The sequence below is a fragment of the Myodes glareolus genome, chromosome 7 (assembly GCF_982192425.1).
Source record: "Myodes glareolus chromosome 7, mMyoGla1.1, whole genome shotgun sequence".
Lineage (NCBI taxonomy): Eukaryota > Metazoa > Chordata > Mammalia > Rodentia > Cricetidae > Myodes > Myodes glareolus.
Genome location: NC_142032.1, coordinates 67,031,181 through 67,607,896, shown reverse-complemented (window position 1 = coordinate 67,607,896; position 576,716 = coordinate 67,031,181). Strand labels below are relative to the sequence as shown.

At 45.7% G+C, this 576,716-nt stretch overlaps 1 protein-coding gene across 1 annotated transcript; it reads left to right on the top strand.

Moving 5' to 3' along the window:
- Positions 1 to 283,386: 283,386 nt before the first annotated feature.
- Mgmt (O-6-methylguanine-DNA methyltransferase) lies at positions 283,387 to 530,100 on the top strand. The gene is made up of 5 exons (XM_048455259.3): positions 283,387 to 283,520; positions 339,805 to 339,941; positions 479,105 to 479,265; positions 523,558 to 523,697; positions 529,789 to 530,100. Exons 2-5 carry the CDS (start codon positions 339,817 to 339,819, stop codon positions 529,996 to 529,998), a joined length of 636 nt encoding a protein of 211 aa, XP_048311216.1. The 5' UTR covers positions 283,387 to 283,520; positions 339,805 to 339,816; the 3' UTR covers positions 529,999 to 530,100.
- Positions 530,101 to 576,716: the final 46,616 nt, after the last annotated feature.

Below are 576,716 nucleotides of genomic sequence, written 5' to 3'. Positions count from 1 at the left end.
AGTGTTTTTAGCACTAAGACATATTGGGTAAACTGGACCAGCTTGCCAGTCTATCATTATTTATTAACAGAACAGTGGTTTTATGTGGTCGCCCAGGCCACCCGCATCTGCCTGCCCATCATTTCCCAGATCCTCCCATCTCCCCTAGAAATCTACCCAGTGAGAATGTGTTTGGGGCCAGGGATGCAATACCCTCTGCTGAATGAACGACTCGAGTGTCGGCTGACCTGCATCTGCAAAAGGCTTTGCAAACATTTATGTAGGAGAAACAAGAGCAAGCACGGTGTCAACAAAGAATAAAGATGGATCCTCCCCAAGAGACTGAGCCCAGGTTGGTCAGGGCCAGGTCCATGGATGAGATCAATGAACTCCCAAATCATGAAGAGAAGGTGTGTAAAAGAGATGGGTTCCGATCTGATCATTCGTGATGGTAACTTGGGTAAATGTCATGAAATTCCCACAAGAGCAGACACTACTCGTAGACACAGGATTCCAGTTTTGGGTTTTGTCTCCCTTCCCAGCCCATTCCAATTTCTAGAGCCAAATTCTAAAGAACGAGGCATGGGGTCCAGTAGAGCACCTCATGGTGCATCTAGCCCTGGCTGTACCCAGCAAAGGCCAGCTCCCACTGGACAACAAGGAGCCATTTTTTTTCTGTTCCAAGAGCTGGGCTCATCATCTTCACCAGCCAGTGAGACAAATCGAACTAGGACTGTGATTGAAATAAGATGGGCGAACGCTAGAAGTGATGTGCCAAGGTTTCACCCAAGTCAGGAAAGAAGTCAAGGTCATCAGACTCCAAAGCCCAGGTTTGTATATGACAGCCACCTGCCACTCAAACAGACCCATCCTGAAACCTGAGTTTGTATATGACAGCCACCTGCCACTCAAACAGACCCATCCTGAAACCTGAAGGTCTAAGGCTCCTGGGACGGAGTCCACCTCAAGACTTATCTCTGAGCCTTCCAATTTGCTGCAACAGGAGACTACCCCTCCAGCTCAGGTGCTAACCCTTAACTTTCGTCTCAGCTTCACTCCTTGCAGCTATGTGACCTCCAGAAAACTGCGAGACCTCTCTGAGCCTGGCTTTACAGTCTCTTGGTAGAGAAGCAACAACTTCTTCACAGTGTCATTATTACGATACAGTAGTTTTAATGCCAAGGACTATCACATAATCAATGACCAAAAAAAAAAATTCTTAGTCTGTTTTACGATTAAACATACCTGCTCAAAGACCATGGGATTATCAGTTCTCGAATTTGCACACCGATAGCCATAGCTCCAAGAAAGAAGAAATCTCATCTGTTTTGCTTTCTATCTGAGCTGTGTTCTCAGCTCCAGCAATCCCACAATTCAATGGCTCAAGGCACTTATGTGTGGAGAGGGCTGAGAACAAAGTAAAGCAAACTTAGTCACTGGCCTCCAAATGCCTTCGTGAGTTGGAGCCCTACGCATCCAGCAAGCACATAGTGCGGGCTTCTATGTGCCAAGCCCCTCGTGTTAATTATCGATTTCACTGCTTACAACAAACTCGCACATTAATTAAGCCTTCCGTCAAATATTTACACAGTCTCTACCATATGTCAAGTACAATACTCATTGCTGGGGTTGTAGGCACAAAGAAGAAAAATCTGTGGCCAGCCTTCCCCCAGTCTTCCGTCTACAGGGGGAGGCTAATGCTGCGCTATTTTGTGGGTGTTCTCATAAGGCCTCTCTGATCAGTACAAAAACGGCCCAGAGATATTTAATAGCATGTGAGTTACCTAACTAGCATATGAGGATACCTGAGTTCAAATTAAAATCAGCCCAATTCTCAAGCCTAGTCACCATCCTGTACAACAGAGTGTGCATAGTTTACCAGACGGACTAGCAGAAATGTCAGCTAACAGGAAACAGTATGTAAGAGAATAGAGAAACCCACTGGGGTAGCGAGGCGACTATGCCCAGAGCTGGTTTCAGTAGGCTGAAAAGACCTCAGAGACATACAGTGGACTTTAAGATAATTCACATGTATATCGGCAGATTAGAAGCTCTCCTGAATGGGAGGACTAACATATGCAAGATAAGGGAGGTCAGAAGTGAGGGCCAGAGTAGGAAAAGCATCATGGGATAGGTTGTCCCAGTGGGAGAGGGGAAGGCAATGTTAAAAGCTGGGCCAGAGATAACCAACCTCAGGCAGCTCTCCAGAGTTCTGGAGATCATCATGAAGGCCATAGATTGGTTGGGAACACAGACATACACACACATAGAGACACACACACATGGTCTCTCTCTCTCACACATAGACATACACACAGACACATATCACACACACACACGCACACGCACACACACACACACACACGCACACACACACACACACACACACACACACACTGACCCTGTTTCTGTAAACCTTGACTAACACACCCACTGAATCTATAGCTCTTGGTGGTAGAGATGTGTTTTCATTCGCTGGTTTTTCAAGTACCCGAAGCAGAACCTGGTAGGTTATGTTTGTCCAATGAGTAACTGAATAATAGGGTCAGATGATAAATTAAACTAATAATGATTCTTATGTTGGGGTTTTCATAGGGGGTTTAAACATTTACTGAAAAAAAAAAACTGTATTCTCTTGATTCCTTACTCCTGAGTTCGGACTCCAAATGCCACTATTTATATCCTAGTTAAAAATGTTTGATTCACGATTAAAAAAAAAGTTTTCTTACTTTTTTGTGGGGAATTGTCCTTGTAACCCCACACCACGACACTGGAAGGGTCTGGTGCAGGAAAGAACAGACTAGGTACGGACTTGCTGGCCAGGCCATTGCTACTAGCAATACCCCATAGGAGGCAAATTCTGAGATCTGTGCTTTAGAAGCAAAAGCATCCAGTTGGCTAGCTCCTACAGAGCTCTCCCTGGCTTTTGTTTGGCATCATGGGGAAGCATGATGGTTGGCAAGCAAGGAGTACGTTCACTGGGTAGATTTTCCAGGCAGCCATTAGTTGGATAAGAAGCGTAAGGAGACTGATGGAGGGTTGTCCTGATTTTGTTCTCTTTGCTTGAAGGGGCTTAAGTCAGTGTCAAAATGACCTACAATAGCCAAGGAGAGGTTTTCTTTGCTAGAATGTCACCCATCTTCCTCTCCACAGCAGCATTAAACATATTCATCTCAAGATAAGCAACTTAAAAATATATGCTGCATTTGTGAATGTACATGTCCACATACCACAGTGTGCATTTGGAGGTCAGAGGACAACTTGTGACATTCGGTTCTCTCCTTCCACTCTGTAGATTGTGGGGACAGAACTCAACTGGGAAGCTCCTTGACTCACCGAATCGTCTTTCCAGTCCCCATAACAAACAATTCAAAAACAAAACAGGACAAGCAGAGAAGCAAAGGGCATTTCAACACTGCCTTTAAAAGGAAGAGGACGCGCAGGGCAGCACGGGAGGAGAGTGTTTCCTGGGAAAGAGGCTCCAATGGAGCGGATGAAATCTACCAAACACACGGCGTGCGTTTTCAAAACACATAATGAAATAATTACCTCTTAAATAAACAGCTACAGAAAGCACACGGCACAGCAATAGTGGGAATGGGAAAATTGGATGAGAAAATAAGACCGTCAGAGAAAAGGTCTTTGTACTGACAGAAGATCCGTCAGGAACTGTCACCGAAGAGCACAGGAATGACCTCCCAGCGCGGAAAGCTGAGCCTCAGAAACGAAGAAAGAAGCAAAGCTTTGAGATATAACTTAAGAAAACTTTCCAGAAATAAAAGACAAGCTGAATGTGTAACTGAAAGCGTACACTGTGGACCAAGAAAAAATGATATTGAGTGATCAATACCGAGACACAGGCAAGTAAGCCATCGATTCTCCGAAAGGAGAAAGAATCCTTGGGGGATGGAGGAGGAGATCTGTCCTGAGAACCACTCAGTGGGAAAGAACCACGTTGTCGTGCTCGGGCTGGGAGCCGGAGGCAGCCTCGCCAAGTCCCCCGGTGGAGGAAGCGTGGACCTAAGAGTTTCGCATCTGCTCCAGCAATGATTCAAATAGGAAAGGCAGCAAACACTCCAGCCTTACCAAATATAGCACTACAAGCCCTTGTTTGAGATGTAGCTGAGGTGCCTACCAACCTCAGCTGCCATGAAAGTAAACAAAGAAAGGCAGCAAACGACGGACATGAGAACCACGCCCATTTATACTGAGGATGAGGTCGAGAGAACAGTGAGACCCCCTCCGAAAGAAATTCTTCAGCAGGGAGGCTTCTTCTTTTCCTCTTGTTTTTGAATAGTATCTCCTTTCTCTCTGTAGCCCCGGCCAGCCTGGAACCCAGAGTAATCCCCCTGCCTCAGCATTCAGAGTGTGGGATTACAGGCATAAATCACTGAGTCTAGAATATAAAGGGCAATTTTTTTTAATTTAGCAAGTTTTTCAGACTGGAATAGTGCATCTCGCCTCTGATCTATGTTCATTTGGAGGTTCCTTACTCCCAGCACATTCTGTCCTCACTTCCCACGGGGAATCACCAATGGCAGCTTCCTCTGAGCCACCCAGCTCATAACCACTCACAACTACACCCTCAGTTAAGACCACCGACTCTAAGACAACTGGCTATTAGGAGCCTACAATTGTCCAAATAAATAGTAACGAGCAAATGTAGACCGTAGAAATCTTATTATATCTTGACATAAGTTTCACCAGTTGACTGATACATTTACTTACTTTTTGCATAACGTGGATTTTTGGGTTATCTAGAACAAATGAAGTCAAGCATCATCCTCTTCAACCACGGTAAGAACTTAGCCAGTATGATAAGCACTGACCAAAACTAAATCCTCAGATTTGTTCTTTTGACTCATTTCTGGGGTAGTAGAGAAATGAGGGAGAAATGAGGAAAAGCGATGGTTGGCAGAAACCTCATCCTTTCTGTACAGCTTCTATAGCATCATGACCTGCATGAAGGTGTTAGGCATCCAGAGTCCATGCTCTATCATCTGGGCTGCAGAAGGCTCTACATTTGAGCTCATGGTGTAGCCAAGCGGACACTGAGCTTACTGATGCTGTGCTTTGAATAGAACTCCGTGCCTGGCAGGAGCTAGACCATCTCTCCACCATCGAAGCCACGCCCCCAGCCCTCTGTTGGATTTTTGAAGGTTCTAGGAGATACAAGGAAATTTACAACATCTTTTAAATTTCTTAAATGCAGCTACAGTCTACACAATTGTACCTGCCTTTCTTTAATCCTCTGTGCGTCTTCACGTGAACCTTAAAAGCTGAGGAGTAGATGGAAGATGACCTAGAAAGGAGTCCCCTCGGTTCGGATTTCATCCAAGGAAATTACTAGATAAAAGTGATTTTTTGGTTGCCATCTTTCTTACAATCCAAGATCTTACAATTACAATGTTACCCTGGAAAATCCAGAGTCTCTTTTCAGGAGTCTCTCAGGCCCCCACTTCCTGGGTTCTGAATAGACATTGGGTGGAATGGAATGGAGGCTGCTGTTGTTTTGGTCTCTGCATGAATAATATCATCCACCAATTTCTCCCTTTGTTACCATAAGAACTGAGGGACAGGCCTTGGTGAAAGACACTGAAGAAACGGAAGTAAGTACACAGAATACGTTAGAGGTCCATAGGGGTAAATATGATTGGGCAAACCAGACAGGTCCTTATTTTGAAGGATCGCTGAAGGCTTCTAGAAGGAATCTCCTCCTCGGACGTTCCACCCTTTCACTTGGAGAAACAGTTCTCTGCTTAGTCACTGAGAACCCCCACATCTGCCACCCATTCTACACTGTGTTTAGTCTCCAAGGAGTGCTCATCTCACGCTTGCAGTAATGGACCTCAGGAGCGGAAGAGGGCTAATTCCCAACCATTTCATCGTGAACTCTCTGGGACCATTCATTAAATGTCATATAGAATGTCTGTTTGCCACAGCTGCTCTGGAATAGAGCTGGGGCACTGCAAGAAGCAAGGACGGTGTAACATAGGTGATGGTACAGGGAGCTTGGGACTGGGGGGAGGCTTATGCCAGAGAGGAGGCAGAACACCTCCGAAATGACATGGTGTGACTATTGCGCAGAACAAACAATGCTTAAATCCTTAACTAACACCTGAAAAGAGATAATCCAACCAAAGGCCAATTTAAAGGTGTTTTGCACCAGACTCTTTCTCTTAGTTAAGTGTCCTGTTGCTGTTGGGGGAACAAAAGATGCCCTGAAATTGAGTGAATTTAAAGCAAAGTAGCCATTTCGAGAAAATAACTCCTCACTTTAGGACAGCCGAACATGTCTGCAAACGTGAGTAATGGGTCCTGTAGCAAACAGCATAAAACAAATGTTGCAAGACCCACGTCCTTATGTGGTCTATTGTGCTTTTATGCATGTACGCTGTGTGAACAAGGGGGTTAGAAGTTAAACAGTCGCCTGGGGCTAAAGGAAAGCACCTTGCACAGGTAGGAAATGGGCTTCTCAACTCCTAAACTATTACTGTATATCTTTAGCAGGAACGAACAGGCACCAGGGTGCACACATGTCTGTTCTTAAGGTGCTGGGGCATTACGAAATCGGGCTGTTTTAATGTCTCCAATAGCCATCTGACCTTTAATCCAAAGTCATAAATTTATCATTGTCTGAAATTGGGGGATTATCATTCTTATTAGGGCCAGTTCTCAGGATTTAGCATTTACAGAATTCTTGGTCTCTAGTGCATGACAAGAAGCTGAAATCCACTGGGGTAGCCTGGAAAATGGTTAAAGAGAAAGGAATTAGCAGTTTTGCAACCAGGATGTGTTACACTGCCAAAGGAAGTAACAAAGGCAGAAAAGAAAAACAACGCCTGGCGAGATCAAGTGAGCCTGTATTTCATAAGATGATAAATACCTGAGAGCCACGTCTGTGTGGAATGAATTACAATCCCTCCACATTCACCTTAGTAACATTTTACAGGGGTTGTATTTTACTCCCAACTACCAATTATGCCATCATTCTGGCATTTACCTGGACATAATGATACACAGCCAACCCACTCTTGCCCCATAACTCATCGTTTAAAAGTGTTTGTAAAGTCAGATGACGCTCTGCATACACATAATGACCTGGATCCTGCTATTAAATCGTACAGATTAAAGTTTAGGAAACCTCAAAAGTCTTGCATGGGTTTCCGGGTGTCTTATTAATCCTAAAGGACGAGGTGCTAGGCTATTTAAATGTCAATAACCATGGAACCCTGTAAAAGGAAGACGCTGTGTGTTTCATTACAGTGTACCTCACCTGCCGCTTTAATGGAGACAGAGGCTTGCTTTTGGAACTGTCCGAGTCTCACTTCTGTCCAACACTACGTCATCTATTAAAATATGAAAATACAAGAAACCCATGTGCACACACCCAGCCCTGCACACTTCACCTTCCCATGCCCAGTTCCTTTCCTGAACTCGTGAAATCCAGGGAAGAAACCACACCATTCCGTTGGTTTACAATAATTTGGTTTAATTTAGGTTTGAGGAAAAAAAAAGAAAAGAAGAATTCAGGTCTTTTTTTTTACATGCTTGTGAGGTCACCAATTTTAAATTAAGGCTCTGGCCTATAAAGCACATTAATAAAAAATACTGTACAGGGGGAAATTTAATATGAATGGTTAAAATGCATGGAATTCAAATTTTTACTGTCAAACGGCTCAATTAAACAAATTGAAATTTTAAGCAACAAAAGGGAATTGAATAGAATTCGGAACAGAGATCAGCAGCGGAGACCTTTATGAGGGGGTCCTGGCCCTCCTGAGTGGGGTTTCCTTTATTTGTTGCCTGCCTGGGCAGTTAGGGGAGCCAGGCTGGCGAGACCGCAGTACAAAAGGATAAAAATGTTCACCACGGAAACACAGTTTTTGGCTCCCAATAAATCATCTGTCACTTCATCACAGCTCAGTAGATAATGAGCAATAAAGTTTTCACACTCGGGGAATGAGGACACAGACACAAGAAATACAACTCACGCCGCATGGCTGTCTCTCCCCGAGTACAAGGTACCTTGTATAAGAAATGACCCTAAGATCTCCTCCAAAGAGGGGCGCGCATCTGTACAATAAACAATGTTACTGCACTTAAAAATTAAATCGCATTTATTAGTAACTTTAATGACAACAGTATGTGGAGGTCACTATATTAAATAAAGCCTGATGCTAAACCAGAAATAGCTTGGAGCTCAACATCAGCATCCAGCAGTTGCTGGTACCGGGTGGTCTGTACAACGAGTTGCTATAATTTTTACTGGCATTATTTTAAATGTTTATGTGCATACAGTATTCCCCATTTGGCATTTAAATAGGGCTGACATATCTGTGATTAAAAATATTTTTTTGCTCAAAAACGTTTCTGTACATAGCTACCACCTCCTCCCCGCCCCCATCACCGCTAAGGAAAAAAAATAGAAAAAAAATCAATTGAGTAGAAAAAGAAGTTTGAGCTATTGATTCCAAAATCATATGCTGGTCCATTCCAGAAACACAGCCCATCTGCAGATGTTCTACAAAGCCCTCACCGCAATTACCTTGAATTGTTTCTGACTTTTATTCACCCATCTCCGCAACCTGCGTGTGGGTGGGCTACACTGTAACAAGAAACAACTGTGGGATAGGACGCGGAGCGGAGGAAAGCGCAGAAGAGAGAAGTCAAGGCTGCCACATCAGTTACCCTGGATCAAGCGCTTCATAAAAAGTGTACATTGAAACTGGCACGGAGGAACCTGGGCTGCTGAGATGAAGATCCCCAAATGCATCTTTTCTCATTGGTGGCTGGATGGTGGGTCAGCTGTGCTATGTATGGCCCCGCCCCTCCTGGGCGGGGTTGGCTTTAGGGCATAGGATGGAAAGCCAGATACTTTGGCTGAAGGATCTGTCGGTCCAAAGTCGTTTCTGGAAACCAGAACAGACAGTAGGCAAAGGTTGGGGCAGGTGTCCGAGGATTTCTTACCTGAAGTGTGTGCCTCAGAGCCCCTGAACTTCACCTTCTCTGTCCGTGGAGGGCGTCCCGCCTTCCCTTGTCTCAAACAGCCCACAGTGAGGCAGAAGGTTCAGTCCCACGTGGTGTGCATGCTATGCTGAACCTGGAGAATGTAGAGGTCACATCAAAAACCTTCTAACGTTAAAATCCCAGTTGCACTCCTTGATTCCCAGTTTGAATGAAACCAAGAGCAAGAGTGAGACTCTGCTTCGAGCTGTGGGGAGGGGGCTGAAAGACTGCCTCCACTCTTCTGGTCGCCTGGGATGGGTTCACAGAAACTGTACCCTGGCTAAAGGGCTGAGGGTGAAGGGGCTTCCTGGGAAGCTGAAGCAACACTCCCTCTTTCTTCTGAGGCCTCCTCTGAACACTTTATATTGTTTCATTGAGAAATGACTGAAGGGGGCCCCGGGGTCACAAGGTCTTTCTTATAAGCCTCGAACACCTCCATGTAGAATTCTCATGCCTCCTTTTATGTCTGTCCTATGAAAGTTGCCCCATCCAACACAATCTACAAATTTTAATTAGCACTGCTTAATCTTATTAATGTGTATAAAAAATCCAATCAAACAACAAATTATAGCAATTTGCAATTGCAATATATTAAGGAATGCTGTGTGCTACAGAAAAAAAAATCATGCTTATATGTAAATAAATGCAAATTCAGCTTTCCATCCTGTGTTTTGCACCTAGTTTTGGAGAAAACCAAGTCACTTAAGATCCTTATTTCTCAGTTGTATTCGATAAAATCATGCGTGTTAATTATATTTCTACACTCATCTGACAGATAGCTGATAAGGTTCACAATGAAGCTAGTAATAGCACACGCAGCCCACTTTATTATCTTATGAAATGAGAGATTGAACATTGATTATGGCTAGTAGGGGAGGCTGTGCAGTAAGACAGAATGTGAGGGGAAGTACATAAAAACAGGGGAGCCGGCCGCAGAATAGCTAAAAGGAGTTCAAAGTCATTAATTAACAAAGACAAATACTCCCCGTGAACACTGTGAGACTTGTGTGTTTTAGACCAAGAGATGAATTATTTATTTGTACCCTCGCTGTACCGCAGAGTGCAAGTAGAGTTTGTTTAGCAGCAATGGTAGAAATATATTTGCTACGGGGGCAGCCTGGTAATGCGGCTTGTTAGGGCATGCTATTTGTAAGCAAATTTATATGAAAAGTCTGTGGTATCTAATTCTAAAATACTCCAGCCTCAGACTGAAGGGTGATTTTACAAACGTCCTGCAACACTCCATCATCCCTTCATTTTAATGTCTTTATTTTATGATTTTGTTGATGAAATACTACTTACCCAGTGCTCAAAATTCCTTTTAGGCTGCAGGCACTGGCTAGTTGACATGGCAAGCTATATTTTACGGCCATATATTTCAGCTCTCTCTGTCCAAGTTGGAGGACACAGTAGCCAAGATGGTTTTTCATCGTAGAAATATATTTTCATATTTATTTATTGATTTGACTAATGTATCTATTTTTCAATTCACATGCTTATGTTTCAATCCGTTAAAGTGATTCATGGTCAAATAATATGTTATTGCAAGTACAGAGGAGATAAAAACCCTGCCCGTTTGCTATAACACAAGAACAAAAATAATAAAAAAAACATTGCATGATTAAATATAGTTCCAATCCCCAAAAGATCAAAACTAAAATGATGTTTTTAATTATTTTGCAAAAAGGCATAAAACACAAGTATACAAGATTTTTTTAACAAAAGTATGATGCAATTACCTATGAAATAAGTTTGCCAGTAATAAATATCTTGTGGAGATTTCTTGACAAGATTAAGCATGCAATACAGACTTAGCATAAGGCGTAAAATTAACAGCAAACTGAAAGCTAAAACGGGCTTCAATTATTCAGCAGAAAGCAGCCTGGAAAAGCTGACCAAATGCAAGACTAAGGACTCCATTCTCCAAGCACCTTGCAGAAGCAGTTTGCTGTGATGAGAGGCGCAATAAGATCCTAGGTTCCTAGGACAAAAGCAGCACCCTGAGCGTGCTTTCCTGAAGCCTGGAGCCATCCCTTCAGCTTAGCCCTGAAGGACTTTTTGGGGGATGAATCTCGTGAGAAAATGTTCTGGGCTTTTGCTGCCTGGACCCTCCCCTGGGTCTCACAACCAACTTCCTTTTTCCTGGAATGTTGTTTTAAGGGGGTTAGACAAGTGGCTGAAACAAAACAAAACAAAACAAAACCACACCTATGTGCATGTATCTATGTGCATGTATGAATATCTGTTTGTATGTGTGCAAGTTGGAGGAAGTGTATTCATGAATACCAGAGAGGGTGAGCTTGACATTGGGTGATTTTGATGGTGATGCATTAAATAAAAAGCAACTTACACAGATGACAAGCTACCACTTGAGGTTTGTCTTCAAGGGGAGTTGGCCAGCAAGTTAGGGCGATCCTTAGAAGTGGAAGATTAGGGCTCTGAAGCTCCACGCAGACACAGAGGGCATGACTGAGATGATGCTCTGTCCAAGCACTGACAAGGTCAAGGTGTTGGCTGGGCTCCTACCACAGGTCAGGCAGCAGGAGGAGCAGAGCTGTGAGCCTTTGCTTCTTCCTTAGTGTTCTCCGTAGTAAATCCAAGCCAGACATCAGCCACCTTTCGAAGAAATCTAGAGGTAATGAAATTATTACCAGTGACCTGGAGAAAGGCTGCCTGTCATCGGGATCATCACAGAGGGTTCTCTCTGATCTTCTCTCTGAGCCTTACAGCAGCAGACCCCAGGAGAGGAGTTAGAAATAGAGACACATGGGGTTTGGGGGTTGGCAGCTTGCCCTCAGATAGCTGCAGTGAATCTGAGGTCGGGGTTTGGCTGACTCTACCAGGAAAGACCATCGATCATGCCTGTGGAGGAAGAGAATCTCCAGGTAGGAGCCTCAGCCACCCCCATGCTGGGCTTTGCATGCTTAAGAATTACAGAATCGCTGAGAAATTTAGACAGACAGTCCAGTGATCCTGAGAACATTTCTTCTGAGGTCGTTCAAGGGAAACTGAGCTCAAATTTGTCCCTTGTTCCCTGGTCAGTTCCATCTGGAGCTGCTCAGTTCCTTCCACTGAGTTAGGACACGCCATTTTGGTTCTTGGTTCCTCCCACAGGATCGTGACCTCCCAGCAGGAGGGGCAATGTTAGACACAGAACAAAGACAGTATTTTGTAATGCTTTTTCATATATAGATATTAAAACAAAAACGGCTGAGATGGCCTATTCCTGAGAATCCACCCGGGAATCTAGATTGCAGGAATTTAAGAATAAGTAAATTGGAGATGAACTTTAAAAAAAAGAAAAGAAAGAAAGAAAGAAAGAAAGGAAGGAAGGAAGGAAGGAAGGAAGGAAGGAAGAAAGAAAGAAAGAAAGAAAGAAAGAAAGAAAGAAAGAAAGAAAGAAAGAAAGAAAAGAAAAGAAAAGAAAATAGCACACAAGCTCACCATCAAGAACATCCATTTTAACACTTGGGTGCAGCGGCTGTCTTTTTCTATAAGAATTCACACTTTTTAAAATTAATCTTTGAATCCAGTCATCTAGATGGTCTTGCTGTCTACATTTTATACTAAATATTTTATAACCGAGAGTTGTCCCAACTTGGCCCCCCGACAACAGTTTTGAATAGTTGCCCAACATTTCCTGGTAGACACGAACCGCAGATACCCAATATTTATACATGCTGCCACCACCGAAGATGCTGCAATAAAAATCTCAGGGCCAAAGTCTTCAGAAATGTCTGTAATTTTCTGAACTATGACCTAAAAACATCACCGAAGGCTATGCCCTTCAGTGTCTCCTCAGAAGTGCCTGTTTCTTACACGCCCCCCAGCATCAGAGTATCATGATAATATTTTCATGAGCAAAATTTTAACGTCTGCAAATTTATAGGCAAATCAGTATTTCCTTCATGTCTTTGTTCTCTTGCTGGTCAGGGTTACGGTTTCTATTGACCAACCATTTTCGTTTCATCATGCTAACGGCAGAGGAGCACAATTAAAAAATTAAACTTTCCCATAATCTGGCCTCCATAATGTGTGCAGACATTTCTTTCTTAAAGATTGTGTCCAGGGCAGGAAAGGCAACAGCATCCATCTTGCCAATCTTGAAACAAGCCTCAGCTCCTCCTCCCAAATATCACTGATAAAAAAGTGTGGTTTGATTTCTACCATAAAAATCGGAGACAGGGAAGAGAAGGCCCTACAGTGTGTGTGACCACTGGCCTTTATTTTTGCTCTTGTTGTTTTAATCACAGAAACAAAATAATCTCCTTCCTTCCACCGTGTGTGTGTGTGTGTGTGTGTGTGTGTGTGTGTGTGTGTGTGTGTAAGAAAAGGGACATGGATGAGAAGAAGAAAGAGATTTATGTGTATAGGGATAAATTCCTGACTGTGGGACTTCACACTTTATATTTTCTGTAGCAATCTGAACTTCATATATAATAAAGGTATGGACATTTGATCTGTATGTTGCATTTTGTCACAACTTGTTGTTTAAATAATAATTTTAAGATCCAAGTGCATTTTTAATAAATCCAAATCCCCCTCCTTCTGTCTCTTTTGTTCTTTATGGTGACGCCACACTTTGGTGTTTTGTTTGTTTGGTTTTTGAGACAGTCTCTCTATGTAGCCCTGGCTGGCCTAGAACTCACAGAAGCCTGCCTGTCTCTGCCTTATGTGTGCTGGGATTAAGAACATGGCCACCATACCCAAGAAAACACCACGCTTTTTAAAGCTCTCACCATGGAAAGTTTAACTTTTACCATTTGCCAGTACTGAGTCCAATCCACCCTTTAGCTTAACACTTTACACTTCCAGATGCCTCTCTCTGTTTTAATTACAGCCTTAACTATAAAGCTACACTTTTCCTCTTCCAAACTTTTTGTTTCAAACCACCTACTGAATAATAGATCCATTTCCTACACCCCCAAATGCCATCTTTATTAGGTAGTACATTATTTATATCATATTCTGGAATTTCTTCTGTGTTCTATTGATCGCTGCCCCAAAAGCACATTGTTTTAATCACTCTGATATTTTAATATCTGCTAGGTCAAGTCCTCTATCATTATTCTTGTTTTTCAAAATTTCCTTGGCTCCTCTCAGCCATTCATTTCTCCAGATGAACTTTAGCCACACTTTGCGAAGTTCCACCCCCAATCCCAGGGGAGCTGGAATTGGATATTCATTGAATTTGTAGATAAATTAGGCGAATGTTGACATCTGCACCACTAAATCTTCCCATGCAGGGACATTATTCTTCTTAGCCATTTGAGGCTTTTTTTTTCTGTCCCTTGGCAAACTTTTGTATTTTTAAATACTTCCCCAGGACATTCTGTAAGTTTATTCTGATTTTTAAAATTATTATCATTTCTGTTGTCAGAGTAAATAAGCTCTTTCAGTCAAGATATTTTTGGTTATAGAAAACCCCAGATTTATGTATATTGGTTTAATTTTATCTGAAATTCTCATATCTTAGCTTAAATCTTTTTTTTTTTTTTTTTTTTTTTTAGTTAAATGAAATTGTTCTAGCAATTATGGCCCACGCTCCCTGAAGCTTCACAAATGGAGCTGCATCCGCTGGAAACTCTGCTTTGTCTTCCCTTCCTCATACCAGTGTCCATGTGTTTTTTTCTCACTTAAAAAATTCACTAAAACTTGCAAAATGATCATTGAAAATAGCTATCAAGGTTTTCTGTCCTGTGTCACCTATAATATCAGAGAACAGGATACAAGGCATGCCTGGATGATAGAAGGATGGCTTTCTTACACAAATATTGTGTCCATGTTAAAGAAACAGCCTACAAAAAAAAAGTCAGGCGGTGGTGGTGCATGCCTTTAATCCCAGCCGTCCAGAGAGGCTCAGGAGGAAGAGGCAGGCGGATCTCTGTGAGTTCGAGGCCAGCCTGGTCTACAAGTGCTGGTTGCAGGACAGGCTCCAAAGCTACAGAGAAACCCTGTCTCCAAAAAACAAAAACAAACAAACAAAAGACAAACAAAACTAAAAAAGAAACAGCCTCTTCCTCCCCTGGCATTGTGTGACTTTTTCCTGGGGAGACATGAATAAGAATTTATTCACCCCGATCAAAAGAGACGACTGTACCTGGAGAAAGCTTGGAGAACTCGTGAGCTCGTTGGGGTTGCTTACAGACGCATGGCTGAGGAGCTACCTACAGGATTATGGGTAAAGGCAATCCATAGAGGAGTGTGGGTGATTCAGGAAGCTGTGTCAATGGAAAGCCCACCTCAGTTAGAGACTCATGAAAGCCACAATCCTGGAGCTCCCTGCCCAACTTTCAGACAGCTCTGCCAATGAATCTCCTTTATAACTCGTATAACTCTCTAGGCACCACGAGGCCTGTAAGCTTTTGTGAGTTTTCTAATCTTTGTATGTTTCCTCATCTTCCTGCCTCTGTAAACCTCACTCCTCCCTCAATGAGGAAATGTTTCAGTTCAGAGGAAGTAGCTATGTAACACTTTATTACTGCTAACAAGAACAAATATTAACTTTTATACTGAATAAATCTTGAGCATCTAATGAGATGTCTCTGTGTGTTGCTTTCTGCCCCATATGGGACACTACATTAGCCAGGTTTGGTTGTGAGCGTAGCCTTTAATGGCTGAGCCATCTCTCCAACCCAGTCAGGGTTCTCAAGGGAAGCAGAATTTACAGAATGAATTTATATTCAAAGGGAATTTACTCAATTGACTTCCACACTACCATCTGGGTAGTCCAACAATGGTCTCATATTAGACAGGCCAGGAACCCAGTAGGTGCTCAGTCTACAAGGCTGGGTGTCTTAGCTACCCTAGCCTGTTGATGAAGCCTTGGAGGATTCCTGCAAAGTGGCTGGTCTCCAGTCCATATGGAAGCCTGAAAGTGGAATTAATATCAGTGTAGCAACACAGCAATGATAGCAACATAGTGGATGAACTTGCTAACAAGAGTAAAGGCAAACAGGCAAAAACCCTCCTTCTTCTGTGTCCTTTATCCAGGCTTGCACAGGAAGGTGCTTCCCACATTGGAAGTGTATCTTTCCATTTCAAATGATTAGATTAAAAAATTCCCTCATAAGAATGCCCATGGATTTGCCTTGTGACTAATAACCAAGATTAGTCATCACAGATGTAAATGACTTCTCTACAATGGTCCCTTTTTGCACTGTGAACAACAGAAGACAGTGTGCATCATTCCCTGGGTGCCTCTCCTTACAGTCACACTGATCAACTGCCCAGGCTCACTGAATGACCTTGCTGCATGACCCTCAGCCAGCTGCACTAGGTGAGGCTAGCCCTCCTTCATCACAACATCAGCTCCACTGAGCAGAGCTTCACAGGACTGGTTCCCAAGGAAGGTCAAGTTCTAAACGTTCCAGAAAGCACAGCAGTTAACGGAGGGCCCACCGTCCTTCATTACGGTAGTGATTTGACCTTGACTTTAAATGCAGCTATAGACTCTCCTGTCCCAGTATCCAAAGCAAATTATAGAATAATGTTTGGGTGACTCCTTGTGGGTATGTGTGTGGGGGATATCTGTGTGCATGTATGCCTGCAGGTGTTGTTTGTGAACACGCAGAGGCTGGAGGAGAAAGTCCGTTCTGGCACTCCGGTTATTCATTTAAGACAAGGTCTCTCAGCAATCCTGGAGACAGGCTAGCAGTCAGCAAAACCAGAGATCATCTTGTTTTCACCCTCAGCTATGCTGGGGTTACAGAAATGTGTATGGTCATGGCCAACATTTTAATATAGGTGCAGGGGATCCAAGCCCAGTTCCTCAAGTACCCGTATCCACTGAGCCATCTTTCTAGACCCGTGTAATTCATCTTAATTTACTTTAAATTGTCCTGCTCAAGGTAGGGGACCTGCGTCTACCCAACAAGGAACAGGTATGAACGGGGCCCACTGATAAGATTTAGCAGATGAAACTACCTTTTTTTTTAAACTGGGAAAAAAATATATGTGTATGGATGTTTTGGTGGTTTGTATGTCTATGAACCACATGTATGTCTGGTGTCAACAGAGGTCTGAAGAAGGTGTTGGGTCCCCTGGAACTGGAGATCCTGGCAACTGTGATCCACCTTGGTGTTTGGAATTGAACCCAGGCCCTCTGGAAGAGCAACTAGTGCTCTTAATTGCTGAACCATCTCTCCAGTCCTATCACTGATGCTTTAAGTTGCTGGAGATCATGCGCCAACTTGGGCAACAACAGACTAAAGCATTTAAAGAGTCCTGTGTGGACCTGTGTGTTGGAGGGGTTAAACTAGCAAAGTGAAGGCTAAGGAGTTAGTGAAGCCAGAAGTGCTGGGGGAAACACACGGTGCTCAGCCTTGCAAGATCCCTTCTGAACAAAGTACAGGCAAATGCTGGCATGGAAAAGACCCCCAAATGAGCCAGGCACTCTTCCACTCCATCATGAGGAATTGTTCTCTGGAGTGGGGACCAGCCGGGATGTGTTTGAAGCACTTACCATATGTGCACGAGAAAGGTCTCATTTGTCCGCCTTGAATTTTTTGCCTTGCTTTTGAAAGGATAGTTAATTTTAAGCAATTTGTTTCACAGGTGAAGTCCTTCCTCCCCCCCGCCACCCCCAATTTTTATTTTCAGCGAAGGTTTCATATATCACCTTCGGTTGCCTGAACAATTAGAAATTGTCACCAAAGAAAAATGTCGCAGTTCATGTAAATAACTGTTTACCTAGGAGGAGTGGGGCCCCACCGGAGTCAGCATACTCTAATGAAGCATGACTGAAGGGAGGAAGCCAGGGCGAAGCCGCATCTGCCAGTGTGGTAGCGCGGATGGTAGAAATTGGCCAAAACAACTATTATTTGTTTTTTTTCCTTGTCAGAAATAATGTAGCTTGAAAATTTTCAACAGGCAACATGAGTTAGACCATTTGTTACTTCTAATGCCTAATTGTTCTCCTGGCAGATATAAAAAATTGGGGCCGTGGTGTCATTTACCTAAATTTCTAATTAATGTGATGGCAAAAGAGAAAGTGGAGCAGAGGGAAGCAGAGTTGAAAAATGTCTGCGCTCACAGTTACGTCATCTGCTTCTGCTAACTTCCTGCCTGCTCCCCGCAGCACCTGGTATTTGGGGGAACTCTACAGGTTCACTTCAGGAGGATGGAGGGAGGGAGTTTGGCTCAGAAACAGTCCCCACTTCCTTGCTCTCTGGTTTTTCTTTTTCTTTTTTATTCTTCGGATTTTTGTAACAGCATCTTACTTGGTAGTGTAGGCCGACCTCCAGCTAAGGGTGCTCCTCCCGCCTTGGCCTCTGAGTCTTGCTGTAGCAAGCATGAACCTCCACATCATGGTGCTTTCCTAACAAGCCATACAAATCCCTATTGCAGTGACAGTGGAGCCACTGTGAGTGGCATTTGCAAGGGTCTCCCACCTGCTATCACTAAAAAGAGCTGGTTCATATCTATGTAGTGGCCACACAGTATTCTGGTTTGAATCCTAAGGGTGAGGCCATGACGTGTCCCTTTAAAGCTTCAGCGGTCAGGCAAGCAACTGATCAATGGAAGTTTCCAGAACAATGTCTATCTACAGAACAATGCCCTTACCATCATGGTCTTAAGGCTTATATTTCTCTACAGCTGAGAGTAGCGCCTCAGAAAGCAGGTGAGGACACGCCCAGTGACACAGTTATGGCTGACCTGCATGAGGCTAACACCATACCAAGCACTTCCTGTCACGTGACCACGGAATGACAGAGCGTTGAAAGGTCAGTCATTGAATAACTGGAGAAAGCATAAGCTCCTTCCTTCTCAGAATCAGTTCTAGAAAGTCACCTGAGTTTTTTAGTAATAAACGCCTTTTGATGTGCTTCATTCAACGTTTTCCAGAAGCAGTTAGCCTTGCAATTCTTACTTTCCAAGGATTAAATAAAAATCACGGCCTTTCGAAGAGAAAACATCTGTGGAGCCCTCTTCTTTCAAGTGGCCCTATCTAACCCCTCTAGGTCTGTACGCAGCCTACTTCCAGATAGCCTACTTCCAAGGCTCCACCGTGGCCTCCTCTGGCAATGCCCTGGCCAGTCCTAGAATCATCTTATGCTACGCTGTCTCCCAGGGACAAACGGTACATGGATTCCCACATTGGTTCTAATTTCATCACACCTTGAACTTCTCGCCTACATTTCCGGACATCCTACGTCACCTCAAGTCTAGACAAGACACAAATTCTTCCAAGTGTTCCACTCCCCTCTTTAGCCTCTACTCCCATGGCAGGATGCGTGGTTTGATTGTCTGATCGAAAGAGAGAATTGTGAGGGACCATGGCACCCTCCCTCCCTTACTGGTAGTGAGCACACTTCTGAACCCTGAAAGTGAGGAGTGGGCCTCTTGGGGGAGACGGGACCAGTTGCCACAGGACATTGGCAATGGCTAAAACTCAATTACTGAAGCCCAGCAAAAAGTCTGGAAAAGGGTGTTTCTCATTTATTAGGTGAAAAATAGTGGAAACCCTTTCTCTGTACAACTCGTCCCTACCTATAATAGCCTCAATTACCGCAAACTGTCCTAGCAGCGCCTCGCTTTAAGGGCCTATTTACTCATTTTCACTAAGCATGCCAAGTGTGGCTGTTATTATGGAAGTGCGAATTTTTTTAAAACCATTGAGCTGTATTATATTAAAGCAATAAAAGTGATTATCCAGGACAAACCTCTCCAATTTACCAATGAGGAAAATGAGATTTAGCCTAAACTCAAGCAGACAATTAAAAGACAAAGGTCTGTAGCAACGCCTGCACAGCCGACAGCCAAGGCCCTTCCTTCCCCAGCTAGGACTTTGTCACGTTCTGCAAGGACAGCCCTCGAGTGATTGTGGTCATCTTCATGATGCCATGGTCCATTCCGACGAGACCCTGGGTAACAGGCTCTGGGTCCCATTCCTTACTCACAGGGTTTACACAATGCACACAAGGACACTCTGTTGGAGATGGTTTTATATATATAAACCTTGTTCGGGTTATAGAACAAGGCCTAGAGATGGGAAGAGGGCAGGATGCTGACAGCATCAGAGAGCATTTGGGTTCAGGTGTGCTCTCCCCACTGAAGCGCCAAAGGTCTGATGACCTCTGAGGCACATCTGGCACACCTGGTCTTTCCCAGCACCAACGGTCCCTCAGAAAAGAAGATGCACTGGGTGGGTACTGAAAGACAACTTGTTCCATTTCGAGACCCAAGGACTGCAGTGACACCCTCGAAGTCAAACGTTACACCCTTCCCCCACACATTAAGAAATTTATAGGCTTGAGCCTTTGAGTTTCATTCCAAAACCATCAATGGTATCTAGTCACTTATTGGTTATTTACTAGAGGATCTTGTATGCCCCGAGCTAGCCCTTGACTTGATGTAGAGCTAAGGATGGAGCTGCGATCCTCCCGCCTCTACCTCCCAAGTGCCTGGATAACAGGCATGTAGCATGATGCCTGGTTTGTATGGTGTTGAGGACTGGACTTAGGGTTTGTGCATGTCTACCGTCCTGAGTTACAGCACCAACCCTATCTATGGTCTTTGCAAATAGGGTACCTTCTTGTTTGTTTATTTGAGACAGAAACCCCAATAGAACCCAGACTGGCCTCGAACTTGCTGTCCTCAGGAGCTCAGTTTTGCAAGTGCTGGGATGATGGGCTTACTCCACCACACTTGGCCAAGAGGGCATCTCCATCTGGCTTAAACCGGTAGTGGTTCCTATTGGTCTGGAACTCTGGCTTAGCGGGATCATCAATATTCTTAGCTTCATTATTATATGTGTGGTCTTATTGATTCTGTTTTTAGTTTCACTGTTAATAACTAAGTCAGGAGCCTTATTTCTTAATCTCATTTTATCCTCCTCACTCACCCTAATCATTCTTTACATTAAAGGATTAGTGCCCTCAGTGCGACCCAACAAATAATAATCCACCCTGGAAAAAATACTTTGCCCAAAAGGGAACAAGTCCTTTTTCCCCATAAGCAGGTTTAGCAAAGAGGGTAATGGCCTCTAGGGACGTTTGGAAGTGGGAGTGTGTCACCTGCATCAGAATGCCTCCCAGCAGACCGGCCAAAAAGCATGAGCAGCCCTCCCAGCAGACAACACCTCTTTACGTTCTAAGCAAACATCATCCTGATTTCTCCTGCCACAGGCGAGTGATTCCCTCCACTAGAAAAATTAAACACCTCACCACATGGCTCCTTCTCTTCAGCCAACCCAAAGTCTCATGAGAGACGGGGCAAAGAAGATGGCCAGCAACTCTGCTGACCACACAATACAACAGATGCTCTCTGATGGAGAGCACAGGGCTGGGAACTTTGAAGATGTGTTCCGACAATCCCCAGGAGTTAGGGACAGTATAGGCCCTGATTCATCCGCAGCCGAGCTGCTTTGGGGAGAAAGAGCCAGTACCCATTTGTTTCAAAGTCCTCTCTGCTGGTGAGAAATTACTTGAACTGTTAAAGAATATCACCCTTCCACCGTTCACCCAGGTAAATCTTGGGGTTCAGGCACCTCATGAATGAGAGGTTCTGAGCCTGCTGACAAGCCCCCAAACAAGCACTCATGTCCATGACATCAGGAAGAGTTTCATGAACAACAAGCTATGGCCTTTGAGACTTCTTGCTAAAAGGACCATCACAACTCAACACTAGTCACCGCCCTTGGTTCTATGGCTGGCGAGTTAGCCTGAGCCTCCACTAACCACTGGGAAGTGTCTTGACCTGTGCTGCACGGAGGCCAGGGAAAGCATGTGCTCAGGAGGGTAGGGAGGGAGGAGGATAGAAGCTGTGTTCCCCCAGGGAGCCCCTGGCTTTGGGCAAAGCCTACCGGAGAGGCTCTCCAGTGGCAGCTCACCCAACCTGGAGGAGCTCCGATTGTCACTGTCACTGCTGACATGGGGAAAAGCTACTCCTGAAGGGCCGGAAGCCTTGAGTGAGGTCACAAATACAGATATCAATGTCTCTCCCCGTGACAGACGCTCATTAGATAGTGACCATGATTACTTTCGCGGCGAAACTCCATTATCGACAATAAACCAAGCTGAAAGATGCCCGCCCTGCTGGACTGTCATCCACTATTATTTCAATTAATTGATTTAAGGAGACTTAAGGACACTGACTCCAAAACAGAATCCATTAATGGGAAAGTCCAAGGTTAAAGTGAACAAGTTTGTGGTCTGCCCTTTAAAATCTGCCCCTTGCCTACTGGAGCCTGCTTAAAAAATTTAAGGATTCTTTGTTTTATAGTCTTTGTCGACATAACATAGACTACGAGAAAAACACAAATATCAATCATAACCTGAGAGCCACTGAGGGCCTGGGGAGAAAAGTACTTACCACAGGAGTGTGAGGACCTAATTCAAACTCCCAGAACCCACCTGTGGCGATTTGAATGCGATCATCCCTCACAGGCGCAGGCATTTGAACACTTGGTCTCCGGTGGGCAACACTGCTTGGGTACAGTTAGGAGGTATAGCCTTGCTGGAGAAAGTCGCTGGGGAAAGGCTTGAAGAGTTTAATGCCTTGCCCCCCTTCAAGTCGGCTCTGTTTCATGCTTGCCTTTGAGGATGTGTTTGCTCAGCGTCTGTGCCTGCTGCCATGCCTGCTCCTTGGCGTTATGCCTCCCAACCTTGATGGACCGTTATCCCTCTAGAGCCATAAGCCAAAGTAACGGCTTTCATAAGCTGCCATCGGTCACAGGGTTTGGGGACAGCAACAGGAAACTCACTACCACATCAGAAAAAAGGCAGGTAGGATAGTATGTCAATAATCCTGCCACTCGTGTGGTCAGATCAGTGGTAGAGAGGGGAGAACCCATTGAAGCTGTGAAACCAGACAGCTTGCCAGGAGAAAAAAAAATAAAAGTGAGCATAACAATAAAACATTTAAACCTATTTTCTAATCTTTCCAAGAGTCACTGCAGTGTTAAGCACCCACCATGCATTGTGTACTATGAGCAAACGCTGAGAAAATAAAACCCAGGACTTAGGAACTATTGGGAGAACAGCCAGTATATTATAAATGATTTTTTTAAAATTAAAATGTAGTTTCTGTGTTATAACAAGGAATGTATATATATTATATTTGGAAGTACAAGGGCAAAGATATGTAAATTGTGTTGCAGTGTGGAAGAGACATCACGGCAGAAATAAAGTGTGTGTGGAGACTTGAAGAAAGGAAGGGGAGCGAGGAGATGGAGAGGTGAGCGAACCGAGTTCTCCAGGTGCAACACTGGGGGCCTCACCTGCAGAAGAGCAGGATGTGTGAGTGCATCGCATCCCACACCAGGCTCACAGAGCGAGCTCCGTGCTGGAAAGAGGAAGAGGCACAGGCCCCAGCAAGGAAGATCCTATGAGGCATCGAAGAGTTTCAATCGCATCTTTGGGGAAATGGGGGGGAAATGACTGAGCAGAAAGCCCACAATTAGGGAGTGAGTTAGCAGCTTTACCAAGAAACTGTACGGTACAGGAAGAGGCCTGGGCCTATGCGACTTCTGAGAGAGTCTGGCTAAGGTAACTAAGTCAATAGTTAAGTCCTTTACTGAGACCAGAGTCCTGGGGAGTGTCAAGTGGCCATGGACGGGGTGTGTATAGTAAGCTGTGTCACACCGACTTCTATGTGCCTAGGGGATGTTTGAAGAAGAAAGGCAACCCTGGAGACATATGAAACCACCTGCCCAGAGCTTGCCTCCCTGGAAAAGACGAAGTTGGGAGGATGGGAAGTTTGCTCATGGGAACAAGCGAAGTCACCCGGAGATAGTGTGGTGAGTCAATGAGGAAAGAGTCAAAGATAAGACGTGAGAAATGCTAGGCGTTCAGCATCAACTAATGAGAGGCAACCCCACGAGGCAGATTGAGGGGAGTTGGACTCTGGGTAGAATGTGACGAAAGTGGCAGCGATTCAAACCGTGCAGACAGGCTCCCAGGTACCCAGAAGGGCAAAAGAGGAGAGTAGACCAAAGAAAATTGCAGACTTTTAGCGTGAAGACAAATCTGAAGGAGGAGATTTAACAGGACAAGCAAGGGGCCTCTGTCAAGAAGCAGAGTCAGACCCTGACACCTGAGCAGTTCTGTAACGCGCAACTGGCCAAAGTCTCCAAGTCAAAGGGAAAATAGTCAGACTGAATGAACCTCAAAAGAACCGACTTTGTGCGACGTTAAGAATTCCATTATGGGGGCCAGAGAGATGGCTCAGTGGTTATGAGTACTCACTGGTCCGCCAGAGGACCCTCGGTCAACTCCCAACACTCTGTCAGTTCACAAATCACAAATTAGCTGTAGGGGATCCAGGGGCCTCTTTGGGCCTCTGTGGGCACTGCACCATGGGGTGCACAGACATGCTTACAAGCAAAACACTCATACACATAAATACAAATATATTTTGAAAGAAATAGTTCCTAGATATTAGAAAATAAAAAATAAGGATAGAAGGGTAGAAAAAAATCACACTATACAAACTCTAATCAAAAAAAAAAAATTGTATGTATATGTTAATATAGGAAAGTGTAGACTTCAAAACAGAAACTATTATCAGAGCAAAAGGAGACCTATACCATTTTTTTAAGAGAGTCTATTCAGTTGAAAGAAACAGCAGGCACAAATGTGTATGCACCCAATAACAAAGCGTTGAAATTCATAAGACAAAAATCAACAGAAACAAAAGGAGAAACGCAAACACTGGATCACACTTCTCTTACTTAACTACCAAAATGAGCAAAATCCAGTAATGACAGAAGATTTGAACGAGACTAACCAACTTGACCTAATTTGTTCTCAATTGTGTCAGAATAAACATTCTTTTCAAGTGCACATGAAGCATTCGCTAAAATAGACCAGATGGCGAGCCATCAAGCAATTCTCAATAGACTCCAAAGGATTAAAGCCATCCAAAGTAAGTTTTCTGACCATAGGATGCTTAAGTTACAAAACAATAATAAATAGAGCTGAAAACACATGACCACTTGGAAATAAAAGTCCACTCGAAAAAAAAGAACCGTCTAAATAACTACAGGGTGGATACCATTTTCAATTGATGATAATACTGAAATGCACACTGTGTCACTATGGCAGTAATCAGAGGACCAGTTGTCCTTGGAAATTTGCATATCAAAAGAAAGATGAAAGGCTAAAAATTAAGCACTGGGCACCCTTTTCAAGAAGGAAAAAACAGCGAAGTAATTCCAAGACAGGGGAAGAAAGGAACGAGTAATGAGAGTGGAGATCGATGAAATGTAAAACAAATATATAACAAATATAATTTATTTGGTCATGCATAGACCCAACGTGACAGGGTGGAATGAGATATTCCATGCATGTGGAATCCATAAGAAAGCAAGAGAAGCAGGACTCACATCAGATTAAATAGTCTTCAAATTAAAAGCAGTACAAAGAGACAAGGAAGGCCATTGCTAAATGATAAATGAAGCAAGAGGAAACAGAGATTACACATACAGATGTACTCAATATTAAAGCATAAAAACACGTGAAGTTATAAACTAACCTAAAGCAAGGGCTACATCCCAGGAGCTGGAGAGAAGGCTCTGTGATTAAGAACACCGGCTGCTCTTACAGAAGACTTGGGTTGGAGCCCAGCACCTACATGGTGGGTTACGAAATCTGTAACTCCAATTCCAGAGTATCCCACATCCTCTTCTGTGTTCTTCAGGTATCAGATCTGCATGCAGAATAGGTGTGTGTGTGTGTGTGTGTGTGTGTGTGTGTGTGTGTGTGCACACATACAGACAAAGCTTTCATGTACAAACATAGATTCCAATACAGTAATAATCAGAGACCCAAACACCCAACTTTCATCAGTGGACTGATTATCCAGACAGAAATCAGCCAAGAAACAAGGTTTTAAGTTGCACCATGGACCACAGGGACCAAATATGCTTTCAGGAAAATCCACCAAGTAACTACAGAATACACATTCTTTTTGTCAGTCCTTGGAATACTCTCCACCATACATTGTGGATAGACCACAAAAACAAGTCTCAATGGATTCTGAAAACTCAAAATTGTACCAAGTATTTTTTTTAAAACCACAAGGAAATAAACCAGAAATCTGAAAAAAAAAGTCAAACAAGGCAATTATACAACTGACTCTCAAATAACCCTATATCAAGGAAGAAATCAAGAATGAAAATCTGTTTCCTTGAGCCAATTCAATTAGAGTCCTGACATACCTAGACCTGTGGGAGGCAGTAAAAGCAGCAGCGAGATAAAGTTTATCACAATTGACACCTGTACCCAAAAAGTCAAACAAAGATCCTATCAGTCCATCACAAGGAAACCAAGAAAAGGGGAGGGGGGAGGGAGCCCAGCATCGATAGAAGGAAATAAGTACAAATAAATTATAATAAAGTCTGCAAAATAAGACAAAAGCTACCATTATACTAAAGGGGGAGACTGAAAGATTTCTCAGAAATAAATGAAGTAAAGATGAAAAAAATCAGCGAAATATGAGCAAAATGAAAAGCTTGCTCTTTGAAAAGATCAACAAAATTGACAAATCCTCTCTTAGACTGAGAAAATGGAAGAGAACATTCAAGTGTATAAAATCGGAGATGAAAAGGGAGACGTTCCCACTGAAACCACAGAAAATCACGACTGGTGTGGAATTTCTATGAATGTCTATACACTAGCAAACTTTATAAGCTAGAAGAAATGGGCAAGTTTTGAGCATACACATTACCAAAACTAAATTTTGAAGAAACAGAAAACCCGAACAGACCAATAGCAAGCAGTGAAATGTCTTCTCAAACAAAGTCTTGGAATCAGCTCACTTCACCACTGAGGTCTGCAAAAGCACTCAAAGAAATGCTAAGAATGTCTTCAAATACTTCAAAAGCTGAAGTGCAGAATTTCATTCAAACATATTCAACCATCCTAAGACTGTAACCCTTTAATACAGTTCTTCGTGCCGCGGTGACCCCAACCATAAAATTAATTCCATTGCTGCTTCATAACTGCAATTTTGCCACTGTTATGAATCATAATGCGAATATCTGTGTTTTCTGATGGTCTTAGTCTATCCTTGTGAAAGGGTCGTTCGGCCCCCAAAGGGTCATCACAACCCACAGGTTGAAGACTGCTGTTCTACAAAGTCAGCACAACAATACAGAATTAGAAAGGTCATAACAAACACAGGAAGAGCAGCCATAGCTGACCAAAGTACTGAGAACTGTGGCCGAGTGCTCAACACTAAGTGGAAAACCAATGTGAACCTTCCCTGAAGAAGGCTCAGGGAACATGGCAGGCGAGGGGGCAGAACGGATGTAAGAACTGTTAGATGGGGAGAAGTGTTGGGAAATGCTGGCTTCTACACAAGGAGGGGCATCGCACCAGGTCACAGTAGCTGTGGTCACCTGCATAAGTTCTGCACAAAGTCAAGCCAGTCAACACTCCAGCCTAGATGGGGAGGGGCCATACTCCTAGCGGAGAAGCTATTGGCAGTTGTTGTTGTTGTTGACACTGGCAAGCTGACCTTCTACTCACACACATTCAGGCATTCTAACTGAATGTCATGTTGAGCGTACATGTGGGTGTGTGCCGCGCATGTGTGTGTGTGTATGTATTTTCTAAATGATATAGTTGGGAGATAAGTGTTGAGGTATCTGAAGGGGTAGACCTGAAGGTGAGAAATGAAAATAGATATGGTTATAATACTTTGTATATATGAATAAAATTGTCACTGAATTTATATATGTATATGTGTGTATATATATGTATTCTATTTACATACATGGATATATATGTGATTCTATTTACAAGAGAAAATAGGATCAAAGTACATTATATGAGCATGTGTATGTAAGAGAGCGAAAAAAACAGAGAGAGGGGGAGAGGAAGAGGGATAGGTTAATACTCTCAAGGAACAGAGACGAAAAATTCTCAGTAAAATACTAGTAAGTGGTGTGGGAGAATTGTCTGTATTCTGTCAATCATATTTTAATAGAACGTTGATTGGCCAGGCAAGCAGTATAGGCAGGAAAGCCAGACAGGAAGTAGGGGTGGAGCAAAGAGACTGGGAGTATTCTGGGACACAGGAAGCTCCCTCCGTCAGTCACTCCTACGCAGACCACCGAAGAGGCAGCATGTAACTTGCCCAACTGAGAAAGGTACAGAGCCATGTGGCTAATGTAGATAAGGATAATGGGGTAACATAAGTTATAAGAGTTAACAAGAAGCCTGACCTAATGGGTCAATCAGCTTTATAACTTATAGAGATCTCTGTGTGGTTGATTTTCTCTGGGACTTGCCGGCTGTGGGGTACTGTGTGGGACAGATACCCCAACAAGCCGGCCCCCTCATGTTACATATGGCGCCCACGTGGATATGGAGTCCTGTGTGTAATTTTCCTTGGGGTATGCCGGCAGTGGGGTACCAGGTGGGACAGAAACCCCAACAAGCAGGCCCTCGTGTTACAAGTAAGCAAACACAGCAACATGTGATGAAGACATTAAACCTGGTCAAGTGGGAGTCACCCAGGGATGCAAAGATAGCTCAACATAAGTCTATCAATATACACGGTCCATCACATCAGCATCATAGAGGACATAAGCTATATGATCTCCTCAAAAAATGTAGAAGAGAAGCTTTATGAAATTCAACATCTTTTCCTGAAAATGTACACAGAGAGATTGACACTAGCATATCTTACAGATGCCTGCATATCCCATCTATCTCAGCACTACTCACAATAGATGAAATGTGGAATCAGCCTGGGGGTGTGTCAACAGAGGAATGGATAAATAAGATGAAGTCCATGTACATAGCAGAGTGTCATCTAGCAGCACAGAAGACTGAATCATGCCATTGCCAGGAAAATGAAGCTGAATGTGCCCATGTGAAGTGAAATAAGCCAGACTCAGGAAGGTAACTATGGCCTGTTTTCTCTCATCAGTGGAAACTAGAGAACAAATAAAGACATCCAGAACATACAAGGGGGGTTATTAGGGATGAGGAGCAGAGTCAGATTGGGGGAACAGGTAAAAGGGAGTAAAGATGGGAGGGAAATAGAATCAAAGCACATTATATGCACATGTGAAATGTCACAATGGTACCCATTGTTTTGTGCAATGTGTGCTAACAAAAATGTTGGACAAATTAGTATCAAAAGAACATAGCTCAGTATAATAAAGGCTGTGAATAAACCAAGGCTAGCATTGCCCTGAGCAGGAAAAGGCTTCGTGCTTTCTCTCTGTGGTTGTGAGGAAGAAGAGGATGGCCCTAACACTGCCTTTTGTTCCACACAAAGCTGGAAGGGCCAGTAGATGATCACACCAGAGAAAGAAACAGTGGACACCTAAACCAGAAGCCAGGAAGTCAGGTGGCTATTGTGTCATAGATATCAGATAACATCATCTGTTATGTAAGAAACAAATCCAGCAATTTCACCAAGTATCTATTAGAAACATTGCAAGATACAAATTCAATATACAAAAAAAAAACAGTAGAAGTATGTCTATATGCCAAAGGCAAATGATTTTGAGTAGAAATTAAGAAAGCGATTCTATTTACAATAGCTACTGAAAAGTAAAATACTTCCAAAAAATGTAACCAGAGGAGAAAGGTGTATTCAATGAAAATTACAAAAGATTTATCAAAGAAGTTGAGGAGAGAAAAAAAATGTAGGTATCCCATGCCCATAAAGTCATGGAATATTATTAAAATGCCCATACTACTCAAATAATTTTACAGATTTGAGACAATCCCTATCAAAGTATCAAGGACATTCCTCACATAACTAGAAAAAGCAATTCTAAAATTTAGATGAACACATGCACACACGTATGCATATACGCATGAGCACATACATATACACACATGCACATGAACCACATCAAGTCGAATAACCAAAGCAAATATGAGCTTTTAAAAAAAAAACAGATCAAGATCACCTATTAGTAATTCCAGCGCTTTGTAGCATTATCTGACATCAAAATAAACTGCCAATCTAGAGTGATGAAGGTGGGCATGTAAACACACACACACACACACACACACACACCAGAAAGAGAGAGAGAGAGAGAGAGAGAGAGAGAGAGAGAGAGAGAGAGAGAGACACTGCAGAAAAGAAAGATACAAGGTAAGATTGGAATCTCAAAGTGTCAAGAGTATGATATGCGGAATTAATCTTATTTTTAAAATGGGAAAGATAAAATTCTTACATACAAACAAAAAATGTTATGCATGAGTGTGCTCAGCATAGTCTTTGTTAGTGAGAGGGAATCACACAGAATGGGCTACTGTACTGCCAAGGCCTTTGCTGGCCCTCAGAGACAGGGTGAACTTATCTGCAACAAAGGAGGAAAATGAGCTCATAAAACTCCATCCATTTCCATCCAAATACAGGGACTTTTTTTTTTAGGTTCAAATTGTTTTTTTAAAGGTATTTTTCTTGGCACTCACCTGGAGTCTTACCTCTTTCTCCTTCATGACAAGAGAAGTTCTTGTCCCCCAATACTGCTCCTCCCTCACATAATAATCTACTTAATCCCTCCCCCCCGAATTGTAAGGATAGACCGCTGGACAGTAGTTAGGAAAGTTCTTGGCAATGGGAGGGAAAAAAATTTAATTTGAGCAACAGATGGACAATTGCATATTTCATTGTGTTTGGCAGCCTGCCTTTTCTTAAAAAGGCATCCACAAGCCTGCCAAGGGGGCCTCAGGTGCTCCCAGCTGGTTCTCACTAACCAGGATGGGCATGGGGCCAAGGCTGCCTCCGTGCCATGCCCTGCTGGCATCTTCAGGTTCACTGCGGCCTGAGGACCTGGCCTGGCTCTTGGCCAGGGTGACTGATTTGCCCAGTGAATCAAAGTCACTGACCATTTCTGGACCAGAGATGGTGCCTGCAACCTTCCCCAGATCCACAGCAGCCATCATTTTCTCTCAAGGAAGGTGCAGCCCATATTTTCCAGGGATCCCGTGATCCCATCTGTTTCTCAGGCAAAGCACATGCTTACACGCTACCTCATGTGTCTGTGCACATATCCACTCTTGAAATCATTCAGAGAGGCTGGAAGTTGTGAGATTGGGAGATGGCAAGCTATTATTATGAAGATGCTTGGGATTCTAAACCTAAAAGTGACCTTGATCTTACATAGGGTCAGATGTCTGGTTTGAAGGAAGATTGAGGGCTTGGTAGATGGCTCAGTGTGCAAGGTGTCAGTCGAACAAGCGTTAGGACCTGAGTTTAACATCCATACTCATGAGCCTGATGTGGTGATGCCGCCTGCCTGTAATCCCAGTGCTGGTTAAGTGGAGACAAGATAATCCCTGGGGTTTGTGGACCAGTCAACCTAGCCTAATCAGTGTGTCCCAGGTTCCAGAGACCCTGTTTCCAAAAGGAGGTAGGCAGCTCCACAGGAATGACACCCAAGGTTGATTTCTAGTGTGTGCTCAAACATGTGACATACACACATACACAAGAAAGGAATGAAAAAAGGGAAGGAGGAAGGAGGGGAAGGAGAGGGGAGATGACAGAGAGACCTAGACTTAGTCACATCACTATGAAGGAAGGGTCAATCTTGTCCCTCAGAACAAACTCTCACACTAGAAGAATATGGAATCCTTAATCATCTCCTGGTTCTTCACTGTCTGAGTCTGTAATGCTCTTTCATTATCACCCCACATTTGTGTGTGTGTGTGTGTGTGTGTGTGTGTGTGTGGTGTGTGGCAAAGTGTGTATGCATGTATGTCAGGGTAAGTATATGCATTCTGGGAAATGGTATATGTGCACATGTGAATGAGTATTTGGAAGCCAGAGGTCAACCTCTTCTCATTTTTCAGGAACTATCTATCTTGCTTGGTTTTTCCTTTATTTTTATTTTATGTATTTGAGGGTCTAGTCTGAGCAGTAGCTGTACATAGGGTCCCCAGTAGCCAAAAGAGGGCAACAGATTCCCTAGGACTAGAATTACAGAGGGTTGTGAGCCACCTTGTGGGTGCCGGGGATTAAACCAGGGTCCTCTGGAAAAATGCCATTGTTCATACCTCTGAGCCATCTCTCCAACCTTGCTCTATTGAGACTCTCATTGGGACCTGAAACTCACCAAACAGCTAGGATGGCAGGCCAGTGAGGCTCAGAGATCTACCTGTGCCTGCCTCCCCAGCTCTGGGATTTTAAGTGTGGACTACCATGCCAAGCTTTTTCTTGGAGATTAAATTCTGGTCCTCATACTTGCACAGCACAAGTATTTGTGCACAAGCACAAGCCATCTGCTCAGTCCTCTCTCTGCATTTAAACCATTGATAGAATTATCAATCAGTTGTCAAATCGGATCAAGGACTATCAAGCCCCAGATCACATTTTCTCTTGAATACATTTACTTTTAATTTTCTTTCCATTGACCCTAAAACCAAAAGAGCCCTGGATAATGAATGAATTTCTTTACTAAGCATACGGAAAGGTATGTGTGCCCCTTTCTCTTTCTTCATTTATATTTTTACGGCTGTATTCATTTATTCATTCAGCCACTCAACTAACCGACCATTTATCACACACTATTCACAGGGCATTCTGCCAGACACTTAAAACAATACAGTAGTCATTGTGCCACGTGATCTGGATCTTCCAAAAATATACTCTCTAAAAGGCAGTTTATAGACACCAGCATCAGGCATCATAGGTGATTGGCCAGGAACTGACACTGGGAAAGACGCTGTGTCCAAGATGTCCACAGAATAAGTGACATCTGTCCTGGCATGAGATGGGCAGAAATGGCCGGTGCTGACACCAACCAGTCGCACCATATCCATAAGAAGTCAGGGTAAATGACTCACCTTTCATCTTTAATTTTAGCTTGGGTCCTCTCCCTGTTTCTTTGGTTAGTTGAGCTTGGGCTTCATCAATATTGCTGATCTAGGCAAAGAAGTTTAATTGTTTCTCTGTGTTGTGTTAGCCACTCTCATTGAGTTCTACTTCAGCCTTTATTATTTCTTGCTGTCCACTGAATTGGTCAGCAAGTTGCCTTCCTTTTGTTTTTCTGGACCTTAGCAATGCATTATTAGGTTATTTATTTGAGATGGGTAGACATGTAACTTAACAGCAAACTTGATTAGCATTTGGGGATGCTCTAGTTTCCATTGTTAGTATCGTAAAAAAAATAAAATAAAAATTGATTTATATGAGAAGTGTGTATTCTGGTCTCCAGTAAAGGAATGAGAGTGGAAATGGATAAACTGAAAGAAGGAAGAGAAGAAAAGGGAGGAGAAGATGCGGAGGAGGAGGAAGAGGAGGAGGAGAAGGAGGAGGAAGATTTAAGGCTCATTGGGTTAATTAAATGACTCTATGGCCACAATCAAAATGCTCCACACTAAAATGAATGTGCATGGTTTTGGAGAGACAGCTCAGCAGTTAAGAGAACTTGCTGTTCTTGCAGAGGACCAGAGCTTGGTTCTCAGCCCCCACACTGGGCAGTCAACAACCGCCTGCAAGCCCAGCTCCAGAGCATCCAATACAGTACTTTGTTTGTAGTCATGTGGACTCAGATTAACCACCCACACATGCTTAAAAATAAAAATAAATCTTAAAACAAATCAATTAAAAAAAAAGAATGGTCAGCAAGAACGTCCATGATTTGGGGCCTGGAGAAATGGCTCTGTGCGTAGAGTATTTAATGTACAAGCAAGAGAACCTGAGTTTGGCTCTCCACCACGCACCCCAGTCATAATGGCAGACATGTATAATTCCAGCTTGAGGAGATGGACCCACGAGGACCCCAGGGTCTGTCTAGCAAATCAGTGCCCTCGGGTTCAGTGAGAGACCATGTGCCAAAAAATGAGATAGAGAATAGATGAGAGAAATACTAACAGTGACCTCTGACTGCCATAGGAATACACGTGAGCATGTGCATCCACACCCCACCACCGTTATTACACACACACACACACACACACACACACACACACACAGGCAAAAAAAAACATGAGTGGCCTGGTGCTCGGTGGAGAATAGCCTCCTCATTCACAGAGCACATTCCCTGTTGACACCAAAGCAAAGCTGTTTTCAGACCGGCAAAGCATCGAAAAGCAGGTGGTGGGACTCAGAAAGGTATAGGAGTCTGGAGCCACCCTCCTCTGCTTGCCTAAGAAAGAAGGTGAATTCAGCCCCTCCTCCAAGTTGCCCCCCGAGATTACCACCCAGGCCTGAGTTCTCGGCTAATCTCTAGCCACCCTTCCCTGTGCCCAGTCCTGACAGCGGTGTGTTGGTGATACAGGTTTCACTGTCCAGGATGTGTGTGTCGTGCTGACTGTCACAGCTTGCTTTCACAGTGGCAGGATGACAGCGGGACGTGTGCCGCCCAACCAATGCTGTGTGCTTTTCCCTTACTGCCATGTTATCACAGTGCGACACTCACAAAACAAATGATAGCTCTCCGTAGCTCCTGAAAGAGTCAGGGTAACGCCCTAAATCCTACCTATATTCACAAATAGGGTCCCCCTTGTGCTCTTTCCGAGTGTCCCTTACTGCCTTCTAACCAACGGCGAGTAACTTCAGGTGCTGGTCTCCAGGGCAAGTCCACTGAGAAAAACACACTCCCCCTTACCTGAAGACCTCCATCAAGTTCATAAGGCCAGTCAAGAAAGGGACAACAGACAAGACAGCCAAGCGCATAGCCCAGCATCAGGAAAAATCACTTCTTTCACCGTAGTGGCTTCCTTCAGCCAACTCTGGCTCACAGACATACTCCTTTGCCAGTGTTGCCAACCTACCACCAGGTGCCCTGTAGCAGCAGAAGGTGAGGTGCCCCTATTGGGGGCACAGCACCTCCCTACCAGGAAACAGTTTGCAACAATCCATCCCCAATATGAAAATGTATTTAATGCAATTAATAATTTAAGAAGCGGGAGCACGTGCTCCCGGAGAGTTAAATGCTTGTCAGAGTGATCGATGCACGCTTCACCACCGATCCATTCCCGATGAAGAGCAGAGGGATTTCGCCTACTTGCATTGACCTTGGGGTGCTGCGTATAGGAGGCAGATTGCAGAGGCAGGCCTGCTTAAGGAGGAACAGGGCGCCGGCTCCCAATTTACAGCCCTTTCCCCAATTAAAGGACTGTAAAAACATTAAAATTAATGCAGTCTTAACTCCTAGAGCAGGCCCTACTTTCTTAATTAGTGCATAATTATTCAGTTTCTGATATCCTGGAAAATTACCACGTGGAAATTATTTTAGGCTGAGTAACAATAGCAAGAGCATTCTCCCCCAACCCGATTAGCATGTGGAAGTAATTAACACTTTATTACAGTGAAAATACCCTTACTGCTAGTGTTTAATGGCTTTTGCCATCGCATCCTGAGCAGGAAGTTCAGAATGCTATGGAGCGATGGGTTCCAAGAAATACATCACAGATGACTCCCAAGGATTATGACGGCTTGAGCTGGCTGCATCAGAAATCAGGAGGCCAGAGACATCCAGTTGCTAAAAGCTTAGTGGCCAAGAAAATGTAATGTGATGTGCACTCCCTGGGAGATGGCGCGGGAAGATCATTTGGGCACAGTCTGGACAGGCAGCCTGGGCCTCATCTCAGCGACGGCCTGCTGTTACTAAAACAGGGTCCCCTCTGCTGTGCTAATGGGCAATTGGAAATGAATAATCGGAAGTTCAAAATATTGGAACAGATTAATATCAACCTGAAGCCAGTGGAAGTAGGAGGGTAGGGAATGAAATAAGCTAAAAACCATCCCTGCCAATACACAGATACTAGACCCCGGCTTCAGTAGACTCATGGCAAGAACGATGTCTGAGGATACCTTTGCAGGGAGCTGCAAGGGAGGGACAGGGTGTTTGTGCCTCCATCAAAATCCCCGGTGAATCAGGAACCAAAAATAAAGTGCCCTGCACACACTGAAGCTGCTCTACAACATGCAGCCAGGGACCTCGGCTGAATACCATCATTCCCCGTGTGCTCAACCAAAGAGCACAGCCATGCTAGCTTCTTCATTTTTATTTTCACTTTTAGGCTTTCCTCCTTTGCAAATTGTACAGAAACTCTATGCCTCACACAGCAGAGACCAAGAGCCAGGGTGAAGGATCCCAGCTGCACACATAGAGAGTAGAAAGCACGGATGATCTGGGCTGGGATGTTGGGTTCCCTCCAGGTCCAGGCTCGGTGGTGATGGGACCCTCCTGGACTTTCTGAGAGGCAGCCGTGTCTGCAGCTCTCGAACGTTTTAATGTTAACCTTGAATAATTTTATGTAGCATGATTTGAAATTGGTCTTAATAATAAAAACCCAGAGTCAGATATGAGGGGGTGAAAGCTGAAAGATCAGAGAAGCAGAACAGCCAGCCACTAGTTCTTGCTGTTACAAAATGCTCAAATTGAACGGGGTGTCCTGTCTTTACAAATCCTCAGACCGAATGCCTTGAGTTCCTATCTCCTCCCGCCTTATATTCCTCTCTCTGCCCAGCCACATCCCTTCCTGTCTCCACCTCCCTAGTGTTGGGATTAAAGCATGTGACTCCCGAGAGCTGGGATTAAAGGTGTGAGCCACCACTGCCTGAGCTCTCCGGCTAAGTGGTGGCTCGTTCCACACTCTGATCTTCAGGCAAGCTTTATTTGTTATAGCACAAACAAAATATCATCTCATAATTATGATTGGGTATAAAGTGTTCTCCCCCTAAGGGTTAGTATGTGGATTATTTGGGTTCAACTGGTGGCATTAACTTGGGAAGTGGTAGAAATTTTGGTAAGCAGGGACAAGCAAGAGAAAAGAGGTCTTTGGTGGTGTATTGTTAGGAACTTTATTTTATCCTGGGTTCATTTTGCCCTTTTTCTCTGCCTCCTGTCCACCAGTAAGTGAGCATCTTGGCTCTAACACACTCGCCCTACCAGCATTTCCAGCCTCTCTGCAGATTTTTATCAAAGAGATCCACCAACCATGACTGAACCCTCTGAAATTATGAACTAAAGTAAATCCTTGCTCCCCTCCCTTGTTTCGGCTAGGCATCTTGTCACAGCTGTGGAAGTCCGTAAACACAGGCTGCTGCTTGGAACCTTTTCATCCTCCTCTCCCCTCCCTTTTTTTCCCCTCTCCTCCCCTTCCCTTCTCTCCTGTCCCCTTTCCTCCTCTCCTCTCCCCTTCTCTCTTCTCTTCTCTCCTTTACCCTGCCTTGTTCTTTCTGTTGTTTCCTGACATTCATGGGTGTCATTTAGAAAGAAAATCATCCTGCAAACATGTCTAAGGTAGAGGGACACTGCCTGTGTCTCCAGCCTAATATGGGAGAACAGATTACATCTTCATGTACTTGGGACTTGGAAGCTCAACTCAAAGGCAAGATAACTGGAGTTCTCAAAGCTCTCTCCCAGTCGGGGTCTTAGAACTGGGAGTCATCCTTGGGTCTGTGTGTTGGTTCTACTGAGAATATAGAACCAGTAGGAGTGATATGGGCCACTCCTCACCCTCTCACTGCCCCAAGACTCATGGATCAAACAGAGCTGTTACTTCTCCTCTGTCTGACACATGCTGTGCTCTGCAGAACTTCTCTAGCGCCAGAAGGCCCGATACCCCAGCTCACAAACTCTGCGGATCTTGTAAGCAGGGTCTGTATCTCAGGTTCTTCCGGTCCTTGCAGATGCAAGAAATGTTGATGGTCACCCATGACTAATTAGCAATGCATGAGAAGCAGAGTGAGGTTGCGGGAGGAGATACAGATGGCAGAGAAAGAGGGGTGAAGCCTGGCTCTTCCCAGAGAGCCTGGGTTACCTCCAACAGATTACTAGCCTTTGGATAGCCCAGCACCTGGGAGAATATGGGAGTGCTGGCCTTATAGAGCAAGTGTTAGGTTAAAGTGTTCATATGCTAAAAAGTCAGTAGCAAAGGCTGCACCTTTGCTTATTGCTGCCATCATCGTCATCATCATCATCATCATCATCATCTTGTTCTTGTCGTTATTGTTATATCTATTTCCATATCATCAGCAGAACCAAAAATTCTCTAATATGCACAAGACAGTTGCCTTGCATGAGTCTCATCTAGGAATCTGCACAAACAGAATTGTCGTCTGGCTGTCCATCACACAGGACACACCAGCACGATCTCTCACCCCTGTTCAGAGTTACCCCTTTCTCTACAAGTTTTGCTTATGGCTGCATGCCCAAGTTAAGGGGTTATTCCACTTCCCTGGACTGTTGGAGCCCAGAGGGGGTTTGAGAAAGCCTTGGTAGACAGAGCAGACAAAATTGTGTCAGCTGGAGCACTCACTGGATGTCGGACCCTGATGAGAACTACAGAGAACAGCAACCTTGGACAAAGAACATGGAGAGGAGAGGCATGGCTTCTCAGGAGGCCTCTGGGATGTAAGGGACCAAAGAAAGGAAAGAGGGGGAAAGAAGGTAAGAAGGCCAGAGGGGCCATAAGAAAATAGGAAGAACAGAGATTTCGACAGCACAGCAATTACTTCCCTGCACAAGGGCCAGGGGACTCTGACATGGGTACCCCAGAGACTTCTGAATGAATGTCCAGAGCAGCCCTGCTCATAACGGAAATCCTGAAAATTAGCTCTCAGACGTCTGTGGCCAGAAATGGAGCATATAAATGGATGCATATCCACACTGTGCGTGGAATATTCTAGAGAAATAAAAGACTGGACTGCAGCTACTTGTACCAGAGGCGGGTCTGGAAATGGAATGGGGAGTCAAAAATCTGGCCCCAGAAGGCTGCACAGAGTGACGACATTCGTACAGACCCGAGAATAAGCAGAGCTAAATAATATACTGTCGAGCATGCATACGCTTCTAATAAAATCGTACTTTAAAATTCCATTTTCTTTCCATTTAGAGAGAGGATCTTCTGCAGCAAGGCAAGGGTTCTTGGGACAGGGAGAGCACATAGGGAGAAGTCTGGGTAGGACCATGTCTCTTACAATAGGATTTAGGGTTTCTATATGATCAAGCATTTGTGGTTATAGGTGTGTTTGGTACAGTTTTTTTGCATATATTGAACAACTGCTTTTAAAAAGTATAAATAGAAGAGAGAGAGATGTTCAAAATAAGCTGACATTCCCTGATCCTAAGGAGCAGGTGTCATATTGCAGGCTGTGAGTGTGATAGGATGGGCTGGCTGTTTCCTCTACTGTGAGCTTTGGTAAAAGGGTGAAGACTGTAAGAGTCCAGGAAAGCTGGGCTTGTTCTCCCAGCCCTTAGACACATGCAAACTGGCAAAGCTTTAGCACTTTAGAAGGTCTGTCTGCCCAGAATGAGTTCCTCTGTGAGCCTCCTCCTCCTCCTGTTGCTTTCTTGGTTTTTTGCTGGTAGGGGTGGGGATAAGGTTTCAAAATACTGTTTAACAAATATCCAGAATCAGCAAAGTTTTGGTCAGCCTGTGGCAATTGAAGCCCTGCAGAATACCAGGGGGTGACAATTTCCTCAAGATGTAAGTGTCTGGGTTCTTGTCTTGTTTCAGGAAAGAATTCGATCAAGAGAGGAAGACAGTCCAAGTAGAAGTTTACTTAGTGAAGCAAAGCAAACACTCTAACAAGAGACTGGAATGGGTTGCCCCAAGGTGAGGGAGCAGACCAGTGGGTTCTGTGTTGTAGAGTTTAAAGAATTTCTATGAACATTTATGAACTGAGTAACACATTCGTGAATCAAGGCGATTCTTTTGTTTCCCAAATTATGGGAGACCAGATCTCCTTTTTTTAAGGCATTCCTGCCTGTGACCCTCTAGTAGAGCTCCAGAGAGGAAAAGTATCAAAAGTAAAATACAAGTGGTATTATCATGACGTCAGATCTTTGGAGGATGCAGACCCTTCACTAGTGCATATGTGTGGAATTACCTGGTGACTTAGTTTCTGACACAGCAGGAGCCACCCCAAGTGCAATGTCCAGAAGGATCCTGGGGCTTGCCGGCCAGCTAGTCTAGCAGACTTGGTTAGCGCCCAGTGGAGTGGAAGAGTATGTCACCAAAAGAGCCCACACACAGACTGCTAACACCAAGTGAACTTGGTAGGTTTACGAAAAGATCACATGACAATGGGAGGGAGAGGGATGTAGGGACCACAGGGGAGAAGGAGAAGGGAGGGATCGGGAGTGGATTTGATCAAAACATGTGTGTTTGAAATTCTCAAACAATAAAAAAATTAAAAAGAAAGAATAGAATGTCTGATGAAGATAACCAATGTGGACATTTGTCCTCCACAAATGTAAGTGAGCACGCGTGCATGTACAAACACACACATACACACACACACACACACACACACACACTGAATAAAGTGAAATGCTACAAAAGACAAGCCATGGGTACCCAGGAGCTCCCCCCATTCATCTCCTCAGACACTATGTGGTGACAGAAATGGGGTCTTAGAAAAAGGCGTGAAATGCCTGGGTCTCCATCCAGATGAGTCGCCAGTGCTGACACCATTAGAAGCATGAAGAACAAACGTACACACATAGCTTTCTCTTCATGAAATCCTTCACATGCTTGGTCACATTTTCAGAATTCACATGAACACAACAATTGCATGATGAAATCCACACAGATCACAAGCCCAGGCTGTTGTGTGACTTTCTCAACGTGGATTTTCCCAGGCAATCAGCATCTACATCATGAAACAGTGGCATGGTTGCCGGCTTTCTAATTGGCTGGCAAAACCACCTCGGTCAACCATTAACGCAGGGAGCAGCAAATGTCGTTTCTAAAGCTAGACAAGTAGAATCATTCAGCCTGTCTTTGTGGTGTGGGGCTTCCTTTAACTCCCTATGGAGTTCTTGTGACTCACCTGTGTAGTTTGGGGCAGTTGTAGCCGTCCTTTTTGAAGGTAGTCCCACACTCCAGTCAGCTACAGAAGCCCATATTTTTAGATTATAGATAACATTGGTAAGTAACTTTGTTCTAGTCTTTATAAAGTCTGTATGTGTCTGTTGCTATGTATGCAAGGACAGGGACCTACAAGTTAAACTGCTGATCATAGGCCATATATTCAGGCTTTTATACACACCGCCCAGCAGCTGCCTAAGTGGATGTAGAGCACTGCCCTCTGCAGCCGCCACCTCTTCCTCCTACCCCCGCCCCCATCAGTGCCGCACTGCTTCTTCTGCCTCCCTGATGGCCAATGAAGTTGCACAAGCTCCTTGCTTCTGATGGCCATGGGAATCATCTCTTATGCATGGCACCTTATTCAAATCTTCTGCCTACTTCTTTGTAAAGTTTGTTGGCAGTCTTATCTTCTTAACATGAGAAATTCTGTAGAAGGGTTTCCTGTGGAGTTCTTGTTACACAAAGAAACACAATTTGATTTTGATTTTGATTTTGATTTTGATTTTTTGAGAGATGGTTTCTCTGTGTAGCTTTGATGCCTGTCCCGGAACTAGTTCTTGTAGAGCAGGCTGGTCTCGAACTCACAGAGATCCGCCTGCCTCTGCCTCCCAAGTGCTGGGGTTAAAGGTGTGTGCCACCACCGTCCCACTCGAGAAACACAATTTTTGACATAAACAGATACTGTTTATCAATCTGTTTCTTTTATGATTAATACTCCTGTGTGCTGCTCCATAAACTCCTCTGGGTTTCCGGGAAACACAACGGCATCATCTTTAAACACTGTCGGTTCCAGACACAATCCTTGGCAGGCCATATCCCTCTTCTGTAGTTCTTCTTCTTTCTTCCCTACTCAGGATTTCTGCCACAGTGTTAAGGAGCAGGGCTGCTAGCAGAAAGCCCCACTTGTCCCACATCGCAATAGAAGGGGGTCTAATCTAAGACTTCAGTAAACTGCTTTCCATAGGCGCTCAGTGAGATTCAGACGCTCACACCTACACTATGCTCACTTTGCAGGCGCAGCTCATCGACACTTCCTATGATCCTGAGGTTAAATTACAGCAAAGTCCTTGACCCACAACATGAGCAGCAACAAAGGCTCACTTCATTCTTCTTGGCCACATGGCAGTGACTGCTCATGCTCCCTTCTGTGCACATGACGTCTACATGCTCCGACCATTCTCTGTACGTAAAACAACCAGAGAGCTTCTGCCCACTAGAATGTAGGGGGATGTTTCCATTCTAATGTTCACACTGGAATGCAGGCAGAGGTGAAGTTTGCCACCTCTGCATAGAAGCAACGTAACCGCATGCCTTGTTCACTCTTCCTCCCTGTCCTCCACGCGCTCATTTCCTTCCTTGCCTGTGTCTTCTTCTTGACCAGCAGTTGACACTCACCCAACTGTAGTAGGAAGAACACAGAAGGTCAAGGCTTCTCAGGCCCTGAGTCACCACATACAGAGCTGTTTTGAAGGGCCAGGCAGTTGAATCAGACTGAGACGGAAGGACAAGCAAACACTCATTGACAGTTTCTGACCCTCCCCCTCCCTCAATTTTCTCCCTACACAAGGATCCCATAATGTCAAGTCTGAGAATTTACCAACTTAACAGTTATTTCTCGTTTTTAGAATATTCATCCTTTTATTCACTTTTTGCTAATGTTTATAAACCCAAAAAGTGTATACCTGATTTGTTGGCAGGACCTTAAGATGCTTTCTTGTCCACAAAACAATGAGAACATTGGTCATGGCTCTATACACTTCTTTTCATATTTTTGCACATAGTGGCCTCCACATTCACTTCTCACAATGAATGTGCACAGTATTAGGCTAAAGCAGATCTGTGGTTAAATTCATCATGGGCATTACATACCTTCACCGGCATTTAAAACATTCTCTAGGTATGAGAAGAGGTGTTCATTTGGGCCTAATTCAGTATTTTAGTTAGGGTTTCTATTGCTGTGTAGAGACACCATGACCATGGCAACTCTTATAAAGGAAAACATTTCATTGAGTGGTAGTCTACAGCTTTGCAGGTTTAGCCCAGTCTCATCATGGCAGAGAGCATGGCAGTGTGCAGGCAGACCTGGTGCTGGAGAAGAAGCTGCTACCTGTTGATATGCAGGCAACAGGAAGTAGACTGACTGTCACACTAAATAAAGCTTGAGCAAAAAAGACCTCAAAGCCCACTCCCACAGTGACACACTCTTCCAACAAAACCACACCTACTTCCACAGGGCCACACCTCCTAACAGTGCTACTCCACTTGGGGGTCAAAATGGCTTTTTTCAAGCTATCACATTTGTGTCTTTCATTGGATGTAACAGTCAAGGAACTTCCTCATAGGAAGAGCCAGTGGTTCACTGGATGCCTAATGAGGCAGGCATTTCTCCTAGGGAGTCAGAGGAGAGTTTGTGCATATGTTTATAAAGTAGGGCAGCACCACACCCCTCCCGGCTTAGTGGAAAGGGCCCGTGGTCACACTTCCAGGAACCCTGATGCTCCCACTTGAAATAGCAACATGGCGTGGCCTGAAAGACATAAGCAGCTGCTGCTACTGGAGTCTTCATAATAGACATTTAGCTGCTACTTTGGTCATTTGTAAGAGAAGATTTAATAATCAGATCAAAAGCCAGCTTTGTATGCTTAATATTTTTGATTGAGGTTCTGGGTTCATACATTACCTCAATGAACGAGCCCGTTGGTCCAAGTTCAGATGGCTCAAAAGAAAGAAGAGCTTTGGCTCTGGGCCAGTGTATTCAGAACAAAACCAAACCATGTGCCAGCTTCCCAAACCACTGCAATCAAAACCAGACAACAGGAGAAGACGTCTCCCGGAGTCTGCCAACACTTTAACTAGACTGTGCTTCCACTGCGTGGGTGCCTCTGCCCACTCGCCAAGTGTGTGCTCGGGATGCACTGTGGTGCTGACTCTTCGGATGATTGGTGGTGGGTTTTTTTTCCTTTCTTTTCTTTCTTTCTCCAGCTGCCAGCTAATCCTGGAACTCACCAGCCTGGGCTCTGAAGCCAAGAGCTCATAGCAGACCCTGCAATATCTCATGCAATTGAATGCAATTAGTGAGGGGCAGGCTTCCACTAGACCTATCCCTTCACATTCAGAGGGCTCTAAGAATTGAGCACAGCAGCAAGCTCAAGGGCTTCCAACCCAGGCAGCAGGCTAAAGATGCTTCACTCTCCGTCATTTCTGAGGCCATTACCAGGTTCCCTCTTCCTACACCTCTGAAGGTGTCTAGCTCTAGATTGACAACTCTCCCAGCACCACTCCAAAGTCACAGATCCTAGATTGTGTCATTTACAGGTGGACAATGGAGAGGTATAAGGCACACACTGCTGTTGCAGAAGGTATGGCATTCCCATCAGTCAATAAAGCAACGACACGAGAGAACCAGTTTCTTAAACTTTCTGGTGGCTTCCAATAGGGACCTAACCAAAATTTGCTCCAGTTAAAATTGTCACCAATCACATACAGCATGCAGAGAGGGGTTATCAAGTGCTCTTTCTCACTAGCAGGAACCAGAACCCTTTGGACCACAGGCTGCATCTAGGAAAGGTGTAGGGAAGATGAGCCTGGAGCAGCTTTTCCTGCCAGAAAGCCAAGAAGTATTTAGAGAATGACAGAAACATGTCAACACAACCCAGAGCCAGCTTGGAGGGACTCCTATTGGCCAAACCCAGGACAATATGAGCCACAAAACAAATGATGATAGTGATAAACTAAAACTCATTGATTAAAAGGAGAGTGCGTAAGCCTGTACTCAGAGACATGAATAAGGGAGTAAATGGGAAGAAAAAAAAACTTTCCCTCACAGTCGGAGGAAACGCGGGCCATTTTACAACCGTCACACTAATCCCTGGTTCAGCCTCTGACAGATCCTAAAACTCGGGGTAGGGTTCTGATGAAGAATATGACGCTGGCATTGACTCTGACTACTTCCCACCAATTATTTATCACTGTCTGAAAGTTCTGTTTGCAATAGAGTCTCTGGCACGAACCACTACAGCAGGTAACTAGTTAGCATCACCAGTGACGAGACAAAGTGATCTTGTGTGTCCCCTGATTCGATGGGCCGAGACTGAGGCACACCCCTTCTGCAGAATTCCTATGCAAAATGCAAAGACAGAGCCAATACGCTCAGAGAGTGTCAGAGAAAAGACAATTCTTACAAAAATAACTCACAGAAACTCTTCAGAAACATTGAAGTCGTGAAGACAAAGGAAGGTTCAGGAACTCCTCAGGGCTAGGTCAGGTCATCATAAGGATGTTGGACCAGTGCTAGGAGAACACGTGAACTCTAAAGACATCCCAGCAGCCATGGGAGGTTGGAATGGATTATGGATCAGTGTGCAAGTCCCTGATGTGATAATTACAGTGATTGTGGTTACCAGTTAGAGTTCCTTGAGCTCTGATTGTATGGCAGTTCTTCATGGGACTGCCAGCTACTCCATGGTGACAAGAACATTGGTTTGGGATGGCTCACTGCTTTATCTCAGAAGAACCAGAAACAGTGAGTGGACTGAGAATATGTTCAGGAAAAGAACCTTAGAGCCTGCCCTCCCAAGAAGCCCAATTCCTCCAGCTCCACTTCCGAAAGGTTGAATGACCTCCCTAAGCAGGGCCACCAGTGGGGGTCATGTTACACCCAAACGATAACATTGCACAAGAGAATCATCTTATATTGAGGAAATAGACTTTGAAGAGGGTGGAGTAAAGGAGACAGATTATTTGTCCATCTCAGTTTACTCAAGGAAAATAAAGCCAGATGAGGTGATTCTTTCCTGCTATCCCACAGAAGACTGCTACAAGTTTGAGAGCAACCCGGGCTACAGAGTGAGTGTAAGTCTAGCCAGGGTTAGACATACAAGAGGTAAGTTAGTCTCAACAAGAAACCACCAAAAATGTGTTTGCATATGTGTGCATGTATTTGAATTTTTATATTACATGTGCTCGCATAAATATGACAGGAATAGAAACTCAAATGGTCAAAATGGCAGCAATCAGCAGCTCTAGGTAAGCAGTTCAGAGGAGCTGGCTGTGCTCCTTTTGTAGCATGAGCTCACGCGCAGGGTGGATAGAGTGTGTGTGGATGTGAGACCCAGTACATTCCAGAAGCTTTCAGGTTACACTAGGAGTCTTGACCAAGGAAGAGTGCGACCTTCTGGTATATAGATGGCAACACTTGTTGGCATTTCTGTTGTCATTCCTGGGGTGGATGATGATGCCAGCATCTATTGGGTGGCAACCAGGGAAACCACTCTGCATCCCAAGACGCACAAATGACCCTAAAGCAAAGAACTGGCTAATTCAAGGTGTTAGTCATGTCAAGAGTGAGAACCCTGGAGCTAAACAACTGGTTTTTCCATAGCAGTATGCTGGGAGGATGGGCTTTTAAAGTGACTAAATTTGATAGCCAAGAAGAATTAAATAAAGCTGAAGAATCTATCAAGAATAATATTTTAATAGTCCTCAAGGCTGATGGCAACAAATGGTGATGGATGATCAAAGCAAGACTTGCAAGGTGAAGGCATCTTCCAGAGAGCTTGGGGGGGGCATCCTTAGTACAAAAGTTCATCCTATTCATAAATGCAACATGATTCTATAACCATCTCCAAAAGAAAAGGCGGCAGCCAGATGGCATCATTCGGTACTTTTGTTCTGTAATATCTGAAACTGTGAAAATCGAAGATGGATCTATTTTTAACCTGTTAACCGTTCTTCACTTTGTGGCCTGATTCGAAGTGAGAAAAACACTGTTTGTGGGAGATGGTAAGCTCTCTCAAATTCTTTAAGAATATTAAATTTTTGTGTGTGTCTGCATGTGTGGTGTTCATGGACGTGTGTCAGTGTGTTTTTACACACGAGTGAACACGTGCACCGTGTGTGTACACGTGTGCATACACGCTTGTGAAAGCCACAGGTTGACATCGGGGGAGGGGGGACCCTCTTTAGTCACTCTCTATACTATTTACCTGCACTCACGTCCTCTGGTTTGGCTCGTCCAGTTAGACAGCATGGTCCCCTGTCTCCACCTCCCAAGTACTGGGATTACAAGTGGGTCTCCACACCTGCTCTTCTTTTGTGTAGGTTGTGAAGATCTGAACGCTGGTCCTCATGCTTGGACCACAAACTCTTTATCTACTGAGCCACCATCTCTCCAGCCCTGCGTATTGGATCTTTAAAACAAGTGGGATCAGAATTGGCGAGAGCAGTGCCTGTGAGCTGCACCTCAACAATGCCGTAGTCTGGAGGGTGGACATCAATTCTGGCCACAGGGTAAAATGCCTCCACAGTGACATGTTGCGACATGCGGCCATGGCTGATGCCAAGAAGCCGTTCTCGAAATGAGAGGAGACATCACGTTCATCTCTTGACATCCTCCATGAGAGGGTCCTTCTAAATCATCTTGAAAAACACTTTGGTCTTTCAGGTTTGGTTATTTGGTTGCTTAAATCGCGTTATGACCATCAACAACGGTTTGGTAATATAATTTCTTCCCACTCCCGCTCTCGCGCTGTCATCTGGAGTCATCTGTTACGTTGTCATGGGCAATCCCCTGGGAACAGGTCTTGTTTCCATCCTTCCCTTTATCTAACTGCTGCCTGTAAGAACTACAAGGCCGTATCTTTAAAAACATGGATTCTCTTATCGGATTGTGCCTGACGATCAGTCTGCTTATTTTTCTATTCCCAGCGTTTACCCTCAGAATGAGGTATTCATCCCTCATTTAGACAAAACTGGGTATTTCAGACTCCCAACTTTTTGATGCTAAGACCCAGAATGGTTTAATTCTTGCTTTCCATTTCCACCCCTAAAATAACTCATGCAATTATTGTCATTCTTCAAGCAAATTCCGTAACAGAGCCTGTGAGCACAGTGACATCCGGGGTTTCTGCCACCAGCGGAATCGCCAGTTTGAGGATGAGAATCTGGAACTTGGATACCTATGCATTTGCCAGGCTGACATCCTGCCTCCTAAAGCTGTGGATGCATAACCTGCCTTCTCTCAGTAGGACCAAAGGAGCAGGGCGGAGGTGAGAAGATACGAAACATTTCAAATGTGCCATCCATCCATCATGTTCTGGGTGGCTTCAGTGTCCCACTATTTTATTCTGATGGCCTAATAAAAGTTGTACCTGGCTTGCAATCTGGACTTAACCTGTCTCTATCCCTACCCCTGTCTAGACAATCTTATATTACCAAATACCAGCATGTATTACACTCTCTAAAATATGGGTTAAATTAGTGGGTTTTGTCCATAAAAACATGTACAAGGTGACTTTGAAAGCCCTAAAGCCTTAATAGAATGACTGAAAATTAAGATGAGTAAGAGGGTGATGGCAGGGGCGGGGAAGGCAGCTCACAGAGTAAAGTGCTTGCTCCAGAAGCAAGAGAATGGAAATGCAGATCCCAAGTACCCATGCAAATGCAAGAAAGATACTCACCTGTCATTCCAGCCTCGGAGAGCAAAGGTAGAGATGCCCAGAGCAAGCTGCTAGCAAGACTAACCGTATCAGCAAGCTCTGGGGTTTATTGAGAGACTCTGCCTCAATGAATAAGGTAGAAGAGATTGAAGAAGATTCCTAACATCACTTTGGACATCTGTAGGCACACACATGCATGTGTATGCAAGCATACCCCTTGTCCCATATACCATACACATATGTGCCCACATACATACGGACTCACATACGCACACATACAGTATGTGTCCAGATATATGCAAACATATGTGCTCACATATATGCAAACATGCATACATGTAAAGAAGAAAAAGCATTTTAAAAACAATGGTGATGGTTGTATTGGAGGAGATGTTCCACAGTGGGAAGAGACTATCCACCCCTAATGAAAACTTGGCTTCCTGACACTGAGAGTCCCGCTGCCCTAAGAGGCCTCTCATTAGCAAAAATAAGACAACATGCAAAGTAGTTTATAAATTCACAGCAAGGCAAGACACTGCAGTGGGGGCACCAGCTGGGCCAGGCTCTGCCTCACCGCAGGTCAGCCTCCCGATGACCTCACTTCCTCCCAAACCCCTCCCACAGTCCTATACGCTGCAACCCACTCCTTCAATAAAGGAGCTTCTGGGGACCATTCAGATCCACACCGTCATGTCCTCCTTCTAGGAAGACAGTAAAATTACTGGCAGATGTTTTAATGTAAAATGCGAGTCATAAAAGAAGAAAATATAAATGTCTGAACTTGGCGGGGAGTGGGGGAATGTGTTACAGTAAAGAACATGAGCCCAAAGAATTCTATTAAACATTTTCACTGATAAATCTTATAGGCAAGATGTAAAATACATAAGGCAAATCCACAGGATACATGACAAGAGTAGGTAAATTAAACATATTAAGAAAAAGGAACCGATCTCTTCATGGAAGAGAAGGCCAAAGCCTGAAAGCACTTGCCATGAGGAGAGCCATGTGGTCACAGTCTGCCCTAATACAACCTACGTTTCCTCAGCCATCAAAAAATCCAAACCTAGAGGGCTGGAGAGATAGCTCAGTGGTACAAACAACCCAGGGCAGCTCACAACTATCCAAACTCCAGGTTCAGGAGATCTGACACTCTCTTCTGGACTCTATGCTGCCATGCACACTCAGGCACACACACACACACACACACACACACACACTTTTTTTTTAATATAAATCTAAATAACAGCAAGGAACAGACCCTATAACATACAATGTAGCCTTTTGGATAGAACCAGCAGGAAGGTCAGTTTATGTGTGATTTTTCTGAGATGCAGTTTTCATGTGTGTTTTAAATTTGTTACAGCCTTTGAAAAGCAAACTCTGCTTCTGAGGATTCTCCCTAAAGGCACTGACAAGCAGCCATTGCAAATAATCATGTGCTTTGTCCCTTATCACGTGATGCAGCCTTGGAAGGACATGGCCACGCCGCCTCTATGCTGAGAGAGTAGGAGAAGACCATGCTAGCTAGAGGCCAACACAGGTTGCCTTCTCTTTGACTATTAGAGGTTTCCCAATGTGTGAGTATATTTCTCTTTGGAGCTCCTGGGAATTGAATTCAGGGCCTTGCACTTGCTCAGAAACTGCTCTTTCATGGAGCCACACATACACAACCCCTTCCCTCTCGTCTTCTCTTCCCTTTTTGCTTTGACACTAAGGTCTCATTGAGCTTCTCACAGGCCCTGTCCTTACCCTAGAGTCAAACAGGCCTTGAACTAGTGGATCCTCCTACCTCAGCCTCCCGAGTAATAGGATCACAGATTTACTTTTAAGACTAAGAAAAGCACTTTACTTCTATGGTAGCTTCTGTCACCAAATTTCTAGATTTTTTTTTCCTCCCTAACAGAATTTTGGAAACTGTCCTTAAACTAGAAACTTCAGGGGAAAGTATTGCATGCGCCTGTTGAACGCACACTCAGAGTGTCTCATAGTTGCTGAATTCCACTGACAACGAATTCACAACGTCTCCTTGGAATTTCTGCTCATCCAAGGCCCCATAGTAGCTAGCATGGCCTTGCTTCCTCCGGCCTGGACACTAATGACAGAATTAAAATAAAGAGGGGGGGTGGAAGGAAGAAACTAAAGCAGCGAGAAATCCTACAACCTACCCTATGCCATTCAGCTTCGTATGTGAAAGAGTTGAGAGTCCAGGCCACCAGCAAACCCATGGTGGTTTTTTCCCTCCATGCACTGATATTTCCTTCAGTTTGTGTGTCCCCCCTCCACATACAGATAGTAGTGACCCTATAAGGCATAGAGTCTGGTGGTCGCTGCTGCCTCCTGACATTTATGTAGGTTGTTTCTTCTTCCCGATGTGTCCTGACCTCTGCATTCTGAGACAGGACTGGGAGAGGCAGAACAAGAGAGAGACATGAGAGTTGGCATAGAGCAGGTTTCTGTCTGACTGTCGGGGATAGCAAGCAATAGCCTGCATGGCAGGAGCTTGGACAATTGGTCCACGTTCCACTGGTATGGCTGGTTCACCTCTACAGTGTTCTGTGCCATGTTTTCTCCTAGGCCTTTAACTCTGACAGGCATGAGTATGTCATCCTGTGAGCACCTTGGCAGTGAGGTCAAAGGGGACAAGAAGAGTGTATTCTTGAGGTTCTGTGAACCCCATACCAGGCTTTCCAAAGCAACAGGTGCACGTGGGAGGGAATCAGGAAGATGTCCTCTAAATAAGCTCCACTTCTGCCTTCTTCAAGACAGGGCTATGGTAGAAAGGTCTGGAAGACTTTTGTAGTCTAAGAAATCTATGTTTGTCAAAGGTCAATGGGTGCTAGAGAGATGGTTTGGAGATTAAGAGTATTTATTGCTCTTGCAGAGGACATAGCTTCAGCTCCCAGTACCAGTATAGTTGCTCACAACCATCCTTAAGTCCAGTTCCAGAGGATCCAATGCCTTTCCTGAACTCTGCAGGCACCAGGCACACACATGGTCCATATGCATATGAACTGACAGACAAAACATTCATAAATGTAAAACTAGATAAACACACAAACAAAAATGCATGTCCCTCCCACTGCCAGCATGCTGCACAAGATAGTTATGAATGGGGTTCAACACAAAAATTACTTAGATTTTTATTAGCTCTTATGACAATTTGAATGCAATTAGTCCCCATAATCTTACAGGGAGTGGCACTCTTAGGACATGTGGCCTTGCTAAAGTAGGTGTGGTCTTGTTCGAGGAAGTGTGTCACTGTGGAGATAAGCTTTGAGGTCTCATATATGCTCAAGATACTGCATCATGTGACAGAACACTTCCTGTTGCCTGCAAGATGTAGGACTCCCAGCTAATTCTCCATCACCACATCTGCCTGCATGCTGCCATGTACCACCAAGATGATAATGGACTGAACCATTGAATTGTAAGCGAGCCACCCTGATGAAATGCTTCCTTATAAGAGTTGCCTTGGTCGTGGTGTCTCTTCACAACAATAGAAACCCTAAGACAGGCTTTTTGCCCCATTTTTAAAACCCAGCTAGGCAGTTCTTGGGCCCTGTCAGAATGTCAAGAGGTTGGACATACCTGAAAAATTCAAAGAAAACTTCATAGCAGAAGCTCAGGGCTGTTCCAAACATTCCTCTCTCTCCTTTCAGGCACAGAGGGTCTCACAACTCCTTCCACGGGAAGTCAGGGCTGATCACATGACTTAACCTAGCCAATGGAATCTTGACAAAAGTTACATGCTGTTCATCCACTCCACAAAAGCTTCAAGTGATCATTCCTGTCCTGACCCCAGACACAAGCAAGTTTCCAGAGAAGAGTTGCTGTATCAACTCAGATCCTGGGCATGTTTTTTAATTCTAAGATTTATTTGTTATTTTTATGAGTATATGTGTATGTCTGTGCATCACATGCATGCAGGGACATTGCAGCTCAGAAGAAGAGATCAGATTCTCTGGAACAGGCAGTTATGGCCTGCCTTATGCTGCCTGGGAAGAACAGCAAGTGTCCTTAACTTCTGAGCTTCTCCAGCCCCTTGGCATTTCACAAGGGAAGAGGCACCTTAACTACACTATGAATGAGGCCCAGGGGCTGTTTGTTACTGAATCACAGACTCAATTATCCCAACCATTAACACTATGGTTGAGAAAAAATTATCTCTAAAATGCCAAGGTCATGGAGAGGGCGCATTAGGTGCATTCTTTGTGAGTCTCTCTCTAAGAAAACACACGAACCTATTAGGAACCAGCATCAAACCTCAGGATAATTGCTTTACCTGGAGTTTTAGACAGGAGTCAACAAAGAGGAAAATAAACAAAGGGCTCTCTCAGTTCTTCAGTTCTTTAATTAAGCAGGAAAGATGGCATTGCCTCCCCTGCAGAACCGAGTTCAGCTGAAGTGGGTCAAATTGGAACAGAGATGGTGACATTTTCCAGTCCTTTGGCTGGCCTCAGGTGACCCACAAATACTTGTGTTGGGTAGCCACTTGAGGCCACAGCAGCCTTTTGTGTTGGGCAAATTTATTGGCTCGGTAGACAAAACTTTGCAAAGGCCATGAGTAGAGTAAAGATTTTCTCTAATTACTCTCTCTCTCTCACTGTCTAATGTCATCTTGAGAGAAACAGGAGCTAAGGACACTGGGAAGTTAGGAAGTCATCATGTAATACTATCAGTCAGGGATACAATGTAGCGCAAAGTGTCAGAGACCACCACTGACCAGTGATTGGGTGTTAGAACTGTAGGGACATAAGCTGCCCTGGTTTCCCCATCACCCGATTCAGCCCTAAGGGCACTGTCTTGCCTGGCAAAGCTATGAAAGGAGGAGTTCTCAGGTCCTAGCTGATGGCGGGCAAGCAAGAGCATCTCTGTTAGAGCTCATCTGTTAGAATTTCAGGGGGAGAAAAAAAAAGTCAAATTAAAACATTCATCCAATTAGTAAAATATGTGGTAGAGATGATAAATCATTTTTGAATTTTTCTAACTCCCATGATCCCTTTGGAATTGAACTCATCCTTTCTGCCAATGTCACGTCTATCAACTCAGGCCCCTGTGTCTTAGCTAATGATATTTCAACCTGAGAATTGGGGAGAACTGTGAAATTCATAAAAGAGATATTCAAGACCTCATAATTATGCCAAGTTATATCTCGATTTATCAGAACCATTCGCATTTTGCAAAAGAATGAAATGTAACCATTAACAGAAAAGTTAATTAGTCCAGTAGCCCAGACACTAGCCAAGACGTTGTCCCCAAATCTTGAGTCGCTAAGATGTATGTAGCTACAGCCTTCTGACGTGGCTAGAATTCTGGTTTTAGATGGCTATTTTCTCTACACATGAGTATGTCTTTGCAATTCAGCGGAGAGCTGGGCCTTAGAGCTGGGGAGATAGTTCACTTGGTAAAGTGCTTGTCAAACATGACAACCCATGTTGGATCCCGAGCATGGTGGTTCGTGCTCACAATCCCGACACTCGGGAGTCAGAGACAGACTCACTGGTACCCTCCGGCCGGTCAGCCTAGCTTCATCTGCCAAGTTCTAGGTTAGGGAAAGACTTTGTCTCCAAAATAGGGAGCTGGACATATGCACACATATACCTTCCCATGTGCACACATGACATCGCAGGAAAATACACACACACACACAAAGAAGAATTAGGTCAAAATGGTCACAAGACCTTTGAAGAATTTCAGCTACAGCATAGACTGTCTCCTTCAGTTAGTCTTACCTGTGGCTGAATGCAATGGAGGGGGAGAGCTACACAGAGTGAGGAAAGGGCAGATTGTGACGTTGCATCCAGAGATGCCATTCAAAGTCCTGGCCTGGAGCCCGGCCGTGTCCTGTGCCTGATGGGAGAGCGGGCGGTGGGGGAGGCACCTCTAAGAGAGGCACTCACAACAGTTCTGGCCAGATTTCTATTTGATGTTAAATTCCCATGTCTTCAAATTTTTACCAGATTCACTTGAAGAATTAACTTGCATTGGAAACTATGGGATTTTTATATTAATTTTCATTTTTTTGCCTCTTTTCATGTGAAATTCTTCAGAGGCTGCGGTATCGTGCCGTGAAGTCATAAATGATGGAAGCTTAAGGTGATGGGCGTTCTGTCGTTCATTATTCATTTAAAGATATTGGGGAAGCCTGTGTTAAAATTAAAAATGTAATATACAAATCCATCTTTCTGTTTATTCAAAGTGTTTTATTGCACACCTGTTACGTGACAGTCACAATTAGCGGGCAGGAACAGCCGAGGAAGCGGCTTGAGAGTACCATCCAGAGCTCTCGTCTCTGGTACAGATTTTCCAGCATGGCTTCCATTTGCAAAGCCCTTGACATCCAGCAGGGCCCTCCAGTGTCAGCCTGGGTGCCCCGTGATTGTAACTACTCACTAGGGAAAACTAAGGTAGGATTACCAAATTCAACCCGACTGGGCTATACCGTGAGATCAAGGCCGTCCTGAACAATTTTCTGAAACCCCGTCTCAATATAAAAAGTGAAAAAAGGGTTGGACATGTGGCTCAATGGTGGAATACCGACCCAGCGTGTGCAAAGCTCTGGGTTCAGCCTACACTTCTGCAACCAATCCAGAACAACGAAATGATAATAGTAATAATAATCATAAATCTCAGAATCCTTTCAAACTGTCTCCCCTCCTATTTCTTCTTTTACCTCACCTGACACCAGAGACTGCCACAGTTAAATATCTCTAATTAATATCCTTTAGCTGAGGATGACCCACCTCCTTAAGCCGTCATCTATAAAGTACATTTATTGAACTAATTTGTTTTTACTTTCATTTAGGTGCACTGATGCAAATTAATGACATTAGCTAATCAAGTACAGCAATGATTTAGAAAGGGAAAGAAAGGGGTGTGTCTTTCCCAGTGAAAAGTGTGTTCAGCCGCCCCGGAATGACCTAAGTGAGCCCTGCTGGATCACTCGATAAGGGTCCTCTGAAACCCATCTGTGAGCATTTGGCCGGTCCTCTGATGGAGAAAAGACATTTCTCCAGGTCTGTATTAATTTTGCGCACATCTGTGTTCTCACCTAATCCCTACCCGCATACCACTTCAATTAAAATTAACAGAAGTCAAATCCTTGAGTGGTTTTAATTGCAATATGGAGATTATAAATGGTACCCACCTTGAACCATGCAAAAATTATGTTTTTCCTTAGCTTCTCTCTCAGGAATAATATTTAGGAATGGAGTATGGCCAAAGCTTCATTTTCGCGTGTGGGTTGCTGGGTCCAAATGATACTGTGAGCCTTCCAATGGGCAAAAGTCAATCAAAATTAATGCAAAGGCACAATTAAGGAGTGTGTTAAAGAAATGCCTCCTCGTTCTGTTCAAGGACATGTGGCGGGACAGGTTGCCAGCGAGAGGACAATGTTGGGCTTGCTTTAATGAGGCAAGCATAATTATATGTCAGCCTGTGAGTGATGCAGTAAACCGTTTTTTCTCTTAAGTGGGTTAAATAGTGCCCTTACATCTGCTCCGTGGCATTCGCACAATGCTCCCTTCCTCAAAGATCCACTTCCAGCAGGCTGAGCAAATCACCTGACCTTCCCACCAGCCGAAGGAGATGTATGGCTATGCCTCCTTTGCACGCCCACTCCACACAGCGTGCAGTCTGCTGAACATTTAGCCTCACCCTGGCCAACTGTGCGGCGAACCTTGTTTATAGACTTAAAACCATCACTGTAAGTTGGGGTTCTGTGTTCACTCGTTGGTTTGTTTGTTTTAGCCAAACTCTCATTGGCGTGTACACATCCTCCTAAAAGCAACAAGTAGCAGGCTCTCCCTCTACCAGGGAAGAGCCAAGGGCTCCTATCCACACAAGAGCAGCAAGTTTTCCTTAAAGAAGCCATTGAAGCGTCTTCAGGAGTCAGCTAAGACAAAGGACTTGTCACCGAGATGGAAGATACGATAAAGAAAGAAAAAGTGAAGGCCGACACAGAAACCCAGGTGGATTAACCACACTCCAAGGGAAAGGGAGCCTGCAACTTTAAGAAGCAAGGGCGCTGGAGTTGCAGCCCAGCTTTTTATTTTACTACTTTATTGCCTGCTTCACAACTACTTGGACAAATACAAAACAAGAATTACAGTGCACCATAAGTTATTTTAATATCCTGTAGTGCTGCATACTTCCAATGAAATCCCAGGGCTATTATTACGCCTCTGTGTTTGTGTGAAAATGTCAAGTTGTTTGGAGTGACTACATACTCTAAATTATATATAACTGTTACTTTATAGCTAATAGGCACTAAAATTACTTTAAAACAGAAATGTAAAGTTATATTTTCATCCTTTTTGACAGATAATAAAGCTTATTTATGACATACAGCTTCTTGGGCATTAAAACATCCCATGTTTACAAAAACATTAAAAAACATTATTACTTGATATTTAAAGGAATGAAAAAAAGCCAAACTATTAGGAAAATATTTGTACAACTTGGTGACTCCTCTGTTTTGCCAAGTGCTTGTAACTTCATTTATGAAAGCGACTGGCTCAAATACTTTTTAAAATTAAAAGCATTTGCAAGTTCAAATTGAGGCCACTGAGTCAAGATCTGTCCTGTTCTATAGTGTGTTGGTATGCACAAATCTTTTCATATGTGTTTTAGACAAAATGATGACATATGATAGATGGTGCCTATTTATTTTAATATGCATCCAGAGAAGATAGGTCACTTAATTATTCTATCATCGAATCACGAGGCGGAGTTGACAGATACTTGTTCTTGCTCAGAAAGTAACTTTCGCATTTCCTCTTCTCCACTGAGACCAGATTGCTTGATAATCCCTCGGCATTAAATTCACTTCTATCCATCCATCTGTCCACAGCCCAGCCAGAAACACTGGGAAGCAAATGAGTACATAAACGAGGACTCCAGTCCCACCCCTGGAAGACTCTTCATCTTAGCCACGGAGAAAGAAGCAGCCAAAACCTCACCCAAAGTCACACAGCACCCAGTGACAGGGTTCATTCTTGAACACAGTGAGCAGGGGTGAAATCCAGCAATGAAGAAGGGGTTGGCATTCTTGGAAGGCTCCACCCTGCAGGAATCATTTTAGCAAGCTGTGTTCTGGGAGTCCACAGGGGCCTAAGATGGTTTGTCCCTGGTACCATCGTCATCTTCCTGTCAAAGTGGTAAAAGAAAAGCCAGGTGGCAGTGCATGTCTTTAATCCCAGCGCTTGGGAGGCAAAGGCAGGCGAATCTCTGAGTTAAGGCCAGCCTGGTCTACAGAGAGAGTTCTAGGACAGCCAAGACTGTTACACAGAGAAACCTTATCTCAAAAAGCCCAAAATTGAAAAAAAGAAGAAAAGAGGTGATAGAGGACAGAGGGGAGTCTGTGATGAAGAGTCCCTTGTATCCCACAAAGCACTGCAATCTTTCAGCCACCATCCTGCCAGGAACTAAAAGACAAGGCCAGAGAGCCTTCTCTCAATTGTCCATCTGTGGTCTCAGGTTGGCCTGGTGTCTGAGAGAGCAGGCACCACCCTACTTGCCAATTTCATCTTCCTCCTTCTTGTTCCTCAGCCCCTCAGCTCCATCTGTAAAATGATCTCTTTGTCAGAGATATTTCTCTGTTTGCCACCAAAGAAAAGCAGAGTCCTTCCTGAAGAACCTCTCCACTCTTGACCTCACGGAGGAGACAGTGAGTGGAAGCTAACTTTATCTTCAAATGCCGCACCAGGAAGGGACAGGTTGGAGACTACCCTGAGGGCTACCCCGGACTTCCCAGAACCCATTAGTGAAGGAACTCAGTCCGGCTTCACGATTTCCTGGCCCCAACCCCACATCCAAACCCCAAGGGCCTCTTGAAGGTTGTAGTGCCAGCCCTGTTCAGGTTGCTCATGCGACACAAACATCTCTAAAAGGTATCAGGCGTCCTGTCCGTGCATGGTAAGTTTTTCCTTCGAGGGGCCAACTAGCTGCCCATGTTTGTTCCCCATGACCCTCTGGGTCTTCACCACTGCGGAGGAGACATCAGAGTAGCCCTCCCTGTCCCAGTTCTGCAAGGACAGTCATGCACAGTCCCTGGATTTCCAACTGCCTCTACCGTCTGGTCCCTGAAGGCTCCAGCACCAGGAGGTTTGGGTCCCTGGAGCTGGCCCTTGTCCACAGGCCACAGGGAATTTGCTCTGCTGCCCAGGGCCAGAAGAGTCTAAACTCTATCAAGTCGTCTCTGCAGGAAGCCCCGCAGGAGGCTGGAGAACAGCTTAGACAGAGAACAAAAGGGCTAGCTGTGTTTGAAAAGACTAACCTCGGATCACACCCCTCAGACTTTGTTCCTCCTCCCATGCCCTCATTAAGCATTAATCCAGCCCAGGGCAGGGGGGAAAGAAGCCAGTCTCTTCTGGATACAAGAAGGGGAAATTATAGCACTCCAGGATTCTGAAACAAACATCTCAGGGAGGTGTAAGCGTGATCAAATGTGTCCTGTAGTTCCCCTGCACACACTGGGGCAGGCCCACATATACTCACACAATCCCGGGCACAGGCAGGAGCTCCCCCAAAGGGAGCCGGCTCTGGGGAAACTCAGGAACCAAGAGATCTCACGACAATTTCTGAGGAATCCTTTGACTTGATATCGATTTAACATCAGATCAACCCAAGGAGACAGGAATATTCACCTATTGGCCTAGCACAGGATTGTATCCGCTCTAGGACGGCCAGGGTAATAGTTTCATGTTCTAAGATTTGGCTATCATATATACTCTGCTGCTTATTGACTAGATAAAATGAGAAGATAATGAGAGAGGACCATTAGCAGAAATGAAATTGTGTTATGCAAGGATGTGTTTACAGAATCTATGTAAATAAAGGTGCTAATCCAGGCCTCAATATACGGAGCCAGTTCAAAGACAGGGTCCTTAGGTGCATCCACTTAGCATAAGAGATAGGGCTTGGGAGGTATCTCAGTGGATAAACTCTGCTTGTTGCTCAAGCATGAGGCCCTGAGGCACAGAGCCTCAACACAATACAGAGATCAGCTATAGCCAGTGCTCCCGGCCCTGGGAAGCAGAGACATGAGCATCCTGGAGCTTTACCTCACTAGCCAGTCCAACCGAATAGTGAGCACCATGTTCAGTAAGAGTCTCTGAATCAGTACGTGAGGTGGAGAAAAATTGAGGACCACACCCTATGTGGACCAGAGAGCAACCTCCGATCTCCACACAGGCACAAGTACGGTCAAGTACACACACACACACACACACACACACACACACACACACACACACACACACACACCATCTTACATCATACAAAGCCTGTCTCTTTTACCCACAAGGACCACAGTGTAGTGTATTCAGCAGGATTTCTGGAAACTACTCACTCCTGTGAGACTCACTCTCGAGTAGCCACAGGCTCACTTTTCTCTCATAGGCTCTAACACAATTCCTACTAAGCTAACACAATTCCTACTAAGCGCTGCAGCTGTCTAAGAAGTCCTGCAGTAGACCCAACCCTTACGCCACTTCTGAAGACTTCCACTCTCCTCTCACCAAGAATATTATCATTCCTGGTGTCCACAGACAAATTTCCTGTGCAGATGGGAGAAGAGAGCTATGAATGAAACTAAAGGAGTAGCAAACAGACATTATGGCATTTGTAGGATAATGGATATTCTTGCAAACATATTATGTGATGTCACCTGGGCTCAGGGGGACCAAGTGCCACGCATTCTCTCACATGCAAACCTAGTTGCTAATTGCCAACCACGTGTGTCTGGATGGAAGTAAAGGTAGGCAAAGGCCAGTAAACTAGAAAAGGGCCCAGGAGATGAGGACAAAGAGGAACTGAAGAGGGAGGTAGAGAGGACAAGAGGACATAGGAGTTTCCACGGTGGAAAGGGGAAGGCTGAGGTTAAGATTGTCACTAAGGAAGAGTGGCAGGGAGATAGAGGGCAGGAGTGGGTGGGGGATGTCTGCCTGAAAAGCCACAGGAAGCCTCACAATGAAAGCTAATGAAAAACAAACAAGTAGGAAGAAAGGAAGGAAGACAGACAGACAGGCAGACAGGAAGAAAGAAAGAATGAACAGAAGGAAGGAAAGAAGAAAGAAAGAAAGAAAGAAAAAAAGAGAGAGAAAGAAAGAATGGAAGGAAGGAAAGAAGAAAGAAAGAAAGAGAGAGCGAGAGAGAGAAAGAAAGAAAGAATAGAAGGAAGGAAGGACAGAAGAAAGAAAGAACAAAAGAAAGAAATAGAGAGAGAGAGAGAAAGAAAGAAAGAATGGAAGGAAGGAAGGACAGAAGAAAGAAAGAACAAAAGAAAGAAAGAAAAAGAAAGAAAGAAAGAAAGAAAGAAGGAAAGAAAGAAAGAAAGAAAGAAAGAAAGAAAGAAAGAAAGAAAGAAAGAAAGCAAGCAAGCAAACACAATCCAGAGACTAAGACAGGCAAGGCAGATCTCAATTCTCAATGACAGATGGCCCATCTCTGGGTCCAGTCAAGTTCTTTCAGCAATCCCAACTGTGGCATAAAATGTTAAAAGCAAGGGACTCGGCTGCCCACAGCTGAAGGGATCCTGACAAAACAATGTCCTACAAAAACATGTCTTTTGCTCTTTGCTTTGGAGCTCACACTCCTCAACGAGCCAGCAGTGAACTCACCTGCTTCAAAGCCCACCAGCTCACGCACAGCAATAACCACCAAGAAAGGCAAGCGGAGCAAGGGAGAGCTCCGAGAGGCAAGCCGTAAATAACGAGAGGCGTCGCTTTTCATTACCGTGTATCAAATATATGTTCATAAAACACTGAAATTCAAAGTAAATAAAACCTTAACGGCACAGGTGCACCTGATCTAAGCAGAGAAGTTGGGTAAAAAACTGAGGATCAAGACGCTGGAGTTGCAGCAGAGTGCTTGCCTGGGAACGGAGAGCCCAAATTTAGCAGGGATGTCAAAGGGGCCAGGACACTGCTGTATGCCAAATGAGTTATGGAGCCTGTCTTGGCAGACTGTATGTTAAACACCGCAAAGAGTTTAAGAGCGTGGAGAGGCCACAGAACCTGTGAGATATTAAAGTGGTGGGGGAGAAAATAGTAAAGTAGAGGGGGTACAATTTCTACACAGTGAAATCTGGGAAAGACTGGGTAGCAGTTTGCCCATCTCTGCTGTTGGAGGAGGTCACCGCAGAGGTAGAAGAGGGCAGGAGAAGAAGGCTGCTTCAGAGATTGGAGGTGAGGTTAAAGAGAAGGATCAGTTAGATTTGTCCTCAACTCCTAAACTCTCCAGTCAAACACAAAGAGATCCAATCCCCCAGAGCTGTCAGATTCAGACCGGTCACATGTCAGAGGCCTGCAGAAATGGATGGCTGCTACCCAATATTACACTCAACAACTAATTCCAAATGGGAAAGTACAGGGCACGGTGGGGAAGGAAATAGTACATTATTGATTGCCCTGCTGGGTGAAAGGCTGGGAGCTGGCAAGCTCTTCACCAGCAGACTTCTGTGAGGGCCTCGCTCTCGCTGAACACCCTATGATGCGGAGAGAATGGCCGTGGAGACTCCTTTGCACCTGCTAGAGATGATGGCTCCTTTGGAGGAAATGTGTGGGGAGCTATGGAGACCTGGGCAGAAAGGTCTGAGAAGCTTCTAAGTAGGTGGCCTGTGCTGTTGATAGAGCTGGTTGCTGAGCCACCAAATCTGTAACCAAATTCAGAGAAAGAGACAAGGAGAAGGGGTCTGGCCCTGAAAAGGGAAAAAGCAAGAGGTTTGTGTTGGCATTTGGCTGATGCACTTATTTTAGAAGAAACACATTTTCTTAACAAATTTGAATAAAGTTGGGGAAACATCTTCTCCTTCCCCTACTCCCTCCAGACAGGTCTTCATATAACCATGGGTAGCCTCAAATTAATTATATACCCAAGCAAAATCTCGAACTTCTTATCTTCTGCCTTTGCCTCCCAAGGGCTGGTATTATGGTGTACACCACCATATCTAGTTTTTGCAAAATTCAGAGCTGCATGAATATTGGGCAGTCATTCTTCCAATAGAGCTTCATTCTCAGTCCTGACTTAATTATTAATAAATTGTTCTTATGTCTACAAGACAGACTCCTTTAATGCATATTACTGTGCATGCGTGTTCAGTAACTTTACTCTCAGCTTGTTCCCAGGCCCGCCTTTCACTTTCTCAATATAATTGTGTGTATTTGCTAACAACCGGCTCCCAGGGATGTCACCTGCTTCCCAGGTCTGCCCATCCCACACAGTCTGATGTCCTAAGGTATGGGTGATGCCAAGTCTGCACCAATCAGCATTCTACAGGCTGGAGAGATGAGTTTGTCGATCCTGATGGCCAGGGAGCAAGTGAGAAGTCGCACAGGTTTATGCTGAGGAAGGAACAACTCCTAGCACCAGAAGTACTCCCAATTACTCCTCTACTGCAGGTGCTGCCCCAGCAACCTCACAGGGGGATCTGTAGGTGCCAGTCTTATCCTCGGAGTGTATGGTCTCTCAGGTACACCCAACTTCAGCACAGCCCCTTTCTAAACTTGGATATTTGAGGTTGAGCTTTTTTTTTCTCCTCCTCTTCCTCTTCTTCCTCCTCTTCTTCCTCCTCCTCTTCCTCTTCTTCTTCTTCTTCTTCTTCTTCTTCTTCTTCTTCCTCCTCCTCCTCCTCCTCCCTCCTTCCCTCCCTTCCTCTCTCTTTCTCTCTCTCTCTCTCTCTGCCACAGGGATGTGAGACTACTCCCATCCTATTCTATCTGGTCCCGATACAGTAGCCCCAGGTTGAGGCTGAGCACAGACAAGCGGCTGATTAAGAAACCATGTCAGCACTCAAGTGAGCTCAAGCATGGACCACCTCCCCAAGTGGGAAAAGCTGGAAAAGCAACCCTGTTCTCAGCAAATCCCAACCACGTCCTCTGACACATGTGAGCTCTGAAAATAAAGCGACCCCTAGCTTAAGATGAGTGATACACTCGTTCTATCTGCCCCTTACAACCAAAAAACTAAAATAGGTTTCAAAACTGCCACACTCATAAAATACAAACTGAGAGACCATGCTTTGGAAGAGGATTTCTGGTGATGTTTGTTGAGCCGCTCACCTGGCCTGTGGTCACTTGTATACAATGACTTCATTTGCTCAAAAAATTCGCGAGTCCCAAGAAGGGATATTCATTTCTAAATACTGCGTTTAGCGAAGAAAGGCAGTGACGCTGACCAATCTTGGAACAGTATTCCTTGTGCCACGTCAGTGTATAATGGCCCCGTACATAAAAACTCAAGCCACAAAGTACAGTATTCACTTAGCCTGTTACTTACGCCTCTCATCTGCAAAAGCACATGGAACTACAAGACGAAGGCAAGGGGTAGTAAAGAAGGGTAGCGTGCAAATGCCCACTAAATGGACGCGGGTTGATGCCATTAGATTTCAGTGACTAGCTGCTTAATGTCTTGTTTGATGCAGAAATCAAAAAGGACAAATAACTTGGCATGGGCACTGTCTCCAGCACAGCATCACTGTCCAGTGTCAGGTCTGCAGGAAAGGAGAGCAAGCATCGCAGCGGTTCAAAGCTTACACAGCCACCGTCGGTCTCAGGAGTGTTTGTTTTAAGACATCCGTTGGATACAAAAGTACAGGTGCTCTGGCGCTTATGTAAAACAGCATAAAATTTACATAAACCACAACCCTCCCCACCTTTCCAGTTATCTCTAGATTGCATATAATACCTAATAACATGCAAATGCTATGTAAATAGTTTGCATAGTGAATCATTTAGGGAGAAACGACAAGGAAAACATTTTTCACATGTTCAGCATGAAATAGTTTTGAGGATACAGGACCTCTGGACCCATGAGCCACTGAGATTTCCGAAGTGGTGGAGACCTGCGGCTAGGGCAGTCACGCGCTAGGGCAACCACATACTAGGGCAGCCACACTCTCAGAGCTGTGGGGCCCATCACTCCTATAAACTCAGGACATGACTGGTTCATGTGGGTGAATGCTATTCAGACCACCAATAACATGCCAGAGGCATTGCTGGTGGCCTTCTAACATGTCACGGTCTAGATGAGCCTCACGATCCTGGTGACATGAGCTAACACTACCATGGGGGGCGGAGGACATCCAATCTGGAAATTCCATCAAGGCCCTACCCTGCTTCAACAAGGTGAATTGAACCCTACAGAAAAACAGGTGACAAGAAATATAGTTACTGTGTCTTCTCAGTTTGAGGGGACAAACTGCTTCTTGTACTTATGAGGCTCTTTGGTGGTCAGCATTTGGACCCCAGCTTCCGTGGGCAGTGGGATCAGGCAGTGTCCTTCCAGACCCCATCAGCCACCTTTTCTGAACTCTTCGCCACCTGCTCCAGATTTTGCTAGGAAAAAACACACGCCACGGAGTGTAGGAACACGGGCCTGGTGAGCTGGAGACTAAGGAAGTCATCAACTTGAAAATTCTATACCAACTGGAGAGAAATGGAGTGGGCAGATGCTGTTCACACCCCTGAGGCTTTCCAGGGTGGAGGGTAGAGAAAAGGAGTGCTCCTGGAAGCTCCGCCCAAAAGTTTCACCTGCCTTCCCAAAATGCCAGCACAGGTAGCCAAGCCGCAAGAGGAGGCTGCAAGGACATTCAAAACCAGCAGAGTTAGTTATGTAGATTTCTTGATGGGACGTTGGCCTCTGCCTCATCACTTAGGCGACCTTTAGAGGTCCTTGAGCACCTTCAGATACGTCCATAGAGGATCACGTGTTCCACACCTAGAATAGGACCCTCAGCCTCTGGTCTTAGCGACTCTGAAAATTTGTTCTTGTAACTTCTGTCTTTGAGAATGTCTACTGTTTACAAAAACAACTTCCTTTCCCCCTTTAGTCTGCTACTTTAAAGCTTTTGCTTCATAAATAATCTCCTCAGACACTTATCAATAAGTCATATATGCCACAGGCCTTCATGTATAGCTCGGTGGGAATTTTCCAGAAGGCCGGAGTTTAAATTCATTTATTCTAACGCTATAATCTCTTTACAAAGGAAGAATAAAACACCTATGCCTAAAGTCATCAGTATTTGGTGACTATTAACCATGGTGACAAGTGATAATGGGCAGTTAACACTTAGCTTGGATCCTGTTAATTCGTGGTAATATAAATTACTTGGGTCCTGAGCCTGGCAGGACCAGCTTCCTGGCAAGCCAATGGCATCAGCAGTGACTGCTCAAGACTCTTTGCTCTGTATGCAGTTCACACTTGTCACCTCCCTGGGCCAGTCACAAGGAACATTCAGCAACTGCTTCTCTTAAGGTCACCTCATTAGTCAAAGGCCATCTGAGCTACCAGCAGAAAGAGAGTCTGGGGAAGCCACCAACGTCTGGGGAGGGCCACCAGGAGAAGCTATTCATTTTCAAAGCAAAGCCTTTGTAGTTCCAAAGCAAGGGAAGACGCAGGGGGAAATTATTTAAATTAACCCCATTCACCCAGCACCAGCTACAGAGCAAACAGTGATCCCAACAGCCAAGGAGCAGCTGAGTAGATGCAAGGATACACGACAACTTCCCTAACACACAGCGCTATAGCAAAGCAAGAGACATGTGTGTCCTGAAAGGTAAAATTCACGGGACATGAAACACCAGTCTGCTGACGTACTCCCCAAGATGCTCTTTCTTGAATGAGGAGGGTACGGATGGGGGTTTTAGGCTCTGGGGGCAGGAGGGAGTCTTGTCGTGTTGCTTTCTGGGAAAGATCAGAGGAAACCATAGAACGAGTCGTGGGGGAGCAAAGGGACTCCCTGACAGAATTTCAAGTCTTACCACTGCCGAGTGGGGTACATACACTCATCCTTGTAAAAAGTTTAACAAGGTGTTTGACAATAAGATCTACTAGATTGCAAAAGTTACTTCCCAAAGCAGTTGGGAGAGGGCTCTTCCCTGGGGACCCCTTGGAGGAAGCCCAGGACCGAGGACATTTATTTCCCTCCTGGTTTGGCTCCTAGAGTTAGCTGGACCACTTAACTTTCCTCCTTGTGAATGAGAGCTAAGCAGGGCTGAAAGGAACCGCTGTGGAAGGGAAGGCGTGAGAACGAACAGTGGTCTTTGAAGAACTCTTCTGCATCTCCCTTCACCCGAGTGGAGGAAAGTGATACCCTCCCCATCCAGCTTCCCCCAGATGCCGAAAGCCAGCGACCTGCCACAGCTGGGCACGTGAGGACTGAACTCAACTTCCCAAGGAGCCTCAGCCATAGTCCCTTTAGGGTAGGTCAGGAAGGGACTCTGGGGCATGAGTGCAAAGGCCGAGGGCATAGCAACAGTCTTCATCAGCAAAAGATGAAGAGCCCTCAACAGGGTGATATGCGATGCTGGGGGTCCCTTTCATGTGGACATGAGAAAAGGTATAACCACGGGGCACTGCTCCTCACCCTTTTCCTGTTTAACTACTCACACAAATATTTGTACGTCAGAAACTTCCAAGGCTGTGTCTGTCTAGGGTCTGAACACTAATTGCTTCCCCAGTTGCCCTGCACAGCTTTCGAGAAAGAAGCGTTCTTTTTTTTTTTAACCTTCTTACAAAATATATGCACAATTTGTTTTTCAATGAATGCCTAATAAGGCTACCTCTTAACTCTAGATATGTTTTAAAAAATCACCCTTTTCACAGCTGATAAAATACAAATTAATCCTTAGAGGGTTTAATATGTGTGTATTTATGACTTCAAATCTGAATGTGCCGTGGCAATTAATATGGCTTCCACCAGCCTATGAGACGTCCGCAATGTTACCTTCAAGAGTCGGTCCTTTACTAAATGATTGTGTGTGTGTGTGTGTGTGTGTGTGTGTGTGTGTGTGTGTTTACTTCCAAATGTGATACCAGAGGCAGAAGCGTGACTTAATGGCCTTTCTAGCATCGCAATGACCACAGCTCCTCCGCAGTTAGTCTCTGCCTGGCCTCTAGAATCAATTTAAGCTCTGAAAACTAAACTGCAGTGTCTTCGGGGCACAGAATAATGTTTACATGCAACTGCAAGTTCATCCAGTTTATTATGAGAAATGAAAACATTTTAAAAATTAAAGAAACGTTTCTCTTTGTGCTCGTGGCTCGTTGTGTTAGTTTAACCCCATACTTAACCCCCCTAGCTCACCCTGTAGCTCCCATTCACATCTTGAATACATGCAGACTTAACCCTTAGTTGCCAAGGGCCTGCAAGGTAACAGGGGTTTTGGAGAGCAACTGCCCAGGCTGGATGGAGAATGGTTGAAAGGATTCCTCACCTCTTAACTGAAGAGGAGACTTCTTAGAAGACTGCTCTTATCTGTTTTTACCTTCATTTATTTAGGGTATGTGTTTTGGCTTTTCCACCTGAGGGAAGGTCTTTAAAGCTGCTGCACTAACTTGAGCCGAGCCAGGCCGAAGTTTGAATATTCTTAATCTCGCTTTCCGTTGTTCACACTGAGCGCTTTCAAAATAAGCCCTGCTTCCTTTCCATCTTAGACCCGAAAGTTTAGTCTAAAACAGAAAAGGTCATTTCATTTTCTGCTTCAGAAATAAATCTCTCTAATTATCACAGCACTTATTCTTTTAGAGCCTGGCAAAGGGCAGGGGTTCCCCCCCTACCCCCACATGTTTTAAGGGTAGAAGTCTGATCCTGTCCTTGGTGTATTTATCAGCAAAAGTCTACATAATTTCCCATAAAGGTTTGGTTTCGTTTACAATTTCAGCGGCCGTGTTTATTTAGGCTATAATAATAATAATAATAATAATAAAAACCTGCCTCTATGGAGTTAAAGAGAGCAGCCCTCTTTGCTCCGAGAATTATGTCACCTCTTCTGTCCCATTTCAGCCCATGGAGTTCTTTTGACAGACAGCAAGAACAAATCTGCATAAGGAAAAGTAAGTGACAGCTGGGGTCAGGCTCTCTCTGTTTAATGACACTGCCAGTTACACATTTTGAATTGTTTAAATATGAGTCTACAGCTTCCACAATCATCATTCCGCTGGATCCACTTTTCATACCCAACAGCCAGGAAACTGACACGTAATTACACACTTGCTGATGGTATCGCCGTGCCGATAATTAAAACTGCCACCCGAGGATTGCGATTGCTGGTCTACAGCTGGGACGTTGTCAGGAGGCGGCAGCTCCAGCCGCTCGCACCGCCATGCCCTTACAGGTGGACCTGGGTCCCCGCACAGGAGGAACTGACCGGTGCCTGAACATATTCTCCTTGTCTGGCGCAAATGAAGAAAATCTATTAACAGTCCAGTACATGGACTACAAACGCTGACCCCCAGGTTAAACTGCCTGCTTGGATGGAGGAGTCCGACCTATCAGGGACTGCCCCCCTCTTCGCTGAATTTACTGAGGAGATGGTCAGATGGATACTCCTCACCTCTGGATCAAGTTTTCACGACAGACTGGGGAAACACATAGTTGAACTGACCGCCTGCTTGGCTTCATGTTTGTATCCAATAAAGAAATACAGGAGCTTCCAAGAGAAGACACAGACACAGACACAGACACAGACACACACACACACACACACACACACACACACACACACACCATTAAGCCTTTACAAATTCATCAACAAAATGGATTTACTTTTTGGAAGAAGTCAGCACAGGGATCTTCAGACCTCCCTGCGATGACCTACACTTTCTCAGGGAGGTGGCTGTGCTTGTGGTGTAAGAGTTGGAGGCTTCTGATATCCCAGCCTCTGCTTCAACCACGCAAGGAGTTGGAGCGGGAGGAAGTGTGACGGGATGCTAAAATAATCTAAATAGGGCAAGCAGGCAGGGACTGCAAAAAGCGGCAGGAGCCACGGTGAGTAGGCGGGAGCTGTGGGTTTGTGAATGCTAAACATTAAAATATTAGAAGAGAAGCAACTGGCAAAGTTAAAGCTGCCACAGACAAGAGATGACCCAAATTTTAATAGGCTCCGACGTGTGACAGAGGAGGCACTACGGAGAATGAACTGTATCTTTTCAATTCGAAACTGAGCAATTTATTCACTGCCTTCAGCCCACATTTATGTCTGCAAGGGGCTACCTGCCCTTCATGAGCTACCTGCCTTCCCCATTCACCTCCCTACATGGATGGAAATGAAGGTCAGGCTTCTGCCTGGGTAGTGGCTGGCACAGGGTGGCTCTTCTGCCACAACATCAGGACCATCCCACCTCCATCTTAGATGCTTCTGGACCCCTCTGTGAGCCGTCCCATATGGGTTTGGTAGGGGGAGAGGGTTTTGATGCTGCAATCTGGAAAAAGCTGGTTGCCTGCCTACTGCATTTTCATTATGTTAAGGAAAACACTGGATTCATTTTCTTTGACCCCCAATAGACCTGACTCAGAATTCTAGAATGACAAATCTGGGCTTAAGTAGCTGGCCAAGTTCATCCCCAAAGTATCGAGCTAGAGAATGCCGTGTAGGCTATAAAAGCTCTCCTGCCAATTCGCTATAATTTGGAGCATTTGAATACTAAAACTGCAAGGAGAAATTACTATGCAATGAGAAACAAATGCGAAGAGGAAAGTCGAGCTGTGAGAGGACATTTGCTCTTGGGGCCGGTAATAAGTGTTGCCTATTCTCTCCGTGGACGGCTGCTGGACACATTTGAGCAGAGCTGGCTCTCTCTGCTTTGCCCCTGGCAGACCACAAGGACACCTCAGAACTTGTGCGTGATGCAGGCTTAGCACAGCAGCACTGAAGCCGTGCGAGAAACACGTAAGAAACCATCCTAGGCTTGTCGGATCCATCTCTAGTCGGCACTGCGCGCCAATGACCTGCGCACCACGACGGAGGCCTCTAACGCAATCCAATACTCGCAAGAAGTGACTCCTAACTCATTCTCTTTATTACCAGGCTTGGGTTCTCTGACTTAGAGTTTTAAAGAGATGGAAAAAGAAAAGCATCTGAAGACAGACCAAACAAAGCTTGAGCCGTTGTGGAGCCACACGGAGTTGGGTACGATTTGCTACTCAGTGCCCCAGTTGGAACCTCTGCAACAAGGGCTCCGTTCAAAAGCACGTCTACGTTTCAACAACGGAGTTGAGATGTGTTGTTTTCCTCAACCAAATTTCTAGGCTCTTCGTACTAGGCTTTGAATTGGGAGGATTCCACGCTCTGAAAAGCTGAGCATTTCTGAGTCTTAAACAACCAGAAAGCTCAGACAGGCCCCAGCTCCCACATCTAAGTCATTCTCTAGATGCGGCTGGGCAGAAACGACACATGTGACTGCACTTTTGCGAATTTTATGGGCCTTCCCCTCTCTGAATCTGGCAGTCAAAGTAGCCATCCAGCCAAACAGAAGATCTGCGGGGAACAGAGGTACATGCGTGTAAGCGCGGGAAGCTGGAATAAAGCCGTTAACATCGGTACGGGCTGCACCTTGGGATCGTTGCCTTTAGTGGACACCAGAGCTCTGTTGCTGCCTCCTCCCACGGAGCCAGCAGGCCATGAAGTCTTCAGAGGAGCACAGAGCCCCAGGGTGCCAGCCCGGCTGTCGGTTGCCTGGCTTAGTGATGCTGCCCCATAGGCTCCTGTGTGAAAACCGAAACAAACAAAAGCCCCAACAAGCCACCTGCGTGAAGGCAGGCAGTAAGTAAAGGGGCATCGCAAGGCTCTCACACCTCGGTCATGCCTGGTCAAAAGCAGATGGCAAAGTCAGGCCTTGGCAGGGACAGGTGCAAGGTGTGAGGTTTTCTGACGTGGAAACACCTGTGCTCCGTTTCCTCGAAACGTTCATCTTTTCTGAAGTGAGTTGGGAATGTGTCTCTGGCCTGCGGGTCAGGTGTGACCTGTCTTCTAAGGCGCCTTTCTTCGTAGGACCTAGCAGTTCTCTCCAACACACTCTGGAAACACTTGACCTTCCTAACCAGGAGGAATGGGGTGGTCCCACAAACGCTGTCATGGGGGAAAGCCTGGCAGTGAGAGAAATTCTCAACTATTATGCAAGCACACACACACACATATTCCACCAGATCTACTGAAGAGAAACTAGGTCAGCAAAGGAAAGAGATAAAGTAAATTTCTTCTCCCTTTGTTGTGTCTGCCAGGTATTGTGGTCACAGGGGTACCCCATTGCCATCTGGGGGTCATGGGGAGCAGGTCAAGGTAAGATCATTTGTATCTTTGTATCTTAGGTTTGGGGGTCTCCACTTGCCTGATTCTTCCCCTCCCTTCAAGTCAGCCCTGTAAAAGACCCTCTTTAGGAAGGTCACCACAAACACAGGGTACACAGTGAGCCACAGAACATTTAAATATGGGAGGCTGAGGCAGGAAGTGAACAAGATCAGTTTGGCAATAAATTAAGAACCTGTGTCAGAAACCAAACAACCCACTGCTGGGAGGAGTTTTGTTCTCCCACGTTTACTGACCCCCCTGGTGTGAATTACTTAATGTAATCATCCCAAATACACATTCTGGAGGGTATCATACTCTTCAGCTAAAGAGCTCCCCAAATCACTTATTTTATCCATTTCACTTACAGATGTCCTCAGTGCAAGTACTTCCTAGGGTAGAGGCACAGAGAAGAAAGGCAAGGCTAGATAGAATGTCCCCAGAGACAGAAGAAGGAAGAGCCACTGCCCAAGGCATTCCACTCCACCTGAGCCCTTGAGATGTCCTTGGGGGATGTCTGGGGGCCTGTTGAAGCCACTCTTGCCCACAAACCTTCTGGCCGGCAGTAGGCAGCCTCCCCAGCTCACATCCACAGGGGCAAGGATGAGTCTCTATTGCTGACTGTCAGCTGCCAGAATCCAATCTCTTTAGCCAAACACAGACACTCTCTAGCCACAGGAAGTCACAGTCCAGTAGACAAGGGTGATGGGACCTCTGACTGACATAGGAAGGCTTCCTGAACCGTCAGAAGCACATGAGGCTTTGGGTAATCAAAGCCATGTTGCACAACACTGACTGACCTTCAGTTCTCCAGGCTACCAGGTCCCTGCAATTCTGGCTCTCAGAGCTAGATCTCCCTCCCTGTAGGTGGCTACAAAGAAAGGCACACCGAGGAGATACTGTAGCCTCCACCCCACCTGGCTTGTGGCATAGGAAGGAAAACAAAACTGCCCCAGTGGGCTCTATCTGCTAAGTCTGAGGGCTGCTCAGAAAATGATGCTCCCAACTCAGAAGCCACATTGCTTCTGCAGACAACAACATTGGGCATTGTGCGTCAGTTCGGCCTGCTCTCACATATGACCTCTTCCAGGTAGGGCACCCTTGCCAGCTGTTTTCTCCCACCCTGCAGCTTCCCCATTCCCTCGCCATTCTGACTTTGAGTCACTGCCAAAGGCAAAGGATGGCATTGACCCCCTTCGCCACAGCCAGCTGTTTCTTCTCACATGGATGGCCGTTGTTCAGGTCCATGAAGAACACATGGGGACTTTGAATAACTCACTGAGAATGTCTCATCCTCACTGAGATTCTGAGAGGACGCATCACCAACTCCAGGAAATTTTTGCAAATGGTATGTCTGGCAAAGCATACTCCCAGATCTATAAGAAACTTCTGGAACTCAAAGGCAAGGAAACAAATGGCTCAGATTTTTGTTTTGTTTTACAAAGTATCAAGATCTTGAAGTAACACTTCAGATGGTTTACATGAGTAAATCAACATATGCTAAGATCCTCCTTATTCTTGGCTGCTGGGAAAGTGTAGAATAAAACTGCCCAGGATCTTCTAGGAAGGCAGAAATAAGTATTAACGAAGCAAGTGTGGCGAGAACGAATTAGCTGAGACTTTCCTATGGTCGTGAGGGAAATGAAAATGAGTGCAGTTCCTATAAGGTTAACTCACAAACCACATAACCCAGCAGTCCCCCCCACCCCCCACATCTGATGTTTCAAGCAAGATAAAGAGTAGTTTGCACAAAACATCTCTACCTGAATTTAGGTAGAAATGCATGTATAATTGCCAAAAATCCTGGGGAGGGTCTACCTGTTTTCCAACAGACAAACCTACCTGCTGGATGGAACAGCACTGTAAGGGTTAAATTCTATTGTCAACTTTGATTGGATTAAGAAGTCCCTTAGGCATCTAAAGTGAAGCACATCTTTGGTTGTGTCTGTGGGGGTGTCTAGGAGGAGGTTTAACTATGTAGAAAGGCCCCCACCCTGCCCCATCCCATGGCCTGGGGTTCTGGACTGAATAAAATGGGGACAGAGAGAAAGCTATCTGAGCGCCAGCTTCCATCTCTCCCTGCTTCCTCATCCAATCAGACACGGACAAGCAACCTCATGCTCCCACTGGTGTGACTTCCCCACCCTCATGGCTCACGTTGCTTCAAGAGTGAGAAAAGTAAGAGAAAGGAGAAAGCTCTGGGAATGCAGCCACATGTGTGCATCTGCCAGACCCACAGCTACAACCGTGGGCCCCATTTCTGTGCCATTCTAGAAAAGGCCCTGTCATGGGGACAAAGTAGGTCAGTGGTGGCCTGAGGTGGCATGTTAGGGAGGATTTACCATAGGAGGACAGGCTGTATTTAAATAAATGGTGGTGGTGATGGGTGAGTGATTCTAAGTATTTACCGAAACTCTACAACTGTGTGCTACAGAGGATGCGCTTTACTGTAGAGGCCTTGGAGAATGAGTAAATGCAGTCACTAACAGCCCTCTGCTCTCGTGGCTTGTAGATTTCTCATGCCCAGAAAGGTTTGGACAACCTCAGAGAATCAGAGCGCTCCATAGACATGCACTGCATTTTATACTGAGGTGTTATTAGTACCATCCACTTCCCATCCGTCCTCTCTCCCTTCTCAGTTCCCTGCCTACCCAGCACATTCTGAGCCCATCAATTTGCTTGTGTTTAGAGAACGTATAGTTTCCTAATGACAAAGGCATATATCCTCCATAGGAAAATGTTCAACAGAGGTAGGTAGAAATAGCACCAACCATAATATTATACACTAATGATTTCCTATTTTTAAACACTCATTCTTTCTTTCAATAACTGAAGTCATCCTCCTAACATGAATAAAATGTTAACTACTGCTCGGCACCAGGGAATCTATCTGTAAAATGAACATCATGACAATCAACAGTTTAGCTACACTTGAAAAGATAAGACTTTAAAAGACATAGTGCCAGCAAGGAAAAAGCTAATGAGCCTGCTTAAAACCCAGGACTAAGAAGCCTCTGCTCGGAGCAGAGTGCACTGTTGCTAATGTGCCTGCCTCACAAGCCTGAGGACCAGAGTTCGATCCTCTGCACTCACACAAAATGGAACAAATTCCACTTGTAACCCCCGTGCTGTGGAGGAGGTTCCCTGAGACTCACTCAACAGCCAATCTAGCTGAGACAACGAACTCCAGGTTTGGTCACAGTCCCTCTCCCAAAACTGAATTGAGAGAGATACTGAAGGCTGCCCACTGTCCTCCATTATCCACGCACAGAAATGTGTACTGCACACATACATACACTTGTACACACTTGCACATGTGCAAGCACGCGTGCGTGCACACATGTGCACTCACAAACACACACACACACACACACACACACACACACACACTAGAAATATTGAGCCATCTTGACGACACTTTAACTGCTGATGTACTCTTACCAAGATTGCATAAGTGATTTGGACTGAAGGAACCATCTCCAGGGTGTGTCTTAAGTGAAGGATGTGGCCAAATCCAAGAGGTGATGACAGCCTGCTCTTTTTAGTCACTCAGCACTCCTGTGGGATGGACGACACTCAGAAATTCTCTTGTCAAGTTTTGCTTTCAGTGCATCTTTGTAATGGTCAAAATATTTCCAATGAGTTCCTCAGATAAGTCCACGGTTACATCATCTAAGTGGGAAAAGAATCCCCAGCGAGCTAATGTGGCCGTGAACCGGCCTCGCTTTCCAGTCCCCGCCTCTTCTATCCTGCTAGTGAATACTGATGCCCGCTTAGGCTCACTTCTAGAGACGGATGTGGGTTGTTCTAACGAGCTGCTATGACTGCAAGATATGCTAATCTGCAAAGCCACCGCAAGCCTGCATACAATCTCCTGGTTTGTAGATTTTATCCTGAAACGTCTCCAAACCCAAGCAGACTAAGGGCTTTCTCAAGTAATGGCCAAGAAGCTTTGGCTTACATGGGAGCTTACAAATTAGTGCCCCTGCAGACACCACCATCACCTCATAGTTGGAAAGCTCCTCTCTTGAGCCCCTGACCCTGATCTAGGGTGACCCTGTACACCCCACAGAATATGGTATCAGTTCTGAGCCCGAACAGTCAGAGTACCCAGCTGAGATTGTGGACTCCCTTCAGGCACATCTTAAAAGTCAATTGCCATGAAACCAGCAGTAAGACATGGTCATTACATTTTTTCTAAAATTTCTTAAACTCTATATGACTAATAGATATATTTTCCATGCTAAAATCAATTTTCACACCATCAGTAATAATCTTTAAGGCTCCTGGCATTGCACTAGAATAGATAGGCTTTTAGAGTGGCCCAAGAGTAATGGCAGGAGGCTGAGAACATAGGTCAGTTGACAGAGCACTTGCCGAGCGTTGGGATGCCCTGGGTTCAAACCCCGGTGGCACCACCCAACCATAATTATATCCAAAACACAAGACTTTAATTACAGGACATAAGAAGTAGATGCAGGAGGATAGTCTGGGTTTTAAAGTGAGGCCCTGTCCCAAACAAAAAAAATCCACAGAATAATACTCAGAATTGACCAAAGTTGCCAACAATCAAAGGATGACCTCAGGAGAAGGAAGCCTCATCAAATCACCGTTATCTTTTAGAAGCTTTTGCTGATCTGTGGTTCCATGACTGCTCGTTTCCATGCTTTTAACATTTTTGGTCCTTGAATTATTTTTGATGCTCTGAGGGATAAATGGTGGCTGGATTGACAGATGGAGAAAGGGTAGGTAAATGAGTGAGTGGGTAGATAGATGGGTGGATGGTGAGTGGATGGAGGGAAGAATGGGTGGATGGATGGATGATGGATAGATAGGTGGGAAAATGGATAGTTGATGTAGGGGTGAATGGTGGATAGTAGATGGTGGATAGTGGGTGGATGGTAGATGGATAGTGGATGGTGGATGATAGCTAGTGAATGGTGAATAGTGAATGCATGGTGGATGGATGATGAATAGTGTGTGGTGGATGGTAGCTAGTGGATGATGGATAAATACTGGATGGGGGATGGGTGGGGGATGGTGGATGGATAGTGAATGGAAGATGGTGGATAGTGGATGGACAGTGGATGAATGGAAGGGTGGTATATGGTGGATGGTAGATAGTGGATGGTGGATGAATAGTGAATGGGGGATGGGTGGGAGATGGTGGATAGTGTGGTGGATAGTGGATGGATAGTGGATGGAAGATGGTGGATAGTTGATGGTGGAAGGTGGATTGCGGGTGGTAGACAGTAGATAGTGGAAGGATGGTGGATGAATGGAAGGGTAGTATATGGTGGGTGGCTGGTTAGCAGAAACAGGATGCCAGCCCACTCTGTAATGATGAGTATGGACCTCTTAGGGTTTGTACAGGACCACAGGCAGTACAGTGAAGTACATGCAGTGTACAAGCTGCAGACCTTACTAAGACTAACTAGCCTATTTTATCAGCTGAAAAATGAGCATAGCAGCCTTACACCTTGCAAAAAAAAAACTCTGCAAGGATGAAAGAACAGCACACATGTAACTGTGATTATTTCACCTGGAGCATAGTAAGAACTAGAAGACATCCTGATTTGTCTAGTGCTTCTGTTAGGTCTCTCTTGCTTAACCATGTTACAGCACACCAGGAAAGCTCCAGATGCAAGCAGCCAAAGAGCCCGGGGCTACTGATCTAAAAACCGGAAGCTTCGGGAACTCAGAGAATGCACATGCATGAGTGAGTACATATAAATCTGTGTGCTCATGTTTATGCATGTGTGCACACGTGTACTTGTGTACATGTGTGTGCTCTGCATGCATACTTGTGTGTGAGGATTTGTGTGCATGAGTGCATATGCGTACAGGCTGAGCTACTATTAGCATTAGCTGAGCAAGAAGGACATTCTGAAGTCAGAACAAAAGAGCTAACACTTAGAGCTATGTCAAGGATGTTCCACATTCCACTACAGACATGCATGTGGAAACTCACAGGGACTACAGGGGTATTCTTTGAGCACTTATCCAAACTCATCCACACAGCTTCTTGGTGATTTTCGTGGAGATTTAATAGCCATAGGTGAGATGAACTAATTTTCCTAGTCTTTTCAACAAAAGTGGTAGGTCCCTGTGTAGGCTGACTGAGGATGTCTTCCCTCCCTCAGCCCTTCATCCCAGCAGGAGAGACACAAGAGCCGAGACACAAAGTCTGACACACTCCTGAACACAGAACCAAACCCCAAGCATCTACTCACCCCTGCATCCAGCACAGATGTGAGCAGACTTCCTTCCCATTGTTGGAGCCAGCATGGATGCCCACCTGTGAGTCAGCTTCTCTGAGCCTCTACACAAATGCTGCCTTCCTCCTGCATCTGAAACGAAGAATAGATGACAGCCTAAACTAACGTCTTTATCAGTTCCTGATTCATGAGTTGGAAGTTAAACATGAACTTCCCGGAGTTGACAATGTAGTGTTCGCAAGGCTGACGTCCTTGATGTTCTAAGAACGAAGCCATCTCTTTGATGGTCTCCAGCTTTCCTTGGCTGACAGCTCCACCCTCTACCTCTGAACTCAGCAATGGAAGGGAGAAGGCTTCTTATGTCACATTCCTCTGGCTAGTCCCCTGTCCCGTTTAAAGACCTTGTGATGATGTTCAGGCCACCTGGATGATTCAGGGTACTGTCCCTGCTCTAAGGACAATTGGGCAAGGGTTTAAATTCATCTGCTTGGTTCCCTACTTCAACTTCAACAACTGACCCTCCTCCTTCATGGGGCTGTGCGGGAGGGAGAACTCATTTCCCAGTAAAAGTGCTTCACGGCACAACTACAATGGACAGTTGGAACCAAGGCTTAAGGAAAAACAACCTGTGAGTTGGAAAAATTTCAGAGTCAATGATGGCGGTCAGGAGAGGTCCTGAATGCACACTGTACTCTTGAAGACTCATTTTTTTTTACTGTCTTGCTACCCTTAAACCTATTGGTAGGCTCCTAAAATAGGAAGAAGATAATCAGAGTCACTTATTGTGAGAGCGTGCGCACACACACACACACACACACACACACACACACTCATACTGACTGAAGAGCTTCCTCCTAATTTAGGAAATGTTAATCAGGAGCACTCAGGGCCACGTGGAGATAAATATGGATGCTATCCTTGGATCTAACCCAACGTGGCCCAAAGACTACCATGGACTCTTCAGCAGCCAAACTTCTGAAAACCCATCAGTTGAGGGGTATACAAAACTGTCAACATCAAGAAACATCCCAGGAAGTAACTGAATTTTAAAATCTAAAATGCTTCTATGGGGGGGAGGACTAAGAAGACGGCTGGGTTGGTGAAGTGCTGGTCTTAGGAGCGTGAGCAGTTCCATCAGGACCCCAGAACCCACGGGAAAAGTCAGCTGTGCTGAAAGCCCCCTGTAATCTCAATGATGGGGAGCCAGAGAAAGACAGATCCTGGGGCTCCTAGCCCAGTCAGTACACTCCAGGCCAATGAAAGAATTTGGGCTGGAGTGGGTGTGCATGAGAGAGAAGATCAAGAGGAGGGAAATAGAGTGGGAAGTAGGGGAGAGTGGGGAAACAGGGGATAATGGGGAACAGGGGACAGTGGGGAGTAGGGGAGAGTGGGGAAATAGGGGATAATGGGGAACAGGGGACAGTAGGGAGCAGGGGAGAGTGGGGAGCAGGGAGAAATGGGAGCAGCGGGGAGTGGGGAGTCAGGGGGAGTGGGAAGTAGGATAGAATGGGGAGCAGGGAATGGTGGGGAATAGGGTAGAGTGGGGAGCAGGGGAGAGTGGGCAAAGGTGGGAAGGAAAGAAGAATTGAAACCCAAGTTTAAGTGACCTGCGTGCACATACACACACCCCTCAGATCAAGAGATATCAAAATACAAAAGAGACAGGCACTATACATAAAGGAAGGTGCCCCTCCTCACATCTCTCCAAGTCAACATGTTGACATGTTGGAATGTCAACCTAAAGGGTGACTCTTTGTAATAAATAACTGGCCCAATATCCATCCCTTGTGTTTTCCTAGAGAAGAGTAGAGATGCGCATACCAAAAAGTTGTAAATGATCACTAAATATCAGACAGAGGATATCTCCTAACCCCCAGAGTAGAGGAAAGTGGAAACGAGAAACCAAAGACATGGGGAGAAATGAGAAATAAAAGGTCAAAGAAAATCAGTGAGATTTATTAGTATTTATTGTTTCTCTTTCTTGCTAGTTTATTAACCATTAGAAAAATAAAATACTCAAAACTGAACAACAAAACTGATATCTTAAAGTATGTATCTGAAAACAACCCTTAAAGGAAAAAAATAGATCCATGAATGCATACAGAAGAAAAATTTAGACAATAAAAGTTATCTGCAGAGATAGAAGGAACCTCAGGGCACACCCAAAGCAAGCAGGAAGAAGGGTCAGGGAGGACAGGCCTGTGTTAACGTATGCTGGCTGACTGTATGCATCTCACCAAAGCATCTTAGAATACTGTCAGAGGGACTTGGCTATGAAACTGCTCTTCAAGAAGAAGTACTATCTCTGCAGAAACAGAGACCAAACTGTCACTAGTAAAGGGTTTGCTGCAAACAATACCAAGAATCCAGGTGAGACTCTCGGGAGTGAACTTAGCCAGGTGGAACCCAGAGGAAGCATTTACTCAGTTAAGATGACTGAGCAGAGATGAGCCAAGTCAAACACGGCATGGACAGTGAACACCCCATTTCCCCCCAAATTAAGGCATTAGGAAAATCATAATTCCTTCTGAATTCAGAAACATCATTCTAAAATGATCATATAGAAATAGTCTATTCAAAACATATGGCACCTTTTAGCAGTTTGATCTGTTATATATAATGAAGTTAAATTCATGAGACAATACAAAATTCAACTTTTATAGTATATAAGGCGTTTAGAGAGTCATTTTCTTAGGGACAAAAAGGCAATAAGATTCTGACATAGGAATAATTAACTAAACCTACAAAAAAAAATAACAGAGCCTAGAAACAATAAAACAGAAATTTTCATGCTGCAATAGAACCAAACTGAGCAGGGAAGGGGAAGGTGGCTGCATACTCCCAGAGCACCCAATCAGCACTGCATGGCATTGTGAGTCACAGCCTCAGCTTCTCACCAAGCTCAGCTTCGTGTGGACAACACGCTTAGGCTTCTGCGTTGGAAATGTGATGGTTCTAAAAGAATCATGGATGTCTTAAACTGGGAATGGCTAACATGCTTATCCTTGTTCTTTCTCTCTTCCAAAAACTAAACAGATAAAATACAGGGAGCAACTGATGATGCTGGCTGAAACAATATCTTAATTAGGATTTCTATTGTTGTGAAGAGGCACCATGACCACGGCAACATTTAAAAAGGAAAACATGTCATTGGGGTGTCTCGCTGACGATTCTGAGGTTCAGCCCATTATGGTGGGAAGAATGGCAGCATGCAGGTAGACATAGCGCTGGAGAAGAACCCAAGGGTTCTACATCTTGATCCAAGGGCAACAGGAAGTGAACTGAGTCTACACTGAATGTAGCTTAAGCATAGGAGACCTCAAAGCCCCCCCCCCGCCCCCCGTAGTGACACACTTCCTCCAACAAGACCACACCTCTTAATAGTGCCACTTTCTTTGGGGAGCATTTTCTTTCAAACTACCACAAATAATATTTGAAAAATTCAAGTTCAGTTCCAAATCCTATATCACACAAGACACAGAGATCTGGAGAGATCCTAAGGGTACTTATGGCAGGTGAAGAGGCGCTGTCTATAGGCCAGGAATTCTCAATCTGTGGGACCACTTAGGCAAACCTTTTTCTCCATTACATTACATTGCATCATGATTCATAACAGTAGCAAAATTACAGTTATGGAGTAGCAATGAAAATAATTTTGATTGGGAGTCACCAAGCATCAGGAACTATATTAAAGGTCGCAGCATTAAGACGGTTGAGAACCACTGCTGTAGGCTATGGGGTGGGGGTCTGACACATCTCCTTTGTCCCTGTGTTTGGTAAATCCAAAGGCAAAATAGTTAAGGAGATAAACAGGCTGTCAAGATAAGTAATTCAATAAAGATGCAAAATTACTACAAGTCAATAAATGCAAAAGTATGGAGTCACTGGCCCAAGCTTGTGGAACATTTGGTCCTATAGAGAGACCACATGGGTAAAGGGAAAATTTTCACTCCTGAAAATTTTAAGTGCACACATGTCTATCACAAGACTTAATTTTCCCAAACACTTCCTTGTTATACAATCTCTCCCTCCCCCCCTCTGTCTCTGTCTCTCTCTCTCTCTCTCTCTCTCACACACACACACACACACATACAGAGTTTATTCCAGCATTCTTCATAGTATAATTTTCTCAACAGTCAACAGCCACATGGCATATGTTTCTTCAGTGACAATGCATAAACCAGAGGGTAAGGAGAGCCCCAAAGCAAGGGAGCAAGCCAAACTCATTGCTGCCACTCAAAACACAAGGTCCTAAGCACTGACTTTAAATGTTTTTTTTTTTCTCATTACTGTGTAAGTGTGATATAGGGGTGGGCAACACCTGCCACAGCACGTTCCAGAGGCCAGAGAACAACCTTGTGGCACTGGCTCTCTTTTTCCACCTTTGTGTGGGTTCTTGGAATCGAACTTAGGTCACCAGGCTTGGGTGGCAGGCACCTTTACGTGCTGAGCTGTCTCACCAGCCCAGCAGTTGTGTTTTCTTGCCTGTCTATTGTGATAAGGAAGGGCACTGGAAATAACCTCAGCATCACTTCAAGAGGAGAGAGTTAAATATGCCAGACTCTGGAACAGAGAGAGCAGCATTGACCATTATACCATTTTCCTATAGAGACATGAAAATAAATAAATAAAATCAATGATATAATAAAAGCCAGCCAAAAAGAAAAATCAGGGAATAGGGTTGCAGGTATGTGGCATTTCCTCTCACGTGCTTGGTGTCACAGTGAGACAGCAGGCAGGCAGCACTGGACACCTCTGGGGACCCGAGCTTTGCCCTGGAACTCAGACTGAGGAAAGGTGCTAACTTTTCATCTCACGTGTTCTGTATTCTTTGCTTCTTTTGTAACGATAATGTCTTTCTTTCATATTTTTTTTTGAAAAAGCTAATTTTGAAATAAAGAATAAACATTTCCTGGATACTTCCCCAGGATATGAGTCTGTTCCAAAAGGTACACACCCAGACCAGGAGGGTTGGCCTCAGTCAGACAATACGATTTCTAGAAAGAAAGGAAAAAGTGACTTCAAGATGGCCTGCTTCCTCACAAACAAGGGGCAGGCAGCCTGCACCTCTTGTATGAATTGCCGCTGCCTTCTCCCCACCCCTTGGCTATTATACAGAGAGAGACTTAGGAAATCCTGCCCCACCAAGGCTACCGCGCAGAGAGCCGTCCTATTTTTATAGGACGTCTCCCAGGTGACTCACGTTCAGAATGAACACACCCCGTAGTTCAGGGGACAGGACCCCCCCCCCTTTTCTACACACAGCGAAAGGGCTCCCTGTTTCCCGCCTTGCAAGTCACCTTCCACTGGGAAGAAGTTCTGAGCCCAGTGTCCCCTAACCTCCTCTTCACAGGCGCCTTTGGAAGCTGAAGAGAAAGGGGGCTGAGTAGCTAAAGCGACGGGGGCCGCTTATCCCTGTATCCCACCACCCCTAGCCATTGGAGATTGTGAAAAGAATGATTGAATGATGTTAGGAATTCTGCAGTCAGGAAGGACAGAGTGTGGGCTCCTAGCTCCCCAAGCTCCCAAAGCAACTCAGGATGACTTTTTTTTTCTCCAAAAGAAATTAGCATTTCATCACACCACGCCTGTGAGAGCTCTGCTTTACCATGCTGATAAATACCAACCGCCTGGTCATTTGCCTGTTTGCGAGTTTTCTATTACAGATCATTAACGAACAAAACCCTCTTCAGTTGGGAAAGATCTACAGCCGTTATCAGAGAACTGGAGGTGTTCCTCTTAACCGTGTACAGACAGGGAGATTAAATTTCAAGGAGAGATTGATTCTGTGCCATTGTCCCGTTATCCACCAGAGGTTTGTGCGACGCGGGGAATCTGGTCGGAATAAAGCGCGGGGGCATATTTCAGAAAACCAATAATTGAGCTAACATGGAGCTCCTCGAGGTGCCCAAAGCAAACCCAGTGTCTCGCCCTCCCCCTTCTCCCGCACTTCCTTAATCAAAGCTCTGTTACCTGCAGCCTGGGTGCCCATCAGGGGCACAGGTGGGCAGAAGTCTTGGCGATTTACTGTAATTTGAGACCCAAAGCACTTCACGGGACCCCCAAATCAAAACAATATTTTATATGTAAGCCCCAGCAAAATTCCAAAGCTGGTCCCTCCTCACCCGGGGCTAGATCCAGTGGGTTGTCTTGTTGTCTTCCTCATTCCATTAGAACGCAGTTAAGTCAAACAATGGAAAAATGAATAAAACCCACCATATTTAAATTCTGTTTACTTCTTTAACCTTTTGACTTCCCTACATAAAAGGCACTTTTCCAAGAACCAGCCCCAAACAGAGTCATTGCCTAATGGCTTTCCCCAAATCCTTACGGAATAAACAGAATCTGTAACAAGATTCCTTTAACCATTTTTTATTCTGTTCATCCTCACACTGACTTTATAAGGGGCGGCTGGGCTGGCTCTCCCACCGTCGCAATCACTGCATCCTGGGATTAAAGACCATTTAGGGCCCAAGTCTTAAACAAACTCCCCACTCAGCAGTATAATGAGCACTACGTATTGTTCCTTTTTTTATTGTGGCTGGCTTTATCGGTTCGACCAAGGAGCCGGGGAGTTTGGTGCTCATTTTTAAGCAGAGGAGCGACCTGCCTCCCAATGTGGAACATGGCATCAAACGAGATTGCACAGGTGCCAAGGAAGTGAATGCATGAGGCCTTGATGCTCGCAGCCCGTTTTATCATGAAATGGTTGCACACCGATTCCCCTCCAGAGACTGCCTGGAAATATTTTCTTTACAGCCATGGGCTTCTGTCTAAGGGGCCAAGGAACAAATATGCGGAGGTACTGAAAGATTGCATTAAGAAGAGCAAAGCAATATGACAGTGCCCGAGACCTTAGCTGGTTGTAGCAGATGTTGCGGGCAAAGCTGGAGAAGTCTGGTCAGAGGCCTGGGGACAGATGGGTCAGGGGAAAGGTCAGGCTGCTCCCACACACCCCACCCGGGTGACCGCTGTAGGGAGGTGTCCCACCTACCCTTGGTACCTCCACCAGTGAAGTGACGTGGGGACAGTCAGCTACAGCATAGAGCATCTCCTTCCCGATCCCTTGGCACTAAGTACAGAGAAGACAGTGGGTTTAGCTCGACCCATCAGAGCTGCTCAGCCCCATTCAAAGACAGAAACTGCGCAGCAGAAAGCAGACCAGGGCAGTTACTTACTCCTGCCTGCGGTTGTGACCTGTGGCCGTGGCAAGGCTGGGAATTTGGTTTGAATTTGGGCCATAAGACGAGAGATATTGTAGTACACACTTGGGGTTTTTGTACTGGTTTTCTGTCCTTGCCCTTTAGCAATTAGCAAAGGGAAAAGGTGCATTTTAAAAATCAACACTAGTACAAGAAGGATGGCTTCAGTCCTGTTAAGGCTGGAATTAGGGCATAGTGATAACAGCGAGCTTGCTCTCCTCCCAGTTCCAACAAGAAGGGAGTCAATATTTTGCATAGCTTTCAAGCTATAGCCTGAAATGACAACATCTATAATGTCTCCCTGGTCCGCTTTGTAAGAAAGCAGAGACAGTGGAAAGTAAAACATTTCCAACTGTAAGGAGGGTCACTAGATTTTTAGGCCCAACCAGCACGGAGTATGGATGGAGCAGAAGACAGGCCTGGCACCTAGTAACCACACTTTCTCATTTCCGTGGCTCGAACTCTCAGGCAGCAGAGAGTAAACAAATTAGGCTACTTCCCTGTGGTGTTATTAAATGGTCACCCACTATATAAAATATTCAGATTGTCCAAACACAGCAGCGCATGAATGTTCTTCAAATACAAAACGAAACAAAACAAAAAAACCAAAAACAATGATCAGGAATTGGTAAGGGCACACCTGTCCTGGGATCTCATCACTCCGGAAGCAGATTCAAGAGGACCACAAATTCAAGACCAGCCTCCTACATAGCACACATCAGTTTCTGAACCAGCCTGAACTCCATAGAGACACTCTCTCAAAAAGAAGTAAATGAAAAATAAAACTGCAGAACTAGCATCAACAGTGTGGGATGGTCTTGTACACAGTAACTCTCAGAATTAACTTGGATACTAAGCAGTCAGGCCAAGCTGTCTACAGGAAGAAAACTGGTAACTTACAGACATCGCCAGAGAAAATAACCCTCATAAGAACAAAGATGTAAAATATGGAGGCAGGTAGCCACAAGAATTCTAGTAAATTCACAATAGGAAGAGCACAAATATTTCCCGCGTGGCATTAAAATTTTTATATGCTTATGCCAGGGTCACTGATGAGAGACTAGATGCAGGGACGAGGCACAGTTTCCCAGCTGACTGAAAGCGTGAGTACCATCTACGGACACAGCTTAGCACCTGACAGCCATGCTAAAAGTCATGGTCCAAAGAAAGAACTAAGAACAGCTAAGGAGTTATTCTCTCAAGACAAAGAACAATGGGAGGAAACTTTCCCTGTCACAGAGTTTCTCATTTAACTAATGACTTTTCCATTTTAAATGGAGATTCGGAGACCACAGGAAAGGAATGTGTATGCAAACAGCCACGTTTAATAAATAGCATGAGGAAATATGCACATTCGTTAAATAAATCTGGCAGGGGATATTGGCATATGGTATAACCAAATAGATTCCAGATGGACAAAGATAACCGAGCAAGTAAATACTAAACTAATATGGAAGTTAAAACAGACACACACACACACACACACACACAAACACACACCAAAAACCTAAGACTTTAGTTTTTACATCCCCAAGCTATAAATTCCAACAGAGGGAATGAGGTCTGTCGTTTTCACACCCATAGATTTGTAAAATTAATGAATGGATGAGAACATGAATGTGCCAAGCCAGAAGAAAAATCACAGGGAAGATCTCAATGGATGCGATGACTTGTGTCTTCAGATAAGAGAGGCAAATAAATCTGGAGGAGACGGAGAATAACACGATTAAAGATTAATAGTCTTAATACACGGGGATTTTATGAGTCAATAAGAAAAAGACAATTCACAGGAAATCAGAGAAAGCGGAGAATATTTCAGGACAGGTGGGGTAAAGTCCGAACCCGTGACCAAGGATGCAGGGGAGGGCAGCCCTGTAGTCCCGAGGCCTGTGTGGTAGGTGACCTAGATCCTCCCCAGCCGTTCTTCACAGGCGCTGGCATTTTTGCTAGCAGCCCAGAACAGAGAGGCATTGATCTAAGCCCACTACTCACGCCTAGACATTGTCATTGACTGTCCAAGGTGTGTGAGGGAGACAGATTCTGGGCACTGTTGCTGAGCAGAACTTAGTAAAACTATCTTTACACAAGACCTACAAGCCTGTGTCGGCAAGACTCTCAGGAGCTAAAGAGAGTTACCTAGTTACCGCTTCAACAAAATGCCTGACAATGGCAACCTAAGGAGGGGAGGGTTTATTTTGACTCGTGGCTCAAAGGTCCAGTCCACCGTGGTGGGGAATGCATGGAGGTAGGAGAATGAGACAACTGGTCACGTTGATCTACTGAGAGAAACGAATTCTTGTCCTCAGCTCAATGTCTCCTTTTAATCCGATCTGAGATGATCGTTACCTCAGTCTGTAACGGTGGTGCCCACAGTAGGGCGGGTTTTCCACCCTAATTAACTCCATCTAGAAACTGCCTCTCAGACACACCCGGAAGCCCGTTTCCTGGATGAGTCTATACCCTGCCACATTGACGATTACTATTAACTTTCACAGGTTTGCGGGCTCTTTTGTTTTGTTTTGATTTTTTTATTTTTGAAAAGATCTACCATTGGCATTGATCATGCAGTCAGTCTTGTGGTTAGGGCATCAAGAGAACTATTCTTTCTTAAAATCCAGCCTAACTTTTCAAAACTTCAATACTTCATTCCTAGATAGTTCTTATCCTTGCTGTCAAGGGCACGAAAGGGAGAGGAAACTGCACAAGAGTGTATGATTGACTAAGGATGATCTTATTTATAAATAGAATACAAAAAATAAAAATAATAGATAAAAATGCAAAATCACTTAGCACTTTCCTTTGAAAGAAAATATAATGTAATGACATGGAAGTTAGGGCAAAGCTGTCTTTAAGTTTTTGTTTGGAGTGTGTATGTGCATGTGTGTGTGTTTGTGCATGCGTGTGTGTGTGTGTGTGTGTGTGTGTGTGTGTGCATGTATGGGTATTTCTGGTTATCTATAGGGACAAATGCTGCTTATTCAAAACAAGGACAAAATGCAGAGATTACTAGGCTGATTAAAATATAGACCAAATATGAGTTTCTCATCCCTCTCCAAATCCTGTTGAAATGACACAGTTGTCGGGTTTTTTTGGTATTTTTGGTTTGTTTGGGTTTTTTTGGCAGTTTAAAAAAAAAAGAGAGAGAGGTGATGACAATTGATCCAAACATAAGGGGAATTCTGAATAATGCAGAGTGCATGGAAATTGATCACCAGTAAATTCTAAGAAGTTAAATATAGGCAATCTGAAGGAGGAGGGGAAGAAAGAGGAGAAGGGATAGACCTTTACTCAAAATAAATAATAGGTGGTGTGAAGAAACCCAGTCACCCTCCTGAACAGATCACCTAGAAGGACCTAGTGGAGAACAATCTGGAAAGATGAGGAGGCCAGGGGGCCTAAGGCTGCATGGACAAGGAGAGTCCCAGCCTTCCTGAACTCCTGCCAAGGCCTTGGGTGAGTGAATGGTTCATCCCTGACCTCTCAGTACACCTGAGATCCCTGACCACTGCAGACTCAGGCCACAGCCTGGCATGCAGTTAGGAGAGCAGACAGAGTAGCTCCTGAGCGGCATTTCTGATAAAGCGGGACCTCAAGCTAAGAAGGCTGGGCGATGCCCCAGGGAACTAGTGCCGTCCCAAGAAGGAGTCCCTTAGATTCCAAGCTGCTTGCGCTCCCTAGAGACAAAGGCTCGTGTGGCTGAAGACCTCATCCCACCCCTGCCCAGCATCAAAGCAGTGGGTCTCAAATCAGAATTGTGCATCCATTGTCAAGGCAACACACAGCAAACCAGTTCGTTCTGGCTTACATGGTCAGCTCTGAAATGGGGGACTGAGATTCTTCATTTGTAGGAGGAAAATAGCATGCAAGGGAGATACAAACTGTAGAGGACTGAGGGCAAAGCGAGGACAAGACAGAAGACAAAGCTAGAAAAAGTAGTATTAGGGAACTCAGAAAATATGACAGGAGACCTCTTAGTCCCTTTAAGCAAGCTCTGGTATAATTTACAGATATATAATATCCAGGATGAAAAAACCCTCAATAATAAAAATACTAAACTAAATATCAAGTAAGGATAATGGAAAAGGAAGTTCCCCCAAATTCTGAAAGGTCAAAGGTGAAAAGCATGAGAGAAGTTTGAAATAATTCAAGACTTCACTTAACTAGCAAAGAACATTGCAGAACATCTCGAATTTTGCATCATCAAAGAATATCACTTATTGTGCAAGAAAAGAACAGTGAGTGGGTTATAATGAAAAGAAGGGAGGAGAGAGAAGAAAAAGGAGGAAGGTAAGATGAGGAAGAGGAGGGGAGGAGGAGGAGGAGGAGGAGGACACAAAGTTAACAAAAGAATGTACACAAGACTATGCTAGCAGGAGTTAGAGGTGGTGGTGGATATGACCTAAATACATTGTATTTAGGTATAAAATTACCAAATGATGCATTTTAAAGTCTTTTTAAGAACGAAAAGGGGATGGGGGAGCAATACATCCCCAGGCTCACCCTGAAGTGCCTGAAGAGAAAGGGCAGATTGCCTACAGATGTAAAGTCAGATGAATCCCAGCCACAGGAGTAGGACCAAGGGAGCCAGCCAAGCCACAGGCAAGGGACCAAGCAAGGGTATATCTTTCCTGGACCTGCACATCTCCTTCAGATGCAAGACACATGGGAAGCAAAGCGTGCATCCTTGCACCAACCTTCCAAAAGAACAACTCTTGTGACTCTGAAAATGAATCTAATAAAGAAAAATGATAATGGGCACAAGAAATAATCTTTAGAAAATACCCCCAAAATGTGACTTTAAAAGTTGGAACTGTTGTTATGACAGAGTCATAGCTGGTGTGGTTTGTTTAAAAGGGTGCAGGCATGCAGACACTACTATGTAACTAAACTGAATAGTCTATCATTGAAATAAGAAAGATGAAAGAATAGGAATTAGGAATGTGCCTTGTGTCCTTTTCAGAAATGACAGAACCGAATATTATGCCAAAATCAACAGAAAATGGACATCTAAGATGCACTCCTTGACTAAAAATACAAGCCTCACATATTGAGAAATACATTATAAGATGTGATATATAACAATTTTATCTATCAAATATATAAAACAAAGGGAAATAACACACAATAACATATATTAAAATACAAAATAGATACTAAAATGAAAGAATAAAATACCAAAATACAGAAAATTTGCAAAATAGGGTGTATTTTTTAAAAATAAGGCATGCAGGAGAAAATTGTTCACAGCCGTGGGCTGACATCCAGGAGTGCTCTGGGCTCTGGAAACCACAAGAGGAGCAAATAGCAAGGCAGAAAGTGAGGAGGCCAGCTTGAGCAGGGTGGGAAGGTGTGGAGAACTTTGTCTACACAAGTAGAGATGTTACACATCCTTGAAACAACTGTGAAATATTTATTTCAAAGCATTCCCTTGTTTCCGTGCATAAAGAAAACTCCGGAGACCCCTCCCACAAATGTAGAAAGCACAGCATGAGTGAGCCGACACTAGGAAACCAACAACACACAACCAAAGCTGGCCCCAAAATGTCAACCTACTCAAAAAATGTGGGGCAGAACCTCTAAATAAGTGATGAATGCAAGAGAAAATAAAAACTGAAATTAAAAATGTTTAATAATGAAAGCATGGCATGTGAAGCCCCATGGGCATGGGTAATGCTGTCCTCAGAGGGCCAGGGGGAGCTTTGAATGTAATTCTAGAACATAAGAAAGAACAAGGGTAAACTAAGCTTCAGATTTAAGAAATTAGAAGAGATAACTCGAAAGAGAGAAAAAGAGAGAGAGAGAGAGAGAGAGAGAGAGAGAGAGAAACAAAAAAAGAAAGAACCCATCAAGTAAACATGAAGAAGTAATGCTGTCAAAACCCAAAGGCTAGACTGTCTAGTTTGCCCTTCTCAGATCCATAGAGCAACCCATCCCTTGAAAAAAACTCCAATAAATAGATCACATATGCTCTTCAATATGAGGGAAAGGTAGGCAGGCATTGAGCACCAATATATGCAAAATTCAATAGAGACTCGCCAAGGCAGACCAAGTACCGACACACCAAAACCTCCTTCACCCCAAGAGGTCTCGCAGTTTGACAGTATGTGAGGTGATGGGGAACAGAAATCAGAGGCCAAGAGTCACCCCATGTGGCCACCAACCTGGTGGTGTCACTGTATGAATGCATTCAAATATAAGCAAAGCCCTGTGGTCCAGCTCTCCTGCTCTTAGAGGAACTTACTCACTCCAACAACAGGAAAATGTGCTGGAATCTGCACCACCATGGTTTATTTTCAGTGGTGCAAAAGCATCATGGCCCAGGTGTCCTCCTATGGAGGAAATAACTTGGAATGTTGACAGGATAGAACCTCTTGGTCTCAGAAATTGATCAAAGACAGCCACATCCAACGTGGTACATGAGCATCTGTGGGAAAAGCGAGGGTAAAATTGAAGCAGTTCATCTGACTCCACAGCTAAAATGTTAAAATCAAGAAAAACGCACAGGTTTGTTGGAGGACACAGACAGGGCCTGAGAATGACCAGCCCAGAGGTCAGGTGGAGTCGCCTGAGGAGAAAGGGATAGGAAATGCTGGCTGCTGGAGCCTCTCATTGGTTGCTCATCACGGGTTAAGTGCTATGTGTGGGTTTTCTCCACTCTTCTGTTCGGAATGTTCACCGTATGAAGAGAGGGAGGAGTTGAGACATAATTGAGAAAATACAAAGTATGTCAACACTCAAAGAGAGTTAGAACAACAGAAACAAAAGCGTTCGTGGAAAAGACCAACAAAACAGCTAAAATGTTTTAAGTGTGTTCCAGTGAATAGAAAGGAGACAAAGAGCCATAGAAACCACAGCTTCGTGGTGCCAATTCTAGGAGACAACACAATGGCAAGTTTTGGACTGATAAATTTGTATTTTAAACTTCTTAAAAGGGTTTACATTTTTTAAAGTAAGTTGTTGGTGATTTTAAAATGCTGGAGGTTCCACGACAGACTGACGGAAAAATGCAGAGGCCTGGATCAGCAATACCTAGAAAAGAAATGGGAAAATTCAAAATAGACACCACCTGTGCCAACATGTCTCCCAAATCCTCAACATAGACATCTCTCTCTCTCTATGTACCTGCTCCAGCCAAGGATGCAGGATGCTCTTCTCCACAGCAGCACCCACTTGCAGGAGTCCCTTACAGTTTTTCATGTTCTTTTCTGCCTTCAAGAGTTCTGGATCTGATTTGTTTGTTTCTGTGTGTGATGACGTAACGACAGAAGTTTCTCTTCTGAGCTTTGGTTCTCTCTGACTCCCACAGATTCTCACATGCTATCATCCTTATAATTTTAGAAATCGTGCTATTTTGTTTGTGTGAGCCCATATGTGGGTGTGTGCACATGTGTGTAATTGTGTGTCTGGGTGTGTGAGAGAGAAAGAGGAGAGAGAGAGAGCGAGGGAGGGAGAGAGAGAGAGAACATTTGGGTTGGTATCCAATACTTTCCTCAGTTTCTCTCCATCGCATTATTTATTCATTTTTTTATTTATTTGACACAGAATCTCTCATGGAACCTAAAGTTCACCAATTCATCTAGACTGACTGGCTGCTCAGTTAGCCTCAGGAATTCTCCTGCCTCTGCCTCCCAAGCACAAAGATCGCAGGCACACAGTGCCACATCTTACTTTTTCCTACATTGGTGCTGGTGCTTCAAACCCCACTCCTTATGCTAGTGTGGCAAGCACCTAGCTACTAAGACAGTGCCCAGTCTAGAAATCTTGCAAAGTTTCATCTTTTGTGTTTGATCCAGGGGCTATTTAATGGTGCTTTTGTTGTTCCAGGTAGAAAAGCCTGTTGGTTTTTCTCTTATCAATTTCTAGTTTTATGGTTTTCCATCAACAAGGGTGGCTTGCCTTATGCTTTGAAATTTATTGAAGTTATCTTTTTTGTCTTGATATATGGACACTTTGGGGGAATGTGCACCTGGGTAGATGGTCTGCTTTGCATCAGAGGACTACAGAATTGGAAGTTCATCTAGAAAACCAATTTTGTTTGCTACATTATCAGGTCTTTGGAGAGACGAGCAGGGGAGGGTAGTTCCAGCCATTGATTATTTGCTCTTCAGTCTTGTTAGGACTAGGAGAATAAAGCAACCCTTTCTACATACCTGATCATTTCTCCTGCATTGGCGTGTCTGCCTAATTCTCCCTGTGGTGTGCTATGTCATGGTAGCTTCTGTTAATTCAGAGAGTAGATGCTAATAGCTTATGCCCTATGAGTTCTGGTCCTCTGGTCCCTTCGGTCCTGGCAGGCTTGAGCACCACCCTAAAAGAGAACAGACAGTAGCTGCTTTCTTTCTCACCCTATTTGCATCTCCTTCCAGCCTCATGTTGCCTTCCTCTCTTGCTTTGCATCAGCTATATCGCTTAGCTACAGCCTTGAGTTACGATTGGCTTATCTGTGCATCCGTCATCTTTCTCTAGGTCATTGCGTTGAAGTCTTTCCCCTACTGCTATGAGAGTGTGTTAGTTCATTCCTGCCAATTCATGTAATCTTATAGACACATACACTTCTAAGTATAGAGATGGCTGCACATGTATGTTATGATACAGATAAACATATGCAAAGCTGCCTAGCATAGAATCCTTTTTATTTCACCGTCCTTTATTCTTCTATTGTTTTGAAAGACTTGGGATTTTCTTCTAGTGTTTCGCTAACATTGTGGTATGGCGGATCGCTTTCATTGGTCTTCTCAGTCATACTAACCCAGGTTTGGCCCAGAGCATAGGTTTTAAGACATCAATTAGAAAACAAAACAAACAAACAAACAAAAAAAAGGTATCTCTTAGGTATCTGGCTGGTACATCCTTGGGAGAGTGGAAAAAAAATCAAGTTGTTTTCTGTGTGGTTAAATTTCTTTCGGGGCCAGAAAATGATTCTGTCCCTCTCCCCATTCCACTGTGGAGGCATCAGCGACCCGCGTCACTCTGTGGTTCTGTGCTCCTAATTAGCTTACTCAGTGGCACGTGGTATTATCTTAGTCTTGAAGGATACCCAGTTTCTCCCCGCTCTCCTCTTTCTTCTGGCCTCTTTTGCGGATCATTTCTAACTTGTCAGAACAACACGCACTCTGCCAGCAATGTCTGTCCCATCTGCTATTCTTTGTCCTAGAATTAAGTATGTCCAGTGACTTCTCCAGCACCTTGTGTGGTTGCTCTCCTGGTTATTTTGTGATTTAAGGTCAACCTCCCATCATATCCCTAGGAGAGTTTCCCAGGAGCCCTTGTTCTGGATCTATACACAGCCCTTACATTGGAAGGAAAACTGGGTTGCTCGGGAAACCCTTCAGCGAAGTTTTTCTTTTCTTGAGAATCTTTAAAATGGTGATTTTTTTTCCATAGAATACTTTCCCAGAAGATGAATGTCAGCCTCATTTTCTTTCCTTTATGAGTTACTGGGACATTTTGCCTGGACTCTCAAAGGATGTTTTCCTTATCTTTGAAGTCCAATGCTTTTAATAGGCTGCATCTAGGGGTTTTCCACTCTGGGTCAATTTGTTCATCTGCAGAGTGACCTTTCCAATGTGCAAAGTCTCCCTTTATCTCGGGACATTTTATTAAATCTTAATTCACATTTTGTTTTGTTCTCCCGGCTTCTGTCTTTGAAGGCTCCCGTTAAGTGTATTTTGGATCTCCTTTGTCCAGCTCCTTTATTTATCATTTCCTTTTGATTTCTTTTTTCGATTCCCATCAGTTTTTCTTCACTTTCCCCCTCCATTTTCCCCCTCTGTTCCCTCTTGGAGTCTTTTATAGCTATACCCATTTCCACATTTCCTGCAATTAAGTCTTTATTTCTGAAAGTTTTCTTTCTTCCTTCTAAATCCTGCTTGAGATCTCCCTTTATCACCCTCGCCCCGCTTTGTTCTTCTGCTTCGTTCTCAGATCTAATAATTCTGCTCTGTTCTGCCCTTTCAAAGTGCCAGTCGTTATCTTAATTAAGTTTAGCTAACTCTGAATAGTACATTCAGACATGTGCCCGTGGTCCTATCTTTGCTACGTGTCACAGTATTATTGGGTGTATTTTCGTGGCTCTTATAAAAGAGTCCAGTTCTGTCCTTTTTATGTTGTCCATGGATTAATGGCTTGACCAGCCTGTTGGGAACAGATTGTTCCAAATCCAGTTCAAACGGGCAGCTAGCAGGTCACTGAGCCAGCATCCTGCCTTGGTTCCTCCTATCACCAGTATGGAAACCTTGACCTTCATCCAGGTATCCTCTCTTACATCAAGGCAAATCTGGTACAGAGAGGTTTCATGTGGCTTTTAAGACATGGATATCCCTGGTGTTTTTCAGTTTGGCTGTTGTATTAGTTACTGTGGTAGATTGAATGTAATTGGCTCCCAAAAGCTCATAGGGAATGGCACCATTAAGAGGTGTGATTTTGTTGCAATAACTATGATCTTGTTGAAGGAAGTGTGTCACTGTGGTGGTGGACTTTGAGGTCTCATACATGCTAAAGCCACGCCAAGTGTCCCAGCTCACTTCCTGTTGCCTTCCGCTCATGTCCTACTATGATAATAATGGACTGAACCTCTGAACTGTAAGCCAGCCCCAGTTAAATGTTTTCCTTTATAAGAGTCGCTGCGGTCATGGTGTCTCTACACAGCAATAGAAACCCTAATTAAGATAGTTACTTTACTTTGCTAAGACAAAATGCCTGATAATACAACTTAAAGACAGAAAGATTTATTTGAGCTCACAGTCTGAGGGTCCAGTTCATCAAAGTAAGAAACACATGGCGACAGAAGCTTGAGGCAGTTGATCACATTGCGGCAACATCCAGGAAGCAGAGAGATAAATGCTGTGTTGAGCTTGCTTTGGTTGCGAGGTAACTCCACCGTAGAACACACACCAACACTCTTAATGCCTAATAGAAAGTCTGTATTGGTGACTGGTGGCCACATGGGAACTTGCTCGAGTCACGTAACCCTGAGCCTCACAGTTTTCATCTTTTATGCACAAAATCCACCTTCTCATTGACACATTTCAGTTAGCAAGGAACAGAACTGCAGAAGTCAAAAAGTAAGGACAGCCCGTTGAGGAACGTTCCTGGATCCTGGAATTATGAACCAGGTCTTTGATGGATTGGGTCTTTATTCCCATTTTAAAAGTTGTTGGGGCCTATGTGCTGGGTTCTAAGGTCAGAATGGTGCCTCCAACACGGCATCAGTTCTGCTAAGGTATGGAGTCCTCTTACACTTTCTCCTTTTAATTCAGTTGAGTAACTTGTACCCAGAGAATGACACCATTCACGTTTAGACTGGGTCTTTCCACCTCAGTTAACCCAAATCTACAAACTCCTTCACAGACATGCCCAGAAGTATGTCGTCTAGATAATTCTAGATTCTGTCAAGGTGAGGATGCTTGCTGACCAGATCCCTTGGGGTCCTCTTCATGGCAAGGTGGCTGCTTTCTCTCTGAGCTTGACAGGCTCAACATTGCTTTGCTTCTCAGACCCCCTTCTAGACAAGGGCCCCATCCCTCTGTACTAGACTATGAGCCCCTCTGAGGTTCCCACAGGATCAACTGTTGCAAATCTCTAATGCATTCATTTCCAGGCTGCAGCAGCACTGAGTGTGGTGGACTCTCAAGCTAGCTAGCTTGGCTGGATCCTATCACTGCAAGGAGGTGATTGCTTTAGGGTCCCCCAAATCACTACACAGGCCACCAGTCCTTCCACACTGCACTCCAAATCATGGAGCTGACCTTTGCTAAGTGCAGTGTTGGCCTCCAAAGGAACTCCACCACCCCCTGGGATTGCCTGTAGCTTTCTCAGCCTTTCCCACCTTATTGGCTTTACTTAGGTTTCAGGTAGCATCTTGGGGCAATTCAGAACTACTTGGAGGCTGAGACTCCATCATCAAAACCAAATGGACTGTCAATCAAATAGACCATGCTTTAAAATATATTTTGAAAATGCTGCAATTTACATAAGAAAACTCAACACCACATCTGTATTGCACTTGTCCATAAAGAACAAGTATATCTTTTTTTTATATCAAACCTTATTTTGTCATTTTCTTGGCAAAATTTTACAACACATTCTCTTGATTCCTTGTTATTCTAGCTAACAGGTTTTTTTTTCATATTCTACATAGCTTCATGAATAGGATTTCTTTTCTACTGATTGATCAGGACTGATATATAAGGTTACTATTGATTTCCAGATATGTATGTAGAATCAACATAGTTATATTTATACTCCATGCCTTAGGAAGATGAGAAATAAAATGGTTTTAGCACAATAGTTAAGATTAATTGTGTTTATGTATTAACGTGGAATATCAACGTGGGAATTTAGAGGAGACAATTTTAATGATTGACTTTTCAATCAAAAGATCTCTTTTGTAACCTATGGTCAGTGTGCATCACCTTCAGGTAAGTCACAATTGATTTAGTTAGCATAATTGAAACAGGATCATTGTGTGTGGATTGGACCCACCTGTCTGAAATGTCTTTTGAAAGTGGCGTGGCTCATTATAAAAGCACATTGCTCTTTGGGTGGGATCTTGTCAATGCCCCTTTGGAGATATACTGAAACATCTTGTCTATGTATAATCAGGTTTTGGAAAGTGAACAAATCTTTCAAACAGGAGAAAGAAAGTTATTTGGAAACTAGTTTGTATAATCCTGATCACAAAAGCTCTGTGAGTCAAATAGAGGAAACAGACTCTGGCCATGTGATCACACACTACCTGCTTCCAGAGAGGTCCGGAGAGGATAGCCAAGACTCTCTGTAACCGTGTCTGGAGATTATCCAGGGGACGGAGGTGACTTCTCTGCTGGCTTGTCGTCATGGAGGTGTGGCCTGAGAAGGACCTGTCCCTGTAGGAGAGAATAAAGACACAAAATTAAGGAGGCACCAAGATTGGAGAGCTGAGGGGACAAGAGGAGATGTCCAACTCTTACCTTAGCCATCAGGGCACACAGTCAAACCAGAACCCCAGTCCACCAAGCCCCAGCTCCTAAAGGACAGTGGGAAGGAAACTCCTGGGAAGGAAGTCTGTGGTCGGCTCCTAAGATGACATTTGTCAGTGGACCATTGTCAGGCTGCAGCTTCTGGGTCCATCAAAAATCCCGAAGTAAATCCAAAGATCTCCGTTGGACCAGCGGCTCCCTCAGTCCCAGGCCGGGAGTCCCACACCCAGTTAGCCCACTTAATCACCAGGTGCCTTTCCGGTCAGATGCCTCAGCTGTGAAATGAAGGATTTAGGTTAGACAGACGTTCATGACTCAGCTCTTCCCTATATCTCTATCTCTCCAAATTTCAAGTTTTCAAATTCACTCTTGTTTTAGGTCTTTCAAGCTTCAAAACTTTAAGAGCTTGAACATTATTTCTAAGTGTGTGTGTGTGCATGTGTGTGACTCCGAGTACATGTGGAAGCCAGAAGAGGGTGTTGGATCCCCTCGAGCTGGAGGTACAGGCAATTGTGAGCTGAAAACTGAACATGGGTCCTATGCAGGGTGCACTCTTAACTGCTGAACCAACTCTTTATAAGCCTACAAGTTAACTACCGAACAGATACATAAAAACATAAAATAAACATATTTATGGGTTTTGTGTTCGGCTACATGCATCACAATGTTTATATCTCCTCAAACATTGATCATTTCTTTGCAGTAAAAGCATTCAAAATATTTCCCTCTAGCTTTGTAGAATGCACAGTAGATTACTGTTGTTTACAGTCCTCTTCCTTTGAAATAACATACCAGACATCCTGGTCCTATCTCACTGGAACTCAGCACCCGTCAATCACTCTGTTCCCACCCTCCACCGCAACTCTCCCAGCCTCTATGGATTACTCTCCTGTACCAAGGTTCTAGAAGCTCATTCATTTCATATTCCACATGAGTGCGACCCTGTGATGCTTGCCTTTCTGTGCCTGGCTCAAACTGCTTAACCTAATGATCTCTAGTTCCACATATGTGATCACAAGTGACAGGATTTCATTGATTTAATAGCTGAAAAATATCCCTTTGACTATATGTACCATATTTTCTTTATCCAATCATACTGGGATGGACATTTGGCTTGCTTCCAGATGGACGTTCTTGACCACCATGAATGGGTGCTGCAGTAAATATGGGAATGTTGACATCCCTTGTAGACTGAGTCCTTTGCTGATGTTTCTACCCTCAGTGCACACAATCACCAAGGTGTTCGGATGGTCAGCAGGCACACAAGTGCACAGAGATGGTAGGAACAGGGTAGCTGTGTCTCTAGACTTCTGTCTGAATAACCAGACCATGGTAATGGCCACACAGCTCTGCAAGAACATCAATAAACAACTGGATACTGCACTTCCAAAGAGGAATTCCATGATGGGCAAGCTACACTTTAAGAAAACCACTCTCATACCAGATGAAGTGGTGTATGATTATAATCCCAGTATTTGGGAGGCTGGGGCAGGAGGATTTCTGAGAGTTCAGGACCCATCTGGGGTATAACAATGAGTACCAGGTCAGTCAAGATTACACAACAAGGTACTGTCTCAATAAAGAAAGAAAGAAAATAGAAGGATAAGGGAGGGAATGAGAGAAGGAAAAAAAGGAAAGCCACTTACTACAAGGCATAGGCAAAACCAGAGGCTTTACTCTACACTGAAGGGAGACTTGGTGCCAGTGTGGTGGAGAAGCAACTTCTATTGGAGAGTCAGGCATTCGGGAGACCACAGTCACAGGAGCCCGGAAGTGCCCAGCTCAGCAGAGGCGGGCATCTCTGGCGTTTGGCGTCTAACATCACCCTGTGTCCTCTGCTCCCCTGTCTTAGGCTCACGCAGACCCTGGCTGGTCACAGAAGGCACCATCAGTCTCTTGAGCAGTGTTGGAGGCTTGGCAAGCATCCATCAGCCTGCACTCAGAGAGGCAATTCCTCACCTCCTCTCGCCTTTGCCTCCACTAAGAAAATGGAAACGAGAAGGTAAGCCTTATGTGTAATAGGACATAAGACTCCCAAAATGGCTACTAATTACAGTGTTTGCAATTATTGCAAATTTTGATTTTCATAATAACTTTTCATGCTTGTGTTGACCAGAGGGAGCTTTTTATTCCCAGATGTTCCCATGTCAAATTTGTCATTATCATCCAGGAAAAAAAAAATCAAATGAAAAAGCTTTTCAAAAGAGGTCACGTTTACTTGCTGGAAATGAGAAATGAATATTTATTGCCAGATCTCTGTCTAGATTAAAACATTTTATTTAACACCAGTTGCAAGTGTAAATTATTCACATGTTTACATTTCAATGGCATTTGCTCCCTAACGGTGCTGATTTTCCAGAGTGCATTGGTAGTGCGATAATGAACTGCCCCTTCAAGTCTCAATATTATGAAGTAAACAACTAATTTAAACTTTTTTTAAAAAAAATGAGTTAAGGAGTGGTTAGCTTATTTTGCCAATTTCAAACTAACTTCCCAAAGCATAGCCATCAGGAGAGGACTGGCCACAGCTTGTAGGATTGTGATCTACCACCCCTCCTCTGGCGATCTCTTCAAGGTAACAGACACAACCCTGGACTTGATCAAATAATGATATTTGGCATGAATCATTTTCCTAAAAATGACAATTGAGGAGAGAGGGGGGAAAGGAAGAGAAAGACAGATGTGTGGGAGAGGGAAGGAGAGGCATTGGAAGTGGGGAGAGAGAGGAGGAGAGGAGAGGAGAGGAGAAGAGAAGAGAGGAGAGGAGAGGGGAGGAAAGGGGAGGGGAGGAAAGGGGAGGGGAGGAAGAGAGGCTCTCTTCTGCTCTCCTTCTCCAGCAGAGAAGGGCTGAGTATTTAAACAGCATGATGTCACCACTCACTCTCCTCTGCTTTCTCAGGTTACTGCTTAATGATGGGAACTGTTATCAGTAATAGCAATAAGCCCATCTGTGTTGAAGCCTCCGGTCTCCAAAAGCACTTGCACATGTGTAATCTCATTCGATGGATGTTCCCTTCCCGGAAGAGTCAGAAAATATGCACACCAAGGGGGGGGGTAATCAGCTTAAGCCTTTACATCTTAGGGTCTCTTAAAGACAATTTGTTTTCACCAGATTCAAACCGCCATGTGGAACTTTTCCAGTCCTTGCAACACCTCAGCGTCCAAATGTCTCGGCGTTCACACCTTCTCACATCCCTCAACTTAATAAGCTTCTATTTCCCAGGGAATGGTAGGCAAGTTTTGTTTGTTTTGCTTTCTCCATGGCAAGTGTGGCCGCTAGCCTTGAGCTGAAGCAAGGCTTCCTTCCTTCCGTTCCATAACAGATACCGCGGTGGAGAGTGAAAGCCTGGGCCTGTCTTCCACACGTCTAAAATCCAGGAGGACGAGCAAAAATCTTATGAAGGGAAAAGTGGTGAAAGGCGGCAGGGAGTAGGAATGACAGCAGGAAGGCCAGCGAAGGTTCTGGAAGCCTGCTCTGGAGGAACAGCGAGCATAGCCATGAGGGACCAGAGAGTCTTCGTTGACTGTGTCTGATGTCTCCTAGGATGTGGCGGTCCCAAGAAGCAAAGAGGGAAGAAGAGCTTGTGTCAGGTAGTCAAGAAATGGCCTCAGCTATGTGGGTCACATGTGTTGAACTAAAGGAGCAGAGGGAAAAATGCAGATGGCCAATGGGACAGTTCAACTGCGAAAGTCCTTTGCCACACACACATGAAGACTTGAGTTCACATTTCCAGTACCCACCAACCATCTAAGAGGCTGTGCCTTTAATCCCTGGGGCTTGCTGGCCAGTCAGACTCACTGCATCAGGGAATTTCAGATTCATGTAGATTCCTTGTCTCAAAAGCTAAGAAGGAGAGCAGCTGAGGTTGACATCCGATGTCAACTTCTGGTTTCCACGAATGCACACTTGCGTCAAACCTGCTCTTGCGTGCGCTTGTGCATACATGCACACAGGAACACATGCACATACAAATCAATTAATTTATCAATTAAAGATGAAGCACAGCTTGGGTCAGGGTCCCATCCCAAAGCTGGTCAAAAGTTAAAGTCATAAGAAAGAGCTTTTCCTTGTTGAAATGTAACTAAAGGGGCCTGCTTGTTTGGGGGTTTCTGTCCTGCCCAGTACCCCACAGCTGGCAAGCCCCAAAGAAAATCACACAGAGGTTTCCATAAATTATAAGCTGATTGGCCCATTAGCTCAGGCTTCTTGCTAGCTCTTATAACTTATATTAACCCATTATTCTGATCTATGTTAGCCATGTGGCTCAGTACCTTTTCAGTGGGGCAGATCATATCCTGTTTCTTCAGAGTCCAGGCAGGAGTGGGAGGAATCAGCTTTCTCCTTCCCAGAATTCTCCTGTTCTCATTGCATCACCTCTATTTCCTGTATGGTTTTCCTGCCTATACTTCCTGCCTGGCCAATCAGCATTTTATTTAAAACATGATTGACAGATTATAGACAATTCTCCCGCACTATTGAAAGCTACATGCTGGCTCTTTCCTCTGGCAACGACCTGGGAGTTGGAGAAAAAGGGGACACTAGATAGAGGACATCTTCTAACGAGGTCAAGCTAAGTTGGTGGGCACTGAAGCCAGGGACTGCAGAAGGAAGGAAAGAGAAAACTAATTACACAAACCTAATGGCCAATAGGCAAGCGCCAGGCCTGTATGCTACTACACGGGAGTCCAGAGGACCAGTTGGAGAGGACCCCCAAGATACCAACCCAAGTGCTCAGGACATAAGAGACAGTGGATCCTATGGAGAGCTGCAGACTGGCCAGCGTGGTCAGCAAGAGGATGACACTGGCCAGATGTGTGAGAGGACAGACAGTTGGGCTCCTGGGTCAGTGTAGCAGCCTTGGGACACAGAGCACAGTTCGAGAAATTCAGCGAGGGCCGTGACATTGAAGCCACCCATGCAGAAGTCACAACTGACACCAAAAAGAACAGCTCCAGCGGAGAGGGTCCTGACTCAGCTTAGGGATCAGGCCCAGGAAGAACCACAGAGATGGTGCAGCCTGTCAGGCTCCTGTGATGGAGCACACATGGGGCCAGAGACCCATCTCAAGGCTGGCCAAAAGTTAAAATCATGAGGAAGAGCTTTCCTGGTTGACAGCTACATTCTGGCTGATTCCAATGGTGAAGGAGCAAGGCTTCCAGAACTGTGGCCGTGAGCATCCCCTACCCTTCGGCTAGGTGGAGAACCTGTAGAAACTGATTTTGAAAAGCATTTCATGCGCACAGTTGGACTCAGAAGCTCAAGCTACTGTAGTTTTCTCACTCGTTACCATGTTACCTTTTATCGGATGGGATGAACCAGGCATTTAGCGTCACTCCTTTGGCTTCCTACCAGATCAGTTTAGCCGATGGAACCCTATCCCAGGACACATCTTTAAGAAATAGAAGATCCAGTTATGCTGGAAATTGAAATTAGTCTTAACGTGCAGACTAATGGTAGAGCACTCGCCTATCACGCAAGGGGCCCTAGGTTCCACCCTGGCTTGAAGTTGTCCTCCCCAGTTCTACCCAAAACACACAGTGCCAAACAGCCCACCATTACTGAGTTCCTTCGAATTCTGCTTTGTGTCTAGGGCCACTGTATTGAACCCAGAACTCAGACTGCCCCTTCTGGCTCCCTTTTCCGCACAGGCTGTTATGCTGAGTTGAATTTATAAAATAGTCGCAATAAGAGGCAAACAGATACCATTAATAATAAAAAAGAGTAACCATAAGAATACGCTATAATCAACTTTTCTTAATTTCTGAACTCTTCGCCTCTGGAATATTCCACCAAGCTGTTGCAGACGGTAGACTGTGTGTTCCAAAATGATGCAGACAGAAGCCTCAGACTCTGAAGATGCTCTAGGCCTTTATGAAGATGGTCCCAAACAGATACTGCTTGACCCATTGGACTGGTTCCTCCCTGAACAATGTGGCAGATGCCTAGTAGTTCACAGCTGGGCCTGTGTGGGGTCTGAGTTTCCAGGCAGACCCCTGTTTATTGATGGGGATCACCCACATGTCTCTCCTCAGGATCTACATTACGCCTTCCTCCTGGACAGAACACATGGATTCCTACTGTGGAGAAGCCTATGTTCGAGCTCCCACAATAGCCACTGTGTGAATTCTCTTCTTCCCAGACATTTCCCATCCTTTCTAGCTGGCCTACCACCTTTTATGTCATTGACTTTTCATGTCTTGTTAAAGAATAGGATCTGCCAGATCCCCTTCCCACAGCCTTGCCTCAGAAAACCTCTTCCATCAAGCGGCATCAAAGTCATCGCTGAGAGGCTCCCTTTACACCTCTGTGAGTGGCTCCCCTGCAAAATTCATGCACAGATATGTATGTGCCTTTTCGTTTGCTAGAAATGGACTCTGCAGAGCCAGGTTAACTAGTAGTCACAGAGCCAGATTAACTAGTAGTCACAGAACTAGGTTAACTAGTAGTCACAGAGCCAGGTTAACTAGTAGTCACAGAACTAGGTTAACTAGTAGTCATAGAGCCAGGTTAACTAGTAGTCACAGAACTAGGTTAACTAGTAGTCACAGAGCCAGGTTAACTAGTAATCACAGAACCAGGTTAACTAGTAGTCACAGAACTAGGTTAACTAGTAGTCACAGAGCCAGGTTAACTAGTAGTCACAGAGCCAGGTTAACTAGTAGTCACAAGGGCTCCATTATTATCCAGGACTCTTGGCCCCCACGTTAGCATGTCTCTCGCTTGCAATGACCAGGATGTGCTATTTGAAAAATTGTTGTAAAGCAATTCAAAAAATTGTATAAGGAAGTCACGAATCTGGAACCTCTTGGTGGTATTTAATTCACAGAGAAGGCATTTGTTGTTTTTGGACAAGAACAAGTTCCAAAGATATAACAGGGTCTATGGGGAATGGTTTTCTGTCTCCTTTCCCTGTCAGCTGGCTTGGGAACAGGACCCTGGATCTGCCTCCAGGGCTTCTGGTTCTCATCACCACAGCTCCTGCTCCCCCCCCCCAACTTCATGACTTCAGCCCCCACATGAGCCTCTCTCTGCTCGCCTTTCTTCTGAATAGAACAGTCCCATATCCCAATTCTCCGAAGCAGTCTGGTTTCTGCCTATACTTTCCACTCTCATGAGACTCTGGCTTGGGTCATAAATCAGAAGGATTATGGCTCATGCCACCAAAAGTTTAGGGTGAGGTAGGCAAGTTAAATGAAAGACTCATGGTGGATGCTCTTTCCTTCGGCCAGACCAGGAACGCATCTGCCCCTTATTTCACAAGGAAGTCTGATAGTTGGAACAAGGATCTGAACTAATCCATAGGGTCAGAAGTCAGCCTTCGGCTAGCAGATACCTAGTTAGTTAGCTGTTAGTCAGTCGGTTAGCTGGCTAGTTAGTTGGTTGTGAGTTTTTGACAGGATCTTACTGTTTCCCAGGCTGCCTTTGAATTTATACACCCTACCATAACTTCCTGCTGTAAGCTCTAGGACTGCAAGCATGAGTCACCATGCCCATAGATGCTTGGGGGGGGGAGGGTAGAGTGTAAATGAAGAGTCTTAATCTACACTGAGCAGTCATGAAACTCATTGTGAAAGGCCAGACTGTTCTTGAACTTGCAGCGACCCTCCTTCCTCAGCCTCCCCAGGGCTAAGATTCTAGGCATGAGCCACCCCGCAAGGCACATTGGCTGACAGAGAACCTTGACTGCCTCCTAAACAGTATGTGCTGGATGATAGGGCCTAACTTAGGAGCTCTGTGCTGCAGTTTGAGAAGGAATGTTATTTCTTTCACCTCGTGTCACTGGCAATGTCAGCTGTATCTCCTCCATTTTGGCAAAAGGTACTCCAACCAAAGGGAATTCAGCCAGTACAGTGTGAAGCCTAACCTCCTCTGCGCTCCACGGCTATTGAGCTTCAACCAGATGCACGGATGCCGCAACTATTCCTGAAAGTGACAGAGAGTAATTGTCGCTTGTCTTCCAACTGTGGACTACGTTGACACCGAGAATAACATCATCACGGACCACAGCTGCCCGTAGAGCTTCATTGCCACTTTCATCCCATGGAGTTAGAAGCTTTTAAATCCAATAGGGTCCCTGAAAAAAAAATGACTGCAGAAAAGCATCCAGGCTTTCACACTGGAGGCTGGCCCCACTCTCCATCCATACCCCAAAGCCCCACTTGCCCACCATGAGAAAGGGAATATAAAGATGAGCAATTGTGTGCCCCTGCTCCTGGAGAAATGATTCTTCCTCCACCCACTTCACTCTGATATATTCATGATCACGTGTAAATAAAAAGATAAAGGGCAGTGATTAGGAGAAGGGGGCTATCACAGAAGCGCGGGGGAAATTTGCTACCACCGAGACCATCAGTCAAAGCTGTTGGGCCATCAGAGCAGGACTCTGGGGAGGGCACAGGATGCTGACTGCCCATGCGTGTGTGGATGTTAAAGGAATGTGCCTTCCCAAGGACCTGTCACCGCAGTACAGTGACACCAAACAAAACTTGGGAGGCTGGTTCGCTTGCTTCTGCCTTCGCTTTAGAAAACGCCGACTATAACACTCTCTGCCTCCAAACACAGTTTAGTTGTTCGACGCTTACCTACACCACAGCATAGACAGACTCCTGGTGAGCGAGCAGAGTGCAGAAAGAAGTGTACAGCAATGAAATGCTCATATAAAGTTTTTTATTAAAAGATTGATTGATTTGTTTAGTCACACAACGTGTGTCGATATGTGTGTGTGTGCAAATGGCACTGTGCATTCATGGAGGTCAAAGGGCAATTTGCAGGAGTCGGTTCCTCCGTCCACCATGTAGGTCCCAGGGATCAAATTCAGATTGTCAGCCTTGGAGGCAAGCACCCTAACTCACTGAGTCACCTTACTGATTCCCAAGCCTGCCTTTGTCTTTTTATTTAGGACTATCTAAAAAAAAAAACAGCACTTAAGTATTAAATGTGGGTTTCATTTGTTTGGGGTGTGTGTGTGTGTGTGTGTGTGTGTGTGTGTGGTTTGAGGGGGAAGGGTGAGAATATAGGGAGTTGGTGACAATACTGTAGCTTGTCTCAAACTCATCGGACAATCCTTTCTCAGCGTCTCCCTGATGCTTCATCCCAGATGTTCTTTGTCCGCCTTCTGGCTGCAGTTGAACTCTAACACATCTGGAACAGGCCCAGTCTATCAGCCATTTCACTTGGTTGGCACTGCAATGTTTGGGTTTTGTTCTGGGTGCTCATGCATGAGGTAGGTGGTTCGTGATCTCTCGACTTCACTCTCAGAACCAGAATGCTAGACATGCATGTGTGTGAAACGCGTCCTCAGTAGAGGCAGAATTTCATGGAGAGTAAACCGCTTCTCCTGCTCCCACTGCAACCACTGAGCCTTCCTGGGGTCGCCTCAACTCTGTGCTTCCCTCCTGGAAAGGGAGCACATTTTCAGTGCGGGAAACCACACCAGTCTCTCCCCACCTCGGTCTCTCCAGCTTTTTAATTTAGAGGAGTGTTGAAATGTGGTGCAGCGCGCCGGGGTCTTGGCTTGCTCTTCAGCATGCACGTAAATAAATCTTCTCCAGCAAATCTCCAAGGGTTTTAGGCAAAACTTTGTGAGTTGCCAGAGCAGAAAGCTAAAAACAATTTGGGTTTGTTTGTTGAGCCAAAAAAAAATGGACATCTTGTCCAAAGTACAATTTAAAGCATTATTTTTTTGTCTTAAAGAATTTAGCAATGTGATTTCCAAACTCAAGAATTTGTCTGCAGTTTCCCAAGAATGTACCTTCCCCCACTGCCCCCCCCCTCAACTACCCTCTCCACACCTCACAGGCTTTAACTCTGAAAGGAAAACCTGGAAGCAACAGACTTCAGCAAACACTAGCACCTCTGCAGGGTGCAGACTGAAGCTGAGGTTTGCAGCCAAACCCTCAGAACTTTACTCTGGAATGACCCGAAGCCAAAGACCAACGAAGTTCAGCCCGCCATGGGGAGGGCACGATGCTGTCTTCTACCCGAATCAGGGACTTGTTTCTTCTTTTTTATAGTTGTGTTTTGTTTTGTTTTTTGCTTTCTTCTTGTGATTTCGAGACTGGTTTTATGCAGTCCAGACTGGCCTCCAACTCGCTATGTAGCCACAGGTAACTTAAACCCTGTGTCCTCCAGCCTGAGCCACCAGCACTCGAGGCTGACAGGGTTCTTCCTGTAAACAGTGGTGGATGCCATCAAAGACCCCAGATATGCACTCCCCAGGGAGGCGCTCAACAAGCACTTGTAAAATCAAAGGGCACATTGGCTCTTGCTGCAAGAGTGTTGTTCCACAATTAGCCTGCTTTACTGTTTATTAAAAAGTACATAACTTTGGGAAAAGAATGTCTATATGTGAGAGGAAGAAGAGAAGAAGTAGAAGCCTCCTTCATCCTGCTGGACCCGAAGGGGCACTGTCCTTTCTCACGTCCCCCCAGCCTTTGCTTTGGCTCTCACTCTTTCTAGCCAACATCAGGGTCATCTGTAACATGTGACCCTCCCGTGCAAAGGGGACATTTTTTATGGGACTCATCTTCACATTTTTCTCTGACTAGAACAAGGTACTGTGTATAGTGTTTACACCTGGATCACATCCCCTAACTCTTCTGGGATTGGCTAACACTGTGGGTAGAGACTTACAAACGTATTTCTAGGCTCTGCTAGTGCTTCCAAAAGGTCAAGGGGATTATAAGACAACTTTTCCCCTAACTACCTGGAAGGATGTCTATGGCATGTTACTGTAGTACCCTTACTCTCTACCCCGCCACCTCTGCCTGTGAAGGATGCCTGCTTCATGTATGGTACCTACCTACCCCAACCCTTGGGAAGGATGCGTGTAGTGTGTAACTGTGGTACCCCCCATAAAGGATGCCTACAGTGTGTCGCTGTGGTACCCCCCATGAAAGATGCCTACAGTGTGTCGCTATGGTACCCCCCATGAAGGATGCCTACACTGTGTCGCTATGGTACCCCCCATGAAGGATGCCTACAGTGTGTCGCTGTGGTACCCCCCCATGAAGGATGCCTGCAGTATGTAAATGCAGCACCCCTTGTTTGTATTTGTCCACTTATATCTTTATTGAAACATCTGGCTTTTGCTGCAGGCCTCCCCAGCGTTGGATGGGAGCCACTCTGAAACCCGGAGGCAACGCCTGGTGCTCTCTAATTACCTAGCTCCCCCTCAAATAGAAACAAAACGGATAAAACTGTCTCTAGGAAAATCTGGCAATGACTCGCTGTGTCAATAGTTAGGATCATCCATTTTAGTCCAATTTCATCAGAAATACTTAGCCTACATCAGAGAAACCCTGTCAAGGGAAGCACCACAGCAAAAGACAGCTGGCTTCGTAGTGTACTCATTACTGGTCCAGGACTTTTGGTCAAGTGGTGGAAATCCCATAATTGTCCCACCCAGGGCTAAGGATTCCTTTCTCTATTTCCCACCATGGTCTCTGTGTCTGTTCCAAACCCCTCACCGTACTATATGGCTTCAGAGAATTTCACAGACCATCCTTTGCATCCAAACACTCTGTCCCATCCCCACTGAGCTCAGCACACCCTGGCTGTGATGTACAGATTCTACCTACTCTCAGTCAAGTTCCACTGTAGCCTCTTCCCACGGAATTGACCCTTGCTGTTACCCCACGGCACTGTTTGCTGGCTGACAGTGGAGCATACATCACTGTGGTTTCTTGTCTGTCGATGACAAGTCTCATGACTTTAGGGGATGGTGCCATGCTGGTTTCGTATCTGCTGAATTCACATTTGATGAGGGGTAAATGAAGGAAAACCACTGGGACTCGGACCTACAGCAACTTCTAGATGGCTGATTTCTTGACTATCACCATAACACCCATGCTTCTCTTCACTTTGCAAGCTTCTGACATTTTGTACTTCCTGTGGTCCTTCCCTTGACGTTAGCATATGCTGCCTGGAGACACAGGAGTGAAATTTCCACTCTACCATTTCCCTCCTCAACCTGTAAGCCATCTTCTGCCTACCATCACCAAGCATATAAACCTCCTTCCATCCTCCATAAAGCCATTATTTGGTTTTTGCCTAGTTTTTCCTCCAAACAGATGGAATTAACAAGAAAAAAAAATGGCAACCTATCAGACTTATAACTAACTGCATAAAACTTGTATTAAATCTAAAAGAACTAAAAGCTCCAATTAAAAATTAATTCTGTAAAGATTTAAGATGAAGAAATACTGAGATCTGGCTACTCTGAATCAAATAAGTGCACTAAACATATGCATAGAAAAATGCAAGAAGCTTAAAGTAGCCATGCAAACACATATGCTGCATGGGGTGGGGGATATAATATAACAACAAAAGCTGACCTCCTGGAGCTGGAGTTTCAGGCTGTTGTGAGTCACTCAGTGTGGGTGCTGAGAACCAAACTCAGGTCTCTGCAAGAGAAGTGGGTTCTCTTAACCACTGAGCCACTTTCATGAATATGTTGCTTTCCAATGTCTGACAGAACAGGTTTGAAGAAAAATCGCACCATCAGGGATTAAAAGGGAAATCTCATAATGACAAAATGGCACAGCCTCATCAATGCACAGCTGTCACAGATGGGTGTGCTCTTGCCAGCATTTCAAAATACAGCATGGAAAACATGGCAATAAAAAAGAAAAATAGTAGGTCAACCAACAATCATAGTTGGAGACGTCAGGAACACCTATTGGCACTGTCTTAGTCATTGCTCTATTGCTGTGAAAAGACACCGTGACCATGGTAACACTTATAAATGAAAACATTTAATTGGGGCTTGCTTACAATTTCAGAGGTTTGGTGGCAGGCAGGAGTGACACACTTCATCCGAGTCCACATCTACTACAGCAAGGTCCACCTCCTAATCCCTCTCAAGTAGTGCCACTCCCTGATGACCAAGCATTCAAACCCATGAGCTGATGAAGACCTTTCCTATGCTGACCACCCCAGGAACCTATTGAACACCTGCCAAAACTGAGGACAAATAAGTAAGTAGAAGACTTCGTTCATGTACTGAAGGACACCCAGCAACAGACTCAACTGCAATGAGAATGAACGGTGATCTATGAAGATGTGATGAATCTGGAAAGACCGACACCTGATTCACATGTACTTAGGCCACAACGGGACTGTGTTTAAAATACAAAATAATAACATGCTTTGAAGCACCTCAATTATTTGAAGATGGAAAATGTCTCTTTTATCAGGCAAGCATAGGAAAAGCCAAGAAAGATTAGAAAGTGTTTCATATTCCATCCACAATGATGAAAACATAGAATACTGAACATGTGGTCAATAGCCCAAGCAAGTGTGGGGAGAATGAGGCATTTAAATGCTGAGCTTAGGGAGAGCTTTTGTTAAAAAAGCCAAATGTCAGGAATCTAACTTTCTATGTAGAAAAGCTAGAAAAAAGTAAAGTAGCTGAAAAATTAAAACAAGTTAAAAGAACATTTTAAAACTAAGACGAAAATCCAATAAAATTGGAAGCAGAAAATTACAGAAAAGTTAAAGTTATAGTTATATAAGATCATCTTTTATAGAGGTTAATAAAGTTGATAAGGTTATCCAAAGTCTGATGGGTGACAGTAAAAAAACTCACCTACTATACCACAAAAATCCGACAAGCATTTAGAGAAAATAAGAAAATAACATTTAAGGACAATTTTGTTAATACCAAACCCGACATTAGACAGAAGGGCAATTCTGAAGATCCTATTTCAACCAAGAAAATTGAATTTGTACCAGTCAAAAGAAAGCCAAAGACATTACAAAGTAAATGATGAACCAGAATCACTCATTAATAAATGTGCAAGAACTCTTAACAACATTTTAGCAAGTTGAATATAAAATTACTTGAATGAATAATACATCCTGGCCTAGTGGGGCCTAGCCCAGAAAGAAGGGTAGCTTAACATTTGGAAATCAGTCAAAAGTAATTTACTGTATTCCCAGACTAAAAAAGAAAAATTGAGTTCATCTCAAGGTTGTAGAACAACAAAAAGTCCATTATCAATTGTTGATTTAAATAAAAATAATATTTTTTAAAAACTCTCTGAAAACACACTAGAGAAGGAACAGTTCTCCCCTAAGGAACAGGTTCCTCCTCCACCTGTCACTATCCTTCCTGATGGAAGATCAAGTGAGTCCCACAGAGGTAATGGATGGCTTAAGAGTGTTTCTATACGGAAGCTCTGCTCAGTGTACAGGAGTTTCTATCCAGGGATATTAAGCAAGAAAAAGAAATTAGAATCATCTACTGCTACTTTCCAGTACAATTCCTGTTTTCTAAATAACTCTCATTACACCCATAGATAAGTGTAGCTCGCACTCCTCATCAAAGAAGAGAAGTTTTGATGGAGATAATTACAAAACAGACAAGCCCACAACTATCCATATACAGATAATAAGTTACCCCAACTGATTCATCTTCAATGCAATCCTTAAACATAAGGCTGAGGGAAAACCATGTAAGAGCAGGTCAAAAGATTATAAGAGCCAGAGCCTCAGGCCCATAGTATCCAGCATACTTTTCCATGAAGCAGGAAATTTCAAAGACAGTTTCACCTGTATTGGCAGTTTGTCAGTCAATTTATTCTGTGTCCTGCAGAATGTCTTGCAGACTCTTTCATGAAGCAGGAACCATGAAGTACTATCTCACCATCTTTAGGCAAGTTCAGCAGTCATTTTTCTGTGAGTCCTGCATCTCCAGTTCATGCAGCATAATATCAAGCAGTCCAGGCAAAAGCAGTTTCTTGCCAAATGGCTACCAAACTCCATAACAAGCCTCCCTGATGCCCATCTTACTCTTGAAGTAATTGATGCTGCCAGAAGTAGATGTGTTTCATTGTCATGAAAAGTCCTAAGTTTTTGAAATATGTTAAATGCCATATTCTATAGTCTTTGAAGGATCTGAAGGTTATCTTTCTAACTGAAATATATCTCCATATATCTAAAAAAACTAACTAAGATGACTATAGGCTTGACTGTTATAGATGACCCTCTATTAACCCATATTTCTTAATTATATATTGCATTTTTAAATGAGGTATACAAACACAATTCCTTAATAAAGAACAAAAATATGCATTTAACAAAATTGACCTTAAATTTGTATCAACAGACCAAGATACAAACCAATGCAATGTATTCACCTCTATAACATATCCACCTTTAAATGTAAATAAACATTTGTAAACAATGTTTGGGAATTTGGACATAGTTCTTTCCAAACTGCTTCCTGTTATTTGTTGGGTTAAATAATTTTGGGGGTGGGTGTCCAATGTAATATTTTGGGGGGTCTTGTTCATCAAACCACATTAGTGTAGAAGGAATTCACAGGCTCTTAGCTTCTGTGAAAACAAAAGTAGAACCGCTTTTCTAAAACAACATACCTTAGATACAAATTTTGAAGTTAAGATACCTTTAAAATATGTATGTTGGTTTATCTTAACAGCCCATACAATGAAATGTCTCTCTGTATTTAGCTCTTCCACAGTCACAAAATTCAAAGATACACAAGAGTATACATAATAAAGACTCTCTGCGTATATTCCATCTTTACATGGCTTCCATTTGCTTCTTTTTATAACTCTCTATACTCTTTTTTCTTTTCTTTCCCAAGCCAATGCACATTTTTAAAACACACTGTGATCCATTTAGAGGTCTTTTCCACCTGAATTTGTCTTTATTATGTATCTGTAATCCTTTTCTGACCAGGACTACTTCTTAAAATAATAAGCATCATTGCTAGGATTACTGCTGCTTTGCCTTTTGGCTCTGCCTAGTACAACATGGCAGAGGTCTGTTCACTGCCTCTGAGACTGCTGGGAGGGAGCTGTTCTCACCACCTCAACTCTGGTAGCCAGTTGGCACATGCTGCCACCAAGTAACTTGCAGCACAGTGCCCACAAATCTCATTTAAATGTTCAGCCTCCTGAAAAAGCCAGAGTTCAAGCTGACAGCACAGACCAGGAAGCCACCATTTTGAAACTGCATGTTTTTTTTTCTGCTACTGCTGAGTCAGGAAGACCTCTCTTAAAGGAGCTGAGGCATGCCACCAGCAAACAGAGCCCGTCTGAAAAAAAATGTGGCTAAACTTAGATGTGTCTAGAATTCCTTTCCAGGCTCTCTCAGGTTTTATGTGGATTTAACTACCACACATTGGCATTGGCACTCCAATCTGTTGGTAGAGGTTTCTGTCCTACCCTGTCCCACAATAAAGATTGAAGTTACAAAATAAGCCCACACTAGCTCAGAATTGCATATAATAAAGGATTACTTATTTAGGAGTAGATTCACAGATCTCAGTCCTCTGCAGAAATGGGGAACATGAACCAAATCCAGAAATCAGGAGAGAGAATGAGCATGTGCTTTATGTCGGCATTTATAATATAAGAGGCCACACCTAAGGGGGCTTGTATCTTAAAGGCCACTGGCCAGTCGGCATTTTATTAAACAAATTTGACTGACAAATCTTTACAGTGCACAGAGAATTATTCCAGAGCAAAATATCTTTAATCCCAGTGCTTGGGAGGCAGAAGCAGGTGGATCTCTGTGAGTTCGAGGTCAGCCTGGTCTACAGAGTGAATGCCAGGATAGCCAGAGCTACACAGAGAGACTCTGCCTTGTGAAATAGAAACAAAACAAAACAACAAACAAAAAGCTGCACTTGATTGAGGTGACATAGTGGTTTCTTCAAAAGACTGAGTAATATCTATCAATTAAGACAAAAAATACTAGATCAAATAATTTGTGTAGCTTCAGGCTAGAAGTATAAAGCATGAAAATCAGTTTTATTCTGTATATGGATAGCAAGCATAACAAATTGGGCAAAAGGTTTCAGAGAGCCAAACGTGGTGGAGCACACCTACAATCACAGCCCTTGGGAGGCAAAAGCAGATAAAACTCTGTGAGTCAAATCCAGCCTGGTCTGCATAGAGTTGCAAATCTGTCAGAGTCATATAGTGATGCTGCGTCTGTCTGTCTGTCTGTCTGTCTATCTATCTATCTATCTATCTGTCTATCTTCTGGGTATAAACAAACACACAAGGTTTTAATAGACATCACCAAAGAAGATTTATGGGTGGCGTTCACACTGTTACAGGCATTAGGAGATATTCAGCATCATTTGGCATTAGGGAAATGTAAATGGAAGTGATTTACCGCCACACACACTGGAATGGCTAAACGGCAGAGCATATCCACTGACAAATGTGTGCAGCAACCTTCCTGCATGGCTTGTGGAAGTATAAAATGCACAACCATCCCAAAATAGCTCTGAAGTTTCTTAAGATAGTAAACATACACCTGTGGTCAGCCTTAGCCATGCTACGTCTAGATAGTTACCTGAAAGAAAGCACAATGTTCTCACACAAAGGTATCTGCACATCACGGAGAGCTGCATTATTTGTGATAACCTCATTCTGGAAGCATCCCAGACATTCATCAACAGCTAAATGGAAAGCATACCATAGAGTTACTGTGTCATGGAGTATGACCCATCACTTAAAGGAACAAGCACTGCCAGACACAGCACTGTGGATGAATTTCATCGTAACGGGCATTGTGAAAAGCATTGGGTAGGATGAGTTAGGCTCTTCTGGTCCCACAGATGTGACTCTTAAGGGACAGGGGTGACAGCTGTTCATCAGACATGGGAAGTGATAGGCATGTAAAGAGGAGATAGCCCGGCAGTGGTGGCTCACACCTTTAATGCCAGCACTCAGGAGGCAGAGGCAGGCAGATATTTGTGAGTTCAAAGCCAACCTGGTTAACAAGAGCTAACCCGTTGCCTTGGAAAAGTCAGGAAGTCAGTCAGGTGGGGGACTCATCAGCTAGCGTTCTCCTTTCAGCTTTCCTTTTCTTTCTTCAGTTGAGTGTGTTTGTGTGTGAGGGGGAGGGATGTGTTTGGGCCCACACCTCCCATATGCACACATGGACATCAGAGGATGGTCCTGCTTTTCATAATAGTTAACATGGGCCAGAGAGATGGCTCAGCCGATAGATGTGTTTGCCATGAAAAGCCAGGTGAGCCTGAGCTAAACCACTGACAGTCATGTAGAGAAGGAAAGAGAGAATGGACTGCAAAGCTGTCCTCTGACGTCCATGTGTGCATATGGGAGGTGTGGGCCCAAACACATCCCTCCCCTCACACACAAACACACGCAACTGAAAAAAGGGAAGGAAAGCTGAAAGGAGAATGCTAGTTGATGAGTCCCCCACCTGACTGACTTCCTGACTTTTCCAAGGCAACGGGAATCAAGATGGTGTGTAAAGTCATGTGATTCGGGGGCAGGTAGAGGAGACAACACACAGAAGCAGAGAGGTATATATAAAGTCGAGTGTAACTTTCAGTGAGGCATCGGACTATTCAAGGGGATATTAAGTTACACCAAATGATACTAAAAGAAAGTCATCTTGACTCCTTAGGGTCACACACCCTGAGGAATCATGTCAGGAGGACAGCAGGCTCACACCGAGTAGCTAGGTCTACAAGGCTTTAAAAAATGTAGGAGGTTGTTGTCATTGCCCATAGACAGGCAGAGGTTTATTAGGCTGAGCACAGAGAGTGAGTGCCATAAAGGGAAAACAGAGGCTCGGACTTGCCTAAAATCAAAAAGGAAGTCACCCCAAGACATTGTTATTTCAGAAAATCGTGAATATTTGTAAAATATTTACCTAACAAAAAATCATATCCAAAATATAATGATTCTTGCCATATGACAATAGAAAGTCAAACAATACCAGTAAATGAAGATAAGAGTAGAATAATAGAACAGGTAAGTCTCACATGGATTGGCAGGACGCTGACCAACTTCCACAACCTCATTAGTCCCAGAGGGACACAAAGGAATGATCAAGTGCGATCGTCCCACACACTGTGGAATGGGGCCACAGCAGCCCAAACCAAAGTGGGCAAAGACATGGAGTCACGGCCTAAGCTTAAGTTTCAACAAAATGTAAGAAAGTACAATGCGCTGGCGAATGGAGCTAAGTTCCCAAAACCACACCCTGTGGATTGTCATTTTAGCAAGTCTTAAGACTTTTAAAAAGAAGTTATGGTGACGTGGATGTGTTCCGGTCAAAGCAGCATGGACTGACTGGGAAGAATGTGTACTGAAGTGGTCCGTATGAACAAGGCTGTAAGCAAAAACGGAAGCCAACTGTCAGAACAGCATCCACATATCTAAACCTCAGGGCCTGGGATACAACTCCAATGTAGAGCACTTGCCCAGTGTGCTCGAAACCCTGTTTCTACTATCATCACAGAAAATCAGAGTGTGTAAATCCTGGCTTGCGAGGAACTGTTGCTAATGCTGGTGACAAAGAGTTGGAAGAGGACAGGCAGAGGTCAGGGTGTGAGCGACAGCTGGAATGTTCCTGAAGGTCAAAACTGAGCCCTGGGCAATCAAAATCTGTTCCACTATTCTGTTTCCATCGTGTATTTGGAAGTTTCTGTACATTACAGTAACTATGAAGACTAAAGAAGGTTGACTTATCCCTCCAGCAATAACACCACCGATGGAAAGAGGACTTGAAACTGCCCAAATCGGTTGATCAATCTCCCTGCAGAATGTGGCTGAAACCCATCAATCCCACCGCTGGTGGGAACATTCCAAAGGCTGCTGTTTGTGCCTTCCCACCAGGAGTCCAGGCCACAGAATCTACTGAACAAGTCATGGTGCCGTGAGGCTCAGTTATCAGGGTGGTTGGGCCCAGAGTTCTAAGCCTGAGTTCTAAGTTCTTAGCACCTGGCTCTGGGCAAAGTGGCAAAGTGTCGATTGTTCCAGGTAGTCTCTCTCACCTAAAGCATGAGAGGAAAGGTCACCATACCTGCCGCACGTGCTGGCTGTGAAAACTGAGATGATACGCAAAAAGCCCAGGCAAGGTGAGACGCCCTCACTGCTAAGTGGGAAGAGTCATTTATCTTAAAGGTCACCTGGAAAGGGATGGACAGAAGGCAACAGAAAGACTCTGGGAGGTGTAGGAACATTTCTTTTGAATAATTAGTATCTTAAAGAGTCAGGAAGAGAGAGCCTTAAAGGTGCTTTTGCTGTCGTAACTGGGAAGCTACAGAACACTAACCATGGCAGAAACAGGACGTTTCTTCCTACGCTTTTCCTAAATATACTAATAGCAATAAGAAATAATTTTGTGGTTGAAATTCCAGCAGGAAAGATGATTGTGTAATGGGGAGCCCAGCCTCCTCCTCTCTTGCAACAGCTTTGCTCATAATGAGAGTATATATTAAGCAGCTTGTGGGGGAGCAAAATCACCCCATGAGAAGAGAGGCCACATTTGAAAGCAAATGACTTGGGCCCGACTGTGTAAGAAGAGGAGACCTAGGTGAGTCACCAAAAAGCACACAGAATGAATTCCCTCAGCTCAGCCAGTGGAGTGCACACCTAGCATTCATGAAGCTCTGGGTTTGAGTCCCAGGTGTCTAAATTAGTCAGGTGTGATGGTGCACACCTAGGATTCCATCACTTTAAGAGGTAAAGTCGGGAGAATCAAAAGTTAAAGATCAGTCTTGGTTACTGGCTACATGGTGAGTTTAAGGCTAGCCTGGGTCACAAAGGATCCTTTCTCTTCACTAAACAACAAAAGACATGGAGGGAAGGAGAGAAGGGAGTTGGAGGAGATAACTCGGTGGATAAAACTCTTATTGTTCAGCTCCCTGGCTCCCACGCAAAATCAGGCAAGGAGAGGTGACCACCTGTAACCGCAGCACCCGAGAAGTGGAGACCAGGGATCCCTGGAGCAAGCCAGCTGGCTGAACTAGCTGGAATCCGTGAACTCCAGGGTCAGTGAGAGGCCCTGACTCAGTAAGTTAAGAATGGTCAAGGCAGACACCCAGTGTGAACTCCAGGACTCCATGCTTGTATATGAATACCATACACTCATGCACACAGACACATGAACATGGACACCTACCCCCACCCACACATACTACATAGAGAGATAAAAACACACACACACAAAGAATAGAAAAGAAAGGGAGGAGATTAAATCAGGAGGCATGGCTGCTGACTGTTGGGTCCACAGAATCAAGGTGTCTTCACAGGAACAGAAGGGCTTGTCTAGTGTTCTCTGTGGCGTGTCATAGGGCCACCCATGGGTGCACTTGAACATTTTACCTCTGAAGGCGCATCACCTCTACAGAGGAAGAAAGTTTTGGAGTAAGTGAAGCCTGCCCCAGAATTCGGCAGGAAGAAGGTGTGTGGGAGGGAGTTCCCGCCTGGGAAAATGGGCTCCAGGACTCCGACTGAGCACATGAGTCCTCATCTCTGACGGACAGTGGCCAGACAAGACGCCCTCCAATTAAACAAGCTGAGCATAGGCCCTCGGGCTGTGAGCCAGGCAAGAATTGTCTAGAAACTCACTCTTCCAATCTAGCTTTAACAAGAAAAGAAATTTATAAATGGAGATGTCAAAACAATTGTAAAGGAAAATGTCAAATGGAAATTTGGATAATTCTGCTCATTTCACAGGCTTCTAAAGCCGCGGACGGCACATCCAAAGCCAGGAGGACTGGAGCTGAAACAGCCTAAACCAAAGGAGTCATTACTACAATTTCCCAATCTCCACTCACCGGTGAAGGCTCATCAGCCACAGGACAGGTACGGCGCAGGCAGCCGGGCCCCTGGGGTCTACACGGCCCTCGTCCAGTAACACAGGCTGTGGTCTGAACTATCAAAATGTCCACACACTCCAGGACAGGTGCCATGTGCCTTGATCAAAGACAGCACATGAGAGGAAAGAGTGAGACAGGCCAGGAGAGCGTCCTCCGAGAAGGGTTGACGGCCATCTCTGCTTAATGAGAGGTCTGCGTGAGCGGACAGATGTACCAGAAACACCATGCAAGACAAGCCCTGAAGTGAAATCACAGATCGTGGCTCGGAGGAGAACAGGCTGAAAGTTTCATAGTCCCCGAGTGTATTGAGCCACAATTTCAAGGCGCCAAATCCACAGGGATTGTCACCCACCACCGGGGATGACCCGTGGCTCTGGGGGCCACCCCAGAGATGCTGATGTGTTTCTGCGTCTCACCACGGGTGAGAAGTTCAGTATCATGCACATGACATGTCTGTCTGCGTGACTGAGATGCTATCTACTGAGTAATCAGAATACCTGCCGGCTAGAAAGACTTGCTTGTTGAAATGGAGGTCGAAGACACTTGAATCAGCAAAAGAACCTGACTGGCACCTACAACCCACCCAGGTACATCCACACATCTCACATGAAAGGGAACTAGAAAGTCTCCCAAGCAGAAGGAATAAAAAGCAAAAGAGATTAAGTCAGTCTCTGTCCCTAAGTTCCTAACTCTGTCTAAAAGTTCCTAACCCAGCCACATATAAGTCGATGGGTCCCTTGGGCTGGCATAGGTGGCTCAGAAATGACACACAGAAGGAATACTACATTGAGGGGGAAACACCTCGATCTCCTTCCACTATTCTCTTAGTGAGCCAGTTTCCAGGCCCTCAGACCAGGGGCTCACAGACAGAACAAGGGCACATGGTCCCATTTTCAAGAATCTTACCTCCCAACTAGGGAGAGAGATGGTAGGAGCCATAGCCAAGCAGGAAAAGAAAACTTATACCATAGAGAAATACAGAGCCCAGAGACGGATTCCATCTGGACCATAGGGGTGACTTCATGAAAGAGGTGGCATATGGGGCTGCTGATGGTTGGGACAGAGGGACGAAGGTCCTTTGTCAGTAGGTGGAAACCGTGGCACCCAACAGGAGGGCTGAGCCACCATATTCTCAAAAGACAGACAGATATGCCACACCAGCCCAGCTCCAAGGTTACAGGCTTTAACTCCTTAGCATCTAAAATTCTAAAGTTTCTCATGACAGGCAAGGGAAACTGAGTCTTAAATAGAGAAAGCAGTTCAGACTATGTCTTATCTCAACAATCAGTGGTGGATACAGTTGCTTTATTAAAGATAAACATTTATAGACCAGAGGTGGCAGCACATGCCTTTAATCCCAGCACTCAGGAGGCAGAGGCAGGGAGATCTCTGTGAGTTCAAGGCCAGCCTGGTCTACAAGAGGTAGTTCCAGGACAGGCTCCAAAGCTATAGAGAAGCACTGCCTTGAAAAAAATTTAAAAAGATAAACATTTATTGGGATAGTGATTACATGTAAAAAGATGCAACTGTTAAAGAAGTAAAACCCGTGCAATTTAAACTACTCTTTGTTGTTTTGGAGTTTTTGTTTTTAGATCCCAGTTGCCTAGAATATATTATGTCCTTGAAGAGACCCTCCTGCCTCAGCCTTGTTAGCACCCAGCTTATGAGCAGGTGTCACCATGCCTAGCTGTACCGCTTTCTAAGACAACCAGATCACTTGTCATACAAAGTCCTACTTGTCAAGATTAGAACAGAAGAGAAAGGAGAGCGCTGATGACAACCCCAAGGTTAACTAATAACTAGCCCAGCTCCCAATGATGATGCTTATATGTATCTTCAAATTACAACATAGCAAAATATCCGACTGGTCCCAGTTGTCAGTTAGGCTTCTAAATCTGAAGACAGATCATGCCTAGGAGGGCTGAGAGGTGGCTCAGAGTTACTGCTCCTGTAAAGGACCGGAGCACCAGAGTTGGGTTCCCAGCATCTGCAATGAGAAGCTTATAATGACTGTCTAAAACTCCAGTTTCATGGAAGCCAATGCCCTCCAGTTGCCTCCATGGGCATCAACATGCTGTTCATATACAGAATGAATGAATGAATGAATGAATGAATGAATGAATGAATAGTAAGAGCTAAAAGGTAAGAACACAACCCGTGTGACAACAACAAACTTAAGTGAAGTAAAGACCAAAAGCATCCAAAGGGACAGAAGCTCCTTGGCCATTGTTAAGCCATCTTATGTCCTAGTGAACCCCCTACTAATGGCGGGGCATGAGAGAGTGCACACTGCTCTGCTCTGGGGACCACAGTGTGACCAGGAACAACAGCCTGAGGGAAAGACACTCCGTAGGAATTATAGAATAGAACACATGCAGGCCTCTTATCTACGCAGTCACTTCTTTCTTGTCGACAGGAGAGCCACCACGGGACAACCAACTTTTAATGGGTTTGCAGCCTCACCAACTAGTTCCATTGCCACTAGGGGGATCACAAAGGTTCCTGTGTGAAGGGGATAGACACCTGCATCCCTTTGTTCACTGTAGTATCTTCAACAGTCAAGACGTAGGAAGAACCGTAATGTCTGACAGTGAGTCGAAAAACGGAGTCTGCATCTACATAAGTGTAAAGCATGGTACAACCTTGAAACAGAAGGAAATGGCGTCACGACGGTGAGCCTGGAGGACAATACTTAAGAGCAATAAATAGGATCTGACCCCACTGTGATCACTGTCAATCTCTGTTATACACTCGACACACCTGGGAAGAGGGAATCTCAACTGAGGAATTGCCTCTTTCAGACTGGCCCATGGGCATGCTTATGGGAGATTTTATTAATTGTTAAGTAATGTGAGAGAGCCCAGCCCATAGTGGGTGATGACATCCCTAGGCAGGTAGTCCCTTAAAGCTAAATGTGAGCCTGGGAGCAATCCAGAAATCAGTGCTCCCCCAGATTCCCGCCTTGAGTTCCTACTCTGATGTTCAGTGATGACAGCCTATAACCTGTAAGCCAAATAAACCCCTCCTTCCCCGGGTTTCTTTTGGTCATGGTAATAATCAAGAGACAGAAGTCATATGAGGATACTCATGAATGTATGGAATCTAAAATGTCCATCTCCGATGAAGATGTGGTGCCAGGAAGATCAGAAGGTAAGAATGATGGATCAAGGCCAGTCAATGGGTTCAAATTTCTAGGCATAGGAGAAGTAACTCCAGAGACCACAGTGCCATGAGGAGACAGGGTGAGCAGCAGTATGTAGTAGGCTTGACACTTACTGAGAGCAGATCCCCTTGCAGTAACAGATATACTCCTTAGCTGTGTTGAAGGGATGATCAAAATAGCCATGTGTCTATTAAACAACAGCTTATGCACCTTAAATACCTACCGTGGCTGCTCGCCAGTTTTGCGGCGAGATGAAAGACCAGAGAAAGCCCCCATCTGCTTACCAGACCACTTTCTGAATTCCGTGGCACCCATGACCACAGCTGCAGCTGGCAGGGCACTCGGTCGCCTTCCTTCTTTCACAGATGGAGGGCCACACTCCCGGAACAGCTGAAGAGCAGTGCCAGGCTGTGGGAATGAGGAGCAGAGGACAGACTCCCCAAGCTGGGTCCCAGGCACAATCAACCATGGCAGAACTGCTAAGCTACAGTTCCTCGGCAGGCTAGCATCGAGCCCCAACCCTGGTCCGGAGCTCGTTGACTTGTTTTATTGTGTGGGGGAGGAAGTCTCAGGTGCACGTGTGTGCTTGTACCACAGTGTGCACACAGGGGTTAGAGGAGAACTTTTAGGAATCAGTCCTCACCTTTTGCCCTTTTCTGAGGCAGGGTCACTCTTTACCGTGGCCTAAGGGGCCTGTGAGCTTCTGGGTAGTTCTCCTGTCTTCAACACCCCTCTCTTGCTGTGAGCACTGAGATTATGGGTGTGCACTACAGCACCACATTTGGCTTTTTGCACGGGTTCCAGGGAGCTGAACTCAGGTTATCCTTGAGCTTGCATGGCAAGGGCTTTTATGCACTGTGCTTCATTACAGAAAGAGCATGGAGGATACGTTTGTGACCCCACTGAAGATGAGGGAAAGATAAAGTAAGCCAACATGTCATTAGAGAGACAAAGCAAAGTTCAAAGAAAAGAAGGGGAGGCTGCCATCAGTGACTGGCTCTCTAGAGAGGAGGATGAATGTCAAAGAGGGAGGCTCTTGAGCCTAAAGCAGGGAGGAGCAACATTGGAAAGACAGAAATTAAGTGAAAGAAATAATCGAGAAATAATGTTAACTAGAAAGTCCTCCAAAAATGTTTGGAACTTTGGCAGCACACCCCTATGCTGAAATCCCAGTTCTGGTGGGCGAATGGAAAGAAACATTTGGTATAGGAATCTATCGGAGCATCGGGGTCTATAGGAGAATGTGTCTGCCACTGGTCTCCATGGTGTTAGCAAAGCAAGCCCTTCAAGCTTCCACTTCCAGTTCTCTCATACATTTGCTATTATTTCAAATATTTAAGAAGATAAAACCACATATTCACCCTGTGCCTGTGCGTATATGTAATTCACCATGTGTACACAGATATGCATAAATAACTCACCAGAGAGAATAACATGGCTATTGCAAGAGACACCAGAAAAGTAGCCAATACAACTCTATATACTTCCATAATTTAAAAAGAGAGAGAGAGGGGGGGAAAATGTCAGATTCCTGCAGCTTCTGCCTTGGGATAGAGTGTGCTGGAAGGAGCTGGGTTATCATTCTTTTGGAAGCAAAAAAAATAATCACTTTTGTTTTGTATACCTGAGAACAATAGCACAGAAGAACTGGATGTAAGATGGGCTAGCAGCTGAGAAGAGATCACCTGTACCCACCCAAGCAGAAGCAACCAGATATCTAAGAAGAATGAGCAAAAACAAGTAAGCAATGGCAGAAGGCCCAGATGAGTCCATGAAGCAATATGAAAGCACTACATGGCTGCCCATTGTGGGTGCTGGAGCACCTGCCTTCCCATAGACCCTTCCTCCACACAGAAGATGTCCCCACAAGCGCTAAAGGGTGGTCATGTGCAGTCTTGGCTCAGAAGACAGCAGAGGCCCAAAGGTGCAAGGAAGTCCTCTGGGATCACCCTCTGCACTTCTCTCAAGGAAGAAAAGATTTAGTGTGTGTGAATGGGCATGCCTCTATGTGTGGGGTGTGTAAGGGGGTGTCAATGTATGTGTTCACATATGTGTTGTGGAAGGAAACAAAGATATCCCCAAGACATGGTAGGAACTGCTCAGCAAGGAAGGGAATAAAGAAAAATCCACTTTTTTGGAGAGAGGCAGGATCACACACACACAGGCCAGTTGCAGGGAAAAGAAGTTAATAAAGTCATACTCCTGAGACCCAGGATATGGGGCAGCTTCAGATGGAAGCTTGATCAGAACCAAGATTGTAGCAGAATTGACTTGTCATTGAATCCACTCAATTTTTGCAGTATTTCTGGCTAGCATTTTTAGGAAGGTAGGAAAAGAAATAAACTCCTTTAAACAAATGAACAGTATATGCAACTTTTAAAATTCCTAATATTAACTGAGTGGAAATGGCATGCTTTCAGTAAGATTAGCGTCAAGGGGCAGATGGGTATCAACTTTCAGTACTCCTGGAGAACCTCACATTGGAAGACAGTGCAATAAGACAAGAAAAAAAATGCAAGGCATACAGATCAAATGGAAAAAGAAAAATAAAGATACACTAATCAAATGGAATGAGAATAAAGGCCATTCCTCTACTTAAACATGCCATAGTTATCTATGCATGCAGTAAAAATAGAATAACAAAACAGCTCTTGGAAGTAACAGCTGTGTTCAGAAATACCATCAAACATTCGATCAACACACAAAAATGAACTGTATTTCTATAATTAAGAGAGAACAGTTGAATTTTTAAATTTTAAATACTGTTCACAACAGCACTGGCAAATTGACATATTTAGACATAAATTTAATACAATCTCTGAAAAACCACTCTTTGAAAATTTCAAAATACTGACTTAATACGGAAGAACAGACCTAGGTCAATGGAAAGATGTTCCATGTTCAGGGATAGACAGACTTGGTACTGTTCAGAAACCAGCTCTCAAGAATTCAACCTACAGATTTGATGTCCCAATCAAAGCTTCATAGGATTCTAGATGTGGAAATAAAAGCATAGAGCAACTGGAGTTTTCTTAATCTGCTGGTAAAAAATGCGAAGCAGAACAGCCAGTGTGGAAACTGTGATTGTGGAGAAGTCATGGGTTCTGGTGCGTGGGCTGCGAAGATCCAAAAGGAACCAGAAGCATTCTGTACCGCCGACGATCAGGGAGACTCTCATAGGAGGTAAGCAGAGGAAGGGCTGTGGGCTGTGTAGAAGGACATCGGGTCCATCCTGGAAAAGCTTACCAGCGACCACCTGAAATCGACACTCGCAAAAGCTGAAGGACACAGTACTGCATTGAAATGCAGAAATGAAACTAGATGTCCATGAGTCATGTTTTCCCAAATATAGCAGACAGGACACGAGAAATCCTAGTCAGAGAAATTCAGAAAGAAAAGTTCAGTGTAAGAAGGGAGGAGCCAAATGAAATTCAGTATTTCATGCAAGGTAGTTTTTAACTTAACCCAAAAGCACCACAGAAGACTGGAATTGTAACAGGCTGGTGGAAACTGATATAGCAAATTAAGTCCTGTGAAATGGTCATTCTGGAGCTGAGTATTGTCTGTTGCAACAAACAACAGTAAAACTTTGTTCGATACAGTTAGTGAATAATAATAATTTTTTTTCTTTTTAAAGATTTTTTTATTATGTATGTGGTGTTCTGTCTGCATGTACATCTGCAGGTCAGAAGAGGGCACCAGATCTCATTACAGATGGTTGTGAGCCACCATGTGGTTGCTGGGACTTGAACTCAGGACCTCTGGAAGAGCAGTCACTGCTCTTAACCTCTGAGCCATCTCTCCAGCCCATAATAATAAAATTTTAAGAACAGCATCAACAAATGTATAAAAAAATGTTAAGGAGGGCTGTGAGACGACTCAGTGGCTCCATGTGCTTGCCACCAACCCTATTGACCCGAGTTTGATCCCTAGGACCCATACTGTAGGAGAGAACCAACTCCCACAAGTTGTCTTCCGACAGCATGGCCCACACCACACATGTCAGAAACACACACGCACACAGAGAATAAATAAATGTAAGTTTGTTTTGTTTTGTTTCTCAAGACAGGGTTTATTTGTGTAGCCCTGGCTGTCCTTTAACTCTCTATGCAGATCAGGCTGGCCTTGAACTCAGAGATTCCCCTGCTTCTGCCTCCCAAGTACTGAGATTTAAAAATGTAACTGTAACTAAGGATTGCTATTATAAAAATCAAGGAGTAAAACTAAGAGAAGATTTGCAATGTCACCATACTGAAAATGGCAAAGAATTATTTTAAGAAAATCTTGATAGTCTAGAGACGTTCAACTTAAACAATGCAATATGAGTGCTTCTTAGGGAAGGAAGCTAAATACAGGAGGCAGAGGTAGTAAAATAACAATAATAATATCTGAAAATGCCGCAAGGAATCATACTATTAAATATTTGCCTTAAAAATCTGTAATGCCCTCAATTCAGTATATAAACACACATATATAGTTTTAAAGAACTTTTCTCATCTGAGTTGATAACACTCCCCATAAGAACCAAAGACACTAAAATCCCCAATACCAGACGTGAGAAGCCCCCGTTGAGTTGTTGGCTAGGCTTATTCAAGACATTCCCAAAACATACAGCCTCTTGCTGTTGCCCTTGGTTAATCCCCAGAGGTGGAAGGGCACAGAACACTCCCACAAGCCATGGATCATGTGAGGCTCCTCAGTTCACTCCAGACCAACCCCGGAGTTGGGGAATTAATCATAGGCAGAGACGGAGAACTACAGAAAAAGAATAGCAAGACATTAGGCTGCTTGGACAACCTTCTGCCAACCAACCTAAGAAATGCTTTTCCCTTGTCACCAAGTCACACAGCTACCTCCTTACCTCTCCTTGGAACATCTTGGGTCAAGTGGTCAGAACACCCATTTCTAACACATTCCCTGCTGAGCTAAGTAGTAGTCTGCACCATCAAGACACACTGATGATGTCTTAAAGGAATGGACACTGGCAAGGGGCCCATCACGGCATCATGCATACCCAGGGCTCCACAATGCAGCTCAGCTCTCAGAAAGCACTAGATTAGGCTCTTCTCCCTTCTCTAGAAACCGTTTCAGAGTTTTTATTAGTCACTGATAATAAGAATCTTCTCAGAGTCACCTACAATGAGACAAGCTCAAGCATCATGCGTTAAAGGAGGCCAAAGTCACTGCCCTTGAGCCAGAGATGTCAAGGCAGCTGCACAGCTGGGTAAGACAGTGCAGGCCTCCTTCCCATCGTGGCCCACTCTGGACTAAACAACTCCAGCTGCGATGCAGATTCAGGAAGGCGAAATCTTCATTGGATCTCACCTCCAGCGCAGCCGTGCTCCCGAGAGGCAAGGAAACTAACCCTTTATCAAAGGAAAACACACAGGAGCAGAAGCTGGTGTGCTTGCCATCCCCATGTGCCAACATCTGGCCAGGGTGGAACTCCAGCACGGCTCTGCCATCGCCACATCTCCTCATGGGGAGGCGGATCCAGCACTCTACACTTTCCTTGGAGAGCTGGCAAGGTGTTCTGTTCAATATTTTTAAAGGAAGTTATACAGCCGTCATTCACAGAAAGGATGTATACTTAAGCAACCACTTCCCTTACTTAGAATTTCGTTATCAGCAATGCCTAAGTGTATTTAATATTAACGCCATCTGACACAGCTTTTATTGGAGGCTTCCCTTTGTTTTCATTGGCCTCTGGTAAGCCATTCGAACTCAGAGCCATAAAAGCTTGGGGTCACATAGAAGAGGCATTGGGTTTGGTTTCCAAGCCTAATTCACAAAAGAATTTCCTTCCAAGACTTTCACTTTTCTTTCTCAAACATTTGGAAAAGAAAATTCTCAGGGCAGCCCTCCCTTAAGCATCAGCAGGCCTTCCCCTCACGTGAGCAAAGCCTGCTTCACTAGCAGACGGTGTGGCCCTGTGAAGTTAGGCCGTTCATTCAGCTCTCTGGCACAGCAATCTCCAACCCCAACCACAGACAGCTGGGAAAAGTCATAATAAAAGTGTTTCTGCCAGTAGGACTTTTCTCCAAGCCCACGAAGAGGGAGGTAATCTTGGCTGAGGGAGGTATATAGTCCAGGACGGCTCTGAGTCTGGGGATTATCCACCATGAGGTCCTCTCAACAATCACCCAGGGTGGGGCACTCCAAATGTCACACATCCGTCTACCCTGAGAAGTCACAGTTCTAGAACTTTGGGGACAAATGTCTTATGGTGGAAAGACCAAGAAGGTCAAGAAAAAAAATGTTTTAAAACTTATTTTACTTATGATGAAATAAATAAGCCCTCTGATTGCCCCTCTGGAAAACTGCAATACAAAGCAGTAGAGTGTAACTATGCAGGAGGCTTCCTGGGTATTTGAACAAAGATGGAAGAATTCACCAACCATTCACCTTCGACTGTTTGGAGGCCAACAGTAAGCTCAAAGACTTGGAGAATCCTTGAACTTGACACAAGATGACCTATCCAGCCCTGCTTGTTAAAAAAAAAATTAAAGGATCAGATTATTGACTCAATAATAAAAATTTGATCACATCTTAAAATCAAAATCATCTGTGTTTGCATTCCCAGGTTCTTTGTCAGTGATATGTTGATGCGGGTTTGAAAATTTATTAGGCACTGTAAAACAAATCATTAAGCTAGGAGCAGTTTTGAACCTCAGCACCCTCTGAGCACACTCTTTGCAAACCAGGAAAGCACCAAAGTGTTCTAACAAACAAAAGAGAAATTAGCTCTTTTGTTCTCAGGACTGCCAAGCAGGTTAGTTCATCTAACACCGTCTTTTATTAATAAATGGCACAGATTTTCATGCTAGCCTGGCTCAGGCAAATCACATCACCTTCTGAAAAAGACATACCTATTATTTTCCAGTGATATATTGCTTTGCAGCTGTAGCCAAAACAATCTAATAAGCACTATTAGATAAAGGGTTCTGAATATGAATGTATTGAATTTGTAGTGGATGAAAATGAACATATTACAGCATTTATGTCGTAGCGGCTTAAGCCTGGGCATCTCTTTCTCCCTAATAAATGCAGATCCAAAGACTTCTCTTATGTAAAAAATAATAATACAAATTTCAGCAATATGAAATAACACAACCACTTTGTAACGTTAGGAGGAAATCAGTCAGCCATGCGGTGTGCGGAATATAAATTATTTTAGGAGCGCAAACAGACCCTCTGATGCTTCCCTCCATACATTTATATTCATAAAGAGTTCCAAACGCCTAGAACAATAGCTGCGATCTATTTGCCATAAAACATTCCGACATTTGCTGTGTCACTTATGACAGCTTTGATAGACATGTACTATATAAGAAAAGTATCTTCTAGTGCTCGACTCCTTTAATAAATTGATTAAACTTCTCTTCACCCGATTGTTTTTGTCTTAACTTCTCCCGCAGACATCACCTGGAGGAGACTCCACTCGTTTCCGAAAGACCGCGCGAGAGGAGACAGTTTAATCGAGGCCCCGACGTTTGAGCACTGTCAGAATCTCCCCTCAAATGATAAATGACGGTATAATGCAACAGTCTACTGCTACGGCTGAATTATATTAGCCATCAGCGTTCAAAACCCATTTGAAACTTAATTGTGCTGTGATGGTGGTATCCCCCAGTCAGCAGAACAGCGGGTTTATAAAAATCATCTCCTATGATTGTTAAACGCTTTCCTAATGAACCTGATGATCACAACACTGTGTAATAAACGCTCCTGTCAAGATGTCACGAATGCGCGATCGCGGCCTCTACAGTGAGCGCGTGCTTCTGTGACTTGGGTTTATCTGCACTGCCCGGAATGCGACAGATCGGTCTGCATATGGAAGATAATCTCCATAAAAAGGGAAAGTGCCGTATATTAAAACGGGATTACCACCCAGAACATAATCGCGCCAGTGTATAATTATATGGGACGCCATACGTAGATGTGAACAATCATACAAGAAAATAATTGAGGGCCATAAAACTTAATTCAGAAAAATCAATAGAATATAAAAGCAATCAGATAAGGCCTCTTAAGAAATCGATCAAGGCTTGTACTAAGTCATAATGTGTTTTCCTGAGAGAAAAGGAGCTAAATGAAGCAGAGAAACCTACATAATATTCTACAAGTAGGTTTGTAGAGGTGCTTGTATATTGAAGAGGGAAGAAAAATGGGAAATGCAATCACTTTTTACAGTCTAGAACCACGTGCGGTGCAGCAAAAAGGAATATATGTTAAATACTGCACGGGAAAGGGCTGTTAGCACAATTATTCCTTTTTGATCATTTATCTATATTTGTGTCTTTTTTATCTCTCTGGAGTCTAAAAAAGCTATTAGGCCCTGCTCATTGCAACTTTATGTATCTTTATATGTTACATGCTCAATCTGATACACTCCACGATTTAAATATTGGTATAAGGGGGATCCGGCTAAAAGTCTGTGGGAATCCTCCTCCTCTCCTTAACCCTCAGGCTCCTCGGCACCCAGCCATGCTTTGGATGAGCGTGGGCCTCTTCATTGCCACAGAACTTGGCTCCATCATTTGACCAGAACAGCATACTAAGCCCAAATTGTTTTCATTGCATATGGGGAAAGAAGTTTATAAATGAGATGTGCTTTCCTAAGGGAATGTCCCACTACTGAATTGCATCCCCGAGGATCTGGGGAAATAATCAAGGGAAAAAAACACATAGTTTTTGAAATATTCCCACCAAAACTCTGTACCATTGTCCATTAGCACAAGCTTTGCGGTTTGTTTTGTATGAAAACAAACAACAAAAGCTTATGTAACCTGTAGGTGAAATGCATCCACAGTCTCCCGGCACTCACTGGCAGGCCTTCCCCAGGAAACAAATACCTTTTTGTGAAACAGTTAATGTAGTCTTTTTAAAAAAGGAAAGGTAGGGGAACCATTCACTACTTTTTTTCTTTTTGTTTTTTTTTCCAGCCAAGATTAGGTAGTGTGCACTTGGAGGACCCCCCGAGAATATTAGCTATATGCAGCAAATGTATTTTTGGCACTGCTTTGAAAAAGAACTAAGCACATTGGCCGTGTATTTGAAAATATCTCTCAAGGTTCATGGTTTGGGAACAGGAAGCACAAAAGGCCTTATGTTTCTGATAGCCGAATGGGGAAATTTACATGTTACCACTGTAATTTATGAAAACAGAAACTCAGATGATTGACTTCAAAGCTTGTTTTAATGCATGTGGAATCCGAGTGGAGCCAACTGTTGTTCAGCCTTAAATGACGGTGTTGCTATAACCTTTTTCGAAAGGGTGACTCTGCCTCATTCCTTTAAACAACTTACAGGATATTAAAGACAGGAGGAAGAGAAAATGTTCCTCTTCCGTTGAGTGGACTAAGAGCCCCCAATAGCACCTATTCTTTGGGCTCAGGGCACATACATGTACCATATGAAGACACATTCTTTCAAAATCCATCACCATAGAAATTCCCTGGGAACCTGGGCACCCAAGTTAGTGAGCAGAATGGAGAGTTTGGAGACCATGAGAAAAGTCAAGAGTGAACATCAAGGAGGCCTGGGAGGCCCTGGCTCACCTTGAAGTCTGTCCGGCAAATGTGTATTGAACGGCTCAGAAGGTGTGACCAGTCTTGACTAAGAAGACTCATCAAAGCAGTATGGACCACTAGGCCATCTCCGTAACTGCAGGGCTATGGCTTAAAGGCAAGAGGCAGTTCTAACCACATGAAAAGTTCAGAAAGTGATGCCAGCCAAATGAGCTTATCCTAAAAGGATGAAGGTCTGTGACCTCAGTCTCACTGGCATGAACCCTCTAGAACATATCAGAAGGAGTTGATACAGTGGCATGCACATGCATGGATCCACCACCACCTCAAAGCCAGCAGTTACAAAGTAGATGAAATGGGGCGTGGTGGTTATGCTCAGAAGAGAAGTCCTTATGGCAGGATCCATAGATGCTAACTCAAAGATCAACTTAGAGGGTGTGCTATGGAAATTTGTGAAGGACGGCACTGAATTCTTAAGGGATATAAAGAGTTACAGATATGTGTGTGCATAGTGTGTGGATGTGTGAGCTGTAAGGTACTCTTGGAAGAGGCAGGGGCTCAGACTTGTTGGAGTTTGATATGTGGATAATGTGGGCCAAGTTGCACAAAGTCAGGCCCTGTTTAGAGATCACTGAATACAATGAACCCATATAAACTGGTGTGTCCCGGAGACTTATGCAATCACCAGGCTATGCCTTTGGTAGGCCCATTATTGAAAGACAAGGTCTGATTTCATCCTATGGTTCTGTGCAGCTTCCAGGCAGGCTGCAACGAGTCGCAGGCTGCAGAGGTGTCTCCACGGCACCAGCTTAATGTGTTATTCTAAATGTGATCATGGAGGTCCTGAGCCACTGGTGTCCAGAATCAAACAGGAAACACTGTGAATCTCATATTTCAATTGACATTTTCCATTTTTGTTTTTATTTATTTTATTTTATTATTTTATTGAGCTATACATTTTTTCTGCTCCCCTCCCTGTCTCTCCCATGGTCTCCATGCTTCCAGTTTACTCAGGAAATCTTGTCTTTTTCTACTTCCCATGTACATTAGATTCATGTATGTCTTTTTTGGTGTCCTCATTGTTGTCTAGGTTCTCTGGGATTGTAAATTGCAGGCTGATTTCCTTTGTTTTATATCTAGAAGTCACTTATGAGTGAGTACCTATGATAATTGTCTTTCTGGGTCTGGGTTACCTCACTCAATATGATGTTTCCTAAATCCATCCATTTGCCTGCAAAATTCACGATGTCATTGTTGCTTTCTGCTATGTAGTACTCTGTTGTGTAAATGTACCATATTTTCTTTATCCATTCTTCGGTCTGATGTGGGATAAATGAAGATTTTTTTCCATTCTGTAGGCTGTCGTTTTGTCTTATTGACTGTGTCCTTTGCTTACAGAAGCTTCTCAGTTTCAGGAGGTCCCTCTTATTAATTGTTTCTCTCAGTGTCTGTGCTCCTGGGGTTATATTTAGGAAGTGGTCTCCTGTGCCAAAGCGTGCAAGTGTGACCTTGTTGCTCAAGTTGTGTTGAACTTGAATCTTGGCTCTTGCGTGTAACTGGTCTCACTTAACCCTTCTATGCTGATGAAGCACTACATGATTACTCCTGCATACTCCCTGACTTTTGATTGAGCCCTGTCTAGTCCCAGACCTAAACAGAGTCTCTGAAAACATAGCAGAGGCCCACTTGAGACCTCCCTGCCGCCCCACGCTATCACAGAGCCCTCTCTTTGTACACACAAGGACAACATCCTGTCCTCTGTGTGTTCAGACACTTTCACCCTCAGCCAGTTCTTCCTTCAGTTATCCTGGCAGATTTTACAGATATCTGCTTAAGGCTGGCCCCGCTGCCTTAAAGTAGAAGAAATCTACTAACACTCCCAGGTTAGTAGGATGCAGAGCCATGGGCTGCTTCAAGAGATGAGTCTTTTTCAACCACAGGAAAAGCCATGCAGCCTTCATTTTCACTTTTTGTTGGCCGCTTCGTAGGCTTCCCCTAACCCCCCTAGTCCCTCGGCCTCATCTGCTGTCTAACTTTGTAAAGAAAAAGCAACCAATTCCACTGGGGAACTGGGGTGAACTGAAAGTCTTTGTTCCTCTCTAAATACTTCTAAATATCCGGATTACTTGAGTTGGTCACACATCTGAAAGACTAGAACACTGGCCACTCTGAGACCCCAGCTAGGTAAATTTCCGCTGAGGCATGTAACAATACTATTGGAAGATCTTCAGTCCATCAAATTTTGCGATAACTGTACAGATCTGCTGTTGTAGCACACAAGGAGTCTCACATTCTAGCTAAGCAAATGAACACAGCTATTTTCAAACAAAGCTATATGTGTGTGTGTGTGTGTGTGTGTGTGTGTGTGTGTGTGTGTGTGTATACATATATATGCATATGGAGGGCCAGAGTTAGCACACCATCCTAACCTCAAGTCCAAATAATGTCCAAGCAGGGAGGCCTTAAACACCTGTCACCCAAAAAGATGAAGTTCTTCAAGGACAGGTCCTGCACTTCTGCACCTGTTCAGCAACAGGAGAACCCGTGACATCACTGAGTTCTCATCCTCCACTGCTAGCATCATTTCCCTCTTCCTATTTACAATAGGGAACATGTTTTCCTTCCTTTCTTCTTTGGAAGAGCTCTGTTTCCATGTAGCCCCGAGCACAGACACTCTTGTTTCATGCATTCTCTGAAGAGCTCCTGGTTTTTATGTCTTAGTGTTTTTCATAATTTCATCCATGTGTGAGGATGACCTCATTCTCCTGTCTCATCCCTCTCCCTTCCCACTTAAACATTTCCTCACTGAGTTTACTTAGGGCCATGTGAATGAGTGTGGATCATTCACTGAAGCAAGAACAACTTACCAGTGGTTATACAACTGAAGAAAATGGCTTTCTCTCTCCCCAAGCAACTGAGACTATCCTCAGTACAGGATGAGACACTGAAGAATCCAGATTTGTGAAAGTGGCCAAACATGCTTTGTGTTCATGATTGCAATGGCCATGCTATACATAGGAGAGTCTCACCATTCTCTTTCCTGCCCTCCGGGTCTTACAATCTTTCCACCCCTTGTTCACGATGGGCTACTTTTCTTAGTTGGCAAAGGTGGCTCAGAGAGGACATGGTGATGCCTGAACTCTCCTCATGCCTACAGCTATTCAGGAATTTGATACTCATTTTCTTTTTGGAACCATGAAAAAAATCTGCCTCTAAAATGTCCATGTATGCCATGAACAGAGAGCATTGTAAGTATTCTATACATACTTAAATTTCAGATACCTTAATTTACTTGTCTTAGAATCATTTGGTCTACGACAAGTAGGATTAGAACATCTGATACAGTGAAGGGTTTTTCCCACTCCCATGGGGGATTAAATATACATAACTAGATTCTCATAAAAGTTTTGGTATTTGTATCACACATTTGGTGCAAATATAAAGTTTTCAAGCCTCTACTTGTACCAGTAACTTTTTTCAAAGATGTGAACTGACAAGAAGCAGCTTATGGAAGAAACATTTTCTTTGGCTCACAATTTGGAGTGACAGTCCATCATGAGGAGAAGCAGTCCAACCACAACAAACCAGAATGCATGCTTTTTCATTAAGTTTGTCTCCTGCTTGTCCAGAGGTTTTCACAGTACACCCTCAGTTGCTGCTGGACCTGGACTGGGCCCCTTGGGCTGATGAGCTGTAATCCTCAAGAGTCAGCATGGATGCTGCAAAGCAGAAATATTCTCTGAGGCACAGGGCCCTGCCACTGCCCTCTTCGCTCTGCCTTTCCAGGCTGACCACATTTCCTCTCTTCCCACCCTCATACACCATGCAGAAATATGGTATCTTTTACCTGATGGAAGGGGGCATCTTTCCAGGTCTTCCAACTCCACTGACAGCTATAGGAAAGGATTCATACCACATACAGTCACTTATACATTGACTTTTGTAGAATTTAATAAATCAGTAATGAAGTGAAATAGATATGAGTGGAGATCATTATATAAAGTAACTTATGCCAACCCCTGAAACAAAATGCCATATATTTTCTTTCATTTGTGAGTCCCATATTTTATATAATTAAATAAACACAAATATATCATGAAAGCGGAAGTCTGTGCAATATTCCTTTAAACTGTGTAAATATATGTCACGGTGATTGCCTTAATAAGGAAGTTGACTGGCCAATAGGTAAGCAGGATAATATTAGGTGGGAGAGCCAAACTGAGAATGCTGGGAGAAAGAAGAGAAGAGTCAGGGGAGACATCAACCGACGTAGGGGAAGCAGGACATGTAGAAAATAAGGTAACAAGCCATGAACAACATGGCAGAGGGTAGATAAGAAATATGGGTTAATTTAAAATGTAGGATTTAACTAGTAACAAGCCTGAGTTATTGGTTGAACATTTATAATTAATATTGAGTCTCTGTGTCAGTTATTTGGGAACTTACAGGACAGAAACTTCTCCCTACAAAAGTCTGTCTGAGAAGAATGAGTGAAAAGAAAGTTTAAACAGGAAATGGAAGGGAGAAAGGATAAGGAAGGGACTGAATAGGACCAAACTACGTGATATATTTGAGCAAAAAAAAAAACTTACTGAAAGCTATAACTATATATGATATGTATGTATCAATTTTTTAATTTTGAAAGGAGGACAATACAGAATAACAAAATGTGGTTATCTCTGGAATTCAAGGTTGGTTCACCATGTGAAAATATATCTCACCATACAAACAAGCTCAAGTTGGGAAACACAAGATTAGTCAAACCACAGGAGACATTTCACAAAATTCGGCATATTGAATAATAAAAAACACTTGGCGTAAGTGACAAGAGATCCTAAGCCTGTAAAACAATACCCAGAGAAACCTACAGCTCGCACCATTCTCTGCCCTTCTTAAGTCCTGAGCTGAGGATATGTTTCCTGAAGCTTCTGTCCCAGTGTGTACCAGAGACTCCATCCAGGGCAGTAAGATGAAGGACAATAGCTAAAAGCATCCAGTTTGACAGGAAGAAGGAAATTTGTCTTTGTTCAATGACTGGAGGAACAAAAGTCCTGAAATGAACACACGAGTTTAACAAGGTTTCAGCATTCACAGTTCTTAAAATATCAAAGAGACTGATGAGATGGCTTAGTGGGTTTCAGTACTTGTGAAAGCATACATACCTGTGCTTGGATCTCTAGCACCCAAATAAAGTCAGACATGGTAGCATTCAGCTATAACCCCAAACCTGGTGGGTGGAGATAGTGCCAAAATGGGAAGTCTGGGGTCTTATTAATCAGCCAAGCTAGTCAAAAGTACAACCCATCTCAGAAAGTAAGGTAGCAACAATAGAGGAAAATACTGAAGCAGACCACTGGCATCTACACATGCACGCAGAAGCAAGCACACTCAAACACATGAACATGCACACACACATACTTATACATACACATGCATGCATACATAGGTATATACACCTGACCAATTATATTTCTTTCTACCACCTAATAACAATCAGGTTTTAAAATGAGAAACATTAGTGACATTTACAGCAGCATTGAGAGATAAGAAATAGTTAGGAGTAAATCAAGAAAAAAATGTGCAGGATCTGAACTTTGGCAACCAAAAATCACTGCCAAAAGAAACCAAGAAAATACTAAATAAACAGAGAGAGAGTGCATCCATGACTCAGAAGATATGATGTTCTCCCAGGATCCATTGTCTCCAAGCGAATCTACAGAGTCAACACAGATCTAAGCAAATACATCATGGCAAATACTGTAATGAAACAAAATGGTAACATACGAATGAGCGTGTAAAGGACCCATAATGTCTAGAGCAGGTAGACAGTTGGCAAACCTGGAGGCCTAGGGATTAAGTAAAGAGATAGCCAAAATTGTATTCCTCATGGTCACATGGAATTAGCTGAGGGATTGACCAGTGGATTCAAATAAGAGTCTGATACACACCCACTCGTGCATGGAAAATCCACTTAGCACACATGTACTAGATGACCTGTGGGGACAGGACATTCTTAGGAATCCTCACTGGACTCATGCAAAGAATTCTCTTCCAAACCTGGACCACACAATGAAACTGACTCAAACTGGAGGAAAGACCTACGGTGAATACTTAGACTCTGGAATAAAATGAGATGGGAAAAAATGTGTGAGCTTGTATGGTACAAAGATGACTCAGGTGCTGGACTGGAAAGATAAAGTGGGAAGAGACTGACGGGTGGGTGTGCTGGTGCACAGCTGCAGCCCCAGCATCTTGAAAGACTTCAATGGTTATCTATCAATTTGCTGGGATTTACAGTCACCATAGAAATGAGCCTCTGGGCACACCTAAAAGGGGTTTTTCTGATCACTTTAATTCAAGTGGGAAGATTAAATATGGCAGCACCATCACATGTGCTGGAGTCTTGGACAAAAGAAACAGCAAGCTAAGCACCAGTATTTGTCACTCTCTGCTTCCTGACTGTAGATCCATGTGACCTGCTGCCTCACGCTCCTAACATCAGGCCTTCCCCGCCATGATGGATTGTGGCCTTGAATTGTACATCAAAGCAAACACTCCTTCCTTCCTTCTTCATTATCACCTTCTTTCCTTCCTTCCTTCCTTCCCTCTTTCTTCCTTTCTCCCATATTTCTTCCTTGCTTCCCTTCTTCCTTTCCTTCTTCCTTCCTTCCTTCTCCTTCCTTCCTTCCCTTCTTCCTTCCCTCCCCTTCTTTCCCTTCTCCTTCCTTCTTCCTTCCCTCTTTAGACTGCTTTTGGCAGGTATTTCATCACAGCTACAGGTATAAGATAAAGGGGAGAGTGGAGGCAGGGGAGATATGGAAAAGTCCAGCCTAGGATACATAGTGAGACCCTATCTCACAAATGAAACTGGTGTTGTTGGTAAACAGACTTGATAGAGATGCTGTGAATGCAAAAACAAGTCAAGGTCTTGGGGAAATGTTTGCAAAGCACCTACCCAATGCAAAACTTTGCCCAGATGTTTCTAGAATAACACCCAAAATGCTCAAATTTCAATTAGGAAGGAGGATGGTACATGCCTATAACCCTAGAACTCAGGAGACTGGAAAAGAAACATCACAAACTGAAGAGCATACTGGGTTGTGTAGAGAGACCTTGTCTCAATAATAATAACAAGAAAATGCAATCAAGAAACAAAAAAAACAAGTTTTAAAGCTAAAGAAAAGATTTGAAGTTATGCTTCACCAAAGATACACTTGAGAGATACATACATAAAAAGATGGTCCACATGGTAATTTATTTTCAAAATACAAGTTAAGCCACAAAACTCAAGGCTGGGTTGTAGTTTAGCAGTTTAACTGGCTGGCCACACAAATGTGAGAACTGGATTTCAGATCCCCAGTGTAGACAGAGAGTGTTCTTTTATTTCTGGCTGACCAGATCGAAATAATCACACAAAATTATATTAATTACAACACTACTTGGCCTATTAGCTCAGGTTTCTTATTAACTAACTCTTATATCTTAAATTAACCTATTTCTATTAATCTGTATATTGGCTCAAGACTATGGTTTACTGGTAAGTGTTGACTGAAGTTTCTGTTCTACCTGGTTCCCACAATCATTAAGTCCCAAAGAAATCACACAGAGGTCTACATTAGTTATAAACTGGCCTAGTAGCTCAGACTTCTTATTAACTCTTCCACCTTATATTAGCCCATTATTCTAGTCTATGTTAGCCATGTGGCTCGGTACCTTATTCAGTGAGGCATTCACATCTTGCTTCTTCTGTGGCTGGGTCAGGACTGCAAAATAGGATTTCCTTCTTTCCAGAATTCTCCTGTTCTCATTGACCTGCCTCTTCTTCCTGTCTAGTTGTCCTGGCTATTCTTCCTACCAGGCTACTGGCCAATCAGCATTTATTTAAAACATAATTGACAGAATACAGACCATTGTCCCACACCAGGTAAGGATCTGGCTTTTGTCTCCTCAACAGCTACATGGTGTCTCTCTGATTCCACCTACTATCTCTCTATATCTCTGTTCAGATTTCCCACCTGGCTTTACTATGCTAAGCAATTGGCTGGAACAGCTTTATTCATCAGCCAATAAAAGCAACACATATACAGAAGAACATCTCACATCATCTCCCCTTTTCTGTCTAAATAAAAAGTAAGATTGTAACTTTAACATAGTAACAGTACATAAAACAAAACAGGTATTAAGCAAGAATTACAGCTACAATGTTTATATCTAATTTATCTTTTATCAAAACTAAGAAAAACTATAACTATCTAGTTTAAAGATTCCAGAGGGTAATAATATCACCTAAGTAAATGGGAAGTACATTGTGAGCAACTTTCAAAATTCTAGAATTGATAGAGATAACTTGCTGCCTGGACAGTCACCCAAAGTTCTTTTATAACATTGGGACATCTATCTTTAGCCTACAGGCCCATAGTACCTGACAGACTTTTCCATAGAGCAGGAAATTTGAAAGGCTGTTTTACCTATCTTGGCAATTTGTCAGTTACCTTTTTTGTATCCTGCAGAATGTCTGGCAGTTTCTTCTGTGAAGCAGTAATCCTGAAGGATCATCCCATCTTTTGGGATGTTTAGCAGTCACTTTTTGTGGTTCCTGAATGTCCAGTTTATACATACAGCATATCACCAAGCAGTCCAGGCAAGAGCAGTTTCTTGCCCAAATGACTAGCCTTGTCACATTGAAGCCAAATTCCATAATGAGTTTTATTAATGCTCATTAACCTCTTTGAAGTAATTGGTGCTGCCAGAAGCAGGCATGTCTCACTGTTGAGAAAAGTCTAAGTTCTTAAAACATTTTAAATGCCATATTCTACAGGTCTTTGAAATATTGAAGATTATCTGTCTAACTGAAATATATCTCTATATATCTAGAAAACCTAACTGAAATGACTATAGGTTTAACTATTATGACTATCTATTAATCTGCAATTTTAAATTATACATTATATTTTCAATGAGCTGTCTAAATACAATACCTTAAACAAGACCAGAAATACATATAACAAAATTGACCTTAAATTTGTATCAATAGACCAAGATCCATACCAATGCAAAGTATCTATTTTGATATTATATTTCCTTGTTTTTTTAAAGAAAGAGATTTACTATGGCTGTTAACGATTTATACCCAACCTCTTTTAAAAGAAAACAAACATTTATAAACAACCATTTTGAGAATTTAGGCATAGTTTTCTCCAAATTTCTTTCTGCACTTTGCTGGGCAAAGTATTTTTAGGGTTCACAGAGAACTTTCAGGGGTCTTGCTCCCAAACCACATCAGCCTAGAAGGGATCCACAGGTTCTCATCTTTTGTGGAAACAAAAGCAGAACCTCTTTTTCAAAGCAACATATCCTTAGGGCCAAATTTTGAAGGCAAGTTACCTTTATGTTTGCTTAACTTAGCAGCCCCCAGAATCAAATCTCTCTCTGCAGTCAAAAAATCCAAAGAAAACACAATAATATACATAATTCAGACTCTCTGTGTATATTCCATCTTTATGTGGCTTATTTTTCTTTATTCCTTTAATCTATGACTGTACCCTTTTATATTACTTTACTATCTCTTTAAAGACTTTATTTTATCTATAGGTTTTTCTTCTCTTTCTCAAGCCTACATACATTTTTAAAACACACTGTGTCTCATTTAGAGGTCTTTTATTTCTGAATCTGTCCTATTGTATATCTGAAATCCTTTTCTAGCAAGTAACATTTTAAAATGGTAAACAGTGTAGTCATGGCAGTCCTGGATGGCGACTCTGCCTCTCTTGGCCTTTTAATATGGCAGAGGTGTGTTCACTGCCAGTTCTGTGAACTAGGTTCATTGTCTAATCTCCAGGGATGCAGAAGGTCTATGTTGCCATTAAGCAACTACTAGCAAATGGCTCACAAACCCCATTTAAGTGCAGGACCTCCTGAAAGAGCCAAAACTGTTTGTGCAAGTAGCATGAATCAGGAAGTCTTTTTAAAGGATTCATTCAGATTTTGCTGCTACCACTGAGTCAGTAAGCTTTCTCTTAAAAGAATCATGTCTCTGTTGCCTCTAGCAAATAGAGCCCATTCAAGAAAACACTGCTACCAAGAAGCCGTGCTTAACTCTGTTCTTATGTCTAGAATTTCTTCCCAAGTTCTCTCAGGTTTTACATGGATGTAGTTGCCCCCATGTTGGATGCCATTTTGTAAACACAGATTTCTCTTTCATTTCTGGCCACCCAGACCTATATAATCACACAAAAAGTATATTAATTATAGCACTGCTTAGCCTATTAGCTCAGGCTTCTGATTAGCTAACTCTTACATCTTAAATTAACCCATTTCTATTAATCTATATAACAGCTCAAGGCTGTGGCTTACTGGTAAGGACCTGGCATCTGTCTCCTTTGGCAGCTACATGATGTCTTTTGCCTCTGCCTACTCTTTCTCTAAATCACTGTTCGAATTTCCCACCCAGCTTTACTCTGCAAAGCCATAGGCTGAAGCATCTTTATTCATCAACCAATGAAAAACAATACATATACAGAAGAATATCTCACATCACCCCCAGCACCCACATATATGCCAGTTGGTCATCTCCATCTCCACAGCAGCCATCTCCACAAGCACTGGAAGAGGAGGAGATGGGATACCAAAAGTAAATTATTTTAGAAAGATCAGTTGTATCAGTGAAATCTGGGATCAACTGAGAGACTTTACTTCAATCCATAAGGCAAGGAGAGACTGAGGAAAATACCTGATATCACTCTCTAGTCTCCATAGGAACACACACACATACATACACAGAGAGAGGGGGGAGGGAGAGAGAGAGAGAGAGAGAGAGAGAGAGAGAGAGAGAGAGAGAGAGAACTAAACATTTTTTAAAAGAGGTTTATCTGGATTCATCCCAGTAGATTCCTGGAAGCTTCCCTTGCACCATGTTTCTACCTGATCCTGAAATGTTCCTCCTTTCTAGTTGGGGTTTCACTACTCTCACTCCCCATCCCACCCCACCTGATCTCTCATGTTCCCACTTCAACCTGCCCCTAGTCCACACACAAAATCTCTTCTATTTTCCCTTCCCAGGAAGATCAGAATGTACCACATAGGCCTTCCTTGTTACCTAACCTCTCTGGGTCTGTAGATTGTAGCATGGTTATCATTTTCTTTGCAGCTACTATCCACTTATAGCTGACTACATACTGCTTCAGAATATTTATTTACACTGTAAAAATGTATCTCTTCCTGAGGTGACTTCTGATTAGTTTAATAAAAAGCTGAACAGCCAATAGTTAGACAAGAGAGTATAGGCTGGACTTCTGGATAGAGAGAGAACTCTGAGAAGAAGATAGGTGGGGAGATGCCAGCGAGATGCAGAAGAAGTCAGACACAGTACAGAGGTGATGTTACAGTACAGAGGTGAGGTTACAGTACAGAGGTGCTACAGTACAGAGGTGAGGTTACAGTACAGAAGTGATGTTACAGTAACAGATGTGAGGTTACAGTACAGAGGTGAGGTTACAGTACAGAGGTGAGGTTACAGTACAGAGGTGAGGTTACAGTACAGAGGTGAGGTTACAGTACAGAGGTAAGGTTACAGTACAGAGGTGAGGTAACTGAGACCATCACCCTGGAGAGTGAGGGAAGGGACTGGGTGTTTAAGGGGTTCTAACTACCGCTGAAGCTATTTTCTTACTAGCTGTTCTTCTCCTGGGATAAATCACCTTATTTGATCAATCGCCCACTGACTTCGATTCTTTATGAATACCCCTTTTAAGGTGGTAGTTTGATTTGAAACAGGATCTTACTCTGTAGCTGAGGATAACCTATAACTCACGATGAAGACCAGGTTAGCCTCAAACTGAGCGCAACCCCCTTGCTCTAACCTCCTACCTATTAGGATTATGGGCATGAACTACCACAAGAGCACTTCTAAAATGAAGAAAGCCAACAAATAATAATTACAAACATTTCCTCCTGCCCTTGTATGGTCATTCTACTTTGCCTTGGTACCAGAGCTGTGCTATCTGCACCCTATGGGTCCCCCCAGGACATTCTGGTCCTTTGTATCATGCCTTATAAAGAATGAATTTGATTTGCTCCATCTCTGTTGCTTGCTCCGCTAGAAGATGGCTGGTCTATAAACGTACGATCCTGTCTTCAATGTGACATTGGGTGTGTTTAGAGAGTTTTATGCAGCCACACAACTATCTCTGTATTACCATAGGCCCCCAAAGATTTTTTTACACCCTCCCCCACCCTGTTCTGGCAGCTCCTTACCTACTTTCTGGAGGGCTTTCTTTTTCTAGAATTGCAGGTAAATAATTTCATATAAAACATACATTCTTTCTATGGTGTCTGGCTTCTGGCTTCTGTGATCTATTGCAAGAATTTTGAGATTTGTCCTTTGTATCCTTTGAGAAACACTTTTCCTTTCTATGGCAGAGTAATATTCCTGGTGTGTAAATACCAGGGATTTGTTTATCTATTTGCCTCTTGATAGTTTCTAGTGGGGTTGGTTATTTATGGATTCTTTTAATGCGATTGGGGGACACATAGAAATAATCCTTCTGTGACTGCTGTATTTAGACTATCTGTGTAACTGTATGATTTCATATGGAGGGTTAATAACGAAGACTAGGATCACTGTGTTATGTATGTAACCTGGCAAACGTCGCCACACTGTTTTGTAGTATGACTGCACCTTTTTCCATTCCCCCTGGCAATGGATGAGCTTTCCAGTTGTTCCTTGTCTTTGCCAATGTGTAGAATTTCCAGTTTTCAAATTCTAGTCATTGAAGTATATAGGTGTTGGTTCTGTCTTATCTCTTCGGAGAATTTCTTTTTAAGTATCCCAATTCAAATTAGCTTTCCTAGGAACAAAATTTTTATCCTTAAAATTTATTTCATCTGGTAATAAAATAGATTCTAGTTTCTGATGAGGTGATCCCAAATAATAAGCCTTCTGGTACCTTGTCATTGCTTTTAACGTGTATTTTTGTTTTCTGATTTTTGCTTTGTGTTGCCGGGGGATCTCACTCCATGGCATAGACTGAGTGCAAACTCGCAGACATCAACCAGCATCGGTCTCCCAGATGTTGGGATTACAGGTGTGATTCCATGTTGATGCCTGGCTCGTGCTTGCGGTGCTTTCCGTGAAAGATGTAAGGTGGAGTTAAGATTGTATGAGGAGCCACAGTGGTTGGAGAACCTTCTGTATAAGAAGGCAAGGAGGAGCTGTCACTCAGGCATCATGGCCCATGTCTTTTGTTTCGGTGGTAACAAAGTAAAATCAAGGAAGACAAAGGAGTTTGGGACTAGAAAGGCCTGTGACATTTCCAGAATACTCTGTGTGGTTCACTTTGCTAAACTCAAACCACGGCCAAATCAAAAGGCTATGAAGAACCAAAGAATCTGAGCTGGGTTACAGGCCTGTGTAGACACGTGTGTGAACTGGGCTGCCCTGGCCTGTGTCTATGTGCCTTGGCAGGAGCAGTATGTCCTCACATAGAAACATGAACATGTGTGCACATGTGTGCGCAAGAGTGAGGAACTGCATCTGGATTCGGGGGGATTTGGGTAGTCGCTCACTTCTCAGCTTTATTCTATAAGTGCTTTCTCAAACGGGGACACTGCGTCGTGCAGTATCGTGAAGGCCCCACGCCGGCAGCTCTCTCAGGCACGTTCCGTGCGCTCGGCGCTCAGCAGGCTCAAATCAGGCTTTCCTTCAGTAGCCTTGTCTGCGGCTGCTGCTGGGAAGTGATGACTGTGGCAAGCCAGATGGGGTGACAAGCCAGATGTGGTGCCTGGGCTCCCCCTCCTTGGCACGCTCCAGCTGAGTGTTAAGGGGCAGCTGCAGCAGCTGGCCCGGGCCCGAGGCCAGACAGTCTGCTTCCTCTGTGCTCACCCTGTCTCCCTCTGTGCCGTCAGCCCTGCTCCTCAGCATTCTGCCTCTCTGGCTAGCGTTGTTCGAATCCTTTCTGCTTCTTGACATCACAGAGAATTTTCAACAATGGTCGGCTCAGCCACCTGTAGGGATGGGCAGCTATGGTCCTAGTCTGAATCCACCTACACGGACATCCTTCCTGGGAGAACACTGGGGTTCGGCAGTTCCACTTGGGCAGGAGTACGGGGTATAAAGGCTCACACCTTACAAAGGAGGATGCTGAGGAAACATTGATCCTTAAGCGACCCAAAATATGCAAAATAACATTCTTACCACGAGAACGAAAAAAGCTAAGAATTCCATATAGTCTTCCCTTTGAAATTATTTCTTTTTGAAGCTCTGAAGCCATGTATAAACAACATGATTTCCTATGTTACAAGTAACAGAAATTATACAGTACCGCATATTCACTGTTTTTATTATTATGTCGAGAAAGACAAGCTTTAATTCTCAGGATCTCAAAGTGAGTTGCTGTTCCTGTTTGAAGAGTTGGGGTAAAAGTAAAGGACATATTCTTCCTCTATTTCTCCTTTCTCTCATCCATACTAGTTCTCCTTTATACAAAAGCTGTGTGACAAATGAATTCCAGCATTGTTGCTGCATTTAATACACTTGACTCTGTGCATCCTGGCATGGTTGTTGTATTTAACACACTTGCACACTTGGCTCTGTGTATCTCAGCATTGTCTCTGTATTTAACACACTTTTACACTTAGTTCTGTGTATACCAGCATTGTTGCTGTATTTAAGACACTCGGTTCTGTGTATCCCAGTGAGGCTGCTGTATTTAACACACTTGCACACTTAGCTCTGTGTATTCCAGTGTTGTCTCTGTATTTAACACACTTGCACATTTAACATTGTGTATATCAACATTGCTGCATTTAACACACATGCACATTGGCTCTGTGTATATCAGGCCCAGAAGCACCTGAGGAAGAATACCTCTCCTGTCAGATCAGCCCAGGCAGCATCAACATACATTGTTTCCAGAAATGGGGGTGGGGGCAGCCAAGATCTTGCCTTTTCTCAATGAAGGCCCCTATTAATACATACCTGTGCACATTTCTATCCGAGAAACTAATAAGAGGGTAGTGAGGAAGCAAAGTTGGCTATTAGATAACACTTCTACTGCCAAAAGCCATAATCTGACGCAGATTGAGCTGGGCATAGCAGTCCATTAATGGTTCACGGCTCAGGCAATAATGACTGACTAAGCTGACGTAGTGCCTCTCTCCCATTCTGCTGCCCCTGGGGACACCCCTGTCACTGGGTTATCTATTGCCTGCTTCCCTATCAAAGAGGGAAAAAAAAAACGACAGAGCTGCAATGTATGGACGCCTCTCTGTAGTTCATTTCACACAACCCTGGCAACGGGTGGAACAATAGATTTATAAGTTTATCCTACATTAAGCCAAGCATGCCTGGCTACACTGTAAATTACTGAATAATAAACCAGGTGGTGTAAGATCCTGACTTGGACAGAATATAAAAATCTATCAACCTGTAAAACACAATAACCATAAATGTGCTCTGTGGCTGATGTTCAGGTAAGCCACCGGCCACCAAGAGCCCAGGTTCCGGGGAGAAAACGGCAACGAAGCAGGCTGGATCATGAACTTGGCTCGCTTTTCTTTTGTGCTCCCTGTGAACAGCGGGGAAACCTCGGAGTTAAAACAGTGGAGTGGTTGTTTTGGTTGTTTGGTTTCTTTGTCTGGAATTGGACTCTTACCCGGTTACTGGTAACCTATCCCAGGTTGTGGCTACACAGTTTGGGACGGATGGCTTATTGAGACAACTCATGGCTGGGGAGCGGTTTTCGCTAGGGCCAAACTTTGTATTCCGGTGAACCTGAAGGACGCCAGAAAGTCTGCAGACTTCAGGTAGTGCTTACCTTAAGAAACACATCTTCAACTGGGTTAACTCAATAGAACACACTTCAGTACCCTCTGCAGAAGGAAAAGGAAAATGAAGAAAATTGGGCTTCATCTTTTTTGGCCATCCTCTCTCTACAAGAGATCCAATTTGATAAGTCTCAGGGAAAAAAATTAATTTACTTCAGTGAAAGATTCCAAAATGATCCCATAAATTCCCATTCCAAAACACACACAGCTAATTAATTCCTTTTTAGGAGATTTTCAATAAGCAAGCCAGGTTAAGTTTATATGATTTACAAACAGTGTTTATATCCATAGAGGTGAGGCTAATTGCTACATGGTTTGACATCATTATGGGAAGATGCTAGAGGATGCAGACAGTTTAATTAGGGGTGGTTTCAAGTTCACTTCGTGATTACCATCACAGAGACTTTCTAATGTGCTTACACCGTGCGGCAGAGCTAAAGACTGATTGCATCTTGCCCACCGTCTGCCTACATTTTGAATAAAAAAATTATAATCTCTGTCTGTGGGGCTGCACTCATATGGTTTAAATCTCTTCCTGAACCACGCTCATCTGCTTCCAGCCCTCAGACTTCATCTTTTTTAATTTTGCACATTGACTACCCATTGGCTGTGAAAGCTTTCAAATATGTCACGAAAGCTCCTTAGAGCACTTCCAAAGGATGCTAAAAGCCTCTGTTCTTAGCAAGCCGATGTGGAAGCCGACTGTACAGCCTCCACACTTGAAGTACGGCACCAGCATTGCTCGCAAATAACGGAGCTGCAAATTACAGCTCATTCTCCACATCACTCAATAGCATTTGCCTCACCAGCTTTAATTTGGAAAGTTTAGTTCTGATAAGTTGCTGTCTTCTGCAATAAACTTAACTAGCTAAGTGCAAGGTTGTTGGGGGCAGGGCTGAAACTTGGCAAGGGATGGAACTGGGGTACAGTTTAAGCCCTCTCAACATTCAGAAATGTCCAAGAATATGTGTTGTAAACATTAAGTCCCACAGTCACTGTTTTTAACAATCATCAAACTGTATAGAATATTCTAGAACCCAAAAGAATTCCTAAGCCTTTCCTGTCCTAAAGACAAAAGACACTTAAGAATTTTACCCTGGAGAGAAGGCATCTTCTTAGGGCTCAAGCCTTGCTGAGCCGAAGGGAAGACAACGTCAAACAGTACTGTGGGGTTGACATCAACTCCTAATAGGTGGCTGGCTCCTCTGCACATTTTTTTTTAACTTATGGGTTTTTGTTTTTGTTTTTTGTTTGTTTGTTTGTTTTTTGGTGGTTTTTTTGCTTTGTTTGTTTGTTTAATTTAGGTTTCTAAGTCTCAGTCAAAAGTCCTTACAAAATGCTTCCTGTTCAACTATTACTCTGGATTCTAGCAATTCCATTTTGAAAGATGAATAAATGAAATAAGACTCCCCAAAGCAAGGGACTTCACAGCTTAAGTAGCACCTCAAGGGGGATCCTCGGGTCTTCACCAGGACTTCAAAACGCAGACATCAGAGAAAAGCAGTTTTCAACAAACCTCAAATTGTTGGTGCCTACGCTATAACGAGAGAGTCTCCTGTAGCTGCCCGCAGCCCAGGAGCTACCACTTGAAGGGCGGAAACAGAATGAGGTATCCTGGCACAACATCTCCGTGTTGGAGCCCAAGAAAATACAAGCTTTCTTCTGGTCCCACAGGTGTGGTGGGAGGGAGCTGGTGCTCCGGGGAGCCAATCATTCTCTTCTAGGAATAGATTGGCGTTCATCAGGAGCCAATCATTCTCTTCTAGGAATAGATGAGCGTTCATCAGGAGCTGCCAATCTTTCAATTCGAACCCAAACCACCAGTTTCTAATTGAGTTGAATTAACTCGACCATGATAACAAAGCATCACTCATCTCTGCTGATAATCAACTGAGAAATCCTAGATTTATAATGTGGAAGTTGTCCCAAGCGATTAATACTATCTTCATCTTCTGGGTCTGGAACAAAATACCCCAAGAGCAAGTAACTTCTGAAAGACAGAGCTTATTTTCAGTAGAAGTCTAGCACTGGGCAGCTGTGTCTAGTAATGGCTCCATGTGATTCCTAACATGGCAGAAAGCAGAAGAGCAAGTGAGCTTATGCACAAGAAGAGACAAAACTGAGGAGTGCCCTTTATTTCTAACGATCCATCCTTGAGGTCACCGATTTCATCCCTAGAGAGTGAAAACTCCCTACCAACGGAACAGACCCGGGCCCCCATGAGAAAGACACCAATGCTTTGTAATGAGGACTCCAACTCCCATACTTACCACAGGGCAAACACATTCCAACAGGGGCTCCAGAGAGATAAACTTTGCTGAAGCTGTAGGGAGCTGTAGCCCCATCCTCCCCAAGTATCTTGATATGATCTTAGGTAACATCCCTTCCCCTTTCTCTCCATAGCACTCTCACTAGCACCTGTTGGTGTGTGAGAATTGTCGGCATTCTGTCAATCATATTTTAAATAAACACTGATTGGCCAGGCAGGAAGTATAGGCGGGTCAACCAGACAGGAAGTAGAGGTGGGGTGATGAGAACAGGAGTATTCCAGGAAGGAGGAAGCCATTCCTCCATTCCTGCACAGACCACCGAAGAGGCAGGATGTAAGCTGCCATGCTGAGAAAGGTCCTGAGCTGTGTGGCTACCATAGATGAGAATAATGGGTTAATATAAGCTATAAGAGTTAACAAGAAGCCTGAGCTAATGGGCCAATCAGTTTATAATCTTATGGAGTCCTGTGTGTGATTTTCTTTGGGGCTTGCTGGCTGTGGGGTATTGGGCGGGACAGATACCCCAACAAACAGGCCCCCTCATGTTACAACCTGTGGTTTCCCTTAAGAATACACTCAGATGTACCTGCCTGCTTCTGCTGGCAGGTAGTTCATACCCACTTTGAAGGTTCCTGATAGTGCTATTTGTCTGAGCCCCTATGCCTGTCCTTGGAGGTGACTTCTGAACTACTCTACATCTGGGGCTCCAGAGAAGACTCTGATCATTCAGTGAAGCTCTGCCTCCAGCTTTGGCTCTAGCTATGAACACAGATAAGCCATCATTTTGAGTGACACACTGTGCTCAGGATACATGCAGGTTCCTGGCTCAGTTTCTCCTCAGTCACCAAAAGATTCACTGTCCCCATTTCTGCTTCAATTCTGTTACAGTGCAGAATCTTCCCAATGTGTTGTTTAGTTCAGTAATGGCATGTTGACAGACTTCAGACTCTGTCCCTGAGCAAAGAAGAAAGGACCGCAGGATGTTATGGGAACTCCTTCAAACATTAATAACCTTTAAGGTATCGGCCCACTTTGGGCATGGTCTCAAGTTCTATAAAGGCAGACAAAAAGCGTCCATGGCCCTCTTTGCTGCTGGATCCAGTTCCAGTCCCGTCTACTTACAGAGGATTGTGGATCATTACCCTTACTGTGAGTTTATCCCCAAACAAATAAATAAGCCTTTCTTATACTCCATTCCAGGTTATAGTGGAACTCTTTGGTATGACTACAAACTGGTGCCCAAAATGGGGCCCAAACCCACGACCCTGAGATTAAGAGTCTCATGTTCTACCAACTGAGCTAGCAAAAGGGGGAAGTGTTGTGGGAATTCCTTCAGCCAATAGCCTTTAAGACACCAGCCCACTATGGGCATGGTTCCACGTATTAAAAAGGCAGATGAAAAGCATATATGGCCCTCTTTGCTGCTGGATTCAGTTTCTACCCTTACTGTGAGTTTATCCCCAAGTAAATAAACCTTTGTTATACTCCATTCCGGGCTATTGTGGGAACTCTTTGGTCTGACTACACCAGGAGATCAAGTTGATGGTCCATATAAGCCCAAGAGGGCACAAACTCTACAGGACTATGTAAGTTAAGCCACTTGCCAGTTTCCAACATGGGGGTGACTAAGTCACCGATAAAGCAGAGCCTTTTGCCATCCTTCCGTCAACAGAACCCTCACATATAACACATGTAGAAAGCACACGACAGGTATACAGACAGGTCCTAAGGCCTTTTCAGGCACCCCCACTCAGGACACATCCAGGTATAAATGTTATTTTCAGCAAGTCCATATCAGGCGTAGATATTCCCAATTTCAACCACACTCAGACCTAACCAGCAAATGTTCTTCCCAGACAAAATACGGTCACCATGACCTCAGAGGTCTCTTTGCTTTGTGCCATCACCCAGCATTTCACTCCCATTTGTCCAGAGATCTAGTTCCTGACTCCCACCCCACCCCCATTTTGCATTCTTTTTCTTTATTTTCAGTCTCAGGTCTCTCTCTCTCTCTCTCTCTCTCTCTCTCTCTGTGTGTGTGTGTGTGTGTGTGTGTGTGTGTGTGTGTGTGTTAGCATGTATGTGCATGCCTATGTATTGCAGGGGGCAGGGACCACTTGTTTGTTCCTGGCCAATTAGCCCCGAAATAATCACACAGAAACTGTATTAATTAAATCACCGCTTGGTCCATTAGCTCTAGCTTCTTATTGGCTAACTCTTACATATTAATTTAACCCATTTCTATCAATCTGTGTATCACCACGTGGCTTACCAGCTGAAGTTCTGTCTGGCTCCGGTAGGCTACTTGGCTTCTTTCTGACTCCACCCTCTTTTTTTTCAGCATTCAGTTTAGTTTTCCCCACCTAGCTTTGTTCCCCTATATCTCTGCTTTAGGCCCAAAGCAGTTCCTTTATTAACCAATGGCAATCACAGCAAACAGAAGTAAATCCCACATCACACATGTGTTTATATGCATACACATACTTATGCGTGGGAGTGTGCAGTTTTTACATGTGCATGCCTGTATATGTGTGCATTTTACATATGTGTTTGCATGTGTATGTGAAGTAGGATTCTACCTAATTTTCAAGAATTTATGAGTCTACAAAGACATGAGAAAAAGAATATTAATGTCATACAGGATCTACATGGAAGTTCTCACAAAACTGCAGATGTGTCAAAGACCTTCTAGGCCACATACAAATAACCAAAGCCACAAAAGATCAACTCATAAATTCCAGTGGCTGAATCAGGTCTCCCTAAGCCAGTCCCATAGACACTGAAGCCATGAATGTGCATTTGATTTATGACAGTTGACTTTGTTCTTTTAAATGAAGTACAACCATTTCCACAGGCCCCAATTCAGACCACTTCATCCCCACCCACTGAGAAGCAGCAGCTGAAGAGGGCCCTGACTGAAGGTCACAGCTCACTCCAAGGGAACTGGCTAACAATGGGAACCTTTACCTCACAACCAAACTCCAAAACTATCTCTTAGAGTGCTGCTTCCCTGAAGTGAGGCAGGGGCCAGGCTGGCAACAGAGCCCTACTGCTTGGTCTTAGGGATCTCATAGAGCCAACCAGGTCATAGGCCAGGAAGAGACAAGTATCCCTGTTATTTAGTCATTCATACATACTTTCACAGAAGCCCCAATCTTCTTATTGACCAGAACTGTATCATATACTTTTACCTCAACAAATGAGGAAAGTGTAAAAATGGTGGCTGCCTAGTGCTGTGTATGTGAACAGAAAGGAACGACATCAACTGAGTAGCATCTATAGATATGAACACGAACACTTATGTGGGTACCGACCTCTGTGGGTGCTGTGATACAGGATGGAGTTCTGATCAGCATGCTGGATGAATGAGCCAGCTGCTGAGAAGCTCTGATTTAAGGAAGCCAGCACAGTCCACTGTTGAAAACATGACCATGCACAACCAAATACTAATCTGGACTAAACAGGGACTTGTTAGAAAGGAAAATGCAGGGATAGCCCAGTTATAGCAACACACACCTATAATAGGGTACCCAAGAGGCCAAGGTAGGAGGATTACAGCCAACCTAGGCTCTGTAGGAAGGCCTTGACTCAGAAAAGAAGATTAAAGAAAAGAGGAGGAGTAGGAAGAAGCAACTGGAAGTTGCTAGCTTAGAAGCCACCACAAGAAGCAAATGAAGATGCCCCAGAAAGTGAAAATCTTCAGAGCTTGACTTTACAGGGTACATGGCAGTACAAGGTGCCTCTCATCTGCCTGTGCATCCTACCTTGGGTGACATCAGAAGTATGAACCGGGCATGACGGGATGCGGATTAGAAGCAGACAGACACACAGCTGGTTTCGTTTAAAGACTAGAAACTGCATCTACGATACTTTTTACCTTCTGATGAGCAAGGAAGCTCTTCCCAGCCAACGCCACATTTATTTATTGATTCCCCGTGACATGCTTTACTACGCTACCGAAACCTTGTGTAGCTCTTAACACTGCTTGACTCAGGAGACAGACCTGTTGAGGGCTGTCATCACCAGGCTGCCTTCTGTCATTGTTCCATCTTCTTAGCTCGACAGGAGGAAATCCACATTGTTGAAGAAGGACATTGCGTAGAGTATGTACCACTGGACTCCTCGGGGTCTGTTGGCTAATTAGGAGCACAATAATATAAATTTACCTTGTGTCAGGGGCTTGGGGGAACAGTAAAATAACACAATTGAGCAGAGAAGAAAGTAGATCACGTGATTTATTCTTCAATGCCAGAGCATAGGATGGCAAATGAAAGCATCAGCCTGGGGCGTGGGAAACACTCCCAGACCCTTGTAAACTGATCCTTTGACTTACGTCTATCACTGCTTCCTAAAATTTTTATTTAAAAAAATCCATTAAAGGGAAGAATAATTTTTAAAAAAGCATGTATTGAGGGCTGGGGAGGTGACTAGATGGATAAAGTGCTTGCCACACAAGGACGAAGACCCATGCTCAGATCCTCAGTACCAGAGTGGCAGCTGCCTATAATCCCAGCACTCGGCAGCCCTTGAGAGTTGAAGATAAGGGACCCTCAGGACAAAGCAGTAGAATCAGTGAGATCTGGGCTCAGCCAAAAGACTCTGCCTCAGTATACAATGTGGACAGTCATCAAGGAAGATGCGTCTGTTCTCCATATGCATGTGTGCCTACATATATACAAACACACAGCACACCATATACACATGCGAAAAAGGGGAAAGTGAATTGCACTGAAAGCAAGTAAAATGAAAACATTCTAGAAGCCTAGAGGTCTATCCTAGCACATGTGAGTGCTAAGTTCCATACCAGACAACTACAACCCAAAGAAAAACAAGCGAGCAAAAACTACCTTTCTGGAAAATTGATTTTTTTCAAGGCCATTTCCTGCTTTGGGTTATGACTCACTGCTGTTCTTTGTGGGAAATGACCCCTAAAAGCAGACAGCTTCAACTGAGTCCAATGGCCACTTCCACCAGATTCCAAAAGTTGGAGGCCTAAGCTGAGACGCCAATGGGCTCTTTCTATGTTTTAGGGTGCTGCTGTCATACAAGGCCAAGGGTGACTGTGAAAACCCATCAGATCATGGACAACTTCAGAGAGGATCACATATCACCTGGAGACTTTTCTATCTTGGCTGTAGATTAAGAAAGTAGTGTCTAGCTTGGCACAGTCAATTGTAACAAAGAGCTGCTGGTACCACTGCGGGCAGCCAGGCAAGGCAGGAGATTTCCAGTGGGGCTCCAAAGACCTGAGGAGGGGGCACAGCTCCTGCTGACATCTCCATGGCTCTGAGCAAGAGGCGGTGTCCATTTTTCCCTTCTCCGTGGTACTGTTAAGGTGAAGGGGAGGCAAGAATTGGAGCAATAGAAGAAGAAAGGCGGATGACTGCGGTGGAGGCGAAGACTAAGAACCTAAACTCCAGGGAGAGGGGCTGCAGATGTGTGGCAAATCAACCATATAAAAGAAGCTGCAGACTCCAGAGCCAGAGGATTGAGTCCAAGGTGGAGGGAAGACAGCTCTGAGATCAAGATGTTGGATATGACTGGTTTCAAGTCGGCTTGCAACTCAACATGATTAGCTGTCAGTCATCTGATGGGCTTTCTCTGGCCATGGTCACTCTGACAAGGCAAGAAGGTGGAAGGGGAAGATGGCTGGTGCTGTAACAGTGCTGGAGGAGAAGGAGAGGGAGGAGCAAAAGAGAAACAGGAGCAGGGACTGGGGAGAGAGGACAGGAGTGAGGAAGAAGAGAGAGAGGAGAGGAGAAGAGGGAAGACTGAGTGTTCAGATGAGTCTTTACTACTTATAGGCCAAGGCCAGGGGCAGAAACAGCAACTCCTAATCAAACACAGGGTACCACCACTAAGAGCACTTTGTGTGCTGATGGCCTGGTTTATAACAATCATTGTTGTCTATTGTCATTCAAGTTGAGTGGTACTTTAGGATGCCCCACCTTTCCTTCCTCCAGAGTCTCAATCCTCAGCCCGGCCTTGCCATTGTGTTCTAATGAGGACTCCCTATCACCTGCCCACTCACTTCAGGCAGCTCCCTGACAAATTGAATTTGCTCACTTGGCTTGGTCCCACCCTCTTCAAATAAGTATTGAAGCCCTTAAGCCCAGGCTGGTCTATCACCTCTGCAGTTCAATTGACTCTTGGATCCCAGTGACTATATCTTTGCTAAGCCATGCTGGGGCTATTTGAGAATTCCTAAAGGCAAAGCCACAAAGCTCTTCAGAGCCAACCACTAATTCCAGCTCCCCATCTCCAGAACAAACAAGGTCTGAGGCACAGGAATTTCTGTAGTAGAGAATTACATAGACACCTACCCTTGTGGCTTCAAGCTCTTGAATACACACCCTGCATGGGACATATGGTATAAATCCAACGCTGTATTCTAAGACCATAAGCTGATGTCTGTTCATTGGACCTTTTCTAACATAAATTTTTTTTTGCCTTCAATGATATTTACTACCCTTTGCAAAGTAGGTCACTCCAACCCGACACACCATGGCCGGAAGAACCCAAGGAAACGGTCATTAGGTTGACAAAATGTCCCATACATCCATGTCAGTTACAAAGAAAAAATATAACCAAGATATTCCCCGCGCCACCTCCCAGGGTTCCTGACATCTGCTGTGAACCTCAGGCCATATGTCTTTTCCCTCCAATAAGGAGAGTCGTCACACAACAGAGCTAAGGTCGTGTCAGAAAGAATTATTGACTTATAACCATATCTTCCCCCACCCCACTAATGATTTCCACAAATATACCCCCAATCATCTTTTTTCTAATGTGCTTTCCAGAAATTACTGAGAGGCCCAGGGGGCCATTTGGGGGTTCAGTGCTTAGGGATTTGACAGGTAATGTTAATGAGGCTCACATCCATATTTATTTCGGGATTTATTTATTTAGAGTGGAATGTTCTGGTTGCATGATCCTTGCTGAGCAGGCAATAGAGACTAGACAGAGGAAGGGCTGGGATGAGAGGGGGAGCAGAGGAGGAGGAGGCGGGGGGCCTCCAAGGCCTTGGCGGAGGAGCTCTATCTAGGAGCCCCGTTTACTGCCTCTTCTGCAGGCATGGCATCCTCTGCCCTCAGGTTGTCAAGTTGACAAGAAGAGAAAATAAAAATAACCAACAGCCCAATCAAGTAAATGTACAGCTCATAAACCCTGTAGCTAAAAATATACCCCCAAGGAAGAGCCACGCCCACCACAGAGCGCTTCCCTCTGCTGCCCTCCTAAGGGGGATGAGAAGAAGAAGAACTTGGGACCTGCAAAGACAGCACTGGGCACCTGCTGCCTCCTCCACTTGGGGATGAACTTATTTCCATTGTAGGTGGGTGCAAAGCAGCTTTCCTCCTACCTGAAGGCAGCACTCTCAGACCCAGGAAATCACTAAGCAAAACTTGTGCCTAGAGCATCCCTGACTGGCTGACCACTCCTCCTCGGTTCAGGAAACTGTGGGCAGGGAAGTCAGAAGTCCCTGGAGGTGGTGTCCAGCATCCAGCTGACCGTGCCCAGGAAGAGCAAGCATGCACAACTGAACTTATTTCTTCTTCTCTGACTCCATGGCACTCTGCGTGATTTCTGGCTTAACACACGCTAACAAACATTATTCTTGCTCACAACTGTCCACCCAGAACAAGGACACGTCAGTCTCCAGAGAAGCCAGCCTCCCGCAATGTAAACCTCGCAGGGGCAGCAGAAGCAGCCAGGTGGAGATGCTTAAAGAGCCAGGAAGTCCTTGCATCCTTAGCTTGTTCCCTCCACAGATCCTGTTTCATATGCATCTGCGTGCAGGTGTGTTAACCAGCACAGCCGGGAGTCCTGACAGACAGCATACAAAAGGAAGACCTGCAAAATAACAGGAATTTTCGTGTCCCACAAGCTGAAAAGGAGATTTATATTCCTTTCCAACAAAACTCAAAACTCAAAACAAAACAAAACAAAAAAAGTCATCTACAGAGCTCCATCTTGTGGCAAGCAGTACCCTCTCTTCCAAAATGGGGTTGGGGGGGTGGGGGCATGAGGACCAGAAAGCTAAAGAGGAAGTTCTTTATACCTTGGGCTTTTTCTAACCTGAAAGGAGAGAATGGGGTTGGGGAAGTTATCAGAGCAATCAAAAAACAAAGAAATAGATGATTAGTTTAATCTGCAAGCATGATTAACAGATTAGGGAAAATACCAAGTGTGTCTATTTGCCAAAGCTTCGTCACAAAGGGAATGTGGCACACATATAACTTTCTAATAAGGCAAAGTCAGTCACCTTCAGAGCAGGACTGACCTGCCACTTTTGGGTTGTCAGGAGATTTCTTCTGGCCGTCAGTGGTGGTCTGTAGTCAGATTTCACACAAAGCATTTGTAAATTATCACCAGGGAGAGGAAAGGTGTGTGCACTGTTGTATGCACTTCCACTAGCTGCAGGCGCCGGCCTTCTGTGGTGTGCCGGAGATGGGAGATCTGCTCTCATGTGGTCCTGTTCTCTGTTTGCTAGGTGGCAGGATGAATTCAGGGTACCTGTGTGCTCCGGTGTATCTACGTAAAATTGCTTTCGCCAGGGGAAGTGCCCAACAAAGTCCTTATTTTGAAAGTAGGAGCTCAAGAGACCAAATCTCCACTAAGCCTAACCTTTACCACTGACGTGGTTTACGACAGTGCTTTTAGGCAGGAAGAAGCAGAGAGCTGTGTTAAAAAGGTTTAGGTTAGACTGCAGGACTCTCCAAGAGCAAATTCCTAAGCGATGTAGACGAGGCGTGAGACGGAGGGTGGGAACAGAACGTGTTTCTGTGTTTTTAAAGCAAGAACAAATGAGTCCCTGTCAAAAATATTACTTACTAATAATCATTTGCTCTCAACAGTGTAAATTAGCATTTTTTCCTTCTGTGAGAGGGCTCAGAGAATTGATTGCGTGTGACTGAGAGGTGCTGAGTGACGCTTGTCTGGGTGGGAAGGGTTCTTTGGACTGTTTTGAGGTCTTGTCTTGGGCATTTTGACTAAAATCCTACTATTGTTCTATTTTGTCTCTCTCTCTCTCTCTCTCTCTCTCTCTCTCTCTCTCTCTCTCTCTTTCTTTCTCCCTGAAATTCTGAGCCACATTCCAACACACACACTCACACACACACACTCACACACACACACACACTCACACACACACACACACACACACACACACACAGGAATTCAGGAATTGTCCTTATAAAAGAATCGACCAGTACATCAAGGCAGGACAGAAGGAAGCCATCAATCACCAATCACCCACTCACACTTCCTTCTCCTGGCATCAAACCACATATAACTGCGTATAACAAGGGTTTGTGGCGCAAGAATTACACTAAAATATACTCTACACCAGCTTCTGATGATTAATTTGACTTCTCTATAGTGATGTATTAATGTATTCATGTCCATCTTTATCAATTGGTACCCATAAGTCACTGGGAAGCAGGGGATGGTAAGACTCCATTTTCAGTGAGTATAATGCAAAACTTGGAAATGAAGGAAAGGAACAGAAAAAAAAAAGAGAGAGAAAACTTGCAAGCTATCCACCAAAGCCTGCTGTAACAATGAAAAACAAAGAACAGGAAGGGAAATGGAGCCGGCTAGAGAAAGGCAGCAGGCGCTTCAGAGGACCCAGGGGAAGCCTTACAAATGGCTCCATCAGAGCAGAAGGAAGCCGGAGCATCAGAAGGCCAAGTGCAGCTGAGAGGAAGAGCCAATGAGAAAGTCAACAAGGAGCTGGTCCAGATGGGCCTGGCGGGGTGGATACTGAGGGCTCCCAGCTCGATAGGAGGATGCTGCATTGGGAGAAGGATTGAACTTAGCTTTCCCAGGAAGTGAAGGGGACTTGCCCCACCGTCGCTACAAAAACAAATGACTGGGAAGGATACAAAGACCCCGAGAGTCACATTTGGCTCTAAGAAGAAGCCAGAGAGAAACCAGAGTGCTCTGAGAGACAGATTCACCAACCAGCCAGCCCTACCCCTGATTTGCTGTGGATCCTATCACTGAGCCTAGCTGCTACTGTGTACCCAGAGTTTTCTCCTGTCATCCTTGGGATCCCTGACACCATTGTTCAGAAACACCTGCATGGCTCCTTCAATTCTGTGACCACTACAGACAATGACCACTCTAGCCCTGGAAATTTGACTTCTACAAACACACACACACACACACACACACACACACACATACACACACACACACACATGCGAGCACACACACACATTAATAATGCATGTAAAGCCAGTGAGAGACCTCAGGAACTTAAACTGGAAGAAAATGGGATATTTTAATACATTTGCCTGGGAAAGATCCTAGATCAAACTAGCACACTGCTGCACCTGACCACCCTTGGTAAGACAGAGGTCAAATGTATGTACGGCTATGCTTCCCAGAGCAAACTGCACAGAAATTCTGCCAGCTGCTAGCTCTTCAAAGTTCAGTCCCATGTGTCCTCACAACAACCTGCAATGGTGAGACCTGAAATAGATCTCTGAGGTAGAACACTGAGGCCCTGTGGGTTCAGTGGCTTGCCCGCGTACACAAATCAAAAGCCGTGCAATTGAAGGAATATCTGTATCCATCATCTGACGTCTGATTCCAGAAGCCTCCACAGTGTGTCACAGCCCTGCTGGAACAGAAAAGGACAGAAGAGCTACCCCACCAGAGCAAAGTCAAGAAAACCAGGACTGCCAAATCTGTCATAAGAATATAGGACACCCAGTTAAATTGCCATCTCAGATAAGCACTGTCCGAGCTAGCTTCTGTTGGGGTACTTATCACGCTGACCACAACCAACTTGGGAAAGAAAGGTTTGATTTGGCTTGCTCATTACATTCCATCATCCAGCGAAGACAGAATAAGAACTCATGGCAGGAACATAAGAGCAGAAATCACAGGTGAATGCTGACGAGTTTGCTCCCAGGCTGCTGCTCAGACAGACCAGGCCCAACTGCCTAGGTATGGCATCGCCAAGAGCCTCAGGTTGCAGGCGGGCACTCTGTGTTGAAAAGGACAAACTATGCTGGGAACAGTCTTCATGAGTCATGCTAATCATGCCCCAGCCCTCTCTTAAGAGCAAGGGCTGCAATTCCCGTTTAAATCCGGGGTCCAGCAGCACGAAACAGTAAAGAGTTCAAAGGTTATCAGCCCCTTCTCTAAGCTTACTGGACACAGACTACAAAACGCACAGACTGTTGTAGCCAAAGGATGCTCAGGACAACCCAGAGAGCACGGGACCCAAATCCCTTCTGAAGGCCAGACCACTGAGACTATAAATAATTTGCAAGGAAAATTTCTAGCGAGGTAGACCAGTTACCCACACTGCGATCTTCCAGTCCTATTAATTGAGCTAATGAAGAAGTCTTTTGTCTGGGGTGCATGGCTACAAGGAACTCTCCTACCTGCAAGTCTTTATTTCTGTGAAAGGCAGAGATAATATGGACTGGGTATTCCTTCCCAACATACAATTCATTTAAGTCAGAAATGTTCTCAAAAGGCCTCTTTTTTTTCTTTTCTTTTCTTTCTTTCTTCCTTTTTTTTTTCTTTTAGTGCTCTCCGAGTTTGCATGCCCCATGATCCAAGAAGATATAAATTGCCATTGGGAAAAGGGGGCAGGCGGCTCCTTCCCAAGGCACAAACACCAAGGTTTCATTTTCCCCGATACTTTTATTTTGCTGCTAATAAAATCGGGTGGTTAAACCTCCATGGTGGAGTATGAATATAACACCAGAGTTAAGCTTTAACACCAGCAAAAAACTCTATTAAAATGTTGCCCCAGAGACAGGGAATTTGAATGCTGGCCCTACAAGGTCCGGTTGGGCCTGAAAACTGAGAAGCGGAACTTCCTAAGTCTTGCTGAACAGGCCACACCGATGGGTTTTATTTATTTTATTTTAGTTTAACTTTAGACTAATTTCCTCATGGAAAAGAGAAGAGAAAGGGAAGAATAAAGGAATCAGAATTCCAAGCTGACTTAAGAGAAGCAGTGAACGGAGGGAGAACAGAGCAGGAGCTGGCCATGTTATTCAGCCCTTGCCCACGAGCTCAGGACAGGACAGGAAAAGGGAAGATATGGAGTGGCATCCTGCGATCTGGGTCCAACTGTACAGCCCTGGAGCGGGAGGGATCATTTGGTCAGCCAAGTACTTGCCACACAAGTCTGCAATCCCAGAACTAGGAAGGTGAACACAGGAAAATCCCTAGCTAGGACTTGGGGCCAGCCAGGCCAGTCAAATCACTGAGCTAGTGGTTTAGTGAGAGACATCGATGATGACGATGATGATGATGATGATGATGACAACGATGACATCAGTGATGATGATGATGATGATGATGATAATGATGATGAAAACGATGGGGTGAGCTACTGAGGAAGACACTGCAATGTGACCTGTGGGGACCTGCATTCACACCTTCATGCACACTTGCAAACACATAAAACTCACGTTGGCATGGGGAACATGCGCATATGAAAATGTCCTGGGTTGTAATAACTGCTTTCAGAAGAAGGACTCATGGGGCTGGAGGGATGGCTTAGTGGTTAAGAGGGCTTGCTGCTCTTACAGAAGAGTGTGTGGGTTTGGTTCCTGGCATCCATATCAGATGGCCCACAACTGCCTACAACTCTAGTTTTAGGGGCTATGAAGGCTTCCTTGGGCCTCCTGCAAGACCTACATGCATGTGGAAAACACATACATACATATACACACACATACACACACATGCATACAAAAATAAAAATAAATTCAAAGGTAAAATATAGGAGAGTAGTTCAGCTGGGAAGAAACAAATACCTTTCAACAGGCCTAAGATGAAGTATGACACTCTTCTAGAATTTTCTCTACCTTTTAGATAAATAGGCCACTAACCACATGAGTCAATTTCAACTTCGGACAATTCATGCATGCTAATGTACATTGGGTATCCTGACATGCCTGTGACACAATAATTTATGAACACAACAAACCTCTAAATTTGTTTGTAGCATTAACTTAATGTCTATTAACGCTACAAATTTCCATTAAAGCAGCCTGTCAGTAAAATTTGCTGATTTTACCATCCTTAAAAACTTGTTAAAAATTGACATTTATCAAATAAAAAACCAAGAATTCTAAGAATAAATATAATAAAAATTGTTTTAGATAGAACGGGCTTACATTTTAACTGTATAGTGAATAGGTTGAAAGTTAGCAAAAATCTATTAAAGATGATGAAGGTTTTAAAAAAATTCTTAAATAGACTCAAAAATCTTAATGTTAAGAATGAGTCAGAAAGCAAGTGATAATCGGCAGCAGGTTTCCAGATGTCTTCTGGTCTTTGAGAGACAATCCTGGCAGTGCCGTGGCAGTGCCTGCATGCAGAGCGACTATTCAATATACATTTTACTAACACAATCAATGAATTTAGCAAAGATGTGTTTAAGAAGAGAGTATCTGAGGATTAGGGTAGGTTTGAGAAATGAAATGGAGGCTAAGCTAACAAATCTATCAGAAGTAAGATCAACAACTTAAAATTTAAACCAATCTTAAGCATATATTTGAACTTGGATATGCAGAAATGGTGTACAAGTCCCCAAGGGTCAATGATACACTCACAGGATCAACAGCCCTATAGACAGTTAAATTACTCAGAAAGCCAGGGAATTTATCAAACATGAATTTCAAAGTGGATTCTGGCCTACAGGAAAAAAATGAAAGTGCCTGTTAGTGTACGTACAAATAAATGTTTTCTGGAAGCCCTTTCTACTCTTTATTTAAAATTCTAAATTGACTAAAATTTGTGGTTTACCTGAAACAAGAAGAAAGACTTGCTACTTTGATACAAACTGTCTGTGTCAAAGTTATACACAAATTTTTTCAAACACTAAAGAAAAAAAATCTTTTAATGCGCCTATGGACTTGACAAATACAAACCAAAGAAATAGTTATGACCTTTCACCTCTCCTGGTGTACTGCTAAGCAACCAACTCTACTGTGCGAATATGCACTAGGTCTCAAACAGAGAGACCTACAAACACATTGTAGATTACAATCGACAACTTTAACAACCCTGACAAAGTTTATCAAAACAGATGGACTGGGATGGAACACACCAGAGCCTCCAAAAGCCCTTAGAAACATGGGCAGTATTTTGTTCAGAGCCTCAATATTTAGCCTATTGATCAAAAGAAACAATAACTTCATTTACTGCTGACAGATAATTTGTCAAAAATATTTTAAATAACAGCATTTTGTTAAGGTACAGGAACTCAGGAAATGATTCATCCGCCCTTGTGCCCCAGTATGTGAGGTCAAGTTCCTTAACAAGGAGCATGGAGCACCGTGCTCCCCACCCCCATCCCCATCCTTCCTATGGAATTGTGAGGTATCTACCCTTCCCACTGTAAAACAGAGGAGTGGACACAAGGCTTTAGGGTGTTTCTTCTTCCCCAAGAATCTCGGATTTTTTTTTTTTTTTGATGTTTACCTCAGCCCTGCTTTTGACACATGAGTTCCCAAGGCCAAAGATTTTCCTGAAGATATGTCCCACTCATGTACCATATACTGTAGTGGAAGGAATAAACAGTAGCGGGAGCCTGGAGCTGGGGTTGGCTGCCTGGAAGGCACTCACTGGACATGGCTAACTTGATTTCTCTGTCAGCGCTGCCCCAACAATAAGCACATGGATAGTCTGTTGTTGTCTGTCAGGGTTCTGAGCAAATCGTTGGCTTGGGTGTCTGAACATGACAGTCCTGTGGACACTGTTCTGTCAGCACTGCCCCCAACAATCAGCATGTGGCCATTCTGTTGTTGTCTGTCAGGGTTCCGAGCAAATCCGTTGGCTGGGGTATCTGTCTGGACATGGCAGTCCTGTGGTCATTGCTACACTCTCAGTCCTTGATACTCACATAGGCTCCAGTACCCAAGACCAGCATAGCCTAAGTGAAGACATTCGCCCTTTTAGCTGTATGCATGTTTGACACTGAGGTTTGGCTCTGACCCTGGGGCCAGCCCTGACCAGGCTGCTGTCTATGGCACAGCACTCCACCCTCAGTAGACCTCACCTCCTTCAAGTGTGTCAGAAGCCACCTCCCATCACTCCTCCTTATATGCAACAGATGCTCAGGGGACACCGCGAGTTATTTTCAGCACCCATTACCCAAAGGGACCCGGCTTGGCTCTGCTTCCCACTGAGTCTTCCTACCATGCCAGGAAAGCCAGGCACAGCTAAGCTCCAGCCGGTGGCTGTCACAGCAGCCTTAACAGGTCTTTCTAATGTGTTCCATGCTCCTCAACAGGCTCGTCATCACAATTACCAGAGACAGGACAGTCTAAGCAGCCGAAATCCTCTTCTTGATGCTCTAGACATTGGAGTCATGGGGTCGCCTAGGTTGACTGATTCTTGGGTTTCCTTAGATGGTAGGTGGCCACCCATATATCTATCTGAATCTTGTCTTCAGAAAAGACCACTCAGCTGATGGGGAACCTCTGTTAGTCAATGGTCTTTAAGAGGTTGGACCAGGTTAGGGCATAACCTTTGGGTACCCAGAGAAAACCACCAGCCCGCCCAGGGCTCACTCTCTGATTTCAGTGCTACACAGCTGAGGTTGGACTTCTCATTCCTGTTTCATGAGTTTGCCCCTTATAATAAAGAAAATATAATTAAAATACTTTGGAGTTAGCCTGGAATTCTTTGACCTGCGTCCTCACCCATCAACACTCAGCCTGGACTTGAACCCACTTACGTGACCTTGTTTTACCTTAAAGACTTCTTGATCAACTCTACTTCCAAAACCAAGCACACCCTGCAGTAATGAGAGGACTTCACCATATTAATTTAGGTAATATTATACAATGTATAATATACAATTACCTATATTATGCTACATCCTGCCTTCCTGCTCCCTTTCTTAGGCTATTGCTTGGCTGATTGCTTGGCTTGGTCTTTATGGATCAGAATCTCACTCTTTCCAGAGACCCCCAAGCCAATGTGCAGCCATCCTCCTGTTTCAGCCTCCCAAACACTGAATTTACAAGCACGCACCACCCCACCAGCTTTCTCTGGCATCTTTCTATCACAGAAAGTTCATTACCGAATTGGCTTTCTCCGCTGGAAACATCTGTCTGGAAATGACAAGTGATAACACCTCAGCTGTGAGAGGGATCAGAAGGGGCGCCAGCGCAGACGAGCGCAGGCGAACCGGTGGGCATATTTCACGTCGCCTAGCTCTCACACCAGCGCTGGAGTCTTTGATCCCGGAACAGACTCCGTATGAGAGGCTTGGGAGGTATTAATCAATGAATACAGATTAATTTATGAGACGAGAAGATGCAGAGCAAGTCGCCCAAGGTCACACGGCTAATTACAGCCCACGTCTTGCGACGACAAGAACATACTCCTTCCAGTACCCCTTGCTGTCCCCTGTGCAATGAGGGGATGCCCAGAATACGATTTCACAGCGGTTCCTTCAGCTTACCATACGTTTATCATCTCGCATAAGTTATGACCCCGACTTTCACACGAAGATCAGATCACAATTAAAAAAAAAAAAAAAGCACACATCGTGCAGGTGGCTAACATGATTTATTAAATTTTCTCAATTTTGTGTATTAGGAAGTTCCTCCCCACAGGAAAATTTTCCAGATATTGAAAACATATGTACATAGGACAAAGCTCGAGGAGGGAAAAAAAAGGCTTCTTACAATACATCACACATAATAAATGTGTTCTTAACGAAGTCTCTATGAACTTTCACATCAATCAAGAGTGGAGGCTGCTTGATTCTGTATAATTAACCAGGAAGTCATATTACAAGTGATAAATATCACAGACAGTAAAGTGGAGCAAAGGAATATTGACCTTAAGTGCTCATTAAGAATGCAGGGTTTTTGATGGTCCTCAATGCAATCATTACTCAGTTAATTGAAGGGTCAAGTTTCCCAAAGATTAATAATTAGACGTCCAGTGGCCTGAGCATTGGCGGTTTGATAAATGTCGAGAGAGGCCCCTTTGGGGGTTCCTAGACTTTAGAACCTGGGCACTTGAGTTCCTATTGTATTTGAAGAGCTGTGGACCTTAGGAAAGAATGGTTCCCTGCTGAGATGGAGTCTCTCTGAGGAGAGTTGGTAAGACCACCCTTGACTTGACCAGTGAAGGTGGTCCTGCCACACTTGCAAGGCATTATCACTCTGCACTCCTAGACACTCCTTCCAGATGGTCTTGGGAGTTTCGGGATGGACAGGCCTGCAGCAGTGTTCAGTATGAGATAAGTCCCATAGGGGTACGTGACCCATAGTTCAACAAGAGTTGATGTTAAACCAGCACTTGGCACAAATCACCTCTAGCTCAGTCTCAACAACACTCTTGCAACCTATTCTTCAACATCACACATGTCTTACTAGTCAGGTAAGGCAACCATCTTGAATATAGATGTAAGCTCCCCTTCTTTCTTTCTCGGGGAACTCTTCACAGTCTGGCTGGTGTCCTTCCCTCTCTACATGCCCAGCCCAGCATCCAGTAAATAAGAAGAAACACCTACTATGTTGGTGGTCCAGTGGGGACTAAGAAGGATGGGACATGGTGGGTTGAGTACAGCATGCCTGAGCCCCTGTTGGGTAAGAACCTTTGAATGAGGAGAGAATGGACAGCGGGAGACACGGCCAGCCTTCCCTGGGAGAAATCAGCAAGAGAGGTGTCCATTGGGGTGTCATGAAAGACTCAGAACTGCAGGATGTGTGGCATTGGAAACAGCCTAAGCATCCAACAGTAGGGGCCAGGCACTTATTACTTGATCCCTTGGTGAAATAGTGTGGGAACTCATTGAAGAGCTAAAGAGCAGTGAGTGCCAAAGACAGAGAAGATGGGAGAGCACGTAAAAGGAATGCACATGGAGATTCTGAGGGGTAAGGAGACTGTAGACAGCCATGAGTGTGTGTGTGTGTGTGTGTGTGTGTGTGTGTGTGTGTGTGTGTGTGTGCTTGCATGTGCACACTAGTGTGCAGGTCTTCATATTGTTACAAGAAGGCCTCAAATGTCCTCTATGGCTTTCCATCTTGTTCACTTGAGACAGACTCTCTCTGAACTTAGAATTTAGTTTTTAGAGTGAGGCTGGTGGTCAGCAAATCCCAGCAAGCCTCTTATTCCTGCCCCTCTCTCCAGCATTGGGGTTACAGACTGGCATGGTTACACCTAGCTTGTTACGTAGCTGCGAGGAATCTGCACCCATGTCCTCATGCTTGCACAGGTCCAAATAACTTTTAGTTTGCAACCTCCACTCTACCATGTGTTCCAGATTTTCTAGAATAAATAAAATAAATTAAATTTTCTAAAATAAATCTGTGGTGTGGGAGGGTGAGGGGGAAAGTACGGGAGGGTCTGCCCTGAGCTGTAACCCAACAAGGGGAGCACGGTAACATCTCAAGGGACAGTATGCTCTGAGTCAGAATGCACTGGCAGCCAGCAATGCAGAGGGGAGAACACGCGGGGAAGACGTGGAGTGTTGCCAGATTCTCCAGGCCCCCCTCCTCTCTTTGCTGTTCTTCAGCTCTGATCTCCTTAGTACCCCTGAGTGAGTCGAAGTCACAGCAGGAGTCTCTCATGGGACAGACCCTCCACCGTCACCCATAACTTTCTCCCCTGTCTGACTTCTCTCTAGGGCATCACCTTGAAGCAGTCAGCAATATTCGGCCCAGCCTGTCTCCTCACTGCACACCTTGGCTCTCCCTAACCCCTAACCCCCAATCTTGAAAACTGAATGCTTGTGCTGAGGTCCAGCCTGAAGCAGTGCCCCAGAGGTGAAAATTCCTTATCTTGGGACCAATCCCTCCCCTGAGTCAGCCAGGCTTCTTATTTATGAGTCCTGCACACAGCGGCCGCTATGAATTTCCACTCTGCCCTCACCGAGACACCCACTAATGAGGACTCTTTAATGTCACACACTTGCACCTGTTCAGGGACTAGGCATTTCTCAGGCCATTCAGAAAAGTCTTTGTAAGACAGAAGCTCAAGTGCTGGGCGGGGGGGGGGGGGGCGCGTACGTGCGGACCCATGTCTGGCATCCCTAACCAGTCCCATGACTCCTAGCAGCATCAGGTCTCAAGTAGAAATCCAAACAAAATAAATGCCCCCCTCCTCCCCGGCAACTCCGAGTTTCTGTCTTGGTTTTATTCTGTTCCTTGTCTTCGGGGTGAGCAGCCTGTGATGTTGCAAGAGGCTGGTTTTACATGCCAGAGCAGCGCCAAACTACTTGGCTTTAAAATGACACTACTGTTTAACACCCTGTAATTTCCAGAAGCTCTGATTTAGTGTTGTGACAGTCCGTAGGACTCATTTCAAAGCCCCAAGAAGAGCCAGGCAAAGTGTTAAATAAACATGAGGCTCGCTTCATGTGTCCTTTCCAAAAGTGCAAACCCTGTGTTACTCTAATGATTAAATACTGCTCCACACACAAACAAGCGCTTGTCTCGGGGTTCCTTCTTCCCGTAGCTTTGTTACATGTAGTAATTATTTTGTGTTCAGACAAAGACTTTAATTACGAGTCATAAAGGGATTCTGAAGAGTGAATAAGTACTTTCATCAAACTGATAATAAACAGTCATTTCTAGAACAAGGAGCCACCCGTGTGCAAGCTTTAACGAAGTGGGAATCTACGAGCCACTAACTAAACCTAGTCCCTTAAAGGACTGTTGGGAGAGGTCACAGGACAGAAAATATTCCACACACCTTCACGTCCTGAAAGAGGAAACAGAGTAATTGAAGTCTGGTGTAAATTAAAGGTTGAAACTTGCTTCTGAATGTGAAAAATTCAAGCCTTTTAACCCTGAGCTCCCAATACTAATGACTAAAAAAAGTATTTGATCCTTTGAAATAACAGTACGAAAGTAAAAACAGAACTAAAAATGGCTTGATTCTTTGAAATGACAGTATAAACGTAAAAACATAGAGACTTAATGGTTCTAACATGGAGAAGAGAAATGCATGCCTGTTTTATGACACTGGATCGGGAAGAAGGAGACAAAGCAGGAAACGGCAGATTCATTGTGTCCACAAAATAGGTCTCCAGCCTGTGCTCTCTGGCACAGGAACTGACTCACCCACATTCTGGGAAGTAACAAGCCGCTGCAACAGTCTCCCTAGGCTCCCTGGGGTTGCTGAACCAGGGTCTCAACGCACAGATAGCTTCCTGGTCCTATCAGACACCTATCACCTCCATCTGGCCCATGGAGCCTGAAGTGAGCCCTGGCTAGTATACACTCAAGTTAACTGAGCCCCAGCTCCATCTAGTTGGCCAGTTGTTTGTCTAGTGTTATTTCCTGGTGTTGGAAGCTCCCAGATCTGAGAAGTTTCTTGAAGGACATCTTTTACCAGGTCTTCAGCGCTGCCAGCATCATGTTAAAATAACCTTCTACTTAATCTGTGGATTCTAGCCCAGAGACCACCTGCTCAGGAGACTACCCTCTGGCAAGCATGACCGACTCCTTCCACACTACCGGAAGCCTCGCGAGAGTAGTAGCCGCACTCCATAGAGTGCACACTGTGCTGATATGCGACCCTGTCATACTCTCGTGTCTCTTATCTGCACATCCTGAACCCAGCAAAAAGTAGATACCAAGTGGCAGGGCATTGAAATCCTGTAAAAAGGAATCCTTTGGCCTCTGACATCTGGGGACATCGAATTTGCATAGAGACGAAAGACAGAGGCCAGTGCGTGGTAATTAACTGTGCATGCAACGACATCCATATCCACGCGGTATCTGCTCTTGGCTTTGCTTCCTAAGAGATAGAGTTTTAGTCCCGTGACTCCACCATTCCAGACCAAACTGAGGCAGGCATAGGTGCCATGGACAGCCCTGCTGCTAGAATGACCCCAAGGTAAAAGGACCTGGCCTGAGGCTCTGGCCACCAGTCTGCAAGCTAGATTCGAACAGCCATCTTCCCCACTGAGAATTTGCACTGTGCAGGTAGATGGCTGGATTGGCCTGGGCAGGAGGCACAGCTTGGCACTAGAGGGCTTCAATGTCTACACCAGCTGGCAGTGATATCCCAGGGTTATGGTGGATCTGGCAACCAGATCCCCAGGATTCACAGGCCAGTCAGTCTGGGTTCAGTTAGGAACCCCGTTCCAAATAACAAGGTGGTAAGTGATTGAGAAAGACATCTGACGTTGCCCTCTGGCCTCTAGGCACACACAAGCACACAGGTGCACAAAACACATGCTTACATATGTGCAGCAACACACGTACACACACAAATACATAGTTTTTAAGAGAGAGAACACTTAAATGGGGGATGGTGAGTCTGATTCCAGTCCTAGAACAGCTAGTTCCTAGTTTTAGTCCTGTGACAAGTAAGATAATCCTCACGTCACCAGCCACAAGAAGCAAATCACACCTAGCATGCCTGGGAACACAGTCAGGATCAAGTGAGATAATGTGGGGAATACGTTCTTGTGCGTAGCTCCTTAGACTCTCGTGGCAGATCAACCCTTATTGCCCGAGCACCAAAAGGGTCCCTGCCTTGTCACTTTGATGAGGTGGCTCCCTGTCTGTAAGGACATCCTTCAAACACAATCTTACAAGCTCACGTGGATAATCAACATGGATTGCACCGTCTATGAACCATTCAGGAGAAGCCTGAAAGAGAAATAGCCATTCAGAACTCACAAGAGCACACTAAGCATCCAGAGCTTGCGAAGAACAGTGACCAAACGGGGAGGGGGCAGTTTGCAAACATGTATGGAGTACCCGGCTGTTCCGAGAGATAAAAGGAGGCAGAGACAGATGGGTAAATAGAATGCGAAAGCAGACCCAGACACTGTGGATACAAAATAAGCTCTTGTTTTCATTTTATGACATTTGTCTTGGTTTCAGTGTTCCACTTAAGATGTAAAGTCGGTGGGGGCTGGGGAGATGGCTCAGTGGGTAAAGTGCTTGTCATGTTATCCGTAGTCATGAGGATCGAGATTTGGGTTCCCAGGAGTCAAGAAAAAGGTTAGATACATCAGCACAGCCTATAATCCCAGCACAGGGAAGGCAGAAATAGGAAGATCCCTGGGGCTTGATGGCCAGACAGTCTAGTTGGGTTAGTGGGCTCCAAGTTCAGTGACAGAGATGGTGTCTCAAAAAAAGTAGTAAGGTGGAGAGAAGCAGAGGAAGACACACATCAGCCTCTGGACTCCACGTGTGCACACATACACACACACACACACACACACTCGATTCAAAGCCAAGAGACAATTACCTACAATAAAAATAAAAGCTTTGCCCCTGCCCCTCAGGTAACTGAACAGGTTTACTGTAGGGGTAGGAGGATATCATGAGAATAGTTCAGATTGAAAAAGAAAACATTCTTGATGCCACGTGTGCACACAGAGATAAGATATGGCTAATCATACTGCTGTCTTCTTTGATCCCTGAGCTATTCCAGGCTGTGGCTGAGCCCCATGGACATTGAGCACACACAAACAAAAAGAGAGAGAGAGAGAGAGAGGCAAGCATGCCACAGGCATCCCTAGGACTCAGAATAAAGACCAAAAAGTAGTAACAACAACATCACACAATGGCGGCTCTCTCTCACTTCACGGAGCATCAGCTGCCAAGTGTTTGCACTTAGGGGCTCGTCTCCAGTTGGGCGAGAACGTCCGTGTTCCTGAGAGCTAGACTGGAGCTCCATGTGGCTCCGCTTTTATGGGCGAAGCTGAAGCCAGGTGGTTCTGGAAGGAGTCCCACAGCCAGGGCCCCCCTGTGGCTTCTCGGATGCTTCAGATGTTTTCCTAAAACAAAATTGCAAACATGAATCTCGTAAGCAAGCGGACTCGCATACCGCGCATGCCAATTACAGGCTTGTCATGTTCCCTTCACAAGCCCCAATTTCCAGTCATAAAAAAAAAAAGTGCTTATGATACAAGTTTTTTGAGCTCAAAAGAACCCGTTTGGGGGGCAGGGAAGAATCTGCAGATGTCTTTTGAGCTGTCTTCAGGGAAACAATCATACACAAATCAGCCATTCCTGTTTCTGATCATAACCCAGTGACTTCCTTTCCCCAAGCGATTTCTAGGTTGTAAGGGAATCCTTTCTAAAGCTATGGGTAAGAAGTTTTCTAGGAGACAGAAAAAGCATGGCATGTGGGACTAGGGAACTGTCCCTACCGTGCTTGAGAAGGGTCCCCCGAGCGAACACACACATTCTCCAACACCTGGGTATAGCATCCCTGCCTTTAAACACAAGCTCAGCCTGGCCGTTCTTAGGAATATTCAGCCATAGCCTGAAGAGCATTTGAACAGTTTTCGTATGGTTTAATATAGCTATATTCTCTCTGAACAGACTCACACTCCAAGTTTGACACATCGGAAGAGTGATGATCTACAGGGAAATGTAGAATCAAGAGCCAAAAGACGCCAGGTTACAGTTCACGGGGATTTGCAATTTAAGCGCATGATGACGGAAGAGGAGATGGAGATGCAGCAGGGAAAGTATCTTTCCACCTCCACATCTGCAAGTAGGTTAATTAAGTCACTGGCGTTCGGCAGAGAAAAGTGTAAAACACAGAGATCAAATGAACCCTTCTCTAGGGTTACACAATGAATAACCCACACCATCCTCAGAGGAGGAGCCGCTACTGCCTGGCTTCCAAAGAGAAGGCTCCAAGAAGTTTAGTGTCGCCAGGAGGAGGGGGCTGCGGTAACACACACACACTTGCTGTTCATAGGTGGAGACCTTGCCCTCAGAGGTCTATGCTATGGGAAGAAGGATAAAGGGCACCAAGCAAAGGGTGCACCCTGACCCTTGACCCTGTGCATCTTTCTGTCACTGAAAGTTCAAGGAACAGACTTGCTATGGTCACTGAAGCTCAGAGAACACACTGTCTCTGAAGGGGGACGCCCAAGGGTGCAGGGGACTGTGACGCACATCTCAACGGGACTTCAGACGGGTCCTGCTGCCCTCACTTCTTCCTAACAAGAGAACATTCTATGCTTCCAGTCAGTACCCACCCAGGTGGCTAAATGTAGCACACCCTCCAAATGTAAAGGACATTCTAGCAGCAACCTTAAACCTCCTGACTTAGTGTTCATCCTCAACAGACTACAGCACCGCAACTAGAAAGCACGGAGTCGTGTTTACTGAATGGTAGCCACATATCTGCTTTAAGAATGCACCCGGACACCCCTGCAATATGCCTTGCAAGCATCCCCAAATTCATCTGCCATAATCCCAGCTTTCACTGGGTTGCTATAAGCCAGGAGCAACAGAACAGAGAAGACCTTAAAAAGCTCACATTTTGAGAGAGAGGGAAATAGGGTTAAAACATCAAGCTGTCCTTCTTGAAGACCCAAAGCAGTGAGATCGCTAATCTGGCATGAATGGATCATAGCAGTCAACAGACATCCTGTCTGGAATGCATGCAGACCCTAAAAGCCAGTGTTGATTAAGTGCTCCCCAAGAGGCCCTGGCCTCTTCCTGTGAAGATACCTTAAGATAGGGTTATTGTTTGAACTAAAAAAAAAAATGGCTCTTGAAGGCCAGGGTGGCAAAAACTTGGTCTCCACTGTGTAACTTTACAAGGGAGACTGGATCATATGGTTCTGACTTCTTCAATGGATCAGTCCATTGAATTTCTGGCTGAAAGAGCTACAAGGAAGTGGTATCTGTGTGGAGGACACAGAGCATGGTAGTACTCATTTGAAAGGTACAGCTTAGTCAGATCTCTTCCTGTCCATCAATCTCTCTCCTCCCTGGTCACCAATAGGTCAGTAGCACTTTCCCTCACATCATGATATTTTGCCTCAGTAGGCTATGAAATAATCCTTTTGAACACTGTAAAGATTTGTCACTCAAATTGGTTTAATAAAAAACTGACTGTCAGGAGCCAGGCAAGAAGTATAGGTGGGACAACCAAACTAAGAATGCTGGGATGCAGAAGGGTAGAGTGAGAGGAGGCAACAGCAGATGCAGAGGAAGCAGGACATGTAGAAAGTGAGGTAACAAGCCATGAATCACAAGGCAGAGGGTAGATAAGAAATATGCATTAATTTAAATTTAAGAGTTAGCTAGTAATAAGCCTGAGCTATTGACTGCGTATTTATAATTAATACTAAGTTTCTGAGTGATCATTTGGGAGCAGCTTCCAGCACAGGAAAACTCGGCCTACATTAGTGCAGGTCAGGAAAGATGGTAGCATTGACCATGAACTAAAGTCTCTGAAACCATGAGCCAACATAACTCCTTTAAGTTCTTCATGTCAGATATTCTGTCCTAGCAATGCAAAGCTGACAAATACAACAAGAGCCCATAACAAAGTCATCAGTGTGACTCCAAACCAATCCCTCCTGGGGTTGGATGTGGGAGCCCAGACCTCCAGTTTCTAGTCTGGCTTTTCCACTACCTCCTCTACCTCTGTGGGCACTATTCCGTCCTCCATCTACCTGGGCAATCCAAACCCTGGCTTAAAAGCAACTCCCCTGCAGGGTGTATGTGGCAAGTCACCAGGCCAGTCTAACCTTTTCCTACCTGTGGCTACGAGGGCGATGTTATGCACCTGTGGGACTGAGAGACCTGAGATACAACTCTGCAAGGAGCTTGGAAGAGAAGAGCTAAGCAAACAGGTCAAAGTCAAGGCACTCAGCATGCTCAAAAAGTCATACATGAACATAGTATGTTTCGTTGTATAGGAAATATTTGGAAACACAGTACAGTCCTTTCTGGATACCTCTGAAAAATGGTGCTCCAAAAGATGACAATGACCTAATCCCTGGGGCCTGTGACCATTGTGCAATACAGCCAAGTAAGTTCTGTTGTAATGAAGCTCGGGACCTTGAAACATGGGTACCATCCTGGGTCCTCTGACCAAACCCCCAGCACAGTCACAGGAATCCTTTATCAAGACAGGGAGATGTGTGGCCTTTGAATATGGAGGCAACTCAAGTCTGGATCAATCTCTCTGGCTTCTAGAACTGGGGTAGAGAGGGATAATTCCTTTTGAACCCCAGCTTGTCATAGCAGTAACAGGACACTTCACTCAGACCTAGAGTAGGAAAAATCTCGCAAAATGTGGGCTTTGCCAGGGCAGCTCCCTCTGGAAGGAGACAATATACTGTGACTGGCATGGTACCTCCCAACCTACTCAAAGACACAGTTGTAGTCTTTGACCAGCCCTGTTCTCCCCAGTGTGGAGGCCAGGGGCTGAGTGGTGGGCAAAATCTCTGGAAGAGAACAAACTGACTCTAGGTGGCTAACCCAAGACCTTTCTGCTTTTCAGGTTATTTTAAGATGGGGTCTTGCCTTGTAGCCCAAGCTGCCTTGGAATTAAATGCAATCCTCCTGCCTCGAGCTCCTGAATGCTAGAATTAGAAGTATCTGCCACCATATTCAGCTTCTGCTTTTTGTTTTCCAACTTCTTGTAAAAACCGCTCTAGTCCCATACTGGCCCCCTACTCTCCAGAGAGACTGGAGATCCAGGAAGTGTGTTTCCAGTGGCCTCCCGAGACTTCTGGGATGGATCTATCTGTGAATCGTTGACAACGATTGAAGCCTAAATGAGAATGGTGTAGGGTTCATGCAACATATTCACACACGCTTCTTCTAAAATTCAGACCCAGTTAAATACAGACAGGTGTAGGCAGTCATCAGGAATGTAGCAATGGCAGAGGCTAAAATTAGGCCATTTTTCCCTACAGAAATGACAGTGTTAATATCAGACTTCACCAGGAGGATGACAGCGGAAGGAGAACTGGGGAGATGTTCTGTACTGAGGGAGCTAGCTCCACCTTCCTTAAGGAGCTAAAGACAACAACATTTACAACGCCAGACAAAACCAAAACAGCACAGTCAGCCTGAGGTGCTAGTGAGCACAACACAGGAAAATATGGAGGAGATACTGAGGCTGCAGGGTGGCATATTCCTAGCCTAGAAACAAGCAAAGATCTCCAGAGATAAATGCCTGAGGTCGGACAGAGACTAGAAACAATTAAGGCCTTCCAGAGCATCTTTAAAATCAAGAACAGCCCCAAGACCCCTACTACTGAAAGAGGGTGTGGTGAGACTGATGTCACCCTTAAGAGGTGGCTGAAAGGAGAGCAAGATCAAACAGCCTTCTCAGCCTCCTAGCTATATCAGCAAAATACCCAGTCTAAATAAGAAGAGTATAAGATTCGTTTCTGCATAGATATGTGGGCTGTGATCGGGCAACAGTCAAAAGACTACAGAGGGAGGAGAGGGGAAGAAGAGAAGGGAAGGGGAGGGGAGGGGAGGGGAGGGGAGGGGAGGGGAGGGGCGGGGAGGGGCGGGGCTGGGCAGGGGAGGGGAGGGGAGAGGAGGGGAGGGAAGAAAGGAGAGGAGACAGAGACTATGAATGCAAGCCACAAAAGCCAATCATTCCAGAGTGGGGAGATGTCTCAGTGGATGAAGTACTCAAGCATGGGGACCAAAGTTCAAATTCCTAGAAACTACGTAAAGCTGGATATGATGAAATCTATGTACGATATATCTGAAATCACAGCATATGTATGTCAAGACAGAAGGTACAGGCAGAAGCAGCTTTCGAACCTTGATGACAGTAAGCCTGGAGTACATATCAGGGAACCATGAGAAGCCCCCCAACTCAGCCAAGGTGGAATGTGAGAACAGACCTCCACATGCATGCAGGGATTATGCCTGCATTCAGACATGAACACACACATACGAATACATAAAGCACCATCCATGCATACACTCAGAAACACACACACAGACACACACACACAGAGAGAGAGAGAGACAGACAGACAGACAGACAGACCGACAGAGAGAACGTTCCCCTCAAAAGAAGCTGATACACCGAAACCCTTAAACAAAGCACCTTCAAAGAAAGACAGAGAAATTAATGTGGCGTCTGTAGAGGAACGTAAGAGGAGCTTTCAAACAAGTCTGTTGAGGACTGGAAATATGGCTCCATAGTTAAATCCTTGGACCAGGATTCAGGTCTCAGCACCCTCACAGTGGCTCAGAACCATCTGTAGCTCCAGTCCCAAGAGACCTGGCACCCTCTTCTCACCTCCATGGCAGCAGGTACACACATGTGGTATACAGACACCATGCACGTAAAATAAATAGTTTTAAGAAAGAAATAGCGACAAGATAAAAGTCTGCACAAATTCCGTACAGTTAAAAATGTTGTTTAAAATGTCAAAAAGATAGACAAAGCCTATGAAATAAGAGAAGCCTATGAAAGACGCTGAGTAAGAGGAGATGCCTTGTCACTAAAAATGTTTTCAATACGTAGCAAGGGATAAGCACCAACAGCACGTAGTCCAGAGTAAAGAAGAGATTTCAAAGAAGAGTTGAAAATTACTCCAGGTGCATAGAGTGGGAAGCTTTTTTAATGTATGAAACCTGTTAGAGGGAGTGGAGAATAGACTGAGAGGATCCGAGACACATCACGTCTGAATCCCTGGAGCTGTGGATTGGACATAAGCTGTATTAGGTGATTTTAAATAAGTACTACCTAAGAAGTTCACAGAACTGAAGAAGGACAGATTCAATAGTAACCCATCAGAACAAATAAAACTATTTACGTCTAGAGAGCAAAGAAGACACACACATGCACACCCCAAATAAGTAACTGCCACAGCAGACAGACAAGGAGATGCCCATAAAACAATGATAGTTACTAAAACGATGCACTTGTCACAGACAACAGGAGATCTCTGTGGAGTGCCCAGAACAAGGGTGTGCCAACTATAACCAAACAGCACAACTCTCAGTCAAGAGCAAAAGCAAGAAAATAAAAATTAAACATTGGGGATATCAGGGAGATGACTCAGTGGTTAAGACTGCTTCTTTTTCTTATAGAGCTTTAAGGGATCAGACAGCATCTTCTGGCTTATAAAGGCACCTACACCCAACATGTTTGTGCACGTGTGCTCGTGTACACCACACACACACTTAAAAACAAGTTGATTTAAAACGCTTTAAAACTACACTATTTCAGGAAGGAAGAAAGGTGTGGAAGGGGCTCATAGGAGGTAAAAAGCAAAAGCCAACATGGAAGCTAATAAAACATAATAGTAAATTCAGTCAATAAATTAAAAATGACAATTTTTTATATCTAATTTATAAAAGTTGTAAAACAAAATCTAAACACCAATACACAGGGTAAGGGCATATTATACAGCTGCCAAGGTTTCTACTCTGGTCAGAAGAGAGGAAATATATTGGCTAGGTATGGTAGTCACACCTTCAATCCCAGCACTCAGGAAACAGGGGCTGGCAGATCTGTGTGAGTTCAAAGACAGTCAGAGCTACATAGTGGAAACCTCTCTGAAAAAGCAAAGGGAGAAGGAAGGGAAGGGAAAGAAATACAAATATTAAGCAATCGTAGACCTTGCTAAAAACAATCTTTAGCTACAATATCTTAAAATTTTTAAGGATAATTGCAGAAAGAATGGAGCTGTAATCTATAATGTCTAAAGGAAAGAAAATAAACATAAAATATGTAAATATTTTATTGATTTTTGAAAACAATGAAAAAGATAAAAATAATGCAAATAAATATGTTGGGGCCTGGGGAGAAAGAGAAAATAAACCAGAAAAAAAATGGTATTAACAAAAATAAGATCACAAGGTGCACATTAGAACAGATATGTTAATTAATTAGTCAATACTAACGAGTTAAATCTTACACATTATAAGAGCATGTTATCTAGCTGAAGTTGGGAATTTTTAAGAAATTTAGATATATTTAACTTAACAAGGTTCAAAGTAAAAACCACCCCAAAATTTGGTAATAAAAACAAGTTATAACTTGCATGTTTTATTTGAAAGAAAGATATGATATCTACTTTATTATAACAAAAATGCTAGTTAATACAAAAATATTAGCACTCCTACTGACACTGTCATATGGTGAAAGTCTTCAAGAGAATTTAATAATATGTAGCCTCAAAATGTAATATTAATTTCAAACTGCCAACATCACAAAGACAATTTTTAAAATCCATAATCACAATATTTATAACTTATAAACTAGAAGCAATAACACAGCCCCTTATTAAAAAGCTACAACACGTATAAGACTTTAAAAATTCTGATTGAAACAAAGAAACAGAGTCTGCAAATAGGTTGGTTGGCCTGTAAAAGCCCTGGCTTCACCAACCTGACAACCTGAGTTCAACCCCTGGGACCCACAGTGGAAGGACAGCAAGTTGTCCTCTGGCCCCCACATATATGCTATGACATATGTGTATTTGTATATGCACACACACACACATACAGCAACAACAATAATAAAAATAATAAAAGAAATTCAAGGAAAAATACCTGTAAATATTGTAATTGTTCTGGGAGGGCTAGCCAATGCAATAAGAAAAGAAAATAATTGATGTTTGAGAAATAGTGAGGAAAAAGGTGGTGATAGTCCATTTGTAAATTTATGAAAGTCTTATAGAAAAAAATATTCCAAAGAGTTCAGCTATAATAACCAGCTATGAGACTGTAGTGGGCATAATAATACACTCAAAGATGCCTACATCTTAATTCCCAGATCTGTAGTTGGTGTGGAAAATCCTTCTGTATATGTGTTGATTTTGTTAGTTAATGAATAAAGCTGCTTTGGCCTACAACAGGGCAGAATAGAGTATGGTGGGAATTCCAAGCAAATACAGGAGAAAAGAAGGCCAAGTCAGAGAGACATCTGACTGAATGTGTAGCTGCTGAAGGAGACAGATGACCCAGAACCTTATTGGTAAACCACAATCCTCGTAGTAAAATATAAAATAATAAAAATGTGTTAATTTAAGATGTAAGAGCTAACTAGAATTTCACTTAAGCTATTGACCAAACAATATTGCAATTAATATAGTTTCTGTGTGATTATTTAAGTCTGGACAGCTAGGAACAAACAAAGAGTCTCTGCCTACATATTGTGTCTGCTCGCTTCTATGGCAAAGGGACTTTGTAGGTAAGATCAAAGGGCTTGAAGATGTGGTGACTACCTGGAATCATCCAAGGTCAACCCAGTCTAATCCCATCAGTACTTGATCCATGGGAGAAGGAAGAAGAGATGTGGTGTTGCTGACTTTAAGGATGGATGAAGGATCTAAAAGCCAGTGGATGTTAGCGGCTCCAGAGAGCAGAAAAGATATGGAAAGGGCTTCTTGACGGGACTCCTCAAAGGGAGTACCGCTCTGTTAAAAACCTTGTTTGTGCCTCTTAAGTCACCTGCTAAACTCCTGGCCTACGAAACTGCAGGATAATACACTGCCATGTATTTAATACAGTAAGCCTGTGACATGCTTGACAGCAGCAATCGAAAGCTCATGCCCAAATCAACACACAAACTTATGTCCATCAGCAGACATCCACATACCACATAAATACCAAGTTCTCGTTTATAATAGAAACCAAAGTTAAGTTTCCTGGAAGTAAATCTAAAAAATTTTTGCAGGAGATGCATTAAAGGGATGTGAAATGTGTTCAAAGAACATAAAAGCAAGGCCTAAATAAATGAGAAAATAATCACAGATAAGAATCAGAAACTTCACGTCTCTATCTGTCAAACCTGCCAAGCTGAATTCAGAGTCCGTGTAATTATAATTACAATACCAACAGAGCTTTTCATGATACTTTACAAGCTTATCTTTAAATTCAAAGGAAAGAGAGAAGGGTCAAGAATAGTCAAGAGAGCCTTGAAATAAACCATGAGTGTTTGGCCTCTCCAGCATCAAGGCTGTTAGGAAGCCCTGTTAGATAAGAATGGGCTTCCCACTGCATGGAAAGATGAAAAGGCCAATCAAACAGAAAGGGTCAACTCTCATACATAGTCTGCTTTCGTTTACATGAAGTGGAAAGGAAGGCAAAACTAAAGACTCCATAGGAACACATGGGGATGGGGGTGAGGGGACTCTGATGAAGAACAAGAGATGGGTTATTAAAACAGTTGGGAAGAAAGAGGGAAGGAAGTGGGTTCAGGGAGGGATGAGGAAACAGGCATATTCTATTTAGTAGGGCTGTGTTTGTGATCTTATGTAACTGCCTTCTTAGAATGTGTATGCATGTGTGTTCTGCTCTGTGTGGATAAATTTAACAATAAAATACGTCAATGAACATCATGAAATAAAAGAAGTTGTAGCAGTCGGTTACTATTAAGGAAGTATAAATTCGATACTACTTTGTACTTCCAAAAGCCACACTGATAGATTCAGACTTAAATAGAAAAAAAAATTTAGATTTTAAGAAAATATTCAATAGACATGTTTAACAGAGTCTTATGACAGAAAGGTATTTAAACAAAAGGTACAGAATATAGGGGTAAAAATAGTGATTTGAATAACATTGGACTTGTTTATAGCTCCGAAGAAGAGCACACACTCTGTCTACGTGAAGTGTTCCCTCTCCATCAACACAGCTAATTAATTAATTGATTTAAAAATATTGATTAAAAATATGTGCTCCTCCAGAAACAGGAAAACACACAAGTAGAAGGAAAACCCATAGGCTTGGATAAAATGTATGCAATACACATTAGAAATAGATTACTACACTCGTATATACATAGATTATTAAAAAAAAAAAAACTCTTCTGAGTTTAAAAGTAGACACCTTCACAGAAAAAAAGAACTAGCTGGTAATATACCCAGGCATCTCATATAAGCAGGTGGTATGCAGAAGAAACTGAATAACAACCGAAGCGCAGATATCCTTGTCCTGAGAAGGAAGAGGCGGGATTTAGATTGGCAACATTTTTAAACGGAGGAGTTAAAATCGATGCCTAATAACTAGAGAGAACAAGGCCGTGGGAATCCTGATGTCTGCTATGGAAATGTGTGACTGTGTTACAACACGTGATTCAGAACGGCCTAGTGATGCTGAGGACACTGAGCCACCCAACTTAGCCTACACAGGCTCCTGAAGAAACCTTTGCTCCTGTGCATGAAAGTGCCCAAGTCTACATTATGATGCTATTAGGAAGAAATGAACTCAAACGGAATATCCATCAGTAGGAGATAAGAGAGAGGGTATCCATCACATAATGTAATAGAATCAATTATCGGGAGTCACAGCTGCCTAAGATGGTCAAACTACAAAAAATATATTTGGTTTTTCTTTTCTATTTGTTTGGAGGGGGGTGCGCGCGCGCACGCGCACATGCGTGCATCTGTGTGTCTGTGTGTACATGCATGTGTGGAGATCAGAGGCCAACCTGGGGGAGTCGTTCCTCAGGAGCTGTCCATCTTGTTTGTTTGTTTGTTTGTTTGTTTGTTTTTGAGGCAGGGGTCTCTGCAGCTGGGCCGGCTGGCAAGTGAGCTCCACAGAACCATTGGTCTCTGCCTGCCCAACACTGGGGTCATAGCCACAAGTCACTATGCCTAATTTTTTCACTTGGGTCCTGAGGGTTCCGAGGCAGATCCTTGTACCTGCAAACCTATCCCATGCATGAGTAGCATGCCTTTAAACCAGCAAGCCACCCTCAGATAACATTCATAAGTACACTATAAACTACGAGATCTGCCAAGGAATAGTGACCTCAGAGTGGTTCTTAGGCTATCTCTGGGATAGAGGAGGGGGAGCTGGGTTCCAGAGGAGTACGTGGATTGGCTTCTTCTCAGGGAAAGAATTTGATCAGCTAGCAAAGGCGGGAGATTTGACCAGTATTTTCTCTTCTTTTTTGGAGCATCTGAAGCAGTCTGTAATTTTTAAAAGTGGCTTTTCATAGAGAAAGCCGCGCTGGGACCTGTGAGCCTACATGGGCACGTTGTAAACACAGATAGAAGCTGTCCCTGAGGAAGCACCTGGATTTCTGCATGAAGACGGCTGTTTGTTTTGTGCCACAACCTAGACAGTCAAAGAGGAGGGACCAGACACGTTTCTCTGTAACCCAGAAGGCGGTGTTTACGAAGCAGTTCAAACAGGAGGCATATGTATAGGTCAGAGTCGAGGCTGCCCAAGCTCTCTGATTAATAACAGAGTGGGGAAGGAAAGTGGTAACCTTTTATGATAAATTAATGGCTGCATGTCGGTGGTCTGGGGATGGCAGGGGGCCAGGCACCATTCCTGCCCTTTACTTGTAAACTGCAGAAGGGCAGGCTCGGAGCGATGTGGGGAGGGTGTGCGTAGCCTTCTGAACCCTTGCCTGGGATCCAGTGAGTATCGGGACTTAGAGAACTTTGGGGTCAGCCTTCCACTGCTATTGTCTGTGGCAGGAGGTGGATCCAAGTGTGCTAACCTGAGGTGAAAGCAGAGCTCCGCGAGGAAGCCTGCAATTAAATCACTTCAGCTGTGATGGGCTACAATTCCACAGCAAAGAGCCCTCGTCTTTATGTCTCTCTGCCTCCCCCAGAATGGGGCCTGCACTGGAGTGGGTGTTGAAGTTTTGGAAATAAATGGCTGCTGTTGATATGTATGTTTAAACCCCTGTGAACATTAATGAGAGTTTTGTGTACATATTGATTGCTAAAGGAGCCTAAAGTTTAAAGCATTCATTCTGAATTCCAAGATGTTTGTCAATTCCTTCTAGACCCTCGGACCTCATCAGCAGTTGGTATTTTGAACTCCTCTTCTCTGCATATTTTAAGAGGAGAAATTTAGGGTCTTCTCTAATCCAAGTCGGTGCTCTGCAGCCGGCGTCATTTAACGGATACGTCGATATGCATTCATATTTAGGGGAGATGAATGGGCATGGCCGAGCTTTGCCTTGGCAGCAGGCCTGGGCATCAATCATGGAGATGACTCTCGTGGACACATCAGCCATTTGGCGTCCTGGTCCCCTGCCCCCACCTCATATGGTTGAAGACACTTCCAATATATCAATAATGATCTGTGTTCAGAAACTTCTCAGGGGAGGTCTTGGGCAAGGGGGTGGGGAGGACTGACTCACCTAGCTGCCTGCCCTTTGTGGAAGCCCACGGCTGGGCTCCTGAGTGTCCGGAAATACAGACGGGCTCGGCTCACATCATCAGAGGTGACTCCAGCCTCTCCTTAGAGAAAAGTGAATCGAGATGCCGCTTAGGTCTTTCTAGGGGGCATTCTTTAGGGAGCCTCTTTCATGCCCTTTTGTTCCTTCTCACAAATGGCCTGGCCAAGTGCCGCTCTAAAATCCTGGCCAGTCCGCAGCCACTGCCATCCAGACCTGTGCAGTTTTTCTAACACCCCCTGGCAGGGGTCCCAGGCATTCAGACCCACTGGGCTCTAGCACACGGCTTCATGCTCTTCCGCAGAGAGTCCACACTCATCACCACCGATTGGGTGGGACCCGAGAAACACTCTCTTCTCCTCCACTTCCCACCAAGGTATCCTAGGTGAGCCAGAGTTCCTCTCAAAAGCATGTGCCCTTGTTCAAAGCAAATGTGGGCAGCGTGTTATGTAGCTCCTTCCAGAGGCATCCAAAGTCTAAGTACAGATGGGGAGGTAAAAGCTAAGAGAAAGTGTTCAAATCTAAAGGGAGACCTAGGAGAACCCCAGGAAGGAAAGGTACTGTGCTCTGGGAACTCCTTCTCCATAAGCAGCCATTCAGAGTCACCAGCGTGCCTAGAACCAGCAGGGAAGGCCCAAGGACCCACTCAGCTTAGAGCTTCAGATTAAACAATGCATATTTTAGTATTAAAAAGATATTATATTGATCACTGAAAAACAGTTCAAACTGGAATTCAAGTTTAACTCTGGAAGGGAAGAAAGCAGAGAAAAGCCATAGTCGGCTCCACACACGGGTCAAGGTCATCTCTGGAAACAGAAGGACAAACAGAGCCTAGTCACCACCTCACATCATCAGCTGGCTCTGAGGAGGGGCTCCCTAGGGGAGTAGGGCCACTTTCCTCCCTACATGGGAGCCAAGCAAAGCTCTCTCACTCAGGAAGGCACAGCACACTCCCATCCACATGCAAAAGGAGATCTTATTAATCCTAGGTTAAAGAACCAGACAGAGCAACTGTCATTTGATTCTGCATTTAGAGGAGGTGCCAAGCTTAGTCTCCTCCTAATGCAAATATCTGAACTTAATTACTCACCACACCCCCATTTACATTAGAGGAGCTGCTCTGGATCTCTGAGTACAGCCACATCTTCCCACCACACAGGATGTACAGCATCCTCTCTCCAGGAACTAGCAACAGAAGACTAGACAACAATTTGCCTTTTATCTTAAAGGAAGTCTGCCTGTGGGACATCATCAGAATGGAAATACTAGAGCTTGTACCGGCGCTAGAACCAGAATGACTTTACCCTGTCCTGAAGTAGCCACAGATCACAGACTCTGTCAGGAGAAGAGTTAGCGAGCTACTGTCCACACGGTGACTCCAACCTACTGCCCACTTCTGTGTGACCCGGCAACTCAGAGTGCATGCTATTTTTCTAAATGGAGGTAAGGGTTTTTTTTTAAGAAGGTATTTTGTGGTGATGCGAAAATTACATGAAACTCCGATCCAGTGTCATTAAATAGGTTCTGTGGGAGCACAGCCAAGCACACAGGCGTGTAATTATCCCAATGCAGGGCAGAGTTAAGTGCTACTGTGACCGCAGAGCTTGAGAGGAGGAAGGAGACACACACACCATAGGGCCCTTTCCAGGACCAAGTTGCCCACAGGAAGACAAAACCACAGCAGGGTAGCTAGCCTCCAGAGGGGGCATCCCCAATCCTGCAGAAGATGGAATACTGCCGGAGTCTGGCAACACTGGGCGTGGAGGGCAGTTATGTTGGCTCTTTACAAACACTGGGCAGGAAAGAGAAGGGCGCATACAGCCAATGAGGCATGCCCACCACAGCTCGCCAAGATAGAATGCCTTTTCCCCTTGACACACGGGCATGACTGAAGAAAGTCTCCTTCGAACACATTAAATAGGATAATTAGGAGCCAACTCTCACATAAAGGTGAAAGATGTCTAGTTTATATTATTCCATCACGATGCTCAAGGCTCCCGCTCTAAAGCCCATTGGGCCCTGTTATGGTTTGGACACCATATCAACCCCCAAAGCTTGTGTGTTAAAGGTTTGGTTCCCAGCTGCTGGTGGTATTGAGAGGTTTCTGAATCTCAAGGGCACCAGCTTCATTCGTGGACTGTGGCACTGATGGGTGTGTCGGAGTGGATGGTTAGGGTGATGGGGTGGGTGTTGGAGGGTGCGGGCTGCTAGGACTTTACCTTTGAAAGATATGACTTGGCCTTGGCCTCTTCCTGCCTGTTTCTCTCTGCTTTCTGACTGCCATGAGGTGAGCAGCTGCTCTATTATGCAATTGTACATTGTGCTTTCTCTCAACCAGAGGTCCAGAGCCAGTAACCAAGGATGGGTTGAAACCTCAAGAACCCAGGTAGCCAAAGAAATCCTTTTTCCCTAGGAGAAGTGAGAAAAGGGGGACTAGGGGTTTTGAGGAGAAAGGTGTAACATCCTGTCTCTCTTTCTCTCTCTCTCTCTCTCTCTCTCTCTCTCTCTCTCTCTCTCTCTCTTTTTCTCTGTGTGTGTGTGTGTGTGTGTGTGGTGTGGTGTGTGTGTGTATGTGTGTGTGTGTGTGTGTGTGTGTGTATTTCATAGCTTAAAATTAAATATACCATATTTTCTTTATCTATTTATTCTACAGCTAACAGGTATCTAGGTTGCTTCCAGATTCTGGCTATTATGACAAACGCCACTATGAACTTAGTTGAATAAGTGTCCTTGTGGCATGACTGAGCACTTATTATATATTTAAATACAAATGGACGAAGAGGAAGACTTACTTCCATAATTGTCTCTTTCAGACTTCAAGATATTTTTCTTTTAAATTTTTATTTACTGTTCATGGCTTTAAAAAGTCAGTTATCAAATTCGCCACCCATCCCCACCCCTCCACCTTTGATTCTCCCCAACTTATCCCCAGCACCTCTGATTCCCCCCCCCAAATTCATCTGCTTTTTTTTTTAACGCACTGAGTCTTCTTAGTGCTGATGGAATGTGCATTGGTGTGGAGACATTAGAGGAGCATGGGCAGCCTCTCAGGGGCCTTTGTTATGTGAAAAGCTGGGGGGGGAAATAATCAGAAAGGGCTGACCATGTAAACACAAGGACCCGAGTTCAATTCCCAGCACCAACATAAAAAGGCAGGTTTGATGGCATGTGTCTGTAATGCCTGCTCTGGGGAAGCAGACACAGGAAGCTCTGGGCATGTGGACCAATCAATCAGTCTAGATATATCAGCAGGGCCCAGGTCTAAGTGAGAGGCCCTGTCTCAGATATCACAGTAGAGACTCCCAACTCAAGACACCTAAGATGGACCCCTGACCTCCACACACGTGCATACACATGTGCATGTGCACCCACACACGTCCACGCCCATCAACATCCACACACAAAACTACCTAAAAGCCATATGGATGGTGTTTAAGATATCAAAAGCCACGCGTGCTCGTTCTTCTCGGAAGCCCAGCTCTGTGGGTTGCTTGCTGACTGTGCAAGCAGAGGCCATGTTTTCATGGGTCTGCGCACCTGGTTCTTCAGCAACCAGGCCGGAAGAGGATGTTCCCCTCTCTGAGTGGCTGAAAAGTCACATTCCATTTTTCATCCTACGTGCTAACGGTGGCCTGTGGCTCATAAACAAGCATTGACTAAGTGGTAGTGAAAGCTCACTCTCTAGGAAGATTAAAATAAACAGTTGGGGGGTGGATTCAACACAGGCAGTGTCCTATATCAGATGGGGACAAAATACTTTCCTAGAATACAGGAACCACTGAAGAGTTTGTTTAATCCCCACCGAGTAGAGGTGGTTCACCCTACTCCAGCTGGCCCCGCCACAAAGCCAGAAGACACATGGATGCTAAAACTAACCAGACTATATCAGGTTTTCATCGTATGTAGCTGTTTCAGGTAATGCATGGCTTAACCTGTGGTAAATTTAAATCTGTTTAATGACTTGTATTATAACATTCTCCCACCATAAATAACCATTCCCGGGAGAGGAGGTCGTCGCCTGTCCCATTACTCTGTCATTCACACTGGTAACTCTCACCACACAACTGGGATGAACCAGACGGAGGCATTCATCAAACATGCACGTGCGCCCTATGAGATGCCGGATGCCAGTCAGAAGGATTTCTACCTGGTTCCCCTGACCATAGCGCATTCTTGTCCTTTCAGGCAGTGATCTGGACACACACACTATGAACCCCACAGGAGCAGGAGACGGCACCTTCGTTTGAGTCTGAGATTGCCTGTGGGTTTGCACATGTCTGAGAACAGGGGTGGTGGGCCCTGCAGCACCTGAAAATCTCAGCATAAATCTCAAAGAGGACGTGTCAAGCAGGGCCCGACAGCCATGCAGTTACTGGGGGTAACTGACCTTCGAACAAGCCTCCTTTGAATTACAGGAATCTGCTCGGCAGCCCCTAACCTCTTGAATCTGAGAGGCAGAAATCACCCCCAAATCTTATACTCTTATTTGTATTTGCTCTGCAACAAAGGGAGAGTAGGTTATAAGCAGGCAAACAGACAGACAGACAGACTGTACACACACTGTCGTATCCAGAAACCTAATTACCACACTTTTCCAGCGTGAGGGCTGCCCGTACCAGAACCAGCTGACCAGACAAAGCTCCCTGTCTTTGAATCATGTCTTGTCTTCAAATTGCAAAGAACCCTGAGGCCTGGGAAAAGCATCTAGAATGGGTCAGCCAGGGCTTCTGAGAGACAAATGGGAGAGGGTGGAAGGTTCCATGGAAAGAGCCAACCGGAGCTAGATGAGATGAGGGGAAACAGGGATGCAGGGGTAGAACTAGGAAGTATCTTGGCATGTTTATAAGCTATCTAGGAAAGGGATGTGGCCAAGAGAAAGCAGACTATCATAACTGAGGGAGGGCAGGGCCCCCTCAAGATGGCTCAGTTGGTAAAACTCAACCATTGAGCCTGAAGCCTGAGTTCAATGACCGGGAACCATGTGGTAAGAGTGAGAGAACTGTCCTGTCCCCAGCAAGTATCCTGTGACCTCCCACACGTGTGCACACAAAATAAGTTTAAAAAATCAAAGAAGAGCTGGATAAGGAGGTGTGGGACTGGGAAGGGGATGGAGCTAAAGAAAGAAACTGTATTGATGTGGGTTGGAGGGGAGGGGGACCTTACCACTTATCCTGTGATCAGGGGATTCTCATTTGTTTTTTAATATAAAATTTTTAATTAGTCTGGGGGTGCAGTTCAGTGGCAGGGCTCTCGCCTACCACACACAGGGCCCTGGGTTCAGTCCCCAGTTCTGAAAACAATTAATTAAAAAAAATGTGAAAGCCCAAGCTTGAGTCATCAGACCACCTGGTGTCAGGGCAATATGGCCTTTAACTCTCTTTCTCTGCAGAAGCCTGGGCAGCCCCACCCAGAATTCCAGGCAAGAGTGGTCTGAGAGGAGGCTGGGAGGACATGGGCCATCTCGCCCCTCCCCTAGAACTTGGAGCCTCAGCTGGGGCCGGGGCTGGGGCCTTGCTGATCTGTTGTAGTCAGCTCTGTTCTGTTCCTTTCAAGGGTGTTTCCTTAGCACGGCTTACTGGGGACGGCCTGTTCTCTGGGGTGCACGGGCAAGCTCTCCATCAAAGCCTGATTGAGCAGAAAATATGTGCTAATGTTCACAGCAGTACTCTATTATAGTATAAGTGTGCTTGTAAATATTCACTACATGTTATTACGCCATTTGAACCAGGAATATTGGGAGGTGAAAGGTCGCCCTAATGCTCTCTCTGGAGGCCGCAGTTTTGAATATAACCAAATGGGATAATGGTCAGGAGTACCCAGAGGGGGCAATGTAACACGTCGTAAAGAATTGTGCTGTGAGTTTTAAGTTTTCAGGACAACAAAGATGCCAGGGAGATGGCTCATAAGCAGTCATTATTAATGGAACGACAAAGCTAATGGTAAGCAGAATGTCTTTGTGCTGATAAATCTTGTCCCAGCGCCATTAGTACTCTTTACAACAGCAAATAGCAGTTAGGTGCTAACCTAGCGGGGCTGCACCTTATCCTCTCGATCGCTAATGTGTTTTATAATGCTGTTAAAGTCGGGACTTGCAACTGTTTAAGCTCACTTAATCTACGAGAAGTTTAAACACGAATTTTAAACGCAAAAAAAAAAAAAACGTGCTTTGATATTAGTCTTTCTTAATTAAAAAGGAGCTCTCTGTAGAAGTAGATCTTTTCAAACAGGCGTCGGGCTGTGGTATATGAGCTTCACTGAATTTTAAACGCTGAAGTCTTATTCAGGCTTTTGTTCTAGACTTCCTGCTATGATGTCATTTTCTGTAAAAAAAAAAAAGTTGCCTTCGTGGGAGGTCAGGCTGTACATTTGTCTGTTAAACTTGGGAAATATTTCACATTCATGGATTTGGATTTTCAACATCTTTCCCTTTAGAAATTTCACCAGCTCTCCTTGACTCTGATTTGATTTTTGGAGTGATCTGAATGAAGAATGGCTCCCCTAGGCTCGTGTCTTCGAACGTTTGGTCTGCAGTTGGTAGAACTGTTTAGGAAGGATTAGGAGGTGTGACCTTATTGGGGGAGGCATGACACCAGGGTGGGTTTGACTCCACTCTAGAACTGTGAGCCCCAAATTAAAAGCTTGCTTTCCTTAGTCGCCTTTGTCATGGTGTGGTAACTAAGAGAATTTCCTTTAAAATTGACAGAATATTTTGAAGAAAATGTGAACATTACACACACACACACACACACACACACACACACACACACTATAGTTCTTTAAAATTCCGTATTACCACAAGAACACTAAGAGTACTGAAGTGAGTAAGAGTACCTCCAATGGGAACAGCAGGTACTACACATTTCAGCAAGTACTCTCCAACCCCACCCTCAGCCCTATCTTTCTAAGGCTCCCTGGCTGATGGGTTCAGGAGACAAGAAAACCTTGACAGGGCAACTGCAAACTGTGAGGTATGTAGAAGGAGCCTGCTTGAGGATGTCATGTCTTCAGAAACCCCACGAGGGAGGTGGCTCTTCTGCTCCTTCCCAGGTCCTGCACTGAAGGCAGAAGTCCCCAAGGTGCTTGACCCATCCAGAGCTGCTGGGTGAAGCCTGCCTATGATATGAGAATGGGAACTAAAAATTCATCATCAAGATTCACATGTGAGGGCTGCAGACATGGCTCAGCAGTTAAGCACACTGGCTGCTCTTCCAAAGGTTCTGAGTTCAATTCCCAGCACCCACATGGAGGCTCACAACCCTGATGCCCTCTTCTGTCATGAAAGTATACACACAAATTACATAAAATACATGAATAAAGATTCACATGTAAAAGAAAAAGCCGCTTTGAGGGGAAGATTGGAAATCCTTCGCTTCCCCAGGCACCCTCTGACAGAACACAAGCAAACCAAAGACAGGGGCCTAGAAACGGGAGGTGAAGCAGGCTGGGTGTTTCAGGGGTTCTTTCCCCCAGCTCACCGACTTGCTTCCACTCTTGGAAGTGCTTCCCTTCTGAACCAGCCATCTTTCCTTATGTCCCAAGTCTAACTCGAAAGACAGGGCTTTCGCTCCATCTCTTTTCCTAGTAGATGCCAAGGTTTTTGTATGTTGTTCTATGCTTTTCTCTTAAACCTTATAAAATTGTCTTTGAGCTTCTCTTGATCCATTTCTCAATGCTTTCATTAATGAGACTGAGAGCACCCACAGGGGACCCCACTGTCTTAGAAACACACCCACAGCTGCCCCAGAATACCTGGGGTGACACACCGAGCCACAGGTGAGGTTTCACCCTGTCTCCCCTGTGAAATCCCTTTTGTAACATCAGGAGCGCTCAGAGTCAGCTGAAGCTCTATAGGACTGATCCAGGCCAACTCCTCACCTCGAAATGAAGGTGATTTCCTGAGAACACTGTGAACAGGTATGTCTTCTGGAACTTTCTAAAGGCTAGATAAGCAGGTTAAGGAAAACTCAAAGTGCCTTGAAGGGTTTTCGGCAGCAAGAGTTGGGAAAGCTTTGGCAGGGGTCATTAGTCAATTTCCTCTTCTCCTCACTTCGGGCATTTAAACTTGATGACTTCATCTCAGGAACTACTGTCGTCACATTTTGACATGATTTGCATAACAGGTTCTCTCAGCGACATGAGGCTTTTCCATCACCAGAACGAGGAAACTGAGTCAGAGTCAGGGAAGGAAATGGGCTACTACAGTATCCACGGAGGTGGCCAACAGGAAGTCCAGCCTTCACCTTGGTCTTTCTTTCATTGGGTTTCAACCTCTGGCCTATTTGCTTCTTTCCTTGGGTGCATGACATGGGATGCCACTGATTTCAATACTAACGGTCACTTTAAGACACTTTCCACGGTAGCACATGTCACTGTTAGCTAGAAGGCACACTGTGACTGCTGTCATTCTTAGATTTTTTTATAATAGCCCCTAAATGTATAAATGTATTTTTAATGTATGTTTTCAACAGGGTTTCATCCCAACAAACACAGCCAAGTTTGCTTAGGTCACCAGTCAAACGTGGTTTAATTTCTCTACCAAGAGAACATAGCAACTGAGTTTGGCCTGCCTCAAACATACTCAGGGCACTTAGCAGCCTTTAATTACACAAAGCAATCTAGCCCAAGAGCCCACAGTAAGACAAAGTGCTAAACATCTAACAAAGTTTATTCCACGCTGTACAGAAGTCTTCCTGCAATGAAATCTCTCAATATCTTAATTTTCCATTGAACTCTTGTTTTCACCGTATACTCACACAGATGGAAGGGACCTTAGACTCAGGAAAGAGAGGACGCAACAACAGTGCACGAGGGAAAGACAAGACTTGATCATGAACTCTAGTGTCTGAGTACAGGCTCTTAGGCATCTGTTTTTACCAAATCACCTTCATTCCCCTTCTTATTCCGTTACCTCATTGCTGTGGGAGCCATAGCAGGGCCAGGTGGAGCTGGGGGTGCTGAAGGAAAAAGGAGTCCATGCTGGCTATTGCAAAGAACAAGTTGCAACGTGCATGCACATGAACACTTACATAACCTGTATCCCCATGCTAAACACACATTCACACACAGCACAGATGTGCATGCTTGCACACACACCTTCCTTTGCACATGCCGGCTCACACAAGCAGTTAAATCTTCACATGAAGAAACAGCATGCTATGTAGAAAGACACATCAAAATGACACCGGAAATTACACCAGTGATACCCTCACAGAAGGACCCTCGAGTGGCGTGTGGTGTGTAGAAAGAATTCTAGGCAGATTTAGCTTTATTTGGTTGTTGAAAGTTCTTATTGTTTTATTATTAGAATATGGTGTATCTAAGATTGGTTTTGAAACCCTTGCATCGCCAAGGATGACCTTGAATTTCTGATCTTCCTCCCTCTGCCTCCCTAGTGTTGGGATTAAAGGCATGCACCTCCATATCAGGTTTATGCAATGCTGGGGATCGAACCCAGGACTTTGTGTGTGTTAGGCAGGCACTCCACCAAATGAGCTACATCCTAGTCCTGACTACTGAAACTTATTAAATTTATATACTTTTTAAAATTCTCATACAGAAGAGCATGTATCTCTTCCCATGACTGCTGATGAGTGAGAAGAAGCCTAGCTGGGCCTGAATAGAATGAGCTGTGACACCATGTTTTCTACAGCCTTTGGATCTTTCTCTAGAAGGCGATAGTCTTAGGTAACCTCAGAGCCTCATGCTGAGTAGACCTGACTTGGGGCTGCAGGGGTGGGAGCAATGTGTTCTTCCCAGGTTTTCAAAGGTTCTGGTTCTGCCCCACACAGTGGACATCTTGGTTGGCTATGGGCCCATCTCCCCAGGCCACGACTCATGTGCAGCTACCAAATCCACACCCTCAAGAGTCCAGGGAGCCTGTCCTTGCCAGCAGCAGCTGGACACTGAGTGGCCCAAGCCAGGCTTTGCCTGGCTGTGGTTGGGGAGGGGGCCTGAGATCCACCCCCCAGTGGGCTTTGCCATAATTGAAAGTTTATGTTTAATTGAAGAGTCACCTGTTTTATGTGAGATCAGAGAGAGAGCTCCCCTCAGGTTTGTGATGGGGACAAGAGGTATATCAGCACGTGTTTACATGGTGAGGGGAGGAAGCTTCATGTTTAATTCATAGAAAGATTCCTTGGCTGGGAAAGAAAGCATTCTGCAGCCCCAGTTGACAAGGGTATGCACACACCCAGCATCTCTACGCAGAGGTTTCTGCCTTGTTGGCTCATGTTCTTCTAAACTTAGTATTTGATGGAAGGGAAGAAATTTAAAGGACTGCATTGTCCCCCAAATCATTTAAGAGTCACTGTGAGTTTGAAAGCCAACTGAGAAATCAATGCAGTAAAGAAAGGACATGCAGAGACGTGGCTGAGGGTTAATAACGTTTTATATATACATAAAAAAGTTAGACAGCCCTATAGATTAATGGAAAACAGGCAGAAACAAATAATCCCATGGTGGAGAATCACAAGTTTTAATATGAGGGCAATATTTAGCTATAAGATTAATTTTTAAAATGAATATTAAATGCGGCCCAATTCTCCATCCATTCAACTAGCAGAAATCTGTGATGATACTATCCAAAGAGGAGAGGGAGAGGTAAAATGAGAAACCCTAGATATTGTTGGGGTCAGGATAAACCTGAGCGGCACTTACAAGACAGTGTGGCATTATATAATATGAGCCTGAAAATATTTATGTCCTTTGATCTCAAAATTTTGTCCTGGGAATTTAACCAAAGAAAATGATCCAAATATATAAATAACTTTATAAAGACCTTCAGAAAATGTTCCTTATAATAGTAAAGCAAGTGTAAAATAATAGCCTAAATATAAAATAATAACCCCCAGTAGAATGGCAGAGCAAATAATAATTACATTTGACAGAATATTATGCAATCATTAAAACTACATTCCCACCGTAGACTATATTATAGAATGTTTTAAACTGTCCTATCATCAAATGGAAAAATGAAGCAAACTAAAGCCTTATATTCTTATTGTGTGCAATTAAAATAAACCTATAGGGGAGAAGAAATCAAGCAAAATATACCGATATTTTAATCACATTTGGAAGCAGTGGATGTTTTCAATGTGTTGTCTGTTCATTTAGATTTCAAAGTATTCTTCATGACAATGTATTACATTAAAAAAAACATGAAAAGATATCTTAGTCACGTTATCCTGCTTTTAAAAATAACCAGAGTACACAATCGAGCAAGACGTTAGAATGCTGCTGTCTGCCCAGATCGGGAAGCAGAGAGAAAGGTTTGCAGTGCTGTGCAGCTCTACCCTCAGTGCTTGCTGATTGTATCAATGCCCTCAAATTTATTAATTCTTGAGGGTCATTATCTCCTAAGTGGGAGCATGTTCCAGGAATAACTACCATTTCTCTCTTTAAGCCAACAAACATGCTTCAAGCCCCCAGTCAGAAAAACAGACCCCAGAGGACAGGGTATCTGTGTAAGTTCCCCAGCAGATCACATTCCCTACATCCATGGGCTCACTGAGGCTCAGCTTGGTTTCAAAGAAAAAAAATTACAACAATTACTGGCTGAAACCTAAGCGCTGCCAAGCAGCAGGATTCACTAGGTTTGTTCCATGAAACAGACGCTTGTGCTGTGGTCAGTGCGCCAGTTTTACCTGAAACATAAGCTCTTCTTCATCATGGCCCAAAGGCAAGTCAAGTTAACATGGTTCTAAACATGAACAATCCCACCTGTAATAACCCCCAATCCAAGCAAAAGGGCATATACTAGAGCTGTGCCCGCCCTGACGTCCAGCAAGGTGCCAGAACTCCAGGCTCTGGGCTCAGACCTCTGCATTGAACTTCACCCCCTCACAGGTTGGATGGAGTCAAAGACTAAAGCCTGGTACCCCCACCCCATCCTTCCCCTGACAGACCTCCTGTTCTAGATGAAATGTCTAGTCTTGTTCTGCCTCTTTCTCCCAATCTGGGCCATGGAAGCTGATCGCTGAATAGGTATCCTGTATTCCTCCATGTCAACTGCATTTTTTTTTAAAGCTTAACATTGTGAGATAATTTCCAGGGGATTCTATCAACTCAACCTAAATCACTTGCTGGTATAAAGATAAATTGGAAAAACTAATGCTTAGTGAATACATTACTCTATACTTCTTTTACTTAGTGAAACATTTAATTAGTATTTACTAGAAAATTACTATCAATTACTAAAAATGACTACAAATTACTAGCAAAATGGATAAATTTTCTCTCTACCACTAAAATAAATTCAATTACTAACTTTAAGTAATTGCGGGTAATTTATTTCTTGGAGGGCAGGGAGCTACAGACAAATGGAAGGCAGTGATTAAGATGCTCAGAGAGGCTGATTTATGAGGGAAACTTAAAGAGCGAAATCTGGGTGGCTGAGCAAAGCAAGGGAAACGCATGCCATAAGACATTCACAAACAGCTACCAGTATGAGTGCCTTGGAGGCTTAGCCCAGGCTAGGAGAAGCAGAGAAAGAGAAGTGTTTATGTCTATCCTGGGTTATGAAATCCAAGGCACTAATATGGACACGCAAGGTGATAGACACATCAGCCTTAGGCAGGGTGAAGGGAGAGGATGCCCTGGAGGAAGGTTTCTGAAACTCTTCTGAGAAGGGAGAGCGAGGATTCCCAAGCCTCTTTCTCCCCTCTCAGGGTTAAGCAAGCAGAAGCAGTCTCTGCCTAGACATGTCACATGGGAGCAATAGGAAACCACGTGGATGTTCTTGTTCACGCGGATGGGCTGTTTGTCCCCACAAAGTCACCACTATTGTGTCATTGCTGTCCAGGTATTCACAGACAGCACAGGTCCCAGGGATGTGGTGGTGAACCGGAAGGTCTTACCCTTAAACTAAGATCCCTTGGTCATATACCATGTCTCCCCACTTTTACCCCGTCATGCACAGTGGCTGTGCACCTTTGCCCTGTAGAAAAGGCCAGTCTTTACCTAGAGATTTCTGGTCTGACATGGAAATGTGGTGTCAAAAGTCATACAAGGGCTGGGACATAGCTTTCTTAGTAAAGTGCTTGGCTAGCACCCATGAAGCCATGGGCTCCATTCCCCGCATTGTATACAGCTGGTGCATGTCTGTAATTCTAGGAGATGGAGGCAGAGAGATCAGAAGTTCAAAGTCATCCACAGCTACATAGCAATGCCGAGGCCAGCTTGGGATACCAGAGACACTGCCTCAACAGCCAAGGCCCACAGTGGGCATTGAATGACACTCACCATTGTACTGAAAATAAGCAGCAAATGACAATTTGGATTTTCCCAGGAAATGACACAGTGAAATACGATGGTGCTTTGGGGTCAAGACCTGGGCATCAGGTTCAAATTCCATTTTCTATTTTCTCCAGGACTGAGACAATCCATCCGTCTCACCCGTAAAATAAAAATGAAAAAGCCTACTTCCGGTCACTCAGGGTCCATCCCCGCAGTGAGAGAGTCAGCAATGAGAAGAAATTCGCAGTAGTGAGGCCCAAGATAGTAGGAAGCCTTGAGTGCACATGATGCAATCCAGACCGAATGGGTTCTTTTCAGTCCTATCCACATCGTTCGAGAGAAGACAAAGTGGGCGAGACAGAAAACCTTCAGAGGCTGCCTAGGCAGGGGAAGGCAGAGTGACTGGACCATGTACCACAGATTCTTTTTGTTATTTATTTTATTTTATTTTATTTATTTATTAGTTTTCTGAGACAGGGTTTCTCAGTAGCTTTGGAGCCCGTCCTGGAACTCACTCTGTAGACTAGGCTAGCCTCAAGCTCACACAGAGAGATCCACCTGTCTTTGCCTCCCAAGTGCTGGGATTAAAGGTGTGTGCCACCACCACCCGGCCAGATTCTTAAGGCAATGAAATCACTATGTCTGACTTGAAAACATGGATAGAAGATACACAGTTGTCTAAACTTGTAGGATGTGCATCACGACTGAGGTCTTTGTCAACTACACTGATTAATATCTGTGTAGTAGCAATAGTGCGGGAATTGTGATGAATGCATACCCACATGTCCCACCCCCGCCCCAGCACCAAGGCCAGATGTTCATTGCAGAAGGGACCCAGGAAAGGGAAGAAAGCTTCCATGGGCCCTGCTGTCCTTTCTACTTTATCTTTTAGTTACAAAAAATATTGATTTAAAGAGACTGTCAATAGCTACATAGCAGAACCGCTATGAGGAAGGATGAGCAGAAACTCCTCCTCGGAAATGGCTGGTACTGACTGGCAGCAGCAGATGAGCTCAGCTGGATATGGACTGGGAATCAAGTTCAGGTTGTGCACCCTCGCGGTGGTCCCTGGTACAAAGGTGTGTGTTCGCTTGTTAACAAACTGGACTGCGAAGTACGGCAGATATCCTGGAACCCTGCATGTACGCATCAGACAGCCAGCAGGGACAATGGCTACATGGTGGGTCTGGACAGTCAGAGGAGGAGATGGTAAGTAAGAGGGACCTTGGGCTTCCCTACTTCTTACTTCTCCAAGCCTGCTTTTCTTTCTTTCTTTCTTTCTTTCTTTCTTTCTTTCTTTCTTTCTCTCCCTCTCTCTTTCAGAGACACTATGCCCCAAGACACTTCAGATGGTGAGCATCTCCTCCAAAGGCGTTTTACTTCCTATTCACACTGGCATGGCCATTCAATCATAATGTCACCACATCCCAATGGGGGAACACTGCCGCCAGGTTCGGGACACGTACGAAGCGCTTCAATGCTTTAAAAACCACGCGACGGCGGCATCTCCGTCCCCTTCATGGTTGTGGATGTGCAGGATGCGCTGTAATTTATCCCTGGGAGCCACATTTACCATCCTGGGCTGGGTAGTCCAGGACAGGAACAACAGCCTACATATCTAAGGAAGCAAAGGATGACACTCTTTTCTCCATTGTATGAGTAGGGCCAGCCTGAGCCCACAGGTGACAAATGCATAGGTCAGGAGAAGATGCTGCGTTGGGGGTGTCTCGGGTGGCTTTCAATGGACCTGAACATCACCGAAAGATACAAGATGAGATTTTTTTTGTTCATTTGTCTTAGATTCATGCCTGGGGCGGAGACAGTGGCAAACATTCTTTCCCTGAATGAGAGAGCAGCCCTGTCTATGGAGCCTGGGAGACTCATACAAACACAGTAGCCGTCGGCTCGCTGGTGCTTTGGGTGGATTCAGGTCCCCACGGTGGACTGAGTTTCTGTAACTCCCGTGAAGACATCCTCAGGTTCTGTTCCATGTCACAAGGCATCAATTTAACATTGGTGCTTCTGAAAGATGTGACCACCAAATGCAAAATCAACCTAGACCCGTCACTTGTAACGTGCAAAGACATTTAAATTGACTCTGAGGACAGCCTTAGAACAGGTTGACAGGCGAAACCCTCTGCCAAGAGTTTAGTTTTGACTTAACATTGCAATTACATTCTGCCACACAAAAAAAAAAGACAAGCCAAACTCAGGTCTCAGACAAACAATTTCAGTTGTACAGATTTCTCTAGAACAAGGGCAAAGGAAACAATCACTATGCTAAATCAATGGAGCAGAGACAGCCTCGACAAAGCTCGGCATGGCTTTGGTGCAGACTAAGCCTTATGCACAGGTGCTTTGGGCAGAGGGGACAGCAACAGTTCCAGCAACTGCACCCCTGCTGCCTGTGAGTAATGGTCCCAGTCTCTCAACCTAGGCAGAGCTCACAGCAACTTTGGATCTGGGGCAAGCCTGCCACCTGTTCTGCAGGTGTTTCCACCACCCCTAGAATTTGCCACCATGATGACGTACATGGACCTAGTTGGCCACACAGGCCTTGGACCAGCATGGTGTATGCCTAATGCATCTGAGTCCTCTCTACATGAGTATAATAAGGAATCCTCTACCCCCCCCAAAAAAAATGTGCCTCAGGAGGAGTAGACACTGGGGAAGCTCAGAGTGGACAGGGCCCTGGTATTTTCATCCAGGGTCTGCTCCCTCACTTTTATTTAGACACTGGGATCCTTCAGGATTGCCACCTCTTGTCTTCTCTTCACCTGTTCACAAAGGGTCAAGGAAGTGGCTTCCTTTGCCGACTCTTCATAGCTCAAAAAGGACAGGAAAAAAGAGAGAGAGAGAGAGAGAGAGAGAGAGAGAGAGAGAGAGAGAGAGAGAGACTGAGAGGGGAGAGCCGCTATATCTGAATCTCAACTAAAATATGGATCATTTTATCATAAGAATACCCCAGTACTTTATTTTAATAAGCCAATAGCTAGGGCATTCTTACACTTAAAATATTCTCATTGAATTGAAGTTGAGCGTAACCATCTTGTTTTGATTCTGTCCCAAATCTGGGAATCCTATACCATGCATCTCTTCCTGCAGCCAGCCCTTTTATTCCGGTTTCCATACTGGCACCTGAGCAGTCTTCTTAAATGTTCTTGGGGGCTGGAAAGATGGCCCGGGAGTTAAGAGTACTGGACACTCTTAAAGAGAACCTAGGTTTCTTCCCAGCACCCACACAGTGGCTCACAAGTGCTGGCAACTCCAGTTACAGGGGATCTGATGCCCTTTTCTGGTTTCCATGAGCACTGCTTTCATGTGCACACATGCACACACACACACACACACACACACACACACATACACATTTATATAGTCACCAACTAGGTTGAATCCCTTGAATCATGACATTGACTATTAATGAATTTGTCATTAATACTTCCTACTGATGCTTCCCTAGTTGAGTGAGGCCACCATGTTCCTCTGATTCAAGTGTCTTGGCCACTCTCCACAGCGGCCTCAGCAGGTCATGCCATCCCATCCACTAGACACTGGTCAGACATGTGATATCAGACCAAATGGGCCAAACCCTAGCAGGCAAGCATTTGCTGGGTGCTGGGTACTGTGTCTCATGCTCAAGGATGATGGGCGTGAAGTTCCAGATCAGATGGGTAGAGTTCACCCAAGTGCACAAACCCTCCCTGGAACCTCTTTGGTGAGAGATATTTGTAAATTCAGATTTTTCAGGCTTTGTAAAAACAAGGCTATGGGCTGGAGAGATGTCTCAGAGGTTAGGAGCATTGTCTGCTCTTCCAGAGGTCCTGAGTTCAGTTCCCGGCAACCACGTGGTGGCTCACAACCATCTGCAATGGGGTCTGGTGCCCTCTTCTGGTGTGCAGGCATGCACGCAGATGAAGCAATGTATACATAATAAATAAGTAGATTTTTTTAAAAAAAAAAGGTTGTGCATATTCCTCAAGTTATTTAAATTATACTGATATGACATTATATGTAATAGATAATTAGTAGCCTATTACTAATTAGTATCACAAAGTTATCTATTACACAAATACCCACTGGGCTCCAGAGTAGCATTAGGCAAAAGAATGGGACTGAAGTGAAGTAATAGGACTTGGGACATAAGATTTCAGGAGCTCTCAAGCCTCGAACACCTCACCTCTCCCACCCCACACCCAACACCAAGTAGACATCTTCTTCAATGATGCGCAAATCCCAATAAAGGTGTGCTTGGAGGTTGTGAAGAGCTTTGGTCTGTGCTGGTCAGCGTAGGCCTCCCTTGAATCCTGAAGCCATGTTGAAGAAGGACAATATTTCCCCAGCCTCTATTGACATGATTCCTTGGGTTCTGTGAGGTAGGACAGGAATGTACTACAGTGGTGTGAGCACAGGAAAAGATACACATCTTTCTCAGGCCCAGCCAGCTGCCACTAGCATTCTCCCACCCAGAGGTAAAACTCGGACCCCGCCCCCCAGCCATTTCACTCGGAAGGATGACCACAATGACAAAGGTGTTTTGGAAGTAATTTTTTTGTTGTTCCATGATCCACATTTTGGAATTGGTATGAAACTGGCTGGCACCCTAGGATTCCAGGAGTAAAGTGGAAAGAGGGTGGTACAAGCTTCCCAGGAACCCATGGCATACCCTCTGAGGACCCTGACGAGCTGTATCCACTAACAGCTAAGCAACACTGCTCACTGGCCTGTGTTTGAGGAAGAAGGGCCTACCTGTCCACTACCAAGGCCATGGTAATAGGTTTTAGCCACATTCCCCCCACCATCATGATTTTCTTCATCAGTGCAGTAAGCCAGATCAAGCCAAATTATAATATAATAAAGTTTATTGAATGCAACTCTTGGATGGGTGGTGCCCACACATAAAGCAGCGAGATTTTACAGGTTGAGGGCAAGGGATGATGTGCCCACCATAAGCTGGGTTTGTGCCCAAATATGGTCAAAAACTTAATGTTTAGGTGGAAACTGGCAGTTGGCAACTTGTAGGGGAGGAAGCTACAGTAGCAGCCAAGAATTCGGAACTAGGGAGGCTCTCTGAGTGGGCAGCGTTTGGAGGGAGTGTTATCTAGACTATGTAGGAGTGAGCCAGAGGCTCCAAACAAACAAATTCCTTGTATCCAAAAGATCTGAGAGGTCATTGCACCTCTACCAGCAGCCCAGCACAGGGACCCAGCTCACCAGGCATCTTCTTGAAGTGACATAGACTGCTCATGGAAGGAACAAGAGTAAAACTTCACTTAATGCACCACAGCCTTTCCTTGTGAGCCCCTCACCACTGGAGTTTGTCCCAATAGTGTGCTGGAGAAACAGAGGGACACAACCGCTTTGGTGTGACAAGGTGTCCAAAAGTCAGGCTTGGGAACACATCCCCAGCACTGTGAAGGAAGGCTATTGAAAGAGAAGTCACTGTGAGCTGAGCTGGCTTGCCAAATCAGTGAGCTCCAGGTTCAGAGAGAGAGAGAGAGAGAGAGAGAGAGAGAGAGAGAGAGAGAGAGAGAGAGAGAGAGGGAGGGAGGGACAGAAAGAGAGGGAGGGAGAGAGAGAGAGAGAGAGAGAGATTGTCTCAAAACTGAAGAAGACACCCCCTGCTGATTTCTTGGCAGACACACTGGAGGAACATGTGTACAAACACACACACACACACACACACGAGTGGTCACTTGAAGCCAATATCAAATTTACACATTTTTATTGTACTAGAAAAAGTCTGAAAACTGTTTCTACACTCAGGCCACCATGCCCCCCAGTACAGGAAGGCCATTGGTCCCACATACTTGAAAGTTAATGCTAACGAACTGACGATCCACTGTAAAATTTAGGTCCTAACTTGTGCTAGAAGCCGTTCCAGAGCTCAGAAGCTGCTCCGGGCCTGCTGCTGCCCTATCAGACAGTGTAAACACAGAATGCTCCTGTTTTAGCAAGATGTGGTGTCCATCGTTCCTGATCCCAGTTCAAAGGCTCTCATTTTATTCCTGGAAAGCAGCTTACCCCGTGCCTTCTGACAGAGCCAGCTCTGGCCAGACTCCAGTGGAGTTGCGGCTAACACTGGCAAAGTCTCCAGAGGTCTCAGGGCTTAAGCTGAATCGTCAGCCTTAGGATGCCTGCTGACCAGTGATTTGGAGACAAAGCTGGTGTGTGGGTCTTTTTAAATGGCCAAGACAAAATACCCGACAGATGCAAATTAAGGAAGAAAAATTGTTTTGATACATGGTTGGAGGGACTATAAGTCCATCCATCGTGGTGGGGACATGAGGTGGCTGGTCACATGACATCTATAGTGAGGAAGCAGAGAGACGAATCCTGCCACTCCACTGGCTTTTTCCTTTTTGTCTTTTCTTTTTTTCTTCTTATTCTGTCTGGGCCTCCCTGGGGTGGAGTTATTGATGCTGTCCCTCCTCTGTTGAAACTCTCTGTAAATAACCTCACAGACAAACCAGTTGGAAGATGTGTCCCCTACGTGACTTAGGTACCATCCAGTTGATAATAAAGAGTAACCATTGCTGCTGGTGGGGGCGGGGTGGGGCGTTCACTAGCTAGTCAACTTCAGGTCTCCCTAAAGCATCAGTAATCTCCTGCTATGGAGTCTACCGACACGTCATGCCCCCTCCCTACCACCCTCATGAGTGACACCCTGCAGTGCATACACCTGTGTGCTTTCTTCTGAAACACACTTCCTTCCTGGCTGCTCAGTTCATGCTCTCTTTGTCCTTTCAGCCCCCCTCACGGCTTCTGCTCTTTCTCCTTGGTAGAAAACTCTCCCAAAAGTATTTCCTGAATGCAGCAGCTCTCCTTGAGATCTTGCAGACTGTTCACATGCTCAATGAAAATTTTAAAAAAAGGAAAAGACAAAATCAATTTTTTTTTAAAAAAAAAGGGTATTGACAACATAAGAAGGTGGATGTGCCTGGAATAGCCATAATTTTAGGTAAGCTATAGACTTCTCTATTTACCAAGCATTTTCAGTGCCGTCCAGACCAGTGGCTCTCAACTTCCTGGCTTCCTAGTATCACTTCATGTTCTTCAAATTCTTCCAGAAATACCTTTGTCTCGTGGTTATGTCTACTCACATTTACTGATACTTTAAAGAATGTTTCCATGTTAGTTCCTTTTAAAATAAGCAATTTTTTAAAAAAAGTAAAATAGCAAATTGACAGGTTAATATACGGCATATATCAGAGAGGCACACAGGCCCTTGTATCCACGTCCACAATCTGTTTCTTGTGACCTCATACTGCGGAGACTACCGGAAATTCCACCACAGACTCAGAGCAAAGAAAGGGAGAATCAATAAAAAAAAAAAAATCTTTGACCTGATGTGAAGAAAAAAGACTCAATCTCATGGACCCCGAAAAGGGATACGAGAACACCTAGGATCCCCAGGGCAGATTTTCAAAGCCTCTGTACCATGTACCTTTCTCTCTTTTTTCTTTTTTTTTAATTGATTTACTGAGCTCTACATTTTTTTCTGCTCCCCTTCCTTCTTCTCCCCTCCTCTTCAACCCCCTCCCAAGGTCCCCATGCTCCCAATTTACTCAGGAGATCTTGTCTTTTTCTACTTCCCATGTAGGTTAGATCTATATATGTCTCTCTTAGAGTCCTCATTGTTGTCTAGGTTCTCTGGGATTGTGATTTGTGGGCTAGTTTTCTTTGCTCCATGTTTAAAAACCACTTACGAGTGAGTACATGCGATAATTGTCTTTTTGGGTCTGGGTTACCTCACTCAATACAATGTTTTCTAGTTCTATCCACTTTCCTGCGAAATTCAAGATGTCATTATTTTTTCTGCTGTGTAGTACTCCATTGCATAAATGTACCACATTTTCCTTATCCATTCTTCAGTTGATGGGCATTTAGGTTGTTTCCAGGTTCTGGCAATGACAAACAATGCTGCTATGAACATAGTTGAGCACATGTCTTTGTGGGCATGATTGAAATCCTTTGGATATATACCCAAAAGTGGTATTACCAGGTCTTGGGGAAGATTGTTTCCTAATTTTCTGAGAAATCACTATACTGACATCCAAAGGGGCTGTACCAGCTTGCACTCCTACCAGCAATGCAGGAGTGTTCCCTTTACCCCACAACCTCTTCAACTAAAGTTGTCATCAGAGAACTCTCAACAGAGGAATCCAAAATGGCTGAAAGACACTTAAGGAAACATTCAACATCCTTAGTCATCAGAGAAGTACAAATCAAAACAACTCTGAGAGTCCACTTACACCTATAAGAATGGCCAAGACCATGTGCCTTTCTTGATTCTAAATGCAAAACAATTACAAAACAAAACAAGGCCAAGTTTCTGCTATCTCTAGCTCACAGTGTAAGCAGACTATAAAAGGAACCCATCACACTCAATGACAGGTACTGTGCAGAGTGTGGAGGGGGGCAAGTCTAGATCAGGGGAACACTTTGTTGTTAGGCAATGCCATGAAGATGCCCTCAGGCCCCAGGGTTGCTATCCACTGGCACCTGGGGAACTTGGACCTCTTGGTACTTTTCTGCAACATTCAAATTGCAAGTTTGAAATGCAGGAGAGATGGATCAGTGGGTAAGGAAATTTTCCACCAAGTCTAAGTTCAGGCTCTGGGACCCACATGGTGGAAAAAAAGAATGGACGGCCCCAAATTGTCCTCTGATCTTCACTCATGGACCATATTCTGCATGTACCCATCCACACATCTACATACAAGGAGGACAGGTGGGGAGAAAAGGACGAATGGAGGGAGGTTGAGAGGGAGGAGGGAAAGAAGGAAAGAAGGGGAGGAAGCAAGAAAGGAAGTAAGGAAGAAAGGAAGGAGAAGAGAGCAGGGGAGGGAAGAGGAAGAAAGGAATGGGTGATGGGAGGAAAAAAGAAAGAAAAGAAGGAAGGCAGGGAAAGAGGAAAGGAGTAATAAAGATTTTTTTTAAGTGAAATTCATTCTGGAATAGTTCTTTTATAAACCCAGCATTAGGGAGGTGGAGGCAAGAGAATCAGAAGTCTCGGGCTCCCCAGATCTATAGAGAGTTCAAAGTCAGCCAGGGCTACATGAGACACGTCTCAAGACACAGGCTACAACATTGAAACGTCAAGCTTCGGTTGTGAAATAGTTGTCATTCCGACAGTCATGGTAGCTTCATCTGGAGGTCTATTGCGAGGAGATGTTGACCAGAGCAGTACTGAAGCAGGTCTGTGCTACTGACATTGATCATGGTGGCTCTGAGAGATGTACCTTTGGGCACAGTGACAAATGAGACAATGGCAACCCCCAAAGGACTTTGTCCTTTGGAAGGTGAGTCTGCAGCAGGGTTAAAGTGCATCCTGAGACTCTCGGTTAGTAACCATTGTTTCTAGGCCCACCATGATGTGACCCAGCTCCTGGAACACAGAATAGAGCCCCATCCCAGCTCCAGTCTGCTTTCCCTGTGGGCCCTTCCTGCCTCCCTTGTCCTGTTTCCACCTTTACCCACTGAGGTCAGGAGGACAGAATAGGGTGAGGCAATAGAGATTTGGGGTGTGACAACTAGCGCAAGGGGCAGGGTTTTGCTGGACCCCCAAGAGGAGCAGAGTTCAGGTCAGGATAGAGCCATGGGCAGGGAGGCTGCAGAGGTGTTCTGTTGAGACATTTACTGTACAGCAAAGGAAGATGTTAAGACACCACGCTGGCTACAAAGTGGAAGGCTAAGGAGAGAGATACCTGCAGTCCTTTCCATGCACTCCACCCTGGGGAGCCAATGGCCCTTGACCTTACTCCAGCCCCACAGCTGCCAACACATGGAGTTGTTTGCTGGTAATGGACCAGGTGAACACTTAGCATTCCAATCTTATTATTTTGCAGTTAACAGAATGTCCTAAGAGAAAGGCTATAGAATCTAGATAAGAAAAAAAATGCAAACCTGTAACTATGATTGAGATTTTTTTGTATGGCAATCTGCATATTGAGACTTAATATGATTTGATACAAACTGGTATAGGCTTTAGATAAGTGAGTCATATGCTGCATAATAGCTTATAACTTGTTTTCTACACTGCATGTGTATGTTTTATGCTAATATATGCACGTGACTATATATTATATGTATATAGTAATGTCTATTATCCCCACATGCATTCCTATACATGTTTATATTGAGTGCATTAATTCCATGAGGCCTATATCACAATTTAATAAACCAGTCATCTGACTTTTTCATATTTTATAGGGGTGCAAGTGTGGGTTAACAAATGTCAAGGCAAATCCGTGGAGGCCAGGAGACAACCATTGTATCCATCTTGGTTTTACCTTCTACCTTGTTTGAGATGGTGTCCCTTTGATGTTTGCTGCTTGTAATTCAGGCTAGCTGTCCCTAAACTTCTCCTGTCTAAGCCACCCATCTCACTGTAGGGGTGCTGCCACTACAGAGGTAATCCACTTCTGTCTTTCCATGGATTCTGAGGAATCCAAACCCTGGTCCTCACACTTGGGTGGCAAATGGTTTATACACTAAGCCATCTCCGTAGCCCCTGACTCTCTGCTCTTGAGCATGACTTTTTACAGTCAGTACAAGCATTAGTCTGACGGGTTTTTGGTTTGAATTGCTGAGTCAAGAGGTATCACGGTTACTGCCTTTTCTTACACATTTATTCAGCTTCCTAAAGTTAAAGTCTTATTCAAATCCTCTGAGTTTATCTCAAATCCAGGGGATCCTGCAGAAGAGCAGATGCAAGGCTCCCAGATTGCCTGGAGGCGGTTCCTGTGCACTCTTCCCTCCACATAGGCTGGGAAGCTATGCGGAGCATCTGCGCTGTTTATCTAACTTCTTAAATTATTTGCTTGTGTGTATGAATGTTTGGCAGTGTGTATGCATGCACGCCAAGTGTGTGCAATGTCCCTGGAAGCCAGAAGAGGGCATTGGGTCCCTAGAACTGTAGTTACAGACCATTGTGAGCTGCCACGAAGGTTCTGGAAACTAACCTCAACTCCAGTCCTTTGCAAGAGCAGTAGTTACTCCTAGCCTCTGACCCATCTTCCTAGCCCAGTATCTATAGTCTTAGAAAACAACTCAGTTTCCCTTTGAAATTAACTTTATTGGCACACAATAGACAATTTTGTCTTTTTGTAGACCAAAGAAAGTCAGTCCGTTAAAACAAAGTTTTAGATTGTGTGGACTGTTTATAAATGTCAACACATATAAATTTTTAAGTGAGGGCATGTATGTTCCGAAATGTCAGTCTGGTTCTATAAGAGAGAAGGGAAATAGCTCATCTTTTTGGTTATATCAGAAGGCATGTGGAACCAAGTTGTCACAACTTCAAGTCTTGTCCCATCTGTGTCCTGATAGTTTTGAATCTCTTTGTGTACTCCTTTAACAAATATGTATTTTCATAGTTAGTTTTTGTCAATCTGACACAAGCCTAGACATACCTGGGAAGAGGGGATGTCAACTGAGGAACAGTCTCTGTCAGATCGGCCTGTGGCAATGGTCATGGGGCATTTTCTTTATTGCAGATTGGTACAGGAGGCCCCATCCTCCCATATCAATTATTGGCAATGTCATCCCTGGGCAGGTGGGTCTGAGATGTATAAGAAAGTAGGTTGAAAAGTAAGTAAGCAGCATTCTTCCGTGGTTTCTACTTCAGTTCCTGTCTCTAGGTTCCTGTCTTGAGCTCCTGCCAGGACTTGCCTTGATGAAGGACTGTAACCTGTAAGTTGAAATAAATCCCTCTTCCCTCATGTTGCTTTGGGTTGTGACATTAATCTCAGCAAAATAAAAGCAAGTTGTAACATTACTAAGTGCCAGTATTACAAGGCAAGACCAGGCAGGTGGATGACAGGTTCCCGGTCATGCAAGAGTGTGATGCTGAGACACAAGTGCAGGTCAGAAGTGGAGCCCCTAAAGTGAAGTCAGAACTGTGAGGAGTGAGGAGAGCAGAACAGTGACGTGAGAGCTGGTGTGAGGCCCGAGAGACCTCAGATCAAAGAGAAAAAGGCAGACGTCAAAAAATATAAAATGGACAAAAGAAAGCATATTCAAAAAATGATGCTGGCACAACTGGATATCAACATGTAGAAGAATGAAAGTAGACCCATATCTATCACCAAGCACAAAACTCAAGTCCAAAAGATTGGTCATTAAAAGAACAAATAATCCAATAAAAAATGAGGTACAGACCTAAACAGAGAACTCTCAACAGAGGAATATAAAATGACTGAAAGACACTTAAGGAAAGGCTCAACATCCTTAGCCATCACAGAAATGCAAATCAAAACAGCTCTGGGATTCTATTTTACACCTATAAGAATGGTCAAGATCAAAAACACTGATGACAACTTATGCTGGAGAGGTTGTGGGGTAATGGGAACACCCCTGTATTGCTGATGGGAGTACAAACTAGTTCAGCCCTTTGAATATCAGTATGGTGATTTCTCAGAAAATTAGGAAACAACCTAATTCAAGACCCGGTAATACGACTTTTGGATATATATCCAAAGGATGCTCAATCATATCACAAGAACATGTGCTCAACTATGTTCATAGCACCATTGTTTGTCATATCCAGATCTTGGAAACATCCTAAATGCCCCTCCACCAAAGAATGGATAAGGAAAATGTGGTACATTTACACAATGGAGTACTATACAGCACAAAAAATAATAATATCTTGAAATTTTGCTGGCAAATGGATGAATCTAGAAAGCAACATATTGAGTGAGGTAACCCAGACCCAGAAAGATAATTATAATATGCACTCACTCATAAGTGGCTTTTAGACATAAAGCAAAAATAAAAATAAAAAATAAAATAAACCAGCCTACAATTCACAATCCCAGAGAACCTAAGCAACAAAGAGGACGCTAAGAGAGACATGCATGGATCTAATGTACATGGGATGTAGAAAAAGACAAGATCTCCTGAGTAAATTGAGAACATGGGGACCATGGGAAAGGGTATGAGAGGAGGGGAGAAGAAGGAAGGGGAGCAGAGAAAAATGTAGAGCTCAATAAAAACAATTTAAAAAGACAGACATCATCACTTTAGGGCCCCAAACATCAGAACGAGGTTGGGAGAGCCCCAAGCTACATCCCAGTGTATGTATCATGTTGACAGGTAGTGGAAGATCAATCAAATCTAATGTTGGTAAATGTTCAGAGATCTAGAATTTTGGGTCCCTGGTGCTCTGAGTAGATGCTATGTTGGAGGCTGTTCTGTACCATTCACAAAATGCTGAAGGTTTACTCTCTCCTGATGGAATCCCACATCAGGTGACAGGAACCCTCACAAGAAAATAAACAATCTCAGGTGGGCTCGGGTGAATTGGTTCCAGTGATATCAGCGTTGGTAGAAAGTCATAGTTCCTTTAGATTCCCATACAGTGGACTGAATAGTTGCATGCCTGTGAGCTTCATGAGAGCAGTATGCATTCCAAGGAGAGTGGAGAAAATGGTAGCAAGCTTAAAGGTCCCATCCAGGCAAGCAAAGGCGCTTAGTAATGCAGATGGATAGATGTGTGAGACTCATGGATGTATGGCGATGCTTAAAAAGACATGTTGAGCTGTTTTTGGCAATCACTCCAGAGAATGGGGGTACAGGGTCAGAGGCATCTCACCCTTTACCTCATTTCACCCACTGTCTCACAGTGAACACATGACTTTTTATAATTAAAAGTGATCTCTTGAATAAAAGAGGACTGGGACGCTCCTGTGTCAAGCAAATCTATCTTGGGGGGGGCAGTAACAATGAGGACCCTGAGAAATTTAGTCACCTGAGATGGACCCCAGATTAGTTTTCCAGGACTCTGTCTTAAGGTGACATTCAGTAGCCATAGTTGGAAATGTTCTTTGTGCCACCAAATAGACACAGGACTTCTTAGGTGGACCAGGATTAGAAATCTCAGGATAGAGGAATTGTCAGACTCCTCCAGGCCTTCTGGCAGACACACATGGCTTGTTCTAAAGTTCTTTCCTCTTTTGGGGAGACTTGTACAACCTGCAAAGTTAAGTGCTTTGCCCGAGGTCATTTTACCAAGACTTGAATATATGCCATCCACCAATCCCTTCTGGATGCTTCTATGTCTAACAATGTAGGAGTTACTTTACTTTTTGCTATGACAACATACTGGACAAGAAGAAACTTGAAGAAGGAAGGGTTCCTTTGTCTATGATACCCACTCTAGTGGGCATGCCTGATCTGGGCTGCAGTGAAGGCTGTACTCTAGTACTCTAGTCACAAGTCCTATGGGTCCGCTGCATGGACGGACCCACCCCCAGGAGGCAGAAGATGTGGGATTGATGGATCAAGTCACAACTAGAGCAATTATGATCTCTCTATACACATATATCAGAAGAATCTGAACTCATGACCTCCACAGGCTTTAGAAACAATTCATTTTTTTTTGTTTGTTGCATCTCTGGGGTCAAACCCATTGCACATGCCTGGGCAAGTGCTCTGCCACTTAGTGAAACCCCAGGCCAACATGGGGTAAGGACATGCTAACAATTCAGGGCTGGCTAAGAAAATAATAACAAAGGCAGACTTCTAAAAGAAAGAGGTAACCATGTATTCACACCAAGAGGAGAAGCTATCCCAAGGAATATTACATGAAAAACATACTGGTTTCTATCAGAGTTCCTTATGTATATATCATAAATGTACACTGTAGGCCATGTATAACCTTCATCTTTTTACAAGTGTTTTTTTAAAGTATCCATTACATTTAGGAGCAACAAATGGAAGAAATCATCCATGCCAAAGTTTCTTATATGTCTTAGTCATTCACTTATATATGTGTATGTATATGTACATGTATATGTATATATATAATATTATATAATCATGCATATGATTTTAAACTATTTTCTTTCCTGTTAACTGAGGATACTGTCTGTATGAGCACTTAGCTAATGGAATATTTTGTTTTTCTACTGTTGGTCTCAATTTTTAGATATAAACTGTAAAAAAAAATCAAAGCCAAGTTAAATCTGGGGGCCCATTGAAGAAATTATGCAAAAGTGAGGTGTTCAGGAAGGAGTAAAGAGAAATGGCAAATAATCCAAACAAATGCAACAACTCTTCCTCCTCAGATACTTCTCCATGCCACCGTGGAGCAGTGACATTCTCCTTGCTGTGGCACAGAAGCTGGCAAGACAACACCGTAAAGAAGGAGGAACCTGCTGTGACTCAATTTGAAGACAGAGTCTGCCATGTGTGCCACAGGAACTTGAGGTGGCTGGCTCCAGTTCATCCAATCAGGAAACAGAAACAGATGAATGAGCCCCCGCCCCTTCCCTTTCTTCTTTCTTTGCTGGTCTTGAATCCCAGCCTATGGGATGATGATGCCCACATTAGAGTCTTCCCTCCTCAGTGAAACCTCTCTAGAAACACACTCAGACACCCTCAGAGATGCATTTCAGGGTAATTCTAAATTGAGCCAGTGTGTGACAATGGTTTGTCATCGCAAATGCACAAACTCCCTGTCTGTAGGTACCCACATTGTTGTCTTCGAGTCTATAGCAAGTAGCCAAGTTTTGTTCCTGTGCACACAAGACATTGAATCCTGAGCAGGAGATACAGTTGTCAGAATGATTCTCCTTCAACTCTTCAAATGCTTCATCAGGCACTCAACAGTGCTGCTCTCAGCCCGCATGGAGTCAGAGATTCTGCAGGGCACAGGACACACCTAAGCCTGAGGGAGCACCTCTGCTACCAGGCAGCTGAGCTCACTCACGACCTGCTTCCTAACCCCAGGACCCAATTGTCACTCAAGTCTCTCAGCACCCAAAGGCAAGGCACCTAGCTCAGCAACAAAAACAAATCTGAACTTAATGCTTTAGCCCAGCTGCAAGTGAAATCCACTGAGGCACCATAGAACTCCTCCATTCCAGAGTTTTCTAATGGTTTGAGGAAGCACCAAGGCCCGGGGAATGTCAATGCCCTTTCCTGCTACTGTGCCTGTTAGGTGCTCCATCATTAAAGACTAGGCATGCGAGCCCTTGCAGAACCCGCAGCTGGTGCTTGATTCTGCAGCCCGCGTTCCCTACAAATAGCCTGCCTTCCATCCCTCCAGCCCGAGTGTTGCAAAGGCCTGTGCGTTTGCAAACATTTGGGGAAATAGCCTCGACACCTACATGATGTTTGTGTCATACTTGATCAGTTTTATTACTCCATACATGGTGTTTCCCCACACTTTAAATCCCTTTATATGAACAGCAAAGATCATAGTTATGACTACATGGAGGTCACCACTGCTCTGTATAAAGGTCAAGTTCTCCTTCCAGGCGGTGCATGTAAACATTACGCAAGCAAGCTCCCCTCCGCTGCTGCTGGAATCGGTCCTCCTCCTGCAAGGGCAGAGCTGAGTCCAGCTGACATCATTCCCCCCAACCCACCCCCTAGCTTAGCAGGTAGGATCAGGAAGCCTGCAGGCCAAATCACAGCAAATTTACCAATATCAGCAGCAGGCCACCTCCGACATCACAAAGCTGAGAGGTCAACCTGGCAATAACTGCTTAAAGATGTTGTTATCCTTGGAGGAGGTCACAGGCTTGCAAAGTGGATGAGCGTTTGTCCTCTGAACAGGCTTTAGTTAAGCCTGAAATCACGTGACAAGAAAGTCCTTTTGAGACCATTCTCTCTCGCTCGCGCTCTCTCTCCCTCCCTCTCAAAAAAGCGTTATGGTATCTTCAAATGATTGGTTGCTTTATTTTTTATTTTTTATGAAAAATTTAAAAGCTAAATAAACAAGTCCTTATTATTGAAATTGAGTCCCCGCTCTGTGTGTAAAATTTATTTCCAAATCATGTCTTTTTTTTTAAACAGGCAAAAATAATCAGGAAAAGCCAGTGGCTACAAAAACTGCCTACAAAGTGAACTCAAGAGCTAATGACTCAAGGGCGGTGGTGTAGACATATAAAGTATGTTGGGGGCCTACACTATTTGTCATTAACACGAATTCTGAAAGCTTGGCTAATATAATGTGACACAAAATTAGTCAAACACAATTCATGCAATATTGTTTAATTTTACTCCTCATTTAACTTGGTTTTAAGCAAAATCATTATGTCACATGATAACGTTCACTCGAACAAGAGATATTTCATAATGGTCACCGACTTTAGAAATGAGTTATTAGGCGCTCCACGTTGAACACATTCTTAACTATGGAAACTATAAAGCTAATAGCTTAATCATATTTTGACACCATCTGCATACTTTATGCATTATTTACAAGAAAGATATAAAAATGAAGCCACTGAGTACCCATACGATACTTCACCGTCATAGTTAACTGGTTAAAAATATAACACATTTATCTTCCGGGGACTTTATATTTGCATAGAGGTATTTGCATGCCATGTAGCAATGTGCCGTTAATGTAAAATTTAACCTTTGTTCTTTCCCTCGGATATGTAAGATATACTCATTAAGTTAAAAATAATGGCAAAAAAATAACTCTTCTGGTGATATACATTTCATAAATTATTCCCCAGAGCGGTAAGGAAAGGTAAAATGTGGGTGGGAAAATGTTTAATTGAATTAATTTCTCATTTTCTCTATTTTTATTTTACAACTCAGAGGCAGAGCAATTTGACTAGTGGATGTCAGCCCTGTGACGCGCGGAAGCCCTCCTCTCAATTATTCAAGGCATCAGCCCTCTTAATCCTGCTTTACAACAGTTCACACTTCAGGAAGGAGATGAATGGGGGGCATCAGCGGCACACCTGTTCAATGGATGGCCCAGTCCCCAGCAGAGGGATGCACAGCCATGGCACTTCAAGCATATTGCAGCATCATTAGACACTTGAGGGGGAGAAAAGCAAAGGATTCTTAGCTTGTCTTGGGCTGTAATTTGCAATATCAAGTCTCTCTAATTAGCCCCCTGCACAAACCATCCACAGAAACGAAACAAAGCTTTCAAACTCTTGTGTGAGACCGTGGCTGATGAATATCAGAACTCTGTATTCCTTCTCTCTTTGTCTGTGTATCCTAAATCCAGTGTGCCTAGAGCCATATTGTGGCTGGCAGCAGATTCAATTCTTCCTGCCCGAAATGACAAAAGAAAGCAGAGATGTCAAGTCCATGTGTGTACTCAGGTCCTTTCCAGAATGGCCAGATCTTGTCTAATTATCGCCTCTCAAGTAACTCCAGTCTGTGACTGTGCGTGTACCAAAGTTCACATTGCCCACTGAAAGTGATCCAGGGGATCCTCAGGACCAACACACAGCCAGGGGAGAGATGCAGGCTACAGTGCACAGCTGGACTACACAGGCCTCAGCATCTGGGGGAAGGTCAAGAGACTAGGGTAGAGAGGAGGGAGTCAGGAGAGCAAAGAAGGCTCTGAGAGAGGCAATGAAGACTTGCTCCCAGGGGGCTCTCAGAAGCTCGTGCTGTGAACTAGGGTCACTCACACCCCATGCCAATCACTGGAGTGTGAGTGCGGCTTCACAGGGGGACGCATGGAGAAATCTGGGCCCTGCAAGAGGTTAGATGGGCCTCGAAGAGGACCTAAGCCTTGGTTCCGCCCTCCACCCAGTGGGGCATATAATTCCTCCTTTCTGTTCCTCAATGGTATGGTGATGACTGTGGGGTTCTTCGACGTCTCCAGAAATCTGGCAACCTTAGCTTACCTTCACTTCATTTGTCCAGAGCAGCTTATCATTGGCCCTCATATAGTGGCTCGCTCGCTACCTGTACCTTGATCCTGCCTAGAGGGCCACCTCTTTAGGGGAAAGACAGCTCTGTCCCCTTCTGAAACCTTTGGATACAGTCAAAATTCTGCCCTGGAGGTCGGTGAGATGGCTCAAGGGATAAGAGCACTTGCCACCAAGCCTAACAGCCCAGCTACAACCCCAGATCCTATAAGAACCAACTCCTGAGAGTTGTCTGTGACACATGCACACACGCGCGCGCGCACACACACACACACATACACACATTAATTTAAAAATAAGTATTAATAAGAAATGTGTCCCCTGACTTGGAGACCCTAGTCTTGGCAGCTGCGGGGAGGTTCCTTGTTGTCAGTGTCTGCAGCTCTTAGTGTCTACAATCAGCCTTCCCAGATGGCGAGCACCCATTCCACTAGCTCCCGCTCTCCTAGCAAAATGCTTTTTTTTAAAAAAATAAACATGCTATTTACAAGTAGACATGAGACATAAGTAAGCTATGGAAACATATTTATTTACTGTATACCCAGTCTTCTGAAATATTGTGTTTCCTCCTTTTGGGGGCATGAAACAGACCAACGCACTGCGATTTCAGGCATTTTCTGAAAGAAAGAAGAATGACCCCAAAACGCAACATGTTTTTTTCAACAAACAGCAAGGCTGGTTCTTTAAGGAGGCGGCTGAGGCCTCTTGCAGCAGAGGCAGACAGATCGCAGACGCCGCCGTGCTCAACTTGAACTTATCCACTGTGTTTCCTGGACTCTGATGTGTATGTGATTGTTCTTGCAAAGGTTCTCACCGAGGTAAATAAAACTGTAGAACCTTGGAAACACGCTATTATTACAGCAAGAGCTAAGGTGTGCAGAATGGGAAATGCCTCTCTGAGGGATAAATTACATGTGATGAGGGCTAAAAGAATACAGCTCCTATTTCAGGAAGTCTTCCAGGCAGAGATTTGGCAGTTTTAGCGTTCCTTTCAAGACAACACACGCACACCAAAAACATTATTCTCCACAGAGCGCCCCAGAGGCCACGGGCGTCACGTGGATGCCATGGCTCCTCCATTCCCTCAAATTCAACACCGATCTTCTTTATTAATTTTAATTTGTCATCAATAGGCTGACAGGCATTCTTTCAGCAAGAAATACTGCAGTAAGCTGTTTCACCCACGGTGGCAGCTATTAAAAGTAGGAGGGTGATTAGCAGGAATGAGGTCGAACAGAATAATGCCAGTATAAGTCGCTACCAGCGAAATGTGTAACACAGGAGGATTTGTTACGTTCACTTGCTGAAATGTAATTTAGAAACAGGACACCGGCACCTGCTCTGCCAGCTCCTGGGCTGCTCAGATCAGTAGAGAGCGTCCTTCCCCCCCACACACACACACATACACTGCAACTCCGCTGTGTTTGTCATTGACTGTGCTTCTAATAACTACAGTTAAAATAAGCTTAATTGTTGCCATCTATTTCCTGTGCTCAGGGAAAGCAAATACTTCATCCTATGATTGGCTCAGATGATGCAAAAACAAGGTGATTTAATCACCAGTACTGGCAATGGAAAAATTAGCTCTCGTAACCTCCTTGCAAAGTCCTAAACAGTTCTCTGACCTATGAGCTGCGTGTTAAACAAGGAAGTCACTGGGATGCCGAGAGACTCCTCCATTCATACGGAAATACTCTGGCATTCCACTACTTGTATTAAGAAGGCTGAAATTTGTAGAGATGTTTGACATGCGCCCCTCACCTGTGTTCTTTTGGAAAAATCACTAACCCACGCACGTAACCTGGGATGATGGCTGACCCAGAAATCTGCAGCCTTTCGCTGCACTTTTAAAGAACTCAGGTGCACACAATTTCCTCTAACCACTTAAAACTTCATGGAGGGGGCAATTCCAACGAGGGGCTAAGAATAGAGAAGACAAAATTTAAATGTCCAGTGTATTTCCAACACCACAGAGCAGGGGGTGGGGCGCAAACAGCTGTGGATAGGGTCTCTCTGAGTGTGTTCCTGGTCGGTTGGGTTTCCCATAAAATATCATTTAGGCTGCTCAGTTGAAGGCGCCTCTCACGTTTGGTGTGCAAGTCATTTGGAGCACACCGTAGCTGCTAGCGTGGGGGCATGTGGACAGTGCAAAACACCAGCTCACTATCTGTCTGCACAGTGATGTGGCCCAGTGTCCCCCCTGCAGGATGCCACCGCAGGTGCACAGATGCGATGGTTCAAGGACAAACACCTGCTCGAGCCATTTTCATTGCAGCTTTCATACCTGCGCATCTGTGCCAAACAATAAAAAATAAAAATAAATTTAATTAGCTTACCCATCCTGAAGTGGGTGCTCAAAACCACACACGGGTTGGCACAAAATTTCCAAACGCATCATAGAAGACTATTTTTCAGTACTTAGAGAAATAATGTGTTTGAGTGGGGTTTTTTTTTGAGGGGGGTGCAGGGGACGGGGTGGGGAGGGAAGTGTAATCTGGGCAGCCTGTGAGATAAAATGAACTCCAGCCCAGGGAAGCTTATCACTGGTGGTAGAGATTTTTATCACAAGACGGACATGTAATGAGTACCCCGGTAAGTCTGCCTTTGGACCTAAAAACAACGTAGGAGATAAATATCACCCCTTTCCCACAGTTCCTGTCTTGTAAGCTGGGGCTCGGTCTCCACGCAAAAGGCTTACATCAAGAAAGAGACACACGGCAGGATGCACGCCTCGGACAGATTTCCTGCCCAGAACTGCCGCTCGCTGGAATCAAGCAGTGCTACAGGAGGCAATTTGAGAAGCGGTCTCTCCAGCGTCGGAGCCCGTCACGTCAGACGATCAGACAAATTTTATAAGAAAACCAATGAATGCTAAATATTGCCGTCATGTTTGCAGAGCCCGGGCTCCCATCTCACCCAAGGAAAACAGAGCAGCCTGGTATCCAGAGGCACTCTGTTCCCACTAGCCCCACCCCAAGGGGGCCACTGGGCTTTTACATAGCCGCTCCATTTGAATCCATGATGGGCCCGATGTTTGTAATTCGACATCAAGCAGTCCCGGTGTCTGGCGTTTATTTGTGCTGTTGTTTTGGCAGGTTATCCAAGGGGCCCTTCTCATCTGACATGTCAGGTCGACAATGAAACAAAGAGCACCAGTGAATTCACTTTTACAGTTAGGCAAGCTGAATGCTATTACCCATGTATTTGTCACCGACCTGCAGATTCCTGCCTCTAATCTGCCATCGGATGGATGCTACAAAGTGAGGAGTCGGGGACATGCGTTTCCCGGTAACTACCTGCTGCCAGCTATTATTGTAAGAATCCTGTGATTTTCTTTATTCTGAGTAGAGAAAACAAGGCAGCGTCGGCAATAAAAAGGCGTATCAACTAGTCACTTCCTGGCAGATTTGTCACTAGTGTGGATAGAGTGGAGGAACATTTGTTGTTGTTGCTATTACCAGAAGATGTATACACTTCAATATCATATTGTAAACCTGGAGTGTGTGCCTCAAATAAAACCCTTTTTAGTACCAGTATGCCGGTAAACAAAATAAAAATGTACACATCTTATAAAGAACTGTCCAAACCCATATATATGTGCAGAATGCATCCCACAAGTCACTCCCTGACAGAAGATATTTTATGTTATATGATTTGGGGGGTGAAAGTTATTATATTTTTATTCCTAAATCACATTAGCATAGCCACAAAACCATACGTTATCAAGGCTTTCCAATGTGCTTCTAAATACCTCCTAATGATGGATTGTATCTTAGGGCCTCTGAGGACCCACGGTTAACTCTATCATCATAAGTTGTGAATTAAATTGCAAAAAAAAAAAAAAAAAACAAGTGTTTCTGATAATTCTTTTATTTCTCCACGTGGCACAATCAGATCGATTCCCCTCCCCTGTTCAGTGCATAAATAAATCTTGGGAAATAATCGGTCACCGATAAAACATTCCTTGTTTGATTCTGATATCTGTTTTAAAATGAACTGGGAGGGGCTCCTAGGAGGTGGCTATTCTTTTGGCAATCTCTCAGAAGCCACGAGGAGGTGTCCATCAAGCTGCCTAATTGTAGGTGATCTGTTTACATTTGGCCTTTTGTGTTTTGAAAAGCATAAGTGACTTCTAAATCATGATCAGCAGTCACCAGGAGCCCCTCTTACTGAAAACCCAGAGCCTCCAGGTACGTCCGTAGGACCAAGGGAAGAAACAAAGAGCCCCGTGCCTTGGTGCTCTCCCATCCAGAGCAGGAGTTGGACAATTCCAAACAATAAAGCCTGGCCTAAACAAAGAGTGATTAATGACTCGGGGAGCTGCAATGCCCGTCGACCAGAGAGGCTCAGAGTGGGTCTTTGAAGAGGAAATGAAAAGAGTTTCGGGCTTTAAATATTTACCATTTCATTCATCAGTGGAGCATGTAAACGCAGAAACAAATATTCAAACATGGTTTTCCCCAGACTCTATTCCCCACGTTGTACTCACGCGTAATGCCTGTTTATGGCAATCAGCATAATGGAAGTCACGCGAAGAAAACAGGTTAGAGACAGCGACAATTATTCAATGGGAGCTGGGCGTTTCCCTCCTGAATTTTGTTTTCCACTCGAGTTTCCCGGGGGTTCCATTGGGCAGCGTGACCCACCAAGGGCTGGGAACCAAAGTTCTAGCTGTATTTTACTGAGTGTTTACAATGTATTATTGAAATTGTGGTCCATCTCCATAGAAGCATACATACTTCATTATCATCCAGAGAGGGCACAAATAGGAAACGCTCCCAAGACTATACCATCCTTCATTGCCTAATGCGTGTTAAGACATTGCTATTGTTAAAATAATTGTGAGATGGATTTTCATTTTTTTATTTTCTGTTGGCAAGCTTATTTTGCTCTGTGTATCTCTGTGTAAAAAAGCATGTATATGTTTTTACTGTTCAACATGCTTATTTTGTATTTTCTAACTTAAATAATAAAGTCAGACTACTATTATATTACATCATGTTACTCACGTGCATATATTTGATATTGTACTGGCTCTGTTTCTTTTAATAGTGAGGATTATTTTATGAGCTAGAAAACATTATAGATAGATAGATAGATAGATAGATAGATAGATAGATAGATAGATAGATAGATAACATGTGGGGCTAGGGGGAGCAGGAACAGGACTCTCAAAATGAATTTGCCCAAGGTTGCACAGCTAGGGAGTGGAGGGTCCGGGTTTGAAGTGTCCTCTGGATGGATGGCCCTAGTCCCCCACCTTGGTCTTCCTGTTTTTCACCCCCTCTCAAGCTGCCGTCCAGCATGTGGTCAACAGAGAAGGATCTTTGCTGTATAGAGCCCTGACATGGCTCACTCCTGCATCCTTTAGCTAAATCCTTCCTCCTAAAGCATGTTCCAGGGAGGAAGGATTGCACCGGGCCCAACACTATGACTCATGCTCAGATGTGTTATGGAGGGGATAGGGGAGAGGGAAGGGAAAGAAGAGAAAGAGCCGGGTGGGGAAGAGGAGAGGGAGAAACCTGTCACGTGCCAAGCCCAGCTCCTCCACCCAGCGATGGGAGAATGGGGTGGAAATACTGCTGTCAGGACAGGATGCTGGGCTCTGGGATCTCTAGAAGGAGAGCTGGAGAGCAAACTATCAACTCTGCAAATGGGGTCTCCTAAACTTGGGATACTCTGCAGTTTTTGGCTGCTTTAGTCTTTGTCCAGGTGTTTGCAGAACGTGAATTGTCCCGCAGGCTTTGTGCAGCCTACCACTGTGGCCCTCGGCCCTCCCTGCACTTGCTCTTTCTGGCCTCTTTGTTGTATGTGGTTCTTGCTTTCCTTCCCCAGCTGCCATCTGCCTCCCAAGCTGGGCGTGTCGCCTCCTTTCAGCTCTAAGTCAAAGGCCACTTCCTTCAGGAAGCTTCCACGTAGTCCTAGCATCCCTTTCCCAGAGCCCACTGAAATCTAGCTTCTCAGTAGGTGTCCGTGCCAGGCAATGAGTTCCCGGAGAGCAGATTTATGTTGGTTTCCTCCCAGCCCTGCCAGGGAGCCTGGCAAGTACCCCGGGATAGCTTCAGGGTTGGTGAATAGATGTGTATGATCTGCTTGGTCTTCATAAATGCAGTCCGATAATTTAGCTTAAATGTGTCTCTAAACAGTTGCTAGAACATCATTTTCTTCTCCTTTAGCTTTTCAGAGTGCAATCCACAAGTACACATCACCTGTGCCTCCAGTTCACACGGTGATGCAAGAGTCCATCGGGAGATGACTGCCACCATCGAGCCAATTAGATTATCCACCAGCACACCCAGTTACACGTGTGCATGGCAAGAAGGAGTTAGCTCTATTCTCAGCAAGTTTCAAACTCATCAGAATGACTCAGGCTGCTTGTCTCTTTGGTCTGAATTCTCAGGGAACTTAAGGCTGTGTGAACATATGAACATACAGTAACAAGATCCAGAAAAAAAAATCAGTCTGGAGGTTGCTGAGAAGACACCAGCAACAAGCATAACCGTGTCCTCAAGTATATGCACGTGTGCGCACACACTCATAGGCATGCTGTGCACAGCTTAGCACATTTAGAAAGTAAATCGGCAACTGAGGTCTCAGTGATCACTGGGAGATGGTTCTACTCCATATTTTCAGATGCTAGAGTTGGCTTTGACAATGATTTAAGAAATTCTGTGAAATTGAACTTTGGAGAGAGAGAGAGATCATTTTCAGTGTTGAGCATTCACAGTAAAATGAGTCATATGTGTGATATGGTGTGTGTTATGTGTATGTATGTGGTATGTGGCATGCTATATGTAGTGTAGTGCAGTCTATGTAGTACATGTGTTATGTGAATGAGTGTATGTGGGTGCGTGTGTGTGTGTGTGTGTGTGTGTGTGTGTGTTAGGAAGAGACAGCAGAAGGAGAAGGGAGCCTGCCTTCTCACTTGTTTTTATTGTATATATATGTACTTCAACAGATCTGCCAATTCCTCCCAGCATTGCCTTTCTGGGAGAAAGGCCAATTTTCTTCATTTTAAAAATATCATAACATTTATGTTAGCAAAAACTACTATAAATGCCATCAGCTACAGAATTCCAGTTTAATTTCTGTTTTGACTTTATCAAAATCTGAGAAAAAAAATATCTTTGGGGAATATAATTATCTGTGCTTAGCCACAGCCTGAAAATAAACAGAAACCAACTGTTCCTGTGGTGGGGGTTGCTCAGGGAAGTCCCTCTAGAATCAAGCACTGTGGCCAAGACAAGAGCCACAGCCGGACCCCACAGCAGCATCTGAACAGGCGCGGTTCTGATCCCACACCCCGCACCATGTGGGCTAGCGTATTGGATTTGTACAAACCACGGCACAAGAATACAGCATGTTTATAGAATACAAATGCTAATTTGTCACCCTGGCTCTCAACCTGAATGTGGGTCAACTTCTTCACGGATTCCTTTTGTCAGCATAATTAAACAAGTAAGATCTCTTAGACCACGTAAGCCCGGGCATGAGGCTCTTTGGCACTTTACTATTTGAAGGTTGCCCAGTGCTTCGATAAATGGTTAGACCTCGTTAAACTCTCATTGATGGTGCGGTAACTGCAGGATCTAATTTTCTCCTCTGACTGCATTTAAAATGATCGTCTTTCTCAATAGCAATCCTTTATGGTTTTTATAATCTTACTTCTTGGGTATTAATAAATCTCCAGAGTTCCAAAACCTATTATTTGAGTATTTTAGCAAGTCATGCCCAAAATACATTCAGTAAACTAATTTGACTTGGGGTGTTATTTCAGACCACGCATAGAGACTTACATATTCGCTAATACTTTTAGAATCAAAGCCAACTGGGTAGCATCAGTCTGAACTCCAGACTTGGAACAATGGTGACCCGGATGAAGAGAGGATGGACCCAGTCAGCTCCTGGCTTCCACGATTCATCAGCCTTCGCTGACTGTAGTAGTCCAAAAGGGAAATCAACACGCACGAAGTTTACCAGTGAACACTCTAAAATTCTTCCTAGCATGATCAAAAGCAGTGAAACACAAACTCTAAAATCACATTAAAATGTGTCACATAAGTCTCCTCTGTGCCCCTTGGCAAGCAAGGATCATGCAGGTCTCGCCAGGACCGCTTCCAGCACAGTACCTGTGTGAGAGGGATTTACCTCGGCGAGGCAGAGAAAGCATTACAATGGTCGGCCTCCTTCCTGGTGTCACTACTGTCTTTGGACGTGACAGATTCCCTTCATTCCCTCTTTCCCTTGAACTTAATGTGGTTGAGTCTCTTCTCCCATCTGGTTTGATTTCTCAGATTCAATCAAACTCTTCTTTACGGTCCCCATTTTATTTGCCTTCTCGCTGGGCTCTGCCCTGTGACTCCGGCACTCTGTCCCCTTCCAATCTTCTGAGCTCCCCACTGGCTTCATTCCTTCCATCATCCCCACAGCCTCGTGGCTCCTAGCAAACGGCTAGCTTGATTTTTGAGAGGCCTTTGAAATACATGTTTAATTTGGGGAGTCATGTGCACAGCGCCGAGAGGCCATTAACAAAAAACCCGTGTTTAAATATTTAAAGTTTGTGGAGCTGAACCTCCCCTCAAAGATCATCTGTCCCTCAACTCAACAGAGAGTGGGAAAGGTGAGGAGACACCAATCATGGGTGACCCTGATGGGCTGGCTGGAGTTTGATGCATGGGTTTTCAGTCTGCATCTCTCACAGACACAGAGCAGGACAACCTTTTAGTGCAGGGTCACTCGGCCTCTGAAGATGAACTAGATCGTTTTCTAGACCACCATATCTTAGGATGCAAAAGAAAGAAACTGCCACTGTGCCTGAATCTTAGCAAGACATTCATAGTATCTTGCATCAGGAATTTAAGGCAAGACATACAACAATCCTTAAGCAAATTCTTAATAAACTCTTAAGCCCTCAAGCCCCCAAACTGTCCAAGCTCCTGATAAGCAATGGCAATGGTGCTAGGAACACTAGCTCTCCGTTTTGTAACATTTGTTAAGTGCTAAGGACAGTCATGGTTACTGGCAAAGTACCCGTTAGCCTGTGAAGTCTTCGCTATCCATCTTTAGGAGTATGATGTGTTCTTTCTGCAAATAAAATAATTGAGAACCAAAGAACCTTACTCGCTTGTGCCAGGGCATGAGCTGCCAAGTAGGTAAGCATGGTTCAAACTGAGACCTGCTCCTAACTCTGGGAAGGCACTTCTAAGCTCAGTCGACATGGTGTGAACATCCCAGGCGACAGTTCCGTGACTGGAAGCCTCGTTCCCACGATGAGGTCATTCATTTACCTAGTCAGCAGCTGGCCTTTCAGCCACTCACCCATCTGCCTGTCAGTCCTCAGCCAGCCCTTCTGGGGAACTCTTCCATGCCTCTGCACTCAGTCTCAAACCGTGACCAATAAGCCACCGTCGGCACCAATGACCTGGTTCCTGGCTCTGGACTCAGATAGTCCTAAAGTTGGCATCTTGGTACCTTTGATTCCCTCTGAACTGGCCATCCATTTCCTAATCTTTATGATTCTCCGCACACCAGTTTAAGGCCCAGGAAAATAACTTTCTCAGGAAGTGGACAGAGAAGACAAGGGTGAGAAAGTCTCTGAAAGAGAGAGACCAGGTTGTTTTCCACGAAGACAGTGAGTGAGCAGATTAAAGTGTATTCCCCAGGCCTCCGAAGATGTCTGAGAGTAATTTCCAGAAATTAGAAGAGTAAAAAGGGCTGGTGTTTTCAGAATTCAGAACTCAGCCTGTGGCCTGACATCAGCTGACGCCTCTGGGGGAATTGCCATCCAGCTTGGGTTCATAATTTATGTAATGACATATGCTTGGACACTGATTAGCTACCATATCAGCTCTGGGATGAAGCCAGCATCACCCTGCTCTTTCATTCATTTATCTGAAGCCGTGTTGAGTAATATCACGAGATTATAATGTGATTGTTCCACAGGACATCAGGCCGGGGCCTGCCAGCGTCCGTGGGTCCGGGCCCCAGCAGGTTCACACCCATTAATTCATTCACTTTGTACAGGTTTATAAGATTACAGTCAACAGGGCAGTGACGAAGGCAGGTCCACAAGCAGGTGCTTACACAAGCTACTAATAAGATGTACTATAGGAAGCTCAAGAAGACCTAATAGCAGTAATAGCAATCTCCTCTGAGCCAGCCTGGCACCAGAGTTTGAAACAAGCCATTCAGTGCTCAATGAGGAGCGCGGATCGCCTTTGACTCGCAGGCTTTGCTCGACCTGAAGGGTTTATCGACAACCACTTTGCTGCTATGAAACGCTCTATTAGGAAAACCGTGTCTTCAGGCCACAAGGAGGGTGACAGCGGAAAGGTCGATTCCTTCAGAGGAGGGGCTCTGGAGACACAGCCATAAAGGCAGGATGGAGGCAGAGACCCCAGAACTCAGCCTTCAGAGGCTGGATGGGGGAAGGGAAGAGAGGAGAAAAGGGTCAAGCTATGCAAGCCAGGGACAGGGAACAGGAGGAGGGCAGGGGAGACTGCATCAAAGGAATGGGGCTTCCATGCTATGGTGACTGCTGGCTTTATCTTATTGTCTTTCCATCACCCCATAGCCCTTTTCTAAGGAGCTGACTAATGTGGGTTTCCCTTAGAATAACTGAGGCACTGGTGTCGAAACCCTTGAGGAAATCAAAATGGGGGGAAGTCCAAGTGTCTTATAGAAAAAAGCAGGGTCTGGAGACATAGTTCAGCCCAACAAAGTGCTAGTCTGTGCAGACACAGGAATCTGAGTTCCACCCCTAGAACATATGTAAAAAGCCAGGTGTATTGGATGCTTGTAATCCCAGTGTTCCGTGAAGGTGGATCTCAAGAGGGTCCTTCAGGCTCACTGGTCAATCAATCTAGCTGAATTGACAGGTTCTAGGTCAGTGAGAAACTTTGTACACACACACACACACACGCACACACACACACACACACACACACGCCAACACTAAGTGACTTTCAATGCTGACATGATAAGCTACTCTATAAGGAGTGGTGACAGCACATGGCTTAAAGAACAAGGGTAAGAAAGACTGTGTTTACCACATACTTTGTGCATAGTCTTTTCCACCCTAGACTGGGTGACGTGCAGTCCTTGGGGCTAGCGGGCACCCTGGGCCAGGTTTTCCTCTGGTGTTCCATCTGGACTATCTTCCAGCACGCCAACCCACTTGCTCATCCTCTGTGGGACATGGCTGGAGCCATTTCAGACCTCAGAGGCTCTGGAGGAAGGAGAGACCCAACATTTTGTTAGCAGACTAAGGATTTAAAGCTGAGTTCTGGCATCCTTGCCTTGCTGGGCTTCAGGGTATCCCCAGAGCCGAAGGATCCCTCAGGCATTTCTCTGTTGGTTGAGGACCATGACTTAAGGGGGTAACTGTGCCCACCATGTGCAATGGAGGCCCAGGGCAAGACTCAATGTTCCTTTTCAGAGAGGCAGGTGTGGGCATTCCTGCCTTTTGACAGCTGTAGGCTACACACTCGGGACAGGTGGCAGGATGGGTGTGGAGTAGATAGTGGGTGAGATGGACAAATGGCCTGAGCTTCAAGATGGAGGCACGGCGTGACCTCTGTCCATCTAACAAGTATCCACGGAGCATGTTCAGGAGAGAGATTCTGTAGGTTCTCCTCAGCACAGGTCCCGGGCAGGAGGAGGTGACGTAGTTAGGGCTTCTATTCTTGTGGTAGGCACCGTGACTGAAAGCATCCTGGTGAAGAAAATGTTTATTTTAGCTTACAAATTTTAGATCACATTTCATCAGTGAGGGAGATCAAGTCAGGGATTTACGGAAGGAACTTGGAGGCAGGAACTGAAGTAGAGGCCGTGGAGAAGTACTGATTACTGAGTTCTCAACCTGCTCTTTTCTCCCACTCAAGACTACCAAACCATGGATGGCACCACCCACAGTAGCCTGGTCTCTCCCAAATCAATAACCAATTATCAGTCAAGAAAATGCCCCCGTAGCTTTGCCCACTCTTCTGATAGAGGCATTTTCTCAATCAAGGTTCCTCTTTCCTAGATGACTTTAGCTCATGTCAATTTGACAAAGCAACTAAGAGGGTAGGGAAGGCAATGGGACCATTGGAGAGAGGTCAATACCTTCTGCCTAGAACACCTAGAAAGATCTCGGGGCTTTGGCAGGTGAAGCATGAAGAATCCTCCTGTCTCACCCTCTGCTTTACTTCACACACGACAGGAAAGCTCCACTCACTGTGGCCACTCAGAGGTGGGATGCGGACAGCAGTTCTTGGGGCGCCACCAAAGTGAACAAGGCAACTCCAGCAGAGCCTGGACTGCTGAGTGGAGGCTGGCATCTCCCTGACTGGGAAGGTCCTCCCCTATCCCCTGCTGGAAAGAGGAAGAAAAGTTTAGTGTTCCTCAGACACCTTTGACTTCTCTGAGAAGCAGAAGCGTCCAGAAATCCCCCCAAATGCTGACTGTGTCTCATTGGCCATGACTTAATCCGGTGACCATCCTGGGTAGAGGAAAGCTGGAAAAGGAGGTGCCTCACTAGGAACCTCACAGAAGCAGAAGCTACCAAGGCATCAGGGAGCAACTGTCCCCAATGTGTCCCTCTGTTAAAGGCATCAGTTCCTCCTGTACAGCTGCAAGGGCCCAATAATCTGAAAAAAAAAAAACTGGAGGAAAGACACCCCTGTGCAATGGAAGAGCATTCTGGTCTTCCTTCAGAAAGCAAGGGTAGATGTTAGCCATGAGGTTTTGTACACACTAAGGAGACCCTGCTCCATTATTCTCCATTGCACCAAGATGATAGCCCAGACCGTGTTTGGAAGGCCACAGTCACATCAAAAGGCTGTTTAGCTGTAGTTTACATTTGTTCCTGGTTCACCCAATGAATGCCTCGCAGTTGGACGCTGCAGAAGCTATACCTAGAGCTTTGCCATGAGGGAAAGGGGGTCAGTTATGAAAACATAGCAATCCCTAAGACATCAATGGCTGCAGCCATGTTTTCAAAGAGCTCCAGCAAAGTCAAGTGTGACAGAGACGGGTCCGTTTAGAATATGCATCTGTGGGTTTACACCCCCTAATCTCTTCGGCAGTGCTGGAATATCATAGTCACCCACAGACCCCCTGAGGTTGCCCCTCTGCAACCATAGAAGAGACCCAACCCAAATACAGGAATGACAGCCAAGAATCACTTCAGCAGAAGATAGGAGGCATGATAGAAAGAAGGTAGGATGGAGAGGGAGATGTGGAATCAGAGCATGTGGAGCGGTCCAAGCAGACCTGGTCTCCTCTTGCCACCCATTTGGGACAAATGTCTTGACGCTGCAGGATTTCCTAGACTTGGAGATGGGCATATAACACAGGAGTTCCTGGGAAAGAGGATGCATGCAAAACTCCTATCAGAGTGCTGGTACCCTAGCATCCAGAGTGCTGGTACCCTAGTATCCAGAGTGCTGGTACCCTAGCATCCAGAGGGCTGGTACCCTAACATCCAGAGTGCTGGTACCCTAGCATCCAGAGGGCTGGTACCCTAGCATCCAGAGGGCTGGTACCCTAGCATCCAGAGTGCTGGTACCCTAGCATCCAGAGTGCTGGTACCCTAGCATCCAGCAGCTGTTCTCTCCTGTAGTCAGGAACGGAGCTGCAGCAACTGTATCCTGGTGGCAAAGTTCAGGCTGGTCACATCCCCTCCTCACCAAGACCTCCACTTAAATATCTCCTGACCATCAGTAACTAGAAACCAACTTCACAAGCAGAGAGGGAGAGAGAGAGAGAGAGAGAGAGAGAGAGAGAGAGAGAGAGAGAGAGAAAGAATGAATCGGGCCCAGTAGATTGACTGCTTTGCAACTGCGGTTTTAGGAAAATGCCTGATTAACAGTGTTGGGGAAAAACTGTCTATAATAAATCCTTCGGCTGTCATCGCTCATCATTCTTCAGAAAATACAGGACAGGGCTAGGGAGGGGACACAGCTGCTAAGGTACTTGTTGAAGGAATGAGAAAATGACTTCGATCCCAAGACCCCACGGCCACCCAAGCACAGTGGAGTGTACTTGTAATCCCAGAACTGAGAAGGCAGAGACAGGAAGATATATGGAATTTCCTGCTCACTAAGTCTCGTATAAGTGGCAAGTTTTTGGCCTGTGAGAGAAACCCCCCAATAAAGGTGGAAAGTATACCAATAAGAGTTTAATGTCTGCCCAAATCACAGTGGGATTTAATGATATTGTCTCAGAGAATCAGCATGCTAAAGCCCGGGAGCTCAGAAAAACACGCCTGCAAGTGCTTACCTGGTTAATGTGTCACAACAATATTTCAAACCAATGGAAAGCACACAGTCCTGGACAATGCCACTGAGGCAATTGGCTGTTCACTTAAATAAGAGCATTTGTTTATGGTCTCCAATGTTTTCATCACATTTAGTTTATAATGTTTAAATTATTACAATGTTTTAGAAGTTAATAATCATAACCAGTTATTTTTGCATTGTAGGGTTGAAAAAGACTTAGAAATCCAGAAGACAAGACAAATGGTGGTGGATTTAACGCACAGAGCGATTAGGAGCCGACCTATGTAAAGAAGGCCTACAAATCAATAAGAAAAAGACAAACAAGTCAATAGACAGATGTGTAAAGTGCTTAAGTGGGTTCTTTACAAATGAAGAAAGCCAAAAAGTCAATTAAACATGGTCTAAGTTACTCATTTGCATTAATACAACAGGAAAGGAAAATTAAACCAAAATGAGAAACAATACACCTTTCCACACTGACAAAAACGTACACCCAACAATACCAAATGCTGCCATGGATATGAGAAGCAGACATCACACAGTTTTCTCACCCAGAACAACTGGTCCGGGCTCTAAGGAGAACCATTGCCAGCCAGAGCGCAGATAGATCAAAAATGCACAGCCCTACAACACAGATCTGTCGCAGCTGAGTCCTACAAGGCAGAAACTTCATAGCTGAGGGTATGCGGAGAAATGGCCTGGGTGAGCTGAAGTACAGCCCAACCCTACTTACCACATCCACAGCTGGAAAAACCCAGCATCTGTCAAGAAGTGGGTTTTAAAGAGAAACTGAGTGTGTATTTATGCACCAACAGGAGGTTACTTGAAACAATGCCAAGTTGAAGAGATAAGTTACTAAGTTAGAAGATCACTTCAAAATTGCTCAATGGAAAGATGACAAACCTAAAAGCGATTTTGAATCATCTCCACTTCTAGAGTGATTTTTAAGTGATCTGGGGTCAGAGACAGTTCACTGCAGTGACACCATGCAGAGGCTGACATGCCGTCCTGTGTGTGGATGACAATCACATCCACACTCTCTCTCCTCTTTTTGCAGGTACAACAGAATGGCTGCGTGGGATCCAGACTTCTCATCTTCACTCTACCAACCATTCAGAAATTTCAGCAAATATTTGGAGAATTTCTCTGACATGTAGTCCTACGTGAAAAGTGACTGCTGGGGTTGGGTCTCCCAAGCCAGGTTTGGTGGCCCATTCCCTGTTCCATGGAGACCCCAATGAAAACTGGGACTTCTCAGAGAGTGAGGGAGGGAATGGATTCACAAGGTAAGAAATAAAACAGCACCAAGAGGTTCCTGAAAAGTGAAGGCTACGTGGGAATTCATTTGTTCCTAACCGGGATTTTAAATAAATTTGTGTCGCTTTCTAAACTAGAATAAGTGGCAAAGAGACAGTACAGTGAACTGTCTTCACCCAAGACAATGATTTCAGTTTCAGAAAGAGTGAGTCAAGGCTCCCACAGAGGAGGAATCAGGAATTTTGTTGCGAGCAGGCCCTGGGCCTCAAGTCCTAGCTAGGCTGGTGTCCAGGGCTCAGAGCCTCCAGTGACAAGGCCCACCAAGAGTCTATGTGACTTTACTCTTAAAGCCCTAAAAAGCCATGTGAACTGATGGAACTCAGGACAGGAGAACCCCCTGCTCCAGCAACTGAACTCCAGCATCAGGAAGGTATGTCAAGGCCACTGACTGACTCAGTAACCTCACATCAGCATAGAGTCTAAGGTGCAAAAGAAACGCAGTGAATGAAAGCCAGCAAACAATCACAAAACCAGATCTAAAGTCCAACTCCCATTTTAATTGTAGCACATCTTTGGAAAAAAATACATAAGCAAAAAACATATTTTCTGGGCTATAATAGGAAACAAATTGGACCATCTGAAAGCCCTCAGGAACCCATGATTGATCCTGGGTCACACCCAGTGCTCTGGGTCCCGAGAAAATCTTTTGACAACTTGGGCATGAATAAAATATTGTATTTATCTTCAGTCTTAAAGAGAGCTAAAAATCAATTTCCTGGAAGACTAAGGTAACGGTGGAACACGGAGACCAGCCAAGTGTAGGAGAGGCCTGTGGAATTAAAGAATGCAATTCGGGGGAGCAACTCTAGGAAGACCCCTGAGCACGAGGACAGGCCGGTGACACTGATTGCTGCGGCCTTGGAAGCAGCCGAGGTGGAGACTTCCTTCTGGCACACTTGGCAGGCACCGTCCAGCTATTTCCTGTGCTGATGACGAAGAAATTAATTTGCCATATGCGTGCTGTGCTTGCCTTTAAAGACAAAGGGGGGTTTTAGCTCAACAGTGGCTTTTGGCCTCTCCAAAAGAAGATCTGGGAGAAACTCCAGCTGCTTAACGATGCAGGCCTGGTCTATTTTGGGACTACCTGGTACACAGTCCCCAGCTTGCCTTTGAGATTTGTCTCCATCCCTCTCGTCAGGCTGTCAGCCGTCACTTCTGTTGTCATCTGCTGTCTCCCCCAAGTCCTCCTAGACTCCTTCCAGCCTGATGCTGTTCATCAACCATGGCACCGGGAACCAGGAACGATCCTGAAGTGATCATGGAAGCCAGGTCGGGTATCATGTGTGCTAGCCTAGGGCACAGTCATCCCAGATCTCAGAAGTACTGTCCCCTTCCTAAAAGGCAACCTCTCCCACACAACCTCACCATAACCCTCACACTTGCTGTCTGGGTCACCTTGGCTCTGATCCCTCTTAACCTTTCCAGGCCTCAGTTTCTCCATCTGCCATGAAAGGAAGATAAGCACACTCACTCTAACTCCGATAGGACAATGCCTAGTGAAGAGAATTTAGAAGGACTCCAACTCTCCTTCAGATGATACTCAGGCTGGATTCAAACACAGAATGAGGGACGTTCACCCAACCAGCTTCAGGATCGGCGTGATGTTCTCCTAAGAAGAGAACTGCCCCTAAATGTTTTGGGGTGTTCTGCACTTGGTGATGAGGTTTGGAGACCAATGGGAATGTGAGAAGACCTACTGGGAGGAAGAGGAAGATCAGGGTGCCCCTGGAGAGGAAGAAGGACCTCGGGTCAACCATGGCACCGTGGACTCATTGAGAACTCAACATTCTGCCCTAAACTCCTTTGGAAACTGTGGCAAATTAAAATACATCCGCTTGATATTTTGCCCAGTTTTATTCATTTACCTAAGACTTTGGGAAAAAACCAGACATGTTTACTTTCCCCTGTTCAAGGCAAGGAAGTTTTCAACCAGAGAATACAACGTCAAAGCAGCTTAACAGCGCACATCCTTGGATGTCTATCAGGGAGTGAGTTTCGTTTTCCTAAACTCATTTCTCTGCCTTAAAGGATAAGGATTCCTAAGCCCAGCCAGGCTGTGCTCACGGTTCAGGGACCCTTTAAGCTCATTTACATGGGGGCAGATATTGAAATCTTTCCAAACGTGTGAGTGTATGAATTATGACTGCAGATAATCCAACTCTCTTTCTCAGAGGCTCTAGTCCAAGAGCCCCCTCCACCACCCCGACGATGAATGCCTTTCGCGTGGGGCTGGGGACTCTCCTTTCTTCCAAAGCCTTGCTCCTTTGCTGCTCTTTTCCTTGGGAATCTCTTGTCACCTGATTTTAATTGCATCCCTGCACTTGTGTGCAGCTGAACAAGAAAACAATTGCCCTGGGCTGCTCCCCAAACCCACAGTCTCTGCAAAGGGGTGGTGCTATAGTGCTTCCTTATGGCCTAGGCTCCAGCCAGGATGCTACCCAGCCAGGGCGCTACCCAGCCGCGATCTCTCAGAAGCACAAGGTTCACTGTGCTCTCTGCAAGAGCGCTTTTCTTTTGCAAAGTAAGAAAGGATAAGGACAAGAAAGCTTTGCCATCCTCCTCCTGGACAAAAAGATGGGAAATTGATCCCTGGGTTTATACAGCCCTCCTCTAGCGCCTGCCTCCTGCCTCCCACTAGAGGCCCCACGAAGTCACAGAGTGGGCTTCAAGATCCCCCAGCTTATGTCGATGCTCCTCCACTTAAAACAAAATAAAGTGATTTAGAGATGTCCTACTTTCCAAGGTCTACAGGCCGTCTGCGGAACATTAAGGGAGATTGGCTATCTGCCCAAAGTGTTTTTCCAAACCACCTCTTAAATATTTCCTAGCCAGAACAATGTATAAAGCCCACACTGTCGTCTCGGAAGAGAGAAGACGGATGCTCTCCTGTTGCTCCGAGCCTCTGCTTGGCCCCAAGGCCCCCAGGTACTGTTAAGTTTCATTGTGATCCAATACCCATCTGCCAGGCTAGAGCCTTGGGGTGCTTTCAATGCCAAATTTATACAGGCTGATATTTGCATGCAAATATGTAGCTAGAAATGAATACTATAATTAGCATCTACCCAGTGTGTGGGTCTCTATTCTTTAAGCCTCCTGTACAACTCGGAAAGATACAAAAGTTGTGAATCTAAGTACAAATTTTCTTTGTTGGACTGTAACACTATCCCAGTCAGGCTGGGGAGCACAATTAAAGCTATTTTTGATCCTACGCATGAGGCCTGTTCATTGAGAGAGTGCGTGTTTATCTGATAGGGGAACCGCATTTTGTTCGAGGGCCTGGAAGGTCAGACCCACTAATCGGTGGGAGCAAAGAGGAGGAGTATCCTTCATCCTGATGCTCCTGAGACAACACTCAAATATGATCTGAGGAAGCCCCCAGTTTCCTGTCACCTGTGTCGGGTCTCAGATCTGGGTCACCGTCCGGTAATTAGGTGAAACAATTAAAACCTGAATGTTTTGTAAAGGAAACCGGCAAGAATTAATTCAAACTTAATTGAAGTGAGGCAGCAACTGTCTTTGGATAAGCTGGCTGGAGACAAAGGCAATCCTTGCTGGGGACTGAGCAATGGGGGTGGGGTGCTTCAGCAGCCCCCAGGGGCAGCCTCACTTGCGCAGGTTTATGTAGACAGGTTTTCCTTTCTGGCGTGCACGGATGGATGGATGGATGGATGGATGGATGGATGGATGGATGGACGGATGAATGGATAGATGGTACTTCACATAGAGGCTCTCCATTTGTCTCTGGATCTGTGGTCCATTGTCAATTCATTGTCTGTGTGCACATGCACTACTTAACTCTGACCCAAACAAAGCACATATGGGCAGTGACATCACATAACCTTGGTCTAGGATAAAGGGGGGACAAAGGTGTATGCTGAGAACAGGCTGTCCCAGGCAGGGACTGGATTCTGTCTTCTGTCTTCTCTGTGACTCTCAGTCCTCCTCAAATATGATAGTCCTTTTTAAAAGCAAAGATTTGTTGGTGCTTCCTTTTGAATGGGCTGACTGAGGAAATAAATCAGGGTACATGTGTGATTCTGTGTGATGGAGCAAAAGAGAAAGTGTGTGTGTGTGTGTGTGTGTGTGTGTGTGAGAGAGAGAGAGAGAGAGAGAGAGAGAGAGAGAGAGAGAAATCAAGTTGAAATAACAGAGTGGAACACACATACATAGAAGCTTCCCCCCTCTTCCCAGCCTCTATGTCCTTCCTTTCACTGGAGTTCAGGGACCCCCTCACCCAGGCATGGGAACCCCAGGTCTGGAGAATGGAACCGTGTCCTAGAAAGCTGGCTTGGACCACACTCACGTTGGAAATGAGGTCACCAGACACACTGTGCTAGTACTGACACCATGTCTAGTTGGTTGGGAAACTAAATTATACAAAATCTCAGACTCAATTCAGAAGCCCTTCCTGGCCACCACCGGGCTTGAACCGTCACTGTCCACCTCCTCAGCTCACGCAGCTCCTTTTTACAGGAGGACTGCGCAGAAAGCAGGCTTGTAGGGGGCAGAAATAAATGATTTTGCAAGGTTACCAGTCAGTGGAGACGCCTGGAAAGGTCCGGGCCCCTGAATTCCACTTCAGCGCTCTTTAGTCACCAGGCCAGTCGCCTTGTCAAATGTGTGGCTGAGTTTCATCTCTGCCCTGATGACAATGAAGGCCATGGCATCTATTAATCTTCACTACAGTCCCTAGGAACTAGTTAAGCATGAAGGGTGACAGCCCTGAGCCCTAGGGGCCTTGACAACTGCAGGTCCTCCGGGCATTGCGAAGCGGGGATCTCGGGAGTGAGAAATAACTTCAGCGGCTTCTCTGCCTTCTGGTCACCAGAGGCCTGGCAGTCTGTCTCCGCTGTACGGACTGGTCGTTATCTGTCAAGCTCTAGCCATGTAGCTTTGTCAACAACCCTGAGCGGGACAGGGGGCAGGATTGGAGGGCAGGATGGGCTCCGCAGATGAAACACTACACTGTCACCCATGTCCTAGCCCAGCTGGTCCCGCCACAGCTAAAGCGGCCAGTGGCTTATTGACAGACGAGTCCTCGATCCATCTGTTGAATGAAGGCTTGGCTGTTTTCATTCCACACTCCCACACAATGACACAGCCTGTCTCTCCGCGTAGCTATGTCAACGGGCCACTCCAGAGTCGCAAGCCCCATCTCTGGAGTCAGGACAGCAGCCATACCTGCCCAGCTGCTGCCGTTCCCGCTGTGCCCACGTTTTTCCAAGCAATACAGAGCGATGCTCCTTACCTTTAAAAAAGGAAATTTACGAGTCCAGCCTAGGGATTCATCTCCCACCGCCTTAGTCCCCACCCCTCCGTAAGTGATAAGAAACAACTGGAACAAGACTCTGGGGTGTCATGCTGTCAAAAAAAATTCTTAATGAAATTAAACCCCTCACACACTCACTGGTGCTATTTCGGGCTGCAGCTGAGTGACTACCTCCACGCGTCTGCTGGCCTAGCGGCTTCCGTCTGAAGACTTGCTGTATGTCAGTTCCTGGCCCCAGGGAATATGGGCGGAATATTTTATACCTGAAGTGGCCTTATTTCCAGGCAGTAGCATCCCATGAAACGCAATTCTGCTGTATGAGCTTGGAGACATGCCACTCGGAACAGGAGGCAGGGGGATGGCGGGAAGGGGCCGGGGACAATGCCCTTCGATGGAAGCGCTTGTCCATGCGTCTACATGTCTAATGCTGAAAAGCTGGAGACTTTCTACCCAAGCCTACAGTTCTTTTTCCGCTCCTTAGGAAACCTTTTGTAGTTCCGATGTGGCAAAGGCCTGCTCCCAGGGAATCAATGCCATCATTCAGGGAACTAGCGATTCAGACACAAGGAGGAAGCCTCGGCACTGCCAGCTTTCATTAGCAGCCTGAACTGGCTACCAACTGCTCTCCTCCCTTCCCTCCTTGCTTTGCTCCTTCCACACTTCTTTTTGTCCTTTTTAAAAAATCAAATTAAAAAAAAAAAAGAAAACTTGGTGAAATAAAGGGTTTTCTGAATTCTTACACATCCATTTCTAAACTTCCACTTCATTGTGTTTTCCTTTTAGAGAAGATTTTCTCTGTATTAAAGACACTTCCTTTTCAAACGTGAATTTCACCTCCCAACATTCTTCCTGTGGGAGACTCAACGAATTCTTACTCCACTCGGGTCAAAAAATGCCCTGTCTGCTTCATCTAAAATGGAAACTCTCGGAGTGGAACTTCTGCCCCGCGTGTCTTCACCCTCCTCCTTCTCAAGTCCCCGAATAGCAGTAAAACGCCTCTGCAAAGAGGCGAGGTGGCTTTTAGAGCCTTCCCTTCCCTTTATTTTCTGCTCAAATGTGTCTGTTAAATGTCACCGCGGTGCGAGCGCGCAGAGCGGCAGCTCAAGACCACTCCGAAACGTGTTGTTAATTCTTCATAACGCGCTGACAGGCAAGGCTCAAAAAAACAAAGCCTAGAGAAGGGCTTGTGGTCACCTCAGTTTGTCCCTGCTAAGTGCCTGGACACTCACCAGGAACAGAAAAGGCATCTCCCACGCAGAGGTTCTTTCCCAGAGCCAATCATCTGAGTCATCTTTCTGGCACGCGGCACATTGTTTTAACTGAACACCTACTATTAAGCCCAAACTAAGGTTCTAAGTCTCTCAATTACCTACGCTTTTTTTTTAATCTTTGAAGGGGGTGGGGGGAGAAAAAGCTAGGGAGTCAGTTGCCACTGCCCATATTTATTGAGAACCATCTGTTACGCCTCTAATTAAAACCCACTTGTAATGAGCTTGTTAACGCACAGAATGTGGCAGGTATAGGATATTATTCATGAAGCCGATGTTTTTGTGCCCGAATGATGGCTTAAAATCCTATTAGTTTGACAAAGTAATATATTAGTATTTTGACCCACTACACACAAGTCTTCAGAATGGCATGGCACACAGTTCATCTAAGATTTTTTTTCCTTCTCAAATATGTGTCTATTTCAACGTAATATATAGTCAGATGGCCTCTTATAATTGCAGTATCAAATCTTTGCCTCAATTTTCAACTGCAGGTGATTTCAAATGATTAAAGACGCACAACAGGGAATAAACAAAAATGCTTACATGCAATTATTTTTAATTAGTATTTGGCTATAAAGTGTATGCCTTCATAAAAAAGTCTGTTATTCACGTAAACATCTGTTACCATACACACAAGGAAACACACTGTAAGGCTGTCATCACGTCTCCAAAACAGAACCACGGAGGGAGGCTGGCAGGAAAACCAGAGCTCTGAATTTTCAAACAAAAGATGTAAGTCTAAATGCCAAAACAGAGGCTAAGCCACACCTTTCAATTAACATCATTCACAATCAAAGGAAGAACATTACCCGCAGAATCACACTTGAAAATGCTAAAATAGATGGAATTATTCTTTGAAAACAATAGCATCCCCCAAACACTAGACAATTTCAAATTCTTTTCCTAATTTTGCTCCCGTGCACAGAATCAGACTATTTCCTGTTTGCACACTCTCTGTCGGCCGCTAATTTCCCAGTTTCTCTGCGCTCTTGTTTTTGTTCATCAATACGTCCAAACTTTGTGAGATGCGGAGACTCAAATCCCAAGTGCCAAATATTAGCCATGTTTCACGAAAGCCTTCAGCAAGGGGGAAAAATATATTTTAAGTGAGCATACCCCCACCAAGCACGGGAAGAGAGATAGAGGGAAATAAATTAATACCGCTGTAATTGATAGGAGGAGATAAGTCTGCTCTGTGGAATACGGAGAGGAAAATGAAGGGGAGGTGTGAGAATACCTTGCCTATGAATTACTGAGTCAGTGGGAATTGCCTGGCTCCAGTCAGCAGAAGCTCTTGGAAGCAAAAGGGTCCAGGACCACCCCCAGCAATTCAAGTTAACACATCCGGTTTGCAGCCCAAGAGCCGAGACGGTTATTAAATGTGCAACAAAGCTGATGAGGGTGTACCCAAAGAACTTGTCTTCATTTGCATGAAAATACCAGCAACGATTTAATTGAATCACAGGAACCGGCTCTATCTTGTTGCCTTTGGTTGTCAGGCATTGTGAACCCCTTTTCTGTGGCCCCTGAGGGGTCACTAAGCTGTTGTCACAGAAACACTCCTGGTACCAGGATCCTGTCTGGACCTTGCAAGGTGATGCTCTCGGGCGTTTCCTAAGCACAGGGACCCCATGGATGTTGGATTGTAGGTTTTCATCAGTCTGTCCTGCATGTACCAGGAGAGGTAAGGAGGCCAGAGTCAGTGGCTCACAAACTAGTCTCTTGACCCCAGGAATCCTAACTGTCCTGACTCTAGGGATGGATGGAGGTCACAAAAGAACCTGGCCATCCCAGCAGCACTGCCTCTTTCAAGGCATCCATCCCTGACCCTAATGCACACACAGAAGCTGAGACCAGAAAGGGCGTGTATCTGGGAAGCTGGTACTAATTTGTGGCTAAGAGGCCTTTAAAACCAAGTTGCCCCATGGCTAGGGTCCAGGTTCACTGGCCCAAGCAGTGACATCATTAGCAGCCCCATGCAATTTTAAAATACAACCAAGAGCAACTGAAAGGAAGAAATATATGATGGGACTAAATCTATTGATCAAGAGCCCCCCAAAGACAGGTCATAAATTAAACAGCACAATGACCAGAAAGAACCAGCTTTATATTAAGAAGCAGCAAATTCGCCAAGGGTGGTCCAGAGAGCCATGCATGAGCACTCTAGACATACTTTCAGGCAGGGAAGTAAAAGATGTCCCCATTCCTCATGATCAAGACACACTGGGAGAATGCCAGGTACCCCTCTGCTAAGTGCCCATTATGTGGTAAATCCTCATTTTTCAAGCCTGCTCACTATGTGGGTTGAGCTTGGTGTCCCATGACATCACTCCTCTGCATCCTCACCCTTCATACGTGATGCTCCTGGCCACTTGCTGCTATAATCTCAGGTCTCCCTCCTGGTCTAGGACCAAGGCACAAGTATAGATATCTTTCTATCAGGGATGCTCAAATGCACACTCAAAGCCCAGAACCACTTCCCGTCACTGTTTCCTTATGGAAAGAATTCATCGGGAAGATTGACACACAAAGGTTACGTGACATGTGTCCAACCATGCCAACTACAACCTCCACCTCTTGGTTACCCTGGCGATAACATCATGAAAGCTTTGTTTAGGGAAGATCTTTCAGAAGAGGACACTTTGAAGAGCAAAGTCTCCACCCACACACAGAACTCTCTGGTCTAATAATAATCCAAGACTAAGACTGACCCCAGACAAACCCTGGGATATGGGCCTGAAGGACTCAGCCTCCATGACTAGTCTAGAAGTTTCCAAGGAAAGATGGGGAGCAGGAAGAATTTGCTCCGGACACAGAACTTCTAGGGGATGCCAAAAAACAAGATAGCTGACAGAGCTGGATGACAAGACCACTGGACAGTCCAGAGGTCTGTGATCAGCAGCCTTGGGCTGTGCATTTCACTCATCAGCAGTAAGAATTATCTTGGTCAGTCCCTTCCTGGGTTGCTACCATGAAGGACCTCATACATTAGTACATTTTCTCATTTTTGCTTGTTTTGTTTGTTTGTTTTGTGTACAGTATATTTGTTCATGTGTACACACATGTGCAGGTGCATGTTCACATGTGTGGAGGCCTGAAGTTGGCTTTGGATATCTATGTTAATTTCTACCATATTTTTTTTGAGATAGAATCTCTCACTGAACTTGGGGCTTATCAATTTGGCTAGACTGGTTGGTCAGCAAGCTCCAGGGATCTGTCTCTCTGCCCCTGGCAGGTACTGGGATTATACATATGAGCTCCCATGCCTAACTTTTCATTTACGTACTAGGGGTCTGAAATCAGGTCCTCATGCTTGTACAGCTGGCATTTTGCTGAATGAGACATTTCCCTAGCACTGATGTGCTCTCCTAACAAATAAACACTAAAATATCATAGGTTTTTTTTTGTTTTGTTTTTTGTTTGCTTTGGTTTGGTTTTCCGAGACAGGGTTTTATGTGTAGCCCTGACTGTCGTGGAATTTGCTCTGTAGACCAGCCTGGTCTTGAACTTAAAGAGATCCACCTGCCTCTGCCTCCCAAGTGCTGGGATTAAAGGCTTACATCACCACCATCTGGCCACTGATCATTTTTATATGCTTAGTATTTTTATTACTCATCTGAAAACTTTATCCATGCATACAATATATTTTGAACATTTTCACCTCCCCCAACTCTTCCCAGATTCATCACCCATGCTCCAAATCACCTTTCAAACTCTGGGCCCTCCTTTTTTTCTACATTTTTTAATAACCCACTGGGTAAAGTTTCTGCTACCCATACACTCAAGAATGTGGGGCTCTCCACTGGAACAAGGTTGACCTACCAAGAACTACACGCTTAAAGAAAACTGACTCTGTCTTCCCAATGAAACCATCTCTTCCCATAGCTCCTCAGGTAGGGGTAGGAGTGGATGAGGCCCTCCCTACTCCATACTGGAGTGTTGAGTGGCTTGATCCTGTCCAGGCAACTGCAGTTGCTGTGAGTTTATGAGCGAAGCCAGCAGTTCCCCGCATCCTGCTCCCCTTTGGTCCTCTCTGACCTCTGGCTCTTACAATCTTTCTATCCCCTGTCCTATGATGGCCTCTGAGCCTTGGGGAGGAGTGGTAAAGATGCCTCATTTGGGGATGAGAACTCCACAGTTGTTTGTTCTTCATACATTAACAAGATGGAGGAGTGGGGTGTGGTGAGACCCTTGGATACAGCTTTGCAGAATGAAGACTTTCCACGTCGCAAAACAGCTAACTTCCTTGGACCTCAGCTGACTTTCTGGCCCTTGTCTAGGCATCATGGGGCCACAGACTCTGTGATATGACATTGGAACCCGGGAGAACTGGAACAAACACATCAGTCTCCAGATGCTGAACAATTTCTTTTTATTACCTCATACCTCATGAAAGAACACTTCTCTCTTGCTTTATTAACTACCTTGTTCATTGCATTCCACTTAGGAGGAATTCTGGGTACGGACAGTAGCCCCACACTTCATTGGTAATTTGAGTTCATTTTGCTTTCATTGGCATTAAAAAAATCATATTTGCAACTAGGCCTAAGAGAAATCTCATGAATAAATGTAAAAAAAAATTGGTAAAAGGGTTTTGTTGATAACCTGAAAAATAGGAATCACCTTTTTTTAAATTCTCAAATTCAACGACTGCATGTACTTTTCCACTATATTTTTGTTGTTTTTTTCTCCTCTGAAAATTTCATACATGCATTCAGTATGAAACATGGTCATCCCCACATTTCCCTCTCTAACTCTTGCTATCCCTCTCCCCCAGTGCAGAGTCTTGTAACCAGTCAATGGCATGAGGATAACAGACCATGAGTGTTCAGCTCTGTGGGGACATCTTTCTTTCTCTCTCTCTCTCTCTCTCTCTCTCTCTCTCTCTCTCTCTCTCTCACACACACACACACACACACACACACACACACACACACACACACACACCAAGGTTCAGGAAAAATCTTGGAAGAGGAAGGACAGGACGGAGTTTGTGAACTGCTGTCTTCTGGGAACAAGGCTGTTGCAGTCATGAACTCACAGCCCACAATTCTAAGAACTAAGACTGAAAATGCCTTGAACTAGATGGTCCTTGTAGGTCCCAGTCAGCTTCTCCCAAAGCGTAGCCTCATTCTGGCTTAACTTCTAGGACCTAGGAGGTCCTCTTTTTCTTCTAGCCAACTTATCCAATGATAAAGAGAAATACATGAATTTAATCAGTGTGTCTTATGCTCTAACTCATGGTCTCGCGCTACCAGAATTATATACTGCCACTGGCAAGCTGCCACAGCTAGAAGCTGGAGATGCAGCGAGGAATCAAATACACGGGCTCCCTGTCTTTGTGGAACCTGCAGTCTGATGTGAAACAGAATGGGAGAATAAGCCAGTGAGTAAATACTGTTTGTAAATTGAGATAAGCGCAGGGCAGGAGGGGAGCCAAGGTGTTTCAAAAGAGTAATGGTGTCTCCTGCCTTCCCTGGGACAGGTTCAACTGGCCCTGTTGCTACCTTCCTGGGACAAGCATTCTCTCTCATCTTTGCCCTTCCAAGGGTGCACATATCTAAAAACCAAACTATAAGCATAGCCAGTTTGAATACAAATAGACACTCAGAGGAATATTGTAAGACCTTGTGGTCCATCATGAATTCGTTATTAGGGGTTGCAAACAAGACATTCTCCCGAGTGGAACAGGGCTTTGAAACTGACACAACACAGATCTGGAGCCTCCTTCAAATCCCAGGCCTGTCATCTACTGTGTGTGTGGCCTTCAACAAGCGACCTCTCCAGGCTGTGCTCTCATCTGTAGACGTGGGTGTTAGGATCGTGGGGCCTATCCAGGGGAGCTGTTGCAAGAAGGAAATGAGATCACTCCCGAGCAGGGCTCAGCCTGAGCCTGTAGCCTCAGCTCTGCAGGAAGGGTGTGTCCTTTAGGAGAAGAACTACAGGCTTCTTCCTATCCAGCCATGGTTGCACAGAGGATTTCAAGAGCTAACAGCTAATAGCACGGTCAGCCTGGGGACGCAGCTTGGGATGGGGAATGGTTTCTCACATGTGGGTGTCATCAAGTTGTTTCTCAAGCCATTGGCTCTTGGAAGGCTGGTTGAGGAAAAGTAACCTTTCTAAGCCAGTTGCCAGCTTGACGGAAGCCATATTACACTCTTGCCTTAAAAAGATGAGCACACAGCATGGGCAGATCACTCCGTCCTTAAAGAAAACATTTGCCTTGTAAGCATGAGGACCCGAGTTCCCCAGAATCTAAGCAAGAGGGGAAAAAAGGGAAGAGGAGGTGCTGGGCATGGTCGCATGTGCTTATAATCTCAGCACTGGGGAGCTGCAAATAAGCACATCCCAGGGGCTCCCTGACCAACCAGTCTAGCCTCTGCGGTGCCTCTCAGGCCAGTGAGACTCTGTCTTGAAAAAAGAAATCTATCTAGAAGACACTTGAGAAGCAAAAGCAAGGATATTCTCTAACCTTTAAACATACACTTGGTGCACCTGCACATACAGACTCACACGATGAACACAGCTAAGTATGTTGGTACATGCTTGCAAAACTAGATCCCAGAGGCTAAGACAGCAGCATGGAAAATTGAAAGCTAGCCTGAATTACACAGAGTGAGAGTTCTCTCTGTGTCTGTCTGTCTGTCTGTCTGTCTGTCTCTCTCTCTCTCTCTCTCTCTCTCACACACACACACACACACACACACACACACGCCATCACCACCACCAACAATAAGAACAAAATCCAAGTGAGCATAAGTCTTCAGTTAGAACTGTGCCTCCCTGGCTCTTCCATGGCAGCCATAGCACCCTCTCAGACCAGAGGTTCTGCATCTTCACGGACTTGCAGGTTTGAGAATGTGATTTGGGGTTTACTGATCACAAATAGCATAGGATTATAGCACAGTCTACAAAAGAAAAAGCCATCACCAGAGAGCCTAGGCACAGTAGACACTACTCTACAAGACTTCAGATGCCTTCTCCACATACTTAGTATGGTAAGAAATCCCATGTCTGACATAGGAAACACAGTGGCCCGACTCCTACCCTCTGGGTATGACAGACTCATTTCTTCATTAAATATATCCATAGAGGGGCCCAGAGGTCCCTAGAGGTCAGGGCTTTGTGAGGGAGCAGAGAAAATGCATAAAGATGCTATATCAAGCAGAAGAGGTCAAGCCCAGGGTGGCAGGCAGTATCCATGGGAGGCACGGGAGTGAGGTACTCCCTGTGAGGGCCACGTCTGAGGAGAAGTTCACAACCTGATGACCTCAGAAGCTACAGAGACTTCATCTCAACTTTCTCCTATTTAGTAAAATTGGCTCTTCACAGCAGCCCTCAGCTCGGAAAACTCTGGGAAGAAGGAGAAGTAAGTCGTCCGGATGAAAGGGATAAGGCTAAGGATAAAGAAGAAGAGATGTCAGGGCAAGGAGTCCTCAGGGATGAGACAAGTGAGCCCAAGAAGCTTCTGATGGGAGAATCCAGCCATCTTGATTCTAAGTCAACATTAAAGGACTAATGAAGGACGTTCGGGTTGCAGGAGACGCCCAAGTGACACAGGTGGCTGAGCTTCCACACACATCAGACTTCCTGTTTTCTGACATTCCTCTGATAAAAGGAAGCTGCTCCGTGTCTTACATCGCTTTGTTGTGTATGGATGTTTTGAGGGAAGTCCATTCTTCCAGCCTTTCCACCAGCCGGGGCGATAACGAAGTTATTTATAATCCTTTGCAACTCCAGAGAACTTGAAGAATGGCGCTTCCCTCCTTTGCGTCTGCAGAGCTGTGCTCTTTGTGCCCTGGGAGCCCCTTTGCTGTGGGGAGAGACACAGGTGGGACCCGTGTTCCCAGGCAGGGAAACGATGGCTTCTGCCCCTCCACCCCCGTCCCTGCCCTCGATCTGCCGGTGACTGAGGCTGTGTGTACAGAGCGACCGATGCGCTGGCCACCAGGCCATCCAAATGAAGACTTCGTGTCTGAGCCATTTAAACCCTGGGCCCACCAGGAGACACTATTGCACATCCACTGGGTCATTGCGGAACGATGAAGAACTTTCTCACAGGATAAAATGATCCTGGAACGGAGCGGGTCTGTGACAATATAGCTGCAAACACAGACACAATGAGAAAAGCTTTTGACTAGCTGAGTCAAAGTGTGTTTTGTCGGGCTGTTTCCAAGGAAGCTACTAGAACAGGCTACAGAGGAATGCCCACCCCAGGAAGAGCCTGGTTTTTCCCTCCACACCCTATGAGGAGGGCAAGGACCTGCCCTTTGTCCCCGGCTGAACCAAAGAAACAGTCTCAAACACTTCAGGGAAACACTTGTGCGTTCTAAGCTTCTCCAAGACTTCCAAATAAAGCCCCGTCTGAAGTAGGGAGCACCTTTGGCCCGACTCACATTACCAGTCCCAAACCGGATGCGTGAAGTCACACAGAATAGGTTGGTGGTGCCAGTAAACAAACCTGCTCTTTCAAGATTCGGTCTTGATGGTCAAGGGTCATCTGAATAAAGTCACAGAAAATGAAGCCAAATTGGAACAGGTGTGAATGTGATGTTGATAAGCAAAGATGTGCATTTCTCCCGGATCAGCTAGTCCTAGAACGAGGGTCTCTCAGTCACTAGACAAGCATTTCTTTCATCTAGAGTAAAGGAGGGGGGGGGGCAAAATGGAACTAGAACCCCAATCTATCTCTCCTCTCTCCACTTACAAAAACGTTTTGCTGATTTTAAAATAAACTCAGGTCGTCACCATTTTCTCATCACTAAGAATACTTGTTTTAAATCAAAGTGAAGACGTCGAACAGGACTTCAGCTGTGAAAGGATAAGCACACTTGTTTATCTCTGTCCTTTCCTGAAATGCCACTAAGATGAGAGTAATGGAATTAGAAAGTCATGAACTAATAAGGACAAAGAAAACAGGAGAGGAAATGACGGTCGATGAGAAAAGATGTCAAGTGGTGGATGACAGAACGCAGACGGGTGAGTTCCAACGTGGAGGACGGGCTGCAGAGCCGAAACCGGCTTTCCTAAGCATTGCTCCCCAGTGCTGCAGGACTCTAGAAAAGCTTAGATTTCAGGGCACAAGTTACCACCGAAAACATCAGTACAGGAAATAGATGGGAAGATGGAAGCAATGGGAGAATTTGTAAAACTCCTTAGACCAGAGGTGCCCCTTTCCCACCAAGCTGCCCACCCACTGTCCCCCCTCCATCACCACATAAGAGAATACTCTCCAGAGAGGTTGCATCCTAGTGGATCGAAAGTGCACATTTGAGTCTCCTGAGAAATGCCTAGATGCCTCCTTGACTTTTTTTATGCTATGAGAATGTCCAGCCACCATATGGACCATTCTTTTTAAAGATACCGGCACACCCAAAAGAGGATATCCTCCAGACAGCTGTGCAGCCTACAGAGTAGTAGCATCAGTGTGACTGTTGCCAGGTAACAAGGTCACCATCAACAAGTCCTTCTCACATACCCTGTTTCCAATAAACTTGGCAGTACCTCCCACCAGCCAATCAGAAGCCTCACATATTTGAAGAAAGGGGCTAATTTGAAAGATTCAAGCTAAAATAAACAAACAGGATTTGAGAAAGAACTCTCAGGAAGCAGAGGGAGCAGAGTCCAGTGTCAAATATGCACTTAATAGGAACAATACAATCATACTTTCAGAAATGAGAGATATGCGCCCACATGAAATAGTGCAAAAATGTTTTTGAAAAGGAATAGCTAGGAAACAATAAAGACTATGCAAAATTGAAACTGTGTTTCAAGAGGTCTTTTGGTTTTTTTATACTACCACAGATTTAGGAGATAAAACGGAAGGAATCAGAAAAGTAGAACAGGACAAATGTTAAGGAGATGAAAAATAGGAGAGAAAAAGGGCACTTCAGAGTCTGAATCAAGGTCTAGCATTGGAGAGGAACAGTGTGACCAAGAGAGTGCAGAACAAATGGGAGGGAGAGCTGTGTTGTCTTTAGAATAATGTCCTTGGAGCTAAAGGCCGGCGGTCACTAAGTTCCTGTGCGCCAAACACATCCACATATTGTCTTACATGGTGTGGTTTTACAGCATTTAGAAAACTGGACATCAAGAGGGAGATTCTAAACATCTCCTGCACAGGGAAGGCTGAAAAAAAGACATACTACAAAACAAGCCAAAACCAGAAGGAACTGGGTTTCTCAACAAGAGAAGCTCGGGAGCAATGGAAAAACGTCTTCAGCTTTCTAAGACCAGCTACAACTCTGACTTTTATCCTGCTGAGGTAGGAAGAACTGCTATGAAATCTAAGGCTTGTTATTCATCTGTGATGGAGGAAATCAAGCCTGGTAGTTATGTGGGATCATAAACAATTTATTTCATGTGTTCTCCTCATCTGGTTTATCCCTGGGAAACTAATACAGAAGAATTGGGACCTGGGGAGGTGGCTACCGCTAAAACTTGGGACAGAATCATGGCCTGATCCACAAATTGTATTCCTCATGCAAAGATGAAGCAAATAAAAAGAATCAGCAGATTTTTTTTAAACAAAGCAATCCATAATTTGAGGGAATTTTTTAAAAACTCACAGTTAAATAAATGCAATGAAAGTAAACACCTCTAAATAGTATCCACAACATCACAGTAATGGAAATTTACCTTGTCACCCTCACACCACATCTAAAGGAGTGATAAGAAAGGAAAAACACATTACTTTCCGTTCGGAAAAATAAATAAATATTTTTTTAAAAAACTACTTGGCATGCAACTTCCTCTCAAGCAGGCCCTGTCTCCTTCTGAAGACGGCCCTGGATTTCAAGGGCTGGGCTGAGACCTGTGCCTCCTTGGGGGACCTTACCCCAAGACCTGGAGTGCAGGCTTAGAGGAATTTAGAGACTTGTTTATAGCATTGTTTCAATCAGACATTTGCAACAGATTTGCCTAGCTTCCTAAAGGACAAATCATGATCGCTGTCTATTGCTTTATTTGTTTGTTTGTTAGAACGTGGGTTTGCCTGTCATAGTAAACAGTCAAAACAAAAGGCCCGCTGGGAAAGGCAGGGTTAATGTGGCAGTTTGATGATGTAGAGACTCAGGCCTCTTCTCAAGGGTCCTTCCCGTTCTAGAGACTGTATCCAGTGACAGCTCGGAACATGGTCCCTGACTTCTGACTACCTGAATAAAGTTCATTCAGTTCTAGCATGCTGTGGGAGTCTCCCAGCTATGTCATAGATGTGGACCTCAGTTTCTCTCCCTGAAACCTGGCCACGATGGAAGTCCTTGTTTCATAGGCCGTGATGAGCTAATAGGAGTAGAGCTTGTGCAAGAGGGCCCAGAGCATAGTAAGGGCTAACTAATCAGCAAGACCTGTCACTGATCTATCCGGAAGTGGCCTTCTTCCACCTGCCCAGGGGCCTCCTGACTGTGCCCACATGGAAGCTAACAGAGAGAGGAGCTGCTAACTTCTCTCTTGATTGTCACATCCAAGAACCTGCCCTGTCCTATTAGCTGGAAGCTACTGTGTGACCCCCTTCCTCTAAGGCACTCCAGCTGTAGATGTGGAAAGAGAACCAGCGGCCTTTGCCACTACTGCTAAGTCAAATGTTCAAATCCAAGTTCTACAAAGCGTAACTGTTAATCAAAAGATAAACTGTGCAGTATTGACTTGTCAGAAGAGTCATGTTTTTCCTGCTAACTTGGTACTGTGATTAGTTTCCTTAGGCCTACTCTACTTAGAGATTGGTTCCACAGCCTCTCTCTATTCTATATTTCTATATCTGTAACATCTATGTGTGTGTGTCCAGGTCTTTTGCTGTTATGTTTCAGTTGGTTAGCTGCTTGGTTGGTTGTGATTTGTTTTGTTTTATGGCAGACAGGGTCTCACTCTGAAGCCCAAGCTAGTTTGGAATTCACTACATAAACTAAGCTGGCCTTGCACTTGTAGCAGACCTCCCGCCTCATCCTCTCAAATACAAGGATTACAGGCATGAACCACCACACCTGATTAGGACTTGTTCTCTTTAATTATGTTTAAAACAAGATAGGCAACAACTGTCTAACAGAACCATGTCAAAATTATCATTCATGTTTTTCTTTCATTTTGTCACAGTGAGTTTGGGTGTGTGTATGTGTGTATGCATGCGCACATGCATGTCTGTATGATACATATTGTATATATTATAGTATATAATACATATGATATTATATATTATATAATTACATCATTATATACTATATAATTTACATATAATTATATAGCACATATATACATATACACACATATACATATATACATACACACAGATGTATATATGGTAGGCAATTAGACTCTGGCAGACAAGCAATCTCCAATCCAGAAGAAATCACATAGAGAATTTCAACATGTATTTGCTATGACAAATTTCACTGTCTTGTGGAGTTGAAAGTTATAAGAATGGTTTTCTTTAAAATAATATAAAAACTTTTTTATTGTGAACAGCTAAATAAGGCCTGGCAAAATACAATAGGTTCCTTTTTTTACTGTAGATTTTCAAATTATAGGAAACTTGTCACATGGCCAGGTTGGTCTGGATTGGAGCCAAAATAGATGTCTCTGTTCCTCCTCACCCTTGTGCTTACTCTGGGCAAGATAAAAAAAAAAAAAAAAACGTTTAGGGGGGAGTGGGAGGGTGTTGGGGGAGGGGCGGAAATGGAAACTTTTATAAGTTAATAAAATTACTTTAAAAAAAAAACGTTTAATTTAAAAAAAAAAAAAGAGCCAAGCATTGGGTAAGAAGTGCAGAGGCTCCCTTAACCACGCTCTTTTCGGTGAAAAAATAATCTTATTACTTCGTACCAGTTTGATATTTTTTTTCAGTGTCTGAGAAAACCAAGCCCTAAGTAGAAACTTAAAGAAAAAAGAAAAGCGCAAATATGTTGATAGTCTATGATAAATCGGCTTTAAATAACTAGCAGTAGATACAAGAGCAATCAACAGCTGTGAAAATACTGAGCATTTGAATATTTCTGTGCAATTGCTTTTCTCTAGGTGTGGGTCAGCCCTGAGAAAATAGCAGGCACCTTTCTACTTCAAAGCACAAGAGCCCTCCCCTCGGCTTCCTGCCATCTCACCCTCCCCCGCCCCTCCTTTGTTTTAATTAACAAGATTTGAGATCATTTGGCAAATTGTAACCGTAAAAGTGAAGATTGTCACCCATAGTGTGTTATCACTCGCAAAATAAATCTCGCCGCTCCTCTCCCTCTGTACTTCATAAATGTCACTTCCTCTTCATATTTATCTTGCTTCCAAAATCCATTATGTGATTGTCACTTCATTGAAATCAAAAGCTGTCTCTTAATTACACAGGGACAGGGTATAAATCATAAACCCATCTCTCTATATGTTCGTTTTTAAAACAATTACTGCCAAATGCCTATTTTGTAAACAAAAGACCAAAGCAGACTTTACTAGGTTAAAATTAAGACTTATGAAAACCCACAGCTTGGGAGAGGAACAAAGCGGCATATATGTGTCTGATCCACCACAATCATGCGGCCACGGGCTGGTAAAATCACAGGAAACATTACGGAAGAATGTTTCTTCTGAAGAAGATGATGGGAACTGTTTCCTCCCTCCATCAGGCTAACTGTCAAGTGGAGAGAAACTAAGCTGTGTTTCCAATGGGAGTGAGAAGTTCTGAGGCTGGCGATGTCTCAGGGAAGACATGCTTATAGTCTAACCTTCAACAACGAGGTTCAAGTCTGTGCACATCCCGGTAATTAATCACGGGAAGGGCCCCGGCACTTACGTATTAAAAGACCCTCAAAGTGTGGGGAGAATGGCTATACCTCTAAACACCAAGACTTGATTCATTTAGTAATAACTTTCAACCTCAGTTCGGGTAGTTTCATGTGTATTTGTGAACTGGTAATGCACTTCAAGAAAAATGAACACCGAGTGTTCTTATCATTGGATTGTATGCCACACACTCCTGATTTGGCAAGTTACATACTACTTTTCAGAAGAAGGAAGCTTCTCGTTACTTAAATTTTGTTTGGAAAGCAGCAGGCTGTTGCACAATGGTCAGCAGCATTTCTTTTCACAGTGAGAAAAAAAAAAAAAACATGTTTGAGGATGGCCTCAAGGTCTGTACCAGAAACAATGGGCAGAGGTGCTGAGGTAGCCCGCAGCTTGGGTAGGGGGCAGGTAGGAATTACATGAGCTGAAGTGACCAAGAGTCATACGAAGTCAGTAGACAGGTCTTCTTTACCTGGAAGGAACCCAGGTTGGTGTCCCAGAGGACTGGATGTTTTGGGTGGGTCTTGAAAGGAGTAGACTTTAGTATTGGGAAAAGGCAGGGAAGGAGTGGAAACACCTTCCACAAATCCCCGCTGGGTTCAGGAGACATACTCCTAGGCATCCCCAAACAGAGCACACCCCTGGTAGGTCCAGAGGCTGAGAAATCCGCAGGCCAGACCCCTGAATGTTGTTGCAATGTTCTAGAAGCCCCCCGGAGGCTCCTATCCAACCTTGGTAGAGCCCTCTTCTGATGCCCTGTGAGTTTCAGAATTGCGAACGAGTCATCGGCAGGGCACAGGCTCTGGAAGACAGGTCCAGATATAGCTCTGTTCCCACCGGAGGAGAGCAAGATGACGCAGATGAGGCCGCCAGGTCTGTGACACTCAGACTGAGGTCCCCAGCTGCACAGGTGTCTGCAGACCATGCACTCAGCCAAACCTTCACAAACAAACATCAAGTAGTACTGAGTCCCGGGTCCTCCTCTTTCCCCCTCTTCTCCATTCCCTCCATTTTGCAGGGCCTTCAGCTTGGGCTGTTGCCCAGTAGGGGTTTCAAAGTTGCTTTGAGGACCTGACCCCACTGTCTCTTCACTCAATAATGTCTGTTCCAGTGATACCCACGGCTTGAGTCCAGTTGAGTCATAAACAGCAGAGGCTGCTCAGGGGACCTGTACATGTAGCAACTCTCTTTGGGTTAGTTCAGAACTCCCTCATCTTTGCCCTGCCCCACCCTTCCTCCCCCGGTGGACCGTAAATGTTAAATTGTTATCTATCAACGATTATAATCATAGGAAGCCAGTAGGGATGGGCTCTAGTCTTTGGTTCAGGGCCATATAGTTTACAAACTCTTGAGGTCTGGGAATAGATTACCATAGCTGCTACTTTTCCCTCATTTACACAGCATTATTCTCCAGGATGGCTGCTTTCCTTTCAATCATCTGGCCAAGGTTTTTCTTTTTTTTTTCAACCAAATTCATTTCCAAGAATCTAAGAATTACTGTGAGGTCTGAAGAACAGGTTAGGAGCTATCACAAACGATTAGGCAAATGTCTATTTTGAAACAAGGAAAGGCAGCCCGAGTTCTTATCCACTATAATCTCTTGGGACAATAGAGCAACTGTGTACTCCCGCTGGGTCGGTACAGTAAGAAATGGGCCCCTGATGGTTTATTTAAAAGTGTACTGTCGGAGATAATGGTTTCAGATGAAGCTTCTAGCCTCCCGATGACTGCTATTGTTCCATGGGCTAATTATGTCTACCTTAGGTTCACTAATGTGGGCCAATCAAGTCTGTCACGTGGGATGATATTTCTGGCTGTTATTTTCTAGAGTTTCCCCCCCTCCCCCGCACAGCCTTGGTACCAGCGGGCATTGTGCAATAGTATAGAAAAAGAAATGATTAATTTGAAGTTCAGGTGTGAGACAAGGTCAGCAAGGAGACATCCCCGGCTGGAATGAGCGTTTCAAGATGAATCTGCGGCTTGCGACATCATCTTATGATACATTTTCCATTTTGTTACCAGGGGAAGTCTGAAGCCTGACACTCAAGCCACTGCAGTGTTGGGTGCCATGTTGTGTGATGGGCTTTTCATAAAAATTAGCTGACATTGTCATGAGCACACGAGTGAATTTATAGCTTTCATACTGGACTGCTGTTCCCAGAGCAGTTTCCAATCACTTGGGCTTTTTATTAAGTTTATTGTTCTTTTATTGTTCAGCGGAGTGTAAGCAGTGAGATTACACATAAATATAAGCTTCCCCCAGATGTGAAGTGCGACTTGTGGAACCAGGGAGAAGGATGAAGGAAAGCTAACATTCACTGGGATAGATGGAGAGATGAAACCTCCTATCTGGCATTTCCTATCAGCCGCTTCTCTGTAAATCAGAGGACTGGCTGGTGCTGCATCCACACCACAGTTCCTCTGGAAAGTTCCAGAGGAAGAACTAAGGGGCTGGAACACAGTACAATACAGTTCTCCTTTACACCTGAAGTCCACCTTTGTTCATCACTCCTCCTGGGTCCCTTTCAGTCTTCAGTTGACTCCTTGCTCCCTGGTCTGCCAGGGCACTAACTTATGGAGACTGTAATGCTTCATCTGGACCGTCAGCTTGATCCAGAATCAACTAATAAATACAACTCTGTATCTGTCTCGGAAGAAGTTCCCATACTGGGGTAACTAAGCTGGGAAGATCCACTTTTACTGTGGGTGGTACCATCCTACGAACTTCAGTGTTGGGCTGATTAAAAAGAAGAAAGTAGGCTGAGTGACAACATTCATCTCCCTCTCTGCTTCCTGTCAATGAACACAGTGTGACCAGCTACCTCACCCTTCATCATGACTATAGTTTGAAGACTATGGTCTCTGTGGGCTCATATATTTGAATGCTTTATCTGCGGTTGGCAGAACAGTTTGAGAAGGACTGGCAGGTATGGCTTGTTAGCGGAGATGTGTCACTGGTGCCGGGCTTTTGACCCCAGTCCCTGTTAGCTCTCTCTGCCTCCTGCTTACGGATCATATGTAGGCTCTCAGCTACTGCTCCAGGAGTATGCCTGCCTGCCTGCTGCCAGGCTCCCTGCTACAGTGATCATGGACTCTAACCCTCTGGAACTGTGAGTCCCAAATTAAAAGCTTTCTTTTATACATTGCCTTGGTCATGATGTTTTATCACAGCAATAGAAAAGAAACTAAGATACCCACCAAGGAAAGGGTCCTCTTAGTCACAAAAGTTGAACTTTTTTTCCATGAATTAATGGGATCTCGTTAGCAAGGAAACCCATACTCTGAGGCTCATGGCACCAGCCCATGGCAGCACAGAGGAGGGAAGGGTGAGGCCCCAGAGGCCCTTCAGCTGCCCCTTTCAATACCACAAAGTTGAGGCAACCCCAAGAGGCCATGGGCATGGCACTCGGCCAGGCACTGGGGCAGAATTCTCACCAGGTTTACAGCAAAGAACCATGGACAATCAGAAGACTAAGACTCTCTTCCCACTAGTCAGAAACTGATAGCCTGAAGACTCTGTACCTGACAAGCCCTTCTTTAGACCTGTAGGCTTATCTCCCTATGAACATGAACACTAGGTTATCAAAACCAGGAATATTCTTGAGGTAGATTCTAGCAAATATCAGTGACAACTGAGTTAAGACATGCTACAGAGTACATCCTTAGATACTTTCGCATGGCTATCACACACACACACACACACACACACACACACACACACACACACACACACGTACTTTAAGGAAAAGATTTATTTTGGCCCCTAGTTTCAGAACATACTACCCATCTCTATGGGAAATGCAGGGCAGTGGACGTGACTCCCTTTGTATGGGTGAGAGTGTGAGACCACAATCATACTGAGACAGACAAGACTCAAGAGCTCTGGCCGGATCAAGAGGTGGATAAAACCTTCAAGGCCTGGCCCCAGAGATCCACTTCTATCAGTCAAAATCTACCTCCTAGAAGTTCTGCAACCCCCAAAACAGCACCACCAGCTGGAGACCAAGTATTCAAACCCATGAGATTATGGAGGGGGCATTTTATATTTAAATCATAATAGAGACCCAGCCATTGGAACACCATCCTGGTCACAATGCTCTGTGTGAGTGAGAAACACCTTTTCCTGTGACTTGGCAGCCAGTAGTTGTTTCCTGGTTGTAGATCCTGAAGCCAGACTGAGAAAGACAGATGTGGCAGGGTGGTAGTGACAGCCTCCACGAATCCTATTCTGCTCAGCTCTTCAGCCACTACAGTGTCCCCAAGGACTGGAACACTTCCTGCAAGAGTCAGAGCCATTTCTGGCACTCAGCTTTGACTTTCAGGGTAGAGAGATCAGGGCGTGCACCATACATCCTTTAAACACTGGGCTCATTTGCAGAGTGATCTCTCTAGCCTGGGCCAAGCCAATGGCTTAGCAATACTGGTTCAAGCACTGGGTGGGGGCTGAAACATTGCCACAAATTGCACAGTGTAACATGAGGGCCGGACTGCTTGTTGGGGTTTCTGTCCCACCCCGTACCCCACAACCAGCAAGCCCCAACGAAAATCACACAGAGGTCGCCATAAGATTATAAACTTATTGGCTCATTAGCTTAGGCTATTTATTAGCTCTTATAGCTTATATTAACCCATTATTCTTATCTATGTTAGCCACATGGCTCAGTACTTTTTTCAGCGGGGTAGGTCACATCCTGCTTCTTCAGTGATCTGGGCAGTACTGGCGAGGGAGCTTCCTGATTCCCAGAATTCTTCTGTTCTCATTGTCCCGTCTCTATTTCCTGTCTGGTTGACCCGCCTATACTTCCTACCTGGAAGTATAGTACCAATCAGCACTTATTTAATAAAACATGATTGATAGAATACAGACAATTATCTCGCACAGCACAGGCAAAGTCACTAGCTGCCAACATAAAATAACCTACAGAGGTGCTGAGACTGTGAATTAGGGGTAGAAAGCTTGCCTGGCACATGTACAGTGCCCTGGGTTTCATCCCCAGTACCACATATACACAAAAGAACCATTGAGGATGCAGAAGATGAAGAAACTGTAGAGGCATAGACATAACTAATCCAAATATACAGGCTACACCAAGGACAGTCTGATATCCATCCTTTCCTGAGACAGTGCTGTCATCCCGACTTTAAAATCTGAAGTGTCTTAGTGCTGACATAGCAAGTACAGGACCAGTCTCCTTCTGGGACTCCAATGGCAGTATCAAGAAGCCAGACAGGAAGGAGCTTGTGGCAGAGGGCTGGTGACTTCATCTGCTCTTTCACCCTTCATGGGGTCTTGAATCCGCTATCTCTGAGTCAACATTATTCCTGATTGATTGATTGATTAGATGATTATTGATTCATATAATGAATTTTAAAGATTTCGTTGACTGGTCTAATGATTATTCAAGATTGATCAGTCTTTGTGTTAAATTAAGTGAAATATCTCTACAACTGGCTAGTGTTTCATTCACTTCCAAGGAGTTGAGTAGTAACTGTGAGTGCTGAGCACAGGTGTGTTGTTGGGAGGCCACTCGTCTGTCCCAGGTGCCCAGAACCAAAATAATCACACAGAAATTATATTATTTAAAACACTGCTTGGCCCATTAGCTCTAGCTTCTTATTTGCTAACTCTTACATCTTAATTTAACCCATTTCCATTAATCTGTGCATCACCATGAGGCCGTGGCCTACCAGCAAAATTTCAGCATGTCTGTCTCTGCTGGTGGCTCCATGGCTTCTCTCTAATTCCATCTCCTTTATTTCAGAATTCAGTATAGTTTTCCTTACCTAGCTCTGTTCCCCTATAGCTCTGCTATAGGCCCAAAGCAGTTTCTTTATTAACCAATGATATTCACAGCATACAGAGGGGAATCCCACATCGCGGGTGAATGCTGCTGTCTTCTTTAAGGCAGGCTCAATGCAGCAACTATGAGACGTAGTTTATTTGGTACAATGTCTGCCTAGCATGCACAAGGCTTTGAGTTCAATCCCTAGGACCATTTTTTTGTTGCTTTTTGTTTGTTTGTTTGTTTTTTAGGGGCACGGTGATGTATGCCTGTAATTTTAGCACTTGTGAGGTAGAGACAAGAAAATCAGAAGTTCAAGGTCATTTTTGATTATATAGTGGGTTCAAAGCTAGTCTGTGCTACAAGAGATCCTTTCTCAAAACAAACCAACACAACAACCATAACAGGCAGAAGGTGCTGGCGCCATTCCCGTCCTTGCAAACATGCCTCATGGATGACAAAAATGTCCGAGTCCTTAGCTTGGATCTTGCTAGGCTTTCTCTTAGCACCTGAAGCGCTTCCCACCTCTGAGAGTTGAGTGTCAGTCAGTAACGATCTCAGTGTACCAGCCACCAGATGATGCAAAGGTTGCATCTTCCTCCCCCATGCCCACCCTGGCCAGACCCTCCCTGCCCTTGTGACACTTGTCAGTGATCTCCAACCAAGACTACACACTTCCTCCAGTCAGAAGTCTTCAGTGACGACAGTTCTGTGCATCAAAATAGGTGCAGCTCCAGCCACACCCCCCAAACCTTCTGTACATTCAGTTGGCTCTTACTAGTCATTTCTCTCCCCACAGCCCCAAGGGCTTTCCTCACGGAAGTTACATGTTTAAACACCCTGTACACAACTTAGTTCATCTGTGCACACACAACAGCAACAGTATCTCTTGGAAAACCTCTGTCTGTGACTTCTCTGATCTAAAATCTCTCCCTCTGAAGGCCCTTTGGGACCCTCCTTCTACCTTGCTCTGTCTTTCCTGACTGCTCCAACCAGAGGGAAGGACAGCAGACTTCCTTTGAGTTCTGCTGTGTCTGAAGCCTCACTCAGCTCTCCAGCCACCGCATCCATTCATCCAGGAGCTTCTGGCAACTTGGTACCATGAGTCTCCCCAGTGGGTCACCAGTCCTGGAGAACAGAGACTGTGACTTAACCTGACTTACTCACCTAGTACCTCTTGAATTGGCTAGATGCCTGACTTAAAGGGATTAAAGTTGAGCTGTGTTTAGCATGTCTGCATTTGAATTCTTGACACTGGTCAAGATAAGGCCAGTCACCTCATCCAGGTTTATTCCTGATGTCAGGCCTGGAATCAAAAGGGAAGTCTTGCTGCTTGGTATGCATGACTCCCTTTAGAAAAGACAGGTTGGGGGCAGGGAGTTTTTCCTTCAGGGTTGTCACTGCCTCATGCCCTGGGCGGGCTGTGTCTAGCCCCCAGGGCTACCTTCTCTGCTTCCCCAGGGCAGTGTGTTAGCCCGCTGGGCTTGGAAGCTGGGCCAAGGCCAGCCCTGCAGGCAGCAAGGGAAGCCCACCCCTTTTTGCATCTGTGCAAACTGAAGAGCTAGCAGCAATATTCATCTTAATTTTCTCTTTAAACCCTTGAGTTGCATTATAGCTTCCATTGTGCTGGTGACAGACAAATGCCTTGCAATCCATCAAAGTTAGGGTGACTGATACACTAAACACCTTTGCTTAATGATGTGATTGTTTCTTATCTGCAAAGTAATGTCACTTATGGCTTTGCTATTTATAGTCAATGTAGTGTTAGACCATTTTATGCCCCTGATGCCTCTGTGGCCAGCCCATTAGCTGTGATTATGGACCAAAGGGGGATACAGGCTCTGAAAGCTTGGAAACAGAAGCTTTCAGAGTGCTAATGCCTTCCCTACCCATGAAAAGCCTGGCTCCTCCAGCACTGTTCCCTCCCGTTTCTTGCAGGCGCAGGTGAGTAAAGAAGACAATGGCTGGTATTGACCATTGGGGCACCACCTGTGCCTCCACTGAGCATCCTCGGGGCAGCAAGGTAGAAATTAAATGTTAAAAAATAAAGAACAAAAAAGGAAGGAAAGGGCCACCTCCCCTCTCTGTTTCATGCCCGGGCTCAGCATGCCTCAGGCAGGGGGTTCAGTCTGTAGAAAGACTGACCCTTGTAAGCAGGTCTCCTGTTGGGCTGGCCCAGAGTCTGCCATTCATTCATTATTTGCTAAGCTATTTGCTCAGACTATTCTCTTTGAACAGAGACGAAGAGCAGAGTGTGCCAGGGCCTCCCTCCACTGCTCTGTCCCTCTGCTCTGAGAGTTGCTGCCAACTTCAAAGGCAGCCCCCAGGGTGGGAACAGGACCTGAGCTCCTGGGTGACTGGCTGTACCTTCCAGGCCTGCAGCTATCTCTCCCCTTGACTGTGTTCCAAATGGAGCTAGGATTCATGGCCACTCCTGGAAAAGGATCAGGGCAAGTGCAGAATCTATCAAGTGTTCTAGAAACTCTCTGGGCTGTTGGACAATTGGGCACAGCCATGGGCATTCAAAAGCCTGGTGAGGCAGGTTTACCAGGGCCTGTGACCACCTCACTGTCCAGGAACCATACAGTTGTGTGACAAGGAGAGACTACGGTAGTTTGACCGGTGTTCGTCAGAAGTTATGCTCAAGCCTTAATTCATGGCACCTCTCTGGCTTTATTTGAAAATATGTCCTCTGTCGTATAAGATGAGATCCAATGGGAGGAGAGAATTGGAGGACCCCGAGGCCAGTATCTTAGGCCTTATCTGGCTAGATGCCAGGATTATCTGGACCCAGAGACTTGAAGTGAGCACGTCCTATGTAGAGCAGGAAGGACAGCTTGTGAGGACAAGCCTGGGTTCTAGAGTGACAGTGCTCCAAGCCGGAGGACACTTAGGACCACAGAGCCACCATCAACAACTGAGAGCTGGGAAAAGCATCTCTCTCCTGCCCTGTCACACCCTGACCACATACTCTGGCTTTCAGAACTGTTGAAAAAACAAACAAACCAACCATCATTTTCCGTGGTTCAAGCGGCATAGTTTGTGGTAATCTTCTATGACAGCCATAGAAACCTAATATAGGTTTGTGGGACTCACTGGAAGATGCCCACCTTCCCTGAGAGGTTCATTTTCAGAGATGTGGTAGTTTCTGATCACCTGGGTGCCCAGAGATGGGGCACTGAGGCAAGTCTGTACAGACAAGTGCTTATATGAGGTGAGTGATGGGTTTATAATCTGTGATATAAATCGTCTCGACTCTGAGTACCACACCATTGATTTCCTATGAATTTTTTTTTTTACAAAAGGATTCTGTGTTTCTTTCCATGAAGCAGTGCCCACCTTGCTTCGTTGGGCAAGAAACAAGTTGGCATGTTTGACCCATCCAGAGACACTGTTTTGCCTTTGTGGAGAACTTGCCTAATTCAGTCTCCCTCCCTTCAGCAGCAGGCTGCTGCTTTAAGCACAGAACTTGGTAGTTCTAGCCATGCCTTCTTCTAGAGACCCTTCTGCCAGTGCTACCTGTGTAACTGGAGGTTTCTCTCCCATCTACCAAATAACCACTCTGAGGCTTAAAATTAATTATAAATATTTGGCCGATGGCTCAGGCTTATTACTAGCTAGCTCTTACATTTAAATTAACTCATTTCTATTAATCTGTGTATTGCCACATGGTCCATGGCTTACTCATGATCTTGCTCCTTCAGAGGCTCGCTCTCTCTCTCTCTCTCTCTCTCTCTCTCTCTCTTTCTCCCTTCACCCCATCTTTTTTCTCCCTATATTCAGTTTGGTTTTCCCACCTACCTATATTCTTCCCTGTCATGAATAAAGCCGAAGTAGCTTTATTCATCAACCAATAAAAGCTATATATATTCGCAGCATACAGAAGGACATCCCACATCATACCTGTTTGGATTTGTATGTTTGTTTGTTTGATTGATTGACTGGTTGGGCTTTTTTGCCCTGTTAGTGAAGATCTGAGGAGAGGCTCACAGTGACTTTGTAAGGAGGATGGTTCTACAAAGAAGAGAAATGGTAAAGTGGCATCCTTAGGACCTTGGGTCCTTCCTTCTTCCTGTTCAGTGCACTCAGATGGCAACACCCAGTCTGGTTCTTGGCACTCTTGTGTGGATGATCTAAGAATATGAAGGGTCAAGTGCAGCTGTGTGCACACACAGGGTCCCACCACTCAAGGGGTTAAGAAAGGAAGATAAGGGTTCACAGAGATCAGGGAACCTTTACCAGTCTGACCTAGGTCCTCTGCTTGGTGTTCTTGTGGGATTTCAAACTGTGAGGGGGAGGCTGCCTCTGACTCTTTTGCCTATTTGTGGCACCCTTATCCTCCTACTGAGTTGGTTTATCCAGCCTTGATGTGATGGTATATGCCTGGTCTTATTGTAGCATGTTATGCTGTGTTCAGTTGATGTCCCTGGGAAGCCCAGTTTTTTCTGAGGGAAGGCAGAAGGGGGTGGATCTGAGGAAGAGGGGAGGTGGGGAAGAGAGACTGGAGGAAGGGGGACTGAGGGGAAACTGCAGTCGGGATGCAATATATGAAGATGAATTTTAGAAAAGGAAGGGTGATAGCTGGAGCCTTAGAGCTCTAGACAAGCTTGGTCACTATAGTGAGAACAGAGAGCGGGGTGGGGCAGGGAGAAGGAGTGAGGGACAGAGAGAGAGAAGCAAGAAAAAGAGCACAAAGGAGGGAGACGAAAGATGCTTTTTAAGAAGTCAGCCAACCATATCTACAACCGGCATATTTCATGTACCGGCTAAAACACCATTTCACAATAAATACCAAATCATACATTTTAAAATAAAATTTTGGGAGACAAATCAGAAAGTCACTAGCCAGTGGCTGGCAGATGATAATGAACCATTATCACATCGCCTGGAAGCAAAATAGTATCTTTCCTAGGCTATCACCTCTAGAAGCCAGATTATCCCAGCACTGAGCAGAACATGGCATGAGTGGGGCCCACTGGGTAAGCAGGGTGGGTGTCAAGTCAAAGTAGTTTTGCATAACTTAAAAGATTTATAGTGCTTTTGTATCTATCTTACAAAAAGAAATAATCACAAATGCTGGGAACTGTTAAGTTTTTAAATCGAATGTGATGTCCCCGACACCAACAGGAACATTTTAATCAACAGCTAAGTTGGTGGGAAGGCTTGTCAAATTCTGTGACGTCAGAAAGATATTTTAAACATGTAAGGACACTTTGCAGTTAGGAAAAGGGGGGATTCTGCAGTAGTAATAGTTCTGGTCCATTTTAGTATTTTTTTTTTTATTGTAGACATGGTTCTTTTAATCCCATTGCAGAGAAAGCAAAACTTATTGCTGGTGATGTAGTGGTAGCAAATGGCAAGGAAAGTGCCACAAACACCCCTTGAGCATGCGCTGTTTTGTGGTATCCTTCTGAGTCCGGATAGAAGAGGATAAATTAGATATGATTGCACGGGACCGCTCCATGCAGACGCGAGTGTTTGCAGCTTATATTAGACCTACAACAAGCTTGTCTTTCAGGGGCGCATGCTGGAAACTCTATAAGGGTCCCTGGAACAAAGCTGATCTTGAGGCTGCTTTTTGTGTGACACACTGAAATTAACACATGTGATTAGAGAATTCCTGTTATTAGGCTAAGAAATGGCTCCCTTTGAAACAAATCTTCTTCCTTCCTACTTTCAATGAACCAGCTATCTTTTTTTTTTTTTTAAAAAAAGCCACTTGACCCGGAAGCACACATCTGAGATGGTGAGGACTGTTAATGACAGTTTTATTGGGCACTCTGCTTATGGTTCACATTTTGAGGTCTGTATGTAATTGATCTTTCTCCCCTACATGGGAAACACAGCAATAAGCTATTGAGGCACCGCATTATAGATATAGAGAAATAATAACGATGTCACCTTGAGATTCAAAGATCGTGGAATAGTAATGGTTTCCCAGCTCGCTTCTCCCAACTGTGATGACCTCTCCCATACGAAATCCTAACAGCCTCAGCATTATTTTGAATTATTCATGCTAGCCTTCTCCCTCACTTCAAAATCAAGGAAAATGAATGCATCATGCTCTGTCAGCTCCACAGGTATTTTAGTTTAAAAAAATATATTTATATGACGGTATTTAGTATCTATCACAGAAAAAGGAGGGATATGAGAGAAACTCAGACACATAAGTGAATTTCTTCAACAGAAACACACACACACAAACAACACATTCACAGATGAAGATGAGCATGCACCTGTTTCCCATCGATTCTGAATCAGTTATTGGTGAATTGTGTTTGAGTTAGCAGGGGCAGTGAGAGTCCTGGGTTTAAACAGAAAGTGCATAATAGGATTAGATTCTCTGGGCACCCTCCTTTCCCCCATCCCATCATCCCATCAAGACATCGGCGGTGTGATCTCTAAGATGGCCAGCCTCAGCCAACAGGAAACTCAAAGCTTTTGCTTTTAAAATATCAAATCAGCATCTACTTCTCATTTTAATTCAAATTGTGGAGAGAGAGTGCAGCTTGACAGCTCTCCAGTTTAGCTAGCCTGGAGACTACGGAACCGCTACAGTTTCATTCCGGCGACGGGGTCTCCTAAGAAGCGCGTGGGAATAAAATAAACTGCACGTAAGCGTAAGCGTAAGCTCGGGCAGGTACCCTGATCCATCTGCAGCTCGTGACCTTTCAGAACATGATGAAAAACAAATGCCAAGCCTTCGGGAGACAGGAGCATTGCCGGCTTTGCCGGGCAGTGTGTGCCGTCCACAGACTGTATTCATTTAGCATGCTATCAATAACCTTGAAATCAGGATTTTGCACTAAAAACCCAGGTTGATGTTTATTCAGAAACCAAAGAGAGAAAAAAGGCAACTTTATTTAAAGAGGCCCTTATAGCAGCCGAGTCGGCCACCGGCACTTAACACTCCAGAACTGCGGAGCTGCTCACCGGCTTCCATGGCAACAGATGCTTAGGACTATGAGGACCCAGAGATGTTCCTTAAACAGTCTTTTCATTTTGCATATAATTCTAATTATAGTTGTGCTTGGCTCATTCGGCTAAGTAGGCCACACCTTGAGAGGAAGCATGAGCAGTCAAGGTTGCCCCAACCGAAATGCAGCAGCTCCCCCAGGGGAGAGAGACAAAGCATTCTTGCTGCGCGACATGAGCTTATTTCTGATTAGCAGAATGCATTTTTTTTTCCTCCCTCTCTCAAGAAACAATCAGAAAGAAACCACTTGTCCCCATTGGTGTACTTCAGACACAAGCGATCTGACCCAGAGATGTTTCTGGCAGAGCAAGCAAGCCCTGGCCTTCTTCTCTGAGGAAAAGCGACAAACCCGCCCTCCTACAAGTTGGCCACACCCTGTGTTTAGAGTCAGCTAAGGCTGAGCTGAGCATAGTGTAGACTTCACTTGGGAAGGTTTGGGGCTAGCCCAGTCCTTTAAAACACACTGTAATAGGGCTGATTGCCATTGTCTGCTGCTGCGGACGAGAGAGACAGAGATAGGGGCACACAATGAGAGAGACGGAGAGGAACCCTAGTCATATTTTCTCCCCCGAAAGGGCAAGGTTAGGGATTCCTAGGTCAATCATTTCCCCTGATCCAATTACCCACCTGAAATCCTAAAGTAGCTTCTTTGGTAGCCTGTACAAAGTCCAAGCTGGTACTGGGCAGGCTGCATCTCTGTTCCTATTTGAAGCCCTGGAGTCTCCCCAAAGGAGAACGGGAAGAACTGCATTCATAGACACACCGAATGTCCAAAGGGTTCTTTGCCAGCAGCCTAGAAAGCCCTGGGCTTCAAGTCCCTGGGAATCTGGACCAGTCTGGCATGATGCCACTCTCATTACTGGACCAGCCTTGCTTGATGCAACTGTCATTACTCCTTAGTTCAGCCCTGCGGGGCCTGCTGACAGGTGGACTTCAAACTCTGGATACTTCTGTTAGACGTTAATGTAACCTGTGTCCTAAAAAAAATACAAATTCCACAGTTGCCCACTCCATGGCTTCGATGTCCCTTTCTGATGAAGAATGCCTTCTCTACCTCAGTGTATTCTTAGTAAGCCCGGGTTACTCTTGCAAAGGTGACATTTGGCCAGGGTAAGCCCAGCAAAGAAAGCAGATACAAATCTTTGCCCTGGTGAAGCTTCTAAATCAGTGGGAATGTTTGGGCATTTTTTAGAAGGTACAACTGGCTATGGGAAAAATGGATGGGGTTCAGGGAGAAGGGTGAGTTCCTGTGCATTTGGAGATAAGCCCTAAGGTAGGCACGGGCCTGGCAGATTGGGAGAGAAAAGGACAGTGACCAGGTTAGTTGAGGCTGGATGTACAGAGTAGAGGACCCTGGGGAAGAAGAGGAGAGTGAGATTCTGCCGTGACTCTTAAGAGAAGAAGAAGTGGAATTCATGACATCCACCCTACGACCTGATGACAGGTGACAATAAGCTCCTAAAAACTCTACTCTATACATCTGTGGGATGATGGTAGTATTTGTGGTCTGATGGTAGGATTTGTGGTCTGGATGTGTGACCTGGGGTCCTGTCCCGTCAGTGCCAATCTCCCATGACGGAGACGTGGAAACAGACTTGTTCTTGACTCTGTTGTATGTACAATGAAAGGAGGTTCGTATGAGTGGGTCTCTAGTGGGAAAGATGCCTGAAGTTATAGGACAGCATAGTCTGGAAGATGAGTATCCCTTGAGAGGAAAGGCTGTGGGTTGTAGGTGCAGTTTTCTTTGGTCAGCCAACCAGTTCCCAAATAAAGACATGGAGATGTATTATGAATTATGAATGCTCAGTCTTAGCTTAGGTTTGTCACAGTAGCTATTTTAACTTAATTTAATCTGTTTCTACTCATCCACAGTTTGTCTCAGGCCTTTTTGCCTTTTATTATTATTATTATTATTATTATTATTATTATTATTATTATTATTATTATTCTGAATGTCTCCCTTTCCTGCTGCCTCTGTATCTGGCTGGCTGGCCTCTGGTGTCTCTTTTACTTTCTCCTTGAGCCTAATTTTCTCCTCCCCCTTACTCACTCTGCCCAGATTCCATGCCTGTACTTCCTCCCTCACTATTGGCCATTTAGCTTTTTATTAGACCAATCAGGTGCCTTAGGCAAGCAAGGTAAAAAAACAGCAACACATCTTTACATAATTAAACAACTGTAGCATAAACAGATGTAACACTTCTTTACACAGTTAAACAAATATTTCACAACACAAACAAATACAACACATCTTTACAAAGTTAAACAAATGCAACACATCTTTGCATAGTTAAAAAAACATTCTGCTACAGTGAGTGGAGTCTTTTAAGATTACAGTGGGAAAGTCAGAAATTGGGGCTCTAAACTGTTGAGTTTGAGATGGTTCCTGCCTGTACAGAGGGAGCATTCTTGACCTTGGAGAGAGGAATCTTGACTACTTGTACACACCTGGAACACCTTTACACGTGAGTGTTTTGTGATGCCCACTGGCTAGATGGGACCACCAAGAGACAGTGTGGTTTTGTTCAGAGTCTGGGTACTGGGCCACAGTGTGGGAGCTGAGAGTCTTGAATAGCCATCAGTGTTACCAGGAGAGGAAGAGTGGGATCACTTTGGAGCAGAAACAACAGGAGCAAAGGAAAAGAACAGATACGTGATGGCTATCCGTGTGTGGCTATGATTCTGTAACATCATGAAGTCCAGTGAAGGATCTTAGGGTACCACTCAGTGTCTGCGGGTTGTTCATCGGTGAGGACTATGCTAATGTTGGGACATGAACAATAGCTAGTTCTCTTGAGGGAGCATCAGTAAACACGCATACGCCTGGATTTATGGGGTGGAACTTAAGGAACAGTCTCAGAGCTGGGGTCCAGCCCTGGCTCCCATGGTATTGTATGACCGCTGGGGCTGAGAAGCTCAGCACACTGGTTGAATACCAGCACTTGGGCGTATTTCTTGAACCAACCTGATTTGGACACAGATAGACCCATTGTTCGCTTAAACAAGACTCTAGCTGTGCCTGAGAGGATGTTTCTGAACAGACTAACACTGGAATGGTAGACAGAGACCCCTGATGACCTTCTCTGACCTTGACTGCCCTCCACCCAGGAGAGAAAAAACACAGAGACAGAAGAACATAAAATTTCTTTTGTAATTGGGTCTCACTCTGTGGCTCAGGCTGGAGTCACTCATGATGTTGCCCACTGTGATCTCATATAAGCCATCTTCCTGCCTCAATCTTCTACATAGCTGTGACTACAGACCTGTAACACTGCCGAGATATTGGTCTCCTGTGCTCAACTTGGCCTCAGACTGGAACTACATTGCCAGTTCTCTGGGTCTCACGGCCCTGTGCAGATCCCGAGACTTCCCAACCTCTAGGATTGTAAGAGCCAACTGCTTATAATATAGCTTATGTACTATTGTTGTTAATAAACATCATGTATGCACATACATAATGTGAGTGTGCAACATATGTGTGTGTGTGTGTTTATGACAGAATAAGGCATGCATTGGCTTTGTGTCTCTGGGGAAGGCAGGCAAATACAGAGAACATTCTGTGGGGGTTGTGTGGTGGTATTTAATTCTCTAGTTACCATAATGTATGGAATTTTGATTGAAAAAGAGTGTGTGGATGCCCTCTATGACCGTGTCGAAGTGCATCTCAGCTGCCCAGTCTCCTGCACCCACACTGCTCCCGATCCCCTGCAGAGCACCTCCACTGCCCAGGGACTTCTTCCGTATGGTCAAGGTGGTGTCAGGCTGGCAAAGCAAAATCATTGCTATTTGACTTTCAACTGTGAAATTGTGCAGGGATTGTGATAGGATGAGTTGCCCCCTTAGCAACTGTCTGGCTTACAAACTCCCAGGAAGGAGACAGTGACCTGGAGACTATGGAGATGGAGCAGGTTATTCTGAGCCCGGACTGCTACGAAGGCCAGCTCTGGCAGCCCGTCTTCGCTTCTCCATTTTGATTTGTCTTGTTCTCAGCCCTGATGCTTTTAAAAGCAGATTTGCTTTGAGTGTGTGTACATTTACAAAATCCATGTGAGGACTTGGAGGCTGGAGAATGGAACTGATTTGATGGTGGGGAAAGACTGGATTCTTTTAAAAGGGAGAAATTGCCAATGCTGCGTTTATAGACAGCCCAAGCCCACCCCCCACCTCTTTTTTTTTTTTTTAACACACTTGCCCAGTTAAGAAGAATCGAATGGAGCCAAAACAGAAAACCTAGGTGTGGAGCCAAAACAGAAAACCCAGGTGACTGCCCCGACAATGTCAGAATCTCCAGGACATCCTCCTGAGAGATCCTTCTCCCTAGGTGGCCCTAGAGTGTGGGCAGTAGAGTCATGGCAGAGGCCATTTTCCATGGAACTCCTCCTGTGTGTTGTGCAATGGCTGCTTGCAGGTAGAGTCTGATTTCCAACAGTAAGCAAGTTAAAGGTAAAATTAACGAAGGCCTGCACTCACTGCTCTGTCGCAGTTCTGATATAAGTGTATTGCATAGGCTTCCAGGAGGCTTCTCCTCTAGCTTGTAGAGGGTGACTTTTTTGGGGGGTCTTACAGTATCTGTTTTGCACACATCTGGGCACAGATGTCCACTTTCTATAAGCCCACCTGTCATGCTAGTTAGGGAGCATTAGAAGAGCCATCACTTAAAGATGCTATCCTCAAATACAGTCAAATTCTCAGGCATGGAGCTAACAGGGTTAGGAATTTATATGTAGTTTCTAATGGAAGGGGAGACCCTGAGGGGAACTTTAAGGGAACACAGAGCTAAGGAGGGAGAATGCTGAGTAGAAAGAGGGGTGCATCCTCTCACTTGCAGTAGGTATGGTCTAAAGTCCCATGTATATATGTGTGTGTGTATACATATATATGTTTGTACGTGTGCATACATATATATATATATATTCATGCATACCAACACTACACATATGTATACATACATATACCATACTCAAACACACAAACATGCGTATTTAGATGTATACACAAACATGCGTATCCACATGTATGGATAGTCCACACAAAAATACTCATTCTTTGCAGCCTTACTCTAAAGGTCAACCTTGCCATGTAAATGAACTGGCCATTGTCTGTGTTCCCTGTGTTCTGGAGAACTGTCCTGTCCAGGTTGAACATAGGTGAATAACTTGTATTGAAACAATCTCTGAACTTACTGTCCTCAAACTTCCCTACCTCAGGAACATTTTCTGACTCACCTTTAACCTCCACATGAGGCTCAGGTACAACCATGGCCTCCCATCCCTGCAAACATCCCCTCTGTTCTGGCTAGTCTCTTGTTAACTTGGACACAAGCTGGAGTTACTTAAAAGGAGGGACTCTTGTTGGAGAAAATGCTTCCATAGGATCTGGCTCTAAGGCGTTTTTTTAATTAATTATCCATGAGGGAGGACCATCAATAGTGAAATAAATTCATTGTGAATGGTTTCAACCCTGGGCAGGTGGTCCTGGGTTCTGTAAGAAAACAGGCTGAACAAGCCAGGGGAATAAAGCCAGTGAGCAGCATCTCTCCATGGCTTTTGTATCCATTTCTGCCTCTAGGTTCCTGCCTTGTTTGAGTTCCTGTCCTGACTTCCTTCAATGATGAACAGTGATGCAGGAATGTAAGCCAAATAAACCCTTCCCTCCACAATGTGATTTTAGTTGCAGGGTTTTGTTACAGCAGCAGAAACCCTAACTAAAACATCCTCCTAGCATTCCATTTTCCTCTTAGGTTGGTTTCCTGCTTCTCCATTCTCAGTCTTGCTCCTTCTTCTATCTCAGCTTAAATCCCAATCCCTTCAGGAAACATTTTCAGACAGTCCTTCCCAGGAGTTCCACCTGGGCTGTTACATCAACATTTCTGTACTGTGTCACAGCTCTGTGCTTGTGACATCTTATTCAGCACTGTGTGTGTGTCAGAGGCTGTTCAATGACCTGAATTCAGGTCCCCATGTTTGCCCAGTAGGCATTTTACCTACTCCCAAGCCCCAAATGCTGCTTATTTTTTTAAAACAATCCCTTGATAAATCCATTCATATTTGTTCTTGCCACCTGCTACATATCAGAGCCCAGAGTAGAGATCTGTATCAATAAGATCAACGCGTGTTGGTGTACACTTTTAATCCTGGCAGTGCAGAAGCAGAGGGAAACACATCTCTGTGAGTTCAAGATCAGCTTGCTCTACATAGTGAGTAATAGACCCGCAACGGCTACATAATAAGAAAAAAAAATATTAATTAGTCCATTGCTACCCTCAATGGAGGTGCATTCTAGGAACCCCCTGTGGTAGTGTGGAACTTTCATGGCATGCCTTAGAAGCTGGAAGAGAGACAGCGCGGAACTGGGATGCTGAAGATGTTTTGCAGAGACCTTGTGCATTGGAGGAAGGCAGGTCAGGGACTAGACTAGGACAATCAGATATCAGTCCTGCAGGCAGGAGAGAGATGAATGGCGTCAAAGCTCTTATGAAGAGGTCAATGCCTAAGTGGAAAAGCATTCTGAATGACTGTGAAGGCATACACGCTCTGATGACTCTATGCCTGGCACCTTGGGGTCCTTTCCAAAATTAAGGTGAAAGTTGGAGGCCCAAGATAAGGTGTATGTGTGTGTGTGTGGGGGGGTCTATTTCTATGATTGCATCCCATCCCAGACATTCAATGGTGAATTGTGTCTTACTATCTCTATTTTACAGACAACACAGTGGAAGTTTGGGGAACTCTGGCCAATGAGGGTATCGAATTTGGCTCTGAAAATGACCACATGGTACCACACTGCCTTCCTATGACAGCAAAACAAGCCAAGGAACTTCCTTGAGGGTTGATTTTGGCTCAGTAACAAGTGCAAACTGAAGGTTATTGGATGAGTCTGGCTGAAAGGAAACTACAAACCATCCCTTCCAGGCATTGCACAAAGACTCTGGGATGGACCATGGGTGGGGAGAGAGGAAGAGCTGCTTCTCCAAACAATGGCACTTGGTCACTCATCAAAACACACATACAACTTATCATCAAAAAAATCTTTGGAGCTGAACATTCAAATCTTTTTTAAAAAAATTATTTGAGGCTCCATTTGGCTTAAGAAGGCAACAAAATATAAATGCAGCAAATGTGTTAAGGGAGCAACCATTGAGCTGCAATGGGTATGTGCCCATTATTTCCATGCCTATCTTATTAAAAGTTTAAGGATAAAATAAAACATGCATGTGCAAGGAGACACACACACTTTAAAATAAACTCTCAGATCTTCGGTTTACATCTTCAGGGTTTTACGTTTTATGTTGGCAAATCTGTACTTTCCAGCATTGGTTTGAGTGTCTGGATTTCTAGGGACATCATTTAGAAGACATGGCCTGTGTGGAAATTCTGAGTCTAATGCTTGTGTGGGTTGAGGGTCCCCTCACCGCTCTTCACCTGGGCTTGTCTTTAGACTGATGTTTCGTGGGACCCAGAGCAGGTGTGGGCGTTCTCTGGGTATTACTCCCCCTCGCACAGCACCGACGGTCGCATCTGCACATCGGGATGTGATCCATCAAGCCTCCTCGCCGGCCTTCGCTCTGCCTCCTAGAGCTGAACACGGGTGCTTTATTTCTCGCAGAGACACCAGCACCGCAGAACAATTAATGATGTCAGCTGGCTGGCATCGCTTATGAAATATCTTCTGTTACAGACACTCTTGGAGGTAGAACTAGAAAAGGGCGCGCACATGTGCCTCTTCTCAATAAGCTACCGAAAGAGAATTGGCCTTTTGATAAATGCTTTCTGGGAGTTGTCTTTAAGGGGCTAATTTTTCAAACTTAAAGAGAGAGTGAGAAGAAAGAAAAGAGCTCTTCAATGTTCCAGGTAACTAATGACTTAAATGGGAGCGAGGAGATAATTTGATAAATACTGCTGGGCACAGACGAAGCCATGTGCATCTGCCTCTAGTAAGAACTTGGCCTCACCTCCCTGATTAGTAGCAAAGGTATTTTCTTTTGGAAGATTGGAGTATTTTTGAATTCTACTGATTGCACTAAATTGAATGCCATATTATGAAATCCATTTCAACTTTTATGGACATCCCTGCCTCCTCCAGGGGCTTCTTTAGGCATTTGGTTTATTGGGGAAGAGTCATTTATTCCCTGCAACGATGCCCACGGTGCTGGCACATAACGGCAAAGAAAATAAGCCACAAAATTCAAGTTCTTATTGCAGAACAGTGTCGACTTACATGGTTTTCTTAAAATAATGGAAAACGTTAGAATATGACATCCTGGGGAAAGCCGGGGGACTCTTGCGTAACTAATCAAAATGTTGTCGTCCCCGAAACACACTTGTAATGTGACCTTCGCTTGCTGATTCGGAGTGAAGGCATCCTTTCGAGAGGCAGAAGTTTCAGATGAGGTTTCCAGGCTGGCGGAAGCTCTGAGGAAGGAAACGACACCCAGAACAGCAGTGCCTCCAACCGGAGGCCACCAGCACCTCCCTATCATTATCCTGAACCCTGAGAACTGGACTCCTTTTAGATTCCAGAACAGATCCTTTTGCCAACACTTTCATAAACCTCAGCACGCTGAGTTCCTAGATTTGAGCCCTCGGCGGAATATAGCACAAGGAACTCCATTGAGAATTCCTCTTGGTGCCATACAGCAATTCAAACAGTAAAGTCACCTCACTGTGGACCCTGGCAATGGAAAGAGAATCTCTAGCCTCCTCCCCAATCCTTCATCCCGTATCTGCCCTGCCGATTGTGTTGATTGGTGCAGTGTACCTTGATGCTAGGCATCCTGTTTTAGAAATGTTCTGATCTAATCTTTGTGGAAGTCTGAGCCTGTACTGTATGCAGCAATCCCAGTCCCCATTTCCACTGATGCCAGATGCAGCCTCGAGTCGAATGAGTTCTGATAGTTTCATTGTGAAGTGCGTGGAGCCTGAACATTTTTTTGTAGCTAACAAGGTTAGTAGGGGCCGACTCCTTCCTTCTCCAACAGCCTGTTATCAGTTCTCCTGAGTACTCAGTCACCAGAAGTCTTCAGCTCTAGAATATGTACAAAGCCAAAAACGATCAAGAAAACTTAGGTGTAAAAAAGAAAAATCTAGATAGCAGAACTGGAAGGAAACGAAGCAATGAAGATCTGAAAGATACAAGATACAAGTTACTACAGGTCTGACCGGTCAAAATGTTTGCCTGTATCCAAAAGAGAGTGATGGCTTCACTGTTTGTTCCTTAGGACATTCTGGTTCCATGCACAAATGGGAGAGGACACTAAGTCTAAATCGCCCTTTTCATTACTAGAACCCAGAGAATCTATTCATCTAGGTGCCTATCAAACTGTGGAATTAGTCCGCAGAATTTCTGGCAGGGGGAGGCCAGAAAAACAGTAAGAGTAATGATTCCACAGTCACTTTTAAATTCATATTTAGACTTCTTCTAATCTATTTTTATCTCACATGTGTGGGTGGATGCCAAAGCAAGCACTCAGTTACTATTTCTAGCTTGTTAATAATCAAGCAATATTTTCTCAGTCATTGACATTCTCATCTGTTGCAAATGAAAATCAAATTTGCAAGATGCAACACTTTCCAGGAAACGAGACTCGCTATTTCCTTCTCCGAGCAAGAAAGACACGTTTTTAATCAGCAGTCAACTCTGCAGTCTTTGGAGTTGGTTTAAACTAAGTCAGCAACTCTGATTCTTTTATTTGAAGAACAAATAGCAGGGTAAAATTCCTAAGCCTTAGCAATACACCGTCGTAGCTTGCCACCAAAAGATTTTAAATTCTTCAATTCAAAAATGCTAACATAGTCTTTTTCCTTTCTTTCTTTCTCATCCCCCCTTTCCCCTCACTCCTGTCCCCTTCTTCCTTCCTCCTTCTCTTCCATCTTTCCTCCCTTCCTTCTCTACCCCTAAATTTGTACTTTTAGGAACTGAGAATATTCTCAGGAATATCGATGTTTGGGATCAACAACTTGTAAGTCCTGGTTCTTTATATGCAAGCTGGGTAGCCTTGGAGCCTTCATCCTCACTTTGCTCACCAGTAAATTGGGTGTTATCACACCCAACTCTCAAATTTGTGAGTTTTCAAAAGATAATCATATAAAGACACATGAAGCATGGTGTCTGTAGACAGGAAATCCTTGTATTATTTGAAACTTGAGTTTCCATTTGACAGGAATCAGAGCTCTAAGTGCACAGTGGAACTTCTGGACTCAGCCAACTCTCTCCCTAAGATTCTCCCCTCACTTAAAAGTCACTCATAGACATAGATGTGGGCGTTTCTCTACCGTAAAGTGAATGCTTATTATGTATGATGTCCTGGATCTCACCTCATCAATAAAATAGATGGATGGGTGGATGGATAGAAATAAATAGATGGATGGGTAGATGGATGGATGGTTGATAGATGGATGGATGGTTGATAGATAGATGGAAATAAGTGGATGATAACTGGGTATTTGAGTAGATACATGGGCAGAAGGAAGGAAGGATGGGTGGATAGATGAATGGATGATTGATAGATGGAAATGAATGATAACTGGATAGATGAATAGATAGACAGATGGGTGGATAGATGGTAGGTGGATGGATAATAGATGATAGATGGTGGATGGATAGATGCATGGTGGATGAATGTATAGATGATGTATAGGTGGATAGATGGCAGATGGATAGATGATAAATGTAAGTAACTAGATTGATAGACGGTAGATGAATGGTGGATCTATGGATAAATAGTAAATGGACATAGACAGACAGACAGACAGACAGAAGCTCCAGAGTCACATGGTGCTTGCTTTGTGCCCAGTAGATATGGGAATCTCTATAGTAATGGTACATATATCCAAGCAAAAACTCTCAACGCGTTACTGCCAGCTGACAAAATATTTTTACCATGTATGAATGTTTGTGGGGGAGTCACACAGTCCCCAGTGAGGCTCAGAAAAATGTCAATTCTCACTCATCTGTAGCTCCTGCACACCAAAAGACAGTGAGCTGGATGTCTACGGTGTGATCTGGTCCACCAGTCTCTGGACCACTCTGCTTGTTAATGCAACCCACCTCACTGAGCTGTGAGGATTCCAGAAGACCTTGAACACAACGCATGATCGAGGATTGCCACTCAATTAGTCATTGATAATTTCCAACTATTCACAATGCCTACGAACCCCATATTTCAAGTTCCTTAGTAATTTAATGAAAGTCCAATAAATGTTTATTGAGATTAATTTATAAGACAAAGAGGCAACGCATATATTTGTCAATGGTTTGATTGACCTTAGTGGTTAGAGTAGGCGGGGAGTATTGTCCAGCCTGTCCCTGTCAACAGATACAGAAAGTCCCAGGGTAGTTACATCTGTCTACATTCTGATGGATTCTGCTGCCTAGGAGAGGCTGCAGGAAGCAAAATGTCCCTCCGCCTCAACCACCTGCTTCTGCCTGACTCGCTGGTGTATCAACTGCTGTCAAGGCTGAAAAGATGACATGGGAGTCTGAAGTGCTCGGCACACAGTACTCAGGAAATATACATGGCGAGAGCACACATCTCAGAGGGGCCAGCCTACTCATGCAGAACCTTCCCAAATCATCCTTCCTGTCTCCCTTATCAGAGCTGTGCTTCCGGTCACTGAATGGCTGGGATTGCTGTGTGCTCCCACTTCTGTGAGGTTTGCCATCATCAGCCATGATGAGTCAATCAGAGCTAGGATCACAGACCAGAAAGGATGGAATCCTGGGATGCAGATGGAGAAAGCCAGCTTGGATGTGTGGAATCAAGGAGGAAGGCTGACAGAGCGAAGGGTGAGAACCAGAGCTGCCCTAGTCTGGGTCCTTCACTCCCCACCAGGAGCTGTCTCTGCTCATTTTCTAACCAAAGTCCCAGGGCTGGGCTGCTTTGGATCAATGCCTTTCTTTGCATCAGAGCGCATTCCTTATAGCTAACTTCATGTTGCCTCTCTCCAGCTGTGGTCCACTCAAACTGCACAACTCTTGGACAAGGAAGGCTATGCTTCTAGGGGCTGTCATTCAGATAGATAAAGGGACCACTCTTGGACCACACCTGCCATTCCTGACTTCAGATGGAATGGGGCTTATCTCACTGTCTCCTGCTCACAGATGGAGGAGGAACAGCTGCCTGAACCACGCTCACCAACTCTGTTGTAGCTCTCCCCTCCCATTGCCTATGTTATTAATGGGCCAATGCACCAGGGCTAAACTAAAGACATTCTCCTCGAAGGGAACTACCTCCTCCGTTCCTATTTTGATGACTGTAACTGGGCCCTTGGCACAGCAATTGGCCCTGTCTTATTCTCATTTCTCATCCCCAGTCAGAAATGGATGATGGAAAGTCACAATCCCAGCATCCAAATCCCCATGCCTCCTGCTTTAATTTCCAAGTCACAAAATAACAGGTGCGGCCTGTCCCCAGAAGGCGGAGGGTGGGGGTCGGGAGGGGAGACCTACTTCCTCTTGGCACCCAGGTGCACACCCCTAGCATTTCACACCACTTAAAAGACTCAGCCCAAACTGCCAACAACGTGTTACAAACACAGCCCTTCCCGAAAATGGAACAAAAACACTTTGTAATGAGTGTAGGAGCCAGTTTCGAAAGGCTATATAATCTAACAAAATTCCCAGTTCTGGGCACGTGGCACTCAAATAGCCCAACACAGGATAGGAAAACTTCTCCCCAAATATTTCCATGGGCAGAAGTTGTTCTGTAAATAGGTTTACCCAATACATACATACATACATACACACACACACACACACACACACACACACACACACACACACACACACGCGTACATATGTATGTATTAAGTAAGAAGAGGTGTTTACATAGCAGGTACAACCATCGTGGATACTCATTGCTCCACAGTCAGTATGTTTTAGAAAAAGAGCAATATGAAGTTTGGGATGACTTACTGTCTGAGAGGCAACTATATCCAAATTCCACAATTAAGAGCAATCCCATATTTCTAGGTGTACATCTGCTTACTTGGAGTCCTCTCTTTTTCCATCAGTCTTCCAAGTCTAGAAGGTACCCCAGCTATTATGGGTTGGAGATATGTTGGGGACCACACCCACTGCATAGAGCTGATCACACAGTGGCTGGAGAGAAGAACTTAGAGAAGGAGCCTGGCCACAGTGAGAGTCCCCTCATGTTTCCAAGGAGATGCCCACTGCTCCACCTGACCCCCACATACTTCCGTGTTCATGGACCACTCAACCATGAGCTCCACAGAATTGCAACATGTCTCCTTAATTTTTGATTTCCACCAACCAGGCCACCAAAAGAGCAAAGTCTTGAAAGGGTCTTTGGACTGCCTCCTTTATACACTGGCAGAACCCTTTCTTTGCCTTCCCCAACCCAACCAAAGACTGAAGGGCTTCCAGATGGTAACAGAAACTCCCATGGGCTCCTGAGCAAAATGATTTTTGCCTCTTTGTAGAACAGCAAGGGCTAAGGAGGCCGTCTTCTCACACCACGCTGCCCATCTGTGTGTGTACTTTCTGCTGCAATGATACCCTGCTGCCCTTAGCTGTGCCAAGAATCAATAGGAACCAGCATGGGACAAGGGTGTAGCTGTAGTCAGATGGTACCTACTCTGGGCCTAATGGTCCTCTGTCCCTTCCAGGCTTCTTCCCAGCCTCATTTCTACTAGATCCAGGCTTCACCGGGGCCAGACGCTCTGATGCCAAGAACACCAAGACAGAGAAAATCGATTGTCTTAATCGAGAGCTCACCACTGGAAATGCTTTTGTAAAGGCAGCCTGTATGTAAAACACGTCAAGTGGGGAGCTCTTAACGTGTTTCTTGTTACACGACCACTGCACGTTTGTCCAGAGTTCGGGGCTTTCAAATCACATAAGGTTTTATGTGATCGTTATAAAATCCCTTCATTTCCCAAAGGCAGGGTAGTAAGGATTAAGCTTGACTACTGAAGACAGCTTTGTTGTAAATGGTCTCTAATGTCACAGAATAGCTTGGGAAGAGAGGCTTATTAAACAAATTTCGTGGGTTACAAATCATTAGAAGCAATCACCCACCGTGTCAAGTTCATTTGCTTAACCTGAAAGGTATCCATTTAGATGCTTAGAGGAACTATGCAAATTGCCGTGGTTCCCAGTGCCCATAGCAAAGCTGGCTGATGTGAGAGAAAACCCAGGGAGTCCCTTGAAGAACTCACACTAGACTCAAACACAGCTTCTACGGCTTTCTCAAGTCTTCTAAAAATCAAACAAACAAACAGACAAACAAACAAACAAATTCATGGTGATGTGGGTCCAGAGGAGAACAAGAAAATATCTGTTAACTCTAAGATAGGAAACTCCAAAAGACTCTCATTCATCCGGGCTCATGGATAGACTTCTCCTATGGTGAGTGAGGTCAGACGTGGCTCTGTGAGAGGCAGGGCAGGAAACCTGCTCTCAGATGTCCTGACCTAGCGTGTCTTCCTTGCTGTTCCTCCCACGAGGCTACCGCTCCATCTAGAGCAACCTATGTTCCTTAGTGATAGGAAGGGTAGTTGGTGAGGACACCTGGGTATAGGATAAAGGAGAAAAGGCCAGGACCCTTGGTTGGGAATGATTTGGGTTTTGGGAAATGATTTCACAAAGGAGAAGTACTTACGGCAGCCTGAACAGGAAGACTGGATTTCAGTTCAGTTTCTTTGGTTCTTGGAAGAATCCAGGAAGTCATACTAGAATCCCTTCATTCCACAGGCCCAGTGGACCGAGAACAGTGTCTTCTTCCACTCGCCCCTCAGTTCCTGGTCCTGAATGGTCCTTACTTCCTTCCCAGTAAGGAGCACTGAGTTCTGCTAGATCTATGACCTGCCCAGGGTGACAGCCCTGTTCTGTTTCTCTTTCCCTTTGATCTTATATAATCTACTTCAACGACTTTGCTGTCACAGAGACCCTTTCCTTCTGGCATTAGGAAGGACAGGGATTCAGAAGTCACTACCAGTCTCATTGCCATCTTCTTCCCCTGCCCCAACAACTCTCAGCATCTTTGAATATGAAATGTCCCCACAGGCTCCCTCATACACTGGGTGTTGCTGTCAGGTGACAGGCTTGTGAAAAGTGACTGGATTCTGAGGGCTTTGACCTAATCAATGGAATAATCTAATAGATTCATATCTTTTCCATTTACTCTTGTGCGTGTGTGTGTGTGTGTGTGTGTGTGTGTGTGTGTGTGGTGTCCGTGTGTGCCCTACTTCTTCACATGTATGGAGTCAGAGGATGATCTGCAAGAGTTGGTTTTCTCCCTCCTCTGTGTGGGTCCTGGGAACTGGACTCAGGTCTCGAGGTTTGGAGGCAAGCACCTTTACCCACCGAGCCACTACATCACTCTTGCGCTGGATTCCTGATTTGACGGTATCACGGAGAGGTGGTACCTGTAAGAGGGAGGCCTGGGTATAAGAAGTAGGTTCACAGGGAGTACACCCTGCAGAAAACATCTCTTGTTCTCTGCCTTTTTCTTTTTCCTTCCTGTCCAATCTGAAGTGAGCTGCTGGCTCTGACCTTGCCACATCCCTTGCCTCATCACGACCTAGAAACAAGGTCGGCCTACAGTGGATTGAAACTGTGATCCAGAAGCAGTAGCTCCTCCCTTTGTTTTTTTCTCAGGCACTTGTCACAGCAATGAAAAGTCTGACTGGAATGTTCAGAAATTCCTATTAAAATAAAACCCAGATTTTTATCTATCTATCTATCTATCTATCTATCTATCTATCTATCTATCTATCTAATGTGTATAGGTATTTTCTCCACATATAGGTCTGTACTCTATGTGTGCCTGGAGCCCACAGAAGCCAGAAGGCACAGGATTCCCTGGGACTTGAGTTACAGACAGCTGTGAGCTGTCATGTGGGTTCTGGGAATTGAACCCAGGTCCTCCGAAAGAGTAGCCAGTGTTCTTCACCTCTGAGTCATATCTCCAGTTCTGTAACCCAGAGAGTTGGACAAATTAAGATTCTTATTACTAATAATTTTACGTTAATTGTATCTGCTTCAGAGTGTACTTGTTGGGATCTCAACTGGAACTCTGATTTAATCTTGGTGTTTCTCATTCTCAGTTCTATTAGGATCCCAGTTCTAATTGGGTCATAGTAGTGTCAGACTATATGGGATCTGGTAAATAGTATCCTTACTCAATAGTCGGTTGTTATCCCACAAGCAATATGCAAGTGTGCTTTACATGTGCACAGCAGAGATTCTTGTGAAATTACTGTGTGGATGATGAACTTAAGGACCCAAGAAGTCAAGCGTTTCCTAAAGAGTCTTAGGGAACCAATAAGGAAGAGCAGGACACAGGATAAACAGTTTCATGTCTCTGTTCCCTAGCATAAATACTTGTGTCTGTCTGAGCACAGCACTGAGGAGGTGTGCTGGCTCCTACGCCCACCATTGTAACCAAATACCTGAAAGAGAGCCAGTCAAGGGAGTTAGGGCTGAGAGACGCTGTCCATCCTGGAGGGGCAGGCATGCAGCAATGCAGCAGAAGCAGCTGATCACGGCACAGAGAGTGTTGAATGCTGGTGCTCCGTTTGTGTTCCCCTCTGTTCCCTTTTCATCTAGCCTGGAACCTCAGCTCTTGGAGAGCTAGCACTAGCCACCTTCAGGGATGGTCCTCGACTCACCCTCTGGAAATCCCTGCCAGACGGGTCCAGAAGTGAGTCTCCCAGGTAATTCCAAATCCAGTCAAGTTGATGAGAGTGGCCATCACAGGACTCTGAGGTTTTATTTGATCATCCCATGCACCCAGGAGTCTAGTTCATCTTCTATCAGTAGTTATTCTTAGCATGTTCAGAGAAGGGGACGTTAGGGGTGAGGAGGAATGGCTTTAAAGGGTTAACGATGGCCACTGTGAGTCACTGGGGCTCACCATACAACAAACATTAATGAGTTTCTCTGAGCAACGTTTCCTAAAGGTGTTAATATGTTGGCTCCTCCAGGATACTAGTATTTGGGCCAAATCCAAGCAGGGGAGCTACACGCTGGGAAAGAGAAGGTATCAACAAACAAACCCCAGGAGAATCACAGCATGGTTCTTAATACATGTGCATCTGGGATGAGACCCTGAAATTACTACCATGTATGTCTGTCTCTCTGAAACTTCAGGGTGATGTCATTCCTTAAAGACGTTGTTCAAGTCAGATGCCTTAGGGCTCAAATCAAGTACCACAAATTGGGTGGCTTCAACTAATAGGAAGTTGTTTACAGTCCAGGAGGCTGGTAGTTCCTGTCTCCTACAGGATCTGATAGCCACAGGTTTATCTGGCAGCTCACTATCTGCTCTCAAGGACGGCAGTTCTATCAGATTAGGGCCCTCCTATCTTGTGACCTCTTCCTCATGTGTCACCTCTGTGTATTTCCAAATAAGGCCACATTCTTAAGTACAGAGGGAGAATTCCAGCAAGGCTTTCCTAGTGGACAAAATTCACTCCTGTCACCTCACATCAGAGCTGCATACCCACACTAGCTGAACAGCGACTGAGACATTTTGGTTGCAAGTGCCAAGAAGACCTGAAAGACAGCAGCCCTGGCCCAACTTGCAGGTGCAGCCCCTGTTCGGCAGTGACCCGGATTCCTAGTGTGCCTAGAGCTTCCACTACCCTCTCGGTACACACTGTTGGCAGACAGACAGCTCGTGACTGGGTCACAGTGGCTAAACTGGAGCGTGGCGTGCTGAGGCCGAGGCTAGAAGGTGAGGCCCGGCTCCGGAAACCACAGGGCTGGTGTATTACAAATTCTAGGGTGGGCTAGGAACCGGTTTTAGTCTGAAGTAAGAGTCCTGGTGCGGGAGCCCCTATGTAGACGCTGCGCAGAACTGCAGCCCAGCACCAAAGGCAAGCTCTGGCAGCAATCAGCCCGCCTAGGCTCCTTCTCCCGCTTCCGGCAACTCCCGGCCACGCCCCCACGTGCGAGGCTTACCCTACACTTTCCGGCCACACCCCCACAACCCAGCGCCGTCTGTAACTTGACTCCTCCCCGCGCACGCAGGCCTTGCCCCTCCCCGAGCACCAGGCCCCGCCCCCAGCTTGAGCGTGTACCGCGGCCCACGTTTTCCCGTGCTAGAGCCTAGCGTTCTGACGTCCAGGCCCTTTGCACCATTCCAAGTTGCTGAGTGTCTGCATAGTTTGCAAGCTGGTGAGTTTCGGGGCACAGTGTGGGGCCCTTCCTGGAGAAAGCGAAAGTCCGGAGCCCAGGGAGACAGTCGCTGCTGAGTTGCCTTAAGGGCTCCTTCCTTTCTCCAGGACCTCTGCCCCTCCTACAGATTGCGCTGAATGGGCCCTACTTTTCAGGGGCCTGGGGTACAGGGGACCAGTCTGCCTGGTGACTATGTCTGTCTCCTGCCACACCTCCAGATGCCAAACACTTTTCAAGCCTCTACTGGACTCTGCGGGTCCCCTAGCCATCCTGTTTCCCTTCATTGCTGATGAGGGCTTGAGGAACCCCCTCACCTCCCTGTAGGGAAGCTTCAAGAAGTGCTGCAGGCCCATGCTTCTCATAGTTCCTTCTTTCTAGAGACTAGGAGAAAATACCCAAGTCCCAGGATCCTGCAGCATCATGGCTGGTGTCAGGCACATCCATGTGGTCAAAAGATCATGCTTAAACACTCGGAGTGAACAGGAGTTAGACAGTCAGGCACTTTCCAAGTTGGGGACAGTACAGTGACTCCAGGCCATGAACTTCTCTACCTGTGGGTCTAGGTCTTTGTTCTGTGAGGTCTTAGCAGTTTTACTCCTAGGTGCCTCACTCAGAAACTGATTGTATTGTTCTGAGAAGCAAGGTTTGTGTGTGTGTGTGTGTGTGTGTGTCTCTGTGTGTGTGTGTGTGTGTGTCTGTCTGTCTGTCTGTCCGTCCGTCTGTCCGTCCTCAGACTCAGGAAACAGCTTGGGAAAAAGGTATAAAACACCCTGTAGAATCTGTGTTAGGCCTCCTCGTCATCTCTCTTCCCTGACAGGTAATCCCAGATGATTTAATTGAGTTCACGTGTCTCTTAATGGCTGCCATACTGTGGTGATGTGGTCCTAGGTGGTTGTGGGGGTGTGAGAAGGCTGGCTTGTGATCAGTGTCCTGCAAACTTAGCCCTGTTGAATATCTGCCAGAGTGTGGCTGGGCAGAATGGTCCTGCACCACTGGCCTGCCTGAGTCTTTGCTCCTTCCTGGGCTCTCTAGGTCTTGACTTAGAGCTTGGCAGGGAAATAGTTATAGTGCCTTCACCTTCTGAGGTTTGTGGGAACCAGGCTGCAAGAACTCTGTTATGCTAATGGTACTCTTCTGTGGAAGTATTCTTTTTCACTGGGGGAAAAAAGAAAAGAAAAAAGAAAAAATAGAAGGGAAAAAGAAAAAGAATCCACAACAGTGTGGCTTTGAAGAGGTCTCTTCTTATGGAAGGTGTAAGAAGCAGAGCCCCGGGTGCAGTGCTTAGACAACTGTGTCTTAGGCTGCCACCTTCTGTGGAAAGCAAAAGTCACCAATCTCTGGGTCCTGTTCTAGGTCAGTAGGCCTCGTCTGGGCCTGCCTCTCCTCCCTCCCCTCACTGGGCCTGCTTTCACAGGCATGCTGCTGTCTCAGTTTTTTATTGCTGTGCTAAAACACAGTGACTAAAGCAGCCTGGTGAGGGAAGGGTTTGTTTGGCTTACATGACGACTGTCCACCACGAAGAGAAGGCAGGGCAGGAACTCAAGAAGGGCAGGAACCTGGAGGCAGGAACTGAAGCAAAGACCGGGGAGGGATGTTGTCCACCTGCTTGCTCTTCATGATTTGCTCAGCCTGCTTTTTTATACAGCCCACAATCACCTGCCCAGGGCACCCTTGGTGGGCTGGGCTCTTCCTCATCAGTTAGCAGAGACATACCTACAAGCCAGTCTGATTGAAGCATTTTCTCAGTTGAAGTTCCCGCTTCCTAGGTGATCTGAGCTCGTGTCACATTTGCAGAAACACTGCCCAGTCTAGACAGTCAAGGCCCCTTTTCCCTAATGCAGGGTCACAGGCAGGAGGCGTGCCAGAATTGCTCCTCTTTCTTCTCTCCCGGGAGATTGAAATACTGCCCCCTTCTCCGAATTTGTTAATAGGTGCAAGCTGAGTTTGGTGCCTCAAGCTAAACTTAGTACTTGAGAAGCTTCTAATCCCAGTACTTGCGAGGCCGAGTCAGGGGGATTGCCAGGAATTAAAGGCCAGTTTGTACTACACAGCTGTTGCAGGCTCCTTTGAGCCGGGGTGAATGTCTGTGTCCAAAACACAATCAGCCAACCACTGGACAACCCAATTACATTGTCATGATTGTTCTGAATTTATGATTTAGGATCCGGGGTCAGACCATCAGGACCAACTCCTTGTCAATGCCTTTCTTAGCTGCTCAATCTGGCTTTGGTAGGAAACAACAGAAGGGTAACTGTTGTCGGAATTCCTTTTTCTCCTTCTCACTGGACTAGCCATATGCTCCTCTGCTTGGGATGTGACTGTCCCCCCTCCCCCGAGGAAACTGAAAATACCATAAATCAAAAAAGGACATCACCGAACTGACCCCCTGAATAGCCCCACCCAACATCACAGCACGCCACACTACAGACTCACATGCCACCCCAGCTTTTGACATGTGTGACATTGTTGCCTATACAGTTCACAATTGAAAATCATGCAGTTACTAAAAATAAACACACAAACAAAAAACAAAAATCTCCTAATATTTTAGTAAGTTTGTAATTTGTTGTTGTTGTTGTTGGATCACATCTATAGCTGTCCTCAGCCATGTGTGACCCGTTGGGCACAGGTTGGATGGTCCTGCTTGTTTCTGTGGCTTCTCGGCTGGAAGGATCACAGACCATTAGCCCTGGAGAAGATCAAAATTCAACACATGCAAGGCACCTGCTGAGTCCTTAATGCTTTGTACTGTGGGAAAGTACAAAAAGTTGGGTGCACCGTCAAAGTTGGGGACAGTCTTGTTGCTTCACATGCCATGGTGACCTTGCCCAAGTGTCCATCCTATCCCAGGCTCCCCCCATGTCCCACCCTCGCCAATAGATCTACTTTGCCCCAGGTCTTGGCTCCTGGTTGGGTCTGTGTTGCACAAGAGTATGTCAGACTCTGGATGACCCTGGCTTGGCTGCTGCCACAGCTATGCCTGGCCCTGTTTGGGTGAGTGCATAAATGGCTTTGCCCACGTTCTTACTGAAGGCATTGGCGTCTGACTGCAGACTGTTAATTAAATAAAGCCTGAAGGTTCAAATAAGAGACCTAAAGACCAACATTTCACTGGGAAACCTGTGGCCTCTGTCAGCCTGTCTACAGATACTGATAAACAAACTGGCTTACACCAGTTCTGTGTCTGAACTGGAAGCCACAGGGTTTATCTAGAAGGGAGTAAGTAGATCTTTGCTGGAGGCTGGCTCTGCCCTGGTTGACAGGATGGATTTTCTTGTTCTGTTTGCTGTGGAGGCCTGTGCTAAGCATAGATAGATAAAGGTTGGAGACACAGCACTGTGGCCTGAGTATGCTGTGATGTGTGTCCTTGCTATTCAGCTGATGGCCCATGGCAGTAGCCAAGCCTTTTGACTTAAAAATTAGCAGTAATAAAAGGATCACTGAGGAGGACTGTGTGGTTTGGGGAAAGCCACGCAATGATTATGTGTAGCGTAATGAGGGACTTACCCCTTCCTGTAGCTGTTAAAATGATTAGCCTTAAGAAGGGAACTAACTCCTTTGGTGACCTCCTGTGATCTTGAAGGAATCAGTGCCCTGACAGGTGTGGTTTCCATGCGGAGGGGTCACAGGCTGTGTCTCCCAAGAGGCCAGGCATCACTGGGTTAGGCTAGTCTCCTACACCTTGCTCCAGAGCCTGCCTCAGTGAAGTAGCCTGATAGATAGGCCATCCCCAGAGGCCAGAGGCACAGTGGTGACAATCTTGGTCATGGTTAAAACCTGTTTTGTGCACTCCAGGTGGCAGGAACTCATTTTGGCCTGCACCATATGAGTAAGACCAGTCCAGACATTCTGCAGATGTTCGCTGTCATGCAGAACCACAAAAGGAACAACGAAAGAGCGATAAATGCCTGGTGTGTCCACTCTGCTACTAAAATTTTCTTGTTAGAATAATTTCCCACCCATAACACTTGTGAAGTCAGCTCTGCATCCAGCCCGGCTCCGGGGCCCATTCCCAGAAGTCCGAGGGTGACACCAAACGTCTAGTCCACCAATGGCATGGCTCGTAAAAAGCAGGCACTTGTTAAATCTATTTGTTTTTATTATAGACATCGATCTGCCAGTTGCAATAATGCATTTATGGACATTTTTTTTCCTGCAAGCACAGCGCTGGTGGCAGTTTTTACTGACAAATTGAGTCACATGGATAGTCGTTCAGAGCACTCTTAGCCCATTGACAGATTGGGTGAGCCCAACGCTGCATCTTAGAGCGTTGGTGGGTGAGGAGAGAGAATGGCTCTCGGCACAAAGTAGGAGCTGGGGCTGTAGACATGGGGTGAAGAACAGACAGTTGTGTCTCATTTACAAACTTAGCTGAACTATAACCCAGACAAAAGGCGGGAAGCCAGGAATGTCACCTTCAGCGTGGTCAGGGTTGGTCAGGTCTATCCTACAGGGACTCCAACAAGACCAGATATGGCAACCTGTTGCTCTCCATGAATGGGTTCATGTGGGTTTCCACAAAGGTCTTCTGAGCTTTGCTGGTATCAGAATTTCTGATACCTCAGGCTCCCAAGGTGGGCTATAGAGCCCTATGTCAGCCATACAGGATTGAAGCCTACGGAGCTCCAGCTTTGTGGGCTCCGAGAGGACTCTGGTTACTCTAATGCTCAAGCCCTTGAGTGCATCTTTAGGGTAAGACAGAAAAGAGAGTGTTCCAGCTCCCACCAGCTCCAAAGCCCTCTTCCATCTGGACCCATCTGTGCTTGGCATAAGTTGCTCAGGCTCATGTATCTGTACATGTTTTCGACTCATTAGAGACGCGTGACTCTTCAGCTTGCCAATCCAACATGAGACCATTGCGTTCTAACTTTCCGTTCTGTGGTTCTGACAGCAGATGCGAAGGCTACCAGAACTCTGGCATTAGCTTTTTGTCCAAGTGTGAAGCATGGGCAGGCGTGACGTGCCTCCTTCCACAGTGCCCTTGTGAATAGGTTGTGTTGCTTTTTTTCTCTTGAGTGGTAGCATTTTCTCTCAGGTGAGGGCCTGCTTTGAGCTCCAAACCCAAATGTGTTTCTGTGGGGCAGAAAGGGGTTTTATATCGCAAGTGCTAGAGCTGCGTGTGAGGCGAGCAATGATGTGATACGGATACTAAGCTGAGTGAAGTTAGCAACTAGCAGGCACCCCACCTCAGGTGCCCCCTTGTCTGCTGGGTGAGAGTGATTGACTGACTTTGTCTACCTGGGTAGGAAGCACATGCAGTAGTAAATGGATGTTTGTTTTATAAATAAAAAAAAAACTAAAACAGTGTGGATCAAAGCTCTTCCTGAAAGCACAGGCTTAGTTGACAGCCTTATTTTCTTCCAGGTCGGCCAGCATGCACATCACCCTTCAGTCCAGGCCACATCCTAATTCCCCTGCAGCCCAGTCGGCCCCGTGAGCATCTTTGTTCCCTTGACTCCAACTAGAACCCATAGCACAGACCCATCTCCCCTAAGTGTTCCCATATAGGTTAGTAGCACAGAGGTCACTTGTACAAATCCCTGGGGACAAGATGACTGTCGTGACTTTGAGAAAGGTGACATGTCCTTCCAAGGCTTGGTCTGATGGCAGCTGTGGGATAGGAGGAAGATGACATCTTGAGGGATCCTGGGGGTCGGGCCCTGGCAAGCCGTGAGTCGTGATCACAGTTGTTCAGGGATGACATCCGTTGACTGCCACAAAGCTGTTCTTGGTGGACTAGTGCCGCACCAGGGCAGCCTAGATGCCGAAACTGGGGGTGGTGGTGCCGGGATTGAGGCACGTAGGCTTCTTTTTAGGTGGAAGAACAGCAACTTTTTTTTTTTTTTTTTTTTGCCCTGAGCTAAAGCCTTTTATACCTCTGCTGCTTCTGGGGAAAAACACAGGCACAAACATCTTTGTCAATTACAAACCACAAGGAAGTTCCACTGTCGGTCAGGGGGAGTGAGGGCAGTGAGATCACATCAGACTAGGACTCGAGGCTGCAGAAGCCCCTCTCTGTCATGTCTGAGAGGCCAGCTTGCCTGTCTGCTGGGTGTGGCTCTCCCTTGCTGAAGTGCCAGGTTTCTTAGGTTTCATTTGTGGTGTTGATTTGCTCTGCTGTCTGCTCCGATTTTTGTTTTTGAGAGTTCTCAAAAGTGCTTGGCTTCATGGTCCATCTGCTCAGAAGGCCAGGGTCAGCTGTGCCCCGAGAGGATATATTCACTATTGGTGCCAAGAGCAGGCAACTTTGCTTCCCATGTGCTCCCAATATACTGCCAGTGCCAGCCAGCCCCAGGCTTGACATCTCTAGTCTGTTAAGTTGAAGGATATCTCAAAGAACCAGACACACAATCCCACATTTGACCCCGGTCGGGAGCCAGAGGTGACGCTAGCTTGTCCAGCCTTTTCCCTCCTTTGACTGGTCTTACCATGGTTACCCAGGCCTGCTGGGTAAATTTTGTCAAAAATCAGTGATCTGAAGCAGGGCTTGTTATGCAGACCTGAAACCCCAGTGCTCAGGAAATGGGGGCAAGAACAGGAGTTCAGGTCCATCCTTGGCTACATTCTGAGTTCAAAGGGAGCCTGGGCTACATGAAACCTTGTCTCATAACCCATTTGTGAAGGTTAATTTTTTTTAAGTCAGCGCCGGATGGCCTAGAATTCCTTATGTAGGTCAGCCTGGTTTTTAACTCACAGAGATCCTCCTGCCTCTGCCTCCTGAATACTGGCATTAAAGGTGTGTGCCATTGCACCTGGTGTGTGACACTTAATCTTGATTGCCAACTTTATGGAATTTAGAAACAACCCTGTGGGCATGGCATTTTTAGATTGGGTTGTGATGGGAAGACCTACCTTAAATGTGGGTGACCTCATGGTCTGCAGTCCTAATTGAGTGGAAAGGAGAAAGTCAGCTGAGCACCAACCTTCGTGACTCTGTCTCTTGATTGTGTGGATTCAGCCACCTCCAGCTCCTGCCACTCTGCCTTCCCCACCACAAACCCTGCATCCCCTGGCACTGTGGGTGGGATAAACTCTGACCCTTTTAACTTGCATCCTGTCAGGTGTTTGATCATAACAGAAAAGTACATATACTAAGCATATCAGCTCGGCAGACACGTTAGGGCGGGAAGGAATGGGTCTCTTTTGAGTGGTTCTTTACCCGGTGTGGCTCGTGTCTTCATGGATGCAGTCTGTGTTGCTTTACCCAGCTAGGGGGCCCAACCTTTTGACATTGTGACATGATGTTGTATTGTGCTGCCTTCAAAGCTATTGCATGGCTTTCCAGCTAAAGGTTGGCCATGCTCTCTCCTAGATCTTCTTAGAAAATCCTCGGGATTAGCTGAAGAGGGATAAGCAAGGAGTAGCTTGCTTTCTTCCTTCTCTCTCTCCCTTCCTTCCTTCCCTCCTTCCCCCCCTCCCCCCTCTCTCTTTTTCCTTTTTACAAGTGAGGATACAAGGTTTCAGAGGTACATGGGGCTTATAGTAGGGTTGTATAGCCCAGATCTATTTGCCGACCACGGGCAGGCTTCTAACCATTGTGTCGTGCTTTCTTTGCAATGGTTAGACTGAGGAGGCTCTGGAAGGCCTTTTTGGGGCAGAACAGGGCATCTGCAAGCACAGGCTTGTATATTCAATGAAGCCTTTCTGGCCAGTTTCCCCAAGCATCGTCCTTGGCTGTGAAGAAAAGCATAGATCTGGGTCCGTTCCTACGTGATGGTTCTCAGGATTCCATGCGGAATGTGCAGAACTTGATCTGGGGTTGAGTGCGATGCTGGTGCAATGACAAGACCCCGCCCGTAAGTGCTTTGCTCTTTGTGGTCCTCTCTGCCCCACACCTCCGGCAAGGCGAGAGCAAATGCACTGGGTCTGTAGAAGGAAGGGAGCATCCAAGTGCTGCCCAGGGACTGTCTGCCCACCTTAACATGTCTCTGCTGGACGGGGACCCTTGCTCAGTCCTCCTCAAAGTGTGTCTGGTGCAGCTTGTGAGATTTCCTGTGGGTGGGATGTGGGGGGCAAGGGTCGGATATTCCAGGTAGAGCCTTGGAACATGAACCTTGGGGGTGCATTTGGGGAGCCTGTCAGCAGGGAGTTCAGTTTGAGAAGAGTATGGGGGTAACTAACAAGGATGGTTAGCACAGTAGGTGGGGCAACTCCAGGAGGGCCTGTCCCATGCTGAAGGGTATGGAGATAACAGACCATTGCTCTGATCCCTTGAAGGTCATTACTTGCTTGTTTGTCAAGAAGCAAGGAAGGAAAGAAGTTCAGGACTGGGGTCTGGCAGTGAGGAGGTGGTGCTTATGGAGGTCATGTGGGGCCTGGCAGTGAGGGGGTGGTGCTTATGGAGGTCATGTGGGGCCTGGCAGTGAGGGGGTGGTGCTTATGGAGGTCATGTGGGGCCTGGCAGTGAGGGGACAATGCCTGTGGTGGTCATTTGTGTTCTGGCCAGTAGGTTTGGTGCTTGTGGAGGTCATGGGAACAACCTTGTTCACTGCCTGGGAGGCTCATGTGAGTGAGAAGAGGGGCTAGTTGGAAAAGACAACTACTTGTAGAGTCATTAGGGTCATTTTTTCTTTGTTTCTTTTTGTTCTTTTATTTTGTTTTGATTTTTTTTGAGACAGTCTCACATCGCCCAGGTTGTCTTGGCACATTCACCTTGAATTCCTGATCCTCCTGCCTTCACCTTCCAAGGAGTGGGAGTACAGGCAAGAACAATCTAGCCAGGGTCATTCTTCTTATTCTGGAAGAAGGAAATGCTTGGTGTGTGTGCTTTTACTTAATGTGGATTTTAAAGAAGCATGCTGTCTGCCTTGCCTGGCATTTGGGCTCTGAGGCGGTGAGATTACCTTATTTTAACTGCTCATTCAGGCAGAGATGTCAGCAGGGAGGAAGGCGGCTCATTAACAGGCACCTCCACCCCCAGCCTGAGCTCTGTGGGGGGCAACCTGTACTTCCTGTAGGTAGCCATGGCATCCTTAAAATCACACTGTCAAGTTTTAGGTGTACAGTCACATCAGAATGCAAATTAAAAAGAGCCTGTGTGCTTGGCTTGCTTACATAAAGACCATGGAAAGTTCTCACTGGGTGGTAGGTTCCTGTGGGGGCTCTTCTGGTGGTTTCCAGTGGAGGAAGATGGTGTCTCCGAGGGCCGGTGGGGTCAGAGGCCTGTTTCCCAGTGCTGTAACAGAATACCCAAGACTGGATGATGTATATGGAGAGAGCTTTTGGGCTCACAGTGTTGGAGGTGGGATGTTGGAGATCAGGGTTGCATCTGGTAAGGGACTTGTTGATGTGGGATGCCCTTCTGTATGCTGTGAATATGTTTCATTATCGTTGGTTAATGAAGAAGCTGATTTGACCAATAGCCAGGCAGAATAGAGCCAGGTGGGAAATCCAAGCAGAAATAAAGGTAAAAAGAAGGCAGGGACTGGGAGATACCAGCAGCTGCCAGGGAAGCAAGATGTGAAGTAACAAGCCATGAGTCACATGGTAAAATATAAAATTATAGAAATGGGTTAATTTAAGTTGTAAGAGCTAGTTAATAATAAGCCTGAGCTAATAAGCCTATTAATATTAATAGCTAATAAACCTATTAAGGCCAAGCAGTTTGTAATTAATATTAAGCCTCTGAGTGCTTCTTTGGAAAGTGGTGGGTGAGAGAAAACCCCCCGGTTACACTTTGTGTTGCTTCAGCTCATGTTGAAGAGCAGGAGGGCAGGCAAGAGGCTGAGTCCTGTGATAAGTGGCCCCTTCCTGAAAGAAAGACACTTATTGGCTCCATTGCCCCCCATAGTCTTCGCACTGAGCTCTGCCTTCCCATACTGCGCATAGGAATTGTCCTAGTCCATGACTTTTTGGAAAAAGACTTAGGCTTATGCCAACCTTGCCTTCGAGGGCTGTGCTCTTGAAGGTCTGGGTAGGTGAGATGGATTTGTATCCTGTGTGCTGGCGAGAGTGTCTGGAGGACAGAAGGAAATCGCAGTGTGTTTGTGTAAGTTAGATCTTTGTCTCTGTGGCCAAGTGCCCAAGAAAACGACTTCAGGAAATTGTTCACTTTGGCTCGTGTTTTCAGAGGTCTCCAACCGCGGTGTATGACTCCATTGTTTCTGGGCCCCTAACAGCATAGAGAATCATGGTTGCCAGGAGGCAGAAACAGAGAGAAATGAGGGAAGGAGATAAAGAGAGACAGGAGAGAGTCAAGGTCACAGTGTGTTTCCAAGATATGGCCCTAGTGGCCTACTTCCAATGAGGCTTTTCCTTCTAGTACTGTCATAGTATAAATCCGTCAGTGGATGAGTCCATCGAGCAGGTCAGTGCCCTTAGTAGCCAGTTTTGTCCTAGTGATTAGAACCAGCAGCTGAGGACCAGGCCTTCAACACTTGAGTGTTAGCAGACACATCACAACTAAACCATCACAGTTTGAAGCAGCCCTTCTAAACAATTGGCTTCTGAGTAGAGATTTAGTCATGAGAGGTAGGTAGCCACATGAGGGGGTGATTCCTGGGGGGTAGAAACTACATCTAGTGGCATCTTGGGTCATAGGGTAGGTGTGTCAGATGGACACATGGTGGGGTCAGAGTGTTGTGGAGGAGTTGGAACAGACATCTTTAGAGGCGTGGCCCGTTTATGTGATAGATGGAGCGCTTATAGAAGGCCTCAGGAACAGAGATTGAGAGTCTCGGTGTTCCTAGGTTGTCATCTAGTTAAGATAATGCCAGCCATGGCTCCTATGCCTGCATCAGATGACAGGAAATCAAATGAGCAAGCATGTCACGTCCTTAGCACAGTGGCTGTAGACGCTCTGTTCTGGGCATGCCACTGTTCTTGTTAGTAAGGCTTTTAGCACTCAAGGGGAAGTTTCTAGAATAATAGGCAAAGAAAAGAAATGATATATTTCCAAAAGTTACTGAATTTAGCCAGCTATCCCAAGAAGACCCAGGTGTACTATTCTTTATTGTGCAGAAAAAAATTTGTTTCTGTCACCATTGTGTTAGCATCAGATTAAGCTGTCGAGTCAGATGGATGCAGGGCGTCGTGTGGCCTGTCTGCTGATTAACAGGCTCCCTGCGCCTCCCTTCCTCCAACCCATCCGTCTCTGGGCTGCGCAGGGCTCTGAGAAGTGACTGGTGGTTGTTGGTGGGAACTGAGTCCCCTTGGGTCAGACTCGGGAGACTAGGGGAGACTGCTTCCAGAATGCTACTTCTGACAGATAGCCAGAAAGTTTTCTTAGAAAGATGAGCAGGTGTAAACGTGGGTGAATCTTAAAGTTCAAGAGACCCCTAGGTACATCCCAGACACGCTGGGGGTGGCTGCGTATTCTGTGGCTGTCACTTCACAGCTCCCTTGGATGTGATTGCTGTCATTTGGCCGCTAGCTGGAATGCCCTTGGCCTTGAGTCTCCAGCAGTAGTTTGTTTGTTTGTTTGTTCTTTTCTGTATTCAAAAGCATAGGGCTTAAGGACCTCTACCTGGCTCAGAATGAGGCTGCCAGCAGGGATTGTATGGCCAGTCTATGCTGCTGATCACTCTGTGTGTGTGTGTGTGTGTGTGTGTGTGTGCGCGCGCGCATGTGTGTGTGTATACATGCATTATACACCTACAGTGGTACACGTGTCTATGTGCAATTGTGTGGATGCCAGAGGTCAATCACATGTGTTGTTCCTCAGGCATCATGCACTTTGTGTTTTTTTTTTTTTTTTTTTTGAGTCTGGCCTAGAGTTTACTGAGTAGGCTAGACTGGCCAGCCAGTAGCCTCAGGGATCTGTGCATCTCCATCTCTCCAGTGCTGGGATTACGTGTAACATGCCAAGCCTGGCTTTTTACTTGGGTTCTGGGAAGCACACTTGGTCCTCCTGTTTGTAGAGGAAGCACTTGACCAACCGAACCATCTCTCCAGCTTCATCACTCAGTTGTTTGTTGGTTTAATTATTTTAAGGTGTAGGGGGTCCACCTGAGTTTAGATTCTGTCGAGCCGGCAGTTAACATTAGCCAGCACAGTGCTTTTCAACCTAAGGTGTTATCCTTGTCCCAGGCTGTCTCACGTGACTTAGGAAGGGTCATATCTGCGAACCCATGGGTGTCAACACCTTCAGACCACTTCTACCTGGCTCAGAATGAGGCTGCCTGAGGCATTAAGTGTTGCTAGGTATATGTAAGTTGTAGGCCCATTCTGACTGTGCTGTGGGCCTTGGAGTCCTGTGAGCTCCGGTGCGCAGTGGACCTTAGGGGTTGTGTGCATTTTAGGGTCCTCTGACTCCAGGGTTCTGTGGATGTTGGACTGTGTGAATCTGGGGATTGTCTGGAGCTGACTGGGCCTGGGCACTGTGTGGGATGAAATATGGGGTGTGAGGTGACAACATTGTTTTGTGCTCTACCCTCATTGTCTCGTTTCCATTCCCATCTAGTGTCTTCTGTCTCAGCAATCTAGAAGATAGAAGCTTCTGGAAATGCCAGAGTCCACAAACGCCATACAAGCATGGAGTGTGGTTGCCCAGTACACTGTGTTGCTTAGCAAGGACCCTGGCATAGAGACATGATCATTGGCTGCTTTCTGTTTCTCATCACTCTTCTCTGTTGCTTCAGGCAGACTCTAGCTGACCCTCCTGTTCAGGTCCATGGCAAAAGGCATCAGTGCCTGGCTCATTTGGACCACTAAGTGGGCACTTTATCCAGACTCTGCTTGTCCACCCTTGCCCCAGAGTTGCATGTGTGGGTGGTCTGGGGGTCCTCTTCCTTTCTGTACGTTGATGACTTCCTTTGTCCCAAGACCCATACACAGACATAGTCTGCAGTTGGACCTGTGCTCAGACCTTCCTAGTCTCAAGTTCAAGAAGCCACTGGGTTCTTTCCTGACCTTCCATTGTTCTTCGCTTTCACCTTCTTGGTGCTGGATTCATCCTGTGGTGTTGGAATGCTGGATCAGGAGCCTTCTGAGATCCTCCTGGGCTGAGGTTGACTTGACCAAAAGCTACATTTTGCTGGGCACAGGCTCTGTGCTTTTCCCTGTGTCCCAGGGTTAGAGGTTGCAGACGTGTGCAATGAGGCTGTGTTTGAGAAGATGCCTTCAGAAGGTTGTTGGGGTAAAGTGAGGTCACAGGACTGAGGTGGATCCCAGTCCCACAGGCTCCATGCCCTGGAAGGTGGGCAGTAGATGCTCTGTCATTTTGCCAGGAAAGAGCCCTGTGCGGGAGCCTAGGTAACCAAGCTTTTGAGCTTTTGTCTGGTCTGTGTGAAGTTACATAATGCCTGTCATGTAAGCCACCATTTGTGACATTGTGTTTTGTCATCCAGAGCTGACAAAACATGGTGTTCACGCATGAAGTTCAAGTTTGGGAATGAAGATAGATCTGTTGTTGCCGGGAAATTTGGGGTTCTTTCTTGTGGGTTCTCAGTCTCATTTATAAAAGAATTTATAAACAGATTCAGAAGGAAGTTTGAGGGCCATTAGATTATGTAAAGAAAACAACAAGACAGACCAATCTTGGCCGCTGTTGTGAGGAAGGAACTGGTGAAGAGGGAGAGGGAAAGCCACGCCTGCTTGAGTTAGGGCCCAAAAGCCTGCATGTCAGCTATGGAGAGACATGGAGTAAGTGGAGGGCTTCAGAGAAAGAGGGAGGGATGTCCAGAGGTCCAGGGAAGAGACAGTTTGTTAAGAAGAGGAGTGGGCAAGTAGCTGAGGGAAAAGGCCCCAAAGCCTGAACCAGGCAGCCTATGACCCCTCTATAGTGCATTTGTGTAGACCTCCCATCTCCCATGTTGCTGGCTTTTCTTGCATACGCCCCATTCCTTACCTCAGGGGAGGAAGGCTTCCAGTCTTTCTCTACAAATTGGCCAGGTGGTTTATTTCATAAGTTAATCTGAAGCAATCATCACCCCCAGTGTCTACTTTTTGTTTGTACGTGTATACATCTGTGTGTGTGTGTGCATGCCCCAGTGTCCACAGAAGAGGGGGTTAGATTCCCTGGAGGTGGAGTTACTGGCATGTGTACTGCCCAGCATGGGTGCTGGGGCCTGGACTTTGCTCCTCAAGAACAACTACTAATGACTCTTGACTGCTGAGCCATCTCTAGTCCGGTGCAAGCTCTCCCCTCCCTTCTGCTCTCCTCCACCCCCATGCCTTCCTCACTCCCATTCTGTCCTTTCCCCTCTCCTCCTCTTGTCTTTGAGACTACATAGTCTCACTGTGGCTGTCCTGGAACTCACTAGGTAGACCGTGCTGGCCTCATAATCATAGAGATCTACCTGCCTTTGTCTACTAAGTCCTGGGATTAAAGGTGTGCTTAATCACATCTGGCTAGTCTCATTCTTATGTGATAATACCCACAATCCTTGTTCTTAGCCGAGTCCCCGACTTCCTGTGATGCACCAGAGAAAACGAAAACAGAGCCTAGTCTGGTCACCAGAAGCCCCAGGGACTGCAGAAATGAGTAAAACAAGCAGGACAAGGCTGGGTTGCGGAGAAAGGAATAGTTTTGTTGGGGCTCTCAGGACTCCCTGGGTGCAGAAGTGACAGCAAAGTCCATGGCTGGGGGATCTTCCGTATGGAAGGCTACACAGAGTGGCCAGCATTGACTCCATAGGTCCCAGGGTATTGCAACACATGGTTGTTAGTCTTTGAACATGATCTGGGGTTCTCAGGAACACAGTGGCCACCTTCAGGCTGGGCTGTCTCTGAGAACACTGGTAGGTCTTTGGGGACCTCAGTATGTGTTTCCTGGCCCCTTCTGCGTCTGCACAACCCGTTACAGGGGACCTGTGGAATTTGGAGGCCGTTAAACCTGCCCGTCCACCCCACCATTTATGGGTTCTAAACCTATGCAGACTTTTAGGACTGTTGTATAAGAAATGCAGATTATAAGTTTTTTTTGTTTTGTTTTTTTAAATAGCATTTCTGAGTACTCCCAGCTCTCTACCCCGTGGTCTAGATGAGCACCATATCCTTAGAGCTCTATGTTGGGGTCCCAGTGTGGCCCACAGAGGGACTGCTGTATGAAGCCAGAATCCTAATTGGGGAATGCATTATAAATATTATAAATATGAATTCTTTCTTCTTGGTTATCTTTTATTTATTTATTATTTTTATTAGCAGCTATTTGCTGTTTGCTTCCACAGCGAGGGTTGACAAGAGTATGATGAACCCCGAGGGTCATCTTCTAATGTAATTATTAATGACTGATTCTCTTATCCTGGGAATCAATAAGGGGGGGAGTTATAGTGACCTGGTATGTACTTGGACTTGATTTCTTGCATTTCATAAACATTATTCTCGGATAGCATTCCTATTGGCCTATTACTCAGAGTGTGTTTGGTGATCCTGAAGTGTGTGATTACTTCCACATCATCATCTTGATAGGTAGTGTTCAGTACGTGACTTATGTTAATATGGCAAGTACTGCTGAAGTCTCCCGCCACTAATAGTTAGGGCGGGGATGTATAGTGATTGATCTTCCTGGGAGTGCCGCAATGTAAAAACAATCCGGACTGTTGGAAGTATATTTTACAAGTGTGCATTGGGCCTTTGGGATGTGATATTGAAAAACCCAATTGTACAGTTACCATGGGAACCCAATTAGAATAGATTGCTTTTTTTTTCCTTTTGTCTTTCATCTTGACCAAAAAATCTAATGTATTTTAAGCATTTTCATATGGAGCTGGGCTCTTCTGCGGATGCATCCCGCCACAGGGCTCTTCTGCGAATGCATCCCGCCACAGGACTCTCTGTACCCCCAGCTTCAGCTCGGCATGGTGGCGGTCTCTCGTGGTGCCGTCTGAAGATGCCTCCCAGAGAGATTTAATCAAATTTTTGTGGGAAAATTTGTGCACATGGTGGTGGAGGTTTCAGAAAGCATTTTAAGAAGTGGGATGACGGGTGTCTTCCTGAGACAGCAGGCAATCCCCCACCTCTACCCCCGTGTCCCTCTCCAGTGAAAGATATCAGGTACCTCCCCCAGAGCTCAGGCAGGGTACTGGGTCCCTAAAAAGTTATAGGTTATAGAGTGCTAGAGATGACAGGCGACTCCCAGTTTGGTCTCAGAACTTGTCTGTGCTCTTAAGAGCTTTTGTGAGCAATGTATGCTGTCTGCTCCGTCTCCTTGGCATGGTTGCTCCAGGTCCTCCTTGGAGTCCCAGCATCCTGGGATCCTTATCATAAAGAAACACTGTGAGTGCACAGAGCCCAGCCACTCCCACCAGGCTTTGAATCATTTAGATATTTCTCTGTCTTTATTAGTAAATTTTGTATTTTCGTACTTCTGTATATGTACACTATATATTTTGATCCCTGTCTCTCCCCCACTTTCTCCCTCTAAATTTTTAAAAACACCCATTGCAACATAAGTATCTAAATAAAGAAATTTAATAAGGAAAAATTATATATGTTTGGTACACATAATAGTCTCCCCCAAATTCCAATTTCTGTGGGTTAAATCCTGAAGGTCCAGAGAGCTGACTCTATTGCCGTATTAGAGCTAAAACATTGAGAAATTGGAAATTATTTATTAATTCATGTGAACAACCATAACCCATTGAGTTTTTGCATAAAGAGCATTTTTCAGTTGCAGGCAGTTTTATTTTCCATAAAAAGCAATTAGCAGCAGGCGTGTTACTGATCCGCCTTTGTTTCAGACCTCCTTAATATCTGAGTGCATAGATGGCAGCTAGGTGCTCAGCTCTGCTTCTGCGTTCCGTCTCCTGGATGTGTAGCTTTGATTCAGGCCTGCCGAGAACCTGCCCTTGCCTAGTGGAATAGATGGGAAAGGGTACCACGGTTTATACTTTCAGCTACATGTGACAGTCCTAGAGCTCCAACGTAGCTGACCAAGTGGCAGGCTTTTGAAGTGTAACAGTCTGGTGACAGAATCCCGTGCCTTCCCATCTTCCATCTTTTACCATTCATTGTGGCTTTAGCATTAGGTGTCTCTAGGTGCTCATTGTAGTTTGAAGTAAACGTCCCTGAAAGTACACATGTGGAAGTTCAAGTCCCTAGAAAGTCTCCATTAGTAGGTCACATGACTTTGAAGACATGGAGCCCAGAGGAAGGAGCCCTAGTCCGACATTGAGGATGTGCCCTGAAGGGGCTTGTGGGACCCCAGCCTATCGGTGTCAAGTCTCAGTGGTAAAGTGAATGGCCCCCCTTTACTGGTGTGAGGAGAGCCAAGCCCTTGCTTCATGTTAGCTGGTGTCACAGGAGTTTACCACAGTGAAGGAACCTGCCTGGGTTGGCACCTTTTTCAGTCCGAAGTTGCTCTGTTCCTTCATGCAGCAGTGATATTGCGATTGCCACACACCACTCCGTGGCAGTTTTGGATTCCTGGCTGGTCTGCACCTGGGCCTGAGAGTTATGATCTTTCCTCTTCGTGTGTCAGCCCACACGCGCAAGGCCGTACTGTAGCTTTCTCTGTATCTGTCTGCTTTGTGGTTAAGGCCCAGATGAGGCCCCTGGCCCTTTTGCATTGTTGTGCATATGGCTGGCATTGTCTTACCTTGCTTTGTCTTCTGGAATTTATCCGGGAAACTGTTTAAGCATGGAGTCTTCTCCAAGTATTTACTGCCAACCCAGTAAAAACCTCCCTCTTCTCCCTAATATATGCCTCTTCTTGCCATTTATTCTTCTTGAGACTTTTTTGGTATTTTGTATTTTTCAGGACATTTGACCCTTTCACGTAAGTTGTTGAATTTATTGGCTGAAATTACTTGCCTGTTCCTCTGTTATTTTTTTCCATGAGTGTGGGGATTTTCAGTTTCTCCCTTGTTTTTTGTTTTTATTTTTGTTTGTTTTGTTTTTTTTCAGCTTGAGTCGCATTACGTTTTCCTGGCTGTCCTGGAACTCACTATGGAGGCCTGGCCTCAAACTCACAGAGATCCTCCTGCCTCTGCTTCTGGAGTGCTGGGACAACATACCCAACTAGTAGTCATCTTTTAAGAATACGAAGTGCATTTACTGGGAAATTTCTACTACTTTAGCTCTGCATAGATCCTGATTTCAATCTAGTATGTGTGTATACATAGGTGTGTGTGTGTGTATCATATATGTATATATGTATATATAGATACACACACGTATGTATATATCTGTGTAATGCATGTGTATATGCATGTGTCATGTCTGTGTACATGTGTCATATACATGGTGTGTGTTACATCCATTTTAGAGCTGAAGGATTTGCTTAGCCCTTGGTGCAGGTCTGCAGGGCGCGTGGGCTTGCTCTGTTTTTCCGGAAGTGTTCCTTCCAGCCCCGCAGTCCTGACTGCTCGCAGGACTCTGGGTGGAAGTGCTGGGGCGATCTTCCACCACGTCCTGCCCGACATAGTTTCAGATGGTCACTTGGCTGTCCCTCTTCATCCGGTCCGTCGGTGTGGAATTTATCTTGGTGCCTTCCCTCCACCTACATTTCAGATTTGTCCGTGCCCTATGTTTTTAGCAGTGGGATTGTTTGCTTGGTACAGTTCTGCTTGGCTTTCATGGAGTCTCTGGGGTCTGTGGGGTCAGGCTTCTCAGCAGTTACCACCCCTTCCCTCTGTGCCCTGAGATCCACAGTCTCTGCCAGGCTTCGGGGCCCTGCGCCCAATCTCAGTGACATCTGTGCGTCTTCTTCCACCTCATTATTTCTTAGGGCTTGACTAGTTTAAGAAGGACCATCACCGCTCACCTTCCTTCTGCCGTTTCTCACCTGTTGATCGCCGCTGGTGTTTCTTGTTTTATTTTTGTGTAAGTGCCATTTATATGTCTTCTTGTCCTTTCTCTTTATGGACTTTTTTTTTCTTTCTGTTGAGTAGTTTTTCTTTTGGTTGTGGGCCTTGTATACACACTTTCTTATATGTGTGTTAGCAGATCCTGTACATTTACAGTGTGGTTGTTGAGTGTAGGTTTTATAAAGGACTTTGGTCTGGTGAAGGTAAGGCACATGAAGACCTTATATCCTTTCAAGGCCCAATTTTAAGCATTGTTAGGTGAGTCTAGATACTTTAAGCATTGTTAGGTGGGTCCAGGATACTTTAGCCAGACAGTTAGGACAGTGACTTTCTTTTATAGATCACACACAAATAAATAGGTATATAAACAGTTTAATATATTTTAAAAAGGATGCATTATTGCCTTATGAGCTATAGAATGCTTCCTTGTGACGAAGTTTTTTAATTAATTTTTAAAAAAAGCTGTCTTTTCTCGTTTTACATACCAATCCCAGTTCCTACTCCCTCCCCTCCTCCTGTCCCCTCCACCTCTCCCCTCCACCTCCCCCCTCCACCTCTCCCAAACCCCCATCCATTCCTCAGAGAGTGTAAGGTTTCCCATGGGGAGTCAACAAAGTCTAGCATATTGCTTTGAGATAGGACCAAGACCCTCCCCACTATATCTAGGCTGAGCAAGGGAAAGGGAATGGGTTCTAATAAGCCAGTACAAGCAGTAGGGATAAATCCTGGTCTCACTGCCAGTGGCCCCACAGTCTGTCCCAGCCAAACAAGAGCAAGTCTCTGGTTCTGAGAGCAGCACAGTGCCCTCTTCACTGCTGAGACACAGGCATGGTGAAGATTTTTTGCCCCTTTCTCTTCTCTCCTCTTCTTCCCACTCCTCTCAGCTTCTTACCACCTCACCGTGATTGTGTAGCTCAGGCAGGATTTGAACTTTGTAGCTGGGGTTCCAAGCTTGTGCTACCACACTTGGGTGATCAGCTTTCTGAGCATGACTGTCATTAGGCATGGATGCCTATGACATTGTCTATCTGGTTGCTATGGAGGCTAAAAAAGGAGGGGTGCGGAGTATTCTCTATAAGGTTTTGGATTACATGTAAATTCTATATTGTTAATAGAGCAATTTTACATGTGTCTGTGTTTGTGTGCGTGGAGAGAGAGAGAGAGAAGAGAAAGGATGAGAGAATGAAAATGTCTAAATATCAGGTCCCAGAACATGCTCATTTTATAGAATTTGGCCTCCCCTACCCCTGAACTGCTTTCCTCCATTATTTTTCCTTCTTCATTTCATTTCCATCCTTTGCCTTTTTTTCATCGTTTTTTTTTAAAAATCACACATCGTCTCAGGCATGCTAAAGAATATAGAGATCATATAAATTCTGAGAGCCTGGCTGGAGGCCTGCACAGCACCTGTCCTGTGAGACGGTCCCCACTTCCTGTCCTGCCTGACCCCACCCTGATGATGTGTACATAGTTTTCCTATATGCATGTTCATGTCTCAGCAGTGAAGAGGGCGCTGTGCTGCTCTGAGAACCAGAGACTCGCTCTTCCCTCGGGCTTTCTGAATTTCATCCAGAGCTGTCTCTGGCCAGTGTTGTGCACGCTGCGTACCGTGACACCACCCTCTGTGACTGTCATGTGGTTTGGTGGTGTCCTTCTTTGTTCCCCTGTTAGCAGGCATTTGGACCCATCCCAGGTTTTTCTGGGCTGCATGGTTAGGATGAGCCTGGCATGTGTCTCCAGCACACAAGTGGAACTGTCTCTTCTGTGTGTGCACAGGCAGCATTGCTGGCCTCTCAGTGGCTCTGTGCTGCAAGGCAGTTACGGCTTCGTGAAAACAGCTAAAGCAGATGATTCGGTCTCAGAGGTACTCAACTAGGGGTGCTTGCTGGCCTAATGTGGAGCAAGGAAGATCTCAGTGTGACCAGCGTGGGAAGTGGCACCTCAGCGTGCATGACCTTGCCTGCATGTCTCCGATCATTGAGGCTGAGAGTCACCCCTTACCACTCTGTCCCTGTGAAATGCCTGTTCCCACCCAGCTTGGCCATGGAGCCAAGGATGAACCTGAGCTTCTTATCCTCCTGCCTTCATATGCCAAGTACTGGGATTGCACACGTCTGCCACCACACCTAGATTGAGCGGGTGCTAGAGGTCGACCTCGCACCTCTGTGACCGCTAGACAGGCAGGCGCCCTGCTGATGTAGTCCTGTCCCCTTCCCCTACGCATACCCCCTTTGCCCGTATTCTTTTAATTACTTGTCTTTTTCTTATTCATCTGTAGAAGTGTCTTAAATATATTCTGAATTCTAATTCATTTTCAGTGACCCCAAGTTCATAGTTTACTTCGTCATTTTCTTGATGGCCAGAGTCCCTAGTTTTAATATAGTTACGTGTAATTGGCTGTGGACTTTTTTCTTTAAAACTTGCACACTCTGGGTCTTATTTCAAAATGCCCATCCCTCTCCCCCATAAAAATGCTGCTCTATAGTCTCTTGTAGAAATATCAATTTTCTTCTTCATATTCAAGTACATACACCATTTGGAATTAATTTTCATCTGTGGTATGGAGTGGAAATCCAATTCTTTACTGTGAGCAGTTTTGATTTCCTGTTGCTCCCTGTTCATTCTTTTTCCCATCATTAACTTTTGTTTATTTACGTACTTCATAAACAGTTATTTCCTATTTTATGTTGGTACCTTTAACTGTCTGAAACCCTGTGTTCCAGCATGGGCTCCAACCTGTCTGCTATATTATTGTACCTCTTTTAAATGATACCCTCGTACTTTTTGATCTGAGACTTGACTAAACTCATCTGGAGTGAGTCTCATCGGCTTGATTCCTGAGGGTCTTGGTCAGGGATGCTTTCTTCATGTCCCTTACGGGCATTTGGGTGCCTGGAGGCACTACGGCAGCATTCAACCTGCCCTTTCACTGGCCAGGGATCTGGGCTGCCTCTCTGCTATAATGGGGGAAGGCCAACAATCTCTGTGTGGGTGGTAAAACTGCAGCCATCATTTGTCAAGACCACACTGTGCTTCTATCCCCTCATTTTGGCTCCCTCTCCTTGTTCCTCCCTAAATTGTTCCTGCTTGCTAGAGCAGTCAGCATAAATTTTAAAATTGTCTTGTGTTCAATATCTGGTATATTAGAATGCCTTAATCCAGTTTCCTCAAAAAGAAATGGGTTGATACACTTTTGCCTAAAGCTACCATAAGTTAAATATAGACAAAACCTGGAAGATTGTGAAAAGTAATATTAAAATCAATTCCTAGGTAGGTTCAGGCCTGTGTCCACAGATGCATGTCCAGGTGGGTGCCATCACCTGGGACCTGGGGTCCCATCGCTCACAGTTCCAACATCTCCAGTCTCTGGGGGCCTCTGCTGAAACCCAGGCTTCATTTGCACGGCTTCATGCAATGGCCTGTCAGAACTTCTCGCCCCTCAGGGCCTTCAGGCTGACTTCTCTGCCACACATCCGGCCTGGGACTCTCTCTGAAACTGTGGAAGAAGATTCCATGACTCCTTTCCTTGTGCATCCTTCTTGATCCCAAAGCCAGAACCGCGTGGACAACACTGCCAAGTTCAGTAGCAGCTTGGGATGTGGAGCCTGTGACCTCGGAACCACATTTGCAGTGGCTTGTGTTTGCTCTTGCTTTTTAGGAGCAGAAAAACTCTTTAAACCTTTTCCTTTCCCAAGCTGGAAGTTTTAATGGTTGGGACCTTACCCTGTGGACATCCTTCCCTTTGTTCTGGTAAAAATCAGGTCTCTCCTAAAGGTGCTAATGTACTAACAATTGCAGTCTCTTCCAACACAAGCCTTGCCTATAGCATTGAGCTTGTCAGTGTCCTTTTCCCCCTCCAAACTGTACGTTCTGTATTTCTTTCTGCACCCACTTGCTCTTTTTCATCGTAGACCTGCATAAGAGTCTAGTGTGGTTTGAAAGAAAATGTCCCCCAGAGGGAGTCACATTATTAGGTGTAGTTTTGTTGGAGTAGTCATGGCCTCGTTGGAGGAAGTGTGTTACTGTGGGAGAGGGCTTTGAGGGCTCCTTTGCTCAAACTACACGTAGTGTGGTACCCAGTTTACTTCCTGTTGCCTGTGGCTCCAGATGTAGACATCTCATCTTCTCCAGCACCATGTCTGTGTGCATGCTCCCCCATGATGATAATGGACTAAACCTCTGACACTGTAAGCCACCTCAATTGAATGTTTTCCTTTATAAAAGTTACTGTGGTCATGGTGTCTCTTCACAGCCATAGAAACCCTAACTAAGACAACTCATATCCAAGTGACAGAGTCAATATTAGGCTGTCTTGAAAGCTCTTCTGCCAAATTTAGCTTCAGGCAGATTCTTTGCTAAAGAATCATGAGACTGGTCTCAAGGCCAAATGCTAGTTGCTGTGAAACTCATTGAGCTGGGCCTTCACAGTCCACCTTGCTGTTGCTGTCAGCGCTGTCTGTCCACCTCCTAGCCCTAAGCTCTTCTGAGAGTGCCCTCCCACTTTTCTGGTCCAAGGTTCCAAAGTCTTCCATTCCCCCCGTAGGTTCTTTGTTTGTTTGTTTGTTCTTTTCCAGACAGAGTTTCTCTGTGACTTTGGAGCCTGTCCTGGAACTAGCTCTGTAGACCAGGCTGGCCTCAAACTCACAGAGATCCGTCTGCCTCTGCCTCCCGAGTGCAGGGATTAAAGGTGTGCGCCACTACCGCCCGGCCTCCCATAGGTTCTTCACAGTACTAGCCCACTCTCCAGTACCAACTTCTATATTAGTTTCATTTTTGATGTGATAAAATACCATGTCCCAGGCAACTTACACAGAAAGGGTTGATTTTTGTTTGTGGTTCCAGCAGTGTAAGAGTTCATTACCACCGCTGTGAGGAATATCACAGCGGCAGGCTGGCAAGGAACTCGAGCAGCAGTCTGGGAGCTCCTATTTGAAACCACAAGCTCTCATAGTCTACCCCAGTGAGGTAGACGGACTTCCTCTAACAAGGCCACACCTTCTTGGCCTCCCAAATAGTGCCACCAACTGGGGGTGTATTCCTCATTCAAAACAGCATAGCATTTCAATTCATAATGGTTAGAGGTCACCCGTGTTCACCTCTCTGTGCTTTAGATGGCAACACCTCTGTGTGCTTTAGATGGCAAAGACTTAATGCTCTTCGATCACTTGTTGGTTTGAATATGAATGGTCCCTTAGGCTCCTCTGAATGCTTAGTTCCCAGTTGGTCCCTTGTGCAGAAGGATTGGGAGATTTGACCTTGTTAGAGGAAGTGTGTCATTGGGGGTGGAATTTATAAGTTTCTAAAGCTCCTGCCAGGCCCAGTGTCTCTGTCTTCTCTCTCTATCTCTCTCTCTCTCTCTCTCTCTCTCTCTCTCTCTCTCTCTCTCTCTCTCTCTCCTCCTCCTCTTCCTCCTCCTCCTCCTCCTCTCTCCTCTCTCTCCCCTCTCCCCTCTCCCCTCTCCCTTCTCCCCTCCTGCTTGCTGCCTGAGGATCAGGCTATATAGCTACTGTTCCAGTATCATGCCTGTTTCTTGCCATGATGATCATGGACTCTGAAATATTCCCCCAATTAAATGTTTTTTTTTGTTTTGTTTTGTTTTTTTTTTGTTTTTTGTTTTTTTAAGCATTGCCTTGGTCATGGGGTCTCTTCACAGCAATAAAACAGTAACTAAGACATATTGTTAAGTGTTTGGGGGCAGTTTCACAGAGATTAATTTGTGACAGGGCTGGACAGATGACTCGGCAGTTAAAAATGCTTCCTCTTCTTGGAGAGGACTGGAATCCGGTTCCCAGCATCCACATCTAATGGTTCATAACTACCTAGAGCTCCAGCTCCAGAGGATGCATTGTTCTCTTCTGTCTTATGTGGGCACCTATGTACGTGTGCACACACACACACACACTCACACACACACACACAAATAAAAAAAATAATTAAACTTGAGCCCAGTGGTGTTTAACATGGTGTGCTGTCTGTGCTGCTGTAGCGGAAGACCAAGAAATCCATGGAGAATAACAGTTTATTTCCCACATAGGCAGGGAGTCTAGGGGGTCATGGCCCTGGCACGCTTAGTTGTCTGGTGTAGGTTGTGTACTCTGGAGAGGGAAGAGCTGCATCCTCACGTGTCAGAACATGAAAGAATAACACAGAAGGATTGGTGGACAAAGCCTCTTTCATAAGGATCTTTTCTTTTTATTGATTTTATTGAGCTATATATTTTTCTCTGTTCCCCTCCCTTCCTCTTCCCGCCCCTTCAACCCCCTCCCAAGGTCCCCATGCTCCCAATTTACTCAGGAGATCTTGTCTTTTTCTACTTCCCATGTAGATTAGATCCATGTATGTCTCTCATAGGGTCCTCATTGTTGTCTGGATTCTCTGGGATTGTGATTTCTAAACTGATTTTCTTTGTTTTATGTTTAAAAACCATTTATGAGTGAGTGAGGACATGTGATAATTGTCTTTCTGGGTCTGGGTTACCTCACTCAATATGATGTTTTCTAGCTCCATCCATTTGCCTGCAAATTTCGGTGCCGTTATCTTTTTCTGCTGTGTAGTACTCCATTGTGTAAATGTACCATTTTTTCCTTATCCCTTCTTTAGTCCAGGGATATTTAGGTTGTTTCCAGGTTCTGGCTATGACAAACAGTGCTGCTGTGAACATAGTTGAGCACATGTCCTTGTGGTATGATTGAGCATCCTTTTTTATATACCCAAAAGTGGTATTGCTGGGTCTTGAGGAAAGTTGTTGTTTCCTAATTTTCTGAGAAATTGCCACACTGACATCCAAAGGGGCTGTACCAGCTTGCACTTCCACTGGCAATGCAGGAGTGTTCCCTTTACCCCACAACCTCTCCAACATAAGTTGTCATCAGTGTTTTTGATCTTGGCCATTCTTACAGTTGTAAGATGGAATCTCAGAGTTGTTTTGATTTGCATTTCTCTGATGACTAAGGATGTTGAACATTTCCTTAAGTGTCTTTCAGCCATTTTAGATTCCTCTGTTGAGTTCTCTGTTTAGGTCTCTACTTACTTCCTTTTTTTTTTTTTTTTTTTTTTTTTTTTTTTTTTTACTGGATTATTTGTTCTTTTGATGACCAATTTCTTGAGTTCTTTGTGTATTTTGGAGATCGGTTCTCTGTCTGACGTGGGGTTAGTGAAGATCTTTTCCCATTCTGTAGGCTGTTGTTTAGTCTTATTGACTGTGTCCTTTGCTTTACAGAAGCTTCTCAATTTCAGGAGGTCCTATTTATTAATTGTTTCTCTCAGAGTCTGTGATACTGGGGTTATATTTAGGAAGTGGTCTCCTGTGTCAATGCATTCAAGTGTTACTTCCCACTTTCTTTTGTATGAGGTTCAGTGTGGCTGGCTTTATGTTGAGGTCTTTGATCCATTTGGACTTGAGTTTTGTGCATGGTGATAGATATGGGTCTATTTTCATTTTTCTACATGTTGATATCCAGTTATGCCAGCACCATTTGTTATATATGCTTTCTTTTTTCCATTTGATGTTTTGCTTCTTTGTCAAAAATCAGGTGTTCGTAGGTATGTGGATTAAAATATGGGCCTTCTATTTGGTTCCATTGATCCTCCTGTCTGTTTTTATGCCAATACCAGGCTGTTTTCATTACTGTACTTTTGTAGTAGAGTTTGAAGTCATGGATTGTGGTGCCTCCAGAACTTCCTTTATTGTACAGGATTGTTTTGGCTATCCTGGGTTTTTTGCTTTTCCATATGAAGTTGGGTACCATTCTTTCAAGGTCTGTGAAGAATTTTGCTGGAATTTTGCTGGGAATTGCATTGAATGTGTAGATTGCTTTTGGTAAGATTGCCATTTTTACTCTGTTAATTCTACCTACCCAAGGACATGGGAGATCTTCCCACTTTCTGATGTCTTCTTCAATTTCTTTCTTCAAAGATTTAAAGTTCTTGTCATACAAGTTTTCTACTTGTTTAGTTAGAGTTACTCTGAGATATTTTATGCTATTTGTGGCTATTGTGATGGGTGATGTTTCTCTGATTTCTTTCTCAGCCCTTTTATCATCTGTGTACAGGAGGGCTACTGATTTTTCTTTTTTTGAGTTAATCTTGTATCCTTCTTCATTACTGAAAGTGTTTATGAGTTGTTTTCATAAGGGTATTAATTGCATTCACAAGACTTCCTTTATCTGCCTTGAAAGGACTCTTAGGCCAACATTGAATTGATAGCACCTGGGTTTTTAAGGGGACATTGCCAAGATATAGGGTGCTTTTTATAGCTGTATAGATGAGGAAGATCTCTGACATCTCAGGTTGAGAATTTATTTTTGTAAAATTTTGTTCATTTATTTTGTGTGTGTGTGTGTGTGTGTGTGTGTGTGTAAGGTATTCCACATGCAGTGACATAAGTGTGGATGTCAGGAGATGGCAAGGGAATACTTAAGGGAGTTTTTTTTTTCCACTATGGGATTCTGGAGATCAAACTCAAGTTGTCTTCTTTTTTGACAGAGAGAGAGAGAAGGAGAGGGTGTGTGTGTGTGTGTGTGTGTGTGTGTGTGTGTGTGTGTGTGTGTGTGTTGCATGTAGTACCTGCAAAGGCCAGAAGAGGGCGTTGGATCCTCTGAAGTGGAATGATGGTTGTGAGCCCCCTGAAGTGAGTCTCCTGAAAGAGCACTCTCTCCAGTCCCAGGTCAGGACATTCCTAACCACATTCTCCATCCTGCTGAACACCAGTCATGCCATTTACACCTCCAGTAATGTTGCAGTCTTTCCTTTTTTCCGTCCTGTCTCCCTTGGGTCAGTCAGATGTGGTGTATGGGGTGTGTGTGAGGTTCTGACTCTGGGCAGGTCAGGTGGGTCTCTAGCTGTATGGACTTCACTTAAAGGGCTGAGTTGCAGCACATGCTTGCTGACCAGTCACTTTCTCCATGCCAGGAAGGGGTTCTGAGCTCTCCGGTAATCACTGACTCAACTCTTCGTGGCCTCCTGGATCTCAGTTTCCTTTGTTGGCAGAATGACATGGTTGGCTAGGGCTTTCTAAGGAGGATGATAGGAACGGATTGTGCTGTGTATACAGTAGTCAGGTGCCTCTCGGACCTTTGGGTGCTTGCTGTGTGTGACCAGTGCAAGCAGGAAGTCAGATTTGCAGCTTTATTGTGTTGTCATTAATTTAAATCTGAGGAGCCACATGTGGGCAAGAGCCGCTGTGTCGGGCAGTGTGATGCCCCTGCATTTGGAGTGTATTGGATGGTCTTTCATCTTCTCCATTCTATTCGTATTCACAGAAACCGAATTTGTGTGCTTATTTGTATCTATTATTTGTTTTAGTTGGGACAGCTCTGAGCACCTCTAAGCAGAGGTCACGGGATTCCTGCTTTTCCCTCTGGTGTCTCCCTAGGACCTGTACCCCGGAGCAGCCCACAGTGAGGTGAATTTTCCCCCAACAGGACACTAGCCCCTTAATAATAGGCTGAAGGAGAGAAACAAAAAAAGACTATTAATGACAGCTGTGTTGCAAACACATAAAACAGTGGAGCCACCACAGACCTGGCACACACTCGGTTGTTTGGTTTGTGGTGTCCCTCAAACAGGGCTTTGATTTTTTTTTTTTTTGGTCAAAAATAATTTAATGTTACAATCTTACTTTTCTTTATATGTTATTGTTTGTAAATGAGACTGGTTACTATGTGGTAGGAGGAAGATGCTTCCAAGTCAGGTCCCAGGATCCTCTGGGTCTAAGGCAGCATTAAGGCAGTCCCCGATGCTGCCACTGACAAAGACTTTTCTTTGAGTCTTAAAATATCTGCTTTGTAAAACTGGGTTAAGTTACTTTAGAAACTATGAATAGTTTTTAATTGTTTAATAGTTTATGAATAGGGTGTTTGGTTTTATTTGTTAAACAGAGTGCTTATTAAAGTTCAGTGCTTTCTCCCCGCATGGAGCCGAAGCTTTTACAGGCTAAGAGGTAAGAGGCAGCCTGTGTGTTGCGTCTTCTGGCCCTGACATATGTGGTTGATAGATGGGCTCCTGAACTCTCACATGCGTGTCTGCTCGTAGGGATGCAGAGCGCTCATCTCTCTGGATAGGCCCTGCTCCAGAATTCCGCAACCGCTCACAGAGTCAGCCTCACTCGGCGTCACGCAGGCATTTGGAGGAGCAGTGACGTGGGTGTGCTTTCCCTGTCAGAGGCGTCTGGAATTTGGCCTGTGGTGGTCTTATCTCTTCCCACCAGCCTCTGCTTCCTTCACCCATCTCGAATGACACCAGCACGTCATGCCATGTAAGTTTCTGCAGAAACAGCCCCATATCGGGTCAGCGGCAGGGGACGCCAGGCCATTTCCAGAGCCCCTGTCGGCCTGAGCTCTTTGTCCCCCACAGTGTCCGGTGGGCTGAGGATGATGACTCTCACATGACAAGATTGATACGGCTTCCGGCTTCCCTGGTCCCGTGTGGGCTGGGAGTGGGCACTGAAGCCCTCCCCGCGCACACAGTTGTCTTCAGAGAACACAGCAGTGGGCAGCTTCCATATTTGCTGTTTAGAGTCTACTTTTTTACTTATCCTCTCCCTTAAACAAAGGAAACAGAGAATGGTCTGTTTTTTGAGATCATACTCTATTAAGCCCTAAAAACTTTCAGGAGAATTTAAGGAGACCCCAACACTGGAAATTTTAATTATAAGCCCATTTTCTTGCAGCCTGCCCACCCCGCCAAAGCTGATTGGCTCTCTGCCTTCATGCCCTTCCTGTACCTTCTATTTGCCTCTTCCATAGGATCCAATAAAAATAAGTACATTTTAAAATTTATGAAAGTTTAATGAATGGCCAGCAAGAAGAGGTCTACTTTCATAACAAGATTAATACCTCGGCTCAGGGGACATAACATTTTAGTAAAATCAGAATTTGTATAGCTATCCTCACGGCGCTTGCAACCTCTGGCTTCCTTATAAAAATGTCTAAATAAAATACTAGCTGCCGTCTGCCCAGGATTCCCATCTGCTCCACACGCCCCGACCCAGAACCTGCTCAGGGTGGGCACAGCTGGGACTGAAGATCTTCAAGTTCTGGCCCCACAGCCTGTGCAGACGGCCAGTGTCTGATGAAGCTGCAGTGGCAGCCGTATCTGGCCTGGGTGCTTTTGGGAAAATCCAGAGAGAAGGTGTAGGTAATGTTGAGAGTTCTTTTAAATATATGGAAGCTTCACCTTTCCCCTTTAATTATTAAATGGTAAAAGGGGTCTTAATGTATTTCTATTATTTTTCTCTCTTAATTTTTTTTTTTTTTTTTTTGCATGAGAAACCTTTTGGGGTGGACGCTATGGAGCAGATAATGGGATTGGTTTCTGAAGGTAATGGGGAGCCAAGTTTCTTGATGTAATTTATAATGAGATCTAAAGCCGCTGGCCAGCTGACACTAATCTTAATTTATGATCTGTTTAACCTTTTTATTTCTCAGCCACAGCTCACACCCCCAACTCTACACGACCTGTTTCAGAAGCAATATGCAGGGTGGTGTCCCTGCATCCCGGGGCTTCAATGGTCCTCCCTGACAGTTGATCCCCAGCTCCATCCTCCATCAGGCAGTGAGGGGACCGGAGGAGAGCCCTGCATTTTCTTCATCTGTTTCCTGTCCTGCTTTCTACTTTTGCATAGCCAGGTCTTTGGGATCAGAATGGATGCTGCAACCTTATTTTTTATTTATCTGCTTTCATTTTCTCCTTTCCTCTTCTTCCTTGCATCTCAAGATAGTTTGGAACTCTCAGGAAGGTTGTACCTGAAAGTCTCTTCTTTAGATCTCCACCCAGTCTCACTCAGTGTCAGCAGCTTAGGTGGCCTGGGCAGTTGCCACCACGATGGCCGGCTCCTCCCATTTCCTTTCTTGTGATCTCAATGTTTGCTCCCCCGCCCCATTCCTGTGTTAAACCCCTCATCCCCGTGCCACAGCCTCAGAAGGTGGAACCACTGGGGGGATGTTATGATTGGAAACGGATGGAGTTCTACGGGAAGGGATAGTGCTAATGGACTCGAGAGAGCTGGTTACCCCTGTACTGTGTGAGGACTCTGGGAGCATGTGCCAGCCACAAGCCAGGATGGGAGTTTTTGACAGACATCCACTCTGCAAGTGTGATCTTCGACTTGACCTCTAGCACTAAGAGTGAATGCTTGTTATTTAAGAACTATCCACATCCGAGGTTCATGCCTTAGCCTACTGAACGAACTGGGATGCCTGGCTCATGCCGGTTTTGCTTTTTCTACAACCTGGACCTCTTTGAAGAGCTCTAGTGGGTTATTTATTTATTTATTTATTTGAGGTTAACCAGTGTGTCCTCATTAGACGAGTTGTGCAGGTTGGGTACAGTGCCCTCAGAAACTCCCCTTACAAGGTGCCCGTATCCATCAGATGGCTACAGCTACTGGTCACCTGGATACTCTGGGTAAGAGAAACCTAGCATGCTTCTTTGCTTAAAACAAAACACAAAACCAAACGTATGTTAGATCAGGTGGTGGTATCGGGAGAGAGGCTGATCTCTATGAGTTCAAAGCCAGCTTGGTTTATATGGTGAATTCCGGATCAGCCAGGGCTACAGAATTAGAGACACCCTGTCTTAAAAAGCAAAACAAAACTAAACAAAACAACAAACCCTAAACCAGACATTGTGTATATGTGTTTGTATGTGTATGTGTTGTATATGCATATGTGTGTACATATACTTGCAGATACATCTACATGTGCATGAGGCCAGCAGTTTATATCCAGAATCTTCCTCTATCCCTCTCTGCCTTATTTTCTGTGGAAGAGTCTCTCACCGAACCTGGAATTTACTGTTTTACCTCGGTTGATTCACCAGCAAGACCCTGGGATCTGCCTGTGTCTGACCCCCAGCCCTGGACTTAGGGTTGCAGGCCACCACATCTGACTTTTACAAGGGTATTGGGGATCCACACTCAGGTGTGTGTACTTCTGCCACCACTTTCTTTACCCACGAATCATCTCTGCAGCCCTCCAACTGCCCCCCTTCAGTTACTGAGTCTCTGTTTTCCCTTGGTGTTTAGTATCTTGTAAGGAACATTTTGAGATGGTCCTAGTTCTTTCTAGGAGCTCACCCACTGATCTTGGCCCCCATGGCACCTTCTTGTGGCAGTTACTGCTATTGGAATTGCTTGTATTTCTTCCTTTCCCTCGCCATTTACTCAATGAAGATGTCCTTAAGGAGAGCCACAGTCTCTTTTCTATTTACTTAACAAATTATTTACCTAGTGTGAGCCATGGAAATTTCCATGTGACAGCTGCTGGTCCAATGCCATCAAATCTCTGTATTGTGACTCAAATGATGCCTTCTCTTTCCCTGGGGAGATTCTTGAGATTGGGTCCTATGTCTTTGGGACCTACCCATCCTTTTTCTTGAATTTTCTTCTTTCAGGTATCACTGCACACTCTAGGTTTATCTTACTTTTTCACTACTGTCCTTGGTTCCTTCTAGTGGAGAATGACATTTGGAAATGAAGACCTGGGTGGAGATGTGCTGGCCGTGGCCGATGTACTCATGACCCTAGCCCTGTTCAGTAGACAGGGCTACGCATACTGAAGGACCTGTGAACGTACACATAGCAGCCTTTGCTTCTGCATCTGCCCTCTGCACTCATGGTAACCACCAGAGGTTCAATCCCAGTGCCTCCAGTTCTAGTACCCTTCCTGTCCATTGTTCCTTTTCCAAGTGATTGTGATGTCCTTCAGCGTGCTTGCGTAGATGGCAGCAGCTTTTTTCAAATGATGAGTAAGTTCTTGTCACTAACTGCAGTAGCCTGGCAGATAAAACTGTTTTGGAAGCTGAGAACTTCCTGGGCTCATTGGGTGGAAAGACTTCAGTCTCTAAGATGCCTCTGTTGACATTTGGAATAGATTGACTAGAAAACAAAATCCTTCTGCTGTAAAATAGGTGGTGTGTTTCTAAGTAGCTGAACCTGCTAATAAGCTTACCTCTCCCGCATCCACACAGCCACACTAAAGTCCTTAGTTGTTTTACTTGAAAAATTAATCATTGGTTTCCATTGCATGCTTCAAGTTAGGGCTTTTCTCCTAAGTTCTTTTGTTTTCCATTATTCCCAAATCTGTAGAATTTGTGCCCATCCACCTCCCGAGGTGTCACTGATTGCTCATTTCCTTTGTCACAAGTAGAAATAGTGGAAATGCGTTAGATGGACACAAAGCCCTTCAAGGACCTGGCTATTCTTTAGTGCCAGAAACTCCGTGTGTGGGGTCCATGCCGCCGTGACGTTACAGTGAGACGTTTTAAAGTGCGTGGCCAGTGTGTGTACCAGGTGGACGCTCACCCTGAAGACCTGGGTTCCCTGAAGGTTTGACTTGGCTGAGTTTGCTGGTGGCAGAGGACTTGACACACAGTTCTTCCCAGCCGTCATCCTTTGGATATTGCGCATCATTGGGAACACTTGTGAAATGACTAGACCTCGCTTCTGGAAACAGTTGAAAAATAATTTGGAGTTAATTGTCCTGAAAATTCACTTATTGTATATTAATAGGCTAGGTATTCCCTAATTCATTCTTTCTGAAGCATAGCTTCATTTTTCTTGCCCTCTTTTTTGGCACAAACCTTTTAAGAATGGGCCAATATTGCAACTCTTGGGGCTGGAATAAAGGATAAGGATTCAGGTTTTAGCATTTTGAAAATTTTGCGAACATGTTTTGAATTGTGTGTGTGCGTGTGTGGTGCAGGCGTGGGGTCTCACTCATGCCATGGTGCCTGTCTGCAGGTCAGAGGATGCTTTTTGGGTGCCTCTTTCACCTTGCCTCAGGCAGGCTCCCTCTCATTCCCACGGCTACTCTCTGGTATTGGGCTGGCTCGCTAGCTCGTAAGCTTCCAGGCAGTTCTCCAGTTTCTGCCTCCCATCTTCTCATAGGAGCTCTGGGTTTAAAATGCACACCATTGCCTCTTGTTTTATTATGTGGGCCCCAGGGATCTGATCTCAGGTTGTTATTTGTAGCAAACATTTTATGTCTCTCTTGTCTCCGGGTTGGGGTTTTTGAAAGTCTACAAGTCACGTGGGGGTTTGCCAGTGGCACAGTTGCTCAAAAGAACCCTCATTTTCCTACCTGCCTTCCTACTCAGACTGGTACTTTGATGGAGTCTGGTAAGCCATACTGGCCACAGGAGCTGTCTAAGGGTGTTTTCGGGTGACTGAAGGGCAGGGTGGTGAGGAGGCCTGCCCCTTGCTGGAATTCTGGCTTTTCCTACCTTAGGTACCTTACTCAACTGCACCATGCTGGTGTCCTCTCTGTTGGATTCTGTCACTTCCCTGGGTGTGTTGTTGTAGGGAGCAACTCATTAATATTAAAAGTGTTAGCTGTAGGGTGTGTTAGGCTTTGGTTAACGTTACCCAAATAGTTTGGTGGCTTTGACTAGCTTGGTTAGATTCACTGGCAGCTTTCACATCAGTTGAGACCCCGTAGGCTTGCAGAGTATCTGGGTTATACATAGTTTTAGAGACAAACTAAAAACACATTGATTTTTGCTCAGTGACTTCCTGGTGAAGTGACTGAAGTGTGATGGTATAGAAAGAGACTCCCTGTTCACGCTTGAGGTTGGGTCCTTTGCAAACGGAGTCTTGCTTACTCTTCTTTCAGTGAGTAGAGGCTGGCTGGGTTGTTTACCATGTCTACACGTGAAGCAGCCATGAGGTTTAGGGAACATTTCATATACTCACAGGCCCAGTGTTGCTGCTCGTTCTCAACCCTTGTTCCCTGAATTGTCTCAGGTACATTTTGCTTCCAGCAGGACATAGCACCTTTGCTTTCTCTAGGCTGGAGGTTAACCGGCGTCTCCGAGAAGATGGCTGTAACTAATCACTTTCAGAGTGGGAACATAGATTTTACTCTTTTGGGAAGTGACAGGTCTATTTGCCCAGGTTTTGGGTGCCTCATAGGGGTGTCCTTCTAGAACTGTGCAGTATCGTACAATCTATAATTACTCATTGAGTCAGTGTGTCCTGCTTAGTTTCCACAGTGGTTGCTCCTCTTTATCTGCTCCTTGACTTTATTCGTTCATGAACACTCACTGGGTCCTTTTCTTTCCCTTCTTTATTTCTCATGTCTCTGTTTAGCTTCCAGGTAAACAGTCAGGGCTCTTGACCTTGACTCACAGGTTGGGAAGTGGTGGTGTGCTGAGTGAAGTTCATACTCTGGAGAGTAACTTGGAGCTTCCCAGCATCATTGTCCTGGTAGACCTGGAAGGAAGTACTCACCCATCTGCTCAGGCCTACTTGCTTGCATACTGGAAGACCAGCGGCAGCAATACCTTGAGTTGGGTGTCTCTTCTGCACAGCTTTGTCTAGGCCAGTTGATCTGATTCCAAGCTCTCTCTTAGTGTTTAGTCATGTGATGAGATGGAGTTCAGCCTGTGATTCAAAGACACTACATAAAAACCCTGCTCTGAAAGTTAATCCAGAACCCCGTGGCTTTGCATTGGCATTTGTTCCTGTGGAGGACCCCCATCCCTTCTACTCAGCCTGGAGTAGAATTCTGGCCAAAGTCCAGGCATGAGTGTGTTGACCCGACTGTTGGGCACTCACCTGCTATTCTGGATAAGTCCCTTGACCGCTCTGCTTTATTCCTGCAGCAGCTTTGAGCTGGGTCAGGTGAGACGTGAGTGGTGCAGTAAGATAGTACACAGAAAGCCTGTACGCAGAGCCAGCTTGGATGCACGGTGACATATCCCCAACCTCAGATGACCCAGTGGCAAGAGGTTTCTGCCTGTGGGTACAGAAGAGATAAAAAAGGAAATAGTTGGTGGCACAGGTATTTCATCTTATAAAAGCGAGTTAATGCAAGGTGTGGGTAGTGTTTGCCAGTAGCCTTGTCTGTCGTTCTTCTTCCTGGAGGAAATCTGCAGCTGAGGTCCCGAGGGAAGATGGGTGACCAAGAGGAGCCACCCCTGCTCCCTAAACGACCACAGCCCCTGTTGCATAATTATCCTTCAGGGAAACATGTATGGGAATGGGGATTCAACCATTTCTCCTTTTATTTCATTTTGGTTTTGTGTTTTGAGACAGTTCTGCTGTGCAGCTCTGTCTGCCTTGGAACTTACCATGTACCCCAGACTGGCCTTGAACTTGTGATGGGCCATACAGGGGAGCATTGTGAATCCTGACCTTTTCCCTTTACTCTTATCTTCCAGATGGAGTCTGCATTCTTCTTCTAACAATAGCTGTAGGGTGAAGCAATAACTAGAGACCTGGATGTCAGGACACAGTAGTCCTGTGTGTTGTTCGGTGGACATGAGAGCCACAGCCGCGTGGAAGGGCAGCCACTCCGTGCAGGGTGGAAAATGCATGCAGTTCAAAAACTCTCCTCTGCTTTGTGGCTCTCCCCCGCATTTAATTTGTGTTTAGAACAGAGTTGAGGAATATGAACACAGATATTTAGAGTTATGTGGAATCACGTTTATGTGCACAGTCTGGTCTGCAATCCCTGTCTTACAGTCTAGAAGGGAGAGCAGTTAATGGTTTCGCCCACACTACTTGTTTTTTTTCTTCTTTATTTTATTATCCTCTGGCTTCTGTTTTTCAGGTGTGTAGCTATTTTAGTATTATGAAGAATGATGGATGAGGCAGGAAAGTCTCTCTGGAAGCGCTTGTGATATTCTGCAATGCACTTGGGGGTCAGCTGCACTTGACTGATGTGTGATTTATCTGATATCCCTGCCACTTCCTGAGATAAAGCTGCTGCTTTATCAAAGGTGCCAGCAGCTGTGATTTAGAATTTATAAACCTCCATTTTCAAATAATTGTTCTGATTACTTTCTGTCTGGGCAATAAAATGATAAAGGTAATTGCACACAAATGTGAGGTAGCACCAAAATACAATAAAATTAACCTGAATTAGTGTGCCTCGTGGATGAGAAGTGTCTATGAAATGCGGTGTAGCAATGAGAGAGAGTGATATTATGGCTGGAAGGTGAGTTAGTACCTTAATGTAATATTCTTTGAAATATAAAAAGGGGCTTTCTGCAGAGGGGGGTGTGTTTTTGAAATTAAGTTGAAGCGATTCTTATAATTGGCAGCAATGATGCATTTTGAGGGTTTTGGAGATTTTTAATACCTTTTATTGTATTGTGTCTGTTTGCACTTTCCCTTCATTTAGACGCTCGCTCTGGCTTCAGTCCTAACGCGTAAGTGGAAGCCGTGTGCTATTCTGACAGATCCAGGGGCTTGGGAATTTTATTCTCTCCCCTTAGCAGCTCTCCTAGTCTGAATGTAATGAACCTTTTTTCTTTCCTTCTTTTTTTTGTAATTAAGACATTACAAAAATTGTATTTAAATATCAAAGGCCAACTGTTGTAGTTAGTAAAGTTTTAAGGAAGACCTTTGGAAGTGTTTGCTTCTCTTTCTTAGGATGTGAGCTAGGGAATTGTTTATTGTAGACAGATGATTTTCAGTGGTGTAACCCATGATCCCTTTTTAAATTTTTTAATTGTTATTTAAAACTATTTTATTTTTGCTTTTGAGAAAAGGTGTTTGGCCCTGGCTGACTTGGAACTTGCTATGTAGAATGGGAAAATCTCAAACTCATAATGATTCACCTACCTCTGCCTTCCAAGTGCTGGGATTAGGGATCTATGACACCGTGTTCAGCCTGAAGAATATTGTTATTAACTATGTAAATTTAATACAATGTGTTTTGATCAATTATGCCCCCCAATTCCTTTCCTTAACTCCTCTCAGATTTTCCCCCATCTCCCTACCCCCCAACTTTAGAGTCTTTTTTTTTATTTAATGATTTGTTCAATCCTATTTGCATTACCCATTTTTATAATGTGCATTTTATGACCTTCCCTTTACATCCCTGAAAATGAAATTCATGGATACTAACTACATGCACTGTTTAATGAGAAACCTGAAGGAAGGCAAAAGCAATGGTTATAGTGGTACACATTCAGAGTAGGAGTGTTTGGGCAGCACTGTGTGGGATGAGGTCACAGGGTCATCGGCCTTGTGTACCTGGTGCACTGCAGCTCCCCATGTAGGTGACTTCTTTACTGGGCATACATCATAACCGTCAGAATAGTGGTTAGACCACTTGATGTCCGTTTCCAAGGCATATGAAGTTTATCGTTTCACTGAGGTAAAGCCTGGTGTGGTGATTTGAATCTGAATATTCCCCATAAGCTTGGAGACTTGAACACCAGGTAACTGCACTGTTTAGGGAGCGTTGGGAGGTACCGTCTTGCTGGGCATGGATATCTCTGGGGTCAGAATTCCAGTTTGCACTCTGCTTTCTGTATGTGCCTGAAAATGTGGCATGCAAGCGATCAGCTTCCTGTTCCTGTTGTCTTGCCTGCCACTTGCTGCTCTGCCAGCCCACCATGGCGGACCCTTAGTCCACTGGAACCAGAAGCCAGAATAACCTTTTTCTTAAGTTACCCCAGTCAGGATGTTTTATCATAGCCAGAACAGGACCTAACCCACATGGCTTCTCTCTTGGAAAACCTTGTGAATCACAGCAACGAGCTGCACGTGTCTCTCTGTGTTGTGATAGGTGGAGTTACGCTTTGGGTTCTGATTGACTTGAGAGTAGAATGTGTTACAGGTGATGGAAAATAACAAGATCAGGATGACATTGAAGATAGGCTCTGTCTCCCATATGCGAGAACGTTGTGATACCATCATTTATATGTCAGTAGCTCACACAGTTTTTGGAACCCTCAGAGAGTCCCCCAGATTTTTGATACCCTCTGTTGAGGACTCTGGAGCTGCCACACCAGCTATGCTGTGACCAGACCAGAATCTTGCTTTCTAGATGCTTCCTTGATGAGTGCCTACCTTTGCACCTGCCCACAAAGTGCCCCAGATGTCAGCCTAAGGTTGCCTGAGCTGGGCTCCCTGCTTGCTCAGCTGGCACCCTGCCACTGAGCTCACCGCCAGCCCTGTTTCTTTAGAATTGTTCAGTATTATCTTTTGTCCATAGCTGATAAAGCCAACCCCTCAAGTCTGTGGGACTGGCTGTTTGTGTTTGCTTGTTCTTGCTCATGCTGGCTTGTTCCCGTGTGTTTCTGGTTCCTTCATTATCCTGGATGTTGTAGTTGGATAACCGTTTGTTTTTATGAGCACACCAGGAAGCTTGCAGTGACTGTATGTGGTCCAGACTAGCTGTGCTTCCTTCACATGTCTCTGAGCACCCAATCCCACTGGGTTTCAGGAAACATCCAGAAGCTTAGCAAAATCTGCCCTCCTCGTCATTGCGCTTTCGTTCCCGAGGTCTCCGTTTGCAGAGTCTCTTCCTGAGACTAATGGTTCCCAGATGGGAGTGGATTCGTTCTCACTGGGGATGTTTTGAGCTGTATCGTTTGAGGGATTGCTTTTGACATTCAGTGGGTAGAGGCCAGGATGCCAGTAAACACCCAAGTATGCATACGACAACTTCCCCCATCCCTCGGCCTGGACAGAAAAGGATCTAGTCCCAGATGTTAACAAGCCACAATTGAGACCATTCATTCTGTATGCATTTGAAGCCCCGCTGTCTCCCTGTCTGAGTCTGACTCCTACCTGTCTCCTTGCCTGTCTTGCCTTGTCTACTGCACCTTGCCCTCTGGGGTGGGAGTCCTCTGGCGCTGTCTTTGATTCCTTCTTCGTCTTATACCCCTCGTTTCCCAGCAAGAGTTTTGCAGTTCTCTGGGTGTTCTGAAACTTCTGCCTCTCATTCCCTTTGCAGCTCCTTAGGGCAGGAAGGCTCATCCTCTGGCCTCAGAGCTCCCGCTTACCACTAAGCATACACCTGGCCCTTTACTCTCCTGATTGGCCCCTCCGACTGCCCAGGACTGGCTGCTAGGCCCTAGCCAGCCCTACCAGTTTCTTTGTTTTGTTTCCAGGAGTCCTGTCCTTGCAGAACTACATGGCCCCTGCTTTGCTTTGAGCTTTTATAGTTTTTTTTAAAACTTTTAACTACCCTCTCTTAAACTCAAATCATCTCTGAAAACTCCCCCTTCTTTGAAATGTCTTGGTCTTTGAATGTGGATATCTAGTTTTTCTGGTGATCCTTGTGAAACGTATTTTTTTTTGGGGCTTTTAATGAGCGATCTGGTAGGAGTTAAGATGCTAGGTACCAGTCATCTCATCATGCCAATGGTAGGAGTTAAGATGCTAGGTACCAGTCATCTCATCATGCCAATGGTAGGAGTTAAGATGCTAGGTACCAGTCATCTCAGCATGCCAATGGTAGGAGTTAAGATGCTAGGTACCAGTCATCTCAGCATGCCAATGGTAGGAGTTAAGATGCTAGGTACCAGTCATCTCAGCATGCCAATGGTAGGAGTTAAGATGCTAGGTACCAGTCATCTCAGCATGCCAATGGTAGGAGTTAAGATGCTAGGTACCAGTCATCTCAGCATGCCAATGGTAGGAGTTAAGATGCTAGGTACCAGTCATCTCAGCATGCCAATGGTAGGAGTTAAGATGCTAGGTACCAGTCATCTCAGCATGCCAATGGTAGGAGTTAAGATGCTAGGTACCAGTCATCTCAGCATGCCAATGGTAGGAGTTAAGATGCTGGGTACCAGTCACCTCAGCATGAGCCCATGGCATTGTCCCATCAGGTCCTGAATAGAATTCCATTCTCCTCTCTGCTATTCCGTGGCTGTGTGTCTTTAACTCTGCTGTTTGGGATCTCCAAGCCTCTATATTCTCTCTAAAATACAGATTCTAAATACTGTGGTGATTTGTGGTTTACAGTGGACAGTTGGGTGAAGGTATACCTGTAAGGATTAGGCAGGACAGCCTGGGAAGAGACTTGTGAGAAGAAGATGGTAAGAGCCAGTGAGGACATGGGGGTGGGGTGGGGAAGAGCCAGCAAGGACAAGGTGAGATGGGTCTTGGTTAGTATAGAGCTGTAATTATGAGTTATCAGACAGGCAATAGTTGTTCCTATCTATTAGATCATGGTTTAATTTCTTGCAGGCAGAGGATATCATACTTGTTTTGTTGTTTTGTTTTATGTTCTTTTAATGTCTATTTAAACTTTCCCTCCCTGTCAAGATCATGCCAATGGCAGAAGGAGGCTAGAAATAGTGGGTCTTGTTTTACGGCGGGGTCCTAGGGTTTCTAATGAGGTTCTGGGCTGCCTGGATTATAGTTATCCTGGACTGCTCAGAAGTCTGATACTGAGCCTGAGGCCAGTATCCTGGGGGTGGGGAGAGACCCTGATGGAAGAAATTCATTAGGTTGTCTGAGGCGTGGGGGGGGGCACACCTGATGGAGGAAATTCATTTGGTTGTCTGAAGTGGGGGGAACCCTGTTGAGCCAAGGATGTGGGCACACACATGAAACTTTCTAGTTTTTTTTTTTTTTCAATAACTGGAAAGTCTTAGTTCTGCCACCAGGGGAAGAAAGTCCTGTGAGTGGGCCCGGGATGGGGATTTATGACCCGAGCTCTTGGAAGCAGGCTTGCAGAGCCTCTGGTGAGTGGACCAAAATGACAAATGATTTCTGTGCAACTTTTTATTGTCCGGCCTCACACTGTATTTCTTTACGCCCCGCTGTGTTCGCTAGTATTTTGATTGCATTAGTTCCCTGCGAGACGGAGGAACCTTTCAGTCCCCCAAATAAATATGGATCTGCTTTCAATACATTTTATCTGTTAAACTTGAAGAACATGGAAACAAGTCTAAAGCTCTTCTTTATATTCTTACTGTGTGTTTTAGGGTTGGAATTGAGATGAAACATTTACTAGGTCACTAGACGCAGGGTGGGATGTTAAGTCCTAGGCAGGATTGGCTTGCCTCCTAGAAGTTATGTGAGCTGTTTGTTGTCTCGGAACCATGCCCTGGCTTTTCTCACCACAGTTGCCCTGGCTTTTCTCACCACAGTTGCCTTCTCTTGGGTAGGTAGTCTACTTTTTCCTTCTGATCCTATCTGCCCCAAAGCCATAGGTGGCAGTAACATTCCTATAGCAAAATATCACAGGGGTTAGATCCCAGATTTGCAGTGAAGAAGGTGTGGTGTTAGTATTGGTTGCCCAGTTGACAGGGTCTGGTGTCATCTGTGAGACGCATTCCTGGGTATGTGTAACATGAGGGGGCCGGGCCTGCTTGTTGGGGGTTTTCTGTCCTGCCCGGCCCCCCAGCTGTTTAGTCCCAGAGTAAAATCACACACAGATCTCTGTAAGTTATAATGCTGATTGGCCCGTTAGGTCAGGCTTCTTACTGGCTAATTCTCACATCTTGATTAACCCATTTTTCTAGTCTATGTTAGCCATGTGGCTCAGTACCTTTTTCAGTGGGGCAGCTCACAATCTGCTGCTTCGGTGGACTGGGTAGGAGTGGGAGGAATCAGCTTCCTCCTCCCCAGAATTCTCCTGCTCTCCTTGCATCATTTCCACTTCCTGTCTGGTTTTCCCACCTACACCTCCTGCCTGGCCAATCAGCGTTTATTTAAAACATGATTGACAGATTACAGACAATTCTCCCATACCAGGTTTGTGTGTGAGAGAGATTTCCCAGCTTGGGTGGAATGAGGTGGGAGGACTCGGCCTGCGTGTGGGTGGCATCTTCCTTATGGCCCCAGACTGAATAAAGAGAAAAAAAAAGAGAGGTGACTGTCCTGTCTGTGGAGACCTGATATGTCACGTGCCTGCCATCATCCTTCCCCATCATGACTGACTGTCCTACCTTCAAACTATGAGCCAAAGGAAACCCAACACCCTTCTTAAATGGACTCTGTCAAGTATTTTGTCACAGCACTGAGGAAAAGTAGCCAATACAGAAGAGTCTTTCAAGTGACTCTAGCTGCCCCATCATCTTCAGCCTTCAGAAGCCACAGGGCATCCACAGCAGCCCTTGGATGGTAAGATGGTTGGCTTTAAATAACAGTTTCCTACCTTAGGCTCACCTGAGCAGGGAGGGACACCTGAAGAGTTGTCCTGATTGGTGATTAATGTGGAAGGACACAGCCTGCTGTATATGGGTGTCGGCGGGTGGCACACAGGGATCTGTGCAGGTAGGTGGACCGGGGGTGTATTGGAAAGCTAGCTGAGCAAGCCAGTCAGTCCCCTTCTGTGTAGATTCGACTTCAGTTCCTGCCCTGACTCTCCTCAGTGACGGACTTTGACCTGGAAGTGTAAGACAAATACACTTTTCATGCCCCAAGCTGCTTTTGGTCATGGTGTTTATCACAGCAGCAGAAAGTCAGCTAGAAGGAGTGGCAAGTGGAGGGTGCAATGTAGGGGGTGGGTGGAAGGAAGAGCTGCAGTGTAGGGGGTGGGCAGAAGGGGGAGGGAGTAGTGACTTGGGAGTGGAGGAAGGAACAGGACAACAGGAAGGAAGTTAGTGACCATCAGGTGAACTTCAGGCCAAACACTGCATACTAGGAGATAAGGATTAGGCTTGGGGCTCTCTGAGGGGGAAGCCACATGTGTCAGAATGAGAGGTACAGGTTTCTCAGGGGGCTGATGTCATGAAGCGAGAATTTAGCTACCTCTTACTTACTTGAATGAAATAATCTGTAAAATGATATCAGTTATTTCCAAAGAGCAGGTCTGAGGGTTAGACCCCGAAGCTCTTGTGCAAGTTCACTGTGAAGCCAGGAGTTCTAGCCTTTACAAGGCTTCTGTTTTTTTTTTTTTTTTTTTTTTTTTTTTTTTTTTTTGTTCCTGTTGGGTTGAAATTTTCACTTTCCTGTATGAGATGTTTATTACTGCTTCGCAAAAGTGTCTGGAATAGATATTGCTTTAAGCTGCGGGATAAAGTTCCCTCTCTCGATGGTTTAATTTTTATTGCGTTCCCATAGTGTGCTGCTGTTGTTCACATGACACTCATGGCAGTGTCTGCCCCCGGAGACCATGCTCAAAATTGCATCTGCCCGCACTCCTGTGCACAGCAGCGCAGCTCGCGCTCCCCCACGCTCCATTGGCCCTCTCTCTTTTTGTTTGCCTGGCACATTAATGTTGTCTTGCCCTCCGGTACGACTTCTGAAGAAGTTTTCTTTTAATCAAAGGAGAAGGCGATGTGCCATCATGGTCGCTAGATCTTTCAGTTCCAAGTTGGCTAGGGTAGACACAGTCTTCAGCCGAGTGCTGTGGAAATACCATATTTCTCTCCCTCAACTTCTCTCTCACACTCTCTGCTCAACACATCTCTTAGGCAAAGAGTGCACTGGACCTGGTGTGTGGTACTGTTCCCCATGTGGAAAGATGTCCCGTTCTGATCCTTCTTCTTAGACTGTGCTCAGGAGGAGGAGGTGTGTGCTGGCTTCGGGTCTGTGGGTGGCTGGAGGAAGGCCATCCACTGAATTGATGTTTTTACAGTGTGGCAGGATGGTGTCACGGCACAGCACTTGCCAGGAGGGCCTGTGAGTGCCCTTCAGAGAAACTGTGGCTGATGACAAGCGCAGGCAAGGGGGCAGTTCTTAGGGAAAACCTAGATTTTGGTGGGCAAGAGTGGGTGGAGCATTGGGATTTGCAAGTATGGCTGGCAGTTGAAAGGAGCGTCTCCACATGTGTCCATTCCTGACTGTTTAATCCACATTAGCCAGAGGCAAAAGCACTCGCCCCTCGGTGGTAGCTAATTCAAGTGTGCCATGTCTGTGTGATGGGATGGTCTGTAGCCTTAAAGATTAGAGTTAGCCATTATAGCATGGGTGAACCTAGAAGACACCCTGCTCAGTGAAAAAGCCAGACATGAAAGAGTAGGTTCTTACTGTAGGAGGGCTCTTCCATGAGGGCCCAGAGCACGCAGAGTTAGGAGTCAGGACTGTGGTGCCCAGGCTACCTGTGTCGAGGAGATCTGGCATCGCCTGGACATGATAAACAAGTTTGGAACATGGGCAGAAGTGATGACAATATGCATTGAGTTTGTTTAATTCTTGTGAGTTAGCATATCTACATAATGGTTAGCATGATGTATGTGTGTGTATACATATCCGCATTTTGTCACAATACAAGCTTGTATTTCCTATTTTGAAATGGAAGATGTGTCTAGAAAGTTATATCTAATGGACTTGATACTTAGCACCAGTCAATAGTATGGAAGTCTCTTGGACAAGCTAGATGGCTGAACCCCAACTTCCTCCCTGTAGGTGCTCTGTGAGCTTATAGTTCCCTTCTCAGTAGAGGTCATTAGGGGTCTGGGGGGGAAGGGATTCTCTGCAGGGCACTGGTCTCCTCTGGAGGACACTAGGGGTTTGTGAGAGCAGGTGTCCCCTGGAGGCACTGGGACTCTGTGTGGTCGGGTTCCCCTGCAGGGCACTGAGGGCAGAACCTCTCTAGCTATTTCTCTAAGATACCCTGGCCTTGGGCTCGTTGTGGGAAGACCCACAGGAGTGGAAACATCTCCACTTTGTAAAGGTGTCCCCAAATGAGGGGAAGTGACAGCCTGGTGAATGCCATGTGGACTTTATCTCTCTCTCCCTAAGTAAGTTGGAGAACACGTTCTGTCCTCCTGATGAAGATGCCTCCCGTACCTGTGTGCCCTGCTGCAGCTGGTGTTTCAGGTCCTTCTGAACGTTTGTGTCCTTGTGAGGAAATCCAGCTTAGCAGTTTAAAGAAGCAATCACATGCAAAGCTTTTTACCACCGAAGTCTGGATTCTTCTAATTCAAGTTATCTTTGAAATTAACACTGCACGGTCTGTGAGGTTTTCCATTGGTAAATCTTGTCTGAAGAATGTGATTTCTACTATAATGGAGATAAAAATGCTGTTAGGTTTTGCAATAATGCTTCAAAGTTGTACATTTTTTTTGTTAGTTTTGAAATATACTATTGGGGTTTCCCGCATGATACTGAGGATGGGTTAGTGGAAGGGAGAGATAATTACATTATTCAATTACCTGAACTAAGATGGGGTATAGCTTACAGATAATTTTGTAACAATCCCTATTTCCAAGAAAAATATTTGCTTACTACTTTAGTCACCATGTCATTTGCTGATAAAGCTACAGGTTGGTCTATTTTTATTCCTATGTAGATGCTAAGTATGGATGTGGATTTTATGTGTCTCTTTCCCACATAAATAGCAACGATCTCAAAACAAATAGCAAAAGACAGTGTTTTTTTTTCTACATTAAACATTAAACTTTTCATTTAAAGCACTAAGCCCCTCCTCATCTGATCTGATAGCTCCATCCCGTTTGCATACAGTGGATGGCAGTGTGAATGTTGGCGTCTCCTGGGGTTCATGTGTTGGAGGGGAACCTCTAAGGTGACAGAATGGAGGCCAGGCCTTTGGGAGGTGATAGGTCACAAGCTGCTGCTCTCAGAATGGGGTTGGTACACAGATGAGAGAGTCCTAAAGAGGGTCCCCTTCTCACATGCAAGGCCACATGGGAAGGGAACAAGAATGGAAAAAGGAGCCCTCACTAGACCCCAAGTTTGTGGGTACCTTGACCCTCAAATAGCTCCCTGCAGAATTGGGAGAAGGAACTCAGTAGATTATGAGCATCATTCCCTGGGGTTTTGTTAAGGGCACAGACAATCTGTCCCACCCAGAGGTGCCTAGATGCACACTATCGCCTGGGGTAGTCAACGATCCACTCTGACTTGTGGCTAGCAGTCTTCCAAAGCCTGAGGAAGGACTGGGATTGGTTCTTCTCTCTCTTTTGGCTTTCTGTAGCAGCTGGGGGACAGAGGGACAGTTGAGGACAGGGACAGAAGAGATTCAGGAGGATACGCTGTCTGTCATCCATTAGCAGACCCACCAGCAGAACTTCCCATGAGGTCCTCTCGGGAAGACATGTGCAGGGCAGGTGTGTGGTCCAAAGCCGTTGCTCCCCTGGGTGCCAAGGCCCCTGTCAGGAGCAGCATCCATGGTTGTGACATTCCCATAATTCAGAATAGGTAAGGTTCCATGTTGCAGATTCCATTTCTGTTGTCCTAAGTAAGGAGTTCACAACTGACTCTATCCATGTCCAGTAGTCCACTGTTTCTCCAGGTAAATGCATTTTTCATATACCTCAGGTTTGTTTGAATGATATCTTCCTTTGAGTTTTTCATTCTTTAAATAGGACGGGTTGTCTTTGCCACCTGTAGAGAGAATGGGATACTGTTCAGAGACTGTTGTGGCTGACATGTGGTTCCAGAACACTTTTGCCTTGTTGTTTTAGGAAGTATCTAACCTCTTTGTGATCCTAACTGGGGGGTCCAAATAAGAGGACACTCTCTTCCTGGCTATGCGTGAGTTGTGGCAGGTCACGCTGGGTGCCCCGTCTGTTTGAGGAACACATAAGATACATATGGTCTTGGATCCAGTGCCCACATTCTAGTTCCATACTCTACGATGATGGAACCCCAGTCTTTTTCATCCTGTGCCATGTCCCTCCTTTCTCTGACATCACTTTCCCCAAATACATTCTGTTTTATGTGTGAAACCTGAAAATACCATATAAAATTTAAAATATACACCACACTTGGGAAAATGCTAAGGTGTTTATATGCTTCTCTCTGTGTACAGATCTGTTTGCATGGTGGCGACTGACTTTGGTGAGGAGTGACACCCTGCACAGGTGTCTCAGCATGGAGCAGGTGGAGCAGGAGCATGATGAGTCTTTCTGCCCACCAAGGATTGTCTAGATTACCCCGCCAGAGACCTATTGACTGACAGGTCACTTCAGGAACCCAAGAACCTATGCTATGATGTCATTTTTCTGTAAACCCTGAACTATAATAAATTACGTTTAACGGTTGTAATTAAGACTTTAGACTGTGAAGCTATCCAAGGGAGGAAGGACCTGTCTCTTTCTCTAGAGAAGAAATTAATTGTTAGAGTATATGGTCTTTGAAGAATTTACTGTAAGATAAAAGACTGGGGTTTTATCCTTACATTTATTAGTGTTTAATCAAACAGAAAGTGCACTTTCAGTGTGGAAACCTTGGCTTCGGCGGCAGGATTAGACTGAATTATTGTTTAAAGAGCAAAAGGTATGGAATTATATGTTCGAGTTATCAAGCCATTGATAGGCTCTGGGTATAATGTAACTAATTTAGAACACAAAATCCCTTGCTGTGTGACTGGAGTCTTGGGTTAATCACTTGGCAGTGAGTGTGTTTCCGAGTCAGGGTGGACATAGGGCACAGTGGTGGCTGTCCCTCAAAGAGTAAGCTGGGCCTGTCAGGGCCTAGTGTGGTCATAGTCACTGAGGATGTCTAGAGATCAGGCTCTTCCATTTGGGATCCCAAGTCTTAAGTGATTGCAGGCTCTGTTCCCAGAATCCCCTGCTGCAAAACCACTGAGAACTTTGTTATTCAGGGCAAGAGGACTTAATTCTACTGACTCGTGTACTAAGGATACAGGTGGCAACCAGTGGCTTTGCCTCCAGTTCACAGACTTTTCCACCAGGAAGGGAGGAAACTCAAGAAAGTTTAGTGACCTTGTTGAGGGTTAACCTGGAATTCACTTAGCAGTGGGAGAGAGACAGATTGGAGAGCCTCACAGGCGGCCACTTGAGGGAACTGGGGCCTGTGGATAATAGAAGCGTGCCGCTGGCTCTGGGACCTGAGTGGTTTAGTTGGCTTTGGTGGGTCGGGAGGGAGAGGAGCTGACTAGTGGCTTGGACTGTACAGACACGGACAGGCCTGGGTACTTCAGTGAGGTCCTTGGATTCAATACCAACAGGACCGTGTACCCTGGATATTCTGGGTTGTGGAAGAGGTCCTTGCCTAGAGCTCTAGGGAAGGCATGGTCAGGTGGTACAAGAGTCACCTAAAGCCAATGGGAGAGGGCAGGTCTCTTGAGGTGTGGCTCTAGACAGCGGATCTCAAGTACTTCCTGGTTTTGCAGAACACACCCCAGTGATGCTGGGGAATGGGCATCTTGCAGAAGCTGCAGAAGAGAGGGGAAGAAGAAGGTTGCCATATAACTTCTAGTACCCCCTTTATCAGGCAGTAGAAAGTGTCTGCATGGCTCCCCAAAGCTGTGCTCCTATCCACAGCAGGTGTCTACTACGTTGGCATATTGCTGGGGATTGACCAGTGAAGGCTGTGGTAGACCCGTGCCATGGAGGCACAGACTAACCAGTGTCACTGTTCCCAGGAGCCGATGTCAGCAGGCTTGGTTATTGAGTTATTGAGCTTGGTTATTGGGGTGTGCATTCTAGTGGGCCCCCAGTTTTAGCTGCCTCCATGGTGAATCATCTGGCTTGGAGCCCCGTGTTCTTCACAGAACCCTATCTGCAGTGGTGGAAGCCGGCAGGCAAGTCACATGAACCTGTATCCGCAAGGTCTCTCCTGGACATGGGTAATTTTAACCAGCCTTGCCATCCACCAGAGGGTAGAAATGTGTTCCCCATGCCACAATTCAATCAGGATTTCCCAGTGATGAGGCGGCAGAGACTCCTTCTCCCTGTGTGGGACAGGACTCCCCAGCTTTGGCACCCTCCTAATTGGGAAAGGTCATGTCTCCTTCAGACCTCACTCTGCTTGCCCCCCTCCCCCCCAATTTCCAAAGCAGCCGTTAACTTCCTGGCTGGCAAGGCTCTGCAGGATGAGAACTTTGTGCTGTGACACATTTAAACTGAAGCTTCCCGAGTCATGGCAGCCGTAAGAGCTGACACCTCATGTCGCACACCAGCCTGCCACCCCTTTTCCTCCTGACAGCCTGTCACACGTAGCTCTGTCGTTAGTGGGACCTGAAGTGCTAGAAGTTTTCCAGCCCATGAGGAATATGCTGTTGGCAGCATGAGATGTATGGCCACATGGGGGTGACCCTGGGTGCACCCCATCCCAGCAGACCCACCAGCCAGGGAGCCTCCTGTCTTTCCCACGAGAGGCTTCAAGTTAGCATAGCAAGCTCTTGGAGGGGGAATTTCAAATGGAAGAAACCTAGGTATTTTTTCTCTCTCTCTCTCTCTCTCTCTCTCTCTCTCTCTTTTCTCACAGCAGACTATAAAGGAGTCGTTCTTGATCAGGACAGAAATTCAGAGTGTTAAAACGAGACACAGGAATGCCTCGGGATCTGGGCATCTTGGGTTTTGAGTCAGCCGTTCCCGATCTCCAGGCATGTCCCAGCCAGGTTTCCGAGGAGACAAGGCTTCTCAGGTCTCACAGGGTTTGGATGCCCTCTCCTGTGGAGTCTGATTCTATCCTGAGTTGTCAGGGTGAGGAGTTCTTCCTTCTGATTATTTTCTTTTACCCCAGGAATACCAACATTTTAAAGCACTGCAGTCTTGCTGGCTTGTGAGGCTCGTGAGAGGAGGGGCTGAGCAGGACTCCAGAGGGCATTGGGACCAGAAGTGTCTGAGGCCTGGGGTGCTGGGGGTTAGGGTAGACTGCCTGTAGCAGGACTAGGAGACAGTGGAAACATTGATTTCCCCATTCCCGGGTATCTCTTGGGACCTGCTAGGGGAGGAGAAAAGTAGACGTGGGCACTCTGCTGAACCTGGTGCCCCTTTGAGCGTGGAGTGTAGAAAAGACAGATCAGCAGGAGTTTCAAAGCCAAAAGGTAGTCATCCTCCCAGGGTCGTTATAAAGAAGCCCAGGTTCAAACCAGGGATTTTAGGATCCTTGTCTTTCTTGAGGTCTAGTATCTTTGGAGGAACTCAGTCCCACACAGTCTTGCTGGCCAGTGACTCCAGAGCCTAGGATCCTGGGAGGAGGGGCAGTTGTCTGCTATAGGCTGGGCTGCTTTCCCTACAGGCCAGCTGGGGGTGCTGTGGAAGGTCCCTCACAAGATGTGCCTCACTGCCCAGGCCTGAGGCTCCCATCACACTGACTGGGAGGGCTGGGGTGGAGGGAGCTGTCAGCCTGTCATTCCGCCGCCTGTGGAGAAGTGTTCCACTCTTCGTTCTGAGTTTCTTGCTGGAGGTCTGGGTTCATTGGTCTTTACAATCTAGCTCCCTTCTTGTGTATGTTGATTGAGCAGTCAGCCGGCAGAGTGGCACGTTCCGTCTAATGATAGTGACTGCTTGCCTCACTGTGGATTCCAGACTGTGGATTTCAGCTTCTGATTTCAGGAAATTACATAGGGCCTAAGAACAGAACTTTCCCCATCATTTCTTGAAGATGATGTCTGTAGAGAAATCCTGTCTCGAAAAACAAACAAAAAAACAAAACAAAGAAAAAGCCACGTTATGTCTGAGCAGAGGTTTACTTAAAAGCATCCAGTGATGCTGCCCCCAGTGAGTCCCATTTTACCATTTAAAATTGATTTCCCAGCTCTGTGTAGTGCATGTGCCTTGGGAAGCAGAGGCAGGTGGATCTCTTGAGTTTGAGGCCAACCTGGTCTACGTAGTGAGTTCCAGGACAGCCATGGCAACAGAAAGACCCTGCCTTCAAAAAAAAAAAAAATTAAAAAGTGAATTTTGGTAGAGAAATGCCTCTTCTCCATGAGTGACTAGGTAGAAGGGAAGAACTCTTAGCCCATGATTGTGACTCTGCAGCCCCACTGGGACACTGAGTCCCTGTCCTGCAGGAATGTAAGCAGGTGCAGAACCTCTTGGGGAGCCCCGAAGGGAACAGATACTGCAGCGCTTTCAGCTAGAGACCTTTCTGTGCTGGGTTCTGCTCGCCCGTACCCGTTTCCAGTTAGAGGCAGAGGTGGCTTAGCTAAGCTGCTCCAACGGATAAACAGTCGCAGCTGCCGTCTGGAAAGGGGGTCTCACAAGTACTTGAAGTTCTGGGGGAGTTTTGGAACAGTCTGCTAATTCTGTTCATATACACACTTGCTGCACTTAGCTTGATCTGCTACGCATGCGCGCGCGCGCACACACACACATACACACACACACACACACGGGGTGAGGGGGGTGCTGATTTTTCTCCCTGCTACCTAGTCTTGCTGGCTCCCACTATGAGAGGAAAAAGCAGGCTCTTCACTCATCTGCTCCTGTTCAGTTCCAGGGAGGCACCAGTGTGACATTTGGGGTGGGAAACTAGACTTTAAGTGTGATTTCTAAGTGTAGACGGTACCAGTTTGAATCTAGAGACCTTGGTTTGCAGACCAGAGAACAAGTCCCTCAGCTGTCCTGTGTTGTACAAGCCCTTTGGTGTCTGTGCTGTGTCTCGCTGCATGCGAGATGACGGGATTCTTTTAATGAACGTAGGTCTGAGCTGCTTCTGGGATATACTACACGGGTTTAGTCTGCCTCAATCCCTAGCTGCCAAGGCTCTGGGTGTTGGAATGTTCTTCCCCATTAGAGTGCCAGCTACCAAAAAGGGTTGTTGCAATACACCTTATAGTCCCACACCCTGAACCTCTCGACAAGCTTGAGACAAGGAGCAGGATACAGCCAGAGGGCAGCCTCCTCTTCTGGAAAGTGTTGTGATGGTTTGGTATATGTCAACTTTCCACAACTTCCAGTCACCTGGGGAGAAACTCACAGGGAGGGATTGTCTAGAGAAGACTGGCCTGGAGTCTGTGGAGGATTGTACTGCCTGTTGATGGATGTGAGATTACCCACTGTGGGCGGCACCATCCCCTAGTTTGGGGCCCTGGACTTGATGAGAACGAGAAAGTGAGCTGAGCAGCAGGCGTGCGTACATCCGTTCTTTCTGCTCTTGACTGAATGTGAGCAGCTGCTTTCGTTCCTGCCTAGATCCCCATGAAGTGATGAGCCTTAACCTGGATTGTAAGCCAAGTAAACTTCTTTCCCAAAATTGTTTTTTTATTTTTTTTTTTTGTGTGTGTGGGGGTCAGGGTCTGTTACCATGGTAACAGGAATGCAAGGAGGATGGTATGCTGGCTAGTTTTATGCCAACTTGACACAAACTAGAATCATCAGAGAACAGGAAGAGAACCTCAATTAAGAAATGTCTCTATAAGACTGGGCTGTTGGCAAGCTTATAGAGCATTTTCTTAATTAGTGATTGGTGGGAGAGGGTTCAGTCCATTGTGGGCGGGGCCTTGCCTGAGGTGATGGTCCTGGATTCTATAAGAAAGCAGGCTGAGCAAGCCATGAGGAGCAGGCCAGTAAACAGCACCCCTTCATGGCCTCTGCATCAGCTTCAGCCTCCAGGGTCCTGCCTTGCCTGAGTTCCTGTCCACACAGCTTTTGATGATGAACTGTTAATGTGGACCCATGAGTGAAATAAACCCCTTCCTCCCCAAGTTGTGTTTCGTCACAGCAATAGTGACCCCAGCAGATAGGTAGCCACTGTTGTCATCGCAGGGCAGAATTCACCTCTGATTATGCACACGTCACTGACTGCAAAGAAGTTTAGTCGCAGCCCTGAACACTCATCTCTTTCCTTCAGTGGCCTGAAGGCCAAGCTGTAGTTGGTGGCTTTGCAGTGATCTCAGAATGACAGTTGAGCCTGTTCACTTTTATAATAATAGCCTCTACCCATGCCCCGCTTTCAGTCAGAGGGACAGAGGGATTGTTTTCTGTTCAGTGGGACAACTCATAGCTCTGCCTGGGAGGCTCCTGGTCTGGTGGGCATCACGGGTGGGCATCAGCCCTGACTTTGCTTCTGTACCCTTGTCGTATTCCTCTTGGGCTTCCCCAGTTGGCCAGCCAATCCCATTCTCTCCCAGCCTCCCAGGGTTTTAGGATCAGGTGACATGAATGCATGGTGTGCTCTCTTCTGGGGTTTCCCCAAACCTACTGCCGAGGTGGATATGGGAGCTGGGGACTAATGCTTCTTCTGGTGCTTCCTTCCTAGCTCCCGGCTGGCAGGGAAATCCCACAGGACCTTTGTGTTTTCCACTGACTTTGGCAGGACCTGAGGTCTGATCCTGTACCTGTTGTCCCTCTCAGACTAGCAGGACACCTACTTCCTATACCCCTGGATTCTGGCAGGCCTGAAGCCTGCTCCTGAGAGTCACATGGAAACACTTACTGGCGAAGGTGCAGTGCAGCAGTGAAGACAGTTCTGGAAGGCCTGGTGAGGTCGAACAGAGAGGGAAGGGAGCTGCTGCCTGTGGGTCCCTGGCTTTTAATACCTTGGTGGGAACTGGCCTCTGGCGCCAGCTGCTTAGTTCAGAACATTGCTATTTAAACGCCCTTCATGTTAAAGGGAGAGATGAAAAGAAATCCACTTCATTCTTCAGAGGTCTCCAAATAGCCGTGGAAAATCGATTCTTTTTCTGCCACCAATTAATGTCAGCCCCTCTTGTGGCTTTTGGTGGATGCCACAGTGATGATGCAGGGAATGTAGGTACAGGAGCCATGCTCTGGGTTCTGTGCCAAGTGGAGAGCTGTAATTAGCCCAGCTGGGTTTTGGACTGACCACGGGGATATCCCATGTAGGTGACTTAAGCAAGCTACTGTGCCTAATTCTGCCATCCTTGGAGACCTGCAGGGTAGAGTATATGCACGTTTCCTGTGGCCACTGTTGTCAGCAAACACTTGAAGTAGGCTGTTGGGGGCTGAAGAAATGGCCCAGTGGTTAAAAGCCCTTGCTGCTTTTCCAGAGGACTTAAATTCTGATTCTGGCATCAACATTGTTGGTTCACAAGCACCCGTTGCTCCAGCTCAGGGGGATTTGACACTCTCTTTTGTGCACTTATGTGCACAACTCAGACAGAAGCACAGATATAAAATATTGGGCTGTTGGAGCCACCATGGCTCCTTGGGCCTAATTCTAAAGGGTGTACGCCTCTGGATCTCCCTACTTTTGCATTCAGAAGTTTGCACCCTCTGTGTTTGGATTTGACTGGGATATTGGTTATACCAGGTGTATGCCCATGTGTCCAGATGGCAACCCCAAGTTCTTGTGTCCAGGATAGCTTGTTTCATCCGCCATCAACTTGAGCTTGAAGCCGGTGCCCTGAGAGTTTAGTACCTTCCCTGCAGTCAGTGGGCTCTTCCCAGAGTGGGTGTTACAGAAGCCAGGTATGGACAGGAGGGGCCTCTGTAAACTGTGACAAGTGGCCTGAGGCTGAGATCTCCCAGCAGGCTCATACCCTGAGGCCCTGGAGGAGAGGGCCCTTTCAAATTCTTGCCTTGTGTTTAGGAAGTGGGGTGCTGTGCAGGGAAACTTTGGGGCATGATGCTAAGGACCGAGTATTATTTGGGAATGCCATGTCTAGTTTGGGAAGCATTGGCTCTGGCCAGGCTGAAGGGGAGAGAGGAGAGGGAGGGAAGCCGTGGTATCAGAAGCATGTGAATGACACAGATCTCAGGCAGCATCGGGCAGCACAGAAACCCAGTGGACAGGCAGGAGGGAATGCAAAGGGATACTGCATGTGGGGATAACCTGTAGCTTCGGGATTGCTGCAGTGGGGTATATGGACCTTGGAGGGGTCAGCAGACCTCTTTTGTTGAGGTCCGAGGATAAGTGTGGTGGGCTTTGGAGGTCACCCTGCTTCTGTCACAGCTTGGGAGCAGAAGAAAAGCAGCCATGGACTGTAGGTGAACAAAGGGGGGAGGGTGTGGCCATGTTCTGACAATCCCTGTTATACAAGTACACACACACGGGGGGCGGGGGAGGAACAGACAGAGAGACTGGGAGACTGGGGGGGGGGACTTGGAATGGGGCTGTGTCAGCCAGATGTGGATGGTGGGCTATGATTTTTGACCATGTTCTACCCCTGGAAGTCCTCAGCAATTGACTTGTTCTGTATCTTCTATATGTTCCCAGGTGAGGCCTGTGTCACTCACTGCAAGAGGTGCCCCAATGAAATGGGGCTAAGGAGCTAGAAATGCCAGGATCCAGTGTTTGGGAAGCTCAGGTGCATGAGGGTGTGACCTGGGAAGGAATTCTAGGAGATGGATAGGTCATGATGCGCTCTGTAATAATAACCCACGCCAAGTAGGTCTTTCTGGGGGGGGGGGGGGGTGGTGACTGGGCAAGGTAAATGGAAGTAGTTCTGGGCCAGAGAAGCAGAGGCAGCAAACCATCTCGCTCTAAGCCTGGGGCCAAGGGCGCCAGGTTCGTTAGTGGTGTGTGTGTGTGTGTGTGTGTGTGTGTGTGTGTGTGCGCGCGCGCGCGTGTCGGCGGGGGGGGGGGGGGAGGTTCTGGGATTCATTGGTGGACAGAAAGGGAACGAGAGTCCTCTCTTTCCAGGAGCCAGACAAGGAGTTTGGAAGGAAGAGGAGCTTGAAGGGAGTACAAAAATACCCTCTGTGCAGCTTTTAGCTCTTTGGCATCTGCAGTTTCTGCGGAAATCAAGTTTGCCCCTCTGCACAGCCTCATTCATTCGTGTTCCACCCACTTGCTGACACAGGTGTCCTGTGTCCCCACTGGGCCAGATCTCCTCCCATCATTTTCTATAATGCCTTTCATACAGGTTCCCCCCCCTCTTTAAAATCTGTCATATAAAGATGATACTAAACCCGGCGCAGGCTGGACAAGTGGTCTGCCCCTCGTGTTCCACCCCAGCCTCCTGCTTCCCTTACCAATGTGCCTTATTCACACAGGTTTTCTGGCAGTCGTCTTCGCCAAAGCTTGCTGAGTTTCCGGTAGTTTAAAAAAAAAAAAACTTACACTAGTTCAGCCTCCTCCAAGTCTGCTTTAGTTAAGGACAGCACAGCAGGGAGAGATAGAGGCATTGTCATTTTAGAGGACCAGAGAGAAGTAGGCACTAGTTGGGTGACCCCGGTTATTGTGGAAAGTGGCTGTATTGTAAAAGTAGCTGATGATTAAATCCCAACAGGAGGGGAAGCTTTGGAGCCCGTCCTCTGTGTTAAGCAACCAGTGCTTCTCCCGTGCTTTATAAATGACCACTTCCTTTCCCGACTTAAAAATTGCTTCTCTCTAGGAACTTGGCAGAATGGCTGAGACCTGCAAAATGAAATACACAGTGTTGGACAGCCCTTTGGGGAAGATGGAGCTGTCTGGCTGCGAACAGGGCCTGCATGGGATACGATTCCTCCGCGGAAAGACCCCGAGCACTGAGTAAGTGTGAGCAGTAAGCATGGGCGCCGTGTGCGTGGCGTGTGCAGAAGGCAGGAGCCAGCTGGAGCCCTGGATCTTTTCCACTGGTCACAGAGTAATACAGAGCCTGGTGCCACCACCCATAAACAGAGCATCTCTGAAAACCGTCTCTGAGTTGTGGTGTCTTTGGCAACCCAGTAATCTGGAATAGCTCATAAGCCCTGGGGGCATGACTTTGATGGGAGCTTTCAGGCATTTGATGCATACATTCTTTTGCAGAGGTGTTGAATTCTATGAACAGTGAGCATTTGTGTGTGTGTGTATGTGTGTGTGTATCTATGTGTAAGTGTCTCCCTGTGGGTACATGTGTATATGTGTGCATACGGAAGCCAGAGGGCAGCCTCGGGTGCTTCCTACCTTGTCTTTTGACACAGAGTCTCTCATTGGCCTGGAGTTCACTCATTAGGCTAGGTTAGCCAGTGAGCAAGCCTCGGGGGATTTGCCTGTCTTTACTTTCCCCGCATAGGGATTACAGGCGAGTGCCACGGTGCCAGCTTTTCACATGGATTCTCGAGCTCTTCGTGATTATAAAACAAGCATTTACTGACTGAGCCGTCTTCCCCACCCACGGTGAACGCTTTGGTTCTTGAACACATGATATAGAGGCATGAACAGGTCTCTCAATCATGTGACTTACCTCAGAGGTTTTAAATCGAGCCTGGCAGGGTCTGTCAGCCACTTCTCCCTAGTCCAGATCATTAGCTCTGTTGGGGCACTCTGCTGCTTCCCAAGGTGGTACCAGGCCAGGAGTGATCACTGCTAAGGTGTAGAAGGAGTCTTTAACCAGGTGACTGCAGAGCACATGGTCCTCGGAGAACACGTGTTCCTCTTTGCGTGGTCCTTACCATCTTTTTCTAATTGTAAAAAAAAAAAAAAAAAAAAAACAAATTGAAAGCACTCCCGAACATCTCATCCTAAAACGTAGCGCTGAACTTCCTTCCTCTCGTCCTCTGTTTGCTGGCCATGAATGGCAGCATTAAAGCGACAATTCTTGTTATTTCTGAGAGGAGAAGAAAAAAAAAAGCAAAACGAAACAAAAAAAAAGAGAGAAGAAAAAGCACAAACTCCTATGCTGGGTGTTTGTCTTAACTGGCTAATAAACACAATGCCAAGAACATTAGATAAAGAAAATACATAAGAAACATAAAAATTGATTTTAATGGACCCCTGTCAGAGACAGCCATAATGAGCATTGTTTGGTAATAAATTCCAGCGTGGCCCTCCCCAGCCAGCTCCTCCTGTAGAGCCATAGTGCTGCAATCAATATCGTCTTTAAGACTTCAAGACTGAAAAATAAGCAAACCTTTGAACTGCGGGAACAGGCTCCTCTCAGTTTCTGTGAGAACCATCTGGCTGTGGTGCTCAGAAAATCACAGGCACCAAATAATTTGTAGGGCAACTGTCACTTTGTCTCTTAGCATGCTCAGTAGCTCAATAAATCATAGAAATTATGTGTTGGCTTCTTTTGGAGAAACAGTAAAGCGCTCCTTACTGTAAATTTGGGGAAGAAAATGTAAAAAGCAGGCATTATGAGATATATTTAGGGGCTGGAGAGCTGGCTCCGTGGTTAAGATCCTGTCCTGCTCTTGCACAGGGCTCGAGTTCGAATCCCCTGTGTCAGGTGCCTTACAACTGCCCGTGATCCCAGCTCCAGGGGATCCAGTGTGTCTGCCCTCAAGGACACCTGCACTCATGTAGACAGCCTCCTCCTCCTCCTCCTCCTCCTCCTTCTCCTCCTCCTTCTCCTCCTCCTCCTCTTCTTCCTTCACCTACTCCTCCACAAATACATATAATTCATTTTTTTTTTACTTCTTGAAAATGTGATATTTGTGTAAGTATGTCTTATGGATTGTGTGAACTGAACAAAGAGTCTAAGTGACTTAGGATTACTGGGACTTAGGACTGTGAAAACAAGAACCCTGTAGTGGAACTGCAACTGGCTTCCCTCAGACACGGGCGCTTGTGTGTAGATAGCGAAGGCTAGGCTGCCCATGTTGGGATTCTGGCAGTCCATCTCCTCCTAAACATTCTCTCAGTTCCCCACTTAGGCCCTGCCTGAGGCTGCAGGCCTGCCCACCAGTGAAGGGGAGAAGGAGAAGGCTTGTGCCTCCCCTTCCAGAGGAGCGTCTGGTGCTTTCTCTTCTCTGTCAGTTAAGGACTCTGGAGAGAGCATCTGTGGGATAACCCTGATGCTAGGCATACTGTGAGTAGCAGTGGGAAGTTGGATTTGGAGGGTGTGATGGTTAACTTTGAGTGTCAGGTTTGGTGGGGTTTAGAACCTCTATGGAAACAAATCTCTGGCCCTGTCTACAGGGGATTGTCTAGACTGGGTTAATTAAGAAGATCCACCCTGAATGTAGGTGGTATGATTCCATGAGCTGGGGTCCTGGACGGAATAAAAAGGAGACAGGGAGCTAGCACCAGCGTTTGTCTGTCCCTGCTTCCTGACTGAGGATGCAGTGTGACCAGCTGCCTCATGCCCCTGCCGCCACACTTTCTCTGCTTTGATGAGTCAAAAGAAACTAAATATATATATATATATGTATGTATATATACATATATATACATATATATATATATTAACCGATATGGAGGGCAGCCAGCAACATGTGCGTAGGTAATCTTATGAGACATTTCAAACCTCAACAATATTCAGAATTCACCACTTTTATTTTGCTGGTTTAAAAAGCTGAAGTTAAAAATTTTTTATAGAGACATTTAGATTTCAACCCCCAAGTTCAGTAACTTTCGACAAAAGCATCCTGGGATATAGAGATCATCCCAAGCCAGATCTAGAACTCTCTGGAAAGCTCATTGTGGACTCATGCGCCAACCTTGCCGAGACCTCCATCTTCATTTTCCTTGAGTAAATTCCAAGGTAAGGAGTGTCTGATTCCCTGGCATATAAACATTTATGTTGGTGAGAGTTTGCTTACCACTTGGTTCTGTCCGTTTCTAAGTTTTTGGCTCCTCGGGTAGGTAGGAAGTATCCTCTCATTGTGGTTTGGACTTTTAAGATTTGTTCTTCACCACCTTTGGCACATTTTAACTCGAATTTTCTTTTCCTCCTTTTCTTTCTTTTCTGTTCTGTTACTGCTTTATGGGTTTTGGTACAAGTGCTTCATCAGGCATGTTCCTTCAGTTTTTCCTTCGAGACAGTATCTTGCTCTCTAGGCCAGACTGGTTTTGAGCTCACAGCCAGCTTCTGTTGTTGTTGCGAAAGGATCTCATGTAGCCCTGATTGGCATGACTTTGAACTTCTGCTAAATTCTGTGACTAGAAGCGAGTGCCACCACCTCACTTGGTTTATGAGGAGCTGGGTGTCAAGCCTGGGATGTTGTGCTTGTTAGACACTCCATACCAACTGTGCTATGTTTCTAGCAAGCTTCTAGATCTTAAATTTTGTTCTTTAAAATTATATTTTTATTTATTCAAGAAATATATATACATACACACAGTATATTTTTATCCTACCCCCTCCCCCACCAAGGCCTCCATTCATCTCCCGCCTGGCCCTAGGTCTCTTAACTTTGCACATTATCCTGCCAGTTTTTAGTATCTGATTTTGCACAGCTTTTTGTTGACATCTGATTGAGAAGTGTCCGTTTCCAGTCTTGGCTGCTTAACAGCTTCTTGGTATTGACTCTGTCGATTTGTGGTGTGATTTATCTCTGCATCTATTTGAGTTCTCTTTCATTTTTCTCAGCAGGGTTTTGTAGTTTCCAGCATGGAGACGTCACATGTCTTTGATAGAATTGATTTTTAGGTACTTTGTTCTTGATAGTATTCTAAATCAGCTTAAAACTTTTGTTAACTTTTAAATTACTGCTGCAGGTTGTAGCCATTGATTTTTATGTGTTGATCTTATGTCGTACAGACTTCTGTGAATTCATGCACAGGACCCTCCCCAACCCTTCCCTGTGGTTTTATTTTTACTGTGTGTTACCCATGGTCGGTTAGAATACAAGTCCAGAAATGTTAATTGGAAAGTTCCAAAAGGAAACCATCATGACGTATAAGTTCATGCCATTTTGTCTAGTATGATGACGTCTTGGCCCGTCAGCTTGGGATGTGGCCCCTTCTCCTGGTGTATCCACTCTGTATATGCTGCCTACCTCCTAGTCACTTGGTAACTCTGTCAGTTATTAGCATTATTGCCATGCTGTGCTCCAGCAGCCTTTTTACTTTATAATGACTCAAAGCACAAGAATCTGGAGATCCGGATATGCCCATGACAAACTACGAAGTGCTTCCTTTAAGAATTCTCTGCCTTCGTCATGACAAGAGCAGAGAGCCTGCAGTGATGTGATGCACAGCCTAGCTGGTCTGATTTTGTATCCCCCATCTCTTACTGCTCCAGGTTTATAAGTTAGTCTAGGCATATAGGAGCAGTCTTATTTTGTTAGATTCTTCTCCCATTTCAGGTCGCCTGAGTTTGCAGATGCATCCTTGTGAATAAGGGGTGTGGGACTGCCTGTTGGCCATCCCTCTCTGTGAGTCCTCTGTCTGTGCATTCAGCTGACGGTGGATCAGGGTTGTTGGAAAACTGCGTATGTTATGAACCTGTACGAGCTATTTTCCTGTCATTATTCTTTATGCAGAACATTTAAACAGCTGCTCATGTAGCATTTATTAGGTGTTATAGGTAGTCTCTGAATGTACAGCGTTTGGGTGGATGTGAGTAGGCTTTCCTCTGGTACTGCCATTTTCTGTGAAGGAAATATTCAAGCATCTCTGGGTGTTGGTCTGCCTACTGCCTTGGAGCCAGCTCCCTCTGGGGGATGGGGCATAACAACTACGCTTGTTCTGGGTGTTATTTAGGGTTCTTTAGGATTTCTGTATGAATTCACTCTCTGCATAGAGACAGTGTGCTTCTCCCTGTGTGATGTTCATGCCTTGTGTCAACACCCACCAGTAAGACATGTATTCCTTGTCCCTAGTAACAGGGCACCTCAGTGTTTCTCCCTCTGTCAGCCTTCATCCTGGCATTGTGTCTCAGACTGCAACTTTTTTTCCCTGTGTGCTTACATAGCCATGCCATTTTTCTGTTTCATGTTCTGTACATGTGGTGGGGTGTGAGCTGATTTTAGAATTCTAAGCCAATCTTGAAATGCTGACCTGCATCAATTTATTTACTGAAGTATACCAATATCGCTGGGGTTTTAGAATCGGGGTGCTTCTGACAACATGCAAAAGTTTGGAAGTGCTCCTCTGTTTTGGGAAAAAGCAAGGTATGGGATGGTCTTGGGTCTTCCCTAGATGCCAGCTGGTGTGCTGTTCATGCTTAGAGTTTATTGTGTAATAACAGCCGTGCGCAGTGCTCGCTCACCACCAGGCTACTTTTGCAGCCTCCTCTACTGCTGACCAGCAGCTGAGGGATCTTGTGCAGGGCACTTGCTTTCACCTTCCCTTGTGACCTGGGGATCTCCACAGGCATTTTTTTACATTCTCCAAGGGCTGTGGCTTTATTTAGTGGTTGACACACAGGCTGACTACTGACGCCTGTCTGCAGAGAGATTCCCCATGTTTCTGTGCAAGCCTAACTTTCCCACATGCCAGGCCTCGCATCTGTTTAAGACTCCACACTGTACTACTGTTGGCTGGTTTGTCCGGAGTCGTACCCATCACCTCCATTTTTCCTCTGTTAACGTTTGAATGAAGCGCATTGCGTTAGAAGTGGCTTTTTGTAGCGGTTTTATTTGATGACCTCCTGCCTGTATCTCCCAGCTGTCCGTCATTGTCCCCTGCAGCACAGTTTGGTCTTTGCGAGAGCCTCACGGATGCCCTCTGTGCTGTCCATCTGTAGCTGTGGAGCCCTGACCTCCTCAGGGATGTAGCAAGAGGGTTATGTGGCCTGTTTATTTTCCTTATATGATCTTGAGCCATGCTTAGCATCCTATAATGCTGTTCACACTGTTTGGTTACTTGAAACATTGGCTGTGAGTCCCACTTAGACTGCACAGGCAGTGGCAGGTAGACTTTGGCTCTCAAGCGCTGGGGCAGACTAAGTGTGGGCTCATCTTTACCACGTCAAAGATTGCACCCCCTTCATTTTCTGTTTCAGTGCAAACCTTGTAATAAAAGTTTAGGAATGTAATACTGGAAACCGGATGTCGACCAACCCAATTCATATAAATTCTTCTGTATCTTGAATGCACAAACTGTTTGCAGTCCATTGTCTACTTTGTGTAACTTAACTAACTCTCCTGGCAGCGATTCCTTTGTGATGTTTGTAGATCTGGTGCGGCGTTTTCCTGGCCAGCTCTAGTGTGGAGGCTGCTGGGGTCGGGCTGAGCAGGGTGAGTTCCGTGGGAGGATCATACGGTGTCTATACAGTGTCCACCTAGTCATTCAGGCCCACCCTCAGGAGCACGTGTGTCGTGTGCCTTGTGAGTGATGAACATGAGACAGCGGATACCAGGCCTGTCGGTACCAGGCCTGTCGATGCCAGGCCTTTCATGGTTGGCCCATGGTTCTCAGATAGAGCTGGGTGGTTACAGAAGGGCAGAGCATATGGCTTGGGAAGCTGAGCTGCTGCTGATTCAGAAAATGGTGTTGATACCCAACCTGCCTCTTAACTTGCTCCCTACCTACTCAGTACTTACCTGATGCCAGACAGAAGGTAGAGATGGGTTATACTAGGACCCGAAAGCCCTTAAGCTCTGGACCCAGGTTGGCAAAAGGACAGAACCATAAAGCTTTGCTCTCTGGACTTTGTTGCTCTTAGAAGGCAGAACTGGCAACCGTGCATGCCTCTGTTGGTGTGTCAGAAGCAAGCCAGTTACTTCATTCTGCCGGGCTCATCTTGGCGAGAGAAAAGGATGGTTGAATGACAGCTAAGAAAATGTGTGTGTCTAAAATACGAACTGTCAGCCCAGGATATTTTTTGAGTTTCCAAACTTTGGAGCAATGTATGTACTTTAAGGTAACAGAGATAAATTGGTTAGCTTCAAGCAGGGGTGGGTATATGTTCTGTGCCTCTAAGGCATGTTAGGGTAAAAGTCCTTCAATCCCTCACTCTTAACAATAAGCTTCTTTGAGAGGATTTTTACAACACTGGCGTTTGTACCCATGTGAAGGGGAAGTTGGCAGGAAGTGGCACCTGTCCCTGTCACCTACCAGAGCAAGCCCTGCATTGGCTGGGTACAGTCTGACCATGGTTAGGAATTATACTATGTGCCATCAGTGAAGGAAAAGTTTATGCCACCTGTTGTCCAGTGCTCGTATGTCACAGGTTGTGGCAACAGCACTTGTGCATACCCACAGGTTACCAGATAATATTTCCTGAAGAACTGGCATTCCCAGGATTCCATTCAGCAGTAACTTTCACCCCCAGGAGAAGGCTCCGGGATTGTGTGCAGGTTCTCGGGGGTCTGTAGCTCAGACGTAGACTCCTTTCAGACTTTGTGTCCTGCTGTAGCCACTCCTGGTGGAATTAGTTGTGCCCTGATTAGCTGGGGCCCTTTGAAGTTGGTCCCTGGCCCTTGCTGCCTGGGGTGTGAGCAGATGTAGAGCTGGTGGTGTGACCATGCTGGCCTAAACATGCAGTCCTTTCTAGTTGGTGATCATGTGCTGGAGCCCTCTCGTTGCCTGCTGTCACCCCATTGCCGCCTTTGGTCTCTCGTATCCCTCGCTCTTTTCCATCTCCTCGTTCTCATGAACTGTGACCGTGAGAAACCTGTTAGCCGGTGTGTGGTTTACTTTTCTTACCATTGTGACTAGACACTTATAGGAAGCCATAGAAGGGAAAGGGGGATGCTTTTAGCATGTTATATGAGGGTACAGTCTGTCATGGTGGGCAAGGTTGGATGGCAGGAGTATCTGCCAACTGTGGCAGCAGTAGCAAGAGGCTACCTTCTCACATATGGGTGGAGCAAGAGATAGAATGCAGGGAGTATTGGCCATCAGTAGGCTTCTCCATTGTTAATTTATTCTGGACCCCCAGCTCCACATTCAGGGTAGTTCCTAAATTTAACCTCTTTGGAAACATCCTCGAGGACACACCCAGTGGTGTGTCTCCTAGGTGATTCTAGATCCAGGCAAGTTGACAAGGAAGATTAACCACCACATGGGCTTGTTTGAATTGTATTGTAAATGAATTCCAACAAGTCTCCAAGTACAGCTTACATGGTAACTGTAACACCCAGAGGCCATTGTCTTCTTCTCCTGCCATTTGCAAGGTGGGGGAGGGAGGTCCCCATCTATCCAGGAGCTAGGGCTCTGGTAGCACAGACTGCTGCTTGGCACCTGTCTCATCCAGAAGTGTTCACTTGTCTCTGCAGCAGCCCCGAATCCTTCAGTCCCTCTCCATGAGAGGAAGTGGAAGTGGTGGGGAGAGGCAGGTGACAGGGTCTTGGGAGGAGTTCTGAGGAAGCCGCAGATATGCCCTCTACTTATCTGAATATGTTGTCACATTGCCTCTCACAGAGTGGCCTTTTTCTAGATCCCTCATCCCCTAGATGTTGGGGCCCTGAGGTAGACTCGAGGCAAGTGCTATGCTGGCCATCTGAGTGCGAATGACTTATAGAGGAACATGTTCTTCAGTGGAGGGAATTCAGGCTCAGAAGGGAGGGAGCGGGCTCACTCGCCTTCGCTGCATGTCACTGTAAGCCACAGCGTGTTTGAAGCTTGTCAGGTGTTGACACCTCAAGCTAGATGCGCAGGGGAGTTGCCCAGCCATGCCTGTGCTCCACGGACACGGGCACCTTCCACCAGCCAAGGTGGCTCCTCCTGTCGCCTCTTGTGAAGCACAGCTGTGTGCCGTCTGAGGCACACATCCCTTCCTTAGGTTGGACTGAACTTTAGTTCGAGAAGAACAATTCTCTCTTGTTCTTAATGTACTGCCAGTGTTTTCTGATGTTCCAGTGGTCTGTCACTAGCGAGTGAGCTTCAGTTTTGTTTTGAGGATGTTAATATCATTGACACTCTGAACTCAAAGCATACTTTGTTTGCTACATTATTTTCTTTAAGACTATAACGGTAATTAGATGGGCTATGTGTTTCGGATGTTCAGGATAGCTCCTACACGCCATTAGCTCAGAATTTTAATTGAGCTGAAGGTTAAATGGGTTTAAAATTTTAAATTAAATTGAAGCATTGTCTTATGGTGGGTCTGTCTAGAATTTTTATTTCCAGGCGCCCATCAACTAGTAAAGGTAAATCTTTTTGACATAAAAACATTGAATAAATTTAGGATTTGCTTAGGACTTCTGCTCTTATCTCCTTGTTCTCTGAACATGGGATATCACACGTGTCGTGAGCTGTGTGACAAGCCCCAGTGGAGCACGGGGGATACTACAGCAAGGAGTACACAGCATTGGCCTGCAGGGAGCCTAGCCCTGCTCAGGGGATAGGTGCCAGGAACTTCACTAGAGGTGATGTGTGAGTCCATTGTTGAGTTAGCGTGGGGCTAAGCCCAAGGCTCTGACCGTAGAGATGGATGCTGCCCACTGAGTTGAGACTATAACCTCTGATGGGTGGGATAAGGGTGGCATGGCAGAGGGATGGTATTCAGAGGTGGGCCCTGGCTGGGCAGCTGAGGAGTGGTGCTTTCTCTAAAGACTGAGGCAGAAGCAAGCAAGGGATACCAGGGAAGCCAGCCTGGTGCAGAGGGTCATTATTTTCCTTTTATTTTTGAGATTATACTATATGTATACATATATATACACATGTATACACACACACACACACACACACACACACACACACACTTCTTCCTAATTGTAAACTGCTCAGTCTGTATAGTGTTACTTGTATGTACATTCTCCGGGTTGACTGTTTGGTGTTGAGTAATCAGTTGGTCTACTCTTCCATGGGGAAGACTGTTTTTCCCACCCAGAGAATTCCTCAGTTGTCTGTAGTTCCTTGTATAGGGTTGAGGCCTTGTGGCCTTTTTCTGTCCACTTTAGCTGCCCGTTTTTGCTGTCCTTGTTCAGCTCATGCTTAGGCAGACAAGTTGGTGAGAATTTATGGGTGTAGTGCTTGACATTCCTAGGACATAGAGTCTTACAGAAAAGCTCCTCAAATGGAGGGTCATTTCCCCATGTGACTGGCCACCAAGAAGCCCCAGACAGGAATGAAGGAAAACAGTCAAGGGTAGAGAATCAGGACGAAGGTGTCTGGAGGCCAGTGGAGGCGCAGATGGGCGTCTCTGTGAGATAGCTTTGGGACATTCGCTCTCTCTTTGTGGTATCTTGAGGTTAGATCAGGTTTTCTTCAGTTGTGAAAGTGATTTTTCTGGCACTGGCCTTCTTGAAGCACAGCGTGCCATGCCTAGTTATTGTTGCCTTGCTGGCTTTGGCTAAGCAGTGTGTGCTCGCTGCATCTCTGAGGTAGAAGTCATTTTTGTTCCAATTAAGCACCTGTGGTGAGCTGTAGAGTATTCCAGCAGGAACCAAGTTCTATACGCACCAGTGTCTCAAGACTGGGGAGGGGTGTCAGGGATGTAGTGTTCTAGGAAGAGCTGTCGAAGAAGTCTTGTTTTCCTCCTCTGAGGAACTTTGGTTCCCTCCTGGCTTGACCCATTCCCCAAATGGAAGTAAAGTCAGAGTCCTGGCTACAGGGCCCCCGTGAGAAGCACCCACTTCCACTCTACAGCTCTCTCGGTCCCCTCTTCTGTGGCCTCCCACTTCTCACTGCCTTGCTTCTTACCAGCTCTTCTGATCTGACTGAGTGGCTTCAGGAACCTCATCCACCCCTCCCTAAACAGTCCTGAGACCTTCTCTTCTTCCCACCAACATGTGTGTGCACACAAATGTGCTGTGAGGAAGGAACATGGCTTCCACGTCACACTGCCAGAGATCACCCGCAAGTTTGGAGCAGCCGTAGAAGGACATTTGCCCTCCTTGAGGCAATCTTAATCGCCAGTGTTTGCTAGCAGAGTGCAGAATCATAGAACCTTCTTTCTTCCCTCTTTCCTCATTCCGTCCTTCCTTTTCTTTTTTGAGATGCTGTCTTTCTCTGCAGCCCCGGGTGTCTTAGATCTTAGGATCCTCTTGCGCAGCCTCCCGAGGGCTCGGGTTGCAAACATACAGCCTGTAACCCTGATTGAGGTCACAGTTCTCTTGCACAGATGGCTGCTGGTGGATTCACTGTCATCTCCCTCTCACACACAGAAAGTTGTCCTCTCTTTTGTGTGCAGCACAGGTCAAGGTTGTAGAAAATGATGTCACTTGGCAGCTCCCTTCACTGGGGACCTCGGGGCATATCTTCAGCCTCGGACCGGGCAGCATCTAACCCTGGAGTCGGGTGACCTTGTCTTCCCACAGCCACCTTCAGAATGGCCTGTATTGGTCAGTGGGCTGGATGGTGACAGGGCTGAGGTCACACCATCAGGAGGAGACCCTCTGCTTCCTTCTCTGGAAGCAGACGGTGCCACAGTGTCCTCCTCGCTGTGTGCACATTGATGCAGGGCCCCCAGTGGGGAGTTTCCAAGTAAGATGTGATCATTCTTGCCGCAGTGTCTTGCCTGGGTATTTAGCCCAGCTAAAAACAGAATAGAAAGGCTTTTGAAGGGTGTCATCATGAGGAGAGAAGCCTTTAAGACAGCCCATTACAACAGGAAGCTAGAGATTTGAGGTGTGCTGATTACTCGTTTCTCAGCTAGGAAACCATGGCATGTACCCTACGCATGGTGGCGTGTATACACATAATACTGTACTCTAGAAGGTTCTATCCTGCCTGTTCATTCCCTTTACTCAAAGTGCGCACTTATGCTAGGGAAAAAGAAGTTGTTTATCCTTCTGAATTATTACATACCCCAAAGGTAACCTTTCCCAAATGCCGGCTTCCCCTTTCTAAATTCATCTGCGAAAATACGGGGTTTCTGGTCCATACTTCATCTAGTTTGCTGGCTCTGCTAGGAAGAGTTATTGTGTATCCAAGCACGGATTTTATTAAAAAGAACTGGGCCACTTGTTTCCTTCAAAGTTTTTTGGTGTGTTTAAATCTTCCCTAGGTAAACAAAACTTTTATTGGAAATAATATTTTGAGATGTGACACCTTTTGCCCGAGAAGTGATGCAGAGTGTGCTGGGCTGCAGCGGCTGGAGCCAGGCTGTGGCTGCGGCTGGCCGGAGTTCAGTGTTGCCCCAGACCTTTGTGGAGGGTCCCTGTGCACGCTGAAGTACACACACGCTGAAGTACACACACGCTGAAGTACACACACGCTGAAGTACACACACGCTGAAGTACACACACGCTGAAGTACACACACGCTGAAGTACACACACGCTGAAGTAAACCACACGCTGCTGTGGTTGTTTCACTCTTCCCTCTTTTGAGGGGGCCCACCTCCCAGGTCTCATATAAATCACACATGGAGGCTTATTCTTAGTTATGAAAGACCAGCCTTAGCTTGGCTTCTTTCTTGCCATCTTTTCTTAAATTATCCCATCTACCTTGTGCCTCTGGACTTTTACCTTTTTCTTATATCTTACTTCCGCTCTTGCTCCTTGGCTGGCTGGGTGGCTGGGTGGCTGGGTGGCTGGGTGGTTGGCGCCTGCCATCTTCCTCCCCTTGTTCTCTCGTTGCTGCTCCCTTCATTCCTTGTTTCATTTTCTATTTATCCTCTCTGCCTGCCAGCCTCGCCCATCCTTGCTACTGCCTCACTGTTGGCTGTTCAGCTCTTTGTTAGGACCGTCAGGTGGTTTAGACAGGCAAAGAATCGCAGCTTCACAGGGTTAAGCAAGTGCAGCACAAACGACAGTCCTACACTTTAAAATAACACTCCCCCACATCCAGTGGGAGTCTCTGGTGTGCTGGCACAGCCTCGGGCCCCAGAATGGAAAGCACTTGAGGAGGAAGCACGCAGCACATCTGGATGTTGAGGCTGGACTCCTCCAATCAGAGCAGATCCGTCTTTCTACTCTGTCCTGGTCATTTTCCTCACCTGCAGCTGCCTATTGCTTTCCACGGAATTGAAAAGATACCTTTTCTTTATCTTATCAAATAGTCATTAGGAGTGCCCAGGCACACGACTGGGGATTCTAATTTGTTTTCTTTTTGAGGCAGAGTCCCGTGTAACCCAGGCTGACCTCGACTTCTGTCTGTCGCTGAGGACTTTTCTTCCTGCCTCCACCTCCTGTGTGGTAGGGTGTAGGTGTGCCCCACTATACGTAGTGTCGGCACCTCTAGAAATCAAACATAGACCCCCAGACTCCCTAGGCAAGCACCCCATCAACTGAGCCGCGTCCACAGCCTGAGTGGTAGTTCTGGGCTCTCAGCTACCAACCTGCATAGTCTAAGAGCTATGGGCCTTACTAAGCAGGAGTCAGTGGGTGCTTGTCTGAACTCAGGAAAGCAGCCTTGTGGAGCTTCTAGACCGTCATGATGTGGAGGAAGGGACCAACACATATGGTGTCTGTTGCCGTCCACACGTCATGATGTTGTGTATGGCTCTCTGTGACGTTGACTCTGTGGAAGTTTGAACCTCCAGGCAGTCAGCCATGAGGAACGAGCCAGATCATCTCACCGTCAGGACCTCTGTCCACTGAACTATTTATCTGGGTGTGTAGTCTTCTGAGGATGGCCGGCATCATGCTGCGCGGTGTAGAACCTGCATTCCCAGGACTTCTGGACATCAGGGCGTGATGAGTGAGGGACTGTCAGGCCACTGCCCTCGGCTGTCTTAGCACATCTTCTAAAGACCACCCTGTAGACACCAGAGGCACTGGGGTCCGTCCTGTAGGTATTTCATGCTTTATTTATTTATTTATTTATTTATTTTTACACACATAGGTAACCTTTTAGCCTCGTTTCTGGCTTTTTTGTTAATCTATGTAAAAATATTAAAAGCCCTTGTATATTACATTCAGAACTATGTCAGCTACCCTGCTTTTTTCTATTTATTAAAACTTTTCAAGCAGCAAAAACATTTTACTTGTTAATGAGTGGAATGGGAAAGTTAATGACACAGAGCCTGGATCCTCCACGTTGCCTCTTCCTAACCGTGCGCGGCAGCTCTCCCGCCCTTGTCATTTAATTTCTTTGATGGGGTTCAGTAGACACATGCAAACAGATTTGAGATCATCCCTCAGTTTAACAGTGTCTGATATTTTGGGTCAAAGGCTCTTTCTTTGGAGAGTGGCATAGTATCTAGAGCTAAATTTATCAATACAAGTGATAGTAGGTTATGCTAAATGGCGAGAGATGGATTGTTTTTTACCGTCACACTGTCATTACTTGTGGTGGGGCAGAGGTGGTGATGGAGATCGCTGGGAAGTGCATCCCTTTGGCTGTGGGGATGAAGGGAAGTGGTGTGCATCCTGGGAGGTGATCCAGACCCTCGCGCCTGGTGAGCAGTGTTCACCCAGGGCATGGGAGCTGAGAACCCGTCAGCACATGGCTCTCTTGTTGAAGTTCCAGGAAGGAAGAAATTAAAATTGGGTCACCTCTTCTGAGGCTGGCTGCTCCTGGGTGGGACCTCTGCTTCTTGATTCCTAAGGCTGGTGTTGGGCTTGCAGTGCTCCAGAGAGCCAAACAGATGCATTTGTTGCAGGGTTGGGAGCTGAGGGAAAGTGTTCTTCGTGAGAAGTGGCACAGTTATGAACGTGGAGCCAGGGAGTTTAGCAGGAGCTGCCAAGGTCGGCACCCCAGTGGAGAGCCTTCATAGGCAGATGGAGCCACACCTGGGGTTAAGGGAGCCGAGTGGGAGCTGGGACTTCTCAGTGTGGGAACTACCCACCCCCAGCATTAGCACCTGCTGCCTTGGGAATGAAAGTCAGTTGTGAAAATGGTGGCTTCCTTGGGGTTTGTTTTGCCTAGTTCAGATCCCCTGTGGCTCTTGCCCCGACCATGATGATGTGAAAGGACCCTTGGACTAGTTTACCCTCTGCCTTCACCTATCCCGTGAGGCAAAGTGGAGTGGCATGGTCCTAGCATCTGCTCTGGTTCCAGTGTGAGCGCTTGCATTGAAGTCCTAACCCTTTGGATTTCATAACACGTTAACGTGGTGCAGGGTCCATGGGACGTCCCTGTAACAGGAGGGTGGACACAGACACATGGATTGGCGTGGTAAGGTGGCCCTAGCCCACGGTTGAAGCATACGGTAACTGCGTAACTGTGGGGTTTACGATTTTTTCCCTCACTGCTATGGAGATGTACTGGGGGTGAAGGTGTTCAGCCATCCTGGCTTCTGACCCTAAAACTGTTGTCTAAACAGGGTAGGTCCTTTGGAGCCTCAGGCTATGGGTTATTTGAGCATATTTAAAATGTAGTTTTAAGTAAGAAAATGAAGTTTGAGAAACGTCTGTTTTCCAAGCATACAAACTTCATTGAGAGTAGGAGCTGATGTTGGCGAGACCCTTCCTCTCCTTAATGATCTGTTCCTGTGCCTCAGTGGTTCACTGGGGTGGTGTTTCCAGGTGTGATAGACTGGCTTCAGAGAGGTCTAGAGACTACACCACCATGGAAGAAGGTCAGGACTGTTCCAGTCTGCTGAATATGAGCGTAACGGTGACTTCCCTGTTTCCTTGAAGCGTGGTGTTTGGTAGTCTCTGCTGCCTCTCTCCATATGTCTTTTTTACTCTGTGGTCCCTGTGGTGGAAATACACCCCATACCTCTTCATTTTCCAAATACCCAATATATACAAATATATTGCTTTCTTTCCCTTCTGAGAGCCCGCTGTGCAAGCCTGCCCCTGGGAGCGGATGCAGAGTGCCATCCTGGATGAAGGTCCTAGATCATGGCTGGTCCCCAGGGCTGTTTTGTCACGAGGTCTGCTTGGGAAAATTGGTGAGCCTTTTCCTTGGGCATCTTCCCGCCTTTTCTTAGGGGTTTGGCCCTCTGGCATCTCCATATCGGACTCAACCAGGGACTTGATGTTGGAATCTGGTGTCTTTGGTGTCCTGAGCATGATGCTTGAAGGTTTGTGTGTGACACATGTTTCTTACGCACTAGAAATTAGTTGGTTTCCAGCACTCTCCTGTAATCTTGCCTACTAGGAACAGCTGTAACTCATGAGTTTAGTGAATGTTAATTGGCTAATTGAATTGGTGTTGTGATTCTGATTATGCAGAAGTCTCTGACTTTTCACGTAGCTCTGGCTTGCCCTAACTGTGGAGCACCTGGTTGCATTTCACTCCCATCCTGGTGATGGCAGCTAGTATCTACCAGGTTTAGGTGACCATTGCAAAGTTTTTCTTCTCTCTCTCTCTCTCTCTCTCTCTCTCTCTCTCTCTCTCTCAAGATGAAGTGAAAAAGCATCACAACTTTTCCCCATTGCCTTGGTGGGGCATAGAGTGTGAGAGTTCCCGCTCTAGACATTTTCAATAGTGAATTACTAGATTAGGAAAAAGGGAGCCTGGATTGGTTCTCAGCCCGTAGACCAGGATGCACTTACATGTTTACAAAGATGAATATTCTACATTATCAGTGCAAGAATATGAACTCATTTAAGGTAAGATGGAGGCTCTGAATTGACCTTCGCCTTCTCTCCTCCTGGCAGGCATCCAGGCATATTCCAGCAAGTAGGAGTACCAGGAGCTGGCGGGGGCCTGGAGGATGCATGGATGTGGGAGGGGCGTTTCTAGGAATTGGGCTTCAGAGTCCGTTTAAAATTGAAAGCTTATCCATTTTTGATAAACGGCCAAATATAAATGATAACATCTTGGTTAATAGGCTGTGATGAAGTTGAAGGTGGGCTTTTCTGGGGAATCCTTATTGAAATACTGCCTATTTGAGTGAATCTGATAGACCCTGCGCCCGAAGCTCGCAGGGAACATTATGGAATGCAAATGGGGAGATTTGTGTGTGTGTTTTCTTCCCGAGTTGTCGCTCTCTCCACAGAAGTGAGGAATATCAATGTTTTATGGCCTTTCTTCAGGTCGTCTGTGTCTATTACGAGATGTGCAGTGTGGCCCCAGCCTCTAGGACGCTTGCTTGCTCACCTTCCTGATGTGCGGCCCATCGCCTGGCGCCGGGGCGCCGTTTCGCCAGCGTCAGCTAATTTCCCGTTTTCCCTCTCCTCAGTGCTTCCATCTGGAGATTGGAAATCCCATTTCAGCTCTTCGCTGGCGACTGTGACAATCTTCTGTGACTTTTGTTATTGCTACCCCGCGCCATGCCCAAGAGAGGCACGGGTGCCGCTCTTCGGCGTCTGCTCTCAGGATCCTACTTCCTATCCCTTCATGAAATTGGAGTCCGTTTAGAGCTTTGCTCGAAGTGTGTCGGATCAGTTCTGCATTTTTCCTTCTCTTTCAACTTTCATTTTCCATTTCCATCTCGGATGCTCTTGGTTGGTTTGCAGCTTGATGCTAGGCCTTCCCGTTGCTGTGAATAAATGGCCGCCTCTCACTCGCAGCCTGATGATGGCAAGCAGGGTCCAGTTTGGAATGTGAGATTCAGGTGAGCTGTGCTGGGTCTTTGAAGGCATTTGCGTGGTAGTCAGAGGCTACCCCAGACCTCTGAGAATCTTTACACCTATCATTATTAGATAGTACTATTAGATATTATTAGGATGAGGCACACTAGGAATGCTGGGCCTCTTAGGATGGACTGTTTGTTGCCACCTTCGAGACTTCATGGATAATCTCTATGATTAAAATAACAGGATGCGTTTTGTCAACCCAGAGCATGGTTTGGCCTGTGTACTATGTATCCAGTATTTATTCAGGATGGCTTCTTTGAAATATTTAATAAGAATGGATAATTGAATGCACAGTAGCCTTCTTACCCTTACTCCTTGATCCCATAAGATCTTGGAAGCTAAAACTGGTTTGGGCCCTTGAGGGCTTCATAGAAATTAGGTATGTCTGCACATGAAAAGGGCTGGTAGGGTGAAAAAAAAAAATTGAGTCCTTAAGTAATTTGCGATTCCCAGTGATAATTAGAGAGCTGTGCCCCAGCTCTCCCTTCCCAACTGCTTTTTCCTGGTGTTTTTAGGGCGATTTCTTGAGTGTTAACAGCTGATCTCTTTTCCAGGCTGTGTGATCCCACTGTAAGGTAAGTGGCTTTGGCATCTCCTGTAGTCTTGATGGCTTATTAAATTGTCACTCCTCGGAGATGAGTGCGGGCCGCCGAGTGTGTTGTGTCGTATGTCATTCTAGTCATCAAGACTGTTCGAGAAAGATGAGGAAGGCTAAATTTTTTCAAACTTATGATTGGAATTAGGAATTTTATTAAATCCTCAACAAGAAGAAGAAGAAGAAGGAAAAAAAAACCCTACAAACTTTTAAGGTCTTTCTCAACATATACATTTTGCTCTCCAAAGTGGTCTGCACACGGCCCTCATTTGTCTTTGGGGAGGACAGCATTTTCACTTGTGGGCCTGCTCTTCTGTACACTGATGCAGGGCTGCTCATTGGACAGTCTGCAAGGAAGGTTGATCTGTTCAAGATTTACTGTACATCACCTCGGCCGTCATTCCCATAAGTATTAATTTTAACTCCACTAATAAGAAACTGAACAAAAGTGGAATTATGGGTTCAGTAGTATCCTGTGAAAGGTCAGTTGTTAAAAAGGCAGAGTCTGACATTCTGTGAGAAAGGTGCCTGCATTAATCATCTCGATGGGAGAGCGTGGGGTGTTCTTGACCGGTATCCACGAACCTCGCAAGGTAAGGTTTCAGGCTTTCCTGTAAAGAAATGAGACTTGATTACATGTACATTGAGACAGGTCATCGGATCATTTACCTTAGGATTCTGAAGGTTGCCTGTGAGGCAGGAAATCTTAGGATGTGTGTGCGCTTCACATAGTAGTTCTACAGGCCAGTTTACTGTGGCATTATTCAGTGTGCAGTTGGCTGTGTCAGGCTTAGAGACACTCCTGGTGGGGGCAGGTTTCTCTGTGGACTTCACCATATGCAAATATTGATGGGTTTCCTTTAGCCCCTCTAGTGCTCTGTTAATGGCCTCACTAACTATCCTGTTTGACCCTGTTTTGCGAAACAGTCTGCTCCGTGATCCCCCTCACAGTTCTTTTTATTTTCCCGAGAGCCTCCGAGTGCCTACTATGTACACAGAGCCTAGTCAGAGGTTTCGAGTTAAATTACCTGCATATTTTATGTGTCCTGTCAATTCAGTGTTAAAGTTCAACACAAATATATAAATTATTAAGCAGTTAAGCGCTGACACATTCATCAGCCGAACATCTTTTATTGTGGCCTGTTGACAGATTATTTTCATTCAGCCATTAAAGCCTGGTGCCGCTGGAGTTGACACTGTTCCTGGGCTGCCTTTGTCTTTGTGGCCGCTGCAGTGAGTGTGGAACCCCCAGTATCTGCTCTTAGGAACAGATCTTTTCCTGTGCTTCTCTTGAGCACCAGTTTCTGTGAAGACCACATGTCTCGTCTCACTCTTCCCCATCTAGCAGGTTCTGTGCAGGTAGTGGTGGGAGCAAGCATTGATCTGCTGGGGCCGTTCTCTACACACCCGCCTCCAGCTGGCGCTTCGGATTTTTGATTCCTGAGGGTCATCCCGTCATTCTCTGTTCAATCCATCTGAAGACGCATGATTCCCTGACTGTGTGACTGACTGGTGTGGAGGAGAAGACTACCTAACGTGTGCCCTGCCTGACAGGAGACCCTCGTATTGCCTCTGTCCGTGCAGACAGTGCCTGAGGTGGGCAGGGTGCCAACCCCTAAAAGAGTGCATGGCCGATGGCTGTCGAGCCCTGCTATGGTGCCAGTGCAGCCATCAGAGACTTAGGGGAGGAGTGGGGCATGACCTGTCTCTTTTAGCCCGCTGCCCTGCCAGCGTCACAGCACTTCGGACATTAAAGACTTGCCATTCTGACAGTTTTATCAAATTGAAAGTTAAGTAGTATCTTCCTTGTTGCCCTGTGGCCAAAGTTATAATTGTCTTTAAAGACAGTGGGGTCCACCCTCAAGCCTAGAATTACGCATGGGAAGGGTTCTGATCAGACAGAGTTCCTCAGAGTCCACAGACAGCACAAACTGCTTCGTCTGCAATGTTACCATTCTCTTCCTTATCGCCATAATTTTTGCTTAATGGCTGTTTGTGCTACATTGGCCAGGTCTATGGGTTGCTTAACATAAATGATTGCATTTGCTTATGATTAAAAACTTCCTCCATTAGAAATACCGTGTCAGGACTTGTAAATGACTTGTTATTACAGCCTTATACTTCATTAGCCACGTCGCAGGCTCCACGGAGTCATTGTCTAAGAGTTAGGAACACTTGTAATGAGCTGTGTAATACGGACCCTCCAACAGAACGCAGGAAGAGCCTGCGCCTTCCAGGAGCCGCTTAGCTGGCAGATGAGAGGCCCTGGGCGGCAGAGGGCCGTGGGGCTGCAGCAGAGGCGGGCCGCATCCCAGTGGGCAGTGGTATGGGTGAATAAAGGACTTTATGACTGGAGCGAGACTTGCTGTAAAAAGTTATATGCCATTCACTGCCCAAATCCTTTGGAACGCTGTGCCACCACTTCCCTCTGAACCCGACAGCTTAGGGTTTAAGTACCTGCGAGTCTCTTGACATAGCATTTAACAACACGACTCTGTGCCGTGGGGTTCTTTGGGGTTGCCGTGGTGGGCCTGCTTGCTCCTCGACAGTATCCCACGTGACTTTGGCTTTTAACCCAGCTTCTGACAGTCACTGACCTACTGACTCTGCCAGGACACCACAGTCCTGGCTGTTGTGCATACCTTAATGTGGGTGATTCCTGGTGAGGCTTGTCACAGGTTGCATGACAAAGAGAACTCTTCCAGAATAACGCCATTAAACTCAGCAGGCATTTTTGTCACAAGTAAAATCCTGAATCCTGAAACCATCCTGTAGGTCTGAAGGTTCTCTCTCTTTTTTTTTTTTTCCTGACTTTTTTAAAATTTTTCCTGAGGAATTTGCTTGTCTCAGTTCAGGTTCATCCGGGCCTGTTCTGTAAACGCGATTCATCACGGCAATTTTGCCCAAAGAGACAACACTGGCTTGGGGCCCAAAGAGGCGGAGCCAAGCCCATAATGTCACTGATACATTCTAGAACCTGCACAAGTATCCAGCCTTGGGAAAATGACTGACACACATCTTGAGTATTTGGAGAGGGGTAGATAGATTACGGGAGCCTTCAGTTGAGATGGGTTTGATGGAGGGCAACTTCCCGGGATCACTTCTGTAGCTCCTAGTGACATGTGCTGCATACATGTGGCTAGAAGAAGCCAAAGTGGTGGTAGTGTTCAGGGCTTTTGCCTTGAGCTGCCTCCCTTCTCTGCATTCACACACCCAGTCTGCCTGAATGCTCTGAGGAGTTGGCTCTTCATCTGTATTGTGGTCTCAGCACCACCACCACTTCCTCTGGGATTTTGTGTTATTGTTCATATATTTAGAAGATCTTGTTTACTAATGTAACTGGGAATTTTGTAGAACACACACACACACACACACATATTTGTCATAAATGTTAGTTCTAGAAAATGATCAGAAGCCTTGAAGTTGTATGATCTTTCCTTTCAGGCCTCTCTTCCCTGCTCAGACGAAAGGTTGGGTGTTCCATGATGCCAGCGAAGGCAATTTGCCATCCATGGATTTTTAACGTGGAGTACTGCCCTACAATTAAGTATACTTAACATCTAAATACCCAGAACGTGGTTGAATCTGAGTCACAAGTTTCTTCTTGTTCTTGCCAGGCCTGTGATCCAGTCTCAGCCAGGACAAAGTGTCCTTACACTGTTGGAAGTAGACTGCTTTAATGGTCTGAGTGCCAGTCCCCAGTTCCTGAGACCTTTCCCCCCCTGTCTGCCCGGAGCGCGTCCAGATGGAATCTGAACCCTTTGTCCACTCTCACCGTGGCTACTGCAGTCTGCTCTGGAAACTGCTTCTGGCAGAAGCAGCAGGCCAGGCTGTGAGCAGGAGGGCTGAGTGCTGAGAGAACCAAGGGTGCATGTGGATAAGGACATGCAGTCTCGGGGACTAGCTCCCGGTGTTCTGGAAAGCAACTTCCTCCTGACCTAGGGTACGGCTTCAGTAGCGACGAGTTGTCCTGTGGCTGTCCTCCTGTATCACAGAGTCTGCACCTTCTCCATGCACCTGCTGCTGCCCTCAGTCTCACCCACGTGGTGACAGTAGAGCTCATACCCTTTCACAGGCCCTCACTCACCCAAAGGTCGCTCCGTCTTCCCCAACAAAGCGCTTCCATAAAGAAAGAAAGCCCAGTGCAAGGCAGCCTGGAACTTTGCCACTTCGAACTGAGCTCTGCACAGCCTGGGTCCTCGGCAGATGGAAGGAAATGTTAAGCAGGCACAGTGGAAACCTCCTGGTTCATGTGTAGATTTCCATGGACTCTGTTCAGAACCAGGACCAGCAGAGAACAGTATAGTCAGCCACAGAACGATGACGAACCATCATGTGACTGCCTCGTGTGGAAGCTAAAGAATTATGGGTACCTTGAGCTACTGACAGGCAAAAGACAGTAAAAAAAAAAATAGTGAAAGACACAATCTACCCTCTGAACTGATCTACAAGGCTATGAAAACATCACTTTGAATAATATGCATTGGGTGTTAGAAAAATGTGATGCTGGCATGTGGACCCCTCAGCCTCTTTGGCGAGGGTTGTAATATATCTTGCTGAGTGATGGATATGCAATGGTAGGTTTCAACTGTTTGTGTCTCGTGCCTGAGAGAAAAGAAATATCGAAAATGAATATAAAATATTGAAATTTAGAAGTGGTTGGGCCCATCTATAATTTCCTGTTCCTTTGGATGAGGTAGATACATTGCTAATTATACAGCGTGGAGGCGTGCACCTCTGCCAGGTACCCCACGTGATATGGTGTATAAATTCTGACTCAGCCTGTTCACAAACAAGAGAACAGAAAACGGTGTGTGGAAATGAATCCTAGGCAATGCATCCCTGGGTTTTGGGGTCAAATACAAAGTCCTTCTTTAAACTTGAGTATCACTTGAAGTGACTCATTTTGTGGTGCAGTTAGGATGTCACCTGCTAGTGTCTGGTACTTTTCTCCTGGATCTCAGGCTAGGTGTGGCAAGGTTACAGTGACCCCCAACTGTGCTTTGACTCCTGACAAGTGGGTGTGCTTTGGCCCCAGCTTCTATGACAGACCCTCTTCGGGGTCAGGTCTCATCTTTCTCCTGTTCTTAGATGTCCTAGGTCTGGACTTCTAGTGGTCCCCATCCCCTGCTGAAAACCTCCTGTGCTGAAGGTGTGCTCCTCTTTACCCTCTGTTTAAGCAGTGTGCAGAGGTGTAGCTATTGGGGACATGACTGCATCCAGAAGGCTCAACATTCATTTCGGAAATAGCTCCCGGGAGGTGATGGAGCTGTGGAAGGTGGGCGTGGTTCAGGGAAGTCAGTCATACAGTGCCATAGAAAGATATCCCTTACCTTGTCCTGCCTGTCTGTCATTGTGTTTTCTGTTCACTGTGATGTATACAGTCTTTCACCATATGCTCCCCCCATGATGCTGTGCCTCATTGTGGGCCCAGAAGCCACGGAGTCAGCTGGCTGCGGACTGAAGAGTCAGAAACCGTGAGCTGAAATAAGTTTCCCTCCTTGTGAGTACTCTGGGTTAAGTGTTTGGTCACCATGATGAAAAGGTGATTAAGAAGCCATCCAGTTGATTTTCTCACAAGGCCACAAGGCCTTAGTGGGCAGAGGGAGCTACCTGGCTTCTCAGCATAGACACTCTTTCTCCTTTCGACCCTACGTGCCCATGCACATGACTCTGCTTTCCTGTTTCCTACTTGATGTCGCTTCCTTTTCCATTCCCTTCTCTGTCTCTCTGGACAGCCTCTGTGTAGAGCAGCTCTGTCATTCTCAGGCATAGGTGTAGGAGAGATTGCCACAGAGCCTGCCCTGCTACATACAAAGAAATCACTCTTGGCATGTGATTGCTTCCACATATTTGTGTTGGAGATTTCAAGACCCACCTCCACAGTCAGTGATTCATGGGATTTACATATGATTCATCCTATGGCTGTGATTTTTTTTTTTTTTACAAAAAGGAACTCCAGACTAGCAGAGGAATGGGGCACATGGAAAGCAGTTTGAGACAGTGGCAGAAACTTCTAGAATGGTCTCCATTAGGTACCAGATCTCTCTAATAGCACATAGAAACATGTGCAAAGGGTTGCCTACCAGAACACTGCTTACAGCTACACCACCCAGGTTCTTTATTGATGGGTTGCATGGAGACACTGCCTGGCCTAGAACTGTGGTTCTAACACAAGGAGAGAAGCAGCTGTCTATATAAACCACATGGCTTATACAAACAGCTCGGTTGCAGAGAGCCCATCTTGTCAGTGAATGGACAGAGCTCTGTCCAAGTCCATGTGCCCAGATACCAGTCAGGGTCAGCCTTGTGCACAGGCTTTTCTGAGGATGGCAGTTTGGGGCCATCTGTTAGCTCTTTGTGCAGCCCATCAAGAGATGGAATTGATTTATCTCTTCTTTTGAATCCAGACTGACTTAGAGACTTCACTTGGCCACTACAAGATGGCAGAACTGATGCTGCTAGGTGGTAGATCTGTGCCTCCTTGGGCTTCACATCATTTTGAAAGCCTACAGCTGTCAGGTGGAGGAGCCTTTGCCAGCCTCCATGAGGATAAGAATCTCACCAGCACCCATGCGAGTGTTGAGAGGAGCACCATCCCGCCAGTTCTCAATGCTACGAGTGTCCTGCTCATGCTCCCCTGCAGCCATCTGTGAGTCTTCAGGCAGCGGTCAGAGGTGCTGGTCAGCTGTGCTCCTCTTTGCACTGCAAATACCAGTTCCTCGCATGGCAGTGTGAATCTCGGAAGCGCCACACACTTGCATGCATACGATGTGTTCTGTCACTCGCCACATCAGGCTCAGGTTGGCACTGTGAAAGATGAAATGACCAGGCTGTGCCTCTTTTTGTAGTGTGTCCCCAGCAGTGAGTGTTGAAGGCACGAGTCAGGAAATGCCCATGGCGGTTTGGCATATTGTCTCTGGGTCTTAAGTGGTGTGTTTAGCATGCCGGTAGACACTCAGCAGTTCCTCCTGCCCTGTCTAATGAGTGACTAATTAGAGCCAGGAACAGGATGGTGAACTTCACATCAGGGAAAGTGTTGGAGCCTCTGTCACAGCATGCTCTGTCCCTAAAGTGAACTCCTTTGTTTTTTTTTTTTTTTCCTAGACTTCCAAAGCTCCTTGGGTTCCACAAGGAGAGGAGGGGTGTTGACTCTGTCCAGAGCAGCTTGTGGGAAGCTTGGCATCAAAAGGAGCTGATATGTGCTTGCTCCATTAGAAGCTCCATTAGATGGACTTGTATCCCTTACATCCCTGATGTTTGTGTGGGTAGCATTCTATGTGTGTGTGAGACTTTAGAACGGGCCCCTTTCTCCTGCTCTGTCCTCCTTTGGTACCAGAATCTGGTTGTCTCTTGTCTCTTCATGAAAACTCCGTCAGACCCCTTGGGTCTACCATTCTTCAGCCTGCCCATGACACATGGCTGGCCGCCTCCAGTTTGTGGCCTGTTGTCTTTCCCAACAGGAATAGTTCCTCCTAGTTACCCCATACCATATCTCCATCACACACTCAGGATTTCAGACATCTCTGGCTAGCCAGAAGCCTTGCTGGCGGAGACATGTGTCTGTCAGAAAGTAACCAATACTTCAACAAGTGCCACTGGGTACTTGTGACCTGAGAAGCCCCCCCCCCCCACCAAAAGAAAAACTTGTATCCCCAGGAAGACTCAGCAGTAGGAATGGGGTACTTCTTGGGGATTAAAAACCCTGTCTGCAGTCACGAGGCAGCGAGTGGCAACCTTATTCAAGAAAAAAGCCTGGCGGAGTCCAGACTCAGTATCTTAGTGGCAATAAAGCTACTACAGATTTACTGGTCTAGGAGTTTTCCCTGTAATACTGTGGAATGGTGGGTTATTTTGTGTTCAAGAGGCACATTTATCACAAAAATGATGATATACAAATCACTTCCATATCACAAAATGTTCTTGGTCAAAATTGGCTTGAGGCAAGTGATATCTTCGAGTAAACCGTATATGAAGACCATATCTTAAAATGATAGATCACCTAATTTTGTTCTGACAGAGGTTTTTGCTGCAACAAACATCTGTCATTGAAATACCAATTCAGAGATATGGAAGCCAAATTGTAGAGCTGTTCTTGGATTTGTCACCCCTAACTTAAGCACGCTACTGTTCCACACTGTGGCTTTTATATAAGACATTAGACAATACTGGACTTTAAGGCACGTTAAAATGAAATAAACAATTGAGAGAAACGTGCTTATGCTTTAAATGCAAACCAGTCGTCCTGAATCACGGAAGTAGGGACGCGGTAGAGCAGCTCTGGCTGTTTTATAAGAGAGACGCCACCTAAAGCTATGACATTAGATTGCGAGGCCCCGTGTTAATCTCCCAAAGGGTGACACTTGGCACTGTGAGCCGTGGGTTTGCATATCTCTTCTCCTAGCATGGCACATTTTTTTTAAAGTGAACTATGATTATGATGTTAGTTCTGAATTTCGAAATACTACCTATGTGTCTCCGTGATGGGAGCAGGTGTACACCACAGGACAATGGTGATGTCATGGGGCCTCTCTCTTTTCTTGGCACTCTTCCTTGTCAGGAGGCCTCATCTGGGGAGCCCTATGCAGGGACAAATGTCCTGGGATTTGAGTGGCAAGAATCATGTGTTTCCAGAGGGAGCTCTGACTAGTCTTCATGGTGCTCTTTTTCCAAGTAGAAAAAAAAAATTGATCTTGGTCCAAAAGTTGATGATATGATATTCAAGGCAAGAAACTAGGATTTGGGGCTGTGTGGGGAATGCTCTGAAAATCACCATCTGGCATTAGTTCCTTTTATCACCTTCTCATCCTTGCAGCAAAATGCATGACAGAAGCGGGTTCAAGACGGAGGGGTTTGCTTTGGCTCTCAGTTTGAGGATACACTCTCTCGTGGTGGGGAAGGCATGGCGACAGGAGCAGGAGGCGGCTGCTCATGCTCCACCCGCCGTCAGGAAGCAGATAATTGAATGCTGTGTTCATATTCTCCTTTTTGTTTAGCCTAGGACCCGAGTGCCCGGGATGGAGGCACCCACAGTTGGAATGGCTCTTCCCACCCCAGTTAATCCAATTAGAAATTCCCTCACTGACATGACCAGAAGCTTGTCAAGTTGACAGTCAGTAACACCCAACACAGTGACCAATTTGTGGATTGCTTTCTTAAAAAAGATGTCATGTTTCTTATAAAGTTTTCCGTGAAAGTTCTGGGAGGTAATACAGAAGACTAAACCATCCTGCAACTTCCACCCCCAAGCCTGGAAGAGTCTGGCTCCCTGCATCCGTCTACGCAGGCTCTCCTTTTGACCTCTTAGCTACAGTGTCACGGTTTACCAGTTCTCTAAAGCCTGTAGTATTTCATCCAACTCTCCCCATGCTGTGGACCAGAGGAAGTACCCTGAGGTCTTAGCTTTCAAAGTGGTCCACTTCTTCCTTCCGTCACAGAATATGAGCAGTGTCTTCTAGGCCGCTTTTCACATTGAGCTTTTATGTCCCGTTACTTGGAGACTTTGGCAGTGTTGTCGAGCATTTGACCTCAGGAGGCAAGAGATTGGCCTGACATTGAGCTGGGAGAGGTGACAGTCCAACCCTGTCACTCACTGACTATTTCTGCCAAGTTCCATCTGTTGTGTAGCTTGGAACTGTGGCTTCCTCCTCTGCTGAAGTTGGCCCTTGCACATCCCCTGCATGTTCAGACCTGCGGCTATGTGATCCAAATGACATGTAAATGCTCAAGACTCTCCTGATGCCGAGGTATTGACAGGGATGCTGGCTGTCATCATCATGTTTGAGATTAGCTTGTGGTTAGCTGAGGGCGAATCCAAAACACACCACTCCTCAGGAGTCACTGTCTTTCTTAGAGAAACTTAATTTTCTCTAGTCTGTGGTATTCCAAAATTTGTGCGTCGTGCCCACTTTTCCCAGCCCCTGCCATTGCTGGAGCCATGATAACCCCCACTCTCCTTTGCTTTTCATCAGATCAGATGAACCAGGGGTTCTGCGGCCACCTTTTCCACCATGAGAGAATTGCTGTATCAGATCCGATTTCCATGACACCACTGGGTCATTTGACACACGAATGAAACAGATCTTCACTTCCTATGACCATGAGGGATGGAGTTAGAAAGGACTGAAGATGGAGGCGTATTTTTGGGTTGTGTCCGAGGAGTCCTGATGGAGTAGTACCTCCACAGGCAGACTAGTACCTTTGGGCGTCTGGTCCTAACAGACATAGGTGTCTCGTTCCTGAAGAGACTGTACCACTGAAGGGGGTGAAGGTTGTGGTTTTTGCTTCCAAAGGCCACAAATCATTCCCCCAAAGATTTGGTTCCCCTTTGACTTTGTTGGGAATTTCATGGCTTTGCTTCTGAATGCATTCTACCCTGGAGCTGTGTACTGGCTCTTGAACTTGGGCTGCCACCTCTGTTCTCTTCATCAACTTATTTTTACCCCTATTGCCCCTCACATCCCCCAGGTACCACCAAGGGCCTTTCTACAGCCGGGGTGCATAGGTGCCTCATTTGAAGACCACCATTGTTCCTTTTGCCACTAACTCATAATTGCAGTCCAGGGAGTCCATGATGTCACTTAACGAGTAGTACTAAAGGATGTTACATTTCTCTGGATGATTGGGTTAGACCTTGCATGTGTGCCAGTGTGTATAGTGTGAGTGTGTGTGTGTGTGTGTGTGTGTGTGTGTAGGGAGACCCGAAGTTGACATTTAGTGTTTTCCTCGATTGCTCCTTACTTTATCTGTTGAAACAGAGTCCCTTCCTGGACCCAGGAAGAGTTTACCGTTCCAGCAGGTCTAGCTAACCAGCTTGCCCTGTAGACTCTGTCTTTGCATACCGTGTGTCAGGTTATAGGGCGCTGTTGAGCCTGCCCAGTTTGCTTATGGGTCCTAGGGACCTGAACTCAGTTCCTGCTTGCAAGGCAACTATCTGATCCACGGAGACTTCTCCCCTACCACAAATTAGACTTTTTTGAAAGAAGCAAAACAAACATGGGTTTCTGTTGGTGTGGCGTTTTAGGACCTGCTGTTGTCACTGCCCACCGGTACAGTTTGGTGGCACTTCAGTGAGGGGCTCAGGTTAGAGGTGACTGGAGGGTCCACCCACCCACATCAGTCAGTACCCACAGGGTACACCCTATCGGGGAATCTGGGCAGAGGGCCAAAAAGTCCGTGTTCAACGCATTGCTGCGAAATACAGGAGTGAGCTCACCAGGACTGGTGAAGCTGATGAAGTAGGAGAGAAACACTGCTATGAAAATTATTTTGATGTAACATAATGAGTTCTGTTTTTCATATCTGGCAGACATTTCCCACAAAACCTAATCTGCAGTTCTGAAAGTTATGCCATTTTTTATGATTTGTTTAATTTTGACTGAAAAAAATCGACTATTCATCGATTCTTGACCTGCTAGTACTGAGGAAAAAAAATTAGCTATTAACACTTTTCAGGAGGTGTAGATTTAAATATGTGAGGAATCTGCCTAGGCTGTGGTACCACAGGCATTCATTGTAAAATCCTGTAAGGGCCTGAGGGCCACGGTGGCTGAGCAAGGATCACAGGGGAGGCAGGGGTTTTTAAGGTAGGCATACCCCACGCAGGTAACTCAGGAGGGCTTCTGTGATTTCTCTGCGTTCTTGATTTGGTGTGGCCAAGCACCATTAGGGGATTTTAATCTTTTAAAGTATTTTCTGCTAGTGAAGTGGTTGGTCTCAGTATAGCTCAGTAGTAACTGGAAGCCAGGCCAGCCGTTAGCAACCACAGTGTGCAGCAGAAACTTTCTACTCCCCCCATATGTAGTTCAGAGGGGGCTGCAAAGAAGTCATGAAAGATGAAGGGTCTGAACACCGAAGTTGGAGAGTGCGAGTGAATGACAGATTCCTTACACACCTCAACTGTCAGCATTTCTAATCAAATCACCCAGCCTCTTTTCTTCTTAAACGCTGCACACGGTACTTCCTGTAATAAACACCCCTAAGTCTAATGAGGGCCCTAAGGCAACTTCAAATGTATGAATTCATTGTAATTGAACCACATAATCTTCAGGGCAGAGATGCCTGCTCCCCACTCCCTTAACTTCCCAGGGCTGGGGTGTTTTATGAAAAATGTTACACGTTTTGTTTACAACGTCTGGCCGCTGTTTGAAGTATTGTATGTTCCTGTACTATAAGATGGGGCCGCATAATGGAGGGAAAATCAAGGAGGCAATCTTTCATTTTGTTCTTGTATGAAAAATTCAAAAGACTGGAAACTCACCCAGAGAAATTTCGCAAGCATATTATTTTCCAATGTTTCGATCAATTTGTCTGTCAACCATGCTGAGAGGTGGAAGGGGCCAGCAAAAGCAATTTAGCTTGTGAGGTCCAAAATAGAAATGTTTTAGGGGGCCCTGTCACATGTTATTTCTTTATATTAGAACCGCCGTGTGTTTTATTTGCTGGTCATATTATGAAGAGAAATTGATATCAATCATCTAAGGAAGCTATGAATACCTGATATAAATATCACTTTTATATGCATGCATCAGAACAAAATATAAATTAACCTCTTAATGCATGCGAGAACCCTCTGTGCGACAACAGGCCTCTTGGTTTGGGTTTTTGCATTTAACAATTTGCGGTGCATTCTAATTGATTGTACCCAAGTGACACTCCATAGAAATGTCTTGCATATGAACATTACTGACCCTGCCAGGGTTTTAATTAAGCTATAATCTTCCTACAGTCAGTACATCTGGGATTGATAAACACATCCAAACCATGCTTACAATCCAAAGATTGCTTTAAAAAAATTGGTGCAGATATAGGAGTTTTAAATAAAGGGCATTGACTGAATTTCCAGTTAAATTTTTCATGGGGATCTGCAGCCGAGTTATGTGAGCTGCAGTTAATTAGAAGGTGGACATTTAATTTTAACAAAACTTTCCTTGAAAACCCTGTTATTCTGTGTGTTAAGCTGTGTACCTCAACACTTTTCCTTCAAACTATGAACTAACATTGTTTTCCAAAGCGTATTTCAGCAAATTATGTCCATGGTTATCAGAAATCCCAGTTTAATTGATCCTATCAGAAAGTCCTCTCAAAGCAACCTTCCACAGAATCACTGGCCATCCTGGTCAGGTAGCTGGCCACCATGCGCAGGGCAGGACTCACGAGCACGCTTGCTGCACGTGACAAGTTTCTCACAGTGTTGAATGGAGCCTCATAGAGAAGTGTGCAGATCTCGCTGTGGGTGCTAACGAGTGGGAATAAACTGATATAGATCAAGTTGAAGCTCTTTTTAGTTCATGGAGATATTTATGTTAAATCTTGTTCAGGTAGGAAAATGTGTTAATACATAAGTCTAAGTTAATTATGACCGTTTGGAACCTGTCCTCCGACAGTTGTTTTAGCATGACTCAAAGAGCTGCTTTTGCTGTACCCACCTGGAAATGTTGTCGTGTGCTTATGCGTCCAAATGCTACAACATTGATCCTGACAAGCTCCCATTAACACGTCGTCGTCTTGGATGTTTTCTTGATTTTGCTTTTGGGGGATTGTTTTTAATCGGTGCTTTTTTTTTTTTTTTTTTTTTTTTTTGCTGTTGTTTGGAGCTATTTTGATCGAAGTGAATTACACACACCCTCCTGTAGACATCTCTATATTTGGCAAGCTGCGTAAATAAATCCTGAGAAACAGATTTTTAAATTTAAATGACTATATGTAACTTGCCTTCTCATTCCTTTCATTTTTGGTATTTTAATTAAAGTCAAACATCTTACCCTGTTTATTTTTCACTGGGATTTCTTTGGCCAAACCCTTGGCTATTTTTGAATTGGGTTATTTTTTTCTTATTATTGATTAATAAAAGCTTTTTACATATTAAAGATTGCCCCTGCTATTTTGAGTTTTTCCATGGAGTCTTTTTCTCATACTTGGTTTATGTAGCCAGTTGTTTTGAAATGTTTAAATCTGGAAATAGTTTTAGATTTATTGATATGTTTTTAAAGATTGTGTTTTTAAAGATTGTGTTTTTAAAGATTGTGCAGCCATCTCCCAGCTTGACCTGATGTTGACCGTTTATACAGCCATGTTACATTTGTCCGTGCGAAGTTTTAAACATCAGCGCACTTCCTAATTGCTACACTCAGGTCTGAATCTTTTCTGGGATTTTTGATTACCATAGCACGCTTCCACAGTGGACTCCCAGCTGTGAGACCCTGTAGATGATGACGTCAGTCACCCTACGTGTTTTCTGTGGTTTCTTTGGATTTAGTTCTTGCCTTTGGTTTATTTGGAGCCAGGTGTGTTTGGTCAGAACCCATCATTATCTCTCTCCAGATGCCAATTCACATGTCAGTACTTCAGGAATTGTTCACCTTTCTGGTAGTCCACAGCAGACGCCAATGCTGCCTGCTGCCTTTGCTTTCAGTTAGAACCCTGGGCCAGGGTTTTTCTCCTGTGCTCGCTAACATGAATCTTTCCAGGGAAGAGTGAGAACGTCTGTGGCGTTCGGTATCAGTGTCCCGATCCTTCTAAGGCCATTGAATTGTCACCATTTCTCTTCTGATACTTACATGTGTCTTAGCTACAACCCTCAGGTTTGTGTGTCAGAAAGTCATTCTGTGTCGTTTTGAAGAAGGTGGAAAGCCCTCACTAGGTATGACCCTTTGGTTTGCAGTGACAGGTAGAGGGAAAATTGTCCTGGCCTCAAAATCAAATCGTCCCTCAAGTCTGGAGACTGGCCTTGCGATACCAACCTTCCATAGCAGGTGCCGGCCTGTCTTAGAGTGCACGTCGTCCACAGACGGTTCTGCAAGTGCCCTAGAGGGTGCTGCTGTTCCTGCAGGGACCCCTCATCCGGTCCCGGCCTGTCTCTGTGGTGCTGGCTGCTGCAGAAGATATTGTGCTCACTGGGGACTCCCATCTCCAGATAAACGGCACCTGGTGAATTCTTAGCAAGCAGTTTCAGCTCTACCTGTGACTTCTTGACTTTTTCAGGGAAAAAAAATATCCGCTTTGAAAGATCATTTTAAAAGAGTTAGGATTAAAACCACATTTCTTTATTTGGGCCCATGGTCTGAGTGTTGCCTGCCGCGGGTCACCTGCTCTTCTCTTTGCTCACAGTTTACTCATCCTTTCATTTTCGTGCCAGCCTTCAGTCCTCCGCAGACTCCCATACTGAGCCATTTGTGGAGAAACATTAGAAAGCTTTCGCTCAGGATATTTGGTAGTATTTTGGTGCCTACATGACTTAATTGTATTTTGTTGATAAATTTAATTTTTGATTAATTTATTGATGTCGATTGATTGATTGATATTGATTGATTGAAGTAGGGCCTTTCTGTATAGCCTTGGCTGACCTGGGTCTCACTGTGCAGTGCCAGCCAGCTTTGAACTTGTGGCAGTTCTCCTGCCTCATCTTCCCAAGTGTGTGAATACAGCCATGCACTGGCAGGCCTAGCAAGCCCCCCCCCTCTCTCTTTCTCTCTCTCTCTCTCTCTCTATATATATATATAGATATATAGATATATCTATATATCTATATATATATGTATAGTTGTAACACTTTGTGACGTCAGGGGGCCATGCAAGGGATCTCTGCAGACAGAACCTGCTTCCATCATGGCTCTGCCTCCCTGTAAACCTGAAACAGGTGGTCCTGTAGGCTCAACCTTGGTCTCAGTCCATGTGAACCTGAGAGCTTCATGTGGGCCCTGCTCCTGCAGGGTCTCAGCCTTGATCAGGCTCACTCTAGAACAGCAGTTCACGAACTGTGGGTCACAACTCCTTTGGGGGTTAAACAACCCTTCCACAATGGTTGCCTAAAACCATTGGAGAACACAGATGCTTACCTTGTGCTTCTTAACAACAGCAGAATTAGAGTTGTGAAGTAGCAACGAGAATGATTTTACGGTTGGGGGTCACCACAATGGGAGGCACTGTATTAAAGGATCGTAGCGTTAGGAAGATTGAGAACCACCGCTCTAGGACTTGCTTGTAGGTATGGATACCATAGCTATTTCATCCAAGTCATCTAGCTTTAGACACTGTGACCTGTCACTGTCCCCCTACCTGTTTCCAAGCCACCCTTTCCGCTTCACTCTGCGTTCTTTCATCAAAGACACTCCCAACAGACAGTTGGCAGGAGGGGGCACAGCTGTGGACTTCCTGGTGGGTGCAGGGCCCTTGGCTGAGGGTTCTAACCCAGCACTAGCCTAAGTCCTGTAACCTAGAAATGGCTCTGTCCTCACTCTTATTTTTCCCGCTCCTAACTGGGCTATGTAGTGTAACATGAGGGCCGGCTTGTTGGGGTTTCTGTCCCGCCCGGTACCCCACAGCCAGCAAACCCCAAAGAAAATCACTCTCAAGACTCCATAAGATTATAAAGCTGATTGGCCCATTAGGTCAGGCTACTTATTAGTTCTTATGACTTATCTTAACCCATTATTTTGATCTATGTTAGTCATATGGCTTGGTACCTTTTTCAGCTGTCAGCTTACATGTTGCCTCTTCGGTGGTCTGCACAGGAGTGGCTGAGGGAGTTTCTGCTTCCAGAATACTCCTAGTCTCTTTGCTCCACCCCTATTTCCTGTCTGGCTTTCCCACCTATATTGCCTGCCTGGCCAATCAGCGTTTTATTAAAATATGATTGACCGAATACAGACAATTCTCCCACACCAATGTAGGCCAGCTCACAACTTTGTCTTCTGTAGGAGTGTTTGTGCTCCGTCATCCCCGTGCCGGGAGCTTGCGAATGGTGGCCAGGACTTGTAAGCCAGTGTACTTTGTTTCTTGGTTCAGGGATGCCAACACTGGGCTTCCTGCTCTAAAGGACAAACAGAAAAGGGGGATTTATAAAATCTTCCCAATTTTCTACATTGAATTAAATCAGATAGTGAGAGGAGCAGTGTCCCACGCTATCGTCTCGCCAGCAAGAACCATGCGGGACACTAGGATTCTTCTGCAGAAAAGCTTTAATGTGTCCTGAGAGAGAGAGCATCAGCTAACATGGCCGGGGACCCCTAAATGAGGGAACCCATCCCTTATATAGGAAACAGTCCTCGTTTCGGACGTGTCATTCCTGGATTGGCCCGCTGCCCATTAGCCCAGGTGAAGCCTCGGGAGTAGGCGGGGACAGCAGTGGAAAGTTACCGCACACATGTGCATTCACCTGGCGGTGAAACCGGATGCCAGCGCCATCTTGTAATGGAGAATGTGGATGCGGCCCTTCACAGAGCAGTGTCCAAAATGGAAGGGGAAAGGGCCGTTCTGCCTGGTCCTACTTATGTACCCACAGTGGAAATTCAACACTGTAACATTCTCTCTTAAGTGTGGCCTCTGCTCAGGCACCTGATCCTGTGTCCATTCTGCTCTGCCTGCACTAGAACCTCTGAGTGTGTTGACTGCTAGTGTAGACACTTGGGGCTAGGGGATGTGGCCAGATGCTCGACAGCTTACCCCTGGGCCAGCATCTTTATGATCAGCATAGCGTCGTTTGACCATTTGCCTGCCGCTTGTAGATGGTCTCAGACAGCTGGGTGTTTTTCTTGGGCTTTGTATGTACTTGGACCTTCATCATTTTTACAAGGCCAAGTAGGAACAGGCCCACTGCATGGGTATTCTGGTTCCATCCCATGGTCTCTGAGTTATTCCAGCTGCCATCACGTGGTCAGTGTTTCAGATATTAACCTAAGAAATGTAGGTTCTGTGACAGATAGTGAAAGCCAAATTCAAGTGTACCCCCTTCTTTCAGTCAGCAAACATGGGGTGTAGTCACATCTCTTTGTGCTTTTTCAGTATCCAGGACCTCCAGGAAGCACTGCCCCTTAGGCCCTGTTACAGACACTGTTCAGTGAGTGAGAGCCATGGAACTCTCTGCCAGCATCACGATATTTCCAGGAACGGTGGTAGTGGTCCTGATGAGGGCATCCTTATTCTGATGCATACCCTTTTTCTTCTAGAGTATGAAACATCACCACTGAGGTTTTGTCAGTCAGGATGCAGGAGTCAAGCCGGGTTTGGGGTTGTCAGTGCAGTGCTCATGGGTGACACCAGGAGGAACTAATGGTTCTGTTTTATAGAATCAGGAAGTGAAACAGGGCTGGGTATGAGGCCTTGGTCACTGTTCAGAGGGTGAGTCCATTATCATCATGGCAAGCGTGGTGGCACCGTGATAACACCTGTGGCACTGCAGCAGTAGCTGAGAACTGTGTTCTGATCCATAGGCACAGAGAGCCCACCCCCAAGTGACACACTTCCTCCAACAAGGCCACACCTCCTAATCCTTCTCAAATAGTGCCATTCTCTGATGGCTAAGCATTTGTATAAATGAGCCTTTGGGGACCATTCTTATTCATACCACCACAGCACCCACCTTTAATCCCAGCACTATGGAGGCAGAGGCAGTCAGATTTCTGACTGTAAGGCCCATCTGGTCTATGTAGTGGGTTCCAGGCTAGCCAGGGCTACACAGTAGCAAAGACCCTGTTAAAAAAAAAAAAAGATAATGGAAAAGAAACTGACTCAGGATTCGCTCAGTTAGTAAAGTGTTTGCCTCATAAACATGAGTTTGACCCCCCCAGAACCCACATAAAAATATTGGGTATGGTGTTATATTCTTGTAATGCCAATGCTGGGGAGATAGGCAAGGAGATCCCTGTCACTCATTGGCTAGCTAGTCTAGTCTAATTGGTGAGGTCCAGGCCTATAAGAGACCCTGTCTCAAAATGAGTGGAGTTAAGGATGCTACCCAAGGTTATCCCCCTGGCTTCCTCATACACACGCACACGCACATTGACATACACATACATACGCACAAGCATGAGCATATACACAATTTGAGAAGGGGCAATAGCTGCAATCATGGAGTTATTGGTGATGGGTGCAGGTACCTCGTGACTTAAACTGAAGTCATGCATCCAGGGCACACAGAAAACCCTGTGTAAACAGCTCCGTCTGTGCCATTCGTGTCACAGTGAGCTGATTTGCTTCTTACCTCTGTAGTTTAGCAGCGGTGGGAGCGGGGCTGTTTACTCCCATGGTTTCTAGGTCTGATGCTGTCTCAGTGTCCCACACTTGGGAAGAAGTGCCCAGGACTGCTGTGTTGCCTGTTGGTCTGAGTCCAGGTGCTTCTCAGAATCCTAAGACTGTCCTCCAAATTCCCTGCTTCCTCTTTCCATCCAAAGTTCCATGAGTCCAGTCTGCAAGTGTCCTCTGCTCTGTCGAGAAGGGGAACTACTCTCTGCCCAGCTAGTCCCTGTCATAATGCCTCATCCTACAGATAACAGTGTGGGTGCTCTGACAGTGACCTAGATCCTCCAGGAAGCCAGGCCACTTCAAGGAGGGACTCTCGGCAAAGTGTGACGTCAGTTTATCTCCAGTCTTTTCAGTCCATTGTTGATACATAGAAAACATGAAGACCAGAGAGTCCCATTTTCACCTCTGATGGCTCATGGTCCTAAACTGGTCATCTGTGGAAGGCGCTCTGTCTGTCCACACATGTAGCTGTCAGGCCAGCAATGTGGCATCCCCATCCCCCCAGACCCCATGCACTTCTCTTGGTAGAGCTGCCCTGGGGTCAGGTGGGCCCTGCTATGTTGTGAGTCCTTGGTTCTTAACTGGGTCCGTTCCTTTCTGAACAGGAGAGCTGGGAGTGAGTATGTTCCATCATAATGGGTGCCATTCAACATAACTGCCTTCCCACTGCTCACCTCTCCCTGGGCCATGGGTCCCCGAAGCCCAGATTCCTGCTTGGCCTCTTGCCTAATGGTGCCCTCCCCTCTTGCTCCAGAACTCATGTGGCTGTTGTGCACTGATTTGAATGTGCTGATGAGCACCGTGGTCTGTTGACAGTGATTGTTCCAAGTGACCTCTTATTGCCAATTTCAGTCACCACAGTGGACATTTACAGACTGCATTTAGGATAGGGCTTGACAGGTATTTAAACATTGTATTTTCAGTTCTTAATGTGTAGAATTGGCTGTGCTGTAAAGGATGTAGCTGTGAGCTCTGTAGACCTGCAATCTCTGTATCCGTGGACCTGCAGTCCGCATTTAGGTTCTGGCATTTGGAGGAGAATGCATTTGTGCATGTGGTCTGCCCTGTACTTCTTCTTTTGTTTGCTGGAACTAAGAGGAAAAATTCCAAGAGGGAAGAGAACCCTGGTGCTGATGGCATTTGCCCCAGTATGGAAAGCTTCTTCTTGTTCCCACTGGCCCCCTCCTGGACCCTCTGAAGCTCGTGGATTTTACCACAGTCGTGGGCTCCTGGCTCCTCCCAGTGCCTGGCCTGACCACCATGAGGGCCACTCTGCTGCCTGTGTATTGACTGCAGGCCCTGTCGCCCTAGAGAGTGATTTCTTTTTTAGAGAAAAGATATTTATGACTGAAAACAGTACTAAAAACATGAGAATATTGATCATGGTTTTGAGAGATGTTCGCGGTGAATCACCTGATATACCTAAATATCGGCTTTATTCCATCTTTCCTAAAAGACGGATTGCCAGCACAAAAGATGAACAGCCGTGAGGGGGAACATCTTACATCTTTCTGATAGGCTGTCTAGCTTCTCTCCATAACAACAGGGAGATGAGAGGTCTTCGTGGCCTCTGCAAATAAAGAAAGCCTAATAAGCTGCGTCTCAGAAGCGGTGGGAACTGCCTTGGGTGTGCTTGATTTAGCTCGGAGTAGTGACTTAAACTGGCATCAGATGAAAGCTCAAATAGCTAACCATTTAACCAGCTTACAATAAACAATGTTTCTAAACATCAGCATACAAATAAAGACAAAGGAAGGACTCATTACCATCTGAGGACCTAATTCCAGTGTTCCAAGGTGGTCTTTCGTTCCCTGGGACATTGATAGAGGGGCACGTACAGCTATTATTTACCCACCAGACATTTTTGTCAGGCAGGTACTTTTTCGTTGTTTGCTTTTTCTTAAATTTGGGCTTGTGTGGGGTCTAGGTTATGTGCTGCCTTTTAGAATTAAGGAGAAGGGTAGAGAGGCAGGTTTGCCTTCCTGAGAAGGTGGAAGAGTGTGAATTCATAGGGATTGCGTCCTTTGCCTTCCAGGGTAGAGTTTGGAGCCCAACCTTCCTTTGCCCAAAGCTTTTTATTTTATTTTATTTTATTCTACTTTATTTATAGAGGGTCTCACTGTGTAGCTCTGCTGGTCTGGAGCTCTGGTTATAGTCCAGGCTGGTCTCAAACTCAGAGACCCACCTGTGTCTGCCCCCTGAGTGCTGGTTTCAAAGTGCACCAACATGCCTAGCTTAATTTCCAATATTTATTTTATTTTTAATCATGTATATGAGTGTGTATGTGTCTATGTGTGGATATGTGCATCTGTGTGCAGGTGTCTTCAGTGGCCAGAAGAGGGTGTCTTAGCAAACCTGAGTGCTAGGAGCCAAGCTTGGATTCCCTGCAGGATCAGTACACACTCTTGTATGCCGAGCTATCTGTCCAGCTCCTCTAGAATTGTTTTGTGTGCCTATTGTCAACATGCCCATAGCCAGTGTGAAGGGCCCTGACTCTGCAGCAAACTTCTCCTGTGCAGTGTATCAGTAGTGCGCTCCTCCTTGGCATTGCCTGCTTTTAAAAGTGAGGGAGTTTCCAGTCCTCAAATGAGATGAGATGCACCTATAACCATGGCTGTGTCTTCAACCTGCAAGCCCAGTATGTTTACCACAGTTGTCTGTCTGCTTGTGGTGGCACCACGTTGAAGAGGATGGGTCTCAGAATATGTATGTGAGTAAGCTGGAGTAGGTTATGGGCTCCCAAGAAGATGGACTGGACCACACCAAGATTCTGCAGCCAAGAGGACATCCTCTAAGATGCCTTCAGTCATAGAGCCAAGACACCTCCAGGGAAGAGGAAGATGGTAAGTCAAAAGGGACCAGGTGACAACGTACTGACCTCAGAGAAAAGAGGTCAGCCAGCCACCTACTTGGCGGAGTAGGCACCACCACAGAGACATTTCTTGGACCTAGAAACTGTAGTACTGGGACCTCTTGTAGGGCGACCCTAAGGAACTGTGCCCTTTGGTTAATTCTAGTATGGCTCTGGAGTAACAGGTCCTTGGCCTGCTGGCTTGGTGTAATCTGCAGATGGTGGCTGCTTGGCCTGCTCTCCAAGGAACTCACCGGAGTTCCTCACTTGCTAGTGGTGAGTTTCCATTTCCAACACATAAAAATGGGCAACACTCTTGTACCGAACATCATAGAGCCTCTTATTTTCTTCTTTCTCTTCTTCTATAAGACTTCCCCATTTTAACTTTACAGAGTAATTGAGATGTATTTCACATAGTGTAAAATTCTCCCCTTTAAGGGTAGGTTTTAATACAGTCTGTGTCTATTGCTACGGTGTAATACGAGACTATTTTAACTTTCTCCAAAGCAATGACCCTGGGGCCAGTTGAGCTGTTATCTCCTGTCCCTCTTCCTGGCACCAGCTGGACATTGGTCCCTTTCTGCCACCGTAGAGTTCTGTTGTGGACATTTCATGTACATGGGTGTACATGATTGCTTGTGCCCCCCTACCCATAGCTAAGCATTACGATTTCAAGGTCCAGCCATGCCATAGCATATCAGTAGTTCATTTCTTTTTTTTATGGAAACATTCTTTCATATGGCCAGGCCATCTTGCTTATGTTATTTGATAGCCATGTGGGTGTTTCACCCTTCTGACTGTTGTGAATGAAGCTGCTGTGGACATTTGTGTGTCTGTGTTTCCCTTCCTCTTGGGTATATGAGTAGGAGAACCACTGGGGCATGAGATAATTCCACACTGAGAATTTTGAGAAAGATCCAGCATTCCAAAGCAGCTGTGCCGTTCTGCGCTTTTGCCTGTAGTGGAGCAAGGCCCCCATTCTTGATATTCTCACCATGGTTTCTAGTGGTTGTATCTTTTTTATTTTAGCCATTCCCAATAAGTGCAAAGTGATTCTTGGTTGTGTAAAATAGGAAGTGGCCATGTTAAGTGTCACCCATCACGCTCTAAGTCAGCCTTAGAAACCTGTCGGTTCCCCAGAGTGGCTTTGGTGGAATCGTAACCTCGTCGGAAGAGGTTGGTTACATGTTGTTTGCAGCTCCCCCAAGGGAAGAAACTTTAGCAACATCTGCACTTATGTTCACTTAGAATCACCCCTTTCCTCCCTCATACTTTGCTCTGATTGTTTGGTGTTTGCTTGCTGGGGGCTTGCAGTGTGTGAGATGGAGTCACTAAGGTCCTTCAGTGTCCCCCCGTTTCCATCCCTGAAGGCACCGTGTGTGTCATTTTGGCACCTGTGTTGTCCTTCTCAACTGTGTGAGTGCAGGATCCTTTTTGTTTACTGTGTATGCTGACTCTGGACCATTCAGCCCCTCTCTCTGTGTAGCTGTTAGATTCTTCTTAAGTCTGGCCTGTGACTGTCAATTAGATGCTTGACACGTGAACTTTATTTAGCCAACTACTGGATATGTTTGTGTTTTGATAAACTTTAGCTCTAATACAGAAGGTCAGTTATGTTACATGGGATTAGGTGGACCCTTTGGATTCAGCTTAGAGATTCACTAAGACCTAGACTGATGTCTAATCTAGGGGACATTCTTCTGCATCTGGTGAGATAGCATCACCCATATTGGTCACGAACTAGCAAAATATTAGGGCCTCAGTCCTGCAGTTGTAAAGAAACAACAAGCAGAGGGCCAGAGAAAAAAACTAAGCCCTACACCCCAAGAACCATATCCGTGGCTGGCCCCAACTTCACCCTGGAAGCAAAAGATCAAACTTACCCCCAGAGTAATGAGATGGTAAAATTTGTGATGTCGTAAGCCATTGAGTGTGGTTTATGATGGAGTGACTTGTCACATGACAATAGAGATGACACCGTATACATTGTCTTAACATTATTTAGAAGTGTTTCATAAATGAGTCTTAGGTCACTGTGCTGGGTAGTTTTATGTCTACTTGACACAAGCTAGAGTTATCCTAGGAGGAGGGGTTCTCAATTGAGAAAGTGCTTTCATGAGGTTTAGCTGTGGGGCATTTTCTTAATTAGGGACTGATGGGAGAGGCCCCGCCCACTGTCGGTGGTGCTATCCCTGGGCTGGTGGCCCTAGGTTCTCTAAGAAAGCAAGCCGAGGAAGCCGTGAGGAGCAAGCCAGTAAGCAGCTCCTCTCCACGACCGCATCAGCTCCTGCCTTTAGGTTCCTGCTCTGAGTTCCTGTACTGACCTTACTTCAGTGATGGACTACAATATGGAAGTGTAAGCAAAATGAACCCTTTCCTCCCCAACTTGCTTTTCGGTTGTGGAATTTCATCACAGCAATAGAATTCCTAAGACAGCCACCATCTACATTCACATAGCTCTTTAAGCAGCTTGGTGTCTCTTTCTCTGCCTTATTTGGTGGTTCTTTCTTTACTTCGCTCATCCTACACTCAACTCATGGTATTTCTAAGGCTGAAAACCATTTGGATCAATGTAGTTGGATTCATAAAGATACCTATGAAGTATGTGATCCTTGGGAGCATGGATGGGCTACAGTCCTTCCTGTCCTGAGAAGAAACTTTGATCATGGACCAGCACCTTCAACCATCACTTCTTCTGGAAAAGATGCCCAAGCAACACATCTGTGCCTCAGGGTATCCGTGAGACACTCAGCCCTGTGCAATGCTACCTAGGCAGTTTGGGCAAGTAGAAGAGCCATTATCTTGGAAGTTACTGTGTTAAGAGTGTCACATACATGTGTGCATATTAACAGAGTTCAGTGAGCAAAGTGACTTGGGGTACATACGATATGTTTGCCTGGTTGCCGTGGAGAGTAACTGGCCTGTCTATGTCTCCAGTTGCAGCCTTTCTTCCAGGTGCCTGGGTGCTGCCCCACCCCAGCTCCAGGGGCCTTGCCTGAGTCTGCCGAAGGCTGAAGAGGCCTCAGTTGTTACCACTATTACCACCTCTGCGATTCTTAGTGGATAAATCCTTTGAAGCGTTAGGCGGCATATTTTGGCTACAGATGTGCTATCTGAGGAGTGGGTCGGTGGTGGTAATTCCTAGAGGAATGGAGCCCAACGGCCTCACTCTATCTGTGCAGATGCCAGGTGGATCTGCGGCTCTGCCAGTCTCTTGGCTCCTTGTGCCAGGGGTCAGGGCACAGTGTCACCGCCATGTTTATCATTTCAGTACCAGGCAGTGGTGTGTGCTAAGGCCTCACAGGTGCTATCCAACTGCCTCTTGAGCTCTGTTGGTAAACCCTTACAGCCTGCATGATGTGAGATAGGGTGTTGGGTTTATATTTTCTGTGAACTTACTTGTGATGGTTAGCACCTACGGTCAGTTTGGGCGTCTAGAACCAACAAGGAGTTGATCCCTTGGGAGATTGTCTTGATGGATTTGCTGAGGTGGAAGGATGGCCCACTGTGGGCGATGCTAGGCTTGGGTGCTAGACAGTGCAAATGGAGAAGGGAGGCACACAGCAAAAGCTGACCAGCGCCATGTGCTCAAAGCCTCAGGACAGTGGATGTGCTGTGACAGCCGCTTCAAGATCCTGCCTCTTTGACTACCTTCCTGGAACCTGAAATCAGCCCTTTCTCCTGTAAGTTGCTTTTGCCAAAGGGTCTTAGAGCATCAGGGAGAGAAACTAAAACAGCTCCTGAGTGGAGAGAAGGCTCACCCAGGAGCCTCCCTGTGTTTACGGCAGTACTGAAATGTCTTAGGGATTTTCCCAGTGACCTCCTGAGTGTACTGCGGTGGTGTTCTTAGCAAGGAGCACATCTCTGGGGCAGGACCCATGTCGTTGACATCTTAGCAACTGCTCTGCTCCTTCCACTGTCACCCTAGGGCTGGCTTCCTGTCACCCCCTCTTATCATAGCCTCTGGGTCACCACCCTTGCCTCCCAATCCCTGCTTCTCTGAACCTTTTTTTTTTTTTTATTGACAGTGGTGAATTGTCCATTATTTTGAGTTCTAGTTTCCGTTTAGCTCAGTCCGAGGCTCTTTGGTCCGTCCCTGGATGTTAGTCGTGGCCAACTTTTAAAAAGCCATGATTCAGGTCTCATCCGCAGTCGGTGGCCAGAATGCCCAGTCAAGTTAACGCCATGCACCTGTTACACTCCCTCTCACCCAAAGGTCCACACCTGCCTGCCTCTCACCCACACCTGCCAGCCAGCCATTTCTTGCTTGGCAGCACCTCTTTGATATGTGCAATAGGTTTAAAGTAAAACAAGAGTTCACTTTATAGACACTTGAGCGTGTTTCGTAAATTGTGATGTGTTTCTCTGGCTCTTTCCTGGAAAAACCGCCTAAAGCCCGCGGTGTTCATGGTTTGAGCTCTTCAGTGTGGAATTTTCATTCATTAGATGGCCCACTCAGCACTATTTAAATTCTAATAAGGAGGCTGGACACATTGTGAGCAAATTTGCCTGTATCATTTGTGAATCTCCATCAGAGCAAAATAAGAGTCTCCATTTTTCAATGAATAGTTGTTGTTGTTGTTGTTTTTCCGCCATGGAATTGCTGGCAGAGGCAAGAAAGTATGAATCTTCTTTTTGTGGATCTAGCCAGGAAGGAGAACGTAAACTTTGAAAAGTGTGTCATTTACCATTCACAGTCTAATGAAAAACTGAGAGAGGCTAGGAACTCTCTATAAAAATTCCACTATCAGCATTTAGGATACAGCAAGCTAGGGTAGGCAGCATTTAAGGGATTCACTGTCACCAGTTTACAGGCACCCAAAACGCCATGAATCTTGTGCTGCTAATCACAACCTGGATTTTATTACCAAAAGGGACCCCCTTATGAGGAATATGTTGGTGTTGTGTGCAGGTTAGCAAATGGAAGTGCTGTCTCCTCCTTCCCCAGATGAGGGAAGAAAGGGGCTCCGTTACCCTTTCCAACATCAAGGGCCCTTGCTCCCTCAAGAATGGCCACTCGCCCCCCCCCCAAATTTCTGGAAACAATACAGTGGTGGGAAACTTGAATGAACTTCAGGTTAGTCAGTGTCTCTGTCAGGGGATAAAGCCTTTGTGGAACCAGAGGGGCCGGGCAGCTGAGCAGCCGGTCAAGCCTTGGGAGTCAGGCATGTGATACTCCCAGCCGAGGAAAAACTGGGCAGGGCTCTGGTTATACGTTATGGGCCATCCCTTTCATATTTTGCTGTTTTGCTGCTGGAAGTGCCTGAGGTTGGATGGTTTGCTGCCCCACAGACCTTGTACAAGCAGCATTTTCAAAGATAACCTTGGATAGCTTGGAAGCCTGGGGAGCTTCCAAGTTATCGGACACAGTTTTGTCATATGGACTCCTTCCCTGGAGTAGCTGTGGGTCTGCACAAATGTCAGTGCTCACGCACATGTGTCTCCACAGAAGCCTTCCAGATCAGAGGACTTAGACTCTGATACTCTGTCGCTGCGTGAGGACCCACAGACTAGCCTGTTCTCATGGCATTACTAAGACATGGTCTGCAGCATTGGTTGGCGTTTGCACCAACAGCCCACAGGTCATGGGGAAGGAGCTGATGCCCCTGAGCGTGGACCATGGTGTGCCAAAGACCCTTCTGGTCCCACTGTGCCCTTCACCAAAGTCAAGGGACTAAAGGCAATGTCCTTTAAGGTTGCTAAAATGTAGAGGAATCAGTCAGATGCTCGCAAAGACTCTTGAGTGACATCCGAGGAAAGTGAGTTTTGAGCAGCTGTTTGGGATGTGTCCTCCCTACCTCTCCTTTTTGTTTGACATTTCTCCTCCTACCTTTAGCAGCTGGGCTGGTGTCTGTCAAAGACCTCAGAAGTAGACCCCCCAGGGTGCTGACAGATCTGAGGGGGATGTCTGCCACCTGTTCTCTTTAGATGGTGGCACTGAGCTGCTTTGAATCCTTGGCTATTTTTTTTTAAAAAACCAGTCCTGTTATATCACATTCTGACACTCTCAAGCTCCAGGAAATGACAGAAAGATCGGCCCCACTCTTCTTTCTAAAGGTGAGCTATCAACACCGAGTGGACATTCTCAGTTCTGAACCAGGAGGCAGTCTGTGTTCTGTTGGTGCAAAGAACCCAAGCAGGCGTTTCTTGAAAGTCTATTTAGAGCTTCTTTTAAATCAGATTGCTAAGACATGCTTAGAAACACTTAACAGTTTCTCTTGCCTTCTTTGAACTTTGGAGTTATTCTTTTAAAAGACGCAGAGGGCATTGCCTTAGAAAGCCACGTCGTAACGCTCTGACATGTTTTTATCTGGTTGTCATGGCCCCTGAAGTGTGTGCATTGTAAGTTTTCTTCTCCATGTTGAAGCAATGGGAGGCAGGTCTTCATGTGGTTCCTTGGGACTAGTTGCTACTATCTAGGGGTATGCTGGTTATTGGGAGGGTGGGCTTATCCTGCCCTTGGACAGTGCTCTCCCAGCCACCTGCCTCTCCACATTCTGCCATGGGATGATGATGAAGGCCCTTGCCAGCTGCTGACACAATGCTCATGGATGCACCCAGCCTCCATCACTGTGAACCAAACAAATTCCTCTTGTTCATTCACTGCCCAGTCTCAGGCAGTCTCTTCCAGCTGCTCAGAGTGGACCCAGACAGCACCAGTACTGCTTAAATGGCCTCAGGACACTTGTCTCCTGCTCATGCACCGGGGAAAGGATAGAGCTGTTTCCATTAGCAGCCTCTCCTACAGTAATAAGACTCTAGAAGAGCAGTGGGGCTGCGAACCTGAGAGCCTCCAGAGTGTTTGCTGGGTATAGAAAGGCATCCTAGCCAGGATCTGTCTCTGAAGGATGTCATCCTCCACTACCGGTCTCTCATCACCTCTGCTGAGCAGGACCACAGCATCTGTTGATGTGGTGATGCCGTGCAAATCATACCGTGGTTTTGGGGCATGTCTTACCTCCACAGCTGCATTTGACACTGGTAAATTTTAAAAGACTCCTGTGTCTTTGGTACAGGAGGGAAAAGGGAAGAAGCAGTGTATGTTTTCTTTCTCATCCCCAAGGTATCCCCAAGTTGTTGTATATGAATTCTGATATTCTTGGACTTTGATTAATGCTCTATGGCCAAGTGTTGGTGTACTCTGAATTACACAGGAGCGTGTATTGTTTCAAGATCTTCTGTAGGACCACTGAGGCAGAAAGGCCAGCAAACACAGGGAGCATCTAGAAGTCTCTGCTATGGTCATGCGTAGTCACTACAGTCAAGGAGCCTGATGAACCTGGCTTCCATCTCCTAAGTCTGGGCCATTGCCCCATCATGTGAGTTCTACAAATTTCCCTTCTGAGTTAGGACTCTGGAGTGTTCCAGGTTTAGGGGATCTCCCAGAGGAAATTTTCGCAGGTGATACAGCTGTATGCATGCTGGCATCTGCATCTGCCACGGGTGACATGTGGCCCAGTTCTGCCGTGTATCCACTTGACAATGCCATGAACAAATTGAACCAGCATCTCAAACTATAGTCTTCGTAATCGTCAGAGGACCCAGAATGACCCAGAATCGGGTAAGAAGTGGTGACTGAATGTCTAGGTGTGTGCATCCCAGCGTTCTTAGGACAGGACCTAAGCTTCCATAAAGTTCTCAGAAGGTGCCTCTGTGGCTGTGTGTATGTGTGTGTATGTTGCTGTATATGTGTTTTTATGACACAAACACATATACATGTGTATATACATGTATACATATACACACATACATATATACAGATATATACATACATACATATACACACATTTAGAGCCACCCCTCCACAGGTTCAGGTTTCCATGCCAATAAATCTCTGATGTTGTCACATGCATTCGCTTAAAACTGTCATCCTGCCTATGAAAATTGGAACAGTCAATCTGTTGCTGGTGAAATCACCTGCCTTGAGATCTACCAATGGAAAGACCACCTTTAGGATTTAATTCTGACCTTTGAAGTCTTTTTCTTGGAAAGTTGTATAAAAAAAAAGAGAGATGGATAACATTCTGGTTTGTTTTCTGTTGCCATTGTGAGTCAACATGAGAAAGACAGGCTTATTTACTCTTACACTTATAGGAAATTTCCCATCTCTGAGGGAAGTGAAGTCAGGAAATCAAGGTGGGCATATAGAGCACCATGGGCTCTTAGTAGCTCTCCTCTATGAGCTGCTCAGTGGCTTGCTCACTCTTCCTGTCTGTCTCGCTCTGACTCCTGTCTTACTGGCTTCCTTATACAGCCCAGGACCAACTCTCCAAGGAAGAACACATGTCTCGGTGGGTTGGGCTGCACCCTGTCATATCAGTCATCTATCAAGCTAATTCCTCATGGGTATGGCAACAAGCCAGTGTGTTGGAGGTGAAGTCTTCAGTTGAGGTTTCCTCTTCCCCAGTAGCTCTAGGTTATGTCCAGTTGATGAGAAAAACTAACTGATATCAGTACCATTATTTCAGGTAAGCCACCCGAAGTTATAGCTACTTCAGATTAATAAGTAAGAATCCAGCTGTGAGCGGGAAGGGCCTCCAGATGCACTAGGAAGCTCACGTCCTTCTTTACTTTCCCAGACCACTACACTGAGGGCAACACTTGTAGAAGATAAGTCCTACCACCTTGGTGTTTTCACTGGAATTATTTTGTACACCAGGATATTGCTATGATGTGGATATGAATACAGCCTGGTTGTGTTTTGAATATGAACTGGCCTCTATAGACTCATGTGTTTGAACACTTGGTCCCTATCCTGTGGTGCTTTTCAGGAAGGTTGTGGACCCCGTAGGAGTCAGAACCTTGGTGGAAGCATGCCTGAAGGTTTTAAAGCTGAGTTCCATTTCTTGGGTAGTCTCTGCTCCTTGTTCCTGCCTCCAGTGTATAACATGTGTTATACCTTCCCTATCGTGAATCTGTGTATCCTGTGTATACTGTGTGCCAAAATAAACCCTTTCTCCTCTAAGTTGTTTCTTGTTAGGTACTGGGTACCACCACTGATAGAGGTAGTACAGGACACTGGTCCGAGGAGTGGAGTGATGGTGTGAGAAACCTGGCCATGCCGCTCTTAAAAAAGTAAGCTTTTGGAACTGATTTGCAAGGCATAGGAGGATGAACTTGGGACTCTGTCCTAGAAAAGCCTAGGCTGTGGCGAGGAGAGCTTAACATCTCTGTGGGGCTTAAAAAGTTCGGAATACCGAGAAAATGTGTGCAGTGGAGGTCTAGTTACTGAGACACTTTTGGGACCTGTGCTGTGGGTTAGATTCTGGCAAGTAATTTGGCTGTTGTCAAATATTTAGGTTTGATAGTTTTCATTAGTGTTTGTGATTTTTAAAATTTGTGCATAAGAAGAAAAGTCCAAGGTAATGTAAGCAGTCTGGGAAAGAGGTCTTCCGTGTGGAGGCTTCCTATCTCTGCTCAAACCTCAATGGCTCCTATGAGGAATGAGCAGGTGAGGCTCTGGAAGATACTTCGAGTTCTGCTTGCATGCAGAAGAATGCATTCCTGGAGAAGAGTCATGAGCATAGAAAATGTTCTCACCTCAGCCAGTGCTCCACAGAAGCAGCAGGCCAGATGCTGCTGCGAGGGACTCAAGGTGAAGAGAATGGGTTCCCTGAAGTTGCCCAACTCTGGGTGTGACACTTGAACAGGCCGCCACTCATCTCAGGACCTGCTTGCTGTGGAATTGTGAGGCTCCTTCCATATCTTAGCTCGCACAGACTGATTCATATTAGAGTTGAGATAACCTAGAAGTTAACTGTCACTTACCAAGGTATGGAGATGCTACCACAGGGTCTGTGTCACCAGGCAGGTGCTTCAGTTGGAGAGAGAGAGGAGGGCTGTGGTTGTGGAGACCCCCAGTATGCATTTCCAGTTGTTTCCCCTAATGCTTATCTAATTATCCTCTCCCTTGGCCCCTGCGATAAGTTTTCAGGAAGGTGCCAAACGGCGATGGTGTTTGAACTGCATGCGGCAGAGGCCCGTCCAGCATACCCTGTTGGGACTCAGGTCCCACGGATCCCCGCATGCCTGAGCTCCAGAGCTGCACAGGAACCTGCCTTACAAATTGCACCATTGTCGTGACCACGTTCTGGTGGAGAGTTCATCTGGATCTCACCCTCGCGTGAAATTGCAGAGCCGCCACTGGAAAGCCAGACACCTTTGGGGACTTCCCGAGACAGCGGAGTCAGAATCGAGTGAATGTGCTGGGCGCTGTTCACTCACGTTTTGGTGTGGGGAAGAAGCGAGGGTTTAGTTTGTTTGTTTATTGCTACTTTTCAGGTCAGCTCTAACAAAAGGCAGAAGCACCATCACTTTCAACTTCGGACAATCTCTGGGAACATCATTTAATGAGAAGTCATGCATGTGAAGCGCCCAATGGCTCTGCTCCTGTCTTGGGTTATCTGAGACCCAGGGTGATATGATACCTTCATTGCTTATGGCCTTGTTCTCTGCCTTTGAGGAAAGGAGAGCAAACCACATCCTAGAGCTACATCCAGCCACCGGCCCACCTCTGTCTAGTCAGGGTGCAGCCAGTGGTTTTTATGTTCTTAGAGAATTGTGGGGAAGGAAAAGGAAGAACTACTGGCCCTGTGGGTAAGAGTAGTTACCCATACTGCTTTGCAGGGTCATGAATGGAGACTGAAAGGGGGTTGATGGTTCCATATTTGAAAAGTAGTATGTGAACGTCTCTAGTGTGGGGGTGAAGTAGATGTGTGCTGTGTGGTGGACTTTCTTCAGCGGATAGTTTGGCTAGATGCCAGCTGTAGTTCAGTATGACCAAGGGCCTGGCACGTGTTCCACTCTGCAGTCAACTCACATACGTGGAGATGTGTTCTAGGTGCCAAACATATGTCCCATGTATAGTCGGACCAGCCTGTCAGGAAGGCAAAGGCCCTGTTCACCACGGGTACAGGGCTGAGACCTCCAGTCAGAAATTGGCTGGATTCTCTAGTGAATCGTGGAGCCGGCATGAGTCCCTGACAGACTCAGTCCGTGCTGTTTGAGACTGAGCTTTGGCCAGTCCCACCTTCACAGTGAAACCTTGGCCAGGTCCTTTCTTCTTTTTTTTCAAGATAGCCTCGGTTTGCAAGGGGAAGTGGTACCTACCTCACACAGTAGACAAGACGGTTCATCACCACAGGACAGGCCATTTATGCCTGGTGCATCCAGGCTTGGTTTTGAGGTGGTTGTGTTCCCACATTACTACTGCTGGCTCAGTAGCTGAAGGTGGACACTCCTCTCTGGGGTGAGCAGTCAGAACAGCCTAGAAGGGCATACAGGAAAGCAGAGGGGTGCTGGGTCAGTGGCCCGCTGTGTAACCTGGCCATTTCTATACTGTCCTCACAGTAATTTTAGTGTCTTCCTTTCAACCTTCCTAATGCTGTGATCCTTTAGTACAGTTCCTCATCTTGTGGTGACCCCCATAACTGTAATTTTGCTACTGGCATGAGTCTCAGTGTAAATATCTGATGTGCAACCTGAAGGGGTTGCAACCCACAGGTTGAGAATCACTGCTGTAATGGGTCTTGATGTGTTTGCCTTGTGTGTGAGGTTTGCTCTCCTCTGCCCCTCCACCCCCCTGTCTTTTCTCTTTCTGTATAGTTGGTACGCTTCTTCATTCACTTCCGAGTCTTCCCGTGCGGATGTGAGTGCAAGGTTCTGACGCTGTCTTCGGGCGCCGGATCATGCTATCTGTTTGACACACCTTTTCTTCCTTTTCTCACTCGTCTTCCTAGGAGTCAACTCTTCGTTCCACACAGTCCTGTCTCTTAGTTACATAATAACCCAGGGTGTGGCTATTGAAGTACTTCTGACCACTATCTGACTTGTTTTTCCCTCCCCTTCTAAAGCGATGTGCAAGATTCTCCTCCCCACCCCCCAGACAACCCTACGGTAACCCACACAGAAGTTTGCATCTTACATGCCGCTTGCATGCTTCCATTGGGCTGCGGCCAAAGGTTCCTGAGAGGGTGAGTCTGTGTTCCCCTTTAAGAGGCCATATCTATATTACCTCCCATGAAAGTGGCCACGGTTCTCATCTTGCCTTCCCCTCCTTGCCCCAGAATGGTGATTGAGTTGACGGGTGCCGGGGAGAAGGTGCCACATTTTCCGTCTGTGCCTTCACCCTGCCTTGCTCTTTCTCAGTGCCTGTTCTTCAGAGTGCCTGCTCTAAGTCTGCTTCTTCTCTTCTTAAGGCTGGGAGAAGCCATTTTCCGTCGAGTTCTACAGTATTATAATAGTGTCTTATACAAGGTGTCTTAGCCTGGGGTCTCTGTCCGCCCGGATGCAGGATAGCCTGTGACTCAGTCACGTCTCCGAGGCCTCATCTCAGGAGCACTGCGGCCAGAAGCATCTCCGAGCCTGCTACCTCTCTGTGCACACACCAATGGCTACCATCTTGTCCGGAGCTTTGGTCCTGGAGAACCCCTTGCCGGAGTTTGTTGCGAAATGTTTTGCATAGCTACTCAATGGTTTGGGTTCCAGCCACATGTGGGAAATCAGGGAAGATAGCTAGAAGGTGCTGGAGACGGCACACCGGGAGGCAGCCAGTCCAGTGTGCTTTTGACACTTCTCACAAGACGGGAGGAGCAATGGGAAGTGTGCACCACAGTGATGCATTTTCACTAGACATGAGCACGCTGGGAAAGTATGACCTGGGTAGCTTGACTGGGAAAGATTTGCCCATTGGGGAGGCAGTTCTTCAAAGAAGAGGACCAGGGGACCTTGTAGGCAGTCCTTCGTGTTTCTTTGTGGTCTGTGAACTAGCAAGAACAACACCCATTCCTTTCTTTGAATCATTCATTTCCAAATTAAATTAATCAGATTAAGTAGACTTGTGCATTGCCTCTTCTTGCCCAGACAGGCTGCCCTCGGAATGGCCTGTGTGGCTATCAGCTGCCTTATAGCATCCTGAGTGCTGGAGCTGGCTGTGACCTGCCTAGGTGGCCACCTCAGATGTGGTCCATTTTCCAGACAACTTCTGAATTAATAGGGACCCTGGCCACATTGTCTGATGGCTTCCCGGGAAGCCATAATTAGAAAACATTTTCCATAGCAAACTGGAGGTTTAGCTATCCCGAGAAATTGGGTATTTCAAAATACTCCTAGTTGGTTAGTGAAACATTAGTATTAATGACAAATTAATATTAATATCAATATCAGTGTTGAGCACGTAGCCTTTGGGAAGGGAAAGGAAAAGCTCCAAGAACCAGATTTAAGCAGCCCCCACATGCCTTCCTAGTCAGCAGCATTTTTCATCTGAAAGCATTTTTGTAACTCAAAAACTTAGATGTAAAAAATTCAACACATTGGGAAGAGGCGTCAACATTTGAACTGTGGATGATTAAACCTTTATGACTGAAGTAATAGGTTTGGCCCTGTCTTCCCAGCGGAGCAGCAGGCAGGGTCCTTGCTAGTTTGCAAAGAGTAACTGGCAAACACATTCCAGACCTGTGGGTGTGGTCTGAATGACAGGATGGTGGGTGTTGGTGCAACCGGGGCTTTTACTTGGGCTTCTGAATGCTTCTATTTTCTCAAGGTTTCCTAGTGACTTGGAGGTGGGGCATTAGACCCTGTGTGGCTCAGAACTGCCCTTAGAGTTTCATGGGAAGACATGAAGGAACCACCAGCACCTGTCTGACTCTTACCCTTTATGTGGGGACTTTGGGCTTCCAGGGGGTCTTCCTTTCAGGTTTGCATAGAGGGGCCCACCCAGTGCTGGATCCTAGTGTTAGATTCCTGGTGGGGGTCCCTTTTCTTTCCCTTTAATATGGTCCATAATAAACAGAAGTCATTGAGGGTGTCACTGAGGAGTTAATGTCACCAGGGAGCCATCTCCCATGTAACCTTAACAAGGAAGACGAAGTTGGCAGCCAAGTCTTCCCTGTGTCACAGTAGATCTGAGACAAGGGATCCAGGCTCTCACTGCTCCCATGGTCACCGCAGTAAAACCAGAGTCGATTTTGTCACAGTGGTATATTACAGACATGGAAATTCCCTGCAGCTCAGTGGTCCGTGACCAGCAGACGTCCCCATGGGCCGACAATTAATCAGACTCTGCTGAGCCTTTGACTGGCGACAGTTGCACATGTCACCTCATGCGAAAAGTTAAACCTCAGCCTTCTCCTGGAAGGAAAAAAGTTTCTTCTCCGTTCTAAAACTCTTCTAGCTGGCCCAGTGTTTCTGTTAGCCACACAGGTACATTTTTGAATCTTCATCTCTATTGCTTTTTAATCAATGAAGGGAAGAAAAGTATGACAGTGGGCAGAAGAAAATGCCAAGAACACCCTTACCCAGTAGACCTCCTCTGATCTTCACGTGTGATAAGGCTGACAGCTCCAGGGCCACAGGAGAGTCACAGATGGGGTGAAGGTCATGCGTCCATTTGTCTTGTCTGAGCAGATTCAGAGAAGGTGTGCTTGGGAAGGTCAGCCTGAAGTCTGCACCGCCATCAAAATGGTGAAGGGTCCTGGTGCCGAGGTGACCACACAGAGCCAAGGACAATGCGCTCTGTTGTCTTCGGCATTTCCTCTTGCCATCCAGCATCCAGGCCGTCGCAACTGGAATGCAAGAATAACATGCTAGGAAGCAACCAGAAAAGAGTACCCAGGCCTCTTCTCCTCTCACTCCATGCAGAGGTGAACTTTTTGCTGTGATTTAGGTGTCTTTCTTGTGTCTGCACGGATTTCTGGATGGTCTCAGAAATGTCACACATGGCTCAGGGAATGTGCACAAATGTATTTCGCACATTTTTACTTTGTAATTCAGAATTATCTTCCAGATGGAGTATGTGGAAACTGCGGTTTGACAGGAGGTACACAAAGAGGTCTTTTTGAGGTGATTTTTGAGTCAGTGGGTATTAAACTAATAATATTTCATAATCTTCCCCAAACCCAGTTCTTAGAATGCCCCTTACAACTTTGGGATATTTTTGCAGGCTCACATAAGCAAGAAATGGATCAAACTCAAATTCTTGTCACATATTCATTGCGCTATCAGCTGAAATTTTTTTAGTGACAAGAACCAAAATAATCATTAATTTTTATAGGGCAAGGATCTGGCTTTTTGTCTGACACAAAGCTTTATAAAAAACTGCTTCTGATTTTATGCACATTGTTTTTAGTTAATGATTTTCAGCTGTTTGTTGTTCCTCTGATAGCATGAAAATGTTCCATATGCTCAGCCAAAAGACAAATGATTAGCAAATGAAATTCCGGACAGCTGTCTGACTGAGCGCGTTGGGTTGATAGCATTCTGCTATCATAATTAGCTTAAGCTTTGGGTTAATTAACTTTCTACCTGGATATGCATAATAATAGCCAACTGCAAAAAGCAAGAAGCTTTCAGTACATCAACAACATTGCTGTCTTTTTTATTTGGTATTTCAAGAGCATATTAGAATTTCAAGAGTGATTAATCCTGGGAATATTGTCATCTACTGTAGATTTTATTTGCCAGCCAGATAATTCTGAAACAATTGGAATCTATTATAGAGCAGAAATAGCATTTTAAAATTGTAATTAAAGTTTCTAAAAGCAATTGCTAATTTCAAATGCCTTTGTTGGCAAGAATATTAGGCACACCGCCTCTTGTATGGGCAGCTTGTTGGGCACAAAAAAATACCAGCACTAACACCGCAAGGCAGCAAACTTTCTTTTATTTAAGTGCTGTCTTGGAATCACCAATTATTTTATGTAATTTGAAACTGAGATTATTCTGTAGTTTGAAAGGTGCTGCTCATGCTACCTGATCGCCTGTGATAACTGCGCCTTGCTCTGATGCCTCCTTATCTTTGTTAATGTGCGCTGTGGAGGGCTGGCGGTGGGGTGGGGTACCCGGCGCCCTGCATCTCATCTGAGGGAAGTGCAGGAGGTCTGGGTTTGAGAAGTCGGTGCTATCCATTTGTAGCTTGGTATTTATTTGCTACCCAAAGCAGTTTATAAATCAATTTACTGATTTTATGAAATGGGGAGAGAAATGGCTTTGTCTCCTCCCTGCTCCTTGCTTGCGTGATTTACCAAAGCGCTCTCTACGATGCTCATCATCCGAAGGGGCTGCTCGGGGCCTTTGGAGAGCACGAGCTAGTGAAGTGGATTGTGGATTTGAAGTAAAAATTGTAGTTTACATTTCCCCAAGCACCCGAGAGCCTGGCACTTAATTCTGAAATAAGTCATGCCTGGTGTTACACTCAGAAAAATATTTTACCTTCTGAAAAAAAAAAATTCTTTGCATATGCAGTGGACAGTGAAGGGTTGGTGGCCGCAGATCTGCCCGGGCTGCCAAGGACTCCACTTACAGGATCAGCAACAGCTAATGTGCGCTTTCTCAGACATGTGGCTGGTGGTCAGTCTGTGGACTCCGGAGCGCCCGCTCGGTCACTTCATGCAAGTTTTATAGGGCTGTCAGAAGCCATTTTTCAAAATTGGCTTCATTTGCAGACATATTGGGGCAGCTACTTTCTCTGTGTGGTTCCTGAAAGGGGTGCCCCCCCCCAGGGCTCTGCCTGCTCTGGGGACCCAAATGAATCTGCTGGGAAGAGGGGGTGCTCCTAGTAGGCCCCGAATATACCCCAAGTCTGCCCTGTGCTTAGGCTGTGACCACCAGGCCTTTCTAGTGTTTTCATAAGGGTATCTCCAGCTGTCTCCAGCAAGGCTGGCAGAGACTTCCTTTTTTTGTTTAGTCTGCCCCAAGCTGCATAAACAAAGATGGCAGTGGGAATCAAGAAAGAAGACACGCGACCTAATCAGCGTTTGGGTGTGGTACCCTTAAATTTGGGCCCAGCTTCTCCACTATGTAGCAAGCCTATGGTTAATTCTTTTCTGGCTCCTGAGACTCTTGTGATATTTGGCTAAATTAAACATGAGCAGGTTCAACATGCAAATCTTGAGCCTGTTTTGTTTCTAAACTAGAAAGGGAAAGCTGTAAAAGGCAGGACGAGGACTTGTGGGTGAGCAATGTTTTAAGTAGCTTATTTTAGTCCTTGAAAGGAAGAAAGAAAGCCAGACCCCATTTGGGGGCCGTGTTTACTGATTATTTTAAATGCCATTTCAAACATACTGTAAACTTATTAATATTATTTCTTTAAAAAAACTTATTCTACTATTTGCGGTGCTTGATTTTTAATTTCTTTTAATGTCAAAATTATTTATTTGGCTTGTTCCATTCCAGATGTGACTGTGGAGGGCACGTTAATTTATATTCCGTTTTCATGGGTCCCTGTCCCCATCTGTACATCTTTCTGAATTCCGACTTCTCCCCAGAGAGTTCACCTATTCATGGTGTAGGTTTCATTTGCTGTGTAAACAGAATAAACAGACAATGCGAGGATTCCCTACAATACCAGAAAATAATTCTTCTCAACAACACAGTGGATCATATTTTTTAAAAAAATCCTGGAGAATGCACTCCATGTGCAGCAGCGTTTCCCCACTTTTATTGTCCTCCCGGGAAAGGCTGGCGTTATGGCCACATGTTTCCCCTGGATTTGATAAGTTCATTTTTATTAAAAATACATCCAAAACAGCATTTTACAGCAATCCTCGAACACGTGTTGTGGATATTTCTTTGTTTTGTGTGTGCATGGTTCTGAGGCCTCACTCCAAACATCTTACTCAACTGGTGTGTTTATCTGAGGGTGGATGCGTGGGTATACACATACATACACCATACACACATACATACACCATACACACATACATGCACCATACACACACCCACACACACACACACACACACAAACACACACACGCACAGGACTGGCCGTACACATTCTGCTGTGTTTGTGTGAAAAGCAACATTAAAGAACAACGATTTTTTTTCTTTCTGACATTTACAAATAAAGAGGGACATGAGTTATTTATGCTCCAGCGTTGCTGCAAAGTCCTTATCTCCGCGTGGCACTAAACAAGGATTTGTTGTGGGATTTGCGAGGGCCGCGCAGTGCTTGTGTGTTAAGCACCCAAAACTCTAGGGGACTGGCACTAATTTCCTCTCTCTCGTAAAACAACGTAGTATTCATAACAACTCAAGAGGCTTGACATAAGTAATGACGGCATGTGCCGGCGAAGATTACCACCCAACAGTGTAATCAAGGTGCTAGGTACTAATGCAAGTTAAATTGAGACAATAATGCTGGAACTTGCACTGTGGGATTAAGAGGGTACTTGAAATGCTGACGTGAGCATACCCCGCCTTCCTCCTGTCTGCCTTTCCATTCCTGTTTATACTTAATGACCTCAAAATTTGTATGTCGTTAACACCATGTACTGAAGTGGGAGAGAACATGGTTTGGGAGGGAGAAGATTCCCTGTCTTCGTTGACTTTTGTCTCTTTTGGTAATTGGTGGCTTTTCCTGCCGTACCAGAGAGCAGCTCACACAGCAGTGAGGCCCCTGAGGTCTCCGTAAACATGCTGTGGGCACCAAGTGCTCCGTGCCCGGCGCTGGCAGTAATTTACATACTTTGAATGAAAAGTCATTTGTGCCTGCAAAATTGTTATTGCTGGAACAAATTTAAATACTAGTCATATGGAAATTTGAAATAAAGTCATATTAAATTTTGATGCTCAGATCAATATTGTGGAGCCCAGGTAATTAAAGTGGGTTTGTTTATTTGGCTCCTTATAAATAAAAAGGGCTTAATACAGACTAATTACACAGAATCTTTCGTCTACGGTAGGATAATAATGGCAGCAATTTAAAGTGATATTAAATGAGAATTAATAAAGGAATATTGAGTCGCTTTGACTGTATTAAGCTGTGAAATGATTCCTCATCTCAATTTAACTTTCTGTCTTGAGCAGAATGATTGATAAGCAGTGGGTTTTTGTAGGGGTGACACATAACAGTATTTGAATGCAGCATTTCATTAATAACAGTGGTACTTGTGGCTTTATCTTGTTTGGAGAGGGTCAGAAGTGTTCCTTTTCAATTGCCAAGTTTGTGGGACCAGAGGGCACAGGCCATTCTTGGGTTTTAGAAGGTCCTAAGGCTGCTTCTGGGGAGGCCTGTGGCACAGAACGAGTCTAACCTTTTTTTTTTTTTTAACAATAATGGAGTAATTTATTGAAGTTCAGGAACTATTGAGGAAGAATTACCCAGGAGCAATAAGATAGGCTGTGGAATAGTGTGTGCACACAAGCATATGCGTACATTCATGCATGCAGGGACGTGTGTGTATGTGTGTGTCAGTGTGTGTGTGTGTGTGTGTGTGTGTGTGTGTGTGTGTGTGTGTGTCAGTGTGTCAGTGCTTGCTGGCCAAGCTCAAGGACCTAAGTATGGATTCCTAACACCCATGTAAAAAGTGGTGCACAGTAGTACAGACCTCAAATCCCCAGCATCGCATCAAGGAGGCAGAGACAAGAGGATCCCAGAAGCTTGCTAGCCAGCCAGCCAGCCATGCTGAATACCAGTATACTCCAGGTTGGTAAGAGTCCCTGTCTTAAAAACTAAAGTGGAGATGCTAGGGAGACAGTTCAGAGGTTAATAGCTCTTGCTGCTCTTTCCCAGGACTTGAATTTGGTTCCCAGCACCCATATCAGGTAGCTCATAACTGCAAGTCCAGCTCCAAGTAAATTTACACCCTCTTCTGGCCTCTGTGGCCACACAGACACACACATATGCGCGTGCACGCGCACACACACACACACACACAGAGAGAGAGAGAGAGAGAGAGAGAGAGAGAGAGAGAGAGAACAGACACAAAAATAAGAATAAGGTGGAGATCAGCAGAGGGAGACCCCTAATGTTGTCTCCACATGCTTGTCCACACATGTGCATGTGTACTCCTGTACACAGCACAAAAGGGCAGGCTTGACTGACAGCTACGACCACAGTGAATTGTCCCGTAGCGTTCTAGTGTATGAGCCAGTTACTTTGCACATGAATGCGATCCCAAAAGGTCTTTTCATGTTCTGTTCCTGACCCCAAACAGTTTCACAGCCTTCCAGGCCAGTGCCTAAACTATGACCATTAAGTAACTTGCAGGTGGGTTACCTGCTGCCACCAGGGTGTCTGCGCCTTGCTTTGTTTCCAGAGCAAGGCATGTAATTTTCTCCCCAACGTGCCGCATGGCATGTCATACCCCACGTTAGCACGTCTGCCCTTTTAAAGGGTCCGTTGAAGGCCAAGACCTTGCGCTGAACACCCTTTTTATATATATTACAAATTGCGGGAATTGTTCATTAATTTCTGCCTTTGAAATGTCATGTTGAACCTCTAAAGGAATTCGCAATGCCAGTGTCCCTTGGACAGCTTCTCACCATGGTCCAGTGCGAATTTCTGATGAAATTACAGGTGCAGGGAAATGCAGAATTAGAAATATATCTGATGTTGCAGTACTGGTGAAGCTATAGCTTTGTTGATGACAGGACAATTCCATTTTTGACAGTTTAATTTACTGTTGCCAGTGGACAAGAGCAAGAGGAGAATGTGGGGTTAGCCACCTGCCCCCTTGTGCCGTGTTTCACACACGAGGTTGCAAAATCATGGCTCCCTCAACCTGTCGGGCTCAAATGAGAAGGTTTTCAGCTGGGAAAATGGAATATATGAGTGCATGTAATATTGCCTGACCTCATAAAACAAAAAGGAAAATTGCAGATTCTGACAGCCATTATGAATCTTGTATCAGCATCTAGAACGACTCGGAGCCAGGGTACAGTACATGTTTATAATAGAAAAAAAACAGGGTTGCCACGTTGACTCGCAATACGGGACGAAAAAATGACTTGTCAGTAATTCGTTCTCAGATGTTAAAGAGGCTGTTGAATTTACTAGTATATACACAGAAGAATGTTTAGCCCGGAGCAGAGTGTGGAATAGTCTCTACACAGAGGGGCCTGCTGAAGTTAGTCATACATGGAGTTGGGTTGTAATGGAAGGTAGACAGGGAGAAATCCCGAGTTAGCCGGGTAGCCGCATCGGTGGGGCAGATTTCTCATTACAAGATGTACTACAGCCTTTTTACTCTTACCCAGTGCAGATGTATAAATTATAAGACGTCTCAGAAAAAGCAAATAGCACTGCTTTGAAATTACAAGGATGACTTGGATTGAGCGCGTTCTGTTGGAAAGCTGGTGCACTGGGGCATGCCTTTTTATCTTATGCTTTTAATGTTTTATTTGTATTAAAAAACAAGGCTAATCTCTGCATGTAATTTAATGCACTCCAATTTAGCACTTCTACCTAATTGTCTCTTCCTTCACCTTTCTGCCCATTTCTTCACGATATTCCTTAAACATATTCCTAAGTGTGGTAATTATCTCAGCAGTTTTGGGTAATTTTTAAATGGGGAAATGTGGGAACTTTTTGAAGCCAAGAGGAATGAGACTCACTTGGGTTCTGTCCTGTGTGGCCATCTACCTTCTTTAGCTATACTGGGTGTGAAGTCCAGAGACTTCTCTGACTTCACTTGCTATCTGTGTACGGTGGGTCATGACAGTTGATTGAGTGAAATAAAGCATACATAACAAACATAGTGCCCGTCTGGGGTCTGCACTTGAACGTTGGCTGCTGGCGGCTATAAGAAGCTGTGTTCTCTGTGCACTTAGTGCCTAGGCCTTCTCAGGGCAGGTGTAACTGGGGGGTGTTGAGCAGGGTACAGGGCAGGATTATGCTGGGACCACAGTTACAGCCCCAGCAAGAGATGACTCTCAGAAGTGAGTAAGATGCATTGTCTAGGGACAGCATGGAGTTCTTGTTACCACTCTGTTTTCTGTGCAGGTTAACCGGATGGTGGTGCATGTGTTGGTCACATGTGGCACAGAAGAACCAGAACAGACCTGCTCTGCTCTCAGGCAACCTTATGGCAATGATACTAACATGAGCAGCAGGGTGCACAAGGGTCAAAGCATTTGGCCAATGTTTCCTTACGTTCAGCACTGGTGTAAGATCTGAGCTTGGGAATCATATTGAAATTACATACCGAATGAGGCAAGGGGTGTCAAGAGAGCAAAATGGGCATCTCTGTGCCTGGGGACTGGCCACCCAGGATGGCATGCTAGAGGTGCAGGTGAGAGTCTACCTGGGGTGTTCAGAGGAAGACTGGGAACTTGGTGACAGCATAGACAGAGACTCAGAGACTGGAGGACTTTGCATTGGTGTTTGAAAAGCAAAGGAAGGGGCATCAAAAGTCACAGGCTGATACTGGGATCTGCTTCAGAAGTATTTTTCTTGAGGCACAGCTGGCCAGAGATTTCTCTGGTGGTAGGCTCTTATCTAGCAAAATAACATCTAGTCTATGTATAAGGTAGGATTATTTGAAGATATGGGAGATTTAAAAATACTTGACATTAGGACATGTTAATTATTTAAGACAGTGTGATCTCCTTTATATATCTTTTCATGGTCCATAGTTGTCACCAACACTGCATTAAACCTTACAAAAGGCTGCTGGTCTCCTGGTGCCACAAGGCCAAAACTATCTTTCCCTTCTCTGTGACCCTCCCTCCTCCCCTTTCCTCGGCCTCTCTGCTCCTACCATGCTGGTCTCCTTATCAAGTCTGTCCCACTCCATGCTTTGCTTGCCGTGTACCAGACCATCATGTGACTGGTCCCTCATCCATGACATAGCATTCCACTTCATTTTCCCACTCTGCTTCTCACTGCCTAGCAGGCGGGGGGCGGAGGGTGGCTGTCAGCAGCTCTCAAGTCTAGCCACTGCTTTGTGAACGTGGTTCTGTTGGAACGCAGCCATGAACACTTGATCACATGCGGCCCTGCTTTGTTCCAACATCAGAATGGGAGAGTTGCAACAAGACAGTCTGACCTGCAAACCTAAAGCCTTACGTGGACTGTGTGGCCCATAGGAAACAGTTTGCAAAGCCTCAAAGGAGCATGTAATTCTCTTGATTCATTTGTTTCTGTTCCACTAGACTACAGCCTCCATAGAAGCTGACCGACTTACTGCTGCACCGAGGGCCCACAACAATGGACTGGCACAAAGTAGATCCTCAGGAAATATATGGACTTCATGGTGCACAGCGTAAGTTGATGCACTGAATCCCAGAAGCCAGAGTGCAAGCCTGGAAACAGGCTCTTGTACATAGATAGCTACCTGCAAGTGACTGTTGAGTCTTCCCCTGTAACCAGGAGCACACAGCAGGACTAGATGGGAGGAAATGGGCTTTTGTGGTGTCTGGGCTGCAGTTAAGGTCTTTGCCTGCCCCCCACAGAGAGCTTTGCTACCGGAGGGACCATAAGGATGTGAGGAGGTTAGGCCTGCTGTCCTCATAGCAGCCAGGCTTCAAACTCAGCTGCCCTGGAAAGGGTCCGTGTCTGGGCTCAGATGTTTCTCACTGTCGTTCCAGCAAGGATGAAGTTGCTCTCCACCCAGAAACTGGGAATGACGTGCAGGTCCTGGAAAGGGTTTTGTCAGGTACCACTGTGTAAGAATTCTATTAAAGTGGCTTCCAGTCTTTTTATGATCAGGGAGGCCCGGGAATGCCAGTTCATGGAGGGTCTTATGGAAAGTAACAGTGGGCTTCGTCCATTATCAGAGCCGCCTTCTCCTGGTAGCTGGGTTGGGGGACAGCAGCAGCTATTATGAGGAATGGTGCTGAAGGCTTGTTCTGTGCCAGGCAGAGCTTCCCACCTGGTAACGGGCATTGGTGTGTGCATTGCACATAGGGTCGTACTGAAGGAAACTGAATGCGGACTGTCACCACAGACCGTGCAGACGTGGTCCATCTAAAATACTGTGTTTTGTCTAGCCGTGTTACCCACTGTTTTAGAACGTTGAGATGAGCATAACCAGCCAGGTCCGAGGATCTGTTCTAGAGGGTACGGATGGAAATAGAGCCCTAATCTATTAGGTCTAACGTGGAAGCTGTGGTCCCTGGGGCCTGTTAGGACGTCTTTGAAAGTATCCTGTAAGTCCAGCTGTTCAGGTAGGTACAGGCTTCAATGACTGAAAATGGTCCTAAAGGGAGGGATGTGCTTGGCCCTTCATTCTGCTGGGTGGTTTCAGTATCCCGTGTTTATCCTTGGATTGGGTGTACTTGGTCACAGGTGGGCCCTGTCCTGGGGCGGTTGCCCACCCTCAAGTTTTTAGAACAGTGGTTCTTAGCCTGTGAATTGCAATCCTTCTGTGGGAGTGCCACGACTCTTTCCCAGGGGTCACATATCAGATATTTACACTATAATTTATAACAGTAGCAAAATCACAGTTATGAATTAGCAATGAAAAGAATTAGGAAGGTTGAGAACCACTGTTACAGAATATCTTATGGGAGGCAGGCCTATATCGGACTGGTCTTGACATCTCTGTGTCTACAGAGGTCACCTCCTCTCAGGTATTACCTTAGGCAATCCTGTGAGGAAAGATAGTCAGAATATATGCTTCCTCGACCTCCACAGATTTTAAATGTTTGTTCTAATTTAAAAGGTCCAAAATGTACTGTTTAAATAGTCTCTGACACAGCCATTTTCAGGGCAGGTACTGCCATGGGCCCACGTACATGTTCCCCAGGACATGGTCAGGCATCTGTCCAACCTTGCTGGGCATCTTCAACAGAGTGCTCTATCCCAAGCCAAGACCATCCACGTCAAATGCCAACTCTGCCTTCTCCAGTCGCCTACCACTCTGCCCTCTGAATCAGCCCTGCCTGGGAACCTCGACCAAGTGGGGTGGCACAGTCTTATTTCACCGGCACATCCTCCAGGTCCATCATGACTCAGCAAGTTTCTGCATTCCCCTCTTTTGTCAGGCAATATCACAGCAGCCCTTTGAAGAATATAAGAATAGTTTCCAGGTGAGGCGCTCATCCTCACCCCACTCCTGTACCACAGGTACAGTGTAGACACGTGGCCTAGTGTCTATAGCGATCCTGTGCCGTTTCCAAGCATGCATGTTGGCTGTGCTGCCAGAACCAAGGACCCTGCAGTGTCCCCGTGCTGGCTACGGCTTCTTTGTGTGCACTTGTCAAGAGTATGATCCCGGCCCTGACATGCACGTGCGGCTAGTTTTTCCCTCAAAGATCAGCAGCCTTGGACAGCTTCCGCTTCTCTGGCAGCCGTTTCAACCTGCTCTGTCTTGTCATTTTAGAGTTCAATATCCGCTGCTCTGAAGGAGGGAAAAAATGGGGATGGGCTAGACCATTGTACTTGGTCTTTTGACCCTCCGTGCTGCCCATGAGCAGTGAAGGATAACTTTTGACGAGCCGTGTCAGCCGTGACAGGCAATCTCGTTGGGTTGAGAGGAAATGTGCTGTACAAGTTTGAAGCCTTAGTGGGGGCATTTTTCTGGTGTTCAATGCATTTAAATTGACACCAGGCTCCAGTGTGTTGTGCATTTCGGGCAGTGCTGGAGGCGCCCATGGCTTAACCGTGTGGCGAGGAGCACTTCCCGGACGTGTTCACGGCCACTCTGCATAGTCTCCTGCATCATTTATGCTCCCAAGTTCAGCTGCTGGGTTTTTTCCCCTCCCCATCTCTGTCTTAAACCTCACTTGTGATTCTTTTTAATGCCTTCCGTTGAGAAGGAATTTGTAAGCTTTTAGAATGTGTGTATATGAAGAAAGAGAGCTTTAGGGTGTGTCTTGGGGAAGCTCGTGGGGAGAGACCCAATGGAGATCAGGAAGAAGAAACTGGTAGCGTTTCTTGTCTTTTAACTCAAGCACCATTTTCTGCCCTGGATTGGAAGGCATACATTGACAGCTGGGATTTCAGGGGAAAGTCGTTTCCCAGTTGTTTCAAATTCCTAGAAATTAGGTTTGGTCCAGTTTCATTGTTTAAGGAGAAAGTATCAGCTGGCAGGAGCTGTCTCACATACACACATGCACACACACATGTGCACACACACACACACACTTGAATGGGGTCTGATGGGGGCATGTGAGAGGTGTACAGCTTACACACATACACACAGGTTTGAATGGGACACACAACACAGACATGGACAGGTTTGAATGGGGCCTGATGGGTACATGTGAGGGGTGTACAGTTACACACATACACACTAACAGATTTGAATGGGACACATACACACACAGAGAGAGAGACAGGTTCGAATGGGGTCTGACGGGTGTGTGTGAAGGGTGTACAGTTTTCTCCTTTTCCTTCACACTGTTTTTGGTGGGGACTGGGGTGGTGATTTTATCAATCCCTGAACTTTCTGTGAATAGCTTATATCATCTGAGGGCTGGTTAGCAGAAGTCTCCCATGTCAGTAACTCTCTATCATCTGCTTCTTCTTCATAGGAAACTTTGTTTGGCTTTATTTCAACATGGCCAGCCTCCCTGGTAATGAATGCTTTTACCGGAAAGGCGTTCTCCAACCCCCACCCCAGCCCCGAGCACGCAGCACTGCGTGCATTTACCTGCCAGCAGCCAGTTTCACTGAGAGTGTCACAGTGCATGCTGTCCTAAGGCTAAGATAGCTTTGAGGTTTCAGTTCCAGCACAGCAGCATGACTTGGGCTTTGAAGATAGAATCCTTTGTGTGAGGGGAGGGACCACTGGAAAAGTAATAGGGATAGAAAAAAAATGAAAGTCCAGTTATAGAGAGAACCACCTATAGGCAAAGGACATAGCATGCAGGATGGGCTTCCATCTAGAGAGGACCATGGGCCCTACTGTTGAGTGTTGAAGGGACTTGCCACTTGGGTGCCTGTTGGACCCCATGCCCTGGGCATGTGTGAAGAGGTTGGCTGTAAGGAGCCAGCTCAGGATGGAGTTCTTTAGTAAAAGGTAAGGTGAGATGCTCTCTATGAGGCAGGAGTGAGCAGGATGGAAGGAAGATGCTGAGGCCCAGAAACTGGACTCTGGAACTGGGAGAGAGGGCCAGACCTGCTTAGGACATGGCAACTGTGCATCTCAGTAACTGTGTCCCCAACCACTCTGTCTCTGTCTTACACTGCATCCTCTCCAGAGATCATTTCAGAAGTCCTACACAGTCACCCATCCCCCTAAATAAGGAACTTTCAAACCTAGAATTTGTCTAGCAACGCAGTTAGCATCTTGGAGAGTCTCCTCATTCACTCGGACATTGATGAGTCTCTATAACTCAGCTCTCTGGAGCCTTGTTTGCTGTGTGATAGTCCCTGTGTGTCTTCCAACATCCAGTTTTCTCTACTGCCTCTTAGCAGTGAAGTCTGTATCTTCCCATTTCCCTTAAGCCCGCCTCACTCCACATCTCTACCTTTTGACTCTTCACTCAGCCAGTCCACAGAGCAAATGCTGGTACTTCCAGCGCCCTGCCTTGCCCATTCAGTATGAGCCATTTTATGATCAGGGGTCAGCAAGATGACTCAGTGGATAAGGCATTTGCTGCCTAGTCTGGTGACCAGAGTTTGATCCCTGGCACCCACTGGTGGAATGAGAGAACCAACATCCAGAAGTTGTCCTCTGACCACACGTGCACCATGCCATGTGTTTCCCCAATAAATAAATAAATAAATAGATGAATAAATGTAATCTTTTTAAGCTTATGATTTGGGGTTATGATTATGTTCTTTAGAGAGCCCAGTCTCAGTATTTTTTGTGATTAATATACCTCAACGTTTTGCAGGCTGAGTTTCTACATCCTTAGCTATATTCTTAGATTTATATATATATTTATATACTATTCTAATGAATAGTGTTTGTTAGTTCTCAGTATTTCTATACAAGTGAGTAAAAATAAAGCCTTTTGTAAGTACGTCTTGTGTACTGTGAGTTTGCTGAGCGTGCGTGTTAGTTCAGCAGCTCAAGAGTTCTTTGGTGTTTCATCTTCTGAGCTCAGCCTTCTTGAGAAGACAGAGCTATGTCTGCGTCTCTAACCTCTCAGTCCTTCTCCATGTTCCTTTTTCCTGTCATATTGCATTCTCTAGTATCTCCACACTATGACCAGTGATGGGAAAATTGACATTCTCCTCTGCTCTTTGTTGTGGGTATGTGGGGCAAAACACCCAATATTTTACCATTAAATATAAATGCAGGGTCTATGTAAACTCCCTTGCTCGAGTTAAAGAAGTTGTTCTGTATCCTAGTCGACGGAGTTCTTACAAATGGCTGTATATGGTTTTTTTCAACTTAAATAATTTTTATTTGAAGAATTTTTTTTTTTTTGCCTTACAATACTCCTGAGAAATTCAAGAGTTCATTGGCTTTAACTCTGTGTAAAACACAACTGAATCTTATGATATGGTTGGAAATTGCTCACGTTTGTTACTTTCCTACAAAGATAATGCATCAATTTTAAGTGATTAAATCTTAATAAGTTAAGATGTAAAGGTTGGCAAATCATCACAAATGTCAACATTACAATGATCGTTATCTCTCTCTTCTTTCATTTCCTCCCCATCTTTAGAGTTTCCATTGCCTTGATAGAACACCATGAACAAAAGCGCTTTTGAGTGGAAAAGGTTTTTTAAACTCGTACAGTTCTAGCTAACAGTCCATCATGTAAGGGAAGTCAGAACAGGAACTCAAGGCAGAGACTGAAGCAGGGGCTGCGGACGAACACTGTTTACTGGCTTATTTGACTTGCTCAACCTGCTTTCTTATTAATACCCAGGACCACCAGCCCAGGTGTGGAGCCACCAACAGTGATCTGGGCTCTCCCTCATCAGCCACTAATTAAGAAGACGCCTCACAGGCTTATCTAGAGGCCAGTCTAGTGGCAGTATTTTCTAGTTGAGGTTCCCTCTTTCAAAATGGCTCTAGCTTGTGTCAAGTTGACATAAAATTAGCCGGTATGTTCCCCTCTCATTTTCCTCTTCTGCCTCCTATTTCTTCTTCTCTTCTCCCTCTTCTTTTCCCACCCCCAGTTTCTCCGGTATTGGGGATTGGTCACTCAAGGCCACGTGCATGCTAAACAAGCAGCCAATCAAGTGAACTACATCTCCACCCTTTTGATCTTCCATTGAAATGTTTATGTGTTTTTGTCTTTCGGTCTGTCGTAGCTATTTTCCAATGTTTAAGCGAATCTTGCATGCCTGTGATAAATGTTTAAGATCAAGCATATTTGGATACCTCTCTGTATGTATGATTCTGTATGCAGAGAAGTATTCAGTGCTTAAGTAATGTTGTTGCACCTGCTATAGTATTTTTAAAATTACTTTTGTTCAGAGGAATATTGGTGTACAGTTGTCCTGTGATGTCTTTTGATACTATGCCGACATCAAGATGCCTCGAGATCTCTGTCTGAATGCCTCTCCCTCTCCCTTTCTCTCTCTCTTCTTCTGTAACCCAGTCGTCTACTGTTGCTTTTGTTTTCTAACCTAAATATTTGATGGCATCTGTTGCTTTCTTTGTAACAGTTTTGTTACTTGTTCTACTTAAGGGTTGCTACAGTACCATTTCGATTGTCTGTTTCCTCATAGCTGAGTTTTGGTAATTTGCTTCCTTTTCATTCCCGATTTAGTGATTCTCTCCCTGTCCTTCTAGATCATTCCTATTGGGGTTTGGCTATCCTATCAGTTCTAGTGACAGGGCTTGGCTTCTGTGGAGGTTTCTCTCTTCATTTCAGCTTTCTGTTCTCCTCATTTAACACTCATTATTGTTTTTTTCTCTATAGTTTATTCTGCCATAACTTTCTAATGTTAAAGCTTTGGCCCTTGTTTTGAGCTTATCTGGTGATATAAATCTTTAAACCTATAAATGAACCCTCTAAGTGTGGCTGGAGATGCATCCTACAAGTGTGCTCTGATGTTCTTGGTCATTTAGATGTATTTTACATTTCCTACTTTCCATCATGCTTCCTGCCTTCACCTGTGGGGTTATTTGACTTGTGAGTGTGGTCCGTGTTGGCAGGCGCTCTGTGCACATTTGTGAAGTGCCCACTCTGCTCCTGAGAGCCATCTTCCACAGTTCCCTGGGGTCAGACTGGTAGAATATGCTACTTGGGTTTCTCATGTTTTCTCTGACCTACCTTCTCTTTCCATGTTGATCTCTCACCCTCCTATGTAAGTAAAGAACCGGTTTGTCTTCCTCTATTTTTTAAGAATCTATTTTTTTATTTGCCTATTTTGCCTCTCTTTCTCTCTCTCCTCCCCCCCTCCGTGTGTGTGTGTGTGTGTGTGTGTGTGTGTGTGTGTGTGTGTGTGATTTGAAGAGTGAGTCTGATTCCTTGTAACTGGAGTTACAAAGTGTTGTGGACCTCATTATGAGTGTTAGAACCGAGCCTGGTCCTCTGCAAGAGCAGATGGTGCTCTTAACTGCTCAAGGGTATATCTTGCTCTTTGTCTTTCTATTCTAGTTTTATCACTCTTTGCCTTATATATTTTGAGAACTTTTCATTAGTATCATAATCATTAGGATTCTTGTATTCCCTTGATGTGTGTGGGCATGTGGGCGAGGTCTGATTATGCACACATGTGTGTAAATGTATGTACCTATGTCTTCCTCTGTCACTCTCTCCCTTAGGTTTTGTTTCTATAAAGTCTTTCACTGAGTTCCATGTTTGCCATGTGATCTAGTCTGGCAGGCCAGTGAACTCCTGGGATCTGATCTCTCTGCCCCTTAACATTGGGGTTATGGGCATCATGGCCGTGTCTACACAGAGATTTAAATCTGGGTTCTCGTGCTTTCATTGCAAGCACTCTGACCAGTTGAGCTGTCTCCCCAGCCCTGTGTTCTCTTCATAGCTCAACTCCTTATGGGTATGAAGTATTCCTCTTACCTGGTGATTTTGTTTAGCCTGCAGTTAGCTTCATCTGATGTTGATTTCTGTGATTGTCTTTTATAGTTGGTTTTTTCTTTACACTTTGAGGGGCCCACCATCCAGCTCCCAAGTGAGTGCATGGAGAATTATTCTTTTTTATGAATGCCTGGCCTTAGCTTGGCTTATTTCTAGACAGCTTTTCTTAATTTTAAATTATTCTATATACCTTTTATCTATGGGTTTTTATCTTTCTTTATTCTATATATCTTTCTTACTTCTTATTCTTTAGCTGGCTGTATGCCTGGGTGGCTGGCCCCTGGTGTCCTCCTCCTTTTCTTGCTCCCCTCTTTTCTTCTCTCCTCCTATTTATTTTCTCTGCCTGACAGTCCTTCCTGTCCCTCGCCTGCCTCACTATTGGCCATTCAGCTTTTAATTAGACCAATCAGGTGGTTTAGTCAGGCAAAGTAACACAGCTTCACAGAGTTAAACAAATGCAGCATAAGAGAATGCAACACATCTTTGCATCTTTAAGCAAATATTCCATAGCATCAGTGAATGTAGCACTGATGTTGGATTCCCCTTTGTATGCTGTGAACGTCTTATTACCGTCAGGCAAGAAACAGATTCATTATTAACCAATGGTAATAAGGCATACTCATGGCATACAGAGGGGAATTCCACATCATAACACATCTTAAAATAATATTCCACAACAGTCTTTGGATTATACATTTTCTGTTATTGTTGTTGTTGTTGTTCTCTCTCTCCCTCCCTCCTTCCCTCCCTCCCTCCCTCCCTGTGTGTGTGTGTGTGTGTGTGTGTGTGTGTGTGTGTGTGTGTTCAGAGGACAGTGGGAGTCAGTTCTTTCCTTCTAGAACCACATGGATTTAAGGGGTCAAATTCAGATCATCAGCCTTGGCCACAGTGCCTTTACTTGCAGAGACATCTTGCTGGTCCCTTTCTTGTGCTTTTATTTATTTTTCAAGTCTTGAAACGAGGTACCATTACCTGGAATGTTGGTGCCTGCCTTTCATTTGAGACGTTCTGCTTAATGCCCATGCATGTGGAGACAGGAGTTTGTAGACTGCATTCCATTTCCACCTTCCAGTCTCCCTCCCCACCACCCCATGTCCTGGTGCCCTCTTGGCTTGAGTGACGTCTTGCTGATCCATCTTCGCATCTCTGTGTCTTCATTTCTACCTTGATCGTGAGTCCTCAGCCCAGAACATCACCACCCAGGAGAAGATCCCGCGGCTACGCACTGAGCTGTGTCTACACTGTCAGGCTAGCCTCGGCTGGCCACATGTGGCTCTGGAGCACTTGATGTGTAGCTGGCATAACTGAGGGAAATGGGCACTTGATTACATCAATTCAGATAATCAAGAATAAATATCCAGTAGGGAGTGGTTGTTGCCACATTGGGAAGTGAGACTTGTAGCATTTCTAATACTCGGCTTTGCCTTCAGTGACCGCATCTGAAGAGAAGACACTGAGAACGGTGTCCCCGTGTTTCTGTTTGCCTGTCACTGTCCTTCATATAAATGCGTCATGAGTTCACCTCCGTGTTGCAGACTCCAAAATATATGATTTATTTTTATTTCCAATTGTTTATAAATGATTTAGGATAAAATGGAAATTGAGGAAAATCTCATTTACCCATTCCATCTTCTAAGTCTATTAGAAGGCCACCAGAAGGTTTTCATGGACCTACACAGATGTCCTGTGGGCAGTGATGGGTAGGTGGGTGGCAGGGCGGCTTGGGGAAAAATGGCCGGTCAGTGGCTGGGGTGGCCTAGGGGGTCGAAGGGATGGTAGGGATAAGGGAGGAGTGCAGGTGTGAGAGAGAGGGGTCAGATTTGGGGCCTTTTCAGAAGTGTACTTTTCTCTCTCTCATTAACCCAGCTATCCAGGAAATGCCCTCTGGCTGTCGGCTGAAGTACCCACACTTTCACAACCTCCGCTCTCCAGTCTGATTTTCACAAACTATTACAGACACTAAAAATCAGACCCTCATGCCTAAGTTGAATTAGAAAATATCGATTTCCTGTGCCTCTCGCAAACCGCCGTGCGAGATAGAGGGAAGCTGTCTATCCGGAATTTGTAATCTATTAAGTAGGACGGCAAACCACGATGTCAAGTTGATTATTTTTATGTGTTCTCGTATTTATCCATTATCCCTTAAAGAGAGGGGCTTGTTTTACAGTGGCTTGTTGATTAGGCGTGGTGGTTTATGATGTAGATTCGCTTAATTTCCCTGTTTGGTCCTCTGGCAGAAGGTGCTGGAGGTTTCCCGGCTTGGTCTTCCCTCTCACTCTGGGAGAGAAATGTCAGGGCAGGACACTGACTGTGGGCATCTGAATGCAGGGAATCCTGCCGCTGTCCCGGCTGTTGAGTCTGGGTGGCTGTCACCTGTGCGCCTTCATCCTGCATTGGTGCTGCTCCAAGAGCCGTTGGAGCCCTTCCATGGCCACACAGTTGTCTCAGGTTTGAAGTCCAGAAAGTGAATCTTAAATCTGACTTTGGTGTTGTCAGCTGCTGCCAGTGAGCAGCGGTAGAACCCAGAGCTCCCCACTTTATGCGCTGCTGGAGGACCGAGTAAATAAGAGGAAAGAAAGAGGGTGCCAGTGGGTCCCTGAACTGTCCAAAGACAGTAATGATGTCTAGCATCCTTGCTGACCGATTCTATAATCTAGATAAACAAGAGGGAATTCCCTTTCAAGTAGTGCCAAGCAACTTTAAAGACACTGAGAGTTAACAATCTTCCTTCTAAGAAAATGCAGGCCAGTGCATTGAATTTTATCAGACAGTTAAGGAAGAGAAATGCCAATGGAAGACTCCACCATGCAGCTTGGTTTCTGAAACCAGCTGTGCCATAATCAGGCAAAGACACAGAAGAAATGAAAGCTACCACCAGTGTCTTATGAGCCTGGGCGGGCTCTAGGCTGTCGTTTCCACATTAAAGAGCACCGTGTGCTTTTCGGGTGGGTTAATACCAGAACTGCATCGCTGAATTTTAGCATTCAGAAGCCGAGCGCTTGCTCTGCAAGCATGAGTACTCGAGTTCAAATCCCCAGCATTCACATAAAGAAGCCAAACATGGCTATGTGTATCTGCAACCCTGGCGTGGGTTGGGGGAAGAATACAGAAGCAGGCGAATCCCAAAATCTCACTGGCAAGGCAGCCTGGCATCTGATGGCCCCTGAGAGACTGCAGGGCACTGACCTTCATGTCCATCCTCCTGATCTGGAAAGTATTTGGTCTGGGATTCTCAGATCCTGGGCAACAGTCATGTTGGGCTGGGTCTTCTGGGATGTTTGCCCCACCTGATTTAACTTACTTCTGGGCTTCAGGGATACCAGTGTCAGGACTTCACAGATTTTGTGTGAGGAACTGCATATAGTGTAATTGGTGTTACATGCTGTTTACAACATGCATAAAAATCGCGCTTCCCAAATTAGAATTGTCAGCCTAGTAAACCCACATCGGAGTTGCCCTGTGAACACCTGCCCTCCTGACTCCTGTAGCGGATCCCAGGGTAGGCTTTCCCTCCTTACAAGCAGGGGAATGACTTCAGGAATGAGGTCAGGCTCCCTGCGCCCCTCCTCCCAGAAGATACAAGAATCCTGTCTGCTCTGTGAAGGGCGGTGGCTTCACCCTTCTGGTCGTACCTTCTCGTATCCTCAGCTGTGACAGATGTCGGAGAATCTTTTGTGGGCTCTAAGGCAGCTTGCCCAAACTTGACCCTGCTCAGAGGCAGGAAGTAGAGCCAGACATCCATCCGCATCTCCCTTGAGTGGTTAGAAGTTCATCTGAGAGTGGGAAATCAAATGATAATCCCAGATGAGGCATGTTGGGTATGAGACTATACTTACAGACTCGGGTGACCTTTCCTGTCAGGTAGATCTGTTCAGTGTGTGGCTCTCTGAAGCGAAGGCAGTGAAAGACTCTTTTTACTAACGTGAGATTCTTAAAGAGTGACCAGGACCTCTGGAACCACTCATAACATGCCCAAAAATATGCAGAATAAAACAGAATCTACCCTTGCTTCCTGTTCCCCCCACCCCCACCCCAACAGCATGCCAAATGCAGCAGCCAAGATTTCCGTATCTCACCACCAATTGTATGATCTGAGTGACCTTTTGGTGTTCTGGTATGGGACGTTTTATTATTTATTTAATGTCTTCCTCCAGCTCTCAGCTCTTGACACTTGGCACTGTGTAGCAGGAGAACTCCATGCACCCAGGGTCTTTCCAAATCTTCCTTCCTCACTGCCGTATAAAAACAGCACCTTCCTGCTAGCCTATTGGTGTTTCTGCAGCACTTCATATTTCTCTGTGGTACAAACACCTGCTACGTCTCCGCTGAGTTATCACTGGTGCGTATTTTGCAGACACTCGACTGTCATTTAAGGGTTTGTTTTATTCCCACAGCCAGGAGAAAATACAGAGAGATGCTATAATGTGACAGTGGGCCAAGGGCGCTGTTCCAAGCAGGTGCCAGGAGCTGGCTCCATAGCTGCCGTCTCCTGCATTTGCACAGACTTCTTGAAACTTCAGAGTTAGCATTTGTTGGAAGTCACTGGAGCAGGGGGCAGTTCATACGACAGTGAGTCCACTTGAGGTTCATTTCACTTCAGTCCTACCTGGTGACAAATTCATTGGTGGTCTATTAATGAGGATCTTGTTATCTTTACCAATAAAATGCCACCTATAGAAACAGTTCGGGTGGTTTAGGATATATTCTGTGTAAGGTACCCCTTTTTAAAAGTCAATTTCTGTGTGTATGCATGTGCATATGTGTACGTATGTACCTCTGTGTGGAAGTCAGAAGACAACAATACACGGAGTTGGTTCTCTCCTTCCACTACGGGGGTCCCAGGGATCGAACTCCAGTCATCAGGCTTGGTAGTAATCACCTTTTACTTGTTGAGCCACGTTGTTGACCCATAAGATGCTCTTGGAAACATTGTCCTCCTTTCCCGTTTTTCAAACAGATCTGTTCTTCAGAAATTGTAACTTCGTGAAATTTGTTTCTGTGACAAGTTAAATGTAACTTCTTTTGCAAAAGCCTTAGATATTATTTACTTTGTGTTTTAAACAGGAGGAAACAATGGGTACAGCCTTGGGGGTTAAGTGTTCTATCAATTTTTAGCATCCAACTAGTGTTAAGCTTCCAGTTCATAGTGCTCTGGGCACTTGGTTAAGCCAAGCTGTCCACAGGCAGGCTGTGGTGGTCACAGCTTTCCGCTGTGCTCTTCCTGTTCTGAGTGCTCTCTGCCTGCTGCGCTGAGGCAGCAGATTGCCCCTGTTTAGAAGTCATTCGCTGAGAAAGACACTTCAGAACAAAATCAGTGGGTTTTATTTGTGCTGTTACGTATTATTTACCATTTGCATTCAGGACAAACCCAACATGATAGGCTGCTGCACACGTGGAAGGCTGAATCCCAGAGTGAAAAACAGACTTTGGCCCAAAGGAATCTGGACTGCTTGAAGGTGGAATGCTCTGGGCTCTTAACGATACTTTAAGAAATTCTGTTCAGCGTCAGATTTAGTGGGTGCAAGCATAGAACACACAAGGCCCTGGGTTCAAGGTCCAGCACTACGAAAGATCAATCAAAGTCAGATTGCCTCACTTCTGATTTTCTAGTTTTTCAAAAGATACAAAATCATGATGGAACCAGAAGTTTGTCGTTTTCAGAAGGTGGACTCGACTTTCTCAGGAAGGCGCATAGGCAGTCATGGCAATAACCAGAATCTAATGACGCACTTCTCAGGGCTCATTTCCTCCCTGATCCGTCTGTCTGTCTGTCTGTCTCTCTGTCTCTGTCTCTGTCTCTCTCTCTCTCTCTCACACACACACACACACACACACACACACCCTTATCTTCCAGGGCACCCCAGAGCCCACATTTTTGCAAGCTGCTCTCCTGTTGGCACCTGTATGTCTGCCTCTCCTCAAGTGTGACCTGCTCCCCAAGGACAGATCCTGGAGGGGGGGGGCAGGACAGAAGGTGCTGGCCCACATTCTACCCACCCTTCTGGACCTCAAGCATTAGGTTTCCCCATCGATGGGCTCCTATTTTGAAGATCCTATGCATACTTCAGTTATATGAACCAGTTCCTCATCTATGAAGGCTGCCCTATAAATTCTTAGCTCTCCTTGATTTCAGAACATGGAAACAACTTTCTAAGTGTTGATCTGGGCAGAGACATGTGTTGCTTTGCTAGAAATCTTCATGTCTTGTCTATTAAGATGCACATGCATGAGCTGTGTAGACCCCGGAAGCACTGTAAATGCTCCGTGACAGCATACTGTAAGCTATGTGTATCGAGGGTAAAGCCTTACACATGAGACTGTTTTCCTTCAAGTCCTTCTCGGGGGAAGGGTGAGGTCCTCGTTTCAAATGAGGATGCAGTCAGTACTGTGTAAAGGCCACTGATGGTGGCTTCTGGGATTGGTCACTATCTCCATCTGTAGAAACAGATAGTTAAATCAGTTGGTGCTTCCACCGTAGCCCACCGCTAATCTCAGCTCAGTCTAAGGGGCTGTGTTCCGGTGGCTCGGAGGCAAGGTGCAGGTGGTCACAGGGTCTGCCTCGCTTTGAGATTTTTTTTTTTTTGGTTTTGGTTTTGTTGTTTGTTTGTTTGTTTTTCCAGACAGGGTTTCTCTGTGTAGCTTTGGTGCATGTCCTTGAACTAGCTCTTGTAGACCAGGCTGGCCTCAAACTCACAGAGAACTGCCTGTCTCTGCCTCCCAAGTACTGGGATTAAAGGCGTGCGCCACCACCGCCTGGCTGCTTTGAGTTTTGAAAAGGAAGGTATGGTGAGTTGGATGGAGGTGGTTTTCTTTGTTTGGGGTCATTCTGCCTGATCCTGTTTGTGATCCAGAAGGCTTAGAAGGGAAAGTGTGGCTGGTTCGAAGAGAGCCTTCAAACAGTTGGTTCTTTCTGCAGAGATAGCAAGTAATGTATCACAAGACTGCCCATGTCCGCATATGCCTACATCTGCACCAGAGCAGTGTCTTTAAAAAGCCATCCCACCCGGACATGGTGGCACAGCAAGTACAAGTTTGAGGCTAGCCTGGGCTACAGAGTGAGAGCCTGTCTCATCCCCCCCCCATTCATATACAGAAGAAGAAAAGGACATCTCGTGAGATTGCTGAGAAGGGTGGCAAAGGGTGGCAAGTGTGCTCTGTGTCCTGTCGAGTCTCAGCGTGTCTCCTGCCTGCTGTCCGCCTCCACCCTCTCTATGCACCAGGTGCCCAACGCGCCTAGTTAATCTGAGATTCTCTCAACATCTTACCCCCTCAGGAGCAACAGGTACCTGGTGCTGGTGTTGTCTGTCCAGATGAAAGGGCCTGGCCACTACGATTGCGCCTCTCTTTGATCTCTCTGCAGAAGGTCGGCGTGTCTGCCTGGAGATTCCTCTGAAGGGCAATTTAAAAGTTGGATTTGAGAACATCAAGTGAAATGTCTTCCCATCTCATGCCGTGAGGAGCTCTTTGGTGTAGCTCATGGCTGGATGCGGGAAGATGTTAACCCTTCCTTGGCAACAAGCCGTCTGCCAGGCCTTGCTTGCATTCTGCTTTCAGAAACTACCCACCCATCCCTATTTTTACAAAGCTCCTAGGCCCTTGAAGATGAACTTACTGCCTTATTTAAAGCTCTTTCTGAGACTCAGTTGTCTTTGCATTATTAGTGCCTGAGAGAAGGGGAGCACCTGGAAGGGCACGGCCCAGGGAAATGATAGGAAACAAGAAAGAGTTCTATTGGCAGAGCCGTACACTAGCCCAAGGTATAGTGATCAATGAAATAATGCTTTAAATGGCACAAGAGCAACGGCTGCTAAATAGCCATCGCTGCGAAGGGCTGTGAGGAGGACAGTGACTGTCACTAAGTTGCTGGAACAGGCTCATTCTGTTCACTCAGGCTCACTCAACTGGCAGAGTGGCCAGTTGGCTTCTGATAGTGTATTTTTAAAGAAAACCACTCCGCTCACACCTCACTGCTTGGTTTTGTAATGCTTTAGAAGAGGTACCTCATTGTCCACAAATCCAGGTCTGCGTGTTTTGTTCTTAATAAAATTAAAGTGCTTTGTCTTTCCAGTCCTCCCTGGTACCACAGCAGCTCAAGGTAACAAGGAGGAGCATTCCCAGCCATTTTCCTGGCTTTAGTTTGTTGCTCTCCTTTGTGGGTGAGGAACACTGATTTTGTTTGTGACTTTGAATGACTAAGATCTCACTTCACCTAGGAAATTCTAACTCCTGTAGCAACAGGGCCTAAGACTGACATGGTTCCATTAGAAGGTAGGGATGGGAGGAGGGTTTTGCTGTTGCATAAGGGACAGCAAAGAGCACGGTGTACAAAGAGGAGCCTGGAGATGGGGAGACGGCCCCACTAAGATGCCCTGTGGGTTTTCAAGTGTGTCATGAATGACTCTTTACTTCCTATTCTAGTTCATTTCTATTGCTGTGATTCAAAACAAAACAGACCGAAAGCAACCTTATGGGAGAAGAGGTTTATTTGACTTATGATTTCATGTTGAGTTCATCACCGAGGGGAAATCGAGACAGGAATCAAGCAGCTAGTCATGAAACATTGGCACTCTTGCTGCTTGCTTGATTTCGGCTAGCTGTGGTCCCTCTTTCATGGGCCTAGAGCGTCTGCCTAGGGAATAGCGCTGCCCACAGTAGGCTAGGTGTTCTCCAACAATTAACAGTGAAGAAAGCTCCCACAGACACACCCTCAGGCCAACCTGCCTCAAGCAGTCCCACTTTCAGACCCTAGGGAGGTAATTCTAAGTTGTGTTAGGTTGGACCAGTCATGCTAGCTGGCGTGTTTGCATATATGTTTTCCTAAGTTGTGAGAGTCTATGAGGTACTCCTGTTCGTGGTAGAAATGAAAGTACAAAGAAAATGAAACTGGTTTACTTTCCTGTCACTAACATAATTCACTCACACTTTCTTAGTCCTGGCTTTCCTTTTATTGTCAGTGCACAGAACTCTGCCCTGTGAGTGAATTCTTGATGCACTCGTTCTGTTGTGTTGCATCCTTTTATGCAACCCAAATGAATTGCTTTTTAAAGTTTTTATTTACATGTTTTTATACATTTTGATTATATTCTTCCCCTCTCCCAACTCCTTTCAAATTCTCCCTACCCATCCAACTTCCTGTTTTTTTCACTCTCAATTAAAAACAAACATACAACAAACAAAACACAAAAGATATTTATAAGACAAACATAACAATACATAATGAAACAAAAAGTCTCCCCCCCACACACACACATACCACAAAACAAAAGCATGGAGTGCATTTTGTGTTGCTCAACTGTTCTTGGGCGTGGACCCTGCCCTAGAGCATGGTTGCCATATCTACTCAGTGACAATACAGGGAGGAAAACTGATTCTCCCTTTTCCAGCAAGTACCAGTTACAAAGAGCTCCCTGGTTAGGGAAGGAATGTGTGTCTGCTTCCCTTTCTCGCTGCTGGGGTTTGTCTGGTCTGAACCCCTGTGCTGTCACAGCCTCTGTGAGTTTGTGTGTGTTACCAGACCTGTTTTGTCTGGAAGTTAATGCTTCCTTGTTGTCATTCACCACTTCTGGCTCTTATAATTTTTCTGCCTCCCCTTCTGCATAAATCCCTTGAGCCTTAAGAGGAAGGGTTTGATAAAGACATTTAGGAATTGAATGTTTCATAGTCTCTCACTCTTTGCACATTGTCTAGTCACACAAATAAATTCTAACATACGGTCAAATGCTTTCCTTGTTGACTGGCTGGCATAGGGATGTGCCATCATTCATACACTGTTCTCTAAGACTTTGGGATAACCTGAGACAGAGTCCTGAACTCATTGTGGAGCTCAGGCTAGCCCCAGACTCACAGCAACCTTTCTGCCTCAGGTTCCTGAACACTGGGACCCCAAGTTTGTCCCTGTCATGCTCAGGTTTTAATTTTACTCCTAATAATGCCAATTTCGACTGCTATGCTATCCTACAAGCAAGTGCCTGGTTTGCTGGGTCACTCAGTGTGATAGAGTTCTTTCTAATGTTCTTTCTCTTTGTGATTGAAGCAGTAACTCTGTCCAATGGGGAATAGTCATCTATGTTACAAAAGAAGAAATTGAGACTCAGAAAGCACTGAGTGTCTCTCAAAATAGAGCCCTCTTCAGTGTGAATAGAAGCACACAATAGAAGGTCAGGAAGTTGGTTCCTTATTTTATGCAACTCATACTTGTGTTCAGGGAGCACCAGGCTCTCTCCTGGCTCTGGGAGTAAGACACGCCCTGTCAACCGCTCTGTCAAGAGACCAGGCAATTTTCTGGTAACCTCGGGGAGAGGTTGTGTTCATCCTGGGTCTTGGCGGAGAGAGCATTGTACCCAGCCCCACTGCAAGCTGTGTTCCATCTTTTCTTGTCATTGTTCTGAGAGTGACTGGGTAGCAGGATGTCAAAGGTCAAGTTAAGGTGAGCCTACTGGTGAGACTTGATTCCTTGCATCTCGATGCCAAGGGAATGGAATGTGTAATGGAGAAATACAGAGGCTCGGCACAGTAAATCAGGTAAGTGTGAAATATCACTTAAATACATCTTTTGAAAATAACTGCTTTACAGCTCATATCTCAAGATACTTCTTGAACAAGATTTCATGTAAATAAAGCAAAATGCTTTTATTCACCATGAAATTAGGTGGTAATGTAAGTAAAGGTATATTGTTTTTTCAAGGATGGATAAAAATGGGTGTTTCGTTGTTGTTTTTTCTTTTTCTTTTTCTTTTCTCTAAGCTGCTGGTACTGTATACTGTCATCTGTCATGTGACCATATAAGATACTCAGGCATAAATGATGCCAAAACCTTTGGATTTGAAAAATCTCATTTTTTAAAAAAGTATGTTCCAAGGAAGATTTGAAATATAGGGGAAGCGTTATCTATCCCAGATTCTTCTACAGAGAACAGAATGGAGAGGAGATTGGATGTACAGAAATAGTCACATCACTTCGAGGGTCAGGCCGCATCCCTTTCACTGAGCACTTGGCATCTGACCCCTGTGGACAGGGACAGGTGCTCTGAGTGAAGAGGCAGAGCAAGGGGCTGGCAGATGTGCACTGGGCCTGTAACTGTGTGCAAAGAGAGGCCGGAAGCAAGTGCTAAAGAGGGCTGCAGACCAGGAGGCTCGTGTTCGCTTTGTCTGCATCTAAATTTTTTGTGTAGTACAGTTTAATTGCCTTCAAAACTTGTAACTTTATTTTATAAAAATAACTTAAACAGGGGCTGGAGAGATGGCTCAGAGGTTAAGAGCATTGCCTGCTCTTCCAAAGGTCCTGAGTTCAATTCCCAGCAACCACATGGTGGCTCACAACCATCAGGGGCTGGAGAGATGGCTCAGAGGTTAAGAGCATTGCCTGCTCTTCCAAAGATCCTGAGTTCAATTCCCAGCAACCACATGGTGGCTCACAACCATCTGTAAATGAGGTCTGGTGCCCTCTTCTGGCCATTAGGCACACACACAGACAGAATATTGTGTACATAATAAATAAATAAATAAATATTTTTAAAAAATAACTTAAACAGTAGAAGAAAGCAGCTCCCATCACAGCCTGGAATAGGCAGATCTGAGACTTGGTGGACTTGGTTCCTAAACAGTCTTTGCAGGCAGAAACAAAGTGATAAACGGTCTTTAACATTTATCTCAGTGCTGTTCAACTAAAAACTGATGGCTTTATTTGGGAGACAGAGTCTCACCATGTGGCCTAGGCTGGTCTATAAACTAGTGATCCTCCTGCCTCAGCCTCCCAGTTCTGAGATTATAGATGTGTGCCACCACAACCGCCTTGGGGGAGATGTATTCTTAAAGCATCAGTTGGATACTTGGCATTGTGAATTTTATCTGGTTGGATATATGGTATTTTCTCATTACAATATATATATATATATATAGATTATTATTGGACACAAAGTTCATGGAAACTATTTGTTCTTTGGGGTCTTGGCGTGTAGGATTTGTTAGACTAGTGTGTTGTACTCTCCTCCGCGCTCGGTGAGTTAGATTGTCCAGTCCAGCTGCTGCGGGCAGGTATAATCTCAGCCCTGTAGTCGTGGCTCCATTGTCCTCTCCGGCACATCCCACTGGGATACTCTCCCGCTGTGAGTGTACCCATGTGTGTCCGCTGAGTACACACAGGGCCCTGACATAGAGCTCCGCAGCCACCTCGCTGGGAAGCATCTCTCTCTCAAGGCATCTGCCCCACAGACTGCCTGCCTGAGCCACTTGGGCTCCTAACTGCTGTCCTCCCAGAGCCCCTCAGTACACACAGCCTGCCTCAGAACCGCCAGGGAGGTGATAGGTCTCCTCTCATCTCACACCCACCTTTCCCTATGCTTGGTTCATCTGTGTCTTGCAAAATATTTTTGAGTTTACTTTTTCTATGTTCTTCTCTCTGGTGTTAGGTGAAGAGTGGAATCCTGTGGCTGATACTTTGTCTTCCTTGGAAATAGTAGCCTGCTTAGATGCTTTTAAAAATAAAAATAAGATACAATTTAATTTATGCAACAATTTACAGTCATTGCATGAAGTCATAAATAAAAGCTTGCTTGCTCTGAGCTTCCTGGAAATTAATTCTACCTTTTGGTGCCAGGGAGGCCCCTCGTAGTCATGAGTATCTATTGGTGAAGGCTTTAGCACCAGATGTGCCCAACATTAGTAACTTACACATGCAAGAAGGGGTGGAGTGCAAAGACCAAGTTACTGTCTCTCCGAGAAAAGAATGAGCCACTCTCCTGAAGGAGGCCACAAGGGATTTCTGCTGTACACAGTACAAAATCTGCATCCAGAGCAGACTTGTGTCCTCACTGCCCCAAGCAGTGGAATCTCTCTCTTCTTGGCCAATACACTAGAGAAAAAGTAGAGCCTGATTGTCCTCTGGCTCCTGCCACTGTCTAGTCTCTCCCCTCTTTTTCTTCTCTTTCTCCATAGGTTATGGTCTGTAAGGTTTCTATTCACCTATAGTGTAAGACGTTTATCAGTATAGCGGTGTCTGGGTCAGAACCCCAAGGCACCTGTTATATGTCGGCCTGCGACATTGGCACCTTCCCTGAGTCTAGAGTGGCTCTTGGATCTACTGTCTTTGGTATATAGATGCTATCTTAGAGCTGTCTTAAGAACGGCTGCAGTAGGTGTTACCAGCATGGGGCCTGGGCCTCAGACACTCGCTGTTGACTGGGCCTTCCCTGTCCATCACTGAGGGCCTCTCACATGCTGCTCCATCCCAGATGGAAGTAATAGGTACCTTTGTGGCATCTTGAACCTCCACCGCTGCAGCAGGCCATGGAACCGGTGTTTCTTTCTATCTCCTTCCTTTCCCTTCACTCCCTGGCTGGGGCATTCTGGGGAACTTTGAATAGATATTGTCATTCTTGTATTGTTGCGGAGCTTAGACATCAGACTCTGACCTGAGGGGTGACTCGTTTATTTGGTAAAGTGCATCCCACATGTCTTAGTTACCGTTCTGGTGCTGTGAGGAGACATCTTGACCAAGGCAGCTGTGGGGGTTGGGATAGGAACGGCTCCCGTAGGCTCATGTATTTGAAGGTTCAGGGAGTGGCATTAGGAGGTGTGGCTTTATTGGAGTAGATACAGCCTTGTTGGTGGAAGTGTGTCACTGGGGATGGACTTTGGAATTTCAAAATCCCAAGCTAGCCCCAGCTCTCTCTGTCTCTCTCTCTGTCTCTCTCTCTGTCTCTCTCTCTGTCTCTCTCTCTGTCTCTCTCTCTGTCTCTCTCTCTCTCCCTCTCTCTCTCTCTCTCTCTGTGTGTGTGTCTCGCACGCACGCTCTCTCTCTTTCTCTTTTTCTCTTCCTGCTGTTTATGGTTCCAGATGTAGAACTCTCAGCTACCTCTCCAGCGCCATGTCTGCCTGCCTGCTGCCATGATGACAATGGACTACACCTCTGAAAATGTAAGCCAGCCTCAACTAAATGCTTTCTTTTGTAGGAGTTGCCCTGGTCATGGTGTCTCTTTACAGCAATAGAACATTGGTTAAGACAGCAACTTATAAAGAAAGCATTTAATTGGGACCTTACTTACAGTTTCAGAGGGTGTGCATGTCCATGACCGTCCTGACAGGAAGCATGGTGACAGAGGCAGATGTGTCTCTGGTGCAGTAGCTGAGAGCTTACACCTGATCCAGGCAACAGAAGAGAGACTAGGTGTGGGGTTCTGAAACCTTCACGCCCACCCCCCGTGACTCACCTCCGCCAACAAGGCCACACTGCCTCATCCTTCCCAAAAGTCCACCAACTGGGAACCAAACCTTCAAATATATGAGTCTGTGGAAGCCCTTTCCATTCAAACCTCCACACGACACAGTCACGAGGACCTAAGTTCTCTCTCCCAGGAACCCACATTCAAACACTGTGTGGTAGCATGCACATACGACCTCAGTGCTAGGAGGAGATGGAGATCCGAGGTTCCCTGTGGCTCCGTAGCCAGACTGGCCAATCAGCAAGCTCCATTTCAGTGGGCTACACAATCTCAAAAAAAAAACAAAAGGGTGGAAAGCAACTGAGGTAGACACCCAGCATCTACCTCTGACCTCCATGCATATATTCAAAGGTACATGTACATGCAGCACGTGTGCTCACACCTGCATAGCCACACACCCATGTGCTCACAAATGCACACACATACAAATGAACTTTTGAGCGCTTCCCTCCTGAGTCACTGTGAATTCTAAAGATTGCTTGGCAGGAGTCCCTTTTGAAATTAGAGTATCTTCCTTTAATGAGGCCATTTTCATATTTGCTTTTATAAGAAAAGAGGAAACTTCTGTGAATAGGACAAATTAGAAAAGTAATCTGTTGAGTAAATCAGAAGCTGTACAATTGAGAAAACACCCTGCAATTAATTACATTATTGTTTAGATTTTAAACTCATTAAGTGAACATTGAAAGGCATGTTTCCAGTCTCGGCCAATTTCGGTAGACAATGCACGCTCATTTCGGGTGTTGAAGGAGTCCGTTTCAGCCTCTTATGTAAAAGTGGCAATGGCCCCACAGGTTGAACATTCTCGATGGCCGGTGTCGGCAGACGACCTTTGTCACTAATAGTTGTGGTATGGCTGGCTGTGTCAGGCTTATCTGAAAAGCCCCGTGGGACACGAGTGGGATTCACACCTCCTGTGGAGGGCCTTGAGTGGTCACAGGAGACCCAGCTTCTCTAGAAAGCAAGCTGCCAGCAGGTGGGAGAGCTTATGTCCTAGGAGCCTTGGAAAGGTGCAGGAGCCAGTCCGGCTTCTCACATGCCCCTTCCCTAGAGGCCATTCCTGCCAAGGGCTTTGCCAGTGTTGGGACGGCGTGGACTCAGACTTGTGGACACTTGTCACCATGGCCACAGGTGTAATCCCCATTTGCTCACGGCAGGTAGCCATGAGTAACTTAGTAGGGCAGGATGGTATGAAACAAGGCCAGAGTTCAGTCTCTAGGACAGGATTTCAAAATGGAACTGTCGCATTTTGGTTTGTGTAAGTTAATTCTATCCCTATGATGCATAAATTGGGGACTGGGTGTTCAGTATCGTACAGTATCACTGCGTCTTTTACAAGGTCTTTAAATCAGTAAGGTTGTCAGAGTGGCTCTTCATCTGGTCTGATACTGTCCTTATCAGAGAAAATGAGGGCCCCAGGGCCAGTGTGCACAGGGAAGTGGCCATCTGTAAGAGAGATGGCATCAAACTGACAGTCCTGTGGTGTTTTCTCCCGCCTTTCCCTCCAGAACAGCAAGAAAACAAATAGGTAAATTTTGAAGGCTAGACAAAAGTCCCATAATTTATAAAAAAATGTAACTCCAGTCAACAGAAAGCTCAGATCGACCTAAAACTGTAAAAACCAATTGAACAGCACAGTGTTTACAAAACCCAGTTCAGTTTCGGAGATGATTTCTCCCTGTTTGTTTTGCTTTAGTTTTTGGTGCTAGAGAGTAAACCTAGGACCTGTGCACAGTAGGTCAGAGTTCTGACACTGAACTCTACTCCCAGCCATTTCTCCTGTTTCTGAAGGGCCTTACTCCAGTTCACCATGGCTCCACTAGAAGTACCAGTGGTGAGTATGGACCCCGGTACCATGAGTGTGACCTCTGTGAGGTCAGCATCCCCTGGCATGGGGAGGGGGTCACGCACCCAGGGAGAGCCTGGTCTACTCACTAAAGGGGTAGAAATAATCTTGGACATAATTAGCTGGTTGAAACTGGCATTATGTGGGACCTTAGGTTTATTTCAGGCTTGTAAAGAATTAAAGAACAGGAAATCTCTAAGGGAATGATTTTAAACATTTTTCAGAGTATAAAACATAACCCAATAGTTAAGAGTAAATGAAACTATGAGAACAATCTGAATCCAAAACCAGAAAGTAAAGGGGGAGGAGAGGGGAGAAAGGAGAGGAGAGGGAGAGGGGGAGGAAGGAAAGAGGGGGAGAGGTGAGAGGATGGGGAAACAGAAAAGGAAGGGAAAGGAAAAACAAAGTTGGGAAGAGAACCAGGAGAAAAGCATAAGAAGAGGGGGGGGATGAAATACAAGTTTTAAAAAATACATTCAGACCAGCCTCACCAATATCATAAGGAATAAGTACTAAGCCTACCAAGTAGGAAACATAATTGTCGTTTATGCGGAGTGGGGCACTGAGATCTCAGTACATGCTGCTTATGAGAAGCCCACTTAAGATAGAAAGACTGTGCTACAATATGTAGAATTTAAAGAGCACGCCATGCAATCAGAAGGTGCCTGATGAGGCAATGTTATTATCTGATGGAGCAGGCTAGGAACAGACAGATGAGGAGAGGCCTTGGGCATGACAGAGTGACCAGAATCTTAAGTGGTATGTACCTGACAACAGAATTTCAGAATGTGTGAAGCTGCAACAGAAAGGAGAAATACATGAGTCCACGGTGATAGGTGGGGATTCAGCAACTTCTTCTCAATGACTAAAAAAAAAAATCAAATCATTAAGATACAGATGGTTTAAACAGGATGGCCCACCATGCTGCTGTAGCAGGCATTTGAATGTGTCCAAAGCTAAGTCTGCATTCTTTCATTTCAAGCATAAGTCTTATCAGTTCCAAGATGGGCCAAAGTTTCTGAATAGATTTTAAATTACTCAAATTGTATCAAGTGTTTTCGAGTTAGATGGGAATCAGTACCAGAAAGTAGAGGGCAGATCATTGGAGCATTCTAAACAATCTAGTCCAAACTCACAGGGAAATGAGAAAGGATTGGGAATCCCATGGACATGAAACCACAGACTCTCAGGCTGAGCTGGAGCTGTGCTCTGAGGGAAGTTCACGGCTTTAAGTTGTCATGATGAAGACAGAAAGGTTCAAACCACGCTGAAAGCTTCTCTCAACATAAATCCAGCTGGAGAGATGGCTCAGTGGTGAAGAGTGCTTGCCGGTCCTGCAAAGGAGCGGAGTTCAGTTCCCAGTGCCCACACCGAACAGCTAGCAGCGCCCTGCAGCTCCAGCTCCAGGGGATCCGCTGCCCTCTTCTGGAGTCTCATACACGCACGTACCCACATACACCTAAAGACAAAAATAACTCTTTAAAAGTTATAAAATAACAGCAAACCATATCCATCACGATAGGAATAATAAAGATCAGTCAAGCAGAAAGCAGGAAACCTAAGTTTTTTTAAAAAATCAAATTTTTTGAAATATATATTTCAACTTTCAATTTTTACCAAAATGGACAAAGAGAATAGGCAAAATTAACCATGTGACTGTGCGTGACATTGGTCTACGCAGAAAATTGGGTCAATTTGAAAAGCCCAAAGTTTACTTGGTGTAAGCTCCTCAGGCACAAGTTCCTAAGTCCCACTCCACAGAAGTCTCTGATGTCAGTTTTCAGGCGCTTGTGACCAGGCCCTGCTCTACAGAAAAAAAGCCCAAGATCAGTACACAAAATCCCATCAACTCCTGAGCTTGCCCCGAAATCAGGTCCTAAGATCCATCCAATCCCAGATCAGCCTGGAAAGCTCCCTTCTAAAAAAATAAAAACCCTATATAAAGTCTGCCTCCTGCTCAGTTCTCTGCTGCTTCTTGATTGAGCAGAGGCAGCCCGTCTTGTGTGTCTCCCAATAAATCTCTTGTGTGTGGATTGTTGTGTGGTGTGGCTTTGCGGTGTTCCTAGGCTCCTGAGTGGCAGGTTGCCTTTCTCCTCAGAGCTGTTTAATACTTAACACTCTGCAAGAAGAGTGAAGCTCTCAGGATGGGACCCTGTCGCACTAACTGAGCAGTAAAAGACACTGCTTGGTGAAGGTTGAAGCTCTATTGGTAGAGCCCTTGCCTAGCCGATTCAGGAAGCCCCAGATCTAGTCCCCTGTGCTGTATAAACCAGGCACTTACCTCTAATCCCAGGATTTGGAAGTAGAGACAGGTGGGATCAGAAAATCAAGGTCATCTTTAGCCTTGTAAGTCAAGGCCAGCCTGAGCTACCTCATCTCCTGAAAAGGGAGCAGGGTTAGTTCCATAACGATGGATGCATAAAAGCAACCTTTCCATAATGAAAAATTTAGCCTAATTGCTTTTGTTGGGGGAATAAATGAGAGCTTTGTAGAAGAAATCAGACCAATACACGTAAGGAGGTATTTTTTGTCTTTGCTTGTGATACCAGCATGATCCTAATACTCTAACCAGAAAAATGCATTAAATAGAAGCAACAGTGTGTCCCATGAACACAAACACAGAGGCCCTCAGGGACAGTACCTGGAAGACAGAAGTCTACAAAACGGGGAACAAATAATGACCAAGGGGAATTGCTCTTAGGAGCCCGAGATTAGGAACTGTCAAATGAAAAGAAAAGAATCAACTCACACTTCAGTAGGAAAAGCACGGATGAATGAGTGATCTCGGAAGAAGAATCTGTCTTTCATCATGATATAAGGTTGCTGGCATGTAAGTGCACCATACACATGTGGTACCCACAGAGGTGAGAAGCATCTTCTGGGATTGGAGTTATAGATGGTCATGAGCCACCATGTGGGTGCTGGGAACTAAATATGGTCCTCTTAAAGAGCGGCCAGTGCTTTTAATGACTGAACAATCTCTCCAACTCTGGGTGAACATTCTTAATCCAGAAATCATAAATGATTTCATGTGTTTGAGCATTGGCACACACAGTATTAGACTCATAAATTTATGTCATTTCAGGTTTGGGGTACTCAGAGATCCTCAGCTAGTAAAATGTAAGCAAATATTCTAAAACTCAAACAGAATTATCTAGATCAAAACACTGCAGGTCCCAGACATTCTAGGTAAGGAGTACTCAGCCTGAAGTCGGGGGAAAAAAAAGGAAAGAATTGGGAACAAATTTACATCCAATGATATTTACAGAATGTGCACGCTGAAAACAACAACAAAAGACTTATACATTTGTTTTATTTACATCACTAAGTTATTAGAGAGATCATCCCTTTCTTAGCTTGGAAGGTACAGTGTTGTTATGCTGTCAGTTCTCCTGGAATTGATAAATGCTAATATGGTGCCGGAGAATTGTCTGTAATCTGTCAATCATATTTTAATAAAACGCTGATTGGCCAGGCAGGCAGTATAGGCGGGAAAGCCAGACAGGAAGTAGAGGTGGAGCAAAGAGACTGGGAGTATTCTGGAAAGCAGGAAGCTCCCTCCGCAGTTCTGCCCGGACCACCGGAGAGGAAAGATGTAAGCTGCCCCACTGAGAAAGGTACTGAGCTGTGTGGCTAACGTAGATAAGGATAATGGGGTAACATAAGTTATAAGAACTAATAAGTAGCCTGACCTAATGGGCCAATCAGCTTTATAACTTATAGAGATCTCTATGTGGTTGATTTTCTCTGGGACTTGCCGGCTGTGGGGTACCGGGCAGGAACAGATACCCCAACAAGCCAGCCCTCATGTTACACAAATAGAGCATTCCCATTAAAAGAAAAAAATCACAGCAGAATCGTGTGAAGAAATTGACAGGCTGGGGCCTGGGAGGTGGCTCAGTGGATAAAAGCACTTGCCACACAAGTGTGAGGTCCTGAGTTCAGATCTACAGAACCCACATAAAAGCTGAACACATAGCAGGAACATCTGTGAACCCAGTGCTCCTTTAGTGAGATGAGAGCAGAGACAGGGTCATAACACCCAGTAGCTCTCAGGCCAGCTAGTCTGGCAATGCAGCAGAAAAACAACAAAGAGACTATCAAATGAGGTGGGAGGCAAGGACCAACACCCACCGGTGTGCTCTAACCTCCACATTCATGCCAGGCTATTGCACGCCCAGTTCACACACACCCCACACGTGTTGTTAGGATGTGTCATACTCACCTTCACACACGCGCATGTGTGTGTGTGTGTGTGTGTGTCTGTGTGTGTGTGTGTAAGAAAGAAAAAGTTGATGTGTTACTCTGACATTTGAATGGGAAAGCTACATTGCTTATAAGCTGTCCACAAGTAGATGAGTGCATGATTAAATAGGTGATCGTGTGGTACCTTCAGGAGTCTGCTAGATCTCTGAGGTCATCTCTTACAAGACTTTTGTACATGCTGACATTCAGCAAACGAAGCTACATATTATGGTTATTTTCCTTGATGCCCTCTCTCTCTGACAGCTAAAATTTATGTCATTGTGCTTCCTCACAGTAACAGCCTCTTCCTCTAAACTTCCTGCTATTGAACCATTGCGATTTTTCTGGTTTGAGGATGGTAAAATATTTTGTATCCAACCTAGTGCTCCAAACACGGCATCTGCATAATGTATGCAGCCTCGCTAATATTAGAAGCATGTTCAAGGAGCAGCCTGTGGGGTTAATAGAGTTTAATTTGCAAGACAAATGAAGGCTCATTTCCTCTTAGGCACTTTGCTCTCAATCCTGGCAGGGCCACTTTTGAAGAAGAGGACCTTGAATCTGAGATGAGACAAGAACAGAGCTGGGGGCAGTGACACCAAGTTGTCCTCTGCAATCCAGAGCTGGCCACTGCCTGCAGCTCTTACAGGACCGCAGCGTGGTTCAGTCACCTGCCGCCCTGGAAAGGCACAGGGAAGAATAAAAACGGACAGTTTGCTTTCCCACCACAAACAAGTTCTTGAGTAAATCCAGGATTCTCTACAAACGAAACTATTTTCCAGTGTTTGAAAGCGAAGTTCCCAGGAATCTTTGTAACCACTTTGATCCTTATTATAAGCGCCACACCTGAATGTATCAACAAAGAGTAGGCAGAAAGAAACCTGCTAAAATCCTGATAGTGGCTATCTCAGGCTGGCAAAATTGTGGGTGATTTTTTTTTTTAGTTGACACTGAGTGTGTGTGTGTCTGTAGGGTGTGGGCATCCTCTACCTACGTTGGTGGTACACTGATGAGCAGAAGTGCCTTGCCTCAGGGATTCACCTGGAAGTGCCCATGGCATAAGAGTTGTGCCTTCCAGGAGCTGTGTCCGCCTCACTAATGCCCAGGGCAGACCTCAGTCACCGTGAGAGCCAACACTACCAGCGTGAGTCTCTGAATATCCTGTAGGTACCCGAAGAACCAGAGTTCAGAAGTCCTAAAAACAGAGTTGTACGCTACATGGCGTCATTTCTGCCAACGGAACGCTGTGTACCATAGCCTGTCCCGAGGATCCTATCGTGTGACGACGTTGTCGTCTACGTTTATGTGACACCTGCATAGTGACAGAGTCACGTGGTGCTATGTGTCGCAGCTGACCCAAGGTTAAATGATGCAGGATGAATACAAGAACAATATGCATCTTAAGGCACATACCATGACTTATGTGGAAAGCTGAGCTGGCTGGACACGCAGAGGTCTCATAGGCTCAGTTGTTACTGACGACTTGGGGACCACAGAGGGACTCTGTGCCTAAATTAAAACCTCCTGAAAAATATCCCCTGTGATATTTTCATCTTACCCCCTGTCCAGGTCAGGCTTTGTGCCGATGGAGGAAGCTGGGCATGGTGGCTACAACCAGAGAATAGAGAGTTTGGTTCAGGAAGGAAAACTGGAGTAAGCAGTTTGGAGAAGTCAGATGTTTAAAACATGAAAGGAAATGGAACTCTGAGTGGCATTGGTTTGCGTTTCCTGATCTTGATGTGCCCGTGACTCCCTGGGGGCTGGCAGGGCTAGCGGGAAGGGTTCAAAGGCAGAGAGCCCGTTTGAGCTAGGGCAGGGCAGACTTGCTGAGAAAGGTGGGTAGCCCCTGAGACTCCACCTTCCTAGGCCTTCTTCCAAGGGACAGGGCAGGACCTCTTCTTGGTTCTGTGACTCCATCAGGAGGCTTGTGTCCACTTGGAAGCTAGCAAGTGGTATCCTCAGTGTTGAAGGTTCTAAGTTCTGCTGGGCTCACGGGCACCTCCATGTTTACTTTGTGATCTGGGATGCTTGCTTCCTTCCTCTGTAGCCATAGCACCCGCTCAGCCCTTACTCATAGTGTGTATGGAGTACGCACCAGCTCAGTCTATGAAATGTGGATGTGAACGCTCACAAGGCTTCTAAGTATGTTGAACTCTGCTGTGGAGCATTACTTTAACTATGTAAAGATGTGTTACATCTGTGTATGTCGCAGAATATTACTTTAACGGTGTAAAAGTGTGCTGCATTTGTTTAATTATGCAAAGATGTGTTGCATTTGTTTCACCTGGCCTGCCTAAGACACCTGATTGATCTAATAAAAAGCTGAATACCCGATAGCTAGGCAGTAGAGGGACAGGCAGGGCTGGCAGGCAGAGAGAATAAGTAGGAGGAAGAATCCAGGCAAGACAGAGACAGAGAGATGAGAGAAGAGAACCAGGGAGAAAGAGAGGGAGATGCTTGGGGCCAGCCAGACAATCATACCAGGCTGGTAGGAGGAGGAATCCAGGCAAGACAGAGACAGAGATGAGAGAAAAGAACCAGGGAGAAAGAGAGGGAGAAGGCTAGGGCCAGCCAGACAGTCAGACACAGAGCAAGCAGGGAAGTGAGATGTACAGAATGAAAGGTTAAAATCCCCAAGGCAAAACATAGATGAAGAGAAACAGGTTAAAATGAGTTATAAGAGCTAGTGGGACAAGCCTAAGATAAGACTGAGTATTCATAACTAATATTAAGTCTCTGTGTCTTTATTTGGGAGTCAGTTGGTGGCCCAAAAGAAAGCCTACTACAGAGCTCATCACAAGAAGTGCTTTTTGTCATCCACGCATCAGAACAGAAGGGGCTGGGCCCCATGCCAAAGCTCTCTAGAGATAGCCAGTTTCTGCCTTGACAGAAATGAGGGCACTGTGTGAACTCAAGAGGTAGCAGTGCCATTTCTCCTGGGTTCAGAACGCGGGCATAAAGCATTCAGAGCCCCCCCCCCCGAGAGGTCCAGCTGTATACTAACCTCTGTTTTGAAGAACCTTAAGTCATTTTAAGTAACCAAAGCCAAATAAAGAAATTTTGTGTCCCAAATAGGTGCCTTCTAGAGCTTTGAAATGAACACATCTCTAAAGGTCTTGGGATGTTAGCATCAGAAGATGTGAAATACCAGAGCTTACCTTACCCAGAGCTTACCTTACCCAGAAGTTTGCATCCAGATTTTCTTGTAGCATCCTTGCTGGCCCTACAGCATCATTGGAAATGCAAACCAAGGATTTGTATTGATCCCAGAAGCCCATAGCCAATGAGTGTTATTTTCTGGGGAGCAGGGAGAACAGAAAAGAAAGTTAAGTGTCTGATAGCTTACCCACTGGCTCTGGGGAGTTGGGAGGTGAGAGCCTGGCTTTCCTTTTGTTTAGGTGTGGGATGCCAAACATCTGCTGGACAGTCATTGGTGCAGGACGGCTCAGCAGAGTGTGGGTAAGCTGTGGACATGGCTGCCACCTTCCCCTCCGGCCCTGTCTTGTGGCTAAGCACCTAGGAGGCTAGGATTAGACCTGAGAAGAGGAAATGAATGTTTCCTTTTCATTTTCCTCCTGGCGATCCCTTCTGGGCACGTGTCAATTTGCGCGCCTCCCTCTGGAAGCTGGTGTCTCTGCCAGGCTCCACAGCTCCGGTAGCCAACACGCCAAGTCTCATTTACTAGGGGTTTCTGCTAGTGATGGCTCTAATAGGCACTTCACCTGCTCTGTGGAGGTGTCGCGAAATGGTGGTTGCTCTCATTAGCTTTGGTCACCGTCACCGGCTCAGTACTACAGGCGACTAGGGAAGGACTAAGGGGCTGCAAGTCCCCCTGCCATCCAGGCCCCTTCTGTGCACACCCTCACTCAAGGATGTAGCTTGCCGCAGGAGATCAAGAAATGCGTTAAATGCATAAAATTAAAGGCAGTGCCATGAGGCTCCCCAGGTGACGTTGCCAGGAGCTTGACACACTGTGACAGCATGTGTCACTAGGAAATGAGCCCGGGGGTCAGCTACAGTCCCCCTGTGGTGCAGGCTGGTGTACCAAAGTCGAATTCCAAATGTTGGGCTGGACGTAACAAGGGCCAGTTCCTCCTGAAATCTGAGAACAGGAATTCTGTCAGCAGCCTGCAGACATCAGCCAGGGGTGGGTTTTTCTTAATAGAAAATAATAGCCTATTTCAAACAATAATCTTTGCAAATCCAAGAAGAAAACACAGTTCATCTCCCTTTACAGAGTCTAATTTGTGTCTGTTCGATTTAAATAGCGGCAACAGAAACACGAGTGTCTTCAGGTGATTTTCCCCTACCCTTACCAACAGATGACAATCATGTCTTATGGTTTTTGATTTGACAGAACGGTTCATTTCATCAGCTCGCTAGCAGCCCATTTGATTCAATTTCCCTCTGCAGTGTTTTACTGAAAATGACAAAAATGTTCTTTTACATAAAGCCTGTGAGTCTGTGAAGAAACATAAATGCGCGGCGCTGTTTACATACTAACTTAATTGTAATTTAAATGCCCTTTTCATTCCATAAATATAGCCATAGGCTTTTCATTTCCTTCAAGCCTTCAGCTCACAGAGCAGTTTATATGTAAACTGGAGTCAGTTGCTTCATAAAGTGAATTTCTGGAAGAAATAATATAGTATATATCAAAATCTAGATAGGTAATGGGAAATTGATTGTGACAATACAATATTAGAAACACATCTCCATAATATTTTATTTATTACACTTTCCACCTTTTGCTGTCAAGGGAAAATATTTCATCTTGCACCGCGAACTCCAGTCTGTAGAGATTTTGACCTCAATATTCTCACACAAATGAATATAGTGTGTAAGGTAGCACAATCTTGCCTGTGTAAAACCATGCATAAAAAACAATTCATTTAAAGCGTCTAAATGTTTCCAAATTACTGCAGGTAATTTTTACAGCTTAATTCCTCCGAGACACCATTTTAAATGAACCCATAATTCAATTTTCAGACTTTGCATTTCAAATTTTTATGTTGAAAGTAATTTCCTTTCTTGCTTAAGTTGCGCTCAGAACCAGATTCATAAAATGTGTATGATGTATGTCTGTAGGAGCAGTGACTGTTAGAAGCTTAATAACAAATATGCAAGGAAGAATTAAATGAATTTTCTCTTCAGTAGTTCGGTTTCACTTTGATTTCTTAAAGGCACGACTCTGACTTTGCAGCTAAGTTTCTTTTACTTCCCCTGAACCCCACCCCCTCTTTTTGCTTCTTTCCAAGGAGAAGGCTGCCCTTCTATATTTTGAAAGATTTGGCCTATTTTATTTTTATGTTCCTTTGGACTAGAAAGCAGTTGAGTAGTGTTCCAACCAGATGTTGGGTTTAGATGCCACTTAAGAGAGTCTCTGAACACTGTTCCCAAAGCTCGGTCCACCTCAAAGACTTTGGCCTTTTGAATTAATTAAGAGAAGAATGGGTACCATGGTGCATGCCCCACTAAGATGGCTAAAAGCATCCGCGGTCTGGGCAAAGGAGGTCTGAACACAATGGAAGATGGAGCCAAATTGTCACGCTTTCAGGGTTTCGCTTCCAGTCCTCCTCTGCCTTTCCTGGTGGCTGCAGGATTTCTCAGAACCCCTGTCTATGTCTGCCCTTCAATAGAACACTCAGTTTTATTAATGTCCAGAAGCGTAAATCACAGCCCCCTGCTTTGTCATTCCAGTCATTTTGTCACTAAAGGATTACTTCAAGTGACTGAACTCGGCTGTTATCTGTTTGAGTTTTTGCAGCCAGGTCATCTCAGGGGACTGGGAACAAGCTTTCTGCCCCCTTAACTGTGTCGAGTGGATGGCTTCAGCTGGGCCACTTTTTGTGATTGATGTCCATTCTGGGTTGCTGTCTCTCTTCCTGGCAGCAAGGTGATGCAAACTTTAAAAAATAAAATAAAACGGAAATGATGCTGGAAGTTTTTAAAGCCTGGGATGGGGACCGGGAGCTCTGTTGCTTATAAAATAGAAGTTGAGAGAAAGTCAGGCAGCTATTGTCTGTGGTGGTGGGAGGCCGAGCCTGTTGTGGGAGCAGCGGGTATCGATTGATAATTCTTTGTGGGACCTATGAAATGTAATTGGTCACTCGTCAAAGACACACCTGGCAAGTGCAGTCTGAGTTGCATCTTCTCTGGCTGAAAGTCTCTGCCTCGGAAGCCCCTAGACAGCACCTGGGGTCATAAATCTGGACAGTGTAAATAAAGGAACATTAGTAGGCGGAAGTCGTGTTAGGAAGCAGTATTTGCATGTGAGAAATATGAGTAGGTGCTAATAGATGTGTCAATACAACACAGCAAACGGCAAAAGTTACCCAATAAAAACGCTAAATGACATGTCCTCTTCTTCTTTAAATGGAGTGCTATTCTGTTAGGAATTTTGTCAGCATTATTATAGCAATTACAGTATTTAAGCTATTTGTCTCCCCACCTTCGGCCTGCCTTGATTCCTTTTCTCCCCCTCCATGTTAATCTCATTCTCTTTTGCCATCTGGAATCTGTGTCTCATGCAGACTGACATTGCAGACATTGAAGGTTGCAGGGAGAAACAATTCCCATAATATTAAATAATTGTTAATTGTAAAAGAAACCAAAGCAAAGGCATGCGGTGGGCTCTTGGTGGCCAGAGTGGCATCTCCTCTACTTGCGGGTGATCCTTGAGGTGGTGTATTTAGCTTCTGCTGTAAGCTTGATATAAACGTAAGTCAACTGAGTCCTGCCTAGATCAGATTGACCTGTGAACATCTTGGTGGGCCATTTTCTTAATTGCTCGTTTATGTGGGGGTGGGGGTGGCTAACCTGAGCTGTATAAGAAAGGTGACTGAGAAAGCAAGCCAGTAAGCAGCATTCCTCTGTGGTTTCTGCCTCAGGCTCCTGCCTTGAGTTCCTGCCTTGGTTTCCCTTGGTAATAGACAATAACATGTAAGCTAAAAAGAAATCCTTTCCTACCCAGCTTGCTTTTAGTCATGGTTGTTTATCGCAACAACAGAAACCAACAGGTAATTCTGCAAGAGTTCTCTGAAGACCACCAGTAGACTGGGCTCACCAAGGTTGTTGTCCCCTGGATGTGTATCCTAACCTTGATATGCTTATGGACTTGACTGAATTCATACGGCCCCTTAATGCAAGTCAGATGTCCTGGAGATCTGGTGTCTTTGGACACATTGCCACTCTTCCCATATCTTAACCGTGCAAGCAAAGCAGCTCAATGGCAAGTCTAGGGCCCCAACCTTCTTGCCGCCCTTCATAGAACCTAGCAAAGGTCTACAGCTGGCTGCCTGAAACAGTGCTGGCATGTGGTGGCTGGCTGAGTATGGTTGGAGTACAAAAAAAAAAAAAAAACCCACCATCACTGCTGAGCCCCGTCACTTCTTTTAGAGGGAGGGGGCTACGGACTGCCAGTTACTCCCCAAGGTGTGCTGTAAGTGGAGCACTCAGCATTTTCCACTGGCCTATAGTGACCTACCTCCTAAGGGGATTCAGCACAGTGCAAGAACCAGCCCTGTTGCAGCCATCTTGGGACTTGGGTTTCTCCTATAAAACTTAGCCTTCCAGACACAGCCTCCTAAGAAAGACCCAGCTTCTGGAGTCTGTGTTTGTAGACAGGGACCCCTTTGGTGACAGCTAGAAAAGCATGTCAACCTTTGTGTGCCTGGCAATAGAGCAGAAATGCCTTTGTGTAAGTGTCTCGAGACCTTGTTCCCTCCTAGTGGCCCTGCCTGCCACGTCCACGTCTATGTCATGGCCAGGACCTCCTCTGGCACTGCAGTTGACTATGGCTTGTACCAGTGCGTGCCCTCCACTGTGAAGGGGATAGTACCAAAGCCAGTTCTGAAGTTAGCTAGGACTCAAGGATCCCTGAACCCATATGTGCACTCTGTCTCCTCCTTCACAACTCCACCATGCCCCGCTCTACCCGGGACCAGGCTCTTTTCTCTCAGCCCCGCTTGGATGCCTTTGCTGGCAGAGATTCCTCAGCCTCTCCCTGAAGCTGGACTCAACACAGCTGTGCACATGCCCCTTGGACCCTGGACCATATGTACCTCAGCCTGAGAGGGGCCTGCCAAAGGGCAGGCGTACCACCAGGGCCTACCGTGGTTCTGGATGCTCACGCCTCAGACGCCTACATTACGGGCTCTTTGCGGTTGCATTTGCTCCACATTAATGAGCATCGTGGCGGTCCCTGGTGACCAGTAAATTAAAGAAAGAACTAGTGTGGGTGAATTTTTCAAAGGTCATTTGGCTCTACAAAAACCTCGGGTTTTTTTCCAAATGCATTTGATGAAATTGTCTATGGCAAAGTAAAGAACAAATGGTTTTAACTATGGTGAACAAATTAGCCATCTTCAGACTATTGGTGGCCATCCCTGCGCTCAGCCTGACAGCTGTCCACCTGCATTTTCTACAGGTTTAACGGTCTCATGAGCTACGTGGCACCAGGACTAATGGGGGGGTCATCACATATAGGATTCAGATAGGTCATTTAAATCAAGACGAACTTTCATCCCCCACTCCTTTTGATTGTTTCCCCCAGATGTTTCTCATTTATAACATAGCTTGATGAAAGACAAAATTCACCCATCAAACGAAAGAAATTGCCCTGCTGGGTGTGAATCCCACAGTTTGAGATCTGTGATCAAAATAAAAGAAAAAAAAAAAAGATATCTAGACTCCAATGACTAAGCCATACCAACCCCAGACTGAACTGGATGTCCTCTGTGAGTGAGGTCACCAAAAACCTACAAGGTGTTCCCTGGGGACGGGCAGTGACGTGGCTCCAGTGCCATCCTCTTGATGCCAGCGAGAGTCACCAATGTCAAGTGTGAAAGGAAGATCTAAGGACGCTGATGGTGTCTAGAACCAGCCAGTACCTTTCCTGTGAGGGCTGTAAGTCAGGATGGATGACTACAGGAAAGACACTTGTCTACGCCTGCATCCCTTTCCCAGAGCCAGACTCTCAGCCCTGTCTAGGAAGCCTCTGCCCCTGAGCCTGCCTGAGGGTCTCAGGACTGAGAGGAAGGGGTTCTGAGGTCTCGGTGAGTACACCACTCCCCAGGGACTCCGCCATGCTTCGGAAGTGCGTTCTTGATTTGAGAGAAGATGCCATGGGAATCTTGTATGTTCCCGTACCATAGCAGAGACCGTAGCAGATTATAGCTCTTCCTCATCAAAAGGCAGTGAGAGCTGGACATGACCCCACTGAGAGCCCCTGCATGTGTCTGTGGATGACGTCTATCAGCCTGTGTTCCGAAACATTCCAAGGCCTTCCACAGTTCAAAGCCTGACTTGATGACTTCCGAATCTTTACAGAGCACTGCACGGCGCAGGAAGCGCTGTCAGCAACCCTTCAGTCCTTCATGGTGGGGCTGGGTTGTCAGTCCTCCCAAGATCCTGTAGGGCTGTCCGGCACCACAGGATTTCTCTTATTCTCACCATTTGGCTATACAGCAGTCCAGGGGTACATTGCTTTTCTTCATCATGGCCGCTAGATACCTGCCTCACTTGAAGAGCTTCGTGCTGAAGAAGTACCAGACAGTGTTCTGTCGATCCTCCAATCTGATCTCTTAGGGGTCAGTGTTAAAGTACTCTTCACTGAGAAGCTAGTCCCTAAATATCTTGAGAACCATGTCATTAAACGCTGGCCTTCATATTTGTAGGTTGGTGGTTTCTAGTTTTGTCTCCTGAGTATGGCCAGAACCTTCTTGATTTGAAAAGACTGGATTGTTAAAGGGTTTGATTCAGACTCCCACCCTGAAACCACCCATCTCAACTATGTCCCATAGCTGGAGTTTATGTCCAACCACTGTCAAGACCTGTCTTCCACAGATCACACAAAGACCAGGGCCTGGAGTAGGCTGGAGTACATGGCACACCCAAGGACAGAAAGCAAGGCCAGCCACTCCTAGTGACACACAGAGACGACTGAGCTGACCCTAGTGAGGGCCCTGAATTCTGTCACAACTCCCAAACTCCAGACTGCTTGTACAAGTTAATTGTGTATTGAGTGTTGGGGCCCACGCCTGTAATCCCAGCTCTCAGGAGGCTGAGACACACGTGGAACGGCAAAAGTGAGGCCTGCCTGGAAAAAGACAGAAAAGAACTTGTAAGAAATGCCTCTGAAAAACAAAGAAAGCTGGACAAGCAAGGAAAGCGAGGCAGCCAGTCGTGGGATTCTGAAGTCTCTTCTGCATTGCTCAGGCCCATGGTCTAGCGTGCCTGAGATGCAGAGCTGAGGCGCACAGGTGTAAAAGGTGTGCAGTGGATTCAGAAGCAGGAGTTGTAGGAAGGGCGCTGCTGAGGAGAAACCAAGAACTGGCTACGTTAGAGGTGGCGTGGGAAGGAACACTGCTCTTTGGAAAAGGTGGTATCCCTCTGTCCTGGCTCTTTCCCAAAGACCAAGTAGGCATGTCCTGGTTTCTGGTAGCTGGACTGACAGATGGGAAACAGTAGTTCGGTCAACCTTCCATCGTTCAGTTCCTAAGAACTCCGCAAGATCTCCTGCCTTTTGAGAAGAGGCGATCTATCTCAAGGAAGGAGGGGGAGAGAGAGGAAGGGCAAGAGGCAGGGTGTAGCCAGGGGAACATGCCAACTAGGAACCTGGAGCCCTGCAGGGGAGCCAGGTGACCATTAAGCCCTCCATATACTTTGGAAGCTTGCTGTGTCTGAAGAAGAGCATGAGAGTGTAGATTCTGTTCTTGGCTGTGATCTCTTGCTAGTATGATAAACAGATATAAATTCCTTCCCATCGGTCACTTTGATTATTCATCTGCCATCCTGAACCTCAGATAGAGAGGCAGAGGCCCGACTGAGGCGAAAAGATAGTGTTCACCTGTCTGTGTAGAAGGCTCTGGGTTCATGTGGATGGGGAGGCCCCTGGAGAGGCAGGGTAGGTAGAAGCTGTGTGAGCCTCTTAAGCATGATGGTCAACCCTCATTGGACAGTGGCAGGCAGGATGAGGGCCTCGAGGGCTCCATGGCCCTACATCCCACACAGGATGTGATCTCGGGGATGCTGTGTGTTTTCTTGTACCCCTAACACACAGGTAGGAAGGTCAGAGCCCATCATGTGCCCCTATCTGCCACAGTGGGAATGTGCAGGTTGGCCCTGAGCACAGTCGTCCGGGCCGCTAGTCTCCTCTAAAGCCTTTGGCCCTGTCTTCTGCACTCCAGGAAAGGATGCTGCAGCAAGGGCTCAAAAATTAGTGGCCAGTGTCGTCTTCTGGGGAGGGTATCTCTTCACAACTCTTAGACCACAGTCAAAAGTTCACCCTCCCATTCCATGGAAACACTCCAGAAAATGGTTCCCCAGCCACCAAAAAAGAAATTATACCCTAAAACAGCAGGCGTGGTGAGATTTCATTTTCAAAACCAGCCACTGCCAGAGGACGTCCGAGGACGAGCTTTGTGAATTAGATTAAGGGCTTGCTGCCACTTACTGAGGTCTGCATACCGGCAGAGGCTTCTGTAAACTACAAATCAGGTCTTACCTGAGGACAGACACCTTGACCTGCATGTACGCCAGCCCACCTGCATGGGTGACATACTGCCAGCCTCAGAACGTATGTGTCCTGTTGGTTCTGAGAGCTGCAAGCTGTCAGGACCTTGTACTTACTGTGGTAGTTTGGATGAAATAGCCCCCATAGTCTTGGGCCTTAGGACATGTGATCTCCAGTTAGTGGAGCTGTTTGTGAAGGAGTTGTGGCTTTGTTGGAGGGAAGTATGTCCCCGGAAGTGGGCTCTGAGTGTGTGAAGACACCGTTTCTAGTTTTCTCTGCTTCGTGCTTACAATTCAGTATGTGAGCCCCTGCTCCAGTCATCACGCTTGCTCCCTGCTGCTTGCTGCCTCTGCTCTGCCATCATGAACTCTGACCCTCCAATATAAATAAAGCCAGTAAGTTGCCCTGGTCATGGTGTTTTATCGCAGCAATAGGAAAGTCATTAAGACACTTAACAATTAGATTTCATTCAAATTTGAGGAACATGGTGTTGGGGTAACTTTTTGTAAACTATGCCAGGGGGCTACCAGCTTGTTCAGTTCACTTACATATCTAATAAGAACCTATGTGGCCTCCACAAATGGAAGCAACCCTGCCCTAACAGTGCTAAATGATCTTTCAGGGGTGAGCAGCAGAAAGGCAAGATCAACATGAATAATGCTCGTACAAACCCAGTGCCCAAATCATAAGGCAAGAATGAGAGACAGAGAGGCCAGGGGCTCACAGAGGACTTGACCTCTCCCATCCTGTGAGGACACCTTGTATGCAAAGTCTTCCTGCTGACCTTCAGTTTGGCCTGATTTCTTGAAGTGCCGGTTGTCATGGCAACTGGGCATGGAGGAGGTTCCTGCTCTCTGGATTTGGAACCTCCCAGGAATGAAAGGCTGTAATGACCCTTCCCTAATTGGCATCTCTGCACTGTTTTTTTTGGCTCAGAGACTTCTTGTAAAGTGTATTTAATGTAGTGTTGAAATTGGTAAGATTTTTCTTCCTTGTGTCCTAAAGATCATCAAATCTCCCGGGGTCTTTCAACACCAAAAAGTGATCTCTCCGGCCCTATTACTGCTTCCTTTCTGCGTTTGGTCTGTGTTTTTGTTTCCTTTTTGAAGCTCTGATTGTGGAGTTTTCTCCCCTTGTATGAAACCCTGCTTTAAAAACTCAATGGAAGTCTGGCGCCTGGGTCTCCCACTGCAAGAGAGTAACTGCAGGTGACTGTGCCCAGAGGTGTGGGAAGGAGACTCTGCCCTACAGTAGCCTGGCTTCACCCAGACAGGGCGAACAGCCTTCACTGCCCCGCCACCATCTGCTGTACCTGTTGCATACAGTTGGCCTTGAGAGCAGCCCCCTAGAATATATGCTGAACTCTGACGGGTGACACCTAGTAGGACTGGTATGCATTACTGGCTTGCTGATGTCATTAGAAATATATTTGATTCTAATTAAGATTTTTAACCGAGTGCTTATTCAACTCTTGGCTTGGAAAGTTTGTGTTCTTCACATTAATGGATATATGTTTCTGCATATTCAAATGCCCAGTGGAGAACTTTGGGAAATAGAGCTGGCTTGCCTCAAGGTAGGGAATTTCCCCACTCTCTGGAGGGCCACAGGAAGTTGACATGTCCTGGAAGAAATGACCTTCAGAGAAAGGAAGTTCGACTGAATGAGATGAAAGTGGTTCCATGTGTCTGATGATCATTTGCTTGTGAAGGCAGTGGGCTGCTATGGCACCTCTTCTGCCCAGCCTCCTTAGGCCTGTGGGGACGCTCTCAGCCAGATGGCTGCTTGTCCCTCCCCACCCTATCAGGGGATGCTCATAGCATCCCCTGTGGACCCCTGAGCTCCAATCTCATGGGTCCCCATCTGTACCTGTGATTCTGCTGTGACCTGAGGTTCTGTCTGTGGCGACCACAGCCCACTTCTCATTCCTATGCTGTGGATTTTTTGTTGTGGCAAGGACATGACACCTTGCTGTGACGATCTCCTGCCATTTCAGGAAGTCCTCTCCGCCAGCTTCTTTACGGGTGCACAGGCCTCACCCCAGACCTCCAGCATGGTGGGGTGGCCAGCTGAGTCAGACTCTCCCAAGAACATGGAGGAGAGCATCTATGTCCCTGATGAAATGCCCGGCAGTTGCACATCCTACGTGTGAGCTCCAGGCCCATCAACATTAGTTACTTAACTATGAATGACTATGAAATTTTGATGAGCAACTTAAACATAAAATATCCCATTAGTGGCTGCCATGAACGCTTTTGTGAAAGAGTACTAAACTTCGAGAAAACTCTGAAATTGTTGTATCTCCAGTCAGGCGGCACATACAGAAGAAGCTTCCTTGTTTGTTTTTATTTTTGTTTCTTTAAGATTTATTTATTTATTATCATATGTGCGTTAGTGTTTTGCCTGCATGCACGTCTGTGTGAGAGTGCCAGATCCCCTGGAACTGGAGTTGCAGATGCTTGTGAGCTGCCATGTGGGTGCTGGGAATTGAACCCTGGTCCTCTGGAAGAGCAGCCAGTGCTCTCAACAGCTGAACCATCTCTCCAGCCCCTGAAACCAAAGCTTTAAAAAGTCCGAACTGAAGTCCTACTTAAAGAGACCCTTTTAAATTGTATAGTGGAAAATATATATACATGAGATTTGGACACAACCAAGTGAAGGATATTAGGTGTTCCTGCCCATGCTGTGCCTTCCCTGACCTCCGTGGCATCATGGCCGCCAGCATCTGAGACCACATTCTTTTTAATTGCTGGTACAGTGAAAGACCACTTCAGGCTTATGTTTCTTGCTTCTAACAATGAATGTGGCGGCTCGAATAAGAAATGACCTTCAGAGGCTCATGCATTTGAACACTTGGTCCCTGAGTTGGTGGTGCTGGTCAGGGAGGTTATGGACCCTTTAGGAGGTAGAGCCTTGCTGGAGGAAGCACCCCACATGGGGTAGGGGGCTTTGAGAGAGGACTCTCACCCCACTTGCCGGTCACTCTCTTTGCCTTGTGTTTGCTGTAGAAGATAAGATCCACCAGCTTCCTGCTCTGGCCACCTGCTGCCAGTCTTCTCCCACCATTACGAATTCTTGCTCTGGAACCATAAGAAACTAAAGTGTTCCGTACATCAGCCCTGGTCAGGGCTGTTTTACCGCAGCAGCAAAGAGTGGCTGATAAAGCCAGAAGTCACATGATGTGAAATCTTGGTCTGCTTTGCGTTCTGTGTCAACTCTTCTTCCCTGTGATAAAGAAGCTGATGAAAACTGAAGGAAGGAGGATTTGTGATTCCGAGGTCCCAGTCCGTGGCTGCTGGCTCCGGTGTTCAGACCTGTGGTGAGGCAGCACGGGCTTCTGGGAGGAAGCGTGGTATAGAACAAAACCGCTTACCTCATGACAGCCAGGAAGCAGAGAGTGGGAGCCCAGGATACCTATACCCTTCAGAAACATGCCGCATGACCTTTTTCCTGCATCCGGCTCCCCCTCCTCATGGCCCATTCAGGATGAATTCATCAGGGAACCAAGCCGTCCATGAACTGAACAGATCCTAAGGAACACCACCAACCACAACTAAACCTCCGGGCCATGACCTTGAGGGAGGGGTTCACTTCATATGGAAGCCACAGCACATTCTGTCAGCTGTAGGTCTCTTAAGAACTAACAAATATGGCTTCCTCTTTGCTTTTTACCAGGTTCTGGTCTTTGGTCTCAGTGGTGACTGTGACCTCCTGTCTAGCACTCTTGTAATAGCACTTCTTTTTGGTCCTCGGGTCACACGCTAGTGACACTTTTTGTGGTCAGATGTTACCTGAACCGTTTGAGTAGTATAGTAGTTACTTTTTATCACTGCTGTGACCAAACACTTGGAAAGAAGTGGTTTAAAAAGGAGGTGGAGCTTGGTCCACCTCAAGGTGCCAGGGGGTAGATCTTCCATTGAGGTAGAGAAAGGATGTCAGAAGGCCGGGAAGGCATGGTGACAGGAACAGGAGGCCAGCTGAAGTAAAGAAGGGGAAAATCATTTATTAAATCAATAAACCAAATTCCAGCTTTCTTGAAAAAGAGGGAAATTATTAGCCACTTTATTCCAGGAGGGAAAAAAACACAAATATATAAAACAAGAATAATAACAAGGAAATAAATAGGATACAGAAGAAGGTTTTAAAAGCACAAGAGACTAATTTGCAAATAAATATTGAAACACATTTGAAGTGCATAATTAGGAAAGAATCAGTTTTACTAAAATTAACCCCAGTAGAGACAGCAAACTTGAATAAACCAATTTACGTGGGAGAAATAGAGAGCATTTTCAAGGAACTACCTTACAAAATGGTCTGGGCCCAATTGTTTGCATGAGGGAATTTTATTAAACCTGTTTGAAAAAAAGTCCTAATGCTGCATGAATTGTTTAAACACAAGCAAAAAGAGAAACTAATGATTTCATGAACTATGTGTAATGCATAACATTGAACCTTAAGCCTGATAAAGATGCTACATATTAAAAAATAAAAATAAATGTTCATCTTACATGGTAATATTGTGGATACTAGTGCAGAATCTTACAGTAAAATAGAAGTGATCAGGTTACATTAACACAGTAATAATATGGCAAACACCGGCCGATTCAAGTTTATGCCCAGGAATGCAAGGGTAGTCTGATGTTAGGGTTGATTGGGTTATTTGAAACAGGGTCTTACTCTGTAGCCCTGGCTGGCCTAAAACTGATTGCAACCCAGGCTGAACTCAAACTCACGGTGATCCTCCTGCCTCAGCCTCCCAGATACTAGGATTGTAGGTGTATGCCACCACCCCTGGCCTATGAAGTGCACTCCAGATGACAATCATAGCTGAGTTCAAGTGGCTTTGACTTCCATTTGAGAGGCTGGATAGATGGATCAGTGGTAAGGATGTTTGCCCCTCTTGCAGTGGATCTGAGTTCAGTTCCCAGCACCCACTTGGGCAGTTCACAGCCTAACTCCAGCTCCAGGAGATCCAGTGCTCTCTTCTGGCCTTCATGGGCACTGGCATGCATGTAATCATGCATACATTTAGACACACATGTACCTGCACAGAAAAAATAAATCCTTTAAACTTTTGTTTCACAGTGTGTGTGTGTGTGTGTGTGTGTGTGTGTGTGTGTGTGTGTGTGTGTGCTTACATGCATGCTCACATACCCACATGCATGCCATGGCATGGCTGTGGAGGTCAGTGGTCAACATGAGGGAGTTACTTCTCTCCTTCCACCGTGTTAGTTCCAGGGATAAACTTGGGTCATCTGGCCTGACATAAAGTGTCCTTCGCCAAATAAATTGTCTTTCAAACCCTGAAAATGGCTTTTAGATACTGCACTTACATATAATTACAGGGGAGGCAACTACAGGAGTCACTAGTGTTTGCTATGAGGTTGCTTTAGGTATATGTATGTGTGGGCTAAGCAAATGACAACCGTGTTGATGTGCAGGGCACTGGTGCAGGAGGAAGAGGTGGCAGGAAAAGCCCTGGGGTTGAAGTGGAGGCGGTGCTGTCAGAATGAATGACATTTCTAAAGTGTGTGTGTACTCATACCTCTATTATCTGTGTCTACTGCAAAAGCCTAGAAGCTTATTTCTATCTTGTATAACTTGTATAAATGGTTGTGACCAGGACTGGAGCAGGGAAATGCAGTGAGCCAAGGTAATTATAACAGTGGGAGATAGAAGAAAAGGGGGGCATCTAGAGCAAGGATTTTATTTCTTTGATTTTCATTTATGGAACTGTGGATGGAGCCCAGGGCCACATGCAAGGCAAATATACCAACAACCAAGCTTTGTCCCCAGCTCCAGAGGAGTCAGCTTCTAAAATGGGTGAAGCATCCGGCCAGACCTTTCACGCTAGAATACACACAGAAACTGACTCCAGCAGTCAGTTTACATTGCTGTGAGAAGAATCCCAGAGCAGAGTCAGCTCAGGAAGAAAAGGTGTACACGGGCTTGTTGCAAAGGATTCAGCCCACAGTTGCATGGTGTTGATTGTGTTGGGGCAGCACAACATGGCCAGGAGGTTGTGGTGGGAGCAGAGCTGCTCACTTTATGATAGTCAGGGAGCAAATAAGGCACAGGAGAGCCAGGGACGAAATATCCCCTCCAAGGCCCCAGGGACCCGCTTCCTCCTGCTAGTCCTTCCTTCTAAGGTGTCCATACCTCCCAGTAGCACTAGCACCTTAGTTGATTGAAACACTAACGCTCCTATCAACATCAGTACCTGAAGGTCCTCATGGCTCCACTATGATGCCGGCCCCGGGTGTCATAAGTGTTTTAACTTCGTCCTGCATGTGCTTGTGTTCTTTTGTCACTATGGCATTGGTTTGTGCGTCTCTGGTGACTAAGACACTGAACGTGTAGTTACGGCATTTGTTCCTAACGAATTAGCTTTTCCTTGATGACTTATGGAGAGCGCAGGCCCTTTGCTGGTTGTGAGGGCTGGGGATTCTTGTGCTCACTGGCTTGCCTTGACTTCTTCATGTCATAGGACAGAAACTGGCAGTGTTAGGTGGTTGGATTTTGTTTATGATTAGTGCTTGTCTGAGTTTTGAGGTGCTGTTTCCCCTAACAGCAAAGAGATTCTAGTCATTTTCTTGGACATGTATCGGCAGACTTTTTCCTCTAGTTATCTTCAGCTTTGTGGATCTCAAATCTTCTCTTCCACGTTTGTTTCACTTTTGTAACACAGACTTTAGAACTGTAAAACCATTCTTAGCTTCTGGAGGTTGGTGGCCTACAGGCTTCTGTGGTCTGCTTAGTTAGAGGTGAGATTTTCCACTCTCAGGACTAGAGCTACAATGTGTTCACCTGTTTTAGGTCCAGGCCATCTAAACATGGACATGTTTATGTGTTAAGATGTTCCTTTTTTCCTCTTCATCTATGCAGTGACCACTCTGTCCTGAATCCCACAAACAGTGGGTGACCTTAGTCCGTCTGATTCTCCTGTTTTATTCTTCTGCCAAAGCATGGGGTCTTAGATGACCATCATTCTACAGCAGATTTTCATGTGAAACAAAATCCTTTGCACATCTTCTGGAAATGCTCTCATTGTTCTCTGCCAGGTATTCCCCGATAATATAAGCCTTTCCAAACCAGTTTGTCATATGCTATAATAATTCTTTGAGGTTTATTTTATGTGTGTATGGTAGGGTGGAGGGGCAGTATGTGAGTGCAGTATCTGTGGAGACCAGAAGAGGGCATCAGATCTCTTGAAGCCAGAGTTACAGAGGTGGTCATGATCATCCAACATGGGGTCTGGACACCAAAGCAGCATGTGCTCTTGATCTCTAAGCCATTTCTTCAGCCCTGAAGTAATTTTTTCTGTAATTAAGATTTGATGGACAGTGTAGGTTGGTTTGAGAAGTACTGACGTCATCATATCTCTGACTGTGTTGAGTGGCTTTCTCCTTTGAGGCAATGACCACTCTGTAGAATTCATAGTTTTCTCTACAGAGGTTTCCTATACATTTCCTTGGATTTGTGGTGACCTACATGATGTATTTAAATGTTACCTATTGTAAATGTCATGTGCTTTAGTCATTGTATGTCTTTAACACAGAAGCGTTTCTCATCCTCAGCCTTTTCCAATTCAAGTAGCTTAGAGTGACAACATTTTGGCAAAACATCCAACCTATATTTTTTTTCCATCCTTGTCAACAACTCCACTAGACTGTTGAAGCAAATATCCACAAACCACCCAAACTGCTCCTGAAAAGGGCAATCAGTACTGATCCTACAGACAGAGACAGGTTAATGAGGATGTATTAACAATAATTTATGAACCTGTTGTCAGACACACTCATTTCTGGAAGTTAAATTATGTAAGTGTACAGTGAACTGCGTTGTATTTAGAAATAGTACATGCTCAGAGCTCACCCCTTCTGGTGTTTATCCTAAGCATTGCAGTTTGCTATACTTTAGTCCAGTGTTGGCATGGTGTACTATGATGCTTTGCACACTCAGGCAAGGCAGCCCAGTGGGTGTTGAGCACCTGCAACCAAGGCTGCCATCCACCCTATCTGCCCAGGGCTTCCTGCTGGGTTAGGAAGTCGGGGTGGGCAATGCAACCCAGTGGCTCTATCCTAAATCATCTTGATGACAAAATGGGTTTGCAGGTTCTCTTGGCCCGAATCAGTGGGATGTGGGAGTTTGGAGAGGGGCAGTAGGAATGTTTTGAATGCCAGTATTCACACATACAATCCGGCTTTTGTGTATTGTATGTAATTGAATGTAACTGAGTAGATTTTTACTGAATAAAATTCATATTATAAATCTAAGTGAAAGTTGGTGGAGGGAAAGATCTCGAACATGTAGGAAGCTGTCTCTATTATGTTTTTGATAAATCAAGTTCAAGAATTAAGACATAAGTACTTGTTGCTTTGGGACCAAAATCGCCCAATCCATTAACTACTGAAATGCTTTTCATGGTGATTCTGAGGTTACTAATCCTTTAAGTATGTGTTCCGCACTGACTAATTTCAAAGATGCATAGTGAGTCCTAGCTTCTATGTCACCTGGTTTAGAGCGGTACCTGGATGCCTATCGCTGCTCAGCTGTATGCTGTCAGCATAGTCCCTCGCCTCTGTTCAGTAGCCTGTGTCTCCTCCCTGGCTTCACCAGTTTGACTTCCATTTGCTACCAATGCTGCAGGGTCTCTCACTGACCTCCCGGAAAGCCCACCTAGTCCTAGCCCAGGCAGGAGACAGGGTGAGGCCTCTTGGTGAGAACCATTGGGACAGTGACCCTTTGCCAGGAGCGGGCCATGTGTCAATCCATAGTCCTCATTGGCCTTTCCTTTTTACCCTGCCCACGCCTCTTGCCCCGCGTCCTTGGTGATGGGCTGTCCTGCTCCTGCTGCAGGCATATAACATGAGTTCCTGAGGAGCTGCCCAGCTGAATTTGGCATTAGTGGCTCTGGCCCGAAGCACCTAGCCTCAGACTTCATTGAGAAAGGATCTTCTGTGGAGGGATAGCTGGAGGGGGGTTCTCCCACACAGAACAAGCAAGAACAGCTGGCCTCTCTCTTCAGCGCTGCTCCGTGTGAAGGTTCATGTGGAAGGGGCTCCCATCCACAAGATGATAACTCGAGAGAGGGCTGTGGTGGCATCAGACTCTGTTACCAGGCTGAGCCTGCAGCTGGAGTTCGTCTGTTTAATAAAGAAAGGAACCATTTGATAATTATAATCACTTTTAAATTGATGAATTGATTCTTTTAAATAAAGACATTATCATGAAAGACCATTCTGAAGGAAAGAGCGCACGAGGAAATGAAATCTTCTGTCTCATCGGGGGCTTCTTGGTAAATATGCAAACAGATGCATTAAATTAAGACTGTGGAAGTGGAATGATCGTTTCCTTCAGTATCTAAGTGGGGTGGATGCATTTCATATAGGATGTAGCACTGAGGAAAACACGCTAACCAGAAGCAACTTAGGGGAGGAGGGGGATTTCAGGCCAGTCCATCACTGGGAGGAGTCAGGACAGGAGCTCAGGTAGGAGCTTGACGCAGACACCATGGAAGAAGACGGCTTACCAGCCACCGTATGTTTAGGTTTCTGTCTATGTCTTTTGCTATGTGTGGTATGTACGCATGCTTATATGCATGTGCGTATGTATGTATGTGTATGTCTGTATGAGTTTATGTGATCTGTGATGCACATATGTGCAGACGTCCTCAGAGGCCGGAAGGTGTCAGATACTCTGGAACTGGAGTTACAGGTGGTTGCGAGACATTTGATGTGAGCGCCGGGAACGGAACCTGGGTCATCTGGAAGACCAGCAAGTGCCCTGCACTGCCGAGCCATCCCTCCAGCTTCTTAGCCAGCGTTTTTATACAGCCCAGGACCACCTGCCTAGAGTGGACCTTTCTGTATCAGTTACCAAGACAGTCCTCCACAGACACGCCCACAGACTGATCTGAAGCAGGCAGTTCCCCAACCGAAGCTTCTCCTCTCAGATGACTCGAGGCTGCGTCAGGGTGACCAAGAAAGCTAACCTGGATCAGTGGTTTACTGGGGAAAAAAAAAAAACAAAAAAAAAAAACAAACAGAGCCATTAATCTTATTTGGGTAAGTCTAAAGTGGTCAGCAGTTCCCAAGTAGCTAAGTCGGGGTCTGAAAACTGTCGTCAGTAAGTTAGTGATGGCAACCTGAGGGGAGATGTATGGCTGATTCTGCAGCCTTTGTCATGAGAAGCAGGCCTTCATGCCGCAGACAAGTGGGTCACTTGACATGAAACCTGTGTGTTCGCGCAAACTGAGCGAATGTGCTTTTGTTTCTGTTTAGTGGCGCTCTCTCTGTGCCCGGTCCTCGGCGTCCATCTTTGTTTCTGATGCTCACCATATTTTCTTACAATGTCGAGGCTGAAGTCTAAGCATGCTAGGCTAGGACTCCGCACTCCATCCCCGACTCTGCTGCTTAGATGATCTTTTCTTCTGCGTTGACTAGGTGTGGCCTGCGTCATTACATGCTCTGTCTGCCCGGTTCCCAAGGTGGGAACCAACCAATCCTCATTTGTCTGTGCCTCTGGACTGCACAGAGTAGCCATCTGTGAGGCTCTGAGACCGTCTCTCATCTCCATTTCTCTGAATGAGGCCATGGTGCTCCTCAGAGGACCTGTGTTAAATTCAGATTTTTTTGGTGTCTGCAGGTCATTATTGGAATTTCAACATCAGATTTTGTGAAGTCATACAGCGATCTTGACAGACTGTGAATACTGAGCCTGCCTTAACCATGAAGGTGCCTTGTGTCCCCCTTCATTATGGGGAGCTAGGTGTGAAATTCAAAGGAGGTAGAAGGAAAGAACATATCCGCAGCTCCACGTGGCAAGCCATCACTTCTAATTCTGAGCGGGAAGAAAGGGCTTCAGGTTACTATTTAGAGACCTGCCTTATTGCAAAGTTCAAAACGAAGCCACTGCCCCAGCCTTCCCTTGGTTTTTGATTCCTGTAGATGTGATAGCCTGGGAGGGCGGCTATCAGAGGATGCTTCTAGAAGGCAGTGCTGCCTGGCCAGCTCCCTCTATAAGCAGAAACACGTGCCCCAAGCATGTGATTTATACGAGCCAGCATGGTGTCAATGCTTGACCAGTCTTATTCAGCTGATCATCCTCATGATAGACCAAATGTGGCCTCCAGTTAAAAGACAGTTCACGTATCAAATAAACATCTTTCCAAGACATCTACTTGTCAATTGAGGTACCAGGAGATAAACCGAATTATTTATCTCAAAACCTAAAACGTTTGTAAAAATGTAGTCAAATGTTCAGGGCCTCGAGGGAATTCACTGCCTATTGCTTTAATGTCACTTGTGTGGTAAAACAATAGATCCACCATATTTTGTGTAGTATTTACATATAAATAAGGCTTAATGCATTTGACCCAAAGCCACAATTGACGATTGTTAAAATGAAATACAACTTCCTTAGTGCAAAGGAAATGTTGTTAGTTTTAATCTCATCAATCATCCATTTGGATTGGTGCTTTTTTTATTTTTTATTTATATATTTATATAGGTAAAAAAAACCTACTGGTTAAATTTTACCCTTTGGTATATCTATTTCCCAAACTTTAAGAAACCTCACTTTGCTTTGGGAATTGTAAAGGATAGCAGTTTGGGAAGTCTGGATTGATAAGGTTGAACTAGGGAAGATCCAGGCCTACTGGTGTGGACCAGGAAGCTGAGATGTGGGGACTGTAAATTCCAGACCTGCCTGGGCAACTTAGTAAGACCTTGTCTCAAAATGAGACAGAGAGAAAGGGAGGGAGGGAGGGAGGGAAGGAGGGAGGGAGGGAGAACTGAAGCCTGAACTTGATGGTAGAGTCATCTTCTTGTACGCACAAGACCCAGGGTCAATCTCCAGTATAAAAAAGAACAGGCAACATCAACCAAATCCTGTAGCAAACCCTTTACCCAGAAGACCTTGGGGACTTGGAATGGATCAGAGGGCAGAGCGTCATTGTATCATGGCATCTCAAACTGCATTACGGACAACAGACCCCTTTCCACCTGAAATGTTGTAGACATCGTATGCGACTTTAGAGGCCTGTGGGTACTGTTTGAGAATTGTGGGTGTTTTTTGTAGAACTTGACCCTAATTATAAAGATGACCAACCATTTCTAAGGCATAGCCTTCTAAGTACCGTCCATGTGAATGGAGCCACAGAATGTCCTGGAAGTTCAGAGTTGGGATGTACTTTGATAGATTTTGTTGCTAGTGGCTGTTGTGCTCAGCAAATGCATCCACACTGCTTTCATCCCCAAATGAAAGATTTTCTTAGCCTTTCCAGTATTGGCGCCCTGAGGATGTGCAACCCTGTAATGCTCTCCCACAGTATTGACAGGAAACAGTTAGGCATAAGAATCAAACCCGCATTTATTTACTCTTCTGTTGCTGTGATAAAATGTCATGACCAAAAGCAACTTAAGGAAGAAAGGGGTTTATGTTGGCTTCTAACTCCAGGACAGAGTGCATAACGGTGGATAGAGATGGCGTGGCAGCGGACAGCGTTTTAAATGGCAGGAGTAGGAAGCTGGCTCATCACATTTCCATAGAAAGGTAGTGGTAAATTTCAAACCCAGGACAAGGCTGAGAGGCCTATTTAACATCAAAGCTGGATCTGGCAGCCGGGTTCTCCCAGCATCCCTCAGCCCCTGCCTGTTACTGGATATGGCTGATATACCCCACTCCTACCCTAAACTCGCTAGCCCCTCCCAGAGGCACTTTTCTAAATAACCCACACATTTTGGTTGCCCACCATTTTTGTACCTTTGCCTTCTTGGCTGCTGTACCTGGTCCCCCCTCCTGTCTTCCTTTCCCCCCCCGCTCCCCACGTGGCCCAGCTCAGTCATTAAGGTTGGTGGATTGTGTGTGCAAGCTGTGGGGAACCAAGACAATCCAGCTAAATCCTGCTGCCCACCAGCCAGACTTAGTCAGCAATAGGACCTACAAGTATTATGGGGGAACCAGCAATGGGCTAGTTGTGTTAGGTTTCCCCCAGCCAAGACTGTAGGCATGAGGAGAGGAACATCCCCTTCAGTGCATCAGCATTTCCTGTCCCTTGCGCATACAAACACCCTGTCACAGCAAGCAGGAACAAGAGCAGGGTGCTGAAAGGGGACTTGTTCCCGTAGTTTCCTCTGCTGCCCAGACTAAAGAAGCTATCTCGGGCAGCTGTGTGGGAAAGTTGCGTCCCTAGCACCAATGCCAGGCATGGAGAGGATGCCAATGAGGCATCTTTCTGGGCCCTTCAGGCAGGGTTAGTGGTCGATTAGAAAGGCAGTGCGGTGGCCCCACACTCTCCTGTGCTTTCCCCAGCAGATATCTGCATGCTCTCCTCCAGCTTGGGCGTAGTAACAAGCATTCTCCCTAGGTGAGGCTGGGGTTGTGTCTGGTGTAGGTGAGGCTAGGAATTGTTTCTGGGTGCAGGAGAGACAGAGGGTGTTTCTGGGTATAGGTAAGGCTGGGGGTTGTTTCTGGGTGCAGGTGAGGCTGGGGGTTGTTTCTGGGTGCAGGTGAGGCTAGGGATTGTTTCTGGGTGCAAGAGAGGCAGAGGGTGTTTCTGGGTATAGGTGAGGCTGGGGGTTGTTTCTGGGTGCAGGTGAGGCTGGGGGTTGTTTCTGGGTGCAGGTGAGGCTGGGGGTTGTTTCTGGGTGCAGGTGAGGCTGGGGGTTGTTTCTGGGTACAGGTGAGGCTGGGGGTTGTGTCTGGGTGTAAGTGAGACTGGGGTTTGTTTCTTGGTGTCGGTGAGGCTGGGGTTTGTTTCTGGGTGCAAGTGAGGCTGGAGGTTGTTTTGGGGTACAAGTATGTGGTAACTCTGCTAACAAATGAGGACATAACCCTGTGAGGGGCACTGTGATCTCTTACCTGACCTGCATGCCTGGTTGTTTCTCCTGCTTTAACTGTTAAGCTTCTTCTTTTCACTTTTTAGTTCTTACCCCCACCACACACACACACCATCTTGTAGGGAATCCCCAACTCCCTAAGGTGTCCCATGGCCTTTTGCCACAGGAATCTAGCAAAGCAAGTAGGCTTTCCTCAGTGCCTCTGAACTTGGCCTTCTTTGAACTACTGACATTCTGTCCTGAATCTGAAATGTCCTCTCCCCTCAAATTCTCTCAGCCAAGCCCATAGGGATCTCTCACACACATGCACGCACACAGATGCACACACACACACACACACACACACACACACACACACACGTAAGGTACCCGTGGCCTTCACTCACCAGTGCAGGAAGCTGGGTCTCCACCCGGGGTGTCCTCCTACATGAAAGTACTACTGTTTCCTGGGTTTGTTGCCTGATTCTTCCACTGGACATTATCTGGAGGGTCCCCATGATACCAGATGACTACCAAGGAAGTGTGGGTAACTGGGATGTTGATGGCAGTTCTTGACACCAAATTCCTACCCTAGGCTCTGTTTCGCCTGCTTTGTGCAGTTATGAGAGCCAGTATTGAGCACTCCTGCTGTCTCCACACTGGGGGTGGTCACCATGAAGACCAGGTGTTTATCAGTATGGGGCCAGCTGTGTCCCCGTACTGGTGTTCCACGGCTACACATCAACATTTGACTGACAGATATGAAAGACCATAGTGGTGTACGTACTCCTGTGAACTGGTCATATGAATTGTCTTTTAAATGTCGTTATGACAAGAAGAGAATTCTTTCTGAAATCTGGACCAGAGGTTTGTCAAGCCCCTGGCCCCATGAAGGCAGAACATCCTGAAGAACTCCCAGGTTATCTGACAGGGCAGACGCCAGCTGGCAGAAGTAACCATTCAGCACGGAGGAATGCTAGCCATCCTGAACGTTTGCCACAGTGAAAGTCTACAAGGATCGTCAAACTCCATTACTTCAAAAAGTAGAAAACAAAAACCAACCCTTCCTAAACTGCCCACAGTAGATCCTACACAAAAGTCAGAGGGTGATCATAGACCCCGGAGACCGAGCCTTGAAATCCCATATCCATCTAAACTTTAGATTCTAAAGACTTATTTCCAGAACAGCCAACAAATGCTTGAAACTCAGCAGTAAGAATATAGGCTTTGCAATAAAAAATAAGAAACATTATTTGAACAGACACCTCAACAAAGAGGACTAGACATGGTGGTTAATAGGGACATACAAACCATGGCATCCTTGTGACTTTACAGAGCCGCCCCAAAGAACAGGAGGTCCTTCCTTATGACATGAACTTTCCCAACTCCCTGTGATTCTGCGCCTTTGGTCTTCTTATAGCCTAGAAGCAAAGGCATAATGCTTTTAAAGGCACAATAAAAAAGCATTGAACCACGGATACATGCTAAACCATCACTTGCTTTATGCTGGGGGGGGGTGCCAGTCGTGACTTAATTTATGCCGAACGTGCAAGCTAACAAGTGTGTGGTGATGGAGAAGAGGTGGGTGGTTTGCAGTGTCTGGGGTAGGGAGACAGAAGCTCAAGGAACAGTGAGAGAAAGGGACAACTTAGACTGAACAGTTCAGTATCCTGCTCGGGCTATGTATATATGAACCTAGAGTATAATAAGGGGGGCAAAATGGTTCAGCAAATACAAATTTTAATCAGATATATTGTTTATTTACCTGTGGTATGCCGATGTCAGCGTCCTGATTTGGCCACCATTCTGTGAAGCTGCCAGAACTTGTATTTGGGGAAAAAGAATGGCAGAGATGGGGATCTTATTTTTCTCACGGTATTTACGGTATTATGTCTTCTAAATAACTTCTGAAAACAGTGGTCTTTGAGAATTCCTTCTTCCCGTATGCAATTCCATTCTTAAAAGGAGTGGTGGGGGCGATGGGGAGATGGCTCAGTGGTGAAAAGCACCTTGCTGCTCTTAAGGAGGACCCAAGTTCAGTAGCCAGCTCCTCCCTGGTAGCTCACAGTCATGTATAACTCCAGTTTCCGGGGATCTGATGCCCTCTTCTGATTTCCTCAGGCACCAACCGCACACGTGGCGAGTTTACAAATACGCAGGCAAGACAGTCATACACTCAAAATAATATCTTTTATTTTTAATTTAGAAGGGCGTAATGAAGAGTGAAAAAGTCCAGACTCTGTGCTGTGTCAGTGGGGAAAGGTCCCCCATGTGTGCGCCTCACAGCCGCTGTCACAAAGGCAAGCTTTTGTGTCAAAGGGAGGGGATGGTTTCTTGTTGCAGTTCAGAAGAGAAAGAAACTCTTAGACTAGGAAACTGCACTCCGAACTTGGCTACTGTGTCTTTAGTTACTGTCTGATTAGCCTCATTACTTAAATATGCTTAAATGAGTCGTGCTTAAATGGCTTAAAGATTTGGCTTAGAGCAGCCAAACGTAAACACCTCCGTGACCCTCAGACTGCATGTGCCACGCCACCCTCGGCACCGAGTATGGAGAGTCCTCCTGACAGTGATCACATTTGAAACTTGTGCTTTCTTAATTCAGCCGCTTATTGACAGTAATATATTTTAACTCAAGGATGTGTCCATTCGGTGCATATTGACTCGGCTTGTTAGAGTGTTCACGGTACATGCGAGCATTGGATTTCTTGTCATGGTGACTTACGGCAGGAGGACAGCAGAGAGTGATTCCTGCCAGTCAAGAACTTTCACTGGAGCCCACTTGAATGGTAATAACCTGCTCCTGTAATTGCTGTGGAAAAGGAAAATCCTCCTGAGGTTTTACATCTAATCATTTATTTATAAATCTGTAGATGGCAGCCTGCAGAAGATGCGTCGGGGGTCAACTTTGTGCTCAAAACAGTTGCCTGATGTTTACATTTCACAGTGTGTTTTTTTAACAGTACCTCCAACCCCCGTGATCACAAAAGGACCTCAGCTTGCCGGTAGCTGCTCCGTGCCACATCTTGTGGCCCAGACACTTCATTACCAGTGCTAGGCAGAGGCCGGTCCCCTCTGTATTAGCTGAAATATGCATGTTTTTCCATCTCATTAATTCAGCCTACATACAATTAATTTTTGCCTATTAATAAACCCCTTGGTGTTAGTGACAGCTATCTAGACCACTTCACCTAGTGTGGAAAGCAAAAGTGTTCTTACGGTTTCTGCCCCTTGCCGCATTTTTATTGTTGGGTTGGCGCATAAATCGAGCCTGGCAAGGAAGCGAAGGTTCTGGGGAGTCTTTATTTACCCTAGCCAATCAATGATGAGTCCTATGTACTACCTATCAGCTCCACTTCCTGCTGGGATCAGTGAAGAAGCAAGGCCATCCTAGCACATGGGGATCTTGGTCTGTGGATGGACGTGTGGGAGGCTTGCATAGGAAAGAGATGAACTTTCCCCTTGCACAGCCCAAAGCCTCACCTGGTTTGGACCTCTTTAATGGGATCCATCCTGTCTTCAGATCTCAGTCTTTTTCTCTTTATTGTTTAGTTAGCATACACAGTAAGGTGTTTCCCTTGAGGGGTGCCGCCACATGCTCGGTTTATCTTCCTTCACATCTGTGCTTCTCTCTGCCCTTCCCTTGCCCCCTTCCACCTTCAGATGATATTTCCTGATGTAGGAACAGACAAGAACATTCCAATCAGATCCCTAATAGCTCAGAAAATAGCCTCAAAATTGACAGTTGCGGTTATATGAAATTAAGAAGCATCTACCCAGAAAAAGAAACTTATCAATAGAGGGAGCAGCAGCCTATAGAATGGGCGGAAGCCTTGCCAGATATATTCCAAACAAAGGCTAATATCTAGAGGAATGTAAAAACTAAACACACATGTAAAAGCCTAAACTGCCAATCAAGAAGTAGACCACTGAACTAAAGAGATAATTCTCAAAAGAAAAAAAAAACCTAAAAAAAAACCAGATGCAAATTAAAACTACTTTTGGATTCCATTTTCCCAAAGTCAGGATGTCTCTCATCAAGAAAACAAATGGCACTGAATCCTGGTGAGGCTGGAGAGAGGGGACCCGATGCTCTGTTGGTGGAGCACAGGCTGCTAGCGTCACTATGGGAACCAGCACTCACGAGGTTAAAAAGAGAACTGCCATGTGACCCGCTGCCCCACTCCTTAGCATTCTCCTGAGGGACTATAAGCCAGCACTCTACAGACATCGACTGTCCTATTCACCGCCACCAAGACATGGAACCAGCTTAGCCATCTGAGTATCCGAATCCCAGCAGGTGACACTTGATGAACAGGTGCAAGGGTCAGGGAAATCTCAAGGGAGCCTTGAGATGGAAACTAGACACCCCTGTGTCCAGGCTTTCCACAGACATAGAAATAGTTCTTTGGCACAGAGCTTTACATAGAGACCTGCTCGGGGGCCCCAGGTGAACAGCCCTAAAGTATTCCTCTGATACAGATGCTAAGAGATCGTAGTGGGTTTGCCTGGATTTGTATACAAAGCAAAGCTCCAAGCATGCGTCATCTCAGAGTCCCCATGGCAGCTCCAGAGGAGGGAACTACATCCTGGGTATGGAAATTGAGTGCCACGGCTGGTGAAATGATATGTGGGAAGAACTGTGGCATAGCTGTCCTGGTATGTCCACAGGAAGGTTTCCAGAACACTCTGAGATCTAGCCGCACACTGTATTTACACAATGAATGGAATTAGATGTCTATCATAATATTAGTTACACATACTATATGATGAGTCAGTTTGCTTACTTTCAGAATGTACTAGATTTTGAAGTATGATGATCAAGAAGAGGTCTCAGTTTAACGGGAGTCCATGGTGACCTGAGTTAAGCTGTTGGGGCTTGGCCGTTAGCTACAAACTCTGCTGAGTCTCCTCTCTGACATGAGTGTCCTTGCTGGTTCCTTCTAGCCCTGCCTGTGCCCAGCCAGTCCAACTCTGTAGAGAGCCAACCCTGTCTTCCTACCACTGCGTCCCACCTCCAAAGTAGCTTGTCCCCCCTCAATCTCTCTTCACCTACCTTCCCTAGGGGACCCCCTCTGCCTCCTCAGCATCTGTGCCTGGAGGGGACAGGCTCTGACATATGCTGGCTCCTCCCCCAAGGGCCCCTTCTGCTCAGCCTGCCTTCCCCATTGACCAGCTATGCCCACCACCAAACGCTACATATCAAGAATTCACAAAGTGAGTTCTTAAAATAATACCTTTCAAATTCCCATCTGTGCCTTGAACTCTTTCAAAGAGCGCATGTCAATAGGACCTTCACACCTGCCACGCGTGGCCTCTCAAGAACCCACTCCTGGCTGTTGAAATGAGCACGGGATCTCACTGAAGGCGTGCCTCTGCTGGTCTGTGTGGCCTTCCCTACCTGCACACAACTGAATAAGAAAGGATTCCACTTCTGTTCTTATTTATGCAGAGTCGTATTTAACCCTCCCCAGCCTGGAGGGCTGGCCCGTAAACCTTACTTCTCCCTTGCTCTCGATTATTCTTAAGTTTAGGAGGCTGCACGGTGGCAGAGGTGCTTAGCAACCATCCTCCCTCTCCTTTATGCTACATGTTAATGTCAATTATAAGGAAAATGACTCCTGGCATCTGAGGTCTGTTTGGATCTCTTCTAAGAAAATTGGCAGCTCTTCCGACTTAACACCCGAGGAAGTGGAAGCAGACACTGGGAGACATAGCCTGGCTTATGGACAGAAACAAGCGTTAACTAGTAAAGAGAAGAGATAAGCCTATGCCTCTGTTGATAAACTGAGTTAGAAAAATCAAGAGTCTGTAACTACATCTCAGATCCTATGGCAGTGTCAGGATAGACCAACAGGAAGATGGAGAACAAGGAGAGCTTCATGCCGTCATTGGGTGAGGGATTTTTCCAGTCTGGGATTGTCACTCCGTTGTTAGAGTGTTTGCCCAGAGTACATGAATCACCGAGTGTGATCCCCAGTACCTCATCAAGGTATGGGGCAATCCCAGATCTCGGGAGGTGGAGGCAGGCTGGTATCTTCTCTGTGCCTATTATCAGTGAAGTCTCAAGAACAAATAATAGTTCAGGGGACAGGAACGGTGTGTCTGAAGGACAAGATAAACAAAGACCGAGTAAGCACTGCCAGTTACCACCACGGTTATGCCAGCAGGTGCTATCCAGCCAGTGTCGTCGAGGCTGAAGATTACTCTGTCAGATCATATAGATGCAGCTCTTGGCCTTGGCCTCAGGACAGGCACTACAGTAAGATGAGGAGGCGAGCTGTCGCCTCAGGGCTATCCTGTTGCGAGGCCTCTAGGCCGAGTGTTTGATTCGTTTTGTGTGTGTGTGTGTGTGTGTGTGTGTGTGTGTGTGTGTGTGTGTTCATTTACATGCATATGCAGGTAAGCATCACTTTTGTTGCTCTCTGTCATTTTTTTGAGACAGTGCCTCTCCCTGGACCTGGGATGTTCTGATTGGGACTGACTGACCAAGGAGGCCCAGGGATCCTGCTTTCTGGGCCTCCCCAGTTCTGGGATTCCAGATGTGAAGTGCTGGGCATAGCGTTGACAGGCACACTTGGATCAACCTCAGGTCCTCACGCTTGTGCTGCAGGCACTTTGCCGAGCAAGCCCCGCAGCTGACACACGCTCACACTCCTCTACAACTCCTGTCTGTTTTCTGTGACATTGCTGTTCTCTTGGAGAGTCTGTGCTTGTCGGCAGAGGGCCACGTCTGTTGGAGGAGTTGAGGAGGTTTTTTGGCTCAGCTCACGGTCATCCTCCAGGCGGTTAGTGGGACTTGGCAAGTGTGATTCATGGTGCTTTGACCTTCTGGTGGTCTCTGTGCCAAACCAACAAAACAATGCCCAGGAGAGGAGAGATGACAGGCCAAGAGCCATCTGAAACCGTACAATATTTTAAATTAATTTGGCCCCATAGCATGGGATGGGGAGAGATTACTAAGTCTTTATGACTCATGCAGTCAGGTCTTGGGTCCATGAATACATGTTGACTCTTGGACTCTGGGTGGGACTGAACCTGCCCTTCTGTGCTTGAATGTGACTCAGACTGTCAGTTCTTGACTGTTCAAGTTTTAATCCAAACAGAGAGGTGGGTAGTAAGCACTTAATCAAAACTCAGAGATGCTCTTGCCGCGCTGCAGCCTGTGCTCAGTCAGAGTTTAGAACTTCAAGGCTGCGGCCTTTGGAGAATGCATGAAGTCAACTGAAAACACTAAGGCTCTACCGGGAACACAGTCTGGCACCAGATTGCATCAAAATGCTTAGATTCACTCTAAATCCTCCCTTTAACTATACCTACTCCCTTCTCTCACTCCCATCTCTCTTCATCTTGAAGTTTTCACTCCCTCATTGACAGTTCACGAAAGGCTCTGAGTACATCACAAGAAATACTGGTGCCAATTGCTGTGAGTGGTTCAGAGCTGACAGGAGATGGGCTGTCCTTGCCTCAGGAAGGCAGGGAGTGTGTGTGAGCTCACCCACACGGGTTCTTCAGGGAGCACCTACCTACTCCAGGTGAGATTCAGCTATGTTTGCAGGTTCCTTGGTGTGCCCTCTATGGAGAAGACAAGGGAAATTAGCCACGGGCTTCTGTGTGTCTGATAGAGATGAGGGTGTGGAGTCTGGCAGGGTACCAACCAGGGAGGACAGTGCGTTTGACAGAAGTCAGGGTAAGGAGCTGGGAGGGTGGCATCCAGAGGGTAGGTACGGTGAGCTTGGCAAAGATCAGGGTACAAAGCTTGGGGGCACCAGCTAATGGATGCTGTGTGCTTGGCACTGATTGAGGTGCAGACCTGAAAGGGAACCAGGCCAGAGGCTGCTTCATACTTGGCAGAAGCCACCATTCAGTGTGTTAGAACCTAGCCCACACCAAGGACATTGGTGTCAGATAGTGTGGACCCTCACTCTGTGCACATCAGGAGTTGCAGAGAGACAGTGAGCAGGACAGAAACATGGACCCCCACGGATCCAGGTGTGTTTGTGGGTGTGGTTTGTGGAGGTTCTCTGGTTGTGACTGAAGTGTGGACAGGGACATTCTAAGGTCCTTCTGACTTCCAAGCATGATTACGATGAGAATAGTGAACACTAAAGGAGAGAGATGCAAAACGCAGACCCAGCAAGAGTGTCGGAGGGTTTTAGGATTGTTAACAGCAGTTAGGGAGTCGAGGGATGTGCCCTGTTGCAGAAGCAGCAGGATTTTGTAGTGCATCTATGTTGGGGGTCATGGCCAGCCTACAGGTGACCTTCAGAGCGGTGGTGCAGCACCCATCTATCCTGGGCAGACACCCAAAGCTGGAGAGTCCTCCTGGAGCCTTACTCCATAGTCATAGTGAAGCAGCCAGGCATGAACTGCAGAGTAAATGGTAAGACATTTGGAGAGGAGAGTGGAGGGGTAAGACCTTGCTGCAGTAAGTGGGACCCGTCCATCTCCTTGGCAAGGACAATGTCCTTGGGGCTGTGGGTTTCAAATATGGAGGAAGCAGAGGGGCTTGCAGATAACCAGGTGAGATACTCCGAGCCAGATCCCTGCGGGCTGCAGAGGTGTGCAGGGCAGTTAGGAGGAGGAAGTCCGGAGGAAGTGTCCTGGCGAAGACATACTGCAGAGCAAGGCAGGGTACGTTGAGAACTGTCCATGTGGACGTGATGTGGCTTCAGCGGCCTGAGTGTTGGAGCGTGGAAGGAAGACTGGCTGCTGAGGATATGCCAGGATGGCCCCTTCTCAATGCCCAGAGCCATACTTTAGTTTTAGCTTCCGTTCACCTTTCTACCTAGTGCCTTGAACAGGGTCTGGTTCCACTAAGCATTGGTTTCCTAATCAGCAAAGCCAGAATCCAGGTACTAGCTCCCGTGTTATTGTGAACCTAAATGGGAAAGAGCAGGGGGCCCGGGACCCAGGGCAGGGATGGCTTAGCTAGCCACCATCCAAAATGACTTGACTTTTCAGTGTCACCCTGGTACACAGGCCAGGGCAAACTGAGTTAGGATCTGGAGAAGATATACCTTCTGCTATACAGATAGGAGGACCCGAATCATGTAGTGGACTCATGGGTGATGAATGCCAACCTCTTGGTAAGCCTAGCTAAGTTGCAGTTTCCAAGCAGAGAAGAAGGTCTGTATGAGTTTAGATCAAGGGTCCCAGCAGCCTCCTGTGCAGGACCAGATCACAGAGGAAGAACCTGGGAACTAATCAGTTCTGGAGCTGTATCCAGAAGCAAATAAGGATGGCTGAATGCTGACAGATCTTTCTTTTACAAAGACAGGTAGTTGGCCAGGTTTAGCCCGTAGCAAACAGCCAGGGCTAAACCTTCCCTTCCTTGTTGGCCAGGGAAGCCTTGGGAATCCTGTGTAAAGGACGAAAGGGAATCAGAGTGAGAGGGGGTGGGAATCCAGTGGCAGCTGCTCTACTGGTCAGAGAGAGTCTGGGGCTCAGATGCTTCCTAGCCTTAGGGCTGAGGAAGATGAAGGAGAGCAAAGCTCTCAGCATCTTCTGAAGGAAGCCATGAAGTGGCTTCAGTGCATGCGGAGACACCTGAGGCAGGGTTGTCCCTTGCATGTGCTAAGGAGACTTTGAAGTCTGCTTCAGGGCCTTTCTCCTCTGGCCAATCCCCATCTACGTCCCCAGGGAGGGAGCGAAGCAGCATCCGGTAGATTCTCCAGGGCAAGCACAGCTCAGTGACAAAGCTGAGCAGGACCTGGAGTGAGCGTCCTAAGGTCTGTACACAGGGCTAAACTCTTTACATCATGGAGGATTTGTGTCTGAGAAAGGGTATCCCAGAAGATGGTCATGTATGCTTGTATTTGCACCCACACCCCTAAGCTAGCATTAACACACTGCAGCTCCAGAATGCGAATAGCTGGACGTGCAGTCATTCCTTCATGACCATGCTCTCTGTGTAGAGTCTTCATTTCCAAGGATCCAAACCCTGGGGTTCGTGCAAGGGGTTTGTAGTTTGCTATAGTTAAAATCTTAAACATCCAGCCCATATAAACATAAGAAGATGTTTCTTTGGCATTAATTTGCAATGGGAAAATAATTTCACATACAACGTCCCTTTTCTAAGACTGACAATGGAGCTCGGTAGAGTGCTTGCCTAGATGCACAGAGTTTTCGATTCCAGCCCCAGCACCACATAAAACTGGGTGTGGCAGTGTGTGACCATAAATTCAGCACTCAGGAGGTGGGAGCAGGGGGTTCAGGTGTTCAAGGTTATGTCCATCTACGTAGTTCTCGAGACCTGCCTGGAATATCATATATCCAGACCCTGTCTGGGAGAGGTAGGAGGGAGCGAGAGACAGAGGAAGGGAAAAAGGGAGGGAGGAAGGAGGAAAGGAGAGACAGAGGGACTGGAAGTTGGATTGACTGCAAGAACAGGCATCTGTGAAGGGATCCACATGCTGGCACAGGGAACCAAGGTGAGGGGAGGCAGGAACATCTGTACCAGAGTTCCTTTGGCGGCTGTCTTCAGCAGGATGGTCCTCCCTTTCCATTCATCACTGGTACCAGCAGCAGAGTCCCAGTGTCAATCCAAGAGCTTAAAAGTGCTACCCTAGGCTTTGGGGCTTACATGAAGGGGTCTTTCCTCAGCTTACTGTCAGAAGAGCTATAAATAAGTGCCTGGTAGTTTGGGCTAGAAAGCCCTGTGACCCCTCCCCTGGGACTAGCAACTAGCCTGGTCTCATGATCCGATCAGGCTGCCTGAGGTGTGACAGCATCCCAGAGGGCCACAGGGACTCTTGAAAAGAAGGAGATGGCATATAAAATAGGACTTCGCAAGCAGCATGGAGCAGGAGGTGGCAATTGTTAAAGCGCCTGGTTCAGCTACTCTGCAGCGGGGTGTATTCTACAACCATCTCCCAGCCCTTGGAGCATATCGGACTCTTCCCTCAGTAGAGTTTCGATTAGAAGGGCTGAGGGTGTAGCTGAACTAAGCTCAAGTCCCTGGAAGAAAGACAGGACCTGGGAGAACGGCCAGCGCTAAGACGAAAGGGAGGGTGGGCACACAGCTGAGCCCTGTTCGCAGTGTGATCTCATCCCGGGTTGAAACCCTGGCTTCTCCTGCCAGTGACAATACTTTTTGAAAAGGCACAAATGTTTTCTGCTTCTTGTAATCCACTTCTTGCAAATATTAGTGCTCTGGAAGAAAGATTTATTTTAATAATGTGAGTTTTAGGGGTTTTTTTCCCTGTGGTTAATGTTGTTTTATTACTCTATATTCTTGCCAGAAAGTGCATTTTAAGAGTTTCAATTCAAAATTAAATATGACCTCAGTGTTTTAAAATACAATTACATTAACTGTCCATTTAATAGTTGCTTAAGATTGTTTGGCCACTAATGCATACTCAATATACTTGTCTTATATTAAATACAGTATTTTTTACTCCACTGACCAGCTAACGCAACCAGCGAACATGTCCCAGCTGCAGCAGTTCACAGGAGAAACTGGGGTCTTCTCAGGAGTAAGCAGCAGAACGTTGTCCACTGGAAGAGTGTGCTCTTACCTATCACAAGCCGGGCTTTTCTGTGCCAACACCCCTGTGTTTGATAGTAGGGAACTATCTATTATTTATTTAGAACTGTACAAACCAATTTGCAAGTCAGGTTATTTAGGGGCAGGATTATTTATTAATAAGCCCAGTACATGAGTTAGTGGGACTAAACTCTTCAGAGGTCAATCCTCATCTACATCTAATCCATTCTTTTTTTTTCTTTTCTTTTCTTTTTTGGTTTTTCGAAACAGGGTTTCTCTGTAGCTTTGGAGCCTGTCCTGAAACTAGCTCTTGTAGACCAGGCTGGTCTCGAACTCACAAAGACCCACCTGCCGCTGCCTCCCGAGTTCTGGGATTAAAGGCATGTGCCACCACTGCCTGGCTAATCCATTCTTTTTGTAAAATAAAAAGAGACCTCGTCTTTGGCATATTTAGCTATTGTTTTAAATTTTAAGTCAGAAACTCCACTATTAAAATGATTTTTTTTTGTCTGAATGGCATGGTTGGTGTGGGAGGTCCTTCTGTCTGTGTGTTGCTTTTATTGGTTAATGAATGAAGAAACTGTCTTGGCCTGTGATAGGACCAAAAACAGAGCTGGGTGGGGAAAACTAAAGTGAATGCTGTGAGAAAGGAGGCAGGGTCAGAGAGAAGCCATGTAGTCCCATTGGAGCCAGACAGAACGTTACCTGGTAAGCCACAGCCACGTTGTAATACACAGATTACTAGAAATGGGCTAAATTCAGATGTAAGAGTTAGCCAATAAGAATCTAGAGCTAATGGGCCAAGCAGTGATTTAATTTGTATGGTTGTTTCAGGGCTAAGCGGTCAGAAACCAAAGAGTGGCCTCCTCCTTACTACGCATGGTGGCAGAGAGTCTGTAAACTATGTGGAGATGGGAGTCCATGAGCTGAATTGGGGTGATGGGCTTTTTTCCTGTTAATACCAAATGCATTTTTCCTTGTTGTGTGGGCTCAAGGGAAGAAGCAAGACTGGTTCTCAACAAAGGACCCATAGGAAACATGGGAGCGGAAGAGAAGCTAAGGAGGGACTTGGCCTCCTGGTTCTCCTTCCTTTGCAACTGGAATGGGTCCTGACAGCCACTTCAGGTGCTTTGCCTCTGGGGATTGCCGTTTTTCCTCACATCCCACATTCCCAGTAGGAGTAGCCGTGGGCTTCCAGCAGGGGTGGACAGTGTGATGTTGTGGCCCAGCCGTGGGCTTCCAGTGGAAGTGGACAATGTGATGTTGTGGACCAGACGTAGGCTTCCACTTCATGGTCCTCCCGGTCTCCTCTGGCCTAGGGAAGCCGATGCCTGCACAGCGGCTCTGTGCACACCATGAGTAGTGAGAGTGGTCTCCTCAGTAGGGCTGCGTCAGTCTCCTCTGGTGACAACTCTGTGGGTTCCTCTGTCAGGCTGAGAATCCTGATGAAAAACTGAGGGTGTGATAATGTGACCTTCATCTGGGACCTTTGGACCTGTTGGAATTCAGTACATTTTTGACCTCACAGGAGGGTAGAGCTCAAGGTTTTACTCTTAGCTGCTGTGCTTGTCTTGTTTGTTTTCCTCGTTGTGTAGTCAGTGGGAATGAACAGACATGAAGGAAAGAAAGCTCCTTCATCTTTTGACTTCAAATCAGCACCATTTCCAGGCTCTAACTATAGAGTCCATCTAAAGTGAAATTGACCGGGAGGCCCATTTCCAGGGTGTTTGCAGACCTAGCATCCAGGTCCAGGAAGGCAAAAGGATGTAATTTCTACTGTCTAGAAAACCGCTGCTTATTTTCACTGCGGAATGGTTCTCAGCAAATTATTCACTGAAGAAATGGAATCTGAAAGCAGGTGCTTTGGGTCTACGTGGTGTGATGGGTGGGTCTCCTTAATAACCTCACACCTGCATAATCAATTAGTTCATTGGGCAAATACTGTGTTCCAAGAAAATGCTTGATGGATCAACAGGACTGGGTCTGCTCTCCCAAAGCAGTCTTGGTGGAAAGTCCGTGGTTTGACTAAAGCCCTGTCTCTATCCTGCCATCCGATCATGCTGTATAGAAAAGGTTATGGCCTAGTCATGCTACTTCCTGGACCTACCTTCTGGAGGGTAAAAATTTGGGAAGGTGGTGGGTCAGTGGCATTCTGGGGATAGGCCTGGTGTATGACTTTTCCTAGGTAGATGTCAATAAACATCTGTATTCCTCAGATAGACCACCAAGGATAGGCCCAGAGAAAAAGTTCTGACTAAGTCTAGCTGGATGAACCAACGAGTTTATTCTAGTTCCACAGAGAAGGCTGGATGACTCTCAGGTAACTGTGTCACCAAAATCCCAGCTCCAGAATAGATGACAGCTCAAAGAAGTTCCATCTCTAGGGCTCCCTGACCAATTTGTAGGCATCTCCACTAAAGAGTCTTTTCCCCACCCAGTAATTGTTCACTGCCTATAAACAGAGGAAGGAACCTCAAGGATGTTCTTTCTCAGCTTCTTGAACCTTGTAAGTTTCATGAACTACCTGAGCCTTAAAGAGCCTCCTTCCTTTCAGAAGGGATTTTTTAATTCTACAAAATAAGACCTCTTTTGGAAAGGAATATTGTGTTCTGTGGACAGGTCACCAAATGACTTTTAATCACATGCCTGGCATATGCTAAGCCTTAATAGTAAGCAATGAATCTGGACAAGGGGCTTGTTTTAGGTTGCTTCCCCAGATGCAATGAGTCCTAATCTTTGAAGGACCTACCTTCCTAAGGCTACTCTGGGTGATAGAGCTCTATGATATGGAGGGGCTTGCCACTAAGACCTCCCAGTCAGTTACCTTGCCTGTTAATAACCTAGATAGCTAGACCATAGGATCACATGGCACTAAACCAGCCATCTTTTACCCCTCTGGAAAGGCTGTCTTGAGATTCCCCAACTCCTGCTGCTGGTTCTTACCTCTTGACACTTGCTCCTATGGAAAGCAAAGGCCCACTGACTGGGGTTTCATTCCCATTCCCCAACATCATACGTTCTCACGCAAGCCCTTGCTTGAAACTCATGGCTTCTTCTCCTAGGTGTTCTTGCAAACCCCTAAAAGCACAGACCAGTTAGTTCTCAGCACATAGCAATCTTTTGCACTTCCATCCTGCCTTGTGAGCAAATATTGATTGCCTTTATTTCAACAGGAAGAGAAAGAAAGTGATTTCTTTACTCGGAGGGGCTCTGCGCACACTTGAGCCGGGTAGAGTAAGGCCAGGTTTGTGGAGCCACCAGAAGATGAAATCACGCATGTGTATAGATTAGTCCAGCAGAGAAACCAAAAGACAGAGGATGTTCATAACAAGTGACTCTGTTTGCAGCCATATATCCCACCGTGAAGCTAGTCATAGGAGAAGATACAAGTGGTTGACCAGATGCCCCATTTGAGATTCCTGCGAAGAAAATGTAGTAGTGGCTCCTGGTTGTAGTCAATCCATACACTGATGTTCATTTTTCAAGAGCTAAGAAAGGGAGTTGTTATCCAGGCCCAAAAATCCTCTGGGAAACACCCCTTTGGAAGTCCCAGCAATATGATGAGCCAGAGAGTGACTCTCATATTTTTATGGATGTGTAAGCATTTTATTTTAAGATGCTAAATTAATTTTGGAGAGAGGCAAGTACCTTCAGTGTCTAGAACATTAAAAAGCCTCTCTGCTTGCTACTTGGTGGTAGGAAGCAAAGGCAACATAGACGTAAGGCTATTTGAACTCTTTATTTGCCACATTTACAATATTAATAACAGTGTTTCCAGAAGTTGTCACATCAAGTAAAAGATCTTCATTCCAGGCTGTCTTTGGGGGCCAAATTGAGACTGGATGCATGCATTTAATAAATTGTAGTCTCAAGTAGTCATTTTTGTAAATAATTAGTTTCAGCGAAAGAATAAGTTAGCATATTGTATGCGTCTAATGTTGCAGGCGCACATACAGCAAACTTTGCTATTAATCAACAGTCGAGCACTGCAAGTGGGGTCTCATACATAATGAATTGTGCTTAAGCCTCATGGGTTTCTTGATAGAAAAATAAAAGAAAACACAAGTGTAGTCAGCTTTTGAATAAAATTTAACTAGATTGCTCTGCATCCTATAATTGTTTTGGAATCATTAGGGACCTGATCATTCATCTGTAGTTTTGGGGTGTTTTTATCTTCATCTGTCAAATGCTGGAGACTTTTAATGATATGTTAAAGTGTTGATAAAATAGAATTTTTCTTTTAATGACTTACATTAAATGTGTAAAGGTATATATTGCCTTTTTAAGATATTCTAATAGCCTGTGTATGCTATCTAAACTGCCTTTACAATATGGTTTTAATTGCTGATGTGTTTTTAACACACAATTATCTTTTTAAGAAAAATATGTAATCCTTATGGGGAAGAGTTTAAAATTTATATAAACTTTTCTCAATTTTTGTGGATGTATTAAAATGCTATAATAAATCCTTTTGTGGTTTTATTTCGGATCTGGAATTTATTTGAGCCTCAAATTTTGTTTGAGGTAAAGTCTCATTGTGTAACTCAGGTTGACCTTGAAATCAGGAGCCTTCTGCCCTACTTGTCTTAGTGAGCCTACGTTTCGAAGGATTGGTGTGCTTGTGGGAAATTGATACCCAACTTTAGCAGCATCCATATGACTTTCTAAAGCCATCAAAATGGAAAGTTGCTAAAAATTCATAAAGTTTTCTCATACTGTTGACTCTGGGACAGATATCATTTCATGGCTGCTGATGGTGTTATAAAAATAGAACTCATGTCAGGGATGAAGGGCCATGGACTCCATAGGAACAGCTCAATGAAACAGTGCTGAGTGGACATCAGAGTCCTCTGCGTGACTGTAGAGTGTCACTGCCTTCCCCACAGGCTGTCTAGTTCCTGTCCTTCTAGAGCATCACGGTAGGAATGCATGGTTGGTCGGGCTGCTCACCTCACTCAGTTGGGAGGCAGAGTACAGGAGGAAGGGGCCAGACTCTGATACCACCTTCAGGGGCGCATACCTCACTGACCTAACTCCTTCCAACTAGGCCTCATCTGCTATCTCCCATAGTGCCACAGGCTGGTGATCAAAGCACGTGGGCCTTTGGAAGACGTTTCAGAGCCAGACCACAGCAGGTACTGTAACAAGGCTCTTAAGGCTCTCTGTAAGCTCTCTTGTTATGAGTGGTGTGTATTCTTACTCTACTGTAGTAAACACCGATAAAGCCAACATGGGGGAAGATAGTGCTTATTACACACTTCTATACCACATACCATCCCTGAGGGAAGTTAGGGCAGGAAGTCAAGCTAGAACCTGGAGGCAGGACCTGAAGCAGAGACCGTGGAGGAATGCTGCTTATGTGCTCGCGTACCCTGACTTGCTCAGCCTGCTTCCTTATATAACCCAGAACTACCTCCCTCAGGGTGGCACCACCCAGAATGGTCTAGCCCCTCTCACATGAGCCTTCAAGGAGATGTCCTACAGATTTGCCTACAGGCCAGTCTGATGGAGACAGTTAATGCCTCAGTTAAGATTCCCACTTCCCGTGTATTAAGTGGACAAAAAGTAATTGCGACACTTAATTGTTATTATCCTTATACTTTCCTTTGGGTGGGTGGTAAATCTGTGACATAGCCGACCTGTGAGTCACTGAGAATAGTGCGTGTGTGTGTGTGTGTGTGTGTGTAGTGACGTCATTAGCACATGTTCGTGAGCTGTTGGTGAGCAGCATGACCTCAGTGCAGTTGCAAGCTTCTACTGGTGTGCCTTTGTGGCTCTTCACCTTGCCTCAGTTTCCTTGTTGAGGTTGCCTTTTCTTATGTTGGCATCTGCTCTTTAATTCACTGTATCTATTCTGTATCTTAACAGCACCCCGGGAAAGATGAGCTGTCAGATCTGCATGTGAGTGTTGTCTGGACAGCTCCCACCACCAGGCAGTGCTAGGGAGCCGTCACTCACTGTTCATTCATGAACTGGCATGAGACTGGAGAGTCCTTGGTAACCCCCTTCAAGCATAGGGTTGTTTGAAAGGCATCTAAGTAAGAGCCACTGCTGTTGCCCCGCGTGCCTCACCTTCACGTCCCCTCTATCTGCACAGTTGGCTACAGGTGCCCGAGGAAGGGGCCGCCTAGGTGGGCACGCTCCCCAGTAAGCCGTGAATGGAATCAGACCGTCACTGAATTGGAATGAAAAAGGTTGAAAGGCTTTATTCGGTCTGCCTTTTTCTAAAAAGCAGTCTTTATTGATAGCAGGTAGCAGAGTTTGTTTCTTGTCTTCAATCCTACCCCTGGAAGAAAAATGCCCAGGTTTTAGTGAGAAGGCATAATTAGATGCAGGACACATCCATCAAACACAACCCACTCGGCTAGAGATCTTCTAAATTAGACATAATTGTGCGCGTGCCAGCATGGCGGAGCAGGAGTCTCCGCACGGTGTTTAGAAAGTCACCTCTGCCGTAGTTGTGCCTCAGTGAGCCTGTGAAGTCCGGAACTCCATCCCAGAGTCCCAGAGGCTCCCCCGCCCTCCACACCACACACTGGAAGCCAGAGGAGGCAATGTTCCTCACCTACGGCTGTCCAGTATGCTGCGTGTAGCCTCTGCTCTAGGCTCCTCCTCCTATGAAGAGCCCTGCCAGGAACGCCACACGTTGCCACACAGCTTCCCCTGCACCTTGCTGAAGGACACAGCCTACATCGGCTCCTTGCCAGAGTCTGGAAGAAATCTGATCTGTAGAATTCTCGTATGACCCTCTACTGTCATAGTTAATGGTCCCAAATCATAGGATGCAAAGTCCCCCCTTGAGGGGAGGGACTGGGTCACAGAGGAGATGGCATGAGTCCTTGTCCTTCTGCATTCTGAATGTCCAGAGCAGCACCCACCTTGGGGGTGACTGTCCATGCGTGGCTCCGACACGTGTGAACAACTCTAAAGAAGTCCTAGCCTATTTTCTTATAGCAAATGATGTTTACGGTTAAGTACATTTGTTTTACTGCTTCGGGAAGTAGAAGTCGTTTAGAAATGAGCCTTTAGGTGATTCTCTCCTCAGGACACTTCCTGAAGCACCCCAAATTCTCTATCCCCAAGTCTCCCATGGGTTGGGCCATGTTTTAAACTCTTGGGTGAATCTGTACTCCGGGAAAGATGGAGGAGGTGGTGGCAGGTGTGACTTTCATGTTTCCCTTGTAGCATGGTATGCACATGGCACCGCTTGGTAAAGCACGAGACCCCAGGCAAGGCTCCCGTGGAAGGCTGTGGAGATGACCCACCTGCTGTCCAGAGCCTTGCCGTACCTGGTCTCCATTCAGTGGTGAACTAACCTGGCAGAATTCAGGAGACAAGATGGGCACCCCACACTGCACTGGGGCCGTCTCTGTTAGGCTTGGCTGAATTCGTCTTGCCTGTCTTCTATTCTGTTCCTAAGAGTGTCCATGTCCTGATAGGGAAGCGTCATACAGAAAGAATAGCTCTGCTCATGTGGCAGAAGTCTCAACTGGGGCTTTGGAGCCACCCATCTTGGCCCTGGGCAGAAATGATCAGAGTTGCCATGGACCGTGAGTCCTCCCTCCTCCAAGTCACCAGCCACAGCACTGGAATCCCAGGAAGCAAGATGCTTTTGACCTGGAATTACCAACAGTTGCAGGTTTCTTGTAGACCCCACCCACGGTGTGTTAAAATGCCTCATACTCTATCCTTCTATAGCAGAAGCTAAAGGAAACAGGGCCTCTTTTTTTTTTTCCAGCCCCCAGCCATCCTCCAAAGCCAAGTTAAAAAGCAAAAGTGAGGTTTGTACCACAATCTTCGCCTTCTGAGACCTCCATGGGGACAGGTGACGTGCTGGCCTAGAGAGATGGACCCATGTCAGCCACTCAGATTGGAACAAGTGTCCCCAAGTGACACCAAGCACTATACTGAGTGGTTCTCAGAGGGTCTGAAGCTTGTTCTGGGCTGGTCCCGAGGAACTTGAGTATAACATTTAAAAGAGCGGGGGCACAGAGCCCCTAATTATTGGAGTCTCAGCCTTCTTCAGTGGGGAGGTCTGGAGAAACTCCTCCATCATAAGAGCAGCTGTTAGCACCGCTGTCACGCCAGAGCTCTTCCCTGGACGAACAGCCGGGAAGGCCGGCGGAAGAGGGCAGGGCAAAAGAATAAATTTCATTTTATTGTAGAAATGGAAATTTGTGTCATGGCTTTAAAAATCTGGTTTTATGTGTGTGTTTAAAGCCATTCATTTTAAATGTAGCCCCATAAATCCTTGCTTCGGAATCAAAGCTGTTTAATTGCGTTTCACCCATGGCTAGTTATCCAGTGCTGATGGAGAAAGAGTTAAAGAGAGAACCCCGGAGTGAATCAGAGGTGAGATCTTTAGCACAAGCATAAAAAATCAATTTGAGATGAGTTTTAGTACTATAAAAATTCTTCACATATCCTTTTAAGAGTGGGAAATGCTAGGAGACACGGCTCGCCCCCTGCAAGGTGGAAGGAAGGCCAACATGGGCAGCAGAGGCCTCCGAGCCATTGCTGGGAAATACAGAAGGCCCAGACTCATGCTTTAAAAGTGTTCCCTCACACGGTGAACACTGATGTCCGTCAGGACCCCTGTGTGCAGCACCCATCAGCACCCACACTAACCTGGCCTTGGTGTTGGGGTACTAACTAGCCTTAACTATCTGTTTTGTCTGTACCTACGCCTCCCCACCCCCCACTCATGTTCAATGAAGGTGGTGGTTTGTACAGGACCTAAAGGCAGTCCCATCCCTCCTGTGTCCTTGGTTGAGAGTCTGTGCACATAGCCATGGATTTTAGTCAGTGCCTGTCTGAGCAGGTGGCGTGAACCCTGAAGACTACAGGCTCCTTGCTGGCTGCCTTGCTCTAAAGGGACCTGCTTACCTCCAGCAAACTCCACACCTCTTCCCTATTCCCTCAGTTCTCCCGCCATCACCATTGCCAGGGACCAGGAGGGCAAAGTACGTTATGTATTTCTCCATCTCTTCCTTTAGACATCCTTGACACGCCATCCCCTTGGTTAGTGAGCAACAGAGGAAGAATGAAGTCACGGAGCATGTATCTCTAAAATTGAGTAATATCGAAGCCAGGCACGGGCAGAAGTTTCCCTTCCCATGATCAGACATTGCTAATAGGGAAAGCAATCAGGGCAATGAGACAGTTCCATCTCCCTAGGAGACTCCCAAGAGAGGCCTGTAGTCTGCATGCGGAGCGAGCTGTCATCCCTGGGGCCCACCTGGGGTGTAACAGGCAGCAGTGGCGGCGGGAAGGGACCCATACCTGTTTGTTGAGGTGCAGGACGGAATGAGGCCCCACTTAGCAGTTTCAGAAAGACCAGTTGTGATAGCCACAGGACTGGGCAGCTCAGGGCCCGGTTGTGTGTATGTAGGGGTTGGAGGGTACAGAGGACAGTCTCTGGGTCACTTCTCAGGTGCTGTCCATCTTCTATAGACAGGGCCTCTCACTGGGTCGGAACTCACCAAGAGGGCTAGGCTGTCTTCCCGTCCCCAGCACTGAGAGTCTGAGCACATGCTGTGGTCCCAGCCTTTTCACTGTGACACTGACAGTCTGACTTAGATCGCCATGCCTGTGTGGCAGTCCTTTGCCAGCTGAGCTATTGTCCCATCCTCCCAGGCCTGGTGTCTCCTCTCAACCATCCACATCTGCCCTTGTATCTTCATGCATTAGGGCTTCTTTCTCCATCCATCCTCTGGTTCCTTCCTAAGGGCCCAAAGCATTCATATGCGTCTAAAGCCTTTCCTGAATGACTTCCAGTTCTCTCTGAAAACAATACAAAGGAACCCTGCTCTGCATCCTACCCTGGAAGTTCATTTCTTTGAAATATGCAGGGACTCAGTGGAGTCACAGAGGCCCCCAGGAAGACGCTGTCCTAAGCAGTTACACACCTGCACAGGCCAGGCCTGTTCGCCTGCTGAAAGTCGGCCACTGCCTGTGAGAGTCAGATCTGCAATACACAAGCAAGGAAGGAGCCGCACACCAGCTCCTTGCGCCTCCTCAATCCAAACCTTCCCTGTCATGCTCATGGGACACCCTGCCATAGGACCATAGGATCATCTGGAGCTCTGGGAACCAGCTCCTCTGTGACTTGAGACCTTCCTGCCCCACCTCTAAGCTCTGACCTGTTGCTTTCCGCTTTAGTCTTTATCTGAAGCTGTTGTCCCCATCTCCACCCCTGGCAGCTCTGGTGACCTCTGTCTGCGGAACCCATCTTGCTCTCTACCAACTTTCCATAGGCAGCCAGGCCCAGAGTCCAGGCCCACGGCCTTACCTGCCACACTTATGACGGGGGGGGGGGGGGGCATTTCCAAAGCTGACTGAAGGCCTCCCCTCCTCTCCAAGATGGCCATGTGTGGACCCAGACCTGTGGAGTGAATGGTTGTGCCAGCCCTCACAGGACACAGGAGCCAAGGGAGGCTGGTGAGATTTACAGTCCAAGGAATCTACACCTCTACACCATCCAGGCCTTTCCACCTTCCCATGAGAACTTTGACACCGCGATGCGTAAGAAGGACCCAGAGGAGCTGTGCCGTCCAGGCCCAGAAGTCACACAGAAGCATGCTGCTGTCTAGAGCCGGGAATAGAGAGAAGGAGAAAACTCACCAGAGAAATCAGATCCAGTGTCTGTGCCTCCTGGGTGTGGATCCCAGAAAATTGAAACAAAAACTGAGTCTGCCATAAAACTCCAGGCTCAGAGCCCAGAGCACAGAAGTGGCCTTCCCTCCCAGCGTGCGCTCTTAGCCTGTGGAGCACATCCTCGAAGGCAGACCCCAGCTGAGCGTGAACAGTGGGCGCCATGCAGGGCCAAATCAAGGAACAGAAGACGTCTCCGTGGAGGAGCAGCAAGAACCCGTCCAAAACGGCTAGGAAACGTTTCGGTTTTAAACGCCAGGGCATCAGCCGAAGGAGGGGGACCGCAGAGAGTGAGCAGGAGGATTTGTTACTAAGCACCTCCAGCTAGACACCCCAGGCAGGAGGGAGTCACCCCCACTAGCCTCGAAGCACTAAACTCATATGGTGATGTCACTTGCCACTGGTGCTAGGGAGCATGGGTCAGTGTACTCTAAGGAGCTTCCAAAGGTGTGGCCCAGAGCCATCTGAGAAGGGACCGGTCCCCTTCTGCTGTGGGGGTTCAGGGCGAGATGTGGGATGTAGATGGTATGGTCTGATTACTTGATGTTTGGGGAGAATAGTTTGGGTGGTGGTTAGCTGATGATGCTGACTTTCAAGCCCTACACCGGGGCATGGGATGTTCCTGTGTGCCGGCTCCTGGTTCCCATCCCCAGGCACTATGCCTGCAGAAACTTGGACCCTCCCTGCCTATAATAAGCCTGGGGATGGAAAAGTAAATATGGGGACTGACTGCAGTGCCTTCCCACCCAACGTCCCTTAGTGGTCATTTCTGTTATCTGGAGGTCTCTGTGTGTCTGGCAAAGACTCAGCCTGAAGAGTGGCCAACAGTCTCCCTCCATTAGCTGCAGTAGGTATGCTTTTCATGTGTGTGGTAACTGAGCGTCTTATCCCTTTTGCAGCCCCACAGAGGCCCCAGCTAGTCCTGAGTTGCTCAGTGGGCCGGAGGGACCGCCAGAACCCCTGGTGCAGTGCACAGCCTGGCTGGAAGCCTATTTCCATGAACCTGCAGCCATGGAGGGGCTCCCCTTGCCGGCTCTCCATCACCCTGTGTTCCAGCAAGGTCGGTAACCGTGCTCCCTTTGGGGAGCCTGACTTATTAACTATGGCTGACATCACAGCTCGTTTACTGACTGCACAGGCTTGGAATTTTCACCCCATCTAAACACAGGCGGCATGCAGCCAAGCCGAAGGCCGAAGGCTAAGAGCTCACGACCCCGCCCACTCCGAGTGGTTGTGTTAGTTTTGGCACATGGTCACATAATTCTTGGCAAAAGCAGTAAAAATGATGCATGCAGATCAACTCTTGACTCTGGCTTGGCTGAAAGGTTTAAATGGGAACACATCTGAATGGCAGTAAATTCTTCAATAAGCTTATTGTTGGCTTGAACTCTCTGCCTGCCAACAGCACAGAAAATGAGCCCTGTCTCTGGACAGTTAGCCACTTCTGTGAAGTGACTTGGTAACAGGGACTTCAGAGTCCACTCTGCCACTGCATCTTCCCAGATAAGTTTTAATTTCTCCAGCTTACCGTGTATGTGTTCTAAATGATGAATCTTAAATGCATTGCTTAAATATAGTTGGCTAAGGGCACTGAAGGTCTCCCAGTAATCTAAGAAAACATCCCATTTCTTCTAAAGCTTGTTTGGATCTGTTCAGCACAGAAATTAATTACCGCAGCTAAGATCATTCCGGACCTATAGCAGAAATTTAGTCTGCATACTGACCTTTTTTTATAAGAAATCATTTCATATAAATTAGTATATATTCACTTTAGACATATGCATGCAAATACGTGTGTCTCCTTAAGGGGGAAAACTATAATATTTTTTAACTATGGTGAAGCAATCTTGAGATTCAGAATGGTGTTTCCTAATTATAATTTAGGGATCTTTGAATTGTGCCTGCTTTTCAGTTCACACTTGAAATTGGAGAATTTCGAGAGAAAAAAAAAAAAAAAAACAAGGTCAGAAGCCCTCTAAGTTCAGGCTGCTGCCTGACCAGGTTCACTAAGGAGGTCAGACAAGTGAGGGGCTAAAACACAAGAATCTACTTTATGCAAATAAACTGAAAGAACAGCTGGAATGAATGGGCACCTTGTTCACCCCTGTGTTATCCAGGATTATCTTTGGAAGGTTGTGCCCAGCAGGGGTGCCAGAATTTGTTAAGGGGTTTCTGGGAGAGGTGAATGGGTATCTGCAGGACACCGCGTATCCAGTGACCACGCCTTCATCATTCACCCACTGCGGAAGAGAATTTGTGTGTGTACCTGCCCACACTTTGTGGGGGGACTGAGAGCAGTGACTGAAGTAACTGCGTGTGACTGTTGAACATGTCCAACTGCCCAGCACCAGGGACAGGTGTTGCTATGGAGTCCAAGGAAGTGAGGGAGGAGTCAGACACTTCCAACCACTGTGTCCCTCCCTTTGGGGTTATTGCCTGCTGAATGAGAGAGTGAGAGCGAGAGCAAGAGAGAGAGGGGGGGGAGGGGGGGGAGAGGAGAGAGAGGGAGAGCGAGAGAGAGAGAGAGAGAGAGAGAGAGAGAGAAAGAGAGAGAGAGGGAGGGAGGGAGAGGGAGGGAGGGAGGGAGGGAGAGAGAGAGAGAGAGAGAGAGAGAGAGAGAGAGAAAACACACCACAGTTCAGGGTCTCAGGATAGAAAACTATCTTATAGAGGCAGAGCTATCTCCATAATCCCATGAGGTAGTAGATGAAGAATGAGCCTGTAAAATCCTAACCTTTCCTGAGATTGGTTTTATGACTTAAAGAAAACTGTGGAGGCCAAAATTGTGAGGAAATGACTCACTTTTGGCAAGCCAGACAGTGGGGTCTGCTGGCCTGGTGCCACCAGGGTCCAGAGAGTAGCTCGCCCGTAAACAGACCAGACCAGTGACCTGGAGAAGGTGTGGTGTGAGTGTGATCTCATGGTCAGCGGAGGGTGCCCACCAAGAGTGGCACTAGAAGAGCCAGGGATTCCTCGGCAGTAAGAGATCCAGAGGAGCCCTGCCACACTCTCTTCCGCTCCCGTGCATATCAGTGGACTCCTGACTGAGGTGCCAGATCCCAAGAATCCCCAAGCATGTCTCCAGCACTTCAAGAGCCCACATCAGGCCCACACAGTGGCAGTGCCCTGTGCCAGCAGGTCCTTGTGGATCTTTGGAGCCAGGAAGATAGATCGAACCATCAGAATAGAGTAAAGCTGTGGGCCACCCCCAGCTCTACAATATAGGTGAGCACTTCCGGACAGACAGGATCCACTCTGGCAGTATTAGATAGGGCGAGGCTTCTTCTGAACGCTTTTTCCTCCTGGTGTGTCAGGAATTCTAAGACCCGGGCTGTCTACTCCCAAGGTTGCATGGACCAGGCCTGCCCCTGATAGTTAGGGGCTGCTGTGGGGGCCAGGGTTTCCCACGCCCTAGCATGTGCAGGCCAGGTGTTTTTAATTTAGTGTAGTCGTTTGCTCCTGGGCAAGGACCAGGTGTGCAGATTTTACAGCCTGGAGGAGGCCTAGGGTTGGTTAGGGCACCCTGGCTTACATGGAATTAATTGGGTCCACTCCACATGTGTCCAGTTTGCATCTTGTAACGCCAAGGAAAGAGCAGAAGGAGAGCATCTTGGGATATCTCAGTGTCCTTGGGGAGCAGGAAGAGTAGGTCCACTTTGATACAGAATTAAATTTCCTTTACCTGCTCCATTTTTCTGTGCATTTTGATTTCTGGATTTGTCAGGCATGCTTTTGCATGTCTTTTTTCTTAGGGGGTGAGGAACAGTGTTTGTTGTGGATTGTTTTTGTTTTGTTTTCTTGTTTCCATAGTCCTGATCTGTCCATTTCAACCTGTTTCTAGAAGAAGGGGCTTATGGGCTGGAGAGATGGCTCCGTGGGTGCTGTGCTTGTTGTCCAAGCCTAACTAACTGGGATCAGATTCCACGTGTCTACACGTAAGACAGATGAAGTGGTTCATACCTGTTACCCCAGTGTTCCTGTGAGCTCTGATGAGACAGGAGAATTACTGGAAGCTACTGGGCCAGCTAGCCTGGCCTATACAGTGGTGAAGGAAGGATAAGGGAGCCCCTGTCTTAAACAAGATAAAAGAAAGGACTGGTGGTACCCAAAGTTTGTCTCCGATCTTCATGCCTACCCTGTGGCTTGTACTCACCTGCACTCGTATGCAAACATGTACAATTATACACACAAGATTTTCTAAAGGGGGTTGTTGTATTTGAGTTCATCCTTGGGCCCCCACTTGGTATCTTTTGGCCCATGGAGCTGCAGACCTTCAAAGGCAAGGCCACCTCTCCTTTCCAGGATTTCTCTATGACAATGATTGTCAGCCTTCCTAATGTTGTGACCCTTTAATGCAGTGTTGTGGTGGCCCCCAACCATAAAGTTATTTTTATTGCTAATCCATAACTATAATTTTGCTATTGTTATGAATTATAATGTCAATATCTGAGTTGTCCAGTGGTCTTAAGTGACCCCTGTGACATGGTCGCAACCCACAAGTTGAGAACCACTACTCTACGAGTTGCGTGTACAGTTCTTGCCTTTTAAGGATATAACCTGTATTAAGTTGAACCCTTTGAAACTGCATTTGGTAGATCTAAACTATAACCTCATTTCTGCTACCTGGGGACTTTACAAAGATTAGTAACATTTGGTTTATCTGGGCATTTCTTTATGAAGGAACAGTGGCCTGGAGCCTGTGATGTCATGTCCTAGGACTCAGCAAGTAAAGGTGCTCCCAGAGGGCAAGGGTGGGGCCCCCCAGGATAATCATGCCCCCTTTGCAGGGTTAAAATGAGACGAAGCCCAGCATATCCCTCTACTCTGCAGCCTGAACTGTGGGAGGATCAAAGACAAAGATGGGTAGGACAGGAGCCAGCAGGTGTGAAAGGCCAGCATGGGTGCAGAGTGTGCCCTGGAGGCAACCAAAAGAGATGCAGAGGGACATTTGTGCGCCACCAAGCTAACAGGACCTGCACCCTGTCCTACAGATCACATCCCCGTAGGCTAGAAGGACACAGCCACACCACTGCTTCAGAGCTATGTGGAGGTGTCTATCACTTGCTCTAGAGTAGCAGTCTACCACCCTTTGAGTGGGTCGAACGACCCTTTCCCTGGGGTCGTTTATCAGATATCCTGGAAAATCGTGTATTTACATTATGATTCATGACAGTAGCAAAATTAGTTAGGAAGTAGCAATGAAGTAATTTTATGGTTAGGGGATCACCACAATACAATGAGGAATTGTATTCAAGGGTTGCAGGGTTAGGAAGCCTAAGAACCACTGCTCCAGAGGCTCCCGATGGTGCCTGATTCTGGGACTGTTACCTCTCCAGTAGCAACCTCCCCATGAGACTTCCATCCTTCCTCCTGGCTGACTGACTGCCCAGCACATCTGAACATTTGAGTATCCAAGTCACATACAGCCCAGTGTGCTCCAGTGTTGATAGTTGGTGTGGGGGGGGCTCTTGATTTGGAGTTCCCAGGTGTATTGCTGCAAGGCAGCGTTTAAGTAGAGACTGTTCGTTCATGGCCACCCAGACCCAAATAATCACACAGAAACTATATTAATTACAATACTGTTTGGCCTATTAGCTCGGGCTTCTTATTAACTAACTCTTACATCTTAAATTAACCCATTTGTAGTAATCTGTGTATTGGCATGAGGCTGTGGCCTACCAGAAAGGTTCTTGTGTGTCCTCCTTTGGCAGTTACATGGCGTCTCCCTTATTCCACCTACTCTATAGATCTCTGTTTGGATTTCCCACCTGGCTTTACTCTGCCCTGTCGTAGGCTGAAGCAGCTTCTTTTTTTACTAATGGTAATCTTTATTAGCCAATGGTAATAAAACATATTCACAGCATACAGAGGAGAATCCCACATCAGCAGCATTTCAGGGGAGACATCCTGGAGAGCCTCTGGGTCTCCTGACCCCCTCTGGCTGTGTCTTTGGAGGACTGGTGCTATAGATCACAGGCTTCTCTGGCTCCCTATGTGTCTACAAAGTTCTGTCGGCACTGGCTGCCCTTCCCCAGAAGACACCAAAGCCCTAATGGACAAACACATACCCTCCCTGAGAAATATGCTCTACAAGAAACTGTTGAACTAGCTCTGGGGCAGAGAGCTGACTCAGTAGTACAGTGCTTGCCCATACTGCAGTATTTGTCTGGCAAAACCATGAGTTTAGTCCCCAGCTGTGTCCCCTGCGAAAAAGGAAGTAGTTTCCAAGTCTCCTGAGTACTTTCTGTGGCATGTTTCTCCCTGTGTTGCATTGATAGTCTCTGATAATTTCTTGGAACCTGTAACAGTGGCACACTAAGGGGTGGTGTGCTGCCATTTATTGACAGGTGAAGCTCTTGGCGGTGTGTACATATGTCTAGGCGTGTGCACATAGCAGACCCAGGGCGTGGGCATTTGTTTTTGTCTTAAGAACAGTTAGCTAAGGCACTGTGCATTACCAGTTACTTCCAAGTCACTGCAGTGTTTTAGGAAATGTCCTGGGAATCTCAAGAGCATGACTAGGAGACCATAGTTGAGGGTTGCCACAGCTAACCAGAACTATCATGGGGATGGCTGGAAGCAGTTAGAGAGAAGGAAGGCTGCTTCAGAGCCTGGATTTCCATTAGTACAATGTAAGGTAGACCCATTGTCGGGATCACTGAAGGCTGGAATACACTGAATGCCATCTCAGGGCAGAATCACAACCAGCCAGACCCCTAAGAAATTGTGGGAGTTCGGGGTGCCTCTATACACAAGAGCCCATGACCAGTCAGCAGTTACCAAGGCACTAGGGAACCTAGCAACCAGAGAGCTGGGTCTGTAGCTAAAGACGCAGTCTAGGCTTTGATCCCCAAAGTCTTCAGAGGTCTCCATGAGTAGAGGGGGTTGAACTTGTGAAGGCCTCTGCCCAAAGAGGCAGGGCTCCACCATGCAACCTAACCAAGTCTAGCAGGTGATACAGAAGAGCATGCAAAAGCCGGTCACGTTCAAGCTGATGATCCCAAGGACCCCTGCCCCAGTCACATTGTGAGTGCTACTTTTGTGAAAAAAAAAAAACTACAACTTGCCTCTAGATTTTCCTCAGCAAATCTCTAAAAGTGTCTATGAAAAATAAATCCCTTTGGTTATGTCAGCCCGTAGAGGGGCTGTCTGCAGAATCCTGATGCTGGATCTCGGGTGTGGCTCTTCTCCAGAGGCAGCCTATGTTCAGTTTTCTACATGAGAAGACAGACACCATCTCACTCCATTCTGTAGAGGTTTTTACATTTGAGACTAGCTCTGAAAACACAAATTATCTATCAAATCACTAATTTTTTGAAAGCAAGGCAGACTTTTCACTTCAAAGGGGGTCTTCAAAGTTTTATTCCCTGCTGTTAGGACCAGATAAACATATGCTACTCCCAAAAAGGTCACATCTTTTAGTTCGTTGCCCTAGAATGTTGTGTGTTTATATATTACAGATAATCTTAGTCGTTTAAAATTTTTGGAGTCGAAGTGGAATATATTAACTATATAGATGAATATTTTACTAAAGCATGCATAGAACTGGGCTACATATTATCAGTATTTTAAATATAGAACTGGGCTGTACATTATCAATATATTAAGTATTGGTATATAGTTAAGAATAATGTCAAAAAAATTAATGGTAGGAGACAGAAGAATAAAAACCCTTCCTTAATTTAAATGATTTCCTGAGTTTTAGCTGGACCCATATGTTCACTCAGTCTTGAAATATGAGATTTATGAGTCTCTATCTAAAGGCCTGCTGTCTTCTGGCAGAAGGAAAAGTCCGATCCTTAGAGTTAAAAAGCATCCCTCCTTCCCAGGGTCAGTAGCCACCAGAATGGCTGATGGCTTTGTGATGCTGGGAAAACCCCCAGGACTGTGGACCCTGGGAGCTCACCAGTGTGTCCTGCCCTGGGCCATGTTTTTATGCCGTATAGTAAATTACTTCTGAAGAAAGTTGGACAAAACAGGGAAAGAGCATTTTCAAATGCTCATAAATACTTTCTGCTGTTAGCTCAGTTCACCTGGAGGTGTGCTTCCGCCAGAGTGTTCAGGCAGGCATTGACAGTGCTTGGGAGTCGCAGGTGAGCCCTGTCCCTCAGCCAGTGTGAACGTATCCGGTCTGTTACTATGGCAACTACTTTTCTTTCCTTGACGACTACTGTTAATTAGGGCACAAATGCGTATTGTGTGAAGGGAACCCATTCATAAACTTGGCTCTGATCCCACGTGTGCACCTTGTCTGCCTTTAAATAGAAAAGTAAACAAACATTCCTTCTTGGACTGGGCTCCTCTGCCCCTTGCAACCCCTCCAAGCCGTGTGATATTCCTCTTGAGCCCTTCCTTAAGTAAATGGCTTTGGGAAGACCTAGCAACTGAGCCAGGGTGACAGCCGGGCTTATTGCAGCCGCGACACCCTTTCCATAGAAATTCGCATCTCTTTCCTCTTCTCAGAATAAAATATGCAAGAACGAACATAAATGGCATATCCCCCCCCTTTTCCTTCCCCAAGAATTGGGCCTTTGATGTTCAAGAGCAGCGAATATTAAAGGCCAGCCCTGGCAGGCTATGGAAACCATACCCATTTATGACGAATGTAAAACAGCACAAATCTAGCCGAATGCGATGCTATCATTAGTTTGTGCGTCGCCTTCTTGAAAATAACCGTGGAGGAGCCAAATCGGTTTAAAAGAAGATAACAAAATGGTTTAAGCTACTTAGGTTGAATGCCAATTATATTTTAATATTCAACTGAGCATATTTTACTAAGAAAAAAGGCGGCGTTGACGCATGCATAACTCATTGGCAGCGTCAACCAGCTGTGCCACTGTACTCTCCGAATCACTTTGTGCATTTCAGTAGCGCGGTAATTTAGTGGCGGCCTACCTGAGTGATGGCATTTTCAATGAGCAGGTAATCTACAGAGAATTTTTATATGGTTATGAGTTCTGTGCTTCAGCCCAGCAACACAAAAATACATCAAGACCAATTACGGTATCAGCTTTCAGTGTGATACCCTCACCACGCGAGTGCATGTATTTCTGCCCCAGGCATTTCAAATTGCATCTAATTTGAAATCTTTGGGGTTTTAATTAAATTTCAGAATATATGGAATTCTTCATTAGTACCTGCTCTGAATAGCAGATCCCTCTTCCCTCCGTCTCTCGTTAAAGAAGTAGGCGGTGGTAAATAGTGTGCTCAAGAGCTGATCATTTGCGGGGCCCGGGTATCGGGACAGAAATGGTGAAATGCAAAATAATATCAAAAAGATTATTAGTCCGGGGAGAGTCTCTTGATTTGTATTTTAATGGAATTTTACATTTCTCTTAATGATTTGCAAATTGTCCTCTGATTATAAGATGCATTAAGCTTTTCATTTTAATGGCAAAGACACAGCCATTAGCAGAATATTTTTCCAGTCTTCTTTTTCGAGTGTTTCCCTGCAGCAGATAAATATTGAAACCATTAACACCTTTTGATGTGCACTACAGCCTTCGTCACGGATCCCTGCTTGGCCAGCCATGGTGGTTCATACCGAACACCTGGCCGGGATCACCTCTCCACCTAAGGACAGCAAGAGGCCATGATACCTGCTTCTCTCCTTAGAAAACAGATTTTTGTTTTCAGCATTTCACCGGGGGATGGGGGTGGGGTGTCGTTTATTTGTGTTAAAGCTGATTCATTTCAATATTATTTAATGGTCCAATTTGTCTTAAAAAGCCGGCCTTGCTAGGGTCAAGGCAGGGGGATGCTGCTCCCCGCTGTAGCCTGGGGCTGACCATGAACTGACAGCCGAGCAGCCTTGCCCTGCTCCTCGGGAGGCTTCCCAGGAAATCCAGTGCGTCAAGGGAGACGCACCAACTATGTTAGCAGGCTGACCGGCCTGACCACTCATGACCCCACAGAGTAACACTTGACTTTAGGTTGGCCTCTGGGATGGCACATCGGCCTTGAGGCCAACACTTGTGGCTTCTACAAAGCCCTTAAGTACAAGACCAGCGTAGCCTCCTGTTCTGCTCGAGCAGCCCCACATCCACAGGAGGTTTTGACTCTGGCTGTGAGGAGTGGTTCAGAAGGCAAAAGAGAGACTCTCGGGGTTGCTTGGTTGCTGCTCTGTGTAACCGTCTTATGCTAGAGTTCTGCCTCATGATGTTGAATCTGCAAGAGTTTAACAACGGCACTGGGAAGTACAGTGCCCCGGTGAAGGGAAGCTGCTGCCCAGTTGTAGAACATCGTCCTCTAGGCATGACATACCCATGCCATTTTGAATATTCGATAGAAAACCTGCATATGACCAGGTCCATTTGTGTTCTGTCATGGAACAGGGAGGGGCTCACAAAACCTCCCTCCTCCCTTAAGGATCTATATGTAGGCAGAGACTGCTCTTTTGTTTTCCTCGCCACTCAGACCCAAATAATCACACAGAAGCTATATTAATTACAATAATGTTTGGCCAATAGCTTAAGTGTATTTCTAGCTAGCTCTTACATCTTAAATGAACCCATTTCTATTACTCTGTGTATCACCATGAAGCTGTGGCTTACCGATGGTGAGGTTCCAGTTGGTGTGTCCTTCTCTTTCGGCAGCTACATGGTATCTCCTTGACTCCACCTATGTTCTCTATGTATCTCTTCCAGCCTGGATATATTCTGCCCTGCTATAGGCCAAAGTAGCTACTTTATTAACCAATGGTAATAAAACATATTCATAACATATAGAGGGGAATCCCATATCATCTCCCCCTTTTTTGTCTAAATAAAAAGAAAGGTTTTAGCTTTAACATAGTAACATTACATATAACAAAATAGGTATCAAGCAAGAATTACAGTTACAATATTTATATTTAATTTATGGAAAACTATAACTATCTACTCTTCAACTCTTCAAAGACCCCAGAAGTATATAATATCACCCAAGTAATCAGGAAGTGCACTGTAAGACACTTCCAAAGTTCTAGAATGAGAGAGACATCTCGCTGCATGGACAGTCTCCCAAAGATCTTCTGTAACATTGGAACATCCATCTTCAGCCTACGGCCCATAGTATCCAGAAGACTTTCCCATGAAGCAGGAAATTTGAATTGTCAGTCACTGTCACTGTCTTCTGTGTCCTGCAGAATGTCTGACAGACTCTTTCATAAAGCAGGAACCCTGAAGGTCTGTCTCACCTTCTTTAGGCAAATTCAGCAGTCACTTTTCTGAGGGTCCTGCATGTCCAGTTTATACAGCATACCATCAAGAAGTCCAGGCAAGAGAAGTTTCTTGCCTAAATGACTAACAAACTCCATAAGGAGCCTCTTCGATGCCCATCTTCCCCTTGAAATAGATTGATGCTGCCAGGAGCAGATGTGTCTCATTGTCATGAAAAGTCCTAAGTTCTTAAAACATTTTAAATACCATATTCTATAGGTCTTTGGAAGTGTTGAAGATGTCTATCTAACTGAAATATATCTCTGTATATATAGAAAATCTTAACTAACATGCCTACAGTTTGACTATTATAGATGACTGTCTATTAATCTGTATTTCTTAATTATATAAAATACATTTTTAAATGAGCTGCACAGACACAATACCTTAAACAAGAGCAGGAATACATATACACACTGTAACAGAATCAACCTTAAATATGTATCAGTAGACCAAGATCCATACCAATGCAAAATATTCATCTCTATATCATATCTCCCTGCTTTTTTTTTTAAAGAAAGAGATTGAATATGACCATTTAACCATTTATAATCAACCATGCCTTTTTAAATGAAAATAAACATTTATAAACAGTCATTTTGGGAATTTGGGTTTTCCTTGCTGTTTATTGGGCAAAATATTTTTATTAGTTCATGGAGACCTTTCGGGGGTCTTGTTGCATCAAGCCACTTTAGCCTGGAAGGAATCCGCAGGTTCTCATCTTTTGTGGAAACAAAAGCAGAACCTCTTTTCCAAAGAAACATATCATTAGACCCAAATTTTGAAGTCAAGATACCCTTATGTTTTTTTTAAATTAGCAGCCTCCAGAAACAAGTGTCTCTCTGCAGCAAAAATAAAATAAAATAAAATAAAATAAAAATAAAAAAATTCAAAGAAAACACAATAATACGCATAATCTAGACTCTGTGTATATTCTTTCTATAGGTGGCTTATTTTTCTTTACTCCTTTATTCTATGACTATCTGTACTCTTTTATATTACTTTTACTGCCTCTTTAAAGACTTTTGCTCCGCCTAATACAAAATGGCAGAGGCATGTTCACTGCCTCCGTGAGCCATGCCCACTGCCCCAGCTTCAGTGACACAGCGGGTCTATGTCTCCATTAAGCAATTTGTAACACAGTGCTCACATATCCCATTTAAATGCTCTGTAACAGGACCAGACCAGTTCTTGCTGCCAGCACGAACCAGGAAGCCAGATCTTAAAGAAATCATGCAATTTTTGGCTGCTAACACTGAGTCAGGAAGATTTCTCATAAAGGAGCTGTTCCTCTGCTTGCCACCAGCTAACAGTCTATCTGAAAAAATGCTACTACCAAGAAGCTATGCCTAACTCTGTTCTTTTGTGTCTAGAATTCCTTCCCAAGCTCTCTGAGTTTTTATGTGGATGGAGTTGCCCCACATTGGTGCACCACTTTGTAGAAGGAAACTGCTCTTTCATTTCTCAGCCGCTCGTACCCAAATAATCACACAGAAACTATATTACTACAATAAGGTTTGGTCAACAGTTTAAGCGTTTTTCTAGCTAGCTCTTACATTTTAAATTAATCCATTTCTATTAATCTGTATATCACCATGAGGCTGTGGCCTACTGGTAAGGTTCCAGCAGGCACGTTCTTCTCCTTCAGCAGTTACATGGCGTCTCCTTGACTCCTCTTACTCTCTATATATCTCTTCCAGCCTGGATGTATTCTTCACTGCTATAGGCCAAAGCAGCTTCTTTATTAACCAATGGTAATAAAATATATTCATAACATACAGAGGGGAATCCCACATCATCTATAGGTAGTTAATGGTTGCTAACAACAAAGCATTCACAAAGTCTGCCCTTGCCAGAGACTATAGAAACAGTTCATGGTGGCTGACAGAGACTGTTTCCTCAGTAACAGAGTCACTCATAAGTAGACCAGGTCCTGTACACAACAGCAAATCATGGGTTCAGTGAAGTAGACTAGAGCGGGTTCATTTCTTTGGCTTATTGTTGGCGCTCTAGCTGGGGTGAGTAGACACTTGTTTGACCTCCCCAGAAAAGTGTTCACACATTTGCCAGAGCCACTGCCTCTGAGCAACTACAATCCTCCACTGTTACTTCCTGTCTTGTCTTGAAGTACACAGCCTGGCTCTTGAGGTGAAGCCAAGGCTACAGCATACTCTGCAAACACCCCCCCCCCCCTTTTGACCTCTCCAAATATCTGGGAACCGAGCACACCACCTTTGTCCATCTCAGCAAGGCCCTTGGGAGTTGTACCCACTGGTGAGGCTGTGTGGTGTGGAGTGTGGTGACAGTGCCCACTGTCCCTGACCTCCTGATGACCCCAGGCAACCTCGACATCCTCTGAACTGCCATAAAAATTGCCATTGACTGGGTGGATTGATAGAAATTTTCTCAGAAATCTGGAGGCTGAAAGCCCTGGATCAAGGTGTCAGCAGGGCTGGTTTCTTCCAAGGCCCCAACTTTTGAATGGCACGCTGTCCTGCAGCCATCTTTCTGTGATCTTTTCTCGTCTCTAGTAGCTCTCTGACTTCCTGAGGATACCAGCCAGGTCAGATCAGAGCTCAGCGTCAGAACCCACTGAACTTCTTCACTTCCCAGAAGACCATCTCCAAAAGTACTGTGCTCTGAGGTCCTGGGGGAGGGGCTTGGGTTTATTCATTTTAGCAGGGCTTCCTTCAAGCCCTAACACCTCCCAAGTCACTGACATCCTGAGTGAGTGCAATAGTTGTGCTATAGAAAGCTGTGGTGACCCAACCCAAGAACTACCTGCTAATGACCTAGGTATGTCCTTTCCAGTAAACACAGTCAAGGGTGAAACTCAGTACCAAGCTCTACATGGTCTGGTACTCAGAGAAGACTCAGCGTCTATGCTGAGGAACTGTTTAGCGCCTCCAGTGAGCCTCCCTAAGTCTCTGCTGTGTTTGCTCTGTGTTATTGGCTGTAGGGAATGTGACTCCTGCCACCCTGCAGCTGTGCAGAAGCCATTCGGGTTTGTAGTCTCCCCTCAACTAAGTGCTGGCAACAATTATGGCTTTTACTGGGGGGAAAATACCCTGCCACCTCTAATTTCATCTCCCTGTATACTGTAGAGTCATAGGTCACAGTAAACGACTCTCCACGTACCTGTGAGATGATTTGGCAGATAAACGTCCGTGCTGCCAAGCTTGGTGACCTGGGTTAGATGCCTGGGACCACATGGTGGAAGGAGAGAAGCAACTTCTTCAGGTTGTTGTCTGACTTCCATGCACATGCCATGGCGTGCCCATGCCTACACGCACATGCAAATACACATACAATCTTAAAATGTAAGTGGCTGTTTGAAAAGGGGACTGCTGGGCTCCAGGATGAGAAGGTCTGTTAGGGTCAGAACTTACCCCTTCGCCAGGCCACGGAAGGTGATATGGTGTGGCTGCCGCTGTGGCTGGGTCTTCCAACTCAGCACACACTCGCATCTTTCCCCACTTCCTGCTTATTCTTCTCCCACTCTGCAGGGGCCTGTAGTCATTCAGCCTGTGGGTAGCCCTTTCCTGTACATTTCCTCTCTCTGCTCCTGACTTTTGTTCTTTGTTTACTCCTCATAGGGAGTTCCTCAGCATTAAGGCTTCCTTCAACGTGTACTAGACAGAATGAGTTGGGGGAAGCAGTGATGAGGGACACATGATCCTCAACTGAGCTTTACCTCACTCAACCATAGTGCTGCAGCTGCTCTGCCCACTTCCAGGTTGTCTAGAAGTGGCCTCCTGCCTATCGAAGCACACAGCCCAGTGTCTGACTCGTGGCAGAAGCTGTTAACCTGGCAGTGAACAACACAGGGTACCAGCTCTCTCCCAGAACACTGTGTAATGTCTCCAGAGGACAAGCACACAGCAGGACTCCTGTCCCCATGGCCCCTGGAGTGCAGGCATTAGCTTTGTTAGTGTCTCTTCTATACCCCACTCTTGTTCTGAACATGGAGGAAAGAGGTCACATGGCAGGTGCCTGCTGAGTCGTTTGTCAGGATACAGGAGCGTCAGTGTCGGGGGCTTTGCTGGAGCAGTTCTAGAGCATGTGGGTAGGATATGGATGCTTCTGTTATTTTACTATGAGACGTTACCTCAGGCCTAAGAGTAGTCACATGAGCATGCGAAATGTAAACAACAAAGGGCAAGCCACGTGTTCCAGCCAGCGCTATGAAAGCCTGCTCCAACCCAGTCTCCCCCTCCCCTTTGCAACACCTTCCCTATCCTTTAAATGAGTAGAATATCAGTGTCTTCCTGAGTTGCTTCTTCCAATTCCTGTGCTTATGAGAACAGGTATTTGGAGTCCTACAGAGGCCATCCATCTCTTAAGCTACTGTGGAGAATCCCGTGTTACAAATGTCCATCGTTTTCTCCCTGTCCACTGTCAGTGATCATGTGGGTTTTTCTCAGGCTTTGCCTTTAAAACTGCTGCTGTGACCACTGGGTCTGTTATAGTCATGTGTCTATTGTCCTAGCTGACTGTCATTTGTGGACAGAGTGCTGGAGGAGAGGGAGCTGTGCAGAGAAGGAATTCCAGGAGTCTGGTGTCCCCTTGAGCCTAATGCAGAATACGGTCACGAGTGTGTTTGGAAGCCAGAAGCAGAGCGACTGGGAAGCTGAGTGTTGAGTGTTCCCAGAGCACTGAGCATAACTAGACTCAGAAAATATATAGGCTAGGGTAGTGAATATTTTCTCAGCATTCTTATTTTTAAAATAATCAACTACTCACAGTAAAATTTATTTTGTATTACTCCCTATTTGGGGTTTTATAATATATGTACAAGTAAAATAGGTAACAAGAGTAGCACAGAAGATAGGACTGGGGACTGGAAACGCATTGTGATATGTTTCTTATGTTCTTGTGAGCATGTGGGACGTTATTTAAGGATAGACGGTGATAAATCATGATGCATATTAGCAATACTAGACTGCCACTGAAAGCCAAGACGTATAGCTCAAAACAAAATGCTTATTTTAAAAGCAAATCAAAAAGAAAACCAAAGAGTGGAGAAGAAATGAGTAGATGGGAAAAGTAGTGAGTTGGAAGACGCTAATCCAACCATGTCAATAATTACATTAAATGTAAATGTTTGTAAGAGTCTAGTAAAATGGCATAGATGAGCAGACTTGTCTAAAAAAAATGCTAAACTCTACTAAATGTTTTCTATAAGACATACATACTTTGAAAGAAAGAAAGGCTGAAGTATCTCCTCAATTGGTAAATTTTTTGTCACACAAGCATGAGGACACAACTGCCTGCCTCCCTCAGCTACAAAAAGTCAGGCTACAATGTGCATATATAATCCCAGAACTGGAGAGGCAGAGATAAGAAGATTCCTGGTGCTTTCTAGCTAGGCAGTCTAGCCAATCCTTGACTCCCAAGTTCAGTGAGAGGTTCTGTCTCAAAAACTATGGTAGAGAGTAATGGAGGAAGTCAGTCAAAGTTGACCCCTAGCCCCACCCCCTCCGTGTGTGTGTGTGTGTGTGTGTGTATGTATGCCCACGTGTGTGTGTGTGTACGTGTACCTATTTACACATAGTTACGCATGCATGAAAATGCACACATACATTAAAATATAAAAGAACTAATACTATACAAAACTGAAATAGAAGGAGTATATAATAAAGAATTAAACGTAGCTATCTTTATTTTTAGGTTATATGATACATGGACTATCTCAAAGAATTTTGAAAATATTAAATACATTAATTCAACAAGGTGTTATTTATAAGTTCTATTATTGTATGGTAGTAGATGTTAATAACAAATTTAAAATAATTATAATATTGTCCTGTGTAAAGTATTTGGCATTAATGAATATATGGAACACTTCTCCACTGAACTATATTAACAAGACCAAGAAAATAAATGGATGTATGTTATCCCTAAAACTGCCAATGCTGCAAAGAGGCCAGTTCTCTCTACGCTGTTCTTATTGTTCTTCTCAACCAGGATTTTAAACTCCCAACTGACACTAATGTTATTTGTAAAGAGCCTACACTATCTAAAGAAATCTTGGAAAATAAAAATGAGGACTCTGATTCCTCTTCCTCTGGTACCTCAAAGAATATCATATGTATGTATGAAATAGTGAAGGGATAGATGGATAGATACATACATAAATACATACACGCAGAGACAGACAGAAAAAAAGTAAAGTTGGAGGACTTGCATTACCTGATTTTAAAACTTCCTTTAAATTATGGTGTCCAAGACACTGTGATAGGAATCCAAACCCAAAACCATGACCCATGATGGCTGGAGAGATGGCTCCGTAGCTAAAGTACACACTGCTGTGGCAGAGAACCTGAGTTTGGCTCCCAGAACACTGGTCAGGCAGCTCAGAACCACCACCTGTTAACACCACAGTCTTCAGGAACTCCTGATACCATCTTCTGGCCGCCGCAGAAACAGCACTCATAATGCAAACACACATACACACATAACTGAAATAGAAGACTTTCAGTTATTTTATCTTTAGGTGGGAAATAGACATCTCAACAGTGGTTAAGTAACTGAATGACCTTCTTCAAAAGTGTACCTAGCTTGGTTCCTGCCATATTCACACCATACACAAAAATCAATATAAACTCTAAGATACATTTAAACATAAAGTTGAAATCCTATGGCTATAAGAAAAAGTATGAATTATGCTGGGATTCGGCTAGGCAGGTGTTTCATATATTCCCAAGAAATAAAGCCATGAGAGAAACCGCCAATATTGTTGCAAGTCAAAGTACTATTAAGAAAATGAATGGGCCAGGCAGTGGTGGTGCAGGCCTTTAATCCCAGCACTTGGGAGGCAGAAGCAGGCAGATCTCAGTGAGCTCATGGCCAGCCTGGTCTACAAAGAGAGTTCCAGAATAGCCAGGACTGTTAATACAAACCCTGTTTCAAAACCAAATAAACAAACAAAAAACCAAACAAAACAAAATGAATGTGCAAATCACAGAGGGAGAGAGATGTTTACAAAGCATCTATTGGAGAGTTTGTAAGCAGGATGTGAAAATTTAAGGACACCCCATCAACATATAGACAGAGGACATTGTCTTCACAAAGCAGTATGTGCAAATTGGCCTGCAGGTGCATGAAATTGTTGAACGTCTTTGACGAAGTCCAAATTAAAGCCATTATGAAAGATGTGTGCCCAGGCCCAGATGGCGGAGATGAAAGCTCACAGTACCAAATGTCTGTGAGGCTGTGGAGCACCGCTGCCACGCACACTGGCGGGCAAACGGTAGAGCAGCTGCAGGCTAAGGTGTGCTCTCATGCCTTATTACCCCGTGTTCTCGCTCTTAGCAAATGCATGAAAACTGTTCACAGTAGCATTACTTGTAATTATCAACAGCCGGGTGGCCCAGTGTCGATTTGTCGGGGAATCTGGATTAATGGAGGTATGCCCACCGAGATCTAGTCCCTGTCTGCATGTCCCATGACAGGGAAGCATGAACCGCAGCCGCCTGTCACACAAGCTTGTCTTGCCTGTATGCTGCACGGGAGCCAGGCGTAGAAAGCATGTCTGGTTTTACTCACAGAATCAAGTTCTACGATTAGCAAAAGCTGATCAGGGGCAAGAGAAAAAAAAAAAGTAACCGCCTTCGGGGTGTGCAGACAGCACCTGCCAGGGAAGGGGGCCTGAGGGATGTCCCGGCATAGCTCTTAACAACGCGGGCTACACAGGGTCGTGTATTTGTCAGAACTCATCAGGAACACACCGACGATGTGTGTCTCCATGTATACAAATGCTACCTCCAAGGAGAGAAAGAACTAAATTGACGTTGAACTCTTAATTAATGGCATATGAGCTAACTTGAGAGTAACTGATGTCTTCGGTTGATTTTGCAACGTGGTAAAATTTCAAGATGGGTAGAGCGGTAGAGCGGTGGCCAGAGTGACGCAGAACACGTCCAGGCGCTGTTGTACAGTAGGATGGAGCTGTGCACATAATCCTTGGAAGACTCAGATCCTCTGTGTGTTTGAAGGGAATGTCACAGACTTCTAGTTCTAGTTTTTTGGGGGGAAAGATAACAAACATGGCCTTCCAATTCCCAAGGAAAGATGCGGCTGTGCTCGGGTCTGTGCCTGGCACACCTCTCTCCGTTCCAGCTGCACTGTTAAAGATAGGGGTGGCAGAAAAGGATGTTGACACTAACTGAAGCCCGTGTGGCATGGCCGTGTTTGTCAAAGTCACTTGTCAAAGAAATACATCTTGAAGACCTCTACTGCCAACCCTGCTGTCACAGGCGTGGAGGAGAGGTGATCAAGCATCCTGGCTCTCATCAACCACACATGCTGGCAGTAATCAACACATGGACAGAAGAACACTACACAACAGCATAAAAGAAAGCAAGTAGGTGTCCGGCAGAGTGGCCAGCTGTCTCTTAGGGCCAGGGCCCTGGCAGATGGTCTAGAAACTGAAAGAAGTAAGGGTGTGGTGCCAATGGTCACGCTAAAATCGAGGCAGGGAGAGTCCCAGGCAGAGGGCAGGGAGATGTATGTGTTTGAGAAGTATAATGACTTCTAGAAGTGGCCCAAATGGCACAGCTACCATCGAGCAGGTGAGAGAACAAGATGGCAGAAGCTTTGAAGAGTGCCTCCCAGGTGCCATAGCCTAAGAGTCGTTGGCACGTGACTACCAGATAAACACTGGCTGTGGGCCCTGTGGCCTTTGAAAAAGGAGCAGAAGATACCAGAGATGTCAGGACCCTGGCCGAGAGGCAAGTGAGACTTGCTGGAAAGGCAGGAGGCTGAGTGCGATGGGGGCCTGCTGCTGCAGGACACCTGTGCCTTCAGTGTGGGTGCCGGAATTTAAGGAGTCGGTGAGGCCAAGGTTCGGGTTCTGCGGGATGACGAAGGTGAGGTGCCTGGGGTGCACAGTGGAGGTCCTGAGCATGCACTGGGTCTGTACCTGGGGTGGTCAGCATCAGCAGTGGGCCTTCTGCATCCTCGTGGTAGTCTGAACTGGTCTCTGGTGAGGAAGAAGCAGCCAGGCTAGGCCTTTGATCTCTGTAGCCTGTTCTGTTAGCCAGGGCCTAGGTAAGGGATATGTGACCGTGTCACCGTCTCGCCATCTCACCTCGCACTGCTCCCTGGCATTCCCTCCAATGACTGCTTCTGTCAGAGGACCCGGAGAGTCCACATCCTCAGGTGCCCAGCCTGTACTGGTGCTGGTTCGGTGTCTATGGCTGTGGAGTTAAACAAGTAAGGCCATTTACTGAGGACTGTGTCTTAGCATTGTCCCCACCTGCTGCTGTGAAACTCCCTTCATCTGATTGTTGAGTTCACGTCTTCCTGACTTTCAAAAGGCCATTTGCCCAGTGCTTTCCAGTTTATCTCTCTGTCTCCTACTTCTCTGTGCTGTGTGTGTGTGTTTGTGTGTGCGCGCACGCACACACACATGCATGCACTATGCTTCTTCTTGCTCCAACACAACCTTGGACCTTTTGAAAGTGCCACATTTGACTATCTGACTGCTTCTCTATTGCCGGTGGGTTCATGGAGCTGGCCATATGTTTACTTAGTACAGATGTCCAAGTTGGCCTGCCCACCACATCCCTATCTGACTCATCCATCTATCTTTGCTTTCCCCATAGTGATAAGGAGATACTGTAACCAGTCAAACCTTCACGGCCAAGACCAAGGACAGGACTCGTTGGACATTCCCAGGACTTTACTTGGCTTACTATGTTTTCTGGGTCATCCTCCCACCACCGTGTTGAAACCCACTGCTCTGCACAGAATCAGTGTGTGGACAGAAGTATGTTTGCCTCACTCCTGGGCTCAGGCTTGGTTAGTGGGGTATCTTGGACTTCTAACATTGGAGGGGTTAGGCCAGGACTAGCATGGAGCTGCTGCGTGAGTCAGCCTCCTGACACTAGAACACATACTGGAGATGACTTAGGAATAAAGATGCATTTAACTCAATGTCAGGGGTTTCAGTCCATGGTCACTTGAGCTATAGTGACAAAGAACATGGAAGGAGGATTCAGGTAGCAGAAGAGAGGAGAGAGAAGGGGCTGTGCCCCATTATCCCCTCCAGGGATCTACCCCAATAACTTAACTTCCATCTGCTAAAGACCCCACCTGTTAAGCTAATACCAACTCCCTGTAGTGCCAGGATGGAGACCAAGACAACAGCACAGGAGCCTTTGGGGACACACTGCAGATCCCCAGTGTAGCGACTGAGAGTTCCCATGTCACCTGATAATGCAGACAGAGATAGGCCGTGAGGTGAGTGCCCTGGAAAAGATGGAGAGACCCATAGGAATGGGAGAGGAAAGAGGCCGAAGGAGAGCCTGCTGGGGGTGCTAACTCAAATGGAGCATCCTGAGGTGGTCTTGGGATGAGTGGGGCCAGTAACTGATCTTACAGTGGTTCTGCCTGGGGAGCTGGGACAAGACAGTGAACCCCACGGTTCTAGGCTCCCATAGCAGACTTCCCTGGTGCCAGTGGTCACCATGGGTGAATTCAACCTCTTCCCTCATTTGAGTATGATAAGAGCGTCAGCCTCTCCTGCCTGAGTCTCTTATTGCCTCCTGTCTATGTAAAGCCAGACTGAAAATCAGACCTGCCACACCCTCAGATCCCACCTACTCCCCTCACGTGACACCCTGGCCCATTAACCCTCCCAACACCACTTTCTGCAGGTCCCTTCTCCAAGGCTGCCTGCTCAGAAGCACCATCCCTGCCCTGGTGCCCCTACCTAGCATCCCTGCACTCGTCCGTTCCTGGTCCTGGCACACTGAGCTCTGAGGAGCCCCAGCACTGACACCCCACTCCTCCACAGCTCTGGGAGAGCAGAAACATGTCAGATGTCAATATACCAGGGCCACTCCGAGAATGCTTATTGATACGTGATATTGAGAAATGAATTCATTAATGAATTAAGTCCCCTTGCCTCTGCAGGGGAAGGGCCATGTCTCGTGAGCCACTCCCAAAAACCACAGGACCCCACAGAATGGAAGATGCCATCATCAGGCACAGGAAGAAGTCCAGGTTCCGAATCTCCCTCCTCCCTGATGAAGGCCAGCATCCGGGAAGGGATATGATGCCTAGTGGAAAAGCTAAGGAACCAGGGTGTCACCTCCACACATGGCCTTTGCACCCTATTCCTACAAGGAGGTAAATGGACCCAAGCCCAGCCACTTTGCGTCTGCCAGGCTCCTCTGCGTGGTGGGCTTTTCTCAGACCATGTGCAGCCCCCTCCCAGCTGCCCGCCACCCTGCTAGCTACCTGCCCTGTATGCTCCCCCCGCCCCGCCTCACCTGCACAGCCTCTGCCTCATTTGAATAGGTGAGAAACCAAAGTCTGCTGCCCCATTTGAGCTCACTTCCATCGCTCAGAATTCAGTCACAACTTCTTTTGAATTCCTCAGCTGCCCTGAGGCAGAGGCTCAATGTTGGTACTGAGATTAATCCCCAAAGAGCCCCTCATTTCTCTGCAGAGAAATTAGAGCTGCCAGTTTTCCTTTCGCCTGTCCTTCTGACAGCTCTGTCAGTAATGAGATGCCTGCTCCGTGGCGTAATCCCCATCCTACGGTGAAGAATAATTCATTAAGAAATTAAGGGCCCGGCTCCTTTCCATTGGGTTGGTCTTCAAAAGTTAGCTAATGGCAACGGCGGCATGATTATCAATGAAAAATTATTCAACATACCTCAGGGCCATTCCAGACACCCATCCTCCCTCACTGGGGTTGTCAGTGTCCTGGAAATAAAGTTGGGTGACATGAACTGGGAGGTGTCTGTGTTTAGGGCCAGGAGGGCAGGTCAGATGCTATCCCAGTTTGCAAGAAGCTTCTTCTGAGGCTTGGAGTTGCAGCGCGAGGTACCTGCTGTCAGCGGTGGCAGTATCCTCTCCCCAGGGGAGCAGAATTCAAAGTCAGAGAAACTTCTAGAGGTGGCAGATAGAATGCATGAGATTGAAGGGGAGGGGAGTTGATATAGATTGTTTGAGGGGATTAGGCTGGGTATCATTGACATGGTTTTGTTTTACTTTAGGTATTTTTCTTTTGGGTTTTTGAAACAAAATATTAGTTTAGCCTAGATTGACATCAAATTCAAGGTCCTCCTGCATCAGCCTCATTCAGCAGCACTGGTGTATTCAGGAACCTGGCTTGGTAAATAGCATGTGTCTGACACTAGCTACCCAGTGCCCATCTTTGGAACACATTGAAACCCCCAAAAGCAAAGGATGATTTGATGGTGGCCTTTGGCCTTGCTATCATTGTCTATGGGGAAGCTAAGAACCTTGGAGGTGGAAAACGTTGAAGACTTGTTTTGAATCAGATGTTCTACAGAAGGTTGTTCTGCTTATGCTGGGACCGGGACAGTGACTCTGTGTATGGACCAGTGACTGTGCAAGGCAAGTTAGTTTCTCCTCCAAAGTGACCAGTTTAGAGTTCAAAGAAACATCATCCTTCTGTCGGACCTATGGGATTCCGAGGAAGGGAAAGAAGTCATGTGCTCCCACGAAGAACCTCCAGAGAGGTTTGTGTGGGGTCAGGACACCAAATGGCATTTTACAGCAAGAAACCTTAGATTTGGTTTGGTTTGAGTTCCCCTCTGCCTTATTATTAATCTTGCTAATATGGTACCGACCCCAAGTTGGCCTTCTCTAATACCGGTCTCCCCCTTGTCCTCCTGCCTTCTTAGACTGTTTCACACAGTGAACCTCTCTGTGTTACTGCTATTGTTCTGACGCCATTAACCCCTGTTCAGAAGTCAGTCCTTCGGCTGTCGAGCTGAATGACAATTATTTGAGTGGTAGAGGGTGTTAACGTATAATTATTCACATTCACACCCGGACAGTCACAGCTTAATCATTTCTCTGTAGGCTTCCTGAAGTTTGCGCTTAAAGTCTTAGGCATAATTCTTTTGTTAAGTATGTTCAGGAGGCTGGAAGGTAAGTGCACATCCACCCAGGCAGAGCTGGCTGTCCTGCCTCACCTCCTGGGAATGCAGCTTGAAGGTGAGACCCCTTGCTTCCTGGCTCCTCCTTAAGGCAGAGGCCGATTTCCAAGGGCGGATGGTATACGCTGTCTGTGAGATGAGCTCAGACATTTGTCTGGGGCACCAGGACCAGGCGGAACAGGCCGGAGGGCACCTCCCTCCATGAGTGCTACGCCCTGCATAGCTTGGCCTGAACTGAAGAGCCCAATTTAAACCTTGAGACCGTGGATTCTTCTAGAGTCCACTGCCCTCTTTAAGATTATTCAGGAGCCTTGGGGTTTTTTTTTTTTTAAATGAGGGTGTTTTTTAATATATATATATTTATATATATATAAAATGTACATTTAGCGTATTGGAAAAAACTGATCATCATTTACTGTATTTTGAAATGGCACTACATTCACTCCCCGGTAGATGTCTGTGACGCTGCCCTCCTTGGCCTCACTTCCTGAGAAAGGCTGTGTTCTTCTCCACCTCTGCAGACCTTATCAAAGCATCTTTATTGTCCGACTCGATGGCAGAAGACAGTCTCTTTCCTCCTACTTGTGATGGCGGCAGGTTGGGCATCCAGATGGCACCACACACTGGGAGAGGGATGGCTCTGAAGACAGTTTAGACCTCACAACTCCCCCCTCAAGGCCCCCACACTGTGGCAAGAACTACTGTTCTTAAATATCAAAAATCACTCTTCCCCCTTTAAATGCTGTTTGACTCTTTGACGTCACAGCCAAAGTCCCTCTTGCCGGTTTGCAGCTGGCGCCTGTGGAGATGTGCCCCGCTGAGGTTCACGTCATTTTGTGTCCTCCCTCAGTACTGGCTGGCCTGCACCCCAAATCCAGCCAGTTTAGAACCTTGTCTCCAAGATGAAATGCTATAAATATTGTCATTGGTGCAGGGTCAGTCAGTGTTAGCCCACGGATCTCCCCTAGCTCAGCCCCAATTTCAGTCACAGTCCCCAGAGAGGATTCTTGTATCATCCATCAGCCCAGTGTGTTCAGTTGTAGAAAGCGAGTGTGGAGTTCTACACTGAGTTCCTGTCCCAGAGCAAGTGCTGGCTTCTGAGATCAGCCGCACGTTAGACACTTTGGGTCTACTTCTTTCACACTGGAGAGGAACACTCGCCAGCTGTGTCCAGCCCAGAACAGTTACAAGTGCGGACTTCTAGTCCCAGCAGTGACAGACAGAGAGCATAGGCCAAGGCCAGAGAGGGACCCCCTGTAGATAGCATGACAGCGAAAGGACCAGAGGGTCTGATGAAGCTCCTGTCCTTACCCTGTACCAAGGTGAAGGATGCATGGTGAGGGCATGGATGGAAATGTGATTGGAATGACCTCAAGTAGCCATGGACCATACCTCGTAATAAGACACCATCACTTGGAGAGGCCTAGGTATCCTTCTCATAGTGTGTACCTTTGTTCAAACCCCCTTTGTCATGGTAACAACACTGGGCCGAGCAGTGGGCAGCTGAAGTGTTGGTGAATGACTTCAGTGGGTGGCATCATTAGGGATCTGAAGCAGCAACGGGTCCTGATCGGCCACCTCCTCAGCCATGTGCATCCTCAGACATGCACAACCTTCAGTGTGTGCAGGAGGCCGATCAGTTTCTTCCTGGCCACGCTGAAAGATAAAGACAAACGGGGTGGTCCCCCCAGGCCAAGGCTGCTCTTACAGAAGATGGCACTGTTCAGTGAGTGCCCTCTGCCTCCCACTATCCTCTCGCCCATCCAGTCAGTTCCTGTTCTGGTTCCCAGAGCTGACATTTGAGATGACTCCCATAAGGCCAACACTTCGCCCTCAGTGAACTGCATCTGACAGACAGCCCATGATAGTATCAGGGGAGGCCACTGAAGGTGGGACTCTTAGAGGACGAGATCATGCAGAAAATGTAGCCTAGAGTCCATTTTGAATGGGAAGGACGGTTCCCCTGCATCTTGAACTTAAGATAAAGCTTCCTTTGACTGGAGGAAAGTTAAGTGGAAAATTGGTTTCCTCTCATCTTTCCTAAAGTTTTTTGTTTGGTTAGTTGGTTTGGCTTTTTTGGTTTATATTTTTCATTAGCATGGTGATGTTGCCTTTTGAGGTAGGCAGTTGGATGGATGTTAGTGCATGGCAGGTTCTATGGCCACCACTGTAATCACATTCAGAGAGCGGCTGTCACTGGAGCTCCCTCACTCTTGTTTTTCTTCACTAGGGTTTTACGTCTTCACACACTCACAGCTCCAGAGTCAGACAGTGTTTAACCTTTTGAGCTTACCGCCTTTGACTCAGCTTAAGGCCTTTGAGATTTAGCCAAGCTTCGCACGTGTCTGCAGCATACATTTTAACTGTTAAGTAGAGTGTGCTCGATGGTATGAATGGATCGTGAGTCACCTATTTGGTGTTGTGTGTATATTTGTGCACACAGGTATGCAGGAGTGCGTGTGTGTATGCGTGTGCAGAAGGGTGGGAGCGCACAGGCCAGAACAGCCCTGGTTATTTCTAAGGTGCTGTCACCATTTTTTATTGAGATGAAGGTGTCTTCCTGGCCTGAGAATCCGGCCATCTGTAGCCCCAAAGATCCACCCCAAGACACCTGAGGTGAAAAGGGTTCCAGAATGCTCAGCTGTCTTTAGGTCCTCGTGCTTACAAGGCAAGTGCCCTCCTCACTGAACCATCTTTGCATCCAAAATTATCTGGATTTTTAAAAATTAATTTACTTCTCTGTGTATGGGTGTTTGCCTATATGTATGGGTACTGTGTGCATGGACTACCCACGAGGTCAGAAGAAGGTATCAGAGCCCCCTGAGACTGGAGTTACAGACCACTGTGAGTCACATGTGGATACTGGGACTCGAACCCAGGTCCTCTGGAAAAGCAGCCTGTGTTCTTTATCCACTAAGCTATCTCTCCAATGCTTGTCTGTTTTATGCTGTGATTGTTCTAGTAGACATGTCATGGTATCTCTTGGTGTTTTAAACTTACAGTTCCCTAATGGCCAGTTTGGTTGAGTATCATGTTTGTGTGTAAGTGTGTGTGGGGTGCGGGGAGGGGGATGTTTGACCAGTGTATATATCTCTATGAAAAATGTTAAGTATTTTCCCACTTTTAATTAGGTGATTTGTTACCTTACTGTTGATTTAGAGAGTTCTTCACATATTCTAGATATGACTCCTTTGTTAGATATATTATTTCCACGTATTTTCTCCCAATTTAAAGCTAGTCTTTTTGACACCAACTTTCACAGAACTCTTTTTTTTTTTTAAGAAGGAAAGAAGTCCAGTTTTCTAATGAATCGTGCTTTTGGCACCGTGTCTAGAATCTGCTTGCCTTCCCAGAGTCACCAAGATTCATCATATATTTTATTCTCAACTGTTTTGGTTTGACGTTTTACGTTTAGATACGTGATGTATTTTAAGTTAATTTTTAACAAGGCCTGAGATCTAGAGACTTGAACTCTGTCAGTGAATAACCAATTTCCCACCACTTTTTGAAAATACCATTGTTTTTCTATCGAAATGGAGAGCTTCATCAAAAACAGTATTTTTTTTTATCATTTGGATTTTTTATTTGGATACAAGGTAGCAGAATTTGACGTGTAATCCACTGCCTGCTCTCATAAAGCAAAGCCACAGCCAATTATATTTGTAGCTCATCTTCACCCTTCTACCTTCGCCTCACGGTTGCAACCTTGAACATACAGAATGAATGGCTGTGGTCAAAATTAGCTGTAATCTGCATGGAAAATATAATCCGTATAAAACTATATTTCTAACGTGGCCGGGAGATGGTCTAAAGTGCTTGTCACACAAACAGCGGACCACATAAAAGATGGATGCAAAGCTGTGCATCTGCCATCCCATCATGCCTGTGGTGAGATGAGAGGCAGAAACAATCCCTGGAGAGTCACAGGTCAGCTAGCCTGCTGTACACAGTGGTGAGCAACAAAGTGGCCTGATCTCAAACAAGGTAAAAAGGAGACAGTTGACACCCCGTGCTGTTCTCTGACCTCCGCACGCATGCCATGGCCTGTGTGCACCTGTCCTTATACACACATGAACAAGTCACATGCTCCCACATGTGTACACATCTTATACAAGAAAAGCTCTTTTTCTATGTGTGAGTCTGTTTTAGAAATGTCTGTCCTACCCTGTCAGTCAGGGTGTGTGTTCCTTTGCTAGTGCTTGGCGTTCGTCGCTCATCTAGTTGCTGTGGCAAAAGTGACTGAAGGAAGGATTCATTGGGGCTGGAGAGATGGCTCAGTGGTTAAGAGCATTGCCTGCTCTTCCAAAAGTCCTGAGTTCAATTCCCAGCAACCACATGGTGGCTCACAACCATCTGTAATGAGGTCTGGTGCCCTCTTCTGGCTTTCAGGCATACACACAGACAGAATTATGTATACATAATAAACAAATAAAAATCTATTTTTTTAAAAAAAAAGGAAGGATTCTTTGTGGTTCAGGCTTACAGGGTAGAGCCCGTCCACACAGGTAAGGTGTGGCCGGAGTGCAGCTGCGGCTGTGGAACAGAACGGGGAGGTATTCGGGCTCATTGTGTCCACAGTGAGGAAACAGTAGAGTGGTGGATGCTGGCCGTCAGCTGGTCTTCTTCTTTGTCCTTTTCCATTGAGCCTATAAGATGCTGCTGCCTCGTTGAGGTAGCTCTTCCCTCCTCATTTAAATATCTCTAGACGTACCCTCAAGAGTCTCCTAGGTGGTTCTAAATCTAGACAAGTTGACACTGAAATCAGTTGTGACAAGTCCATCTCAAGTCGACTTTAGACCGAAACACACCACTTTAAAATGTGAACATTCCACCCCTGACTCCCATGGACTCGTGGAATCCCATAATGCAAAATGCATTCATTCTGACTCTAAGAGTCCCCGTAGTCATGTGGCCTAAGAGGCTAGGCATTGAGAAAACCCTTCCTTGGGTTGCCTTGTTTGTTTGGTTTTGTTTTGTACTTTCTGAGACAGGACCTCTATATGGCGGCAGGTTCTCTTCTTCTTCTTTCGCAGGAGTCTGTATTGTTACAAGCTGATGCTCCGTGGGTGGTCTTGCCAGCAGAGAACCTTTCTTGTCACCCAGAGTGTGAGGGTTCTTTGTAATGGAGTGATCCCCTTAGCATCTAACATTATCGACAGCTTCATCCTCATCCATGTTCCTTTTTAGACCAAACTGCGGTTTTCTTCTTTCTCGCACTGCAAGTCTAAGAGCGGCCAGCAGTAACCATGCCAGAGCCTAGCTGTTACGCTGTCTTGTAATTTCAGTCACCAAATAGCGTAATGACTTTTTAATTCAGCCTCACTCCAAACATTAGGACATGAACAGAACCCACTCAGATTTCTTGCTGAAGTACAGCACAGATGCTCCCTGACCCAGTTCTGAACCAGGCTCCCTCTGAAACCTCCTGGGCCAGGCCTCCCCCATCCACATTTCCCTTGGCATCTTAGTCTCCCTAACTCTCAGTCCAAATGGCCCCTTAAGTTCTACCCACAGCATTTTCAGGCTTTTCCAGCCCAAAGTTCCCAGTTTTTTCCCATATTCCTCCAACAAACTCATTCCAAAGACCTAAGAAAGCACAGGAATGTCTTTTTCTCTGTGTTGGATCAAAGGCAAGGCAAGCTAGGAAGGGTTTCCTCTGGCTCACGGTTTGGGGTTGCAGTTCATCGTGATGGGGCTGTGCGGAGGTGTGTGCATCGCTAGCTGTCTCAACCGGAGTGTGACAGCCGCCCCATTGCTGCTCAGCTAGGCTCTTCCTGCTTTTGTTCACTCTGGGACCCCAACCCACTCACAGTCAGGGTGGGGCTTCCTTCCTCAGCTGAGAGTCTCTGGAAACACTCTTCACAGACACATGCAGAGTATGTCTCTAAGTGATTCTAAATACACTTGACCCAACAGTCAAAATTCAATACTGCAATTCCTGCAAGAGTTCAGTGCACCTTGAAATCCGTCAGTAGGACTTCTCCAACTTTTATTGTCTTTGGGAAATATTTGGGCCTTTTCAGACCCTTTGCCTTTGTGTATACATTTTAGAATTCACTGCTCTAAATCTATAATAAAGCCTCTTGGGGTTTTGTTCAAATGATGGGAAATCTTTAGATCAGTTTGTAGAGAACTGAAATCTGTGAGTGCTGAGAGTTATATTCCATGAGCCTGGTATGACACCCTTGTTTTGAAAGTCTTGGTCTGTGGGGACTTACAGGCTCCACTTATTTCCAGAGTTCCATTTGAGGAACTCCGTACTCTGTCCCTAGGCCCTTCTGCACAGTACCGTGAAGATGCTTCACAGTATAAGATGACTGGACTCCCCTTTTGCAGTCAACCCTTATTTGGGACCCCAGTCTCCTCAGTGCTGTGTCCTCGTTAACTTAACACGCATTGCTTAGGACCACTGCTTGAAGTCTTGATAGGGTCCAACATTCGTGGCCTATCATTTTTCATTATGACAGAGCCATGTATAATAATGTCCTCATCCTGGATGTTCCCTGGTGCCCAACCCACTCGTCCTCCCCTCCCCGACTCCCTGTGCCCTGACTCAACTGCTCATTTTTCTTTCCATGTAAGGGCTTTTCTTCGCTGTCCTGCGGTTAGGATCACATAGTGACCACACCTTTCACACTGGCTTCATCTGTTCCAAGTTCCACACTGAAGCTCCCTTCGTGTCTTTCCGCCGCCTGGTAGCTCCTTGAATAGCATTGTGCTGTTCATATGTGTTGTCACTTTGTGTTTGATTGCTTACAGTGTATGACGGTATGAACAAAGCCGCTATAAACGTTTGCAGGCAAGTTTTTATGCGAACATTAGTTTTCAAGCCAATGGAACGAATACGTAGGGGTGCAATTGCTGGATCACATGGGAATGTTCTGTTTAACTCTGTTCTGAAAATCACCAAAGTGGTCAGGTATGACATGCATACTTGGAATCCCAGCGCTCTGGAGGCTAAGGCAACGGAGGAGGGTCGGTTGAAGGCCAGAGGCCTATGTAGTAATAGCCTATCTCAAAAAAAAAAAAAAAAAGCTAAAAGGAGTGAAGTGAAAAAAGAAAGGAAGTTCCCAACTGTCTTTGATTGCAACTATACCATGCCTGTGTTCCCGCTACAATGTGAGAACATGCCTCTTACTCCGTGATTCGGCAGTAAATGATCAGCAGGGAGGAGATTTTAGCCCGACTCGTGAGTGTGTAGTCATATGTCATTGTTTAGCGTGCAGCTCCAAAGACACGCTATAAATATCTCTCGATTTTCTTACTCATCATTCTTAGCATGTGCTTTGCTAATGTGTCTGCTCAGACTTGGGCAAAGCTTTTGTCAGATGTGTGTCTTGTGATAATTCCTCTCAGTCTGTGGGTTTGTTATTTGAAATCAAGTATACTTTTACAGTGTGGACAGTCGCCGTGCTAATAAAGTCCAGCTTACCCAACTTTTTCTTGCATGGATCATGAATTCCTCAAAGCGTAAGGTCACCGGTATCTCCTCCGCCGTTGTCTTCGGAAATTTCTCCAGTTGTGCCTTCCAGAGTCAGGTTTGTAGCCATGAACATTTTGAGTTCCTTCTGATTAAAAAGTCTGGTCTGGGCCCAGATAGATAGATGTAAAGACGGATGTGGAAATCGAGCTCTCTACCCACGATACAGGATAGATCCAATGCTATAGAAGATGTAGGGACGGTTGGACCATGTAAGCATCTAATGGTTGTCCAGAGCCCATTGCTAAAGGCTGTCCTTTTCCACTAAGCCTTTGCCCCTCTGTCAGTGACCGCATTGTGTAGACCCCTTTCATTGATCTGTGTGCCTGTCCTCACCCCAACATTGGTTCATTCACACAGCTCCTTGCATGAATTCATTTTAAGAAGGAGAATCAGCCTTGCTTTCCTGGGATAACCCTACTTATTCCTGATGTCATTCTGCCTGTAAGATGCTATACTTGACTTGCCAGTATTTTATTGAGGGTTTTTATATCCATGTTCTTAACAGATAGTTCAATTAATAGCCGGTACTTTAAATTTTTTTCTTTATTTTTGAGAAACTCATACACATATAAAATGAAATAGGATCATATCCACCCACGTGGTCCCGGTATTACCCCAAGTGTACTCTCCCCTCCGACTTTATGTCTTTCTTTTTTATGACCCACTAAATCCAGCTAGTGCTGCCCATATGTACATAAGGGTGGGGCTATCCGGTGCCGCCCGTATGTGCATGGGGTTGGGGCCAGCCACCAAAGCATGGGATTCCTACCAGTGGCCACATCCTCAAGAGAGTGATTCTCCTTCCTCAGGCTCTGTCCATTGACAGTAGCTCGTCAGTATAGGGTGGAGCTTGGAACTCATCTACCCCATATATTCTGAGATTTGATATGATTTGATCCTGTGTAAGTAGCCATGGCTGCCGTGAGCTCATGAGTACCATGGCACGGCATGTCCCAAAAGCAACAGCCCATGACCTCTTCCCCATCTTCCAGCTCTTAAATTCTTCCCTTCTTTTCTGAGATGTTCCCTGAACCTTGAATACTCAGTCTTAAACCAAATATCTGTATTAATCCCACCACCACCAAGATTTAGGGACTGATACTACTTCTGCTTGATGTCTTTTTCTGGCTCTGCTCTTGAGGCCATGATGCTCTCATTTTGTACCTAGGAATATCTTTTCTGTTTCCTTGGGAAGCTGGTGTTGATATTTCTTCTTTTATCGTAAGGTAGGAATCAGTGGTGAACTCAGTTTGGTTCTAAAGATGCCATCTTCATCAGGTTTAAAATCACAAACGGCCTCCTTAACTGTGGATTTGTCGTGGTTTGTAGTTCTACTTCAGCATGTGTGTTTCTCTTTGTTTTGGTTTTGGGGTACATTAGGACCCAAGTTATCACTCTATTGCTCAGTTTCTATAGTACCCATCTCTCCTTTCACTTTCTTTTTTAATTTATTTATTTATTTGTTTATAAAAATTTCCACTTCCTCCCCTCCTCCCCATACCCTCCCATTCCCCCCACTCCCTCTCCTCCTCCCTCTCCAGTCCTAAGAGCAGTCAGGGTTTCCTACCCTGTGGGAAGTTCAAGTTCCTCACCTCTCCCAGAAGGCAACGTCTCACCCAGTTGCCCAGGCTGGCCCTGAACTCCCTCTGTAGTTCAGTTAGGTCTTGAACTTTGGGTCATCCTGCCTCACCGTCTCTAGTGACCTCACCTGAGATTACAGACCAGCGGGCCCAGTTTGCTGTTCTTATCTCCTCATCACTTTTTCAGTTACCTCAGGGCCCTCACCGGGGTGGATGCCCTTCTTCGGGGTTTATTTCTCGCCCAGGGATCTGTATCCTGGTGTGTCTACCCATCTCAGAATATGTCTGTGATTGTTTTACATGCACTATGTATCTGGGTAGGACTTTCCCTGAGTGCTTTTGTATTCTCAGCTCCACGCACAGCACCTAGCATTGAGGGTGGGCTTCAGTAATCAGGTGTCATATGGCACCAGCTGGAAAGTGGCTGTTGTGTTCGGCATAGATATGTTCAATGAGGGAAAGCAGGATGGGTACCACGGAGGTAGGTGTTCTGCACCAGAGGGGTTGGTGGTGCTGATTTTGTCCTACTGTATTTACGGCAAAAGACTCAAATCTTAAAAAACAAAATAATCATTTAAAAATTATTCTGAAACATATTTAAGATGTAAGAAAACTCCAAGTAAATAAATTTAAATTAATCTAAGAGTATAAATAGGGATACAACAGTCTCTTGGCAAATGGGGTTTTTTAAAGAAACTATAGTCTCTTTAAGACTGAGCCTACACAATTAAGCTAAATTGAAGACTGATTGACTGAGTATTGATTTTTACATGTGAGATGGACAATGTATAATATTCCACAATGCAGTGGACTGACAACTATAGAGCTCCAGTAGTTTGGGGTTTGCTGAATTGTCACCACTCGCTGATGTTGAATGTCTTTGTATGAAGTCTTGCCACCCCCTGGGGCCTCCTTGTTCTTTCCCTGGCCTCCATTCATCTTGGTAGACATTCCTCAGTTTTGTCAATTATTTCAGGCAAACATTTTCTTGGATTTTCCCAGTCTCCCTGTTTCCAATTCCATTGAGTTCAGCTTCTACCTTCATCCTCCCCTCTACAGGCTGTTTGGATTGTTTTCGCTCTTGTTTCTTCAGGCAGGAGCTGAGATCATTCACGTGCAACCTTTCTCTTCAAAACGCAGATGCTGAATACTATGAGCTGACATCTGAGTGTTGCTTTGGCTGTATCCTATGAACTTCAATGTTATATTTCATTTTTATCTTACCCAATGTGTTTTCTATTTTTTTCTTACTGTTTTTGCCTGTGGTGTAACTGGAACTTTTACTGTCTGGGAGTTTGAAGCATCTCCTGCTACCTTTTAATTGGTTTCTACTCTAATGGTGTGATGGCCAGAGAGGTAGTTTGTCTCGTTTTATTTACTCTACATGTATTACAGCTTGTTGTATGATGCAGGCTATAGCAAAGCCTCTCTCTGAATCATTGGTTTCATGGGCACTTGGAAAGGATATGCACTCTGGTGCTATCAACAGTAGCCTCAAGTAAGTATTTATGCCAAATAAATATTGTTCTATTGGTGGGTATGCTGGCTAGTTTTATGTCCACTTGATACACACTAAAGTCATTGGAGAGGGAAGAGCCTCAATTGAGAAAATGCCTCCCTAAGATAAATCTGAGACTAGCCTGTAGAGCATATTATTAATTAGTGTTAATGTGGGAGGGCCCAGCCCATTGTGGGTTAAGCCACCCCTGAACTGGCAGTCCCGGATTCTATAAGAAGGCAGACTGAGCAAGCGACGAGGAGCAAGTCAGTAAGAAGCACTCCACCATGGTCTCTGCATCAGCTCCTCTTTCCAGGCCTCTGCGCTCTTTGAGTTCCCAGCCTAACAGCCTTCAGTGGGGGACCATGATATGAAAGTATAAGCCAACCCTCCTCCCGTTGCTTTTGTTCATGGAGTTTCATCAAGACAGTAAAAAGACTAAGATTATGGGTCTGTTTCTGGGATGTTTGTTCTTGCTGATTTTCTGACTTCTGACTTTGTGGTTGACTGAGAGAGTATTTGAGTACCCAAAGGTAATTATGAATTTCTCTAATACTCCTTTCACTTTTTCTGGGTTTGGATTCATGCATCTTGGAACTTTGCTACTAGGTTCATAAACAATATGGTTGTGTTGCTTTTTTGATTGTTTTTAATTGTTTTTACTGAGTTATATATTTTTTTCTGCCCCCTTTCCTTTTTCTCCCCTCCCCTCCTAACTTCTCTCATGGTCCCCACGCTTCCAATTTACTCAGCAGATCTTGTCCTTTTCTACTTCCCATGTAGATTAGATCCATATATGTCTCTCTTAGGCTCCTCTTTGTTGTCTAGGTTCTCTGGGATTGTGAATTGTAGGCTGGTTTTTTTGTTTGGTTTTTTTGTTTGTTTGTTTTATGTCTAAAAGCCACTTACGAGTGAGTACATATAATATTTGTCTTTCTGGGTCTGGGTTACCTCACTCAATATGATATTTTCTAGATCCACCTATTTGCCCACAAATGGTCATTATTTTTTCCTGCTGTGTAGTACTCCATTGTGTAAATGTACCACATTTTCCTTATCCATTCTTTGGTCGAGGGGCATTTAGGTTGTTTCCAAGTTCTGGCTATGACAAACAATGCTGCTATAAACATAATTGAGCCCATGTCCTTGTGGTACAATTGATCATCATTTGGATATATACCCAAAAGTGGTATTGCTGGGTCTTGAGATAGATTGTTTCCTAATTTTCTAAGAAATTGTCATACTGAAATCCAAAGTGGCTGTACCAGTTTGCATTCCCACCAGCAATGGAGGAGTGTTCCCTTTACCACACAACCTCTCCAGCATAAGTTATCATCAATGTTTTTGATCTTGGCCCTTCTGACAGGTATAAGATGGAATCTCAGAGTTGTTTTGATTTGCATTTCTCTGATGACTAAGGATGTTGAGCATTTCCTTAAGTATCTTTCAGCCATTTTAGATTCCTCTGTTGAGAGTTCTCCGTTTAAGTCTATACTTCATTTTTTTTATTGGATTATTTGCTCTTTTGATGACCAATTTCTTGAGTGCTTTGTATGCCTTGGAGATCAGCCCTCTGTCTGATGTGAGGTTGGTGAAGATCTTTTCCCATTCTGTGGGCTGCCATTTTGTCTTGTTGACAGTGTCCTTTGCTTGACAGAAGCTTCTCAGTTTCAGGAGGTCCTATTTGTTGTTTCTCTCAGTGTCTGTGCTACTGGGGTTATATTGATAAAGTGAACTCCTGTGTCAATACATTCAAGTTACTTTCCACTTTCTCTTCTATGAGTTTCACTATAGTTGGTTTTATGTTGAGGTCTTTGATCCATTTGGACTTGAGTTTTGTGCATAGTGATAGATATGGATCTGTTTGCCTTCCTCTACATGTTGATATCCAGTTATGCCAACATCATTTGTTGGATATGCTTTCTTTTTTCCATTTTTTATTTTTAGTTTCTTTGTCAAAAATCGGGTGTTCATAGGTATATAAATTGATATCTGGGTCCTTGAATTGTATCCATTTTTCCTCCTGTCTGTTTTAATGCCAATACCAGGCTGTTTTCATTATTGTACTTCTGTAGTAGAGTTTGAAGTCAGTGATAGTGATGACTTCATAAGTTCCTTTATTGTACAGAATTGTTTTGACTATCCTGGATTTTTTGTTTTTCCATATGAAGTTGAGCATTGTTCTTTTGAGGTTTGTGAAGAATATTGCCGGATATTGAATTGAATTGCTTTTGGTAAGATTGCCATTTTTATTATGTTAATTCTACCTACCCATGAGCATGGGAATTGTTTCCATTTTCTGGTGTCTTTTTCAATTTCTTTCATCAAAGATTTAAAGTTCTTGTCATACTTCCACTTGTTTGGTTAGAGTTCCTCTAAGATATTTTATATTATTTGTGGTTATTGTGAAAGGAACTGTTTCTCTGATTTCTTGCTTAGCCCATTTATCATCTGTGTAAAGGAGGGCTACTGATTTTTTTTGAGTTAGTCTTGTATCCTGCTATATTACTAAAAGTGTTTATGAGTTGTAGAAGTTCCTTGGTAGAATTTTTGGGGTCCCTTATATAAACTATCATATTATCAGCAAATAGAGTTTGATTTCTTCTTTTCCTATTTATATCCTCTTGATCTCCTTTTGTTGTTTTATTGCCTAGCTAGCACCACAAGAACTATATTGAATAGATATGGAGAGAGTGGACAATCTTGTCTTGTTCCTGATTTCAGTGGGATTGCTTTGAGTTTCTCTCCATTTAGTTTGATGTTGACTGTGTGGAACAATTTGAGGAGTATTGGTATTAGTTCTTCTTTGAAAATAGTGTAGAATTCTGCTCTGAAACCATCTGGCCCTGGGCTTTTTTTTTTTTAGGAGACTTTTGATGAATGTTTCTCTTTCTTTAGCAATTATGGGTTTATTTAATTTGCTTGATTTAATTTTGGTAAGTGATATTTATCCAGAAAGTTGTCCATTTCCTTTAAGTTTTCTAATTTTGTGGAGTACAGGTTTTCAAAATATGACCTAATGATTCTCTGGATTTCCTCCATGTCTGTTATTATGTCTCCCTTTTCATTTCTGATTTTGTTGATTTGGATATATTCTTTCTGCCTTTCGGTTAGTTTGGATAAAAGTTTGTCTATTTTGTTGACTTTCTCAAAGAACCAACTCTTTGTCTCATTAATTCTTTGTACTGTTTTCTTTGTTTCTATTTTGTTGATTTCAGCTCTCAATTTGATTATTTCCTGTCCTCTAGTCCTCCTGGGTGAGTTTGTTTCTTTTTGTTCTAGAGTTTTTAGGTGTTCTTTTAACTCAGTAGTGTGGGATTTTTCCAGCTTCTTTATGTAGGCATTTAGTGCTATGAATTTTCTTCTTAATGCTGCTTTCACTGTGTCATAAATTTGGGTATGTTGTGTGGTCATTTTCATTGAATTTTAGGAAGTATTTGATTTCTTCCTTGACCCATTAATGATTCAAGTGAGCATTGTTTAATTTTCACACATTTGTGGGCTTACTGAAATTAATGTTGCTGTTGAATCCTGATTTTAAGCCATGGTGATCTGATAAGATACATGAGGTTATTCCCATTTTTTTTTTTGTATCTGTTGAGATTTGATTTGTTACCTAGTATGTGGTCAATTTTTGAGATTTCATGGGGTGCTGAGAAGAATGTATATTCTTTTTAAAAATGTTTGGATGAAGTGTTCTATAGATGTCTGTTAAGTCCATTTGAGTCATAACGTCTGATCCCATGGAGGTCGCTGCCTCCCCATGTTGCTTTTTATAACGTCCCCCTGGAAACATTCTTTGCTTCTAAGGTTTCTTAGTTCTATATTAACTGTCCTAGCATTGTTTTTTGTTGTTGTTGTTATCCTTTCTATGGCTCTCACTTGAAGTGGGTCTCTATTAGACAGTGGGTATTACTGCTTTTATTTGTACCAAGAGTGTCTGCCTTTCCTTTAAGATATATGTTTGTTTATGTTTATATGCACATATGTACCTACAGTGGCCCTATCCCATTGAACTAGAATTACAGATTGTTGTGAGCCATCAGCCCTGGGTGCTGGGACCAAATTCTAGTCCCCTGAAAGGGCAGCAAGTGTTCCTAACCCCTGAGCCGTCTCCTCCGGCCATACCAGTTTTCTTGTTGGTATGCTTAAACCACGTCTACTTGATGCAGCTAGTGATATGTTTGAATTTGGGTTCCACATTTATTTGTTCTCGATTTCTTTGTACCCCTTTTCTATCCCCCCCCCCTCATTTGAGGCTATTTTATCAACACTAAAAGTTTTAATTTTGTTTATATGCTTTCTTACTCTCTCTCTCTTTTTGTAGAGGTTTTTTTCTCCTGACTGCTACAGAGATTGCAACACTCATTTCCAGTCAAGTTAAAGTCAACCTTTTACTGTTTTGAGTGGAGTACAGAGACCTCATCCTCACAGAGACCTGGACTATCCAGCAGGATCACGTCTCAGAATAAAGCAAGAAAGGGCTGGAGGTGTGGCTCGGATAAAGCACTTTCCTAGCATTCAGAAGCCCCACCAAGTTCCCAGCCCCGCACCATCAATTAACCAGCAATATGCAGGATGGGGGACACAGGGAGCACATGGCTAGACAGCAGACTACTGATTCTTAAGGAGAGTTGTCTTTTTTTTTTTAAAGCATTTGACAGCTGCAAGTATTGATGGCTACAAAGAGCTTTTGACATACCCAGGCATAAGATACAAGACGTTAGGCCACTGGGGTAGAAGGTCCTACACCTGTGCTGAGAGGTGTCCAGGGCAGTGTGTCTCTTCCATCTGACCTGGAACCAAACCCTGCTTCTCCTCATTCCTCAGATATGAGGGTCTCTTTCAGCCTTCTCATTAGCTGGAATCAGGCCTGCTCGCCATATCTGGCTATGCTGCTGGCCTTGTGATAGTCCCAGGTTCTCTTCGGTGTCTCCTCCTTTCTCTGAAGATGGGGGCTCTTGGCAGAGGGTGATCTCAGTTTTTCTCTTACCTGAAACCTTCTTCATATGCTGGTTTCATTCCTGGGGACATTTTAAATAAAGAATTCTGAGTTGACAATGCCTTCCCTTTTGTGTGCTGAAAATGCCACGCTGGCCTACTGTCTTTGATAGAACCCCATGGCCATTCATACCCAATATCTCCGATAGAACCCCATGGTCATTCATACCTAGTCTCTGATAGAACCCCATGGCCATTCATACCTAGTCTCTGATAGAACCCCGTGGCCATTCATACCTAGTGTCTCTGATTGATAGAACCCCATGGCTATTCATACCTAGTCTCTGATAGAACCCCATGGCCATTCATACCTAGTGTCTCTGATTGATAGAACCCCATGGCCATTCATACCTAGTTTCTGATAGAACCCCATGGCCATTCATACTTGGTGTCTCTGGTAGAACCCCATGGCCATTCATACTTGGTGTCTGTGGTAGAACCCCATGGCATTCGTGTTGCTACCCTGTGCAGAATGAGTTATTCTCCTCTGGCTTCTCTGTCTTTAGTGTTCAGCAGTCTGGGTGGGCTTTGCTTGAGCTGACCTTCTCGGAGTATGTCCTATTTGCTGTTTACTCCGCTCTTTGAAAGCTATTAAGTTCTTTTCCATTCCACACTTTCTCTCCTAGTGGTAATCCAACAAGAATATTAGATCATTTGACCATGTCCCATGAATCTTCCGTTCTTTCTGAAGAGTTGTGTTTGCTCTAGATAGAATTTCTCAGAGCTCGGGTGGGGATGTTCTTGGCTTTTCTGCAGATCCTTGACCTTTTCCCGTACTGTCATACGGGTCCCATGAAGAGCAATTTCTAAGTCAGGTTATTGACACTCTGGGGCTAAACTTTCTTCTTGGTCATTCTTGTGAACGTCTATTTCTTGGCCAGGACCTTCTGCCTTTCATTTGTTTCGAGAGCCTTTCCCCTCACTGCAGCATTTGCGTAACACATCCTTTCAGGTTTTGTCAAATGAGTCCAAGCATCAGCGTCAGCCCCAGCGTGGCTTACCTCTCCCTAGGCATCAGAAATGTTTCTAACCATGAGCATGTACTCAGCAATTCTGGATTACAATCTGGCCATCCTGAATATGATGAGACGCTGAGCCATGGCACACTCCAGATAAATAAATAAAATGGAATTTAAAAAAAAAAAAAGACTTCTCCGCAGTCTCCCTGGTGTTTTCCAGTTTTCGGGGCTCTCTTTTCTGTTCCCTAGAAACCGAGCTGGGCTTTGTTCAAGTTCTGCTGGAGACTCCTCATGCCTGCGCTCAGATCCAGGCCGCGCAGCAGAAAGACAATAGGAAGGAAAAACAAGGGCTTTCGCCTACCCTCGTACCTGTTGCCACCAGAAAGGGGCAGCTGCTTCTCGAGATGCAAACTCCTGGTACCACCACACCCCAGCATCAACACAGCATTTGGGGGGACAGTGTAATGACAGGGCCTTGGCGATCCCCCTCTTCTGGCTGTCAATGGGTTCCCTTCTCCCCAGTGCAGGAACTATAGCAAGCCTAGCCTGAGATGAAAATAATCTATACCAGCTCATCATCGTGATGTTTCCCCTATCTCCTGACCTCTGATATCACAGCTCCCCCTCACTAAGCTTCTGTCCACATCTGCAGGGTTTCAGAAAGGTTTTGAATAGGAGGGACCAGGCACAGTGTGCCATGCCACCCCCCTTGATCTGGAGCCCACTTCCTTTCGTCCCATACGTATTTCAACTTTATGTCTCAAAAACTCACTCTGGCTGCCTCTGAAGCTTGTGCATTGTCGGTGCACATGGCTGTGGCCTGATCCAGCCTCGGGAGAGTCTCTTCCAAGCTACCTCTTGCTGCCAAGGGAACACTCCCTGGGCAGGACCCTGTGTACGGCACCTGTGCCTCTGCCCTCCTAATAGCTTGGTCCAGGATGAACTCAAGGCTCAACACTGAAAGATGGAGTCTGCTATGGAAGTCAGAGCTGTGTGGGTGAAGATCCCGCCCCTGCCCTTGGACATATAAGCCAGGCCCCAGGGGAAGGGTAGGGCCTGAGCCAGGCCTTGAAGGCCAGCACTCTGATTGTCCGGTACTCAAGTGGTGCAAGACAGAGACCTGGGATGTCAAAGCAGCACCTGCAATGGTTGGTAGAAAGGGAGGGGCTCGAGGAGTAAGGTGGGCAGAGCCAGGCCACTGCCTCCTCACACCACCTCCCCCGTGTGGGGTCTCCCTTATCAGAAGTAGTCGAGCTTCACGGGTCTGAGTGCAGGAGTGGAGCTGGCTTTTCCTTTTAAGGCTTTACTTCCCACTCCCTTAGCATCTGTGTGAAACTCCCCGTGCCTACAACACAGCGCCACTTTGGAAAGCCGCATCCTTCCCCACTTCTGATGACCTCAAGTCCAGGTGGTATTAAATAAATAACTCGTTTCCGCCTAGGTGGCTTCATTATATGCACAAGCCACCAGAGCCACGTCCTTCAGAGAGGGAATCTGAGGTGCAGGGCAGCCTCTGGTGGAGCTTTGACACCCCCCCCCCCCCCCCCCCGCCGCATCAGCCTGATAAAGTCCTGGGGCAGAGGAGCATGCTGGGGAGAGGAAGCCTTCAGAAGAGCTGTGAGAGCCAGGCGGGCGAGCTTGAAGAACACCGCACTCTAACATGCAGGGACTGCTTCCCATAGCACTGAGGTTGCTGGCTTGCTTACTGTGCAGAGAGCCACACAGGGGAAGGTTGGATTTCACTGGGTCACCCAGCATGACTCGGCCAGCCACCAAGGAATTATGTGGCCACATCAACCTTCAGAAACAGTGTTTTCCACATTTCCCATTGAGCTCATGTGAGCAGATCCGCATACATTTGAAAACCAGTTCTTAACGCAAAAGTGCCAGCCCCTTCCTTGCGTGTAGATGCGAGCAAATCTCCACTGTGCATGCCCTGGTCTGGTTAAAGGCCTGTCTCTGAGAGTGGCTTCCACTAATGAGTGCAATTTGCTCCTTACAGAGTGAAGAAGCATTTTCAGATACATTTGAAAAAGGCTGTGCTTGATTATGAAACGCCACTTTCTTTGAGCCAGACTGCCTAGTGCAGCGGTTCTCAACCTGTGGGTCACAACCCCTTTGGGGTAAAACGACCCTTTCATGGGGGTTGCATATTTACATCGCAATTCATTACAGTAACAAAATTACAGTCATGAAGTAGCAATGAAGATAATTTTATGGGTGGGGGTTAGCACACCACGAGGTATTAAAGGGTTACAGCATTAGGAAGGTTGAGAACCACCTGGCTCTGTGTTGCCCTGTGTGAACTGTGGACTGGTTAAGAACTAGTTACCAGGCTGGAGGCTGTAACTGCATTGGTAGAGTGAGTGCCTGGTTCAGTCTCCAGTATAAAATGGGACGCAGTGATGGGCTTGTCATAATTCTGTATTTAGAAGATAGAAGCGTAAGGGTTAGGAATTCAAGGCCACCTAACAAGTTGAAGGCCAGTCTAGGATAGATGATAAAAACAGAAAGTTTCCTATGATAAACTGACAGCAAAGCTGAACTTGGGGCTCTCAAGGTGACTCAGTGGTTAACAGCACTCGCTGCTCTTTAGGGGACACAGTTTCAGTTCCCAGCACTCAGCCTGCAGCTTTAGTTCTAGAGCATTCGGTGCCCTTTTCTGGTTTCCATGAGCACCAGCCATGCATCTGGTACACGTACATGCATGCAAATAAACTTACATATAAAATAAAAGCAAGTGTTAAGAAACCGAACATGTTTGACAGACTATCCTGGTATCTGAACACATAGACTTTTTATTCCAGACGCTTTTCCACCTGGGAAGAAAAATGCTTGGTGACCTGACAGTCTGTGGCCGGAGACCCGGTGGCGAGAGCCACCACTGCGTAGATGCCAGTGTCTCTCCCAGTCATACCTGATCCAGTTAGGCTATCCCTTGGTTTAATCCCAGCAGGTTATTAAAGCGCCAGGCTGTTCTGGAAACATCAGTCACAGCCATCTCTCTGGGCCACAGCACAGGCGACAGCCCACCAGGTCTGCACCCTCTGAGGAAGGCCGGGCAGCTCCTGCTTCCTGCAGCATGGGGCTGCTTCCTTTGCTCCCTTCCCGGGCAGCTCCTTGAAGCCTTTCTCAGGGTGCCTCAGCCTGTCTTCCTTCTCCTCCTCTATCTCCTTCCTTTCCTTTTCTCAGACAACAGTAACAATAAGTGCGATTAGCAAGGTGATTCCGAGCCCCTTTCAGAGGGCAAGACAGTAAACAGAGCTTGTTTGCCTAAAGGAAACCCTCCCAGCACCCAGCCACTCAAACCGCATGTGTTAATGAACCCAGAGCCGTTAATGCGGTTTCTTCAGTTAAATTGATTCATGAATTTTGAAGAGAACATTATCTAATGAATTTTCTTTGAATAGAAAGCAATTAAAAGGACAAATCAGTCTGATTAACCCCAAAGTCACCCTCCTGCCACAAATGCTGTACAGTTTGAAATTATATCATAAAAAACTAGAGCACATTTGCTGTGTCTGTGCCCTCTGCTAATCCATGTAAATTAATGAACAACAAAGTTAATTTCTTTGATGACCCTTTTCTAGTATCACCTGGATTATGCTGATGTTTAATTTGCTTAATGTTATAATAAAGACTAAACAGGGTTTTTTTTTTTCCTCCAGTCAAGTGATTATCATTCCCTTCAGTTAAGAAGTGATTTTTATTATTTAACATGCATGTAAGGGTGTGTTTCCTTTAAGGACCGACTCACACTCCCACCAGCTTGGCACCACATGTGGCCAGCACTGTGGAGGACACACTCCCTGATGTCGTCTCTGCCCCTGGAGCCCTCCTCTCTGTTGTTCCCATCAGAAACTCCTGCCCCAAGTCTTGGAGCCCCAGGGATGGTGGTTGTGGCTTGGCCTTCCTGCTCCCCAGCCTGTGTGTCCCCTCAGGAAGACAATAGGAATCCATTGACACCGGACTCCTCCTTCTGCCTGGGCTTCTCCCCTCCTCAAGGTACATTGCAAGGAATGATTCCAGAACCCAGAGGCATCAAGGAGATGGCCATGCCTCACCCCAGCCATTTCTGCTGCAGACACAAAATGCATGGCGCTTGATGTGGCTGGTCAGAGGAATCAGGGAGAGATGCTTTATTTTTGCAGCGCTGCTCAGTCAAGATGCCTGCAGCTGCCTGCAGCCAGGGTCATCCCAACCTGAGCATACTGGCATTCAGAGCAGCCCAGGGGATAGTCCTGCCCACTGCTGGGTGTAGACAGTTAGAAAAGGGTCCCATCCCATCCCTGGAGTCTTCCTCCTCCTGCATCTCACCTGAAGTTGGAAACGAACCAGCAGCCCAAAGGGCTTCCACGTAGGTGGGCCAGCAGGGGCTCCCATGCTTGCTAATTGAACTGTGTGCAAATGTGTGCCTGCCCGCTCACAGAAAGAGCATCACACACAGCTCCACATGGACCGTGAGGAAGACGGAAAGAAATTAAAGATGTGGGAAGCCTTCCGAGGCCCACCTGCTTTGTGCCTGGCTCCCTCTCAGTTCTCCTGGCCTATGCTGCCGTGACAGGGTGCTGTGTGGAGGCCTGTGTTTTAATTGAGTATAACACCTCTATTTGTGTCATTGCATTTTCTGCTGGGGAACTGGCAGCTATTTATATCTGAGCCGCTGGAGTCGTTGGTCGAAATCGCGTCATTCTGTTTTCTTTCTTTCAGATTCATTCACGAGACAGGTGTTATGGAAGCTGCTGAAGGTTGTGAAATTCGGAGAAATGGTTTCTTACCAGCAATTAGCAGCCCTGGCAGGCAACCCCAAAGCGGCTCGCGCAGTAGGAGGAGCAATGAGGAGCAATCCAGTAAGTTCTGCAGATGGCCAGCAGGCTGGATACCTGCCATTGCTGGGTTCTGAACCACTCTGGGAGCCAAGTGTCATTTGAATAAATGTATTTCAGAGGCTGCGTGGCCGGGTAGGAAGGCACCTCCTGGGAGAGGGACCCAACCTCGTGTCTCAGCCACATGAGCCCTTTGTCATAGCAGCCGCTTACCAGAGAGGAGCAAAGCTGGAGAGTGGCGAGCAGACAAGAGGGCAGCCTGTCCATTCATTCGCTACCCACTGGCTAGTCCCCACACTGGGTGCCTGGTGAGTGGCAGCATTCTTTCATCCACTGGAAATGCAGCCGTATGTCCAGAAGACAAGAGGCCTGCCTGTGTGGCACCAGCCTTCGGAGAAGGTTTTGGTGAAAGAGCACAACGCCATCTCCCTGGGTCTCTGGGGTATGAAGAGGCTAGAAGATGTGACACCTAGCATCATAGATGTCTACTGTCCTTGGGTGTCAGCCCCGCAGGGAATGGCTCTTCCCCCAGAATGCATTAGCATGTACTTATGTTCCTTCCTGCAAATCTGTCAGAGTTTATTGAGCTCCAAGTTCCCAACCCGTGAGAAGGTTATGCTTTTAGAGACAGCCTGTAGTCCCACATTGCAGTGGGTATTTTGGCTCCCCTAGAATAGCTCAAGTCCAGACCAAGGCCCTGCAGGCTTGTGGGCCTTGGATGGGCAAGAAGGCACTACCTCCAGGATCCTTAAATGTCCCAAGCAGCTTCCCTGTGCCTGTGCCAGTGCCAGTATAGGTGTGCTGTCATGTTGATAGAGCTGTGCGGGCCTCTAGCATGACAGAAAACGGCCACCTGTTCAGAAGTGTACCCTGTCTGGAAGGGACATCGATGAATCAGACAGTCTGAGCCTCCTTTGGTGGGTAGTGGTTGTTGTTTGAGAAGGAGTTTCTCTGTGTAGCATTGGAAGTCCTGGAACTCACTATGTAGACCAAGCAGTTCTCGAACCCACAGAGATCCTCTTGCCTCTACCTCCTAATTGTTAAGATTAAAGGGGTGTGCATCACGCCTGGCTTTGGGGATGACTTTTGAGGTCTCCCAGCAAAAGTTTTCCCCTGCTTTTTGGTAGACCACCATTTCTGGGTCACAGCTAAATTTTGACACATTAGATTTCTTTTTCCTTTCTCTTTTTCTTTTTCTTTCTTTCTTTTTTTTTTTTAAATTGGACAGGGTTTCTCTATGTAGCCCTAGGGTTGTTTGACCTGGAACTCTCTCTGTAGACCAGGCTGGAAGTCCTAGAGGTACCTGTCTTTGCCTCCTGAGTTCTGGGACTAAAGCCATTCATCACCATGCTTGACCATGAAGCATTAGATTTTGTTATAGACAAAGAAATAGCTCCAATACATTTTTGTTCTGTGACTCCGCTTAATGCCCCCAGAGAACAGAGGAGGCCAACGCTTTCTACCCTTCTCCTGCTGTGCCCTTGCAGTTGGTGAACACACACCAACCGTCCTGGCCTCTGAATGGAGTAGGCCTCTCTGCACCCCACTCCCAGGTCTGAGTCGCTCCTGAGCTGAGGAGGAGGTGTCGCCATTGCCCAGGTGACTCCTGCCGCAGGACGGATGGTTTGGTACTTAGCCACACTCGAGTTGGGAACCGAGTTGTTTTGCTTTCCAAGTTTCCTGTGTGTACTCACGTGAAGATGAAGATGGTCCCATCCGTGGGCGCCAGCACCACAGCTTCTGCTCTGAGGGCAGCTAACATCTGTGCTTTAAGAACAAGTCCCGCTGCCCAGGGTACCCATTGGTTCACATGCTGTACCCACTTTGGTGATGAGTCTCCATCAAGCACCTCTGGAAACGAGTATGAGAAGGGGATGCTGAGACTTGAGGGACAAAAGGTCTGGACAGTGGTAGGTTCTGCCTGCTGCCTGTGTTGGTAGGTGTCCTCAGCACCACTGAGGACAGAGCCCAAGGTGGAGGTTCTGCCTGCTGCCCATGTTGGTAGGTGCCTTCAGCACCACTGAAGACAGGGCCCAAGGTGGGGTGGCTGTATATGTCCCCCTTACCCCAAAGCCGCCAATTTGGCATTAAGTTCATAGTGAACGAAGTTCTCACGTTTTGGCTAAGCAGTGCTATTTGCAAATGCGAGAGGAAGGGTAGGCACTGGAGGCCTCACCTCACATCATTGGTTTGGTGGCTGGCAGGAACCTCATGCCATCTGGCCTCACAACTGGCCATTGCTGGGTTAGCCACCTCAAGAACAGGAGATGGGTTTTGCAGGGTGGGAGTTTCCTCCATCCTGGAACTCAGCTTCTCCTAAGTTTCCCAAGTGAGACTCACTGGCCCTGCCAGGAGACTGGGCAACCTCTGGAAGGTGCCACACCACCCTGAATAAGGGATGCCCAGGCCCAATGACTTTTCATGCACACACACGCATGTGGGCACGCACACACACACACATTCACTAGCTCACTCACAGAACCCCCTTCTGCCACATCCTCAGACACAATTTGCTAAATGTAGTTCAGAGGCGATCAATACAAGCTGAGGGAGTTTCCCACCTTTTTCTAAACAAACACATTCCTGAGGAGTTAGTTTATTCGCAGATTGCCGTGAGCACCGATGACCCTCGAGTCCTGTTCTGCCATTCACCCAGATAGCTGTTGATAAAGATTTAGCATCATGTTCTGAGTGTCAGGGTTGTCAGTGGAGCTGAACCATTTGACCAGAAGAAAAAAACGCACCGGGAGCTATTGATTACAACTTCTCGGTGTCACTCGTTCACCAGGATTTAGGTATTGATGAGGCTGCGAGTGAAAACAAGCTTTCTCCCTTGTGGCCTCTGCCCAGAAGAACAAAGGCAAAGTTGGAAGAAATATTCAGCCAGTTCCAGAATCAGAGGGATTCCATTATCGATCGCAAGGCCCCTTCATGTTATTTTTGTTGGAGACAAATCTATGGGTTTGGAAGTTTTATAGCAGTTGAGAAAGGGCTTGCGCGAGTGATGGATCCGGGTATTGGACAAATTAGATTTCACAGCATGAAGATTTCAATGAAGCTGTAATACCATGGGCTCCTCGAGTATCGCTAGCAATCGCATTGCCTGCAGCAGGGGCTGTCAAGAAGAGGGCAGCAATGGTATGGGTCCTTCAGATATGGCCATGAATGGAGCCCCAGTAAATCTTACTAGAGCCCCAGTAAGGAGCTGTTGGTAGCCTGACGTGAAGCAGGATCCATCTCTGAAGGTGAGCTCTGTGAGTGTGTCGCCCGTCCGCCTGCATTCTGTGCCAGCAGTCCCTCGATCCACAGAAGGAAGCAGAGAGGGGTATACTTGGTGCTCACTCTGTAATCCCATAATCCCTTGAGAGGGAAGAAAAACGTCAAAGCTGAGAGGTCAGATCTGCTATCCAGTAGAATGGTGGAATATGCCTCTCAGTGGCGGCAAGACCAGATTGAGTGGCATGCCTGTCTCAACCAAAGCTGTGGGTTGGGTGTCACCTCACAGTCTTCTGACTCTGTGTCGCTATTGTAGTTCATTTTTCTCATATAAATCAGTCATGGTAACGTTCCATTCTCAGCACCTGTCATGGCTCCTTTCAAGGTCAAGGTCACATACTGTCATCCACATACACCTGGCATGCCATTGCTTACCCCATGCTGCTGCTGGCTGCATGGTCAACTCTCGTCTTCCCGATCGTCATGCCAGTGGTCCTTGAAACTGCTCATAGACCACATCTGTCCACGTCATCCCGGTAGCCATAGGAGTCAAAGCAAGAGAAGGTCTATGAGGTGTGGGAAATCGTGTCCCCGTCTCCCATGCTTTGTTGTAAAACGGCAATGGTCCCACGTCCACAGAGTCCATCACCATGTCAGTCACTCCTCAAGAGAGGCAGTGTGTGCACAGGGCCATCAGGAAGACAGGCAGAGCCAGACTCCTGCCGGTTAGAACCTCCGCTTTGCCTCATTAGCCAGTGAACTTAACCCTTGACCTGGGGTATTGGAGGGCTACATAGGAAAGCCTCACATGAGGCATGAAAAATGCCATGTCAGAGGTGAGGGCTAGAATGTCCCCACCTGCTGGATCCTGTGTGCTATACCCCAACAAAGAGCACACTCAACTCAGCAGGTGAATTGTATGGTCAGGAGCATGGGGGTGACCAGAGGGATGCCCGTATGGAGGCCTTGAGGACTGAGGAAGCACACCAGGCTGCTCAGGTTCTGAGATACAGAGCTCAGTAATTTCATGTGCCTGTGCTGGGCAGCTTCCTCTAGATTGTCATCTGACCAGAAGCTCGCCACAGTGTCCCATTTGCTTAGCATGGTAGATAGAAAAGGCAAGGGTGCGACAGGGATAGATATTAATAAGCCACAGGGAAAGGAGGGAAGAAGAGCAATGGGATGTGGGTGGTACCCAGCAGCACCTCTGCAATCATCCCGCTGGAGCCCTGCAGGAGTGGCTAGATCTCACCATGGCAGAACCCCAGAGCAAACCCTGTACGTGTACCTGAGATGACTTCCGACTTGCACACCTGCTCTCTATATTTTCCTGTGTCAGGGCAACTCAGAACCTTCCAGAATGAACCCTAAACCTCCAGAACTCCTGAAGCAGATGCTCATAACTCAGGTTGTGGTCTGTAACAGTGGCCATCTAGACATCACTGGGCTCATGAGATTACAGACCCCTGTTTTTGAGCTTGTCAGAGTCAGTAGGAAGAAACACCATGCTTGATAACTCACTGGAATCATTCCCCAATTTTTGGTTGGTGTCACATTTTGCAATAGCAGGTGACTGGGCAAATGGTTCAGAACATACAAACCATACACCACAGCCAAAGCACACACATGTCTGGCCATCATCATCCTTAGCACCTTCTGGTGCTCCTCCTTACGTGATGTGGGAGGTCCTTCTGTCTTGGTTAATGAATAAATAACTGCCTTAGCCTGTTGATAGGGCAGAACTTAGGTAGGCTGGGGGGGGACTAAACTGAATGCTGGGAGAAAGAAGGGAGGAGTCAGAGAGAAGCCATGTAGTCCCGCTGGAGACAGACGCCAGAACTTTAGCCGGTAAACCACAGCCAGGTGGTGATATACAGATTAATAGAAATGGGTTAAATTAATATGTAAGAGTTAGCCAATAAGATGCTAGAGCTAATAGACCAAGCAGTGATTTAATTAATACTGTTTCTATGTGATTATTATGGGTTTCTGGGCAGCCGGGAAACAAACAAGCAGCTTCCTTTAACACTTATATGCGTTTTGCACTAAGAAGAGGCCTCCCTTAGAAGAAACCCATTGCTTTAGTGTAGAGGGCCACCAGTGCTTAGCTTTGCTCATACCATTAAGGACTGGAGAGCAGCCTGGGTACCTCAGACCATCTGAGTTGGGAGGCTGCAGAAACCGTGATAAGAACTTCCTAGTCTATAGGCCTTGTTGGGACTCTGGGTGTGATGCCCATGGCACTGTGTCTGTGGGAAGGTGTAGACATGGGTGCCACTGAGATTCCGTGTCTCCCAAAGAAAAGGGAAAGAAAAACTCCCAATACATAGGCACAGCCTAAGTTGGCTTAGCCAGCTTTTTTTTGTGCAGGGCCACTGGGGAATAGTCTGTGCATTCACAAAGCAGCCACAGATGGCAACCAAAGGCATGGCTGTGTTCAAATAAAACTTTATTTACAAAATCAGAAGGTAGGCAACATCAGCTTCACAGCCATGGTTTGCCAACCCCTTGGGTGAACTGGGCCTGCCACCACCCCTGAAGATTCTAGTTACAGATTGGTGATGTCAGAAAGTCCTGTGAAACTCAGAAATGCAGTTCTAACTCGTGTAGGGGGCACGTGTTCAATCACCCCTCAGGTGCAATCCAATGTCCTCCTAAACCTTGATACAAAGAGTTCCATATCCCTCATATACCTCGCAACAGATGTCCACCCCCCAAGGGAGACCCTCGGGGCCTCTGTAGGGTGCAAAGTAGGGGTACTGAAGGAATCATCATGATGGCCATGCCAGAAGCCTGCTAACTGGAGATCTGCCGGGCAGTGCCGGACAGGCAGGACCTTGTCAGTAGCATAGAAACCTCAGCCTAGAGCCAGACTGACAGTGACATTCCTGTTTTTCAGGTCCCCATCCTCATCCCCTGCCACCGGGTGATCTGCAGTGATGGCACCCTTGGCAATTACTCTGGAGGAGGGCAGGCTGTGAAGGAGTGGCTTCTGGCCCACGAGGGCATCCCAACTCGGCAGCCAACCTGCAAGGCCTTGGGTCTGACTGGGACCTGGCTCAAGCCGTCCCGTGGCTCCACCAGCTCCAAGGCATCTGGCCAGAAATGAGTGGCTGTTTGAGTGACACATGGATGTAAGGCCTGTCGGAAGCGGATACGCGGTGGTGGTCCCTCTATATTAAAGGAGCTAGATGTGTCCTGGGGGACTGGAGTTGGCTGCCCTTTCTTGTTTCTACATTTTCCAGCAGAATGAGTTGAGACGACCCACCCTGGTGGATGTCATCAGCTCTCTTCTCTGACATGGCTACTGTTCCACTTTTAATGCCTATTAACGTGGGGGTGAGAGTGGGAAAGGCCTTGTGAGACTTAGGGCCCCTTTGCACTAAGGGAGATGCGTCTGGCACCTGCAGACAACAGTTAGCCACCCCAGACTATCCATACCACACGGCTGACCCCACCCTAGTGAGACCTCCCTCCCTCCAGTCATCCTTCAAGCCATTTATCCCGAGGAGATGGCAGGCCCCACTCAGCTCCCAACACCCCACCCTCGTTGGCCAGAGGAGGGACAGGCTAGGGGATAAATACCTTGTTGAGGGTCTGCATTGTTTCTCCACCTGCCAGGAAAGTGTCCTGCATCCTCTGTGGCACTGTGGTCTACCATGATGAGATGGGGAGGGGTGTAGGTATCTTCCAGAAATGATTTGGAATACTGAACAGCACACAGGGCATGAATTTAGCTGGGCTGGTGCCCTCATAGGCATTCAGGTCACTTCCCAATCCCAGCTGTTTTTGCTTTCCTCATCTTTAAATGCTCTGGATCGTATGTAGGTGGAAGGGACATGGTCCTTCTTGGGAGCGTCAAGGATCCGGGACCTGTTAAGGTCCCAACTCCCCACGTTGATTTGAGCATTCAAGGTCATCCACAGTAACAGTGGTCAGCCCATGCTGCTGCCAGCACTGGAGACTGTCCCCCAATCCACCACATGGCTCCTTCTGATGCTCCGCAGTTATATCAGCCTACCAGCTCTAAAGTGGACTGTTCCTAAAATGTGGGAGGGAAGTCTGGATAAAGAAACAGCCTGAGATTGGAGGAATGAACCGCCAGTCATAGGGCAGAAAGCTAGGTTCTATAGTGGCTTCACTGAGCACGGAAACCACCCATGTCATCCGAGATGGAGAGACAGCCCCCTAAGGAGTTTGCATTGATGAGCTCTGTACTGCGTGCCACCTTAGCACCCACGTAAACAAACCACAGGCCTGGTTTCTGACCGATCATGTCCTTGTACCAGCGGCACTAATTCTGATATTTTTGTGAAGAGGCATTACGAATGCCACACTTGGTGGGTTTGGTCATCACCTGTCATCACAAAGCAAAGCAGGTCATGTTCTTGTGGTGAGCCCTGTAACCTGTGCATTTTCAGGATAGGGCTGGGCATGCACACCGGCATCCTCCCTTCTGGCTTCACCAGGGTACTTTCTGCTTGTTTCCCAGAAGGGTCATCTTTTTCCGACGTGATCAGCAAGACATGTGGGTAGGACTGGAATACCTTGCATCCGAATAATGCCACATTGATGTCTCTCCAACACCGAGAAGTCACTGTCTGGTGCCTTTGTCCTGAAGAGAACAGAATTCTTAAAGAGCTACTCTGGGCCCTGCAGCCTCCTGCACCTTGTGTGTGCGTGTTCCAACAGAGGGCACCGTGGCTGCAGTGTGCTGGGGAGACCCCAGCCTCCTCCTGCTTAAGAAGGAGTTGAAAGGTGGGCATCAGGGTTGAATTCAGCTGGTTCTGAGCGGCTTCTCTCCACTGCCATGTGGGCCACTAGGCCAGTGCCTTGTATATAGGCCTTCTGTGCCTGGGTGGCCTACATAATGGGAGCTTTCATTGTGATCTCTACATTTCTAAACAGATCCAGGCTCTGAGAGGAGCCTGGGGCTGTACAGACATCCACGGCCGAACCCCCAGCATGGGACAGCCACACGCGGCCGGGACACCAACCCTATCAAAGCTGCAAGGGCAACCTGGCAGCTCCAGGTAGCCTGGAATGACGAGCAGGCGTGTTTGGACCTGCCCTTGGAGCAGGACGAAAGCCGTGTCTGCTCTCCTCTCCGAGGGTTTCCTCGGTGCTGTCATAACAGGTTCCTAGATGCCCCGAGGTAGCCGTTGACAGCAGCAGGACTCACCGCAGTGACCGTGTACTGCTCCAAGGATAAACTCTGCAGAGGCTGACATGAAACGCCAGCACGGTCGCCTGGAGCCGCTCTGGCTCAGGGTTGCAGCGCAGCTTGTGAAAATAAGAGGAAGAGGAAAGGCATAAAGAGTTACAAAAAAATATTTTCCAAATAAAAAGAAATGTTGGAACAAGAAAGCTGTGTTCTTTGGCCTTGGCCCCGGGTCCCCCTCACCTATTGAGTCTCCATGGCCTGAGCTCCCGCGCTTTGAATGCTGAGGCGGAGGCCCACGCAGCATGTCAGCTGTCACTGCACCGAGGCGTCTGCCAGCTTCCCTGTCATCTTGCCACCTCCATAAACCATCGTGGCCAAAGACTCAGACCTCACTGACAGCAGAATAGATAGATGAAGAAGGCTGAAACTCGGAAGTGCATGTGTTTCCCCAGTAAAGGAGTTTTTTTTTTTCCTTCTTCATTATGAAAGACATACACACCACCCACTTACCCATGTCCTGTGGCCCTATCAGGTGATGAAGAAACAAGAATGCAAGCCTAACTTGTTTTCTGCCCCAAATAAGAAATCTCCAACCTGGAGTAAGGGCAGTCCAGGGTTTGGAAGTCACGTTCCTGTAAGAGGCATTAAAGGATAAAGGGGTTGTTCTTTGAGATTCTAGAAGCAACAGGTGAAGGCAGTGAGTGCTTTGAAGGAAAGGACAGTCTTGCTCGGGAGGTAACTGGATGAGTTTCTGGAATGTTCTTCAGGGCTCTAGGAGGTCCATATTCCTCGATGTCTTCCAGTATACCTCTCATCCACAGGTCCCACTCCCTACTACTGCCCTGTTGCCCCAAGTCCCCTTTTCAGAAGGGACCTAGTGTCCCTAGCACTGATACAGTCATACTGAGCCCTCGGCCCTGTCAGGACAACTCCCCTGTGAGCACATGGAGGAGGAAGCCCACAGCAGGTGTTGTCAGCGGCAGGGGAGGGGTTGCGGACCGTCTCCAGCTTCTCGGGGTCACTGAAAACTAGGTAAAATGCTGCATGTGTTCCACCTTGTGCCCAGGTCTAGTCCCCGAGAACAAAATGTCTCTGTGGATCTCAGTGTCAGCTCAGACCTCGACGCTATCAGTGATCAGGGGATGGCAGCTGAATCTGTGTGAAACCGTTCCTTCCCTCGGGAGCATGCCGGAGAGCCCAGTGCTCCTTTGATTTCAGACATTGTATGGTAGACTCTGGAGTGACAGGCATGTTGGCTTTCTGTGTGAAAAAGCGAGCCAAGCAGGGCTTCCTTTTACCCTGAAGATTTTCCTGGAAGTCCACTCAAGAAGCGAAAGCTCCTGCCGCTCCCTCCTGTTGGGAGAGGTCTCGGTCCCTGTGTGTCGGATTTACTCATGTCTCACAACTATATCACGGAGGGCAGATAGGGGCCCCTGGGTGGGAAGCTAAATTTCTTTGGTCTCCTCCAAGCCATCTCTGTATGCCCTTTGTTTTCATGAACGTTGTATCAACGTCTGTATTTAAGAGCCTAGAATTAGCAGAGTGCAGAAGGCCACACAGGATGTAGTTGCAGCTGTTGGAGAGGCAGAGGCAGGAGGATGGTAACTTGAAGGCCAGTCTGGGCTGCATAGACCTATGTCTTACCGTTTTTTTTTAAAAGCACTTGTGAGGCGGGAGCAGGAGGATAGAGGCCAGCCTGGTCTACCTAACCAGTTTTAAGCTAGGGAAGACTGCATAGGGAGATACTGAAAAACAGCCACCAAAAAAAAAAAAAAACTCAAAGGAAAAAATTGAAGAATTAAGATCCTGGCAATTTCAGATAAAATTAAATGAGATTGTAAAATGGGGGGGACCTTTCAGGTCCCATTGTCTGTCGGTCTGTCCGTCTGAAACAAAGGGAAAGTGATAGCCAAAAGCCAGCAAGAGCCACTGAGAAACCGTAGGTTCTGACATGGCTTCAGGTGACCAAGCACGGGCATCCGGGGGCCTCAGAATGCCAGGACCCCATGGCTCCAGCTGCTGACAGATGAAAAACGCCTGGCCTCCATCACACGGGGCCTCTTCAACAAGAGTCTGCAGTGGGATTGGGGGCCAGAGTAGATGAGGAAGTAGGAAGTGGATGCTGGGCCGGGAGGTGCAAATTGACAGCAGGGCCCAGCCTGACAGCGCCTCTGATTGATGAGAGGACACTGTTAACAAGCCTTTAAAGTTTCTCATTAATGTTTTTTTTCGCTGAAGAGAGCCACAAGAAAAAAATTCCACATGGACGGTAATTAAGATCGATCCTGTACAGTATGGTGCTGGCGCTGTTGGGAGCCTTTAAAAGAAGAAAGCAAACTCTCCTATTAAACACTCATTTTCAGGCTGCCAACTTCTGGGTTCTTGAAGCCCCATGCCATGTGCAGGAGGCACACTGGACTAGGGTGGTGGGCCTCACAGGGAACCTGTCTTCACTGACGACACCAAATGGAGCCTCCACCTTTCCATTGCCGTGAGCTCTGATTGAGTGGCCCAGGTGACAGCAGCTCTCGGCCAGTCCCACGGAGTGTCGAAGCTGGCCCAGCGTGACATGTGTGACCCTCCAAGAGATTCCAACTCTGGAGTGAGGTAGAGAGCAGAGGAAGGAGCCATTAGGTTAGGAATCATGTCTCTCCTTGTGCGCACAGGCAGCTACAACCCAGGTCTCCTTGCTATACAACAGGAGGTACATGTGCCTTCGGGTTCATTTGTTGACTGAAATGAGGAGGAACCCAGCTAGAGAGGAGACCAGTGTCCAAACGCTCAGTGCTGTGGGATGCCGCAGAAGTGCTGCTTTTGTGTTTGGATTGTCATGGCTACAGGGTATGTGTAAGATTTTCAGACGCTATGGCAGGGGTGGGGGCCATGTGGGGTGACTCGGTGGTGTCTATCAGGAAGTCCACCTAGTAAAGTTGACCCAAGAATCTCCCTTTCTTGGGCCTCTGTAGGGAGTTGGGGTCTAGCCTGAGAGAATGAGAGTCCACATAGGGAATGGGACAATTGTCAAGGCTTTGATGTCCAACTTCTGAGAGACAAGGAAGATTTATATATCCAAACCATCCCACCAGGCTAGCAAGACTCCTGGGAATCCTGCCAGCAAAGGTGGCTCTGAAGCCTCTCCAGCCTGTAGTTCAAGGTCAGTCCATGCTAGTACATGAGGCTGAGCAGCCAACCCCTAGCACCCACTTGCCTGGTCTAAGTAGTTGTCCCTAAGATGGCCCTTCCTAGTTGCCAGGACATGAGAATTCTCACTAATGTAGCCTTCTCTTATGCCACTATGTTAGGCTACTATGGAAAAGACTTTCTGGAATACAGACAGTTAATGTACATCACAGATTTTGCACAGCAACCCTGGACGGCAGGCATGGAGTTCTGACTAGAGTCCTCCCCTCTGGTAGGTTGTTCCTGGGACGTAGCTGGACAGTGGGCTTCCTCCTGGCTGGTTACTCCACTCAATGCACAAGGCTCCCTGAAGGAGCCTCAGATCATGGGAGTGAATGAAAGAGGGTCAAGGAGATCCATCCCTTCAAGTTATCCCTGGAACATTCTGTAGTCAATTCTTAGAGAAGGCTATGGGCTGGGAGTGCACACCGCTAACCCCATTTAGAAGTTGCCTTACCTGGCTGTGGGGTCCTGGACCAGAGCAGCCCTAAGGGCCCTGCATGACATGTATAGAGTCCCACTCCATGGGTGGGACAGTCCTTTTGGGGTTCTGTGCCATACTTGAGCAGATCTTATTAACGCCACTCTAGGGAATCCTTGGCAGGCTTCCTCTTTCTCTGAAGCCAGGAGCAGGCAAACCTTCCCCAAGTCCACAGAAACTGTGATGAGATTGTAGTCCCTTGTCTGGACTCCCCATCTGCTCTGTCCTGTCCTCCATCTGTGCCCACAGGTGAGCCAGACCCCAGTTTCATGCTGTCTATGGCCAGAGACTCTCATCGCCCTCGGTGAGCCCATATTCTTATCTTGGCTATAGATTGCTTGCCCACATGGCCACAGCTGGAAACATTACCTCTGGCTCCCATTAGACTATCACACCCCATGACTTTGTCTACAGGGGGCGAGGTAGTCCTTCTGCCGTTAGGACATCATAGGCATGAGTATAGACTTCAGGTTAACTCTGTACACAGGTCAGTGTGTAAAATGAGATTTCTCTTTTGTTCCCAGATGCCAAGACCCAAATAATCACTCATAAACTGTATTAATCGCAACACTGTTTGGTCAATAGCTTATGTGGATTCCTAGATAGCTCTTGCATCATAAATTAACCCATTTCTATTAATCTGTGCATTGCCACAAGGCTATGGCTTACTGGAAAGGTTTCGGGCTTTTATCTCCTTCAGCACCTACATGGTGTCTCCCTGACTCCACCTGCTTTATATATCTCTGTTCAGATTTCCTGCCTGGCTTTACTCTGCTAAGGCATTGGCCAAAACAGCTTCTTTATTAACTAATGGTAATAAACATATTCATAGCATATGGGGGAATCCCACATCATCTCCCATTTTCTGTCTAAATAAAAAGGAAGGTTTTAACTTTAATATAGTAAAATTACATATACAAAACAGTTATCAAGCAAGAATTATAGTTACAATATTTAGTCCATTTACATTTGGCAAATTAAGGAAAATACTCTATCATCTGTTTTATCTTTGTGAGTCTAAAGTTTTATATCTAATTTATATTTTATCATAACTAAGGAAAACTATAACTATCTAGTCTTCAACTCCATCAAAGACTCCAGAAGAATATAATATTACCTAAGTAAATAGGAAGTGCATTGTAAGCAACTTCCAAAACTCTAGAATTGATAGATCTTGCTGTCTGAACAATCACCCAAAGTTCTTCTGTAACATTGGGGCATCCATCTTCAGTCTACAGGCCCATAGTATCTTGCAGACTTTTCCATGAAACAGGAAATTTGAAAGACTATTTTCCTCCATTGGCAGTTTGTCAGTCACTTTCTTCTACATCCTACAGAATGTCTGGCAGACTCGGAACAGGAATACTGAAGGATGGTCTCACCTCTTTTGAGAAGTTCAGCAATCATTTTTCTGTGGGTCCTGCATGTCCAGTTTATACAGCATACCATCAAGCAGTCCCAGCAATTTCTTGCAGTTTCTTGCCCAAACGGTTAGCAAATTCTATAAGAAGCCTCTTCAATGCTCTAATCCTCTTGAAGTTGATTGCTGCTGCCAGGAACAGATGTGTCTTATTTTCATGAAAAGTCCCAAGTTATTAAAACATTTTAAATACTATATTCTGTAAGTCTTTGAAGTGTTGAAGATTATCTGTATAGCTTAAATATATCTGTATATCTAGAAAACCTAACTCATTAATCTGTAATTTTTAATTATACGTTACATTTTTAAATGAGCTATACAAATATAATACCTTAAATAAGAACAGAAATACATAAATACAGTGTAGCAAAAACAACCTTAAATTTGTATCAAATGACCAAGATTCATACCAATGCAAAATATTCATCTCTATACCACATCCTCCTTACTTTTTAACCAATCCTTTTAAAATGAAAACAAACATTTATAAACAATCATTTTGAGAATTTGGGCATAGTTTCCTTCAAACTGTTTACTGCTGTTTGTTGGGTGAAGTATTTTGGAGGTTCATGGAAACCTTTCAGGGGGACTCGTTTCATCAAGCCACATTAATCTGTAAGGAATCCACAGGTTCTTGTCTTCTGTGGAAACAAAAGCAGAACCTCTTTTCCAAAGCAACATATTCTTAGACCCAAATTTTGAAGTCAAGATACCTTTAAAATATATGTATTGGTTTGGCTTAGCACCCATCAGAATCAATTATCTCTCTGCAGTCAAAAAATTCAAAGAAAACACAATAGTATACATAATCCAGGCTCTCTGTATATATTCCATCTTTATGTGACTTATTTTTCCTTACTCTTTTAATCCATGACTGCCTGTACTCTTTTATATTACTTTTACTGTTCCTTTAAAGACTTTGTTTTATCTTTAAAACTATTTTTATTACTGCCTATATTCTTTTTCTTCTCTCTCCCAAGCCTATGTACATTTATCCAACACTGTGACCCATTCAGAGGTCTTTTTCACCTGAATCTGTCTTTATTGCAAATCAGTAATCATTTTCTGACCAGGAGCATTTTCGGGGCAGGGGGAGGGTGGGAGGTTCAAGACAATGTTTTGCTGTAGAGAACTTTTTAAAAAAATGCTAAGCAGGCATGGCTAGGACCAAGTCCATGTCCTTGCCTGTTTGCTCCACCCAGTCCAACATGGTGGAGGTATGTTCACCAACTCTGTGGGCCATGCTTACTGCCCCGGCTCCAGGGATGCAGTGGGTCTATGTCACCATTAAGCAATTAGTATCAAGCTGCTCACAAGCCTCATTTTTCGTGTAGAACCTCCCAAAAGAGCCAGAGTTTTGTACTACCAGCATGAACCAGAAAGCTGGCTCTTAAAGAAGCTCCTCAGTTTTTGCTGCTAATGCTGAGTCAGGACGTCTTCTCTTAAGGGAATCATGCCTCTGTTATCTCTAGAGAACGGAACCTGCCTGAGAAAATGCTGCTACCAAGAAGTCATGCTTAACTCTGTTCTTTTGTGTCTAGAATTACTTCCCAAGCTCTCTCAGGTTTTATGTGGGTGTAGTTGCCCCACACTGGTGCCATTATGTAAATGGAGACTGCTCCTTCGTCCCTGGCTGCCCAGACTCAAATAATCACACAGAAACTATATTAATTAGAACACTGTTTGGTCATTAGCTTATATGGATTCCTAACTAGTTCTTACATATTAAAATTAACCCATTCCTATTAATCTGTGTATTGCCACAAGGCTGTAGCTTATGGGAAAGGTTCTGGGCATCTGGCTCCTTCAGCAGCTACATGGTGTCTCCCTGACTCTGCCTACTTTCTCTCTATAGCTCTGTTCTGACTTCCTGCCTGGCTTTACTCTGCTAAGCCATTGGCCAAAACAGCTTCTTTATTAACCAATGGTAATAAAACATATTCACAGCATACAGGGGGGAAACCCACATCATCAGTGCACTCACAATCCCCTGCACCCGTTGTGGGTAGGCAGTATTTTTACCCACGTAACCTGATGCATTCCGGCAAATGCAACCAGTCTCATACCTTCCCAACTCCACCATGTCAGGTCTGGCCAATATCTCCATGTCCAGCTCAAAAACCCCACAAAACTTGGTATCTGTATCCTAGAGTTTCCCCTCAAAGAACCAGGCCCTCCCTGTCCCACCTCTACCCAGATGCTTTTCAGCTTGAGAAGACAGAGGCACTAGAAGTTTGTCTAAGATTAAGTCTAGAATGGTCTAGCAGCTGTACAGGAGAACCATGGACATTGTTGGCTATTGGTGATTCCGAAGACCATGGAAGGGATCTAGGAGGTTGGAGTTGATGCTGGTTACTCCAAAGATAGCCTGGTTGTTTTTACCACCTCTTAAGGATGGCCTCTGTAGGCTGAACATTTTCCTCGCAATCTTCCCTTGATGGGAAGATTCCTGGACAAGACACCCTGGACAAGATGGGAATGGGGTCATCTTTCTGTCTCCCTGAGGATAGTTAGGTGATAAGGATGGAATGATTCCCAACCCCAGTAGCCTACCAAAGTCCTTGGTATCCCTGCCAATGAGACTGTGGTGACGGTCTCAGGTATTGCCAGAGCTAACAAAAGATCTCCAAAGATCAGAGGCTCCAAGGAAACAAGGGATAAAAGCAGTTAAAAGTATAGTCATAAGAAACACAGTGAGACACCACTGAAATTCTCTTTATCACACAAGGAAATGGAATTAACCTAGTTATCAGCGAGAGTAGGTGTGAGTCTACCTTGAATAATAGGAGGGATGCTGTGTGGCTTACTGGCCCTTCCTAGTCTCACAGGAAGAGGCCCGTCCTACATAGCGGTAAGTGGGAGAAGATAGAGTAGGCTGGCATCAAGTGGGCTTCTGAATGTGTGCACCGAATAAGGCCTTAAAGAAGATTACAGTGGTTATGTCTGTAGCTAATGGCATCTCTGCGGGCAATTTTGCCTTCTTCATACCTAACCGACCATGCCTATAAGCATGACTGCGCACATAGTCCATCATTCTGTATGCGTACTATATGGTCAGGGAAAGCAGGCAGACTCTTCATTTTTGCAAAGAACATTGGGTAAGAGCTAACAAAAGGTCTCAGTAAAACACCTGATTCTCAAGCCTGATGGTCTGAGATTGTTCCCCAGAACTCACGTGCATGGAGAGAACTGACTCCCAAAAGATAGCCTCACTTCCATGTGGGTGCCACCCATACTCACACACATCATGCATGTGCATTAAACAAGTACTTTAAAAAAAATAGAGGGAAAGAAAATTGGTGAAGCTGTTTGTGGTGAATCAACCTGGTAATTTCATGTATCTTGGAGACTGGAGCAGGAGAATCACAAGTTCAAAACTTGCCTGGGCTACAAAGTAAGTTCAAGCCCAGCCTGAGAAATCTAACTCTAACTCTCAAAATGAACAAGTAGGAAGACTGAGAATATCAGGGAGTGGTCAAGCACTTTCCAAACAGGCAGACGACCCTGGGCTTAATGTCCAGTACCACACAGGCACATGAGGACCTGGGCCCATCCTCAGTAACCCTTTTTGCTCCCCTACTCCTTGATGCCCAACACTGTAAGAGAAAATTCTGGTGAGAGGGAGAAGTGGTATCCGTGCATTTCCCATAACCACTGCTCTCTTCCTGGAGCAATGAGAACCACGAAGCATCCAAGTGGAGGGCTCCAACTTTAGGCAGCTGATGGGATCTCGACCACCAAGTTGGTGGAAGAAGACGGGCAGATGAGATATCCTGTGCTCCTCCACAAATGAACTCTTCCCTTGCGGAAAGGACATGTCTGTTCATTTTCATCTGAAGATGAGTGTGTCTTTGAAGAGATTGGAAGTAAGTAATGTGGATGGCCGTCTAGGCCTGGGCAGCTGGAGTGTGAGCTTCAAGCACGTGTTCCCTTAGAGGGTTACATTTGTAGTAAGGCATTGTTGAAAAGGATGCTTTTAAGCCAGAGTCCAGACTACAGACAAATCATCTACCTAGGAAATTAAGTTCTCCTTTGGGGTTGGTTCATATCCTAGTCAGGTTTAACTAAATTTGACACCTCCTAGAGTTACCTGAGATGAGAGCCTCAACTGACGGATTACCCAGATGAGATTTGCCTGCTGGCTGGTCTTTGGGGGATTGTCTTGATGGTTAACTGATGGAAGAGGGACCAGCTCACTATGGGCAGCACCATCCGTAGGCTGTATGTACTGAGTTGTATTAGGAAGCTAATTGAGCATAGATCTGGGGATCAGTGAGCCAGAAAGCAGCTCTTCCATGCTTTCTGCTTCAAGTTCCTGTCTGAGTTCCTTGATTTTTCTCAATGATGGACTGTGAGCTGTAAGCTAAACTACACCTGTCCTCCTCTAAGTTGCTTTTGATCAGAGTGCTTCATCAGAGGAACAGAAAGAAACTCACTTGAGTATCTCTGGAAGATGCCTCTAGTGTTCTCAGAATCTCTGTGTCCCGGCCGACCTGGCATGCATGTGCATGACAGCAAACCCGTAGGGGCTATAGAAGCTCCTTGAAGGAAATCTGCCTCCTTGACACAGGTTCTGGCTGGGTTTCCATCCTGAGATGTGTGATGTGTGTGCATAGCTTCCCTCGTCTCCTCCTTGTTGTAACAGACTCTTCCTGGAAGCTGGCAGAGATCCATGCCGCAACCCATCCTGGACAAGGGACTTTCGCCCCTCCAACAGTGCCCTCCCGTTGTCAGAGCTACCCAGGGTCTATGAGACTGGACACCAACAGCTCTTGCATGTCGGCCTCAACTCTGCTGCTCCTGCCATTTGCTATGGCTTCTGCTAAGAGCCTGGCTTCTGGATTCCAGAATGTGGCAAGGGGAGTTCAGATGGTGCTCCCCAACCTCATTGTCTCTCCACGTGTTTCTGGAAGGGACAGTGAGGAGATGTCACAGTTAGCACTCTAGCCAACAAGGACAGGCTAGATCTATCACCGTCTGTGGCCAGCTGGGGTGCTGCGTTGCTCTAAGAGCTCTGGAGGCCACCAGCCAAGAGAAGCACACAAAATCACAGGCCAACTGATGGCTCTCAGTTTCACATGTGCCTTCTCATGGGTCATTTTGGGGAGCCTGACCTTGCTTCACGTCCTGCCAAGGCTGCATTCTGCTGGCCTGAGAGCGCTTAGGAGGGGGATCCCTGCCTTATGATGATGCCTTAAGGGAGAGCAGGAATATCCACCTGACTAGCGTGTAGGGCGAGGTCGCAGGATACCATCAGCCTCAAAGCCAGCAACAGATGTGGTTGAAGCCTGGACTGGCATCACAGCTGTAGATCCATTCATTTTAGTGTATCTGATGAGCTCAGGGGTCATTTCTTTTCCTCTGTCCCTACCCTCTTAAAGGGGAAGCTTTTGCCTGTGGAAGGCATAGCACCACTACCTTCAAGGCAGCTTCAATTTGGAATTCTTTGCTTTTCTCCAAAAACTGACGCAACTTCCTCTAGCTCCCACCATTCTAGCAAGGGTCTTCATGACCTTGGCTTACAGGAGGTATTCTAGAAGTGACCACATGTCCCCCCATCCCTGGTAGGTGCCAGTGCAGTGCCCGTGTCCCACGGGCAATGGTGGGCAGCAGGGAAGATGGTGGTGTATAAACAGCCTGTGTTCTACAACTTAAAGACAATGCAGTGACCAGCTCAAAAGTTGGTCATTGTTTTGAAGTAAACTGTATCATTATATGAGGAAATCAAGTTGTACTTAGTATAAGGTGGTGTTGATCTATTGATGTCATTGAGAAACTAAGCATCGCTGCCATTGTTAAGCCTCACCCTCTCTCCTGAAGGGAAAACTCTGTTGTCCTTTCCCACAAGATTTCACACCAAGCCCGGCGGTGATGGTGCACATCTTTAATCCCAACTCTCGGGAGGCAGAGGCAGGTGGATCTCTGTGAGTTCAAGGCCAGCCTGGTCTACAAAGCTAGTTCTAGGACAGACTCCAAAGCTACAGAGAAACCCGGTCTCGAAAAACAAACAAACAAACAAACAAAAGATTTCACACCAAATGCTGGCATTCCACCTATGCCAGTGGACCCAAATAACTGGGCAGATGGGAAATGTTGCCCTTCCCTAGAAGGTGACCCACAGAGGAGCACAGCTCCAGCCGTCCTCCAGAGTAGGCATGTGAGCTGTGTGCACAGAGTTCAAGGTTGGTGAGTGTATGAGTGTGTGTGGTCGTCTGATTCCGGGTTTGGATTCTCCAGCCAAAGACCAGGCATAGCTAAGTTCCTGAGCATACAAACACACGGAGTCCGGAGTAACTGAAAACAAAAGCCCCAAGACACATGTCTGGCAGGCGCCTCGGTGCTGAACTTGAGCGTGTCATTGAGGAAGCCATGTGGGCAGGTCTGCTCACTGCAGGAGGAAGGCTGCAGTCTCGTGTTTCCAGGCTGGGGACTAGCTGAGAACACTCATTTATTTAAAGGTGCTGCTTGCTCAAGATGCAGAATGACACATCTAAATAGTACAGCACCAAGAGGTATGTAGCTGTCTGTCCTCTTGCATGCAAACATCCCACTTCTGTGCAGGAAAGCAGTGTGACAGGCATTCTGTACTTTCCAGTAAATTGCTCTCAGATGTAGATGAGCGGATTCTCATCGGCAAAAGATGGAAGTGTCTGTGCTGGGCCTGAGGCTGTCAGGGCTGTGTGTCCATGTGATTCTGGTTCCGTGTTGTGTTCTTCCACTCTTGCTTGCCAGGAAGGTTCAGAGGCCACAATAGTCCCTGTGGTCCGAACATTCAGAGCTTGCGCAATGGGCATAGTTGGAGTTGTGGATTGAAAGGGGCCTCTGAAGAGGCAGCCCACCTGTAAACCCTGCTTTAAACACAGGTACCAGGTAAAATTAGCCTGCATCACCCTAGTAGACCCTAGACCCTGTGACTCATTGAGAGGAGACACAGACAAGGAGGAGGTGTTGGGAGGACAGAGGAAAGAGGAGAGCCAGCCCCATGTGGAGCACAGAAGTTCCAGAGAGCAGAAAGCCTCCGCCCCCAGAGCACTCCCAGGGGCCCAGCCCTGTCAACACCTCCACTTCAGACGTCTGAGCTCCAGAGATGGAAGAGTATACTTCTGTTGTTTGAAACCTGTTTGTGCAACTTGATGCCGCAGCCCCAGGACACTCTTGCTACTGCCTCTGAGTGGCAGTGGTGAAGATGTGAGCTGGGTCCCCTTGTCAGGTAACTGCCCTGTCACAATGCAAGAGCTCTGAGCAGCCCTCAGCATGGACTGAGCGCCAGATGCTGAGAAGTCAGTTTTGAGAGTTAGACAAGCCCAGGTTCCAATGCCCTCTATCTGTGGGACCCTTGGTGATCTGTTCAGCCCTTCCAGAGGGACAAATGTCAAGATACTCTTGCTTTTTCCTCCCTGGCAACCTGCTGACCAGAGGGACCCTAGAGAGGAGCTGCTGGACGGATGACCCCAGGATGAAAAGGAATCCATTTCTCCTTTTCTGGCTTGGATGTGGTCAATAACAGTGACCCATAGACCTGTGACAGTCCCCAGGACTGGGGTGTCGGGCCACAGCCGGGTCCAACAAACCTGTAGCTGGTGTTACAGCTCACAGTGGCCATGTGAGGTTGTGTCCCATACCAGGGCACACAGGAGGTTTTAGCAAGACTGATTGCAAGCCACATCTTTTGTTTTGTTTCATTTTGTTTTTAACAAAAGGATTCTAAAAGGCTACACTACTCCTGGCCTGGCCCTGCTGTTCTTATAGGGAACACATCTTTGCTCAAACCTACTAGGTAGAACTTTAGTATTAATGATATCAAGCCAATCCTAAAGTCACCATAGCGGAAGTCATGTGGGGTTGATCCAAAAGAGACAAATAACCAATGGAGGGTGACGGGTACCGCACTTCATTCAGTTCATGGTTGCAGGGAGTCAGGACAGCTGGACACGCTATTCAGAAAATAAGCCAATTTGGTGACTTCAAATATATGAACATGCTTTTCCTGGCATTATGTCGGGTGAAAACATACCTGTGCCCCGTGTGTGCACAGGTATCTAGGGAGGGGAAGGAGCTCCAGAGCTCTAGGGAAAAGTCTCAGCCTGCTGACCTGTGAGATGGCTGGAGACAGAGGGCAAGGAAGACACTGGGAAAGAAATGTGGGCAACCTTTCTAACAGAGTGGATTTTAATTTTTTTATTGTACAATAGTTTATTTATTTTACATATCAATCCCAGTTCCCCCTCCCTCCTTCCCTCCTACTCACCCCATCTTCCTCCCACCCCTCCACACCTGCTCCTCAGAGAGGGTAAAGCCTCCTCCCCTGGGAATTCAATGAAATCTGTCACCTTGTTGAGGCAGGACCACGCCTGCCCCCACTGAGCAAGGTGTCTCTCCATAGAGAGTGGGCTCCACAGGGTTAGTTCCTGGTCACATTGCCAGTGACTCCACATACTGCCCAAGCCACACCATTGCCACCTGCATTCAGGGGGCCTAGTTCGGTCCTATTTGGGTTCCCCAGTTGTCAGTCCAGAGTCAGTGTGCTCCCACTAGCTTGGGTCACCTGATTCTGTAGGTTTCCCCATCCTGGCAGAGTGGGTTTTCATATGTAAAGATTTCTATAATGGATGAACAGGCTGGTGAAATGTCACAGTGGGTAGAGGTGCCTGCACTAAGGCCTGACAACCTGTGTCCATCCTCAGATGTTTCAGGGTTTAAGGAGGAAACAGACTCCTGAGAGTTTTCCACTAACTTCCACACATGTGCCACAGTGTACACACACACACACACACACACACACACACACACACACACACAGCAGTCACCAGCAAAGGTGCAAAGCGGTCCTCGAAGCCTCTGAGAACAACAGAGGAACTGGATAGACAATGCTACCTGATGTGGTCCTGGGAGAGACACCCTCCCATGCTGGGATCAGGCTGGGTGGGTTAACACAGCAGGAGATGTCTTGTAGCAGAGAGGATTTAAATGTACATCATCCCTAATTTTCTTATCTGCAGCATCAGCAGCGGAGATAGTGGTAATATTCATGAGTCAACTGCCCTGTAGTAATTTCATATTTTTCGTTCTTTTTTATTTTTAAAATTTTATTTTACATACCAATTCCAGTTTCCTCTCCTTCCCATCCTCCCGCCCCCACCCCCACTTTCTCCTCACCCCACCCCCATCCACTCCTCAGAGAGTCTGAGGCCTCCCATGGGGAGTCAACAAAGTCTGTCACATCACTTGAGGCAGGACCAAGGCTCTCCCACCTGTATCTAGGTTAAGCAAGGTATCAACATATCCCTCCAAGGAGAATGGGCTCCAAAGAGCCAGTTCATGTACTAGGGATAAATCCTGGTTCCTCTGCAACTGGCCTCACAAACCACCCAAGCCATGCAACTGTCACCCACGTTCAGTCTTATGCAGGTTCTCCACCTGTCAGTCTGGGCTCTGTGCGGTCCCACTTGCTCTGTCTCTGTGGGTTTTCCAAGGAAAATGTGGTACCTTTACACAATGGAGTACTACTCAGTGGTAAAACAAATAAACAAAGAAAGAAGCAAACAAGCAAAAAACAAGGACATCTTGAAATTTGCAGGCAAATGGATGGAACTAGAAAAAACTGTCCTGAGTGAGATAACCCAGACACAGAAAGACAAGCACGGTAGGTGCTCGCTCATAAGTGGGTGTTAGACATAAAGCAAAGGATAACCAGCCTAGCCAACCTACAGTCCACGACGCCAGAGAAGACAGGAAACAAGGAGAACCCTAAGAGAGGCATACATGGATTCCCCGCCCCAGAAGGGGAAGTAGACAAGATCTCCTTAGTAAATTGGCAATGTGGGGGACAGACGAGGGTGGTGGGGGAGTGAGAAGGGAAGAAAGGGAGGGGGAGGAGAACATGAGGGATCGAAAGGTTGAGTTGGGTGAAGGACAGACAGGGAGAGCAAGGAAAGCGATACCTTGAAAGAGGAAGCCATTATAGGGCTAGCAAGAAACCAGGCCCTAGGGAAATTCCCAGGGATCCACAAGGATGACCCCGGCTAAAAAAAATCTAAGCAGTAATGGAGAGGGTACCTAAACTGCCCTTCCCCTGTAATCAGATTGATGACTACCTTAATTGTTGTCATAGAACCTTCATCCAGTCACTGATGGAAGCAGATGCAGAGACCCACAGAGGGGCACCGGTCTGAGCCCCTGGAGTCCAGTCATAGAGAGAGAGGAGTGATATTAGGAGAAAGGGGGCCAAGACCGGAGTACTCCATTTTTAAAGCCCTGGAGCTGGAGAGGGGAGGCTGTAAGAGCACCTGCTTGCTCTGCAAAAATGAGGACTTGAGTTTGGACCCCAGCACCCACATGAAAAGCAAAGCATGGCTGTGCATGACTGTCACCCCTGCACTGGGACGCAGAGCCAGGCAGATTCTGAGAACTCGGTGACCGGCCAGCCTCACCCAAACAGCAAGCTTCCGGTTCAGTGAGGACCTGTCCCAAAACGAGGTAGAGAGTGTTACAGGCTTGGAAAGCCCAGCGCCCTGCCTTAGCTGCTGTTTGAGTACACAGGGGTCGCAAGCCCCTCTGCACAGGCATGCACCGCATCTGGACATAACACACCACAGACACACAACACACAAAGTTAAAAAAACATCCTACAGAAACACTTGCGTGAGCCTATGGCACGGCCACCACGAGGCTGTCTGTGGCCCCCATCACACGTGACAACAGCTCACGGAAAACAGTAAGTGTGCTGTGGACATGGGCTGGCCCAACGCCTCCTGGCATGAATGTACAACTAGGGAAAAGTGGGTCCACTTGCCTCTAGGTGACAGCCAGGCATAGCTGTTGCACTGAACTGGAAGCTTGCTGTGGAAGCAGAGCAAGACAGACGGCCTTGCAAGTGGAAGGCGCTGTAGCCTTTGGGAAGAGCAGACACTGGCGAAACAGCAAGCAGGTAAAGGTGTGTGTGTGTGTGTGTGTGTGTGTGTGTGTGTGTGTGTGTGTGTGCCACCAAGCCTGGCAACCCAAGTTTGATCCCCAGAACTCTGGTGGGAAACAAAAGAACTCACTCCCACTACAGGTTGCCCTATGACCTCCAGTCACACACACACACACACACACCTACACAGATGCATCCAGACACACAAAAGAAATAGATAAATAATGTTAGAGGGAGCAGAGGAGGACAGAGTTGGTGTAAGTCCTGCAAGAGGTCACCAAGGAACAAGCAGATCAGGGGAGCCAGGCAGAAGGCAGACCCTAGACCATGAGTGTTGGACATGTAGGATATTTTTGTTTTTGTCTCAGATGATGACCAATCAGAGGAGAGCAACACCTGGCTGTCATGCGCTCTGCACCCCTAAGACAAAAGACATAGGCCCAAACCACACCCACACACCTGAGGGGGCCCTTTGAGCCTGCACCACCTGTACCCTCCTCCAGTTCACGGCTCTGGGGCAGGTTCTGTTTCTGGGCAGCTCTTTTATCCACATAATACTTGCCCCACCCCCACCCCTACTTTGATCCTTGCAGGAAGGATGAACTGAGGAGGACCTTGAGGTGAGCACCCTCGCCCCTATCTAGAGGTAGGCACACCACACCATCTGTCTCCACCTCTGGAATGTCAGGAGAACAGAACCCAGGTGGGGACGGCAGTGGGCAGTGTGTAGGCCTGAGCCCTGCCCGAGGGAAGCCTGCCGTCTCTTCTCCCATCCCTGTGTTTTACATAATTAGGTAAGTCACTTAATGTCGTGTGTCTTGTTAGAGAGGCTACTAATCCTTAGAGCTAACAGCACTAATTAGTGTAGAACACTTTGAAAATAGGAGAAATTCAGATGTGGGATGTAATTGCCCGGTCCTCCTGGTACTGACACTTGCTCGGAGTCAAACAGAGCGGCGGGCCTGGCTGGACCTGGGGGTCTGGGTGGGCTGAAGTGCCGGGCTGGAGACAGGAGATAGGAAGGTGTCCACTCCTTGTGTCCCTAAGACCTGGATTTTGGGTCGGTGGAACTGTGTAAGGCAGGAGTGGCCGGCCCTGGGCTGGGCTTTACATGCTGTGCGGGCAGCTATGTGAGTGTTGTCCACGGGGCTCTCATTTCGGAAGTGGGGTAGTCTGATCTTGTATCAGTCAAAAAGTATAAGTCGTGAGACACCTGTCATTGGTTCTGGCTGGTGGTACATTCTCCTTAAGGAAAAAGAGATCTTCATCGTAAGTTTTTTAAGAGACTGAGCCTCAGTCTTTGCCCACCCCTAGATCCAAGGGCACAATGAGCCACATGTGGGTTTGGCGTTTCTCTTCTGCTCCTCAGGGTATCAACTTCCTTGGAATATACAGAGCCCGTGGCAAACCATTGATTTCCCTAAACCATGATGCTAATATGTACATTTTTCAAATTTTATTTATTTTGCTTGTGTGTGTGTGTGTGTGCGCGCGCGCACAGATGCCTGTGAATCCAGAAGAAGGTGTCAAAGCCCCAGGAACTGGAATGACAGGGAGCTCTGACATGCCTAATATGGGGGCTGGGAACAGAACCTGGGCTCTCTAGAAAAGCTTAATACTTTTATTAAATACCGAACTATTTCTCCAGCCACTGGTAAGACGCACCTTTCCGTGCAGGAGAATGGTTGACTACGTAAGGGTCTTCTCAGAAGTTTAGTTCATCCCTGTAAACTGCAGCCAGTCAGCAGGGCTACCTCTAAGTCTAGGAGGAATGTCACAGGAGTGCAGCTCTGCTCCCCGAGTTCTGTAGTGTGGCTGATGTGGAGCAGGACTACTTCTAAGTCCAGGAGAAATGTCACAGGGTGCAGCCCCACACCCTGCACCCCGCCCCCAGTTCTGCAGTGTGGCTGATGTGAAGCATGGGCAGTGTCACGATTAGCGAACATCTTCCTCTTCTAGAGACGGCCAAGGACCACAGTGACTGAGCCCTCAGACCCAGCCCTATGGGCGCAGGGTTCACAGAAACCACATGTAAAATGTGTGTCTAAAAGGGACTGGATTTGGTACTGTCATGTGCTTGTTTGCTTTTTCTTTTGAGACGGGGCCTTACTGTAGAGTCAGAGTTGGCCTGGAACTCTGCTGTGTAGGTCAGGCAGGTCTCAAACTTAAAACAATCTGGCCTCAGCCTCCTCCCAATTTAGGGAATTACAATTCATTACCACACCTTTGGTTTTGTTTTCTGTTTTTAAATTGTGATCCTCCAAATGCAGGAAAACTGCCAGACAGCCTCCCCCAAGTTCCTGGGTCACATTGAGAATCCCCTGGGTTTCTGAGCTTCCCAGGGCCTCCTCTGGTGTTTTCCTTCAGTGCTATGTGACCCTCAGGCTGCTGCTTTCCTGGGACCAGGTCTGCTCAAGACTTCCGCATGACTTGCAAAGGCCACACACAGAGCAAAGGTATGATTGTCACTTACCCCAGGACCTGGAGGCCTGCAGGCCAAAGGCAGAATTATTCTGAAGAGTTAGTGGGTGGATGAGCTAAGTCAGGGGCTGCTGCCTGGGGATGGTATTGGCACCCTTCCATGCGGCCAAGGTCTTCTCAGGCTCAGTGTTAGATGAACAGCTGGCCATGGTTATTAAGATTCGTGCTCAGTAGGCATTTGCTGAAATATGAAGGGAATTGGTCCCTTCAAGGAGGATTTGTTACCAGTGGTAAAAGTTGACGTTTTTGAACAAAAATTAGAATTTCTTGAAAATGTATGTCTTTCTCTGTGAGTTTTACAGCTTCCTGATAGTTAGAGATATCTGTACTAAGGTGTGTATGTGTGTGTGTGTGTGTGTGTGTGTGTGTGTGTGTGTGTGTGTTAAATGTCTGTCCTGTAGTAAAATGTGTCCACATAGGGGAGACCTTTGAACCGACAATTCCCATGGGTAGTCATGATACAGAAAATCATACATGGGTAAAGACATTTTGAATGCAGGATGGAGCAATGGAGTTTGTAGTGCAGAGCATTTTCCTGGCAGGGCTGAGATTATACCACAGCAGACCCGAAACGAAGCCACAGTAGTCCAGTTCAGGCATCAGATCAAAGACTGCCCAGGGCTTTTCGAAAAATGCCAGCGTTGTCATTGCTTTTCTAGATACGCCTATGTGAGGGCAGACCTTCCTCAGCAGCACCCACCAAGGGACACATCGTGGTAGCCTGGATGTGGAGGCAGAGCAGATTTGACTTCTCCGGTGAAGCCAAGCCTCACAACTCCCATGAGTGGAAAACACTGCTTCAATGTCCTCTCTTTAGGAAATAGCCATTTTTCAACTACAAATATGTTATTAGTGCCCTTTGTTATTTTCACATGAATTAGGTAGCTTTGATTTCCCAGTTCCATTTGTTTGTTTTGTTTTAAATTTATCATGATTATTATTGTAAGTGTGGATTCTGTGTGTGGGCACACATGTGCCATGACATTTATGTGGAGGTCAGAGAACGACTTTCTACAGACTGTTCTTGCCGTCCACCTTGTCACCACAGAGCCTCTCATTTCCACCACACTGTGTGCTTCAGGCTAACTGGCCTCTGAACCTCCAGGTGATTCTCCTGTCTGCCTCTCATCTGGCTATAGGAGTGCTATGATTACAGATGTGCACCACTGCATCTGACTTTGTGAGGTGCATTTTGGGGATTGAACTCAGGTCATCAGGCTTGTGTGGCAAATGCTTTTCCTTCTCACCAGCCCCCCAGTTCCATTTTGTTGTTGTTTTTTTCTTTTCTTTTTCAGTACGCTAGCATGAGTAGATGTGAGTCAGGTATAAATGACCGGGCACTCCAATATGTTTGGGTGTAAATGTGAACCTGATTTTATTCTGAGTTATAGCCATAGAAAAATATGGAGGTCTGCATGCAGCAGAAGTGAAACACCAGAAGTCTGATCTCCTTGTCTGTGCTATCTGCTCAGACTACAACATCCCAGGATGGCATTAGTGTCCAAATTGCTATTAAACAGCATTGTTTTGATATCAGAGAGACTGACAGTTCCCAAAGAGCATAGGTAGGTAGGTAGGTAGGTAGGTAGGTAGGTAGGTAGATAGATAGATAGATAGATAGATAGATAGATAGATAGATAGATAGATAGATAGATAGATAGATAGATAGATGAAAACATTAGGAAACTGAAGCTTAGCTGCAAACTGATGGGCTCTCAGTACCCAGTCCTCTCAGCCCAGCGATGTCTGAGCTGGCGGGAAACCCTGGCAACTATTCACCAGCAATTCTGTGTTTTTTACCTTGAGTGTTTCATAAGTGGTTTTTAACCAGACCCCCCTTAAAATGTGTTATTGTCAGGAAATAAACCAAGAAACAAGGGATTGTAATTTAGTACCAGAAAGTTAATTCTGGAACCCTCTGACCTCCGAGTGGTCACGTGGCTATTGATTTTCAATACCATGAGGTGGTGTGCCACCCTAGGCGTGGGGTTCAGCGGATTCCAAGCAGTTTCTCCCTTATCAGTTGAGTCCCTGAGTACTTGAGCATTAAGACGACAAATGTCCACAGTTAACGGCGTGTCACATGGCAGCCGGGTGGACGTGCCAATTTTCTAATGAAGTCAGGTTGTTGGCAAACACACAGTCATCACATATCGAAGGAGGACTTCTTTTGTGTATTTCCAACACTCTCAAGTGCTTCTAAAGATATCCGTTCCATCCTTGTGCACGGGCCGGGCACCGAGGGAGGAGCATCCATCCACTGTCAAGACAAAAGCTGTCAGGAGCAGAGTTTAAAGCAAACCGGGGCTGAGTTTCACAGATGTTAGAGATATTTCTTTTTTCCAGTTGCACTCTGCAAGAATTGCTCCAGATAGATACAAGGGCTCCAAGGTCCTCGCATCTCCATCAGAGAGAGGAGGCTGGGGTCATTCTCCGCTACCAGCTCAGCTCAATTCCATGTCTCTGTCTCTCTCCCTGTTAAAGGACGAGAAGGAGTCAAAGCCTCCGCAGAGCAAACCAGTACGTAACTGGGTTCCCTCCGCTGTCATGAATGACCCAGCCAGTCAATGGAGAGGTGCCCTAGGCCCTCGGATAATCTGACCACCCTATACCTCTTCCTCAACTCCCAATCGATAATAAACTACAGCTGCCATCTTGTATTGATTATTGAACGTGTTGTGTTCATGGGAAGAAAAAAAAACATTGCTTTTAAACATTTAGAAGTAATTTAAATCTTTGGTGGTTTCGTTTTGATGGAAATATGTGTGATCAAATTGTTAAGCACTGGGAAGGAGAATGGGCACAGTGTATAGAATTATCAAATCACAGGGAAAAAAAAATCAATGGTTGGTCTGGCCAGACGAGCATTTCTCAGGTAAGTCACGGAAAGTCAGACGCACGCACATCACGCTGGACATTTTTAGAGAAATGGCAAAATTTATAATGAAATTCAACCAGGAAACTGGAAAAACAGCCAAATTGGTGCAGCAAAGTGGTTAATAGGGTCATTAGCCTCCTCGCTGTATTTTTTTGGACACTGTGTGCCTGTACTGCGGTGCTCGGCAGCAGATTGCGGGAACAGGCTGACAGTTAGGCGCTAGCTCAGCAGTGCCGGGTACAAACTGCCATCTTCCTGTGGATTTACAGCTGCCACTTCTGCTGCTTCAATTAGTTCTATAGCACACAGATGTTGCTTAAACGCTGCTGCTAATGATACTGCAATAAGCCTAAGATTCATGCCATATTTTGAGGCACGTAAATTTCTCAAGTGGCACAATTAAAGTGGAAATATTAGGTGGCGAGAACTTGGCAGTCTCTCCAACTTGGAAGGCGCACCCGCTATGCAATAATGGGTCAAAAATTCATTCAAGTTTTACTGCTGTTCCGAGTTTTAAAAGACTTTTCACAGTTGAATGCTAAGTAGTAAAAAGCAGGGCATTAGGAAATGAGAGCGAGGTTCTGTTATTCAGAACTGACTTTTAATTTCAAATTGAAATCACATGCTCGCTTTTCTGGAGATGACAGAAGGAATCAAAGGCACAGGTTGGGGAGATCTTTGTCCTTGAGAGCAGAATGTCCTGAGTGTAGGTGACTGGTGGCTGGACACCAGGTGAGACGGAAGCCGAACGTAGGTCTAGTACGTGACATCCGTTCTCTGACAGGGTCCCAAACTGTAGACCAGGAAGATGTGTTGGATACATGCACATGTGTGCAGGCATGCTCAGCTGACCCCTCTGACATCTGTATGCACACTCATGCTCATTCGCACGCACATGCGTGCACACGTGCACACACACACACACACACACACACTGACATGCTGTCTTTCCTCCTACATCCATGTACATGTGTTCCACCATACCTCTCCGTCATATGCAAGCATGCATGTGTACAATCCCACAACGTGAAAGCATGCTGTCTGCCTCTTAGACATAAACGTACACACACATGCACACCAGCACATGCAGACTGTCTGCTGCGCAGGTAAAGAAGGAAATGGCAAGTGGGACTTCCGAGAGCCTCCAATAGGATTTCTTGCCCTCATTTGTCATCCCAGGCACAGTCTCTTGCCTGTCGCCAACTTTTCTTTGCCATGAAAAATCTCTCCTTCGGAGAAGAGCTTCCCCCTGACTGGTTGTCAAACATGCTTTTGATTTTCTCACATACTGACTTAAAAGGCCAGCGGCCGGGCAACACCTCAGACGCCCACTGGCCTCTCTGCTCCTGGAGTCTTTGTGCGGGGTGACGGCCCACCCCCACCCCGTTTTAACTTATTGATTGGATCTGTCAAGTAAATAACTCCATTGCACCTAATCAGAATCACAGACTTCTGTCATCCCAATTAGAAGTCCTGACCACGTCGCTGAATTCTGTGTGATTCCACTGAGGAGGGGCACAGGAAGTGCCACCAGGCTCCCTCTGGCCTGGCTGTTCTGACTCCTCTGCACCAGGGATGAAGGCCAGATGCACCATTGGGCATCGAGGCCATTGTAGCCTTGTGTGTATTCGCAAGAATGTGTTGCATCCTCTTAGACAGTGCTCTTTACTCAGGGAAGCCTTCCCCGGGCAGACTCAGGACTGGCAGGTGATGGATAGCGGCTAAATTCTACCAGGTCTCTCCCCAGCTCCCTCCTCTGCTGTGCACCACCCTTCCTCCACCCTTCCTTCCCAGCCTGGTCTCTCTTGCCCTCCCCTGCCCCTCATTCTGTACCTGAACCACTTGGATTACTTACAGCAAATCTAACAGATGTCAGTATTGTCTTGTTCTGCAGCAAAAGGACAATGAGTTCCCGCTGACCCTGGTACAATGAATCTCACCGGAGCACGATATGTATTTTATACGGGTGGCGAGAAGCCTACAAGTAATTGAGAGAGAGAAATGTCACTGTAGCATTTCTGTTGACACTGCACTCTACAAGGAGAAGAGCCCCAGTCTGGTGGCAGGCACACTCTATCGCTGAGCTGGGGACCAGGGCCATATTCTTTAGAAGAGAGGAGGCCGTTTAAATGGATCCACTCACATTTTTCCAACTATCGGAATATTCCCAGGACCCCAGGACCGCGGAGAAGTCTGCTGGCTGCTTCCCGTTTGCAGGGATGCGTGTGGACTCTGAGCCCAGCTGCTAACTCTGATCTGCTTTTCCAGCTCTCTTTATTGTCTTCCATAATGCTTAATGTACTGTTTGTATATGTTGTCCTTGCAGTATATTTTGATGAACTCTCATATATTTTATTCATCTCTGGCTTTCTAGGAAGACGCGCTCACAGCAACACCGTGAATAATTATTTGCCGCTATCAATCAAGTGTCTCCGTGGTTGGTGCCTCATGGGACGGCCTGGATCCTTCCTAGGACACGTAACACTTGCTCTTTGGGGCCATTTCGTTCTTTGTTCTGGGCTCCGTTGATGGGCTCTTCCAGCTGTGCACCGGCTTGGGAGAGCAGCAGGCATCACCAGAGCGTGCACCCTGACCAGGAAGATGCCCGGAGCCCAGAACACTTCTGAGCTTCAAAGTGAGGACACAGGGACTAGAGAAGTGGCTCAGTTGATAAAACCTTTGCCATGTAAGCATGAGGGCTGGAGTTTAAGATCGTGCTATGCACATAAACTCCAGGTGGGTGTGGTGGCATGTATGGGAGATGGGCACAACAGATTCCCGAGAGCAAGCTGAGTCAGGAAACTCCAGAGAGACCCTGCCTCAGTAAATAAAAAGGGGAATGATGGAGGAAGGCAGTCTACATCAGCCTGGGCCTCCACACGTAGGAGCACATGTCTCTCCCATACATGTGAACATCCTTTTACATACATATGAATTGCACATACACATTGAAGAACAGACGACTCAGCAGCTCATCATGGTAGATGTGAGAACTAGGAAGTCCCCCACGTTGCACCATTTACATTCTGAATCTTAGAGGGAATCCACTGAGAGATTCATGCTTAGGGCCAGGACCAACCAACATGTTGCTTTCCATACCTTCCAGTTCCCTTACTATAGATGTGCATCAGTAGTCCTACGGGTACTAGAAAGGGTGGTTTTAGATCTGTAATAGCCACCCAAACCCAGTGCCCAAGAGTCTGTCCCTGAGAGGGTGGGTATTCAGCAGGCACCTTGCAGAGATACCACTGTTTAAGCTGGGACCAGCCTTCTGGTGGCTTCTTTCCCTGCTGCTGAGCTTGTCACCTAACTGCACAGAAATCTGGGTGGGTGCTCTTAGGTCCTACAGTATCCTGGCCTATGTTGTTTGCAAATGTTGGATAAACAGACAAATAGACGCTATTCTTTAGTGTTCTCCTTCAGCCCTGAGACAGATGCTGCGCCCAGCATTTCTAACTCTGGGGAGCCAGAATACTGAGAAATGGCTTTGGGGGGAAGGCAAATCTATGGGTTAACCAAGTTCTCAGCTTGTGTATCATCAGTAGGTCATTCTGACGGTACCATGTGTGCCTGAGAGCATAGGGATGCTGGATCCAAGTTCAAGTGGAGGGGATGTGGAGGTCAAGCAGGGTCTGGGTGACAAAGGCTTCCTCTGGTGGCAGGTATTTGCAGATGGGAAAATATTAGCAGATGGGAAATCAGCAGACACATTTAGAGCAAGGTGTAAACCTCAAAGCCGCCAACCTCCAGTACTAAATCTGTATGCTGAGCATCATATTGCGGGACTGCTGATGGCCCGAGGAGCCCAGGAAACTGCCCGATGAGAAAGTCAAGTGACTATTGAGGAAAGAGAACCCAACCCTTGAAGGCAAATTCATCGGGAATTGTAGTTCAGAGGAAAATGAAATCTCCGAAGTCGCGGACTGGCACCCTGAAGGAGTGGACCGCCTCCTTCCATGGCTGAGTGGGGACTAGGAGGCTCCACACAGGAAGAACATTCCCTCCTCCCCTAACCACCTGCTATTGAAACTGTTAGTTAGCAGTGTTTTAAAAATAAGATTTCAGCTGGGCAGTGGTGGCGTACACTTTTAATCCCAGCACTCGGGTAGCGGAGGCAGGTTCTGTGGGTTTGAGGCCAGCCTGGAGCTAGTTCCAGGACAGGCACCAAAAACTGCAGAGAAACCATGTCTCAAAAATCAAAAAAATAATAATAATATTTCAATCTATTTTTTATTCCAAAGTGGAAAAAATCCCCTAATAAAATACACTGCCTCTGAGCCCCCAGCAAACCACTGCCTTAGGGGGTGACACATCTCACTGAACCCCCACACATCCCAGGGCCTCTGGTAGGGGACTCTGACTTCCAGCCTACAGCAGAGAGACGGAAGCTGAGTTTTCAATCAGTCTCACCAGGAGTGTAGAGAGTACACATGGAAGGGTTGAATCAGGCATTTGGACTATACGCCTAGCGAGCTGTCAGTCTCATCTTGGGGATTGGAGCAGGTCTTTTCAGAGGGACCTTAATCTGTGAAACACAGCACGGCAGTCTTGGATGCCATTGTATTGCCGAAAGGCTTCCCGGGTCCAGCTCTCAGCCATTCTCTCAAGACTTAGCCGTGAGCAGAGTCCCCACAAGTACAGAAAATAGCGCCGAAAAGCAAAGATACATGGGTGGAGGGTGAGGGCTGGACATTGATCTGCTCTGGAAGTTTCCTAGAGCCTGCTACCTTGCAAGTCCAAAGATGGAATCCAGATTCTGGAAACCGAACACTCAGTGTAGACAACACAGGGTAGTTTCCCCCCTAGTCTTTTGTCCCACTTAGATAGTCCCTACCTCCCATCTTAAGCTTGACCTGCTCCTAAGTATTAAGTAACCTGAATTCAAACTAGAGACCTGGAGTCCTTGATAAATCTGGCTTTGCGGGATTTGTTCCCCAAACTATATAAGTATGTGAAATCCGCCAGTGTTGTCAATGCTGAACGGCCAGTTGTGAGCAGTTAAGCAAGTGAGGTCCTAATCCATTTTGTTCTGCTATTTATACTTAAGTGTGGTTTCCATGGTAACTGATAAGGTTGTTATGGCCTCTGTATTCAGTGGCTCTAAGGCCCACTTGATGGGGAGCCAAGAGGGCAGGTATACTTTGTCCAGGGGTTAAGCAAGATCCCTTAGCCCTTCTCCAGCTCATAAGGTCCCCATTTCACCAAGGTCTCACACTATTCCTACACTAACCCGGTTCTGTGTCTGGGATCCATCGCTCCTGTCCCCTCTGTGTTGTCCTCCAGTCTTGTAAAAGTCTCCAGTCCAGTCTTGGTGTCGCTAACAATAGCCCACAGCCCATTCATCTCCAGCTTCTAAGCAGCAGGTGCCACATCTACTCAGTCACTGCCCAGTCTATAGCCAGCAGCAAGGGCCTCCCATGCAAGCAGGTCCCTGGCCGCTGCCTGCTGAGGTAACCCATCAAGTGTGGTGACCGCTTCTCACTACGTTTAAGACCCATTTTACTTATAGGATTTGATTTGCCTCGGTTTCACCGTTTTCTACATTTAATCTGTCTTCCCACTGACTCTCATTGCTATTGGGAAACTATTACTACCTGAAATGTAGTAAGTCTGGTTTTGAGGGAAATTTGGTGAAAGGTCAGGCAACATAGTTGGGATGATACACACCCCCAGAACTCCCGGCAGCACTTGGCAGCCCTGAGCCTCTGCTCCCCACTATGGATCTTGCTGCCCCTCTCTTCTCTGTGATGCCAGAGCGACGTTCTCAATGGCGCAAACCCATCACCACTCTGTACCACTAAGCTGATGCTTCTCCCTCTCTTCGCTGTCTGTGTTTAACTTTTGAAAAATTACATCGGAATAAAGCAGATTGGAAGCATTGTTTCAACCGCCTTGATGCCCTAAACCCAGAGAAAATGTGAGAAAAAAAAATGAGATCCATCAATGACTATAGACACAAAAAGACCTAACAAAATACTAGCAAAGATAGTCAAATCAAGCCATTGCCAAATGAGTTTTTCCCGGGAATGCAAGGTTAGTTTTGTGTTTGGAAATCATTAAAGTGTGCCATATATTTAAAGCAATAAAGGATAAAAAAAATATATATCTCAGTAGGGTTAGCCAGGGCACTTGGTAAAATCCAGTGGTCATTCTCCCTAACAAATGAACCTCAGCAACAACAAGAAGAAAGAACTTTCTATGCCGGATAAAAGGGCAGAAGAGGGACCATCCTTCCCAAAAGCACCAAGGCAGCCCCCTGTGCTGAGGCCTGGGGTGTTTCCTGGGAGATGGGGGGAGCAAGCCTTTACTCTGGGCTTCTAAGTGGTGAACCTAGCGTGTCGGCCTAGGCAATAAAACAAAGTAGCACTCACAACGATGGGAAAGGAGAAAAGCAGAAGTGTCCCTAAGTGCTGATGTAGCCATTGTTCATCTAGAACCATCCCAGTGAGTCAGGAAGAAAAAACTGTCGATTTGACAGCATAAACTACTCAAGGTCATATCGAATCCAATATATGGCCCCCCCAATGCCCAATGGATTTTTAAGTATTTATTTAATTTTGGTTTTTAGAGCAGGATTTCTCTGTAACTTTGGAGCCTGTCCTGGAACATTCTTGTAGACCAAGCTGGCCTCGAACTCACAGAGATCCGCCTGTCTCTACCTCCCAAGCGTTGGAATTAAAGGTGTGTGTAACCACCGCCTGGCTGATCTGTATTCTTATGTGTGTTGTTGCCCACATGTATGTTTCTGCATCATATGTATACAGTGCCTGCAGAGGCCAGAAGAGAACATCGGATTTTCTGGAATTGGAGTTATAAATGGTCGTGAGCTATCATGTGGGTGCTGGGAATAAAACCAGTCTGTATCCGCGCAAGTTCTCGTAGCTGTGGAGCCCTCTCTCCAGCTCCAAATCGATGAATGCTTACACAGTGCTAGCAGACAAGTGGGAAGAAGTGGGTGCGGATGTTTTTAAGAGTGAGAGGCATCAATGTTCTTGGAAAGAGTTATGATGAGGGACGCATCCGGTCTCTAAATCAAGAACGAGAAAGCGTTTCCTAGGTGCTGGGGATGGAGCTCACGTAGTAGATTGCTTGCCCAGTGGATTTGATCCCCAGCGCCCATAAAATCAGGTGTGATGGGGAACTCCCGGCATCTGAGCACTTGGGAGGTGAAGCCATGGGAGATCAGAAGCTCATGGCTAGTTTGCAGCCAGCCTAGGCTACGTGAGACCCCAGGTTGTTGGAAGGATATACCATATTCATGGCTTTAAAAATCAATATCGGCAAAATGTCAACTATCTACAAATCAATCTGAAACTTCAAAACAATTTCAGTCACCATCCCGGCAGGCTTCTTATAGAAACTGGCAAAAAAAAATAATAGTTGGAATTTTCTATATGAATGTAGAGTATGTGGGGGAGTGCGTCAACCTTGGGAGATGCAAAACTGGATGATGCCAACAGCTGTATCCATAGTGACCAAAGGACTGGGAAAAACTCACTTGGCACCCCCGCAGGAAAATGAACACACAGCCTATGGCATATTCATGCAATAACATGCTACGCAACCACAAAGAGAGATGAGCTACCTACAGGTGCACCCCCGGGATCTCTCTCAAGGGCGCAGTGCTGAGTACAGGCAGCCAAATGCAGTAGAGGTTCTTTCCACTCACCTTATTTACATGAAGAAAGACAAATGCCAAAGGATGCTTGCCCAGGTGGCAAGGAGCACTAGGCTGGGAAGGAACATGAGGAAACTTCCTGGGGGTATGGAGAGATCCGTTCTTGGCAGGCATGCAGGCTGAGGGACTGTACCTAGTATTTGCCAAACATGTTCAGTTAATATTTATGCATTTCAAAACACATGAATCCGACCTCAAAGGAGGTGGTAACGGGTAGTGTGGGAAGCCCAGATGAGAACGGGGATAGCAAACAGAGCTGGGAAGATGGCTCAGTTGGTAAAGCCCTTGCTTTGCAAGCCTAGGGATCTGAGTTCAGTCTCCGGAAACCATGTTTAGAAATATAATAATATCCAGCACTGGGAGGTATCCCTGTTGCTTGCTGGACAGCCAGCCCAAGCTTGCTTATCACCCTCTAGACCAGGGAGAGGCTTGTCTCAAAAAGCAAGGTGAATCGCACCTGACGACTTCAGAGGTTGCCATCTGGCCTCCATATGCACACTTAGGCACACGCACCTAAGTGTTCACATGCACTCTCCTCCCCCCCCCCGCAACCCCGTGCACACATACACACGCACACATAGAGATACACACACACACACGATGACAAAATGCTGATGTCTTGAAGCTGACTTATAGGTGTGTTGTGTTTGTTCCATCATTCTGTTTACGGGTTTGAAAATCTCCATAAGGAGAGATCTTTCTAAATTTAGCGACTCCAATAATAATAATAATAATAATAATAATAATAATAATAATAATAATAATAATAATAATATGTAGAACACCCGGATAAGGTCTCAATAAGTACAAAACTTGAAATAAGGTGCTTTCCCAAACTGGGTTTATCTGATGGGTTGAGCTGAGTGCCTCTGTCTTAGGCTGTGGTCCCTCAGGACTGTCCCTCTGCTGGTGAATGGCCAAGCTGCCCATTGCCTTCTGGAAGAATCTCTGAGTGGAGATGGTATCTGGGAATGACTGGGGATAATTGAACTGCTTCCTTAGTCCACATTGTCACTTGACATCTCTCTCTGAGGCCATGACTTTGTCTTCCCAGCGTTTGTTTAGTGGCGTGGCTGAAGGCTCTGTGCTCGCGCAGGGAAGTCAGAAGTAGGTACACTGGACAGCAGCAGTATTGAGGGTCTGCCGGTCCATTTAAGAAGTCTGGAGGCAGGTAATGATTCTGAGGGAGAGAAAAAGCTTAGAAGTGTATCTCTCAATTACCTTAAAAATAAATAACTAGGCAAGAAAAGTGAGGGGCTACCAGGCTGGGCATCCCACCATCCTTATGACACCGTACCCCGCAACCCCTGTAGATTTAAGAGATTGAGAATGGTTTCTATCCTCGACCATCACGGTTGTGCATTTTCTATCTGGCGGTGTCCACTGGCCAGTGAGCACGTGCATCTCTCACCTAAAGAGTGCATTGCTCATCCTACAGCGTGGAAGTAGCACCCAGGGGAGTGTACAGTGGATCCTCTGCCAGCGCTGTGACCTCCAGTGGAGCTTCCGAGCTCCAGCTTCTGAACTCCAGCTTCTGAGCTCCAGATTTCTGAGCTCCAGTATATGGTTTTGTGTCTTCCCTGCTCTGTGTCGTTAGTGAATTTAAAGCGGGCACCATATGTTTTGGTCTGCAACCTCAGAGCCATTTACAGTAGTAGCACAACCTGGAGTCAGACTTGTGCTCTTACTGTTAAGTGCAGAGGTGTCCTTAGATTGTTTCTGCAGACAGTGCAAGTTCCTCCAATTAATCCCTGCAGCTGCTATGGTCCAGGGTTCTCTGACAGTGCTGACATCAATGGCAATAATAATATCTTGACATTATAGAAAATATTTTTCTTAACAAAAAAACAGCATGCAGGTTTTAACATTTAGAGTGCTGTTATGTCATTATCCAAATGAATCCAATAGTAATAAACTGTGCTTTTTGTGTATCAAATAGCCATCCTGAATGGTCTATTTATAAGAATAGAACAACCCCATGGAATTAGCGAGTACCTGACAAACACTGGGGTAGAAAGTGGTCCTGACCCCTAACGGTGTGCAGAGAAACCCAGAGGGCGGCTGGGAGTTGTTGGGAGGTAGGCGGCCCCTGAATAGTGCATAGTGCACTATCCCTGTAAGGATCCTGCATCAGGAGCAGTCACCCCGGGGCCCTGTGTGTGCACCTGTCCCGATTGGCACCATCCTCCATCACCTTGCATGGGTGGATTCTTGAAGTTGGTCACTCAGGGGACCCTGAGGTGGCACTGGCTACCGAGTGGACAGCCAACCTCACCTAGAAAGTCTCTCTCGCTCTACACACATCAAGGACACATCATTCAGCTGGAGGGAATGTGGTAGCCCAATTCAGATGCTCGCATAGGGTGTGCCCTCAGCCAAAGCTCACAAGTTAAGAGTTGAGTTGTTGACCATCCCTACCCCAGCTCCTGAGCAGATGTAATAATTGAGACGGAGAAAACAGAGTCCTGACTCACCTAGTGGCCAGGCACGTTCTAAGGTTCACATCCAGGCAGCTGAGCAACACACACCGTTTAGGATTTCTGCCACCCCAGTCGTCTCCATGAAAATGTAAGCTCTTCTAAATATTTAGACACTGGCGCTGGTGTCTAAGGCTCCTATTACCATCAAAGACAGTGTGAATACCTGGGATCTAGGCCCACACCAGGGGTCATCCATGCCATTCTAAGTGACCTGCAGTGCCAGTCAGGACCATGGTAGTATCTGAACCCAGGCTGCTGTCAGGGACCATGTCTGGGTCCATGGTTCAGTCACAGCTGGGTCTGTATTGATGTCTATGGCCTGTAGCACCACAAAGGGCCACACAGACATCAGGGGCAGGGCTACCACGTAGGACCAGGTTAGTATCTGAGGGTAAAGCCTCTGCCAGGACCATATAGGTCAAAGTAGCCTGCACTACCACCCAGAGCCATGGTATCTTCCATGGTTGCCCGGGGGCCATGTCTGGGTCTGGTGTAGGATTTCCCTGTGTATGCTATGAATATGTTTTATTACTATTGGTTATTAAAGAAGCTTTTTTGACCAATGGCTTAGTAGAATAAAGCCAGGCAGGAAATCCAAACAGGGATTAGAGAAAAGTAGGCAGAATCAAAGAGATGCCATGTAGCTGCCAAAGGAGAAAGATGCCAGCCACCAGTCCGAACTTTATCAGTGGGCCACAGCCTTGTGGCAATACACAGATTAATAGAAATGGGTTAATTTAAGATGTAAGAGTTAGCTAGAAATATGCCTAAGCTATTGGTCAGACAGTATTGTAATTAACATAGTTTCTGTGTAATTATTCGTGACCAGGCGGCCGGGAAAGGAATAAGCAAGCTCCATCTACAAAGTGGCACCTGAACAACTGGGGCTAACATGCATGGCCTGGACAACTGGGGCTAACATGCATGACCTGGACAACTGGGGCCAACATGCATGGCCTGGACAACTGGGGTTAACATGCATGGCCTGGAGAGTTCACCCAGGTGGTGACGATGAGGGGAAACTGGCAAGCTGACCAACCCAGCTACCACCCAGACCCAGAACAAGGACGATGAGTTAGCTCACCCAAACACCCACCTCATCTATGAACTTCTGGAGCTTGTGAAGGACCAGGACCTGCAGATCCAAAGCTACAGGGTCTCCATAACTCAAGACAACAATAGGATATTTAAGAGGAGTCCCAGGGAGGGCCCAGTATCTCGTGTGTAACAGAAGTCAGAGACCTCGAGCCAGGCCCACGACTCATTGCAATGAACACTTACAAGTAAAGATGTATGGACTAAAGGGTGTACTGTGTGACTCATCGGGCCACACTACAGCTTATGCTGAGACTGGTTGGGTTTTTTTTTATTTGTTTTTGTTTTGTTTGTTTGTTTTGGTTATTGGTTTTACTTTAAAACTTTGTTTTGGGGCAGAAGTTGCAAGGACAGAGAATAGGAGTGAGGACACTGGGAGATGAGTGGAATTGGGATGCATGATGTGAAATCCACAAAGAATTAACAAAAAGTTACACACACACACGCACACACACACACACACATACACACAAGGAAATAATTTTACAAAAAAAGAAAGAAAGAAAACCACAGTAAATGCTTCTCTGCACTGGGGCTTCTCTCTTTCAGAAGGGAACTGTGAAACCCTGCCAGGTCAAAAGCCCACAAACGGTTCTGGTGTGTGTGTGTGTGTGTGTGTGTGTGTGTGTGTGTGTGTGTGTGTGTCCATGCACATACACAGCTTCTGTTCCTGTATAGCAGGTGTATATGTGGGTATATGCATGGCTGGAGGCCAGGCTTCAATCTCAGGACTCCTTTCTCTCTCTCTCTCTCTCTCTCTCTCTCTCTCTCCCTCTCCCCATCTAGTTTTTCATGACATTCTCTCACTGTACCGGAATCACTCTACCATGCCTGCTGTTACTGGCGTGCCTTCCCTGCCATAATGAACTCTTATCTTTCTGGAATGTAAGCCAAAATAAACTCTTTCTTCCATAAATTGCTTTGGCTATGATATTCCATCATTGCAACAGAAAAAAAATAACTAATGCAGAAAAGTTGATACCAAAGAGTGGGCTGATTGTGTGGAGAATTTGGCCATATTGTTTTTGAAGACATGTAGAAGTTTGGGTGAGAAAAGGTGGTTTAACATTAAGTAGAGCTTAACATGGGCCTTTATACTGAAGGACCACAGTAGGAAGAGCAGTGTGAACTGTGTGGGTCACACCCAAGGGGTTTCAGAGTGAAGCGGTACTAGCAACTGGACTAAAGACCGTTTGAATGATACTTTGAAAAAAAAAATCTCGATGCCCCCTGCTAATGTCCTAAGAACTTACTTGAGAATAAATTTAGAAATAGTTCACTCATCTCTTCGGTGGTGGAAATTTCAAGAGTGTATAACATCGAGTCTGTGACATGGTTATTGTTGATAACTCTTATGCAGATCAACTATGAAACAGAGCCAGTGGGGCAGAAAGGAATACAAACTGTATAGATTGGAGAAGAAAAAAAAAGAGCACTAGGAAGCTTAATGTTACAGCCAAGGCATGTTCTGAAAGAGAGACTGTGATTGTTAAGATTACTGCTGTTATGGAGAAGACGGGATAGCACTGCAATAGAAGGAATGATACCCCACTCAGCTAAGCTTCTACCTTATGAATGGAGCTTTATGCTCCTAGAAAGCAACTGCAAACAAAAGCTGATGCAAATGTGGTTCAAGGCAGTGGGGGTCTGTCACAAACTGGCCATCAAATTTGGCAGTCATTCATATGGTACTGGCTTTGGAGACATGTTGGGGACTGTTGGACTCCCAGACCCTGAATTTCCTGTGACCTCCTGCCTGTCTCAGTAAACAATGCTTGCAGCTGCTCTGAGCAGGAGACCCTGATGGCAGGGGAGTGGTTTCTGGTGACTTGTAGCTGAAGGATCCCGAGAGCTAGGGAGCGGTCATTGGTCAGGGAAGGAACTATATAAGCTGCCCTGGAACACAATAAAGGGGGCATTCTTGGCATTCTTGATTCAAGGATGACCCAATGACTCTTGTCTCTGTCTATCTGTGTGTGTGTTTCAATCTCTAGCCCCTTGCCCAGCTCGTGAACTGTACCGTAGCGCGCTGTGCAGGTGGTGCGCTACAGAGACATAAAGGATATCAGAGTAAAGGGGGCTGTGGAATCTTCCTCCACGATTTCACAGATCCTCTGAGACCAGGCAATATGTGGGTAGGGAGTCCCTTCAAGGAGGCAATAAGAAGCCAGTACATGGAGCCATAAGAGTGAAGCCTGGGCTACATTGGAGATTCCAGAATGCTTAGGTTTCCAGAAGTGTGAGGTATCTGCCAAGGAGACCTGCACACAGAGAGTGGAACCAGCCCAAGAGAAAGATACATGTTGCAGTCAACAAAGCTAGAGAGGTAGAGTCACCTTAACCCTTGGGAACTGAAGTCTCAGATATGTTAGGTCTTAGTTTGCTCCATCATTTCCCCATTGTGCCCTCACTCCTCCCTTTTGGAATGGGAGAGTATATTCTATGTCATTGTATATTGGAATATGTAATTTTGTTTTTAATTTTGAAATGGATTCAAGAGATTGCTTTGAGTCTCAAAAGAGACTTTGAACCTTTGAATAGTGTTGAGATTGAAAGACTTGAAGCTGACTAAATTTATTTTACATTATGATATGTCCATGAGCTGTGGTGGTCAGAGAATGAGATATGGTTGTTTGAGACGTCCTCCCACTGGCTCTGAATCTGAACACTTTGTCTCCAGTTGGTGATGCTGTTTTGGTGGGGGAGGGTTGGAAGCGTGGCTGTGCTGGAAGAAGTATGTGACTAGGATTGGGATTTGAGAGCTCTCGACATCAACTCTCTTCTAGTTTGATCTCTCTCTGCTTTGCACGTGCATTTAGAGATGTGTGCTCTCAACTTCCCGCTCCCGCTGCCATCCTTGCTGCCTGCTGCTACCCTTCCCCGCCCTGACGGACTTTCGTCCCATTGGCACCATCAGACCAAGTGAACTCTTTCTTTCATAAGTTGATTTGGTCATGGCATTTTCTCAAAGGAACAGGAAAGTAAAGCACAGGTTCTCCCAGGTGTCACACACCCAAGCGTGTTTGCTGAGAGCACCATGTTTTTTTGGAGAGATGTTGTCCATTTCCGTAATTGCTGCTCTGTTTCACACAGACCTGACAAGCTATGTGGCTACATCCTTAGCAGTCTGTAGAGCCACCACGACTCTTCATCTCAGCCCCAATGGATATAGTGTGAGGTCTCACAACAGTTTGTTTTTGCAATCTCTGGGTGGCTGGTGGTATCCAGTGTATTTTTATGAGCTTCCTATATCAGTGCATCTTCCCTCTGGCATATTCCTAGCTTCGTCTTGCATTTATCACCCATCTTTGAGTTGTAAGTGTTCTCCGCGTATCCCACAAACGATTCTACTCGTGGATATTTATGTGAGGAAAGTTTTCTCCCATCTATCTGTCCCTATTATTTCTTTTACTAGCAGCAAGTTGGATTCTGGGTAACAAGTGGCTGAGGAATGCCTGGCGGAGCCGTAGGAGACTGAGCTCCCATGTTCTGGACATGGACAGCCCAAGAGTCAAGCTGTGTGTCTGCTCCAGCTGCTACTTCACCTTCTGCGAAAGCTCCCCTACTGTCTCCTGTGATTTAAACACTCAATTCTGATGTCGCTTTAGACCCAAAGAAGAGGTGCAAGGATGGGCACGAAGAGCTCCCCTGTGCTTTCGCCCATCCTGATCCCGTAACATCAGCTCTTATATCACCACCCATTCAAACGTCAAAACCAAGAAATCAGGAGCAATGTGGTCATGCTAACTGAAGGGCAGATGATGTTGCAATTTTTTTTTTAACCTACCAGGCTAGTAGTTTTGCTTCTTTGGGCAATATGGCCTTCCTCTAGATATAAAAATATCACCAAGGAGCCTTCTCCCTCTCCCGCTTGATACTTTGCATTTTTTTCTTGCCTTATCTCACTGACTTTAATCTGCATTCAGCATTGATTATAACTTAGAAGAATGGACATTCTTACCATGTTCCTTATCTTAAGCCTTACAAGCTCTTGCATGAAGTCAGTCATGAGTTTTTCATGCTGTAGACAGTTTTATCTCATTGAAGATTCTCTTCCACTCCTTGCTTGCTAGGAGGTTACAAAATGAATCAGTTGGATTTTATTGAATGTTTGTCTTCAGTTTGGTGGGGGGGTCTTTGTCCAGGACTCTCATTACTCAGATAATGTGAGCCCCAGTCTACCTCTAGGTACTGAGAGAACCCCAAGTCTATAAGTAGATTTCCTTGTTTATGGTGCTGTGTTCTCACACATTGCTTGGCTTGGCTTGCTAAGATGGTGAAGGACTTTGGCTCTGGCAAAGCTTCCTCTCCCTTTTTCATTCTCAAGTTTCTATGCTCGGCTTCATACAGGACTCTTCAGATGCGTCAGGAAGTATCACTGCCTCCTGTCTTCTCTGAAAGAGCATGTGAAATCGGTTTCAGTCGCTCCTTAGCTGTGTGATGGAATTTACCGTGAAGTCCCCTGAGCCTAGAGCTGTCTTTGGGGATAGCTTTTGACTATAGATGCAATTTTAAAACTAATGCAGGGTTGTTTATGTTTTCTATTTATTTTGTACCAGCTACAGAGTCTTATATTTCAAGGATTTATCAATGTCCGCTATGTTACTGAATTGGGGCCACAATGAGGCTTGTAGTGCCCAGTAACTCACTAGGTCCATAAGCATTTTCCTTTCCTGTCTCTGATGTCAGTAACCCATTTTTTCTGCTCATCTAGTTTTATCTGGATAAAGCACTGGGTTCTTCAGCTCCTGTTATTTCAGGACAAGTTACCCCAGAACACATGGCTTAGATCAGCAGTGGTTTGCTTAGGCTTCCTCAATTTCCTGTGGGTGATAGGGCATCTCCTTTGCTGGTTCCAGTTGGCCTCACTTAGGTAGCTGTCTTTCTGTCTCTGGGAGGTTGGCAGACTAGACTGTCTAGATTGCCTCCCTTGTGTGTGAAGCTATCTCAGTTAGTTTCAAGTCAACTTGACACAAGCTAGAGTTATCTGAAAGAAGGGAACCTCAATTGCAAAAAAAAAAAAAACCTCCATAAAATCGATCTGTAGGCACACCTATAGGGCATTTTCTTAATTAGTGATTGATATGGGAGGACCTGGCCAGCCCATTATGGATGGTGCCATCCATGGGTTGGTGGTCCTGGGTTCTATAAGAAAGCAAGCCATGATGAGCAATCCAGTAAGCAGCACCATTCCATGGCCTCTGCATCAACTCCTGCCTCCAGGTTCCTGCCCTGCTTGAGTTTCTGTCCTGACCTCTTTTGATAATTAACAGTGTTATGGAGATATAGGGCATATAAACCCTTTCCTCCCAGTCTTAGGTGGGGTTCCTATTGCTGTGAAGAGACACTATGACCACTGCAACTTATACAGGAAGACATTTAATTGATGGCTGGCTTATAGTTCACAGGCTTAGTCCATTGTCATCGTGGCGGAAAGCATGGTGGAGTGCAGGCAGATGTGGTGCTGGAGAGAGGCTGAGAGTTCTACATCTGACTCTAAGACAAGCAGGGAGAAAGAGTGAGTCACTGGACCTGGGCTGAGATTCTAAAAACTCAAATCCCATCTCAAGTAGCACACTTCCTCCATCCCACAAGGCTCCACTTACTCCAACAAAGCCACGCCTCCTACTAGTACCACATTTTAGGAGCCTATGGGGACCATTGTCATTCAAACCACCATACACCCCAACTTGCTTTTTGGTCATGGTGTTTCATCATAGCAATAATAATCTTAACTAGGGCACCTCCTAGTTAAGGAGATGATATTACCAGTCACTTGCGTTAACAAGAGTGTGGTCTCTTGACCTCTTCCTGAAGGTTGGACACACTTTCTTTTCTTATATAAATGCCTCAGTATGACATGCCAAGAAGTTTAAAAAGATAGAAGTCCCAGGGCCAGCTAGGGCAGACTTCAAACACACACAGCATCCTCTCCCACCTTCTTTGGACCAAGACTGAGTCCCAAGGCTGAACCAGCCTTAACCCAGCGAAAAAAACCCATAGAAGATCTGTCAAAGTTTTCTTGCAAAAAGCATGTCTTCCTTAAAGATAATTTATAGGAATAAAGCAACCAATCACACCCCACAGCCTGGCCACAAGTCATTTATTTTCTCGCTAATGTACTATATTAATTCTCCTCTCCTAGGAGATGTCCAATTAGGCTGTCAAGCTCCAGGTCAGGATCCCATGCCCATCACCGGGTCCCCCTGGACATGCATATGCAGCTCCTCTCCTGTGACTTTTCTTGACCCAAGAGCCTATGAATTAACAGAGCAAGTCACCCCATCAACAGGGTTGAATGACCACAACAGTCATGCCCATCAAATGCGGCTGGTGAGAGAGATACAGGGACCTCACCAGTTCTTAGAGTTCTGAGTTTGGGAAGGGCTGGAGCAACACATACTCTAGAGTCGGGAGATGGTTACTAAAGTCTCCATACTGTCCTCTCCTCTTGGAGGGGCTTTTCCGAAGTTACCCATGTTTCAGGTAGCTTTCTGTGTCTCTACCTGCAAAGTGCTTTTCAGTTTTGAATGCTGTCAGCATTTTTTTAAGTCAAGACCAGTGGTGATCTTACTAAAACTGTTCTCTTAAAATGTCCACAGTTCTCCAGATTCTGATTGCACCAGATTCTCCCGTAGCCCCAGAAGTAAAAAATATGATTCTTTTCCGGACAGTCCATACACTGCTTTGGATATGCCAGGCTTCTGTGAGATGGGGTCACTCCCCTTCCTAGAGGCTCTTTTCCTCTTGGTTTGAGGGCAAATAAAGCACTCCCTTCTGTCCTTCCAAGGTGCTAGGATGGGGCCTCAGGGTCATTCTTTTGAATCCATCTTCACTCTGGGATTGTGTCTTCTCTTAGGAATACCAAAACTGACAGTGTGGAAGCCTGCTGTTCGTCAGCTAGCTCTCTCCAGCTCTCCCCCGTTTCCTCAAAACTCAACTCACACGAAGAGTAGTTTTTATTCTGTTTGCTCCATCTCCAGTCCTGTATCTACCTCTCTGTTATCCACTAGCTACATTCCCATTGCCATCCGCTACATAAAGCTAATTGACACTCAGAGAATAAAACTATCTCCATCCATTCCACAAGTTCCGTGGGTACATTCTCTTCCTTTTTTATTTAAAGATCTATTTTTAGATTTTTATTTATGTTTGTGTCCGTATGAATGTGTGCCACATGTGTACAGGTGCTTGTCTGATGTAGGTGAGCCTTGTTTCTATGTGTTGCTTTCATTGGTTAATTAATAAAGAAACTGCTTGGCCTGAAAGGTCAGAACATAGGTAGGCGGAGTAGACAGAACAGAATGCTGGGAAGAAGGGAAGTGAGGCAGATGCCATGACTCTCCTCTCCGAGACAGCCGCAGGTTAGAATCCTCCTGGTAAGCCACCACCTCGTGGTGCTACACAGATTATTAGAAAGGGGTCAGATCAATATGTAAGAGTTAGCTAATAAGAGGCTATAGATAATGGGCCAAGCAGTGTTTAAAAGAATACAATTTGTGTGTTGTTATTTCGGGTGTAAAGCTAGCCGTGCGGGAGCCAGGCGGGAACGCAGCCCACCGTTCCTTTTACACCTGTCAAAGCCAAAAGGTGTCAGATCCCTAGAGCTGCAACTGCAGGCAGTTGAGTGCTGGGGACTGAACTCGGCAGCAGCAGCAAATGCTCTCACTCTCTGGGCGATCTCTCCATCAGCCTTGGATGCTCGCTTGATGGTTTGAGTTCAGTGCTGCACAGGCTTACCAAAGGCTCTTCTAGCACTTCATAAGGACATCCCTTCCTTGTTTATTCCTAACATCTCCCAGCCCTTCTCTGTCTACTTCAGATCTGCTCAACTCCTCTTTGGCCTGACCCTAACATCTGATTCTGAAACTGTCTCTGCAGGCTTTAGGATTTTACATGCGAGCATCTCCAGATCCCAGGTTCTATTCAGTTGTTTGTCACCGCACAAGCCAGCCAGCCCTTTAAACACTGGTGCTGTGCCATAGACACAATTCAGCAACGGTAATGGAGTGCTGTATACAAGGTTGGCTAGGTTGTTCCCTCCCTCCCTTCATTCCTTCCATCCTGTCTTATTTCTAGTCCCAGCTTCCTCACCCACCTGGTCCAAACCCCTTCGGGCTCTGAGCAGTATTCAGATGTTTATGTGAGTCTATCAGGAAGTTAGTTCCAGGAACTCTACATAATAAACCATAAAATGGTGGTTCTGGGTTTTTATCCCCTGGCTCCCTTTTCTTCAGTCACTTCTTCAGCATCCCTTTTCTTTTTCCTTGTTTGTTGTTGTTGGTAGTGTTTGGTTTTTTCTTTTTGTTTGTTTGTTCTGTTTTTTGACAGGATCTCATGTAGCCTGGGCTGGCTTGGGGCTTCTTATGTAGCCAAAGACGACCCTGAAGATGAACTTTTGATCCTCCTAACTCCACCCACTACCATACCCAGTTCATACTGTATTAGGCATCGAACCCAGAGCAATGTACCTGCTGGGCAAGAACTCTATCAATTGAGCTATCTGCACAGTCAAGTATTGCTACTTTTAATATCAGTCTTTATCTAGTTGCTAATTGGATCAGGATTAACCAAAACTTTGGTGACTGTTGGCCCCACAAACACTTACATACCTCAGGAGGTGTTATATACATTCTGGATCTGTGAGCCATAGAGCAAGCAGCTAAGTACAACTCGATGAATGGCCTCTAACTGTCCTCTATGCCTGACAGGAGGCAGACAAGCAACCACAGGTTTAAGCAAGCCCTCAGTCAGCACTACATGGCCATCCCAGCCGTTATGAACACTGTGTGGTTGCAGTTGGAGATCAAGGCTCTTCCAGTCTGTCAATCTAAGCAAGTTGGAATTTTTTTCAGAGTTTCCAGTGTCAGAAAAGACAAAGACTCTAAGACTATAAGAATGTTCCAGATAAAGGAAGACTAAAGAGACTGACAGCCTTGTTAGTCAGTTTCTTGTTTGGTGCGATAGAACACCTGAAGTATGTAAGCTAAAGGGTGGACGCCTTCTGTTGGGTCATGGTTCCCAGCCCATCACCGTTTGACTCCAATGCTATAGGTCTGTGATGAAGAGAGATGGAGAAAGCCGCTTTTCCATAGAGGCCAGGAAGTGGGGAGAGATGGGGAGGCTAAGACAAGACAGACCTTTCAGGGACAACCACCGGTGATCTACTTCCATCACCAGTCCCTGCCTCCTAGTGCCTGCCGCCTACCAATGGTGCTGTCAAATTAGGAATCCATCAGTGGACCCCTGGTTAGGTCAGAGCCCCGTGATCCAATTGCCCCTTGACAACACTGGGGGGTGGGAACCAGGATTGAACACCTGAGCCTGCTGGGAGGACACATTACTTCCTGATTGTATTAGCATCTCCCTGCTTGGCTTTGGGAATATAAGGATGTCTTTGGGCTAGTGACAAAACTGGGACACAAATGGTAGAGAGACTATTGCCACATCACACTTGTTGGAGCTGGGCCCTATGACAGGGTTGAGTAAAGAAGGTCCTTCCTCCTGAGAAATAAAGTCTGGAGAAAGTGTGAAAATAGCTGTGTTTGGTTTCCCAAGCAGCCCAGAAAAATACATTGGGTGGAAAAGGGTACCAGTGATGATCTGACCAGAGACCACGAATCCATATGATGGATATGGGCCACTAGTAATGTTATTTGGGTGTGTATGTGTATATGTGGTACATGTGTGCTTGCTTGTGTGTGTATGTATGGGTGTATGTAGTACATGCAAGTCTGTATATGGTACATTGTGTGATGTGTGTGTGCCTGTGTTTGTTTACATGTATGCTTGTATGTGGTGTTGGAGTCGTGTGTGTGTGTGTGTGTGCATGCGAGAGAGAGAGAGAAAGAGAGAGAGAGAGAGAGAGGTCAATTTGGCAAGGTTGGTGACCAGTGAGTCACTGAGATCCACTTGTCTCTCTCCCCCAGTGCTGGGATTGCAAATGCGCACTCTCCCATCGGTGAAGATTTTATAAAGGTTCTGGGGCTCCCAATTTAGGCCCTTATGCTTGTGTGGCAAGCACTTTATCCACTAAACTATCCCCCCCACCTATAATACTCTTATTTTCACAACTTTCCTATACCTTTGAAGTTATCGCCAAGTAAAAAGGCTTTAGAAAATGGTTTTTGGTTTCTGTGCACCTGGGCATCACATGTTCCTCCATCAAGCCATACAGGCAGCCCTCAGGTGCCTCAAAGATCATCCTGTGGATAGTGAATAACCGGGCCACAGGGCAGTCCAGCCACGGGGCTACTGAGCTCAGCCTGGGTAGGTGCCACTAAGCCTGCCTCAAGTCCCTGGGAGACTTTGGGCTCGGGGCTCTAGCACCAACCCGTGTGTGCTCTAAAAGGGGAGTCAGGCACGCACAAGTGCATGCGGCCTGCAGACTGCCTCCTTCACTGCCCTCCTTTCCCATAAGCCCAGCTTAGCGCCGTCCGTATGTCCACATCGGCCTCTTAATTTTGGTTTTACTGGCGAGGCGGCCGCAGCTATCGAGCGGAGTGAGGCAGAGTGCCTTCCTTAAGTGTGTGGAGCCGGGCAGCTGAGCACCTGCTCCCCCCCTTGGCTGGAAGCCCTCCGATGCCCTCGGCGTTGGATTGATGCTCCCCATTGGGCCTGTCTTCAGTTTGGTTTCAGGCACTTTCCAATAAGTGCATGGAGTGCTCAGGGCTGAGGAGAGGCACTAAAGAAATCAATACGTGTTCATCATCATCTCGGCCGTGCCGCGGCATCTCCTCCCCCGAGCCCAGCCCACCCGGGACACTTGCTCCCAGGCTGGGCTGCAGGTTTTGTGCTTCCTCGTGGAAAGCCTACCAGTTCTGTCTCAATAATGATCAATATCACTTTATCAATGAATCACCAGCACCAGGAGCATTTTAGCTGTCTGCCATTTCTATTTCAGAAAAATGTCATCTCGCCCTCATGTCTCCTATTCCAGGGGTTCCTATTCATTGCCTTCCTTTGTGGGGTCTCTGTGGCCTCTGTGGGATACAAGGGCTGTATGAACCCTGCTAAGGGTCTTTGCTCAAGGGGCTGGTTTATGCCGTGTGTGTGTGTGTGTGTGTGTGTGTGTGTGTGTGTGTGATCACACTTTGAGGAAGGGAGACAGCTCTTGACCCCAGGAGTTCCAAGGCTCCCCATAATCCCTTCATGTGTGGAATCAGGCAGGCTAGGCTCTCCATACCTGGGCAGTGCTCTAGTGTGCCAAACCCTTACACAGACATCATTGGCCCAATGAGACCTCAATGATGATCCCCAGAGGAAAGAGAGAAGATGTAAGTAACCTGCTCGCTATAGGACAGGAACCATTGCTAGAGTCCTGTATCAGACTGGGCCTGGCCTTGTCAGCTCTGTGACCCTGGCTTCTTCCAGGATGAAGTGAACTGGGATCACCAGTTCAGCCATGAAGCCTGTGAACAAGCCACATCCCCTCATCCGTTTCTCTGCCGGCAAGGAGATACACTTTCTTTTGCCCTCTGCGTGTTGCCAGAGTGAGCAAGAACATTCCAGGCAGGAGGGTAAGTCCGGCTCTTCTGCCCTCACTGGGTTTTACTTCAAAGCCAGTTTGCTGGGCAAACGTGCCAGCTTCTAAAGTGACCTCACCACGCTAACAGTGTAGGTGCGGGTGCTCTTTCTTCTGTTTATTTCTGTCCTTGGTGTTGGCAGCACACATGCCACACTGACCCTCTTTGTCACGGACCCAGTCCCCATCTGTATCCCACCCTGTTTGCTTATGCTGCCCGGGTCGAAGCTGTCTCGAGTCATAGCAGTTGCTGTATAAAGCAAGCAAGCAAATCCTGCCGCCCCTCTCTTTGGAGAGGGACAAACTTGGGTCCCCACAAGAGATTGCGTGGCTTGCTGGGTCATATTTGACTCTCCTGTTTTTCCTTTCCAGGCTCTGAACTATCCACCCAGAGTTCCTCAAGGCTCCACCCTTCCTGGACTCAGAATTTCTAACCACCTGTAGAGATGCCCACCCTCAAGGACCAGGGACAGCTCTATGGAAAAGCCAGTGGGTGCACCTGCAGCTGGAAGGGGTCTCCCCGCCAAATCTTTG

What these genes read in the sequence shown, in the direction of transcription:
- Mgmt (XM_048455259.3), top strand. Translation starts at nt 339,817, where the DNA reads ATGGCTGAGACCTGCAAAATGAAATACACAGTGTTGGACAGCCCTTTG. An exon ending in TCACCCTGTGTTCCAGCAAG is followed by an intron (nt 479,266 to 523,557) that starts GTCGGTAACCGT and finishes TCTTTCTTTCAG; the next exon opens with ATTCATTCACGAGACAGGTG. An exon ending in GAGCAATGAGGAGCAATCCA is followed by an intron (nt 523,698 to 529,788) that starts GTAAGTTCTGCA and finishes CCTGTTTTTCAG; the next exon opens with GTCCCCATCCTCATCCCCTG.